General features: G+C 43.6%; 6 protein-coding genes and 1 long non-coding RNA gene across 9 annotated transcripts in view; all 7 read right to left on the bottom strand.

Moving 5' to 3' along the window:
* The window catches only part of LOC309560276 (antigen-presenting glycoprotein CD1d-like), a 165,776-nt gene extending 153,879 nt beyond the window's left edge, over window positions 1-11,897 (bottom strand). Inside the window, exon 1 of the mRNA XM_082263870.1 lies at window positions 11,804-11,897. Coding sequence (XP_082119996.1) covers window positions 11,804-11,867 — 64 coding nt within the window. The 5' untranslated portion in view covers window positions 11,868-11,897. The remainder of the gene's footprint in view (window positions 1-11,803) is intronic.
* A 40,372-nt stretch (window positions 11,898-52,269) lies between these two features.
* LOC309560283 (T-cell surface glycoprotein CD1a-like) lies at window positions 52,270-81,826 on the bottom strand (the record flags this gene model as incomplete). 2 transcript variants are annotated; one of them, XM_082263883.1, is made up of 4 exons in its annotated part: window positions 81,576-81,826; window positions 74,695-74,973; window positions 73,814-74,080; window positions 57,671-57,771 (listed from the first exon to the last, which is right to left on the bottom strand). In XM_082263883.1, exons 1-4 carry the CDS (start codon window positions 81,658-81,660, stop codon window positions 57,671-57,673), a joined length of 732 nt encoding a protein of 243 aa, XP_082120009.1. In that variant the 5' UTR covers window positions 81,661-81,826. The 2 variants fall into 2 exon arrangements, 1 of the variants encoding a protein (XP_082120009.1); XR_014225503.1 differs by lacking the exons at window positions 74,695-74,973; window positions 81,576-81,826 and adding an exon at window positions 52,270-52,378 and having other exon boundaries at window positions 57,675-57,771; window positions 73,814-73,844.
* A 144,508-nt stretch (window positions 81,827-226,334) lies between these two features.
* LOC309560278 (hereditary hemochromatosis protein homolog) lies at window positions 226,335-244,763 on the bottom strand (the record flags this gene model as incomplete). Its single annotated transcript, XM_082263873.1, has 5 exons — window positions 244,602-244,763; window positions 240,108-240,362; window positions 238,495-238,773; window positions 227,599-227,862; window positions 226,335-226,435 (listed from the first exon to the last, which is right to left on the bottom strand). Exons 1-5 carry the CDS (start codon window positions 244,666-244,668, stop codon window positions 226,335-226,337), a joined length of 966 nt encoding a protein of 321 aa, XP_082119999.1. The 5' UTR covers window positions 244,669-244,763.
* A 16,973-nt stretch (window positions 244,764-261,736) lies between these two features.
* On the bottom strand, window positions 261,737-554,923 carry LOC309560277 (antigen-presenting glycoprotein CD1d-like). 2 transcript variants are annotated; one of them, XM_082263872.1, is made up of 7 exons: window positions 554,906-554,923; window positions 307,335-307,376; window positions 286,554-286,811; window positions 282,982-283,260; window positions 272,168-272,434; window positions 269,243-269,345; window positions 261,737-261,848 (listed from the first exon to the last, which is right to left on the bottom strand). In XM_082263872.1, exons 1-7 carry the CDS (start codon window positions 554,913-554,915, stop codon window positions 261,788-261,790), a joined length of 1,020 nt encoding a protein of 339 aa, XP_082119998.1. In that variant the 5' UTR covers window positions 554,916-554,923; the 3' UTR covers window positions 261,737-261,787. The 2 variants fall into 2 exon arrangements, with proteins under 2 accessions (XP_082119998.1, XP_082119997.1); XM_082263871.1 differs by lacking the exon at window positions 554,906-554,923 and adding an exon at window positions 407,403-407,413.
* On the bottom strand, window positions 319,331-383,207 carry LOC309559765 (antigen-presenting glycoprotein CD1d-like; the record flags this gene model as incomplete). The annotated part of the gene is made up of 7 exons (XM_082263200.1): window positions 319,331-319,346; window positions 319,619-319,721; window positions 330,406-330,672; window positions 363,022-363,300; window positions 375,915-376,172; window positions 376,283-376,407; window positions 383,083-383,207. The coding sequence occupies 7 exons, from the start codon at window positions 383,205-383,207 to the stop codon at window positions 319,331-319,333; spliced, it is 1,173 nt and encodes a 390-aa protein (XP_082119326.1).
* On the bottom strand, window positions 431,580-454,625 carry LOC309560286. Its single transcript, XR_014225504.1, has 3 exons — window positions 454,182-454,625; window positions 443,104-443,209; window positions 431,580-431,730 (listed from the first exon to the last, which is right to left on the bottom strand). It is a non-coding gene; the product is annotated as an uncharacterized lncRNA (long non-coding RNA).
* On the bottom strand, window positions 507,268-535,835 carry LOC309560280 (antigen-presenting glycoprotein CD1d2-like). Its single transcript, XM_082263878.1, has 5 exons — window positions 535,581-535,835; window positions 532,966-533,238; window positions 523,146-523,412; window positions 520,889-520,994; window positions 507,268-507,420 (listed from the first exon to the last, which is right to left on the bottom strand). The coding sequence occupies exons 1-5, from the start codon at window positions 535,783-535,785 to the stop codon at window positions 507,360-507,362; spliced, it is 912 nt and encodes a 303-aa protein (XP_082120004.1). The 5' UTR covers window positions 535,786-535,835; the 3' UTR covers window positions 507,268-507,359.
* Window positions 554,924-576,716: the final 21,793 nt, after the last annotated feature.

Raw genomic sequence — 576,716 nt, 5'->3', positions numbered from 1 at the left:
TCCTAGGAGATTCATATACATATAGCCAAATTGTATTATCTACCCCCGGGGGACTCCTTATGTGGGTATCCCCGGGTCTTTATTCTACATGCTACTATTTAATTTTAACACTGTGAGTGTATCTTATATGGGGGATTGGGAATTTTAATAAAGTGGTGTTTACGGAATTACACTATGGGTCCTCCCCCTTTCTTTTCCCATACATGATCTGAGGTGTCTGGTGCTGTTTATGCTGAATTGAAGTCCTGATTATATATCAGAGTTTGGATAATCCGGAGAGCGTTTACCTGGAATTCGTTTACCACATTCTGGAATTATATCCCATTCAAGGTGTTTTTTTCCCATCCTGTGGTGAGTTTTTACTACCTAGGGGGGCACGTTTTTTCTGAGGTGTGGTGACGGTGGTCCACTTAAACAGGAAGCGCCACGGGGTTCACAGGCTTGCACTCCAGGATCCTATTCAATATATGGACTATATTATTCAGCATTTGCGGATATTACTCACTTTGAATGGACACTATTTTGTAGAGTATAATATTTGATGCATTGTTTCTTTACACAAGTCATTTTAATTAGCGCTGCTAGTGTATGTGAGCCTCCTTTAGATTCTCATTATACACCTATTGCCACATTGTAATTTTAAGGTCATTTTAATTCTCCTAGTTATTAATGTCGCTATTGCCATTACATTTAGTGTTATATGGGAGCTATGATTTAAAAGTTACATTAGTAAAAAAAAAATAAATAAAAAAACATTATTGAAAGGGGTTGGGGTGACACCGTGAGTTACCGCTCCGGGTGACACCAACCCTAGTGACGCCACTGGTCCATGGTTGTGAAGTTATCTCTCACACAGCAGCAGTAAATCAGTGTGGCAATGAGTGATTTTTATAACACTAGGGTGGGTAATGCCAAGAGGTTTCAAGGTTGTTTTAGCACTAAGATGTGAAATTCTTGTTCTAAAGCTTTAAAGTCCCATACTCATTACACAGTGGGGACTTTAATCACTTGCCAACCGCCCGCCGCATATATACTGCGACAGGCTGGCTCGGCTGAGCGAATTGACGTATGGGTACATCGGTTTGCGGGAATGGTGCTGGGGGGCGAGCGCGCACCGTCGGCTTCGCACTTACGCCCCCATTAGTGAGCGGGGATGGCGATCCATGGGGCCCGGCCGCCACGTTTGCTGCCAGGCACCCGTGATCGATCCCCGCTGAGAGAGGATGGTCTGCTGTTGTAAACACAGCTGACCGTTCTTCTCCCTGGAATGATCATAGAGCCCCTATGACCCTTCTATATAGGAACACAGGTCTCTATGATCATTTCACAAGTCCCTCCCCCATACAGTTAGAAAACACTCCCCTAGGCTCACACTTAACCCTTTGATCACCGCTATGTTAACCCCTTCCCTGCCAGTGTCATTATTACAGTAACAGTGCATATTTTTAGCACTGATTACTGTAGTAATGTCACTGGTCCCCCCCAAAAGTGTCAAAAATGTCAGTTAGGGGTCCGATCTGTCCACCGCAATGTCGCAGTCCAGCTAAAAATCGAAGAACGCCACCAATACTAGTAAAAAAAAAAAAGTAAATAAAAATTATATAAACCTTTGTAGGTGTGATAACTATTGCGCAAACCAATCAAAATACGCTTATTGCAATTTTTTTTTTTTACCAGAAATATGTAGCAGAATACAAATTGGCCTAAAAGGATGAAACATTTTGATTTTTACATTTTTTTGGGGGGGAATGTTACATTGCAGAATGTGAAAAACATTGTTTTTTTTTTTTTTTCATAATTGTGGGTTTTTTTTTTAGTTTATAGCGCAAAAGATAAAAATTGCACAGGTGATCAAATACCACCAAAAGAAAGCTCTGTTTGTGGGGGAAAAAAAGGGACATCAATTTTATTTGGGTACAGTGTCGCACGTCCGTGCAATTGTACGTTGAAGTAATGCAGTGCCGAATCGCAAAAAACAGCCTGGTCATTAAGGGGGCAAATCCTTCCGGGCCAGAACAGGTTAATAAATTCCTGCAATAGAGTATTAGAACATGTGCGTTGCTGGGGTGGCTAGTGGCTACTACCTACACCTATAGATGAACTGCAGCACTCACCAACACAAGTACTTAAGGGCTTGCAAAAAGAAATATAAAAGCAAAGGGTAATGCGCTATTCAGGTGTGTGATGAAGCTAAAACTGTGTGATAATCCAAGAAGAGTAATAAATTATAATTCTCAATCTAATAAACCTTATCCAAGATAATATAAATAAAATACTAAATGAGTAGAAGGCACAGATGTATAAATAATAATCCCAATTGTAGTGAATATCTATACATGCAAACAATGCCAAAAAAGTGCATAAAAAATGTAAGACAAAAATCTTATTTTGTAAAGTGCAGAAGGAGAAAGTTCAAAAATATTATTATGTTAAAGTTCATCCACTCATCGATTGGATAGTCTGGTTATCTCATCTCCATAATTAGAGTCAATACTAGGGTTGAGCGAACACCTAGATGTCCGTGTTCGACGGGTTCGGCCGAACTTTAAAAAAAAGTCCGGGTCCGTGTCCCGGACTTTTACCGAACTTTTCCCGGACACCGAACCCCATTGAAGTCAATGGGGACCCGAACTTTAAGGCACTAAAATGGCTCTAAAACACCAAAGGAAAGGGCTAGAGTGCTGCAAATGGCAGCAAAACGTAATTAAGAGCATGGCAAGTGCTCTGCAAACAAATGTGGATAGGGAAATAACTTAAAACAACAAAAAAAAAACAGAAAAATAAAACAATGTTCTTCTTCATCTCTGAAGGACGAGGCCCATATGGAGTAGGAGGGAGGTTGAGGTGGTGGTGGATGTGGCGGTGACATAGGCGTGCGCACAGGGTGTGCTGGGTGTGCCTGGGCACACCCTAATCACCTAGGGCACATAGCATTGCCAGTGAGGAGATGGGAAAGATTTCCCTGGGACCTGCTCTGCTCTATTTCTCCTTGCCTACAGGTACATGGCCCCGATACATTACTCTCCCTGCTGGCAAACACATGCATGTGTATTTCAACTTTGGGGTGCACACCTTAATGCAATAGGCTGCGCACACCTATGGGCGGTGTAGGTGGAAGCGGCGGTGGAGGAGGACCAGGGCCGGATTAACAGCATCATGGGCTTGGTGCTGAGGATTTTGAAGGGCCTTAAGGGCCGTGCCTTGCCATGCACCCAGAGGAGGAAGGGTGCAGCCATGCATGCCTAATTCAACATGGGATGCTGTCTCTGAAGCCCATAAACACATCCATGCATCGCCAACTGTCCCTCCTTGTCCGGCCTTCACGCTGTGTGGGGAGGTTCTGAGGGTGCTGCCTGGGGAAGCGAGCATAGAAGCCAGACTTCTGTGTTTACAAGTGACAGAAGAGCGGTAACAGTGAATATGGCCAACCCGGGGCCTATATAAAAGGTAGGGGCCTGGAGCTGCAGCTCCAATAGCCCCTACATTAATCTGGCCCTGAGGAGGAGGACGAGGTAGCCAACACTGCTTCTTTTCAAAAATTTTAAATGAGGGTACACCCCAAAAGAGTGAGAAAGAGCAAAAATGGAACAATGGGTGGGTAAGGTCGGTATCCATTGCTATTCTGCATAAGGTACGGAAAAGTCCCGTGGGATCCATGCCTGGTTCATTTTAATGAACGTGAGCTTGTCCACATTGTCTCTGGACAGGCGGCTGCGCTTGTCTGTTATAACGCCCCCAGCCGTGCTAAATACCCGTTCAGATAATACACTGGCTGCAGGGCACGCCAGCACCTCCAAGGCGTAAAGGGCAAGCTCAAGCCATGTGCCCAATTTGGAGACCCAGAAGTTGAAGGGGGCAGACCCGTCATTCACTACATGTAGGCGTGTGCACACATACTGCTCCACCATGTTGGTAAAATGCTGCCTCCTGCTAAGACGTTCCATCTGAGCTGCTGGTGCTGCTGTTTGTTGTGGCGTGCTGACAAAGCTTTTCCACATTTCGGCCATGCTAACCCTGCCTTCTGAGGTGCTGGCGGTGCCCTGGTTGCGTTGGCGACCTCCTCCTCCTCCTCCTCTGCCTTGTGCTTCCACTGTGGCCCCGCTGTCAGATGGGAATGCCAGCAGCATGGCGTCTACCAGCGTGCGCTTGTACTCGCGCATCTTGCGATCGCGCTCCAGTGAGTGAATTAAGGACGGTACGTTGTCCTTGTAACGGGGATCCAGCAGCGTGGCCACCCAGTAATCAGCACAAGTTAGAATGTGGGCAACTCGGCGGTCGTTGTGGAGACACTGCAGCATGTAATCGCTCATGTGTGCCAGGCTGCCCAGAGGCAACGAAAGGCTGTCCTCTGTGGGAGGTGTATCGTCCGTGTCCTCTGTATCCCCCCAGCCACGCACCAGTGATGGCCATGAGCTGGCCTGGGTGCCACCCTGCTGTGAACATGGTTCCATCTCCTCCTCCAGCTCCTCCTCCTCCTCATCCTCCTCATCCTCCAGAACTGTGCCCCTGCTGGACAATTGCGTCCCTGGCGTTTGCGTGTGCAGGAACCCACCCTCGGAGCCCCTTGCGAATGACTGCCCTGAAAGCCTTGGAAATGTTACCTCTTCATCCTCCTCCTCCTCCTCATCCTGTGCCACATCCTCTTCCATCATCGCCCGAATTGTTTTTTCAAGGAGGCATAGAAGTGGGATAGTTAAGCTGAGAACGGCGTCATTGCCACTGGCCATGTTGGTGGAGTACTCAAAACAGCGCAACAAGGCACACAGGTCTCGCATGGAGGCCCAGTTAAATTAAATAGCGGAATAGAAAATATGATCCAAAAAAAGTGTATGTATATCACACGTACACAACCACACTGGGCCCCAATTACTATTGTTTGTACCCCTAAAAGGCTAGATGAGGAGTAGGGGGAGTATGGAACAGGCAGCACCCTCAAACCTTCAGAAGTATGAGATGAACCCCAACAACTTGGAAAGGTGGATCTCTCTCACACGTACCGACACAGACTATCCCGCAATTCAATTGATCCTCAAAGGTTTTTATTGAATAGCGGAATAGGAAATATGATCAAAAAAAGTGTATGTATCTCGCACGTACACAACCACACTAGGCCCCAATTACTATTGTTTGTACCCCTAAAAGGCTAGATGAGGAGTAGGGGGGGTATGGAACAGGCAGCACCCTCAAACCTTCAGAAGTATGAGATGAACCCCAACAACTTGGAAAGGTGGATCTCTCTCACACGTACCAACACAGACTATCCCCCAATTTAACTGATCCCCAAAGGTTTTTGATTAAATAGCGGAATAGAAAATATGATCCAAAAAAAGTGTATGTATATCACACGTACACAACCACACTAGGCCCCAATTACTATTGTTTGTACCCCTAAAAGGCTAGATGAGGAGTAGGGGGGGTATGGAACAGGCAGCACCCTCAAACCTTCAGAAGTATGAGATGAACCCCAACAACTTGGAAAGGTGGATCTCTCTCACACGTACCAACACAGACTATCCCCCAATTTAACTGATCCCCAAAGGTTTTTGATTAAATAGCGGAATAGAAAATATGATCCAAAAAAAGTGTATGTATATCACACGTACACAACCACACTAGGCCCCAATTACTATTGTTTGTACCCCTAAAAGGCTAGATGAGGAGTAGGGGGAGTATGGAACAGGCAGCACCCTCAAACCTTCAGAAGTATGAGATGAACCCCAACAACTTGGAAAGGTGGATCTCTCTCACACGTACCGACACAGACTATCCCGCAATTCAATTGATCCTCAAAGGTTTTTATTGAATAGCGGAATAGGAAATATGATCAAAAAAAGTGTATGTATCTCGCACGTACACAACCACACTAGGCCCCAATTACTATTGTTTGTACCCCTAAAAGGCTAGATGAGGAGTAGGGGGGGTATGGAACAGGCAGCACCCTCAAACCTTCAGAAGTATGAGATGAACCCCAACAACTTGGAAAGGTGGATCTCTCTCACACGTACCGACACAGACTATCCCCCAATTTAACTGATCCCCAAAGGTTTTTGATTAAATAGCGGAATAGAAAATATGATCCCAAAAAAGTGTATGTATATCACACGTACACAACCACACTGGGCCCCAATTACTATTGTTTGTACCCCTAAAAGGCTAGATGAGGAGTAGGGGGAGTATGGAACAGGCAGCACCCTCAAACCTTCAGAAGTATGAGATGAACCCCAACAACTTGGAAAGGTGGATCTCTCTCACACGTACCAACACAGACTATCCCCCAATTTAACTGATCCCCAAAGGTTTTTGATTAAATAGCGGAATAGAAAATATGATCCAAAAAAAGTGTATGTATATCACACGTACACAACCACACTAGGCCCCAATTACTATTGTTTGTACCCCTAAAAGGCTAGATGAGGAGTAGGGGGAGTATGGAACAGGCAGCACCCTCAAACCTTCAGAAGTATGAGATGAACCCCAACAACTTGGAAAGGTGGATCTCTCTCACACGTACCGACACAGACTATCCCGCAATTCAATTGATCCTCAAAGGTTTTTATTGAATAGCGGAATAGGAAATATGATCAAAAAAAGTGTATGTATCTCGCACGTACACAACCACACTAGGCCCCAATTACTATTGTTTGTACCCCTAAAAGGCTAGATGAGGAGTAGGGGGGGTATGGAACAGGCAGCACCCTCAAACCTTCAGAAGTATGAGATGAACCCCAACAACTTGGAAAGGTGGATCTCTCTCACACGTACCGACACAGACTATCCCCCAATTTAACTGATCCCCAAAGGTTTTTGATTAAATAGCGGAATAGAAAATATGATCCCAAAAAAGTGTATGTATATCACACGTACACAACCACACTGGGCCCCAATTACTATTGTTTGTACCCCTAAAAGGCTAGATGAGGAGTAGGGGGAGTATGGAACAGGCAGCACCCTCAAACCTTCAGAAGTATGAGATGAACCCCAACAACTTGGAAAGGTGGATCTCTCTCACACGTACCAACACAGACTATCCCCCAATTTAACTGATCCCCAAAGGTTTTTGATTAAATAGCGGAATAGAAAATATGATCCAAAAAAAGTGTATGTATATCACACGTACACAACCACACTAGGCCCCAATTACTATTGTTTGTACCCCTAAAAGGCTAGGAGTAGGGGGAGTATGGAACAGGCAGCACCCTCAAACCTTCAGAAGTATGAGATGAACCCCAACAACTTGGAAAGGTGGATCTCTCTCACACGTACCAACACAGACTATCCCCCAATTTAACTGATCCCCAAAGGTTTTTGATTAAATAGCGGAATAGAAAATATGATCCCAAAAAAGTGTATGTATATCACACGTACACAACCACACTAGGCCCCAATTACTATTGTTTGTACCCCTAAAAGGCTAGGAGTAGGGGGAGTATGGAACAGGCAGCACCCTCAAACCTTCAGAAGTATGAGATGAACCCCAACAACTTGGAAAGGTGGATCTCTCTCACACGTACCAACACAGACTATCCCCCAATTTAACTGATCCCCAAAGGTTTTTGATTAAATAGCGGAATAGAAAATATGATCCAAAAAAAGTGTATGTATATCACACGTACACAACCACACTAGGCCCCAATTACTATTGTTTGTACCCCTAAAAGGCTAGGAGTAGGGGGAGTATGGAACAGGCAGCACCCTCAAACCTTCAGAAGTATGAGATGAACCCCAACAACTTGGAAAGGTGGATCTCTCTCACACGTACCAACACAGACTATCCCCCAATTTAACTGATCCCCAAAGGTTTTTGATTAAATAGCGGAATAGAAAATATGATCCCAAAAAAGTGTATGTATATCACACGTACACAACCACACTAGGCCCCAATTACTATTGTTTGTACCCCTAAAAGGCTAGGAGTAGGGGGAGTATGGAACAGGCAGCACCCTCAAACCTTCAGAAGTATGAGATGAACCCCAACAACTTGGAAAGGTGGATCTCTCTCACACGTACCAACACAGACTATCCCCCAATTTAACTGATCCCCAAAGGTTTTTGATTAAATAGCGGAATAGAAAATATGATCCCAAAAAAGTGTATGTATATCACACGTACACAACCACACTAGGCCCCAATTACTATTGTTTGTACCCCTAAAAGGCTAGGAGTAGGGGGAGTATGGAACAGGCAGCACCCTCAAACCTTCAGAAGTATGAGATGAACCCCAACAACTTGGAAAGGTGGATCTCTCTCACACGTACCAACACAGACTATCCCCCAATTTAACTGATCCCCAAAGGTTTTTGATTAAATAGCGGAATAGAAAATATGATCCCAAAAAAGTGTATGTATATCACACGTACACAACCACACTAGGCCCCAATTACTATTGTTTGTACCCCTAAAAGGCTAGGAGTAGGGGGAGTATGGAACAGGCAGCACCCTCAAACCTTCAGAAGTATGAGATGAACCCCAACAACTTGGAAAGGTGGATCTCTCTCACACGTACCAACACAGACTATCCCCCAATTTAACTGATCCCCAAAGGTTTTTGATTAAATAGCGGAATAGAAAATATGATCCCAAAAAAGTGTATGTATATCACACGTACACAACCACACTAGGCCCCAATTACTATTGTTTGTACCCCTAAAAGGCTAGGAGTAGGGGGAGTATGGAACAGGCAGCACCCTCAAACCTTCAGAAGTATGAGATGAACCCCAACAACTTGGAAAGGTGGATCTCTCTCACACGTACCAACACAGACTATCCCCCAATTTAACTGATCCCCAAAGGTTTTTGATTAAATAGCGGAATAGAAAATATGATCCCAAAAAAGTGTATGTATATCACACGTACACAACCACACTAGGCCCCAATTACTATTGTTTGTACCCCTAAAAGGCTAGGAGTAGGGGGAGTATGGAACAGGCAGCACCCTCAAACCTTCAGAAGTATGAGATGAACCCCAACAACTTGGAAAGGTGGATCTCTCTCACACGTACCAACACAGACTATCCCCCAATTTAACTGATCCCCAAAGGTTTTTGATTAAATAGCGGAATAGAAAATATGATCCCAAAAAAGTGTATGTATATCACACGTACACAACCACACTAGGCCCCAATTACTATTGTTTGTACCCCTAAAAGGCTAGGAGTAGGGGGAGTATGGAACAGGCAGCACCCTCAAACCTTCAGAAGTATGAGATGAACCCCAACAACTTGGAAAGGTGGATCTCTCTCACACGTACCAACACAGACTATCCCCCAATTTAACTGATCCCCAAAGGTTTTTGATTAAATAGCGGAATAGAAAATATGATCCCAAAAAAGTGTATGTATATCACACGTACACAACCACACTAGGCCCCAATTACTATTGTTTGTACCCCTAAAAGGCTAGATGAGGAGTAGGGGGAGTATGGAACAGGCAGCACCCTCAAACCTTCAGAAGTATGAGATTGTGTTCACTGTACCCCACAAAGATTGAGTTCACTGCACCCCACAATGATTGTGTTCACTGCACCCCACAAAGATTGTGTTCACTGCACCTCACAAAGATTGTGTTCACTGTACCCCCCAAAGATTGTGTTCACTGCACCCCACAAAGATTCTGTTCACTGTACCCCACAAAGATTGTGTTCACTGCACCCCAAAAAGATTGTGTTCACTGCACCCCAAAAAGGATGTTGTTCACTGCACCCCAAAAAGGATGTTGTTCACTCCACCCCAAAAAGATTGTGTTCACTGCACCCCACAAAGATTGTGTTCACTGCACCCCAAAAAGATTGTGTTCACTGCACCCCAAAAATGATTTTGTTCACTGCACCCCAAAAAGGATTTTGTTCACTGCACCCCAAAAAGGATGTTGTTCACTCCACCCCAAAAAGATTGTGTTCACTGCACCCCAAAAAGATTGTGTTCACTGCACCCCACAAAGGATTTTGTTCACTGCACCCCAAAAAGATTGTGTTCACTGCACCCCAAAAAGGATGTTGTTCACTGCACCCCAAAAAGGATTTTGTTCACTGCACCCCAAAAAGATTGTGTTCACTGCACCCCACAAAGGATTTTGTTCACTGCACCCCACAAAGATTGTGTTCACTGCACACCAAAAAGGATTGTGTTCACTGCACCCCAAAAAGATTTTGTTCACTGCACCCCAAAAAGATTGTGTTCACTGCAGCCCAAAAAGATTGTGTTCACTGCAGCCCAAAAAGATTGTGTTCACTGCAGCCCAAAAAGATTGTGTTCACTGCAGCCCAAAAAGATTGTGTTCACTGCAGCCCAAAAAGATTGTGTTCACTGCAGCTCACACACAGAAAAATGGATGTGGATCACTGACAATCCCACACCACACAGCAATATCGATTGTAGTTTGTAGAACACAGTTTCCCTAAAATTCAGCAGACTCTGTCCCTAACAGGATTGAGAAGAGATCGTAGATCAGGATTGAGTGCAGATTCACCCCACCCCCCACACAGCAATATCGATTGTAGTTTGTAGAAGACACTGACCCTATAATTCAGCAGACTCTATCCCTAAAATGCCTACAACTCGCCCTGCCTAAACACTCCGACCTGTCCCTCAATTCTATCCGGACACAAATGGTTTTTTCCTGCCTATCTTTCCCTAATCAGCAGCCAGCACGTTGATGTGTGCTCTGTCCCTGAATCTAAGCAGCATAATGACGCCGCTGCGGCTGCCTCGAACTTATAAAGACTTGGTCACATGCTTCAGACGGCCAATCACAGCTACTGAGACATTTGCAGGCATGGCTGGGATGGCTTAAGGCACACCAGTTAAACGATTGTTGATTGGCTGTTGAAAGCCCGCCATGAAAAGAGCGCCAAAGCATGCAAAACCCGGAAATAAAACGACCGAACACGGATTTTTACCCGAACATACAGTAAAGTGTCCGTGTCCGTGTTCGGGTACAAAAAATCCAATTATTCGGTACGAACACGAATAATACAGTCCGTGTTCGCTCAACACTAGTCAATACTTGTAATTAAATGTGACAAAATTCCACTCTGTGGAATGACTTCTCCTCTTGACGTATTCTCCCCAGATATGTAAATAAAAATAAACAACATATAGTGTAATATTGTCAGAAAAAAATATATTATTTTTAAGTGACAAAAAAGGTTCATCAATCAGTGCAGTGCATAGGAACCAACATTCTGTGAAAAGTGATATCAAGTGAAAACATCTATTCCACCTATGCAAAAACACTCATTTACATATCTGGGGACAATACGCCGAGAGGAGAAGTCACTCCACAGAGTGTAATTTTGTCACATTTTGTCACATTTAATTACTCTATTTAGTATTGACTTTAGTATTGACTCTAATTATAGAGGTGAGATCACCGGACTATCCAATCGATGAGTGGATGAACTTTAACATAATAATATTTTTGAACTTTCTCCTTCTGCACTTTACAAAATAAGATTTTTGTCTCTGGACTTACATTTTTTTGCACTTTTTTTGGCATTGTTTGCACGTATAGATATTCACTACAATTGGGATTATTATTTATACATCTGTGCCTTCTACTCATTTAGTATTTTATTTATATTCATGCATTTTATATTTATTATCTTGGATAAGGTTTATTAGATTGAGAATTATAATTTATTACATTGCTTGGATTATTTATCACACAGTTTTAGCTTCATCACACACCTGAATAACACACTTCCCTTTGCTTTTATAATACATTGATGCAGTTTGATTATATCAGTTGCAATGCCTCATAAAGATATTTTTCATTAATATAAAAGAGATACATATAATTTTCTTACCTTCAGCTGTAATGATCAGTAGTAAGGGAAGGAATATAATAAAGGATGGGATAAGAACCTTCATCTCTCTTCTACAAAACTGCTGTAAGGAAAGAAAGAATATTATAGTACTAGGAAATAAACATGTGTGTTCATGCAGAAAGGGACTTCTTCTTATGACTGTACTTCGTAGGAAGAACTACAGATTTGAATGCGAGCAGCTCTGGTAAATAAACTGAGCAACCAATAAGCTGCTGGGTAGATGTCAATTTCTATATACACATGCTAGTGTCATGATACAGTAAATGGCCTTCGCCCATCCAACCTAACCTAAGGTTTTTCTAATTCTAAGAAAAAAATATATATTTTGCAGTTTACCAGTCCTTAGATGTGGTGGCTGCATTTGTTTTCATTTTTCAGATTAAGAACATTTTTGGCAAGTACAGAGGCTATCAGTTACTACAGAGAAATGTAACACCCTCTAGTGTGTGCTAGAAGCAGTGTAGGATGTGTTAGAGCTTAGAGTAGGTAAATTCTAGTTTAGCTCAGGGCTAAGCCTGAGCTGTGGAATCTGGGTCAGGGTTCAGTGAGATAGGGCTGGATGACTCATCTGGCAGTTCTCTCTGGCACTTACCGCTGGTCTGGAAGGTTGTAGAATCTTCTAGAACTAGAGGGTGAGAGCTAGGAAGGGCTGCAATGAATATTTATGAGGAATCAGCCAATCCCCAGTGGGGGGACTGAGTCCACCTCATAAATAAATATGAGTCATTCAAGCAGGGGCAGTCGGATGGAGGCTTGGGTGCTGAAAGGATCCTGCCGTAACACACGGGGGGGAAGTCTTTCCTTGAGGTACAGGAGTAAGAAAGGACAGAGTGAGTGGCACTATGGGGACTAACAACTGGGAGAGACTGCCACCTGTAGCCAGTTTCTCTTAAAGACAGTGGTGTGCTTAAGTCTTCAGGACTTTCCCTAGGGATCTCCTGAGGGTCAGCTGGGTGGGCTGGTGAGGAAACAGTCAAATGGACTGGTGAAAAGGGGCAGATGCAGCCAGGTGGGTTGGCATTGCTTAAAGAACTCAGTGACCACAAAGGGAGAAAATAAGAAAGTGTAAGCGGTGTCACTCCTATGTGCTACTGTTAGGGGCTGTAAGTTCCTGTCTGTAATGGGCTGTTGCTGAGCTGATATCAGGCCCTGTCTGCTCCCCTCAAGGAGTGAGCCAGCAGAAACTGAATAGAGGAGAAGGAACCAAGTGTGTGCAGGTGAAGAAGTAAAGACTGTATATAGAGCCTGTGTATATGAAGTTTTCCCTGAAGTTGTTGAAGTCAAGTGGGTATCCCATAACCTTCCATCCCTATCCAAGTTGAAACACCCTAATAAAACATAAAAAACAAAGTCATGGACTGTTCTCTGTCTCTGGGAGCTTGTGAAGATTTGGTGTGCCTGGCTGTGCAGGAGTGGTAAATACCCTTTGACTGCAGCTCCTACGTAGGGTGTGCTACAGAAGTATTCCAGAATTCATCAGGAAGAAAAATATTTATGGAACCTTGTTAACGCTTGCCAAGCTTACTGGAAGAACTGGAACGAAGAGAGTAAAGATCCCTAATGCCACACATCCACTGAGTCCTATGGTTGTATGAGTCAGACAACCTCAGCCTGGGCTCCAGCCAGGCCTTGTCCCCAACGCGTTTCCCTCCGACCCCAGAGTTAGTCATGGAAATGAAGATCCCATGCATGTGGGGAGTATATAGGTATCATTGGAAGTCACTCAGGATGTATAAAGAGCTGGCAGGTATGTATGGTTGATCAACATACCAAAGAAAGTTGCGCTATGTAATATGACATAAATTGATAAATTAATTCATCATTTTTTAAATAAATGTCCATAAAGGGAAAATTAAAACACAATAGAAAAAAAGTCCATATCAACGTGTGAGAAAGAAAGACACCAGTGATAATGTCCAAACATAAAAGATTTACCACAATGCAGCTGTACATTTCTTCTGTGATAAAAGTACCCCAGGATGACGTCATCTGTGATGAAACGCGTTGGGTCGAGACGCGCTGACGTCACCGCGTTATATTCCGGAAGGAAGAGCAATGTTGGATTAGCTGGCTGGCTTTATATTTTCATACGTTTTTTTATCTGTATTTCTGTAAGTGCATTTCTTTATCCTTTAATAAAATTGATACAGTTTACACTATGAAGGATTATTATCTCTTTCATGGGGAGTGATATTAGTCATAGTAAGTGGAGGTGGACATGGAAGTGGACGTGTTTTCCATAATCCTTTTGGATCCATATACTTCATGATACTTCCTACCCCAGAGGCCCTGGCCAGGTTATGGTACAAATGTTGACGACCTTGATGGTCAAGTTTTTATGGTAAGAGGCTATCTATTTTTGGGTGAATGAATCACTTTGTGCGCTGAAGGCTCTTTTATCGCAGAAGAATTGTACAGCTGCATTGTGGCCAATTTTTTATGTTTGGACATTATCACTGGTGTCTTCTTCTTTCCCACACGTTGATATGGATTTTTTTTCTATTGTGTTTTAATGTTCACTTTATGGACATTTATTTTAAAAATGATGAATTTATTTATCAATTTATGTCACATTGCATAGCGCAACTTTCTTTTGTATTTTGGTTTGTATTGTGTTTGTCTTGCACTTAAGTTGCTTCTTTTTATCTTTGATGTGAGCGCAAATTTTTCTTTGATTTATGTATGGTTGATCGTTCAAACTGTGAGGAAGGAATGATGAGGTGAGGTGAGGAGAGGGTGAAAGGTGAACTAAAATCAGAAAAAGGGATGTAAAGGGAATAAAAGTGATGGATGTGAAAAAAATAAGTAAAGTGGTGTACTGTATATGTGTATAAAGTGATGATGATAAATGGTAAAAGATGAATAAAAAGCGTGAAATAAGAAAATTAGATAATTAATGGAAAAAAAGTCATATGCACACACACACACACACATATATATATATATATACACATTGCCTTGCAAAAGTATTCGGCCCCCTTGAACTTTGCGACCTTTTGCCACATTTCAGGCTTCAAACATAAAGATATAAAACTGTAATTTTTTGTGAAGAATCAACGACAAGTGGGACACAATCATGAAGTGGAACAAAATGTATTGGATATTTCAAACTTTGTTAACAATAAAAAAAACTGAAAAATTGGGCGTGCAAAATTATTCAGCCCCTTTACTTTCAGTGCAGCAAACTCTCTCCAGAAGTTCAGTGAGGATCTCTGAATGATCCAATGTTGACCTAAATGACTAATGATGATAAATAGAATCCACCTGTGTGTAATCAAGTCTCTGTATAAATTCACCTGCACTGTGATAGTCTCAGAGGTCCGTTTAAAGCGCAGAGAGCATCATGAAGATCAAGGAACACACCAGGCAGGTCCGAGATACTGTTGTGGAGAAGTTTAAAGCCGGATTTGGATACAAAAAGATTTCCCAAGCTTTAAACATCCCAAGGAGCACTGTGCAAGCGATAATATTGAAATGGAAGGAGTATCAGACCACTGCAAATCTATGAAGACTTGGCCGTCCCTCTAAACTTTCAGCTCATACAAGGAGAAGACTGATCAGAGATGCAGCCAAGAGGCCCATGATCACTCTGGATGAACTGCAGAGATCTACAGCTGAGGTGGGAGACTCTGTCAATAGGACAACAATCAGTCGTATACTGCACAAATCTGGCCTTTATGGAAAAGTGGCAAGAAGAAAGCCATTTCTTAAAGATATCCATAAAAAGTGTTGTTTAAAGTTTGCCACAAGCCACCTGGGAGACACCAAACATGTGGAAGAAGGTGCTCTGGTCAGATGAAACCAAAACCGAACTTTTTGGCAACAATGCAAAACGTTATGTTTAGCGTAAAAAGCAACACAGCTCATCACCCTGAACACACCATCCCCACTGTCAAACATGGTGGTGGCAGCATCATGGTTTAGGCCTGCTTTTCTTCAGCAGTAACAGGGAAGATGGTTAAAATTGATGGGAAGATGGATGGAGCCAAATACAGGACCATTCTGGAAGAAAACCTGATGGAGTCTGCAAAAGACCTGAGACTGGGACGGAGATTTGTCTTCCAACAAGACAATGATCCAAAACATAAAGCAAAATCTACAATGGAATGGTTCACAAATAAACATATCCAGGTGTTAGAATGGCCAAGTCAAAGTCCAAACCTGAATCCAATCGGGAATCTGTGGAAAGAACTGAAAACTGCTATTCACAAACGCTCTCCATCCAACCTCACTGAGCTCGAGCTGTTTTGCAAGGAGGAATTGATCAAAAATTTCAGTCTCTCAATGTGCAAAACTGATAAAGACATACCCCAAGTGACTTACAGCTGTAATAGCAGGAAAAGGTGTTAAGTATTAAAAAAGTATTAACGTAAGGGGGCTGAATAATTTTGCACGCCCAATTTTTCAGTTTTTTATTTGTTAAAAAAGTTTGAAATATCCAATAAATTTCGTTCCACTTTATGATTGTGTCCCACTTGTTGTTGATTCTTCACAAAAAATTACAGTTTTATATCTTTATGTTTTAAGCCTGAAATGTGGCAAAAGGTCGCAAAGTTCAAGGGGGCCAAATACTTTCGCAAGGCACTGTATATACACACACGCATATATACACACACACACACACACATATCTATATGTAATTTAAAAATAAAAAATTGGGTTGTATGCTTTCCCCCTCACCAAATGTTGATATTGCCTCCACACAGGGCTTTTTTTCTTAGAAAATAGGTACAGGAACTCAACCACGACCCCTTAAACTTTATCAACTCCGAACAGCATCAAATAGTGTGTGTGGTCAAATTTCACAGTGGGAGGGTCTTAAAGGGGCATAAAATACCAGGAGTGCAGAGGTCAAGAAGGGGGGGGTTTACACACAGAGCGCAGAGCTTAGGACTGCGCTACCTACATAGTGCAGAGTCCAGCGGTGCGCTGCATACAGAGTGCAGAATTCAGGGTTGTGCTTCATGCAGAGTTCAGCCTTTTTCCACAGCTGCTCACCTCTGTACCCTCCATCCACATCTCACTTTCAAACCCTTTCAGCTCTGACCTCTGCATGTAAAGCCATGATAGACGGCAATAGAGAGTAAGTTAACTTTTTTAAGCACATACTGTATTTTTCAATTAATTACACATAGGGGTGCATGGAGCATTGTTTCCTGCTAATATAATTTTACTATTCTGCAGCCATTTTTTGATATTGTTTTCTTTTCAGGACAACATCTGACATTGAGGATGATGTAAGAGAGGAGGCGGTAGAAGCGCCGTGTGAAGAGAGACCCCCCCAGTGCTGCCACAGAAAGCAGTGAATTCACACCCTCCTAACCGTCCAGTTTATCCAATGTGCGTGGCCGTGGCGGTGTGCTTGGCCGTGGCCACAATCAGCGTCAGAGGGGTGGCGGCATCGTCATTCGGGGTGTTAGCGTTGCCGCAGGAAGTGCGGCAGGAGAGGCGCAGTGTGGATGCCTTCCTGGATCCTGGCAACGCCCGTGCCTGCTTCTGCCGCACTTTATATCACATCCTGGAGGACATTGGGGGAGAACAGGAAAAGCTGTGCATGGATCGCATGTTCGCTATTGCAATGCAATACCGACATGCTAAAATAAGTGGTGGGCCGCACCCACCACCACTACCACCAAGGGATCCATACAACGCTTTTCTGGATCCCCCAATGGCCTCTGGGACGTCAGAAGCGCTAACACCCCCCTTTCAATACCAGCCCCCTCCGCAACGCCACCTAACACCTACCTTGTCCCCGTCCACCTATTTCCCATCCCACTCCTCCATTGACTTTTCTCAACAACATGCCCATTCCCATTACCCAGATCGAACATTTTCAGGACCCCCCTACCACCATGATTTTGGGCGTGAACGCCTGCCCCAAGCTACCCACTCGCAGCCTGATGCAACCTATCCCCGTGCCAAATCACGCCATGGTGACCAATCGTCCTATCCCTATGAGCAGCTGTGATTATTTTAGTTTTTGTTTCTTGAATAAAAAAAGTATGTTAAAATAATATTTTGTCTTTCTGTTTTTTTTGTTGGTGTATGTGGCAAAAATAGTACATCTGCACAGGCCAGTAAGGGGTGGCATACGCTTGCCTCATGCAGAAGGAAACCACTCTTTTTCCTTCTGCATGGGGCAAATGTATGCACAGGCCAGTAAGGGGTGGCATACGCTTGCCTCATGCAGAAGGAAACCACCCTTTTCCTTCTGCATGGGGCAAATGTATGCACAGGCCAGTAAGGGGTGGCATACACTTGCCTCATGCAGAAGGAAACCACCCTTTTTCTTTCTGCATGGGGCAAATGTATGCACAGGCCAGTAAGGGGTGGCATACGCTTGCCTCATGTAAAATTGCACTGGAACAATGGTCGAATGAGAGACATCAAAAGAACTGACAGAAGTGTTTAAAAGCTGTATTAGAAGATAACAAAATTTTTACAAGATGAATGTTTTTAGACACAATTATCCTGCCATGCCCTTCCCCATCAGGCTAGACAAAGAAATCAGCAAACTGATCTCTGATGGTCATGACCCATGCTGTTGTCCGCAAGTTCATAAACTGCACGCGGTGACTGGGGTTATGTGGCTCTGGTTCAACGGTGCTCCTGTCGCTGTGCCTTAGAAAATTGTGCAAAACGCAGCATGCCAGGACAACCTTGATGCCATTTTGCTGAGCACACACCGAACGCACACTCCACAACGCGACGTGCATGGCTCAGGCGATAATTGAATATTCTTTTGGAATGACTCAGACCATAGCCACTGTATGGCCTCATCAAATTTTCTGCCAGTCCAAAGGCCTCGTCTGCCACCATAACCAATGGCAAGCTTGGTTCTTCTGTACATGGTAGAGGCCTGCTTGCTGGTATATTGAGTCATCCTTCGTGTAGCCGACGTCCGAAGGCCGATTCGCGAAAGATGCGGGCATTACCCTGGCTGCCGTATGCTCCAACATCAACTGCAATAAATTGCAGATGGGCATCAGCCAATGCCAGGAGTACCACCGAAAAATATTTCTTGTAATTGTAATATGCCGATCCGGATTGGGGAGGCTTCTTCACACTGATGTGCTTTCCATCAAGGGCACCAATACAGTTGGGGAACTGAGTTTTCTCCCAAAACTCACCTACAACAGCTTCCCAGATCTCTTCAGTCGGCTCCGGCATTACCACCTGCTTTAACTCCTCCCATATTGCCACGCATGTTTCCTTAATAATTTTTGCCACTGTGGAGACACCAAGTAAAAAATAGTGGTGTAGGGAGGCAAAACTTTGTCCAGTAGCAAGAAACCTAAAATAATAATTGAAAAAAAAATTATTACATATTACATAAATATATATATATATATATATATATATATATATATATATATATATATATATATACATATATATAGCTTTCTAACCTTTCAAGCAACATCTAAAACTCTTTTAACTATACCTCAAACTAGGACCTCACCCCTAACCCTCTTAACACGTACCCAAGTACTAACCCTAGACAAAACCCCCAAAAATTATTTCACTTACCGAAATGTCACAAGCAGCCGTTCCTCCGGTGACACACTGCTTCTCATCATAGTGTCCATCCTGGATAGCCTTAGCCTGAGCTTCTCCAGCATAAAAAAACAGAAGAGGACAGGCGCCACTCAGTAACAAGCAAAGTTTATTGCACAAAGAGACATAGCACACTTACATAGAGATTAAGTTTCTCCTGATGGCTTCTCTACCCTTGCATGGCATGGCGCTTCTTCCTGTCAGCCGGACCCGCCGGACCAGCAGCCGGGAGATGACGCCACTGAATAGAATCCAATGGGGGAGCAGGACCAAGCCACAGACGGCGATGAACCGCTCGTCGGCTAGTGATGACGTAACGCGTTTCGGAGCATGCGTACTGCGCTCCTTCCTCAGACGTTTCTGAAGACCGGCAAGATGCGGTCATATATGGGGCTGGCTGCGCTAATCACAGTACAGAGGCGGGGCAAAAAAGGGAATTCTAATACCATACTATTATGCTAATACTAAGAGCATACATCATATTTAACATAAAGCAAATAAAGTAACAATAAGATTACAAGTAAAATTACTGTGAGCTAATTCCATAGCAATGTGATCTATAATATAAAAAATATATAAGAAATGGGGGAAAAAAAAAAAATAGTAAAACAAAAGGAAGAAAAGAAGAAGGAAGAAGGGAGGGGGAGAATAAAAAATTAAAAAGATTAAAAGGCACAAATATACATATCTCAAAAATGTATCAAGATAAAAATGCATATGGGGATAAAAACGCACGTTTACATAAAAGCGTACACTTCTCGTACAACCTCACCAATAAGAAAAATGTATAATAAAATAATACAATCAATTTAAAAAATTAAAACATTTTTAGAAGAAGATGTGGTTTAGCAAAGAAATAATGTGAGCCTAGCCTAGTTAAGTTAGAATCAGTAAGCATAAAAACAATTCATATGAGCAACTCATAAAGAATACATAACTGGCCTGACATATGGTTCACACCTTACAGGATGGTATTCACATCCAATTCCTCATTGAGTCCCCCAGGCGAGAGGACATCTAAGGCGTATATCCAATAAGTTTCCCTTTGGCAGAGCCGTTTGAACCTCTCCGCCGTAGGGAAACTCCTTGGAATAGATTCGATCACCCACACCTGCAAACCATCAGTGGATTTGTCGTGATGGTGTAGAAAGTGTCTAGGGACACTGTGTATGTCTTTGCCTTCCTGTATATACCGTCTGTGTTGGCCAAAACTGGCTCGTAGTGTACGTATAGTACGGCCTACATAGTGTAGGCCGCATGGACACTTTAGGCAATAGACCACAAAGTCAGAGGAGCAGGTATGGAACTTCTTAATTCCATACGTGGTCCCCTTGACCATGAAGTCTTTTTTGCCATATGTAACGAACTGACATGTCAAGCATAATGGTTTGCGGCATTGGTACATGCCAACCATATTGAAGAAGGTAAGAAGGGATGACTGTTGTTTTTTGGTAGTTTTTAATTTACTAGGGGCGATTTTTGCCTTAATATTCAGAGTTTTTAAGTGTGGGTCCTGGAGTAGTAGAGGCCAATGTTTTGATACCACTTTTTCCATTCGTTGGTGACAATTGTGATATTGTGTAGTGAATCTCATTTGCAGATTTTTTACATCCTCCCCTGGCTTTATTCTATTGGTTTCCGCTGGCGCTATATACTGAGAATATGATTGTTCAATAAGGTCTGGAGGATAACCTTTATCAGCAAATTTCCTCTTTAGGATCTGCCCTTGATCTTCATAGTCAGAGAGCTTATTATAATTTTTAGCCAACACAAGATGGTCTTCGCGATTTTATTAACCACCGAAGTGAAGGTCAGGCCCATATCATTTTGATTACAATGGGTTACAAACTCATCCACCACGGAAGAGTCCCCATCCCAAATAATAAGGATATCATCAATATAGCGACCGAAAAAAACTATATGTGAATTATATGGGTTATTATTCAGAACGTAATGTGTTTCCCAATGGCCCATTGCGAGGTTAGCATACGAAGGGGCAAAATTAGCACCCATAGCTGTACCATTCACTTGCAGATAGTAATCTTCATTAAACATAAAATAATTGTGGGTAAGACAAAAATGCGTGGCCTCCATAATAAAACCTGCCTGTCGGGGATTGATGGAAGAGTCATGGCCCAAGTAAAATTCTAATGCTCTTATACCTATCTCATGTGGTATGGATGTATATAAGGATTGTACATCCAAAGACACCCAAAGGTATGAGGGGTTCCAAGAGTAAGGGGCAAGTAGCTCTAACAGGTGGATGCCATCTCAAATATACGAGGGTAAATTTTGCACTATAGGCTGCAAGAATACATCCACGTATTGTGAGAAGCCACTTGTGACACTGTCCATGGCAGCCATAATGGGTCTGCCAGGGGGGGTTCGAGATGCACTTGTGAACTTTTGGAAGATGGTAGAAGTAAGGCGTTTGATAATATTCTCTAATAATGGAAAAAATTCCCTAAATAGAAGGTAATTAGTCTGCAGTCTATGTGCACTGTGCTTCTTGACTACAAATCACAATCCAATGAGTAGAGATGTATAGAACTGTTCGCCGGCGAACAGTTCCCGGCGAACTTAGCATGTTCGCGTTCGCCGCTGCCGGCGAACATATGCGATGTTCGGTCCGCCCCCCATAAGACATCATTGAGGCAAACTTTGACCCTGAACTTTACAGTCAGCAGACACATTTCCAGCCAATCAGCGTACCTCCCTCCCACACCCTCCCACCTCCTATAAATAAGCAAGGGCAGCATCCATCTTAGATCATTCTGAAGCAGTGTGTGTAGTGAGAGTAGGGAGAGCTGCTGCTGCTGCTGTTAAGCTAGGGACAGTTAGTCAGTGTTCCTGGTCTTGCAGTGTTCTTGGTCCACTACTGCTGTAATATCAGCACCCCAAAAAGCCCTTCTAAGGGCTGGTATTTGTGTTTTTTTTTTTTTTTTTATATATATATATATATATATACCTAGCGTCCCCAAAAGCCCTTTTAAGGGCTGGTAATTGAGTTGTTTCTTCATATATATATATATATATATATCTATATCTATCTAGTGTCCCCAAAAGCCCTTTTAAGGGCTGGTAATTGAGGATTTTTTTATTTATATATATATATATATATATAGTGTCCCCAAAAGCCCTTTCAAGGGCTGGTAAGGTAATAGATTTTTTTCTTTATATATATATATATATATATATATATATATATATATATATATATCTATTGTACACTGCAGTTGCCTGCCCGCTGTGTGTGAGAGGCCACAGACCTACCACAGACTGTACTGTGTGCACACCACACTCATTTCGGGTGGCACAGGCACAGTACCTGGCATTTTAAAAAATATTTTTTTTTCCTCTGTCATAATTGCAGTGAGTGCTGTGTCAGGTCCACAGAGTGCACTGTACCCACTGCAGTGCACTGCCCACCACTGATATATATACGTTGGCACAGCATCTTGTTGCAATAAATTGAAAAAAAAAATATTTTTTATTATTGCAGTTGCCTGGGCTGCCAGTGACTGTCAGGTCCACAGAGTGTACTGTGCCCACTGCAGTGCCACTGTGTGCCCACCCACCACTGATATATAAGGTGGCACAGCAGCTTGCAAAGTAAAAAAAAAATATATTTTTTTTTAAATTGCAGTTGCCTGGGTGCCAGTGACTGCTGTCAGGTCCACAGAGAGTGTACTGTGCCACTGCCCACCCACCACTGATATATAAGGTGGCACAGCAGCTTGCAAAGTAAAAAAAATATATATATATTTTTAAATTGCAGTTGCCTGGGTGCCAGTGACTGCTGTCAGGTCCACAGAGAGTGTACTGTGCCACTGCCCACCCACCACTGATATATAAGGTGGCACAGCAGCTTGCAAAGTAAAAAATATATATATATTTTTTTAAATTGCAGTTGCCTGGGTGCCAGTGACTGCTGTCAGGTCCACAGAGAGTGTACTGTGCCACTGCACACCCACCACTGATATATAAGGTGGCACAGCAGCTTGCAAAGTAAAAAAATATATATATATATTTTAAATTGCAGTTGTCTGGGTGCCAGTGACTGCTGTCAGGTCCACAGAGAGTGTACTGTGCCACTGCCCACCCACCACTGATATATAAGGTGGCACAGCAGCTTGCAAAGTAAAAAAAAATATATATATTTTTTAAATTGCAGTTGCCTGGGTGCCAGTGACTGCTGTCAGGTCCACAGAGAGTGTACTGTGCCACTGCCCACCCACCACTGATATATAAGGTGGCACAGCAGCTTGCACTCATAGTACAACAGTAACAACACATTAAAAAAAAAATGACAGGCAGAGGCAGGCCACCCCGCAAGGGCCGTCGTGGTCGTGGTGCTGTGATTTACTTAGGCCCTAGAATAATGCCCAGTGTTCAGAGGCCACCACAGACCCTGAACTCAAAAAATTCTGAGGCCATAGTTGACTGGCTTACACAGGACACCCAATCGTCTACAGCTTCCGCTCGGAACCTTAATGCACCATCCTCCTCCAGCTCAGCTTCGGGCACCTCTCAATTTACCACTCGCCAGCCCGCCGGCACCACCACCAACACTAGCACCACAGCCGCTTCACTTGATCCATCAGAGGAGTTATTTTCACATCAGTTTGAAGAAATAAGTGATGCGCAACTATTAGTGCCAGAGGATGTAGATAACGGGGATATGTCTCAGTCAGGCAGCATTATACACATGGACGTACATTGTGATGATGATGATGTTGTACCTGCTGCTGCTGCCTTTGCTGAGTTGTCAAGTGAAGCGGCTGATGATGACGATGTGTCTGTGGATGTCACCTGGGTGCCTGCTCGAAGAGCAGAAGAAGAGGGGGAAAGTTCAGATGGGGAGACAGAGAGGAGGAGGAGACGAGTTGGAAGCAGGGGGAGGAGGTCATCGCAAGGAGCTAGTGGCGCAGTCAGACAGCATGTAGATTCGGCACCCGGGGTCAGCCAGACAGCACGCCAATCAACGCAAGCTGTTGCCACCACCAGAATGCCGTCCTTGCAAAGCTCAGCAGTGTGGCATTTTTTTTGTGTGTCTGCCTCTGATATCAGCGATGCCATTTGTAACCTGTGCCAAAAGAAACTGAGTCGTGGGAAGTCCAACACCCACCTAGGTACAACTGCTTTGCGAAGGCACATGATCTCACATCACAAACGCCTATGGGATCAACACATGAGTAAAAGCAGCACACAAACTGAAAGCCACCATTCTCCTCCTGGTCCAGCATCTTCAGCCACGTCAACCACTGCTGTCCTCCATGCCCCCTATCAACAACCCGCCCCTCCGCCTCTCACCTTCAGCAGTTCCTGCTCGTCACCTGCCCACAGTCAGGTGTCTGTGAAGGAAATGTTTGAGCGCAAAAAGCCAATCTCGCAGAGTCACCCCCTTGCCCGGCGTCTGACAGCTGGCTTGTCGGAACTCTTAGCCCGCCAGCTTTTACCATACAAGCTGGTGGAGTCTGAGGCCTTCAAAAAATTTGTCGCTATTGGGACACCGCAGTGGAAGGTACCCGGCCGAAATTATTTTTCACAAAAGGCAATCCCCAACCTGTACTCTATTGTGGAAAAGGAAATCATGTCACGTCTGGCACACAGTGTTGGGGCAAGGGTCCATCTGACCACTGATAGCTGGTCTGCAAAGCACGGTCAGGGCAGGTATATAACGTACACTGCGCATTGGGTAAACCTGCTGGCGGCTGCCAAGCATGGAATGCGTGGCTCTGCTGCAGAGGAGTTGGTGACACCGCCACGACTTGCAGGCAGGCCTGCTGCCACCTCCTCTACTCCTCCTACTCCATCCTCTTTGCTAACCTCCTCGGCTGAGTCCTCTTCTGCTGTTGCGTCTTGCTCCACACCAACTGCACCCCCCCAGCTCCCCAGGGGCTATTCCACATGCCGGATACGACAGTGTCACGCTGTCTTGGGGTTGACTTGCCTGAAAGCAGAGAGTCACACCGGACCAGCACTACTGTCCGCCCTGAATGCACAGGTGGATCAGTGGCTGACCCCGCACCAACTGGAGATCGGCAAAGTGGTGTGTGACAACGGGAGCAATTTGTTGGCGGCATTGAATTTGGGCAAGTTGACACATGTGCCGTGCATGGCACATGTGTTGAATCTGATTGTGCAACGTTTTGTGCAGAAGTACCCAGGCTTACAGGACGTCCTCAAGCAGGCCAGGAAGGTGTGTGGCCATTTCAGGCGTTCCTACACGGCCATGGCGCACTTTGCAGATATTCAGCGGCGAAACAACATGCCAGTGAGGCGCTTGATTTGCGACAGCCCGACACGTTGGAATTCAACACTGCTAATGTTCGACCGCCTGCTCCAACAAGAAAAAGCGGTCAACGAGTATTTGTATGACCGGGGTGCTAGGACAGCCTCTGCGGAGCTGGGTATTTTTTTGCCACGCTACTGGACGCTCATGCGCAATGCCTGTAGGCTCATGCGTCCTTTTGAGGAGGTGACAAACCTAGTGAGTCGCACTGAAGGCACCATCAGCGACATCATCCCATATGTTTTTTTCCTGGAGCGTGCCCTGCGAAGAGTGCTGGATCAGGCCGTAGATGAGCGTGAAGAGGAAGAGGAAGAGTTGTGGTCACCATCACCACCACCAGAAACAGCCTTACCATCGATTGCTGGACCTGCGGCAACACTGGAAGAGGAGTGTGAGGAAGAGGAGTCAGAGGAGGAATGTGGCTTTGAGGAGGAGGAACACCAACCACAGCAGGCATCCCAGGGTGCTCGTTGTCACCTATCTGGTACCCGTGGTGTTGTACGTGGCTGGGGGGAAGAACACACCTTCAATGACATCAGTGAGGACGAGGAATTGGACATGAGTAGCTCGGCATCCAACCTTGTGCAAATGGGGTCTTTCATGCTGTCATGCCTGTTGAGAGACCCTCGTATAAAAAGGCTGAAGGAGAACGACCTGTACTGGGTGGCCACGCTACTAGACCCCCGGTATAAGCAGAAAGTCTGTGACATGTTACCCAATTACCGGCAGTCGCAAAGGATGCAGCAGCTACAAAATAAGTTAAAAACTATGCTCTACACAGCGTATAAGGGTGATGTCACAGCACAACGGGAATCCAACAGGGGAAGAGGTGAAAGTAATCCTCCTCCTACCACCACAACCACGCCGGCAAGGACAGGACGCTTTACAGACGTCTTGTTGATGGAGGACATGCGGAGCTTTTTTAGTCCTATGCATCGCCACAGCCCTTCGGGGTCCACCCTCAGAGAACGACTCGACCGACAGGTAGCAGACTACCTTGCCTTAACTGCAGATATCGACACTCTGAGGAGCGATGAACCCCTTGACTACTGGGTGTGCAGGCTTGACCTGTGGCCTGAGCTATCCCAGTTTGCCATTGAACTTCTGGCCTGCCCCGCTTCAAGTGTGCTGTCAGAAAGGACCTTCAGCGCAGCAGGAGGTATTGTCACTGAGAAGAGAAGTCGCCTAGGTCAAAAAAAGTCTTGATTACCTCACCTTTATTAAGATGAATGAGGCATGGATCCCGAAGGGACTGACAGTGGGGGATGCATTTGACTAAAAAAGGCCTGGTGATGACTGAGATGCCTTGGCCTAAAAATGGTCCACACGCTGCTGTATATAATCATTCTCTGCATGCCGGATGACTTACGTGACGTCTCCGCCACCAACTACGGTTCAAGCAGCAATGTTTTAGTGCACTTTCTGCCTTAAAACCTCAATTTTTCAGGCCGCTGCTACAGCAGCGGCTGCAACAATACCTACTTTTTCATGCATGTGTACATGCCTAATTTTTCTGGCCTCTGGTGCTACACTGTGGCTGCAAAAAAACAAAAAACAAAAAAAAAGGCACAGACATGTGTCAATTCCCCTTCGTGATTGTTACCTTGTCGTGGTGAAGGGGCTTGCGTATCACAATGAAGCGATCACCTCTAGGATTGTGTTGGCACACCCCAGATGATAAGGTCGTTGCTTCATTGTGTACAGACCAAAAGCGATCCGCAGGATAATTTTTCATAAAAAAAAACATTCATTTTCTTTCATTCTTTCTGCGGAGCTGGGTATTTTTTGGCCGCGTTACTGAATGCTCATGAACAATGGCTGTAGGCTCATGCGTCCTTTTGCGGAGATGACAACCCTGGTGGTCAGTCGAACCCAAGGCAACATCATCGACCTCATCCCATATGCGTTTTTTCTGGAGCGTGCCCTGCGAAGAGTACTGGATCAGGCTGTAGATGAGCATGAAGAGGAAGAGTTGTGGTCCTCATCACCACCAGAAGCAGCCTTGTCGTTGTCAATTGCTGGACCTGTGGCAACGCAGAGAGAGGAGTCTGAAGAAGAGAAGTCAGAGGAGGAAGGTGGCTTTGAGGAGGTGGAATACCAGCCACAGCAGGCGTCCCAGGGGGCTTGTTCTCACCTTTCGGGGACCCTTGGTGTTGTATGTGGCTGGGTGGAGGAAGAGACCTTCAATGATGTCAGTGAGGACAAGGAACGGGACATGGCTAGCTTGGTATCCAACCTTGTGCAAATTGGGAGTTTGCGGTTGTGCAAATGGACTGACTGACTGTTAAACGGGGAGTTTGGTCTGTCAGAGTTTGGTCTGTCACTGTGAAGCGGGCGACGGGCGTAACCCTTACACTACTTGACCGATAAAACATCATACCTGATCGTATTCACACACTGGATGTTTTAGTGCTGGTTTACACTGCCGCTACCACTAAAGTAGCGTCGCTTCCAGTGCGACTTTGGCGCGACTTAGCGCGACTTTGGCGCGACCTCATCGCGAGGTGACTTTTTATTTGGCCAATCACAATATCATGTTTTGTGACCGTCACCTAATTTCCTTTTCCTGTTTTTTGTTTTACATATTTCCCCATGTGTGCAGTGTTGTCTGTGTCATAGCTCAACTGATAGGCATGTTTGCCTTGGCATATCATATTTCAGCTTGCCAGAAAGAAAAAAAGACAGCTGGAAAGACACTGCATTAGTTTTCTACTAAAAATCATAAGAAAAATGCTGTTTTTTTTGGGTTGTGGACATACTACAGAGCTGAAACTTGACAGGTACACTTTTGTGACCCCCCAGACACTAAATACAAAAAATGACATGCCTGCCTAAAAAAATGCCCGATAAATGCCTGCAAGAGAAAAAGACAGCCGCAGAGAAGCCGTATTCCTGAAAATATAAGAAAAATGCTGTTTTTTAGGGGTTCTGGACATGCTACAGAGCTGAAACTTGACAGGTACACTTTTGTGACCCCCCAGACACTAAATACAAAAAATGACATGCCTGCCTAAAAAAATGCCCGATAAATGCCTGCAAGAGAAAAAGACAGCCGCAGAGAAGCCGTATTCCTGAAAATATAAGAAAAATGCTGTTTTTTGGGGGTTCTGGACATGCTACAGAGCTGAACCTTGACAGGTACACTTTTGTGACCCCCCAGACACTAAATACAAAAAATGACATGCCTGCCTAAAAAAATGCCCGATAAATGCCTGCAAGAGAAAAAGACAGCCGCAGAGAAGCCGTATTCCTGAAAATATAAGAAAAATGCTGTTTTTTAGGGGTTCTGGACATGCTACAGAGCTGAAACTTGACAGGTACACTTTTGTGACCCCCCAGACACTAAATACAAAAAATGACATGCCTGCCTAAAAAAATGCCCGATAAATGCCTGCAAGAGAAAAAGACAGCCGCAGAGAAGCCGTATTCCTGAAAATATAAGAAAAATGCTGTTTTTTAGGGGTTCTGGACATGCTACAGAGCTGAAACTTGACAGGTACACTTTTTAGACCCCCCAGACACTAAATACAAAAAATGACATGCCTGCCTAAAAAAATGCCCGCTAAATGCCTGCAAGAGAAAAAGCCAGCCGCAGAGAAGCCATATTCCTGAAAATATAAGAAAAATGCTGTTTTTTAGGGGTTCTGGACATGCTACAGAGCTGAAACTTGACAGGTACACTTTTGTGACCCCCCAGACACTAAATACAAAAAATGACATGCCTGCCTAAAAAAATGCCCGCTAAATGCCTGCAAGAGAAAAAGCCAGCCGCAGAGAAGCCATATTCCTGAAAATATAAGAAAAATGCTGTTTTTTAGGGGTTCTGGACATGCTACAGAGCTGAAAATTGACAGGTACACTTTTTAGACCCCCCAGACACTAAATACAAAAAATGACATGCCTGCCTAAAAAAATGCCCGCTAAATGCCTGCAAGAGAAAAAGCCAGCCGCAGAGAAGCCATATTCCTGAAAATATAAGAAAAATGCTGTTTTTTAGGGGTTCTGGACATGCTACAGAGCTGAAACTTCACAGGTACACTTTTTAGACCCCCCAGATGCTAAATCCAAAGAAATTTTTTATTTTTATTTTTTTTTAATTTTTCCAATAATTGGCTCTCTATCAAAAAATTATAATTTTTAAGAACTTTTTTTTGCGTGATCCCTCTCCGGCATGCCACAGTCCAGGTGTTAGTCCCCTTGAAACAACTTTTCCATCACTATTGTGGCCAGAAAGAGTCCCTGTGTGTTTTAAAATTCGCCTGCCTATTGAAGTCTATGGCGGTTCGCCCGGTTCGCCGGTTCGCGAACATTTGCCGATGTTCGCGTTCGCCGTTCGCGAACCGCGAATTTTAGGTTCGCGACATCACTACCAATGAGGTTACCGAGGAGGTCTTGTGTTCGAACTATTGCTCTCACTCTAGCGATTGCAGTGATACCTAAACACTGGACATCATCTCCCGAAGGGCATCCCTCTCCTATTCGTGACTGTTTTTTTGCGTTTGATGACATACAAGACATGTGAGTGTGTTACCTTATGTTTTATTTTTTATTTAATAAAACCCTTTTAAACGGTATCACTCTATTGGGATTATGTTCTCTCCTCCCCATATGCTGCTGAGCTTTTTTTGACTGTGCTGGTGTGATTCCTGTTGTGGATACTCTGGACCAGTGACCATCATTATAAGCCTGAATGCTCAAACACGAAAGTGGGTTGGGCCACAGCATCTGGTGAGTGGGCAATTCTCCTCCCCCCTTGGAGCACGGTGGTGGTGGTGATCCTTTTAAGAAACACGTCTTTGTACATTATCATCCCAAGAGATAGAGTGAAGGATTATGGACTGTTTGAGTCATTTCTGAACTTTTTCCTGCTGCCTATGTGACATTCATTGCATTTCGGACTTTTGTGCAGTGGGCACAGTATTTTTTTGGCACTTACTTCTTGACAAGTTTGCGCTACTATATATATATAGGGATATTGTTGAGTATCTATCTATTATATATCTTTTTCCATATGTTTTAGTTAAGTAGCTGCATAGCCAATTTATTTATTGGTGAGTGGTCCTCATTCGAAGCGCTTGGGATAGCTTATACCTTTATTTGGTTTTCGTTGGGCATTTAAGCTGTCATATTATATAATTCTCTAATAATGAATGACATCTCTGATTTAGTAATAATTTTGTTATTGTACGCCATTTTTGCAATGGCTGTGGCTTCTCTAATGAACTCTGGTAGTGGGTCCTTCCTAAGTTTCACATACGTTTTTTTATCGGCCAATAACCTCATGGCCTCCTTAATGTAATCTACTTTATCCTGGATTACGATACTTCCTCCCTTATCTGCAGGCTTGATTATAATATGGGAATTAGACATGAGATTCTTTAGGGCTTTATTTTCGGCCGAAGAGAGATTATGATTATATTTACTGTTTTTTTGTGCATGATTGCACATTTCCAGAAGTTCCGAATAAACAATTCGATAGAATGTTTCTATACACGGACCTTTAGAATTGGTAGGAAAAAAGACCGATTTAGGTTTCAAATATGTGTGTTTGATCGGGGGGGAACTCATAAGATGTTGGGTAAATGTAAGAGTAAGGAAGGCAAAGACATACACAGTGTCCCTAGACACTTTGTACACCATCACGACAAATCCACTGATGGTTTGCAGGTGTGGGTGATCAAATCTATTCCAAGGAGTTCCCCTATGGCGGAGAGGTTCCAACGGCTCTGCCAAAGGTAAACTTATTGGATATACGCCTTAGATGTCCTCTCACCTGGGGGACTCAATGAGGAATTGGATGTGAATACCATCCTGTAAGGTGTGAACCATATGTCAGGCCAGTTATGTATTCTTTATGAGTTGCTCATATGAATTGTTTTTATGCTTACTGATTCTAACTTAACTAGGCTAGGCTCACATTATTTTATTGCTAAACCACATCTTTTTCTAAAAATGTTTTAATTTTTTAAATTGATTGTATTATTTTATTATACATTTTTCTTATTGGTGAGGTTGTACGAGAAGTGTACGCTTTTATGTAAACGTGCGTTTTTATCCCCATATGCATTTTTATCTTGATACATTTTTGAGACATGTATATTTGTGCCTTTTAATCTTTTTAATTTTTTATTCTCCCCCTCCCTTCTTCCTTCTTCTTTTCTTCCTTTTGTTTTACTATTTTCTTTTCCCCCATTTCTTATATATTTTTTATATTATAGATCACATTGCTATGGAATTAGCTCACAGTAATCTTACTTGTAATCTTATTGTTACTTTATTTGCTTTATGTTAAATATGATGTATGCTCTTTGTATTAGCAAAATAGTATGGTATTAGAACTCCTTTTTTTGCCCCGCCTCTGTACTGTGATAAGCGCAGCCAGCCCCATATATGACCGCATCTTGCCGGTCTTCAGAAACGTCTGAGGAAGAAGCACAGTACGCATGCTCCGAAACGCGTTACGTCATCACTAGCCGACGAGCGGTTCATCGCCATCTGTGGCTTGGTCCTGCTCCCAAATTGGATACTATTCAGTGGCGTCATCTCCCGGCTGCTGGTCCGGCGGGTCGGGCTGACAGGAAGAAGCGCCATGCCATGCAAGGGTAGAGAAGCCATCAGGAGAAACCTAATCTCTATGTAAGTGTGCTATGTCTCTTTGTGCAATAAACTTTGCTTGTTACTGAGTGGCGCCTGTCCTCTTCTGTTTTTTTTATGTGTGCCAGCGGGATTTTGGCTTTTGCCTGCCTCCAGAATCAACATTGGATTTATGCACTTCTCTCCACCTCTTTCATATCCCAGTACGGGTCCCACTGGTCGGCACAAGCGCCCAACACACCTCCCTGTTTTTTGAGCTTCTCCAGCAGCTCATCAAAAAGAGGCACAGACATGCGTGTAAAGTTATGCCACTTGTCCGGATACATGCGCAGTTGGGTATACATAGTAGTAAAGTACCCCACGGACAGACGATGCTACATAACAGGATGCACCCAGAACCGTCGCCGCCTGCCCCTCTCCTCCTCCAACTGTTTTCTTCTCCGCATCCTTCTCAAGATGATGAGCAGGATTGCCTCATCAATCTTTTGAATAACAGGATCCATGAAACAAAAATCAACAGAACACTCAAAAACCACAAAAAACACTCCCAACTGCTCCAAAATGCTCTCTCCTTTCTCTCTCTCCAACCAAAATGGCATTGACACATGGCATTGTGGTTCTTTGGGGTGTGGAAAATGGAGGAGGGCATATTCTTTTAAAAAAACGTTGTTCAGCGCTGACGCTGCTTAACGCTCATTAACGCAAATGCAAAATGCTGCTTAAAGTGCGTTTTTTTTTCCCGGCGTCAGAACTAGCTTTGAAGCACGTTTTTTTCTAACGCCCAAATGCATGTGCATGAGGCCTAAACCTTTACATAACATGTGTCAAACACAAGGCCCGCAGGCTGAATCTGGCCTTCCAGGCCATTTCATCTGGCTCTCGCACCTCTCCTCCAGCTGCGGAACCCCCCTCATCTCTGTCCCCACCTTGTCTCAGCAGTTGACAGTAGAGAGGAGCACAGAACTCCCCTGCCAGATCCTGCACCTTTGTGTGCAGCCACAGCACTGCCTCATCTCTACCTCCCCGGTCTCAGCATTTAACAGACTCCAGCAGCTGACTCCTGCCCTCCTCTGGTCCTCCTCCAGACCCTGTACTTTCTGCTTCCCATCTCCACCCCAGCTTCTTCCTGGCAGCACAAAGTAAAGAGGGGTGCATTATAATATAAGGAGGGTGGGGGACTTCTGATGGTGACTCTGGACATCTAGTCTTACAGATACAAACAGCCCTTTGAGGGCAACCATAATGCTTATGTGACCCACAATAACATTGAGTTTGACGCCCCTGCTTTAAATATACCCAGTGAAGTGACTGGCCTCAGGTGATACGAATCTGGTCCTCCAGACCATTTCATGTGACCCTCGCACCTCTTCTGCAGCTGCGGCAACCCCCTTATCTCCATCCCCACCTTGTCTCAGCAGTCGGCAGTAGAGAGGAACACAGAACTCCTCTTCCAGATCCTGCGCCTCTCTGTGCAGCCACAGCACTCCCTGGTCTCTGTCTCCCCCTTCTCAGCATTTAGAAGGCTCCGGCAGCTGACTCCTGCCCTCCTCTGGTCCTCCTCCAGACCCTGCACTTTCTGCTTCCCAGCTCCATCCCAGCTTCTTCCCGGCAGCACAAAGTAAAGGGAGATGCACTATGATATAAGGAGGGTGGGGGACTCTTGACTTCTGATGGTGGCTCTTGACACCTAGCCTTACAGATACAACCGACCCTTTGAGGGCAACCATAATGCTGATGTGGCCCACGATAAAACTGAATTTGACACCCCTGCTTTACATATACCCAGTGAAGTGACTGACCTCAGGTTATACAAAGAGATTAAACAAATCCCTCTGTGACAGGAGTCACTTTGGGCATGGGGGTTGTGGACCCCAGATTCCTTTAAAGAGGTTGGGAGGCACCATGTCCAGCCTTGTGTGGCTTTCTTATGTTTAAGTCACCCTGCATCTTTTATGAATGCAGGGTGACCGGGAGGGTGGTGTACACTGAGAATATGGTTTGGACTATTTCAAATGGGACAGTATATGCATTACCCATATTTCTCAGGAAATATGGAGATCTACCTTATTCCTGTAAACTGTAAGGCACAGGAAGTGCAACGCCTAATTTGGGCGTCCAGGAAATAGGAGAGACACCGTGTCTGCTAATTCAATGTGTATTAGCTGCAGAGAAAGGGGGGGGGGGGGATTGTTTCCAGCAGCCCCTCCTAAAGAATGCCTACTGATTAACTAAGTGCTTTTGTCTAAAATAGGACAGTATGTTAATTGGGTCTGAGACTATTGATAAGCATGTTAATGAGCTCACCTGGCTGTCTACTAAGGGAGGTAATTACACAGTCATTGTTCATGTGGTATTCTCAAAGTGTATATAAATGCTGTGTTTCTTTCAATAAAGAAGAAGAGAGTTACTCTTGATTGAACCTCACCTTGTCTCGTACTTGGGGGGGAATTATTGATGGGCTTCATGTATGGTGGATGGAGTGGTCGATAGCTGTCCTGGTGTTCGGGAGCGGATTATCCTAGACGACTGTAACCCCTGTTATATTTGGGATGTTGTAACACCCTCTACTTAAGTTGTACCAGTTTATCTGCATTAGCCTCATGTCAGGGAACTTCCCACAAGAGAACTGAATCTTCCGCCCACACTAATGCAGCGACGCCCAGTGGCCTATTTAAACCAGCCTGCTCCAGCCATTAGTTGCTGGATGATCTTCAGCTTCCTGTTTCCTGTGTTCCTGTTCCTGTTTACTTGGATTACCTGTTACCGACCCGGCTTGTCTCACCTGTCTTGTCTCTCCTCCTGGCTCCGACCATCGGCTTGTTTTACCTACTCTGCTCCAGTCTGCTGTTCCCGTGTATGACCCCCGGCTTGCTCCTATGGACTCCTCTACTGCTTGATGAACTGTGTTTGACCCCTTGGCTTGACCTCGCTCTTGTCGCACGCCTGGCTACCTCCTCCAGTCACCTTCAAGGTATCCTGCATTTCAACACGCACTACGTGTCTACTACCACAGCAGTCACCTCTTCACCAGAGCTTGCCGCAGCTGGTGACCCCTGTTCCTTTGGGCACAGCATTACCTGTCTCCACCTCCAGGGGTGCCTTGCACTTAGCCACAAGGGAAGCCCTCTCAGCACCTCGGCCTCTGATCAGGTACGTGATAGTATCATCCAGCCACAATATGTCAGAGGCCGACAGAGGTGCTTCCCAGCTCGAGGCTCTGTGCCAGCAAGTCGCAGCCCTCACTCAAGCAGTGACCAACCTACAGGACGGGTACTTCCAGTTGGAGGGTCGTTTACAGAACTTGGCAGTATCTTCCGCAACTACAGCTCATCCTTCTGCAGGTCTTGCCTCAGCCTCACTGACCCCGGAGCGTCACTTACCCACTCCTATGATGATGGCTCCTCCTCCTGATCCCAGGGTGCCCACTCCAGAGCATTTTTCGGGCGATCGGAGGAAGTTCAGGGCCTTTAAGAATGCCTGTTCTCTCTACCTGGCTCTGCAACCTTTGGACCTTCTCCCTGGAAACAGTTAAAGTGGGATTTGTCATCTCTCTGCTCTCCGATGAACCGCAGTCCTGGGCTCATCACCTGTTGGAACAAAAAAGTCTTGTCATCAACACTTTGGACACCTTTTTTGAAGCCATGGGCCAACTATATGATGACCCACAACACAGGGCCACTGCAGAGGCCACTCTCCATACCTTACAGCAGGGGAGGCGCCCTGCTGAAGACTACACTGTGGACTTCCGCAAATGGTCAGCGGATACTGAATGGAACGATGCCGCCCTCAGGTACCAGTACCGACTTGGCCTATCTGAGGCCCTCAAAGATGAGCTGGCATGAGTAGAAAGCCCTACCAATTTGGTGGGCCTCATTCAGCTCGCCCTCCAACTGGACAGACGCCTGCGGGAGCGGCGATCTGAACGTGTTCAGTCCTTCCGGCCTTCCTGGATGCTGCCTAAGGTCCCAGTTGTCCCTGCACCTATTCCGGCCACACCAGCTTCCTCTGAAGGAGAACCTATGCAAATTGGCATGGTTCGTTCTGCCCTGACCTCTGATGAGAGACTCCGCCGCAGGCGGGCTAACCTCTGCCTCTACTGTGGGGAGGCTGGACACTTTCTCCGCAACTGCCCTGTGAGGCCCAGTAAGTCTTCCCCACACAACTCTATGTATCAGCAAGTCTCAGGATCTTCCCTTACTCATCTTGTTCTCCATGTCTCCCTACAGGTAGCGAAAGGGGAGGTCCGACTCCCAGCAATAATTGACTCTGGGGCATGTAGTTGCTTCTTGGATGTAACCCTTGCCAAGGACTTCCGGATTCCTATTCAGACTAAAGAACTTAAACTCAAGGCCCAGTTGGCCGACGGTACCACTCCTCGATCCGGGCCTGTTACTCACGAGACGGTACCTATTCTTACCATTACTGACTGTGACCATTAAGAGTTCCTGAAGTTTGCTATTTTATGTTCCCCCATGTTCCCCATAATTCTGGGGATACCATGGTTGCAGGCGCACAACCCGCAGATAGACTGGATCCGAAGGGAGATCTTCTTTGGGTCCCCCTACTGCCTTCAGCACTGTCTGATGCCCAAACCTGTGTCTCCTTCCAGTTGCCTGACTGTCCAGCCAGTCTCCGACTCCAGCCAGGATGTTCCTCCAGTTTACCATGATTTCCTGGACGTCTTTGACAAAAAGAAGGCCGATATACTACCACCCCATCGCCCCTACGACTGCCCTATCGAGCTATTACCTGGTGCAGAAGTTCCCTTTGGAAGGATTTTTCCACTTTCAGAGACTGAGCTTGAGGTGTTGCGCCAGTACATTGATGAAAACCTAAAGAAGGGATTCATCCGCCCCTCATCTTCTCCAGCTGGCGACGGAATTTTCTTCGTAGAAAAGAAAGATCATACCCTGAGACCCTGTGTGGATTACAGAGAGCTCAATAAAATCACCATTAAAAACCGGTACCCTCTTCCACTTGTTCCTGAGCTCTTTCAGAGGTTCCGTACCGCCTGGGTCTTTACTAAATTAGACTTGCGCGGTGCCTACAACCTAGTACACATTCGCGAGGGCGATGAATGGAAAACAGCCTTTCGAACACGTTTTGGGCATTTTGAGTACCTGGTTATGCCCTTTGGTCTATGTAATGCTCCAGCTACCTTTCAGCACTTCGTGAATAATATCTTTAGAGAATACCTGTATAACTTCATGATTGTGTACCTGGATGACATTCTTGTCTTCTCCCCTACCCTGGAACTACATAGAATCCATGTCAAGAAAGTGCTGTCCACACTAAGGGTACACGGACTCTATGCAAAAGCAGAGAAGTGTTCCTTTGAAAAGACTTCTATACAATTTTTGGGTCTGATCATTTCCATTGATGGGGTAGCCATGGACCCCCAGAAGGTATCTGCCATCCTGGAGTGGCCAGCTCCCACGGACAATTTCTATCGGAGGTTCATCAAGGACTTTTCTGGCATTATCGCCCTGATTACCCAGCAAACCCGCCAACAGTGCCGCTTCCAGTGGTCCCAAGAGGCTCAAGAGGCTTTTGATAAATTAAAGGCGTTATTCACTTCTGCCCCTGTCCTGCAGCATCCCGACCCCGCCCTGCCCTACGTACTGGAGGTTGATGCATCTGAAGTCGCCACAGGGGCCGTCCTATCTCAACATCTGCACTTATTACATCCAGTGGCTTTCTTCTCCCAAAAGCTCTCTCAGCCAGAAAGGAACTATGATGTTGGGGATCGGGAACTGCTGGCCATCAAAGTCGCTCTGGAGGAGTGGAGATATCTCCTGGAGGGTGCAGCGCACCCAATTATGATATTCACCGACCATAAGAACTTGGAGTATCTTAGATCTGCCAAACGCTTAAGACCACGACAGGCCAGGTGGGCCTTGTTTTTCTCAAGGTTTAATTTTCACCTCACCTATCGCCCAGGATCCAAGAATGGTAAAGCGGATGCTCTGTCACGAATGTTCCCTGAGACCCCAAATACTGCCACCCCCTGCACCATTCTGTCTCCCCAGAACTTTCTTCTTATCCAGCCTGATCTAAGGGCCACCCTGGAACAGGTTTCTGCCAGGTGCCCTGAGTCCGAAATCCCCACACTTAGAAGGCAGGAAGGTCTTTTGTGGCACGGGGATAAGATTTTTGTACCCGAGGGAGCCAGAGTCCAGGTTCTTAAAACGTTCCACGACCACCAGCTGGCAGGCCATTTTGGGGTCCGCAAGACATTAGAACTGATCCAACGTTCCTATTGGTGGCCCAACCTTAGACAGGACTGCAAAGACTATGTAAGTTCTTGTACGACCTGTACCCGAAGTAAAGGAAGTCTCACGCAGACTTGGGGCTTGCTAAGACCTCTGCCTGTTCCGGACCAGCCTTGGAGGATGTTTATTGTAGAACTGCCCCCTTCTGAAGGTTTTTCCACTATCCTGGTAGTAGTAGACCGCTTATCAAAGATGGCACACTTCCTGCCTATGGTGGGCACTCCCTCAGCCATGGACACAGCACATATCTTCATCAAGGAGATTGTAAGGCTACACGGCGTACCAAACAGTATTGTCTCGGACAGGGGGGTACAATTCACCTCTCGATTCTGGAGGGCCCTTTGCAAGGCTTTGGATATCAAGATTTGCTTATCTTCTGCCTATCAACCCCAGAGCAATGGCCAAACGGAGAGAACAAATCAAACGTTGGAACAATACCTTTGTTGTTTTTCTTCCTTCTCACAGGATAATTGGGTGGCCTTACTGCCCTGCGCAGAGTTTGCTTACAATAACTCTATTCATGCCACCACCAACCAGTCCCCATTCTGGGCCAATTACGGCTTTCACCCCTCTTTTTTACCCAACCCTGTGCCAGAAGCAACGATACCTGCGGTTCAGGATAGATTAACCTTTATCCAAGAGAACTACCTAACCCTCCAGGCAACCATGCGTAAAGCACAGGAAGATTACAAGAGGTCATATGACAAGAAGAGAAAGGAGAATCCAGCCTTGAAAGTGGGGGATGAAGTGTGGCTCTCCATGGCAAACCTCAAACTACCTTGCCCATCACGAAAGTTGGATCCAAGGTACATTGGCCCTTTCAAAATCAAGAAGGAAATCAACCCTGTAGCCTTCGAACTTTCCTTACCGGATTCCTACAGGATCCATCCTGTTTTCCATATCTCCTTGCTCAAGTCTGCCTCTTCTGGCCCTTTCTCAGGAAGGGGTGATCCACCAACCACCTCCCCTCTCGGTGGGTGAGGAATTTGAGTATGAGGTAGAGGCCATCCTAGACTGCCGAAAGAGGGGAAGACAGGTCCAATACCTGATTAAGTGGAAAGGGTATTCACCTGAGGAAAGTTCATGGGAGCCTGCAAATAACGTTCATGCCCCCAAACTTCTTAGAGATTTTTTCAACAGGCATCCTGAGAAGCAGGCCCAATTGGGCATCCGGAGGCTGCCCTTTGGGGGGGGGGGGGCACTGTCAGGGAACTTCCCACAAGAGAACTGAATCTTCCGCCCACACTAATGCAGCGACGCCCAGTGGCCTATTTAACCACTTTACCACCGGAGGATTTTGCTGTCTTCCGTCCAGGCCACTTTTTGCGATTCGGCGCTGTGCGACTTCAACTGACAATTGCGCGGTCGTGCTACGCCGTATCCAAACGAAATTTACGTCCTTTTTTTCCCACAAACAGAGCTTTCTTTTGGTGGTATTTGATCACCTGTGTGATTTTTACTTTTTGCGCTATAAACAAAAAAAGAGCGTTTATTTTGAAAAAATAACAATATTTTTAACATTTTTTTATATGAAATTCCCCCCAAAAAAGATGTAAAAACCAATTTTTTTAAAAATTTTTGGCCAATTTGTTTTATGCTACATATGTTTGGTAAAAAAAATCGCAATAAGCGTATTTTGATTGGTTTGCGCAAAAGTTATTGCGTTTACTAACAAAGGGAAAGATTTCTGTCATTTTTGGTGGGTTTTTTTAACGCGTAATGGCGGCGATCTGCGATTTTTTTTGCGGGACTGCGACATTGCGGCGGACAGACCGGACCCCTGACTGACATTTTTGACACTTTTGGGGGTACCAGTGACATTACTGCAGTAATCAGTGCTATAAATATGCACTGTTACTGTAAAAATGACACTGGCAGGGAAGGGGTTAATTTTATTGGAGAGGGAGGGGTTAATGTATGCCTGGTGCTTACTGACGTGTAGGGGGGGAGGTGACTGAGTGATTCATGGACAGATCGGATGTCCAGCTATGCTGAACAGTCCGATCTGTCACTCCCTGTCACTATGGAGATCCGCCCGCTGTGTTTACACACAGCGGGCGGACCTCCAGACTCGATCCCCGACGATCGGGTAAGAGCAGCGGCGATCGCCGCTGCTCCTCCCCTGGCCCGACTCCCGCTGTGAATGAAAACAGCGGGAGCGAGCCTCCGGCGGCGCGCAAGCGCCGCCCAGAAGGGGGAGTGTCCAGTCACGTTAATACTACGTGACTGGACGATAACGAACCACTCTGCCGCAGTAGTATTACTGTGAGCGGTTGCAGAGTGGTTAAACCAGCCTGCTCCAGCCATTAGTTGCTGGATGATCTTCAGCTTCCTGTTTCCTGTGTTCCTGTTCCTGTTTACTTGGATTACCTGTTACCGACCCGGCTTGTCTCACCTGTCTTGTCTCTCCTCCTGGCTCCGACCATCGGCTTGTTTTACCTACTCTGCTCCAGTCTGCTGTTACCGTGTATGACCCCCGGCTTGCTCCTACGGACTCCTCTACTGCTTGATGAACTGTGTTTGACCCCTTGGCTTGACCTTGACCTCGCTCTTGTTGCACGCCTGGCTACCTCCTCCAGTCACCTTCAAGGTATCCTGCATTTCAGCACGCACTACGTGTCTACTACCACAGCAGTCACCTCTTCACCGGAGCTTGCCGCAGCTGGCGACCCCTGTTCCTTTGGGCACAGCATTCCCTGTCTCCACCTCCAGGGTCACAAGGGAAGCCCTCTCAGCACCTCGGCCTCTGATCAGGTACGTGATACCTCATCTCTGATCTCAACCACGAACCCAACTGTGATTGAGATCAGAGCTTGTGTACGAGATTGTAGCCCGTATGTTTTGAATAAGGCTCTGTGAGGATTAGGGGTCTATTTAGAAAAAAATAGTTTGCTGAATGTTAGATTATACCAATTCCTGTATTATCAGCTGGCCAAAATGCAGCATATTTTCTCATTAAGATATTTTTTTTAAAAAAATACCACATTTTGGTCACTAGATGGAGCTCATGATTCATGAATTAATCTACTGGAAAAATATGGAAAGTTTTATTCAGTTTGAGCAAATGTTTCTGACTATTACGTACCAGGTCACAGGCCGGAGTGTGCTGAGAGGCCTCCTTTTGTGGCTAAGTGCAGGACACCCCTGGAGGTGGTACAGGGAATGCAGTGCCCAAGAAGCACAGGTTGCCAGTTGTAGTAGTCTGCAGATCTGATCACCAGATGGCAGCAGGAACAGGCAGGATGTGCTGTAGAGCAACAACAAGAGAAGGGCGCACCAACCTTGTGCATTACCACTAAAAGAATTTATTGAAATCCAAAACGGTAGCACACATTGCACTCACAAACGTAGGATGTATACACGCATGTAGAAATTAGAGACCAATCGCCTCCAGAAAACTCCTGAACTGCTGGATAATGTGATGGTATCCAAAATGGTGTGGCTGACGCGTTTCGAGGGAGGACCCTCTTCCTCAGAGCCAAAAGTGCTACTGACCAGAAGCTCCCTCCCTCAAAACGCATCAGCCAGACCATTTCAGATACCAACACTGTGATGTGAGTCACTTTGGTTGGGGGGCTTGTGAAACCCAGATTGCTTTAGGGAGGTTGGGAGACTCTTTGTCCAGCTTCCCCAGTCCCTCCTATGTGTAAGTCACCCTGTGTCTATTAGGGGCACAGGGTGACCAAGAACCCCAGTCGGGTCTGCACTAATCAGACTCGCTGTACAACCACACTGGACTCAGCCTTTCATGTTACCCCGGTTATCCTAGTTTCTATATGTGTGGTTTGTGTTGAAAGAGTGAGGGGCTCTTTCACTTAGTACAATGATATTTCTGAATAGTGTCCCTCAGGAAATATATGAAGATGAACGGTTTGACTTTTCAGATTGCTAGAATATTGCAGGAGTGTCTCATAGACCCTTGCTAGATAGTGAGGTGGGGTGGGCTTTGTTATTGTTAAGTACCTGTATACTCTCGTTCTATTGTTTCTGTCTGCCTTAAGATCAACCTATTATGGGATGTATATGTGTATGTGAATTGGCTGCTAGGCTGCTAAGGGGGAGGGGGATTGTCCCACAGTTTATATCTCTTTGTGCCTGTGTTTCAATAAACTGTTTATTTTCGGGTTGACTCCAAAACTTGTACTGTCGAGTTCTTGGGGTAACTATAGCCAGATTCACAGATCTCGTGTTCCAGAGCTTAGGAAGCAGCTTCTTAGTGGAGATACCCATTCGGGGTGTCCGGAGTCCCTCACAATCACATTATCCAGCAGTTCAGGAGTATACTGGAGGTGATTGGTCCCTAATTTCTACATGCGTGTATACATCTGTAGGACTGTCCCCTTGAGGACTGCTGAATTCTTCACCTTTCTGGGTCCCTCTGGGTTACCGTTACCAACTGCATGCAGAACTTAACACTTTACTTTCTGGCTCAGTCAATGAACAGTCCAGGGGTTTTGGTTGTTTTTGTTGTTTTATTATAACTAGGGATGGGAGAAGGGATAGAGTAGGATCCTCCGGAACTTGAACTATTCACAATCCTGTGGACTTCTATCTGAAGACACAGCCAGGCTGCGAAATTAACCTTGCCACTAGATGAAGTATAGATGCTGCGTCTCTGAACAAAAGACTTGGTTGCACACTATCTTCAGGGTACTTGCCTAGCACCCGCTTTCAACAGCTGACGACCATCCTCTGACTACTCTAGTCCAGGGTGGCCCTCTTCCTGGTCAGGCCCTTAGACATGATCCCCTGTACTCACGATACTGTTTTTCCAGGTTCTCCAGTGTCTCAATCCCTCTAGTCTGCTCTCCTGGACCTCTGGATTTAGGTTCCCCAGGCCGACTGCCTGTGACCATACACCAACTGCAGCAGAGGAGAGTCGCCACCCTCCTTCCGGGACTCTGCTCACCAGCCAAAGACCCCGAGCACATGTGTTTCTGGCTTTTATACCACATCCCGCAATGCTCAGAGACAGCAGTCTGTGCCAATCACTGGGGCTGTATCAAAGCCTGTGTGCCCCATGGCCAGGTTTCCTCCACTGTCCAACATGCCTCCCTACTGGACCAGTGTGGACATTCCCCAGACCAGATGAATCACACACTGAGCACATTGAGCAGACCTACCTTATAGATCCTGCTCCCTGTTAAGCAGAGAGAATATAGAATTTACCTGCTGCTCCTCTGATAGGCAGACAGAGCCAAAACTATACTCACTCTCTAGCACCTACCTAGGAGGGTGCTAAACATCCTACATCTTTGTGAGTACAATGTGTGCTACCTTTTTGTATTATAATAAACTCTTTTAGTGGTAATGCACTAGGTTGGTGCGCCCCTCTCTTGTTGTTTTTCAGTATATTTGGATACCCTTGGTCCAGAGAGGGCAACAAGACCACAAGTTTGTGTGCTAAAGGCCATTCGGAATATTCACCAGGAGTCAGAGCCAAGAACTGAGGTGAACCAGGTCAAAAGGCAAGCCTTATCAGTAACAGGGGGTCCAAGATGAGGATACACAAGGCACAAGAACATGGGGAGCTGATGGTCATCCAGCTACTAGTGTTTGCTGCTGCTGGCTTTAAATAGGCCACTGGGTGCCAGGATCTGTCATGCATTGCGTGCGCGCTGGCGCATATATCTTCTTGGCCGTTCTTGCCCGTGTGCGCATGGTGAATTTCCGTTTGCCGATCCGCAATTCTGCTGGCCATTAATAGATATGCCACTTCCTCTGTGGATTGTTCCATGACACTGACATTCCTGCAACACATGTTTTATAAATAGACCGCCTATATAGGTTAGATTAGGTGTTAGTTAAAGCCCAGCCCTGGACATCATCATTTTTAATACCTTTTGAATTACTTCTGCTGTTTGTGTTCTTCCTTCAAAATTGGTAAAAGCCCCCCCTTTAGTTTTTTATTTTAATGCTGGACCACTGTTGACACTAGTGAGCATGATATGACAGACATCAGTGCTGGTGTCCTATCCCCACCCCTTATTAATAAAGCATAGCCTGTGATGATGCTGCAGGTGTGAACAAGCACAGAATGAGCAGGATGCATGTTCCCTGGTCCCACTTCAGCTCACACACTGTTGGCTGTCTGTTCTGGAACCTACATCTCTGCAGTGTCTTTGTGAAGTCTCCCCTTCCCTATTTCATCCCTTCAATACCACCAAAATAACTTGCTCAAGAGGAGCTGTCAAGTGCAGTAGGAGACATCTCTGGACTGGTACCGCCAGAGGCTGCCCAGCGACAGATGCCGATGTGAATGGTGTGACGGTGGCGGGTATCAGATCCCTGCCCTTCTCACTAACTCGTGACCAAGGACCAGCCAATCTCACACCCTGCCGTCACTTGCGTAACAATTTTCCAGCTTGCAGGACCACAATCTAGATGCCAGCAGACTGAGAGCCATTGTCACTGGGCTAATTAAGCAATTAACCCTTTCAATGCCACCACCGCTACGTTAATATGAGCCCAGCGGACGCTCGTAATTTTAGAAATACCAATTATGAATTTAGAATAATCGTCTGTAACACGCACTGTCACCACAGACAGGAATGTTCAGAGGATTTATTCTATACAGTAGCACTCTTCAAGAGACAGGTTCGTTGTTGGTTTGCAGTAAGAGCTTAGGGACAAGATTAACTCTTTTCAAAATAAGGTTTAATAATAAAAAGGTTAAAATTGGTGCAGATAAAATATTTACAGAAAAAAGTGTTTCAAAGAAATAGAGACACAATTCAGCAGTTTAGAAAAATAAGATATAGGATTGAGAACATAGGCGTGCGCAGCCTATTGCATTAGGGTGTGCACCCCAAAGCTCAAACACACATGCGTGTATATATATATATATAGAGCAGTGATGGCGAACCTTGGCATGAGACGGCCAGAGACTGCAGACATGATACAGGAGATGGTCAGAGACTGCAGACATGATACAAGAGATGGTCAGAGACTGCAGACATGATACAGTAGATGGTCAGAGACTGCAGACGTGATACAATAGATGGTAAGAGACTGCAGACGTGATACAGGAGATGGTCAGAGACTGCAGACATGATACAGGAGATGGTCAGAGACTACGGACGTGGCACAGAAGATGCTCAGAGACTGAGGACATGATAGAAGATAGAAGAGCACTAGGGGGGCCGGAGAGCACAGGGGAAGCAGAGAGCACTGGAGGAGGTGAAGGGCACGGTGGGCGGGGGGGACAGGAGAGAATTAAGAGGGGGTTTGCATAGCATTGTAGGGGGGTTGGAAGGTGCAGAGGGTGGAGAGCACTGGGGGGGGGGCGAGCAGGGAAAACCAGGGGGGTGGAGAGCACTGGGGGGGACAGGGAGCACTTGGGGGGCGGGCAGGGAAAACCAGGGGGTGGAGAGCACTGGGGGGGGGACAGGGAGCATAGGGGGGAGGGAGATAAAAAGCACTGTGGGGAGCTGAAGAGCATGGGGGGGGCTAAAGAACTGGGGGTCTAGTGCACTGGGGGGGGGTTAAGAGCACTGAGGGGGGGATAAGAACACTGGAGGGGGGTTAAGAGAGCACTGGGGGGCCAGCAAAGGAAGTTGTATAGGAGGGGGATGGGGCAGCTGCATATAGAGGAATTGATCTTTCACCATTCTTCCTGCAGGAGGGAGAGGAGGACAATCAGTTATTCAGCAGCTGCAGGAAGGATAGGGAAGGATGAATTCCTCTATATGCAGCTTCCCCATCCTCCTCCTATCCAACACAGAGCACACACACTTGGGCAATGGGCACTCACCTTCTTCCCGCCGAGGCTCCGCCCCATTCTTCCAGTCGAGGCCCCGCCCCCTCCTTCCTGTTGAGGCTCCGCCCCTTTCTCCCCGCCGCGGCTCCGCCCCTTCATCCCGCCGCGTCTCCGCCCCCCGCTTGCAGCACGGATTGAAGGAGCTACCACTGCAGCTGCCTTCACACTGCCATACAGGATCTCTCAGAGGACGCTGGCTGATACCCCCCAGTGCGCCCCCCTATTGGTACCCCACTGTGTGTGTGACACAGTCACTGTCATGTAGCTGCTTGCAGGGAGAAAGACCAGCTGTCAAAACTTAGAGGTGATGTCGGGGGTGGGCGGGATCAAGCAGCTGTCAAACACCAGCCAATGATTGCGCTGCTTAAGAAAGGGGCGGAGCCACATAAATGAAGCAGCCGTCCAGACCCCATCCCATTGGCTGGTTTTTGATAGCTGTTCGGTCCCGCCCATCCCCGACATCACCGCTAAGTTTTGACAGCTTGTCTTTCTCCCTGCAAGCAGTAACATTACCTGACAGTGTCACACACATGGCAAGCCTCACTGTCTGCTGGAGCCAACAGCACAGCCGCCTCTCCACCGAGTATCTCACTACCCTCAGTGCCAAAGATGGAGATCTCGGGAGGCAGCCGGCCCTACACTAACAGACACAGGGTGATTAGGGTGTGCCCAGGCACACCCGGCACACCCCGTGCGCACACCTATGATTGAGAAGTAAGAATACTTGCAGTCAATGTCCTGAGTATTATCAGAGTTTCAGAAGCTGAGCCAGTGTGATCGGTCCTCCTTGATAGATGTTTCTTTCTTTGATGGTACATGAGAACTCACTAACACCATCTGCCTCTCTCTTTTTCTCTGAGACCGCAGGGGGTGTCACCAGAGGTCCCTGACCAATAAACACAGTAGCCATGGGCGGCCCTAAGGTGTAGACAATGCCAAGGAACCTCCCGTTTAGACAGATTTATAACATAATTCATATCTCGAAATATGTAATGATTACATTCTTTAAACTGCTAGTTTATCATTCAGCCAGTAATTTAGCTTCAAATGATACTTAACATGAATATAGTATTGCACAGGAAAATATCTTATTGCTATCATCAATTCTATATGTGACAGGGGGATCATGCATGGTCTCGTTCCGCTCAGTATTTTATTTTGCATTTAACTATACACTTTCTAGAGACATATCTTGTTTGTGTTTAATGTTATAAATTTGTGTGTGAATGAGTTCATTTTCCTAAGGAACAATTTGGCTGTGGAATTTACGACGCGTCTCTGGCCAGCTTTACAGGACAGCTTAAGGAATAAGTCCTGCGAGCAACCCTGAGGCTCTAAATCGATCAGTTATTTGCCGCAGACAATCCACTTCTCATAATAGTGTGCTTAATTGAAATAAATATATAGTGTTGCGCAAATAAAAAATTATTAAATTCATTAATTTGTTCTTAAATTATTAAAAAACCCAAATATTTATATGTGACATAATATTAAAGTGCCAATAGTGCTAATAAAGTGGTAAATATATAATATAATACTCATAGAAAAGAGAAAATATATAGATATAAAAAAGTCCAGTGTGCAAAGTGCAAAAAGCCAATAAACAAAGTCCAAAATGTAATCCTAAAGTGATCTGTGCTCCCAGAGAGAAGTGACCAGAGTGAGCCGTGCACCCCCTTGTGAATGGGTGCTCTCCTCAAATCCTTAAAAAGAGCGCATAGATTGTTATCCTAAAAACATCATCCATCCATATCCTTCAGGGCTCCTCTCATTCACAGGAGTTGCAGCGTCAATCAATGCAGTATATTTGCAAACAAAAAGACTTGCAATAGTGTATGAAATCCTTAAACAATCAGCTTTTATTAAATAAAGGTGGATAAATATCACTCACATTTGTAGGTGCAACACATGCACTTGGACAATAGCATCAAGTAAATGGTGGAAATCGTGGTGGTATAGTGGGAGAGACTGCACAGCGCCGCCGGTCTCCACAGCGTGCGCCGATAGCTGACAGCCTCACCTAGACAATAATGTATTGCTCCATCCGTCCTTTCCCCTCCCCTACGCGTGACGACACAGGGATCACGTGTCTTCCTCAGGGGGATATGATTTCCTATTTCATATCCCCCTGAGGAAGACACGTGTTCCCTGTGGCAGAGCTCTGAAACAAAATGGTTGCTTGACAAAATGGCATATCCAGTGCAGGATACCATTCAAATTGTATAGAGGGAATCGCTTCCAATGGGTTGTACTCAATTGTAGGTTGTAGGTAATAGACTCCATTGGGGTCTAGGACTGCTACCTTTCTGATGATGACAATGGGGCCATTACCACAAGGAAACCTTGTGTGATTGAAGAGGAGCAGGAAAACCCCCCAATTGATGATTTACTATAATTATTTATTGAAGATAAAAGACTACAAATAAAGCCAACGCATTTCGAGGGGAGCTGCCTCCCCCTTCTTCAGAGCTGTATTTATTGGCAAATGGTTGGACACTGAGAGGGTTAAATACATTTGATCAGCAGCTCTGTAGCACTCCAGCATGTTGTGGAGCAGAGCCTGCCTCTTCGTCTATTCTTTTTTCTTTAATAAACAATTATAATAAATCATTAAGTGTGACATTTTTCTGGACACCGATTGCTCCTCTTCAATCACTCAAGAGACGCTGGGAAGTTTTAAACTTGCAAATGTGATCAGATGAAGGAAAACTTCAAACAAGCTCAATAGTTCTAGAGGTGGCTTCAGCACAGAAAGGTTTCCCTTAATGGGTGCCCAACAGAAGCTCAAACAATAGAAATAAAGAAAGAAGAAGCTCCAGACCAAAACTGGACAAAAGAATCCAAGATCATTTTGATTATTGATAAATTGATCAATTCTGGCATTTCTCTCCTACATGTAGAAATCATCATTTTTTTTGCTGGAAACTCAGACAAACCCCAAACATTATATATATATTTTTAGCAGAGACTCTAAGGAATAAAATGGCAGGCATTGCAATTTTGTATGTCACACAGTATTTGTGCCACAATTTTTCAAATGCAAAAACACTTTCATGAACTAATAAAAAAAATAAAACAAGTAAAGACTAAGTAAACTTAGCCCAAACTTAGCCCAATTTTTTGTATAATATGAAAGATGATGTTATGCCGAGTAAATAGATACCTTACATGTCATGCTTTAAAATTGCGCAACGCTTGTGGAATGGTGCCAAACTTCGGTACTTAAAAATATCCATAGGCTATGCTCTAAAATTTAAATCATAAATTGCTGCCACAAATAGCAAAAAGTGCTGTAGTGCTTCAAATCGTGCTCTGTGGATTTGTGCCTCCCTGCTGCGTCCCTACTCACTGGAACGACTCAAGACAAGAGCCTGTATCTCATAGATGGTATCCCAATGTAGGTCTGAGCAGGAACCACAAACACTGTGCAGGGCTGCTGTGCTCTATGGTTAGCCGTATACTCCTCTGGAACAATTCAGGATAAGAGCCTGTATCTCATGGATGGTATCCCAGTGCAGGTCTGAGCAGGAACCATAAACACTGTGCGGGGCTGCTGTGCCCTATAGCTGGCCGTGTATTCCTCCTCAGTGACATATAAAGAAAGCACTCGCCATAGTGAAATACGTTTATATCACTTTATTGTAGAAAAATGTATCCACTTACATTAAAACTTTTTCAGATTCCGCTGTGTGCGTCTCGGTGGTTACTGCAAATTGCAGCGTGCGTTCCACTGGCCGGAAATGACGTTGTACGCTCGTGCCTTGTTAGATGTGTTTCGCCCTCCCACTAGGCGTCATCTGTAGCTAGTGGGAGGGTGAAACGTGTCTAGCAAGGTACGAGCGTACAACGTCATTTCTGGCCAGTGGAACGCACGATTTGAAGCACTACAGTACTTTTTGTTATTTGTGGCAGCAATTTATAAACTTATTCTTTAAAGGACAATATTATATGTACACTTTGCACTGATTTATGCACGGATTGCACTGAGCACTTTATTTGTATATTTATTATTTAATATTGATTATTGTCATTGTTTATGTAATTAGAGGGGTTAGTTTATTAAGCAGCGCTGACACTCACATATTTGCATTCTTTAAAGGCACACTCGCCTTTTTGAAAGCAGCAGCTTTCTACACATATTGGCTATTCTTTACGTTGTTTAATTTATGTGACTACACATTTATAACACCATAACCACTTTTTCATTTGATCCATAAGCGCAAGGTATATTCCTTGTATTTTACAGGTAACCTGTTTAGAATTACAGAGGAGATCTTGTGCTAGAATTATTGCTCTCGCTCTAACTTTCGCAGCTATACCTCACATGTGTGGTTTGAACATTGTTTACATATGCAAATGCGACCGTGTGTATGTGTTCGCTTCTGCGCACGAGCATGAGGGGATGGGGCGCTTTAATTTTTCTTTTTTTCATTGTTTATTTTCTTTACATTTTTTATTTTTACACTTTCCCTTTGAATTATTATTATTTTTTTAACACTTTTATTGCAAATACAAGGAATGTAAACGTCTCTTGTAATAGGAATAGGGCATGACAGGTCCTCTTTGCAGCGAGATCTGGGGTCCATAAGTCCCCAAATTTCGCCTCTAGGCTGGAAAGCTAAAAAAAAAATCAATCTCGGCTTCCCAGACAAAAAAACAGCAGTGTTTATATCTAGTGAGGCCGGACGTGACGTCATAACACCACGCCTGAAAGTTATAGAGATTGCCAGGGACCACCTGGTACGTGGTATTCTCTATGAGAAACCGGTTGATTCATTCTCCGGCTTGCCTATCGCACGAGGGGGGGCATCAGAAGTACTGGAGGGTGGGCGGAAGAGGGGGGGGGCGGGCATCCCACCCCCAGTAAAAACATTTAGGTGGCTGAACAGCTGCTATGATTGTTTTTACTGTGCAGAAAATCGCCAGCAGAAAAAAATATATCTGAATGATGCCTGCAGCTGCTCCAATCATTCAGATATCTCCATTGAAAGCCCAGGACGTCATATGACGTCCAGCAGTATGGAAGTGGTTGAAAACATCCAACGTGTTTCGGTGGTAATACCACTTACTTGTCCATCTCCCTAGTGCACATGTGTGAAACACAAGGCCCGGGGCTGAATCTGGTCCTCAAGGCCATTTCATTTGGCCCTCGCACCTCTCCTGCAGCTGGGGCACCCCCCTCATCTCTGCCCCCACCTTGTCTCAGTAGTCGGCAGTGAGAAAGCAGGGCAGAACTCCTCCTACAGATCCTGAGCCTCTCTGTGAAGCTGCATCTAGTCTTACAGATACAACAGACCCTTTGAGGGCAACCATAATGCTGATGCGGCCCGCAATGATATTGAGTTTGACACCCCTGCCCTGGTGGGTTACAGACACACTTGGAAAAGTTTCTAACCTTTCCTTACTCTATATACAGCTAAAAAACAGAACTTTTTTTTTTTTTGCAAGAGTTGGGTTTTAATGTTGTTGAGAATGATACAAATGTTCTCCTTCTTGTACTCCATACTGGTAAACCATCAGATGCAAGAAAACTATAAAACTTTGTGACAAAACAAATATAAGGAGGGTGAAAATCCATCACTCTGACCATTCAGGGCAAAGAGTGCCATTGTAAAGGCCACCAACCCCCCAGCCTATTGATACTCACTTCCCCGCTCCTTCGTCTGCCTTCTAAAATCCCCAGTGTTGTCTGGTGTAGGAAACTAGGGGGCAGCTGTGACATCTCTCTCTCCATCATCTGCTTGGGCCTATCAGTAATTGGTTGCTAAACTTGAGCATTGTCCAAAAGGAGGAGGCCGCATGCTTCCCCATACCCTGAAGAACTGGCTATTTTCAGTGGCTGAGACAGCTCAGCTGCGGGTGTTGATGGACAAGGGGGGGGGGCCTTTACACAGACATTGTGACTTTCTCCTGAATAAACAAAGTGCCAGAGTCTCCTTGAACATTATCATACATTGCAGTGAAATTGTGTATTTTGTTTTCTGTTGTCCATCAGTGTTTATGTATTTGATACTCCTCCATCTCTTCTCCACAAGGATAGTCTTTCCATAGTCATCCCAGCCATGGAAGTGTATCTTCTGTATTACAACAATAATAAAGAAAGGAAAATTATATAAATATCTTCTTTATAATTCTATTTTCTTCAGTGTAAAAGTTAAAAAAGATCACTGTGACTTGAGTATACCTGACAACAATGATAATTATGGGTTATTGTGTCTTATATTATACATTAGTGTTGAGATACAAATTTTTGTGGAACTCAAATTTTACCCAACTTTTCAGACTTTAAGCTTAAATTTTTTGAAATTGTAGTTGCATGATGATGGCTTTTGACTGTTTGTTGTTTCAATAAAGACTCCCACAACCCCCCAATGAGGTTTCATGATATACTGTAGATGTTAATATGGCAACTTTGTCCCCATTTTTTCCCTATTGACTACAAAAAAAAAATCAAATTATAATATATACAAAAACTTAGGGAAAAAAAAAACAAGAAAAAGAGCAAAAATATAAAAAATGTTTTGTGGAAATCGAAGGAATGTGGGCAGCTGCACTTAGAAGGATCATACGTCTTTATTGAAGATATAAAAGCTTTGTCGTACACCATAAAAGACACTGTGGGGATAGAGGGAAAATCAACACGTTTTCCCACTTCTGCTGGCACTTACTCATGATTTCACAATTTAAAAAAATCCCCCAGGAGGCCGGGTTCACATACACTATATCACCAAGCGTTTTGGGACACCTGTCTTTACACGCACGTGAACTTTAATGGCATCCCAGTCTTAGTCCGTAGGGTTCAATATTGAGTTGGCCCACCCTTTGCAGCTATAACAGCTTCAATTCTTCGGGGAAGGCTGTCCATAGGGTTTAGGAGTGTGTTTATGGGGATGTTTGACCACTCTTCCAGAAGCGCATTTGTGAGGTCAGGCACTGATGCTGGTCAAGAAAACCTGGCTCGCTTCACTTTGCAAACAATACCCAATCATATGCAAGGAAAAAAAAAAAAAACACATTTTTTCTTGCATACTGTATGATTGTTACATAGTTACATAGTTAGTGAGGTCGAAAAAAGACAACAGTCCATCCAGTTCAACCTATGATGTGTGTGTGTGTTTGTTTTTAACCGTACATTGTATACCCCTGTATGTTGTGGTCTCTAAGGTGTCCATCTAACAGTTTTTTTAAACTATCGATGCTCCCTGCTGATACGGCTGCTTGTGGAAGAGAATTCCACATCCTTACCGCTCTTATAGTGAATTGGATGATTGAAGTCAGCAGAGCTGCCCCTCAATTATTAAGCTGTGGAACAAATGCCATCGCAGACTGCACAGCCTATTTGCCTTTAGTAAATCAACCCCTTTGTGTACACCAAGGGATCTATTTATAAAACATTTGTTGCATGAATGTTAGAAACATTTGTGCAAGCTGAACTACATTTCACCCTGTTTTCAAACAGATTACCTGCTGTATCGTCAGCTCCATCTAGTGGTCAAAATGCAGTATCTTTTTTTGAAACAGCTCAATGAGAAAACACACCACATTTTAGCTACTAGATGGAGCTGATAACACAGGAATTAAAATCATCCTAAAGGAAAATAAAAAACAAAAAAACAAACAAACATGTTATACTTACCTGCTCTGTGCAATTGTTTTGCACAGAGCAGCCCCGCTCCTCCAATTCTTGGGTCCCTCGCTGGTGCTCTTGACTGAGTGCCCCTATAGCAAGCTGCTTGCTATGGGGGCACTCGTGCATGCTCGCTCCTGAGCCCCACTCTGTGTGTCCATTGACACACAGAACGGGGCTGAGCCTAACCCCCTGTTCCCACCTTACTGGCTGTGATTGACAGCCAATGGCTCTTGCTGCTGTGTCTGAGCCAATGAAGAGGGAGAGAGCAGGGTGAGCAGCTGCTCTGTTGCACAGCGCTGGATCCTGATTGGGTTCACGTAAGTATTAGGAGGGGGGGGGGGGCTAGTGGGAGTTGCACTCACTCACCTTTTTTCACCTTAATTCATAGAATTAACCCTGAAGAACCACTTTAATTTACTTGATAACATGCAGTGAAATTTAGTTCAGTTTGCATGAATGTTTTTGTGCAGCAAATGTTTTATAATAGACCCCTAAGCATTTTTGTGAACACAGTTTATATATTTGTTGTTGTTTTTATATATTTGTACAATTAGGCGGAGTTCCACTCATTTTTGTGTTTATTAAAAGTCAGCAGCTAAAAAAGCAAAAAGTGTATCTGCAGATCTTTAATAAACACACACTCACCTGTCCCATGGTCCAGCGATGCGGGCGCCCGAAGCCTCGCTTCTCTCCCTCTGCTCTCCCCGGCGCTGGCATTGCAAGTGTGGGCACCTAGCTGTGACAGCTTGGGGCTTCACAGCCGGGTGTGCACTGCACATGTGCTAGCTGCGCAGTGCCTCCATATTGGTCAGGCAATCTTCTGGGACCTGTGACATGTCCCAGAAGATTGTAAGGAGGGAGGGGGGAGAAGAGAACTTCCACTCAAGTCGTCTAGGCAGCTCGAGTGGAAGAGGAAGCGGGTACTTGTCAAAACTAGGTACCCATCCCCCCCCCAAAAAAATTGTCAAATGTGGCATAATGGGGAGGGGGGGGGGGCTTAAAGCGGAACTTCCCCTTTTAAGTGGAGCTCTGCTTTACGGTATAACTGACACATTTATAGCACTGCCTATAAGGGGAAACATTGCATTGAACAAAATATTCATACCCCTTGAAATTTTCCACATTTTGTCATGTTACAACCAAAAAATGTAAATGTGTTTTTTTGGGATTTTATGTGATAGACCGACACAAAATGGCATGTAATTGTAAAGTGGAAGGGAAATGATAAATGGTTTTCAAATCTTTTTACAAATAAATATGTGAAAAGCGTGGTGAGCATTTGTATTCAGCCCCCTTTACTGTGATACCCCTAACTAAAATCTAGTGGAACCAATCGCCTTTAGAGCCACCTAATTATTAAATAGAGTGAAATTTAATCTCAGTATAAATACAGCTGTTCTGTGCAGCCCTCAGAGGTTTGTTAGAGAACCTTAGTGAACAAACATCATCATGAAGGCCAAGGAACACAGCACACAGCTCAGGGATAAAGTTGTGGAGAAGTTTAAAGCAGGGTTAGGTTATAGAAAAATATCCCCAAGCTTTGAACATCTCACAGAGCACTGTTCAATCCATCATCAGAAAATGGAAAGAATATGGCATAACTGCAAACCTACCAAGACATGACCGTCCACCTAAACTGACAGGCCGGGCAAGTTGAGAATTAATGAGAGAAGCAGCCAAGAGACCCATGGTAACTCTGGAGGAGCTACAGAGATCCACAGCTCAGATGGGAGAATCTGTCCACAGGACAACTATTAGTCGTGCACTCCACAATTCTGACCTTTATGGAAGAGAGGCAAGAAGAAAGCCATTGTTGAAAGAAAACCATAAGAAGTCCTGTTTGCAGTTTGTGAGAAGCCATATGGGGGGACACAGCAAACATGTGGAAGAAGGGGCTCTGGTCAGATGAGACCAAAATGTAACTTTTTGGCCTAAAAGCAAAGTGATATGTGTGGCAGAAAACTAACACTGCACATCACCCTGAACACACCATGTGAAACATGGTGGTGGCAGCATCATACTGTGGGGATGCTTTTCTTCAGCAGGGACAGGGAAGCTGGTCAGAGTTCATTGGAAGATGGATGGAGCCAAATAAAGGGCAATCTTAGAAAAAAACCTGTAAATGACTTGAGATTGGGGCAGAGGTTCACCTTCCAGCAGGACAACGACCCTAAACATACAGCCAGAGCTACAATGGAATGGTTTAGATCAAAGCATATTCATGTGTTAGAATGGCCCAGTCAAAGTCTAGACCTAAATCAAATTGAGAATCTGTGGCAATACTTCAAAATTACTGTTGAGAAGAAACAGTAGAGCCTCTCCTCTCCAGCCAGCAGCCACTGAGTACAGCCTTGTTCACTTGGACTACTACCATTGTTGAGATTTGGAAACTATCCTGGATTCCTCCACTACCCACTTTATCCTCAACAGTTGTCCAATTATACATTGCATATATATTACAGTTCTGTCCAAACTAGCAGAGCGCCATAATATTGTTGTTGTTCTAAAAATTGCTGTTCACAGACGCTCTCCATTCAATCTGACAGAGCTTGAGCTATTTTGCAAAGAAGAACGGGCAACAATGTCACTCTCTAGATGTGCAAGCTGGTAGAGACATCCCCAAAAAGGCTTGCAGCTGCAATGGCAGCGAAAGGCGGTTCTACAAAGTTTTCACTCAGGGGGCCAAATACAAATGTATGCCACACTTTTCACATATTTATTTGTAAAAAAATTTGAAAACCATTTATTTTTTTCCTTCCACTTCACAATTATGTGTCACTTTGTGTTGGTCTATCTCATAAAATCCCAATAAAATACATTTACATTTTTGGTTGTAACATGAAAACATTTGGAAAATTTCAAGGGGTATGAATACTTTTTCAAGGCACTGTATATAAATGTTTTTATACTCTTATTAAACCTTGCACATTTTAAATATGACTTTATAAAATGTTTGCACTGTATAAACCTTATTTTTTTTTTTCAAAAATCATATTTTAGGTGTTATTGTAGGTGTTAATGGAGTTAAAGAGGAAGTAAACGCTCCTTTGCAACTTGTACCTATAGGTAAGCCTATGATAAGGCTTACCTATAAGTACTGTAAATATCTCCTAAACTTGCACAGTTTAGGAGATATTTACTTTGCATGCAGCCAGTGACATCACTGGCGCATGCGCTCTGAAGGAACGGCCGCTCGTGCCGTTCCTCCAGAGCCCCGTGCCGTGACCGTTGGCCCCCCTGTACACGTTCGGGAATGACGTCATCGCGGCTCCAGCCAATCAGATGGCCGGATGCCGCAAACCCGGAAGAAGGGCGACAGAACATGTCACCCATGAGACAGGTGAGCGGTCAGCACTGCGGGGCTTCATTCTAAGGTAAGTATTTCATAATGAGCTAGTATGCGATGATGTGTTTGTCTTTCAGGTGTTCGTTTTTTTTTTTTTTTTATAAATTCTGAGGTTTACAACCTCTTTAAATAAAGAGATCTAACCAGTATTCAGAGGTAGGAACAATCTATTGTGGGCATTTGCTAGAATACGGGAAAATGTCTATTGATATAAATAATCTGGGGTAGGATATATAAAGTCAAGCACAGACTTTATGAAGTCTATGGTGCTAGTTTTTGTTTTTTTAAAACTGATAATGGGAATGTACCAGCTTCACAATAAATGTATACCAAAATTCAACTATGCTCTATGGGCCAATCATACACTTTATTATTTTTCCTGGTGATGCCATCTTACCTGCAACTTCTATAATACTTCAATAAGCATGCCAGCCCGACCACAGAAGCAATTGCGATACATGCACCCAGCCCTCTGGATATCTGATGTCTTTTATCTGTAAAGATGATGAAGTAGCTCAGGATAAAACAGAAGTCTTTTATGTACACATTTCTAAGTTTTATAAACATTAGTTCTGCTTAATGGCACTTTACCCACTTCAGCTACAAAAGGTTTAACCCCCTTTATGGCAAGGCCATTTTTTGAGATACGGCACTGCATTATTTTAAATGGCAATTGCGCAGCAATGCGACACTGTACCCAAATAAAATGTAGGTCCTTTTTATCCCCACAAATAGAGCTTTCTTTTGGTTGTATTTGATCACCTCTGAGTTTTTTATTTTTTATGCTATAAACAAAAAAAGACCAACAATTTGTAAAACTTTCTGCTATAAATATATCCAATAAAAAAAGGTAAAACATCAATTTAGGCCAATATGTTTTCTGCTACATGTTTTTAAAAAACAAAAATCCTCAGTAAGCGTATATTTATTGGTTTGTGCAAAGGTTATAGTGTCTACAAAATATGGGACATATTTATGGAGTTGTTTTTTTTTTTTTTTACTAGTAATGGCATCAATCAGGGACTTATAGCAGGACTGCGATATTGCAGCGGACAAATCTGACATTACCTGACACTTTTTGGGGACCAGTGACACTAATACAATGATCAGTGATAAGAATATACACTGTCACTGTACTGATGACACTGGCTGGCAGTGGCGGCTGGTGCGTTGGGGGCACCGCTCCCCCATCCATGCATGGAGTTCAATGTTTTTTTTTTTTAATCACCTGATTAGAGCCAGAGGCTCTAATAGGCTTCAGAAAAGGGTGGACCTGGGGCGCAGAGCAGTGCGCCCCGAGCCCACCCATTGTGTGACAATAGCGAATGAAAATTCGCTATTTTCACATGGATCCTCCTCCTGGCCAATCAGGAAGTGGGTCCGAGATCCGCTTCCTGATTGGCCAAAAGGTGAAAGCATGCCTTTGACCGAGGACGCTGTAGTAACTCTGCATTGAATGGGGGCACACTGCAGTAACTCTGCATTGAAAGGGGGCACACTATACTTTGATTACTGAAGGCCCCTTTCACACTTTTGTGACCTCAAAGTCATGCAATCTTTTGCTGCATTTTTTGCAGCAAAGCAATGCCTATTCGATTTTTTCTGTTAGCGCCCCCCCAAAAATTTTGTGCATCAGCCGACACTGCTGGCTGGGAAGGGGTTAACATCAGGGGCGATCAAAGGGTTAACTGTGTGTCTAGCCAGTGTTTGTGTACTGTGGGAGGTGCTTTTACTAAGGGAAGATTTGGATCCTCGTCCCTGCTTTGCAGAAACAGGATCCATGCCTTCCCAACTGACAGAATGGCAATCTGCCTTGTTTACATGGGCAGACTGCCATTCTGCCTCTGTAACGAATGATCAGCCAATGCTGATCCGTGGTACCTGTTGATCGGCTCCCGCTGGGCATAATACCAGTGAGAGGGAGCCGGTGGCATGCATTCCGGGCCCGCTACCCCGAAGTGCGAGATCATACATATATATATATATATATATATATATATATATATATATATATATATATATCTAGCTCCCCAGTGCCGGCAGCACTCATGAAGCCCCAGACCATGACACTCCCACCACCATGCTTGAATGTAGACAATAGAGATGGATGAACATCGGCCGGGGTGGTTGGCGAACGTCAGCCGCAAATTTCCTCAAAAGTCTGCGAACCGCAAGTTCGCGACGGGCCCCATTGACTTTAGTGGGAGGCGAACTTTAAAAACCTATAGGTCATATTTGAAGCCACAAAAGATGTACTATCTGTGCACAAATAGTCCCAGAACATGGACAAAGTCATAACAGAAGTATTGCAATTGGAAAAGTTGCCCTAAATTTTTATTTTTTTTTTACAGCAAAACTATTATTTTTTTTTCATAAATCAGCCAGAACTGACAGCAGCCGGTAAATACATGTCTAATACATATAGGGTCCATTCACACATCTGTAAAATGGGTCCGCATCTATTGCACAATTTGGCGGAACCTTTACAGACCCATTGATTTTCAATTCCAGTCTGAAAAATTATGCATTCACAGGATAAAGAAGTGTCGGCCATTCCAGGCCCCAAAAATTAGCCCACATGCATTTACCTGACAGCTAAGAATGTTGCATTCTGTGGCTGAAGGTACATTAGGCATTCACAGGATACAGAAGTAAGTGTCGGCCAGTATAAGCCCCAAAAATTAGCCCACATGGGTTTACCTGACAGCTAAGAACGTAGTATTTGATGGCTGGAGGTTCATTAGGCATTCACAGGTAACAGAAGTAAGTGTCCACCATGAAAGGCCCCAAAAATTAGCCCACATGGGTTTACCTGACAGCTAAGAAAGTTGTATTCTGTGGCTTAAGGTTCATTAGGCATTCACAGGATACCGAAGTAAGTGTCGGCCAGTATAGGCCCCAAACATTAGCCCACATGGGTTTACCTGACAGCTAAGAACGTTGTATTCTGTTTCCGAAGGTACATTAGGCATTCACAGGATACAGAAGTAAGTGTCAGCCAGTATTGGCCCCAAAAATTAGCCCACATGGGTTTACCTGACAGCTAAGAATGTAGTATTTGATGGCTGGAGGTACATTAGGCATTCACCGGTAACAGAAGTAAGTTTCGGCCATGAAAGGCCCCAAAAAGTAGCCCACATGGGTTTACCTGACAGCTAAGAAAGTTGTATTCTATGGCTGAAGGTAAATTAGGTATTCACAGGATACGGAAGTAAGTGTCGGCCAGTATTGGCCCCAAAAATTAGCCCACATGGGTTTACCTGACAGCTAAGAACGTTGTATTATGTGGCTGAAGGTACATTAGGCATTCACAGGATACGGAAGTAAGTGTCGGTCAGTATAGGCCCCAAAAATTAGTCCACATGGGTTTAACTGACAGCTAAGAAAGTAGTATTCTGTGGCTTAAGGTTCATTAGGCATTCACAGGATACAGAAGTAAGTGTTGGCCAGTATAGGCCCCAAAAATTAGTCCACATGGGTTTACCTGACAGCTAAGAACGTAGTATTTGATGGCTGGAGGTACATTAGGCATTCACAGGTAACAGAAGTAAGTGTCCACCATGAAAGGCCCCAAAAATTAGCCCACATGGGTTTACCTGACAGCTAAGAACGTTGTATTCTGTGGCTGAAGGTACATTAGGCATTCACAGGATACAGAAGTAAGTGTCGGCCAGTATAGGCCCCAAAAATTAGCCCACATGGGTTTACCTGACAGCTAAGAATGTTGTATTCTGTGGCTGAAGGTACATTAGGCATTCACAGGATACAGAAGTAAGTGTCGGCCAGTATAGGCCCCAAAAATTAGTCCACATGGGTTTAACTGACAGCTAAGAAAGTAGTATTCTGTGGCTTAAGGTTCATTAGGCATTCACAGGATACCGAAGTAAGTGTCGGCCAGTATAGGCCCCAAACATTAGCCCACATGGGTTTACCTGACAGCTAAGAACGTTGTATTCTGTTTCCGAAGGTACATTAGGCATTCACAGGATACAGAAGTAAGTGTCAGCCAGTATTGGCCCCAAAAAATTAGCCCACATGGGTTTACCTGACAGCTAAGAATGTAGTATTTGATGGCTGGAGGTACATTAGGCATTCACAGGTAACAGAAGTAAGTTTCGGCCATGAAAGGCCCCAAAAAGTAGCCCACATGGGTTTACCTGACAGCTAAGAAAGTTGTATTCTGTGGCTGAAGGTAAATTAGGCATTCACAGGATACGGAAGTAAGTGTCGGCCAGTATTGGCCCCAAAAATTAGCCCACATGGGTTTACCTGACAGCTAAGAACGTTGTATTATGTGGCTGAAGGTACATTAGGCATTCACAGGATACAGAAGTAAGTGTCGGCCAGTATAGGCCCCAAAAATTAGTCCACATGGGTTTAACTGACAGCTAAGAAAGTAGTATTCTGTGGCTTAAGGTTCATTAGGCATTCACAGGATACAGAAGTAAGTGTTGGCCAGTATAGGCCCCAAAAATTAGTCCACATGGGTTTACCTGACAGCTAAGAAAGTAGTATTCTGTGGCTTAAGGTTCATTAGGCATTCACAGGATACAGAAGTAAGTGTCGGCCTGTATAGGCTCCAAAAATTAGCCCACGTGGGTTTACCTGGCAGCTAAGAACATTATATTCTGTGGCTGAAGGTACATTAGGCATTCACAGGATACAGAAGTAAGTGTCGGCCAGTATAGGCCCCAAAAATTAGCCCACATGGGTTTACCTGACAGCTAAGAACGTAGTATTTGATGGCTGTAGGTACATTAGGCATTCACAGGTAACAGAAGTAAGTGTCTGCCATGAAAGGCCCCAAAAATTAGCCCACATGGGTTTACCTGACAGCTAAGAAAGTTGTATTCTGTGGCTGAAGGTACATTAGGCATTCACAGGATACAGAAGTAAGTGTCGGCCAGTATAGGCCCCAAAAATTAGCCCACATGGGTTTACCTGACAGCTAAGAAAGTAGTATTCTGTGGCTTAAGGTTCATTAGGCATTCACAGGATAACGAAGTAAGTGTCGGCCAGTATAGGCCCCAAACATTAGCCCACATGGGTTTACCTGACAGCTAAGAACGTTGTATTCTGTTTCCGAAGGTACATTAGGCATTCACAGGATACAGAAGTAAGTGTCAGCCAGTATTGGCCCCAAAAATTAGCCCACATGGGTTTACCTGACAGCTAAGAATGTAGTATTTGATGGCTGGAGGTACATTAGGCATTCACCGGTAACAGAAGTAAGTTTCGGCCATGAAAGGCCCCAAAAAGTAGCCCACATGGGTTTACCTGACAGCTAAGAAAGTTGTATTCTATGGCTGAAGGTAAATTAGGTATTCACAGGATACGGAAGTAAGTGTCGGCCAGTATTGGCCCCAAAAATTAGCCCACATGGGTTTACCTGACAGCTAAGAACGTTGTATTATGTGGCTGAAGGTACATTAGGCATTCACAGGATACAGAAGTAAGTGTCGGCCAGTATAGGCCCCAAAAATTAGTCCACATGGGTTTAACTGACAGCTAAGAAAGTAGTATTCTGTGGCTTAAGGTTTATTAGGCATTCACAGGATACAGAAGTAAGTGTTGGCCAGTATAGGCCCCAAAAATTAGTCCACATGGGTTTACCTGACAGCTAAGAACGTAGTATTTGATGGCTGGAGGTACATTAGGCATTCACAGGTAACAGAAGTAAGTGTCCACCATGAAAGGCCCCAAAATTTAGCCCACATGGGTTTACCTGACAGCTAAGAAAGTAGTATTCTGTGGCTTAAGGTTCATTAGGCATTCACAGGATACAGAAGTAAGTGTCGGCCTGTATAGGCTCCAAAAATTAGCCCACGTGGGTTTACCTGGCAGCTAAGAACATTATATTCTGTGGCTGAAGGTACATTAGGCATTCACAGGATACAGAAGTAAGTGTCGGCCAGTATAGGCCCCAAAAATTAGCCCACATGGGTTTACCTGACAGCTAAGAACGTAGTATTTGATGGCTGTAGGTACATTAGGCATTCACAGGTAACAGAAGTAAGTGTCTGCCATGAAAGGCCCCAAAAATTAGCCCACATGGGTTTACCTGACAGCTAAGAAAGTTGTATTCTGTGGCTGAAGGTACATTAGGCATTCACAGGATACAGAAGTAAGTGTCGGCCAGTATAGGCCCCAAAAATTAGCCCACATGGGTTTACCTGACAGCTAAGAATGTTGTATTCTGTGGCTGAAGGTACATTAGGCATTCACAGGATACAGAAGTAAGTGTCGGCCAGTATAGGCCCCAAAAATTAGCCCACATGGGTTTAACTGACAGCTAAGAAAGTAGTATTCTGTGGCTTAAGGTTCATTAGGCATTCAAAGGATAACGAGGTAAGTGTCGGCCAGTATAGGCCCCAAACATTAGCCCACATGGGTTTACCTGACAGCTAAGAACGTTGTATTCTGTTTCCGAAGGTACATTAGGCATTCACAGGATACAGAAGTAAGTGTCAGCCAGTATTGGCCCCAAAAATTAGCCCACATGGGTTTACCTGACAGCTAAGAATGTAGTATTTGATGGCTGGAGGTACATTAGGCATTCACCGGTAACAGAAGTAAGTTTCGGCCATGAAAGGCCCCAAAAAGTAGCCCACATGGGTTTACCTGACAGCTAAGAAAGTTGTATTCTATGGCTGAAGGTAAATTAGGTATTCACAGGATACGGAAGTAAGTGTCGGCCAGTATTGGCCCCAAAAATTAGCCCACATGGGTTTACCTGACAGCTAAGAACGTTGTATTATGTGGCTGAAGGTACATTAGGCATTCACAGGATACGGAAGTAAGTGTCGGCCAGTATAGGCCCCAAAAATTAGTCCACGTGGGTTTAACTGACAGCTAAGAAAGTAGTATTCTGTGGCTTAAGGTTCATTAGGCATTCACAGGATACAGAAGTAAGTGTTGGCCAGTATAGGCCCCAAAAATTAGTCCACATGGGTTTACCTGACAGCTAAGAACGTAGTATTTGATGGCTGGAGGTACATTAGGCATTCACAGGTAACAGAAGTAAGTGTCCACCATGAAAGGCCCCAAAAATTAGCCCACATGGGTTTACCTGACAGCTAAGAACGTTGTATTCTGTGGCTGAAGGTACATTAGGCATTCACAGGATACAGAAGTAAGTGTCGGCCAGTATAGGCCCCAAAAATTAGCCCACATGGGTTTACCTGACAGCTAAGAATGTTGTATTCTGTGGCTGAAGGTACATTAGGCATTCACAGGATACAGAAGTAAGTGTCAGCCAGTATAGGCCCCAAAAATTAGTCCACATGGGTTTAACTGACAGCTAAGAAAGTAGTATTCTGTGGCTTAAGGTTCATTAGGCATTCACAGGATACCGAAGTAAGTGTCGGCCAGTATAGGCCCCAAACATTAGCCCACATGGGTTTACCTGACAGCTAAGAACGTTGTATTCTGTTTCCGAAGGTACATTAGGCATTCACAGGATACAGAAGTAAGTGTCAGCCAGTATTGGCCCCAAAAAATTAGCCCACATGGGTTTACCTGACAGCTAAGAATGTAGTATTTGATGGCTGGAGGTACATTAGGCATTCACAGGTAACAGAAGTAAGTTTCGGCCATGAAAGGCCCCAAAAAGTAGCCCACATGGGTTTACCTGACAGCTAAGAAAGTTGTATTCTGTGGCTGAAGGTAAATTAGGCATTCACAGGATACGGAAGTAAGTGTCGGCCAGTATTGGCCCCAAAAATTAGCCCACATGGGTTTACCTGACAGCTAAGAACGTTGTATTATGTGGCTGAAGGTACATTAGGCATTCACAGGATACAGAAGTAAGTGTCGGCCAGTATAGGCCCCAAAAATTAGTCCACATGGGTTTAACTGACAGCTAAGAAAGTAGTATTCTGTGGCTTAAGGTTCATTAGGCATTCACAGGATACAGAAGTAAGTGTTGGCCAGTATAGGCCCCAAAAATTAGTCCACATGGGTTTACCTGACAGCTAAGAAAGTAGTATTCTGTGGCTTACGGTTCATTAGGCATTCACAGGATACAGAAGTAAGTGTCGGCCTGTATAGGCTCCAAAAATTAGCCCACGTGGGTTTACCTGGCAGCTAAGAACATTGTATTCTGTGGCTGAAGGTACATTAGGCATTCACAGGATACAGAAGTAAGTGTCGGCCAGTATAGGCCCCAAAAATTAGCCCACATGGGTTTACCTGACAGCTAAGAACGTAGTATTTGATGGCTGTAGGTACATTAGGCATTCACAGGTAACAGAAGTAAGTGTCGGCCAGTATAGGCCCCAAAAATTAGCCCACATGGGTTTACCTGACAGCTAAGAATGTTGTATTCTGTGGCTGAAGGTACATTAGGCATTCACAGGATACAGAAGTGTCGGCCAGTATAGGCCCCAAAAATGAGCCCACATGGGTTTACCTGACAGCTAAGAACGTTGTATTCTGTGGCTGAAGGTACATTAGGCATTCACAGGATACAGAAGTAAGTGTCAGCCAGCATTGGCCCCAAAAATTAGCCCACATGGGTTTACCTGACAGCTAAGAATGTAGTATTTGATGGCTGGAGGTACATTAGGCATCTATAGAAAAAATAATTGTCGGCCCTGAAAGGCCCCAAAAATTTGCCATTGAATGGACATGAAATGCCTTTTATGCCGCTGTATGTAGCGAAGCTAAAGACCAGGAATTGCTCTGCGTGGATAGTGGTCTGGCGCATATTTGTGGCCTGGCATGAGGAATTTCAGTGAAACGTGGTCTACTGATCACATATGTTGAATTCCTCAGAGATCCATGCCTCATTCATTTTTATAAATGTGAGGTAGTCTACACTGTCATGAGCTAGTGTGCTTATCGGTCACGATCCCCCCTGCTGCACTGAACATCCTTTCGGACAGGACACTGGACGGGGGGCAAGCCAACATTTCCATTGCAAATTGTGCAAGCTCTGGCCAGAGGTCAAGCCTGCCCATCCAGTAGTTCAGGGGTTCATCACTCTTCAGAGCTTCCACATCGGCCGTTAACCCGATGTAGTCGGACACCTGTCGGTCTAGGCGTTCCCGATGCTGGATCCGGAGTACAGCTGTCGATGGTTCGGCTGAAAGAAGGATCTCATATCTGAAGTGATCGAGACATCTTCAAACTGCCCTCTTCTTGCAGGCACTGTTGGATTGCTACCCACAACTGTCTCTTTGTGACTGGAAATTCCTCTGCCAGCGCACTCAAAAGCAGAATGCCTATAATGTCGTCCTCGTTCTCCTTTCCCCAACCACGGATAACACCAGGGATCCCTGAAATGTTTAAAGCATTCTCTTCTTGCTCCTCCTCATCCCCCCCAGCACCATTCTCCTCTGACTCCTCTTCAGACTCCTGCTGTTGACTTGTCTCAGATGGAGTAGCACCCACTGGGAATTCATCCAACATTGCGACTTCCTCAACTTCCTGCTCCTCGACGGCTTGATCAATGACACGATGCAATGCACGCTCCAGAAAGAAGGCGTAAGGTACGATGTCACTGATGGCGCCCTGGCCGTGACTGACCAGTTTTGTGATCTCATCGAATGGATGCAGAAGTCTGCATGCATCCAGCATGAGCAGCCACTGGCGAAGTGAAAAAACCCAAGCTCCCCAGAACCTGTCCTGCCGCACAGTTTGTACAGGTAGTCTTTAACTGCACGTTTCTGCTGGAGCAGCCTATCAAGCATATGCAACATTGAGTTCCATCGCGTCGGGCAGTCACAAATAAGACGCCTGGCGGGCAGGTTGTGTCGCCGCTGAATGTCAGCAAGGCGAGCCATGGCTGTGTAAGATCTTCTGAAATGGCCAGAGATTTTCCTGGCCTGCCGCAAGACGTCCTTGACCCCAGGGTATTTGGCAACGAATCACTGCACCACCAAGTTCAGGACGTGTGCCATGCATGGCACGTGTGTTATTTTGCCCTGTTTCAGCACGCTCAGCAGATTGGCACCGTTGTCGCACACCACTTTACCAACTGTCAAATTCAGCTGTGTGGCTCTTGGCTTCCAGGCACAACAGACACAGCACAGCATGGCAACGTCTCACCTGGCATGTGGAATAGGTTCCGGGGATCTTGGGGGGTGCAGTGGAAGAGACGGTAGCAGCGGAAAAGGAGGAGTCAGCCGAGGAGGAGAGGGAGGATGGAGGAGGAGGAGAAGAAGAGGAAGGCCTGCATGCAATCCGTGGCGGTACAACCAAATTTACACGGGTGCCACGGGTTACATGCTTGACGGCCGTCAGAAGGTTCACCCAGTGGGCAGTAAAAGTGATATACCTTCCCTGCCCGTGTTTGCTAGACCATGTGTCTGTGGTCAGATGTATCTTGGCACCAACACTGTGTGCCAGAGATATATTCACTTGCTGCTGAACATGGCCATACAGCTCTGGAATGCCCTTCTGCGAGAAATATTTCCTGCCTGGGACCTTCCATTGTGGTGTTCCAATGGCCACAAATTTACGAAAGGCCTCTGAGTCCACCAGTTGTTATGGCAGTAGTTGGCGGGCTATCAGTTCCAACAAGCCAGCAGTCAAACATTGGGCAAGAGGGTTATCCGGCGTCATCATTTTTTTACACTCCAACATTTGGGCCACAGAAGCCTGCCTTTTTCCAGAACAATGTGACGACGGCATCATGGAAGGTGGAGTGGAGGACAAATGTGAGGACAGAGGAGAAGGAAAAGAGGCTGGACGATTAGACCCTGGAGGGTGGCTTTGTGGATTCTGACGGTGTTGCTCCCACTGGGCTCGGTGATGGGAGTTCAGGTGCCTTCTTAAGGCGGTCGTCCCTAGGTGAGTGTTGGGCTTACCGGGACTTATGCGTTGACTGCAAAGGCTGTAAATGGCAACACTGTTGTCAGCAATGGACACATTAAAAAAAGCCCACACTGCGGAGCCATGTGCCAGCGTCCTGGGAGCACCAATTGTGACTGTACATGGTTGATGGCTCGCTCCTGATACATTTGCAGTCTGCTTTGTACCTCTTGTGCAATGCAAGTTCTGCCTGCCTCTCCTCCCTATCTGGCGGTCCGTCTCTCCTTCTGAACTCCCCTCCTCTTCCTCTCTTGTGGGCACCCACGTGACGTCCATAGACACGTCGTCATCATCCACGTCACCTTCCCCACCACTAACAATCGAGATCTCGGAGTAGGCAGCAACAGCGGGGACCAACCTCCTTGGGCTGATCTGGGTACTGTCGTCAGACTACTGAGTGGCGGCTGTTGCTACCTCCTCTTCCTGATCTGATGCCAACAATGGCTGCGCATCGCAAATGTCTTGTGATGGATCAGAAAATAATTCCAGAGACTCAAGCGGAGGGTATGTGGTGTTGGTGGTGTTTGTGGTGGTGTCTTTGGGGGTGCACACAGCAGAGATTTAAGAGGGTGCAGATAGAGAGGATAAGGAGGGTGCAGGAGAGGAAGGCTGAGTGAGCCACTCAACCAAGTCTGGTGCGTCCTTTCACGTAATCGAACGCGCCTTCTGAAACTTCACACTTTGCCGCCAGCCTACTGCTCCTGCCCTTCCCCTACCACCCCTGCATAAGTGTCTGCCTCTTCCTCTGCCTGTCATGTTTTTAAATTACCCTGTGACAAAAGACTCTAGAGAATCGCAGTATATCTGGAAAAAGGTATATAACACCCCACTTTAATCTGTGGTATTGGGGGGCCACAGGTTTATCACACCAGTTCTACAAATAATTGGCCAGTAACTGTTGTCACTGTGTGTAGCACAGTTAACACAGCAAAAGAGGCCACATTTTTGCAGGACTAAAATACACTCTTAGAAAAGTATAATGTTAAATAATAGATTAGTGAAAAAATAGGCGTTGGTAATCAGTGGAGGTGTTCCAGGTGTGTTAGGGGGTATTAGATTTTCTACACCAATCAATTATGTCCATAAAGATGAACCTCGTTTACCAATAAATAAATAAATAAATGGTGGACTTTAAAATCATCTATAATACCATAATGTGAACCATTTGTAATAACAACCTAGTAAAAAGGTGAAATATATATATCTGTGTCTATATAAAATTGGTGACTTTAAAGCCTCGTACACACGCACCGATTGTTGGCCGTAAATTTTCGGCCAACGTCCGATCGGCCAATTGTCGGCTTGTTAGTATGATGCTTCCGACAACCGACTGCGACTTTTCAGGGGAACAAAATCTGGTGTGCATGCTATAAAATTTTCGTTTACCGTCACCAGAACGGCCGATTGTTCGTCAGTCAGTACAGATTTCGGCAGACAAAAGTCAGATGAGCAAGACTGGGCATGCTCAGAGAAGAAAAAAAACACGGAAAGTAAACCAGCAAATGACATCACTTCTGCAGTTGGTTGTTGTTGGCCGACACATGTAAATTAGCAATAAAATCAATAAAATCTGTAATTCATTTATATTTTTGTGCAATAGGTGAAAGAAAGTCTGTGGTGATTAAATAAAATCTTCAAAGTGCTTTTGTGCTCCAATTTGTGCTCTTGAGAAAATTCAGCAATATTTGCTTCTTACCAGATGGCTTTAGGCCACAAGGACCTAGATCGCTTTTGATCCCTTTAAGGATAGATCAATCCTCCACCGAGTTTATCCAATCCAGGGATAGGTGGTAGATGTTTGCCTGGATGTAGATGTTTCCAGGGTTTGCCTGGAGTTTATCATTCATCACTTCAGATTTTACATCTGCTATTTTCTTGAAGCAAAAACAGAGAATTCCAGCGCTGGAACTGTGGCAGTCTCACTAGATAATTATTAATTCCACCTATGGTGCGGCTGTTGAAGATGCTGAAAACAGCACAAAAGTACATAGAAACAAGGAGATCAGCGCTAACCTCAGTGGATATAAGGGAACCACAGCCAACATAAATCAATGTAGTTTATTGAGAAATAAAGTTGAAGTTAAAATCCAAACCGGTATATGTAGCCCCTGATGCATGAGGGGTGAACACCAAGCATCGCCGCCGAATGGGGTCTGCTCTATGATAGAAGAAACTTTAACTGGTAAAATGCACAGCGGGGGACACACTGAACAGGCCGCTGTGCACGAACACTTCCTCCTTCTTCCTCCTGCGATGCAGAGCTCATTGGAGCGGAATGGATGTCAGCAGCCGGAGGGACCGGAAGGACGTCACTACCGGAAGTGATGTGAGGAAATTCAGAGCCAGCTTGACTCGCAAACAATGCCCAGTTGCCGTGACTACATGTTTCGCGGAAGTACCGCTTTGTCATAGTCTTGGAACGGGCAGGCAAATGGGTCATTTAAAGCTTAGTGGAGGGGAGGAAGCCCAAGGGCTCTGCTACACTGTTAACCCCTCACCATCCGCTTACAAAAAGAACTTTACAGACTGAGGCAATGCTGAAAATTACACATGAAAAATGACTCATTACATTGTAAAAATATATGGATAAATTATGTTATATAATATATGCGGTGTAGAAAATGCATCAATATCTGGCTTACTAATAACATTATTAAATAGTAACCTAAAAACAAAAGGAAAAAACAACCACAAAATTAATAGAAAAAAACACACCAAAAAATGAATTGTAAAAAAGAATATGAAATAAATCTAAAATTAAATATGAAAAAAAATATATATATAAAGATTATAATAATTATAAAAGATGAAGGATCAAACAATGGTGTGGACTTCCAACTCTTCGTTCAAACCACCAGGGGTTAAAGACTCGAGTTTGAAAATCCAAAAGGTTTCTCTCTTGCGCAGGAGAGAGAACCTTTCATTGATAGTTAAAGTACCCTTGGGGACAGCTTCAATTGCCATGACCTCTAGCCCCCTAGGGTCCTTTTGGAGCACCTGTAAAAAATGACATGGGACACTATGTTTATCACAGCCCTTTTGGATCAGCCTCCTATGCTCTCCAACACGTGTCCGCATAGTTCTAATAGTTCGCCCTACATATAAAAGATTGCAAGGACATTTTAAAACATACACTACGTACTCAGTTGCGCATGTGATCAATTGTTTAATAAAAAATTCTCTGCCATCTACATCACTAATAGAGGACCGTCCATGTATGATATATCGTCAAAATAGGTCCTGATGTCCGACGGGGGTCCAGATGTTGTTGTCCTTAATTTACTGGGTGCCAGAAAATTCTTGACTGTTCTTGCCCTTCGGAAGGTGATTTGCGGTGCAGAGGGCAAGAGGAGAGCCAGTCTCTGATCTAATTTAAGAATGGTAAAATGCTTGCGGATATTACCAATTGGGATGAATTGATCATTAAAGGTCGTGACAAACCTAACTGCATTAGTCCTTTTGGTTGATGACATGGGTCTGTCCGAAAGGCTGGGAACCAATTGTCGATCAAAGGCTTTCTTCACTCCTGGGGATATCCTTTTTCCAAAAATTTCTGAGTCATGTGTATACCCTGGGAGATGTAATCACTATCCTTCAAACAATTCCTCCTCAGCCTATTGAATTGTCCGCTGGGAATATTAGTTTTCCAGGCTGGATGGTGGCAGCTTGAGTAATGAAGGTATTAATTCCCCCCTGTCGGCTTAACATGGATCCTAGTAATAATATTGTTGTCTTGATGTGAAAGAATTAAATCCAAAAAGACCAATTCCTCAGCATCTAGGACATGGGTGAACGATAGACCCATGGTGTTTTGATTACAGTGGGCCACAAAGGAGGAGAAGACATCCGGGCCCCCATCCCAAATCAGCAGAACATCATCAATATATCTGCCATAGAACATCAGATGTCTGCCGAACGGGTTGTTGGCCCAGATGTACTTCTCCTCCCAGTGGCCCATGGTCAAGTTGGCGTAACAGGGGGCAAAATTAGCCCCCATCGCCGTTCCCCTGACCTGGAGATAAAACTTGTCTAGGAAGGAGAAATAATTGTGCGTCAGACAGAACTCTGTGCTGATCCAAAAGGGCTGTGATAAACATAGTGTCCCACGTCATTTTTTGCAGGCGCACCAAAAGGACCCTTGAATGCTAGAGGTTATGGCAAATGAAGCTGTCCCCAAGTGTACTTTGGCTATCAATGAAAGGTTCTCTCTCCTGCGCAAGACAGAAACCTTTTGGATTTTCAAACTCGGGTCTTTAACCCCTTGTGGTTTGAATGAAGAGTTGGAAGTCCACACCATTGTTTGATCCCTCATCTTTTATAATTATTATAATCTTTATATATATATATATATATATATATATATATATATATATATATATAGATATTTTATTATTATTTTTTTATTTTAGATGTATTTCATATTAATTTTTACGATTCTTTTTTTGTTTTTTTTTCCTCTTAATTTTGTGGTTGGTTTTTCTTTTTTTTTTTTTTTTATTTTAGGCTACTATGTAATAATGTTATTAGTAAGCCAGATATTGATGCATTTTCTACACCGCATATATTATATAACATAATTTATCCGTATATTTTTACAATGTAATGAGTCATTTTTCATGTGTAATTCTTATGTCTTTTCAGCATTACCTCAGTCTGTAAAGTTCTTTTTGTAAGCGGATGCTGAGGGGTTAACAGTGTAGCAGAGCCCTAGGCTTCCTCCCCTCACCCTAGCTTTAAATGACCCAGTTGCCGGTGTTCCGTGAGAATTACCTACCCGTGAGAAAAACCTACCCTCGTCACTTCTGGTTGCACGGCACTGTGTGTAATTCGGCATTTACATTAAAACAACTGTGCTGCAATACGAGTGATCTCCGCTCCTGTCCCTGTCACTTCCCTCATCTTGGCTAGTAAATATAAAAGCAGCGGCGGGTGTATGAGAACATAAATCACGGAGCCGTGACCCGCTTTTATATTTACTAGCCAAGATCAGGGGAGTGACAGGGACAGGAGCGGAGATGACTTATATTAATGTAAGCGTGGCGTGGGTAGGTTTTTTTTCACGGACACCGTGATAATTTCCTACTAGTGCGCATGCGCACTAGTCAGGTCCTCAGCTCTTTCATTAGGTATCCGGGGCTGTGGGCATGCGCACTGCTGCGCTGCTCAGCTGTTCCTGGCCGGAAGTGACGAGGGTAGGTTTTTCTCACGGGGTAGGTAATTCTCACATTACACCGGCCCGTTCTGTGACTATGACAAAGCGGTACTTCCGTGAAACATGTCACGGCAACTGGACATTGTTTGCGAGTCAAGCTGGCTCTGAATTTCATCACATCACTTCCGGTAGTGACATCCTTCCGGTCCCTCCGGCTGCACACATCCATTCCGCTCCACTGAGCTCTGCATCACAGGAGGAAGAAGGAGGAAGTGTCAGTGCACACCAGCCGGTTCGGTGTGCCCCCTCCCCCCGCTGTGCATTTTGCCATCTGAAGTTTGTTCTATCATAGAGCGGTCCCCATTCGGCAGCGATGCTTGGTGTTCACCCCTCATCCATCAGGGGCTACATATACTGGTTTGGATTTTAACTTAAACTTTATTTCTCAATAAACTACATTGATTTATGTTGGCTGTGGTTCCCTGATATCCACTGAGGTTAGCGCTGATCTCCTTGTTTCTATTTCCTTGAAGCAAAACTCTAAGCACAGTCTTCTATGGATTACTCACCCAGATGTACTATTAGTGGCTCTTTCAAGCTGCTGTGCTCCACTTTGCAGTAGACACTTTCCTGTTCTATCGAATCTGTAGTTATCAATACTGTTATCTGGTAAGTCCCATCTCCATTGGGTAGAATCGCAGTGTATATTGCATCCTCCGTTTTGTCCTCCTTCCACAAACTTACATTGATTGGCTTTGGATAGAAGCCGGTCACCATACAGATGACCTCTATTTCAGATTTTTCATACTTCTTTGTTATGTTGACCTGTGGCTGGACTGCATTATATGGAGAAAAGTTTAGCAGAAGATTGATTAGGGCACATATATAATATTCCTGATTCATCAAGCTGCAAAAAAAAAAAAAAAAAAACTTACAGCTAAAACTGGCCTCTCAAGCAGTATTTTATCACAAGAGAAAATATAGGCCACCGATCACAGCCCACTCCTTAACCTTGTTCTGACCACGTAATGCATATGTGCAGATTTAGGATGGATGGCTTTAACACTGTGCACATAGGCCTCCATGGTGGCCAAGGTTTCTGTGCTGAGAGTGCGCTTATTGCATGCTACCAGCACAGCAACCAAGCTGTTGCAGACAGCCCCCAATTTCTGTTTATGATTGGGAGCAGGCAGCATGGGCTCCTGATAATGTGTCCACTGTGACAGCCAATCACATGGTTAGGTAGTCTGTTCCAAATCCTGGCATTACAACCCAGTTGAAGGGCCATCAGGAGGGGGCAGGAAGGATTTAAAATACAAAATACCCTGGGGATGAGTACCTGTATCTATTCTGTGACTACAGAGCCATGTAAACCAGTATAGTTTATTCAAAATTACACAATGTACAATTTTGTCTCTTTAACTTTTTAATTTTTCTTTGTGTTACTTACTCTTTTTTGAGAGGTCTTCCCTCCCTGCAGTTGAATATTCCCTGGCCAAGGCAGAGCACTGTTTCTTCAGCATTTGGTCAATGGAAACCAGGGAGGCTGTGTCCTTCTGCAGGATTTTCTGTACAGTTTCAGATTGAGGATAGTCCCCAGGGACCCACAACCATTCTGTGATATCTAAATGTACCAGATCTTTTCCTTCCATAGCTACCTTAAAAGCGAATCCTGCTGGGTCGTTCATGGATGAGGAACATGTTACAATGCTTTGAATCGTGAAGGGACCTGAGAAAGATTGATTTTTGCTTAGTTTACCCTGTAATAATTCCAGATTTCAGGATGTAGAAAACACAGAGGTCTTTACATATGGGTAGCTACAGTATATGGTTAAGGGTATCCCTATAGCAAAATCAAGAGTCTTCTTTGCTATCCAACCTTCATATTATAAGATAAACCCATAGCTAAAACCTGCTTTTTTTTAGCTGATACATAACACTACACATTTTATTTATTTATTTTTTTAATTGTTTTGCAATCTTGCAGAGATAACTGTAAGTGCCGGTTCACACTAGGACGCTCCGACTTAGGGGGCGACCTGTGAAGTCGCATGCAGCACGACTTTGGCGCGACTTGCACGGACTTCATAAAATGAATGTCTATGCAAGTCGCCTCCAGGTCGCCCCGAAGTAGTACAGGACCCTTTTTCTAAGTCGGAGCGACTTGTGTCGCTCCTATTAGAACGGCTCCTGTACCGCACAATGGGAGCGTGACGGACCGCGACTTGTCAGGCTGACAAGTCGCGGTCCAAGTCATACTAGTGTGAATGCGGTCTAAGAATTTTGTTATCGAAAGCTACAGTATATAGCCCAATTTTTTTTTTAAACTTGATTTTCACACCTATATGAGCTTGATGAACTTCCCATTCCCAAGCTAAAGACATTAATATGGAGCCCCCTCCTTGCAGAGCAGAGTGAGAAGAGTAATGAGATCACCATTCTGCATTACCTTCACTGTCCATTCACTAGTTGGAAGGCAAAATTTACCAGCTGCTGAACGAAACCAAACTACTTCTAATATCCAATTTTATCAAAAGTTTGAGTCACTGTCAGTCATTCTCTTACAGGAAGCCCTGATAAAGGGGGCAAAGTCTGGTCCTGCAATGCTTTGGCTATTATGTTTGGAATAAACAGATTTTTGAATTTCAACATTTTGGTTTCGTTCGCCAATTTTCTGCTCCAAATATTACATTTAACTTCCACGGTTTTCTTTGGGAGCTCCTTGATGTATCGTATCAGCCCACATACCATCCAGATGCCCCATTGGGATATTATCAGTATAATACCAATGTGAAAGTGAATTCTTGAGAGCAGCCCAAGTGTTACACCAAACAAATAAATTAAATAATGTAACAATATTATAGATAATATGTGTCATGTGAATCGCCCACATTTTGCACACTCTAGTATATTCGTGCTAAAATACATTAAACAACCTGATAAGTGTCACGATTCACTCTGTGTTTTCCTCTATTAATAATGTGAAACAAAATCCTGTTCACCACAGGCCTGAAGGGATCAATCACTTAACTCCTAAATTCTTAAAAATATTAAAGAACATAACACTGAATATATGTGAAAAAAACAATATGAAATATATGCTAAAATCCTGTTGATGCATGCAAAATGAATCCGTGCATATACGCATGTGCCATGGAACATCTACAGAGCCTTATCCAAATAGTTGTAATGAATGAATATGTCCGTGCTTTATTTAGAAAGGTATTTATTTTAGGCTCTCCTGTCGTAAGCTGCGATGCCTCTATCCATCCGGACATGAAAAGAAGAATCACTGGACATAGTGCTTTATCCTTCCTTATTAATAAGTTTTACTTCTATAAAATTCCAACAAACACACACTCACTTTTATGTGGCGCTTGCAGCGCACCACTCTATCAATCACATGTATAAGATATGCTGCAATGTGTCACCAGTCCTCACCAGTGGCGGCTGGTGCTCAAAATTTTTTTGGGGGGGGGCGCAAAAAGAAAAATGTAATAGGTATTGCTTTGCGCCAAAAAACGCAGTAAAAAAATTGCGTGAATTTGAAGTCATGGTACAGGCATGGCACAAGTGATGGTATAGGCATGGCACAGATATGGTATAGGCATGGCACAGATATGGTATAGGCATGTCACAGGTCATGGTACAGGAGATGGTATATGCCCCCTTTCAATGCAGAGACCAGCGTACATGCCCCCTTTCAATGCAAAGACCAGCGTACATGCCCCCTTTCAATGCAGAGACCAGCGTGCGTGCCCCCTTTAATGCAGAGATCAGCGTGCGTGCCCCCTTCAATGCAGAGATCAGCGTGCGTGCCCCCTTCAATGCAATGAACACTGTGCTATGCCCCCTTCAATGCAATAAACACTGTGCTGTGCCCCCTTCAATGCAATAAACACTGTGCTGTGCCCCCTTCAATGCAATGAACACTGTGCTGTGCCCCCACAATGCAGAGTTCAGCATGCATGCCCCCTTCAATGCAACTGTCCTGTGCCCCCTTCAATGCAATGAACAATGTGCTGTGCCCCCTTCAATGCAATAAACACTGTGCTGTGACCCCTTCAATGCAATAAACACTGTGCTGTGCCCCCTTCAATGCAATGAAAACTGTACTGTGCCCCCACAATGCAGAGTTCAGAGTGCGTGCCCCCTTCAATGCAACTGTGCTGTGCCCCCTTCAATGTAATGAACACTGTTCCGTGCCCCCATCAATGCAGAGTTCAGCGTGCGAGCCCCTTTCAATGCAGAGCGCCACAGCATTGTCCCCAATCACTGCAGAGCGCCACAGCATTGTCCCCAATCACTGCAGAGAGCCACAGCATTGTCCCCAATCACTGCAGAGCGCCACAGCATTGTCCCCAATGATTGCAGAGCGCCACAGCATTGTCCCCAATGATTGCAGAGTGCCACAGCATTGTACCCCAATGATTGCAGAGTGCCCACAGCATTGTCCCCCAATGATTGCAGAGTGCCACAGAATTGTACCCGAATGATTGCAGAGTGCCACAGCATTGTACCCCAATGATTGCAGAGTGCCCATAGCATTGTACCCCAATGATTGCAGAGTGCCCACAGCATTGTACCCCAAAGATTGCAGAGTGCCCACAGCATTGTACCCCAATGATTGCAGAGTGCCCACAGCATTGTACCCCAATGATTGCAGAGTGCCCACAGCATTGTCCCCCAATCAATGCAGAGACCAGGGTGCGTGCTCCCTTCAATTTAATGCACTTACCTGGCGGCGGCTCGGCTCCCGGCGGCGAGATCTCCCCTCCTCGATACTTCGTCCTCTTCTGCGGCGGGAAGGTGAGCGGCTTCTCCCTCGTCTCGGCCTCTCCTCTTCTCTGCGGCGGGAAGCGGCGGGAACCAGCGGGAAGGTGAGCGGCGGTGACGGTGAGTGACTGATGCACGCACCGGCACCGCCCCCATTGCGACGTCAGCGGGATGTCCTGGATGATGATTGGTCCAGGCTGGAGACTGGACCAATCACAGCCAGGATATCACGAAAGTGGGGGTGTCCTAGCACTGTGCCCTGCGCCCAGGTTACGCCCCCAGAAGGCAGCCAATCGGCGCCTTTCTGGGTCATAAACCCCACCCCCCCACAGCCTCCACATAGGCCAGAGAACGCAATTTTTTTTTAAAACTTTATTGCTCTTTTTGTAATTTTTTTTTCTTTGTTTAGGGGGGGGCGGCGCCCTGGCGCCCCCTATGCACAGGCCGCCACTGGTCCTCATGCCAATATATTTACCAATCGATGTATCTCGGTATGTCTCGGAGAGTGTTGTGACGTCATCAAAGCCCATACCGAAATATACCAAGTGGTAAATATACTGGCGTGAGGACTGGTGACACATTGTGGCATATCCTATACACTATATTACCAAAAGTATTGGGACACCTGCCTTTAAACACACATGAAATTTAATGGCATCCCAGTCTTAGTCTGTACGGTTCAATATCGAGTTGGCCCACCCTTTGCAGCTATAACAGCTTTAACTCTTCTGGGAAGGTTTTCCACAAGGTTTAGGAGTGTGTCTATGGGAATGTTTGACCATTCTTCCAGAAGCGCATTTGTGAGGTCAGGCACTGATGTGGACTAGAAGGCCTAGCTGGCAGTCTCCCCTCTAATTTATCCCAAAGGTGTTCTGTCGGGTTGAGGTCTGGATTATGTACAGGCCAGTCAAGTTCCTCCACCCAAACTTACTGATCCATGTCTTTATGGACCTTGCTTTGTGCACTGGTGCACAGTTATGTTGGAACAGGAAGGGGCCATCCTCTACAGGACCTCTGGGTTCAGCATCTCTCTGACTCTCAGGCCCTCAGGTCGACGACCTTGGGCCGCATGGCAGCTTCTACAGAGGAGTGGCAGCTGCCCCTCTCCTCCGGGACTCCGCTCTCCAGCTAGAAAACTCAGAGCACATGTGCCCTTGGCATTTATACAGTCACCCAGCATGCACCTAGGCACTTTCCTCTGCCAATCGCCAGGGCTGTAACAGATGCCTGTGTACTCACTTGTCAGGTTTCTTCCCACTGTCCATTATGCCTCCCTATTTGACCAATGTGAAACATTTCAGACAAGCTGCGTTGCACCTGAGCACCATGAGCAGACCTCAATAATGGATCCTGCTCTCTGGTAGGCAGAGAGCAATACAAATTTACCTGGCAATTTCTCTGATAAGAAGAAAGAACTAAAAACTATACTCTCTAACACCTATCTAGGAGGGTGCTACACAAGCTATTTCTGACCATATGTAAGTGTTTTCAGAGTCTAAGGTGATGGTACACCTGGTGGAGAGTGCACAGCAGCACGAACCAGAGTTATAAGCACAGCACTGTGGGACTTTATTAGAAATAAAGCATGGACATATTCATTTATACAGAACTTTCCCTATAACCACCCCCTTTAGAGAACAGGGAATCAGTAAAAGCAATAATAGACCCACTACAGCAAGAATAGATCCCTACAGCAGCAATAAACAGCCCCCATATATCCAGCAAAGGGACAGCCCCAATATATCCAGCAAAGAGACAGCTCTGTATATTCAGTAAAGAGACGTCCCCATACATTTAGAGACAGCCCAGTCCAGCATAGAAACATCCCAAATTTTTCAGCATGGCTTAATCTAACAAAGAGTTATCTCCATATAGTCAGAAAAGAGATTGCCCAATCCCGCAAAGAGACATCCCCATATATCCAACAAAGAGACATCCCCATATATCCAGCAAAGAGAATTTCCCATATATTCAAAGAGACATCCATATTTTTTCAGCAAAGAGACATCTCCAAACAAGCAAAGAGACATCCCTAATCAAGCAAAGAGACATCCCAAAATATTCAGCAAAGAGATATCCCCATATATCCAACAAATAGACATCCCAATATATTCAGCAAAGAAACATCCCTATACATTCAAATAGACATCCCAATATATTTAGCAAAGAGACACCCCTATATATTCAAAGAGACATCCTAATATATTCAGAAAAATAACATCCCCATATATTTAGCAAAGAGATATCCCCATATATTCAGTAAAGAGACATCACCATATATTTAGCAAAGAGAGATCCTCAATCCAGCAGAGAGACATCCCCCTCCAGCAAGGAGACATCCCTAATTCAGAAAAGAGACATCCCCACCCAGAAAAGAGACATCTCCAATCCAGTAAAAAGACAGTACACAGCACAGGCCCACATCCAAGTAGCCTTAACAGACAGCCCGTCCAACAACATTGTCAAACAATTTACCAAAAATGTTGTGTCTCTAGTCCACAGCATTGAGCAGTCACAGTCAGGCCAGGGTTCCCAGTTCCTGCGTACTCCGCAGCTTTTCCACACAGCTACAAAGTTACATAGTTACATAGTTTGTGAGGTTGAAAAAAGACATCAGTCCATCCAGTTCAACCTACGATGTGTGTGTGTGTTTGCTGTTAACCGTACATTGCATACCCCTGTATGTTGTGGTCTTTAAGCTGCCCATCTAATCGTTTTTTGAAACTATCAATGCTCCCTGCTGATACGACTGTTTGCGGAAAAGAATTCCACATCCTTACTGCTCTTACAGTGAAGAACCCCCTGCGTATTTTCGTATTTTAAGGTTAAACCGCCTTTCCTCTAGTTTTAGTGAGTGGCCACGTGTCTTATTGTATTCCCTTTCTCTGAATAGGTTTTTCCATATGCTAGGGTTGCCAGTACAGTATTTGTACATTGATATCATATCCCCCCTCAATCATCTCTTCTCCAGAGAGAATAGGTTCAGTGCTTGTAGTCTTTCCTCATAGCTGATGTCCTCCATTCCCCTAATTATTTTTGTTGCCCTTCTCTGAGATGTGAATGCTACTAAAATCAGCTTCTGAGCTGCAGGGAGAGGCAGAGTGCAGATGATTTCACTCCTCTCTCTCTCAGGCTGCAGCTTGATGTAAGTGAGCTGCATTGGCGTGGCTGAGCTGCTAAAGAATAGAGTGCTTCACTCACTCTTTGTCTCTGGGCTGGCGGAGGTGCTGGAGTGCAGGCCTGGCACGTCCAGCTAGAAAAAAAGCAACAACCTATTGTTCCAGCACCATAAATTCACTACATGAAGTGCTCACGGGTTGGAGGCAGAGAGGTGACCAAGCTGTATTATGTAACTAAAATACAGGAAAGCGAGGTCACCATTCTGCCTTTGCAATATAAATCTTAGTACTGGGTGGACAGACATACACATCCTTCAGCAGGTAAAACAGCTACCCTACATGCATTTCATCGGTGCTTTTAGCTTTATGTTCTCATATTATTTAATGTACTGCTCTCAATAGAAACTATATTTTACAATTTTCGCAAATCTCTTACCTTTAACTTCAAGTTCCGTGCTTATTTCATCTATATGTTCTTTGAAACTATTTATAAAATGGCGAAGAAACATATTAAAGAACATCCATTCAGTGTTACTCAGGTTCCCCTTTGACCAGCTCTGCTTGAATTCAATCTGCCGTGATTCATTGTAGGCTGCCAGTATCTCAATGTCTTCCACCTCCAGGGAGCCCCAGAGGGTCAGTACTCGATCACTGGAGTAGTAGTAATTCTGTAGCAGGTTAATCCTGATATCTGAGAAGAAAGTAGGAACATGTTTTGTTCATCATGAGCAGGATAGACAAGAGACTTTTAAGTTAACCATTCTATGCAGTGGTGCCACCAGGGGGGTGCTTGAGTGTGCTCTCCATCAACTGCTTTACTTTAACTGATAATTGCGTGGCCATGCGACACTATACCCAAATAAAACTGTTGTCCTTTTTTCACACAAATAGGGTTTTCTTATGGTGGTATTTGATCACCTCTATGGTTCCAATAAAAAAATGTAAAAAATTTAAATTTCTTTATCAATTTAGGCCAATATATATTCTGCTACATATTTTTGGTAAAAAAAAAAAAAAAAATCCCAAAAAGCGTCTATTGATGATTTGCACAAAAATGATAGCGTCTACAAACTATGGGATATTTTTATTTACTTTTTCTTCTTTTTTTATTTTTTACTAGTGATGGCGGCGATCAGCGACTTAAAGCAGGAGTGCGATATTACGGCAGACAAATCGGAAACCTACTGTAACTGACACTTTTGACACTTTTTGGGGATCAGTGACACTAATACAGTGATCAGTGATAAAAAAATATGCACTGTCACTGTACTAATGACATTGGCTGGGAAAGGGTTACCATCAGGGGCGATCAAAGGGTTAACTGTGTTCCTAAGTTGTGCTTACTCATTGTGTAGGAGATGCTTTGACTAGGGGAAGGCAAAGATCCGTGTTCCAGCTTAGCAGAAACACAGGTTCAATGCATTCCCTTCTGACAGAATGGCAATCTGCCTTGTTTACACAGGCAGAAGGCCATTCTGCCTGTGTCCTGTGTAATTGGCGGGTGTCAGCAGACATTGAGTCTGCAATAATCGCCACTGGGCTCTCGCTGTGTGGGATCACAGTGGGAGTGGATCACCAGCAGAACGCACACGCACCCCAGACCCAGAAGTGTCAGATCACCTCCTAGGTACATGATCTGGCACAGAGCGGCCACTCTGCTGCAGTATATCTACGGTGGGCGGTCCGCAAGTAGTTAAGGGCAGGTTTGCCTGGAGGGAGTCCACCCCTTTTTTAAGGCACAGGGAAGCACCTGACGCCCACCAAGAGCACAATGGCAGCGAAGGTATCCAGTGCTTCCCTGCACCCATGTCGTCCAACTGTATTAAATAGTGGCAACCACCCTAATCTATAACGACTTTGCAGCAAGGTGCACAGATAGGATTGGCAGCAAGGATGGGAAATGTCATTATAATGGGGGACTATCCAGATATAGACTGGGCAGAAGGAACCGCACACTCAGCCAAGGCTAGGCAGTTCCTAAATGTTTTGCAGGACAATTTCATGGGTCAGATGGTGAATGTACCGACAAGAAACAATGCGGTACTTGACCTACTGATTACCAATGATACAGACCTGATCACGGATATAGAAATACGGGACAACTTAGGGAACAGTGACCATAGGTCAATAAGTTTCAGTATTAATTACAGTAATAGGAAGCAGAGGGGTAATATAAGGACACTGAATTTCAAAAGAGCCAATTTCCCTAAACTGCACTTGCTGCTAGAAAATATAAATTGGGATAGAACCCTGGGAACAAAGAACACGGAGGAAAAATGGGAGTGCTTCAAGAGCATACTAAACAGGGGGATTGGCCAGTGCATTCTGTCACGGAACCATGAACCAGACGTACAACAACAGATAAGTGAAAATAAGAAGGCTTTATTGAAAATCAAGCTGTAAAGCAAAAGTCCAAACGGATGGCAAAACCGAAGCAGAGTCTTTGCGAAGCCAGAGGTCAGGAGCCAGGAGGGTGGTCAGACGAAGCCGGGATCAGGAACCAGCAGGGTAGTCAGACGAAGCCAGGATCAGGAACCAGCAGGGTAATCAGACGAAGCCAGGATCAGGAACCAGAAGCAGCAGCAGTCTTAGAAGCATGTGAACACAGGAGGACCAAGCAAGGAACTGAAGCCACAGACCTCCTATATATATGAGCTAGGCATCCAGCTCCTCCCAGTGGGAAGGAGGAGCCGCAGAGTGGGAGGCTACAAGAAACCCAGAAACCAAGATGGCCGCCAGCACATGTCAAACGAAGGAGAACAGCAAGAAGGTAAAACCATGACAGTACCTCCCCCTCAAGGGCCCCTCCTCCGCGGAGTAAAGAACGGTTTCTGAGGGAAGCGTGCGTGGAAGGCACGGAGCAAGGCAGGAGCATGGACATCTGCGGAGGGAACCCAGGAACGCTCCTCTGGACCATAACCACGCCAATGAACCAAAAACTGCACCCGACCGCGGACCAGGCGTGAGTCCAGGATATTGCTCACCTCATACTCCTCACGATTGCCCACTTGGACCGGACGAGGCAGAGGAACCGAGGAAGTGAAACGATTACACACCAGTGGCTTCAACAGGGAGACATGAAACACGTTGGAGATCCGCATGCCAGGAGGAAGCGCAAGGGCATAGGCTACCGGGTTTACCCTGCGAAGCACCCGGAAGGGACCAACAAAGCGAGGCGCCAGCTTGGGAGTGGGCACTCGAAGGTTGAGGTTGCGGGTGGACAACCATACACGGTCTCCGGCCTGGTAGGAAGGAGCAGGCGCTCGTCTGCGATTAGCCTGGAGTTTCTGGCGCTGCGCAGAGACCTCAAGGGACTTCTGGATCTGTACCCAAGAAGCACGTAGGACGGAAAGGTGATCCTCCACAGCCGGAATATCCTGGGGAGAGAATACCTCCGGTAACACGGCAGGTTGGAACCCATAATTGGCCATGAAGGGAGATGTCCCAGAGGAAGAGTTCACCGCCGTGTTCCTGGCAAACTCAGCCCAAGGCAGGAGGTCAACCCAATTGTCTTGGTGATCGGAGACATAGCAACGAAGGAATTGCTCCAAGGCCTGATTGGATCGTTCTGCGGCCCCATTGGACTGAGGGTGGCAGGCCGAGGAGAAGGAGAGATGAATCCCCAACTGGGAGCAAAAGGCGCGCCAGAACCTGGACACAAACTGACTCCCCCGATCCGACACAATCTCCTTGGGCAAACCGTGCAACCGGAAAACCTCCCTGGCAAAAATCGTGGCCAACTCCTGTGCAGAGGGTAACTTCTTGAGAGGAACACAGTGGCACATTTTGGAAAACCGATCCACAATCATGAGAATGACCGTATGGCCTCGGGATGCAGGGAGGTCCACAATGAAATCCATCCCCAGGTGTGACCATGGACGCTCCCCGGTGGCTATGGGTTGCAGAAGGCCCAACGGAAGGTGCCGAGGGGACTTACTCTGGGCACAAACGGAGCATGCCGCTACATATGCGGCGATGTCGGAACGTAGGGAAGGCCACCAGAACAGACGTGAAACAGCCCAGGACAGCTGATTCTTTCCAGGATGCCCCGCGGTCTTGGAGTTATGGTAGGTTCGCAACAACCGAGTGCGCAACTCCTCAGGCACAAAACATCTGCCGTTGGGTCTCCCAGAGGGAGCACCAGATTGAGCCACCAAAATCTGCTCACCCAGGGGAGAGGTCAGGCTGGTGCGATTGGCGGCCAGGATCTGATTCGGAGGTATGACCGAAGTCGGAATCGACTCCTCCCTGGACAGGTCGGAGTACTGCCGTGATAAGGCATCCGCCCTGAAGTTCTTGGAACCGGGTAGGTAGGAGACCACGTAATTAAAACGTGACAAGAACAGAGCCCATCTGGCCTGACGTGGTGTCAATCTCTTGGCCTCAGAAAGGTAGGTCAGATTCTTGTGGTCCGTCAGGATGAGGACCGGAACCACCGAACCCTCGAGCAAGTGCCTCCACTCTTTAAGGGCCTGCACGATGGCCAATAACTCCCTGTCACCAATCTGATAGTTGCACTCCGCGGAAGACAGTTTCCGGGAGTAAAACCCACAAGGAAGCAGAGGACCCTCTGGTGTTCTACGCTGAGACAGAAGGGCGCCTACTCCCGTCTCAGACGCGTCCACCTCGAGGACAAAGGGCAACCCAGGGTTGGGATGCGACAGAATCGGAGCCGACACAAAGGCGGACTTTAGAGCCTCAAAAGCTCGGATGGCCTCGAGCGGCCAGACCTGGGAATTACTGCCCTTCCTGGTCAGATCCGTGAGAGGCTTGGCTAGCATGGAAAAGTCCCTGATGAACTTCCGATAATAATTGGCGAAGCCCAAAAAGCGCTGCAGGGAGCGAAGACCACTGGGCTGGGGCCACTGTAAGACAGCCGAAACCTTCTCAGGATCCATGGAGAACCCCTCAGCGGAAATGATGTAACCTAAGAAGGTTACCTGGGATCGGTGAAATTCGCATTTCTCAAGCTTACCGAACAGCTTGTTCTCTCGTAACCGTTGCAACACTCGTCTGACATCCAGAATGTGGGTCTCCATGGATTCAGAATATACCAAGATGTCATCCAAATAGACCACCACACACTGCTGCAACAGGTCACGGAAAACATCGTTGATGAATTCCTGAAAGACTGCGGGCGCATTGCACAACCCAAAGGGCATAACCAAGGATTCATAATGACCGGTCCTGGTGTTAAACGCGGTCTTCCACTCATCGCCCGCCTTGATCCTTACGAGGTTATATGCCGCCCTCAGGTCGAGTTTGGTAAAGACCGTGGCCCCTTTAAGGCGATCGAACAGCTCGGAAATCAAGGGTATCGGGTAAGCGTTCTTGATCGTGATGCGATTGAGACCCCTGTAATCGATGCAAGGCCTCAACTCACCGCCCTTCTTTTTCACAAAGAAAAATCCAGCCCCTGCCGGGGACGAGGATTTGCGAATGTGTCCGCGTGAAAGCGCCTCCTTCACGTACTCCTCCATGGCCTCATTCTCCGCTACCGACAGTGGATAGACCTTGCCACGAGGAGGAACGGCACCAGGTTGTAACTCGATGGCACAATCGTATGGGCGGTGCGGAGGTAGGGCAACCGCGCGCACCTTATCGAATACATCCCGGTACTCCTCGTATTCAGGAGGCAACAGAGAGTCCGAGGAAGTACACAGCAACTTGACAGGCCCATGGATGCAACTAGCCCCACACTGTGGTGACCACGAGAGGATCTCGGCCGATCTCCAATCGAAAGTCGGATTATGCTTCTGGAGCCAGGGGTACCCCAAGACCACCGAGTAGTGTGGAGACGAAATAACCTGGAAGCAGACCGACTCTCTGTGAACGGCACCAATGGCTATCCCCACTGGAAGGGTCTCATGAGTCACGTGTGGCGGCAGAAGGGGTCTGCCGTCTATCGCCTCAAGAGCCAGTGGAGAACCTCGGGCCTGCAGAGGAATGGAATTGGCGGCAGCGAACACACTATCAATGAACAAACCACCAGCACCAGAGTCCACCAACGCCTGGGTCGTGAGGGAGGCACGGGTGGGACAGCAAAGGTAGGCGCCAATCTGTTAGGAGGCCTCCGCAGACTCTCCTTAAAGGAAGGTCTCTCCCTGAGTCTGGTGTCAATCAAAATCAGGAAAGAAATAAGAGACTCGAGCTCCACTGGTAGGTCCTTAGCTGCAACCTCATCCTTCAAGGCATCCGAGAGACCATGAGAGAAAGCAGCGACCAGAGCCTCATTATTCCAGCCCACCTCTGCTGCCAGGGTACGAAACTCAATGGCGTATTCAGCTACGGATCGTGAACCCTGTCTGATGGACATAAGGAGCTTCGCAGCAGAGGCAGCACAAGCCGGCACATCGAATACCCTCCGAAGAGAAGCAACAAAACCGGAAAACTCGGCAACCACCGGATTGTTGTTCTCCCATAAAGGGCTGGCCCAGGCCAAGGCCTTGTCCGAGAGCAGCGAAATTAAGAAGCCCACCTTTGATCTCTCAGTAGGAAAGGCATGTGGCAGCAACTCGAAATAAATGCCCACCTGGTTAAGGAAACCTCGGCACTGAGTTGGCTCTCCCCCAAAGCGCTGTGGAAGGGGGGCAGAACTGGACATACCCCGAAACACCGCAGGCTCAACAACAGGTGTCGGGGTAGACTCTGGCGCAACAACCGGAGCGGCAGTAGGAGCGGGCCCAGGAGCGACAACCGACCCATCGGCAACGGGAGCGAAATGAGCCGTGCGTTCAAGCAGGATTTGCAACGCCACGGCGAACTGACCCAACAGGTGATCCTGCTGATCAAGTCTGGCAACCAGCGTGGGGAGCGAGGATGGCCCTGTACCGTCAGAATTCATGGCTTGGTCCTAATGTCACGGAACCATGAACCAGACGTACAACAACAGATAAGTGAAAATAAGAAGGCTTTATTGAAAATCAAGCTGTAAAGCAAAAGTCCAAACGGATGGCAAAACCGAAGCAGAGTCTTTGCGAAGCCAGAGGTCAGGAGCCAGGAGGGTGGTCAGACGAAGCCGGGATCAGGAACCAGCAGGGTAGTCAGACGAAGCCAGGATCAGGAACCAGCAGGGTAATCAGACGAAGCCAGGATCAGGAACCAGAAGCAGCAGCAGTCTTAGAAGCATGTGAACACAGGAGGACCAAGCAAGGAACTGAAGCCACAGACCTCCTATATATATGAGCTAGGCATCCAGCTCCTCCCAGTGGGAAGGAGGAGCCGCAGAGTGGGAGGCTACAAGAAACCCAGAAACCAAGATGGCCGCCAGCACATGTCAAACGAAGGAGAACAGCAAGAAGGTAAGACCATGACACATTCCAAAGGGAAATAAATTTAAAAGAGCAAAAATAAACCCTGGGTGGCTAAACTCCAACATAAAAATGTATATTAGTGCTAAAGAAAAGGCCTTCAAAAAATACAAGACTGAGTGGTCATTGGCAGCATTTAAGCATTACAAAGAGTGTAATAAGAAATGTAAAGATGAAATCATGGCGCCTAAAATAGAACACAAGAGACATATAGCGGAGGAGAGTAAAAAGAACCCCAAGAAGTTCTTTAAGTATATAAACAGTAAGAAAGCGAGGCCAGAACACATTGGCCCCATAAAAGATGATAAAGGAAATATGGCCACCGAGGACAGAGAAAAGGCGGAAGTGTTAAATCATTTCTTCTCTTCAGTCTTCACAAAAGAATCGTGGGGCTACACGAACCCAGCTTGTAAGGCCGAACTAAATAATACACCTCAGGAAGTGTCGCCATGGTTAACAGAAGATAGACTTAGAGCTAAACTAGAGAAACTCAACATACATAAATCCCCGGGACCGGATGGCTTGCACCCGAGGGTTCTTAAAGAGCTCAGCCAGGTGATTGCCAGACCATTATTCTTGATCTTTAAGGATAGTTTACAGACGGGTATGGTGCCAGCTGATTGGAAAAAAGCCAACGTGGTACCAATATTTAAGAAGGGGCCGAGATATATCCCGGGTAACTATAGGTCGGTCAGCCTAACATCTGTAGTCTGCAAAATTTTGGAGGGGATGTTAAGGGACCACATACAAGACTTTAGTAATGAAAACGGTATTATAAGTAGTAATCAGCATGGATTCATGAAAAATCGTTCGTGCCAAACCAATCTATTAACTTTCTACGATGAAGTGAGCTGCCACCTAGATAAAGGTAAACCTGTGGATGTGGTGTATCTGGACTTTGCAAAGGCCTTTGACACTGTTCCCCACAAACGCTTACTGTACAAACTAAGGAGGGTAGGTATGGACCATAAGGTGAGTACCTGGATAGAGAACTGGCTCCAGGGGAGAGTACAGAGGGTGGTGATTAATGGGGGAGTACTCGGATTGGGCGGGTGTGGAAAGTGATTGGTCTGTCCTGGGACCAATCCTGTTTAATTTGTTCATAAATGATCTAGAGGAGGGGATATCGAGTACAATCTCAGTATTTGCAGATGATACTAAACTAGGCATGCCAATATCTTCTATGCAGGATGTGGAAACCTTGCAAGCAGACCTGAACAAAATAACGGGGTGGGCAACTACATGGCAGATGAGATTTAATGTTGATAAATGTAAAGTAATGCATTTGGGGGCCAGAAACCAGAAAGCAAGCTACTCACTAGGGGGGGAACCTCTGGGTGAGTCTAGGATGGAAAAGGACTTGGGGGTACTGGTAGACAACAAGCTTGGCAGTGGCATGCAATGCCAAGCCGCCGCAAGCAAAGCCAACAGAATACTGGGATGTATAAAAAAGGGGATTCACTCCAGAAATAAAGAGATTATTCTCCAACTCTACAAGACTCTGGTCCGGCCACATCTGGAGTATGCTGTCCAGTTCTGGGCACCGGTCCTCAGGAAGGATGTGCTGGAACTGGAGAAAGTCCAGAGAAGGGCAACAAAAATAATTAGGGGAATGGAGGACATCAGCTATGAGGAAAGACTACAAGCACTGAACCTTTTCTCTCTGGAGAAAAGACGATTGAAGGGGGGATATGATATCAATGTACAAATACTGTACTGGTGACCCGAGCATAAGGAACAAACTATTCAGAGAAAGGAGATACAATAAGACACGTGGCCACTCACTAAAACTAGAGGAAAGGCGGTTTACCCTTAAAGTGCGTAAGGGATTCTTCACTGTAAGAGCGGTAAGGATGTGGAATTCTCTTCCACAAGCAGTAGTATCAGCAGGGAGCATTGATAGTTTCAAAAAACTATTAGATGGACACCTTAAAGACCACAACATACAGGGGTATACAATGTACGGTTAAAAGCAAACACACACACACGCATCATAGGTTGAACTGGATGGACTGTTGTCTTTTTTCAACCTCACTAACTATGTAACTATGTAACTATGAAAGGGCAATGCACATCACAGACAAACAAAAGATTTTCCAGCACACTTACCAACCAGCCTGCAAAACAACGGATTTGTCCCTGTCTAACAGTTTTTTAAAAACAGAGGGTTTTGTTTTTACACATTCGCAAACATATGCGTAACCCACACTGCCCATGCCAAGGGACCTCTGTATATACTGTGGTCCTAACTCTAAATTTCCAGAGCCTCCATAGTAGGAGCACATATAACAATGGATAGATAAGGACAGATTTTTTTTTTTACAATTTAATCAGAAACAATCTTGTGTAATAGCACAACTAATAGTATGACGTAGACACAGAAATTAATTTTAGGCAATTAAATACCTCAAACTATATGCTAAAAAGTTATGCCCAGTAATAGCTGAATTGGATAATTTGCTTTCCAATATTAGGTATCATAAACGTTGGCCAATAAATGGACTAAACTAGCAGACAACCAGTCTGTGCTGTCAGACCGCCTCCCAGATTCCTCTGCAGCAGAATGTAGGGGTTGAATCTATACTACAGGCTGCGTTAATACAGATTAAATGTAATTATTTATTCCTGAGGGGTTATGATACTGTGGGTGGAATATCACATTAAACAAGGAAAAATCTATCACACACAAATATATCTAGGTACTGTAAGTTGAAGTCAGGAATAAGATGTAATTTCTAAAATAGTGAGCAAATTATGCTATACCCAAGAAGTTATTGGTGTTGAGTTAAGAGCCACACCATGGTAGGACCTTCAAGAAGATCGATCAAGCATCTCAGACTGGAAGAGCAAGCTGTAGGAGAGCATGTTAATGAGGATAATGGTGAGCATTATAATTCAAGATGGTTGTTTAAGAAGGAGATCAAGATATGTCAAGATGGATGATGATGGATGGATGGATATGGCTGAAGCTTATTCCCAAAAACTCCTTCATATTGGGATCATGCCAGAGAGTGAAGTTTGGGATATGTTCTCACCTCTAATTGGAGGGTAATATTACCAATAACTAACTATTTACATAGCCAATTGATTAACTTGTCCATCATATGGCACTCTACAGTTGTGCTCATAAGTTTACATACCCAGGCAGAATTTATGATTTCTTGGCCATTTTTCCAAGAATATGAACGATAACACAAAAACTTTTCTTTCACTCATGGCTAGTGTTTGGCTGAAGCCATTTATTATCAATCAACTGTGTTTACTCTTTTTAAATCAGATTGACAACAGAAACTACCCAAATTACCCTGATCAAAAAAGTTTACACACCCTGGTGATTTTGGCCTGATAACATGCACACAAGTTGACACAAAGGGGTTTGAATGGCTATTAAAGGTAACCATCCTCACCTGTGATCTGTTTGCTTGTAATTAGTGTGTGTGTATAAAAGATCAATGAGTTTCTGGACTCCTGACAGACCCTTGCATCTTTCATCCATTGCTGCACTGACGTTTCTGGATTCTGAGTCATGGGGAAAGCAAAAGAATTGTCAAAGGATCTGCGGAAAAAGGTAGTTGAACTGTATAAAACAGGAAAGGGATATAAAAAGTTATCCAAGGAGTTGAGAATGCCAATCAGCAGTGTTCAAACTCAAATCAAGAAGTGGAAAATGAGTGGTTCTGTTGAAACCGAACCACGGTCAGGTAGACCGACTAAAATTTCAGCCACAACTGCCAGGAAAATTGTTCGGGGTGAAAAGTAAAACCCACGAATAACTTCAGGTGAAATACAGGCTTCTCTGAAAACATGTGGTGTGGCTGTTTCAAGATGCACAATAAGGAGGCACTAGAAGAAAGATGGGTAGCATGGTCGAGTCGCCAGAAGAAAGTCATTACTATGCAAATGCCACAAAGTATCCCGCTTACAATACTACAAACAGCACAGAGACAAGCCTCAAACCTTCTGGCACAAAGTTATATGGAGTGATTGAAATTGAATTTTTTGGCCACAACCATAATTGCGACATTTGGAGAGGAGTCAACAAGGCCTATGATGAAAGGTGCACCATTCCTACTGTGAAACACGGAGGTTGATTGCTGATGTTTTGGGGATGTGGGAGCTACAAAGGCACAGGAAATTTGGTCAGAATTGATGGCAAGATTAATGCAGTATGTTATCAAAAATACTGGAGAAAAATTTGCATTCATCAGCCCAGAAGCTGCGCATGGGACGTACTTGGACATTCCAACATGACAATGATCCTAAACACAAGGCCAAGTCAACCTGTCATTGGCTACAGCAGAATAAAGTGAAGGTTCTGGAGTGGCCATCTCAGTCTCCTGAACTCAATATCATTGAGCCACTCAGGGGAGATCTCAAACTTGCAGTTCATGCAAGACAGCTCAAGAATATACAGGAACTGGAGGCTTTTACCAGGATGAATGGGCAGCTTTACCATCTGAGAAGATAAAGAGCCTCATCCACAAATAACACAAAAGACTTCAACCTGTCATTGATGTTGAAGGGGGCAATACACGGTATTAAGAACTGGGGTATGTAAAATTTTGATCAGGGTCTTTTGGGTAGTTTCTGTTGTCATTATGATGTAAAAAGAGTAAACACAGTTGATTGATAATAAATGGCTTTAGCTAAACACTAACCATGAGTGAAAGAAACGTTTTTGTGTTATCATTCATATTCTCTGAAAAATGGCCAAGAAATCATAAATTCTGCCAGGGTATGTAAACTTATGAGCACAGCTATATGAGTAGAAATCCATATATTAGGTTTTCTGGGAATAAAAGATGGATTTATTTGATTCTATATCATAGTGGATAAAATATTTTTAACCCTAGATTGCTTTACATGTCATTTTATTTAGAAGGTATATAGAGATATTCCTGGTGTGGCAATATTTGTGAACTTAATATTTGGTGTATTATCATCTTAAACATGAAACCCTGGCTAAAGAGGTGTAATTTTTATCCAACGATTACTATACAACAGGGGTGTCCAAACTTATGACCTTACAAGGCCACACTGGAAGAAGAGGAATGGTTTTGGGCCACAGATACAATACACAAACAATAAGGATAGCTGATGAGCAGAAAAAGTCAGGCAGATCACAAGTTAATTGATATATAGATAATAAAACTTCATTTTTTTAAAATATTTTTATTATAAATGTAAAATGTGTAGTAACCAGCCACAGGGAGAAAAAGGTTGATTCAATCCGGAGTTCCTTTGGTCGCTAGGAGTCGCCTCCCTCAGTCGACGTCTGATGAATGATGAAACGTGTAGGGCGAAGCCACGTACGCCACACGTCACTGCCGGTCAGAGTGGTTCGGAGCCGTGGAACGCGGAAGTAACAGCGTTCCGGCATCCGCGAAAACAGCTGATGTGATCGGTCCGAATAGTAAGTCATCTACACTTGCCTATGTTACTTCGATTGTATACTACGCCATTGGAGTTCCTTTGTTCTCTCTGCTTGAGCACCACAGATTGGAACACCAGAGGGAGGCGGCTCCTAGCGACCGAAGGAACTCCGGATTGAATCAACCTTTTTCTCCCTGTGGCTGGTTACTACACATCCCTAGCCTAGGAGAGAAATTAATCGGGTGAGAGAGTGTCACCTGCTGGTTTCACCTTTGTGGACACCCCACCCTATCACACCTTCTTCCTTTTTAATATCACCCAATTCACTAATATCCACATTTTTGAAGGTGTTTTATTTTTAATATTTTATCCATCATCAGTGAGAATTTGTAGTACCATTGATTCACTATTAGAGTTGAGCGGACACCTGGATGTCCGTGTTCGGTGAGTTCGGCCGAACTTTAAAAAAAAGTCCGGGTCCGTGTCCCGGACTTTTGCCGAACTTTTCCCGGACACCGAACCCCATTGAAGTCAATAGGGACCCGAACTTTCAGGCACTAAAATGGCTCTAAAACACCAATGGAAAGGGCTAGAGTGCTGCAAATGGCAGCAAAACGTAGTTAAGAGCATGGCAAGTGCTCTGCAAACAAATGTGGATAGGGAAATAACTTAAAACAACAAAAAAAAAAAAAGAAAAATAAAACAATGTTCTTCATCTCTGAAGGACGAGGCTCATATGGAGTAGGAGGGAGGTTGAGGTGGTGGTGGATGTGGCGGTGTCATAGGCGTGCGCACAGGGTGTGCCGGGTGTACCTGGGCACACCCTAATCACCTAGGGCACATAGCATTATTGCTCTGTTTGCCAGTGAGGAGATGGGAAAGATCTCCCTCGGACCTGCTCTGCTCTATTTCACTTTGCCAGCAGGGAGAGTAATGTATCGGGGCCATGTACATGTAGGCAAACACATGCATGTGTATTTAAACTTTGGGGTGCACACCCTAATGCAATAGGCTGCGCACACCTATGGGCGGTGTAGGTGGAAGCGGCGGTGGAGGAGGACCAGGGCCGGATTAAGAGCATCATGGGCTTGGTGCTGAGGATTTTGAAGGGCCTTAAGGGCCGTGCCTTGGCATGCACCCAGAGGAGGAAGGGTGCAGCCATGCATGCTAATTCAACATGGGATGCTGTCTCTGAAGCCCATAAACACATCCATGCATCGGCAACTGCCCCTCCTTGTCCGGCCTTCGTGCTGTGTGGGGAGGTTCTGAGGGAGCTGCCTGGGGAAGCGAGCATAGAAGCCAGACTTCTGTGTTTACAAGTGACAGAAGAGCGGTAACAGTGAATATGGCCAACCCAGGGCCTATATAAAGGTAGGGGCCTCGAGCTGCAGCTCCAATAGCCCCTACGTTAATCTGGCCCTGAGGAGGACGAGGTTTTCAGAAATTTTAAATGAGGGTACACCCCAAAAGAGTGAGAAAGAGCAAAAATAGAACAATGGCTGTGTAAGGTCGGTATTCATCGCTATTCTGCACAAGGTACGGAAAAGTCCCGTGGGATCCATGCCTGGTTAATTTTTTTTTTTTTTTTATTTAAAATTTTTCCATACAATACACAAAATATAACAACATCTGTAGCAAAAATATACTTATACTCTAAGCAAAATGGTAACCTTTGCAGATAACGTTTGCAGGCGAGGAGGGTGGGGGGTGGGTGGAGGGGGAGGGGGAGGAAATGCCTCAGTGGTTCACGAGGCTGGAAGGTGAACATGAGAACGGGGATGGTGTCTTAGGCGAGACTCTGAAGTTGAACCTGTAATGAGCCATAGCGAGGTCAGTCTGGGGGAAAGTATAGGTGAGGTAACTGTCCCATTTCTCGGAGAACGATTTCCTTGCAGAGGGGGCTGAGAAGTCCGTATTGGTATTGTCTATGGTGAGAAGTGTGGAGAGCTCTGATCTAACCCGAGTGAGAGATGGGGGAGATGTGGAAATCCAGTTGCTTAGGATAGTCCTCCTGGCGATTAGTAGACAAGAAAGGATCCACATTCGGGGTGGCTTCGTGGGTGTGCTAGACCATTTTTGGAGGCGTTTGTCCCAATAGCCGAACAGGAGTAGCATAGGGTCCTTGGGTAAGCTGATCTTGGTCACGTCCTTTATGAATGATAGGATTTGGTCCCAGAAGTTGTTTATACCGGGGCAGGACCAAAGCTTGTGGTGCAGTGAGGGCCTTTCTGCTGCACATAGAGGGCACTTGTGAGCATCAGGAATAGTTTTGTCCAATAAAAAAGGAATATGCGCCCGATGGAAGATCTTTAGTTGAGTCTCTTTCCATATTGAGTTAGGCGTTAGAGCAAGGGTAGTTTTGAGGCCTTTGATCATATTGGGCAGTGTGTCATTGCCTGGGAAGTCCTTAAGCCAGTTGGAGGCAGCGGAGGTGGACAATGCCGGCGGGCATTGTTTCAAGAGGGGCTTATAGATCGAGGAAATAGTAAAGGTGTCGGCATCCAGCAGAGAGTCAATTAATGATATTTTAAAGCGGGTCTCTGGTTTCCCAGTTGTTGAAGATAGATAGTGGATGCATTGCGTCCAGTAGAAAATGTCCTTGTCCTGAACACCGAATTTGTCCTTAATGATACGGAAGGGAAGGGGGGTACCCGAGCTGGTGTCGCATAGTTGTCCAAAGGTCAGCAAGCCCTTCTCCTCCCATTGGTGAAACACGGATTGGGTCAAGCCTGGAGTGAAGGTCGGATTACCCCGTATCGGAAGGAATTTGGAAAAGTGTATTGGCAATTTCAAAAGTTTGCATACCTCCCTCCATGCTATAGCAGTGTCTCTCAGGAGTAAATTTTGACGTAGTTCCTGGCAAAGTGTCGCCCATTTAGCGTGCAAGAGGGCAGTTAGGGAGAGTGGACTGGCCATCTGAGACTCAAGCTCATAGTTGGAATATTGTGAGGTCTGTGATACCCAGTCCAAAGCCGCCCTGAGCAAACAAGACAGGTTATACATTCTCAGATTAGGGAGGTTGATGCCCGCGTCGCTTCTGGAGAGTTGCAATTTTTTATACGAGATTCTTGGTCTCTTTCCCCGCCATAGAAATCGTGAGAAGGCTTTCTGCAGGGTTTGCGCATCTTTATGTCTGATTAATAAGGGAAGAGTTTGTAGGAGATAGAGGAGGAGGGCAAAGCTAACCATCTTGATAAGGTGGCATCTCCCCAAAAGCGACAGCGGCAGTTCCATCCAATTGTCCAGTTCCTTCATTATTTTGGAGAATAGGGGGGGTAGTTTAGTGTGTAAATTGATGCCGGGGTACGCCCTATCTTAATACCCAGATAGGTAATGTGTTTGGATGCAATCATGAACGGGGATTCCCTTTCCCATGGACGGGGGGGACCTGTTCCCAATGAGAGTATTTCGCTTTTAGAATAGTTTATCTTGAGACCCGAGCACTGTTTAAATCTGTCGAATGCGGAGACTATCACGGGGACATCGGCCGCGGGGTTTGAGGTAAATAGTAAAACATTGTCCGCGAAAAGGGAAAGGCGCAGCTCCTGGGAGCCTATTCGTATGCCATGGAGAGGGGCTTTGGTCAGTAGATAACGGGAGAGGGGTTCGAGAGCGAGATTGAACAACAGCGGCGATAGGGGGCAGCCTTGTCTGGTGCCTTTGAATAATCTAAAATCGTCAGTGAGGGCCCCCCTACACACAATCTGGCTGAGGGTGTGAGATACATCGAGGTAATAAGATTGACGAAGGGTCCACTAAAGCCCATGCTGTTCAAGACACGACTCAGCCACTGGAAGTTGACGTTGTCAAATGCCTTTTCGGCATCAAAAGTTACAATAGCCATGTCTCGGTCCGGATGTACACGAGCTTGGTCTAGAGCAACCAGGACCTTCCTTATGTTAACAGTAGCCGAGCGACCCTTGGTGAACCCAGATTGCGCGGGATGTATCAGATGGGGCATAATGTTGGCTAGACGGGTGGCAACAAATTTCGATAGGATCTTGACATCGAGGTTTAACAGGGATATAGGCCGGTATGAGCCCGGCTCCAGTGGATCCTTCCCCTTTTTTGAGAGAAGCTTGATGATGGCTTGGTTACCCGTCAGAAGATAGGGTCCGCCGTTCCAAATAGAAGAGTATACATCCACCAGAGTCGAGACCATACTGGGAGAGGCTGTCTTATAGAATTCCCCAGAAAGACCATCGGGGCCCGGTGACTTATTGGCTGCAAGATGTTTTATCGTCGACGCAATCTCGTCCGTCGTGATCGGAGCATTCAGTGAATCTAAATGGATTTTGGATATTTTGGGGATTTCAGTCTCAGATAGGAAAGAGTCAGCCACTGAACTGTCCATGTCCTCGGGGGCGTACAGCGAGGCGTAAAAATCACGCATGATCCCCTGCACCCCTTGTGGGGTAGAGTCCACCGCTCCCGATTTGTTCCGTAACACGCCAATGTGTGTGGTGGACATCGGGCCCTTGCACAACCTGGCTAGCAGTTTCCCGGCCTTGTTACCGAAGCGGTGCAATGTCGCCGCGAGGTGTGCTTTGTGGATCGATTCTACCCTGTCAGCCCAAGCATCAAAGTCCCGTTTAGCCTCAAGCCATGTAGTGCGCGCCGTGGGGGTATCAGCCTGTATCAACGTCCGCTGAGCAACCTTTCACTGGCCGTTTTGTATCCGCTATTTGTGTGCCGTTTAAAAGCCGCCGCATAAGAAAATATACGGCCTCTCAGAAAGGCCTTCCCCGCCTCCCAGAAGAGGAGAGGGGAGCTGCTGTGTTGCATATTCGTCGCCGAGTATCCTTCCCACTCACGGTGTAGGTACGAGGTAAAATCCGAGTTATTTTTAAGGTAGGAAGGGAATCTCCAGATTAGAGGGGTTGGGGGGGATTCCGCTAGTGTTAGGGAAACTGAAACTGGGGAGTGATCTGAGATCGCTATGTCATGTATGGTGGCGTCGCGCAGGAGGGGAAGGAGGGAATCAGTACAAAACAGGTAATCTATTCTGGTAAATAGTTTATGGGGGTGGGAGTAGAAGGATTATTCCCTGATCCGCGGGGTGCGAGTGACGCCAAACATCAGTCAGGGAGAGTGATTCTATTACCGATGCCAGCGGAGTGGGGTCAGCTCGCAAGGTGTCGTTCGGTCCCTGCCAGGGTGAGGACTTGTCTAGAACAGGGTCCATTACCGCGTTAAAGTCACCACCCGCAATACGGGCGACATCGTGAGAGAAGGGAGAGAAGCCGAGCCGCAGTTGCGGCGTGGAAGGAGCGATCCAGGACATTTGGGGCGTATATGTTGGAAATGACAAGCTCAGTGTTATAGAGCCGTATATGTGCAGATACATATCGCCCCTCGCTATCCGCTTCCGTGGAAAGGATTTCAACCGGGAGGCATTTGTGGAACAATATCAGCACTCCGGCTTTGCGGCCGGAGGAGGGTGACCCTACGACCTTGCCCACCCAGAGTTTCTCCATGCGCTTCATATCTTCCTCAGGCAAATGCGATTCCTGGATAAGAGCAATGTCCGCCCTAAGCCGTTTGAGGTGGCGTAAGATTTTCATCCTGTTAACCGGGGATTGAAGGCCCTTAACATTCCAAGTTACTATAGGAATGGGATGGGAAAAAGGGGATGTGTACTGGAAGCATTCAAATTTGGCCTAGCCCTACCCTGGGGCAGCGTAATGGGGAAGACCGGGATGATATGGCTGACCTGTGGAAGCTCTCGTAACTGTGAGCTCGCAGACTGGAGATAAAAGTACAGCTTCATAGGGGAAAGGGGTGTGGGTGGGAGAATGGGATGGAACGTGTATAGACACACAATGTAATACAGCAGATCAACAGTACAAACAGTAAGAACCTCACACTTTTTTCCGCATGTGTACAGCACGGAGCCCAGCCCACCAAGCATGCCCCCTGAGTCGAGCAAGGGTGGTGAGACCCACTGAACGGCCCGAGTGGTCATTATAGCCCGGGTTCCCAGCCATTCTTGGCAAACTGGGCATCCGAGGTGTACAGAGCAGAAATAGAGCGCGAGCACATAGTGTTAAAATAAATGGAGCATTAAACTATAAATCTAGGCAATGGTACAAACAAAAGTGACATGCCAATAAAAACAAAACAGCATAAAGAGCAAACCTGAGAGAATGGCGGGGGCGCCCGAGTCCTCTATGCCTGCGGCCTAGTGGGAACAGTCCCAGGCGTTGACCTAGTAGTGCAAATCATAGACAGCCGTGAGAGTAAAGTCAGCGAGGGACATTCGGGCAACCAGAGCTGACCACGTCGGCATATCTTTGTCGTTTGGGAGATTCCTTTCTGGGGCTCCTTTGATCTAACAGTCTGGAAAAGGGAAGGGCTTTAGCAGATGATGATGAAGAGGGGCCCTGATCCCCCAGGCGGAGTGAGCGAACAAAAGCTTCTGCTTCCTCCGGATCCTGAAACGCCATTTGGTCGCCGTTAGGTGCACGAAGGCGCAAAGTCGCCGGATAGGCCAAGGTGAATTTCAGGTGTTCCTGATGCAGTTTCGAACATACGGTCTGAAAGGCTTTGCGTCTTTTTGCGACATCAACAGAATAGTCCGCAAATATCAGAATTTTCATGCCCTCAATTTGGAAATTGGAAGTTTGCCGGAACTTTTGTAAGATAGCAGACTTGTCCGCATAATTCAAATATTTTGCTATTATCGGGCGTGGGGTCTTACGATCTTCGGAGTACAGCCCCATCCTGTGGGCCCGTTCGACCACACACGTGCCATGTAGCCCCAAAGCAGCGGGGATTTTTTTTGCGCAAAGTTCAGGAATAGCAGAGGGGGCAATGTTCTCTGGAATCCCAATAAATCGCAGATTACTCCGACGCGATCTGTTTTCTAGATCCTCCAGCTTATCCATTATGATGCGATTAAGCTTATCCTGGGTCTGTTCAGATCCCTGCATTTGATATAGCTCATCCTCAACATTAGACAAGCGGGATTCAGCCTCATTGAGCCTCTTAGAGTGTGACTCCAGCTCCTTCTTTATGCTGGCCATGACAGCAGCCACAGCTTTCTCCACTGAGGCCGAAATGGTGGGGTTTAATAGAGCCGCAACAGCTTGAGCAATTTGCTCGGTGGAGGTACCTTGCAATGCAGGGGAAAGAGCCAGTGTAGGGGGCTGCTGCGTTGTGCCCGGCTGATGCTGGGTAATGTCCATGGCTGTGAGCTCCGCGGCCGCGCCGGAGCAGGCCGAGACCGGGGCCTCGATTTGTGGAGGGGCCGGCGGAGGTCGGGGCGCGGCCTTCTAGAGGAACCGCTCCATCTGTCCGGATTTGAGGCTCTACCGCCGGGTCCCTGGATATCGATGGACCTCCGGTGGGGGGTAGGAGCTGATCCTGGGCCGTGGGCAGAGTTTTTAAGCAGATTTCGGGGGACACGCCGCGGGAGCTGGAGAGCGCTCACCTACTCCATGCGGCGCCGGAACCGAAAGGCCTGGTTCATTTTAATGAACGTGAGCTTGTCCACATTGTCTCTGGACAGGCGGCTGCGCTTGTCTGTGATAACGCCCCCAGCCGTGCTAAATACCCGTTCAGATAATACACTGGCTGCAGGGCACGCCAGCACCTCCAAGGCGTAAAGGGCAAGCTCAGGCCATGTGCCAAACTTGGAGACCCAGAAGTTGAAGGGGGCAGACCCCTCATTCAGTAGGTCTAGGCGTGTGCACACATACTGCTCCACCATGTTCGTGAAATGCTGCCTCCTGCTAAGATGTTCCATATGAGCTGCTGGTGCTGCTGTTTGTTGTGGCGTGCTGACAAAGCTTTTCCACATTTCGGCCATGCTAACCCTGCCTTCTGAGGTGCTGGCGGTGCCCTGGTTGCGTTGGCGACCTCTTCCTCCTCCTCCTCCTCCTCCTCTGCCTTGTGCTTCCACTGCTGTCCCCGCTGTCAGGTGGGAATGCCAGCAGCATCGCGTCTACCAGCGTGCGCTTGTACTCGCGCATCTTGCGATCGCGATCCAGTGAGTGAATTAAGGACGGTACATTGTCCTTGTAACGGGGATCCAGCAGCATGTCCACCCAGTAATCAGCACAAGTTAGAATGTGGGCAACTCGGCGGTCGTTGTGGAGACACTGCAGCATGTAATCGCTCATGTGTGCCAGGCTGCCCAGAGGCAACGAAAGGCTGTCCTCTGTGGGAGGTGTATCGTTTGTGTCCTCTGTATCCCCCCAGCCACGCACCAGTGATGGCCATGAGCTGGCCTGGGTGCCACCCTGCTGTGAACATGGTTCCATCTCCTCCTCCAGCTCCTCCTCCTCATCCTCCTCATCCTCCAGAACTGTGCCCCTGCTGGACAATTGTGTCCCTGGCGTTTGTGTGTGCAGGAACCCACCCTCGGAGCCCCTTGTGAATGACTGCCCTGAAATCCTTGGAAATGTTACCTCTTCATCCTCCTCCTCCTCCTCATCCTGTGCCACATCCTCTTCCATCATTGCCCGAAATGTTTTTTGAAGGAGGCATAGAAGTGGGATAGTTAAGCTGACAACGGCGTCATCGGCACTGGCCATGTTGGTGGAGTACTCAAAACAGCGCAACAAGGCACACAGGTCTCACATGGAGGCCCAGTTATTGGTGGTGAAGTGGTGCTGTTTCGCAGAGCGACTCACGCGTGCGTGCTGCAGCTGAAACTCCACTATGGCCTGCTGCTGCTCGCACAGTCTTTCCAGCATGTGCAAGGTGGAGTTCCACCTTGTGGGCACGTCACATATGAGGCGGTGAGCAGGAAGGCCAAAGTTACGCTGCAGAGCTGACAGGCGAGCAGCAGCAGGGTGAGAACGCCGAAAGTACGCACAGACGGCCCGCACTTTCTGCAGCAGCTCTGACATATTGGGGTAGTTTTTAAGGAACCTCTGCACCACCAAATTCAGCACATGCGCCAGGCAAGGGATGTGCGTCAAACCGGCTAGGCCCAGAGCTGCTATGAGATTTCGCCCGTTATCGCACACCACCAGACCGGGCTTGAGGCTCGCTGGCAGCAACCACTCATTTGTCTGCTGTTCCATGCTCCTCCACAACTCCTGTGCGGTGTGTGGTTTTTCCCCCAAACAGGCAAGTTTTAAAACTGCCTGCTGTCGTTTACCCCTGGCCGTGCTGAAGTTGGTGGTGAAGGTGTTACGCTGTCCGGATGAGGAGGCGGTAGAGGATGAGGAAGCGGAGTAGGAGGAGTTAGGAACAGGAGGCAAACTGAAGCGCCCTGCAATCCTCGGTGGTGGAAGGACATGCGCCAAATTGCTATCCGCCTCAGGCCCATCCGCCACTGCATTTACCCAGTGTGCCGTTAGGGAGATATAACGCCCCTGACCGTGCTCACTGGTCCACGTATCGGTAGTTAGGTGGACCTTGCCACAGATGGCGTTGCGCAGTGCACACCTGATTTTTTCCCCCACTTGGTTGTGCAGGGAAGGGATGGCTTGCCTGGAAAAGTAGTGGCGGCTGGGCACGACGTACTGTGGGACAGCCACCGACATAAGGTTTTTAAAACTGTGCGTCTCCACCAGACGGAATGAAAGCATTTCAAAGGCCAAGAATTTTGAAATGCTGGCATTCAGGGCCAGGGATCGCGGGTGGGTAGGGGGGTACTTCCTCTTCCTCTCAAGTGTTTGGGAGATGGAAAGCTGAACGCTTCCACGGGACATTGTGGAGATGGTTGGTGACCCAGGTGGTGGTGTTGCTGACAGATCCTCTGTTTGCGGGGTGGCAGGTGCGGGTATCACTACAGATGTGGCTGGAGCGGCCGAGACTGCAGCAGAAGAGGAAGCAGGATGAGCCAGAGACGTTTCTTGGTTTTGAAGGTGTCTACTCCACTGCAGCTCGTGCTTTGCACTTAGATGCCTGATCATGCAGGTTGTGCTCAGGTTGAGAAGGTTTATGCCAGGCTCTGATTGCACAGGGTGCAAACCACTCGTGTCCTGTCATCAGCACATTTTCTAAAGAACTTCCACGCTAGAGAACTCCTTTGAGCTGACTTTGGTGCGCTCGTTCCCTTGCTGTGTTGGGCAGTAGCAGGCGTAGTGTCTAGGGCACGGCCGCTCCGCTTCTGCACCCTGCTCCCTCTTCTGCTGTGCTGGTGGCTCTGTGCGACCACCGCCTCTTCCTCCAAACTACTCAGGTCACCTGCATGACGTTCATTCCATGTGGGGTCGAGGACCTCATCGTCCTCCACATCATGTTCTACCCAGTCTTCACCCCTGCCCTCCTTGTCGGTCACCACAATTCTGAACGCCGCAGCAGTTGGCACCTGCGTTTCGTCATCATCGGAGATGTGCTGCGATAGTCCTTGCATGTACTCATCTTGAGAAATAAGAGGTTGGGCATCGCTGCACTCAATCTCTTCCACTTCTGGGGCAGGGCTAGGTGGATGGCCCTGGGAAACCCTGCTGACAGAGTCCTCGAAAAGAAGAAGAGACTGCTGTATGGCTTGGGGCTCAGACTGCTTGCCTGATTTGCAAGGGGGTGAGGTGAAAGACGGTTGGACATCGGCTGCAGGTGCCAACTCTGACCTTTCTGCAGTAGACTGGGTGGGAGACAATGTGAAGGAACTGGAGGCACTGTCAGAAGCAAACCAATCTACTATCGCCTCTCTGTGTTCTGGCCTCATCACTTCTAGAGGCGTACGATGCCCTACCAAATACTGATTCAGGTTCTGTCGCCTACTAACACTTGAGGAAGGTGTTTCACTTGTGCATGTAGCTGGCACAGATCGACCACGTCCTCTCCTTGCAACAGGAGCTCTACCAGCAGCACCACGACCCAGGCCACGGCCCCTATTTGACGGTCTCCTCATATTTCTGTAATTTATGATCTTGCCCTAGAAAGGTGTTTATTGAATAGCGGAACAAAACAACAACAGTATCGCACGGGTGTATCTCACAGTCAAATATGCAAACTATGCCGCAATTTAATGTTTTTTACCCCAAAAGGGTGTATATTGAATAGCGGAATAGGATAAAAAACGGTGTATCTCACACGTACAAACACAGACTAGGCCCCGATTAAAATTTTTTGTACCCTAAAGGGAGGATGAGGAAGAGGAGTAGGAGGAGTAGGGAACAGGAGGCAAACTGAAGCGCCCTGCAATCCTTGGCGGGGGAAGGAGATGCGCCAAACAAATTTAAAAGGTGTATCTCACACGTACCGATACAGACTATGCCAAAATTTAATTTTTTACACTCCAAAAGGGTGTATATTGAATAGCGGAATAGGAAAAATTTTATAATACGGTGTATCTCACACGTACAAACACAGACTAGGCCCCGATTACAATTTTTTGTACCCTAAAGGCAGGATGAGGAAGAGGAGTAGGAGGAGTTGGGAACAGGAGGCAAACTGAAGCGCCCTGCAATCCTCGGCGGTAGAAGGAGATGCGCCAAACAAATTTAAAAAGGTGTATCTCACATGTACCGATACAGACTATCCCGCAATTTAATTTTTTACACTCAAACAGGGTGTATATTGAATAGCGGAATAGGACAAATTTTACAAAACGGTGTATCTCACACGTACAAACACAAATGAGGCCCCGATTACAATTTTATGTACCCTAAAGGCAGGATGAGGAGTAGGAGGAGTTCGTAACAGGCAGGAGGCAGACTGAAGCACCCTCAAATCCTCGGCAGTATGAGATGCGCCCCAAAAATTGGAAAGGTGTATCTCACACGTACCGACACAGACTATCACGCAATTTAATTGTTTTTACCCAAAGGTTTTGATTAAATAGCGGAATAGAAAATATGATATCAAAAGGTGTATGTATCTCACACGTACCAACACAGACTATCCCGCAATTTAATAGTTACCCAAAGGTTTTTATTGAATAGCAGAATAGAAAATATGATCAAAAAAAGTGTATGTATCTCACACGTACAGAACCACACTAGGCCCCAATTACTATTGTTTGTACCCCTAAAAGGCAGGATGAGGAGTAGGAGGAGTACGGAACAGGCAGCACTCTCAAATCTTCAGAAGTATGAGATGAACCCCAAAAATTGGAAAGGTGTATCTCACACGTACCAACACAGACTATCCCGCAATTTAATTGTTACCCAAAGGTTTTTATTGAATAGCGGAATAGAAAATATGATCAAAAAAAGGTGTATGTATCTCACACGTACAGAACCACACTAGGCCCCAATTACTATTTTTGTACCCCTAAAAGGCAGGATAAGGAGTAGGAAAAGAACGGAACAGGCAGCACCCTCAAATCTTCAGAAGTATGAGATGAACCCCAAAAATTGGAAAGGTGTATCTCACACGTACCAACACAGACTATCCCGCAATTTAATTGACACCCAAAGGTTTTTATTGAGTAGCGGAATAGAAAATATGATCAAAATAAGTGTATGTATCTCACACGTACAGAACCACACTAGGCCCCAATTACTATTGTTTGTACCCCTAAAGGCAGGATGAGGAGTAGGAGGAGTTTGGAACAGGCAGCACCCTCAAATCTTCAGAAGTATGAGATGAACCCCAAAAACTTGGAAAGGTGTATCTCACACGAACCAACACAGACTATCCCGCAATTTAATTGATACCCAAAGGTTTTTATTGAATAGCGGAATAGAAAATATGATCAAAAAAAGTGTATGTATCTCACACGTACAGAACCACACTAGGCCCCAATTACTATTGTTTGTACCCCTAAAAGGCAGGATGAGGGGTAGAAGGAGTTTGGAACAGGCAGCACCCTCAAATCTTCAGAAGTATGAGATGAACCCCAAAAACTTGGAAAGGTGTATCTCACACGTCCCAACACAGACTATCCCGCAATTTAATTGTTTATACCCAAAGGTTTTTATTGAATAGCGGAATAGAAAATATGATATCAAAAGGTGTATGTATCTCACAAGTACCAACACAGACTATCCCACAATTTAATTGTTTATACCCAAAGGTTTTTATTGAATAGCGGAATAGAAAATATGATCAAAAAAAGGTGTATGTATCTCACACGAACAGAACCACACTAGGCCCCAATTACTATTTTTTGTACCCCTAAAAGGCAGGATGAGGAGTAGGAGGAGTACGGAACAGGCAGCACCCTCAAATCTTCAGAAGTATGAGATGAACCCCAAAAATCGGAAAGGTGTATCTCACACGTACCAACACAGACTATCCCGCAATTTAATTGTTACCCAAAGGTTTTTATTGAATAGCGGAATAGAAAATATGATCAAAAAAAGTGTATGTATCTCACACGTACAGAACCACACTAGGCCCCAATTACTATTGTTTGTACCCCTAAATGGCTGGATGAGGAGTAGGAGGAGTTTGGAACAGGCAGCACCCTCAAATCTTCAGAAGTATGAGATGAACCCCAAAAACTTGGAAAGGTGTATCTCACACGTACCAACACAGACTATCCCGCAATTTAATTGATACCCAAAGGTTTTTATTGAATAGCGGACTAGAAAATATGATCAAAAAAAGTGTATGTATCTCACACGTACAGAACCACATTAGGCCCCAATTACTATTGTTTGTACCCCTAAAGGCAGGATGAGGAGTAGGAGGAGTTTGGAACAGGCAGCACCCTCAAATGTTCAGAAGTATGAGATGAACCCCAAAAACTTGGAAAGGTGTATCTCACACGTACCAACACAGACTATCCCGCAATTTAATTGATACCCAAAGGTTTTTATTGAATAGCGGAATAGAAAATATGATCAAAAAAAGTGTATGTATCTCACACGTACAGAACCACACTAGGCCCCAATTACTATTTTTTGTACCCCTAAATGGCTGGATGAGGAGTAGGAGGAGTTTGGAACAGGCAGCACCCTCAAATCTTCAGAAGTATGAGATGAACCCCAAAAACTTGGAAAGGTGTATCTCACACGTACCAACACAGACTATCCCGCAATTTAATTGATACCCAAAGGTTTTTATTGAATAGCGGACTAGAAAATATAATCAAAAAAAGTGTATGTATCTCACACGTACAGAACCACATTAGGCCCCAATTACTATTGTTTGTACCCCTAAAGGCAGGATGAGGAGTAGGAGGAGTTTGGAACAGGCAGCACCCTCACATCTTCAGAAGTATGAGATGAACCCCAAAAACTTGGAAAGGTGTATCTCACACGTACCAACACAGACTATCCCGCAATTTAATTGATACCCAAAGGTTTTTATTGAATAGCGGAATAGAAAATATGATCAAAAAAAGTGTATGTATCTCACACGTACAGAACCACACTAGGCCCCAATTACTATTGTTTGTACCCCTAAAAGGCAGGATGAGGAGTAGGAGGAGTTTGGAACAGGCAGCACCCTCACATCTTCAGAAGTATGAGATGAACCCCAAAAACTTGGAAAGGTGTATCTCACACGTACCAACACAGACTATCCCGCAATTTAATTGATACCCAAAGGTTTTTATTGAATAGCGGAATAGAAAATATGATCAGAAAAGTGTATGTATCTCACACGTACAGAACCACACTAGGCCCCAATTAATATTGTTTGTACCCCTAAAGGCAGGATGAGGAGTAGGAGGAGTTTGTAACAGGCAGCACCCTCAAATGTTTAGAAGTATGAGATGAACCCCAAAAACTTGGAAAGGTGTATCTCACACGTACCAACACAGACTATCCCGCAATTTAATTGTTTATACCCAAAGGTTTTTATTGAATAGCGGAATAGAAAATATGATATCAAAAGGTGTATGTATCTCACAAGTACCAACACAGACTATCCCACAATTTAATTGTTTATACCCAAAGGTTTTTATTGAATAGCGGAATAGAAAATATGATCAAAAAAAGGTGTATGTATCTCACACGTACAGAACCACACTAGGCCCCAATTACTATTTTTTGTACCCCTAAAAGGCAGGATGAGGAGTAGGAGGAGTACGGAACAGGCAGCACCCTCAAATCTTCAGAAGTATGAGATGAACCCCAAAAATTGGAAAGGTGTATCTCACACGTACCAACACAGACTATCCCGCAATTTAATTGTTACCCAAAGGTTTTTATTGAATAGCGGAATAGAAAATATGATCAAAAAAAGTGTATGTATCTCACACGTACAGAACCACACTAGGCCCCAATTACTATTGTTTGTACCCCTAAATGGCTGGATGAGGAGTAGGAGGAGTTTGGAACAGGCAGCACCCTCAAATCTTCAGAAGTATGAGATGAACCCCAAAAACTTGGAAAGGTGTATCTCACACGTACCAACACAGACTATCCCGCAATTTAATTGATACCCAAAGGTTTTTATTGAATAGTGGACTAGAAAATATGATCAAAATAAGTGTATGTATCTCACACGTACAGAACCACATTAGGCCCCAATTACTATTGTTTGTACCCCTAAAGGCAGGATGAGGAGTAGGAGGAGTTTGGAACAGGCAGCACCCTCAAATGTTCAGAAGTATGAGATGAACCCCAAAAACTTGGAAAGGTGTATCTCACACGTACCAACACAGACTATCCCGCAATTTAATTGATACCCAAAGGTTTTTATTGAATAGCGGAATAGAAAATATGATCAAAAAAAGTGTATGTATCTCACACGTACAGAACCACACTAGGCCCCAATTACTATTTTTTGTACCCCTAAATGGCTGGATGAGGAGTAGGAGGAGTTTGGAACAGGCAGCACCCTCAAATCTTCAGAAGTATGAGATGAACCCCAAAAACTTGGAAAGGTGTATCTCACACGTACCAACACAGACTATCCCGCAATTTAATTGATACCCAAAGGTTTTTATTGAATAGCGGACTAGAAAATATAATCAAAAAAAGTGTATGTATCTCACACGTACAGAACCACATTAGGCCCCAATTACTATTGTTTGTACCCCTAAAGGCAGGATGAGGAGTAGGAGGAGTTTGGAACAGGCAGCACCCTCACATCTTCAGAAGTATGAGATGAACCCCAAAAACTTGGAAAGGTGTATCTCACACGTACCAACACAGACTATCCCGCAATTTAATTGATACCCAAAGGTTTTTATTGAATAGCGGAATAGAAAATATGATCAAAAAAAGTGTATGTATCTCACACGTACAGAACCACACTAGGCCCCAATTACTATTGTTTGTACCCCTAAAAGGCAGGATGAGGAGTAGGAGGAGTTTGGAACAGGCAGCACCCTCACATCTTCAGAAGTATGAGATGAACCCCAAAAACTTGGAAAGGTGTATCTCACACGTACCAACACAGACTATCCCGCAATTTAATTGATACCCAAAGGTTTTTATTGAATAGCGGAATAGAAAATATGATCAGAAAAGTGTATGTATCTCACACGTACAGAACCACACTAGGCCCCAATTAATATTGTTTGTACCCCTAAAGGCAGGATGAGGAGTAGGAGGAGTTTGTAACAGGCAGCACCCTCAAATGTTTAGAAGTATGAGATGAACCCCAAAAACTTGGAAAGGTGTATCTCACACGTACCAACACAGACTATCCCGCAATTTAATTGTTTATACCCAAAGGTTTTTATTGAATAGCGGAATAGAAAATATGATATCAAAAGGTGTATGTATCTCACAAGTACCAACACAGACTATCCCACAATTTAATTGTTTATACCCAAAGGTTTTTATTGAATAGCGGAATAGAAAATATGATCAAAAAAAGGTGTATGTATCTCACACGTACAGAACCACACTAGGCCCCAATTACTATTTTTTGTACCCCTAAAAGGCAGGATGAGGAGTAGGAGGAGTACGGAACAGGCAGCACCCTCAAATCTTCAGAAGTATGAGATGAACCCCAAAAATTGGAAAGGTGTATCTCACACGTACCAACACAGACTATCCCGCAATTTAATTGTTACCCAAAGGTTTTTATTGAATAGCGGAATAGAAAATATGATCAAAAAAAGTGTATGTATCTCACACGTACAGAACCACACTAGGCCCCAATTACTATTGTTTGTACCCCTAAATGGCTGGATGAGGAGTAGGAGGAGTTTGGAACAGGCAGCACCCTCAAATCTTCAGAAGTATGAGATGAACCCCAAAAACTTGGAAAGGTGTATCTCACACGTACCAACACAGACTATCCCGCAATTTAATTGATACCCAAAGGTTTTTATTGAATAGTGGACTAGAAAATATGATCAAAATAAGTGTATGTATCTCACACGTACAGAACCACATTAGGCCCCAATTACTATTGTTTGTACCCCTAAAGGCAGGATGAGGAGTAGGAGGAGTTTGGAACAGGCAGCACCCTCAAATGTTCAGAAGTATGAGATGAACCCCAAAAACTTGGAAAGGTGTATCTCACACGTACCAACACAGACTATCCCGCAATTTAATTGATACCCAAAGGTTTTTATTGAATAGCGGAATAGAAAATATGATCAAAAAAAGTGTATGTATCTCACACGTACAGAACCACACTAGGCCCCAATTACTATTTTTTGTACCCCTAAATGGCTGGATGAGGAGTAGGAGGAGTTTGGAACAGGCAGCACCCTCAAATCTTCAGAAGTATGAGATGAACCCCAAAAACTTGGAAAGGTGTATCTCACACGTACCAACACAGACTATCCCGCAATTTAATTGATACCCAAAGGTTTTTATTGAATAGCGGACTAGAAAATATGATCAAAAAAAGTGTATGTATCTCACACGTACAGAACCACATTAGGCCCCAATTACTATTGTTTGTACCCCTAAAGGCAGGATGAGGAGTAGGAGGAGTTTGGAACAGGCAGCACCCTCAAATGTTCAGAAGTATGAGATGAACCCCAAAAACTTGGAAAGGTGTATCTCACACGTACCAACACAGACTATCCCGCAATTTAATTGATACCCAAAGGTTTTTATTGAATAGCGGAATAGAAAATATGATCAAAAAAAGTGTATGTATCTCACACGTACAGAACCACACTAGGCCCCAATTACTATTGTTTGTACCCCTAAAAGGCAGGATGAGGAGTAGGAGGAGTTTGGAACAGGCAGCACCCTCACATCTTCAGAAGTATGAGATGAACCCCAAAAACTTGGAAAGGTGTATCTCACACGTACCAACACAGACTATCCCGCAATTTAATTGATACCCAAAGGTTTTTATTGAATAGCGGAATAGAAAATATGATCAAAAAAAGTGTATGTATCTCACACGTACAGAACCACACTAGGCCCCAATTACTATTGTTTGTACCCCTAAAAGGCAGGATGAGGAGTAGGAGGAGTTTGGAACAGGCAGCACCCTCACATCTTCAGAAGTATGAGATGAACCCCAAAAACTTGGAAAGGTGTATCTCACACGTACCAACACAGACTATCCCGCAATTTAATTGATACCCAAAGGTTTTTATTGAATAGCGGAATAGAAAATATGATCAGAAAAGTGTATGTATCTCACACGTACAGAACCACACTAGGCCCCAATTAATATTGTTTGTACCCCTAAAGGCAGGATGAGGAGTAGGAGGAGTTTGTAACAGGCAGCACCCTCAAATGTTTAGAAGTATGAGATGAACCCCAAAAACTTGGAATGGTGTATCTCACACGTACCAACACAGACTATCCCGCAATTTAATTGTTTATACCCAAAGGTTTTTATTGAATAGCGGAATAGAAAATATGATATCAAAAGGTGTATGTATCTCACAAGTACCAACACAGACTATCCCACAATTTAATTGTTTATACCCAAAGGTTTTTATTGAATAGCGGAATAGAAAATATGATCAAAAAAAGGTGTATGTATCTCACACGTACAGAACCACACTAGGCCCCAATTACTATTTTTTGTACCCCTAAAAGGCAGGATGAGGAGTAGGAGGAGTACGGAACAGGCAGCACCCTCAAATCTTCAGAAGTATGAGATGAACCCCAAAAATTGGAAAGGTGTATCTCACACGTACCAACACAGACTATCCCGCAATTTAATTGTTACCCAAAGGTTTTTATTGAATAGCGGAATAGAAAATATGATCAAAAAAAGTGTATGTATCTCACACGTACAGAACCACACTAGGCCCCAATTACTATTGTTTGTACCCCTAAATGGCTGGATGAGGAGTAGGAGGAGTTTGGAACAGGCAGCACCCTCAAATCTTCAGAAGTATGAGATGAACCCCAAAAACTTGGAAAGGTGTATCTCACACGTACCAACACAGACTATCCCGCAATTTAATTGATACCCAAAGGTTTTTATTGAATAGTGGACTAGAAAATATGATCAAAATAAGTGTATGTATCTCACACGTACAGAACCACATTAGGCCCCAATTACTATTGTTTGTACCCCTAAAGGCAGGATGAGGAGTAGGAGGAGTTTGGAACAGGCAGCACCCTCAAATGTTCAGAAGTATGAGATGAACCCCAAAAACTTGGAAAGGTGTATCTCACACGTACCAACACAGACTATCCCGCAATTTAACTGATACCCAAAGGTTTTTATTGAATAGCGGAATAGAAAATATGATCAAAAAAAGTGTATGTATCTCACACGTACAGAACCACACTAGGCCCCAATTACTATTTTTTGTACCCCTAAATGGCTGGATGAGGAGTAGGAGGAGTTTGGAACAGGCAGCACCCTCAAATCTTCAGAAGTATGAGATGAACCCCAAAAACTTGGAAAGGTGTATCTCACACGTACCAACACAGACTATCCCGCAATTTAATTGATACCCAAAGGTTTTTATTGAATAGCGGACTAGAAAATATGATCAAAAAAAGTGTATGTATCTCACACGTACAGAACCACATTAGGCCCCAATTACTATTGTTTGTACCCCTAAAGGCAGGATGAGGAGTAGGAGGAGTTTGGAACAGGCAGCACCCTCAAATGTTCAGAAGTATGAGATGAACCCCAAAAACTTGGAAAGGTGTATCTCACACGTACCAACACAGACTATCCCGCAATTTAATTGATACCCAAAGGTTTTTATTGAATAGCGGAATAGAAAATATGATCAAAAAAAGTGTATGTATCTCACACGTACAGAACCACACTAGGCCCCAATTACTATTGTTTGTACCCCTAAAAGGCAGGATGAGGAGTAGGAGGAGTTTGGAACAGGCAGCACCCTCACATCTTCAGAAGTATGAGATGAACCCCAAAAACTTGGAAAGGTGTATCTCACACGTACCAACACAGACTATCCCGCAATTTAATTGATACCCAAAGGTTTTTATTGAATAGCGGAATAGAAAATATGATCAAAAAAAGTGTATGTATCTCACACGTACAGAACCACACTAGGCCCCAATTACTATTGTTTGTACCCCTAAAAGGCAGGATGAGGAGTAGGAGGAGTTTGGAACAGGCAGCACCCTCACATCTTCAGAAGTATGAGATGAACCCCAAAAACTTGGAAAGGTGTATCTCACACGTACCAACACAGACTATCCCGCAATTTAATTGATACCCAAAGGTTTTTATTGAATAGCGGAATAGAAAATATGATCAAAAAAGTGTATGTATCTCACACGTACAGAACCACACTAGGCCCCAATTAATATTGTTTGTACCCCTAAAGGCAGGATGAGGAGTAGGAGGAGTTTGTAACAGGCAGCACCCTCAAATGTTTAGAATTATGAGATGAACCCCAAAAACTTGGAAAGGTGTATCTCACACGTACCAACACAGACTATCCCGCAATTTAATTGATACCCAAAGGTTTTTATTGAATAGCGGACTAGAAAATATGATCAAAAAAAGTGTATGTATCTCACACGTACAGAACCACACTAGGCCCCAATTACTATTGTTTGTACCCCTAAAAGGCAGGATGAGGAGTAGGAGGAGTTTGGAACAGGCAAAACCCTCAAATCTTCAGAAGTATGAGATGAACCCCAAAAACTTGGAAAGGTGTATCTCACACGTACCAACACAGACTATCCCGCAATTTAATTGATACCCAAAGGTTTTTATTGAATAGCGGAATAGAAAATATGATCAAAAAAAGTGTATGTATCTCACACGTACAGAACCACACAAGGCCCCAATTACTATTTTTTGTACCCCTAAAAGGCAGGATGAGGAGTAGGAGGAGTTTGGAACAGGCAGCACCCTCAAATCTTCAGAAGTATGAGATGAACCCCAAAAACTTGGAAAGGTGTATCTCACACGAACCAACACAGACTATCCCGCAATTTAATTGATACCCAAAGGTTTTTATTGAATAGCGGAATAGAAAATATGATCAAAAAAAGTGTATGTATCTCACACGTACAGAACCACACTAGGCCCCAATTACTATTGTTTGTACCCCTAAAAGGCAGGATGAGGGGTAGAAGGAGTTTGGAACAGGCAGCACCCTCAAATCTTCAGAAGTATGAGATGAACCCCAAAAACTTGGAAAGGTGTATCTCACACGTCCCAACACAGACTATCCCGCAATTTAATTGTTTATACCCAAAGGTTTTTATTGAATAGCGGAATAGAAAATATGATATCAAAAGGTGTATGTATCTCACAAGTACCAACACAGACTATCCCACAATTTAATTGTTTATACCCAAAGGTTTTTATTGAATAGCGGAATAGAAAATATGATCAAAAAAAGGTGTATGTATCTCACACGAACAGAACCACACTAGGCCCCAATTACTATTTTTTGTACCCCTAAAAGGCAGGATGAGGAGTAGGAGGAGTTTGGAACAGGCAGCACCCTCAAATGTTCAGAAGTATGAGATGAACCCCAAAAATCGGAAAGGTGTATCTCACACGTACCAACACAGACTATCCCGCAATTTAATTGTTACCCAAAGGTTTTTATTGAATAGCGGAATAGAAAATATGATCAAAAAAAGTGTATGTATCTCACACGTACAGAACCACACTAGGCCCCAATTACTATTGTTTGTACCCCTAAATGGCTGGATGAGGAGTAGGAGGAGTTTGGAACAGGCAGCACCCTCAAATGTTCAGAAGTATGAGATGAACCCCAAAAACTTGGAAAGGTGTATCTCACACGTACCAACACAGACTATCCCGCAATTTAATTGATACCCAAAGGTTTTTATTGAATAGCGGACTAGAAAATATGATCAAAAAAAGTGTATGTATCTCACACGTACAGAACCACATTAGGCCCCAATTACTATTGTTTGTACCCCTAAAGGCAGGATGAGGAGTAGGAGGAGTTTGGAACAGGCAGCACCCTCAAATGTTCAGAAGTATGAGATGAACCCCAAAAACTTGGAAAGGTGTATCTCACACGTACCAACACAGACTATCCCGCAATTTAATTGATACCCAAAGGTTTTTATTGAATAGCGGAATAGAAAATATGATCAAAAAAAGTGTATGTATCTCACACGTACAGAACCACACTAGGCCCCAATTACTATTTTTTGTACCCCTAAATGGCTGGATGAGGAGTAGGAGGAGTTTGGAACAGGCAGCACCCTCAAATCTTCAGAAGTATGAGATGAACCCCAAAAACTTGGAAAGGTGTATCTCACACGTACCAACACAGACTATCCCGCAATTTAATTGATACCCAAAGGTTTTTATTGAATAGCGGACTAGAAAATATGATCAAAAAAAGTGTATGTATCTCACACGTACAGAACCACATTAGGCCCCAATTACTATTGTTTGTACCCCTAAAGGCAGGATGAGGAGTAGGAGGAGTTTGGAACAGGCAGCACCCTCAAATGTTCAGAAGTATGAGATGAACCCCAAAAACTTGGAAAGGTGTATCTCACACGAACCAACACAGACTATCCCGCAATTTAATTGATACCCAAAGGTTTTTATTGAATAGCGGAATAGAAAATATGATCAAAATAAGTGTATGTATCTCACACGTACAGAACCACACTAGGCCCCAATTACTATTGTTTGTACCCCTAAAGGCAGGATGAGGAGTAGGAGGAGTTTGGAACAGGCAGCACCCTCAAATCTTCAGAAGTATGAGATGAACCCCAAAAACTTGGAAAGGTGTATCTCACACGAACCAACACAGACTATCCCGCAATTTAATTGATACCCAAAGGTTTTTATTGAATAGCGGAATAGAAAATATGATCAAAAAAAGTGTATGTATCTCACACGTACAGAACCACACTAGGCCCCAATTACTATTGTTTGTACCCCTAAAAGGCAGGATGAGGGGTAGAAGGAGTTTGGAACAGGCAGCACCCTCAAATCTTCAGAAGTATGAGATGAACCCCAAAAACTTGGAAAGGTGTATCTCACACGTCCCAACACAGACTATCCCGCAATTTAATTGTTTATACCCAAAGGTTTTTATTGAATAGCGGAATAGAAAATATGATATCAAAAGGTGTATGTATCTCACAAGTACCAACACAGACTATCCCACAATTTAATTGTTTATACCCAAAGGTTTTTATTGAATAGCGGAATAGAAAATATGATCAAAAAAAGGTGTATGTATCTCACACGAACAGAACCACACTAGGCCCCAATTACTATTTTTTGTACCCCTAAAAGGCAGGATGAGGAGTAGGAGGAGTACGGAACAGGCAGCACCCTCAAATCTTCAGAAGTATGAGATGAACCCCAAAAATCGGAAAGGTGTATCTCACACGTACCAACACAGACTATCCCGCAATTTAATTGTTACCCAAAGGTTTTTATTGAATAGCGGAATAGAAAATATGATCAAAAAAAGTGTATGTATCTCACACGTACAGAACCACACTAGGCCCCAATTACTATTGTTTGTACCCCTAAATGGCTGGATGAGGAGTAGGAGGAGTTTGGAACAGGCAGCACCCTCAAATCTTCAGAAGTATGAGATGAACCCCAAAAACTTGGAAAGGTGTATCTCACACGTACCAACACAGACTATCCCGCAATTTAATTGATACCCAAAGGTTTTTATTGAATAGCGGACTAGAAAATATGATCAAAAAAAGTGTATGTATCTCACACGTACAGAACCACATTAGGCCCCAATTACTATTGTTTGTACCCCTAAAGGCAGGATGAGGAGTAGGAGGAGTTTGGAACAGGCAGCACCCTCAAATGTTCAGAAGTATGAGATGAACCCCAAAAACTTGGAAAGGTGTATCTCACACGTACCAACACAGACTATCCCGCAATTTAATTGATACCCAAAGGTTTTTATTGAATAGCGGAATAGAAAATATGATCAAAAAAAGTGTATGTATCTCACACGTACAGAACCACACTAGGCCCCAATTACTATTTTTTGTACCCCTAAATGGCTGGATGAGGAGTAGGAGGAGTTTGGAACAGGCAGCACCCTCAAATCTTCAGAAGTATGAGATGAACCCCAAAAACTTGGAAAGGTGTATCTCACACGTACCAACACAGACTATCCCGCAATTTAATTGATACCCAAAGGTTTTTATTGAATAGCGGACTAGAAAATATGATCAAAAAAAGTGTATGTATCTCACACGTACAGAACCACATTAGGCCCCAATTACTATTGTTTGTACTCCTAAAGGCAGGATGAGGAGTAGGAGGAGTTTGGAACAGGCAGCACCCTCAAATGTTCAGAAGTATGAGATGAACCCCAAAAACTTGGAAAGGTGTATCTCACACGTACCAACACAGACTATCCCGCAATTTAATTGATACCCAAAGGTTTTTATTGAATAGCGGAATAGAAAATATGATCAAAAAAAGTGTATGTATCTCACACGTACAGAACCACACTAGGCCCCAATTACTATTGTTTGTACCCCTAAAAGGCAGGATGAGGAGTAGGAGGAGTTTGGAACAGGCAGCACCCTCACATCTTCAGAAGTATGAGATGAACCCCAAAAACTTGGAAAGGTGTATCTCACACGTACCAACACAGACTATCCCGCAATTTAATTGATACCCAAAGGTTTTTATTGAATAGCGGAATAGAAAATATGATCAAAAAAAGTGTATGTATCTCACACGTACAGAACCACACTAGGCCCCAATTACTATTGTTTGTACCCCTAAAAGGCAGGATGAGGAGTAGGAGGAGTTTGGAACAGGCAGCACCCTCACATCTTCAGAAGTATGAGATGAACCCCAAAAACTTGGAAAGGTGTATCTCACACGTACCAACACAGACTATCCCGCAATTTAATTGATACCCAAAGGTTTTTATTGAATAGCGGAATAGAAAATATGATCAGAAAAGTGTATGTATCTCACACGTACAGAACCACACTAGGCCCCAATTAATATTGTTTGTACCCCTAAAGGCAGGATGAGGAGTAGGAGGAGTTTGTAACAGGCAGCACCCTCAAATGTTTAGAAGTATGAGATGAACCCCAAAAACTTGGAAAGGTGTATCTCACACGTACCAACACAGACTATCCCGCAATTTAATTGTTTATACCCAAAGGTTTTTATTGAATAGCGGAATAGAAAATATGATATCAAAAGGTGTATGTATCTCACAAGTACCAACACAGACTATCCCACAATTTAATTGTTTATACCCAAAGGTTTTTATTGAATAGCGGAATAGAAAATATGATCAAAAAAAGGTGTATGTATCTCACACGTACAGAACCACACTAGGCCCCAATTACTATTTTTTGTACCCCTAAAAGGCAGGATGAGGAGTAGGAGGAGTACGGAACAGGCAGCACCCTCAAATCTTCAGAAGTATGAGATGAACCCCAAAAATTGGAAAGGTGTATCTCACACGTACCAACACAGACTATCCCGCAATTTAATTGTTACCCAAAGGTTTTTATTGAATAGCGGAATAGAAAATATGATCAAAAAAAGTGTATGTATCTCACACGTACAGAACCACATTAGGCCCCAATTACTATTGTTTGTACCCCTAAAGGCAGGATGAGGAGTAGGAGGAGTTTGGAACAGGCAGCACCCTCAAATGTTCAGAAGTATGAGATGAACCCCAAAAACTTGGAAAGGTGTATCTCACACGTACCAACACAGACTATCCCGCAATTTAATTGATACCCAAAGGTTTTTATTGAATAGCGGAATAGAAAATATGATCAAAAAAAGTGTATGTATCTCACACGTACAGAACCACACTAGGCCCCAATTACTATTTTTTGTACCCCTAAATGGCTGGATGAGGAGTAGGAGGAGTTTGGAACAGGCAGCACCCTCAAATCTTCAGAAGTATGAGATGAACCCCAAAAACTTGGAAAGGTGTATCTCACACGTACCAACACAGACTATCCCGCAATTTAATTGATACCCAAAGGTTTTTATTGAATAGCGGACTAGAAAATATGATCAAAAAAAGTGTATGTATCTCACACGTACAGAACCACATTAGGCCCCAATTACTATTGTTTGTACCCCTAAAGGCAGGATGAGGAGTAGGAGGAGTTTGGAACAGGCAGCACCCTCAAATGTTCAGAAGTATGAGATGAACCCCAAAAACTTGGAAAGGTGTATCTCACACGTACCAACACAGACTATCCCGCAATTTAATTGATACCCAAAGGTTTTTATTGAATAGCGGAATAGAAAATATGATCAAAAAAAGTGTATGTATCTCACACGTACAGAACCACACTAGGCCCCAATTACTATTGTTTGTACCCCTAAAAGGCAGGATGAGGAGTAGGAGGAGTTTGGAACAGGCAGCACCCTCACATCTTCAGAAGTATGAGATGAACCCCAAAAACTTGGAAAGGTGTATCTCACACGTACCAACACAGACTATCCCGCAATTTAATTGATACCCAAAGGTTTTTATTGAATAGCGGAATAGAAAATATGATCAAAAAAAGTGTATGTATCTCACACGTACAGAACCACACTAGGCCCCAATTACTATTGTTTGTACCCCTAAAAGGCAGGATGAGGAGTAGGAGGAGTTTGGAACAGGCAGCACCCTCACATCTTCAGAAGTATGAGATGAACCCCAAAAACTTGGAAAGGTGTATCTCACACGTACCAACACAGACTATCCCGCAATTTAATTGATACCCAAAGGTTTTTATTGAATAGCGGAATAGAAAATATGATCAAAAAAGTGTATGTATCTCACACGTACAGAACCACACTAGGCCCCAATTAATATTGTTTGTACCCCTAAAGGCAGGATGAGGAGTAGGAGGAGTTTGTAACAGGCAGCACCCTCAAATGTTTAGAATTATGAGATGAACCCCAAAAACTTGGAAAGGTGTATCTCACACGTACCAACACAGACTATCCCGCAATTTAATTGATACCCAAAGGTTTTTATTGAATAGCGGACTAGAAAATATGATCAAAAAAAGTGTATGTATCTCACACGTACAGAACCACACTAGGCCCCAATTACTATTGTTTGTACCCCTAAAAGGCAGGATGAGGAGTAGGAGGAGTTTGGAACAGGCAAAACCCTCAAATCTTCAGAAGTATGAGATGAACCCCAAAAACTTGGAAAGGTGTATCTCACACGTACCAACACAGACTATCCCGCAATTTAATTGATACCCAAAGGTTTTTATTGAATAGCGGAATAGAAAATATGATCAAAAAAAGTGTATGTATCTCACACGTACAGAACCACACAAGGCCCCAATTACTATTTTTTGTACCCCTAAAAGGCAGGATGAGGAGTAGGAGGAGTTTGGAACAGGCAGCACCCTCAAATCTTCAGAAGTATGAGATGAACCCCAAAAACTTGGAAAGGTGTATCTCACACGAACCAACACAGACTATCCCGCAATTTAATTGATACCCAAAGGTTTTTATTGAATAGCGGAATAGAAAATATGATCAAAAAAAGTGTATGTATCTCACACGTACAGAACCACACTAGGCCCCAATTACTATTGTTTGTACCCCTAAAAGGCAGGATGAGGGGTAGAAGGAGTTTGGAACAGGCAGCACCCTCAAATCTTCAGAAGTATGAGATGAACCCCAAAAACTTGGAAAGGTGTATCTCACACGTCCCAACACAGACTATCCCGCAATTTAATTGTTTATACCCAAAGGTTTTTATTGAATAGCGGAATAGAAAATATGATATCAAAAGGTGTATGTATCTCACAAGTACCAACACAGACTATCCCACAATTTAATTGTTTATACCCAAAGGTTTTTATTGAATAGCGGAATAGAAAATATGATCAAAAAAAGGTGTATGTATCTCACACGAACAGAACCACACTAGGCCCCAATTACTATTTTTTGTACCCCTAAAAGGCAGGATGAGGAGTAGGAGGAGTTTGGAACAGGCAGCACCCTCAAATGTTCAGAAGTATGAGATGAACCCCAAAAATCGGAAAGGTGTATCTCACACGTACCAACACAGACTATCCCGCAATTTAATTGTTACCCAAAGGTTTTTATTGAATAGCGGAATAGAAAATATGATCAAAAAAAGTGTATGTATCTCACACGTACAGAACCACACTAGGCCCCAATTACTATTGTTTGTACCCCTAAATGGCTGGATGAGGAGTAGGAGGAGTTTGGAACAGGCAGCACCCTCAAATCTTCAGAAGTATGAGATGAACCCCAAAAACTTGGAAAGGTGTATCTCACACGTACCAACACAGACTATCCCGCAATTTAATTGATACCCAAAGGTTTTTATTGAATAGCGGACTAGAAAATATGATCAAAAAAAGTGTATGTATCTCACACGTACAGAACCACATTAGGCCCCAATTACTATTGTTTGTACCCCTAAAGGCAGGATGAGGAGTAGGAGGAGTTTGGAACAGGCAGCACCCTCAAATGTTCAGAAGTATGAGATGAACCCCAAAAACTTGGAAAGGTGTATCTCACACGTACCAACACAGACTATCCCGCAATTTAATTGATACCCAAAGGTTTTTATTGAATAGCGGAATAGAAAATATGATCAAAAAAAGTGTATGTATCTCACACGTACAGAACCACACTAGGCCCCAATTACTATTTTTTGTACCCCTAAATGGCTGGATGAGGAGTAGGAGGAGTTTGGAACAGGCAGCACCCTCAAATCTTCAGAAGTATGAGATGAACCCCAAAAACTTGGAAAGGTGTATCTCACACGTACCAACACAGACTATCCCGCAATTTAATTGATACCCAAAGGTTTTTATTGAATAGCGGACTAGAAAATATGATCAAAAAAAGTGTATGTATCTCACACGTACAGAACCACATTAGGCCCCAATTACTATTGTTTGTACCCCTAAAGGCAGGATGAGGAGTAGGAGGAGTTTGGAACAGGCAGCACCCTCAAATGTTCAGAAGTATGAGATGAACCCCAAAAACTTGGAAAGGTGTATCTCACACGTACCAACACAGACTATCCCGCAATTTAATTGATACCCAAAGGTTTTTATTGAATAGCGGAATAGAAAATATGATCAAAAAAAGTGTATGTATCTCACACGTACAGAACCACACTAGGCCCCAATTACTATTGTTTGTACCCCTAAAAGGCAGGATGAGGAGTAGGAGGAGTTTGGAACAGGCAGCACCCTCACATCTTCAGAAGTATGAGATGAACCCCAAAAACTTGGAAAGGTGTATCTCACACGTACCAACACAGACTATCCCGCAATTTAATTGATACCCAAAGGTTTTTATTGAATAGCGGAATAGAAAATATGATCAAAAAAAGTGTATGTATCTCACACGTACAGAACCACACTAGGCCCCAATTACTATTGTTTGTACCCCTAAAAGGCAGGATGAGGAGTAGGAGGAGTTTGGAACAGGCAGCACCCTCACATCTTCAGAAGTATGAGATGAACCCCAAAAACTTGGAAAGGTGTATCTCACACGTACCAACACAGACTATCCCGCAATTTAATTGATACCCAAAGGTTTTTATTGAATAGTGGAATAGAAAATATGATCAGAAAAGTGTATGTATCTCACACGTACAGAACCACACTAGGCCCCAATTAATATTGTTTGTACCCCTAAAGGCAGGATGAGGAGTAGGAGGAGTTTGTAACAGGCAGCACCCTCAAATGTTTAGAAGTATGAGATGAACCCCAAAAACTTGGAAAGGTGTATCTCACACGTACCAACACAGACTATCCCGCAATTTAATTGTTTATACCCAAAGGTTTTTATTGAATAGCGGAATAGAAAATATGATATCAAAAGGTGTATGTATCTCACAAGTACCAACACAGACTATCCCACAATTTAATTGTTTATACCCAAAGGTTTTTATTGAATAGCGGAATAGAAAATATGATCAAAAAAAGGTGTATGTATCTCACACGTACAGAACCACACTAGGCCCCAATTACTATTTTTTGTACCCCTAAAAGGCAGGATGAGGAGTAGGAGGAGTACGGAACAGGCAGCACCCTCAAATCTTCAGAAGTATGAGATGAACCCCAAAAATTGGAAAGGTGTATCTCACACGTACCAACACAGACTATCCCGCAATTTAATTGTTACCCAAAGGTTTTTATTGAATAGCGGAATAGAAAATATGATCAAAAAAAGTGTATGTATCTCACACGTACAGAACCACACTAGGCCCCAATTACTATTGTTTGTACCCCTAAATGGCTGGATGAGGAGTAGGAGGAGTTTGGAACAGGCAGCACCCTCAAATCTTCAGAAGTATGAGATGAACCCCAAAAACTTGGAAAGGTGTATCTCACACGTACCAACACAGACTATCCCGCAATTTAATTGATACCCAAAGGTTTTTATTGAATAGTGGACTAGAAAATATGATCAAAATAAGTGTATGTATCTCACACGTACAGAACCACATTAGGCCCCAATTACTATTGTTTGTACCCCTAAAGGCAGGATGAGGAGTAGGAGGAGTTTGGAACAGGCAGCACCCTCAAATGTTCAGAAGTATGAGATGAACCCCAAAAACTTGGAAAGGTGTATCTCACACGTACCAACACAGACTATCCCGCAATTTAATTGATACCCAAAGGTTTTTATTGAATAGCGGAATAGAAAATATGATCAAAAAAAGTGAATGTATCTCACACGTACAGAACCACACTAGGCCCCAATTACTATTTTTTGTACCCCTAAATGGCTGGATGAGGAGTAGGAGGAGTTTGGAACAGGCAGCACCCTCAAATCTTCAGAAGTATGAGATGAACCCCAAAAACTTGGAAAGGTGTATCTCACACGTACCAACACAGACTATCCCGCAATTTAATTGATACCCAAAGGTTTTTATTGAATAGCGGACTAGAAAATATGATCAAAAAAAGTGTATGTATCTCACACGTACAGAACCACATTAGGCCCCAATTACTATTGTTTGTACCCCTAAAGGCAGGATGAGGAGTAGGAGGAGTTTGGAACAGGCAGCACCCTCAAATGTTCAGAAGTATGAGATGAACCCCAAAAACTTGGAAAGGTGTATCTCACACGTACCAACACAGACTATCCCGCAATTTAATTGATACCCAAAGGTTTTTATTGAATAGCGGAATAGAAAATATGATCAAAAAAAGTGTATGTATCTCACACGTACAGAACCACACTAGGCCCCAATTACTATTGTTTGTACCCCTAAAAGGCAGGATGAGGAGTAGGAGGAGTTTGGAACAGGCAGCACCCTCACATCTTCAGAAGTATGAGATGAACCCCAAAAACTTGGAAAGGTGTATCTCACACGTACCAACACAGACTATCCCGCAATTTAATTGATACCCAAAGGTTTTTATTGAATAGTGGACTAGAAAATATGATCAAAATAAGTGTATGTATCTCACACGTACAGAACCACATTAGGCCCCAATTACTATTGTTTGTACCCCTAAAGGCAGGATGAGGAGTAGGAGGAGTTTGGAACAGGCAGCACCCTCAAATGTTCAGAAGTATGAGATGAACCCCAAAAACTTGGAAAGGTGTATCTCACACGTACCAACACAGACTATCCCGCAATTTAATTGATACCCAAAGGTTTTTATTGAATAGCGGAATAGAAAATATGATCAAAAAAAGTGTATGTATCTCACACGTACAGAACCACACTAGGCCCCAATTACTATTTTTTGTACCCCTAAATGGCTGGATGAGGAGTAGGAGGAGTTTGGAACAGGCAGCACCCTCAAATCTTCAGAAGTATGAGATGAACCCCAAAAACTTGGAAAGGTGTATCTCACACGTACCAACACAGACTATCCCGCAATTTAATTGATACCCAAAGGTTTTTATTGAATAGCGGACTAGAAAATATGATCAAAAAAAGTGTATGTATCTCACACGTACAGAACCACATTAGGCCCCAATTACTATTGTTTGTACCCCTAAAGGCAGGATGAGGAGTAGGAGGAGTTTGGAACAGGCAGCACCCTCAAATGTTCAGAAGTATGAGATGAACCCCAAAAACTTGGAAAGGTGTATCTCACACGTACCAACACAGACTATCCCGCAATTTAATTGATACCCAAAGGTTTTTATTGAATAGCGGACTAGAAAATATGATCAAAAAAAGTGTATGTATCTCACACGTACAGAACCACATTAGGCCCCAATTACTATTGTTTGTACCCCTAAAGGCAGGATGAGGAGTAGGAGGAGTTTGGAACAGGCAGCACCCTCAAATGTTCAGAAGTATGAGATGAACCCCAAAAACTTGGAAAGGTGTATCTCACACGTACCAACACAGACTATCCCGCAATTTAATTGATACCCAAAGGTTTTTATTGAATAGCGGAATAGAAAATATGATCAAAAAAAGTGTATGTATCTCACACGTACAGAACCACACTAGGCCCCAATTACTATTGTTTGTACCCCTAAAAGGCAGGATGAGGAGTAGGAGGAGTTTGGAACAGGCAGCACCCTCACATCTTCAGAAGTATGAGATGAACCCCAAAAACTTGGAAAGGTGTATCTCACACGTACCAACACAGACTATCCCGCAATTTAATTGATACCCAAAGGTTTTTATTGAATAGCGGAATAGAAAATATGATCAAAAAAGTGTATGTATCTCACACGTACAGAACCACACTAGGCCCCAATTAATATTGTTTGTACCCCTAAAGGCAGGATGAGGAGTAGGAGGAGTTTGTAACAGGCAGCACCCTCAAATGTTTAGAAGTATGAGATGAACCCCAAAAACTTGGAAAGGTGTATCTCACACGTACCAACACAGACTATCCCGCAATTTAATTGATACCCAAAGGTTTTTATTGAATAGCGGACTAGAAAATATGATCAAAAAAAGTGTATGTATCTCACACGTACAGAACCACACTAGGCCCCAATTACTATTGTTTGTACCCCTAAAAGGCAGGATGAGGAGTAGGAGGAGTTTGGAACAGGCAGCACCCTCAAATCTTCAGAAGTATGAGATGAACCCCAAAAACTTGGAAAGGTGTATCTCACACGTACCAACACAGACTATCCCGCAATTTAATTGATACCCAAAGGTTTTTATTGAATAGCGGAATAGAAAATATGATCAAAAAAAGTGTATGTATCTCACACGTACAGAACCACACAAGGCCCCAATTACTATTTTTTGTACCCCTAAAAGGCAGGATGAGGAGTAGGAGGAGTTTGGAACAGGCAGCACCCTCAAATCTTCAGAAGTATGAGATGAACCCCAAAAACTTGGAAAGGTGTATCTCACACGTACCAACACAGACTATCTCGCAATTTAATTGATACCCAAAGGTTTTTATTGAATAGCGGAATAGAAAATATGATCAAAAAAGTGTTTGTATCTCACACGTACAGAACCACACTAGGCCCCAATTAATATTGTTTGTACCCCTAAAGGCAGGATGAGGAGTAGAAGGAGTTTGTAACAGGCAGCACCCTCAAATGTTCAGAAGTATGAGATGAACCCCAAAAACTTGGAAAGGTGTACCTCACACGTACCAACACAGACTATCCCGCAATTTAATTGATACCCAAAGGTTTTTATTGAATAGCGGACTAGAAAATATGATCAAAAAAAGTGTATGTATCTCACACGTACAGAACCACACTAGGCCCCAATTACTATTGTTTTTACCCCTAAAAGGCAGGATGAGGAGTAGGAGGAGTTTGGAACAGGCAGCACCCTCAAATCTTCAGAAGTATGAGATGAACCCCAAAAACTTGGAAAGGTGTATCTCACACGTACCAACACAGACTATCTCGCAATTTAATTGATACCCAAAGGTTTTTATTGAATAGCGGAATAGAAAATATGATCAAAAAAAGTGTATGTATCTCACACGTACAGAACCACACTAGGCCCCAATTACTATTTTTTGTACCCCTAAAAGGCTGGATGAGGAGTAGGAGGAGTTTGGAACAGGCAGCACCCTCAAATCTTCAGAAGTATGAGATGAACCCCAAAAACTTGGAAAGGTGTATCTCACACGTACCAACACAGACTATCCCGCAATTTAATTGATACCCAAAGGTTTTTATTGAATAGCGGAATAGAAAATATGATCAAAAAAAGTGTATGTATATCACACGTACAGAACCACACTAGGCCCCAATTACTATTGTTTGTACCCCTAAAAGGCAGGATGAGGAGTAGGAGGAGTTTGGAACAGGCAGCACCCTCAAATCTTCAGAAGTATGAGATGAACCCCAAAAAATTGGAAAGGTGTATCTCACACGTACCAACACAGACTATCCCGCAATTTAATTGTTTATACCTAAAGGTTTTTATTGAATAGCGGAATAGAAAATATGATATAAAATTGGTGTGATTTATCAATAGCACATGTGAACAGCAGTGTCTTATATCATTCAGCTCTGCTGCAGGCCACAATTTAATTTTTTTTAACCCAAGGCTGTATATTGAATAGTGGAATAGAAAAAAGTGTATGATTTTTGAAACCACTCAATAATAGCACATGTGAACTGAACACTGAACACAGCAGTGTATGATCAGAGTCAGCACAGCACAGCTGAAGGAAAAACGCTTCACACAGTGACTGATAGAAAAAGACTTTTCTCCCTCCTCCTCAGTGGGCAAAAAAGATTGTGTTCACTGCACCCTACACACAGCAAAATCGATGTGGACCACTGACACCTGCCTATCTCCAGCCTCTCCCTAAAAGGATTGATAAGATCGTAGATCGGTCACTGCAAACCCCTCCCACACAGCAAAATCGATCGTAGATAACTGACCCTAAAAATCAGCAGCTTCGCCCTAAAAGGATTGATAAGATTGTAGATCGGTCACTGCAAACCCCTCCCACACAGCAAAATCGATCGTAGAAAACTGACCCTAAAAATCAGCAGCCTCGCCCTAAAATGCCTACAACTCGCCCTGCCTAACACACTCCGACCTGTCCCTCAATTCTATGCGGACACAAATGAGTTTTGCCTGCCTGTCTGTCCCTAATCAGCAGCCAGCACGTATAATGTGTGCTCTGTCCCTAACTACACAGCAGAATGACGCCGCAGCGGTGCTGGCTCGAACTTATAAAGACTTGGTCACATGCTTCAGATGGCCAATCACAGCTACTAATACATTTGTAGGCATGGCTGGGATGGCTTAAGGCACACCAGTTAAACGCTTGTTGATTGGCTGTTGAAAGCCCGCCATGAAAAGCGCGCCAATGCATACAAAACCTGGAAATAAAACGACCGAACACGGATTTTTACCCGAATATATAGTAAAGTTTTCGGGTCCGTGTTCGGGTAACAAAAAAACAATTATTCGGTACGAACACGAATAGTACAGTCCGTGTTCGCTCAACCCTAGTTATATCTAATAATTTATTTTTATGGTAATTTAACATGCCTGGGAGGCTAGAGGTACTGCTGTATATTGATTAATTAAATAATCAATTTTGCTGATTTGATTAATCATGTATCTTCCTGCAGCTCTGATCAAGGGGCAAAAATCCAACAGGGTGGCTGTACAGAAGTCAGTCGGTAGATCAACTTCTGTTAAACTACAGTGCCCATACACGGATAAAAATTTGACTGGTCCCTATTGAACCAGCCGAATTTCAATTCATGTATGGCTAGCTTTTTAGTGAAGGGGCTTGCTTATCCAAAAGTTCCCTTATTGGCCTTTCTATGACAGCTGACCTACGTTCAAAGGGTGGACAGTGCATTATGATTACAAAAAATTCAGTCTGGAGAATTCCTGCATTAATTTGCCAGGACCACGAACCTCAAACACACAAGGTTTGCTTTGAATCTTTGGTACCTTCGAACTTGAATCTCATCCCTACTCTGGGATGGGATAACCCTGTTCACCTTCCTTATTTGATGCGGCTTTCACAGTTAGGTTACCAGCGGTTTCCCCAAAACTTAAATAAAAATATACTGGGAGTGGAGGGAAGCAGGTGGAAGGGGGTTTCATCAATCATGGTGTTCTGGAGTCCTGTATGCTGCATCTTTGATTTGCTTTCAGAAAATGTGACAAAACTTATTATAGAACACCTTCCCTCACAGCAAATTGATGGCCGAGCGGTGGTTCAGTTATCCTGACTGGGTGTCATATGACGTCCTCTCAGGATGCGCTGATTGATCGCGTCCACGAAACACGGCTGATGACCGATCCTAGTATCGGCTCGCTGCCGTTACCATGTGATAGACGTGATGTATCACAGCAGGTCACATGACAGTTGTAAACAATATATAAATATAAGTTGCGCTAAATAGTGAAAACATATATGATAAAAAAAGTCCAGAAATAAAGTCCATATGAAGGCAAACAGCACGTCTGACGAAATTTTCTGTACAGGTACCGCTTACCAAAGGCTAATGATAAATAGGCCCAAAGATTCCAAGGGGTCCACAGGAACCAGATCTCAGACGGACTCCGTATGTTGAGTGGATCTCCTCAGTGTTGGGTGATCATGTGAAATGAAATGAAAAACGCCATAGCGTAAAACCACAAACAATTAAATAAAAACACCCCAAGTGATGGGAATATCAGAAAGGTGCTATAGTAGTGATAGTAAAGAACATAGACACCTCCAATCCTGTGAATATACTCCTTACCAGAGTAATAGAAAAATATTGCAGAAACAAATTGTGTAGAGGATCTCCCCCAATAGGACTGCAGCTTACCAAAAGGAAAGTAAATAGAGCACATAAATCCCAATCGTGTCACCGAAGAGGGCTGACATACATATGCCCTTACCAGCTCCAAAATGATGCAAGGCAGAAAGAGTCCTAATTCGCCTAAGCACTTCCGCTGCGAGCATATGTATGTCAGCCCTCTTCGGTGACACGATTGGGATTTATGTGCTCTATTTACTTTCCTTTTGGTAAGCTGCAGTCCTATTGGGGGAGGTCCTCTACACAATTTGTTTCTGCAATATTTTTCTATTACTCTGGTAAGGAGTATATTCACAGGATTGGAGGTGTCTATGTTCTTTACTATCACTACTATAGCACCTTTCTGATATTCCCATCACTTGGGGTGTTTTTATTTAATTGTTTGTGGTTTTACGCTATGGCGTTTTCATTTCATTTCACATGATCACCCAACACTGAGGAGATCCACTCAACATACGGAGTCCGTCTGAGATCTGGTTCCTGTGGACCCCTTGGAATCTTTGGGCCTATTTATCATTAGCCTTTGGTAAGCGGTACCTGTACAGAAAATTTCGTCAGACGTGCTGTTTGCCTTCATATGGACTTTATTTCTGGACTTTTTTTATCATATATGTTTTCACTATTTAGCGCAACTTATATTTATATATTGTTTTTGAGGTGATAGTCACACTTGAAGTTGCTGCTTATAATCTTTTTGGTTTAGCGCAGTTGTTTACATTTTTCTTTTTCAGTTGTAAACAATAGTTGGCTTCCTTTCATGCCATCCATTGAATACAACTCTGTTACTAGCTGTGATTGGTCAGTGTGATCACATGGCACAGACAGGGCCAATCACAACCCATGTGTACAATGTATTTAGCTCTGGCCAATCACACCTAATCAAAACAAAACAGACTGAATAATATCGCTGTACTGCACTGGTGACAATATGTTAAAAAAAAAAAAAAAAATGTTTTTTTTTTTTTTTTTTAATTTCTTCTTTTTTTTCATAAAATTCGGACAAATTTAAACTTCAAAAAACTTGCCGTGCCTCTTACTAAATACCTTGGACTGTCTACTTTCCAAAAAGGGTAATTTGGGGGATATTTGCACTATCCTGGCATTTTCGGTTCTTAGGAAATAAGATAGGCCATAATGATTGATGTATAATGATTGATTAATATTTAGATATATACCATAGTTTGTAGACTTTATAACTTTCCTACAGACTAAAAAATATACACTGATTTGGGTTATTTTCACTAAAGAAATGAAGCAGAATACACTTTGATCTAAATTTATCAAGAAAGATTATTTAAATTTTATAAACGAAACAAAGAAAAACACATTTTTTTTCCACAATTTTCAGTCTTTTATGGTTTATTTAGCCTATCAGAGTACAGTTGAGTCTCACAAAGAGGAAATAGTATACACTAATTTGGGTTATTTTTACCAAAGAAATGTAACAGTATACATTTTGGCCAAAATTTATAAACAAAAATTACTTATTTGTAAAATTTTATAATAGAAACTAAAAAGTAAAAAAAAAAACATTTTTGCTCTTTTTTTTCCTTATATCACAAAAAAAAAAAAAAAAAGACACCAAAAGAAAGCTCTATTTGTGTGAACAAAATCATAAAAATGTAGTTTAGGTACAGTGTTGCCTGACTGCGCAATTGTCATTCAAATTGCGACAGCTCTAAAAGCTGAAAATTGGCCTGGGCAGGGAGAGGGTAAAAGTGCCCAGTATTGAAGTGGTTAAAGTGGTAGTAAAGGCCTTTGGTTATGTTCTACCTGCAGGTAATCCTATAATAGGCAGGTAAGACGTCATCATGGCTCAGCCTTTTAACCACTTCTGGACCAAACCTATTTCTGACACTTGATGTTTACAAGTTAAATTCAGTATTTTTTGCTTGAAAATTACTTAGAACCCCCAAACATTATATATATATATTTTTTTATCAGAGACCCTAGAGAATAAAATGGAGATCATTGCAATACTGTATGTCACACCGTATTTGCGCAGCAGTCTTAGAAACGTAATTTAAAAAAAAAAAAAATACACCTTTTTGATTAAAAAAATAAGAAAACAGTAAATTTGGGCCAATTTTTTTTTTTTTTTTTCTATAATGTGAAAGATAATGTTACACCGAGTAAATAGATACCCAATATGTCAAGCTTCAAAATTGTGCACGTTTGTGGAATGTCAAAAGACATTGGTACTTAAAAATCTCCATAGACGTTGCTTTAAAAATGTATACAGGTTATCAGTCTAGAGTTACAGAGGAGGTCTAGAATTATTACTCTCGCTCTAACGATCGCATCGATACCTCACATGTGCCGTTTGAACACCGTTTACATATGTGAGCGTGACTTGCGTATGTGTTTGCTTCTGCGCGCGAGCTCGGAGGGACGGGGCGCTTTCAATTTTTTAAACATCACTTGTAATAGAAATAAGCAGGACAGGTCCTCTTTAATGTGAGATCTGGGGCCAAAAAGACCTCACATCTCTCATCTACCCTTCAAAGGGTAAGTTTCACATAATGTGCTAGTATGTGATGCATACTAGCACATTATAACATTGCTTTGCAGGGGAAAAGTTTTTTTTTTGCTTTTTTCGAATTTACCAATTTAATTTAGGAAGAGAAAAGAGAGAAAAAGAAAAACAACAAATGTTTCTGCCGTCTTTGAGCAGGACTAAAGCCCCGTACACACGTACCGATTGTCGGCCGTAAATATTCGGCCGACGACCGATCGGCCGATTGTAGGCTTGTTAGTATGATGCTTCCGACAGCCGACAGCGCATTTTCGGCCGAACAGAATCTGTCGTGCAGGCATTAAAATATTTGTTGGCCAACACCAGAACGGCCGATTGTTCGCCAGTCAGTACAGAATTCGGCCGACAGACAGCAGATTTGCAAGACTGGGCATGCTCAGAAAAGAAAAAAGACAAGGAAAGTAAACCATCACATGACATCACTTCTGCAGTCGGCTGTTGTTGGCCGACAAAATTCGTGTGCAGTCTTTTGCAGTTTTCAACAGACACGACAGCCCTGGACAAAAGACGGCCGATCGTTCGGCCGACGATCAGTACGTGTGTACGGGGCTTATAAATACCATCTATACAGACTAGGGCTGTATTTATAGGCTCATGTTAAATACACTATAATACCGAAAGTATTGGGACGCCTGCCTTTGCACGCACATGAACTTAACCACTTCAGCTCCGGATGGTTTTACCCCCTAAACCGCTTCCGGACCGTCCGCTGCAGTTTTACAGCGGCAGGCAACCCCTCCTGCGCAAACTAGGTCTACGTCGGATGCGCGCCTGCCGCTAGGGGCCTCCGATGCACGGGGCAGGTGGATCCGATTGCTGCCTGCCATCCGTGATCGCTCCCCGCTGAGAGAGAAGAACAGTCAGCTGTTGTAACCCCCTATGGAGCAGCAGATGTCAGCGGTGACATCTCCGCTGACACCCACTGCCATCCCATTCCGATCCTGTCTGTGAAATCTGGACAGATGGAAACCCTATTTTTCATCCGTCCAGCGGATCGGATGGGATCGGATGAGAACGGACAGGCGGTCCATTCTCATCCGATCTCCCCATAGAGGACAGCGGGGATCTGACAGCTCCGTCTCTGCACACAGAGGTCAAGTAGTTATTATACTTTTCTTAAGGGGATTCTGTCAACACAGGGCCACTTGTCACCTACAAAATACGAGTTTATAGACCAACCTTTCCAGCGGCCGGCGTTTTGAAAAGCAGCCAGTCCTCCGCTGCCCAGCCATGGAAGCATTCTACACTTCCAGGTCAAGTGACAGGGCCTCTTCAAAGGGATTGTAAAGGAAGAAGGTTTTTTTTTTTCTATCTTAATACATTCTATGCAGTAAGATAAAAAAACCTTCTGTGTGCATCAGCCCCACTAATACTTACTTGAGCCCGTCTTTATCCAGCGATGTTGCAGGAGTTTCTCAGCTGCCCAGGACTCTCCTCCTCATTGGCTGAGCAATTGGCTCCCACTGCTGTCAATAAAAGTCAGTCAGCCAATCAGGAAAGAGAGGGAGTAGGGCCGGGGCGTGGCTCAGTGGCTGAATGGACACAGGGAGCTGTAACTCGGCTCGGGTGTCCCCATAGCTAGCTGCTTGATGTGGGGGCACTCAACAGGGGGGAGGGTCCAGGAAAGCTGAAGAGGGACCCAAAAAGAGGAGGATTGGGGCTGCTCATTGCAAAACCAACTGCACAGAGAAGGTAAGTATAACATGGTTGTTATTAAAAAAAAAACAAGACTTTACAATCACTAACCACTTGCCGACCAGCTGCTGTAGTTACACGTGAAATGACGTACATGTACATAGCGTCGTGTAGCAGTTAATGTAGGCACACGCCGATTGGCTAGAGGGGAAACCAATTAGCAGGTCCGGCAGTGATGTCCGACGGGCACCCGTGATCGCTCCCCGTGGAGACAGAACAGCGGCCTGCCGATGTAAACGCAGCAGACCGCTGTTCTGTCAGTAATGAACACAGGAATCCTGTGTTCCTCCTATTTAGGAACACAGGTCTCTGTGTTCATCTAGCAAGCTCATCCCCCCCACAGATAGGAAGCACCCCCTAGGGACACATTTAACCCTGGTGTTAACCCCTTCCCGCGCCAGTGTCATTATTACAGTAACAGTGCATATTTTAGCACTGATTACTGTAGTAATGTCACTGATCCCCCCAAAAATGTCAAAAAATGTCAGTTAGGGGTTCGATCTGTCTGCCGCAATGTCGCAGTCCCGCTAAAAATCGCAGATCACCACCATTAGTAGTAAAAACAAAATAAATAAAATGACATAAATCTTTCCCCTAGTTTGTAGACGCGATAACTTTTGTGCAAACCAATTAATTTACACTTATTAGGATTTTTTTTTACCAGAATGTAAATATATATATATTTTTTTTAAGAATTTTCGCTCTTTTTTTGTTTATAGCGCAAAAAATAGCAGGGGCGATCAAATATCACCAAAAGAAAGTTCTATTTGTGGGAAAAAGGACATCAATTATATTTTGGTACAGCGTCGCACGACCACGCAATTAAAGTAACACAGTGCCAAATCGCAAAAAATAGCCTGGACAGGAAGGGGGTGAAACCTTCTGGTCCTTAAGTGGGTAAAGTGGTTGTAAACCCCCCCCCCTTTTTTTTTTTTTTTACATATAAGTAAGCCTATATTAAGGCTGATGGATAGGTACTGTAAATATCTCCTAAAATTGCAGAGTTTAGGAGATATTTACTGTAAACTGTGCCTATGATGTCATCAGCGCATGCGCTCTGAATGAACGGCCGTCCGTGCCATTTATTCAGAGCTCTGTGCCGTGACTGGCGACTCCCGTGCGCATGCGTGTGAGTGACGTCACACGGCTCTGGCCTGTAGCACAGCCGGAGTCTGCAGATCTGGAAGGAAGATGGGTGAAGATGGATGCGGCCTCCAGCGGGGATGACGAGGACTTTGGAGGTAGGTGTCACATAATGTGCTAGTATGCAATGCATACTAGCACATTATGCCTTTACTTTTCAGGTAACAAAAAAAGAAAAAAAAATGACTTCCTCTTTAACTTGGAGGTTAAGCACCCCACTCAGCCCACTTCCACCATGTTCACTTGTACAGTATATTTTTGGAACTGCAGTTTCTACCCTATGTTGCAACAAAAGGGGAACTGAAAGTTAATTTCATTTTCTATTGTTGTCTGTTTCAATACCAGTAGGATTTACCAGAGCAAAAAGGGAGCAAATAAGAGACTTAAATTGTTAGAGTTTACATACAATGTATTAAAAATTTTTTTACAACCATGTAAAGCAAAATCCAAGCCTAAAGTGATTGTAAACAATCACCTTGTTAAACAACCCATTCAGTTTAACCACTTTACCACTGAGCCTATTTCGGACACTTTTTGTTCACAAGTTAAAACCAGTATTTTTTCCTAGAAAACTACTTGGAACCCCCAAACATTATATATATTTTTTTATCAAAGACTCTGGAGAATAAATTGTCGGTCATTGCAAAATTTTTTGTCACGCGGTATTTGCGCAGCGGTCTTTAAAACGCCATTTTTTTGGAAAAAATTTGAAAAATCACATTTCACTGCATTTAAAAAATACTAAACAGTAAAGTTAGACCATTTTTTTGTATATTGTGAAAGATGATGTCACGCCGAGTAAATAGATACCCAACATGTTACGGTTTAAAATTGCGCCCCCCCGTGGGATGGCGACAAACTACGGTCAATAGAGATCTCAATCTGCGACGCTTTAAATTTATTTAAAGGTTACCAGTTTAGAGTTAGAGTGTCTTTTTTTTAAATTATTGCCCACGCTCTTGCGATCGCGGCGATACCTCACATGTGTGGTTTGAACAGCGATTTCATTCGCGGCTCGACTTGCGTATACGTTTTTTTTGTGCGCGAGCTAACAGTGACGGGGGCGGCTAAATTAATTTTTTTTTTCCCTATTTATTTTTTCTTTTTTTTTTAACTTTATTACAGGTTTTTAAAAAAAAAAAAAAAATCTGATCACTTTTATTGCTGTCACAAGCAATGTAAACATCCCTTGTAACACCAATATGTAGTGACAGGTACACTTTATGGAGGGATCGAGGGTCTAAAAGACCCTAGACCCCTCCACTACACTTCTCTGAATGCAAAACGCCGAAAACTGCATTTTTGCATACAGCCGTTTTTCAAATCTGCCGCTTTTTGCAGCACAGTAACCACAGTAGTCATGGACGCCGCCTCCGGGTTACGTCATCGGAGACCCGATCGATGCCGTTTCCGGCATTCATCGGGACTCCATCCAGCCGGCAGACGTGCTCGGGTGGGACGGGAGCCCTGAGCAAAGCCACGGAAGGCGGCAGGAGGGGGGACGTCCCCTCCCGCTCCCCCGGGTAACGATCGAGCGGCTCCCGAGCGCATCGGTTGTTACCGACGGAAAGCCGACCGTCGGCTTCAAACAACGGTACGGGGATGATGCCTCTAGCTAGAGGCATCATCCCGGTATAACCACTCAAAGTCAGCCGACGTAGGTCTACGTGGCTAGACGTTAAGTGGTTAAAATAGAAATGAAAGGCAAATCATTTGTGTATAGCTATAAAAAAACATTATAAATACAATTTTTTCCCTTTTTTATAAGTGATCACATCCCCTCTGTCCTCAACTGTATAAGAGCTGGGGGGAGGAGAAGCAACAGTACACTGATCTTCCCAGTGAATGGCTGTGCATCGGGGGCATGGCAGAACAAGTCTGATCATTGGAGGAGAGCACACATAGCTAGAGAACTGACCACTGTGTGCTCTCCTGCTTAGGGTCCTTTCCGTTTGCGGATGAAAAACGGACATAATGTACTGTATGTCTATGGGATTGCGGACGTTAGCGGATGACCATTCGTTGACATCCGTTTTGCGTCCATTCCGTTCAGTTCAGTTTTTTGAGACCGAAGAAAAAACCCTATTTAAAAAACCGAACGGATGCAAAATCGGATGTCAGCGGATGTCATCCGCTGACGTCCGCAATCCCATAGACATACATTATGTTCATTTTTCATCCGCAAATGAGTAATCAGTGCTAAAATATGCACTGTTAGGGTCCTTTCACACGGACGTTCCGTATGTCCGTTTTTCACCGCATCCGTTTGCGGATGAAAAACGGACATAATGCATGTCAATGGGCTAACGGACGTTAGCGGATGTACATCCGCTGACATCCGTTTTTTGTCCGTTCCGTTAATGTGCGTTTTTTGGGACGGAGGAGACCCTATTTTTTCATCAGTTTATTAAACGGAACTGATGAAAAACGGATGTCAGCGGATCACATCCGCTCACATCCGCTCCGCTCAGATCCGTTTTTTATGTATTTTTTTTTTCCCCACCAAAAATACAGTATATATGTACCCTTTGACCCAGGTAGTGGTCAATGTGTCCAGGAAGTGACATCCATACCACACCCCAGTCCTTTTAGCAAGTACATTCTTTATTTCCAAATTGTGTCATCCAGCACTGCAATGGCTCGTGACATCTCCCACGAACGCCTTATTCAGCTGGTTCATGCCAGACCAGGGCTATGGGATAAAAACTGTGTAGAGTACAGTGACCGAATCACAAAAAGTCGACTATGGGATGAAATATTCTTGGAAGTCACACCAAACTGGCCAAGCATGAATGCCAAGCAACGTCGCCTACGTGGTAAGTAATATAGCTGTTGGGGGGATGTGGGGGTGGGTTTGTCATGCTGAGACTTGTAGTCCACCTATCTGTCACAATTTGGTGGACTACAAGTCTCAGTATGCAAATAGAGACAGATAGTTGAAGTGTGAAGTTGGAGTACCTTTTCTTCCACTATTAGCATGCTGAGACTTGTAGTCCACCTATCTGTCACAATTTGGTGGACTACAAGTCTCAGTATGCAAATAGAGACAGATAGTTGAAGTGTGAAGTTGGAGTACCTTTTCTTCCACTATTAGCATGCTGAGACTTGTAGTCCACCTATCTGTCACAATTTGGTGGACTACAAGTCTCAGTATGCAAATAGAGACAGATAGTTGAAGTGTGAAGTAGGAGTACCTTTTCTTCCACTATTAGCATGCTGAGACTTTTAGTCCACCTATCTGTCACAATTTGGTGGACTACAAGTCTCAGTATGCAAATAGAGACAGATAGTTGAAGTGTGAAGTAGGAGTACCTTTTCTTCCACTATTAGCATGCTGAGACTTGTAGTCCACCTATCTGTCACAATTTGGTGGACTACAAGTCTCAGTATGCAAATAGAGACAGATAGTTGAAGTGTGAAGTTGGAGTACCTTTTCTTCCACTATTAGCATGCTGAGACTTGTAGTCCACCTATCTGTCACAATTTGGTGGACTACAAGTCTCAGTATGCAAATAGAGACAGATAGTTGAAGTGTGAAGTTGGAGTACCTTTTCTTCCACTATTAGCATGCTGAGACTTGTAGTCCACCTATCTGTCACAATTTGGTGGACTACAAGTCTCAGTATGCAAATAGAGACAGATAGTTGAAGTGTGAAGTAGGAGTACCTTTTCTTCCACTATTAGCATGCTGAGACTTTTAGTCCACCTATCTGTCACAATTTGGTGGACTACAAGTCTCAGTATGCAAATAGAGACAGATAGTTGAAGTGTGAAGTAGGAGTACCTTTTCTTCCACTATTAGCATGCTGAGACTTGTAGTCCACCTATCTGTCACAATTTGGTGGACTACAAGTCTCAGTATGCAAATAGAGACAGATAGTTGAAGTGTGAAGTTGGAGTACCTTTTCTTCCACTATTAGCATGCTGAGACTTTTAGTCCACCTATCTGTCACAATTTGGTGGACTACAAGTCTCAGTATGCAAATAGAGACAGATAGTTGAAGTGTGAAGTAGGAGTACCTTTTCTTCCACTATTAGCATGCTGAGACTTGTAGTCCACCTATCTGTCACAATTTGGTGGACTACAAGTCTCAGTATGCAAATAGAGACAGATAGTTGAAGTGTGAAGTTGGAGTACCTTTTCTTCCACTATTAGCATGCGTAGACTTGTAGTCCACTTTACAGTGACATCAGTCATTTTATTATGTTCATTGTATGTTTTTTTCCTAGGTAAAAAAATTATTACAAGATGGAGGTCACAGAGAGACCGGTATAGACGGGAGCTCAATGAGGAGGCTGAGGAGAGCAGGAGTGGGGCAGGGGCCAGTCATAGGAAACGGAGCCCCTTCTTTGAGATGTTAGGATTTCTCCGCAATGTAATGGACTTAAGACCGTGAGTACTAAGCTGCATTGATCTTCCCAAAATTAAAGAAATATATCAGAGACTCAAACATTATCCCACATTTATCAATATATTGTCTAAATAAATTTACAACATTTATTACAGCACCAGCTCCAACCTTACAGGCACAGAAGAGGAGGAGGAAGAAGGGACTGATGCCGAAATAGCTGATCAAGCAAGTGATCATGAGAGCCAACAAGCTCCATCGGTTCCATCGGCACCATCGTCCTCGCAAGCTCTGAGTACAGAGCCAAGACAGCATGTGCCCGTAAGTTTAACAAACCAAAAGCCCCATTGTGAAATGTTGTTAAAGACAAATGTTCTTTAAATATTTCTCTACTGTGCAGGTACGCCCTATTCGAGCACCAAACTCTCGAGGGGCACAAAGAAGAAGGCAGGCCCCGACAGAAATGGACACAGCCATGATTGGATTCATGCATGACATGAGATCTATGAGGAGGAATGACGCCATTGATCCCTTTACTGACCCTTCCAATTATGATGCCAGTTTCCTAAGAAGCCTTTATCATCACCTAGCACGGACCCCAATTGACCTCAAAATGGAGGTACAAATGTTAATTACTAATTTCACAATTGCGTGTGTAAGGTCTGCACTATCTGGGGAACCCCTGCCTGACTTTAATATGCCACCCAGGCCGTACCACCAAACATCTAACCCATCTGCCCATCATGGGTATGGATATCAGGCATACCCCCATGCTAACCAAATGCAGCCTTATTATCGACCCACAACCCCTAACCTCCCAACATTTGGACCCCCGAGTCACCTACCATCTTTTCCCCCGAGTCACCCCTCCAGCAGCCAGCAAAACCCCTCCAGCAGCCAGCCAAACACCTCCAGCAGCCAGCCAAACACCTCCAGCAGCCAGCCAAACCCCCCAAGCTCAATTGACTCTTTCAGTTCCCAGGCCCACTCATTTAGTTCATCCCAAGCTTCCACTCAATTCGGTTCCCCTAGTCCCTACTATCACGACCTGTAATGTGTCAACATAATATGTCTGTGTCTCTTAACATGTTCTTTTGCTATACACCTTGCACTGAAATTTCGTCTGTTCTAAGTACATGTTTGAACTTATGGAGTTGTTTTTGCACTTATGGTGTTGTTTTTGCACTTATGGTGTTGTTTTTGCACTTTTTTTCACTAATGGTGTTGTTTTTGCACTAATGGTGTTGTTTTTGCACTTATGGTGTTGTTTTTGCACTTATGGTGTTGTTTTTGCTGTTTTTGATGTTAAATAAAAATAATTTTACAGAGAGTAAAAAGTGTTTTTATGCTTTTATTTATTGAACAAAAGGCAAAGTAATTAACAATTTACAATCTTGACACTGATTAAATATGGGCATACTGCCATGGAACCTCTCCTTCAGGGCACATAAAATAATCAGCAAATTTTTCTCTTAGAGCAAGAGCAGAGTAGTTTGACCGCACTCCACTATATTGCACAGAGGGCAAATGTGTTTCTTCATCCTCTTCCAGGCTGATGCCTTCTTTATCACGAATAATATTATGGAGCACACAGTATGCTTTAATCACTTCTTCTGCATTCTCCACGTTGAGCTGGATGGCACTGTGGAAAATGCGCCACTTACTTGTTAAAATTCCAAATGTACATTCAACATACCTCCTTGCTCTGCTAAGTCTGTAGTTAAAAATCCTTTTTTGTGTTGTTAAATTATGTTTGCCATATGGCCTTAAAAGATGACTTGAGAGCGAAAATGCTTCATCAGCCACTAAGACGTGCGGCATATCCGGTCCAGATGTTCCTGGCAGTGGCTTGTCAACAGGTAGGTTAAGACGGCCGTCTAACAACCTTTTCCCCATTGTGGATGACCTAAACACCCGGGAGTCTGCAGTGCTACCATATGCCCCAACATCCACTATGACGAATCTGTAATTACTGTCACAGATAGCCATCAACACTAATGAGAAATATTTTTTATAATTAAAATATCTTGAGCCTGAACACGGTGGCATTTTAATACGTATATGTTTTCCGTCAAGAGCTCCAAGGCAGTTGGGGAATTGTGTCTTCATCAAAAAACCGTCGGCTATTTCCAACCACACATGTTCATCAGGGACAGGCATCGCAAGTGTACTTAGCTCCTCCCATATGGCCTTGCAGGTGTCATGAACAATAGTTGCTATTGTGGAGATCCCCAATAAAAAGTAATGGTTTAAAGACGTAAATGACTGTCCTGATGCAAGAAACCTGGTCAGATGAAAAATAGACAAGAATTAATGGAAAAGTAAAATTTCAAGTGCAATTACATGTTTATTTTTGGATTTAGTGTCTAGGGGGTCTAGCAAGTGTCCCTGTGAAATTTCATCTCCGTAGCATGTCCAGAACCCCTAAAAATTAACATTTTTCTTATAATTTTTAGTCTCACACCAATACGGCTTCTCTCCACCTTACTGTTTTTCTAGCAGGCATTTATCGGTCATTTTTTGAGGCAGGCATGACATTTTTTGGATTTAGTGTCTAGGGGGTCTAGCAAGTGTCCCTGTGAAATTTCATCTCTGTAGCATGTCCAGAACCCCTAAAAATTAACATTTTTCTTATAATTTTTAGTCTCACACCAATACGGCTTCTCTCCACCTTACTGTTTTTCTAGCAGGCATTTATCGGTCATTTTTTGAGGCAGGCATGACATTTTTTGGATTTAGTGTCTAGGGGGTCTAGCAAGTGTCCCTGTGCAATTTCATCTCTGTAGCATGTCCAGAACCCCTAAAAATTAACATTTTCTTATAATTTTTAGTCTCACACGAATACGGCTTCTCTCCACCTTACTGTTTTTCTAGCAGGCATTTATCGGTCATTTTTTGAGGCAGGCATGACATTTTTTGGATTTAGTGTCTAGGGGGTCTAGCAAGTGTCCCTGTGAAATTTCATCTCCGTAGCATGTCCAGAACCCCTAAAAATTAACATTTTTCTTATAATTTTTAGTCTCACACCAATACGGCTTCTCTCCACCTTACTGTTTTTCTAGCAGGCATTTATCGGTCATTTTTTGAGGCAGGCATGACATTTTTTGGATTTAGTGTCTAGGGGGTCTAGCAAGTGTCCCTGTGAAATTTCATCTCTGTAGCATGTCCAGAACCCCTAAAAATTAACATTTTTCTTATAATTTTTAGTCTCACACCAATACGGCTTCTCTCCACCTTACTGTTTTTCTAGCAGGCATTTATCGGTCATTTTTTGAGGCAGGCATGACATTTTTTGGATTTAGTGTCTAGGGGGTCTAGCAAGTGTCCCTGTGAAATTTCATCTCTGTAGCATGTCCAGAACCCCTAAAAATTAACATTTTTCTTATAATTTTTAGTCTCACACCAATACGGCTTCTCTCCACCTTACTGTTTTTCTAGCAGGCATTTATCGGTCATTTTTTGAGGCAGGCATGACATTTTTTGGATTTAGTGTGTGGGGGGTCAAAAATCCAAACAAAATCATGCCTACCACAATAAATGCCCGATAAATGCCTGCAAGAAAAACAGCAAGGTGGAGAGAAGAAATATATTCATGTTTTAATAAAAAAAATTATAAAATGCTCTTTCTTGTTCAATATTCAAATTATTAAATATTACTCGCAGAAAATAAAAAAAAAACATTTTTACTAAAATTTTTTTTTGTTTTGTTAAGACATTAAAAAAGCAGAGATGATTAAATACCACCAAAAGAAAGCTCTATTTGACCGTGCAATTGTCATTCAAAGTGTGAGAGCGCTGAAAGTTGAAAATTGGGCTGGCCAGGAAGGGGGGTAAAGTGCACGGTAGGGAAGTGGTTAAAATTATAGCAACAGGTGAGTTGGGGGACATTAGCATGACAACAGCAGCTGACTTACCTGAGCGTGACTAGAAGACGCTCCGCTGGAGGCACACAGCGTCTCATATTCGTGTCCATTCGCTGAAGACGTGTTAACAATTTATCAAGGAGGAAATCAAAGGTGGTTACAGACATCCTAGTGAAATTAAAAAATTTAACTGGATAACGTCTCAAATCGGCAAAGTGTAGAGAAAAATATCCCTCAGAGGGCCTCTTCAGCATCATGGGATGCGACCAATAGATGCGACGTTTTCTCAGGAATGTCTTCCTCCTCCGGCTCTCCACTCTCCTCACGTAACACATGAGCATGAGGCATGTCACCTCATCCCAAAATCTGGAAGGGGACATTGCTTGTTTTGCTAGGAAAGACGCAGGAAAGATGCAAGAACACACAGGAACACACAGGAAGCACACTGTGTCTTTCACTGTGACCACAAAGCAGCATGGGAAACCCAATGCATGCTGGGGAAGTGCAAAGGGACTTGGGAAATATAAAAGAGGATGAAAAAAAAAAAAAGGATGAAAAACGGATCTAAAACGGAATAAAAACGGATGGAAAATGTATAGCAATCTGAGAAAAAAAGGATATCAGCGGACCAAAAACGGACGTCGGCGGATGAAAAACGGACGTCGGCGGATGAAAAACGGACGTCGGCGGATGCAAAACGGACGTCGGCGGATGCAAAACGCATGTCGGCGGATGCAAAAACGGACGTCGGCGGATGCAAAAACGGACGTCGGCGGATGCAAAAACGGACATCCGTGTCCGTTTTTAAAGTGACTGAACTGAAGAAGAAAACTGAACGTCCGTGTGAAAGGAGCCTTACTGTAATAATGACACTGGCGCGGGAAGGGGTTAACACCAGGGTTAAATGTGTCCCTAGGGGGTGCTTCCTATCTGTGGGGGGGGACGGGCTTGCTAGATGAACACAGAGACCTGTGTTCCTAAATAGGAGGAACACAGGATTCCTGTGTTCATTACTGACAGAACAGCGGTCTGCTGTGTTTACATCGGCAGGCCGCTGTTCTGTCTCCACGGGGAGCGATCACGGGTGCTCTATTGGTGGAGTCCCCCAAGATGACCGCTTAAGCCCGGAGCTCCGCGCCACCCCGGCATTACATCTCGCCCAGAGCCGGTGAACAGGCGCCCCCCGAGTCCGGAGTCGCAGCAACAGTTTTGCGCTGTTCTAGTGGACCGTTTCATGTCCTTGAATCGGGTCAGGAGGGACCTCCAATTACAATACCAGGCTTCATTAGAGGTAGCCGAGCCTCCCAAGATGGCGGATCCGGCGCCTCAGAGAGAAGGGATGGAGGAGGGAGATCCTACAAAGGCAGCACTAACGGTCGGCGGACCTCAGCACTTCACTCCCAGGGGCACAGTGAGTACTCACCTACTGCTCACTCTGTCCCTGGCCTCCACAGAATCCCTGCTGGGAAGAGTTATGGATGATTTTTCTCTGTCCCCTGCCTGCGAATCCCCTGCACTACACCAGGACCGCCCCAGCTTGACAGGCTCCATTAGGCCTGAGCTCCCTGCAACTGATGATATCGTATCAAAGCTATCCATCCTTCTTGATAAAGGACTTGCCCAAATAGCATCCAAAATCACATCAGACCTCAGAGTGGATTTTCAAAACCTGGGGTCTAGAAGGCGATCGAGAACAAATTGGATATGACTGTTGCCAAAACCAACCAACATACTGGACTCATCCAAACACTTCAGGATCAACTGGATTCTGCGTTGCTCAAAGTTGAGGAACTGGAAAATAGGTCCCGCAGAGATAACTTTCGGTTGAGAGACCTCCCGGAATCTATTACTGACATACCTTCTGCTATCCATAGCCTGATCAAAGATCTTATCCCGGATATTCCGGACCATAAACTGGAACTTGACAAGGCCCACAGGGCCTTAGGCCCCTCTAGGAAGGACGGTAGTCCGAAAGATTTGGTAGTTAAACCGCACTTCTATGCGGTGAAGGAAGAAATAATTAAAGGAAACCAGACATGTTCAAAAGCTTACCTGCCTAGGCCATCAGGTACAAATCTCAGATTTAGCACCATCCACAATTCAAAGACGGAGAGCACTAAAACCTCTACTCACCATCTTATCACAGAAAGAGATAAAGTACTGGTGGGCCTTTCCCTTCGTGCTCAAGTTCTCATACAGGAATAAAACCTACTCTTTCTCTAGCCTGCATGAGGGTGAACGCCTGCTTCTCCATCTCAACCTTCCTCCTCAGTCTCCGGAGCAACAGAGCCCCTCCACAAGTTCTGGATCCACCAAGCGCCCAAACTCGACGAGTCCCTTGACGCCTCTGTAGAATAAAACCAAGTTCAAAAGATCCAAGGAATGCAACCCTCCATGAACTGCCCCACTGACTAACCACAATTTGTTCTCTCTGAGAACCCAGTCCTCCAAGAATACCCCCCTCTGTAGTTCATATTAATCTCGGTCACCTCTGTCTCTCATTTTGGCCCTCCAGGTCTTCTATTTGGTTTTCTTTTTGGATTTTTGATCTGGAACGTTTTTATTTGTCTATTTGAAGATTTTTATTTTTTTTGTCTTTTCTTTAATTTTTGCCTGTTCACCTGCACCTAAGTGCCATTAGAAATATCTTTTTAGTAGGGCGGGAGCCCTGCTGGAGTGGCTGGATGGCGCCTCCACCTGTCCCTGGGAAATTCTACGATCTTTCCTGTGTGACAGTTCTCAGCCCCCCACTTTGGGGGGCGGGGACCCAACTACACCCTTGCTCGGAGTGCTGCAGACCACACTCCGATCGCTGGAGTCCTATTTGGACATTGGTCTGCTTTCTTTTCTGTTCACCTTTTTCTTACTCACCTCTTCTTCCTTTCCCCTTACAGCCAGTCTCCAGGGTAGCTATACTACTTTCCCTCCTAATCTACAGACCACACCATCTTAAGGCCCTCGCGAATCTGACGAGGAGGACCGATTGTGGGTAAGTGACTTAGCTTTCCATGAGCTTTCTCTTTTCAGGCAACATGTCTTCTTCTAAAATTTCTGCACCATACCCCAGAATAGCCCCCCACAATGCTCAGGGTCTCAATTCCCCCCTGAAACGCAGGAAGGCATTTCAGGAATTACAACATAGGAAAGTCGAGGTGATATTGCTTAAGGAAACACACTTTCCGAGAAAATATAATCCCACCTTCCTCCACGCTAAATTCCCCACATTTTACTTAGCAAACGCAGAGAATAAAACGCATGGAGTTGCCATTATGTTCGCCAAAACCTGTAGATTCTCATTTCTATCTGAATTTAAAGACCCAGAGGGTAGATTCCTCTTGGTCAAAGGCACAATTGATGAACAATTGTACTCATTTGTATCTTACTATGCCCCTAACCATAATCAGCTCCAATTCTTCCAAACCATGTTCAAAAAACTCCTCCCGCACCTGGAGGGTCACATAATCTTTTGGGGGGGACTCTAATACGGCCTTCGACTTTAGTTTAGACTAATCCAAACCTATGGGTTCCCAATCAATTAAACCACCTAAACATATTATGAAAGTAGCCAAATTGCTTAACCAAGCGGGATTGATAGATTGCTGGAGGGAAATGAATCCCACGACCAAGGACTATACTCACTTCTCCCACCCAGACCAAACGTATGCTCATATAGATCATATACTGGTGTCACAGTCTTTGCTCCCTTATCTCCACTAGGCCTCCATTAAGGACACGGTCTGGTTGGACCACTCTATGGCGGCAGCGACAATCTCGTGCCCCCATCCTACCACTACAACCCTTTATTGGAGACTTAATGAGTCCATTCTTAGCGAACCACACAGAGTCACCAAAATAGGTAAAGCTATTTCTGAATATTTCACCCTCAATGATTCCGAGGAACCCCCCCCCCCCCCGATATACTTTGGGCAGCAAATAAATCAACCTTTAGAGGCAAACTGATCCAACTAACTTCTAAACTCAAACGGGATAGACGGGCTCACATTGACAAGTTAGAAAAAGACTACCTTCCCCTCCTTGATCAACACAAAGCTAATCCCACTTTGGTTCCCTTGCGAACACTGGATGAAACCAGGGCCACACTTAACCTAGCCCGAACCAGCTCGGCACAAAAGTATCTGAGATGGCAGGGAGCTAGGTTCTGTCAACACAAAGACAAAATTGGATCCATACTGGCCTCAAAACTGAGACCGCAGTTTCGGTCAATTCACATACCTAGATTCTCCATTCCGTGGGAACAGAAAACCCAAAACCCTAAACGAATATTAACTGCCTTTTCAAATTTCTTTAAAAAACTTTACTCATCCGAAACGACAGGAGTAGACCCTTGCCTGGAGGATTTCTTACAAGATCTCCCCATCCCAAACATTTCTGCTAATCATAGGGATATTCTCAAAGCTCCCTTTACGGAATTGGAGATCAAGTTGGTCATCAAGGCTCTTAAAGCAGGCTTGGCTCCTGGCCCGGTTGGCTTTTCCAACCTTTATTATAAGACTTTCTTGGACATACTATCCCCCTACCTGGCCAGGTTCTTTAACACTGTGAAGTCAGGTAAACCAATCGATAGGGATGGTAACTCGGCCTTCATCTCAGTCATCCCGAAGCCCAACAAAGATCCTGGAGAGGTGAGTAATTACAGACCTATATCATTGATTAACAATGATCTAAAAATCCTAACAAAAATCCTGGCTAACAGATTGTCTTCATTCATCACTCATTACATTCACAAGGATCAAGTCGGTTTCATACCGGGGAGGCAGGGCCCGGACCAAGTCAGATGGGCAATTGATATCATTTCGATACTCCAATCAGGGTGGGACGGAACCGGAAGCCAAGAAGGACTCTTATTTTCGGTCGACCTACAAAAAGCCTTTGACTCATTCGAATGGTTAAACCTTTTTTCGATTTTAGAAAGGTGGGGCTTCGGGGGAAATTTCATGGGCATCATAAAAGCCCCATACTCCTCCCTGACCGCCAAAATCAGGTACCAGGGCTTTTACTCGGACTCGTTCCCAATCTCTAAGGGCAGGAGACAGGGTTGCCCTCTCTCACCGCTAATATTCGCAATCGCAATAGAAACTTTTGCGCTGGCGATCCGCTTGGATCCCAACATCAAAGGAGTATCTTGTGGCCCCTCTGAGCACAAATGCTCTTTCTTTGCAGACGATGTGTTAATGTTTGTCACATTTCCCACCACTACCCTCCCGAATATTTGCTCTCTTTTGGACAAATTTGCCAAGGCTTCTGGCCTGAAGGTTAACCTCTCTAAATCCTCCATACTAAACGTCCCAGTTAACCCCCAGGAAGCACTGAGGCTACAATCGTCTTTCAAATTTACATGGAGTGAGTCTCATATTAAATACCTGGGAATAAACTTATCCTCCAAAATTGAAAATTTGCACAAATTGAACTACACGGCAATCCATCAATCCCTGGGGAAGGAATTATCGGACTGGTCTTCACATCAACTATCTTGGTTGGGTAGGGTTAACTCCATTAAGATGAATATTCTCCCTAGACTTTTATATCTCTTTAGAGCTTTGCCGATCCCGTTACATAGGGATCAACTGAGAAAATTCCAAAACTCAGTCATTAAATTCATCTGGGGCAAATCGGGTCACAGACTAAACCGTAAGGTGCTTTTCAAACCCAGAAAGCAGGGGGGTTTGGGAGTCCCAAACTTTTGGTCTTACTACCAAGCAGCGAGGCTAGCCCAACTCTCAGTGGTATACTCGTGTTTTGAGAAATCCGACTGGGTCCACATGGCAGGACAGGCGGTACCTGCATATACCCCTGATTTCCTCCTTTGGAGTTCTCCCAAACATAGACCGCCCATTTTGGCCCCCACACTTTCGGCATCTTTTGCACTATGGGATACCCTAAAATCTTTGCCGGCCTTAACAATCAGGAATTTCCACCAGGTCAAGACATCAAGGCCTTTCAGTGGTGGCTTGATAAGGGCCTCTATCACATAGGACAATTCTTTACCAAAAAGGGTCCCTTCTCCTTGAAACATTGCTATGAAAAACGTAAAATGCCTAAAGTGGAAACCTTCCGGTTTCTACAAATTTCCCATTTCCTAAAATCTATATCTGCTAATGAGACCCCCCCTCTTTCCTTCACATCTTACGACATATGGTGCGGCAATTCGAACGAACAAAGGGGGCATATCACTCATCACTAGTGTCTGATGGGTCCAAATTACATTATATGCAGGCCTGGGAAACAGACCTAGCGGAATCATGGGAGGCAGAGGGGTGGGGCAGTATGTTTTTCCGTTCCTTTAAAGGAATTAAAAACGTGTCCCTGATTGATGCCCACTTGAAGGTGGTCACCCGCTGGTACTTGGTGCCCACGCGCATTCATAAAATGTATCCCTCCTCCTCTCCTCTATGTTTCTGGGGATGCCACCTACCTGGTTCTATGCTCCACATTTGGTGGGAATGCCCAAAGTTGAGAAGCACATGGAATAGAGTCTTCCACATGATCTTTAAAGTCACAGACGTCAGAGTCCCCAGGCAGGCGGCAATAGCTCTTTTAAACTCCAAAGTGCCTAACATTCCCAAGCATACGCAACAGTTAATCTTCTTTATTTTACTGGGAACTAGGATGACTATAGCCTGGAAAAAGCAATCGGTCTCTATATGTAAAATCAGAAATAAAATTACATGGATCATGACTCAGGAGAAAATCGTAAGCACCCTGACCAACTTGGTGTCTAAATTTGAAAAGACATGGGAACCTTGGGCTAACTACTTGGGTATTTCCTTGATCCCTGGTCTGGTTTAAAGTACTGTGAGATGGGCGCCTCACCCTGGAGCCCGGCTGCTCTCCTGTAAACCCTTCTCTTACCTTCCTCCCCCCTGTCCCTCCTCTCTCTTCTTTTCTTCTCCTGGTACCCTGGTCTGTCGACCTAGGGAAGGTCAATTTTGGGGTATCTCGGAATTTCTCCCTCCTAGAGGGGTACATGTTATAGTTATCTATAATATAACATACAGACCCTCGGTTCCCTATGGGACTTTGCACACTCGTTACAGGGTCTCTTTTGGTTGGTTCATGCACAACTTCATATGTTTGTACATAATTACCTTGCTCCTCTACATTGAAAGTGGTTTGTAAACTTGTAGAGATACTGGCGGGAGCTGCTCACTCTGCTCTTCATAGTGGGAGTTCCTCGTGGGAGTACCAACCAGATGGGTATATGAGTGTATTTCATAAGATGACGCAAATCCAGCAATCTGATGTCATGTGTTCTGAGGCTAGCGTAATGTGTACCATATAAGCTGCTTGATACCCTTCTAACATGTTACATAGTTTTGCTATTGAAATGTTATGCTACAATTTCTTTGTTATTGTGTTTATTCAAAAATAAAAAGTTTTGAAAGAAGAAAGCTCTATTTGTGGGAAAAAAAGGACGTAAATTTTATTTGGGTACATCATCGCACAACCGCAAAATTGTCCGTTAAAATAACGGAATGCCGAATCGCAAAAAAGGGCCTGGTCAGGAAGGGGGTAAAATCTTCCGGGACTGAAGTGGTTAAACAGGTAAAAAATAAAAAGCATAACTAATGCTGGCCATACACTAGCCGAAAAATTGTTCGAAAATCTGTCATTTGGTCCGATCGTTCGTTTTTCGTTCAGTTAATGGGCACAAATAGAAAATCGTTTTTATCTTTTCAGAGCTGAAAAATTGAAGGAATAGTCTGGAAAATTCTGCCAAACGAACGATAAATTGAAAGGTTAATGTGTTTCTCGGCCGAACTGTTTGCACTAGGTATATGTGACAAAATTAACGAAAAATGTCCATTGAACGATTTATTCGAAATTCAGTCATTACATAAATGCACGATCGTCTGCTATCATGGCCTATTTTTCGTTTTTCGAAAATGTGTTGGAACGATCTTTCTGCCAGCTTATGCCTTTAATCCTTAAATTGGGTTTCCTCTTATCTAAAGTCTTCTCTCATTTTTTTTATTTCTTAATAACTAAAATAAAGAAGTTGAATTTGTTTTTTTTTTTGCAGAATACAGCTCATTATATATATATTTTGTAATAACATTTTTTATTAGAGTTTGTGGTTACAAAATGGAGAAGATCATCAGAAGCAAATTGACATCAAGTAGCATTTCATGTAAATGGCAAAGCTATACAAAAAAGAGCTAAACATCATAAGTGCCTAAGGTCTTGGTGCAACATATTAAAGCTCATTATTTTATACACAGTGCATCTGGAAAGTATTCACAAAGCTTCACTTTTTCCACATTTTGTTATGTTACAGCCTTATTCCAAAATGGATTACATTCATTATTTTCCTCAAAATTCCACAAACAATACCCCATAATAATAACAACATGAAAGAAGTTTGTTTGAAATCTTTGCAAAATTATTAAAAATAAAAAAACAAAAAAATCCCATTTACATAAGTATTCACAGCCTTTGCTATGACAGTCAAAATTGAGCTCAGGTGCATCCTGTATCCACTGATCATCCTTGAGATGTTTCCACAACTTGATTGGAATTCACCTGTGGTAAATTCAGTTGATTGGACATGATTTGGAAAGCCACACACCTGTCTATAAAAGGTCCCACAGTTAACAGTGCATGTCAGAGCAGAAACCAAGCCATGAAGTCCATGGAATTGTCTGTAGACCTCAGAGACAGGATCGTATCGAGTCACAGATCTGGGGAAGGCTACAGAAACATTTCTGCAGCAATAAAGGTCCCAATAAGCACAGTGGCCTTCATTACCCGTAATGGAAGGAGTCAGGAACCACCAGGACTCTTCCTAGAGTGGGCCATCCGGCCAAACTGAGCAATCGGGGGAGAAGAGCCTTAGTAAGGGAGGTGACCAAGAACCCGATGGTCACTCTGACAGAGTTCCAGCGTTTCTCTGTGGAGAGAGGAGATCCTTCCAGAAGAACAACCACCTCTGCAACATTCCACCAATCAGGCCTGTATGGTAGAGTGGCCAGATGGAAGCCACTCCTCAGAAAAAAAGGCACATGAGAGCCCACCTGGAGTTTGCCAAAAGGCACCTGAAGGACTCTCAAACCATGAGAAAAAAATTCTCTGGTCTGATGAAACAAAGCTTGAACTCTTTTGCCAAAATGGTAAGTGTCATTTCTGGAGAAAACCAGGCACCACTCATCACCTGGTCAATACCAACCCTGAAGTGAAGCATGGTGGTGGCAGCATCATGCTGTGGGGATGTTTTATTTAGCGGCAGGAACTGGGAGACTAGTCAGAATAGAGGGAAAGATGAGTGCAGCAATGTACAGAGACATCTTTGATGAAAACTTGCTCCAGAGCACTCTGGACCTCAGACTGGGGTGAAGGTTCATCTTCCAACAGGACAACAACCCTAAGCACACAGCCAAGATAACAAAGGAGTGACTACAGGACAACTCTGTGAATGTCCTTGAGTGGGCCAGCCAGAGCCCAGACTTGAACCTGACCAAACATCTCTGGAGAGATCTGAAAATGGCTGTGAACCAACACTTGAGCTTGAGAGGTCCTGCAAAGAAGTATGGGGGAAACTGCCCAAAATTAGGTGTGCCAAGCTTGTAGCATCATACTCAAAAAGTCTTGAGGCTGTGATTGGTGCCAAAGGTGCTTCAACAAAGTATTGAGCAAAGGCTGTGAATACTTATGTACATGGGATTTTTTTTTAATACATTTGCAAAGATTTTAAACAAACTTCTTTCACGTTGTCATTATGGGGTATTGTTTGTAGAATTTTGAGGAGAAATAAGGATTTAATCTATTTTAGAATAAGGCTGTAACATAACAAAATGTTAAAGTGAAGTGCCATAAATACTTTCCAGATGCACTGTAAGTGAAGCTGGATACACACTATACAATTGTCTTTAGATTTTTTCCTTTAGATTTAACAAAACCATACAGTGAGGTCAAACCTAAACACTTTCAATCAGTATGCAATCAGGCAGGCCCTTGCACTACATAGTTGAAGGTTAGGCCCCTTTCACACTTGTATATAAAAGAAAAGAAATCGGAGGCGCAAACACCTAGTGCATTAACCGTGGTCACTGTTTATAAAATTTTAATAAAATGCCAAATGCATACTCACAGACATGAAGATATTTAAAATGGTGTTACAAAAATCTATCACACATGAACTGGAACATGTCCTTGCAGATAGGACCGCTAACGCGTTTCGGGAGTCAAGCTCCCTTCCTCAGAGCTGGTCATAACAGTAGCAGATCAAAATATATATAGTAGCTTCAAATGATCGGTTCCTCCCCCCTCCCCCTCCCCCCAGAAGGAATGGGCAGGACAGTCCAGTGCTCCAAAAGGCCTGCTCCGCCTTTGATGAACATTAGTGGCCACTAACTAAAAACCCAAATGGAAGAATAAATAAATAAACAAAAGGACCCACAGGATCATGGAATGTAAACCAGGAAAGCTATGCCAAAATATATATATGTGTGTGAAAACATAATATTTTGTATCATGAGGTTGTAGTTATATGTGCACACTCTGGGTGGGGTGAGCTCTTACTGATTGGCAGATTGATAGGTTATGTGTGTTGTTTTGTTAACTTACCCATCCAAGATCTCTCTTGTTTCCCTCCCTGTCAACCAATGGTGACATGATGCCATAGCCTCAGCCCTCCCTGCGCCGCTGACCTCCGGTCCCCACACCTCCAGAGCCCCTCGCATGCCGGAATAAAACCGGCTCAGCGATCGCTCATGGCATCCAGAGTGCATTCCCCTCAGAAGATTGTTGCTTCCGGGTTCTGGAACGCACGCTGTCCACTCTGCGCTCTGGGACTCGTGTCGCGTCACTTCCGGTGGGACGGGACAGAGGCTCAGTGCAGAGTCCGCCTCTGTCCGTAGCCACGGGAGCATGTAAACAGCCTCCGCTTGATCCCTGGCTTGTCTGACTGCCACCAATCGGCTGGAGGGATGAGCTACACCCCAAATAAGACACCACATAAGACTTATCAATGTATAGAGTTGTCAATTGTATCGACTGTATCACCTTAGTTTTTATGTTTGAACCATAACACCAATACCTTGAGCTCAGGAGTGGCACCAGATATTAGGAAAGGGTCACTGTAATTAAAGCGGAGTTCCGGGCACAGAAACATTTTTTCAATGAACATACCCCTTGGACAGTCAGGGCTAGTACATTCCACAATGGCTAGCCTCTGATCTGTCCCGGTTCGCACTTACCTGCAAGAAGAAATACTCACTTATAAAATTTCTTCCACAGCGTTGCCATCTCTGTTGTGGGCAGCTGAAGCCAGCGCGATCCTCTTCTGCGTCCTCTTCCGCGTCTTCTTCTCCCAGAATGCACCTTCACCGGCCCCTCTCGTCACTTCCGGTGCAGCGCACCGGAAGTGACGAGCGGGGCCGGTGCCGTCGCATTGATTCCTGGGAGTGATGACGTTCAGCTCCCAGGAATCATTGCAAACCGGAAGTGACGGCGCGGGCCGCGGCCACAGAGGGAGGAAGTGAAAAAAGGTGAGTATTTCTTTCTACAATTACGAGGTAAGTAAAAAAAAAATAATAATCCTAACTATCCAATTCCTTTTCAGGTGAAGCAAAGCAAGCGGATGGGCACAAAATCGATTAGGTCGATTTTGTGCCCGGAACTCCACTTTAATTAGTTCGCTTGGGCTTCTTCCCTATATTATTTGGGACTATGTAGTATGCCCCCCCCCCCCCAAAAAACCATGGTGTTTCATAAATCAAACAATCAAGAGTGCTGGTGTGGGGGGGGGGGGCAGACAGGAAGACTAATAAATAAATAAATAAAAAAAAAAAAAAAATATATATATATATATATATATGTGTATAAAGTGTGTATAAAAATAGGAATGATGAATGTGAAAACCTCCTATTGAGTGTTATTGTGGACAGTCACGCCCTACCTCCCTTTTTTGGACACAAATCCGACTAGAGTCCACCAACTCTAGTGTATCATGTAATGTTGCAACTTGATAGCATGCAGTACTTATGTCATTGCATATGACATATACAAATGTATATATTGATTATAAATAATGATAATGATATAAAGAATTATTATGATACATGATAATTTTGTATATTTCAAGTGGCCTATGCATGTACAGCTAAAATATATAAGACATCTAAAACCATTAAAATAATGAATCTGCTGAAGGCTTATTTCACTGGGACTACCATCAAATGCGTATTCAATAATTATAAAATATATACTATTGTGGACAATGTCCATCCAAAGTCCTCATTTTAATTTATTAAAATTGTGGTGGTGGAAGAAGAATCACCTAATTTTGTTTTTGGCACACTGCACAGTGTTTTTTGCATAGGTGGAATAGATCTTTCCACTTGATATCACTTCACTGGCACAATTTCACTTTTCAAAGCATGTTGAATCCTATGCACTGCACTGATTGATGAACCTTTTTTGTCACTTAAAGATAATATATTTTTTCCTGACAATATTACACTATATGTTGTTTTTTTTATTTTTTTATTTATTTACATATCTGGGGAGAATACGCCGAGAGGAGAAGTCAATCCACAGAGTGGAATTTTGTCACATTTAGTTACAAGTATTGACTCTAATTATGGAGGTGAGATCACCAGACTATCCAATCGAGGAGTGGATGAACTTTAACATAATAATATTTTTGAACTTTCTCCTTCTGGACTTTACAAAATAAGATTTTTGTCTCTGGACTTACATTTTTATGCACTTTTTTGGCATTGTTTGCATGTATAGATATTCACTACAATTGGGATTATTTTTTATACATCTGTGCCTTCTACTCATCTAGTATTTTATTTATATTTGTGTCTTTTTTTTTTATTATCTTGGATAAGGTTTATTAGATTGAGAATTATAATTTATTACGCTTCTTTTTTATTTACATATCTGGGGAGACTACGTCGAGAGAAGAAGTCACTCCACAGTGTGGAATTTTGTCACATTTAGTTACAAGTATTGACTCTAATTATAGAGGTGAGATCAGCAGACTATCCAATCGATGAGTAGATGAACATTTTTATTTATATTCGTGCCTTTTTTTATGTATTATCTTGGATAAGGTTTATTAGATTGAGAATTATAATTTATTACTCTTCTTGGATTATCACACAGTTTTAGCTTCTTCACACACCTGAATAGAGCATTACCGTTTGCTTTTATAATACATTGATGCAGTTTGATTATATCAGTTGCAATGCCTCATAAAGATATTTTTCATTAATATAAAAGAGATCCATATAATTTTCTTACCTTCAGCTGTAATGATCAGTAGTAAGGGAAGGAATATAATAAAGGATGGGATAAGAACCTTCATCTCTCTTCTACAAAACTGCTGTAAGGAAAGAAAGAATATTATATTACTAGGAAACAAATGTGTGTTCATGCAGAAAGGGACTTCTTCTTATGACTGTACTTCGTAGGAAGAACTACAGATTTGAAAGCAAGCAGCTCTGGTAAATAAATTGAGCAACCAATAAGCTGCTGGGTAGATTTCTATCTCTATATACACATGCTAGTGTCATGATACAGTAAATGATCTTAGCACACCCAATCTAACCTAAGGTTTTTCTAAATCTAAGAAATAAAATATATTTTGCAGTTTACCGGTCCTTAGATGTGGTGGCTGCATTTGTTTTCATTTTTTCAGATTATTAAGAACATTTTTGGCAAGTACAGAAAATACATTTTTTTTTTAGCCTGCGGGATGAATAGAAAGAAAATATAACCGATTCTTCCATCCATGATAGACAAGTCCAGATGGATAAATCTTTTGCTGTGGCTATCAGTAAATACAGAGAAGTGTAGCACCCTCTAGCGTGTGCTAGAAGTAGTGTAATATGTGTTAGAGTTTAGAGTAGGTAAATTCCAGTTTAGCTCAGGGCTAAGCCTGAGCTATGGAATCTGGGTCAGGGTTCAGTGAGATAGGGCTGGATGACTCATCTGGCAGTTCTCTCTGGCACTTCCCCCTGGTCTGGAAGATTGTAGAAACTTCTAGAACTAGACGGTGGGAGTTAGGAAGGGCTGCAATTAATATTTATGAGGAATCAGCCAATCCCCAGTGGGGGACTGAGTCCAACTCATAAATGAATATGAGTCATTCAAGCAGGGGCAGTTGGATGGAAGATGACGATACAGTGCTGAGAGGGCTGTCAGTGACCTTGGGCCAGGGCTTGGGTGCTGAAAGGATCCTGCCGTAACACACGGGTAGTCTTTCCTTGAGGCACAGGAGCAAGAAAGCACAGAGTGAGTAGCACTGTGGGTACTAACAACCGGTAGAGACTGCCACCTGTAGCCAGTTTCTCTTAAAGACAGTGGTGTGCTTAAATCTTCAGGACTTTCCCTAGAGATCTCCTGAGGTCAGCTGGGTGGGCAGTCAAATGGACTTGTGAAAAGGGGCAGATGCCGCCAGGTGGGTTGGCATTGTTTAAAGAACTCAGTGACCACAAAGGGAGAAAATAAGAAAGTGTAAGCTGTGTCACTCCAATGTGCTACTGTTAGGGGCTGTAAGTTCCTGCCTGTAATGGGCTGTTCCTGAGCTGATATCAGGCCCTGTCTGCTCCCCTCAAGGAGTGAGCCAGCAGAAACTGAATAGAGGAGAAGGAGCCAAGTGTGTGCAGGTGAAGAAGTAAAGACTGTATATAGAGCCTGTGTATAAGAAGTTTTCCCTGAAGCTGTCCCTAAAGTTGTTGAAGTCAAGTGGGGATCCCATAACCTTCCATCCCTATCCAAGTTGAAACCCCCTAATAAAACATAAAAAACAAAGTCATGGACTGTTCTCTGTCTCTGGGTGCTTGTGAATATTTGGTGTGCCTGGCTGTGCAGAAGTGGGGGATACCCTTTGACTGCAGCTCCTACGTGGGGTGTGCTACAGAAGTATTCCAGAATTCATAGGGGAAGAAAAATAGTTATGGAACCTTGTTAACGCTTGCCAAGCTCACTGGAAGAACTGGAAAGAAGTGAGTAAAGATCCCTAATGCCACACATCCACAGAGTCCTATGGTGGTATGAGTAAGACAACCTGAGCCTGGGCTCCTGCCAGGCCTCGTCCCCCACGCGTTTCCCTCCGACCCCGGAGTTAGTCATGGAAATGAAGATCCCATGCATGTGGGGAGTATATAGGCATCATTGGAAGTCACTCAGGATGTATAAAGAGCTTCAGGTATGTATGGTTGATCAACATACCAAAGTAAGTATGACATAAATTGATAAATTAATTCATCATTTTTTAAATAAATGTCCATAAAGTGAAAATTAAAACACAATAGAAAAAAAGTCCATATCAACGTGTGGGAAAGAAAAAGACACCAGTGATAATGTCCAAACATAAAAAATTACAACAATGCAGCTGTACAATTCTTCTGTGATAAAGGTACCCCAGGGTGACGTCATCTGTGACGAAACACGTTTGGTCGCGACATGCTGATGTCACCGCGTGATATTCTGGAAGGAAGAGCAATGTTGGATTAGCCGGCTGGCTTTATATTTTCATACGTTTTTTATCTGTATTTCTGTAAGTGCATTTCTTTATCCTTTAATAAAATTGATACAGTTTACACTATGAAGGATTATTATCTCTTTCATGGGGAGTGATATTAGTCATAGTAAGTGGAGGTGGACATGGAAGTGGACGTGTTTTCCATAATTCTTTTGGATCCATATACTTCATGATACTTCCTACCCCAGAGGCCCTGGCTGGGTTATGCCACAAATGTTGACGACCTTGATGGTCAAGTTTTTCTAGTAAGAGGCTATCTATTTTTGGGTGAAGGAATCACTTTGTGCGCTGAAGGCTCTTTTATCACAGAAGAATTGTACAGCTGCATTGGGGCCAAATTTTTATGTTTGAACATTATCACTGGTGTCTTTTTTTCCCCACACGTTGATATGGACTTTTTTCTATTGTGAAAAAAGTGCAAGGTTGTTGGTGTCGGCGCTACCACATGTAAAAATATTGAAGATAAAAAATGTGTATGATGTGGGTATTAGTGAAAATAAAATATATATATAAAACCATATGTCTTAAGAAAGTGCATATAGTGCGTTTAGTAGAACCATATAGTGTCGCCACTTAAAATGCAAAGTGCTTAGTGCTGATATCCATAAAAACCATCAATAAAGTGCATAAAATGTGCTTAGTAAAACCATATCATGTTGCCACATAGATACAAAGTGCTTAGTGCTAATCTTTGCACCTGTGTAGTTTTGTTTGCACCAAGTGCTCAGTTGCGTGCCTCAAAATAGTACAACTTGCGCCTGTGGATCTCCATCAGGTGCAAACAATGCTTACCGCACGCTTGTGGCAGATGACTCAGGTCTCTTCAGTCGCTGAAAAAAAAAAATAGCCTCCATTGCGTAGTATATGGTACTCAAATTAAAGCAAGTTAGCATCCACTCACAGTTAGGGAGTTCACTTTCAGTATATGGTGTCCGCCGGGCTGCTTCCACGTTCCACCGGTCCGAACCACCATTGCCGGAATTGACGTAATGACGTAATAAGCCACGCCCTGTTATGCCACAAATGTTGATGACCTTAATGGTCAAGTTTTTCTAGTAAGAGGCTATCTATTTTTGGGTGAAGGAATCACTTTGTGCAGGGAAGGCTCTGATATCACAGAAGAATTGTACAGCTACATTGTGGCCAAATTTATATGTTTGGACATTATCACTGGGGTCTTTTTTTCCCCACACGTTGATATGGACTTTTTTTTCTATTGTGTTTTAATTTTCACTTTATGGACATTTATTTAAAAAATTATGAATTCATTTATCAATTTATGTCACATTACATAGCGCAACTTTCTTTGGTATTTTGGTTTGTATTGTGTTTGTCTTGCACTTAAGTTGTTGCTTTTTATCTTTGATGTGAGTGCAAATTTTTCTTTGATTTATGTATGGTTGATCGTCCAAACTGTGAAGAAGGAATGATGAGGTGAGGTGAGGAGAGTTTGAAAGGTGAACTAAAATCAGAAAAAGGGGATGTAAAGGGAATAAAAGTGATGGATGTGAAAAAATAAGTAAATTGGTGTATATGTGTATAACGGGATGATGATAAATGGTAAAAGATGAATGAGAAGTGTGAAATAGGAAAATTAGATAGTTAATGGAAAAAAAAAAGTAATATATATACATACACAATAACACACACATATATATATATACAGTGGGTACGGAAAGTATTCAGACCCCCTTACATTTTTCACTCTTTGTTATATTGCAGCCATTTGCTAAAATCATTTAAGTTCATTCTTCTTCCTCATGAATGTACACATAGCACCCCATACTGACAGGAAAAACACAGAATTGTTGACATTGTTGCAGATTTATTAAAAAAGAAAAACTGAAATATCACATGGTCCTAAGTATTCAGACCCTTTGCTCAGTATTTAGTAGAAGCCCCCTTTTGATCTAATACAGCCAGGAGTCTTTTTGGGAAAGTTGCAACAAGTCTTTCACACCTGGATTTGGGGATCCTCTGCCATTCCTCCTTGCAGATCCTCTCCAGTTCTGTCAGGTTGGATGGTAAACGTTGGTGGACAGCCATTTTTAGGTCTCTCCAGAGATGCTCAATTGGGTTTAAGTCAGGGCTCTGGCTGGGCCATTCAAGAGCAGTCACGGAGTTGTTGTGAAGCCACTCCTTCGTTATTTTAGCTGTGTGCTTAGGGTCATTGTCTTGTTGGAAGGTAAACCTTCGGCCCAGTCTGAGGACCAGAGCACTCTGGAGAAGGTTTTTGTCCAGGATATCCCTGTACTTGGCCGCATTCATCTTTCCCTCGATTGCAACCAGTCGTCCTGTCCCTGCAGCTGAAAAACACCCCCACAGCATGATGCTGCCACCACCATGCTTCACTGTTGGGACTGTATTGGACAGGTGATGAGCAGTGCCTGGTTTTCTCCACACATACCGCTTAGAATTAAGGCCAAAAAGTTCTATTTTGGTCTCATCAGACCAGAGAATCTTATTTCTCACCATCTTGGAGTCCTTCAGGTGTTTTTTAGCAAACTCCATGCGGGCTTTCATGTGTCTTACACTGAGGAGAGGCTTCCGTCGGGCCACTCTGCCATAAAGCCCCGACTGGTGGAGGGCTGCAGTGATGGTTGACTTTCTACAACTTTCTCCCATCTCCTGACTGCATCTCTGGAGCTCAGCCACAGTGATCTTTGGGTTCTTCTTTACCTCTCTCACCAAGGTTCTTCTCCCCCGATAGCTCAGTTTGGCCGGATGGCCAGCTCTAGGAAGGGTTCTGGTCGTCCCAAACGTCTTCCATTTGAGGATTATGGAGGCCACTGTGCTCTTAGGAACCTTAAGTGCAGCAGAAATCTTTTTGTAACCTTGGCCAGATCTGTGCCTTGCCACAATTCTGTCTCTGAGCTCTTCAGGCAGTTCCTTTGACCTCATGATTCTCATTTGCTCTGACATGCACTGTGATCTGGAAGGTCTTATATAGACAGGTGTGTGGCTTTCCTAATCAAGTCCAATCAGTATAATCAAACACAGCTGGACTCAAATGAAGGTGTAGAACCATCTCAAGGATGATCAGAAGAAATGGAAAGCACCTGAGTTAAATATATGAGTGTCACAGCAAAGGGTCTGAATACTTAGGACCATGTGATATTTCAGTTTTTCTTTTTTAATAAATCTGCAACAATGTCAACAATTCTGTGTTTTTCTGTCAGTATGGGGTGCTATGTGTACATTCATGAGGAAGAAGAATGAACTTAAATGATTTTAGCAAATGGCTGCAATATAACAAAGAGTGAAAAATTTAAGGGGGTCTGAATACTTTCCGTACCCACTGTATATATATATATATACTGTATTTATATATATTGTAAGGGATTAGCTCGGTGGCGGGCGTGGATGACCCCTTGGGGGGTGCGTTTTCACAAGAAGATAGCCTAGAAATGCTTGCAAACAACAGTTTGGTTGATTAATGCATTTTTCTTCACCAGACTGCAAGCGTCAAAACCAGCAAACTAAAATAAAAGACAAAATAAATCCTTGCCTCTGTGGGCGGCTACCTTCTCACACTGGAACCTACCTAAGAGTCTGTCCCCAACCTACTGTTGGGCAGACTTTGCTGATCCTACAGCAGACCATCAATAGTTCATTTATAATCTCTTCACACAGCAAACAGTTCATTTAACACGTCCCTTTTCCTCTTCATATGGAACATGTCCCTTTGTTTTCTCTCCACATAGAAAAACAGTCCATGTCCTCACCTTTGAGAAGTCTTCAGTCTTACTTGATTTCCCCTTCGCACAGGAAATGTCCATTGGTTTCTTTTCACCTAGAAACGATCCAAGACCTCACTTCGAGTAGTCTTCACACTTGTTTACCCTCCTTAGCGCACATCACTTCAGGGGGTCTTCTCCCATGCTCACCAGCTTGTCGGGAGGCACTCATCTGTCTGTCCTCCTCTCCCAGCCCACACGGCGACAGGAGGCAGCATTCCTTCTCCCAGGCTTCCTCAGCGTCGGGAGGCACACATCTGTCTGTCCTCCTCTGCCAGCCCACACGGCGACAGGAGGCAGCAATCCATAGACTTCCTCTGGACAAATTATAGAGGCCTTCATTTCCTCATTCTGAACAGCTGAAGTCTGTTCAACTTCCTGCTGGCTAGCTCTGTAGCCAACACCCTATAGTAATTGGTGAACTTTCTAAATCAGGTGGAAATGTATCTCCTGCCTGTGACTACATTCCCAGATTTACCTGACTTCCTGTCACAATATATATATATATATATATATATATATATATACACATACACACACGCATATATACACACACACACATATCTATATGTAATTTAAAAATAAAAAATTGGTTGGTATGCTTTCCCCCTCGCCAAATGTTGACATTGCCTCCACACAGTGCTTTTTTACTTAGAAAATAGGTACAGGAACTCAACCACGACCCCTCAAACTTTATCAACTCCGAACAGCATCAAATAGTGTGTGTGGTCAAATTTCACAGTGGGAGGGTCTAAAAGGGGCATAAAATACCAGGAGTGCAGAGGTCAAGAAGGGGGGGTTACACACAGAACGCAGAATTTGAGACTGCGCTATGTACATAAAGTTCAACGCTGCATACAGAGTGCAGAATTCAGGGTTGCGCTTCATACTGAGTGCAGAGTTCAGCCTTTTTCCACAGCTGCTCACCTCTGTACCCTCCATCCACATCTCACTTTCAAACCCTTTCAGCTCTGACCTCTGCATGTAATTTTCAATGATTGGCACCATAGCTTGCAGACTCTATAACTTTCACACAAACTAAATAATAACCACTAATTTGGGTTATTTTTACCAAAGATATGTAGATGTATAAATGTTGGCCCAAATTTATAAAAAAAAAATTCTTATTTGCAAAATTTTATAATAGAAACTAAAACAAAATGTTTTTTTTTTTCCAAATTTTTGCTCTTTTTTCACTTATATCGCAAAAAATAAAAAACCCCAGTGGTGATTAAATACTACCAAGAAGCTCTATTCGTGTGAAAAAATGATAAAAGATTTGATTGGGTACAGCGTTGTATGACTATTCATCATTCATCATTCAAAATGTGAGAGCGCTGAAAGCTGAAAATTGGTCTGGGCAGGAAGGGGGTGTAACTGCTCTGTCTGGAAGTGGTTAAGCTAAAGCTCCAGGTCAGATCTAGTACCCCCCCCCCACACACACACTCTAGTTAGCTCCGCCTCTCTCACTGGTGGGGAGATCCTCCAGTGAGGGTATCAGCATCTTCACTGCACCCCGGGCATCTGCATCTCCATTGTCCCCATCATGCAGTCAGTGGGCACCATTCAGGAGATCAGATCCGTGGGAGCCATTGGGAGACGAACTGTCACTTGTAAACACAAACTTCTGTGTTTACAAGTAATAGTGGCCAGCAGAGAGCAGAGGTCCGGAGACAGAGGTGGTGGAACTGAGTTGCACCAAGTTCCAGCTGAAAAAAAGCCCTGCCTCCACATGAAGAGATTGTTTTCCCGATTTAGGTTGGAACAAGAAGAAAATTATGGGAGAATTTTGTAGTTAGGAATGCACCAATAACGATACTTTTTTTTTTTTTTTAGTACTCACCGATGCCAACTGCCAGACATGGGAGTAAGTCACACATGTGCAAGTCACAAGTCTCAAGTCTTAACCTTCAAGTCTCAAGCAAGTCCCAAGTTACTGTGGCGAAAAGCAAGCAAGTCAAGTCGAGTCCCTGCTAGAAGTCAAGTCAAGTCAAGTCATTTATTTTGGTCAAGTCACAAATCATGTCAAAATACTGATCTACCCCAATTTTCACCTTTAAATCAGTTAACCACTTGCCGACCGCCGCAAGTACATATACTGCGGCGGTCAGCCCCGGCCAGGCAAACTGACGTACCGGTACGTCACTAGCCTGTCACTCGCTTGTGAGCCAATAGCGGGCGAGCGAGGCGACCCGCCCCGGCTCCTTCCCTAACAAGTCAGTGCGTGTGACCGGCGGACCCAATGTCTGCCAGTCACTCGCGATCGTTCGCCGGGAAGGGAGAAAGGCAGGTGGCTAATGTAAACAAGCAGCCTGTCATTCTCCCCTGTGTAAAAATGGAGATCAGACGGTTCTACTATGTAGGACCGTTGATCTCTGTTTTTACACTAGTAGCAATGTCCATTCACAGTTTGAAACATGCCCCTAGGACACACTTAACCCCTCCCTCTCCAATACAGTTAACCCCTTCCCTGCCAGTGCCATTTTTACAGTAACAGTGCATATGTATAGCACTGATTACTGCAGGAATGTCACTGGTAACCCCAAAAGTGTCAAAAATGTCAGTCAAGGGTCCGATCTGTCCGCCGCAATATCGCAGCCCTGCAAAAAAATCGCAGATCGCCGCCATTACTCGTTAAAAAAAAACACACCAAAAATGACAAAAATCTTTCCCTTTGTTAGTAAACGTGATAACTTTTGAGCAAACCAATCAAAATACGCTTTTTGCGATTTTTTTTACCAAACATATGTAGCATAAAACAAATTGGCCGAAAATGTTAAAACATTTTGATTTTTACATTTTTTTTTGGGAATTTCATATAAAAAAATGTGAAAAATATTGTTATTTTTGCAAAATTGATGCTCTTTTTTTGTTTATAGCGCATGATCAAAAAATTGCACAGGTGATCAAATACCACCAAAAGAAAGCTCTGTTTGTGGGAAAAAAAGGACGTCAAATTTGTTTAGGTACAGCGTCGCACGACCGCGCAATTGTCCGTTAAATTCACGCAGTGCCGAATCGCAAAATACCCCCTGGTCAGGAAGGGTGTAAAATCTTCCGGGGCTTAAGTGGTTAAAAGACAGTGGTCAGGAAAGGTTTTGTTTTATTTTCAACATTAACAAAACTGCTTAGTGTTTTTTTCTTGGCATATTAAAGAAACACTTTGAATGCCCAAACAGCTCAAAATCCTTTGTCCAGTCATGTTTCAACACCACAGTCACTAAAAACTTGTTAAGTATTTCCATTGTTAAACAGCCAGTGTCCTAAAAATCAGAACACATTGAGTTTTTTTTTTTTAGTGATTGTGGTGTCATAAACATAACAGGCACATTAATTTTGCTTTAACACATCTTGAGAAGATAGAAGTGAACAAAAAAAAACAGCAGGAAAAGAATAATTAAATGGAAGAGAATAAGGAGTTAACTAGGGCTGATAAGAGTAAATTAAGGGTTAATAAGAGGTTAAACAGAGAAACATTTAATAAAAAACAAAAAAAAATATTTTTTTACTTGACAGGTTGCTTTAAACTCTCTCTCATTCTCTCCCTCTCTCTCTCTCTAAGTTTATCCATTTGATCTGTAGATAAAGAAAAACATTAAAGAGGAAGTAAACTCTGAAGAAATATTCCCAGTAATCATATCACCACTATGTATAGCACGAGCCAAACCCATCCGTACCATGCAGTGGAAAGGCACCTTAACCACTTAAGCCCCGGAAGATTTTACCCCCTTCCTGACCAGGGTTTTTTTTGCGATTTTTTACTGCGTGACTTTAACGGACAATTGCGCGGTCATGCGACGCTGTACCTAAACGAATTTCACGTCCTTTTTTTCCCCACAAACAGAGCTTTTTTTTGGTGGTATTTGATCACCTGTGCGATTTTTTTGATCATGCGCTATAAACAAAAAAAGAGCGTAAATTTTGCAAAAATAACAATATTTTCACTTTTTTTTTATATGAAATTCCCCCCAAAAAAAAGTAAAAATCTAAATTTTTTAACATTTTCGGCCAATTTGTTTTATGCTACATATGTTTGGTAAAAAAATCACAAAAAGCGTATTTTGATTGGTTTGCGCAAAAGTTATCGCGTTTACTAACAAAGGGAAAGATTTTTGTCATTTTTGGTGTTTTTTTTAACGAGTAATGGCGGCGATCTGCGATTTTTTTGCGGTACTGCGACATTGCGGTGGACAGATCGGACCCTTGACTGACATTTTTGACACTTTTGGGGTTACCAGTGACATTACTGCAGTAATCAGTGCTATACATATGCACTGTTACTGTAAAAATGACACTGGCAGGGAAGGGGTTAACTGTATTGGAGAGGGAGGGGTTAAGTGTGTCCTAGGGGCGTGTTTCTAACTGTGATGGGACAGGTCTATTGTAAAAACAGAGATCAACGATTCTACGTAGTAGAACCGTCTGATTTCCATTTTTACACAGGGGAGAATGACAGACGGCTTGTTTACATAAGCCGCCCGCCTTTCTCCCGCTCTACCGACGATCATAGTGTGTCCGCCGGTCACACGCCCCGGACTCCTCTGTGAACGAGCCTCAGCGGGCGCGCGCTCGCCCGCTATTGGCTCAAAACCCGGTGACAGGCTAGCGACGTAGATCTACGTCACTCTGCCTGGCCGGGGCTGACTGCCGCAGTAAATATACTGTGCGCAGTCGGCAAGCGGTTAAACTCACCAGGATGAATTAGCCTTATAGGCTCTTTCTTACTATTTGTGCAGCTTGGTTTCTTTTTTATCTGTTCCCGGCTGAAGCCGGCGACATGTTTGCGGTTGCCTTCTGATTCCAGCCTTGATAGGAGAAGGGGGAAGCCTTTTTAGGCCCCCCTTTGCCTTAATGGGGCCATGACGCATATAAAAGGGAGGATTATTAGGGATTTTTCCATTAGCTTATGGGGATTGGCTGTTCAGGGTCAGGTGGCTAGGGAAAATTCTGGAAGGTCAGTAGGTCAGGTCAGGATTGGATGCTTAAGGTCAAGTGACCTGTAAGAACCTTCTGGAATCCCCCTTTAGTTTATTTAAAGCGGAGTTCCACCCTAAAAAAATTTTTTACCTAAAAATACCCTCGGGACAGTCAGGGCTAGTGCATTTAAGCAATGATAGCCTCTGAACTGTCCCAGGTTTCACTTACCTGTAAGAAGAAATATTTACCTTGAAAATGTCTTGTCCAGCGCTGCCATCTCAGGTGTAAGCAGCTGAAGCCAGAGCGTCCTCTTCGGTGATGTCGGAGTCCCAGAATGCCCTGCTCGTCACTTCCGGTGCAGGCCCGTCATCCCTGAACAGCTTCTGCGCATGCCCAGAAGCTGTTCAGCAGGGAATGATGCGCCTGCACCAGAAGTGACAAGCAGGGCCGGTGCAGGCGCATTGACACCTGGGATGGATGATGCTCATCTCCCAGGAGTCAATGCAAGGAGGAAGTGACATCGGGCGTCATGTTCGCAGAGGGAGGAAGGTATGAATATTTTCATTAAAAACAAGGTAAGTGAAACAAAAAAAAATTTAATTATCCAATTCTTTTTCAGGTTTTTTAAAGTAAGTGGACGGTGCAAAAAGAATTTTTAGGGTTGAACTTCACTTTAAGGAGCTGCCTGACAGGATTTTTCGCCAGTCGCCAGAGAAGAGACAGAGTAAGGAGCTCCCCTCCATACCCCCCCCCTTTTTTTCCCATTGCGGCTGGTTTATGTGGTGGCTCCCTCTGTTTAAAGCAAAGGGGAGATTTAAGAAAAATCAAATGGTTAAAGATGAATGCTGAATCAGCTCGAGTCTAAGTGGCTGGGCTGAGTATGGTTATTTCTGAGTATTTTGGTGTAATAAACTATTTGGTGAAATAAAGTTGTTGTTATGATGAAATAATTTGTTTCAACCAATAAACCAGGCCGTTGCCAATTTTACTCCATTAAACTCACTTGGTGGTTTTATTTATTTATTCTGTGCATGTTTGCGTTTTTTTTTTTTTTTTTGCCTCGGGCCTGCGATCCCATGTGTATGCTTCCATCTTTTCCAGTCCGTCAAAGCCAAAATTTTGTGCATGCTCAGTAAAGATTAACCAAACCTCATTTTAGTATACCTTACGTTACCTTGGCGACAAAACTTGGCAAACCAATGGGAGTACACATATACCTAACCAGGAATGTCATTGTTCACACCCCATATGACGTAGCGGATCACATGGGGTGTTTCAAGAAAACCGGGATCTCGCGGGATTATAATGCCGTGGAGCTATGCTATCAGAGACATGGCACATAGATGCACAGACTTGCTGAGTGTGCTGTAAGTGATGGACAAAACGCGCGTGCGCGAGTGACGTCACTGACACAAACATCGGTGATATCTCCTAAACAGCGCAGTTTGTAAAACTTTTAAAGCCACCTTTGTGTAAGTAATTGTAAAATGCTTTACATGTGGTAAAGTTGGGAGTTTACTTCCACTTTAGCATAAAAAAGAAACAATGTTTCTTTTTATCTTTCTGCTGAGTGGCTGAGTAATGTTGTTGATAAACATTGCCTGGTTGCTTTTTTTTTTTTTTGACAGCTCCAATTGCCAGGACTTCAGTTTACACTTCAGCTGTCAACAGGGGAACCCAACTGACAGCTGAATGAGTCATCGGTTGTTAAGGACGCGACGGCCCTGCTCATTAACAACCAATAATTGCTGGCTTTTTTTTTTTATTTTACATTTCAGCTGTCAGTGGGGGAATCCCACTGTCAGCTGAAAGAACCGAGTTGGAAAGTATCGGTTTCAGGTATTGGAGCATTTGCACGAGTACCGATACTCGTGCAAATGCTTAGTATTAGATTTACCATGTAACAGGTTCTTGGTAGGGGCTCTTTGTTATTGGGGAGCTAGCAAACACCAGTATCCTAATAACTTGTCGTGTTTGCCTGCCCAGACCACTCAGGTGTCAGCCGGGGATTCCCAAACAACAGCTCACAGTCCCCACAGCTAAATGTGAACAAAAAAGGCGGGGTCTCCCAGGTGATTTCATTGACCAAATATGGACAAGACCATATTTAGTCAATGCCACCACAATCCCTGTAACGCCAAATTTCAGAGGTTCAGCAAATAGCTAAACTAAATGGGTGTTCAGCTGAGCCCAAACCTTCAACTACAATGAAAGTGACTGTCTGTGACTGTTGTGCGTCTGCTGCAGTGCTGCCTGGTTGCTGGTGGTGGTGGCTGGCTGGTGGTGGTGGTGTGTGGCTGGCTGGTGGTGTTTGACCTGCCCAGGCACACTGGGGTCCGTCTGGCTCTGTTCTCCTCCTCCAGGCCTGTGCTGCTGCCTCTCTCACTCATCGACTGAGGCCAGTGCTGCGGACAGCGCCGTCTTCGGTCATAGAGGAGAGGAGGAGTTACACTACTGCCATCTAGTGGCGGTAGATGTAATTGCGGTAACGCGGCCGAAGTAATTTCAACCGCATTACCTTGAGAGGACAAGTAATCAGTTTGATTACTTATTACCCTCTAAAGTAACTGCGTTAAGTAATGCCGTTTACTTAAACGCAGTTACTTCCATCACTGGTGCCACCTATCAGTGCCCATTAGTGCAGCCTCATCAGTGCCTCTTCATCAGTGCCACCTTATCAGTGCTACCTAGCAGTGCAGCCTATCAGTGCCCATCAGTGCAGTCTATCAGTGCCTGCCATTGCAGCCTATCAGTGCCCATCAGTGCAGCCTCATAAAACCACATCAGTGAAGGAGAAAAGTGACCTGTTTTCAAAATTGGAAAATTGCAAAAAAAAAAAAAAAAAAAGACCTATAACATTTTTATTTATTTTAAATTGTAAATTTTTCCATTTGTTTAGCAAAAAAAAAAAAAAAAACTAGTGGTGATCAAATATCACCATAGGAAAGCTATATTTGTGTGAATAAAAATGTAATATGAGTACAATGTTGCATGACTGCGCAATTGCAAAGTGTGACAGCACTAAAAGCTGAAAATTGGCCTGGACAGGAAGGGGTAAAAGTGCCCGGTAGGCAAGTGGTTAAACCCAAATCATTATAAACTGTCAATACATGCTATATTACATTGCGTTCATACTTGCTTTGCCACTGGAACATTCGTTTTCTGTAGGCTGCAGACCCTGGTTGGTCCTGCTGTTCACTGTCTATCCCCAGGGCTGCTGTTAGAAATCATGGGGCCCCGTACAGCCTACCTGGCAGCTATCCTTCTGTAATTGCCCCTCCTCCCAACCGCACCAATTTCCTCTGCTGTTATGGCCCCCCCTGTGTGCCTGGGCCCCCTACAGAAGGACTGGTGGTCCCCCCCTATCAGCGGCCCTGTCCATCCCTCCTTGTCTATGTCCCTTCTGCAACTTGAGATTGTGTAGGCCAGTTGTTACCACATCTCCCTGACACTCTTTGTTAGTCCCAACACATTCCCACCATAGACACGGGCAGGGGAGGGGGCGTGACACAGCCTGTGATTGGCAGAACCTCCTCCAAATATCTTTACTGTGTGAACAAAGTGAAAGTTGTCTGTCAACTTGAACACCACCAGTGTTAGTCAAAAAAAAAAATATTTGCTTTGAAAAATACATTTGTATGAAGCTTTAAAACTCTACATTGCTGAGTTTTTTTTTTTTTTGATTCTCTATTCTGAAAGCCTTTTTTTATGTCATGTGATCAGCACAGTTCCAATCAGTGCTGTGCAGACACAGATTCATACATTAGCAGAGTATTAGAACTTTCCCTGAGGACAGGAAAGATCTGCGAAATATTTTGTGACCTCTGAAGAGCAATAATTAAATAAGGTACTGAGATGACTTTTTATATTAACCACTTGATCTCTGGAAAGTTTTACTCTTTCATAAGCAGGGCGTTTTTTGCTTTTCAGCACTGTGCTACTTTTGTTTTGAATCAGGTAATTTTATTGACAATATTTTGTCAATTTTACATTTATTTCAACACACTACAAAACAAAATAAAATGCCAGTGACACTGTGCTACTTTAAAGTGGAGTTCCACCCTAAATTTATACTTACCTCCATCTTCTCGCTCCGGGTCCCCTGAAAAACAAACGGATAATCGCAATTTTTTTTTTTACTTACCTTGCAGAGAAAATATACTTACCTTACTTCCTTCTTCCTCCCCTCGGCGGCCACGGCAATTCGTCACTTCCTGGCTTTGCAATGATTCCTGGGAGCTGAACGTCATCGCTCCCAGGAATCAATGCGCCTGCACCGGCCCCGACGTCAGTTCCGGTGCGGGCGCGTCATTCCCTTCTAAACAGCTTCTGGGCATGCCCAGAAGCTGTGCAGGGATGACGCTGAGGCACCGGAAGTGACGGCGGGGCCAGTGCAGTGCATCGTGGGACCGAGGAAGAAGGAAGAGGACGCAGAAGAGGATCGCGCTGGCTTCAAGCTGCCCACACCTGAGATGGCAGAGCTGGACAATACTTTTTCAAGGTAAGTATTTCTCCTAAAAGGTAAGTGCAACCCAGAACAGATCAGAGGCTAGCCATTGTGGAATGTACTAGCCCTGACTGTCCCGGGGGTATTTTTATTAAAAAAAGTATTCCCAAGGTGGAACTCCGCTTTAACTGGTAATTGATCTGTTACGCAACACTGTACGCAAATTATATAGTTACATAGTTATTCAGGTTGAAAAAAGACACAAGTCCATCTGGCTCAACCAATAAAAAAGAAAAAAAAAAAACAGTATTGAAAACCCAACCATACAATCCCATATACACAATAATATACCCGCAGTTGATCCAGAGGAAGGCGAAAAAACCCCAGCAAAAAATTATCCAATTTGCTACAGCAGGGGGAAAAAATTCCTTCCTGATCCCCTGAGAGGCAATCGGATAAATTGAATTAAATGTAAATAATTTTTTACGCACACAAAGACCTTTCTTTTGGTGGTATTTGATCACCACTGGAATTTTTATTTTTTAATAGGAAGAAGAAGGGGGAATCAGCGCTTGTTTCGCTAAATTGGGCCCTTGAAATAGGTTCCTAAAGCTAAATATGACACAAAATCCTGGTTGCACTGTGATACATGTTCCAATGTGTAGATGTGGTAAGACAAAATAATGAAGTGGATACAAATCAAATATGTGACTTCAGTGAAAAGTTTTTGTGACTTAAGTGAAAAAATAAAACATTCATAGGTGCATAGAACATAAAAGGTTGATTGATGCAATATAATGATAACATAAAATATCCACAATAAGAAAAATGATAATCAATAAATATATAGATGAAAACAATGAATAAATAATATACTAGTATTGTGGGGTGATATTATAAATAGTCCATGTGCAGGAAAGTGCAAAATGATGCTTGAAAGGAAAAGTGAATTTCTTGACTGTTCACAGAAATTAAAGTGACTTTCGTGGAACTCCTGAAAACTGTGTCACTAGAAGTGAGCTATATCCTTAGATAGGTGTAATGGGCACTCGCCTCCAAAAACACCTTTAAAGGCGTTTAGTGATAATAATCACTGGGCCAGGATATCTTATCCTCCTCCACTGGTGGGGACTTCTATTAGGGTCTCTGGGATGTCCTTTAAATAGATGTTGTCTGCCTCGTTTATTAGTGGGTATTAATCCTCCTTTAGTCCTCCTCCAGTACACTCAGAGAAATGAATGGGTACTCATAGTGAAGTATATCAAAGGTGTTTATTTAAAAGCAAACATATAACACTTACAGTTGAAGTAAAACAAGTTCAGTAGCCGCTGATGTGGTATACCTCCGATACTTCTGGTCTCGGCCGTAGACCGGAAGTGACGTCACCTGGCTTCTCCCACAATTGTATATGCTATATTGTTTTTTCTTTATTTGCTATTTTTTTTCCCCACGGAAGTGGATTTACCCTTATAAGTTTGTTTCCCCAGGGACAACATTAGGAGAAGCAGGCCTAGTCCATATGCTAGACCATTTAGTAGTATTAAATGAACGATTAAGGTTGAGTTCCCATTAGGAGACATATGAGGGGGGACCATTGTTAGTACTAGCTAAAATTAGCCTTATAGAGAAACAAAACAATTCCTCTAGCATGAGGGTCAGAAATACATATGTGTTCAAAATGCGACATCTGGGAGAGCTGAGAGTTGGGTTGGAAAAAAATTGATTTGAAAATATTGAAACAGTTCCGATTGAGAAAGTCGAAAGAGAAAGTCGAAATGTATCACACAAAGAAGGATGGGACTGTGTGGAGGGGGCAGATAGCAAATGATATAATCATGATAAATTAGCTGAATTCCATGCTTTTAAAAGAATTAGGAGAGATCCAGGCAGGGTAAAAAGCGGGATTTTTAACAAAAGAAAGGAGCAGTAAATCAGGAGATTGAAGGCCAAAAAGAAGGTTTGAATCTGTCCCAGATGGATAGAGAAAGTTTTGTGATAGGATGATTCATAATGTCATTTACTGCTCTGATCCATTGGCCCACAGTAAGGATAGATGGGGATTTCCATTGTGTTGACACACACATCCTAACCGCGTTTAACCACTTCCTTACCGAGTCATGTAAAAATGACGTCGGCAAAGTGGTTGTCTAGATCCGGGCCGCCGTCATATGACGTCGGCCCGTTCTAGCTGCTACTGCGCGCCCCCGGCGGCGCGCAGCGGCGCGATCAGGGATGAGGCTCGTCCCTCGGACATAGCCCATCACTGATCAAGGTAAACAGCCAATAGAAATTGGCTGTTTACCACGTGATCGGCTGTGTCAATCACAGCCGATCACATGAGCGGCTCCAGCACGAGCCGCTCGTTCTCTCTGCAATGCGCGCCCCCGGGGGCGCGCAGAGCAGCGATCGGGGACGAGGCTCGTCCCTCGGACAGAGTCGATCCCCGATCTAGGTACAGAGCCAATGAAATTGGCTCTTTACCACGTGACCGGCTGTGTCCAATCACAGCCGGTCACAAATGTCAACAGAGAACACGGTAACTAGCTGTCACCGTGTTCTCCTCCTCACACACTGATCCTGTGTGAGGAGGAGATTGTGGTAACAGCTAGTTACCAAGTACAGTGCACCCCAAACACACTGATTGCCCCCCCCCAATAAAGAGCACCTGTCACTAGCCCATCAAAGTACCCGAGTACCTGTCATCAGGTACTCAGATGACAGGTACTCGGGTACTCTGATGGGCTGGTGACAGGTATTCGGGTACTCTGATGACAGGTACTCGGGTACTCTGATGACGGATACTCTGATGACAGGTACTCGGGTACTCTGACGGGTACTCGGGTACTCTGATGACGGGTACTCGGGTACTCTGATGACAGGTACTCGGGTACTCTGATGACGGGTACTCGGGTACTCTGATGACAGGTACTCGGGTACTCTGATGACGGGTACTCAGGTACTCTGATGACAGGTACTCGGGTACTCTGATGACAGGTACTCGAGTACTCTGATGACGGGTACTCGGGTACTCTGACAGGTACTCGGGTACTCTGATGACGGGTACTCGGGTACTCTGACAGGTACTCGGGTACTCTGATGACAGGTACTCGGGTACTCTGATGACGGGTACTCGGGTACTCTGATGACAGGTACTCGGGTACTCTGATGACAGGTACTCGGGTACTTTGAGTACCTGTCAACGGAGTACCCGTCATCAGAGTACCTGAGTACCTGTCACCTACCCATCAGAGTACCCGAGTACCTTCCACCTGCTCATCAGAGTACCTGACGCCTGAAGTACCCAAGTACTTGCCGCCTGCTCATCAGTACCCATCACTACTCATCAGTACTCATCAGTACCTATCACGTATCAGTACTGATCATCAGTACCCATCAGTACAGTATCACCTATCACCTATCAGTCAGTGAGTACTACTCATCAGTACCTATCACCTGCCTGTCACCTGCCCATCAGAGTACCCGAGTACCTGTCACCTGCCTATCGGAGTACCCGAGTACCTGCCACCTGCTCATCAGTACCAGAGTACCTGTCACCTGCCCAACAAAGTACCCGAGTACCTGTCACCCTTCATACAGCCACCATGTCCAAGTCCAAAAAGGTTTATATACGTCGTCCGTTTAAACCTAAATACCGGTGTTATGGTAGCAGATAGCTGCCATAACCCTGGTATTTTTTTAAACGGTGGACGGTTGGCTTTCCGATAAGGGTGGTCCCATCGGCGGATTCGCCGTGGGATCACCCTTCCGGGATGGCGGAAGAGGCGCCCCCCCCCCCTCCCGACGCGTTCCGTTCCTTTTCCCCGCTTACCGGACCCGCCGGCAGCGGGGAAAACGATCCGGTCCCGAATCCTCACAGACAGGATGTCGAGTGAGGGCAAGCTTGCCCTCACTTGACTCTATGGTCTTGGAGGACCAGAGCTACGGAAAATGTTGTTGCCTAGCAACCGGTTTAAAGGTCCTTTTTTTTTTTTTTTTCATTTTATATTATAATTATTATTTTTTTTTTTTTTCTATCTTTTAGTGTACTTGTGAGATCTGAGGACTTTTTGACCCCAGATCTCACAAAAAAGAGGTCCTGTCGTGCCTATTTCTATTACGAGGAATATTTACATTTCTTTTAATAGAAATAAAAATGATCAATTTTTTTTTTTTTTTTTTAAACGGTGTAAAAATAAAAAATAATAAATAAAATAAATAGTAAAAAAAAAAAAAAAAAAAAAAAATTAAAGCGCCCTGTCCCCGTTAGCTCGCGCGCAGAAGCGAATGCATACAGAAACCCCGCCCACATATGTAAACGGTGTTCAAACCACACATGTGAGGTATCGCCGCGATCGTTAGAGCAAGGGGAATAATTTGAGCCCTAGACCTCCTCTGTAACTCAAAGATGGCAACCTGTAGAAATTTTTAAATTGTCGCCTATGGGGATTTTTAAGTACCAAAGTTTGTCACCATTCCGTGAGCGTGCGCAATTTTGAAACATGACATGTTGGGTATCTATTTACTCGGCGTAACATTATCTTTCACATTATGGAAAAAAATTGGGCTAACTTTACTGGTTTCTTATTTTTTAATTAAAAAAAGTGAATTTTTTCCAAAAAAATTGCGTTTGGAAGACCGCTAAGCAAATACGGTGTGATAAAAAATAGTGCAATAATCTCCATTTTATTCTCTAGGGTCTCTGCTAAAAAAAATATATAATGTTTGGGGGTTCTAAGCAGTTTTCTAGCAAAACAACTGATTTTAGCTTGTAAACACCAAATGTCAAAAATAGGCCTAGGCAAGTGGCTAGGATGCATGATGATGCTCCTTGGATGTTCGGCCCCTCTATATGGCTAGGCTGTGAAAAAGTCTCACACATGTGGTATTGCCATACTCAGGAGGAGTGGCAGAATGTATTTTGGGGTGTCATTTTTGCTGTGTACATGCTATGTGTTAGGAATATCCTATAAATTGACAACTTTGTGTAAAAAAAAAAAGTTTTCATTTTTTTCCCACATTTTCCAAAAACCTGTGGAAAAAAATGATATGTTCAAACGACCCATAATGCCTCATAGAATATACGTTGGAGTGTTTGCTTTCCAAAATGGGGTCATTTTGTGGACTTTTCCATTGTATTGGTGCTCTAGGGCCTTGAAAAGTGTGATAGGTAGTAAGAAAGTTTTATGTGTATTTATGCTCCTAGAACGCCTGAATGTGCTTCTTGGACGTGGAGTCTCTTTTTGTGGCCAGGCTGTGTAAAAGTCTCACACATGTGGTATCGCCATACTCGGAAGGAGTAGCAGAATGTATTTTTGGGTGTAATTTTTGCTGTGTACATGCTATGTGTTAGAAATAGCTTATAAATTGACAACTTTGTGGGAAAAAAAAGAAAAAAAAAATTTTTTCTTCATTTTCCCAAGAATTGTGGGAAAAAATTACAACTTCAAAAAACTCACCATGCCTCTTACTAAATACCTTGGACTGTCTACTTTACAAAAAGGGGTCATTTGGTCGGTATTTGTACTGTCCTGACATTTCAGGGCCTCAAGAAAGGAGATAGGCAGTCAGTACATCTGGTGTGATCAATTTTCAGTAATTGGTACCATAGCTTCTAGACTCAATAACTTTCACACAGACTAAATAATATACACTAATTTGGGTTAATTTTACCAGAGACATGTAGCAGTATACATTTTGGCCCAAATGTATGAAGAAAAATTTATTTTTTGCAAAATTTCATAATTGAAACGAAAAAAAAGTGTTTTTTTTTCAAAATTTTTGCTCTTTTTTTGCATATATCACGAAAAAAAAAAACCCCAGTTGTGATCAAATACCACCAAAAGAAAGCTCTATTTGTGTGAAAAAAATGATAAAAATTTTGTTTGGTTATAGTGTAGCATGACTGAGCAATTGTCATTCAAAGTGTGAGAGTGCTGAAAGCTGAAAATTGGTCTGGGCAGGAAGGGTGTCAAACTGCTCTGTATGGAAGCGGTTAAGAGATGTCTCACCACAGATTTTTGGTAACTACAATAGAGGGGGGCAAGTGGGACTTTAACGGTGCTTAAATGATGGAGAAAAATCTGAATTCTCAAAAATTGTATATTTTATTACACATAGAAAGTGAGGACAAGACAATACATCAATATAAAATGAATCAATCTGTGGTAGACAAAGACTACCATAAAAGATGGATGAGGGCTCGAGGTGTCCGAGCCTTCATCCAGAAAACGCATGGAAAACCATGAGTGAGCTTAGAGGGAAAAAAAGATATAGAGAAGAGGAAAAACAAAAAATGGGTTGGAAAAAAGGGGAAAAAAGAAATGGAAAGGAAGGGAAGGGGAGGGGGAGGGAGAGGGGACAGAAGGAGAGGAAGGAAGGAATAAAGAAAAAAGGGGAGAAAAAAAGAAGGGAGAGGAAAACAAGGAAGCAAGAAGAGAAAAAAAGAAAAAAAGAACAGAAAGAAGATCAAAGGAAAAATAGTGAGGGCTGGTGGGATTTTAATGGTACCGTAGAAAAAATCATAGAAAAAGTGATAAAATCAAGTATTTTATTTATACATCATTAAAAACCAGGTAGGGGGAAACATTTGTATATGTATACAAACATATCATTGAGTACATACAATACAGTATCAGAGGTACAGATAATAAGCGATGATAATTATACAGCTCATCCGATGTGCAGGACCTCGGAGAATTAACCCAACATGTTTCGCAGCCTATTAGGGGCTGCTTCTTCAGGGGTCTGTAACATGCTATATAAGAAGAGAGTCATAATAGACCTATGTAGAAAAAAACAGGTAATAAACAAACAAACAAGGTACAACTTAATGGTTAAGCATGCACATGCGGCTCCCGTGTATACAATGCACAGCCCATCACTACAAATAGTCACCCGGCAGTGCACCAAGGAGAAAGAGAGCCCAGGCAACCCCACAATACGTCTTACCCACGGATGTGGAGGAGAGATAAAGCAGGGATAGCCAGTTGGCGTGTGTGTTATGAACCGAACAAGGCGTCCAGAGAGGATACCAATAGGGTTCAAAAAGTGAAAAAAGAAGAACACCAAAGGTTCCCAAAGGGATATCCAAGGAAAGTGTTTGCTCAAGAGGGTAAGAATAAAAATAAATAAAAAGGCAATGGTTTACCTTCAATAGTACTGAATTATATACAGCTCGATAATGAGATAGGGTAAATTGGAACCCAAGAGCTCCTATCTCTAAAGGGAGAAATATAAGGTATGTTTAGAGACGTAGCTACTCCTAGCAGAAAAACCAGCTTAAAGGGACATGGGAGAGAGAGAGGGAAGGGGAAGGAAGCCAGGGAACAAGGAAAAAAGGAAAAAACAGAACGAAAGGAAAAAGGGAAGCAACACAGGGAAAGGAAAATAAAAAGAAAAAAGAAAAGGGGAGGAGCACCAAACACAAACACCCAAAAGGAAAAGAGGAAAAAATGGGAAAGGAGAGGGGAAGGGAAAAGGATAAGAGGGAAAGGCAAGGGAGAAGTAAGAAAAAGAAAAAAAGAGAAAGGGAAAAAAGGGGGTGGCTACCTCACAAAGAATGCTGATAAATTATGGAGAGGCCGATGGAGGAAAAAAGCAGGTAAGTATCTACAGATACAATGGGTGTCTAGTTGTCATGCTTATTCTGAGGTACGCCAAGAGAACTTTCTAATAGTATCCAGATAGAGTTGTCCCAATAGCACAAAGCACCTAATGGGGAGATATAGGAAGAAATTGAAAATGAGACATAGCCTGAAGGATCGCTTGATAGCAAACCTCCGGGTATGACCAGCAATCAAACAGCAGACCTCCGGGCAAAACCATCGACACGTACTTACCCACATATATTCCAATGGAGAGCATGGCCTTCTCACAAAGGTATGAAACGCCAAGCTTCCCGCTTATGTACTACCTCAACCCGACGCCGGGCGCACGTCATAGACATGCGCCGCGGCGTGGGTCAGATCCTCAACTGTGCGCGCACCGGAAGCGCGCATAGTGCTGCACTGAACTCGGCCACACCACGCAGCCGCATGCAGCCATGGAGAGCGGAAGTGGAGGTAAACATACCTCCACATCCCGCGCCTCCACCCGAGGATCACACATCCGTGGGAAGCGAGAGGAGGAGCCAGGACTCACCAATCTACCATAGGGGCAGAACAAACCAGGCGAACAAGGGGGTAGATGAGCGTGCATTGCAAACAGAAACACAGGGAGCCAATAGAGCATGTAAACAGATGAAACAAAAAACTGAAAAATCAGTTACCATATAAACAGCAAAGTATACAAAGAAAATACACCTAGTGCAACAATAGATGCAGTATAGATAATGCACTACTTTTAACAATAGCGTGACGATCCGTGGCTGGAGGAAGAAGAGGGTAAAGGGGGGGGGGAAAAACCAGGGAAGGGAAGGGGAACATAGCCAGCAAAGGACCGTCATGTTGTATACGTTATGAAGTATCATAATTTACAATTCCATGAATAAATCAACAGTTTATGGAAATTGCCGCATGAGTCCAAAAATGAGGATTGGTCAAGAACAAATCATAAAGAGAATAAATAGACATGTGGCTCCTAGGAAGCGGCTATCAGAAAAGCCCTACAAACGCACAATTCCGTTTGTAGGGTAAACAAATTTTTATTTCTCCCAGAGTCTTTGTGGCTCTATCTCATGACTGCCAGGTGAAACAAGGGACCAACGTGCATGGGATAGGGGTCCCGTCAGGTGTGAGTGGGGTAATATGTCTAAATGCGAAATTGCAAGACAGTTTCTATCCCAAGAATGGTTTATAGGTTAGAACCTCATTAATTCCTGGGGGTTGGATGGCATCCAGCGACTCAATCCAATAAGTTTCTTTTTGTAGGATGCGCTTGTCCCAATTACCCCCTCGGGGGTCTGGGGCAATAACATCCAAGACCGTGAATTTCACGGTTTTGTTATTGTATCCATGATGTAAACCAATGTGCCTGGTGACACTCGTTTGTATGGTTCTGCCGTCGGAGTGGTAAATGTGGTCCCCAATACGTTGGCTCAACTTACGAATCGTCTTGCCAACGTAGAAGGCCCCACATTGACAGGTCATCAAATAAACAACACCTTGCGTATTGCAATCAGCAAAGTGTTGGGGCCTAAAGTATCTGCCGTTGGGTAATCGGACCTTTGGTCCGCAGAGGATCCAGGGACATTTGTCACAGGATCCACAAGGGTAAGTGCCTTTTTTGAAAAATTGAGAGGTGTTATCTGGTCTGTAGTGACTTTTTGTCAAGCGGTCACGAAAGGAAGTCGCACGTCTGAATACTAAATTAGGTCTGGTACCTAAATATTTGGCCAGGGTGTAATCCTGAGTAAGGATAGGCCAATGTTTGCTGAGGATCCTCCGTAAGAGATTGTCATGTGCAGAAAAGGTGGTAATAAATCTGACATTTTGATTGACCTGTTGGTTCTTGACTTTGTAGAGAAGTTCAGTTCTCGACCAGGACATGGCTCGATTATATGCTTTTCTAAGCAATTTTCTGGAGTAGCCCCTCACAAGTAGGCGCTCTTGCAAATGTTTAGCTTGTATTTTAAATTTGTGTTCCGTGGAACAATTCCTGCGGAGTCTTAAATATTGGGCATAAGGAATGCTATTTATCAGGGGGGTGGGATGGGCACTTGCTGCGCATAGGATCGTATTGCCAGCACTAGGCTTGCGATAGAGATCGGTATCAATAGATCCATCTGGCAAAAGACTGATCTTCACGTCCAGAAAGGGAATTTCAAATTTATTGAAAGAATGGGTGAATTTTAGGTTCATGTTATTGTGATTTAGAGCTGCAAAAAAGAGCATCAGATCCTCTTGAGTTCCCGTCCAAATAATGAGCAGGTCATCAATGAATCTGTGCCAGATAAGTATATATGACAGCCATTATAATAATTATCTTTTCTACCTGATATTTAACCTTATACCAATTGGAGACATAGCAATTTTGGTTGAAATGTATTTCTATGCTCTGGTTTTATTATCTCTACCTATCATTTCTAGCCTGGCTGTCACCCTCTCTATGGGTCAACTCTAGGAGTCTGAAGGTCTCGGCTCCCCTCCCCCTCTGTGCTTGCTTTGGTGGCTTCACCTCTATTACCTCCACCTTCGGCATAAGAAAGGGCTCAGGTCATCTTAAGGTACTTCATTGGTATCATTGTCTTTACAATTATGCAAATCAATTGGGCACTCAACATTAGGACCGTTGAGATAAGCCCTATATACATACACATGCTATGTTTTTTATGTCTTTTCCCTTTGTTACCTAGAAATGTTCACTTTCGAGAAATGTCTATGAAAACTCCTGAAGAAGCTATTATGAAGATGGCGAAACATGTAGAGTTGATATTTTGAGTGCATTTTCTTGATTTTATCATTTTATATTGATGTATTGTCTTGTCCTCACTTTCTATGTGTAATAAAATATACAATTTTTGAGAATTCAGATTTTTCTCCATCATTTAAGCACCGTTAAAGTCCCACTTGCCCCCCTCTATTGTAGTTACTCAATTTATGGGATGTGGTGCCTCTTACTTCATCTCTAGCAATATCTCTTCAAAATTCACAGATTTTTGGTATTTACTTTTGGAGAGAGAGTTGAGATGCAGTAAACAAGCTGCTTTGTTGTGATCTATAACAAGACCAGCAATTTCCCTAATCAGAGTGCCTATATTTTGCCAATATGGGCGTATTGGAGGGCATGTCCAGAATATATGGAAAAGTGTTTCCCTATGTTCTCCACATCGCCAGCAAGTAGGGTCTGTGTTCGGGAATATACAATGTAATTTCTCAGGTGATCTACAACACCTGGTCAGTATCTTATATTCCGATTCCTGCATTCTAGAGGATATAGATGATTTATGTGCAAAATAGAAAGTAAAATCTCTCTGTTCCGCAGAGATTGTTACAGTATCTCACAAAAGTGAGTTCACCCCTCACATTTTTGTAAATAGTTTATTATTAGTGTTGAGCGAACACGGACTGTATTATTCGTGTTCGTACCGAATAATTGGATTTTTTGTACCCGAACACGGACACGGACACTTTACTGTATGTTCGGGTAAAAATCCGTGTTCGGTCGTTTTATTTCCGGGTTTTGCATGCTTTGGCGCTCTTTTCATGGCGGGCTTTCAACAGCCAATCAACAATCGTTTAACTGGTGTGCCTTAAGCCATCCCAGCCATGCCTGCAAATGTCTCAGTAGCTGTGATTGGCCGTCTGAAGCATGTGACCAAGTCTTTATAAGTTCGAGGCAGCCGCAGCGGCGTCATTATGCTGCTTAGATTCAGGGACAGAGCACACATCAACGTGCTGGCTGCTGATTAGGGAAAGATAGGCAGGAAAAAACCATTTGTGTCCGGATAGAATTGAGGGACAGGTCGGAGTGTTTAGGCAGGGCGAGTTGTAGGCATTTTAGGGATAGAGTCTGCTGAATTATAGGGTCAGTGTCTTCTACAAACTACAATCGATATTGCTGTGTGGGGGGTGGGGTCTGCACTCAATCCTGATCTACGATCTCTTCTCAATCCTGTTAGGGACAGAGTCTGCTGAATTTTAGGGAAACTGTGTTCTACAAACTACAATCGATATTGCTGTGTGGTGTGGGATTGGAGATAGGCAGGTGTCAGTGATCCACATCCATTTTTCTGTGTGTGAGCTGCAGTGAACACAATCTTTTTGGGCTGCAGTGAACACAATCTTTTTGGGCTGCAGTGAACACAATCTTTTTGGGCTGCAGTGAACACAATCTTTTTGGGCTGCAGTGAACACAATCTTTTTGGGCTGCAGTGAACACAATCTTTTTGGGGTGCAGTGAACAAAATCTTTTTGGGGTGCAGTGAACACAATCCTTTTTGGTGTGCAGTGAACACAATCTTTGTGGGGTGCAGTGAACAAAATCCTTTGTGGGGTGCAGTGAACACAATCTTTTTGGGGTGCAGTGAACAAAATCCTTTTTGGGGTGCAGTGAACAACATCCTTTTTGGGGTGCAGTGAACACAATCTTTTTGGGGTGCAGTGAACAAAATCCTTTGTGGGGTGCAGTGAACACAATCTTTTTGGGGTGCAGTGAACACAATCTTTTTGGGGTGGAGTGAACAACATCCTTTTTGGGGTGCAGTGAACAAAATCCTTTTTGGGGTGCAGTGAACAAAATCATTTTTGGGGTGCAGTGAACACAATCTTTTTGGGGTGCAGTGAACACAATCTTTGTGGGGTGCAGTGAACACAATCTTTTTGGGGTGGAGTGAACAACATCCTTTTTGGGGTGCAGTGAACAACATCCTTTTTGGGGTGCAGTGAACACAATCTTTTTGGGGTGCAGTGAACACAATCTTTGTGGGGTACAGTGAACAGAATCTTTGTGGGGTGCAGTGAACACAATCTTTGGGGGGTACAGTGAACACAATCTTTGTGAGGTGCAGTGAACACAATCTTTGTGGGGTGCAGTGAACACAATCATTGTGGGGTGCAGTGAACTCAATCTTTGTGGGGTACAGTGAACACAATCTCATACTTCTGAAGGTTTGAGGGTGCTGCCTGTTCCATACTCCCCCTACTCCTCATCTAGCCTTTTAGGGGTACAAACAATAGTAATTGGGGCCTAGTGTGGTTGTGTACGTGTGATATACATACACTTTTTTGGGATCATATTTTCTATTCCGCTATTTAATCAAAAACCTTTGGGGATCAGTTAAATTGGGGGATAGTCTGTGTTGGTACGTGTGAGAGAGATCCACCTTTCCAAGTTGTTGGGGTTCATCTCATACTTCTGAAGGTTTGAGGGTGCTGCCTGTTCCATACTCCCCCTACTCCTAGCCTTTTAGGGGTACAAACAATAGTAATTGGGGCCTAGTGTGGTTGTGTACGTGTGATATACATACACTTTTTTGGGATCATATTTTCTATTCCGCTATTTAATCAAAAACCTTTGGGGATCAGTTAAATTGGGGGATAGTCTGTGTTGGTACGTGTGAGAGAGATCCACCTTTCCAAGTTGTTGGGGTTCATCTCATACTTCTGAAGGTTTGAGGGTGCTGCCTGTTCCATACTCCCCCCTACTCCTAGCCTTTTAGGGGTACAAACAATAGTAATTGGGGCCTAGTGTGGTTGTGTACGTGTGATATACATACACTTTTTTGGGATCATATTTTCTATTCCGCTATTTAATCAAAAACCTTTGGGGATCAGTTAAATTGGGGGATAGTCTGTGTTGGTACGTGTGAGAGAGATCCACCTTTCCAAGTTGTTGGGGTTCATCTCATACTTCTGAAGGTTTGAGGGTGCTGCCTGTTCCATACTCCCCCTACTCCTAGCCTTTTAGGGGTACAAACAATAGTAATTGGGGCCTAGTGTGGTTGTGTACGTGTGATATACATACACTTTTTTGGGATCATATTTTCTATTCCGCTATTTAATCAAAAACCTTTGGGGATCAGTTAAATTGGGGGATAGTCTGTGTTGGTACGTGTGAGAGAGATCCACCTTTCCAAGTTGTTGGGGTTCATCTCATACTTCTGAAGGTTTGAGGGTGCTGCCTGTTCCATACTCCCCCTACTCCTAGCCTTTTAGGGGTACAAACAATAGTAATTGGGGCCTAGTGTGGTTGTGTACGTGTGATATACATACACTTTTTTGGGATCATATTTTCTATTCCGCTATTTAATCAAAAACCTTTGGGGATCAGTTAAATTGGGGGATAGTCTGTGTTGGTACGTGTGAGAGAGATCCACCTTTCCAAGTTGTTGGGGTTCATCTCATACTTCTGAAGGTTTGAGGGTGCTGCCTGTTCCATACTCCCCCTACTCCTAGCCTTTTAGGGGTACAAACAATAGTAATTGGGGCCTAGTGTGGTTGTGTACGTGTGATATACATACACTTTTTTGGGATCATATTTTCTATTCCGCTATTTAATCAAAAACCTTTGGGGATCAGTTAAATTGGGGGATAGTCTGTGTTGGTACGTGTGAGAGAGATCCACCTTTCCAAGTTGTTGGGGTTCATCTCATACTTCTGAAGGTTTGAGGGTGCTGCCTGTTCCATACTCCCCCTACTCCTAGCCTTTTAGGGGTACAAACAATAGTAATTGGGGCCTAGTGTGGTTGTGTACGTGTGATATACATACACTTTTTTGGGATCATATTTTCTATTCCGCTATTTAATCAAAAACCTTTGGGGATCAGTTAAATTGGGGGATAGTCTGTGTTGGTACGTGTGAGAGAGATCCACCTTTCCAAGTTGTTGGGGTTCATCTCATACTTCTGAAGGTTTGAGGGTGCTGCCTGTTCCATACTCCCCCTACTCCTAGCCTTTTAGGGGTACAAACAATAGTAATTGGGGCCTAGTGTGGTTGTGTACGTGTGATATACATACACTTTTTTGGGATCATATTTTCTATTCCGCTATTTAATCAAAAACCTTTGGGGATCAGTTAAATTGGGGGATAGTCTGTGTTGGTACGTGTGAGAGAGATCCACCTTTCCAAGTTGTTGGGGTTCATCTCATACTTCTGAAGGTTTGAGGGTGCTGCCTGTTCCATACTCCCCCTACTCCTAGCCTTTTAGGGGTACAAACAATAGTAATTGGGGCCTAGTGTGGTTGTGTACGTGTGATATACATACACTTTTTTTGGATCATATTTTCTATTCCGCTATTTAATCAAAAACCTTTGGGGATCAGTTAAATTGGGGGATAGTCTGTGTTGGTACGTGTGAGAGAGATCCACCTTTCCAAGTTGTTGGGGTTCATCTCATACTTCTGAAGGTTTGAGGGTGCTGCCTGTTCCATACTCCCCCTACTCCTAGCCTTTTAGGGGTACAAACAATAGTAATTGGGGCCTAGTGTGGTTGTGTACGTGTGATATACATACACTTTTTTTGGATCATATTTTCTATTCCGCTATTTAATCAAAAACCTTTGGGGATCAGTTAAATTGGGGGATAGTCTGTATTGGTACGTGTGAGAGAGATCCACCTTTCCAAGTTGTTGGGGTTCATCTCATACTTCTGAAGGTTTGAGGGTGCTGCCTGTTCCATACTCCCCCTACTCCTAGCCTTTTAGGGGTACAAACAATAGTAATTGGGGCCTAGTGTGGTTGTGTACGTGTGATATACATACACTTTTTTGGGATCATATTTTCTATTCCGCTATTTAATCAAAAACCTTTGGGGATCAGTTAAATTGGGGGATAGTCTGTGTTGGTACGTGTGAGAGAGATCCACCTTTCCAAGTTGTTGGGGTTCATCTCATACTTCTGAAGGTTTGAGGGTGCTGCCTGTTCCATACCCCCCCTACTCCTCATCTAGCCTTTTAGGGGTACAAACAATAGTAATTGGGGCCTAGTGTGGTTGTGTACGTGTGATATACATACACTTTTTTTGGATCATATTTTCTATTCCGCTATTTAATCAAAAACCTTTGGGGATCAGTTAAATTGGGGGATAGTCTGTGTCGGTACGTGTGAGAGAGATCCACCTTTCCAAGTTGTTGGGGTTCATCTCATACTTCTGAAGGTTTGAGGGTGCTGCCTGTTCCATACTCCCCCTACTCCTCATCTAGCCTTTTAGGGGTACAAACAATAGTAATTGAGGCCTAGTGTGGTTGTGTACGTGCGAGATACATACACTTTTTTTGATCATATTTCCTATTCCGCTATTCAATAAAAACCTTTGAGGATCAATTGAATTGCGGGATAGTCTGTGTCGGTACGTGTGAGAGAGATCCACCTTTCCAAGTTGTTGGGGTTCATCTCATACTTCTGAAGGTTTGAGGGTGCTGCCTGTTCCATACTCCCCCTACTCCTCATCTAGCCTTTTAGGGGTACAAACAATAGTAATTGGGGCCTAGTGTGGTTGTGTACGTGTGATATACATACACTTTTTTGGGATCATATTTTCTATTCCGCTATTTAATCAAAAACCTTTGGGGATCAGTTAAATTGGGGGATAGTCTGTGTCGGTACGTGTGCGAGAGATCCACCTTTCCAAGTTGTTGGGGTTCATCTCATACTTCTGAAGGTTTGAGGGTGCTGCCTGTTCCATACCCCCCCTACTCCTCATCTAGCCTTTTAGGGGTACAAACAATAGTAATTGGGGCCTAGTGTGGTTGTGTACGTGCGAGATACATACACTTTTTTTGATCATATTTCCTATTCCGCTATTCAATAAAAACCTTTGAGGATCAATTGAATTGCGGGATAGTCTGTGTCGGTACGTGTGAGAGAGATCCACCTTTCCAAGTTGTTGGGGTTCATCTCATACTTCTGAAGGTTTGAGGGTGCTGCCTGTTCCATACTCCCCCTACTCCTCATCTAGCCTTTTAGGGGTACAAACAATAGTAATTGGGGCCCAGTGTGGTTGTGTACGTGTGATATACATACACTTTTTTGGGATCATATTTTCTATTCCGCTATTTAATCAAAAACCTTTGGGGATCAGTTAAATTGGGGGATAGTCTGTGTCGGTACGTGTGAGAGAGATCCACCTTTCCAAGTTGTTGGGGTTCATCTCATACTTCTGAAGGTTTGAGGGTGCTGCCTGTTCCATACCCCCCCTACTCCTCATCTAGCCTTTTAGGGGTACAAACAATAGTAATTGGGGCCTAGTGTGGTTGTGTACGTGCGAGATACATACACTTTTTTTGATCATATTTCCTATTCCGCTATTCAATAAAAACCTTTGAGGATCAATTGAATTGCGGGATAGTCTGTGTCGGTACGTGTGAGAGAGATCCACCTTTCCAAGTTGTTGGGGTTCATCTCATACTTCTGAAGGTTTGAGGGTGCTGCCTGTTCCATACTCCCCCTACTCCTCATCTAGCCTTTTAGGGGTACAAACAATAGTAATTGGGGCCTAGTGTGGTTGTGTACGTGTGATATACATACACTTTTTTTGGATCATATTTTCTATTCCGCTATTTAATCAAAAACCTTTGGGGATCAGTTAAATTGGGGGATAGTCTGTGTTGGTACGTGTGAGAGAGATCCACCTTTCCAAGTTGTTGGGGTTCATCTCATACTTCTGAAGGTTTGAGGGTGCTGCCTGTTCCATACTCCCCCTACTCCTCATCTAGCCTTTTAGGGGTACAAACAATAGTAATTGGGGCCCAGTGTGGTTGTGTACGTGTGATATACATACACTTTTTTGGGATCATATTTTCTATTCCGCTATTTAATCAAAAACCTTTGGGGATCAGTTAAATTGGGGGATAGTCTGTGTCGGTACGTGTGAGAGAGATCCACCTTTCCAAGTTGTTGGGGTTCATCTCATACTTCTGAAGGTTTGAGGGTGCTGCCTGTTCCATACCCCCCCTACTCCTCATCTAGCCTTTTAGGGGTACAAACAATAGTAATTGGGGCCTAGTGTGGTTGTGTACGTGCGAGATACATACACTTTTTTTGATCATATTTCCTATTCCGCTATTCAATAAAAACCTTTGAGGATCAATTGAATTGCGGGATAGTCTGTGTCGGTACGTGTGAGAGAGATCCACCTTTCCAAGTTGTTGGGGTTCATCTCATACTTCTGAAGGTTTGAGGGTGCTGCCTGTTCCATACTCCCCCTACTCCTCATCTAGCCTTTTAGGGGTACAAACAATAGTAATTGGGGCCTAGTGTGGTTGTGTACGTGTGATATACATACACTTTTTTTGGATCATATTTTCTATTCCGCTATTTAATCAAAAACCTTTGGGGATCAGTTAAATTGGGGGATAGTCTGTGTTGGTACGTGTGAGAGAGATCCACCTTTCCAAGTTGTTGGGGTTCATCTCATACTTCTGAAGGTTTGAGGGTGCTGCCTGTTCCATACTCCCCCTACTCCTCATCTAGCCTTTTAGGGGTACAAACAATAGTAATTGGGGCCCAGTGTGGTTGTGTACGTGTGATATACATACACTTTTTTGGGATCATATTTTCTATTCCGCTATTTAATCAAAAACCTTTGGGGATCAGTTAAATTGGGGGATAGTCTGTGTCGGTACGTGTGAGAGAGATCCACCTTTCCAAGTTGTTGGGGTTCATCTCATACTTCTGAAGGTTTGAGGGTGCTGCCTGTTCCATACCCCCCCTACTCCTCATCTAGCCTTTTAGGGGTACAAACAATAGTAATTGGGGCCTAGTGTGGTTGTGTACGTGTGATATACATACACTTTTTTTGGATCATATTTTCTATTCCGCTATTTAATCAAAAACCTTTGGGGATCAGTTAAATTGGGGGATAGTCTGTGTCGGTACGTGTGAGAGAGATCCACCTTTCCAAGTTGTTGGGGTTCATCTCATACTTCTGAAGGTTTGAGGGTGCTGCCTGTTCCATACCCCCCCTACTCCTCATCTAGCCTTTTAGGGGTACAAACAATAGTAATTGGGGCCTAGTGTGGTTGTGTACGTGCGAGATACATACACTTTTTTTGATCATATTTCCTATTCCGCTATTCAATAAAAACCTTTGAGGATCAATTGAATTGCGGGATAGTCTGTGTCGGTACGTGTGAGAGAGATCCACCTTTCCAAGTTGTTGGGGTTCATCTCATACTTCTGAAGGTTTGAGGGTGCTGCCTGTTCCATACTCCCCCTACTCCTCATCTAGCCTTTTAGGGGTACAAACAATAGTAATTGGGGCCCAGTGTGGTTGTGTACGTGTGATATACATACACTTTTTTTGGATCATATTTTCTATTCCGCTATTTAATTTAACTGGGCCTCCATGCGAGACCTGTGTGCCTTGTTGCGCTGTTTTGAGTACTCCACCAACATGGCCAGTGGCAATGACGCCGTTCTCAGCTTAACTATCCCACTTCTATGCCTCCTTGAAAAAACAATTCGGGCGATGATGGAAGAGGATGTGGCACAGGATGAGGAGGAGGAGGAGGATGAAGAGGTAACATTTCCAAGGCTTTCAGGGCAGTCATTCGCAAGGGGCTCCGAGGGTGGGTTCCTGCACACGCAAACGCCAGGGACGCAATTGTCCAGCAGGGGCACAGTTCTGGAGGATGAGGAGGATGAGGAGGAGGAGGAGCTGGAGGAGGAGATGGAACCATGTTCACAGCAGGGTGGCACCCAGGCCAGCTCATGGCCATCACTGGTGCGTGGCTGGGGGGATACAGAGGACACGGACGATACACCTCCCACAGAGGACAGCCTTTCGTTGCCTCTGGGCAGCCTGGCACACATGAGCGATTACATGCTGCAGTGTCTCCACAACGACCGCCGAGTTGCCCACATTCTAACTTGTGCTGATTACTGGGTGGCCACGCTGCTGGATCCCCGTTACAAGGACAACGTACCGTCCTTAATTCACTCACTGGAGCGCGATCGCAAGATGCGCGAGTACAAGCGCACGCTGGTAGACGCCATGCTGCTGGCATTCCCATCTGACAGCGGGGCCACAGTGGAAGCACAAGGCAGAGGAGGAGGAGGAGGAGGTCGCCAACGCAACCAGGGCACCGCCAGCACCTCAGAAGGCAGGGTTAGCATGGCCGAAATGTGGAAAAGCTTTGTCAGCACGCCACAACAAACAGCAGCACCAGCAGCTCAGATGGAACGTCTTAGCAGGAGGCAGCATTTTACCAACATGGTGGAGCAGTATGTGTGCACACGCCTACATGTAGTGAATGACGGGTCTGCCCCCTTCAACTTCTGGGTCTCCAAATTGGGCACATGGCTTGAGCTTGCCCTTTACGCCTTGGAGGTGCTGGCGTGCCCTGCAGCCAGTGTATTATCTGAACGGGTATTTAGCACGGCTGGGGGCGTTATAACAGACAAGCGCAGCCGCCTGTCCAGAGACAATGTGGACAAGCTCACGTTCATTAAAATGAACCAGGCATGGATCCCACGGGACTTTTCCGTACCTTATGCAGAATAGCAATGGATACCGACCTTACCCACCCATTGTTCCATTTTTGCTCTTTCTCACTCTTTTGGGGTGTACCCTCATTTAAAATTTTTGAAAAGAAGCAGTGTTGGCTACCTCGTCCTCCTCCTCAGGGCCAGATTAATGTAGGGGCTATTGGAGCTGCAGCTCCAGGCCCCTACCTTTTATATAGGCCCCGGGTTGGCCATATTCACTGTTACCGCTCTTCTGTCACTTGTAAACACAGAAGTCTGGCTTCTATGCTCGCTTCCCCAGGCAGCACCCTCAGAACCTCCCCACACAGCGTGAAGGCCGGACAAGGAGGGACAGTTGGCGATGCATGGATGTGTTTATGGGCTTCAGAGACAGCATCCCATGTTGAATTAGGCATGCATGGCTGCACCCTTCCTCCTCTGGGTGCATGGCAAGGCACGGCCCTTAAGGCCCTTCAAAATCCTCAGCACCAAGCCCATGATGCTGTTAATCCGGCCCTGGTCCTCCTCCACCGCCGCTTCCACCTACACCGCCCATAGGTGTGCGCAGCCTATTGCATTAAGGTGTGCACTCCAAAGTTGAAATACACATGCATGTGTTTGCCAGCAGGGAGAGTAATGTATCGGGGCCATGTACCTGTAGGCAAGGAGAAATAGAGCAGAGCAGGTCCCAGGGAGATCTTTCCCATCTCCTCACTGGCAATGCTATGTGCCCTAGGTGATTAGGGTGTGCCCAGGCACACCCAGCACACCCTGTGCGCACGCCTATGTCACCGCCACATCCACCACCACCTCAACCTCCCTCCTACTCCATATGGGCCTCGTCCTTCAGAGATGAAGAAGAACATTGTTTTATTTTTCTGTTTTTTTTTTGTTGTTTTAAGTTATTTCCCTATCCACATTTGTTTGCAGAGCACTTGCCATGCTCTTAATTACGTTTTGCTGCCATTTGCAGCACTCTAGCCCTTTCCTTTGGTGTTTTAGAGCCATTTTAGTGCCTTAAAGTTCGGGTCCCCATTGACTTCAATGGGGTTCGGTGTCCGGGAAAAGTTCGGTAAAAGTCCGGGACACGGACCCGGACTTTTTTTTAAAGTTCGGCCGAACCCGTCGAACACGGACATCTAGGTGTTCGCTCAACCCTATTTATTATATCTTTTCATGTGACAACACTGAAGAAATTACACTTTGCTACAATGTAAAGTAGTGAGTGTACAGCTTGTATAACAGTGTAAATTTGCTGTCCCCTCAAAAAAACTCAACAGACATTCATTAAAACCGCTGGCAACAAAAGTGAGTACACCCCAAGTGGCAATGTCCAAATTGGGCCCAATTAGCCATTTTCTCTCCCTGGTGTCATGTGACTTGTTAGTGTTACAAGTTCTCAGGTGTGAATGGGGAGCAGGTGTGTTAAATTAAATACAATGATTGGCTGTAACCTACTGACAAATCCGTGCTGTGTCCAATTACAACACAGATAAGCAGGGGGCGCACACGCCTCTAAACCAGGAAGCTCACTACGATGTATGGGTACATCGCGGTGCCTGGGGCAGCCGCCCGTCAGCATTAAATGTACTGCTGGTTGTCAGCACGTGCTTAAATTAAATATGGTGGTAAGATCTTTTACATAAATAGGAGTGATAATGGCAATTAAACACTTTATGTTTAATATAACTTTAACTAAATGTAGCACTACTCCCTTGGGAGCTGCTGGTTACGGATAATCCTGGGTTATCCATAGCAACAACTTGACAAAATAGCATATTCTAAGTGCTCGGCTCAGCCAGAAAACAGTCCAGGGGTTTTGGTTTTTGTTAATTAATTTGAGAATTGGGATAGGAGAATGGATGAGTGGGATACTCCAACTGAACTAAGTATGCACAATTCCTCGAACTTCTATGTAACGCTGAGTGCGACAAGGCCGCTGCTTCACCTTGCCACTTTAGTGAAGAAGAATTAACTGAACTGTACTGCACTGTGGATCACTCTTCAGGGTCCTACTCGGCACCCCTTTTGTCCCTACTCTTCAGGGTTTTACACAGCACTCTCTTTTACTCTGACTCTCTGTGTGAGCTGACCCCTTGATCCTCTGACTTCACTGGAGTGGTCCCCCTTTGGTAGACCCTTTGGCAAGTCCCCTGGCACTCACGGACACTGTTTTTCCCGGAAGACTCTGCCAGCAGCTCCACTGTCAGCTCTACTGGATCCTCTGCAGCTCAGCTCCACACCTGGTTCACTAGGCCGACTGCCTAAGACCCCTTTCCTCATACAGCAGGAGGAGAGACAAGTCATCAGCCTCCTCCTGGGACTCTGCTTCCCGCCAAAGACCGCCCTGTCACATGTCCCCCCCGGCCTTTATGAGCAATCCCAGGATGCACTGCAAGAGTGCCCTCCCACTGGGATTCTCAGAAAAGCCAATGTGTCACTGGCCAGGTTTTCTCCACTGTCCAACAGACTCCCCTATTTGATGCATTGGGGTCACTCCCTTAGACCAAGTGAATCACACCTGGGAACATGCAACAGGCAACCTAATAGATCAGGCTCCCCTGATAGGCAGAAGGAGCATAAGATGCTGTTACCTAGCACCTACCTAGGAGGGTGCTACATAAATGTATTTGAAATATATTTGTATTTACATCTCTTACTAGCAATGGTGACCTAGTTAAGGTTCAAAAGGTACCACGTGGGTGGCTAATTGAAAAGAGGATGTAGCACCCTACAAGGTAGGTGCTAGGTAAAGCATAGTGGGCCTTGGCTGCCTAACAGCAGGGCCATGATTTTCAGCTGGGCTGTCATGTCTCCCAGGTGTGGCTGTTGAGACTGGTTAGTCTCCCCACTGTGCTCCATGAGAGGGTTCTTATTGGGCAGTGGAGGAAACCAGGCCAATGTCACACTCAGGCCTGTATCTACCCCAGAAAGGCAGATTCTGCCGCACAGGATTCTGGGAGTGGTTATAAGTTTGAGGGGAGCACATGACGCAGTGTCTTTGGCGGGAAGCAGAGTCCCAGAAGGGAGTGTACGGCTGTCTCTCCTCCTGTCAGCAGGATCGGGTGTCCCAGACGGCTTGCCTGAGGTGACAGAGGGCTGAGCTGCAGAGAGGATCCGGTGTGCCGAGGACCAGCGGAGCCGAGAGGGGTTCAGTTTCAGGAAAGCATTCCCAGTTTGTGAGTACTGCAAATTGCCCCTGGGGGTCTGCCTAGAGAGAGGGGACCACTCCGGTGATGGTCCAAGGGATCCAGGAGCTAGCTAGCCGGTGCAGGAGCCATTGTAAAGGGGGCTGGCCAATTTTTTGAACAACTGGTGTGATAGACCAGTGGCCCCCCAAAACCGCATATTGAAGTGGGGTGTTATTTAACAGTATAGTTTTCTAAGAGTGTATTTTAGTCCTGCAAAAATGTGGCCTCTTTTGCTGTGTTAACTCTGCTACACACAGTGACAACAGTTACTGGCCAATTATTTGTAGAACTGGTGTAATAAACTTGTGGCCCCCCAATACCACAGATTGAAGCGGGGTGTTATCTGAGTATGCTTTCATAAGTGTATTTTTGTCCTTCAACAATATTGCCTCTTTTGCTGTGTTAAGTCTGATACACACAGTGCCAAACTCACTGGCTAATTTTTTGAACAACTGGTGTGATAGACCAGTGGCCCCCCAATACCACATATTGAAGTGGGGTGTTATCTGAGTATACTTTTATAAGTGTATTTGTGTCCTGCAAAAATATTGCCTCTTTTGCTGTGTTAACTCTGCTACACACAGTGCCAAACTCACTGGCCATTTTTTTTAAAACTGGTGTGATAAACCAGTGGCCCCCCAATACCACATATTGAAGTGGGGTGTTATCTGAGTATGCTTTTATAAGTGTATTTGTGTACTGCAACAATATTGCCTCTTTTGCTGTGTTAACTCTGATACACACAGTGCCAAACAGTTACTGGCCAATTATTTGTAGAACTGGTGTGATAAAACTGTGGCCCGCCAATATCACATATTGAAGTGGGGTGTTATTTAACAGTATACCTTTCTAAGATTGTATTTTAGTCCTGCAAAAATTTGGCCTCTTTTGCTGTGTTAACTGTGCTACACACAGTGACAACAGTTACTGGCAAATTATTTGTAGAACTGGTGTGATAAAACTGTGGCCCCCCAATATCACATATTGAAGTGGGGTGTTATTTAACAGTATACTTTTCTAAGATTGTATTTTAGTCCTGCAAAAATGTGGCCTCTTTTGCTGTGTTGTGAGTGGAGAGGTAAAATTGGTGCTGCCAGATGTAATGTCACAATCAGTAAAATTAGTAAATCAGGTGCCGTATGTCATATAAAAATTGAATACAATAAACCAATGGCTTAAACCAGTACATGGTGCAATGTAAAAATACACAGTAATAAATATTGATAAATAAATAAATAAATGCACAGTAATAATATGGTGAATAAGTGCAAAATAGTGACAGTGATCGTATAAATTATGAATAAAATCTAATATATAATATACAATATAGTATAATTTTTCAATCTCCCTGAAGTTTTATTCACCTGTTTATGAACTTTCACAATTTTAATAGGATATTTTTTTACATTTACTATTTTTCATGAACATTTTTTATGGCATTACTCTTATTTAAATTATATATACTACATGTGTATATATAATATTTAGCCCACTATTTTTTCACTCATTCACTTATTACACAGATTTAGTATATCTGAGATTTAATTTTCTTCTCTCAGATGACGTTACAATTATTTATTTTCCTGCCAATTCAAATTGGCTACACCTAGCAAATTGGCTAGTGTTTTCACGTTTATTTCTGGTCATAATATTTCTTACTATATTTTTACCACTTGATCTTTATATAATACTCACCTACCGGAGCCAAAGTGTGAAGTTTCAGAAGGCGCGTTCGATTACGTTAAAGGACGCACCAGACGTGGTTGAGTGGCTCACTCAGCCTTCTTCTTCTGCACCCTCCTCATCCTCTGCTGTGTGCACCCCCAAAGACACCACCACAAACACCATCACCACCACCACATACCCTGCGCTTGAGTCACTGGAATTATTTTCCGATCCATCACAAGACATTTGCGCTGCGCAGCCATTGTTGGCATCGGATCAGGAAGAGGAGGTAGCAACAGCTGCCACTCAGCAGTGTGACGACAGTACCCAGATCAGCCCAAGGAGTTTGGTCCCCCCTGTTGCTGCCTACTCCGAGATCTCGATTGTTAGTGGTGGGGAAGGTGACGTGGATTATGACGTGTCTATGGACGTCACGTGGGTGGCCACAAGAGAAGAAGAGGAAGGGAGTTCAGAGGGAGAGACGGACTAGCAGATAGGAAGGAGAGGCAGGCAGAACTTGCATTGCACAAGAGGTACAAAGCAGACTGCAAATGTACCAGGAGCGAGCCATCAACCATGTACAGTCACATCTGGCGCTACCAGGACGCCGGCACATGGCTCCGCAGTGTGGGCTTTTTTTAATGTGTCCGTTGCTGACAACAGTGTTGCCATCTGCAGCCTTTGCAGTCAACGCATAAGTCGCGGTAAGCCCAACACTCACCTAGGGACAACCGCCTTAAGAAGGCACCTAAACTCCCATCACCGAGCTCAGTGGGAGCAACACCGTCAGAACCCAAAAAGCCACACTCCAGGCTCTCACCGTCCAGCCTCTTCTCCTTCTCCTCTCTCCTCACATTTGTCCTCCACTCCACCTTCCATGATGCCGTTGTCACGTTGTTCTGGAAAAAAGGCAGGCTTCTGTGGCCCAAATGTTGGAGCGTAAAAAAATGATGACGCCGGATAACCCTCTTGCCCAACGTTTGACTTCTGGCTTGTCGGAACTAATAGCCCCCCAACTACTGCCATATCAACTGGTGGACTCCGAGGCCTTTCGTAAATTTGTGGCCATTGGAACACCACAATGGAAGGTCCCAGGCAGGAAATATTTCTTGCAGAAGGGCATTCCAGAGCTCTATGGCCATGTTCAGAGGCAAGTGAATATATCTCTGGCACACAGTGTTGGTGCCAAGATACATCTGACCACAGACACATGGTCTAGCAAACACGGGCAGGGAAGGTATATCACTTTTACTGCCCACTGGGTGAACCTTATGACAGCCGTCAAGCATGTAACCTGTGGCACCCGTGTAAATTTGGTTGTACCGCCACAGATTGCATGCAGGCCTGCCTCTTCTTCTCCTCCTCCTCCATCCTCCCTCTCCTCTGCTGACTACTCCTGTTCCACTGCTACCGTCTCTTCCTCTGCGCCGCCCAAGATCCCCAGAACCTATTCCACATGCCAGGTGTGACGTTGCCATGCTGTGCTGCGTCTGTTGTGCCTGGAAGCCAAGAGCCACACTGGTCCTGCACTCCTTTCAGCTTTGCATTTACAGACAGATCAGTGGCTGACACCGCTGAATTTGACAGTTGGTAAAGTGGTGTGTGACAACGGTGCCAATCTGCTGAGCGCGCTAAACCGGGCAATATAACACACGTGCCATGCATGGCACGCGTCCTAAACTTGGTGGTGCAGCTATTCGTTGCCAAATACCCTGGGGTCCAGGACGTCTTGCGGCAGGCCATTAAAATCTTGGGCCATTTCAGAAGATCTTACACAGCCATGGCTCGTCTTGCTGAGATTCAGCGGTGACACAACCTGCCCGTCAGGCATCTTATTTGTGACTGCCCGACGCGATGGAACTCAATGTTGCATATGCTTGATAGGCTGCTCCAGCAGAAACGTGCAGTTAACGACTACCTGTACGAACTCTGCGGCAGGACAGGTGTTGGGGAGCTTGGGTTTTTTTCACCTCGCCAGTGGCTGCTCATGCGGGACGCATGCAGACTTCTGCGGTCATTCGATGAGATCACCAAACTGGACAGTCACGGCCAGGGCGCCATAAGTGACTTCGTACCTTACACCTTCTTTCTGGAGCATGCATTGCGTCGTGTCATGGCTCAAGCCATCGAGGTGCAGGAAGATGAGGAAGTCGCAATGATGGATGAATTCCCAGTGGGTGCTACTCCATCTGAGACAAGTCAACAGCAGGAGTCTGAAGAGGAGTCAGAGGAGGATGGTGCTGGGGGGGATGAGGATGAGCAAGAACAGCATGCTTTAAACCTTTCTGGGATCCCTGGTGTTATCCGTGGATGGGGGGAGGAGAACGAGGATGACATTATCCTGGATGATGAGCTGGAAGCAGGCCACTACACCACTTACAGTTTAGTGCGAATGGGGGCCTTCATGCTCCAGTGTTTTAAGGGGTACCCCGTATAAAAAGCATAAAGGCCAAGGACCAGTACTGGGTGGCAACGTACTTAGACCCCCGGTACAAACAAAAAATGGTGGAAATGTTACCACAATCACAGAGGGCTGTCAGAATGCAGCACTTCCAGGCCTTGCTGCGGGAAATGCTGCATTCTGATTTTGCGTGCATTGGCAGAGGATTTTACACTCACAGAGAGACAGTTGCGGGTAGCAATCCAACAGCGCCTGCAAGAAGAGGGCGGTTTGAAGATGTCTTGGTCACTTCAGATATGACATCCTTCTTTCAGCCGAACCATCGACAGCTGTACTCCGGATCCAGCATCAGGGAACGCCTAAACTGACAGGTGTCCGACTGCATCGGGTTAACGACCGATGTGGACGCTCTGAGGAGTGATGAACCCCTGGACTACTGGGTGGGCAGGCTTGACCTCTAGCCAGAGCTTGCACAATTTGCAATGGAAATGTTGGCCTGCCCCCGTCCAGTGTCCTGTCCGAAAGGACGTTCAGCGCAGCAGGGGGGATCGTGACTGATAAGCGAACTCGCCTAGCTCATGACAGTGTAGACTACCTCACATTTATAAAAATGAATGAGGCATGGATCTCTGAGGAATTCAACACATGTGACCAGTAGACCATGTTTCATTGAAATTCCTCATTCCAGGCCACAAATATCCGCCAGACCGCCATCCACCCACAACAATTTCTGGTCCTTGGCTTCGCTAACTACAGCGGCATAAAAGACATTTCATGTCCATTGAATGGCTAATTTTTGGGGCCTATACTGGCCGACACTTACTTCTGTATCCTGTGAATGCCTAATGTACATCCAGCCACCAATTACTACGCTCTTAGCTGTCAACTAAACCCACGTGGTCTAATTTTTGGGGCCTATACTGGCCGACACTTACTTCTGTATCCTGTGAATGCCTAATGTACCTTCAGCCACAGAATACTACGTTCTTAGCTGTTAGTTAAACCCATGTGGGCTAATTTTTGGAGCCAAAACTGGCCGACACTTACTTCTTTATCCTGTGAATGCCTAATGTACCTTCAGCCACAGAATACTATGTTCTTAGCTGTCAGGTAAACCCATGTGAGCTAATTTTTGGGGCCAATACTGGCCGACACTTACTTCTTTATCCTGTGAATGCCTAATGTACCTTCAGCCATAGAATACTACGTTCTTAGCTGTCAGGTGTACCCATGTGGGCTAATTTTTGGGGCCAATACTGGCCAACACTTACTTCTATATCCTGTGAATGCCTAATGTACCTTCAGCCACAGAATACAATGTTCTTAGCTTTCAGGTAAACCCATGTGGGCTAATTTTTGGGGCCTGGAATGGCCGACACTTACTTCTGTATCCTTTGAATGCCTAATGTACCTTCAGCCACAGAATACTACGTTCTTAGCTGTCAGGTAAACCCATGTGGGCTAATTTTTGGCTCCAATACTGGCCAACACTTATTTCTGTATCCTGTGAATGCCTAATGTACCCCCAGCCACCAAATACTACGTTCTTAGCTGTCAGGTAAACCCATGTGGGCTAATTTTTGGGGCCAATACTGGCCGACACTTAATTCTGTATCCTGTGAATGCCTAATGTACCTTCAGCCACAGAATGTTAGGTTCTTAGCTGTCAGGTAAACCCATGTGGGCTAATTTTTGGGGCCGATAGCAGCCGACACTTACTTCTTTATCCTGTGAATGTCTAATGTACCTTCAGCCACAGATTACTACGTTCTTAGCTGTCAGGTAAACCCATGTGGGCTAATTTTTGGGGCCAATACTGGCCGACACTTACTTCTGTATCCTGTGAATGCCTAATGTACCTTCAGCCACAGAATACAATGTTCTTAGCTGTCAGGTAAACCCATGTGGGCTAATTTTTGGGGCCTGGAATGGCTGACACTTACTTCTTTATCCTGTAAATGCCTCATTTTTCAGACTGGAATTGAAAATAAATGGGTCTGTAAAGGTTCCACCAAATTGTGGAATGGATACGGACCCATTTTACAGATGTGTGAATGGACCCTATATGTATTTGACATGTATTTACCGGCTGCTGTCAGTTCTGGCTGATTTATGAAAAAAAAATTATATTTTTTGCTGTAAAAAAAATAAAAATAAATTTTAGGGCAACTTTTCCAATTGCAATACTTCTGTTATGACATTGTCCATGTGCTGGGACTATTTGTGCACAGATAGTGCATCTTTTGTGGCTGCAAATATGACCTAAAGGTTTTTAAAGTTCGCCTCCCATTAAAGTCAATGGGGCCCAAGTTCGCAGACTTTTTAGAAAATTTGCGGCTGACGTTCGCCATCTGCCCCGGCCGATGTTCGTCCATCACTATTTACAAGTAATAGTGGCCAGCAGAGAGCAGAGAAACTGAGTTCCACCAAGTTCCAGCTGAAAAAAAGCCCTGCCTCCACATGAAGAGATTGTTTTCCCCATTTAGGTTGGAACAAGAAGAAAATGATGGGAGAATTTTGTAGTTAGGGATGCACCAATACCGATACCTTTTTTTTTTTTTTTTTTTTATACATACCTTTTTTTTTATACATGTAAATAAACTGTTTGTTAATATATGTTAAAGGTGTAAAAATATTAACGAACAAAGCAAACCAAAAAGAAAAAAAAAATATGTTTTAATTATTAATAGTTTATAAGATAGAAGTGAAAAAAAAAACCAGCAGGAAAAGAATAATTCAATGGAAGAGAATAAAGAGTATTTGACATGTATTTACTGGTTGCTGTCAGTTCTGGCTGATTTATGAAAAAAAAAAAATATTTTTGCTTAAAAAAAATAAAAATTAGGGCAACTTTTTCAATTGCAATACTTCTCTTAAGACATTGTCCATGTGCTGGGGCTATTTGTGCACAGTTAGTAAGTCTTTTGTGGCTGCAAATATGACCTAAAGGTTTTTAAAGTTCGCCTCCCAATAAAGTCAATGGGGCCTGCCGCGAACTTGCGGTTAGCGGACTTTTGAGAATATTTGCGGCTGACGGCCGCAGGTCAGTCATGCTCCTCCACACCAAACTCGCTCATCCATGTCTTTATGGACCTTATTTTGTGCATTGATCCAAATCATTTGGTGGAGTGGGGATTATGGCATCAGCATACCAAGACATTTTGGAAATTTTCATACTCCCAACTTTGTGGGAACAGTTTGGGGATGACCCCTTCCTGTTCCAAAATGACTGTGCACAAAGCAAGGTCCATAAGTATATGGATGAGTGAGTTTGGGGTGGAGTAACTTGACTGACTTACGCAGTCCTGACCTCAACCCGGTGGAACACATTTGGGATGAATTACAGCGGCGACTGTGAGCCAGGCCTTCTCGTCCACATCAGTGCCCGACCTATGATTCCCATAGACACACTCCTTAACCTTATGGACAGCCTTCCCAGAAGAGTTATAGCTTGTATAGCTGCAAAGGGTGGACCAACTCAATATTAAACCCTACAAACTAAGACTGGGATGCCATTAAAGTTCATGTGCGTGTAAAGGCAGGTGTCACAATACTTTTGGTAATATAGTGTATCTTTTTTCTCTTTTTCTTCAGTTCACTCATGTGGCATCACAGTTCCTTTTTCTCTTCTTCCTCCAGCATTGGGCGGCTCCTGAATGCTGCAGGGAAGAGTTTTAGATAATGCTGTGGTGAGTTATCTGCTGCTATGAGCTCATTGCAGATTGATAGCAAACTACTAGGGTGCTGGGCTCACAGGAAGTGGGTAGAATGAATGTACAAGAGGACCCAGCTTTTTTATAACTGAAGCTGATAAGCATTGCATAAATTATTATATACAAACAGCAGGGCGTTTTACGAAATCAGTTGGGCCCTAGAGCACGAGAAAAAGAAAATGCGTGCCATGGTGAACAGTGTGCGTGGTCTACATTGAGCTTAATATTGGCCATGGCTTGAAGGAGTGTGGTAAATGGAATCTGTAATATTTTATATAGTGTAGACGTCATGAGGTATGACACCATGCCCTGTCTAATTCCAGGACCAGCCAACACCAGACAGATTGGAATGCTGCAGTGGGGAGGTGGTGAGCAAGGTTGGCAACTACCCATGACTTTTTTTACTGACAAAACCTAGAAAATTTACTGACAAGTACGATCAATGTTTAAACAATGTATAAACATTAATACCCATAACAAATAATCTGCCTGGCTTTACAATTAGAAAATTTGTGTGATGAAAATGCCAGCATGACTAAGGTTATGAAAGACCTGGGGACATTTTGGATAGGAATAAAAAATGCTGCGGTGCATGTGTCATGCTGTGGCAAACAGTTGTTATGGTCAGAACCTGAGCCTATTTGCTATATACACTGCGGGTCTATGCCACAGTCCTTTTATCAACAAAATACTCCTAATTACTGCCCCACAATTGAAAACCTCACAGACACACACACATAAACTTCAGGACAAAGGATCATTCTGCACACAGAATGATATCACTTTGTCTGTCTGAGCCTACCTTAGGGCCCGTTCACACCTGAGCGATTTTCTGTTTTAAGCTTGTAGTTCTAAAATGCTCAATAAGCCAAATCCCATTAGTTTTAATGGCCCATGTTTGCATCTGAGCGTTCTGTCGCCTGAAGAAAATTGCCTGTTGCTCAAAAAAGTACATGAGCCTCTTTTAGGCAGATTACAAGCGTTTTCGGCCCCATAGACTTCAATAGAAATGCCTGACTTGCGCGTCCTGTTGCGTGTTTTCTGCTAAAACAGCAGCTCTCCACCTTTAATTTCCTCTCCCTCTCCTCCCCCTAATGCAGGGGTTTAAAACTCAATTTCATTGAGGGCCGCACAAGCTTTATAATTGGCCGGTTGTATCTGTAATATACATTTATGCAGGGCTTTGTTTCTCACAGAATAGGTGCAGGAAAATACCCACGCCCCCCACTGAACTGCATCAAACTATGGGTGTGGCCAAATAGCACTGTGGGGGGATCTTAAAGGTGCTAGGAGTGCGATATGTGTGAAGACCAGGGGTGCACTACCTACAGAGTTCAGAGTCCAGGGGTGCACTACGTACAGAGTCCAGGGGTGCACTACGTACAGAGTCCAGGGGTGCACTACGTACAGAGTGCAGATTACAGGAGTGCACTACATACAGAGTGAAGATTACAGGAGTGCACTACATACAGAGTGAAGAGTCCAGGGGTGCACCACATACAGAGTGAAGAGTCCAGGGGTGTACTACGTACAGAGTGAAGAGTCCAGGGGTGCACTACGTACAGCGTGCAGAGTCCAGGGGTGCACTACGTACAGAGTGCAGAGTCCAGGGGTGCACTACATACAGAGTGCAGAGTCCAGGGGTGCACTATGTACAGAGTGCAGAGTCCAGGGGTGCACTACATACAGAGTGCAGATTACAGGAGTGCACTACATACAGAGTGCAGTTTACAGGAGTAAACTACATACAGTGTGAAGAGTCCAGGGGTGCACTACATACAGAGTGAAGAGTCCAGGGGTGCACTACGTACAGAGTGAAGAGTCCAGGGGTGCACTGCATACAGAGTGCAGAGTCTAGGGGTGCACTACGTACAGAGTGCAGAGTCCAGGGGTGCACTATATACAGAGTGAAGAGTCCAGGGGTGCACTACGTACAGAGTGAAGAGTCCAGGGGTGCACTACGTACAGAGTGAAGAGTCCAGGGGTGTACTGCATACAGAGTGCAGAGTCTAGGGGTGCACTACGTACAGAGTGCAGAGTCCAGGGGTGCACTACATACAGAGTGAAGAGTCCAGGGGTGCACTACGTACAGAGTGCAGAGTAGGGATTTGCCGATATATCTGTATCGGCCCCGGAACTGGCCGATATTACTGATATTCCAAATATTGCTCATGTAAGGGTAAAATTATGTCACATAGCATAATTCCATTTACAAATGTTATTGATTATGCCACCCACTTGCCGTAAGTGATACCCGGGTGACACTGTTCCGTTTGGCATCCACTCAATACCGCTCCGTCCCTCACCCCCTCCATCTCCCACCCACACGATACCGCTCCGTTTCTCACCCACTTGGTGTAAGTGACACCCGGGGAATACCGCTCCGCTGACCATGTGACCTCCGAGATCATATGCCGGACAGAGCGGTATCACCCGGATGTCACTTACGGCAAGTGGGTAAGAGACAGAGTGGTATCGGGTGGGTGGGAGACGGAGCGGTCGAGAGACGGAGTGGGGGAGACACAGAGCGGTATCGACTGGGTGCCGGATGGCGCGGTATCACCCGGGTATCATGTACGGTGGGTGAGAGATACCGATCTGCCAGCAGATCTGCTAATGTGGAATTGCTCATATCTTTTGTACATACATGAGTGACATATTCAATAACATTTGTAAACGGAATTATGCTATGTGACATCATTTTATCCTTACATGAGCATCACCACCTAATGGTTGGAGGAGGAGAAGACTAGTCTCGGACCCTGACATAGGATGTACAAAATATTGGTGATGACATTACTTCCGGGTACTCGGCGCCAAATTCAAAAAATTTCAGCATTCAAAACAACCAAATTTGGCGTTTTGAATGCTTTTGAGTGCAGAGGAGGGGTTTGGGGTATTTTAGACCCCCAGATCCCTCCACAAGAGTACCTGTCAAAAAATAAAAATAAATAAAAAAACATTTTTTCTTAATGTACGAAAATATCGGCCAATATCGATGACCAAAATATTGGTATCGGCAATAAAAAAACGTTATTGGTGGATCACTACTTGTAACCTCAAGGTGGTCACCCCTCTAAAAACAACCGAGGGAGTCTCAGGTAGGTGAGGACCTAAAATTCTGTCACTCCACAACACCGCCCAATGCTTTCGTAATATCTTTTTAACTGTAAAATGCTGGGAGGAATACGTGGTAAAAAAAGCATATTTAAAAAATCATTGGAAGTGGCACTAGTACCAATAGCATACCTCCCAATTTTTGAGATGGGAATGAGGGACACCGATTAGCAATAGTATGTAGGTGTAGGACACACCTCCTGCCACGCCCCCTTAAAGGAGAACTATACTATACAAAAAAATGATTAGTTAATCCCACCAGTGCTTTTTTAACCACAACTATTTCTGTATACTTGCTTTTGAAATTTATAAAGTGCAGCAATTTACAAATTGGGTGAAAGATTTAGCACTGGGAAACACTTTTTGAAAGGTAAAAATTGCATTTTATACACAACTATATAGATCAGACCAAAATGAGGGACTAATGAGGCAGATAGAGGGACAGAGGGACTTTGTTCCAAATCAGGGAGAGTCCCTCAAAATCAGGGACAGTTTGAAGCTATGCAATAGATCATCTCTATTCTTCTGATCAGCACATATCAGTGCACTATCCAACTCAGCTCCCATTTTCAAGAAACTTGAGTTTAAGTGAAGAAGCTTTGTGCAAAAAAATCATTACAATTGGTACAATTCCTCTTCAGCCTCAGGAACTGACTGATAGGAACGGACCTCAACCAAGCAGGATAATGACAATTGTTAGTATTGCTCAATCCATTCCTATCAGTTTCCTTAAAGAAAGTGGATTTAACAATTATCTACTTCTGGACTGGAAAATTTTACCCCTTAATGACCAGGCCATTTTTTGCGATTCGGCACTGCGTTACTTTAACTAACAAAAGCGCGGTCGTGCAAGGCTGTATCCAAATAAAATTGATGTCCTTTTTTGCCCACAAATAGAGCTTTCTCTTGGTGGTATTTGATCACCTGTACGATTTTTATTTTTTTGCTCTATAAAAAAAAAGCGACAATTCTGAAAAGAAAAACAATATTTCAGCTTTAATTTGAGGGAATTTACATCCAAATCAGGTGAACGGTGTAGGAATTACAACAGTTTGTATATGCGCCTCCCACTTTTTAAGGGACCAATAGTAATGGGACAATTGGCTGTTCAGCTGTTTCATGGATAGATGTGTGTTATTCCCTCATTATCCCATTTACAAGGAGCAGATATAAGGTCTCCAGAGTTCATTTTATGTGTGCACTGCTATTTGCATTTGGAATCTGTTACTGTCAACTCTCAATATGAGATCCAAAGAGCTGTCACTATCAGTGAAGCAAGCCATCATTAGACTGAAAAAACAAAACAAACCCATCAGAGAGATAGTAAAAACATTAGGTGTGGCCAAATCAACTGTTTGGAACATCCTTAAAAAGAAAGAACGCACCGGTGAGCTCAGCAACACCAAAAGACCCGGAAGACCACAGAAAACAACTGTGGTGGATGACTGAAGAATTCTTTCCCTGGTGAAGAAAACACCCTTGACAACAGTTGGCCAGATCAAGAACACTCTCCAGGAGGTAGGTGTATGTGTGTCAAAGTCAACAATCAAGAGAAGACTTCACCAGAATGAATACAGAGGATTCACCGCAAGATGTAAACCATTGGTGAGTCTCAAAAACAGGAAGGCCAGATTAGAGTTTGCCAAACAACATCTAAAAAAGCCTTCACAATTTTGGAACAACATCCTATGGACAGATGAGACCAAGATCAACTTGTACCAGAGTGATGGGAAGAGAAGAGTATGGAGAAGGAAAGGAACTGCTCATGATCCAAAACATACCACCTCATCAGTGAAGCTTGGTGGTGGTAGTGTCATGGCATGGGCATGTATGGCTGCCAATGGAACTGGTTCTCTTGTATTTATTGATGATGTGACTGCTGACAAAAGCAGCAGGATGAATTCTGCAGTGTTTTTGGCAATATTATCTGCTCATATTCAGCCAAACGCTTCAGAACTCATTGGACGGCGTTTCACAGTGCAGATGGACAATGACCCGAAGCATACTGCGAAAGCAACCAAAGAGTTTTTTAAGGGAAAGAAGTGGAATGTTATGCAATGGCCAAGTCAATCACCTGACCTGAATCCGATTGAGCATGCATTTCACTTGCTGAATACAAAACTGAAGGGAAAATGCCCCAAGAACAAGCAGGAACTGAAGACAGTTGCAGTAGAGGCCTGGCAGAGCATCACCAGGGATGAAACCCAGCGTCTGGTGATGTCTATGCATTCCAGACTTCAGGCTGTAATTGACTGCAAAGAATTTGCAACCAAGTATTAAAAAGTGAAAGTTTGATTTTTGATTGTTAATCTGTCCCATTACTTTTGGTCCCTTAATAAGTGGAAGGCACATATACAAACTGTTGTAATTCCTACACCGTTCACCTGATTTGGATGTAAATACCCTCAAATTAAAGCTGAAAGCCCATCTTGTTTGTTTCATTTCAAATCCATTGTGGTGGTGTATAGAGCCAAAAAGATTAGAATTGTGTCGATGTCCCAATATTCATGGACCTGACTGTAAATTGACGATTGTGCGGTCGTGCGACGCTGTACCCAAATAAAATGTGTATGTCCTTTTTCCCCACAAAAAGAGCTTTCTTTTGGTGGTACTTGATCACCTCTGCGCTTTTTATTTTTTGCGCTAAAAACAAAAAAATACAATTTTGAAAAAAAAAAAAACAATAGTTTTTACTTTCTGCTATAAAACATATCCAATAAATAAATAAATAAATAAATAAGTAAATACATTTCTTCATCAATTTAGGCCAATATGTATTTTGCTACATATTTTTGGTAAGAAAAATCCCAATAAGCGTATATTGATTGGTTTGTGTAAAAATTATATTGTCTACAAACTAGGGGATTTTTTTAATAATTTTTTTTTATTTTAATTTTTTACTAGTAATGGCAGCAATCAGCGACTTACAGCAGAACGGCAACATTTCAGCGGACAAATCGGACACTAACTGACACTTTTTGGGGACCAGTGACACTAATACAGTGATCTGTGCTAAAAATATGCACTGTCACTGTACTAATGACACTGGCTGGGAAGGGGTTAACAGCAGGGGTGATCAAAGGGTTAAATGTGTTCCTAGCCAGTGCTTGTGTACTGTGGGGGAGGAGCTTTTACTAAACGAGGTCATGGATCCCTGCGTTGCAAAAACACAGGATCAATGCCTTCCCTCCTGACAGAACGGCGATCTGCTTGTGTAACAAACAATTGGTGGGTGCCGGCGGACAAGGAATCTGCAGTACCCATTGCTGGGCAAACACAGCTGGAGAGGGCCGCCAATGCTAAAAGTGGTGATTTAGGCGGATTTGTGTTAGGAGGGGGATGGGGGAAGAAGATTTGTGCTAGGAGGGATTTGGGGCAGCTTGTGCTGGGAAGGGGATTTGGAGTGGGGGGGGGGGGGAGATGTGTACTAGGATGGGACATTTTTTGGGGTAGAGGATTTGTGTTAGGAGGGGGTGCAGATTAGTGCTCAGTGTTTTAATAGGGAGATTCTTTCCAACACACAATGCTTATATATCTTGGGGGGGGGGGGGGCAGGATTGTAGCAAGGCACAGATCTGGGGAAGGTTACAGAAAAATGTCTGCAGCAGGTCCCAATGAGCACAGTCTCCATCATCCGTAATGGAAGAAGTTTGGAACCACCAGGACTCTTCCTAGAGCGGGCCGCCCGGCCAAACTGAGCGATCGGGGGAGAAGGGCCTCAGTCAGGGAGGTGACCAAGAACCCGATGGTCAATATGACAGAGCTCCAGTGTTTCTCTGTGACAGAAGCCACTCCTAAGTAAAAGGCACATGACAGCACACCCAGAGTTTGCCAAAAGGCACCTGAAGGACTTCCAGTCCATGAGAAACAAAATTCTCTGGTCTGATGAAACAAAGATTGTACTCTTTGGTCTGAATGGCAAGCGTCATGTCTGGGGAAACCAGGCACCACTCATCACCTAGCCAATACCATCCCTATAGTGAAGCATGGTGGTGGCAGCATCATGCTGTGGGGATGTTTTTCAGCGGCAGGAACTGGGAGACTAGTCAGGATCGAGGGAAAGATATATGCAGCAATGTAAAGAGACATCCTTGATGAAAACCAAGAGATGGAACTTTTCCAAAAGGTCATTATCATTCCCAGTGCCTAGGCCAACAATGAGATCTAAGTATAGCACTGCTAAGAAGAATCCTTTAAAAACTTCCCAACTTTATGACATCAAGACAAGTAGCTAAATTATACACCTCCGACCTGCCACATCCAAAAAAAAGAAAGAAAAGATACAGAAAAAGTCCCCTCAAAACAGGCCTTTAATACTGCATGGGTAAAAGATATGTGTATTAATTAAAGATGATAAGGGATGTATTAAAAAAATGAAGCTATTCATCCTTTAAAACTGCTTTTACATTTATTGTGTGAGAATGGGGGCAAAAACATATATTATTAGGCTGTTTTCTTTCTAGGTCAAATGTTTTTTTTTTTTGCATACAGAATAGAGTAAATCAGGAAATTACCGAATTATGGCCACTAGATGGAGCTGATGACCATAGTAATTAAAGCGGAGTTCCACCCTGGGACATTTTTTTTTTTATAAAAATACCCCCGGACAGTCAGGGCTAGTGCATTCCACAATGGCTAGCCTCTGATCTGTCCCGGATTGCTTACCTGCAAGAATAAATACTTACCTTGAAAATGTATTGTCCAGCGCTGCCATCTCAGGTGTGGGCAGCTTGAAGCCAGCGCGATCCTCTTCTGTGTCCTCTTCCGTCTTCTTCAGTCCCACGATGCACTGCACCGGCCCCGCCGTCACTTTCGGTGCGGCAGCATCATCCCTACACAGCTTCTGGGCATGCCCAGAAGCTGTTTAGCAAGGTATGACGGCGCCCGCACCGGAACTGACGTCGGGGCTGGTGCAGGCGCATTGATTCCTGGGAGCAATGATGTTCAGCTCCTAGGATTCATTGCAAAGCCAGGAAGTGACGACTTGCCGTGGCAGCCGAGGGGAGGAAGAGGAAGTAAGGTGAGTATATTTTCTTCTAAACCAGGTAAGTAAAAAAAAAAAAAAAAAATTGCGATTATCCATTTGTTTTTCAGGTGACCCGGAGCGAGAAGATGGAGGTAAGTTTAATTTTAGTGTGGAACTCTACTTTAAGTATTAAATTCCCGTGATCTTCAGCTCCATCTAGTGGGTCTTTTTGTGTAAAAAAAGGGGACAGTTCACCTCAGTCCTCCATCATGAACCCAACTGCAATTGACATCAGAACAGAGAGATTGACGCAGGTATCCTTTGATAAAGGCTCTGTGAGGATTAAAGGGGTTTGTTTATAAAATAATGAGTTGGCTGAATGTCAGAAGCATTCGATCCATCTGAGCAAGAATTTCCATTAATATTTATAATAAAATAATTCCTGTATAATCAGCTTCTTCTAAAGGCCAAAATGTGATACATTTTCTCATTGAGATATTTCAAAGCCACTACTGTATGCCTCATTTTGGTCACTAGATGGAGCTGCTGATTCAATTATGGAGAAGTTTCATTCAGTTTGCGCAAATGTTTCTGACATTCTTGCAACAAAAGTTTTATAACCAGTTCTGGACCGGAAGGTTTTCCCCCTTAATGACCAGTCCATTTTTTGCGATTCGGCACTGTGTTACTTTAACATAAAATTGCGCGGTCATGCGACACTGTACCTAAATAAAATTGATGTTCTTTTATCCCCACAAATAGGGCTTTCTTTTGATGGTATTTGATCACCTGTGCGATTTTTTTTTTTGCGCTATAAACAAAAAAAGAGCGACAATTCTGAAATATATATATATATATATATATATATATATATATATTTCACATTCTGCTATATAAAATTCCCCAAAAAGAAAAAAATTTAAAGCGGTAGTATACTCCGCTTTTTAACTCTTACCTACAGATACAGTGAGCCTATAATAAGGCCTACAGTATAATAAGGCTTACCTGTAGGTAAAATTAATATCTCCTAATAGCTCCTTGCTGGCTCCTTGCCGGAAAGTGAACTCCTGTGCGCATGCGCGGGTGTGACGTCATTGCGGCGCGATGAGCCAAACCCAGAAAAGAACATGACAGCTCCCTTAGCGGTGTCCAGGCGACCGTGTGGGGGCTTCATTCTCAGGTAAGTATTTCAAAATGTGCGAGTATGTGATGCATACTAGCACATTATGCCATTGTCTTGCAAGGTTTTTTTTTTTGTATTCAGGGGATACTACCACTTTAAAAATCAAAATTTTTCATCCTTTTAGGCAAATTTGTATTCTGCTATATATTTTTGGTAAAAAAAAAATCCCAGTAAGCGTATTTTGATTGGTTTGCGCAAAAGTTATCACAAAAGTTATCGCATCTACAAGGGTAAAGATTTATGTAATTTTTATTTTATTTTTATTTTTTTTTTTACTAGTAATGGCGGCAATCTGCAATTTTTAGCGGGACTGCGACATTGCAGCGGACAGATCGGAAACCCGAACTGACATTTTTGACACTTTTAAGGGGACCATCCACTGACATACGATTTGCGTCCTTTCCGATCAGTTCAGTTTTTTGGAACGGAAGAGAACCCTATATTTCTTCTGTTTAAAAAAACGGAGCGGACGCAAAAACGGATGTCAGCGGTATCATCCGCTGACATCCGCAATCCCATTGACATGCATTATCTCCGTTTATCATCCGCAAATGGATGGGATGATAAACGGACATACGGACTGGATGTCATCCGTGTCCGTTAAAAAAAAAAATAAGTGCCGGCGCGGATCAAAAAACGGTCCGCTCCGTGTGAAAGGACCCTAAAGGATTCGTCAACTTGGGTCCTTAAGCGCTAGAATAAAGACGCGGACTGCGTAACATGGCTTTAATATGGCCACAGCAGCATATTTATTAATCAAATCATTTTTTTTAATTCTGAGTTTTTTTTCTTTTTTTCTATATAAACTCAGTAGTAGAAAAAACAAAATCATTCCCCAACCCGTATTCCTCAGCAACCCTTAACATACAGGGAGGGTGGGAGAGAAGTTACCTCTTCTCCTGAATTCTTTGGACTGAACCCAACACCACCTATCTGCATTGCCCCAAACATCTGCTCCCAGCCCAATCAGCCTTTTCCTCCAATCAGGTAAGGACTACTTCCTTTGCCACCCCTCTGACCTAGCTCACCCTTCCCTGACCCTGTTCCTCCTTAAGTCCTTCCTCCATTTTCTCCTCCGGGCCTCACTTTATTGGATGTTTTTCTGACTTTTTATCTGATTTTGTCAACACGCGGGCATGCTGCAGAACTGCTGATTGAAGGTATTTAACTCTCTCAGGGCCTAACCATTCTCCAAGAAATAGAGCTCTGAAGAAGAAGGAGGCGGTTCCCCCGAAACGTGTTGGCTCTACTTGAAGTCTTTTATCTTCAAACGAAGGTTTTGCACAGCTGCAAGCGCTGTACAGTTTTTTTTTTTTGGATGATGATTTATTATAATCATTTTGACAATAAAAGACTACAAGTAGAGCCAACACGTTACGGAGGAACTGCCTCCCTCTTCTTCAGAGCTGTATTTCTTGGAGAATGGTTAGGCCCTGAGAGGGTTAAATACCTTCAATCAGCAGTTATGCAGCATGCCAGTGTGTTGTGGAGCAGAGGCTGCCTCTACTTCTATTCTTTTATCTCCAATAATCAAATAAAATAAATCACCAAGTTAGACATTTTTCTGGACACGAATGTTCCTCTTCAATCACTCAAGAGACGCTGGGAACTTTTAAGCCTCGTACACACGCATCGAAAATTGGCAGGGAATTTTCGTCCAACATCCGATCGGCTGATTTTCGGCTTGTTAGTATGATGCTTCCGACACCAACTCCGACTTTTCGGATGAAAAAAATCTGGTGTGCAGACTATAAAATTTTTGTTGGCCGTCAACATAACGGCCGATTTTCGTGCAGTCAGTACAGATTTCGACAGGGAAAAATCTGATGAGCAAGTCTGGGCATGCTCAGTGAAGAAAGAACACAAAGAAAGCAAACCAACATATGACATCACTTCTGAAGTAGAATTTTGTTGGGCGAGAAAATTCGTGTGCAGTCTAGGCACATTCCAACCAACAAAACACAACTCCTGACAAAAGACGGACGATCGGTCGGCCGATAATCGTTGCGTGTGTACGGGGCTTTAGACTTGCATGTGTGATCAGATAAAGGAAAACTTCAAAGAAGCTCAATAGTTCTTGGGAGGTGGCTCCAGCCGCACAGAAAGGTTTCCCTTAACCACTTCCGGACCGGAAGGATTTGCCCCCTTAATGATCAGGCCATTTTTTTTGCGATTCGGCACTGCGTTACTTTAACTGACAATTGCGCGGTCGTGCGATGCTTCTTTTGGGGGTATTTGATCACCTCTGGGATTTTTTTTTTGCGCTATAAACAAAAAAAGAGCGACAATTCTACAAAAACAACAACAATATTTTTCATTTTCTGCTATATAACATTCCCCCAAAAAATTAAATATCAAATTTTTTCATAATTTTAGGCCAATTTCTATTCTGCTACATATTTTTGGTAAAAAAATCCCAATAAGTGTATTATGATTGGTTTGCGCAAAAGTCACGTCTACATCTAGGGGAAAGATTTATGTCCCTTCTAGCCAACTGTGGGGGGATGGGCTTATGAAATCAACACAGAGACCTGTGTTTCTAAAAAGGAGGAACACAGGAGCTCTGTATTGATTCCTGAGAAAACAACGGTCTGCTGGGTTTACTACAGCAGACACCCGTTCTCTCTCCAAGGGAAGTGATTGCGGGTGCCCGGCGCCAATCGCGGCCACCAGCCCCATGAATCAGCTTCTCCGCTGGCGAATGGAACCTGTGGACCTTCCGCCGTATATATAGGCGGCTGGTCGGCAAGTGATTAATGGGCGCCCAACAGAAGCTCAAACCAATAAAGAAAGAAGAAGCACCAGACCAAAACCTGATAAAAGAATCCAAGATCATTTTAATTTCTGATAAAAAAAAAGTCATATAAAAACAGCCAGCGCGGTTCGTTGGTAACACCTCTTGCTTGTACATCTCCCTAGTGGATCACAGACACACTTGGAATGGTTTCTAACCTTTCATTATTCTATCTACAACTAAAAAAAAAAAAAATATATTTTTTTGTTGGGTGTTAATGTTGTTGAGAATGATACAAATGTTCTCCTTATTGTACTCCATACTGGTAACCCATCAGATGCAAGAACACTATAAAGCTTTGTGACAAACAAATATGAAAATGACTTTAGGGAGAACCCATCACTCTGATCACTCAGGGCAAAGAGTGTCTTTGTGAAGGAAAACCAACACCTCGATACATCACAACTCCTTCCTCTGTCTTTTAAGATTCCCAGTGTTGGCTGTGTAGGAAACTAGGTGGTAGCGGTGACCACACTTGTATAAAGTACTCGAAACCCATACTTGAGTAAAAGTACAAGTGCTCAATCAAAAAGTGACTTGAGTAGAAGTGGAAGTGCTCAATCAAAAAGTGACTTGAGTAGAAGTACCAAAGTATTCAACATTTTTTGTACTTAAGTATTGCAAGTATTTTTTTTTTAAATTTTGCTACTCGAGTACTGAAAGTAAAAGTACAAGTACTGTCTTATGTAGTTTTTAAAGAAAGAAGTCAAAAGTTTGAACATCATATTGTTTTTTATTATTTCAAATGATTAACCTAAAGGACAATCACAATTCCTTTGGCTGTAACTTTTTGTAAACAAAAACAGATAAAGTATGTGCCTCCCTTCCCCCTTTAAAGCATCCCTCCTTCTCTTCCCTGCATGTTTTTTTTTTCTCCACAGCTTATTGGTGCGCAAAATCATAAATAAACCAATGTGATATACAACAATATATTCCAATAATGAAATAAAGGAAGAGTGTATGAAATCAAAGTCAATAAAAAGTCCATATATATATAATGCCATAATACCATATATATGTGACAAAACAAGATGAATATATTTTCAAAGGTGCAGGAATCAAACAGGTGCTATTCCAAATAATAGGTGTAGACTCCCACCACCTTGTGGATTTCCCCCTTACCCGGCGGATGAAGGTAAGTGCAAAATAATATCCAAATAGACTCCAGTGAAACAAAACTGCAAAACCTGTGCTCTCAACTTCCAGTGAAAAAAGCAAAATCAGCCTCTTACCAGAAAAAAGGTCTTTGTACGCTTGTGACTCTCATTGGTTGGGGGAGGTTCTCTTTCCCCTTAACAACAGATATGTAGACCATTTTATTTATACAAACAGTAGCATTTATTTTCGCATGCGCTGATTTACACATGACATTATACACATTTTTTTGAACTTCATGAAACCTGCCATCTACTGTTCTGGCAGTGGTAATTTTTATAATTGTAACGAGTAACTATGCAGCACACAAAAAAATATTGGAGTAGAAGTATTGAAATCATCCAAAAAAATGTAGTGAAGTAAAAGTAGAAGTAGGGGAAAAAAATTCTGCTCCAGGAAAGTACAGATACCGCCTTTCGGTACTTAAGTACAGTAGTGAAGTAGTTCTACTTAGTTACTATACATCTCTGGCGGTGACATCCCTCCCTCTATCGTGTAACAGGGCTTGGGCCTAGTGATTGGCGGCTACACCTGAGCACTGGCCAATGAGAGGAGGTCACATGCTCCCCTAAACCCTGAAGAATTGGCTTTTTTCGTTGGCTAACACAGCCGAAGTAGCAACAAGGGAGTGCTTATGAGGGGGGTGTCAGGGAGTTTTGTCCGGTGGGCCTTTACACAGGCATTTTCACTTTGTCCTGAATAAACAAAGTGCCTATAGGTTTTATTTACTAAAACCGCAGAATGTAAAATCAGAGACAGCTCTGCATAGAAACCAATCAGCTTCTAGGTTTTGTTGTCAAATTTTGAAGTGATTGTAAAGTCTCTGAGCAAACAACGGTCTGCTGTGTTAACAACAGCAGACCGCCGTTCTCTCTCCACAGGAGAGTAAAAATAACAAACATGTTATATTCACCTGCTCTGTGTAATGTAAACTAAAGAAAAAAGGAGAGTTGGAACTTTATATGAGACTCCTGACCAACGGAGTCTCCATCCTGATGCATAGAACAAAAAAGCCAAAAAGGCAAAATTGTGATTTTGTGTGAGGTGTAACCAGTCATAAATAAACATATATAATGATAAATGAGACCAGAAGGGTAATAATACAAACGTCAGTTTATTGACTGTCTATAGACCAAAAAATGGGTACAACCAAACATGCTCAACATGTAACCCATGGTAATGGGATATACATCAATGAAACATAAGTGGATTTTGTGGTCTGAGATAAAAGTACATGGTAATGCGATATTCTCCTGGTACATACAAATAATACAGAAGGTCCTAAAAACATGGTAGCGTAGTGACTTGTAATAGATAAAATTTCCTGTGTATAGCTCAACGCGTTTCGTGAAAATTTCACTTCATCAGGAAGAGGCATGATACAAGCGTCTAAAGAAAATACACATAATGAATACAGTATAATATATACAATGCACAAGTAAACCTCACACATGTATACTGGAGGTATAGCTTACAAGGTATAGTGTAGTATCTGGGAATAGTTTCCCTTATAGATCCTTACCTCATTATCAATGGAGGCTGTATGTGATCCATTTGGAGCCTTTTCCTTTGCACATTACTCTATCATTGTACCTGCCTGTTGGATGCAGGCCTCGCTCCCTCAGTTCCTGGGTGGAACCTATTCCCCCATACTATGCTATACCTTGTAAGCTATACCTCCAGTGTACATGTGTGAGGTTTATTTGTGCATTGTATATATTATAATGTATTTCCACTGACCGGTCGTCTGTCTTTTGTCCAGATTCGTGTCTGTTGGTTGGAATGTGCTCTAGACTGCACACAAATATTCCCGCATGACAGAATTCTACTTCAGAAGTGATGTCATGTGTTGGATTGCTTTCTTTGTGTTCTTTCATCTCTGAGCATGCCTAGTCTTTCTTGCTCATCAGGTTTTTCCCCATCGAAATCTGTACTAATGAGACGAAAATCGGACGTGTTTTGATGGTCGACAAAAATTTTATAGCCTGCACACCAGGATTTTTTTGGCCGAAAAGTCAGAGTCGGTTGTTGGAAGCACCATACTAACAATCCGAAAATCAGCAGATCGGTCAACAGACGAAAATTCCCGGCCGAATTTCCACTCGTGTATACGGGGCTTTAGGGGGTTAAGGGGAAAATCTTCCAGTCCAGAAGTGGATAATTGAACAAGCTGATTACCATGCACAGCTGCACCAGATTTTGCACTCTGCAATTTTATTAAATCAACCCCAGTGTCTCTTTAACCCTTTTGCTGCCAGGTCTGTGCGTCGTACGGACCCGACAGCAGGGGGTATTACACACAGTTCCATGGCTGCAGTCACCAGGATTGTGCGTGAAACTGACAAGCAGGCTCCTGCCTGCAGCATTCTGGCAGCAGCCCAATTGCTCTCACATACCCCCGGTATCAGTGCGCCCCCCACTATGCTTGCCGGCTCCGCTTGCCCATTGGTGGGCTCGGGACAGCCATGGCAGGTGTCTGCTCCCCTCCCCTTCTTGCTGTGATCTGGAAAGCAACGTCCGTGACGTCACCTCCGGGTCAGCATCTAGGTGTCTCTGGCTAGCTCAGTCAGGAAGAAATGTTTTGCAATGCGATCTGCACAATTAGACCCTGAATATGTCAATAAAGAGAACCTGTCACCTAAAAATCAACTGATATGCGATAAAAAATAAAAAAAAGTAAAAAAAAAAAACTATTTTTTTGCAAAATAATTACCTTGAACGCAAGCACATAAAATCCACCCCCAAAAAAGATTGAGGCCCCCCACCTCCACATATGCACACACATACAGATGTAAACACATGCGTCAGGGGCGCGTATGCGTGAAAACGTCGATTGCGATTAGAGTTGTATAAAGTACTCGAAACCCATACTTGAGTAAAAGTACAAGTGTTCGATCAAAAAGTGACTTGAGTAGAAGTGGAAGTGCTCGATCAAAAAGTGACTTAAGTAGAAGTACTAAAGTATTCAACATTTTTTGTACTTAAGTATTGCAAGTTTTTTTTTTTTTATTTTGCTACTCAAGTACTGAAAGTAAAAGTACAAGTACTGTGTTATGTAGTTATTAAAGAAAGAAGTCAAAAGTTTGAACATCATATTGTCTTTTATTATTTCAAATGCAGCTTTTATTTATACATACAGTAGCATTTATTTTAGTATGCGCTGATAATACATGTTTTGAGCTTCATGAAACCTGCCATCTACTGTTCTAGCGGTGGTAATTTTTATTATAGTAACGAGTAACTATGCAGCACAAAAAAAAAAAATATCGGAGTAGAAGTATTGAAATCCTCGAAAAAATGTAGTGAAGTAAAAGTAGAAGTAGGAGAAAAAAATTCTACTCTAGGAAAGTACAGATATCGCCTTTCGGTACTTAAGTACAGTAGTGAAGTAGTTCTACTTAGTTACTATACATCTCTGATTGCGATACACATTACATATCGCTATGCACCCAGAGTGAGAGAAAAAATCGTAGCACCTCCACCGTAACACTAAACTGTGTTGTCACATGAAAAGATATAATAAAATATTTACAAAAATGTGAGGGGGTGTACTCACTTTTGTGAGATACTGTATATATATATATCCACTGTGTCATTTATTGTGTTTCTTTGCCCTAAAATTCACTTTAGTGTGTTTTTTTTGCCTTAAAATTTTACATTTCCTAGACCTTTGCAGTAAAATCGTGTGACATAAAAAATTGGAACTACCACTATTTTATTCTCTAGGTGATTTTTTAAACATGTGTGCAAAAAAACACAAAAACGGCTCTGGCAGCGATAAGGATGAACATTATTACTTATTGCAGGGAAATTGAGTATTGTTTTTTTTTTTCTGTTGTCCAGCACTGTTCAGGTATTTTATTCTGCTCCATCTCTTCTCCTCAAGGTTAGTCTTTCTTTAGTTGTCCCCGCCATGGGTGAGTATCTTCTAGGTAAGGTAAAAAGAAAACCCGAACATTTAGCATAAATTGCTAATAAACCTGACTATTTGAATAAAGAAATTAAAAACAAATTAAACAAATTATATTGCTTAAAAAATCTACAAAACAATAGGTAAAAAGAGTATAAGGATCCTAATGACATAATTATGGGGTATTGTGCCTCATACTGTACATTAGCATTGAGATATAATCTTAGGTATAAATCATGTTTGACCCCAATTTCAAGACTTTGCATTAGATTGAATTTTGAAAAAAAATACCGTTACATTGATGTCAATAAGGGACTATTTTCCAATGGTAACTTTTGGCTGTTTTGCATAATAATAGAAAATCTTTTGTCACTTAAATTGCTCCTACAGACCCCCAATGAGGTTTCCTAAGGCCCCTTTCACAGATAGGAGTCCGTCAGTGGACTCCGTTTTTCTCAGCGGGGGATCGATCCGCTGAGCAGGCGGATGGCAGCTCTGTCTCCGCGCTGTGTGTCTATTAATGCTGGCTGTGCGGAGATCTGTTGTTGCTAGGGGTGAAATTTTGTTGTGGGTGGTCTATTATTATTAGGGGGGTCTATTGTAGCTGGTGGGGGCTATATTGTTACTGGCTGCAGAGGATCTATTTGACTGCTTTTCTTGTTATTATTAAAAAATTCCATACAATTTACTTAGCACCACAAAATTATACTCGGTTCTGTATTCTCTAAATGAAGCGGTCCTGCGAGGTGGGTAGGGAGTGGAACCAAGGGACGGTGCTCAGAGGTGGGTAGAGGTAGAGAAAATGGGTGAGTCCCTGCACCTATTTTGTGAGAAAAAAAGCCCTGGATACCACCTTGTATTTCTTTAGTATTTCAGGGTCCATGGATCCACCAATGGCACCAATCCATGGATCGTTTTAGAGACAGATTGACTTTCCAAATAGAAATTTCAGTACTGACTTATGCTTGCTTCAGGGCCCTCTTTAATATTGATTGGACCCTGGGCAAATATTTTCTTGGGCCCTCTCACATCCACCTATCAACTATTTGCAGACAGTGCGGGCTCAAGGGGCAGCTGCTTTGGGCACCACAACAATGACTGGGCCCAGGGCAGCTGCCCCTTTTGCCTTGTGTTAAAGATGGCCCTGGCTTACTTCTAACCTGAGTGTAACTGAATAATGATTATGTTGCTAGTAGAGAGGGGGAGACATCTGTTTGTCTCTCCTTTGAGACTTTCAGCTCTATTTCACCTCTATAATTATAAACACTAAATATAGAATACCACCAACCAACTTATAATGCAATGCTACTCCAATAATCATCAAACATTTGAAATATAGTTTTTTAGTGTCCAAAAAAATCGAATTTTAACATTGCAAACCTGAGTAAGATCTATAAGATATTACAAAGCATGCTTAGAATTTCCACCTGCTGCCTGAAAAGGGTAAATATTAAATTTCTGTATGCAATATATTGTACTAGATAAATACAAGTCTTCACAAAAAATAAAACAAATCGCAGCTTTCATGCTAATACTGTGAGATTTACTAAAACTGGTGAGTGCAAAATCTGGTGCAGCTCTGCATAGAAACCAATCAGCTTCCAGGTTTTATTATCAAAGCTTAATTGAACAAGCTGAAGTTAGAATCTGATTGGCTACTAGTGTTGGGCAAGCAGTTCTGACCGAGCATAAGTTCGGCCCGAATATTGCCTGTTCACCCACTCAGTGAACTATCAAATTTGCAGGGCGCTCGGCGGGATGTTCACCTGCCGAGCACCCCATATTGCACTGCACGCTACACAGTGCATTCTGAGGCCCTAATTGGACGACTGATGGTCAGGTGCAAGGCTTTGTCTAATCAGGGCACAGAGCACTGGCAGAGCCCTGATTGGACACAGTCATGATGACTTGGCCCAATCATGGCTCAGTGCTCAAAGTCCCACCCCACACTATCCCACTCTAACAAGAAGCTTTTTCATTGTGTTGTCTGAGTGGACATAGGTAGAGCAGAGCTCAGTTAGCTACTAGCTAGTTAGTGTTTTATTGTGACTCTGAGTGTAGATAGTGTCAATGTAGTGTAAAAGTAGTGTGAGTATAGTATAGTATCAGTGTAGTGTGTCAGTGTAGTGTGGATATAGTGTAGCCTGAGTATAGTGTGTGAGTAGTGTGTAGTTTCAGTGTAGTGTGAGTATTGTGTAGTGTCAGTGTAGTGTGTCATTGTAGTGTGAATATAGTGTAGCCTGAGTATAGTGTGTGAGTATTGTGTAGGTTCAGTGTAGTGTGAGTATAGTGTAGTGTCAGTGTAGTTTGTCATTGTAGTGTGAATATAGTGTAGCCTGAGTATAGTGTGTGAGTATTGTGTAGTGTAAGTATAGTGTAGTGTGTCAGTGTAGTGTGTCATTGTAGTGTGAATATAGTGTAGCCTGAGTATAGTGTGTGAGGATTGTGTAGTGTCAGTGTAGTGTGAGTATAATGTAGTGTGTCAGTGTAGTGTGTTATTGTAGTGTGAATATAGTGTAGCTTGAGTATAGTGTGTGAGTATTGTGTAGTTTCAGTGTAGTGTGAGTATAGTGTAGTGTGTCAGTGTAGTGTGTCATTGTAGTGTGAATATAGTGTAGCCTGAGTATAGTGTGTGAGTATTGTGTAGTGTCAGTGTAGTGTGAGAATAGTGTAGTGTTTCAGTGTAGTGTGTCATTGTAGTGTGAGTATAGTGTAGTGTGTCAGTGTAGTGTGAGTATAGTGTAGTGTGTCAGTGTAGTGTGTCATTGTAGTGTGAATATAGTGTAGCCTGAGTATAGTGTAGTGTGTCAGTGTAGTGTGTCAGTGTAGTGTGAGTATAGTGTAGTGTATCAGTGTAGTGTGTCAGTGTAGTGTGAGTATAGTGTAGTGTGTCAGTGTAGTGTGTCATTGTAGTGTGAGTATAGTGTAGTGTATCAGTGTAGTGTGTCAGTGTAGTGTGTCAGTGTAGTGTGAGTATAGTGTAGTGTGTCAGTGTAGTGTGTCAGTGTAGTGTGTCAGTGTAGTGTGAGTATAGTGTAGTGTGTCAGTGTAGTGTGTCAGTGTAGTGTGAGTATAGTGTAGTGTATCAGTGTAGTGTGTCAGTGTAGTGTGAGTATAGTGTAGTGTATCAGTGTAGTGTGTCAGTGTAGTGTGAGTATAGTGTAGTGTGTCAGTGTAGTGTGTCATTGTAGTGTGAGTATAGTGTAGTGTATCAGTGTAGTGTGTCAGTGTAGTGTGTCAGTGTAGTGTGAGTATAGTGTAGTGTGTCAGTGTAGTGTGTCAGTGTAGTGTGTCAGTGTAGTGTGAGTATAGTGTAGTGTGTCAGTGTAGTGTATCAGTGTAGTGTGTCAGTGTAGTGTGAGTATAGTGTAGTGTGTCAGTGTAGTGTGTCATTGTAGTGTGAGTATAGTGTAGTGTATCAGTGTAGTGTGTCAGTGTAGTGTGTCAGTGTAGTGTGAGTATAGTGTAGTGTATCAGTGTAGTGTGTCAGTGTAGTGTGAGTATAGTGTAGTGTGTCAGTGTAGTGTGTCAGTGTAGTGTGAGTATAGTGTAGTGTATCAGTGTAGTGTGTCAGTGTAGTGTGAGTATAGTGTAGTGTGTCAGTGTAGTGTGAATATAGTGTAGCCTGAGTATAGTGTGCGAGTATTGTGTAGTTTCAGTGTAGTGTGAGTATTGTGTAGAGTCAGCAGCAGTTTATTTTACTGGTGTTCGCTGCTTTTTTATTTTTTATCATTTTTACATTTCTGTTAGCGGCAGTCCTCAATTTAAAGTGCATCAAACACCACTTTTCATTCAAAAAAATTGCATCCAATCACCCATTTCCCAGTATCTAATAAATGTGGGTAATAACCCTGCTCCCCCCCATTATGTCTGGGAGGTCAATAAGGAGAGGCAGGCGTTCGCATGCCACTATGCGGGAAACAGCAGAGTATAAGGGCAGGCAAAGGTAGACATGGGCAATCCTCAGGAAGGGCATGTTTGTCTCTGTTTAGTGATGTTGCCTGTGCTATCCAACCACATGCAGAGGAGGTGGTGGACTGGCTTTCCAAACCATCCTCATCCTCCTCATCTTCTATCACCCAAGCTAACACTAGTGCACAGTCCACCACAGCTGCCAGAGTGGCTTATTCTGCCTACTTGTTCACAGCTACTCCTGCCTAGCTTTGTGGGTGTTCATTATATCTTGAGGTAATTTTTAGGTATAGGCACAATTAACACCCAAGGACCAATTTTTCCGCACTAGTTTGACAGGTTCATATCATTTAAATTTTTTTACAGCAAGGCCAATTCTTGCTTTCATCAAGAGTGCCTCTGTAGGGTTTCGGCGTGAAGGCACCACCAACACAGAAAGCCCAATTTTTCCATACCTGCTTCTATCCAAAGTCCGCCAAAGAGAAACCAGAATTTATCCAAAAAATGTTTAATCTTGTTCCCAGTGCACTAAAATGTGGCCTCATCATACAGACTGACAGACTGGCTCCCCAAGCTGTTGTTTACAAAGTAAAGAAAGCTTGCAGGGAAAATCAATTTATATGTCCTTTTTTTTGTCTTTATATATACCAGTTTTGCAGCAGCAGCACGTTATATACATGGTACAGTTGTGCCACTTTACAGGCAGACTAAGGGACCCCCCAGGCACTATAGTTTTTCATTTTTATTGTTTCACTTTAAGCATCATCATTAAAATCACTGCGCCTTTAAAACCATCTTTTTTAAAAAAATGTTTGCGTTGGTTCCTGTCCCCCAAGGTAGTACCCGATCCCCTATATCCTTTTTATGGCAAATAACCTGCATATAAGCCTTTAAAAATGGGGACTTTTGATTTTTCAAGTTTGGATCTCATAGACTTTAATGGTGTTCTACGTTCAAGTCCAAACTTTTGCCATGTTCGAGAGTTTTAGCGCAAACTGAACCTGGGAGTGTTCGACCTAACTCTATTGGCTACCATGCACAGCTGCACTAGAATCTCAGTGCTCCAATTTGAGTAAATCTCCCCCAATGGGTCATAAAACATACAGTATGCATTTCCCAATAGACAGACACTCTGCATTTTTGAGGAGCACATTTATATATTTGCACATTGTTATATTTTTTCTTCTTAAGGTATAATTGACACATTTATAGCACTGTCTTTTGAGGGACACATGCATTTTTATACCTATCTGAATAAAATATGTATTATTTTTTTTTTTATACGACTTTATGAAAAAGTGCTGTACAAACCTTCATTTTTTAGAAAATCATATGGTGTAGGGGTAATGGAGTTAAATAGAAAGATCTAACCAGTATTAAGAAATAGGAAAGATGTATTATGGGCATTTGCTAGAATACTGGAAAATGTCCACCAATATAAAAAAATTGGGGTACAATAATAAAGTCAATCACAGACCTTATTAAAGCTAGTGCTAGTGTTTATTTTTTAGGATTTATCATTGGAATGTACCAACTTCACCATAAATGTGTACCAAAAGTAATCTATGCTCGATAAGCCAATCATACACCTTATTATGTTTCCTAATGATGCCATCTTACCTTCGACTTCTATAATACTTCAATATGCATGCCAGCCCGACCACAGAAGCAATTGCGATACATATACCCAGCCCTCTCAATATCTGATGTCTTTTATCTGTAGAGATGATGAAGGAGCTCAGGATAAAGCAGAAGTCTTGTAGTTACATGTTTCTATGTAGTTATATAAAATATAGTTCTGCTTAGAGGCACTTTTTGAATTACAATAATGATTTTTGTTCCTATAATGATTATGTGAGAGTAATATTGCAGCTCATAAAGCACAGGGATAATTGGACAGGTGACAGATTTTCTTCATGAAGACATCAGAAATCTATTAGACCACCAATGTCTCCCCTGCCCTATACTGCAGCTAATTAAGCATAGATCCTACCTGATTAGCTGCTGCTGTAGCTAGGGAATGATAGCTCTGAATCCGAAAGTGACATAACACAATGATACGTTCATTAGTTACCTCCTGAACTCAATATTAAAGTAGTTTCCTCCAGGGAGCCTGGGAACCATCAATCATAGAAGAAATGGCTGCACTCCAGGTGTGATCAAAATTCAGGTCTATTGGCTGAACATCCCACGCGTTTCACACACTAGTATGTGTGCTTAATCATTGCTCAATGATTAAGCACACATACTAGTGTGTGAAACGGTCTACCTTGCCACATTTGTCACATTGGGATGTTCAGCCAATAAACCTGAATTTTGATCACACCTAGAGTGCAGCCATTTCTTCTATGATTAATTATCCACGGAGGCGAGCCGAGGCGTGCACCAGTGTGTCATCCGGCTTCTGGAATCATCTAGAGCAGTGAGTTCTCTTCCCTTTTGTATGCAGCCTGGGAACCATAATGGGCACCGGCTGTAGGGGGCCCACCTTCAGACCCCTATAAAGTGATCTGGTTCTGGCACCCAGATCTCTTTTACCTGAAAGCCCAATGCCAGCTCTAAAAATCCATACCAAGCTTGCAATAACACCTTGAATACCAGGACATTTATAAACATACCTTAGTAGACAAGGGGTTAATCACAAATTCTATGTGTCACCTGTCCAACTGTGCCGTGGGGAAAGTGTCTGTAAATCGCAAGAATGACCATTCACGCATACAGATCCTTGGACAGGCAAAACAATTGGTGTAATATACAGTATACAGTATATTCTAACTATGTATTTTGCTGTTTGCGTGGAGTTCTCTTTTCATTAGTTCAGATTTTACATCTATTTTCTTGTAGCAAAACTCCAAGCACAGCTTTTTATGTATTACTCACCCAGATGTACTATAAGAGGCTCTTTCAAGCTGCTGTGTTCAACCCGGCAATAGACATGCTGTTCTATTGAATTTGTGATTGTCAATACTGTTATCTGGTAAGTCCCATCTCCATTGGGTAGAGTCACAGTTGATATTACATCCTCAATTTTGTTTTCCTTCCACAAGCTTACATTGATTGGCTTTGGATAAAAGCCAGTAACCATACAGATGACCTCTGTTTCAACGTTAGCAATTTTCTTGGTTATGTAGACCTGTGGCTGGACTGAGATATATGCAGGAAAGTTGAGAAGAAGAAGAAGGATTAAGGCACATATATGATGGTCCTGATTCATCAAGATGCAAAAGAACTTACAGCTAAAACTGGCCTCCCAAGCAGTATTTTATCACAAGTGAAAATATAGACCATTAACCAAGACCTCTTGTTGACCATGTAATGCATATGCATATTACGGAGGGTGTAACCCTAGGAAACCTTGGGTGCGGCTCCAGACAAACATCCTTTAATTCCGGTGACTCCTACTCAAGGGTGCAGGTGGCTAAGGAGCCCATACTTTGACTCTGTAGCACACTGGAAAGAAAGAAGCCCAATGGCACACCAACCCAGCCCGAAAGTTGAATCAACAAGATATCAGGGGCATGGCCTGGTTGGAGTCAGGCTGAAGCCGTATTGTTGATTCATCTTTTGGGCCGGGTGGTGTGCAGCAAATGTTTCTTCCTTATCAGGGAGGGTGTACCTTAATACCTACACTGCATACATATGCCTTCATGATGGCCAAGGTTTCTGTGCTGAGAGTGCATTCACTGCTAGCTCCCAGTACAGTGATCAAGCTGTTGCAGATGGCTCAAGTCTCTGTTTATGATTAGGAGCCATCAGAATTGGCTCCTGATCATATGTTCACTGTGACAGCCAATCACATTGATGATGTGGTTGGGTAGTCTGTCCCACCTCCTGGCATTAAAGTGATTGTAAAGTCTCGTTTTATTTTTTGTTAAAAATAACAAGTATTGTATACTTAGCTGCCCTGTGTAATGGTTTTTCACAGAGTAGCCCAGATCCTAAACTTCTTGGGTCCCTCTTTGGTGCTCCTGGCCCTTCCCTCCTCTTAAGTAGGGATGATCGAACGGTTCGGGTCGACCATCGGTTCGGCCCGAACATTGGGTGTTCGAGGTCCGGCGGAATTTAGAACTTTTTGCCCAAAAAGTTCGGAATTCGGCAACCAGAACCGCCCAAAATGCAATGCTTCAGGAAATGGGCTTTAAAAGCCCGTGATTGGACCAGAACCATTAGCAAAAGCCAATTGAGGGGGCAGGAGAATGCTAGGAATGTGATTGGAGTGACTAGGGGGTCCCTAGACCAATCATTAGTGAATACGCCCCCCAGTATATAAGATCGCCCCCGCCATATTCCTAGCATTGTTATACTGGACATGGAAGAGAGTGGAAGCAGTTCTGTTAATTTTACTTTAAAAGTGTCATTTAGCTATTTTTAGTGTGAGGAAAGGGATATCTAGTGTAGTTAGAGTGCTCCTTTACACTTAAGTTAGCTTCAAAAATTCAGTTTCTGTAGGGAAAGTGTTAAGTGTAAAGGGACCGTAGTGTAGTGTAGGGTTAACTGGCAGTGACTGCTATGGCAGGGTGACAAAACCCTTCCATAGCAGGGTGACTGCTATAGAGAAATGATCATTTCTCTGAATTGCTTCGGCACACCCATATGGCTTCTCACCAGCCAAGCATTTTTTATGCTGCAGGGGCTGCCACTGCCAGTGCTTTTTTGAGGACATGTTTGATGTCAGACATGACATCTGAACATGTGTATAGGGGGTATATATACACATATATGTCTGAATATATACCCCTAGACATATATAGGTGTGATAGTAGCAGAAATAAATGCTTGCGCTAATGAAATCATTTACAGTAATATATTTCTGCTACTATCACACCTATATATGTCTAGGGGTATATATTCAGACATATATGTGTATATATACCCCCTATACACATGTTCAGATGTTTTGCCTGCCTCAAAAGAACCCAAAAAAATGACAAAAAAACGCTAGCGTAAAAAAAAAAAATGCCCAGGTGTGTTTTTGCTGGCATTTTTTAGGGGGTTTTGGAGGCAGGCAAAACATCTGAACTTGTGTATAGTGGTGTATATACACACATCCATATATTTATATACACACCTAGACATATATAGGTGTGATAGTAGCAGAAATATATGCTTGCGCTATTGAAATCATTTACAGTAATATATTTCTGCTACTATCACACCTATATATGTCTAGGTGTGTATATAAATATATGTATGTGTGTATATATACCACTATACACAAGTTCAGATGTTTTTCCTGACTGCAAAGAACCCAAAAAAATGCCTGCTTTGAAACCGGCAAGGTGTGGAGAGAAGCTAACCCCCCTGAGCTGAAAGTTTTTTAATACATACAATCCTTTTTTTCTGGTTCTGGACATGCTACAGAGCTGAAACTTCACAGGTACACCTTTTAGACCCCCCAAACACAAAATCACACAAAAAAAGTTCTTAAAAATTGTCATTTTTGATAAAAAAGCCAATTATTGAAAAAAAAAAAGAGATTTTTTGATTTTTACTTTGGATTTAGTATCTGGGGGTCTAAAAAGTGTACATGTAAAGTTTCAGCTCTGTAGCATGTCCAGAACCAGAAAAAAAAAAGGATTGTATGTATTAGAAAACTTTCAGCTCAGGGGGTTAGTGTAACGCTCCAGCGTTTGTTTAGTAAACTGGATTTGCAGCTGCAGAATTTCCACTCAGTAGTCGTGTAGAGATGTGTTGAATTACCATATCCAACTCTCCAGACTCATCATTGTGGCCCAGCCTGCCTCACCATGCAAATATACAGACACTCAGATAAGATGTTCCTGGAGTGATAGGTTGTATACAATAGTATAGAGGTGATGTGCTGAAAGGACAGGCGTGAGTAGTGATAGCAATGATAGGCACTCAATAGTAATGTTCTGGAGTGTTAGCAGATGGTGATAGAGAGTATGCAGATAGGTTAGCAATCATGTACAATAACAGGTGGTAGGGGACAGCAGATGAAGTGTACAGGAATTGTTAACTCAGTGCAAGGATATAGATGGTAGTAGACTCAAGAGCTAGCAATCTATGTAACAGTGCAGATGATAGAAATAGTAATGCATAGATAGCAACAGTCTTTAGTATGCAAGAGTAGATAGTGTAAGTTGATAGGAAGGAATCCCCTGTGGGGTACTTATCACTAGTTGGTTTAGAGAGATGAGGGGTCCGGTAATGAGATAAGGATCAGGTAGCGAGATACAGGATCAGTAGCGAGATACAGGAAATAGCTGGAGGCTTCAGCAGCGTCAGATAAGGCTGTGTAACAAGCGGTTTGCACGAACACCTTGTGAGTGAAAGCCGGCGATTGAAATAGCCGCTCAGAGCGGCGCCTAGTGATGACGTCATGAGATTTAAAGGAAAAAGGAAAAGAAAAGGTGGGACGCAATGCAGAAGAAATGGGCTGGAAGGGTACCGAAGGTACCAGAATCTTACAGTACCCCCCCCTTAAGGCCGGCTCCGGAAGGCCTATAGCACTGGTCTCTCCGGGTATTTGGAGTGGAACCTTCGTATAAGCCTGGGAGCATGAACGTCAGAAGTATCCAACCAGGTGTCGTCTTGGGGTCCATAGTTTTTCCATCTTATGAGATATTGGAGTTTCCCTCTGTGGATACGAGAATCCAAAATCTCCTTAATCTCAAATTCTTCTCCGCCCTCAACTTGTACTGGAGGTGGAGGCGAGATGGTTGGTCTTATTCCTTGGTTGGGAACATGTGGTTTCAGTAGCGACACGTGAAAGATGGGGTGTATTTTAAGATCTGCCGGTAAGGTGAGTTGAACTGCAGCTCTCCCAATGAGCTTCTCAATTGGGAAAGGCCCTAGAAACAAAGGCCCAAGCTTTTTACTGGGGATCTTTAACCTTAAGTTTTTCGTAGATAGCCAAACGAGATCCCCGATAGCATATTGAGGAGAAGGTCTTCTACGGAGGTCGTAGTACCTTTTTTGTTGGCTATGAGCATGTGAGATGGTGGTGTTAAGTAAACCCAGAGAGTCTTTTATTTGGGTAAGATAGTCAGAGGCTACTGGGTTACTTGATGGCAGGATGCGTGGTGGAAGAAGTGTGGGATGAAACCCATAGTTTAGGTAGAATGGACTTTGCTTAGTAGTACTGTGGGTTGCGTTATTGTAAGCAAATTCTGCCAGAGGAAGGAGGTCCACCCAATCATCCTGTAGGTATGAGGTGTAGCAACGCAAATATTGTTCAATGCACTGGTTGACTCTTTCAGTTTGTCCATTGGTCTGAGGGTGGTAGGGAGAAGTAAGTTTTCGCTCAATTCGTAGTATATGACATAGAGCTTGCCAAAACTTGAGATGAACTGTGAACCTCGGTCAGATAAAAGAGTCTTTGGAATTCCATGTAGCTTGAACACATGTTTCACTAATAATTCCGCTGTTTGCTTAGATGAAGGTAGTCTGCGATTAGGAATGAAATGTGCCATCTTTGTCAGATGGTCCACTGACACTAGAATGGTAGTAAATCTTTTGGAAGGTGGTAATTCTACTATAAAGTCTAAGGACACAACTTCCCATGGAACTTTGGGTATTGGTAGACTGCAAAGTAGACCAGATGGTTTTGTAGTGTCAATTTCGGACCTTGCACAGATGTCACATGAGGAAACAAATTTTTGTACAGACGTCTTCATATCAGGCCACCAAAATTGCCTGGTGAGCAAATTGAATGTTTTAGTCATACCCATATGTCCTGCCATAGGTATGTCATGTGATAATTCCAAGATCTTGGTACGCATACCAGGAGGTATGTAGAGTTTGTCGTTAAAGTAGAGGAAGCCTTCTGCATCAGCACTTAGTTGTGGTGGTGGTGAATCCAGTCCTATACTGTGCAGAATCTCTTCCTTCAAGGAACGAACAACACCAATAATACGGTCATGGGGTATTATAGGAAGTGAAGGGATTTCGGCGCAGTTATCTTCGGTTAGCCGTGATAGCGCATCCGCTTTTTTGTTTTTGTCTGCAGGCGTGTAGGTCACTAGGAAGTTGAATCTTAGGAAGAATAATGACCAACGTACCTGCCGGTGGGAAAGAGTCTTGTTGGTCTGAAGGTATTGGAGATTCTTATGATCTGTATATATGAGTATTGGCAATCGAGTACCTTCAAGTAAATGTCGCCAATTTTCTAGTGCCAGTTTTATGGCAAGCAACTCTTTTTTACCCACTGGGTAATTCACCTCTGGGCTACTTAGTGATTTAGAGAAAAAAGCAACTGGGTGGAGTGGTGAAGTATTCGTTGGTCATTGGGAAAGAACTGCTCCTACAGCCATATTTGACGCATCTACCTCCAGGATGTATTGGAGGGATGGGTCTGGATGGCGTAGTATGGGAGCAGAAGTGAAGCTTGATTTTAACAAGCGGAAAGCTTTATTTGCTTCTTCAGACCATTTGAATGGTTTCTTTACACTTGTAAGTTGTGTGAGCGGTCTCACAATAGAAGAGAAGTTCTTGATGAACTTCCTATAGAAGTTTGAAAATCCAAGGAATCGTTGTAATGCCTTACGAGTTGTTGGTACAGGCCAATCCAGTATACACGATATCTTGCTCATATCCATCTTGATACCGTTCTTAGATATGATGTATCCTAGGAATAGTACTTCTTCCTTATGAAATAGGCATTTTTTCAATTTTACGTATAAATTGTGTGCGAGTAATCTGGATAGTACAAGTCTTACATGTCTTACATGTTCGGACAAGGACTGAGAATAAATGAGTATATCATCCAGATATACCACAACACAAACATCAAGTAAGTCTCTGAAGATGTCATTTATGAATCGTTGAAATGCTGCGGGAGCATTACACAACCCAAAAGGCATCACTAGATATTCGAATAATCCATATCTGGTTCTGAATGCCATCTTCCACTCATCCCCATTACGGATTCGGATGAGGTTGTATGCCCCTTTTAGGTCCAATTTTGAAAAGTAGGTAGCTCCGCGCACTTGTTCAATGAGTTCGGGAATGAGAGGTAAAGGATAGCGATCCTTTATCGTAATGGTATTTAATTGCCTATAGTCAATAATAGGCCTGAGACTTAAATCCTTATTGCGGACAAAGAAAAGTCCTGCAGCTGTGGAAGAAGTAGAGGGTCTAATAAACCCTTTCGCTAAATTCTCATCCAAGTATTCCTTGAGATGAGAAAGTTCATCCTGAGAAAGAGGATAAACATGACCGAAAGGTAGTTTACTATTAGGGAGTAGATCAATAGAACAATCGTAGTCCCTATGGGGAGGCAATGCTTGAGCATTTTTCTCAAGGAAGACTTCAGATAGATCCTGATAGCATGATGGTGGTGTAATTTCATCCGACACCATGGACAGGATTTTTTTATGAGATTGGAGGTTACACGTGGTCTCGCAGTAGTGAGAGGGGAAGGTTAGAGTCCAGGTTTTCCAATCAATGATTGGTTGATGTATGTGTAACCAAGGAAGTCCCAAAATAATGGGAAAATGTGGTGAAGGTAATACATCAAAAGTGGTGGTCTCAGCATGAGACTCGTTAGCAGTAGCAAGGAGTGCTTGTGTCTGATTGGTAATTGGACCAGAAGATAACGGAATACCGTTAATAAAACTAACAGAGACAGGTTTAGATTTTGAAATAATAGGTATTTTATTTAAAGTAACAAAACTAGTGTCAATGTAGTTCCCACAAGATCCTGTGTCGATCATAGCCTTGGTGGTGATCCTATTGTGGTCCCACTGTAAGGTCAAATGAATAAAAAGATAGGGATTAGAAAAAGAAGTCGTTAATCCCCCCAGCAAGACATGTGAACACTCACCCTCTTTTTTGCGGACAAGGGGACAGATGCTTATCAAATGATCCGGGGAGGCGCAGTACATGCAGAGATTTTCAGATCTTCTCCTGGCTCGTTCAGTGGACGATAATGGTGGGCGTATGGTTCCTACCTCCATAGGAGTAGGGTCAACGGGCGAAACCCGAGAAGGATTGGATAATGGTACTCCCATTTTCTCAGCCTTTCTTTCTCGCAGTCGCCTGTCAATATTGATGCTGAGTTGTATTAAGGCATCCAAAGTGCCAGGTAAATCCGCTCGGGCGAGCTCGTCTTTAACGGCTTCTGATAACCCGAGTCTGAACTGGGTTCGCAAAGATGCATCATTCCACCCTGAATCAAGGGTCCATCTTTTGAACTCTGCTACGAAGTCTTCAACAGGTCTCCTTTCTTGTTTTAAAGCCCTCAATTGGCTATCAGCAGTACTCTGCCTATTTGGGTCTTCATATAAGCTAGCGAGTTCTGCTAAGAATAAAGGATAGGAGTTAAGAAGAGGGTAATTTTTCTCAAAGATAGAGTCTGCCCAAGCCCGTGGATCACCCGACAAGTATGAGATAGTGGTGCAGACTTTAATTTGGTCTGTACTGTAAGTACGAGGTTTTAAATTAAAAAGCAATTGACATGCGTTTTTAAATTCACTAAATTTTTTCCGATCACCTGTAAACACTAGAGGAGGGTTTATTTTGGGCTCACGAGGTTGAGCAGCAGTGAGCTGTGAAACACGGGCTATCTGCTGTCTCAAAGTCTGATTTTCATTTTTCACTTAGCAAGGGAAAGGATTAATGCATCTACTTTTTGTGTTAGTTGTAACACATGAGTGGCTAATTCTGCTGAATCCATTTTTTTTTTCCGGGTTCGTGCAATCTGTAATGCTCCGGCGTTTGTTTAGTAAACTGGATTTGCAGCTGCAGAATTTCCACTCAGTAGTCGTGTAGAGATGTGTTGAATTACCATATCCAACTCTCCAGACTCATCATTGTGGCCCAGCCTGCCTCACCATGCAAATATACAGACACTCAGATAAGATGTTCCTGGAGTGATAGGTTGTATACAATAGTATAGAGGTGATGTGCTGAAAGGACAGGCGTGAGTAGTGATAGCAATGATAGGCACTCAATAGTAATGTTCTGGAGTGTTAGCAGATGGTGATAGAGAGTATGCAGATAGGTTAGCAATCATGTACAATAACAGGTGGTAGGAGACAGCAGATGAAGTGTACAGGAATTGTTAACTCAGTGCAAGGATATAGATGGTAGTAGACTCAAGAGCTAGCAATCTATGTAACAGTGCAGATGATAGAAATAGTAATGCATAGATAGCAACAGTCTTTAGTATGCAAGAGTAGATAGTGTAAGTTGATAGGAAGGAATCCCCTGTGGGGTACTTATCACTAGTTGGTTTCGAGAGTTGAGGTGTCCGGTAATGAGATAAGGATCAGGTAGCGAGATACAGGATCAGTAGCGAGATACAGTAAATAGCTGGAGGCTTCGGCAGCGTCAGACAAGGCTGTGTAACAAGCGGTTTGCACGAACACCTTGTGAGTGAAAGCCGGCGATTGAAATAGCCGCTCAGAGCGGCGCCTAGTGATGACGTCATGAGATTTAAAGGGACAGGTAGCTAAATGCGTTCCACCTAGCTGAAAAGGTGGGACGCAATGCAGAAGAAATGGGCTGGAAGGGTACCGAAGGTACCAGAATCTTACAGTTAGCTTCTCTCCACACCTTGCCGGTTTCAAAGCAGGCATTTTTTTGGGTTCTTTGCAGTCAGGAAAAACATCTGAACTTGTGTATAGTGGTACTGTGCACAAGTTCAGATGTTTTGCCTGCCTCCAAAACCCCCCAAAAAATGCCAGCAAAAATACACCTGGGCATTTTTTTTTTGACGCTAGCATTTTTTTGGCATTTTTTTGGGTTCTTTTGAGGCAGGCAAAACATCTGAACTTGTGTATAGTGGTATATATACACACATACATATATTTATTTACACACCTAGACATATATAGGTGTGATAGTAGCAGAAATATATTACTGTAAATGATTTCATTAGCGCAAGCATATATTTATGCTACTATCACACCTATATATGTCTAGGTGTGTATATAAATATATGGATGTGTGTATATACACCACTATACACAAGTTCAGATGTTTTGCCTGCCTCCAAAACCCCCCAAAAAATGCCAGCAAAAACACACCTGGGCATTTTTTTTTTTGACGCTAGCGTTTTTTTGGCATTTTTTTGGGTTATTTTGAGGCAGGCAAAACATCTGAACTTGTGTATAGTGGTATATATATATACACACATACATATATTTATATACACACCTAGACATATATAGGTGTGATAGTAGCAGAAATATATTACTGTAAATGATTTCATTAGCGCAAGCATATATTTCTGCTACTATCACACCTATATATGTCTAGGTGTGTATATAAATATATGGATGTGTGTATATACACCACTATACACAAGTTCAGATGTTTTGCCTGCCTCAAAAGAACCCCAAAAAATGCCAAAAAAAACGCTAGCGTCAAAAAAAAAAAAATGCCCAGGTGTGTTTTTGCTGGCATTTTTTGGGGGTTTTTGGAGGCAGGCAAAACATCAGAACTTGTGCACAGTACCACTATACACAAGTTCAGATGTTTTTCCTGACTGCAAAGAACCCAAAAAAATGCCTTTTATTAAACCGGCAAGGTGTTACAGCAGCGAAGCCAACCCCCTGAGCTGAAAGTTTTATAATACAAACAATCTTTTTTTTTAATGGTTCTGGACATGCTACAGAGCTGAAACTTCACATGTACACTTTTTAGACCCCCCAGATACTAAATCCAAAGTAAAAATCAAAAAATCTCTTTTTTTTTAAGTTTTCAATAATTGGCTTTTTTATCAAAAATGACAATTTTTAAGAACTTTTTTTTGTGTGATTTTGTGTCTGGGGGTTCTAAAAGGTGTACCTGTGAAGTTTCAGCTCTGTAGCATGTCCAGAACCAGAAAAAAAGATCATATAGGTGTTAAAGGAGGGTCCCACATCCCTGTTCTACTGAAAAATTATCTTTTTTTTTTTTCATGGTTCTGGTCATGCTACAGAGCTGAAACTTTACAGGTACACCTTTTAGACCCCCAGATACTAAATCCAAAGTCAAAATCAAAAAATCTCTCTTTTTTTTTTTTTTTTTTTTCAATAATTGGCTTTTTTTATCAAAAATGACAATTTTTAAGAACTTTTTTTTGTGTGAATAATAGTTAATGGGGCATGACCCAGAACCCTAGGCACTTTTTAGGGGCATTTATTGGGTTTTAGGGCTTAAAAATTGTGTTTTTTGATTACCGAAGTTCGGGTCCCATTGATTTCAATGGGGTTCTGAAATCCGAACCGAACTTTTGGAAAATTCGGGTGTTCTGGTCGAGCCGAACTTTTCAAAAGTTCGATCATCCCTACTCTTATGTGACCCCACAGCAATCAGCTTGCTATGGGGCCACCCGAGCCAAGTCACAGCTCCCTGTGTCCATTCAGACACGGAGCTGTGGCTCACGCCCGCCCCGCCCTCTTTCTCTCCCCATTGGCTCACTGACTTTGATTGACAGCAGCGGAGCCAATGGCACCACACTGCCATAAGCCAATGAGGAGGGGAGTCCCGGGCAGCCGAGACATTCCTGCTACATCGCTGGATCTAGAGGACCTCAAGTAAGTTTTAGTTGGGCTGAGAGGGACTGCTGCACATAGAATAATTTTTATCTTAATGTATAGAATGCATTGAGATAAAAAAAAACTTTATGTCTTTACAATCACTTTAAGACCAAGTTGGAGGGCCACCAGGAGGGGGTGGAAAGGGGTTAAAATACACAATACCTTTGAAATGAGTACCTGAATCTATTCTCTGACAAAAAAAAAGCCATGATAACCAGTATAGTTTATAAAAATTGCAAATGTGTCATTTTTGTCTAGGATTTACTCCTTTCATTGTGTTACTTACTCTTTTTTGAGAGGGCTTCACTCCCTGCAGTTGAATATGTGGTGGCCATGGCATGGCACTGGTTCTTCAGCATGTTTTTAATGGAGATCAGTGTGACTGTGTCTTTCTGCAGCTTTTTCTGTATAGCTTCGGAGTAAGGATAGCTTCCAGCAACCCACACCCCTTCTATAACATTTAAATGTACCAGATCTTCTCCTTCCACAGCTATCTTAAAAGCATAGCCTGCCGGGTCGTCCATGGATGAGGGACAGATCACCACGCATTGAGTTGTGAAGGCATCTGAGAAGAATTGATTTTCTCTTAGCTTAGTTTGCAATAATTTCAGACTTCTGTATGTAGGATTCACATAGGTTGAAACAGATGTGTAGCTATATGGCAAAGCCATTACAAGTCTTCTTGGCTCTCCAACCTTCATATTATAAGGCAAACCTATAGCTGAAACCTGAATTTTCTAACTTGATAAAATACACTAAAAACAGGGGCGTCGCAAGCATCGGGCACCTAGGGCACATGCCGTGCATCACCTTCAGGATATTTGGGGTGAGATGATTTGTGCTGGAAAGAGGATTTGAGGATTTGGAAGGGAGAGGATTTGTGCTAGGAGGGGGGATTTTTGGGGGCGGTTTTGTGCTGAGAGGTGGGATAGGGGGAAGGATTTGTGCTGGGAAGGGGGGTTTGGAGGGGAGATAATTAGTGCAGGGAGAGGGGAATAGGGGGGTGATGAGGGGATTTGTGTTGGGGGTGGGAGATAAATTGTACTACGAGATTAAATTTGGGGTAACAAGAAGGTTTGTGGTAGGTGGCTGAGGTTAGGAAGCGTATTTGTACTAACTGGGGATTTGTGCTGAGAGCTGGAATTTGGGGAGAATAAGAGGATTTGTGCTAGGAGGGTCAAATTGAGGGCAGATTTGTGCTAAGAGAGGATTTGGGGGGGGAGAGGATTTGTACTGGAAGGAAGATTTGGGGGAGTGAGGGAATTTGTGTTGAGGAGTTTGTACCGGGTGGTGTGAGAGGAGTGCTAGGAGATTGATTCTTGGAGAAATTTGTGCTAGGCAGGTAGAATTTTGTGTTGGTGGGGTCGAATGAGATTTGTACAAGGAGGAGGAATTTGGGGGGGGGGATTTGTGCTAAGGCTGGGGATTTCAAGGAGATTATTTGTGTTGGGAGGTGAAAATTGAAGGAGAAGGTGAGAATTTGTGCCAGGAGGTTGAAGTTGGGGAGGGGCAGATTTGTGCTAAGAGGGGAGATTTATGGGGAGATTATTTGTGCTAGGAAGGGGGAGAATTCTTGTTGGCAGGGGAGATCATGGGGGGGGGGGCGTGAAAGAGGGGGAATGGGGGGTTCCAGTGCCATCATTTCATTACTTCAAGCAGTCACAGGTTGGTGGCAGAAAGATGGTCAGGTTATATTGTGTAACTGGAATAGAGGAAAGTGAGGTCACCGTCCTGCCTTTGCAATATAAATATTAATACTGGGCATACATACAGTACATATCCTTTGGCTGGTAAAACAGCTACCCTACATTTTCTTGTGTATTTAGCTGTTTTCCTGAAGTTCAGCTTTAGGTTCTGATATTTTTAATGTAGTTGCATGTGTTTTAGCAAATCTCTTACCTTTATATTGGAGTTCCTTGCTCAATTCATCTATGTGTATCTGAAAATAATATAGAAAACTGCCCAGAAACATATTAAAGAACATCCAATCAGTCATACTCAGGTTCCCCTTTGACCAGCTCTGCTTGAATACAATCTGCCGTGATTCATTGTAGACTGCCAGTATCTCAATGTCTTCCACCTCCAGGGAGCCCCAGAGGGTCAGTACTCGATCACTGGAGTAGTAGTAATTCTGTAGCCAGTTAATCCTGATATCTAAGAAGGAAGGAGGAAAATGTTTTGTATATTATGTGCAGAATAGAAAAGAGACTTTTAACACAAACAATTCAATGCAGTGCTGGAGTTGTTACTGCTGATGTAGGTTATGATTGCTCTCGGGAGTTATTATTATGCTGAGGGTTATTATTCTGTTGGGGGTTAAAATTGTACTGGTGGTTAATATTATTTCTGCTGGGGGTCTTATTCTGCTGAGGGTTATTGCTTGTCCTGCCACTTGCTGGGGGTTATTATTGCTGGGCTGGCCCTGGCACTTGCATGAGGTCATTGCTGGGGCTTTTGTTGTTGTCCCTAACACTTTCTGGGGGTTATTGCTGGCCCAAACATATGCTGGGCATTATCATTGCTGGCACTGACACCAACAATGAGGCTCATTTTTTGGATTGTTTCTGGACTGAAACATGACAGATTGGAGGTAGTCTGATGTAAAATGGACTCAAGGCCATAGCCTAAATATGGGTCCAAAAGGTTCTGGATGTCAAATTAAGCTAAACATGGAATGGATACACCAATGTGACATTCATCCCATTCTGATCTGATTCAGCAGATGATCTGTACATGGATCCCCTGATGAGCAGACCAGACGGTACCTGAATGAAATGGACCTTACTCATCTAGAGAACCTCCACAATGGGGGCAATTTATCAAAACTGGAGTAGCCAAATCTGAAGCATTAGTGCACAACAATCAACTAGCTTCTATCTTCAGTTTGTTCAGTTAAGCTTTAAAAACGAAAGCTGATTGGTTGCCATGCACATCAGAATTGTAAGCAGCAATAAATAGTTCTCTCTTTCCGGTGTTCTCCATCGGCTGAGGAAGGAGGTGTAACTAGCCTCTGAAACGAGTCCCAATTGGTCGGTTCCTTTTGAGGTTTGACAGGTGTCATTTGGCTCCCTCCAGCTGGTGGTTTCAGTGTTCTCTCTCTTGTCTCCACAGAGCTGCTTCTGTGGCTAGGACCACTCTACGATCCCATGTGGGATCCTTTGCCCAGCCCACCTGGGCACATACTGACACTTATGGCCATCCCGTGAGTTGAATCTGTCACTGTGTTTTAATATATACTTATTAAACCTTGTTACACTATTGGTCGACTGGCGCCTCTCCCTCCCCTTAGCTGCTGCAAATTCTGGCTGCTCCAATCTTAGTAAGTTCCGCTCAGTGTATCTTTTTCTACTCCTATAGCAAAACGAGATCTAGGGCAAGTTTCTTGAACTAGTGAACACTGTAATTGGCTCCTAATCCTTACTCTGGGACCAGGAGCTGTTGGTACGAGCTCAGTCTTAGTGCAAGATCAAGTGTGCTGCCACCACAAACACAGATATGCAAATATGTGGCAGCAGAAGGCCTAGTTTGTACCAACTGATATACGTAAAGCTGGCATTAAAATAGTATTAAACCCTCAGCATTCTTGAGTTTAACACAGTGGTGCCCACACTGTGGCCTGGGGGCTGGAAGTAGCCCTTTGCTTGCCTTTCTCTGGCGCTTGGGGCACTATTCCACCAACTGACACCAATGATGGGACACCATTCCCTCTATTGACACCATCAATGGGGCACTATTCTTCTCATTAAAACCAATGATAGGGGACTGATAACAGGGCATTTTCTAGTCCCACTGGCCACGGTCTGGCTCCTCTGAGGCCTAATGCAGCCCTCAAATTTTCCACTCGCCTGCTCGCATTTTGCAAGTGGAAAATTATGTAGGGCGAGTGTGGGGCTGCTCCGGGAGCCACTCAGGGGAAGAGAGGAGAGGAAGAGGAAAGCCGGCCAGCCGACGGACTGGATAATGACAGAGCGCGGATCATCCCATTGTAACAGCTTTAATTGTAATTGCCGGGTGCTCGCCGACACACACAGTCCCGCCTCCTAGCCCGGCTTCTTTGATAGACAGAACACCTGGCCAACCAGGACATGTGACGTCTATCAAAGAAGCCGGGCTAGGAGGCGGGACTGTGTGTGTCGGTGAGCGCCCGGCAATTACAATTAAAGCTGTTACAGTGGGATGATCCGCGCTCTGTCATTATCCGCCCAGCTTTCCTCTTCCTCTCTCTCTCTTCCCCTGCACTGGTTAGTGCATTGTCGAGCACAGATAAAACTGCATTCATGGGAACAGGTGAAGCTGCATTGTCGGGCACAGATAAAGCTGCATTCACGGGCACAGGTGAAGCTGCATTGTCGGGCACAGATAAAGCTGCATTCATGGGCACAGGTGAAGCTGCATTAACAGGCTCAGGTAAAGCTGCATTGGCGGGCACAGATAAAGCTGCATTGATGGGCACGGGTGAAGCTGCATTAACAGGCTCAAGTAAAGCTGCATTGATGGGCTCAGGTAAAGCTGCATTGACGGGCTCAGGTGAAGCTGCATTGAAGGGCACAGGTGAAGCTGCATTGACGGGCACAGGTAAAGCTGCATTGACAGGCACAGGTAAAGCTGCATTGACGTGCACAGGTGAAGCAGCATTGATGGGCACAGGTGAAGCAGCATTGACGGGCATGGGTGAAACTGCACTGAGGGGTGAGGTTGCATTGACGTGCACGGGCGAGGCTGCATTGATGGGCATGGGTGTGACTGCATTGGTGGGCACTGGAGGCTGCATTAATGGGCACAGGGGAGGCTGCATTGATGGGCACTGATCATGCTGCACTGATGGGCACTGTTGAGGTTTCACTGATGGGCTCTGTTGAGGCCGCACTGATAAGCTTTATTGATGATGCTGCACTTATGGTCACTGATAGGTTGCATTGTTGGGCACTGATGAGGCTGCACTGATGGGCATTGAAAACGTTGTTATTAATATTTATTTTTGTAACTTCTGCATTAATGCAAAAACATTTAACAATGTCATTTTATGAGATAATTTATAAAGGCATGTTTAGGGGCGAAATTAGGGGCAGGGCAGGGTAGGAGTTGGGTGGGGCAACTGGTGGCGAGTAACCCTTAAGGCCTGGCTAGTAGCTCTGGACTTTACATTTTGAGCCCTGGCCTAATGTATACTACAGCTCCTAAACTCAACTCCATAAAAGCCTAAGCGTCAATGTACACATAGGCTTTTACCAGAGTTTAGGAGCTGCTGCGGTTAGGGGAACTTCAACCTCCTTCAACCTCCCTCTCTTGATTGTGATTTTGCTTTTTCCTGCAGCAGGCAGTCAAAGTAGGCTATGAGTTCATGAAGCCAGAAAACTGGCCCTTTACTTAGGCCTCATGTACATCGCTGCTCCTAAACTCACATTTAGGAGCTTTTGGCGTTTTTTTTTTTTTTTTTTGCCAAAGCCACTGAACTCAACTTAATAAAAACATATGTATCAAGGTACACATTTACCAGAGTTTAGGAGCAGCCAAGTTTAGAGGCAGGAAAAGCTCCTCTACTGAATGCAGAAGAATCACGTTCAGGAATGACAAATGCTCCTAAACGCTAGGTGTGTTTAGTACTTCAGAGTTTATTCTGAGTTTATTAATTTCAATGGCCAGAATAGATTTAAATATATAAATTTGAATTCTGACCAATGAAATAAATAAACTCCTAAACACTAAATGCTGCTAAACTCACATAAACTGGTTTTAAAAATGCAGCTTAGGTGAGTTTTTAATGCTAATTTTCTCCTGTCAGGAGAAACACGGTTTACAATAAACCATGCACGAGGCCTTAGAAAGTTTAGAGACCACTGGTTTAACACATTGGGCACAAGAAAATAAACATTCCCAAGTAAACTATTTGTTAAAAATTTTATCCCAGCACTTGCAGTTTAAAGAAATGTAAACACTGCTGGCTCCTGCTCTCAGTGATGCTTCCCTGAACTTCCGGTCTTCACAGGAAAGAGTTAACATTGGACAGTGCAGTCTTCAGCCAGTCTGCTAGCTTGGAGAAGGGAGTTGGGGGGGGGAGGAGGAGTGAGGGGCATGGAAATGCCTTGCCATCCTAGGCTATGGAGCTGTGTGTTTCTATTGATGTACACAGTGTAGGGATACACAACTCTAGTCCTTGCATGCAAGGGTGGCTCCATAGGAGGCTGTAAGAGAAAGGAGCCACCCTGAAATAAGAAACCTCAGGGCAGTGATCATGGCACATTTGTTACTGGTACATAGGGAAGGATTAAAGATTAAAGAAGCTGCATACTTGGTGAGTGATTAAATCAGCTGCCTAAAAACTGAGAGTTTAATATCACTTTAGAGGTAAAATTCCTTAAAATAAACTAATCAAAATTCATTAAGTTGACTTACCTGTAGCTGTGACAGTCAGGAATAGGTGAAGAGATAAGGTCAAGGACAGGATCAAGATTTTTATCATTCTTCAAAAATATTTCAAAAGCCCAACCAAGTGAATAGCGAACTATAAATATGGGAAGGAGAAGGGAAATTGAGGCATGGGAAACAGGCTGGTGTATTCTTGCAGAAACTGTTGAAAACTCTCACCCCCTGCTGATACAGTAAAGCCAGACCACACAGATGTGGAACAATACAGTTTCAGTGGTTAAACAGTAACCAGTCTGCTACTGACAAGGTGGTTAGGAATATGTTTAAAGAACAGGATGCAGAAGACTCCCATGAATAACTACCCAAATATGGTAACATACACTACATACTGTATTATTTTTCTCTGATCAATAACACTTTTTACATATACTATATTACCAAAAGTATTGGGATGTCTGCCTTTACACCCACATAAACCATGTCCAACATCAGAGCCTGACTTTAAAAATGCATTTCTGGAAGATTGGAAGAATGGTCAGACATTCCCATAGACACACTCCTAAACCTTGTGGACAGCCTTCCCAGAAGAGTTGAAGCTGTTATAGCTGCAAAGGGTGGGCCAACTCAATATTGAAGCCTATGGACTAAGACTGGGATGGCATTTAAGTTCATGTGAGTGTAAAGGCAGGTGTCCCAATACTTTTGGTAATATAGTGTACTTTACATTTTAAAGTGTATCAAAAATGTAATGTCCGCTTTATTGACAGAACTACCCAACCCCCCCCCCCCCCCCAAATGACAGACCCTTACAAAAGAGGTTTTCAAAAATGAGATAATGGCATTTAAAAAAAAAAAAAAGTACAACGTATGTAAGTTTTATAGAATCATCTGACATAAACTTATGGTACTGTTCATGTTGGGTGCATAGAAATCAGTGGCGGCTGGTGCTCCATGGGCCGGGGGGGGGGCGGCAGACGGACCAAACCACAAACCCCCACCACCCCGGACCACACCAGCCCGCACACCATACCCCCTCCACCGGGTCGCCGGCTCACTCACCATGTGGAGGGCAGGCAGCAGCGGCGGCAGATTCCCCTCAGTCTCCTGCATTTCCTCCCTCCTCCTCCTTCTTGGCCAATGGCATAGCTTCTCCTTTCGGCCAATTTGGGAAATGGGTCTCAGGACCCGCTTTTTGATTGGCCAGGAGGAGGATCCGTGTGACAATAGTAAATATTCATTTGCTATTGTCACACAACTGGGTGAGCTCAGGGCACAGTGCCCTGCGCCCCAAGCCCACCCTTTTTGAAGCCTATTAGAGCTTCCAAAAAAAAAAAAACCCATTGGAACCCATGCATCCGGCGCCCTGCATGTAGATAAGGGGGCCGAACACATGGGGGGGGGGGGGGGCACTGGTAGTAATCCCAATATTCTTATGTCAACACCTCTCCTATGAACAACTGCTCAACATAATTATTAAATACTAATTCACATTATATGTATATATGAAAAGTAAACATTCATACTTCTCCTAGAGCCAGTTCAGGACAGCGTCATCCAGTGTCCAGGGTGAAGATCTTAAAATGTGTACCCCCTTCCCATGATTTAGTCACCGCCAGATCGTTTTCTGCAGTTGAGATCTGTGATGCTAGCACTACAGTGCTTCTTCTGCCTGCCTGATTGTTGCAAGGTGAACAAAAAAAATGTCAGGAGGCCAGCTGGTACCCGGTGTAGACCCGCTGTAGTCTACACCACTGGTACAAACAATGGACACCACCGAAGACATCACTGCTCTTCTGCTTGGGCACCTCTTGTCAGGTAGGGCAGCCCTCAGGCCGCAAGGAGGGTCAGTAAAGAATGGAAGGGATAGGAGCTGGCCCTCAGCTTAGTTAAATGTACTCTACAGGCTGCTGCGTCGCAGAACCCCCCCCCCCCCCCACCCCAACACATAAAGGCACTGTGCCCAGGGCAGCTACTCCTCTTTGCCCCCACTAGTCCTGGATTTACATGGAGCATTTTGGTAAAAACAATTAAAACAACTTTGCACCCAATATACCTGTACATCACATTATATTCAGACTTCACATGAATCTCAAAAATATGAAAAGCACACAAAATGTTTCTTTCTCCTAGAATGAAACTTTTGTGGGAAAAAAATATAGCTAATTAAAAAAATAATATACAATTGCTGTACAAGCCATGTTGTAAATTAATGTTAAAAACGACCTTTCTCATAAACATACTGTATTATATGCTCTAATGGGAGGAAGAACTTAGAAGAGGATTGGACAGAAATATGGATTTCAATGGCTAAACATTCATTCAGTATTTGAGCTTTGGAGAATTTATAGAAATTCATTTCCTGCTGGTACTTTATGCCTCCCAGAATTACTAAATTTGTACCCCAGTACTCACCATTGTGCTTTCCCACCTGTGGACAGAAAGGAATAATGTTTGTTTGTTAAAAAAAAAAAAAAAAAAAAAAAAGTTTCATCATGGGCCCTTTAGGTCACTGGAAAAAGGCTGTCAGTTAAGTCGGTGCTGCAGCAACGTCCGGCTGGAGACTGGAAACACCGCAGAGCACAGAATATGTCACCAGCACATCAGGGTTTCCCAAAAAAAATTCTTTATTTAATGACCCCCATCACATAAAAAAAAAAAAAAAGTGATGTTTTGGGATCGCACAGGACCCCTTCATCAGGTACATACCTAATGAAGGGGTCCTACGTAGCCTCTAAACATTTCTGTTCCTTTAATGTGATGTAACCGTTAAATAAAGCATTGGACCATTTATTTTGAGGGATCTCTGGTGTGCTGGTGACATTTCCTTTGCTTTAGGTCACTGGGATGCATGTGCCATCATTGGCCAAATATGGTCCGCAGGGGTATAGACCAGGGTTTCTCAACCTTTTTTCAGTTAGAGCCCCTTTTAAAATTCTGCACAATCTCTAGGCACCCCGTTCTACAATGTATAAAAAAAATCTAAACTAATAATTTTACATAACGCAGCAACATCCGTACACATGGGCCATCCAACATTAGAAGTGATTTATTCCTCCGCTATTGCAAACTTGTATGGACTAGCATTGTAGCGTTTCTCTTCTCCCTCAGTTTCTCTTCTGATGTGACCCCAGTGCTGATGGAGAGGGGATGAGGAAGGGTAAACAAGGATGCTGTGAAAACATTCTCCTTATCAACCAGTGATGTCACTGGTTGTCAGGTGCCAGTGGCTTGACCCGCACAGTGCCCAGGGTTGTCAGGGTGCCAGTAGCTTGACCTGCACAGTGTCCAGGGTTGTCAGGGTGCCAGTGGCTTGAACGGCACAGTGCTCAGGTTTGTCAGGGTGCCAGTGGCTTGACCCGCACAGTGCCCAGGGTAGTCAGGGTGCCAGTAGCTTGACCTGTACAGTGTCCAGGGTTGTCAGGGTGCCAGTGGCTTGAACGGCACAGTGCCCAGGGTTGTCAGGGTGCCAGTGGCTTGACCCGCACAGTGCCCAGGGTTGTCAGGGTGCCAGTAGCTTGACCTGCACAGTGTCCAGGGTTGTCAGGGTGCCAGTGGCTTGACCTGTACAGTGTCCAGGGTTGTCAGGGTGCCAGTGGCTTGACCCGCACAGTGCCCAGGGTTGTCAGGGTGCCAGTAGCTTGACCTGCACAGTGTCCAGGGTTGTCAGGGTGCCAGTGGCTTGACCCGCACAGTGCCCAGGGTTGTCAGGGTGCCAGTAGCTTGATCTGCACAGTGTCCAGGGTTGTCAGGGTGCCAGTGGCTTGACCTGTACAGTGTCCAGGGTTGTCAGGGTGCCAGTGGCTTTATACGCACAGTGCCCAGGGTTGTCAGGGTGCCAGTGGCTTGACCCGCACAGTGCCCAGGGTTGTCAGGGTGCCAGTGGCTTGACCCGCACAGTGCCCAGGGTTGTCAGGGTGCCAGTAGCTTGACCTGCACAGTGTCCAGGGTTATCAGGGTGCCAGTGGCTTGACCTGTACAGTGTCCTGGGTTGTCAGGGTGCCAGTGGCTTGATACGCACAGTGCCCAGGGTTGTCAGGGTGCCAGTGGCTTGACCCGCACAGTGCCCAGGGTTGTCAGGGTGCCAGTGGCTTGACCTGTACAGTGTCCAGGGTTGTCAGGGTGCCAGTGGCTTGACACGCACAGTGCCCCGGGTTGTGATTCTACAAAGTAAAGCAATTTGTTGCCATTTTCAGCCATTTGCCAAGGCACCCCTGAAGAACCCAGGAGGCACCCTGGTTGAAAAAGGATGGTATAGCCAACTGCATTCTATAGCTTACCAAAGTTATGAATGGCTTTATGCTAGCTGTATGTGCATATACATTATGCTGTGTTTATGTGTGTTATTTCAAGCACGGGCACAAATTGCGGCTTTACATCCATGTAGGTGTGCAGGTTTAAACAAGCATGGCATTTAACCATTTACAGCTAATGTACTGCCATGTTTTACTATGGGCAACTGTATGCTGTAGCTTTTTGTCCTATGTGTGGAAATACCTCCACAGTTTACATCAGAAGCCTCAAACTGCTGTGTGCATAAGGCTTCAATGGCGCTTGAGAATACCGGTAAATCCTGAGAAATAATATTATACCCTTCGAGGAGATCTCCCACTCGGTTCCTTCTGTTGTCTTGAAAATGTGGGAATAAAACTGATAATATCACTTTCATTATCATTATTATTTTTGTATGTTTGTCAATCAGGAAAGTCCCTTTTTGACACATTTTGTTTTTTTGTATTCACCAAATTACTTGAATGAACCTGCCCTGGTTCAATGGTGCCACAGGCAGAACAACAAAAACTTCATACATTTAGTAAATAAAGACACTCCTGACACTAGACTTGCAAGTGGTGTAATTGGCCGCGGCCATTTATTAAATTCAAATAAAAACATTTAAATTAATATATTATATATACTATTTTATAGTTCAGCCAAAGAGCTCGAACTAACCATGCTGTTGCATCTAGTAAACAACAAACAACTTAACATTGTAGTTCAGTCAAAAAACTCGAACTACCCATAAATAATAAAAACAACCCCCATCAACACCAGTGGCGGCTGGTGCTCAAAATTTTTAGGGGGCGCAAAAAAAAAATGTAATAAGCATTGCTTCGCGGAAAAAAATACGGTAAAAAATTGCGTGACTTTATGGTCACACAAGTGTGAAAGGGGCCTTCAGTAATCAAGGTACAAAAATATGTAGCAGAAAACAAATTGGCCTAAAATGTTAAATTTTGATTTTTAATTTTTTTTTTTTTTTTTTGGTAATGTCATATAGCAGAAAGTGAAAAATATTATTTTTCTTCAAAATTTTCGCTCTTTTTTGGTTTATAGCGCAAAAATTTAAAATCACACAGGTGATCAAATACAACTAAAAGAAAGCTCTATTTGTGGGGAAAAAAGTACGTACATTTAATTTGGGTACAGTGTCACACGACCGCGCAATTGTCCGTTAAAATAACGCAGTGCCGAATCGTAAAATATGGCCTGGTCAGAAACGGGGCAAATCCTTCTGGGCCTAAAGTGGGTAAAGTGTATTTAAACACTAACAACACATTTCTCTTATTTGCTCCTCTAAAAATACAATTAAAAACATTTTATTTTGTTGGGCAAAAAAAAATTAATAAACTGTTCATGCAGCCAGGAATCTTGTGAGCTGATAACTTTATGACCTTTCTGGACTATTATCAGTTAGCATTGTTCCCTGTTATCCCCATGAACTACAAAACACCTCTCCTGTTATGAAGAAGAGAAGGAGGCCTTACCTCAACTCACAAATTGTAATCACAGCTCATCACCCTGAACACACCATCCCCACTGTCAAACATGGTGGTGGCAGCATCATGGTTTGGGCCTGCTTTTCTTCAGCAGGGACAGGGTAGATGGTTAAAATTGATGGGAAGATGGATGGAGCCAAATACAGGACCATTCTGGAAGAAAACCTGATGGAGTCAGCAAAAGACCTGAGACTGGGACGGAGATTTGGCTTCCAACAAGACAATGCTCCAAAACATAAAGCAAAATCTACAATCGAATGGTTCACAAATAGTGTTGAGCGAACACGGACTGTATTATTCGGGTCCGTACCGGATAATTTGATTTTTGTTACCCGGACACGTACCCGAAAACTTTACTGTATGTTCGGGTTTAAAATCCGTGTTCGGTAATTTTATTTCCTGTTTTGTATGTAATGGCGCGCTTTTAATGGCGGGCTTTCAACAGCCAATCAACAAGCTTTTAACTGGTGTGCGCCATCACAGCCATGCCTACTAATGTATTAGTAGCTGTGATTGGCCAGCTGAAGCATGTGACCCAGGTCTTTATAAGCTCGAGAGACACAGCGCGGTGGGTCAGTCTGCTGTAGTGCAGGGAGAGAGCACACAGAACGGTGCTGGCTGCTGCTGATTAGGGACAGACAGGGTAAAACAACATTGTGCTGAAAAGAATGCAGGGACAGGTCGGAGTGTAGGCAGGGAAAGATATTTGAGCATTTTAGGGACAGGCTGGAGAGATTAGGCAGGGAGAGATTAGGAGACACAGGGCAGAACAATCGTCCGTTAGCGATCTACATCGATTTTGCTGTGTGGGGGGTTGTGCAGTGAACAATCTTTTTGCCCTCACTTGAGCCCGCTGAGGAGGAGGTGGAGGAGGAGGAGGGAGAAAAAAATATATTTTTATCAGTCTGTTGTGTGCAGCGTTCAGCTATATTTTACTACAGAGTGCTGTTCTAATCTGCTATTTAAAAATGACAAATTTAAAGGGGATTTTTATTTTTTTAAGAGCACTTGCCATGCTCTTAACTACATTTTGTTGCCATTTGCAGCACTCTAGCCCTTTCCATTGTTTTTTTAGAGCCATTTTAGTGCCTGAAAGTTCGGGACCCCATTGACTTCAATGGGGTTCGGTGTCCGGGTAAATTTCGAATAAAGTCCGGGACACGGACCCGGACTTTTTTTTCAACCCGCCGAACACTGACATCCAGGTGTCCGCTCAACTCTATTCACAAATAAACATACCCAGGTGTTAGAATGGCCAAGTCAAAGTCCAGACCTGAATCCAATCGAGAATCTGTGGAAAGAACTGAAAACTGCTGTTCACAAATGCTCTCCATCCAACTTCAATGAGCTCGAGCTGTTTTGCAAGTAGGAATGGGCAAAAACTTCAGTCTCTTGATGTGCAAAACTGATAGAGACATACCCCAAGCAACTTACAGCTGTAATCGCAGCAAAAGGTGGCGCTACAAAGTATTAACTTAAGGGGGCTGAATAATTTTGCACGCCCAATTTTTCAGTTTTTTATTTGTTAAAAAAGTTTGAAATATCCAATAAATTTCGTTCCACTTCATGATTGTGTCCCACTTGTTGTTGATTCTTCACAAAAAATTACAGTTTTATACCTTTATGTTTGAAGCCTGAAATGTGGCAAAAGGTCGAAAAGTTAAAGGGGGCCGAATACTTTCGCAAGGCACTGTGTATATATATATATATATATATATATATACGTATATATATATATATATATATAAAAAGTACAGTAAAACTGCAGGAAAGGGCACTGGGGGGCAAACTAATGTGATTTTTTCATTTTATTTTGCATTGTATGAGTGTGTTTGGTGTGTTTTACATTTGAATTTGCCGCCGGTTCCACCCCCCTGCGAACGTCACGTCGCAGGAGACAGAAGCCGGGGCATGGAGAGGATCGGGAGGAAGATCCGCCGCTAGACACCGCCGGGATACATCGCTGGATTCTGGTGACAAGGTAAGTAACCCCGCCTTCAGGATCCAGCGATGCTTCTGGCGGTACCCCGAGTGTGGCTCGGGGTTACCGCTTTTGGCTCTGAAATTTAACCCGAGCCATGCTCGGGAATACCGCTAAGAAGGTTAAATGCCTCCAAAAAGTAAAAGAGGAAGTCTGATTTATAAGGTGTTTGTTTTGTTACCCAAAACCAAAAAAGTAGAACTCCTTCTAAATCAGACTTCCTCTTTTACTTTTTGGAGGCATTTAAAGCGGAGTTCCGGCCTCGGGGGTCAAATTTAGATAAAAATCCCCCCGGGACAGTCAGGGCTAGTACATTCCACAATGGATAGCCTTTGAACTGTCCCGGGTTGCACTTACCTGTAAGAAGAAATACTTACCTTGAAAAGTTCTTCTCCAGCACTGCTATCTCAGGTGTGGGCATCTGAAGCCAGCGCGTCCTCTTCTACGGCCTATTCGGTGATGACGGAGTCCCACAATGAGCTGTTTAGCAGGGAATGCCACGCTTGCACCGGAAGTGACGAGCGGGGCCGGTGCAGAGCATTGACTCCTGGGAGCGATGACGTTCAGCTCCCAGGAGTCATCGCAAACCGCAGAGGGAGGAAGTGGAAGGAAGGTGAGTATATTTACTTCTATATCAAGGTAAGTGACCAGAAAAAAAATTGGGAGCATCCGTTTCCTTTTCAGGTGGCCCTCAGCAAGCGGATGGCCCAAAATCGATTTTTTCGATTTTGAGGCCGGAACTCTTTAAAGCTTTAAAGAGAATGTAAAAGGTAAAATCACATACATTTTAAATGCATCCTATGAATAGGACCTAATTTACAAAAGAAAGTTGTTTCATTAAAATCTGAGTGGAGGTAAGGCCTGGGGGTGGAATAAAACTTTGGTGCTCAGTTAGATGGTGAAAAAAATTCTGATGCTCAGTTGGGGGTTGCTCCTTCTCTTCTTCATAACAGGGGGAGGTGTTTTGTAGTTCATGGGGATTACAATGCTAACTGATAACAGTCCAGAAATCTCATAGTCATGTAATGGCCCATACTGGAAGGATTGAGCAGGAGTGGTAACAAACTCCTGCTAAATCCTTCCAGTATGGGCCATTACATGATCCATTCCCTCCCTTCCCTGGCAAACTGGTGATATGGGGGTTGCCAAGTTCCACTCACCTTTTGTTTGTGTTCGCAGAAATGGATCAACTGAGCTGAGGGCTCCCTCCCGCTCTCATGTTGTCCTGGCTGGCTGCCCTGGCTGGTAGCGCTGTCCTGTCCAATCAGTCTGTCCGAACTGTCCTCACAGCGGCGTCCTGTGTAGCACCGCAGCAGTCTAGCTAGCAGCAGTCACAGTCAAAGATAATGAGAGAGAGACTGTCACTGAAACAAAGACGTCTGGGCTCTGGGCAGTGCTGGGACAAGGTCATCCAGTGTCCAGGGCGACAGTGCCCCCCCCCCCCCGTCCTGTAGATAGGGCTAATAATTGTGTAAAGTTTTTTATGCATATAATTTTGGGGACATCCACTGAAATAGTACTAACATATCCAACTTTTGAAGCCGAAATGAGGAAGATATCAGGGAGAAAGTAGCATGTGGAGTGCATAGTGCGCCGCAGCGATTAATGGGTGTGGTTTAATTATGATGGCTGTGAAGGTGCAAGCTTACGCCCCCTGGGTGCCTCAATGGCCATACCCTTTAGCTGCAGAGGGAGTGCCTGGGGATGTACACATGCTGGAGGTGTGATGGTTTGCTTCACTGCTGCAGCATAAATGTTACTCCTTGTTGAACTTGACCCATTGAAGTGAATGGTGCCCCACAACGGTGTTCAATGTACATGACTGCAGCATGCTTGTGCAGGGTTGGAAGGGTTAAATCAGGCAGTTAGGAGGCGACACTACGGCTCCATACCATCTGTCAAATGCTCTCTGAAGAGCAATCTGAATGCTGATTACTTTTCAGCAGGGCTTTTTTTCTCAGAGAATAGGTGCAGGTACTCCCCTCTTCTTAGTCACCCCTTGTCTTCACTCCCTACCCACCTCCGAGCGCTGTCCTTTGGTTCCACCCTCTGCCCACCTCCCAGTACCCCCCCCCCCCTTTTAGAGAATACAGAACCAAGTATCATGTTGTGGTTCTAGGAAATTTGTATGGAATTTGTTAATGATAACTAGAAAAGAAGTGAAATAGATCCCATGGAATCAGCAACAATAGACACCCCCCCAAACAATAGATCCCCCAGCAGCAATAAATCTTCCCCTGCAACAATAGAAAAAAGAGTAAAATAGATCCCCTGCAATCAGCAACAATAAACCCCCAACAACAATAGCCCCCCAGCAACAATAAATCCTCCCCTGCAACAATCGCCCCCCCCCCCCAATAAATCCTTCCCTGCAACAATAGACCCCCCCAACAACAATAGCCCCCCAGCAACAATAGTTCCCCAAAGCAACCAAGCTCACCCCACTGGCCCCAGCACCCCTTTGCCATTGCATACATTCAGACTGGAGGTTCCGGAACTGCGTTCCCCCACGTTCCCGCTGAAGAAAAGCCCTGCTTTTCAGAGACCAAAACATGTGTGAACAAGCCTTTAAATATTCTTTGAACAAGCTCTTAAATAAACATGTGTGAACAACCCCCTAAATATTCTTCTAAACAGACCCTAGATGTTTCATGTTTGATGCATTTTTGGTGCATGTGAAAATGCATGCGTTAGCAGATGTGTGGGGTGCCATTACCAATTGATGGCACTGTCACATGTCTGCTAATGGACAGTGTGTCTCTCTGTGTGTCAGGAAAGCCACAATTTTGTGGCTGACATGCAAAGATATAAATAGCTTTATAGAGGGCTCACACCGGTGTGCTGCGGTTTGGTCACAGTTGTATGTGCGGTTTACCTGGGTTCTAGGTGCACTTCTATTGAATTATATTACACAGTGCATTTTCTGAAAGCGCATCAAAGATGCAGCACACAGGACTTTGATGCGCTTTCATGAAAACGCACTTTGTACTAGAATTCAATAGAAGTGCACATACAATCACACTATGGCCAAAACGCAGCGCACCGGTTATTAGGGATAGAAGAGTGAATAGGCGGGGGAGGGGGGGGGGGTCTCGGTAGTAAGAATATGTGTTAAAAAGCAAAGCTAATGACTGTAAGGAAAGTGCTTAGGCTGCATTTTAGGGACAGGACAGTTAGTATGGTACTAAACTGGGATGAAAAGGGTGTCAGTCAAAGGCTGGGTGGAATGGCCAGAGCTGAGAGCAGAAGCTGCAGGACTGCAATGTAGATTTATGGAGGGGACAGCTGATAGAAGAAGGTGAAGAGTTAATGCGAACAGGAGAGAGGAGAACATTAATCATTGCTTATTTACCATTGTGCAGACTGCTAGAAGTGAGACGAGACAGACAAAGTGAAAGTGACCAACTAGGAAGACTGAAGTGACCTGGCCGGTGTAACGTTAAAAAACCCTACCCTGTGAAAATTCCCTACCCTCGTCACTTCCTGTGCACATACGTCATCGAACAGCTGAGCCGCTTCCCAATGCGCATGCTCACAGCTGCGGAGGGTAGGGAATTTTCACGGGGTAGTGTTTTTTAACGTTACACCGCGTCAGCTGTTGCCGCTCCAACATTAAATCATCTCCGCTCCAACATTAAATCATCTCCGCTCCAACCCCTCCGACTTCCCTGATCTCGGCTCCGTGATTTATATTTTCATACACCCGCCGCCGCTTTTACATTTTGGAGCCAAGATCAGGGAAGTCGGAAGGGTTGGAGCGGAGAATTTTTAATGTATGTGCGGTAACAGCTGATGCGGTGTAACGTTAAAAAACACTACCCCATGAAAATTCCCTACCCTCCTCAGCTGTGAGCATGCGCAGTGGGAAGCGGATCAGCTGTTTAATGATGTATGTGCACAGGAAGTGACGAGAGTAGGGAATTTTCACGGGTAGGGTTTTTTCACGGAACACCGGGAGGGAGAACGAGCCGACAGGGGGGAGGGGAGCTCGAAAGGAGAGGAGATAAAGGGTGCAGAAGAGATAAGGCAGAGTTAAAGTTGCTGGAACTCAGGAGCCCCTGGGGGAATTGATTCCTTGTGCAGTAACAGGAGGGAGCATGACAAAGTCACCTCTGTTAGCAGGAGAAGGGGCAGAAGCTCCCAGTGCACCCCCCCTCCTCATCACAGATTTGGACACTGCCCAGGCTCTGGGGTAAGGCTCAGTCAGGCAGCGGGAAGCAGAGAGAGTGACGCCGGCCCAAGCACCGCCCCTACAGTGTTGGACGTCCTGATAAGTCAAAGCTGGACCAAGTACAGGATGCAATCGTGAGTGGGAGTGTTCGGGGCGCATCTCTCTGTGCCCCGAGGACACTCTAGAAGGCCGAAATCACTGCAAAAGAAAAGAGGCACATGATGCCAAAACCCCTACCCTCCCATAGCCAGTAATGTGTCCCGCGCCCCGCTGGCATATCAAAGGTACACTTTTTTTATGCCGAATTTTACTGTGACTAGCCTTGGGGGGGCGGTGCCCCTGCACCCCCTATTGACCAGCCGCCACTGGCTGGATCCCACCCACAGCTCTGTTCTCTGCACAGGCTATGTACAGCACAATGATGATGTCCATGCTACTTGTACAATAATATATTTGGGTTTATAAAGGATTTTTTTGTACCTATTGAATAAATAATATATTTAAAAAAGAACTCAAGGGGAAAAAATTAATATTTTCCTATGCAGCAGGAATGTGCCGAATGCGCTGATCCGCCGAATGCAAGACCAGTCCTCGCCATTCCTGCCCCCACATGCTTGCGGTCTTGTGAATGAACTGTTCCTGAAATCATCACACCCATAGACCGGCTGTAGATGTAAGGACAGCAGTAACAGTCTACCACTGGACTTGGGGGAGTGCGGTTTTCCATAGATCGAAGGGCCAGGTAAGTACAGCTTTTCCTTGTGCCCCTAGACAAAACAAGCATGTTTTCTTATAGTTGTGCCACAATATCTGAGAAAGCCTCCAATATTCTGGTTACCCTAGCTGACTTCCTACAAAAGGAATGTGAAACAAGCTGACCAAGTCCTTAAAAGGTCATCATGTTGCTTGCAAGGGGAGTTAGCCATTTCTTTACACACAAGTCTTATATACTACTTATAACTTGGAATATTCAGTCTCATATCAGAGCTTGCTATCATGCATGCGTCTGTATGTATAGACCATTCAACCTTAGCAACACATTAGATAATACCATTGTTTAATTCCTGTTTGTTATAGCCTGATTGTAGGGAAATCTCAATATTCATTATCATTACACACATTTACAGTATTTGATCAAGCTGAATGTTTTATATAGAAACAAAAAGTATTATTGAGGAGATATACTTTAAGTATATTCAGGCATATGATATGAAGGTTTTTTAAAAATAAACTATAGAGGTCAATTTTATTTTGTTTATGCTTAAGTTTTTTTTTATTTTTTTAAAACAAACGGTTACTTTATTGTAAATTGAGAAAAATGTGAATACAGCGAAGCATACAGAAATCAGGTAAACAATGGAACAGTCAACACATACAAAGTAAACTTTTGCTAAGTTAATGAGCTTGAGCGGATTCTGCATGGGAAATACAAGATGCAGTAATGAAAACAGTACTGAAGTAGTAAATAAATAGCAATGTACACCATACTTGCCAACTGTCCCGTTTTTGCTGGGACAGTCCCGGCAAAAAGGAGCCTGTCCCGGGTAATTTACATTGTCCCGGCAAGTGCCCGTTAATTGGGCTGCCCGTAAATGCCCGTTACAGGCAGCCGGTGCCTGTAAAAAAAATGGTTGCGGGCCAACATCATACCGGCGCCTGCACCGTTCCGATGCCTGCCAGGCTCGGGAAAGCTCATACAAGCTCGGCTGGGCGGGCGCATGCACAGTTACATAATGGTGCCGCTTGGCGCCATTTTTAAATCAAAAGTGCCTCGCTGGTGCAGGCCGCCAGGGCAGAGCAGAGGAGGACCGCTGGAGAATGAAGACATTCATAGACATGAACGTAGGTAGGATGAAAGCAACAATCTTATGTGCAAAAATATCTGGTAACATGACATGTGAATAAAGTGTCAAATGTGCTCAGGTGTGACCATACAAAAAATGTAATATGTAATACCAGATAGTATAATTAGGTTTTATCATACTTATTTACACCTTGCACTTTATTTATATTTACATATTACATTTTTTATATGGTTACACCTGAGCACATTTGACACTTTAGAATTGCAGGGAATTGTGATGAGAATTTTAAACTTTAGGCAGAATTAGTGCAGCTGAATGGGATAATTATTCCAACTCTGCTACTTTGGCCTTAAGTTTGAAATTCCTTTTTCCATTTTTTCTGTAATTCTCTCTTTATTGAGTAGACCCTAAAATCTGATGATAAGTAGGCTGAGATTAATTATGTGGAGTGGGCGAAGCTTCAGGGAAGTGAGTGTGGTAAGTAATTGATAGCTGTGCTGCAAAGTGTCCCTGGAAATTTTTTTCAAATGTTGGCAACTATGTGTGTTCCATGAACCCTCGGGAAGGCGCTCGTAATCAGTGCAGTGTGGATAACATAACATCATTGAGTATAAACTTTTTTAGACACATGTCTCAGGGGCTTGGAGCCATCTATCCCAGATTTTGTGGAATTTGGAGGGACAACCTCTGTGGGTATAGATAAGTCTTTTATACGGTATTGTGTTATTGATCTCCTTCAGCCAGTCGCCAAACTCGGGGGGCCTCTCTCGCATCCACTGTCTTGCTATTGGTTTTCTGGCTGTGAGTAGCAGCTCTTGCAGGAAAAGTATGGTGAATTTGTCTAAACTCGCATCCGGGAATATCCCCAGAAGGTACGGTATGGGAAACAGTGTTAGGGGGAGCCCATGGTATAATTTGTTCCCAGTATCCTTGAACCTTTGGGCAACTCCAGATTGAGTGATAGAATGTTCCCTGGTCTAGCTTGCACATGGGGCATAGCGTACTGACATCCCTTCTATATCTAGTAAGCATGAGTGGGGAAAGGAAAGAATGGTGTAAGATATACAACTGAGTAAGGCGATCAGACAATTTGGGGGAGAAAGTTTTGCAAGGGTCCAGGGCATCACTCCACCCCTCATCCTCCATTGAGCCTACGTCGCCCTCCCACTTCACTTTGGGGGTGTACACTCCCGCTGTAGAGGCAGGAAGATGAAATATGGAGATAAGATGTTTAGAGTTGGTTCCCCTGACGGTCTCCAGTTTTGGTACCGGTTCAGGTCTGGGAACTGCCTGTGCAAATTGAGCTAGAAAGGCGTGGCGTACCTGTAAGTAGCGGAAAAACATGTGGTTCGGCAACCCATATTCGCTCTTTAATGCGTCAAAAGGCTTAAGTTCTCCATATGTTATTATGTGGGAAAGATAGCGGATCCCGAAAGTGACCCAAACTTGGGCGTCAGGTATGGAGCCAAACTCAGGGAGCATGGTATTATGCCATAGGGGGATAAAATCGTGAAATTGGGGAAAAGTAAATCTGTCGGACACCACATCCCAGACATGCCTTTAGTGGTTAAGAAGAGATTTGCTGTCGCCCCGCGCCTCAGCCCCCTGGAGTCCGCTCACAATAATTGAGATTGATTCCATAGAGGAATGTGCCCAGGGAGGGCACGAGAGGGCCTGGAACCGTGTCCTGTCAGTTTTATCAATATGGAAGAGTTGAGAGTGCTGGGATGCCAAGCAATACAGGTTAAAATGAGGAAGCGCAACCTGGCCCAAATCCGTGGGATTCTTGAGTTTTTGCCAGGATAACTTATGTCTGCTAGATCCCCAAACAAATGGTTTGAGGATGGATTCTATTTGCATGAAATAATTTAGAGGGAGGTGCACCAGTGAGTGCCAGAGTATGTAGAGTATCTAGGATAGGATGGTAGGAGGACCATTTTTATGTAGTTAACCCGGCCCAGCACCCCTAAGGGTAAACGGGCCCAGATTTGCGTTTTGGCCTTAATCATGGTAAATAGGGGTTGAAGATTATTGGAAATGTAGTCTGCCAGCGAGTTAGTGACCTGTATTCCCAAATATTTAATGCTTCCCACTCTTTGTAAGTGAAGATCCGTTTGGGCAGGCAGGGCTGAGGCATCAGCTATAGGAAGTATTAGGGATTTATCCCAATTGATTATGAGGCCCTAAAAGATACCAAATTGTTCAATGAGAGCTAGGGCCGTGGATAAGGAGGTGTCCGGGTCCGCTAAATACAGTAAAGTGTCGTCCGCGTACATACTGATTTTTTTCCGTCAGGGGTCCCACTCTTAGGCCAGTCTCCCCAGGGTGTGCACGTATTGCAATAGCGAGCGGTTCCGCAGCTAGGGCGTAAAGTAGGAGAGATAATAGGCAACCCTGGCCTGTGCCCCTGGTGAGGGGGAAGCTATCAAATGTCCCCCCCATTTGCCAGCACCCTAGCCACCGGTGCCTGATACAGGATCTGTATCCAGCGGACAAACTTGGTGCCAAATCCATAGCATTCTAGGCACTTCCACAGACACACCAATTCAACGGAGTCGAATGCTTTGGTCGTGTCTATTGCTACAATCACTCTAGTGCCTACATTGTCATGTCGGGCCTGCAAGTTCATAAACAAACGTCTCAAGTTGAAGGAGCTGTTTTTGCCCGGCATGAAGCCCGATTGGTCCGCATGGATCAGGGAAAGTATCACCCGATTAAGCCTGATGGATAGGATTTTGGCTAGAATTTTTATGTCAACTTGCAGCAGAAAGATAGGGCGGTAGGATTCAGGCTGATGAAGGTCCTTGCCAGGTTTAGGAATTAGCACTTTTAGAGCTTCTCTCATGGAAGAGGGTAGGGTGGAGGTGTCAAAAACATGATTAAATAAAGAGAGCAGCTGTGGCACAAGGATTTTGGAGTACAAAGAGTAAAATTCCATAGGTAAGCCGTCCAAACACGGGGACTTAGACCTGGGGAATTTGGCAATGGTGTCCGTGATTTTGTCCGATGTGAGAGGAGCCTCCAGCTGCTCTATCTGGTCAAAAGTTAATTGAGGGAAGTCAACAGTGTCAAGAAAAGACAACATTGTAGAGTGGTCGCTAGGGGCAGTAGAGGTGTATAAACGTTGGAAACATTCCTTAAATTTCCCCGCCACCAACTTGGGTTCGGAGATGTGCACACCACTGGGGAGTTGTAAAGTAATAACTACCGGGGGCCTGTCGTTTATGCTTAAGTTTTTATGTGATAGCATACTTTTCATTATCTTTATACCACCTTTGTTTCTCAAATTAATATTTAATATAGGTTTCAGTTGCTTTGAAATTCTGTATGATTCTTGTCTGTCTGTTGACTGTTAACAGTTTACCATTCTCTTCTCCAGGAGAGTCAGTCCATAGTCAATCCGATGATGGATGTATTTCTTCTGGGTTTCAGTTGCTTTGAAATTCTGTATGATTCTTGTCTGTCTGTTGTCTGTCAACAGTTTACCATTCTCTTCTCCAGGAGAGTCGGTCCATAGTCAATCCGATGATGGATGTATATCTTCTGTTTAATGTGAAAAACAACCTAGGTTAGTACTAGGGCCATCTTTAATATTGATTGGACCCTGGGCAAACAATTTCTTGCCCCCCCTCCAACTCTGAGACATACAATAAAAATCAGCAAAGCAGCTAGGCTCAAAATGAGTTTACTGCAGCAGAACAGGCAGCGATTGCAATTGATTGCCAGAGGTTGCAGCATATTATTGCTGCTCACTGACTGCTTACTAAAGGTTACTGCACATTATTTCAGTTTGCTGATTGGTTGCTAGAGGTTACTGCACATCATTACTGCTCACTGGTTGCTAGAGGCTACTGCACATCATTATAACTCACTGAAACTGTGGGTGTGGCTAAACTGCACTAACAGTGAGGCTTTGTTAGATACCAGGAATTCAGATGCACATTATATACAGACTGCAGTGTTCTGCAGTGCACTACACAGAGTACAGGGCTGAAGATTGCGCTATGTACAGAGTGCAGGGCTAAGGAGTGCACTACATACAAAATGCAGGGGTGAGCTGCAGTATCTCACAAAAGTAAATACGCCCCTCACATTTTTGTAGATATTGTATTATATCTTTTCATGTGACAACACTGAAGAAATTACACTTTGCTACAATGTAAAGTAGTGAGTATAACTTGTATAACAGTGTAAATTTGCTGTCCCCTCAAAATAACTCAACACACAGTCATTAATGTCTAAACCGCTGGCAACAAAAGTGAGTACATCTCTAAATGAAAATGTCCAAATTGGGCCCAATTAGCCATTTTCACTCCCCGGTGTCATGTGACTCATTATTGTTACAAGGTCTCAGGTGTGAATGGGGAGCAGGTGTGTTAAATTTAGTGTTATCGCTCTCACTCTCTCATACTGGTCACTGGAAGTTCAACATGGCACCTCATGGCAAAGAACTCTCTGAGGATCTGAAAAAAGAATTGCTGCTCTACATAAAGATGGCCTAGGCAATAGAAAGATTGCCAAGCCCCTGAAACTGAGCTGCAGATGGTGACAAAGACTATACAGCAGTTTAACAGGAAAGGTTCCACTCAGAACAGGCCTTACCATGGTCGACCAAAGACATTGAGTGTACATGTTCAGAGTCATTTGGAGAGGTTGTTTTTGGGAAATAGACGTATGAGTGCTGCCAGCATTGCTGCAGAGGTTGAAGGGGTAGGGAGTCAGCCTGTCAGTGCTTAGACCATACGCCGCACATTGCATCAAATTGGTCTGCATGGCTGTTGTCCCAGAAGAAAGTCTCTTCTAAAGATGATGCACAAGAAAGCCTGCAAATAGTTTGCTGAAGACAAGAAGACTAAAGACATGGATTACTGGAACCATGACCTGTGGTCTGATGAGTCCAAGATAAACTTATTTGGTTCAGATGGTGTCAAGCTTGCGTGGCGGCAAAACCAGGTGAGGAGTACAAAGACAAGTGTGTCTTGCCTACAGTGCTGCCGGCACTGGGGAGCTACAGTTCATTGAGGGAACCATGAATGCCAACATGTACTGTGACATACTGAAGCAGAGCATGATCCCCTCCCTTCGGAGACTGGGCTGCAGGGCACTCTTCCAACATGATAATGACCCCAAACACACCTCCATGACAACCGCTGCCTTGCTAAAGAAGATGAGGGTAAAGGTGATATATTATTTCTGTACTATATGCACTATTAATATTTGCTTGATTTATTTTTGCTTGGCGCAGCAATATTATGTACTTCTATTTTATGGTGTTTTGTGTATTGCACTGATTGTTTGCAGCCTTGTGCGTTTAATTACTTATCACATTTGGACACATACATGGTTTGCGCGGATTCAAATTATTTAATAAAGGTGATGGACTGGCCAAGCATGTCTCCAGATCTAAACTCTATTGAGCATCTGTGGGGCATCCTCAAACGGAAGTTGAAGGAGTAGTGCAAGGTCTCTAACATCTACCAGCTCTGTGATATCATCATGGAGGAGTGGAAGAGGACTCCAGTGGCAGCCTGTGAAGCTCTGGTGAACTCCATGCCCAAGAGGGTTAAGGCAGTGCTGGAAAATAATGATGACTACACAAAATACCGATGCTATGGGCCAAATTTGGACATTTTAAATTAGGGGTGTACTTACTTTTGTTGCCAGAGGTTTAGACATTAATGGCTGTGTGTTGAGTTATTTTGAGAGGACAGCAAATTTACAGACGTGGGCCTTCTACACCAGTTATCACCTACAAATACCATCTCTACCCCAAATCCAGGTAGCTTGTTCAGTTCTAATAAATGTTGGGAATATACCCCATTTATAGCCACACATGTAACTCAGTTAACTTAGTCCAACTACCACTGTATCATATAATGCAGCAAGGCAGATGCTAATTGTCCAAAAAACGTGATTGCCCACGTGAAAGTAACCTTCCAATTCTATTTTTACAATCCACTTGTGAATTATTTATCATGTTTATTATTTGCATGGCTGAAAGTGTGTCAAATTATTGGGGTAGAGATGGTATTTGTAGGTGATAACTGGTGTAGAAGGCCCACATCCCTGATTAGAGATGGTTGTTCCAGTATGGTGTAGGAGGCGTCTTTACTACTTTTTGCAAATCAGATGTCTTTTCTGTCAAAATTGTACACCGCACTGTCCTAAAAAGAGTGTTCCTTCCTCTTAACCTCTTCAGCCCTGAAAGGTTTACCCCCCTTTATGACCAGGACATTTTTTGCGATATTTTAACTGATAATTGCACGGTTGTGTGACACTGTACCAAAATAAAATTGATGTACTTTTCCCCCCACAAATAGAGCTTTCTTTTGGTGGTATTTGATCACATCTGCAGTTTTTATTTTTTGAGCTATAAACAAAAAAAGACTTACAATTTTGAAAAAAAAAAAAAAAACAATTTCTTAATTTCTACTATAAAAAAATACCCAATAACAAAATGCCAAAAATGTAAAAAATCTAATTTCTTCATCAATTTAGGCCAATATGAATTTTGCTACATATTTTTGGTAAAAAACAAAAAAATCCCAATGAGCGTATATTGACTGGTTTGCACAAAAGTTATAGTGTCTACAAACTATGTAATATTTTTTAAGTAATTTATATATTTTTTGTATTGTTTTTACTAGTATTGGCGGCGATCAGCAATTTTTAGCTGGACTGCGACATTGCGGCAGACAAGAAGGACTGGGTGTAGCCAGATGCTGATTAACAACTTGCAAACCAAAGACCAACCTCCTGTGCTCAAGGAAAATGTTGCGGAAATAGATGGATTGCAACCTTGGATCTTCAACCACTTAAGTTTTGGAAATACTTTACAGCCCCCTGGGGACTGGGAATACTGGGGAAGCCCAATACTGGTAAAAAAAAAAAAGAGAGAGCACACCATCCTTGCAATCCTGTATATATATATATATATATATATGTGTGTGTGTGATTGTGCTTTTCTTGGTAGGAGGCGCACCACGCTGCTGCCGTATATACACAACACAGATCTCTCTCCTGACAGCAGGGATTTTGTCTCCCTGTATAAAACTATAAAACTATAAAACTGGCACATCCCCTAGTAAAACAGCACACAGCAATAACACTCCCTAGGCACACAGTTAACCCTTTGATCACCCTGGATGTTAACCCCTTCCTTCTCAGTGTCCTTTATACAGTGACAGTGCATTTTATTAGCAATGATCATTGTTTTAGTTTCACTGGAGATGTCAGTGGCAGTTGGTCAGTTCCCACCCAGCATCAGTTGGTGTCAGATTGCCCACCGCACGATCACAGTCCCGCTATAAGTCGCTGATTGGTGCCATTACTAGTATAAACAAAGTTCCAGTATATATACCATATTTTGTAGATAATAATTTTCACACAATCCAATTAATTCACACTTGTTGGGATTTTTTTTAACCAAAGACATGTAGCAGAATATATTTTGGCCTACGTTTGTGAAGAAATTTAATTTTTACATTTTTTTATGGCATATGATTTATAGCAAAAAGTAAAAAATATTGCTTTTTTTCAAAATGTTTGGTCTTTTTTCATTTATAGTGCAACAAAAATAAAAATCGCGGTGGTGATAAAATATAATCAAAAGAAAGAAAGCTCTATTTGTGTGGAAAACATTATGTCAATTTCATTTGTGTTCAATGTTGCATGAGGAAGCGGTTTGGGGAAGAGGGGACACCCCTCAAAACACATCAGCCATTGTGAGTGTCTTCCCATGTCTGGGATTCATGTAGAGCGGCAGAGTTGTATAAAGTAGAAGTATTGAAATCATTGAAAAAATGTAGTGAAGTAAAAGTGGAAGTAGGAGAAAAAATTCTACTCCAGGAAAATACAGATACCGCCTTTCGGTACTTAAGTACAGTAGTGAAGTAGTTCTACTTAGTTGCTATACATCTCTGTAAAGAGCGGTAACACGATGCACTGTCACTTGTACAGAATCCGATGCACACCTGACCAATTACACAGCGAGCAGAGGGAAGATAGAAGCGGAGCATTTCTAATTTTAGCAGTGGGTAGCTCAGCCCTCAGGTGGATGGCGTGATGATGCATTCAGAGTAGGGATAGATCGATATGTTTTTTTCAGGGCCGATACCGATATATTGGTCACAACGTAACGGTATTGGCCGATATTGGCCGATATTTTGTACATCCTATGTCAGGGTGCGTGACTAGTCTTCTCCTCCTCCGACCATTAGGTGGTGATGCTCATGTAAGGGTAAAATGATGTCACATAGCATAATTCCATTTACAAATATTATTGAATATGCCACTCACATTTGTACAAAAGATATTAGCAATTCCACATTAGCAGATCTGCTGGCAGATCGGTATCTCTCACCCACTTGCCGTACGTGATACCTGGGTGATACCGCTCCGCCCGGCACCCACTCCATACCGCTCTGTCTCTCCACCTACCCAATACCCCGATTCCGCTCCTTCTCTCACCCACTTGCCATAAGTGACACCCGGGTGATACAGCTCTGTCCGGTATACGATCTCGGAGGTCACGTGGTCACACCCTGACCACGTGACCTCCGAGATCGTATGCTGGACAGCGGTATCGGGTGGAGTGTCACTTACAGCAAGTGGGTAAGAGATGGAGCGGTATCGGGTGGGTGGGAGATGGAGTGGGTGAGGGACGGAGCGGTATTGAGTGGATGACGAACGGAGTGGTATCACCCGGGTATCACTTACGGCAAGTGGGTGAGAGATACCGATCTGAGAAGATAGGCAGGAGGAGCGCAGCATCTGTCAGAGTTAGACACCTGCCTGAAACCCTCCGTCTCCTGTCCATCACACCCCTGGCCTATGAGCACCTCTTCAACCCCCCCCATGCTCGCTTCCCTAACTGCGACTGAAAAAGCCCCAACAACTGTCGCTGCCTAATGACCTGATGCTGGAGAGGTTCTCCTTTGTCCTGCCCCTCTGCCCCATCTGTCCCTCTGCACACCTCCTGTGTTACTGCCCCCCACCTGTCCCTCTGCCCTTCTGCTGTGAGGCTTCCCCTACCTGTCCCTCTGCCCACCTCCTGTGACGCTGCCCCCCCTGTCCCTCTGCCCACCTCCTGTGACACAGCCCCCACCCGTCCCTTTGCCCTCCTCCTGTGATGCTGCCCCTACCTGTCCCTCTGCCCACCTCCTGTGATGCTGCCCCACCTGTCCCTCTTCCCACCCCCTGGGACTCTGCCCCACCTGTCTCTCTGCCCACCTCCTGTAACGTTGCCTCCACCTGTCCCTTTGCCCTCCTCCTGTGACACTGCTCTCCACCTGTCCCTCTGCCTACCTCCTGTGATGCTGCCCCCCACCTGTCCCTCTGCCCAGCTCCTTTGATGCTGCCCCCGCCTGTCCCTCTGCACAGCTCCTGTGATGCTGCCCCCGCCTGTCCCTCTGCCCACCTCCTGTGACACTGCCCCCACCTGTATCTCTGCCCACCTCCTGTGATGCTACCCCTACTTGTCCCTCTGCCCTCCTTTTGTGACGCTGCCCCCCACCTGTCCCTCTGCCCACCTCCTGTGACACTGCCCCACCTGTCCCTCTGCCCACCTACTGTGACGCTGCCCCCACCTTTCCCTTTGCCCTCCTCCTGTGAAGCTGCCACCACCTGTCCCTCTTCCCACCTCCTGGGACGCTGTCCCCACCTGCCCCTCTGCCCACCTCCTGTGACACTGCCCCCCACCTGTCCCTTTGCCCACCTCCTGTGATGCTGCCCCCACCTGTTCCTCTGCCCAGCTCCTGTGATGCTGCACTTACTTGTCCCTTTGCCCACCTTGTGTGACACTGCCCCCACCTGTATCTCTGTCCACCTCCTGTGACGCTGCCCCCACTTGTCCCTCTGCCCTCATATTGTGACGCTGCCACCCACCTGTCCCTCTGCCCTCCTCCTGTGACACTGCCCCACCTGTATCTCTGCTCACTCCTGTGATGCTGCCCCTACCTGTCCCTCTGCCCACCTCCTGTGACACTGCCCCAGACCTGTCCCTCTGCCCACCTCCTGTGACGCTGCCCCCACCTGTTCCTCTGCCCACCTCCTGTGAAGCTGCCCCCACCTGTCCCTTTGCCCTCCTCCTGTGATGCTGCCCCCACCTGTCCCTCTCCCACCTTCTGTGACGCTGCCCCCACCTGTCCCTTTGCCCTCCTCCAGTGACGCTGCCCCACCTGTCCCTCTGCCCACCTCCTGTGACGCTGCTCCCACCATTCTCTTTGCCCTCCTCCTGTGACCCTGCCCCCACCTGTCCCTCTTCCTACCTCCTGGGACGCTGCCCCCACCTGTCCCTCTGCCCACCTTCTGTGACACTGCCTCCACCTGTCCCTCTGCCCTCCCTCTGTGATGCTGCCCCCCACCTCATATGTCTTGTATTTTCACCCTGGCAGTGCAGAGGCTGCTCTGGGTGCTGGTGGTGACTTTCGTATGAAGAGTCCAGGGATCCGGTGAGTCTGATAATGGGGAGGATCTGTCTATCTGTACACGTTACAATCTGCAAAGGAACACATGATTTGGGCAGCTGTGATTTATTTTTTATTTTTTTTGGGGGGGGCAGCATTTTATTCTTGGACCCAGGCAGCACAATGTCTTGGGCCAGCCCTGCCAATGCAAATTTGCCAATCACAGTAGCCTCTGTCTCCCAGTATTTAGATCCTCTTAAAGAGCTGGGAGGTGGTGAGAAGGGGTTAAAAAAAAAAAGAAAAATATTTATTATGTACCACAGAAAAGTACAAGATTACAAAATGTAATTTGCACATAAAAACGTTTTTAAAACAATATAGTTTGTTTGGAGAATTAAAATCGAGAGATGGTATTGTGAAGTCTACGCTTCTAGTGGTCATCTGGTAAGGATTGTGGATTTCATATAATGTTTTGCTGTAAGCTTGCACCACAATATACAGTATTTATATCTCTCAATGATGATTTCTTACCTGCGCTTATTATGCAACTTCACAAAGCATGCCAACCCGATACACAAAACGACAGCAAATGTTATCGACACAACCAGTCCGATCAGAGTGTGATGTATCTCGTCTGCAGAGGTGATTAATATAATGTAGATTAATATGGAAATGTAATGCCGGCTAAATAAGAAAAACTGCTACAGCAAAATAGGAAACAATACATTAAGGCCACTTAAATTGCTACTTTAAGTACAACGAAAGGCAAAACTTTTCCCTTGTCAGGTTTTATTGCTGTCTGCGCTCCATTTAGGGAGATTCACCCTCTCCATTTGTTCTGTTTACCATTATCATTGAAAGTGAAAATAAAATAAATTTCCACATTTTGGTCTGTTTCCAGAATAGTAATGGAGGTGAAATCTTTCCTAATTTTCAGGGATTTCCTCTCACATCCTGTTTTGGCTATGGGACAGGAAGTGAAGGGAAAGCTCCCCAATGGCAAAAAAAAAAAAAATGACAAATATTTTGACCTTCCCTTACTCTACCCAAAATGAAGGGGGCTTCTAGATTTCAATAAGCCCTCCGCCCGCAGACACCGACAAGCAAAGCCCAGGGTTGTCAGGAAGAGGCCCTTGTCCCCATCAACATGGGGACAAGGTGCTTTGGGGTGGGCGGAGCCGCTGACCTGCATGCTCGGATAAGGGTCTGGCATGGATTTTGAGGGGGTTCCCATGCCGTTTTTCTTTTAAATTTTGGCGTGGGGTCCCCGAAGGGCCTGGTATGGTTTGGGGGGCGGGGGGCCCATGCCATTTTTTTCTTTATTTTTTTACCGTCATTTTTTTTTTTAAAATTCAGTTGTCAGCGGGGAAACCCATTGACAGCTGATGACTCATCGGTTGTTAAGGTCTCCTTAACAACCCTGCTCCTTAACAACCAGCTTACACTGCTCCCTGATTGGGCAAAGCTTTGCCCAATCAAGGCACAGAATGCACTGTGCAGCGCTCATGCTCAGGCTGAACCATTCGCCCATCCCTAAACACTATCCTCTTAAGACAGCGTTGGTGTCCAAGGGTGTCTCCATTGCACCTTCATAGATAAAGGAGCAACCCTAAGACCAGGAACTGTGCTACAGGCCGGAGGGAAAAATATAGTAAAAAGTGTAAATACAAAAAATAATGGCATCACCACATCTAAGGATTGGTAAGTTGCAATAGATTACAACTTATATTATATTTTTAGGCAACAAATGAGAATGGGACTCGCAGTCAGTTACAGCTCCTGGTCAATATAGCTCTCTGCTCCCTATCAGACCTGTGATCAAAGCACCTGGCAGAGGGAAGTCTTCTAGAATCAATTTCCTTTGTGCCTCTAAGATCTCATGTGGTTGAATGCCAAAAGCTGCAAAGGAAACCAACACTGAAAGACGTGAAAAAGCTTGCCACAAAAAAACCATGTCCTTAAGGAGCACCTAACTCTTACCATGGCCTTCAATCACTTAGCACCATGACTTTGCATGATATACTTTTTGCAGAACTCAGAAATGTGTTCCTGTCAATGGTTTCTTGGTTGGCATTGCCCCTAAGACCAAAGGTTTCCAGACCTCCACTGACCCCTACTTCATCTCCAGCAGAATATTAGTTCCCTTCTCTAGCTCTTCTTAATTCATCACCGGGAGCAAATTATGGGCTATTTTTTGATTAATGTGATGCTGCTTTCACAAGTTAAAGCATGAAAATATTGCTAAAATGCTATGTAAGCAACTTGGCATGGGACTCGGAAGCTAACAGTGTCTACTACAGTGATTTCCAGCTTCTATGGGAATCCCACAGGTATGGCAAATATAAGCTGCACCAATGCAACTATGTAAAAATTGCAATACCAAAACATCAGCTTTAACCACTTGCCGACTGTCCCATAGCAGATTCACTGCTACAGGGCAGCCGCGCTGTGCAGAATAACGTGTATGTATACCTGATTCTGCACTTCTGGGTTTTGGGCTCAAGGGCGTGCCGCTGGCGGTTCGCTTCTGCTGTGAATTTACGCAGGAGCTGATCAGCAGGTCCAACAGAACTGATGTCCACCGACACCCGCTGATCGTTCAGTACACTGGCAGAATGCCAGTCTGCCTATGTAAACAAGGCAAATTGCCATCCTGCAAGTATAGAAGACATGGACCCTGTGTTCCTGTAAAGTAGAAACACCTATCCATGTCTTCCTCTAGTAAAAGCACCTCCCCCACTATACTGAATCACAGGCTAGGCACACAGCTAACCCTTTGATAGCCCCTGCCAGTGTCATTAGTACAGTGCATATTTTTAGCACTGATCACTGTGATATTGCTACTGGTCCCCAAAAAAGTGTCAGTTATGTGTCTGATTTGTCTGCCGCAATATTGCAGCCCTGCTGATAGCTGCCATTACTTAAAAATTAAACAAATACAATAAATACATAAATAAATAACTAAATAAAAATATACCATAGTTTGCAGTCCCTATAACGTTTGCGCAAACCAATCAATATACGCTTATTGGGGATTTTTTTTTACCAAAAATATGTAACCGAATACATATTGGCTTGAATTGTTGAAGACATTAGGTTTTCTACATTTTTTAATTGAATCTGTTTTAGAGCAGAAAGTAAAAAAAATATTGTTTTTTTCAAAATTGTCAGTCGTTCTTTGTTTCTAGCGCAGAAAATTAAAAAAACGCAGAGTCGATCAAATATCACCAAAAGATAGCTCAATTTGTGGGGGAAAAAAGACATAAACTTTTTGTGGGTACAGTGTTGCACGACCATGCATTTGTCAGTTAATATAATGCAGTGAGGTATCGCAAAAAAAGGAACTGTCATAAGGGGGGTAAACCGTCCGGAGGTGAAGTGGTTAATTACCTCTGATTTTCTATAATTTTTTTCTTAGCAAAAATTTCACATTACAGCACTTCAAGGATTACTCACCCAAATGTACTATTAGAGGTTCTTTCAAGCTGCTGTGCTCCACCTGGCAGTAAACACTTTGCTGCTCTATGGATTTTTCAGTTGTTGATACTGTTATCTGGTAAGTTCCATCTTCATTGGGTAGAGTAATGGTTGACAACACTTCTTGCATTTTATTTTCCTTCCACAAGCTTACATTGATTGGCTTTGGATAGAAGCCAGTGACCATACAGATGACCTCTATGTCAGAGTTATAAGGTTTCTTGGTTATGTAGACCTGTGGCTGGACTGCGATATATGGAGGAAAGTCGATTAGAAAAAGGAAACTGGTAAAGCCATTTCTATGTTAAGTCAAGCAGGAAGGAAATGTAGAGCTGAGAAAACAGGGCACCTGGCAAAATGGTAGTGGGGTGGAGGGTAATAGTACTGTCACTGACCAGCAATGCAAGGGGAAAGGGGTTAAAGTACTAATAAAGGCAAAATAATTTTTTTGTTGTGTTCAATAGAGTGGAGATTGATTAGAACACTTGTTTCTATTGCTGTCTGTGTCCCTGCTAGGGAGATTTACCCTCTCTTTATGTCCTGTTTACCATTATAATTTAAAGTGAAAGTATAATATACAGTAATCTCAAGACATGGATTGCCACAGAAAAGTAATATAGAAATCTTCCAATGGGACACTAGTTATGGTGACCTGGGGGTCCCCAAGGGATTCCCCTAATTTGCAGGTAATTCCACTCACTTCCTATATTGGCTATGGGACAGGAAGTGAAGGAAAATCTCCCCAAAGGAACACAAATAGCAAAAAATAAACTGAAAGGGGTTATAACCCTCCTTTTTTTTATCCATAATGGAAATAAAAAGTGTTGCCTATAGTTGTACTTTAATTGACACTGCCGCAGAAGATCGATGTGGGGTTTGGGGGTTTAAAGAGTGGGGTTGATTGCATTGCCACTGACCACCATTGAAGGAAGGTTTAAATAACACTGCCACTGACCACCAATGTGGGAGTTATTATTGTGGTTGCTAGAATCAATGCTGAGGTTTTTGCTCATCAGTGCACATCAGTGAAGAAGAAAAATTCATATTTGCAAAATAGCATAACAGAAACCAATTAAAACGTTTTTTTTAATTTAAACAATAAATTAATAACTCTGAAGGTGAATAAATACCACCAAAAGAAAGCTCTATCTGTCTCAAAATGATAAAAAATTCATATGGGTAAAGTGTTGCGTCACTGCACAAATGTCATTCAAAGTGTGAGAGCACTGAAAGCTAAATAAATAGCCTGGGCAGGAAGTTGGTGAAAGTGCCCAGTATTGGAGTGGCTAAGCAACCTTAATAACCTTACGTGCCTTCCTATTAGATCTGGTGACGATTGCCACAGTAACATAACATGAGAGAAAATTCCAAATTCTACAGCTGTCACTATGACAGACCCACCCGAGACAGAGGCTTTTGGAGGGGACGGCAGCCTAGCCTCTTCTCTACTAACTATGGGCCCTGGCTTTTAGGGGAACACTACTCTTTGTGAGGTGTATTCTGGGGGGACCCTTGGAGTAATGTTACTTTGGATTCCAGTCCATGTCTCCCTGTAACGCTCCTGCGTTTTACGTATGATGTGGATTTTCAGCTGCAGAAATATTCCACTTCAGTAGTCATGTAGAGAAACGCTGAGACACCAATCCCAACTCTCAATGACTCATCATGTGTGGATGATCTCAATTCAGCAAGTAAATACACACACTCAATAAGATGTTTCCTAGAGTGACTTATGTATATAGTAACACAGTGATGATAGGCTGAAGAGACAGGTTGGGTAGAGATGGTAGATGACAGACACTTGAAAGGAAATGTTCTTGAAAGTAAGATAGTAGCAGATGGGATGCAGATAGGTTTAGCAATCATGTATGGTAGCAGATGACAGAGTAGCAGGTGGACATACAAGAGAGATCAACCCAGTGCAAGAACAGGTGGTAGTAGGCTCAAGAGCTAGCAATCTCAGAGAATGCAGATGTAGTAATAGTCCTTAGTATGCAGAGCTAGATAGTGTAAGCTTTAGTATAAAGGTTATAGAGGGTTCCCCTGTGGGGTACTTATCACTAATAGCAATGTAGCAGAGGAGAGGTTCGGCAAGAGCGGATGATCCGGTAGCGGGATACAGGGATCAGCGCAGCGTGGTTCCGACAGCGAGGTATGCTTGCAAGCATGAGAGCTTCAAGACAGGTTAGCATCAAGGCACAAAGCAGTTTGAACGAACACATGTGAGTGAGAGCCGGCGATCTAAATAGCCATCCAGTCCGGCGCTCAGTGATGACAGCATCAGTCTTAAAGGTGTATGCGCACCTTACCAAAAGAGAATGGTGGGGCGCATACACTTATGAAAGAGTAATTAGGGTACCCAAAGGTACCAGAACATTACACTCCCCAAGACACATAGACTCTGGGACTCTAGGCCTGTTTAGGGCCTAGCTGCCCAATTACCAATAAGGACTGCTCCACACAGTCAGACTCATAGCAGATGTTAATATCATCAGCTCAACCATCTGTCTTCCACACATTGGTAATTGTGCAAATTAACACACTTATTGTCTGCTAGCAAACTTTTGGGGATGTGTTTACACTTGTAATAATGTGTATTTTACTTTGTGAGCTTGATGCCAGCAAGTCTGGCCTGGAATGAGATCCCTCATTGTCCAGGTAGCTAATTGTTTATATAACTTAATCTTTATAGTGTTAATTATATTTCTGTATACAGTTGCGTTTTCATTTGAAAATGTGATCAGCCACACCTGAGTGTGTAGTGTATAAAAAGCCTGTATTCTTGTTCAACAAAGGGTTCCAGTTTTGCAGCTAAACTAGTCCTGCTCAGTTCTTGGTTGCAATATGCGGCTAGGGATGGCCTTGCGTTTCGCGGCGAACTTTGCTTGTTCGCAGCCCGCCGATTTTGCGAACATATGGCGTTGTTCGCGGCGGCCATATTAGTTTACATTGGGGAGAACTTTGACCCATGACACAGCCATCAGGTGGAACGGGACAGCCAATCGAAACATTTCAGCACATGTACATACCCCCTACCTTATAAATAGACCTGGCGGCCATTTCACATGCTGATTTTTGTCAGTGTAGGGAGAGGTTGGCTGTGTGCAGCAGGGACAGAATGTCAGTGACACAAATCGCTCTGTTAAGATCCACAAAAGTCCTTTTAAGGACTGGTATTTGGTATAGGTGTACTGTCTCTTATGTCAGTGTAAGGAGAGGTTGACTGTGTGCACCAGGGACAGACTGTCAGTGACACAAATCGCTCTGTTAAAGTCCACAAAAGTCCTTTTAAGGGCTGATATTTGGTATAGGTGTACTATCTCTTTTGTCAGTGTAGGGAGAGGTTTGCGTGTGCACCAGGGACAGATTGTCAGTGACACAAATCGCTCTGTTAAGGTCCACAAAAGTCCTGGTATTTGGTATAGGTGTACTATTCTTTGGTGTGCAGTGCACTATATAGGGGTGTAATACACTTATAATATACTTTCTAATATAGAAAGCATATTATAGTGGATTTGTATTGTGCACTGTGCAGCATTATGACTGGTGTGTTGCGCGTTTCTGCAGCAATACTACAAACAGTGACAAAAGCACTTTTAAAAAAGTATTATAACTGGTGTGATAGACCAGTGGCCCCCCAATACCACAGATTGAAGTGGGGTGTTATCTGAGTATACTTTTATAAGTGTATTTGTGTCCTGCAAAAATATTGCCTCTTTTGCTGCGTTAACTCTGCTACACACAGTGCCAAACTTATTGGCCAATTTTTTTGTACAACTGGTGTGATAGACCAGTGGCCCCCAATAACACATATTGAAGTGGGGTGTTATTTAACAGTGTATTTTAGTCCTGCAAAAACGTGGCCTCTTTTGCTGTGTTAACTGTGCTACACACAGTGACAACAGTTACTGGACAATTTTTTGTAGAACTGGTGTGATAAACCAGTGGCCCCCCCCCCAATACCACAGATTGAAGTGCAGTGTTATATACCTTGTTCCACATATACTGCGCTTCTCTAGAGACTTTTGTCACAGGGTAATTTAAAAAATGACAGGCAGAGGAAGAGGCAGGCTCTTATGCAGCGGTGGTAGGGGTAGGGCAGGAGCAGTAGGCCGGAGCCAAAGTGTGAAGTCTCAGAAGGTGCTTCGATTATGTCAAAGGATGCACCAGACTTGGTTGAGTGGCTCACTCAGCTTTCCTCTTCTGCACCCTCCTCATCCTCTCTATCTGCACCCTCTTCACTCTCTGCTGTGTGCACCCCCAAAGACACCACCACCAACACCACTACCACTACCATATACCCTCCGCTTGAGTCACTGGAATTATTTTCCGATCCATCACAAGACATTTGCGATGTGCAGCCATTGTTGCCATCGGATCAAGAAGAGGAGGTAGCAACAGCCGCCACTCAGCAGTCTGACGACAGTACCCAGATCAGCCCAAGGAGGTTGGTCCCCACTGTTGCTGCCTACTCCGAGATCTCGAATGTTAGTGGTGGGGAAGGTGACGTGGATGATGACGTGTCTATGGATGTCACATGGGTGGCCACAAGAGAGGAAGAGGAGGGGAGTTCAGAGGGAGAGACAGACCAGCAGATAGGGAGGAGAAGCAGGCGGAACTTGCATTGCACAGGAGGGACAAAGCAGACTGCAAATGTATCAGGAGCGAGCCATCAACCATGTACAGTCACATCTGGCGCTCCCAGGATGCCAACACATGGCTCCGCAGTGTGGGCTTTTTTTTATGTATCCGCTGCTGACAACAGTGTTGCCATCTGCAGCCTTTGCAGTCAACGCATAAGTCTCGGTAAGTCCAACACTCACCTAGGGACGACCGCCTTAAGAAGGCACCTGAACTCCCATCACCGAGCCCAGTGGGAGCAACGCCGTCAGAACCCACAAAGCCACACTCCAGGCTCTCACCATCCAGCCTCTTTTCCTTCTCCTCTCTCCTCACAATTGTCCTCCACTCCACCTTCCATCATGCTGTCCTTACATTGTTCTGGAAAAAGGCAGGCTTCCGTGGCCCAATTGTTGAAGCGTAAAAAAATGATGACGCAATTTATAAAAAGAAAAACGATGACGCCGGATAAGCCTCTTGCCCAACGTTTGACTGCTGGCTTGTCGGAACTGATAGCCCGCCAACTACTGCCATATCAACAGGTGGACTCGGAGGCCTTTCGGAAATTTGTGGCCATTGGAACACCACAATGGAAGGTCCCAGGCAGGAAATATTTCTCGCAGAAGGGCATTCCAGAGCTGTATGGCCATGTTCAGCGGCAAGTGAATGTATTTCTGGCACACAGTGTCGGTGCCAAGATACATATGACCACAGACACATGGTCTAGCAAACACGGGCAGGGAAGGTATATAACTTTTACTGCCCACTGGGTGAACCTTCTGACGGCCGTCAAGCATGTAAACCATGGCACCCGTATAGATTTGGTTTTACCACCAGGGATTGCAAGCAGGCCTGCCTCTTCTTCTCCTACTCCATCCTCCCTCTCCTCCTCGGCTGACTCCTCCTTTTCCGCTGCTATCGTCTCTTCCGCTGTGCCGCCAAAGATCTTCAGAACCTATTTCACATGCCAGGTGAGACGTTGCCATGCTGTGCTGCATCTGTTGTGCCTGGAAGCCAAGAGCCACACTGGTCCTGCACTCCTTTCAGCTTTGCGTTCACAGGCAGATCACTGGCTGACACCGCTGAATTTGACAGTTGGTAACGTGGTGTGCGACAACGGTGCCAATCTGCTGAGCGCGCTGAAACAGGGCAAAATTACACACGTGCCATGCATGGCACACATCCTGAACTTGGTCGTGCAGCGTTTCAGGAAAATCTCGGGCCATTTCAGAAGATCTTACACAACCATGGCTCGCCTTGCTGACATTCAGCAGCGACACAACCTGTGTCTTATTTGGGACTGCCCGACGTGATGGAACTCAACGTTGCATATGCTTGATAGGCTGCTCCAGCAGAAACGTGCAGTTAACGACTACCTATACGAACTCTGTGGCAGGAAAGGTTCTGGGGAGTTTGGGTTTTTTCACCTTGCCAGTGGCTGCTCATGCGCAACGCATGCAGACTTCTGCGGCCATTTGATGAGATCACCAAACTGGTCGGTCACGGCCAGGGCACCATCAGTGACATGGTACCTTACACCTTCTTTCTGGAGCATGCATTGCATTGTGTCATTGATCAAGCCGTCGAGGAGCAGGAGCAGGAAGATGAGGAAGTCGCAATGCTGGATGAATTCCCAGGGGGGGGGGGGGGCTACTACATCTGAGACAAGTCAACAACTGGAGTCTGAAGAGGAGTCAGAGGAGGATGGTGCTGGGGCAGATGAGGAGGAGCAAGAAGAGCATGCTTTAAACCTTTCTGGGATCCCTGGTGTTGTCCGTGGATGGGGGGAGGAGAATGAGGATGACATTATCCTGGATGATGAGCTGGAGCCAGGCCACTACACCGCATCCAGTTTAGTGCGAATGGGGGCCTTCATGCTCCAGAGTTTTAAGGGGGACCCTCGTACAGTTGCGGGTAGCAATCCAACAGCGCCTGCAAGAAGAGGGCGGTTTGAAGATGTGTTGGTCACTTCAGATATGAGATCCTTCTTTCAGCTGACCCATCGACAGCTGTACTCCGGATCCAGCATCAGGGAATGCCTAGACCGACAGGTGTCCGACTACTTCGGGTTAACGGCCGATGTGGACACTCTGAGGAGTGATGAACCCCTGGACTACTGGGTGGGCAGGCTTGACCTCTGGCCAGAGCTTGCACAGTTTGCAATGGAACTGTTGGCTTGCCCCGGTCCAGTGTCCTGTTCAAAAGGACGTTCAGCATAGCACTGGGGGGATCATGACCGATAAGCGCACTCGCCTAGCTCATGACAGTGTAGACTACCTCACATTTATAACAATGAATGAGGCATGGATCTCTGAGGAATTCAACACATGTGATCAGTAGATTATATTTCATTGAAATTCCTCATGCCAGGCCACAAATATCCGCCAGACCGCCATCCGCCCACAACAATTCATGGTCCTTGTCTTCGGTAAATACAGCAGCATAAAAGGCATTTCATGTCCATTGAATGCCTCATTTTTGGGGCCTTTCATGGCAGACAATTGTTTTTTTCTGTCAATGACTAATGTACCTCCAGCCACAGAATACAACATTCTTAGCTGTCAGGTAAACCCATGTGGGCTAATTTTTGGGGCCTGCAATGGCCGACACTTACTTCTGTATCCTGTGAATGCCTAATGTACCTTCAGCCACAGAATACAACATTCTTAGCTGTCAGGTAAACACATGTGGGCTAATTTTTGGGGCCTGCAATGGCCGACACTTACATCTTTATCCTGTGAATGCCTAATTTTTCAGACTGGAATTGAAAATCAATGGGTCTGTAAACGTTCTGCAAAATTGTGGAATGGATGGGGACCCATTTTACAGATGTGTGAATGGACCCTATATGAATTTGACATGTATTTACCGGCTGCTGTCAGTTCTGGCTGATTTAGGAAAAAAAAAATTTTTTTGCTGTAAAAAAAAAAAAAAAATTTTTAGGGCAACTTTTCCAATTGCAATACTTCTGTTATGACATTGTCCATGTGGTGGGGCTATTTGTGCACAGCTAGTAAGTCTTTTGTGGCTGCAAATATGACCTAAAGTTCGCCTTCCATTAAAGTCAATGGGGCCCGCCGCAAACTTTTGCTGCTGACGTTCGCGAACCACCCCGGCCAATGTTCGTCCATCACAATATGCGGCTATAATATCCAATATCTATGTTTAGACTGGAGGAAGCGGTATATTGACAGAAGCAATCAAGCGGAGTGTGGGGCGGTTCTGTCACAGTCACCTCAACAGTTAGTGAGTGGAGTTGGACATCTGTTCTGGTGAAAATGTCTTAAAATGGGATTTCACTTGTGGAAGGGGTCTACTGCGTCTGTGCACATGGGGTATCACTTTGCACAGTGCGTGCTCACCAATGTGTGTAACTCCCCCTTAGCCCCACCTAATACATAAGCCCGATCGTTATCCAGCGCTGTGCATGGGAGCAGCAGCTCCCCCGGATTTCTCCTTTATCACTGGCTGAGACACAGCAGCGGAAGCAATTGGCTTCCGCTGCTGTCAACCACAGTCAGTGGAGAGGGAGCAGGGTGAAAGGCTGGGCTGTGCTCTGTGTGTCTTATAGATACACACAAAGGTGGCTCTGAAGCGAGCACACATGAGTGCCCTTAAAGTCTTTGCTTTGGTGGCAATCAGCAGGGGGGAGGAGAGGAGGATCATGGCTGCTCTGTGCAAAATAATTGCACAAAGCAGGTAAGTACTGTATAACATGTGTGTTATTTAAAGAAATCAGAGTTCCTCTGTGAGATGCCTTGTCCCCTTTCACTACATCTGAGATGTGTTGCATTAGGAGGGATGGGCAGAGCCAGCGCCCACTCAACCAGTCCAACACCCTCATTCCCAGTAACAGAATGGAGTCTCGCCAAGCACACAGTGGGCCCCATACATGTTCTTTTACATTTTTCTTTCTGCACCATGTGATCAGGCCTAAATCCCTGTAATGCTAGTCTGTGACCAAAGCAGACAGACTGCTGGGGAGAGAGTCAGTGCATTGACCCCCTCGCTACCAGAGGACCTGTCAACTTACTAGGTACTGCGCCAAATGACCGGTTGCTGTACAGCAACTGTTCTTCCATTTGGTTACCCATGGCTACTACCTCCTCTTCCTTGGCTTGCTGAGCTAACCTTTTGTATAGATGTTACTCATACTTAATAGTTTAATTACAGATCCAGGTTTTTAGGGATATGCCAAGATCCAACATTCACCCCTTTAAATGACTTTAGACCAGGCTTAAAGCAGTTAGAACAAATTTAGTAAAACTTTGGCATAATACATGCAAAATGGTAAAATGTCCTTTCCCTGTCTAACTCTAATCGCGGCTGCCCCAGCGAACCTGCATATGTAAAGTCCTTGTGGGTGAAGTCCAAAATTGGAGAATCCAGATTGGAGATGTGTATTGTTATGGGGTCCCGTTAAGTTGGAGCTCCTGAAGGTGGACCACAGGTCCCTACAACTTCCTTTAATTGTTCCTGTATGCACCCGCTCTTTCTGGACCTGCAGCTCTTCCCTTTTTTATTCACGGTAAGAAAGAGGCCGGACCACAAGAAAGCCTGCAAACCTGCCTTGAAAAGCAGCAAAAACATTATTCCCTTCCCCCTGGCTTAGTCAGCTAAGCTGGCTAACTTACTCCAATAGGCAACCTGCCTATACACTCACTTCCTGTAGTGTCTCCAAGAAAAAAATTGAAGGAAAATCTCTCTAATTGGACACAGGCAGCAAAGAAAAACCCCAGTATAAACAAATTTAAGTAGAAAAAAGACTTGGCATTTGATACATTTAATCGTACACCTGTCATGAGAGAAACACTACCATTGTTAGTCTTCTTTTGAAAATGCTACTTGTCTGGATTCCCTTCTTCTCAGCCACTGAATCGGAACAATTACTTGGAAAATTAAAGTCATAATTCCTAATTTGTATACTTGTTATGATTAGTATTAAAGCCTAATGAATCAGTATGACAGCTGGGCAATTGGCAAGAGGAGTCAACAAAAGAAGCCTGCACCATGTCAAGTTTCCTTAAAGTGGTAAACCAGTGAAAACGTATTTTACTGTTGCCTTGGCACTGCCACTAGATGTGGGGAGGTTAGGTTCTCTGAAAAGTGATACTTTGCCCAACAAACCTGGAGTGTTTGTAAACCTAAAAAAGAGATCCTGTTCCCTTATAGCAGATTAAACAGCACAGTGCTTGTGCTGTCCAATCTGACCCTCTCTAAACTGTAAAAAACCTGGCTGATCCTGCCCCTTCCTGTGACCCCCTCTCTGTAATGACCACGATAATCCGTTTATGTCCCTCCATCATCCGCAGCCCTGCTCTGTCCCCATCACCCCCTCCCTCCCCGCCTGTCAGCTCCTGTGTCTGTGTTACTGTTTCTGCCCCCCCCCCCCTCCACCACTGCCTGTATTAGTAAAAAAAATAAAATATTAGAAAATGTCACTGCCAGCCGCTCTACAAAGTATTATATATAGTCATAACACACAGGGTTAGTGTTTTATTAAAATGAAGCTCGTAAATACTTTTTTACAGATATCTTTAGGCCGGTCACATGACTCCCGGCCGGTCTCTTTCACTGATCCAAGGCTAAAGTGGGAGGGGCCGAGATCTCCCTCTGATGTCAGCCAGGGATGTCACATGGCAGCTCAGCCCCTCCTGCTGTAGCCCTGGATCGGAGTAGGAGACCGGACGTGAGTCAAGGGACTGGCCTGAGGATAGGTGTAAAAAGGTATTTAACAGCTTTGTTTTAATAAAACACTAACCCTGTGTGTTATGACTACATATAATAGAGGGGCTGGCAGTGATTTACATGTTTGTGGTAACAATCACTTTAATTCTCCCCCTCAGAGCTAAAGGTTAGAGTAGTCCATGACATGGGGTCAAAAGTGTGTGCCAACAAGTGCCCTCTTTTGGTTTCTTTGCTTACTCAGCCTTTTAAGTTTCTCTTGGGGTCCTACCCTAAAGTGTTTATAAATAGGTACATTTTCTATATTTTTTTCACCTACAGATTCACCTTCGCTAAATGTCCTGGAGATCATTTGAACTGGAGATAAAAGTGAGAAAACATTGTTACTAGCAAAATCACCAGGTAAAAATACTAAAAAAGAAAACTGATAAGCTACAATATAAAACATTTTTTTTTTTTTTAGTTAAGTATACGCTGTTGGTACTTACTCCTCCTTGAATATGCTTCCTTTCCCGCAGTTGAAAATGAAAGGGCCATTAAATGGCATTGGTGCATTAGTATGACAACAAGCCCCACCCCTGTGACATTGTCCTTCTGCATCATCCTCTGTGCATCCTGAGAGTAAGGAGAATTGCCAGCGACCCACACTCTTTCTACAGCATTTATGGACACCAGATCTTCTCCATCCAGAGCCACCTTGTAAATAAAATCTTTGATGTCATCCATGGATGAGGAACATTCCACCCAGCACTGGAATAAGACGGTACCTGAGGCGGATTGGTTCTCGGTTAAAGCAGGTAGTAATATTTTCAGACTTTTGAATGTTATATTTGTTAAGGGCAGGTTCCTAAGTAAGGTATAGTTCAACCCTTTTCAATTTTTTTCCTCCTTTTTTGCATCTCAATCTTGCTGTCCTCCTTCAACCTCTTTCAGCCACTTACTGTATAATGTTCCAATATTAGCTGCACATCATTTCTCTGGTTTCCCAGCTTCCTAATAGTGACAACAGTGGATCAAAATACACCCTAAATACATTTGTAAGATGTAGCGTGTTCAAAAAAGTGAACGTAGCCTTTAATTACCAAAATAAAGCCACATTTAAAGCGGTAGTTTAATCGACTATTTGACTTTTACCTACAGGTAAGCCTATAATAAGGCTGTACGGTTTAGGAAATATTCAACCTGCATGCAGCTGCTGATGTCTGCGGCACATGCGCTCTGAAGGTCCGGCAGACCTTCAGAGCTCCTTGCCGGATCTTGCCGGAAAGTGAAACTCCCGTGCACATGCGAGGGAGTGACGTCATCGCGGCTCCGGCCACTCACAGCGCTGGAGCCGCCGAACCAGGAAGAGACGCCGAGGGAGCATGTCAGCTCCCTTAGCGTTGTCAAGAGGACCGTGCCGGGGCTTCGTTCTAAGGTAAGTATTTCATAATGAGCTAGTATGCAATGCATACTAGTTCATTATGCCTTTGTCCTGCAGGGTTTTTTTTTTTTTTTTTTTTTTTAGAGTATACAACCGCTTTAAGCCAACACTATTTAAGCATTTACATTTTTTCTTTCATTTTGATAAAAAGGTTTTACATAAAGTGTTAAATGGTGTTTCCCAACCCTCTAGCTGCCACTTTTGCTTGACAGCTCAGTCTGTTGAAAAAATAACAGACTTAAGCCCTGTACACACGCGTCAAAAATTGGCAGAGAATTTTCGTCCGACGACCGATCTGCCGATTTTCGGCTTGTTAGTATGATGCTTCCGACAACCAACTCCGACTTTTCGGCTGAAAAAAATCTGGTGTGCAGACTATAAAATTTTTGTTGGCCGTCAACACAACGGCCGATTTTCCGTCAGTCAGTACAGATTTCGACAGGGAAAAATCTGATGAGCAAGTCTGGGCATGCTCAGTGAAGAAAAAACACAAAGAAAACAAACCAACACATGACATCACTTCTGAAGTAGAATTTTGTTGGGCGAGAAAATTCGTGTGCAGTCTAGGCACATTCCAACCAACAAAACACAACTCTGGACAAAAGACGGATGATCGGTCGGCCGATAATCGTTGCGTGTGTACGGGGCTTTACTGTCTGACTCACTAGGTGAAAATAATGGAAAAGAAAAAGCCTAAAAAAGAAAACGAACACGGTCACCACAACCAACAATTTGTAAGCTACAATAAATATATTTTGGGGGTTTATAACTGCTTTAAATAAGAAAAATAATTTTGGTTTTGAGACTATATTACATAATTAAAATGCACACAACTAGAAAAAAAAGCAAATATTCCTGACAAATAATATGCTCATTTCATGTTTTCCTGCTTTTTGACTAGCTCTAGGCTCATATGCACATGCTTCTCCTTATCTGACGGAAAACCCTTTTGTTTACAGAATTCAATAGCTCGAGCTGAAATGTACATACACAAATTAAAGGGTCAGAACAACAACTTCTTCCTTATCCAGGGTTTCAGTGAGAGACATTTGGCCTGAAAGGAGGTTGCTTCTCTAAAACAACGATAGCTTCCCTTTAAATGGACCCTTGGCTCTTCAACTTTATAATAAAAGTCAGGATGGGGAGAACTGGGCTGGGGAGCAAAGGGGCATTGCCTAAACCCCCAAGCCAGTACTAATAGGATTTGTTGGGCTTGTGCCATAAGTGATGGCCCTAATAAAATATTGATCAGAGCAAGACCTGAAATCAGTGACATTTGCTGGGCATGTTACAGCTACCTGCTTCCTGCTCAGACCTGAATCTCTACAATCTGAAGAAAGTTCCTCACAAACAAACTTCAGAAGAGGGTATGAGATGTCATGCGGCCAAATTTTGAGAATTGCAAAGTAAACTGAAGCTGGAAGATGTAACAAATGTGCGTCACATTGAACCCTGTCCTTCACAAACACTCATCTTTTACCACGGTACCCAATTAATGCAACTATCTGGCACACTTTGTATGGTACTCCTTTCTTTCTCTCATAGAAATACTTCCTTATAATGAAAGGGCTATTTGGTTCTAATTGGCCTTGCAGGCCAAAGGATCCAGTCCTTCCCTGAAGTGAGACCAGTGCCGTTTCAGAGCATCAGTGAAAAACACTGTCCTGAGTCCTAGGAAATTTAAGTAGACCCTGTCACCTGCCCAAATAATGATGATAGCTGTCCCCACCAGCAAGATATTATTGCCCATCTAGCACTCCATTGCTGGGTAACATCCAGTATGAGAGCCTTTTTTGGATGGATAACCTTTTTGCACCTCCAGAGGATAATGTTCAGACCAGATGATTGGCTGCTTAGGTTAGAGAACTGTTAAATTGGCAATGTCACATATTTTCCAATACTTGTAAAAAGGGAGGTCGATAAGGGGGTAGCACTGGTTCCCCTGTACATGGCTCTGGCCTCAATGGTTTAACAAGGGGGCCTGGACAACAGAAGAAAGGAACCTGGACAGGAGGGGTGGCAGGGACCTTTATGGGAACCCATCTCCTGTATTAACTTAGTATAGTTTTATCTTTCAGGAATTGTGTAAGTTATAACCTAAAAAGACAAAATTAGGTGCAACTCAGGTAGAGAGGTGAAGTCCAACTAGACCACAGTGAGTGTAGGCAGAGACAGGGAGCTTGTCCTAACTCCAAGCTGCAGCAATGTCAAAAGAAAAATCTCAGCCTGAACTCTGGCTGGAGTCTGGGCTAAAGCTGCCATTCATCTCACTTCATGCACATGGGTCTGCTTCATGATGTGCAGCTTTTGGATCTTTTCCTTTGACATTTTGTAAGTTATGTTGTGTTTGTGTCTGCTAATAATTATTTTAGTGTATTTTTAGTGAAAATATTGTTTTGATATTTCAGGGGGGGAGGCAGTTAAGCAGTACGGATCCCCATGATAACAGTGGCCCTGCTTGTAAACACTGCTCCAATGAAGGAATAGCTCTGACTGAATGGGCAGAGGGGTGAGGGAGTACTGGTTATCAAGGAGGTCCTGTCTCTTTGCCCAAAAGCTCCTTCTATTTTTGTAGGTAAATGCCGCCTGTAAAATATAATAACTTCACTCTATTTCTGTTGCAATTAACTATATTACCTTTAATCTCAGCTTTCTTAATTAGGTTTTGTGCATGCTTTTGGAAATTTTTGAAGTAACGTTTTAACAACATATTGCAAAACTCCCAGTCAGTGTCATTCAGGCTCTTCTTTGACCAGCTTTGCTTGAATTTAATCAGCCTTGAATCATTGTAGGCAGCCAGTGCCTGAATGTCTTCCACGTCCAGGGAGCCCCAGAAGGTCATTACTTGATCACTTGAGAAATAGGAATTCTGTGTGATTGTTATCGTGATAGAGCCTGGGGAAAAGAAATTAAAGTATGTCTGAATATGTCTTCCACATACATGACTTATGAATTAGTCAAATTCCATCCCTGCCATTGTACCTCCAAACAACAATGTGGTCTGCTAAACATGGATATAAATTGGCCACAACAGCCCCCTTAATTAGCAATTATTCACAGTTTAAAAAAATACAATTGAACATGGATCAAAATAAATAGGGAAGTGTTTTCAGGAGAGGTTCTTTGGGTATCCCCTAAGAAATGTCTTAGCTAAATACCATTAATAGCCCCAGCTGCACCTTAATGCCTCAAAGCCAGTTCCAAATTGAGCATATAAACTTCTTCCAATGGATCCTGGTAGAACTAACAAACCCCAAAAGGGAAGCAGTATGCTACCAGATGATGTAATACCAGATAATGTAACTATTCCATGTCTGCCACAGACCCCTAAAGACCTTATAATCCATACCCGTCAACTGTCCCGGAACCACAGGAACTGTCCCAAAAATAGAAGGCTGTCCCTCAATCCCACAGGCAGAATCCCACAGCCTGGCATTCTCTGCTGTGTGTGAAATCCTTCTCTGATTGGACCTCCTGGCTGCTTTTTTTCATGGGGATTGGCTGAAACATTCTGTGTGTTGTGGGTGTGGGGTCAAAACTTGATATATACTGAAGCTCAACACTGGAGTAAAGCTGGTGATTGAGCCTGATACAAAAGTTGTTTGAGTGTCCAGGCAGATTGTGGCAGAATGTTTTAACGTGAAGACACTAGTTAAATGGGTTAAACTAGATGGAATTGTGTCTTCTTTTTTCAACCAAATAAATTATGTAACTATGTGGTTATGTAGTATTTGTAACATAATCATGCAAATATAATCAGACAAATTATCCCATCTGATTTCTATATTATTGTGCCCAGTGAACAACATCCAAGTTGCATATAAAAGCAAAGGAACAGATTACTGGAATATGACATACACAATGATTGGTCAATCAAGTGAAGCTAAGTATGATGAGGATAACAGCCAGTGGTAAAGAGCTGCAATCACTGCATTGCACAGTCTTCAAAATGTTGACATTAGTTAAGCAAGTTCTTCTCCCCTGCAGCAGCTGTCTCTTTTTGAAATTGGAGTGGCGTTTAACCTTCACAGTCACATAATTTATTCTAAGAGATCTGGGGAAAAATGGAACTACAAGACCCATCTTCCACCACGGTTGGAGCTCTCAATGAAGCAAAAGTGCAGTGATCAGTGCACTTGTAGTCCACTGACACTTCCTTCAACTCTCTAACTGAAGCCCAAAGAGAGGTACACGCAGAAAGCTGGAGGAAGAATGTGCAGAATCCTGCCATTTCACCCCCAATCCACTAATCCCAGATGCAATGCTTTGCAGGCTAATGTAAAAAAAAAAAAATGCACATTCTTTTCCTGCACAAAAATATGTACAATTATTATTATTATTTTATTTTTTATGCACACTGGGTTTGCCCAGCTCTTCTAAACCTCAGGAGAAAAGCAGCATTAAAAGTACACCTAAAGCTGTGCTCGTGGGCGTTCAGTCATTTCATTGGCCAGAAAAGAATTTATTCTGGTTATTGAAATGAGCACTTAGGAGTTTAATGAACCTAGCCCTTAAGCCAGTGTTTCTCAACTCCGCTCCTCAGGGCACACTAACAGGCAAGGTTTGCAAGAAAACTGAAATACATCACAGGTGATATAATTTGCTGCTAAGTGATTGCAGTATTCTAGTATGCATCTCCCCAAGGTAATACCTAAAATCTGGCCTGTTAGTGTGCCTCGAGCACCAGAGTTGAGAAACACTGGCTTAACCACTTGCCGACCGCCGCAAGTACATATACTGCGGCGGTCAGCCCCGTGCAGGCAAAGTGACGTATGGGTACTTCACTCGCCTGCGAGCCAATAGGAGACTTCCGCCCCCGCTCGTTCACGGACACCCCCGCGCGTGTGCCTGGCGGACCCGATGTTCGCCGGCCACTCGCGATCGTCCGTTACAGAGGGAGAAAGGCAGGCCGCTAATTGTAAACAAAACCGCCTGTCATTCTCCCCTGTGTAAGAACAGAGATCATACGGTCCTGCTATGTAGGATCGTATATCTCTGTTATTACACAACAAGCCACATCCCATAACAGTTAGAAGCACGCCCCTAGGGACACACTTAACTCCTCCTTCTCCAATAAAGTTAACCCCTTCCCTGCCAGTGACATTTTTACAGTAACAGTGCATATGTATAGCACTGATTACTGTAGTAATGTCACTGGTACCCCCAAAAGTGTCAAAAATGTCAGTCAAAGGTCCGATCTGTCTGCCGCAATGTCGCAGTCCCGCAAAAAAAAAAAAAATGGCAGATCGCCGCCATTACTCGTTAAAAAAAAAAAAAACAATAAAAACGACAAAAATCGTTCCCTTAGTTAGTAAACGCAATAACTTTTTCGCAAACCAATCAAAACACGCTTATTGCGATTTTTTTTACCAAACATATGTAGCAGAAAACAAATTAGCCTAAAATGTTAAAAAAATTTAGATTTTTAAATTTTTTTGGGGGAATTTCATATAAAAAAATGTGAAAAATATTGTTATTTTTGCAAAATTGTCGCTCTTTTTTTGTTTATAGCGCATGATCAAAAAATCACACAGGTGATCAAATACCACCAATAGAAATCTCTGTTTGTGGGAGAAAAAGGACGTAAATTTAGTTTGGGTACAGCGTTGCACAACCACGCAATTGTCCGTTAAAATCACGCAGTGCCGAATCGCAAAATAGGGCCTGGTCAGGAAGGGGGTAAAATCTTCCGGGGCTTAAGTGGTTAAGCACATTTAGATGCATTTAGTCGTGTCGGCGATTTTTTGTGCTGTTCCTGAACATGCTTGCAGTGTTTTTTTTTTGCCTCTAAACACCTCTAGATAAGTATATAGGCTAACATTGAGGGGCCTTTAGAGGCAGAAAAAAAACACAAAACACCTCTAAAAGAGGCATTAAAAATGCCCTGTATGCATGAATCCTTAACAGTGTTTAGAGAGTCTCTGTGGTTCCTTCCATTGGCTCATATATCACTACAGGATGTACGAACCGGCAGGAGGAACCACAGTGGTTTGCAGGAGAGCAAGTATTCAACTCATCTAAAGGTCAAATACTTGTAGTGGCTGGAGGGCAAAAAAGCTTTTCAATACACAAGTTGAGGGAAAGGTACAGTACGTACAATATATAAACACTTTTTTGTACAGGTGTCCTATTTTATAAAAGTGGCCCAGCGTGTAAGGAAGGTCATATTCACACCAGTGAAAGGAAACCAGTGCGAGCCTAAACTCAGCCCGTACCTCTGTGCATATGGCAAATGCCAGATGTGCATTAACGAGTTAGCATATGCATGTGCAAATATTAGCATGCTCGCTGAAGAATGGTGTTGGCACCCAGTGGCCTATATATGGCAAACTGAATCACTGCAGAAGGAAGTTCCTGAATCGTGATGAGCTGAACACCCCCCCCTGTTCGGTTCGCACGAGAATATCTCGAACAAGGGAATGTTCTAGCGAACATACAAACACAAACAATCATAAGTCCTCATTTTAAAGGCTTAAATGTAAGTGACTATTAATCACCCGCTGGCCAGGGGAGATTCAAACCCATAGCCTCTAACTTGCAAGCATGTTATTCTACCAGCTACGCCACCAAGCCAGCTGATTAACCTAAGACTCTCTCTGCCTAACTAACTTCTATCTGAGTTTGACAGCTCTTTTATAGCGCTCTGACATCACCAGCGCCCTATAATCCACTGCTCAGGTGCACTGAATAAATTACTGATGTCAGAATTCCACCTATAGTAAGCTTGTGGGGAAAACAAATTACACACATTTTATTTGGGTACAGGGCTGCATTGTCAGTTAAAGTAATGCAGTGCCGTATTGCAAAAAAATGGCCTGGTCACGAAGGGGGGTAAATCTTCCAGAGGTCAAGTGGCTAACAAACTTTGTTGCAGATACCTACCTGTTTCTGCTCTGATAAGAAAAAAAATAGTTGTGTGCAGAGTAAATCTGAATAGGAGTGACTATCATTTTAAACCTGCTGATTCACTTGCAAGGTCTCTAATGTGGATAGTTGCAGGGTCTGCATCTTTGTAGAAGTGATTAACCCTTTGGGAGAATTCCCCCCAAAATTTAAATTTTTGTTGCAGAGGATGTATAAAATTTGATTTATCTTAGTGCAGACTTGTGGGAAAATCAGTGGGTCAATCACACAAGCAGGAAATTACATTTCTGGGAGCGCTCTGTATGCCAGTGGTGTATGGATTGCCTCCAGGTAGCCATATTGCATTGAATTTTACATAAAATTACAAAAATACAGTGGCTGCAGATTGAAAAGGAAAGGTCATTGTTTATAACATTTAAAGCATAACTCTACTTTTGTTGAGAAAAAAAAATTCCCTTCTGGGTAATCTATGTACATTGCAAGGATTTTAACAAACTTTGTTGCAGATTCCCACCTTTTGTTATTCTGAATACATGCCTGTTTGTTCCTCTGTGTCTCTGTGTTGAGTGGGTCTAATGGGAGTGGTTTCATAATTATTAATCAGCTGTGCAGCTGCAGAGCACTAATGATGAAAATTTGCTGGGCCTGCATCCTTTTAGCTGTGATATTCTTATTGGGAGTATTTCACCAAAAATGACAGTTGTGTTGCAGAGGATGCCTAAAATCTTACTTGTATTTCAGTGAAGACTTCTGGGAAAATCAGTGAGCCAATCACACAAGCAGGACATTATGTTTCTGGGGTGTGGTCAGTACACATTCTGTGTACAGAACACCTCCAGGTAGCCATATTGCATTGCATTTTCAGAAAATGACAACAGCTGCAGATTGAAGGGATAGGTCATTTTTAATAACATTCAATTACAATATGACTTGAGTCGCAATTGTATACGCTATATTATTTTTTCTTTATTTGCTATTTTTTTCCACACGGAAGTGGAGTTACCCTTTACTTACAAAATTACAACATGGCTTTTCTAGCAGTTATCTATTCCATATTTAATTTTTGTTTGCTATTTTTTTTTTTTTTTTACCATGAAAGTGGCGTTTTCATTTAACTTTAGAGGTTAATTGTGCATCTACAGCAATTCCAAAGCATCTCTCTCCCACTTCCACTATTTCCACTTGTACAGTAATATTTTGGAGCCGCAGTCTCTACCTCAGACTAGAACTACGGTGGAAGTGAAACTCCATTCTATTTCCTAGATTGTCCTTTGCGCCAACTGTAAGATTTAACAGAGCAAAGGGGAGCAAAGAAGAGACAGTAATTCTAAGGGTTTATATACACTATAATATTGTATAACCATGTAAAGCAGAATCAAAGCTTAAATTCATTTTAGGGTATACTTACACCAGATCGACGCATGCGCGGATGGCGGAGGCGGCGCCGAGCCCCTGCGTCCCAGGAAGCCCTACTTGGAGCCCAGCTGACTTGATTGTCAGCAATCATTAAGGAGATCAGCTGAGTATCATTACTATATCCCAGACAACATTTAAATACACATACTTTCTATCATTAGCTCACTGCCTCTTGTGAGCTGCAGTCATGCTGCTAAGGTGTCTATAACAGCTAAAAGGTAAAACTGCATTTTTTACTTACTCTATCGATCTCCTTACTTCTATTGCTCTATAATAGGTCTATTAACCTTGGATTGAAAATCTTCATTCATTTTTCTCTCTCATATATTTCTACACTGGACTATAAATCCTTTCACTTTCAGTATTTGATGTTATATTGGATTTCAGCCATCAACAATAGTCCCTCTCCCCGCCTTTTTTTTTTATATTAATTAATATATATATATATATATACATATTTGTTGTTTTTTGCTTGCCAGGATATATTTCCCGTGACATTCTTTGGCATACCACTTTACATTTTGATATTTATACAATACATATACTGTATATATATATATATATATATATATATATATATATATATATATATACATACACACACTTTTTTTTCTTTTTCTTCCTTTTTTATTTTTCTTCTTCATGATCTTTTCTTCTGGATCTACATACATTTTTGTTTCACTATTTTTATATTAGGGGCTCCCTTACCTGGACTTCAGCTGTCCAACAGGTTTCATCTGGAGTCTTTCACATTTTGTCTGAACTACTGGGCTATTTCACCCCCCTCCTTTTTCCTGAACGCGTGCTGTCATCCTGACCCACCATATAGGCCTCTACAGCTCGGTTTGTTTTTAACATTTGCAAGCAGTATAAACGCCATACAACGCAGTTGATGTAAGTGCATAAAAGCAAGAATATATGAATGTGCTTTCTCATGTATATATACTTTTTGTCTTATATGACAATTTGATGTACTAATTATCTATCTATTGTTATAGAGAGATACTGTAAATCAGAAATGACCCCTAAAGAAGAAGTTATTTACTTTGAAACGCGTTGGGTTCCTTTCTACCACAGTACTCATGTCACCTGCATTTTATGTATTGCTACCACTGTTTGCTTTTCTTTTAAATATATTATATATTTTGCTTCAATAAAATTACTTTTGTATTACTATTTTTGTAAAGTCTTTGGAATGCCTGTAAAGTCCCACCAATAGGGGAACCCCTTTTTCTTGTCAGATAGGTTTATTTGGTTGGTTGCAGGCTGGCCGGTAAGGTGAGCTAGGAATTGTTTTTGGTTTAGTTTGATGATATACAGTAAGTTGGAATTCATTATGAATATATTTTGGCATTATATAAAACAGATCTTACCTGCAGTTGTAATGCTCAGTAGTAGTAGAAGGGATGCAATAAAGGATGGGATAGGAACTTTCATCTCTGTACTTCAAAACTCCTGTGAGAAAAAAAGAAAGCAACTAGAAAACTATTGTAGAAGGAAACTGACTTGTGCGTTTGTGTTCAGTAGTAGAAAGGGAAATCCTCTTCTGGTTATACTGTGGATTAAGATGCACAGTTTTGGAAGCGTACAGCTCTTGTGGTTAAACTGTGAGCAACTAATCAGCTAGTAGATGTCTACTGCTATACATGTACATCAAGGCCATGTAAAAGACCCACAACCTTGTAGCTCATGCTACACCACAGTGGCAGATACCCGGCAAATATTATTTTGCCCAGAGGAATACCACCATCTGCCATTTTTTTTTCACTAAAGACCATCCCTGCCCTCGACCAGAGTGGAAAGCAATGAGGTAGTGGAAGGCAGAGGGGGAAGATTGTGGTGCTGGCAGTGAGGAGTATTAAGAGTCTGGCAGTAGGAGGAGGAACGGAGTACTGGCAGTCAGTGCTGTATCTTGGCCTAGGCCAACAAGGCCCAAGCCTAGGCCGGCACTTTGTAGGGGGGCAGCAAAAAAGCTGCACCCTGCACGAAAAAAAAAAAAACAGCCTCCTCCCAAGTCCCGCACGAAAAGGGTCCCCGCCGGCTTGGGCTACACTTTTAGTATAGTGCGAGTCTTATGTGGTGAATTGGGCCTGAGGGCAGAGTCCAGGAGGCAAATCAGTCTGGCACCCCCATAAAGAGGTCAGTGATGAGGCTGCACCGATAAGGCTACGCTGATGGGCACTGATAGACTTGTGGTCTGTGGTTCACAGATGACAGGGTGGGTCATAAACAGTAAGGGGTGTGGCCTTTACAGGTAGGGGTGGGTCATGTGTAAATTAGGGGGTGCACAAGTTTAGTCAGGCCTAGGGCAGCACAAAACCTAAATACACCACTGCTGGCAGTGAAGAGGGCTGTCAGGGTGCTTGTTAGGGATGAACAAACTGTGTCAATTTTGATTAGCGTGAGGTTCAACAATCCCAGCATGATGTCCATGAACCCCATGTCTTGAGGAAGATGAAATTAGTTCATTTTTCTGTTTATTTTCAAGGCTAAAGACAACCTGTTGTTGAAAAAAGGGCATAGGGAGCTTGGCACTGCCATGAGAGTCATAGGTACAAATGCTAAAAAAGTGTTTTTAAAAATAAAGTTTTTTGGGGAAAGGACTTTTTATGCAGCTTAAACTAGAATTAAAGGCAAATCTTTTTTGTGGACAAAGTAAGGGAGGGTTATAACCTCTGCCAATGTTTTGAATAAAAGAACTAGTGTCACCATTGGAAGATTACCCCTCTATTTCTGTTATGGTGACCACCCAAAATTTGGGATTTTCTTCCACTTTCACTTTCAATGGTAGTCACTGGGGCAAATAGAAAAGGCTGAATCTCCCTAATGGGGACAGAGACATCATAAAATGTTTTTCCTTTATTTATACTTTACATAACTACTTCAGGACTGGCATGTCACGTTCCTCCTCCTGTCTAGGCCATTTTTCAGTGTTCCATGGTTTGATTGTTTGACTGACAATTACTTTTTAATGTGACATTGTACCCAAATTAATTTTCTACTATTTTCTTAGACAGGTAGAGCTTTCTTTTAACGGTATTTAATAACCACAGATTTTTTTTTATCATATAAAGAAAAAAGACAAACATTTTTGAAAAACAAACTTTTTAGCCTTACTTAAAAAGGCCAGGGTGGGAAAGTAACCATGATGTATCAATTCACTTTGGTGGAGAAAATTAAGGTCACCAATAAGCCTATGCTTTCTGGTAGAGGTTTCAGGTTCTCAAATTACAATACAAGTCATTTGCCAAGTAAATCATTTGACAAATATGTGCATCACTGTTGTGTCTAGCTGCTTACTTAAAGTTTTGGGAGAAAAAGGGGCATACCAAGATGTTACTAAAGCCACAGAAGTTCTTTTTGGCTGTTCTTCACTAAATCGCTACAAACAGTGAGAACCATCATCTTCCTGCTTCTGTGTGAGCCGCTTCCCCTTTGCACACTGACCACAGGAGGTCACTTGCTTAGCACTTCTGCCATTCATAGAACTCTTGTAATGTTTTGAGAGGAGCAGTGACATCATGATCTCCACCTCATCCAATCAGAGAACCGCATCCGATAGAGTACAACTTACCCTAGAGAGGTGACTCTAGAAGGGAATGAAAGGACATCTAGGAGAGGAAGGTGTACCATATCGGATTTATATATGGAATTAAGAGACCTATTTTAGACAAGAGTGTTATGAGCCAGGGGATTAAATGTATTTGTACTGGACAATATTTTGATCTATAAAAATGAATAAATATTTAGCTCTAAATAACGTAGCAGGAGGAAAAAGTTTAATGATACAATAAATTATTTATAGAAAATATGGACTCATAAATAATAATTAATTTTGAATGTGCTTTACTAGTTTACAAAGACCCATTAAACTTTCCCTCTGGAATCATTCCCTCTAATGATGAGTTCTTAACAGTAGTATAGTAAGTAAAACATTTGAAACACTTTTAGTATCAATGAACGTAAAATTCATTACCTAGTAATCTCTAATAATTTAGGACCTGGAAGGAATACCACAGTACCTACACCAAACCATTAATTTCTCCCTTTCATAGGCGCATCCTAAGCGGATCCGCATAGTTGTGGATCCCCACAGATTTCATCAGACTGATTTTTTGACCAACAAACTATCAACAGAATAAAAGATAGGTTAAATAGAAATATAAAATAGATTAAAACACTTCCCTTGTGGGTCACAGAAGTGTACTTACTTTTGCTCTTACATCAGTGGTAGTAGCCAAAGGCTTTTAGTGCAACATATAGAAACAATGAAAACACTGCGTGTATAAAAAACATAAATGGTACATAAATGATATTAAAACATTCATTAAAAGCCAGAACACAAATTAAACAATTAAATTTTGAATATAGGGTTTAAATATGTATTTAGATCCAATACATTCCACATGTAGACTCAACGTACAGTCAGGTCCATAAATATTGGGACATGGACACAATTCTAATCTTTTTGGCTCTGTACACCACCACAATGGATTTGAAATGAAACAAACACGATGTGCTTTAACTGCAGACTTTCAGCTTTAATTTGAGGGGTTTTACATCCAAATCAGGTGAACGGTGTAGGAATTACAAAAGTTTGTATATGTGCCTCCCACTTTTTAAGGGACCAAAAGTAATAGGACAATTGGCTGCTAAGCCGTTCCATGGCCAGGTGTGTGTTATTCCCTCATTATCCCATTTACAAGGAGCAGATAAAAGGTCCAGAGTTAATTTCAAGTGTGCTATTTGCATTTGGAATCTGTTGCTGTCAACTCTCAATATGAGATCCAAAGAGCTGTCAGTATCAGTGAAGCAAGCCATCATTAGGCTGAAAAAACAAAACAAACCCATCAGAGAGATAGCAAAAACATTAGGTGCGGCCAAATCAACAGTTTGGAACATCCTTAAAAAGAAAAAACGCACCGGTGAGCTCAGCAACACCAAAAGACCCGGAAGACCACGGAAAACAACTGTGGTGGATGACCGAAAAATTCTTTCCCTGGTGAAGAAAACGCCCTTCACAACAGTTGGCCAGATCAAGAACACTTTCCAGGAGGTAGGTGTATGTGTGTCAAAGTCAACAATCAAGAGAAGACTTCACCAGAGTGAATACAGAGGGTTCACCACAAGATGTAAACCGTTGGTGAGCCTCAAAAACAGGAAGGCCAGATTAGAGTTTGCCAAACAACATCTAAAAAAGCCTTCAGAGTTCTGGAACAACATCCTATGGACAGATGAGACCAAGATCAACTTGTACCAGAGTGATGGGAAGAGAAGAGTATGGAGAAGGAAAGGAACTGCTCATGATCCAAAGCATACCACCTCATCAGTGAAGCATGGTGGTGGTAGTGTCATGGCGTGGGCATGTATGGCTGCCAATGGAACTGGTTCTCTTGTATTTATTGATCATGTGACTGCTGACAAAAGCAGCAGGAGGAATTCTGAAGTGTTTCGGGCATTATTATCTGCTCATATTCAGCCAAATGATTCAGAACTCATTGGACGGCGCTTCACAGTGCAGATGGACAATGACCCAAAGCATACTGCGAAAGCAACCAAAGAGTTTTTTAAGGGAAAGAAGTGGAATGTTATAGAATGGCCAAGTCAATCACCTGACCTGAATCCGATTGAGCATGCATTTCACTTGCTGAAGACAAAACTAAAGGGAAAATGCCCCAAAAACAAGCAGGAACTGAAGACAGTTGCAGTAGAGGCCTGGCAGAGCATCACCAGGGATGAAACCCAGCGTCTGGTGATATCTATGCATTCCAGACTTCAGGCTGTAATTGACTGCAAAGTATTTGCAACCAAGTATTAAAAAGTGAAAGTTTGATTTATAATTGTTAATCTGTCCCATTACTTTTGGTCCCTTAAAAAGTGGGAGGCACATATACAAACTGCTGTAATTCCTACACCGTTCACCTGATTTGGATGTAAATACCCTCAAATAAAAGCTGAAAGTCTGCAGTTAAAGCACATCTTGTTTGTTTCATTTCAAATCCATTGTGGTGGTGTATAGAGCCAAAAAGATTAGAATTGTGTCAATGTCCCAATATTTATGGACCTGACTGTATTTCGAAGGATCTTCTTCAGGAGTATATGTAAATGATCAGCAAGATGAAACCAAAAATTCTCATTGTATTAAAACAATAGATTCACTGGAATCCTATAGGTGTGTGTTGTCTCTCTCCCATGTGGGGGAAAGGGTAGGAGGCTCTCATAGTGTATACAAAAGGTGCTATCCATAATCCAATTAGATGAACATGTCAATTATCAAAAAAAAAGGCACACTGTCATCTATGTTTCAAGCAGAGCAAAGATGGGTAGGGGCTTATCCACATCCTATTGTCAAAAAAAATTCTATGTGTCCGGAGGATGAGCAACCAAAAAATAGCAGAAGTCAGATAGGTAGGAAATCATTTCCAAAATATCTTTTCCTCCACCCTCAGAGTTCCAGGAGTCAGTCAAAACAATGGTTTGACAATAGGATGTGGATAAGCCCCTAGGCCTCTTTGTTCTGTTTGAAACATAGATGATGGTGTTCCAAACCAACAAACAAATGCAAAACCTCCTGCATCCTTTAGGCATGTCTGTGGCAGAAGCAGTGCAGCCTTTTTATGGGGCATCAGAGCAGCCTAGGGGGCAATTGCCCCCTTGCCCCCTGGACCAGTCCTCCCCTGAATTAGTGGATAGTGAGTTTAGTCCCACCCAAAATCCATACCAGGCCCTTTGGGTCTGAGACAGATTTTAAGGGGAACTCCATTGCCAAAATGTAAAAATAAAACTGCATGGGGTCACCCTAAAATCCATACCAGACCCATATCCAAGCATGCAGCCTGGCAGGCCAGGAAATGGGAGGGTGCGAGCGAGTGCCCCCCATTCTGAACCATACCAGGCCGCTTGCCCTCAACATGGGGAGGGTGCTTTGGGGTGCCCCCCAAAGCACCTTGCCCCAAAGTTGATGGGGACAAGGGCCTCTTTCCAACAACCCTGAGCTGTGGTTGTGGGGGTCTGCAAGTGGGGGGTTGTCGGGATCTGGAAGCCCCCATTAACAAGGGGGCCCCCAGATCCCAGCCCCCCTATGTGAATGGGTATCGAGTACATCGTACCCCTACCCATTCACCAAAAAATATAAAAATCACAGAGCACTGTTTTTAAAGTCCTTTATTAACCACTTTACCACCGGAGGATTTTGCTGTCTTACGTCCAGGACACTTTTTGCGATTCGGCGCTGTGCGACTTTAACTGACAATTGCGCGGTCGTGCGACGCCGTACCCAAGCAAAATTTACGTCCTTTTTTTCCCACAAACAGAGCTTTCTTTTGGTGGTATTTGATAACCTGTGTGATTTTTACTTTTTGCGCTATAAACAAAAAAAGAGCGTTTATTTTGAAAAAATAACAATATTTTTAACATTTTTTTTATATGAAATTCCCCCCTAAAAAAGATGTAAAAAACTATTTTTTTTTACATTTTTTTTACATTTTTGGCCAATTTGTTTTCTGCTACCCATGTTTGGTAAAAAAAAAAATCACAATAAGCGTATTTTGATTGATTTGCGCAAAAGTTATTGCGTTTACTAACTAAGGGAAAGATTTCTGTAATTTTTGGTGTTTTTTTTTTAACGTGTAATGGCGGCGATCTGCGATTTTTTTTGCGGTACTGCGACAGATCGGACCCTTGACTGACATTTTTGACACTTTTGGGGGTACCAGTGACATTACTGCAGCAATCAGTGCTATAAATATGCACTGTTACTGTAAAAATGACACTGGCAGGGAAGGGGTTAATTTTATTGGAGAGGGAGGGGTTAATGTATGCCTGGTGCTTACTGACGTGTGGAGGGGGAGGTGACTGAGTGAGCCAGGGACAGATCGGATGTCCAGCTATGCTGAACACTCCGATCTGTCACTCCCTGTCACTTGGGATCTCCACACTAGATCCCCGACGATCGGGGATGAGCGGCGGCGATCGCCGCTGCTCTTCCCCTGGCCCGACTCCCGCTGTGACCGAAAACAGCGGGTGCGAACCTCCGGCGGCGCGCAAGCACCGCCCAGAAGGGGGAGTGTCTGACGACGTAGTACTACGTCGTCAGACGATAACGAGCCACTCTGCCGCAGTAATATTACTGTGGGCGGAGGTAAAGTGGTTAAAACAAGAAAAAAAATAGTGTCCCTTGATGTAAATCCATTGTCAATCATGCTGCCCACCAGACCCGAAAAATAGAAAAAAATTTAAAAAACGCTTCACCCCTTTAGAGGCTACCCACCGTATGCCACTCTTAAGCTTTGACAGCTCTTTTATAGGCAAGGGGCGGGCCATCCGGTTATGTCACCCGATGGCACCGCTCCCTTATGGCGTGACATGAAACCCTAGGCCTTTTTTTTCATGTTTTTGAATCTGTATTGCCGGGAGCCGACAATACATTACAGCCGCATGCAAGTTTAAATGACATTTTTTCCTTTAGAAATGTCAGTATTGCTTCAGCAGGCAACATACATTGTACAGATGTGTCACTTTACAGGTACATTAAGGGGACCCCCCCCCCCCCCCCCAGGCATGATATTTAAAGGAATTTTTCATTTTTATTGTTTCACTATAGGCATCATTAAAATCACTGCTCCTGTAAAAATGATTGTTTAAAAAATATTTTTTTTGCATTGATACATGTCCCCCAGGGCACTTTTTATGGCAATAACTTGCATAAAAGCCTTTAAAATGGTGACTTTGATTTTTCATGTTCGTGTCCCACAGACTTTAACCACTTTAAGACCGGAAGGATTTGCCCCCTTAATGACCAGGCCACTTTTTTCAACTTGGCACTGTGTGACTTTAACTGACAATTGCGTGGCCATACAATGCTGTACCCAAACAAAATGTACAACCTTTTTTCCCCCACAAATAGAGCTTTCTTTTGGTGGTATTTGATCACCTGTGGGATTTCTATTTTTTACACAAAAAAAGAGGGACAATTCTGAAAAAAAAAATATATTTTTTTTTTCACATTCTGCTATATAACATTCCCCAAAAAAATTTAAAATCCACATTTTTTAACATTTCAGGCCAATTTGTTTTCTGCTACATATTTTTGGTAAAAAAAATTGCAATAAGCGTATTTTGATTGGTTTGCGCAAAAGTTATTGCGTCTACTAACTACGGGAACGATTTATGTTATTTTTATAGGTTTTTTTTTCACTAGTAAGGGCGGCGATCTGCGATTTTTTGTGGGTCTGCGACATTGCGGCGGACAGATCGGTCCCATGACTGACATTTTTGACACTTTTGGGGGGACCAGTGACATTACTACAGTAATGAGTGCTAAAAATATCCACTGTTACTGTAATAATGACACTGGCAGGGAAGGGGTTAACATTGTGGGTGATCATCAAGAGGTTAAATGTGAGCCTAGGGGAGTGATTCTAACTGGGGGGCGTGGCTTGTGAAATGACAATAGAGACCCGTGTACCTATATAGAAGGATCACATGGACTCTATGATCATTCCAGGGAGAAGAACGCTGTGCTTAAAACTTCCCTCTCAGCGGGGAACAATAGCGGGTGTCAGCACGCCTGCCCCGTGCATCGGCTTCCCCGCTGATGAGCAGGGGCGGGAGCCTCCAGCTCGCGAGTGCCATACACTTACGGTGATTCGCCTGGGAGCGGCTGCCTGCCGCAGTACATCTGCGGCAGGCGGTCGTAAAGCGGTTACTAGAGTTTGCATGTTCCTTAGAATTTTTTTCCCTGTTTGAGATGTTCTGGTGCAAACCAAACAGGGGGGTGTTCGACCCATTACTACCTCCATGCCCACTAACCAGCTAAAAACAATGGGGGTGGGATATTACATGTATATTGATAGAGGCTTCACCTCCCTGTTATTCTAAGACAGAGGCTAGAGGGGTTTAACACAGACTGTGACTGGCAGAAATCTGCCCACACTATGTTATTGCCAAAAGATAATGAAGATTTGATTTCAAATATATATTTGCATGACAATTTAAAAGAGTTTATTGATATTAATTATTTATATTTACTCTCTATTCCAAAGGCTGTTTTTTTTTTTTAACCACTTGCTGACCGCCCACATTATATTTACTGCGGCAGTCAGCCCCTCACAGGCAAAGTGACGTAGAACTACGTTGCTAGCCTGTGAGCCTCTAGGGGGCGAGCGCGCACCGCCGGAGGCACGCTCCTGCCCCCACTTGTTCCTGCACATCCCCGCGCGTGTGACCGGCGGACCCGATGTCCGCCGGTCACTTGCGATCTTCCGCTGCAGAGGGAGAAAGGCAGGCGTTGTGTAACTGCAGAGATCATACGATCCTGCTATGTAGGATCGTATGTCTCTGTGGTTACATGAAAAGCCACACCCCTTTACAGTTAGAAGCACGCCCCTAGGGACACATTTAACCCCTGCATCTCCAATAAAGTTAACCCCTTCCCTGCCAGTGTCATTATTACAGTAACAGTGCATATGTATAGCACTGATTACTGTAGTAATGTCACTGGTACCCCCAAAAGTGTCAAAAATGTCATTCAAGGGTCCGATCTGTCCACCACAATGTCGCAGTCCCGCAAAAAAAAATCGCAGATTGCCACCATTACTCGTTAAAAAAAACCCACCAAAAATGACAGAAATCTTTCCCTTAGTTAGTAAACACAATAACTTTTGCGCAAACCAATCAAAATACGCTTATTGTGATTTTTTTTTTTTACCAAACAAATGTAGCCAAAAACAAATTGGCCTAAAATGTTAAAAATTTTTAAATTTTTACATTTTTTTGGGGGAATTTCATATAAAAAATGTATAAAATAGTTATTTTTTCAAAATGTATGCTCTTTTTTTGTTTATAGCGCAAAAAGTAAAAATCGCACAGGTGATCAAATACCACCAAAAGAAAGCTCTGTTTGTGGGAAAAAAAGGACGTAAATTTCGTTTAGGTACAGCGTCAACCGCGCAATTGTCCGTTTAAGTCACGCAGTGCAGAATCGCAAAATAAGGCCTGGTCAGGAAGGGGGTAAAATCTTCCGGGGCTTAAGTGGTTAACATGTGACCAGCAGCAGAGAGCTAAAAGCTCCTCATGCTTATGGCTGCGAAAGATCTGGGTCATGTGACAGCTGTATATCGATTAGGAAAAATTTATTTAGATGATTTTTTAGCTAAAATAATTAAAGTAACATCATCCACATACAGAAATAGAAGGGACAATGTAAATTAAACATTGTGTGTGTTTAGTATCACTTTAATAACTAACTAACATAAAACATTTGCATTTTTTGAGGATTACAAGCCATCATTCTATCTATTCCTATAAGTAAGACCTCTCTAGTGTTTGCTAGTTACCTGCATTTTGATGGGAAAACATTTTTTTCATCACTCCTTAGAGTTTAGAACCAAGAACACCTTACTGATTGTAAAGTTACTGTATCTCCCACACAGCAACAGTAAATCAGTGTGGCAATATATATATTTCTATAGCAATTCTAAGAAAAGGTTTCAAGGTTCTTTTCAGCTGTAGGAAATGGTCCAAGGTGTGAAATTCATGTTCTAGATCAGTGGTCTCCAAACTGCTGCCCTGGGGCCCGATGCATCCCTTTTCTTGCTTTTATCTAGCCCTTGAGGCACTGTTTCATCCACTAATGCAGTGGCGTCTCCAGCTTTCATATTTAGGGGGGGCACATGGGGGGACAGGGACAAAAGTAGGGGGGCCAACTATAAAACGCAATTTATATATATATATATATATATATATATATACACACACTAGCTATCTATCTAGAATAGAATGCACTCCAAAAAGGAAGAGGAAGTGATTGGCGCTGCCAGTATATAAGTGAAATACAATAAATAATCTATATTGACATGGTGTGTATACAACAAGGGAAAAGTAGATGTATGTATGTATGTATGTATGTATGTATGTATATGTAGAGGAAAATAAATTATTAATATATAAATTTATAAATCACCTCTGAATTATTAATAATTTATTTACCTCTACATATACATACATACATCTACTTTTCCCTTTTTGTATACACACCATGTCAATATAGATTATTTATTGTATTTCACATATATACTGGCAGCGCCAATCACTTCCTCTTCCTTTTTACTTTCACACAGTGGTGGTAGGAGGCTGGAGCGGTGGACTATGAGTCGGGAAAGGAGCACAGCCGCATATACACTGACTCACTCATGCACTGCAGCCCGCCCCACAAGTTCAGTGAGTCTCACTCTCCGCCCTAGTTTTCTCAATGGCACATTCTGGGAACCAATCACGCTGTGAGTAGCGGCACAGCGAACCAATCAGGTGTGCAGGCACGCGTGATTGGTTAGCTGTGCAGCTACTCACGGCGTGATTGGTTCTCTGAATGTGCCATTGAGAAAACTAGGGCGGAGAGTGAGACTCACTGAACGTGTGGGGCGGGCTGCAGTGGGATGGATGTGTGAGTCCTCCTCCGAGTCCCTTCCCCCTGCCTATGCAAAATATCGTGACCTCGGCGATATGAATATCGCCTATGGCCGCAGAACGATAGTCGATATCATATCGACTATCGTTCAGCCCAATACATACATATACACACACACACATACATATATATATATATATATATATATATATATATATATATATATATATATAGACCCCCCCATTATGGGCATCAAAAGCATAAACATGAAATATTACTGACAATGGATAATAAAAGCATAAACAATAAATGACAATGTGGACTGGCACACTGACAGAATTTTACAGCTGGACATAGCAAACTTATGGACATGTATTATACATGTTTGCCATGTTCAACTGTAAAGTTCTGTCAGCGGGTCAGTCGACATTGTCATTTCCAGGGGCGTGAGAGTGGTACGAGAAAGGAAATGTGCAGTGGACTCACTGCTCCACTTACCTGCCACCTCTGAAACCGATGTCCCAAGGCCTGCTCCTTGTGTGCTTGCTGTGTCTGGCTCCTCTGCTGCGTGCTGCTGCCTCGCCTTACCGGTGACTCCACTGATGTCGTCCACACACTCTGGGCCTTCAATAGCATAAAACATGAAACATTTGTGAAAAATTGGCCAAATAAAGACAAACATGAAATATTCCTGACAATGGGCATCAGTCATGAATATTTCATGTTTAGATATTTGAAGGCCCAGAGCATGCGGACAGCATTAGCGGAGTCACCTGTAAGGCGAGGCAGCAGTACGCAGCAATGGAACCAGACACAGCCAGCACACAAGGAGCAGGCCCGGGGACATCGGTTTTAGAGGTGGCACTCGCACTAGTGGAGCAGTTCAGCTGTAAAATAAATTCTGTCAGCATGTCAGCCCACATTGTATGAGGGTGGTATGAGATGCAAATGTGCAATGGACTCAATGTGAGTCCATTGCACATTTGCATCTCATACCACCCTCACACCCCTGAAAATGACAATGTGGGCTGACAGTGACATGCTGACAGAATTTTACAGCATTGTTCAGCTGTGAAATTCTGTCAGCTTGGCAAGTCAAGCACTGTCCACATTGACAATTGCTGGATGTACTTGAGGGTGGTACGATGCATTACAAATGGCTGGGCTGGGCATTGACTCACCTCACAAATGGCCTGGCTGGCTCCTCAGTCGGCTCCTCAGTCACTCCTCCTGCGTGCTCCACTGCTCCTTAATCTGAATCCTCCACTCCTCCTCTGCAGTGCCAGTGCTTGGCCCCCTTGGCTTCCTTGCTCTTGCTGACTCTGCTGGGCTGGCCTAGGCCTATGCTTGCTGGCTGCCAGTCCTGGTCCACTCCAGACTCCAGAGAGAGAGACGCCACGCCACTGTGAGTGTCTTCTTGCCTTCGGCCGCCTCGCGGCCTCACCGTCACCGTCTGGACTGGTCAGTGGTCCCGAGCGAGTCCCGACTCCCGACCGTCCCCGTCCTGGACTCCCGATCCCCGACAGGACACAGACACTGTGTGGACTACACTGGACAGCCCGCCGCCAGGCACGCCACTCCCGCGCGCGCTTTCGGCCAGGCTGGGGCGGGCTGGTGCGCACTGCTCCCCTGACGTCATGCCGCTGAGCCGCGCCGCTGTGCACCGCCCCCTCCGCTCGCTCGTCGGTCCGCTCAGCCCGCTCACCGTCCTGCTCCTGCTGTGTGTTGGAGGCGCTGAGCGGCGGCGGCGGGACGATTAACGATTTGTGTGTAACATAGCTGTTGTGCTCATAATTAATTGGGGGGGGCACATGGTGGGGCACAGAATAATTTTGGAGGGGCCATGGCCCCCTCTGGCCCCACCCTAGTGACGCCACTGCACTAATGCCAACACTGAGGCATAATTCCCCCCACTGACACCAATGAAGGGACACAACTCCTCCCAATGACACCAATGAGGGGGCACTAATCCTCCCAATGACACCAACGATGGGGCATAATTCCCCCCACTGACACCAACAATGGGGCACAATTTCCTCCCTGTGACATCAACGATGGGGCATAATTCCCCCCACTGACACCAACAATGGGGCACAATTTCCTCCCTGTGACATCAACGATGGGGCATAATTCCCCCCACTGACACCAACAATGGGGCACAATTCCCTCCCCGTGACACCAACGATGGGGCACAATTCCCTCCCCGTGACACCAACAATGGGGAACAATTCCCTCCCCGTGACACCAACGATGGGGCACAATTCCCCCCACTGACACCAACAATGGGGCACAATTCCCTCCCCGTGACACCAACAATGGGGCACAATTCCCTCCCCGTGACAGCAACGATGGGGCACAATTCCCCCCACTGACACCAACGATGGGGCACAATTCCCTCCCCGTGACACCAACGATGGGGCACAATTCCCTCCCCGTGACACCAACAATGGGGCACAACTGCAATTACTCTCACTGAAACCAATGATGAGGAATTATTTTTTTCCACTGACATTGGGACCTTTTCTACTCCCAATGGCCAGAGTCCAGCCCCCCTAAAGTCTGAAGGACAGTAAACTGGCCCTTTGTTTAGAAAGTTTGGAGACCCCTGCTGTAGAATCTTGCAGGCTCACATTCATTGCAGAGTGGTACCTTTGACAGGTTGATGTGTTTGAGGCTAAAAGTTGTAAATATATTTTGCATTAATATAAAACAGATCCATGGTATTTTCTTACCTTCTGCTGTAATGCTCAATAGTAAGAGAAGGGAGAAAATAAAGGATGGGATAAGAATCTCTCTTCGTCAAAACCCCTGTGTGAAAAAAAGAAATCTATTAAAGTAATATAGTAACAGGAAATAGGCTTCAGTGTATTCATGTAGATAGGGGAAATCTTCTTCTGATTGTACTTTCGAAGAAGAGGAAGTACCTATTTAGAAGTGTACAGCTCTTGTGATTTAAGTGCCGTTTCACACTGATGCGATGCGGGAAGGCTGCGAATTCGCAGCCTGTTCCCGCATCGCACACGCACCCCCGGCAGTTCACACTGCCATATGCGATACGCTGGGGGTGTCAATGTAATCTTAACGACACCCCCAGTTTGATCGCATATCACAGTGCGATCGTGCAGTTCGCACAGGATCGGATCGCACAAGTGTGAACCGCTGTGCGATCCGATCCTGATGCGGCTGCAAAAATGCCTCCTGTGCGTGTTTGCTGCGGGTGCGATGCGAATTTAGCCATACAAACTGTATGGCTAAACTCGCACCGCACAGCCGATCGCATGTAATGTCGGAGCAGTGCGCTCCGACATTACATGCGAACCCCGCACACGCACAAGTGTGAACCGGGGCTAACTGTAAGTAACCAGATGTCTTTTACTATACACATACATCTGGGTCACGTGAAAGTCCTCTCATGCTCTAGATCACATATGTCAAACACAAGGCCCGCAGGCTGAATGTGGCCTTCCTGGCTTTGTCATGTGGCCCTCACAACCAGTTTTACAGCTGGAACATGGCTGGAACCCCATTCTGCCACCTCCTGCTCTCATCCTCCACTCCACGAGGAAGCCTTATGGGGGGGGGGGGGGGGTTGAGGTTACAAACTGGACCTGAACTCTGTATGTAACATTCTCCTGAACCCTGCACTCTGTATGTAGTGTACTCATGAACCTTGTACTCTGTACATAGCATAGTCCTGAACTCTGCACAAAATGCACTCCTGAACCCTGTTCTCTGTACATAATGTCCTCCTGAACTGTGCACTCTGTACGTAGCACACTCCTGAACTCTGCACTCTGTACATAGCGTAGACTTGAACTCTGTACGTAATGCACTCCTGAACTCTGCACTCAGTACATAGTGTAGACTTGAACTCTGTGCGTAATGCACTCCTGAACCCGCCATTCGGTGTGTAGCACACTCCTGAACCCTGCACTCTGTACGTAATGCACTCCTGAACCTTATACTCTGTACACAGCATAGTCCTGAACTCTGCACATAACGCACTCCTGAACCCTGCACTCTGTACATAACGCCCCCCCTGAACTCTGCACTCTGTACATAGCGTAGACTTGAACTCTGTACGTAATGCACTCCTGAACCCTGCATTCTATACATAGTGCACTCCTGAACTCGCCATTTGGTGTGTAGCACACTCCTGAACCCTGCACTCTGTACATAATACACTCCTCAACCTTGTACTCTGTACATAGCATAGTCCTGAACTCTGCACATAATGCACTCCTGAACCCTGCACTCTGTACATAACGCCCCCCCCCCCAATTCTGCACGCTGTACATATCGTAGACTTGAACCCTGCACGTTATGCACTCCTGAACCTTGCACTCTGTACATAGCGCACCCCAGATACAACCAGCCCTATGAGGACAACCCTACTGCTGATGCGACCCATGGTTAAATTGTGTTTGACACCGCTGCTCTAGAGATTAATCTAAACCTAAGAACAAAAACTACATACTGTATATTACAGTTTACGGGTCTTGTTATGGCTGCATTCGTTTTCTGTTTTTAGACCTAGGAACATGTTCATAAAGCACAGAAAATACTTGTTGATCTTATCAGAAATGCCACGTCTGTCTCACTTTCTATGAGCTTAATGGAAAGCATAAAGTAATGTTATCTGCCTTACTAAAACACTAAAGCTGGCCAAACAGTATACAATTTTATTGTTCAACTTCCTTTAGATTTACTTCTCATCTATGTAGTGCAAAGGCCGGTCTGATTGCATACAAATTGAAAGTGTTTAGGTTTGGCCTCATTTAGTTTTAGTAAAACTAAGGCTGGCCATACACTGTGCGGATTTCTTTCCTGCAGCCACGGGTTCCCCCATCAACACAGAAAGCTCTGACAGGGGCATCCGCAATTGTCTTCTCCCGGCGGGGGAAGCCGTCCCTTGATACAAGGCAGCATGGATCCATGCTTTCATGGTGTTTGTACCAAATTCTGACCCTACCATCTGGATGTCGCAGCTGAGATCGAGACTTAGTGAGCCTGTGCGAATTGTAGCCTCAGTTTCCTGTTCCTATCAGACAGGATTTGCACCCGGTGTGGTCTTCTGCTGCTGTAGCCCATCTGCTTCAAGGATTGACGTGTTGTGCATTCAGAGATAGTATTCTGCATACCTTGGTTGTAACGGGTAGTTATTTGAGCTACTGTTGCCTTTCTTTCATCTTGAACCAATCTGCCCATTCTCCTCTGACCTCTGACATCAACACGGCAATTTCCTCCACACAACTGCCGCTCACTGGATATTTTCTCTTTTTTGAACCATACTCTGTAAACTCTAGAGATGGTTGTGCATGAAAATCCCAGTAGATCAGCAGTTTTTGAAACGCTCAGACCACCCCACCTGGCACCAACAACCATGCCACATTCAAAGTCACTTAAATACCTTTTCTTCCCCATTCTGATGCTCGGTTTGAACTTCGGAAAGTCATCTTCACCACGTCTAGATGCCTAAATGCATTGATTTGCTTCCATGTGATTAGCAATATGTGTTACCAAGCAATTGAACAGGTGTACCTAATAAAGTGACCGGTGAGTGTAAATAAAGTATGTGTGTATATATATATATATATATATACTGAACAAAATTATAAATGCAACACTTGTATTTGCCCCCATTTTCCATGAGCTGAATTCAAAGATCTAAGAAAACCGGGATTCATCCATGAAGAGAACACCTCTCCAAAGTGCCAGATGCCATCCAATGTGAGCATTTGCCCACTCGGTTACGATGACAAACTGCAGTCAGGGCAAGACCCCGATGAGGATGACGAGCATGCATATGAGTTTCCCTGAGATGGTTTCTGACAGTGCAGAAAATCTTGGGTTATGTAAACCAATTGTTGCAGCAGCTGTCCGGGTGGCTGGTCTCAGACGATCTTGGAGGTGAAGATGCTGGATGTGGAGGTCCTGGGCTGGTGTGGTTACACATGGTCTGCGTTTGTGAGGCCGGTTGGATGTACTGCCAAATTCTCTGAAACGCCTTTGTAGACGGCTTATGGTAGCGAAATGAACATTCAATTTATGGGCAAACAGCTCTGGTGGACATTCCTGCAGTCAGCATGCCAATTGCAGGCTCCCTCAAAACTTGCGACATCTGTGGCATTGTGCTGTGTGATAAAACTGCACATTTTAGAGTGGCCTTTTATTGTGGCCAGCCTAAAGCTTCGTACACACGCAACGATTATCGGCCGACCGATCGGCCGTCTTTTGTCCAGTGTTGGTTGAAATGTGCTCTAGACTGCACACGAATTTTATCGGCAAACAAAAACCAACTTCAGAAGTGATGTCATGTGCTGGTTTACTTTCCGTGTGTTTTTTCTTCTCGGAGCATGCCCCATCAGATTTTTGTCTGCCGAAATCTGTACTGACTGACGGAAAATCGGCCGTTCTGTTGACGGCCAACAAATATTTTATAGCCTGCACACCAGATTTTGTTCGGCCGAAAAGTCGGAGTCGGTTGTCGAAAGCATCATACTAACAAGCCGAAAATCGGCCGATCGGACGTTGGCCAAAAATTCACGGCCAACTATCGATGCGTGTGTACGAGGCATAAGGCCCGCCTGTGCAATAATCATGCTGTCTAATCAGCATCTTGATATGCCACACCTGTGAGGTGGATGGATTATCTCGGTAAGGCCCCTTTCACACTTGCCGCTCCGTCGGTAGACTCCGTTTTCTCAGCGGGGGATCGATCCGCCGATCCCCCACTGAGCAGGCGGATGGCAGCTCTGTCTCCGTGCTGTGTGCGGAGACAGTGTTGTCAGGTCCCCGCTGTTCTCTATGGGGGAATCGGATGAGAACGGACCGCCTGTCCGTTCTCATCCGATCCCATTCCATCCGATCTGCCAGACGGATAGAAAAACGGGTTTCCATTTGTCTGGATTTGACTGACAGGATCAGATGTCAGCGGACATGTCTCCGCTGACATCCGACGCCCCATAGAGATGCATGGGGCACCCGTTCAGATCCGCCTGAAAAACTGACAGGCGGATCTGAACAGACTGTATGTGTGAAAGGGGCCTAATGTGCTCACTAACACAGATTTAGCCAGATTTGTGAACAATATTTGAGAGACATAGGCCTTTTGTGTACATAGAAAAAGTCTTCGATCTTTGAGTTCAGCTCATGAAAAATGAGAGCAAAAACAAAAGTGTTGCGTTTATAATTAAAAATATATATTTTAGCATATCCAAGGTCAATATGAAATTCTTTTTAATGGTAAACTTTAGAATTTTTTGGTGAATTTTATTTTCTTTTATAACATATTTTTATTATTTTTATACAATCCTTGTTTCACAAATGAACATTTGATAGAGGTTCGCATTGCTGTGAAATTATATATGATTCTTGTTTCTTGTCTGGCATAGATCACCAATTTTTTCTCATCTCTTTTTCAGGAGAGTCGGTCCATAGCCGTTCCAGCAGATCTGTATCTTCTGTTTAATGTGAAAAACAACCTGGGTTAGTACCTGTCACTTAGCAAGTAAAAGAAGCTTTATAGAACAAAACAAAACATCACAGTGATGCTCAAACAACTCTCAAACAGCAAATATAGGATCCTCTTTTCTGTAAGCTGATTGTACAATAGTATGTGTAATAATGACTAAATATGTTCAGATCTGCTCTGCTATCAGTCTCTTGGAAAAGACTCAGATTCACTGTGCTTGGCTTATATTTGCAATATACCTGGCTTGCTTAGCAAACTAGTGTAGTCCTGATCTATGGTGCTCCCGTCCATCATTACACTGAGCCATTCTGGGAGGAAGGCTTTTAGTGCCTCTGCAACCACCAGCACAAGTATTTCTCCATCTCCTTGGTTTCCAGAGGAGAGAAATATCACACAGGATGCTGTTAAAGTGTCATTAAGCCCTCAACATAAAAATCTATCAATAAATAGTTTATTACATGCTGTTCATACTCACCCAGTCACTATGAGATTAATTTTCTGTACTCTGCAAAAAACCTGGTTGATCCTGCTGTTCTCTATCTCCCCCTTCTGTCCATGTCCCCAATGCAGTTGGGGATTTTGCAGAACAATGTTGGCAGCTAGTATACAAGTGAGCGAGTTTCTATGCTGAGCATTTCTTCCCTATCACATCTGAGCAGCCCATGTGACTATAGAGCCAATATGTGCTCCCCCGACTAGATATGATATCACCAATGGCAATCAACTGATGCGTTTCACCCGCCTGCATTTGAAAATGCCCAGTAGGCAGGCAAAACATGTCATGGATATTGCCATTGGTGACGTAATATCCAGTCGGTTGAGTGTACGTCGGTGTGGTACTTCCGCTTTTTGCTTTGAATTGTTATGGAAAAGTGAATGTAATGTATTTTTTTTTTAAATAAATCTGTATATTAAGACCCCATTCACACTAGCACGACTTGTCAGGCGACTTGGTCGCCTGACAAGTCGCGGTGGGTCGCCCGCCATTGAGTAGTACAGGACCCGTTCTAATAGGAGCGACACAAGTCGCTCTGACTTAGAAAAAGGGTCCTGTACTACCTTGGGGCGACCTGGAGGTGTGATATGAAGTCCGTGCAAGTCGCGCCAAGGTCACAGGTCGCCTCAGCAAGTCGTGTTGCGCCAGTGTGAATGTGCGCTTAGTGTTAGACAAACAAAAAGAGCACAACACAAACAATATCAAAGCACAGTGGTGTAAGCCCATGCAGGGGCAGCAGCAGAATAGAGGTATGCAGCCCAAACAAAACCACATGCAGGTTTACACCTAAGGAACAGAGAATGGTGAGGCATCAGCAAACATGGGTTTGTAGCTATACATCAATAGAGGGAAAAGTATACCATGAGAAAGGAGAGGGGCGTGTCCTCACTTCTAATACACACATATGTCATAAAAGCTAGGCGGTTCAATACATAAGACATTCATTTCAGAGGCCGTAGAGGGATCAGCCAACCATTTGGACCAGGCTCTATCATACTTCTTAGGGCAACCTCTGTTTTCATAGGTGCTTTTATAGAAAGGCAAGTTATTGTTCACCAGCTGTTTCCAAATAGTGAATGAGGAAGGGGAGGGTTTTTTTCCAGTGCAGCGCTATAGCCTTCCTGGCATAAAAGAGAAGGCTGGACAACGTTCGTTCAGCCACGGTGGGAATAATATGTTTCACCAGACTCAATATACAAATACCCATAGAGGATTGCATTGGGATTGGAACATATGAATTTATTTGAGAGCTAGCACCTCCACCCACCCAGAAGCAGCAGGACAAGACCTAAAAATATTGGAAAAATCTCATAAGGGATTCCCCAATGCCAACACTCTGACGTGTGAGAAGACTGCATTTTATGTAGCCTGTAGGAAGTGAAATAGGCTCTATGTGCAATTTTAAATTGTATTAGCCTGTCATGTAGAGAGACCAATACCCAAAAGGGAAAATTCCAAATGTCATCCCAGTTGCCAGCATCTAGGTCAAGTATGTCCCACTGCCAGAAGGCTCAAAGCCCATCCAGAGCCAGTAAGGACACACACAAAGATGGGAATATAAATGGGACATGGGCTTCTCAACACATTCATTTAAACAAATGTCCTCCAAGGTTGACTGGACAACTAGAGGAAAAGAGTGTGGGAACTGACTATGGAAGGCATGAGAGAGCTGTGAATAATGTTACATAAATAATTGCTCATATTGTATATGTCCCCACGGTGCCACATCCCAAAAAGTGACTACAAAACCAAAAAGGAATTCCCCTAGGGGTGGGACTTTTTAGGCACCAAAAATGATATGAGAAACAACCAATTATATATAAAAAGATCAATTCTTTATTAATTCATACAAAAAAGATAAAAGCATGGAGGCAAGCTGTAAAATACTCCACATCTGACAGTCGAACTTAAGACCACACGACCCCTGGGTTGTTACCCGATGCGTTTCGGAGTCTATTAGAACTCCTTCCTCAGGGGTACCCTTGGAGGGTGGTCTGAATTAATAAAGAATTTATCTTTTTATATATAATTGGTTGTTTCTCATATCATTTTTGGTGCCTAAAAAGTCCCACCCCTAGGGGAATTCCTTTTTGGTTTTGGAGCTGTGAATAATGGAACAGATAGTTGACAGGAATGTTGTAAGATTCAGAAAGTTGGGGTAAGGAAAGCAAGGAGTGACCGGCAATGACCTGAGAAATTGTTTTAATGCCAAATTTGGTCCACGCACTAGGTTCTGGGAGCATAAAAAAATGAGGTAGAGTAGGGTTAAGCCACAGAGGGGAGCTAGGAGAAACAGCCACCCCAGGGTACCGCTCGAGAGCCAAACCCGCCTTCCACGCCCATATGGTGGTGGTCATAGAGGGAGTAAGGGGGTAGAGTGTAATGTATTTTAATGATCTTTAATTTAATAAAACTGAATTATGCTATGTTGATTTTACATTGTCTTCTCCATGTATACAACATGAGAGAGATGAGCTAATACACTGCCATTGGACCATTACCGTGGACAACAAGACCCAGCAAGATACCAGGATACCTTGATAAAGCTTGTATGACCCTTATATAATAATAGGAGTCCATGAAAGTCAGTGAGTGAGTGGGATCACACCACAGGTGGGTAGCACAGCATTATTGCACTTATTTGGAGTGATAAGAGCACAGCACTGTTAAAGAATTTTACCATAACAAGATTGACTGAAGATACATGAGAAAATGGACTAATCCCTATTTATTTACTATTTACGACGAGCTAATACACTGCCATTGGTCCACTGCGGTGGACAAGATATCAGGATACCGTGATAAAGCTTGTATGACTCTTATGTAATAATAGGAGTCCATTAAAGTCAGTGAGTGAGAGGGATCACACCACAGGCAGGCAGCACAGCATTATTTGGAGTGATTAGAGCACAGCGCTGTTAAAGAATTTCACCATAACTATGATTATGAAGATACATGAGAAAATGGACTAATCACTGTTTATTTCACATTCATAAATTTATGTAATTTTGTTGATTTCACATATTACACGGGAAGATGAAAGGTTCAATGAAATAATCACTAATAATTTAATTTTGTTCATATTTGGTTTGATTTAGAAATTGCACCTTGTAGACTGTGCAGTGCCTAAGCAGAGAGATTAACCACTTGCCGACCGCCGCACGACTATTTACTGCGGCGGTTAGCCCCTCACAGGCTACAGTACTACGTCGCTAGCCTGTGAGGGTCTAGGGAGCGAGCGCGCTCCCGCTCGGTCACGGACCCCCCGCGCGTGTGACCGGCGGACCCGATGTCCGCCAGTCACTCGCGATCGTCGGGTGGAGAGGGAGAAAGGCAAGCGGCTAATGTAAACAAGCCACCTGTCATTCTCCCCTGTGTAGGAATAGTGATCACTATTCCTACACCTCAAGCCACAGCCAATCACAGTTAGAATCATGCCCCTAGGGACACACATAACCCCTCCCTCTCAAAAAAAGTTAACCCCTTCACTGTCTGTGTAATTTTACAGTAACAGTGCATATTTATAGCACTGATTACTGTAGTAATGTCACTGGTAACCCCAAAAGTGTCAAAAATGTCAGTCAAGGGTCTGATCTGTCCGCCGCAATGTCGCAGTACCGCAAAAAAAAATCGCAGATCGCCGCCATTACGCGTTAAAAAAAACAACAAAAATGACAAAAATCTTTCCCTTTGTTAGTAAACGCGATAACTTTTGCGCAAACCAATAAAAATACGCTTTTTGCGATTTTTTTTTTTACCAAACATATGTAGCATAAAAAAATTGGCCGAAAATGTTAAAAAATTTTGATTTTTACATTATTTTGGGGGGGAATTTCATATAAAAAAATGTGAAAAATATTGTTATTTTTGCAAAATTGACGCTCTTTTTTTTTTTATAGCGCATGATCAAAATATCGCACAGGTGATCAAATACCACCAAAAGAAAGCTCTGTCTGTGGGAAAAAAAGGACGTCAAATTTTTTTAGGTACAGCATCGCACGACCGCGCAATTGTCCGTTAAAGTCATGCAGTGCCGAATCGCAAAATAGGCCCTGGTCAGGAAGGGGGTAAAATCTTCCGGGGCTTAAGTGGTTAAGTGCACCATTATTGCCACACCATCATAAAAAGTTTCATTAGGTGGACTTGGACTTCACAGACAGGCTCAATGAAAAATTGTGGGACTTTCGAGGAGAAACTAAGAGAAGACTGTTAGTCTATTGCCAAGTGGGTCATTGGCCTGGACAAATCAACCAAAAGAACCACTTTACCAGCTCTCAGTGGTCATATTCAGCCAGACATTTCCTGCTATGAAGGCATTTTGCTACTCGTCCAACTACCTTCCTCAGTTCTAATGAGTGTCAGGAACACACACCAGCAATTCTAGCTACACAACCACACAGGTAACCCAGTACTTTATACCAATCACCTTATTGTTATGAAATGTGTTAAGGCAGATGTTGCTTGTCCAAAAACATAACAAGAATTGTTACATTTTCTGACCCCCCACCCCTTCCAATCACATAATTTAACTACCATGCATTAAGTCTGGGACGGGTGTTTATTCTTGAAGTAACTCCAGTCTAATGTTGGCTATGTTGTGGCTGGTGGATATATTCATGAAGTGTTTTCTGTAAAGTGTACTGTATATGGCAGGTCTGCCTTAATTCTATTGATGGTGATTAATAGAAGGTGTACAGGGAAAATACAAATCAAATTATCCCTATGCTTTTCTGCAGAATCTAACCACAAAATCCACATTCTGTCTATACCATAAAGTAATTGTAAAGGTTAAAGGTTTTTGCCCTAATGAATTCTCTGCATTAAGGTAAAAAAATTCTCATGTGCTGCTCCCTCCCCCCCCCCCTTTAAATACTTACCTGAGCCTGACTACGATCCAGTGCTGTGCCCAAGAACAGTAGTGCTGCTTTGTCTCTCTCTCATGAGCCTCATTGGCTCTCGCTGCTGTAAATCACAAACTGTGAAAAGGGAGCGGGGCGCAGGTCTGAGCCATGCTGTGCGTGTCTATCAACATAGGGCAGGCTCAAGAGCAAGCATGCATGAGTGCCCCCATAGAGAGTGGAGGAGTACTGGCAGGGGACCACAGAAAAGGAGGATCAGGACCGCTCTGTGCATTGCATGGAGCAGGTAAGTATAATGTGTTTGTTACAGTGCCTTGCAAAAGTATTCGCCCCCCTTGAACTTTTTAACCTTTTGCCACATTTCAGGCTTCAAACATAAAGATATAAAACTGTAATTTTTTGTGAAGAATCAACAACAAGTGGGACACAATCATGAAGTGGAACGAAATTTATTGGATATTTCAAACTTTTTTAACAAATAATAAACTGAAAAATTGGGCGTGCAAAATTATTCAGCCCCCTTAAGTTAATACTTTGTAGCGCCACCTTTTACTGCGATTACAGCTGTAAGTCGCTTGGGGTATGTCTCTATCAGTTTTGCACTTCGAGAGACTGAAATTTTTGCCCATTCCTCCTTGCAAAACGGCTCGAGCTCAGGGGGTTGGATGGAGAGCGTTTGTGAACAGCAGTTTTCAGTTCTTTCCACAGATTCTCGATTGGATTCAGGTCTGGACTTTGACGTGGCCATTCTAACACCTGGATATGTTTATTTGTGAACCATTCCATTGTAGATTTTGCTTTATATTTTGGATCATTGTCTTGTTGGAAGACAAATTTCTGTCCCAGTCTCAGGTCTTTTGCAGACTCCATCAGGTTTTCTTACAGAATGGTCCTGTATTTGGCTCCATCCATCTTCCCATCAATTTTAACCATCTTCCCTGTCCCTGCTGAAGAAAAGCAGGCCCAAACCATGATGCTGCCACCACCATGTTTGACAGTGGGGATGGTGTGTTCAGGGTGATGAGCTGTGTTGCTTTTACGCCAAACATAACGTTTTGCATTGTTGCCAAAAAGTTTGATTTTGGTTTCATCTGACCAGAGAACCTTCTTCCACATGTTTGATGTGTCTCTCAGGTGGCTTGTGGCAAACTTTAAATTACACTTTTTATGGATATCTTTAAAAAATGTCTTTCTTCTTGCCACTCTTCCATAAAGGCCAGATTTGTGCAGTGAACAGAGTCTCCCACCTCAGCTGTAGATCTCTGCAGTTCATCCAGAGTGATCATGGGCCTCTTGGCTGCATCTCAATGTGGCAAAAGGTCGCAAAGTTCAAGGGGGCCGAATACTTTCGCAAGGCACTGTATATAAAACAGTTTGGAACCTTTACAATCACTTTAAAGTAGAAGTAAAGAAATACAGACAACAATAAAAAACCTGACAGGTGTTCTATTCCTTCTCCACTCTACCCAAAAGGAAAATTCATTCCTTTATTTATGTTGCATCTGTTTAAAGCGGAGCTCCACACAAAAGAGGAAGTTTGCACCCTTTTGACAGATACTTCCTCAGAACGTGACACCCCCTCCTTCCCCCAAATTCTTCTGGGACACATCACATGTCCCAGAAGACTAGGGGACCATTCACTAAGGGGCAACACGGCTCGCTCTGTAGGAAACCAGCTGTGAAGCTGCAACGCTTCAATTACTGTTTACCTTACTTGCTATGCCAACCCATCCGAAGCACCCAAGTTGAGGAATACGGGTGAGAACATCACTGTATCCCTGGACAAGTAAGTGTCCTTTTAATAAAAGTTAGCAGCTGCAGTATTTACTCCTCTTCAAAGTTTCTCTGATCCCTGTTACAGTATCTGCTGATTTTTCCAAGTAATGCAACAATTGTGCATCATCTCCAGTAACCACTTAGAATATAAAGAAGGAAATATAGCAACATAGACAAAGGTAAACATTTTTATTAAATAGAAAGAAAAAAATATTATGCGCTACAGACTAAAAAATGAAATTTGCACATAAATTTATATTTAAAAAATAGTTTGGGTGGAAAATAATATCAAGGCTTTCTCTTGTGAAGTCTTGGTTAATGTTTGTTTGGTAATGATTGTGGATTTCATAGGATGTATTCATGTGAGCTTGCGACACATTATATTCATATTTTTTGATGAAGATGTCTCACCTGCGCTTTTTATACGACTTCACAAAGCATGCCAGCCCGACCGTACACACAACAGCACCTGTTATTCCTATGACCAGTCCGATCGACGTGTGATTTACCTTATCTGTACAAGTGATAAAGAGGTCAAAATATTAAAATGTAATGCCAGGCTAAATAAGCAAATATTTAAAGGAGGAAAAAAAACACTGCGCTAAAGGCCACAAAAAAGGACAAAAAGAAAAGCAGCTGGCACAAAACACAGGCAAAATGTCACAATACAAAGGGAGAAATAAAGTGCAGCGTTAATATCTCATATGCAAAACCAAACGTCAGATATAATATGTGCAAAATAGGCAAACAATTAATCAAAATAAACAAAGTGCTTATGCATAAATAATCTGTGAAATTCATCAAAAAAACAACGAAGTGCTAGTGCCAAAAAATTAATTAATTGGTCAAAATTGTGTATGTATTATGAGTCCCAAACAGAATAAGCATGAAAGATTACACAAAAAGTTCATGAAGGTGTGGAGGGGTCTCCAGCAGAAGAGAATGGAAGATATCCAGATCCCAAAGAAAAGGAAGCACGGCTCACACCACCCTAGTGTGATAAGCAGGGGGGCTTACCAGAAGGTTTTGACCACAGTCAATTGGTAAATGTGCACCTTGGAGAGTATAACCCTCCATATATCTATGCAGATCCTGTTGTCTCATCCCACCAAAAGAACTGTCAAAGCATATGCAGCCAATCAGGATAAGCAAAGCTTCCAAGGCAAGACAGAGTTTCTAAAGCATCCTATCACGCTCCTATAAAATCCTCAATGTATGTCATGCAGATGGACATACAATTCTCTATCATAAAGCAGTGAAATGAAAACATACCGTAAACCTCTAATTCATGGGCACCCTGTTCTATTTGTTCAGGCATATCCAATGCCTATACCCATTTGGTGGGATGAGACACCTGGACCTGCATTGATATATGGAGGATTATACTCTCAAGATGCACATTGACCACCTGACCATGGTCAAAACCTTCTGGTAAGCCCCCCTGCTTATCACACTAGGGTGACGTGAACCTTGCTTGCTTCCTTTTCTTTGGGATCTGGATATCTTCTGTTTTCTTCTGATGGAGACACTTTTATGAACTTTTTCTGAAATCTTTTATGCTTATCCTGTTTGAGACTCATAATACATGCACAATTTTGACCAATTAAGTATTTTTTGGCATTTGCACTTTTTCTTTTATTTTTTATGAATTTCCCAGATTTAGGCATAAGCATTTTTTTTTTTGATGAACTCTTCATTAAATCTTGCAACATTCAGGGTTTCTTGATGAATTCCATTGATTATTTATGCACAAGCACTTTGTTTATATCTGACGTTTAGTTTTGCATATGAGATATTAGCGCTGCACTTTATTCCCCCTTTAAATAAACAAATATTACATGAAGTCCACCTAAAGTGGAAGTAAACTCCAGTGGACAACTTAGCTCAATTTAAATCAGCATAATATAACCTACTAGTTGGTGTCTTTTCAAAGTTCACCAAGTTTTTCAAAGTCTGCCATTTAGGAGATATTGCCTGCTCTTTTGGCCTAATACATCGCTCGCACAAGCGCATTGGAGTTCCTACTGATGGCACAATGAGTGTGCCATCAATCTGAAGAGCAGTGTGCCGTGTTTACATCAATGCTACTCCTCGGCATTGTTACATCAATGCTACTCCTCGGCATTGCAGTGAAATCCTGTGAAAGTTCTGACAGCCATTAGATCCCGAAACTCCATGTGACTAGCTGCTTTACAGGGAATGTTTACACAGTGACGTACAACAGCAGCGTAGGATTGGTCAGGTGGGGTAAAACACCATGGAAACTGTCATGTGAAACTGAGGCTTGGCTTACTCTTATCGCGCATGCGTACGAATCCCATAGTGAAGTATGAAAAAGGGCGGAAGTACAGGTGGGAAAGGTAGATGGAGGTTTTCGCAAAGTTTGTTCAGGCTTCAGCAAGGACAGACAACATTACAAATAAGCTGCAGGAATACTATAAATACAACACTCTAGCTTATCCCGTTGTGTTTGAAAGAGCATTATATTGTGGTATTATGCTTTTCCTGAATTTGCTGTATTGAGTCTACTACAGCTTTTGGGTACGTGAACCCAATCGCTAAATGCTCATATAAACTGTATACAGTGCATCCGGAAAGTATTCACAGTGTTCACTTTTTATGTTAGAAAAAGAGGAGAGCACCCCCCAGTGGGACTTTAAAGGTCTTCCAAAAATAGTACACTGCTGTTAAGCAATGAAAAAGAGTTTTTATGTAAAAAATATATAAAAATAAAACTTTATAATAATTTTATTAAAAAATAAATAAAAAAGAAAGAAATAATTTAATAATTTTTTTCTTTTTTACTTTTTTTGAATAAAATTATATTTTTTACATAAAAACTATTTTTCATTGATTAACAGCAGTGTACTATTTTTGGAAGACCTTTAAAGTCCCACTGGGGGGTGCTCTCCTCTTTTTCGAATTTATCGGGATGTGGTCTCATCTTTAAGCTCCATTCCCCCCACCAGCCCCATAGTCACTTTTTATGTTACAGCCTTATTCCAAAATTGATTAAATTCATTATTTTCCTCAAAATTCTTCAAACAATATCCCATAATGACAGAAGTGAAAGAAGTTTGTTTGAAATCTTTGCAAATTTATAAAAAGAAAAAAAAAAAAAAGTAAACAAGTATTCACAGATTTTGATATGACACTCAAAATTGAGCTCAGGTGCATCCTGTTTCCACTGATCATCCTTGAGATGTTTTTAAAACTTGGAGTCCATCTGTGGTAAATTCAGTTGATTAGACATGATTTGAAAAGGCAAACACCTGTCTATATGTCTATAAGGTCCCACAGTTAACAATGCATATCAGAGCACAAACCAAGCCATGAAGTCCAAGGAATTGTCTTTAGACCTCCGAGATTGTATCGAAGCACAGATCTGGGGAATGAGCACAGTAGACTCCATCATCCGTAAATGGAAGAAGTTTGGAACCACCAGGACTCTTCCTAGAACGGGCCGCCTGGCCAAACTGAGTGATCGGGGGAGAAGGGCCTTATTCAGGGAGGTGACCAAGAACCCGATGGTCACTCTGACAGAGCTCCAGCATTTCTCTTAAGAGAGATGAGAAGCTTCCAGAAGAACAACCATCTCTGCAGCACTCTGCCAATCAGACCTGTATCGTAGAGAGGCCAGACAGAAGCTACTCCTTAGTCAAAGGTACATGACAGCCTGCCTGGAGTTTGCCAAAAGGCACCTGAAGGACTCTCAGACCATGAGAAACAAAATTCTCTGGTCTAATGAAACAAAGATTGAACTCTTTGGCCTGAGTTGCCAGCCTCATGTCTGGAGGAAACCAGGCACTGTTCATCACCTGCCCAATACCAACCCTACAGTGAAGCACGGTGGTGGCAGCATCATACTGTGGGGATGTTTTTCAGTGGCAGGAACTGGGAGACTAGTCAGGATCAAGGGAAACATGAATGCAGCAATGTACAGAGACATCCTTGATGAAAACCTGCATCCGAGCGCTCTGGACCACAGACTGGGGCGAAGGTTCATCTTCCAACAGGACAACAACCCTAAGCACACAGCCAAGATAACAAAGGAGTGGCTACGGGACAACTCTGTGAATGTCTTTGAGTGGCCCAGCCAGAGCCCAAACTTGAACCTGATTGAACATCTCTGGAGAGATCTGAAAATAGCTGTTCAACAATGCTCCCTATCCGACTTGATGGAGCTTGAGAGATCCTGCAAAGAAAAATGGGAAAAACTGCCCAAAAATAGGTGTAGCATCATATTCAAAAAGACTTGAGGCTGTAATTGGTGCCAAAGGTGCTTCAACAAAGTACTGAGCAAAGGCTGTGAATACTTATCTGCATGTGATTTTCTTTTTTTTTTATTATTAATACATTTGCAAAGATTTCAATCAAACTGATTTCATGTTGTCATTATGGGATATTGTTTGTATAATTTTTAGGAAAATAATACATTTAAACCATTTTGAAAAAAACAACTGGGAGGAGCGTGCTGCCGGAAAGCCGCAGATGCGGCCTTGCTTCTTCCCTGGGCTGGGTCTGCGGCGTGTGGATGGTGCAGATGGGCGGTCTCTTCTGCCTTTCCGCCATGCCCTAACTCCCTGGGTGTGTTCTGGATTCTTTCCATTGCGACGACACGGAATCATCCCGCGCATGTATGCTGGGATCGTCGGTCATGCGCAGTAAACCAGCCGGGGCGGGTGACGTCACCACTTGTGGATGGCTCCCCTCCCAGGATTCATATAAATGGGATTGGTACACAGCCCCACTTTATGGCGGTATTTCCCCATCCTTGGGGGATGATCGGACTAGTAAGCCTCTTTGTTTAGGTAAGCATTTCCCTGTATTATTGTCCTGCATACCTCTAGGTTGTATTACCCTTTTGTATCAAGCTGACACATAATCAATCTCCTCTTTTTCCTTTTAAATATTATCTTTATTTTAAGTAAAAACCTTTTTGCTTATGTATTGATACATTGTTTGTTTTTTTGTAAGTATATTGCAGGGCAAGTATTAGCTATCCACCCCTTACTGCTGTTGAGAGGATTACATTTAATGATTATCCTTCAACCAACAGTGTGAGCTTGCTGTCTCACACTTTTCAATTATCCCCGAGCGTACCCTTTGCCCCCCCCCCTTTTTATAGTGCAATTTTGGTTCTACAGCTTATGCAGATTTGTCATATTTGGATATAGCTAGCAATCTGGTATATTTTTTTTTATGGAGGCTAGGTTCAATATTGTTGTTTGTTCCTAGGACCTCAACTGCCTTTTCTGACCTCTTTTTATACGACTACCAAAGGCCTAATCTAATCCAAATGGTCATGGTATGGCCCTCTAGGTGAGCTTTCAAGGTATTTTTTTTTTGTTTTGCATTTTTTTATCATTATATACCACCATGTGCTATGTTTTTTATGCACATTCTAATTTCTTTATCTAACGCTTTGGGTTGGTGTCTCCTATATATTATTCACCTTATCAGATTTTTCAAATTTCCGAGTTAATAGGGCTTAGGTTTATTCACTGTGGGATTCTTCCTCGACTCAGTGGGTACAGTTTATATAGTCATGTGATATTCCTTCCTTTTTTATTTATTTTTTTTATATCTGAGGAGGCCATACACGGTCAAACATCTATCCCATCTAATTGCAGCTCCAGGTGGACAGGATTATACTTTTGTAGGTCGTAGATAATTTAATAATTATACTCTGATTCTACCTTGGCCTTTTCAATCACCCCCCCTCTATTTACCTTTTTGTAAGCACCTTTACAGGTATGTTTCAATATCATTACAACTTTTGATTTCATTGTCCTCTTACCCTTTCTAGGACAATCATTTTTACTGTATGAATCCCCACGTTTCCCCCCTGGTGGGAATTTCCCCCTTTGTGAGGTTGCCATCTTGTCTGGTTCCTTTAACTAGACAGAACCTTGTCGGTATGACATCTAGTGGCAATTATGTGATTATAGTATAGATTTTGGCGATTGCACTCTAATTCAAACTACTCAATAAGCTGCTTATTTTATTATCCATCCTTGTTGAAAGTGGCTAACAGCTAATGTTTTGTTACAGTGTTGAAACAGAGCTCCAGATGAAGCTGAACTGCGAAACAAGTCAGCCTAGCTCACACTCCATCAACTTTTGGCATTTGTGACAATAGCTTCTACAGATCCCCAGGAGGGGAAGTGGTATTTTTATGCCTCCCGCTGGGGAATACCTACAATTTAAGTAGTGTCGCAGAGTATATGTTTACCTGTATGCATTTTTAGAATGTGGTAACTTGAAATTACTGTTGTTTATTTCTTTTTTTTCTCTTGCTTTGTTTGATTATTTTCTATGTGTTGGCAATTGTCTGCCAATTTCCGTTTTGTATTTTAACTCACCAACAATAAATGTTATGTTTTATATCTGTGCCATGTGTTCTGTACTCCAATTCTATCATTTTGAAATAAGGCTGTGACATAACAAAATTAAAAAAGTGAAGAGCTGTGAATACTTTCCGGATGCACTGTATAGAAGTGTAAAATGTTTGGTAAATCCCCCAGGGACCAGTGCATTAAATACTTGTCCCTATTTAAATCTGTGCTGTGGTTCCTGAGCAGCATTGCCGTATAGCTGGCCCATCTGCACTTGAAATGCTGTCTGACAACACTGGACGATAGAGATGGCAATTCTGAGTGACAGTTTAGAGGAGAGGGAGCATTATGGATAGTGCACACAGAGCCTGCATAGTCCATGCTCCCCCTCTACTGCAAGCTTTCAGCTCTGCTTGAGGGAATTGAGGATGGAAAAGGATCTGGGGGTCCTAGTGCTCAGAGAATCAGCAATCACATGTAATGGCAAGTTGCAGCAAACAAAGGCCAGCAGACTATTAGCATGCATTAAAAGGGTATGTACTCAAGAGATAAAACTATCATCCTCCCACTTTATAAAACTCTGGTTTGGTTACATCTTCAGAATGCTGTCCAGTTCTGGCCACCAGTCCTCAGGAAGGAAGTCCTTCAACTGCACTGACTCCAGAGAAGGGCACCAAAGCTAATAAAGTGACTAAAGAACCTTGGTTATGAGGAACGACTACAAACATTAAACTTGTTCTCCTTGTTGAAGAGATGCTTAAGAGGGTATATACTCGCAATATACAAATATTTAATTTTGACTGTATCATTGGGAGTAAGCTATTTAATCTAAGGTCTCTACAGTAGACACACAGCCACACAAAGTTGGACAAAAAGTGGTGCAACCTTAAACTGCTTAAGGCATTCTTTACTTTTAGAGGTAAGGATGTGGAACTCCCTTCCACAGTTGGTGGTGCAAACAGAGGGTTTAGATAAATTCAAACAACTTTTAGATGTGTTTCTTAGTGAGTGCAATGTACAAGGATATGGGAAATGGTAGTGACGCACACACACAAACATACACTCAGGCTGAACTGGATTAGATGTGCAGAACGAAAAAAATTGTGACGTTTCGTTTGGATTAATTACTTGCATAAATGTGTTTAGTTAAATTAGTTAAATTAATTTAATTTGTTTTGTTTATTCAAATTCGGAAAATGCAAATTTAATTAAAAATTTGAATTTGAATCAAATTCCATTCAAATTTGAATTTTCGCTGTTCAAAATTTGGAAGATGGTTATTTTCTTTCTATTCCATTCAATGCTATTGTTTTTTTCTTTTTATTCTATTTTATTCTTTCTGTTCTATTTTTTTTTCTGTTCTATTTTTTTCGTTTCTATTATATTCTATTGTTTTCTATTCTATTTGAAATTCAAATTTTGGAAGATGGTTATACTCTTTCTTTTCTATTCTATTGTGTTTTTTTTCTTTTCTTTTCTATTCTATTCTATTCTATTCTATTCTTTTCTATTCTTTTCTAATTTATTATTTTATTCTGTTTTATATTCAATTAGTTCTACTCTATTGAAATTAAAATTTATTATATTTTAATTCCAATTTATTCTGTTCAAAATTTGAATTTCAGAAGATGGTTATATTCTTTTATTTTTTGTTCTATTCTATTGCTTTTTCTGTTCTATACTTTTCTATTCCATTTGAATTTGAATTTATTCTATTCAAAATTTTGTTTTTTAGAAGATGGTTATTTTCTTTCTATTTTATTCTATTCTATTGTGTTATTCTCTTATATTATACTCTATTCTATTCTATTTTTTTATATTATTTTCTATTCGATTCTGTTTTTTTTTTTTAATGCAAATTTATTATATTTGAATTCCAGTTTATTCTGTTCAAAAAAAGAATTCCAGAAGGCGGTTATATTCTTTCTATTCTATTGTTTTTTCTATTCTATTCTATTCGAATTTAAACTTATCCTTTTTACATTTTGGAAAATGGATATATTCTTTCTATTCTATTGTTTTCTCTATTCTATTCCGATTTGAATATATTATATTTAAAATTTCGCGAAAATTGTTAAATTCTTTCTATTCTATTCAGTTTTCTTTTCTATTCTACTCTTTTATTTTCTATTCTATTTACATTTATTTTTTAATCAAAATTTGAAAGATAATTATATTCTTTCTATGTCATTCTATTCTATTTAATTGTTTTTTTTTTCTATTCTATTTGATTCTATTCTATTCCTATTCAGATTTATTCTATTTGAATTTCAAATTTAAGAAGATGGTTATATTCTTTGTATTTTATTATTTTCTATTTTTTTTTCATCTATTTTATTGTGTTCTTTTCTTTCAATCATTTTTATTTAGAAATGCAAAAATAGAGACAGAAGGATATAACAATCGTTACAACCGCCAGAGCCCTTGCACAAGTACTCTATTCTATTTTATTATTTTATCTTTTCTTCTATTTTCTTATTAAGGGATTAAGGAGCCTCAGCAAAGGGCCTTTAAAAACATGCTGGAGGAGAGATTAGGGGACAGTAATGTTTTATCAATGTCAGAGGGTAGATAGTGATCCACCCATGCTTTCCACAAGTGTTCATATTTTTTTTTAACCTGTCCAGAAAAACTTCTTCTACTTTGGCATGAATCATGGCTCTGGTGATCCTATTTTTAGCTTCTGTAATGTTAATATGAGGAGTTCTCCAGGCCTTAGCGATGGTTTGCTTTGCCGTGGTTGTGACCTTCAGGAGACGTTTTAATTGTGGGCGTGTCACTTCCAGCGGTTTCTTGTTAAATAAGGTTGTGGCAGGGTTTGGGTCCAGAGGACTATTAAACTGTGTAGACAGTATATGGAAAATTGCGGCCCAAAATCTTTTGGCAAGTGGGCAGATCCATCAGATGTGATAATGAGTGCCTGTGTCTGGACAGCCGCAAAAGCAATTTGGGGGATAATTGGGAATCTATTTAGCATTCGGGGCAGAGACGAAGTACCAGTGCCTGAGAACCTTGTAGTTTGTCTCTAGCACCACTATCTTCTGGGAAGCTAACTCAAATGGGAACCCAGCATCCCAAATGTCTGACCAGTCTTTGGCATCCAACTGAAGACCCAGATCTCTCTCCCACTTAGCTACATACTGAAGGGAAGTGTGGGGTGGTAGGTCTAACAGCTGAGTGTAGAAAGCAGAGATATAACCCTGAGCATGAGGGTCGTTCTTGCATGCGTGCTGAGAACCTGTCATAGCGGGTAGGGATGCGTTCCTTCGGAGACAAAGGGTAAAAAAAAAATGCCTAATTTGGAGGTATCAGAAAAGTTCCGCATTTGGGAAACCATAAGATTCACGGGGGATCAGGAATGATTTAAATGCGTGAGAAGTAATAAACTTGTGTGCCCAGATCAGGTTGGAAGAGGATCACCTATGGAATGATGAGGGGGAAGTCCAAGCAGGATAAAAGGCTGGGTTACAAAGATATGAAAGAAGCGGGTTACATAGTTACATAGTAGGTGATGTTGAATAAAGACAATAATCCATCCAGTTCAATCTGTGTAGGTGTGTGTGGACGTATTCATTTCCCATACCCCAGAATGTTTTGATCTTGGATATGTATGTCCAAGAGTCTTTTAAAAGTAGCCATACTCCCCGCAGTTACTACCATTTGTGGAAGAGAGTTCCACAATTGTATTGCCCTTATTGTAAAAAAAACCCTTGCATAGCCTGTGGTTAAATTGCTTCTTCTTTAATCGCATTGTATGGCCTCGTGTTCTCTTATACTCCTTGCGACTGAATCGTTTTTTTCTATGCTGAGATCACAGTCAAGGTATTTGTAAATCACTATCATGTCCCCTCTCAGGTGTCTCTTCTATAGGGAGAATAAGTTGAGCGCTTGTAAACGCTTCTCATAAATTAGGTCCTCCAATCCCCTAATTAGCTTAGTTGCCCTTCTTTGGACTCTTTTCAGTTCCAGCACATCCTTTCTGAGGATTGGGGACCAGAAATGGACAGAATACTCCAGATGTGGTTGAACCAGAGTTTTATAAAGTGGTAGGATTATAGTTTTATCTCTGGAATATAGCCCCTTCCTTATGCATGCTAATATTCTGCCGGCTTTGGCAGCTGCAGCTTGACATTGCATGCTATTGCTTAGTCTATCTTCTACTAAGACTCCCAGATCTTTCTCCATTCTTGATTCCCCCAGAGGTTCCCCCCCTAACGTGTATTTTGCGTTTATGTTATGGGTTGTGGGGGATTGGAAGCCAAACCTACTTTTGAGCCTATCCCAGATAGCTAAGTAATGGCAGGTGACCAGGTTTGCAAAGAGATCTGCGGTCTCCTGGGCGGAGCCATTTTAGATTGGCTACTGTTAGGAGGTCACAGTCCACCAACTCTATTGCCACCCACAATGGTGTTTCTTGTGTCGCGTGATATTTGGGTAATTGAGCCAGTTGTATTTTCTCTTCTATTTCTTATTCAATTTTTCCTATTCTTTTATTTTATATTCTATTATATTTGGAAATTCAAATTTGAATCAAATTTTAAAATGATTCGAAAATGTTTTGAATTTGATTCAAATTTTGTCTGAAATTTTGTTTCATTATTTTGGATTTGTTTACATTTGTTACTTTTGTAATTCGGAAATTTGTATACATCCGAATCTCAGAATAACAAACAATTTGTCCGAATTTCAATTCAGAATAAAACAAACCGCACAAGTCTAAACTGGATGTACTAGTGACTTTATTCAACCTCATGAACTACGTAACTATAATTTTTCGTGACAATTTAATAACCTCTGATTTTCTATATATTTTTTTAGCAAATTTTTACTTTCCAGTACTTTCCAGTACAAATTACTCACCCAGATGTACTATCAGTGGTTCTTTCAAGCTGCTGTGCTCCACTCGGCAGTAAACAATTTGCTGTTCGGTGACACTTACAATTGTCATTACTGTTATCTGGTAGGTCCCATCTCCATTGGGTAGAGTTGCAGTTGACATCACATGCTCCATTTTGTTCTCCTTCCACAAACTTACATTGATTGCTTTTGGATAGAATCCGGTCACCATACAGATGACCTCTGTTTCAGATTCATAAGGTTTTTTGGTGATGTAGACCTGTGGCTGGTCTAAGAAAAAATAGTAGAAAGTCAATAAAATAACACTAATAAAGGCACATACAGTATGTTATCTGTTTGAGATTGAGAATAGCTGTTTCCATGTAAATAAAATTGAAAGGACATATAGAGCCAAGAAATAGGAACACGCGTTTCTTATCTATTTGTTTATGGCATATTTGTAGATTTGACTAATTTTGTTTCCGATAGATCATTAAATCTTTCACATGACCCTCTTCCCCTTCAAATACCGAAAGTTAATCTCCAGCCTAGATTTTTTTAAATAATAGTAAAAATGGAGCCTTCTATTAAGCTAACCAATTAACTTAGAGTGCAGCTGCCATCAATTTTGGTATGTGTCAAAAAAATGTGTATAAATTATATTTGAGGCGCTAACTTAAATATCAATGTGTGCCCACATGAAACCCTACAAATGCAAATAAAAACAAAAACAGTCCTGTTTCTTTAACAAAAACATTCCACTGTTCAAGTACATTAAAAAACTATCCATAATAGAATTTCTTCAAAACACCACGTGCATATAAGTGTTCTATATTGTTCTTAAAAAGTGCTCTGTGAGGGGGCGTGGCTTGCCTAAGAGAAACATGAATGCATAATCCCTTCTCTCCCGCCGACAGTAGCCACAATCCACAGACATGGGAGGATTTACACCACATTCCCTGCACGATAACATGGGGACATCCTCGCGCAACAACTCTGCGACCAGATCCCGCTCTCCCAGAGACATCAGAGGATCACAGAACCAAGAAATCCCAGAGATGTTCATACAGCCAACATTGCACAGCCATCAACAGGGATCATCCTGCAAACCCATAGCTCAGGAGTACCTCAGCAACCCACCAACTCACCACAGGCTCCCACAACAAATTCGGGGACTCAGTCCCATCTCAGCCTAGATCATTTCCACTCAATTGCAGTGGACATTAAGAATACGCTCTCGGCGGCCATCTCTGATCTAAGACATGACATCCACATCCTGGGCATGAGTCCATGAGGTAGAAAAATCCTTAGCATACCACCAAACGGTCATCCGCATCATAAGCAAACAGATGGACTCTCACACCCTACATATGAGAGATATGCAACATCAAATAGAGGACTTGGATAACCGTGGACGGAGACACAACCTCAGGCTCCGAGGCTTACCAGAATCAGTCGAAGCAGACCAGCTACAGCCCGCCATCAGCAGCCTCTTCAATAACCTGCTCTAGGACTTGTTGGAGATTCTGGTGATGGTGGAGATGTCTTGCACTTTAGGGTGCTGGCAGAGGCGTAAGGAGGATGGTTGAGAGTAACAGACAGGTAAGGTGGTGCGGGATAAGGATGCTGGGAGAGGTAAAGGGGTAAGTGGGAGTGGATGCAATAGTAGTTTTAAGAACGTGTGTGGGGTCCAAAGAGTAGTGGTACTGGGTGAGAACCTGCTCACAAATTCAGAAGTTGTTTAGCTAAAGGTGGGGAAGACCGGTATTATAAAGTGGTATCTAAGTAGATGTGCGTGGGTTCTAGTGGGGATAGATAGGTGGCACAGATACCACTGAGTCAGGGTTGGCTTGGTAAGAGAGTGAGGTAGTAGGTTAGTGTGGTCCGCCCAGATAGTAAGCCACTTAGGGAGCAAACATGTGGTTCATAGAGGTGATTGAGGTTCCGATAAGTGTGATTTAGAAGTTTGGCAGCTGCATGGGGGGTTAACATCGTGTGATGGGCGCCGATCAATGGGGATGAGGCGTGAGCGGGTGATTTCTCGTCATGGCAGATGTGGTTGCAACTGTGTAGTGGAACAAGTATGTGGGGGAGAGGAATCACTAATAACTGCGTGGAGAGGCTTGTGGGAGGCAATTGTAGTGGTCGAAATTCTGTTTGAGGGGAGGTGTAAACTATTTTTCTTAGGTGGTAAGACGCCATGTTTGCAAATGCCTTGGCAAGATTGTAGTCTGTGCCCAAGCATAATGAGGTTGCTTTTTAGTGTTAGACGGGAGGGATTAACTAAACTTGTTATTGGGGAGAGGGTTTTAATGATGAAATGTCATATAAGAGCCTTTGTGGGAGTGTGGTCATCTGGAGCGGTGAGTGTTCACCAATAGATAGCTGGATTGACTGGTTATTGGTGTACAGTAATAGAATCTTTGGTGGTACAAACAAAAATATCTATACATTTAACATCAGCTAGAGAGACATATATGCGTACAGCTTATGTGACGTGGGTGTGTGGCGACTCACAGGAGCGGGTCGTCTCTGGTCTGGGGAGAATGTACAAAGTACTTTAAATATACTTTTGGTGCCATAGGCTTTTCCAAGTTCCTGGATGTGCGGAGAGAACATAGATTGAGATTCATTATAAAATAGTTATTTTATGTGGCTCATCATTCACTTCGATCTTATAATCGAATGTATATATTAGTTTGAAGGCCCGCTTTGTAACAACATTCTTTTGTTTACATTAGCGGTTTCCGGTGGGTGGAATGCTTGTGATGAGCATCTGCTTCCGGGTATCGTCTGATTGCTCCGCCTCCCTCGTCTATTTATTGGTGCGGCGTCTCCGTCTAGCCACACCCCTGACGATGTCACTGTATGACGAAATGCGTCGAGATTGGCTGACGGCTGACACATGCGCAGACTAGGGACGCGGTGGCCATCTTGTTGGTGGGGAAACCAACGAATGCCTGTATTTGCTACAACTGAACCCTGACATTTGGACGCCTTGATGTAAGCTGCTTTTTATATTCCTTTAATAAACTTGCTTAGAATCGCTGCACTATGAGGGGCATTCTTGTTTATGTTTTCTGAGAGTGGCGAGGTCATCAAGGTGGATTCTAGACCACAGTACCAGGAAGCTGAGAGAGGAGGAGCGGATTTCATCTGCCTTCCACATATTTGTATTTTTGGTGCTGCATGACCCTTTCGGGTCTAAGTTGTTGGTAAGTGTCTAGTGACTCCATTTGGTGGTGGATCCTTTTCTCTCCCCGCACATCTGTTGGACTGGTGTGTATATCTTAATATATGGGACATCTGATGAAAAGTTCTCACCCCAGATGTAAAATAGCAATTCAAACACTTTGATGGAAAAATGGATTGATGGAACTGTGGAATATCAGTGTGCCATAGAGAAGGTATGCCTGCTAATGGAATTTGCAAATATGTAGGACCCATCCCCGTTAAAAAAGGGGGAAAAAAGCAAAAAGAAGAAAATGGGGGAAGGGGAAAATTAGTATGTTTAACCTTATCTAATTAGGATTTATATATTATGATCTTCCAAATATGTCCCAGTATTACACAGCAACATGTTACCCACCATATCCAGGAGGCTGATTGTTGTGGAAATGAATAGGGCTTGAAGCATAGAAACCCGCTCAGTGCGCTGAAGATTAATACGCACCAAACGCCATTAATAGCTTGTACTGAAAAGTACAAATGTACCGCTCTTTTGCATAAGGTTTACCAAACGCTCGGCGACAAAAAAGAAACAGACACGCTGGGTCATATCGATGCCATTTGCCCAGGTCTCTCTCTCTGGGTATGTATGTGTGTGGGTGCGTGAGTGTGGATAAGCGCCAGTGGTTGTGTATGAGAGTTTCTGTGTGCTGTGTCCTCTGCATGCATGAATGGATGTAAGAGCTTGGGTCCATGTGTGGTCTGTGCTGTGTGTGTCTTCCTGTCTGCGTTTCCTGTATGAGTCTCAGGACAGGGCTGGTTTATTTACAGCAAGTGGACAAAAGGGGGTTACAGGGAGTGGCTTCAAGACCACCAACCACAGAACATGTATACATTCAAAAAGTACAGTGGGAATGAAGAGTCAGTGCTTATGTAAAAACACAGACATGTGCAGAGATGAGCAGAAATGGCTGCCATCTTATGGACCGGTCTGTGCTCATTCACAAACATGGACTCATTACCTGTTAGTGGATCTCATTAAATATGATTTATATATATATATATATGTATATATATATATATATATATATATATATATATATATATATATATATATATATATATATGTATATATATATATATATATATATATATATATATATATATGTATATGTATATATATATATATATATATATATTTATATATATATATATATATATATAAACCATTTTTAATAGCGACCATTCTATTTGTTCCAGTTGATGAGGCTTTATCTGCATAAGACAATAGCAGCAGTGTTTCAGTCACACGGATCAAATATGACTAAAAGATGCCATCCATTAATCTTGGTAAAATAATAAGAATTCCATATCACAAACATATCTCAGCAGTACAGGGCCCCGAATGGCGGATATACATCTGTGCGATGGACTCTCTTTGCTACAAGTATTGTGCCATCTCATCTTAATGGAAGGTTTTCACTAACAAGTGTTTCCGCAATGACAGTTAAAGCAATATTTGCTGTGAATAGCGATTACCAGTAAAACTGACACTGGGAGACATTATGACTATTTAACTAAAGAAATGTCGGCAATTACATTTCCACAACACTGATCCCCATATTATAAAAACTATTGGGGTCCTATGGCCACCTTTTATCTGTTTCGGACCCCAAAATTCCAAAGCTAAAGCTTTAATTAATAGGAGCTACCTGTATGGAGATATAAATTACAAAAGTAACCATAGGACTTTAAATCCACCAATAGGGAAACATATCATAGGTCCCCTCAAAATCTTCTCATAATTCTCTTACCTCAGTTAGAATTGACCCTCAAACAACAGGGGAAGAGAGAGAAAGACTTTCCAATTCCACCTTTGGTTATGACCACTTTGATTCAAGTAGGTAAATCAGATCAGGCAAATAAGTAAACCAGACCAGGCACATCAGTGATGCCTTCAAGCTGGAGCAATCACCTAAAGCAAGCTAATACCATGTACAGCATGTACAGCATATAACGGGTGATGAGAGCTCTTTTTTTCTTCTTCCCCCTTTTTAACAGGGATGGGTCCTACATTTTGCAGGCTCTGTTAGGGGGCATACCTTCTCTATGGCACACTGATATTCCGCAGGTCCATCAATCAATGTTTTTCCATCAAAGTGTTTGAATTCCTATTTTACATCTGGGGTTAGAACTTTTCATCAGATGTCCCATATATTAAGATGCTATAAATGTTTGTATAACAATGAGAAAAATCTTTGGAAATGTTTTTTTCATGCGCTAATTTAGCTCTCCTTTGTAGGAATGTGGTTCCTTTTTTTTTGGGGGGGGGGGGGGTATTTACAATGTTTTTTGCTATAAGGTTCCTCAGACCTTGTGCCATCTTTATATAAAGATAGATTTTGTTGGAAGTATACTCCTCAGGATGTTATCCCTCAGAAATATAGGCCAATATTTCTTGATACTTTTTTCTACACTTTTATATTGCAGATTAAATCCTGTGATAAACGTTATTTCATTTTTGTCTATTTTTTTAGGTTTATCTTTTAATAGATCTTTTCGCTTCATTCTATTAACCACCTAGCGATTGCAGTTTTACTGCGGCAGGCAGCCGCTCCCAGGCAAAGCTGCTCTGGGGCGCACTCCCACGCGCCCCGGCCCCGCCGCTGGTCTGATTTGGTTCAGAACCGATCAGTAATCAGGTCCAGGCCAATGATTTTTGGCCTGGACCTGTTGATCGGTCCTGACCAATCAGAGACTGACTTGTGCCTGTGTAATGTAAACAGAGGCACAGAAATGACCCTCGCTCTCCTCCCAAAATCCTTTTTGGATTCATTGAGAGAAGAGAGAGGATCAAAACTGTGAGTACTGCACAAGCACACTTCCACACACCTAGTTAGGCACATTTAACCCCCTGATCACCCCCCCCCCCAGCTAACCCCTACACCCCCTGTCACATCGCACACTATATACAGTATATAGCTGTTTCCTATATTTCTGTATTAGTGTGAATTGGTTTAGCGCTTGCGACCGTTACTTTTAGGCTTAGTATACCCACCATCCCCCCAATAAAGATTTAACCCCCTGATCCCCCCCAGTTAACCCTTACATCCCCTGTCACATTGCACACTATAAACAGGTAACATAGTGGTTTTCTGTATTAGTGTGATTGTGACTTCTAGCAAGTTAGTTTCTGTCCCAAGTAGGTTTAGGGTCCCTGCCACCCTCCCAATAAAGATTTAACCCCCTGATCACCCCCAGTTAACCCTTACATCCACTGTCACATTGCACACTATAGACAGTATATAGCATTTGTCTATATTGCTGTAATAGTGTGACTTGTGACTTGGTTCAGCGCTTGCGACCGTTACTTTTAGGTTTAGGATACCCGCCACCCCCCCCAATAAAGATTTATCCCCTGATCGACCCCTGATCACCCCCAATAAAACCCTTCATTGCCTTGTCACAGTGTCACTTTTATAGTGTACAGTTTTTTTTTCTGATCACTATTAATAGTGTCACAGGTGACATTAGTTAGCATTAGCGTCAGTCTAGGACAGCGCAGATCCCCAGCTCATACTTAGAAATATTAGTTAACCCCTTGATTATCACATACACACACATACACACACATACACCTCCATTACTAGTATAGTATCTGAACGGATCAATATCTTTGATCTAATCAAAACTATACTAGCGTCGCCAATAGTTTAGGGTTCCCAAAACACAGCGTTAGCAGGATCGGTCACGACACCTGACAGCACCTGCGTTTAGCCCCTCCGGCCAGCCCACCTCACTCCACCCAGGCAAGTGCAGTAATCAATAGATTACTGTCACTTCCAAAAAACACAAAACAGCTGTTTTAGCAGAGTCAGGCGTGATCCCTGCTAGCATTAGCAGTTTTTTGGTAGCGGTTGAAATAGTCCTTGACAACCAGGTGCTTTTTTACCTGTGAGTCACACTCCTGTACTGGTAAATTTAGTTGCTAAAATGTCCAAACGGTGGTACAGTAGTGAAGAGGCCTACATTATACTGACCATGTCAGATGAGACCGCTGGGGAAGCCTCACTGGCAGAATCAGGGTCAGTATACGAGCCTGTAGAGAACAGTGGCTCCCTGACAGATAGCTCCGACGACAGATGGGTCCCTGCTAGGGACGTACCCGACCCCATTCAGGAGTTGCTGAGATGCAGGAATTGCAGGGTGCTCGTATGGAGCAGAGTGTCGGTACTAGTGCCGCTCACACTTCTAGTGAACTGGCAAGCACCAGCGGCCTAGTACACCCTGGACCTAGAGCAACCAGCACTGCAGTATCACTTGGTGACCTGGCGTGTCCCATAAGTGCAGTTCAAGCTGGTGCGGTTGCTAGCACAAGTAGTGGCCCGCAGCCACCGCAAATTCGAAGACAGGCCCGTAGAGCCAATAGTGCCCTCACTGATGCGCTGGCATATCCTAATTGGCAGCCCACGGATTCTACAGCGCCCGTACTTTTTACAATTTTTACTTTTTTGACAATTTTACTCCCCTAAATTTTCAGATCTATTGTGGACCAAAGCAATTTATATGCTGGTCAACTCATCACCGTCAACCCAAATTCATCCCTTGCCAGACAATTCGGCTGGAAACCTATAACGGTTTCCGAGTTTAAAACCTTTTTGGGCCTTTCGCTTAACATGGGCATAACCAAAAGGAGTGAGTTGCGGTTATATTGATCCACTAAAAGTAAAAGAGGTTGAAACCGGCGCTACCTTTAAAGTGCTGATGTGTCAAATAAATAAATAAATAGTGTTTGATATAAAGTGCTAGCGTGTCTAATATGATGAATATTATTTTTATAAAGTGCTCATATGCTGGGTGATAACGGGTTAGATATTGCAACACTTACCATTCATAAGTGTTAGTGCCAGAAAAAACTTGAAAAGAAAACCAAACCCAGTGCTTTTATTTAAATTAATATTGTGTGTTACAGTGATAAATTGTGGAAGTTTTACATAAATAACATATAAACAAAAAGTGCTGGTTTTATTGAAAGAATGACTGTAAAATAATAACTTGTTATTTTATAACGTGCTGTGATCAAAAAGTGATGTGAAACTTCACATATATACAGGTGAAAAAAATAAACTAAAGTAGTGAGTCCTCTCTGGTAGAGGAATAAAAAAACAGGTGTTGATGAAGAAGAAAGGAGAGCACGGGTTGCAAACACCAATGTAGCCACTAGGTGTCGCACCCGGCCATTATACAACCTGTATATCAATAGGGACCAATATGGAATCCTGGGGTTCCCTCACCGCGATCTCTCCTCTTCCCGAGTGCCTCAGAATACAAAAAGAGAGAGAGGGGGACCCCTTGGTGCGATGTATAGTGCCAATTTTTTAGGGCGAGGTAGTAACTTACAGTTAGGCTGTCCTCGATCAGTAAAGAGAAGCCGGGAAGCTTCCGCGTTCCACGGCCCAAGCTCCAAATACCGGAAGTGACGTAGTGACGTAAGACTCCACCCTACGCGTTTCGTAATACAACGTCTACTGGAGGCCGCTCAGTCGCGATGAGGGAACCCCAGGATTCCATATTGGTCCCTATTGATATACAGGTTGTATAATGGCCGGGTGCGACACCTAGTGGCTACATTGGTGTTTGCAACCCGTGCTCTCCTTTCTTCTTCATCAACACCTGTTTTTTCATTCCTCTACCAGAGAGGACTCACTACTTTAGTTTATTTTTTTCACCTGTATATATGTGAAGTTTCACATCACTTTTTGATCACAGCACGTTATAAAATAACAAGTTATTATTTTACAGTCATTCTTTCAATAAAACCAGCACTTTTTGTTTATATGTTATTTATGTAAAACTTCCACGATTTATCACTGTAACACACAATATTAATTTAAATAAAAGCACTGGGTTTGGTTTTCTTTTCAAGTTTTTTCTGGCACTAACACTTATGAATGGTAAGTGTTGCAATATCTAACCCGTTATCACCCAGCATATGAGCACTTTATAAAAATAATATTCATCATATTAGACACGCTAGCACTTTATATCAAACACTATTTATTTATTTATTTGACACATCAGCACTTTAAAGGTAGCGCCGGTTTCAACCTCTTTTACTTTTTTATCACTTTTAACCCTCTCAGGGTTGGTTGTTGGCAGCTTACACCTTAGGTCCTTTTATTGTATTTATTATAAACTCCATAGCGCTGGTCACCTCCTGCATAAGACATATTGATCCACTAACCCAATTCACCATATGCGCGTGTTCTCTGCTTCCATGTCCAGGGCAAGATACGTGCAAATTCTGCGGTTCACGCACTTCAACGACAATGAACTCTGTCGTCCTCGGAGAGACCCTGAATATGACCAGCTCCACAAAATCCGGCCCCTCGTAAACCCCTTCAATCAGCGGTTTGCAGCCTTGTTAACCCCCCGACAAGTTGTCTGCGTTGATGAGTCCCTGATTAAGTTTACTGGCCGCCTTGCTATCAAGCAGTATCTCCCCAGCAAGCGTGCCAGATATGGGGTCAAGCTGTATAAGCTGTGTGACAGGGCCACATCATGCTATACAGTTTCTGTGTTTACGACGGAAGAGATAGCACTGTGGAGCCCCCCAACTGCCCAGACTACATAGGATGCAGCGGCAAGATAGTTTGGGACTTGGTGTCACCCTTATTCGGATAGGGGTACCATTTGTACATGGACAATTTTTATTCAAGCGTGCCACTATTTAGTCACCTGCTCGAATTACAAATTGGCGCATGTGGCACTGTGCGACCTAATCACTGGGGCCTCCCCCAATGGCTTGTAAATTCCCGTCTTAGTCAGTGGGGGGGGGAGAGCCTGCTTGAAAATGGACAAATTGCCTGCAGTGAAGTGGAGGGATACACAGAATATTTTCGTTCTGTCCTCCCTTCACACAGACACGACGGTCCAAATTCCTACGGCAATTGGTGTTTTGGAGAAACCCCTCTGTGTCCACGAATATAACCTTAATATTGGAGGGAAGGACCTCAACAACCAGCCTTTGGCGCCGTACTTAGTTGCCCGTAAAGCCATGCTAAAGCTATGCTGAACGCCTTTGTGCTATACAAAGCATCAGGACGAACTGGATCCTTCCTAGAATTCCAGGAAGAGATCATCAGAGCCTACCTGTATCCAGCTCCTGCCCAACTTCCCTTATCAGATGCAGTGAGTCGGCTGCATGAGAGGCATTTTCCACATGTCCTCCCGCGTACCCTTACCCAAAGACACCCCCAAAGAAGATGTTGTGTCTGTAGCAGGAGCTGATTTAGGCGTGACACACGTTTTTATTGCCCCTTCTGTCTCTGCATCGGGGAATGTTTCCAATGCTACCACACACTAGTGGAGTGTTAGCCTAGGGTACAGCACGACACAGTGTAGGGCACACTAACAAAGGGTCTCGAAAGATGTTCGATGGCTATTGACATTTTTTCCTAACCTGGAATGTTGCAGTTGAAAAAAAAGTGTAAAAAACAAAACAAAAATTACAAAAAAATATAAAATAAAAAAGGCAAAAATAGTTGTCGTTTGAGTTATTTTTCTGTTCTTACTCTGCTCTTTTACTCCTACTCTTCCTACATTACTTTTACTGTACTTTGTTACTGTTTTTCATTGGTAACCATTTTTTACTTTTCAGGTACCAATGTAATCTTTTCTTTCTATTCTATTGTTAACCAGTTTGCATTGCAGGTACAATCATCAGCTGCCACACTGATTTTATAAATTCTGACACAAACAGCGTTTGCGCTCAGCATATATGGAAATCTCTGATGGCAGCGCTGTAGGAGGTGATTTCACCACCGCAGTTAAAAAACCATTAGGTATACATGAAATTTGTCATGTATACCCATCATTAGAAAGTGGGTTTGGATGTTTTGGGCGGCTAATGGTGGGTATACTAAACAATTTTCTTGTGGAGATTTCTGTTTGGTTCTCCTTTTTCCGTTCAGCCCACAGGCTGCATGAAAAAAAAAAAAAACCTACTCTATATGCCAAACAAGGACCAGCGATGTACTGGTACCTTGCTGGGCTTTGAGTGGTTGTACCAGGATGATGCCTGCAGATTTAGGCATCATCTTGGTATTGTTTTTTACAGCCAGTGGTCGGCTTACATGTAAAAGCAATCCTTGCAGATAATTAGCTGCTAGACTGCTTTTACAAGCACTGGGTTTGGTTTTCTTTTCAAGTTTTTTCTGGCACTAACACTTATGAATGGTAAGTGTTGCAATATCTAACCCGTTATCACCCAGCATATGAGCACTTTATAAAAATAATATTCATCATATTAGACACGCTAGCACTTTATATCAAACACTATTTATTTATTTATTTGACACATCAGCACTTTAAAGGTAGCGCCGGTTTCAACCTCTTTTACTTTTTTATCACTTTTAACCCTCTCAGGGTTGGTTGTTGGCAGCTTACACCTTAGGTCCTTTTATTGTATTTATTATAAACTCCATAGCGCTGGTCACCTCCTGCATAAGACATATTGATCCACTAACCCAATTCACCATATGCGCGTGTTCTCTGCTTCCATGTCCAGGGCAAGATACGTGCAAATTCTGCGGTTCACGCACTTCAACGACAATGAACTCTGTCGTCCTCGGAGAGACCCTGAATATGACCAGCTCCACAAAATCCGGCCCCTCGTAAACCCCTTCAATCAGCGGTTTGCAGCCTTGTTAACCCCCCGACAAGTTGTCTGCGTTGATGAGTCCCTGATTAAGTTTACTGGCCGCCTTGCTATCAAGCAGTATCTCCCCAGCAAGCGTGCCAGATATGGGGTCAAGCTGTATAAGCTGTGTGACAGGGCCACATCATGCTATACAGTTTCTGTGTTTACGACGGAAGAGATAGCACTGTGGAGCCCCCCAACTGCCCAGACTACATAGGGTGCAGCGGCAAGATAGTTTGGGACTTGGTGTCACCCTTATTCGGATAGGGGTACCATTTGTACATGGACAATTTTTATTCAAGCGTGCCACTATTTAGTCACCTGCTCGAATTACAAATTGGCGCATGTGGCACTGTGCGACCTAATCACTGGGGCCTCCCCCAATGGCTTGTAAATTCCCGTCTTAGTCAGTGGGGGGGGGGGAGCCTGCTTGAAAATGGACAAATTGCTTGCAGTGAAGTGGAGGGATACACAGAATATTTTCGTTCTGTCCTCCCTTCACACAGACACGACGGTCCAAATTCCTACGGCAATTGGTGTTTTGGAGAAACCCCTCTGTGTCCACGAATATAACCTTAATATTGGAGGGAAGGACCTCAACGACCAGCCTTTGGCGCCGTACTTAGTTGCCCGTAAAGCCATGCTAAAGCTATGCTGAACGCCTTTGTGCTATACAAAGCATCAGGACGAACTGGATCCTTCCTAGAATTCCAGGAAGAGATCATCAGAGCCTACCTGTATCCAGCTCCTGCCCAACTTCCCTTATCAGATGCAGTGAGTCGGCTGCATGAGAGGCATTTTCCACATGTCCTCCCGCGTACCCTTACCCAAGGACACCCCCAAAGAAGATGTTGTGTCTGTAGCAGGAGCTGATTTAGGCGTGACACACGTTTTTATTGTCCCTTCTGTCTCTGCATCGGGGAATGTTTCCAATGCTACCACACACTAGTGGAGTGTTAGCCTAGGGTACAGCACGACACAGTGTAGGGCACACTAACAAAGTGTCTCGGAAGATGTTCGATGGCTATTGACATTTTTTCCTAACCTGGAATGTTGCAGTTGAAAAAAAAGTGTAAAAAACAAAACAAAAATTACAAAAAAATATAAAATAAAAAAGGCAAAAATAGTTGTCGTTTGAGTTATTTTTCTGTTCTTACTCTGCTCTTTTACTCCTACTCTTCCTACATTACTTTTACTGTACTTTGTTACTGTTTTTCATTGGTAACCATTTTTTACTTTTCAGGTACCAATGTAATCTTTTCTTTCTATTCTATTGTTAACCAGTTTGCATTGCAGGTACAATCATCAGCTGCCACACTGATTTTATAAATTCTGACACAAACAGCGTTTGCGCTCAGCATATATGGAAATCTCTGATGGCAGCGCTGTAGGAGGTGATTTCACCACCGCAGTTAAAAAACCATTAGGTATACATGAAATTTGTCATGTATACCCATCATTAGAAAGTGGGTTTGGATGTTTTGGGCGGCTAATGGTGGGTATACTAAACAATTTTCTTGTGGAGATTTCTGTTTGGTTCTCCTTTTTCCGTTCAGCCCACAGGCTGCATGAAAAAAAAAAAAAAAACCTACTCTATATGCCAAACAAGGACCAGCGATGTACTGGTACCTTGCTGGGCTTTGAGTGGTTGTACCAGGATGATGCCTGCAGATTTAGGCATCATCTTGGTATTGTTTTTTACAGCCAGTGGTCGGCTTACATGTAAAAGCAATCCTTGCAGATAATTAGCTGCTAGACTGCTTTTACAAGCAGTGGGTTTTTCTCAGGCTCTCCTGTCCCACCGGTTAACTCAAGAGTGCAGCCGGTGGTTCAATTATCTAACCACAGAGCTGATTGGAGAGGAGAATGGCTCCAATCATCTCTATGGCCTAAGATACAGAAGCTACAAGCATTTCATGACTTCTTTTTCACCAGAAATAAACAGCGCCATTGGGAAATTGGGAAAGCATCTTATCTTATGGTTAGATGCGTTAAGGTCAGAGGAGAGATCTAGAGTCTAAAAGACCCCAATTTTTTAAAAAAAGAGTACCTGTCACTACAGATTGCTATCATAGGGGATATTTAAATTCACTGTGATAACAATAAAAATGATTTAAAAAAAATGAAAGGAAAAGTGTCAAAATAACATAAAAAAGAAAAATAAATAAAATATAAAAAAAACAAGCCCTCTGTCCCCCCATACTTGCTCGCAAAGGCGCAAGCAAGCATTGGTCTAGTGTCATATGTAAACCGCAATTGCAGCATGCATGTGAGGTATCACTGTGAATACCAGGTCGAGGGCAGTAATTCTTGCAGTAGACCTCCTCTATAAGTCCAAAGTGGTAACCTGTAAAGACTTTTAAAGGCTTTTAAAAATGTACGTAGTTTGTTGCCGCTGCACACCAAACAATTAAAAATTATATAGTGTATATGTGCATTAAATTAAAAAAAAAATGTATTTTTTCACAGAAATTGTGTTTGGAAAATCTATGTGCAAATACCGTGTAACAAAAACATTTGCAACATCCACCATTTTGTTCTGTAGGGCCCCTGCTTTAAAAAAATATATATAATGTTTGGGGGTTCAAAGTAATTTTCTAGTAAAAAAAAATATCACAGAAAAGGCTTGGTTTTCAAGTGGTTAGAAGAGTGTGTGATGTGTGGCTAAGATTGAGCATAAAATGCCAGGACAGTTCAAGCACACCCAAATTACCCCTTTTTGAAAAGTAGATACCCAAAGCTATTTGCTGAGAGGCATATTGAGTCCATGGAGTATTTTTTATTTTGCCCTAAGTTTCGGGAAGGTGACAATTTGTTTTTTTTTTTTTTTTTGTTTTTACACAAAGTTGCAACTAAATGATATATTGCTCATGCATGCCATGGGTATATGTGAAATGACACCCCAAAATACATTTTGCTGCTTCTCCTGAGTACAGGAATACCACATGTGTGAGACTTTTTGGGAGCCTAGCTGTGTACAGGAACCCAAAAGCCAATCACCACCTTCAGGTTTTCTAATGGCGTAAATTGCTTATTTTACCTCCGCACTACCTGTCACAGTTTCAGAGGCCCTGAAATTCCAAGATAGCACAAACCCCCCCCCCCCCCCCCCCCCCAATGATTACATTTTGCAAAGTAGACACTCCAAGCTATTTGCTGAGAGGCATGATGAGTCCATGGAATATTTTGTATTTTGCCACAAGTTTCGGGAAAATTATTATTTTTATAATTTTTGTTTTGTTTTTTTTTGTTTTTTTACACAAAGTTGTCACTAAATGATATATTGCTCTTACATGTATTTACACCATAGTTTGTAGACAATACATATCACAGTTTTGAAGGCCACAAAATGCCAACATAGCACAAAACCCCCCCAAATGACCACTTTTCGAAAAGTAGACACCCCAGGGTATTTGCTAAGATGCATGGTGAATATTTTGCAGCTCTCATTTATTTTGGAAAATGAAGAAAAAAAAGGAAAATGCATTTTTTTCCTCTTTTTTCAATTTCCAAAACTTTGTGACAAAAAGTGAGATCTGCAAAACACTCAACATGCCTCTCTGCAAATAGCTTGGGGTGTCTACTTTCCAAAATGGGGTCATTTGGGTGGATTTTGTGGTATCTTGACATTTCAGGACCTCCTAAACTGTGATAGGTAGTGAGAAAATGCAATGAGAAATTTACGCCCTTTTAAATTCTGAAGGTGTTGATTGGTTTTCGGGGTCCCGTACACAGCAAGGCTCCAAAAAAGTCTCATACATGTGGTATCCCTGTACTGGAGAAGCAGCAGAATATATTTTGGGGTGAAATTACACATATACCCATGGCATGCGTGAGCAATATATCATTTCAATGACAACTTTGTGTAAAAAAAAATAAAATAAATTTTTTTTTAGTCATTTTTCTAACACCTGTGACAAAAAATATAAATATTCAGTGAGCTCAACATGCCACTCAGGACATTTATTAGGATGTTTTTCCAAAAACTGGTAATTTTGGGGGGGGGGGGGTGTACTGCCCTGCCATTGTAGCACTTCATGAAATGAGATAGGCAGCAGAAAGTAAAAGCTGCATGAATTCCAGTATTTACACCATAGTTTGTAGACGCTATAACTTTTGCGCAAACCAATAAAAATATGTTTATTGAGATTTTTTTTGACAAAGACATGTAGCTAAATACATTTTTGCCAAAATATATGAACAAAATTGAGTATATTGGAATTTTTTAAAAGACATAGTTGAAAATGAAATTTTTTCTCAAAATGTTCGCTCTTTTTTTATTAATATCGCAAAAAATAAATAGCGCAGAGGTGAACAAATACCACCAAAAGAAAGCTCTGTTTATGGGAGAAAAAGGACATAAATTTAGTTTGGGTACAGCATTGCATGACCGCACAATTGTCAGTTAAAATCACGCAGTGCCAAGTTGAAAAAAGGGGCCTTTTCATTGAACAGCCAAATCCTCTGGTCTGAAAGTGGTTAAATAGATCCCTACTTTTTATCAATTCTTCCTTTTTTGTATCCTTTTTCCAAAAATCTATCTATTAATACATCTGTCTGTATAATATAATCCTTTTCCTTGTTACAATTGTTTTTTATAAGGGTAAACTGTCCCTTAGGTATAGCTTTTGTCCACATGGGATGATGGCAACTTCTAGTTGATTAATAGCCATTTCTATCCACACTTTTAAAAAATGTTCTTGTGCCCAGTATATTCTCACCTTTGTATACCTCTAGGTCCAAAAATTGAATTTTCTCTTTATGCCAATTCCCTGTCAGCCTAATGTCATGTGTGCTATTATTGAGATGTTGTAGTTTAAATGTTTTAGATGTTGTTGTTTAAATCTTCGCTCCAATCCATCCGAAACTAACAGGACATAGTAAATCTTCAATTGCGGGATAGGTTTTGGAAAATTTTTCTCCTCCTCCCATTTGTGGGGAAATACATTGGCGACACTGGGAACATAGCTGGCTCCCATCGCCACTCCTTTAATTTAATTGTAATACTCATTATTGTATGTGTTAGGAGAATACCTGTAATGAGTGGAGACCTGTCATGGACTTGCAATAGTGTTTGGCAAGCTTACCCGTCCCTTCATGTCTGTATTACAGATCAGACTGCACTTCTGGTTCCTTTTTATCACCTCTCCTTCCTGTTCCTGCCCCACCCCAGGTCATCACAGGAAGTCTATATTAACCAGTGCACTGCAGGTCTGCTTTGCTGTTCAACAGTGTTTGTTCCTGTTTCCTGCATGCCGTGTGCTTGATCTACTTTTCTGTGTACCGACTTTGGCTTGTCTCTGACTATACCTGTTTGCCTGTTACCCTGACCTTTGGCCTGTCCCTTGGTTACCCTTGTCTGCCTGTTACCCCGACCTCGGCTTACCCATCACCATTCCGTGTGTCCTGAGTGGCTGCTTCCCTTCTCTCCCTACGGAGCATGACCTGGGGGACCCCAGGGACCGCGACCTGGGCCCAGCTGCAGCCAAGTCCATCCTCACCACTAGAGGCTCTGGTGAACACCTGCTGGGTCTTAGACTCAGCGCCCTGGGGAATCTTGGGTACACGTTCTGGTCCATCCGCAGCAGACTGCTATCGGGTTCACTACCTTGCGCTGTGCCCCTGCCCCCAACAGGGTGCAGTTGTCACCTGGCCACAGGTGACCTGACAAGACCAATGGTGACAACATCAGGCAAGCTCAGTTCTCAGGTCTGTAAAAGCCAGGAAAGTCTGAAATTCTTGACCAATAATCTGTGTTGGGGTCACAAACCAAGTTCGCTTCAGGAGAGAGTTTCATAGTCGGGGTCACAAGCCAAGGTCGATGCAGGAGGAGAGTTTTGCAGTCAGAGTCACAAGCCAAAGTCGTTTTCCAAACAGCAATAGAAGTAGCTCAATTAGAATGCAAGATCAGACCACAATCTGGCAACAGGAAGTGCAAAGGCAAGGCTTATATAGGAAGTTCATGGGAGGAGCAATGAGTTCAAGGTTCAATAGCAATCAAGACATGAGGCAGGGTTGTCCAATCATCCAAGATAGCTCAGTGATAAGAATCAATGCCAGATACAGAAGAGGTCCCAGGTTTGAACCCAAGTCCTGACAGAATCAGAAAAAGTTATTTTCCATAGCCATCTCTAGACCCTCCAAAAAAACTCTATTTGGATCTGTTTTAAATCAGTTTGTCCTTCTAGTGTCCATCTTACTGCTTCCAATGCATCTTCTTGTTTGATATTAGTATATAGTGATTCCACATCTGCAGTGGCTAGCATTGTGGAATCACCTATCTTAATATGTTGCAAAGATTTAAAAACCTCCTTACTATCCTTTAAAAAGGACCATCCATTACTTGCTAGTGGCTGAAAATAAATGTCCAAATATTTCCCCACTCGTGCAAAAAGAGAGTTGATGCCACTAATAATGGGCCTTCCTGGAGGTTGATGTTTGTTTTTATGTAGTTTGGGCACTTGATATATTACCAGTATTTTTGGCGCTTTTAAATTCAAATAACGTGCTTCCTTTTTGTCTAGAACTCCCAGCTTTGTTTCTTTTTTTGATCCATTCTTCAGATTTTTTCTTAAATTTCCTAGTAGGGTTCCCCATTAATTTTTTATATGTCATTTTATCACTTAGGATTCTCTGCATTTCCTTTTCATAATCCTCTTTCTTAAATAGAGCAAGTCCTCCTCCCTTGTCCGCAGGTCTGATTACTATTTCCTTTTTATTTTCTAGTTCCCTTTATCACTTCTCACACTTTAGTGTGGGAAAAAAATCTAGACTAGATTTTTTTTTTTTTACCTTCATATAGAATGTAGAAGGCTTATTTACTATCTGTGAGTCACCATCTCTATTTATTTTGGTAACCATTGTCAATGGGACAGATAGTGATGGGACATACAAAATTTTACATTGGTCATCCAAACAGGTTGTGAGTGGAGGGGGTGTCTTTTTCTAAGCCAACTGTCTAAGAGGGAATTTCCATTAACTTTGTTGAAACTTCCACTGACTTCCTGCTGTGTCTCCAAGACAGGAAATTTAGGGAAATCCGGGGAACAGAGATCAAAGAAAAAACTTCTCTAAATTCAAAAAGGTTTGTCATCCAGTTCACTTAAAAGTACACCATGAAAAAAATAGAGAAACATCCACTGTTGGCCTTGTTCTGAATATGCTAGTTGTCTGTGCATGGCTTCCCTACTTCTCAGCACTGTTCCTGGAAAAATCAAGCAGCAAATGATAAAGAAATTAATTTATTATTTGTGTACTTGTTCTGGGTCAGTATTGAAGCCAAGGCATCAGCATCAGTGGGTGGTTAGCAATAGAAGCCTGCAAATGTCCCTCGTGTCAGTTTTCATGTAAAGCTGAAGTCCAGGGACGATGCATTTACCCTTGCGTTAGTCCCCCCTCCCGATTGTATAACTGAAGAATTCCTTTCTGAGCGAGCTTTAAGCAGGCTTAAAACATACAGTAGACTTCAGCTTAAGTAATGTTATTAAGAGCCATAAGAGCAGTAGGAGATTATCTGGACAAAGCTCTTCAAGAGACCAGCCGGTGTTCCCTTTAACAGACCCACAGCTGACTATAAGGCACCAGAGAGGTAGCTAATCACAAGGTCACAAGGTCTCCAAGATCTCTGTGTATGTACTCGCAAGACAACTTTATCCCCCAAGCACTCACTCCAATGGGAATAACAGGCAATCCAATGACAGGGACGAATACCTCCACATGTTGTGGACTCATTCAATGCGATATATGTTCTTCATGTCTGTGAGTATGTTTTTGGCTTTTTAATAAAATACATTTTAAAGGTATCCAAGGGTAATGCACCAGGTGTTTTGCGTCTCCTTTCTCTTTTTTCTTATGTACTCACAAGGCCCAAGGACAGATGGCAGCCTCCTTCCAATCTTCAAAATGACACCTTCCAGTGATACTGGACAAATCTTTCAGAGCTCCCCTCACTCAGCTTCTTCTTAGCACCTGGGCCTCAGCATTCCACCCACCTGAGGCCTATTCAACAGCAGCTTGTATGTTGCGTTTGATAAACGATATGATTTTTATTATATTAATCAGACATAACATTACATGTTCACAGACTCACAAAATCAGGTTGTGTTTGATACTTGTCAAACAAATGCTGTTGGATACAATGGGAACTTAGATACAATTGTTGTATTCAGTTGACAGTTTAAACAGTCCATTGTTTCTATAGATCAGTGTTTCTTAACCTGGGTTCGATCGAACCCCAGGGGTTCGGTGGGTCAGTCTCGAGGGTTCGGCACGCCCTCCGCTAGTACCACTTCACTGTCAGGGACTATTTCTCCAGTTTCGGGCATGTCCTTCCGCTCCCGCTCCGCGCCGTCATCATGGAAATACATAACATCCAGTGGCGTAGCGTGGGGGGTGCCGGCCGCACCAGGCGCAACATCTGGGGGGCGCATCCGCTCCGGAGTGTCATGTCACTCACTCTGTCATGATAGGCTGGCCGCCGCCGCCCGCCGAGTCTGCTCGCACTCGCAGCGCTCTCTGCCACTGGCTCACTCTCACTGCTGGCTGTGCAGCTCGGCTCCCGGCCGAATCAGATCCAGCTGGAGCTGGCGTCGCCCACTGTGGAGTGGTGGGGGGGTAGACAGGCCAGGCATGCGGTGCGGAGAGGGACTGTCTGGGGGAGGGACTAACCCGTGCAGTGGCAGCTCAGCGCAGCGCGGGAGAGATCCACCAGGCAGCAGCAGCAGCAGCAGCAGCAGAAGAAGAAGCCGGCAGGTGAGAGGCCAGAGAGCCAGTGGTGACAGTGGTGCTGCAGCCTGCAGGAGGAAAACCTAGCCTGTGATCGGGAGTCGGGACACAGGTGAAAAAAAGGTAGGACTGGAGTAGTACTGGCTGTACTAGTCTAGTGACTGACTGTCTGACTGACTGTGTGAGAACACTGAGAAGACTATGTAAAGGGGATCTATTTTATGGGGAACCTGGCCTGCTGTAAGGGGGGAGATCTAAATGGGGGACGGGACCTCACCTCACCCTGGCCTGCTGTAAGGGGGGATCTATATGGGGGACATGATCCCCCCTTACAGTAGGCCAGGGTGAGGTGAGGTCCACCATATAGATCCCCCCCTACAGCAGGCCAGGGTGAGGTTAGGTCACTCTGGGGTCCCCCATATAGATCCCCCCTTACAGCAGGCCAGGGTGAGGTTAGGTCACTCTGGGGTCCCCCATATAGATCCCCCCCTACAGCAGGCCAGGGTCCGGACCTCACCTCTCCCTGTCCTGCTGTAAGGGGGGAGATCTATATGGGGGACGGGGACCTCACCTCACCCTGGCCTGCTGTAAGGGGGGATCTATATGGGGGACCTCACCCTGGCCTGCTGTAAGGGGGATCCATATGGGGGACCAGGTCCCCCATATAGATCCACCCTTACAGCAGGCCAGGGTGAGGTGAGGTCCCGTCCCCCATATAGATCCCCCCTACAGCAGGCCAGGGTGAGGTGACATGAGACATGATAATGACATGAGAGTGGCACTTGCCAAGATAAAGCCGCGCATTTCTGAACTGGTCTCTGAAAGACAACAGCAGAAGTCATACTAATTTTCAGTAAATATTCATTATTATGTTTTTATTTTTGTGTGGAAATTATGTTTTAATGGTTTCGTTCTTTGTTCTTAATGGTTTTGTTCATTTTGTGCACCTATGTATAAATATATACCTGTATAAATATATACCTAAAATAATATATACCTAAGTTTTGAATTTGAAAAAAATCATATTTTATTTTTCCAATTAAGAAGGGTTCGGTGAATGCGCATATGAAACTGGTGGGGTTCAGTACCTCCAACAAGGTTAAGAACCACTGCTATAGATACAGTAAACAAGTAACCTGGTAAAAAAAAGTGCCACCTTGAGGTAGAATTTGAGAACACCTCTCTAATAGGAAATAGCTTGTCATTAAGGTAAGCTGGTTTTTCTGTTGTTTGGTAGTTAGGGCTCTTTCACACACTCCGTCCGCTGGACGGAGTCCGTTTTTCTCAGCGGGGGATCGAGCCGTCGATCCCCCGCTGAGCAGCAGGATGACAGCTGTGTCTCCGTGCTGTGTGCAGAGACACAGCTGACAGTTCCCCATGCATCTCTATGGGGGAAATCGGATGTCAACGGACCGTCAGTCCGTTCTCACCCGATCCCATCCGATCCGATCCGCTGGACGGATGGAAAATAGGGTTTCCATCCGTCCAGATTTGACGGATCGGATCGGGTCGGATGTCAGCGGACATGTCTCCGCTGACATCCGATGCCTCATAGGAATGCATGGGGGGACCGTTCAGATCCGCCAAAAAAACGGACAGGCGGATCTGAACGGTCCGCCTGTGTGAAAGGGGCCTTAAGGTAAACAAATCTTATATATAAAAGGTTGTCAGGCAAATGAGAGAGGGAGGACTCTGATGCATTGAACACCAGAGACCCCTGCAACCAAGATGCTTTCACCTTAAGCAACTGCTTAAGAACCTGAGTTCTTGTTGTCATCGGAGATCACAAACCCACTGTTCCTAATAAGTTAAGTAACTTTAAGCATATTTCTGCTGTTTACAGACCATAGGCTGTTCATTTGTTAGGCATTGTTATATCTGCCAGTCTTGTATTATGTTCCTAATATTATAATAGTTTTGTATGTACAGCATGTTTTGTATAGTAAAAGCACATTTATACACTGTAGAGGTCTGAGCTTCCTTGATTATACCGCAAAGTAACCTTGCTAAATAGACGTAAGCAAAACAATTGAGGGCTCTTCTGGGATTGTGATATAAATTCAACTGAAGCAGACCTGTTTTTCTGTGGTGTATTGTGAAGTTTGTGCTAAGCAACAATGCTGCATAAGCTGTTTAGGAAAAGCAAGGCTGCAGAGGTTTCTGGTGTCCACAAGGGAGTGTGCAGCTTACCTATCTGGGCCAGAGACAATGAGTGGGAGCCTCTTGCTAAAGTATTTGCAAAGTATGCTTCTCCCTTTAATAAGACTTGGGGTGATAAAGTCTCAGATCATTTTGTAGATTTTAGCCTTAAAGGGTTGGATTTAAGTAAAGCAGAGAAGAGGACAGTGTCCACAGTGGGTTGGTACTTTCTTCATGCTCTCTATACAGAATCACAGAGAAGGGAGAAGGCAGAGGCAGAAGTTAAGGTATTAAAAGACCAGCTAGTAGTTGCTTCAGAGTGTGTGCGTTCAACTGCTAGTGGGGCTGATGATTTGCAAGAGCGGTGTGCAGCCCTCATGACCAAATCAATTAATGCCTTAAGGAAAAGGAAGGGCCTTAAACCTGTTAGTAAAGCCAGGGTACGTACCATTGTCACATCCCAAAACTGGGATTGTGAGGATGTGCTCTCCTCCAATGATAGTGAGGATGAGGAGATAGAGTTTGATGTTTCTGATGATGATCACCCAATGGGAAAGAAAGTGTGCCAGACCTCTCATTACTAAGCATAGGAAAAGGCAACATGATAGAGAGGATATGGCAGATGGGGAGGTGCAATATCGCAATCCCAGAGATGTTGAATTTGAAGAAGTAAGGGAGTTTACACAAACTGAACTCCATGAGCTGGCAAAACAATACAAACAGTGGTCCGGGGAACCCCTATTGTGTTGGCTCTTACGTTTGTGGGATGAAGGGGAGGACAGTGTTGTTTTGTCAGGCAAGGAAGCATTGGCTTTGGGAGTGTTAACCCATGATCCACAATTGCGTCAGGCCATGCGAAAAGTCTGAGAGTTTAGTGTGAATTTTTCACTCTTAGACCTCGTGAGAGATGGTATAGTCCGAATATACGCTAATCCTAGTGACCTGGACAATATCTACTCGTGGAGAACAATAGGAGAGGGTTTATCCAGGTTATGTGAGATGGGTTGTATAACCGGATTAAATACATTTCCAGAATAGATTGGTCCAGATATGGAACCCTTCACGTCTGCTCTGCCCTCTAAGCTAAATAAATCTGCACCACTTAATCTCAGGGCTCCTTTTTTGTCCTTGCTGGGAGGCCTGGGTTTAAACAGCAAGATTCACAAAGCAACAACCCTTTTAAGCCAGTTGGGGGAGCTAGAGGAGACTAAAACAAAACCTGTCAGGGCAGTAGATAAGGTCAAGGTCAGACAAGCATAGAACAGGCTGAAAAGAACCTTTAAAGAGAAGAAAGGGAATGTGGGAGAGAAGACAGGAGGTGAAGAGAAAACCAGGCTAGTTATCTCTAGGAAACAAATATGGGTGGACCTATTAAAGGCAGGAGTACCTAAAGATGAGATAGATGGGATATCTACTGCAGAAATGTTGAAGATGTGGAAACATTTAGTGGGGAAAACAGTCAGGGTTAGAAACACTACTCCTAGTGAAGATAACATCAGCCTAGATTTACAGAAAACAGAACAGACCACTCCTGTTAGCCCCAAACCCATTCCCAAAACTGCACATGAACCCAAACCTAAACCCAAATCCCTTTATCCTGGGGAGGAGTTATAGAGAATCAGAAAAGGGGATTGGGAGGTTCCTTATTCTTTATAAAGAGAAGGTGGGTCTCCTGTAATAGCAGTAAGGACAGTGACAGCAGGAGACCGATGCCCATATGCACCTGTCACTGTATGGTGGGGGAAGTCGTCTCCTCCTACACATGTCATGGCTTTAGTGGATACTGGAGCTGAAGTTACACTTTTGCAAGGAAATCCTTCCCATCACAAAGGAGAAATGATTTAGGTAGAAGGTTTGGGAGGGCAAACCACGCCAGCAGTTAGGACACGGGTGAAATTGGCTATTGGCAAGGGACAAGGATTTTGGACAAATATTTTGGTATCAGAGTTACCTGAAAATATTCTTGGGATGGATGTAGTTCAAGGTCAGTCTATTCCGACTGAACAAGGTACATTCACATTTGGGTATCCTGATAAAACGTATCTGGTTAGGGCGGTGAAGGCTGTGGTCAGAGGTCATGCAAAATTCAAGCCAATCTGTCTCAAGCAGTACAGACTTCTTGGAGTCCACAAATAAATTGGGGAGACTATTCAAGAACTGTTAAGAGTAGGGATCCTTAGACCTGCTGTAAGTCCATTCTCGTCTCTGGTGTTCCCAGCAAAGAAACCTGATAGGACATATAGAATGATTGTGGATTACAGAGGTCTAAACAAAGTGGCACCTCCATTAAAATCGGCTGTACCTGATATGATCTCAATTATTGAGAAAATTGCTAAAGAGGCTGGAGAATATCATGCTGTGATAGACCTGGCTAGTGCTTTCTTCTCGATTTTGATAGACCCAGAGTGTCAGGACCAGTTTTCTTTTGTGTGGGATGGCCGCCAGTACATTTTCAATGTCCTACCTCAAGGCTACCTTCATTCTCCAATGATTTGTCATGGACTGATTGCCCGAGATTTAAGCACCCTGAATCTGAAAGTCACTGTGTTTCACTACATTGATGACATCATGATCTCTGGAACAAAGGAAGATGTAACTGAAGCACTGCACCTGCTTATACAGCACATGGAGAACAGAGGGTGGGCTATCAACAGAGGCAAAGTCCAAGGACCTGCCACAGATGTGAAATTCCTGGGAATGATGTGGACTGGGCCACAGAGGAAAATTCCAGAGACAGTTGTGCAAACTATCCAGGCATTGTTGCCACCTACTACAAAAAGAGGCACAGAAGTTCATTGGATTTGTGGGATTCTGGAGATTGCCCATCCCACATCTTGGACTGATTCTAAAGCCTATATACAATGTCACAAGGAAAAAGACTGAGTTCACATGGGGTTCAGAGCAGCGGACCGCATTCCTGGCTGCTAAAGAAGCCATTTTGCAGCATCAAGGATTGGGACCTGTGAGACAAGGAGTACTATTTCAGATGGATGTAGTTGAGCAGGATGGTACAATATCTTGGAGTCTGTGGCAGCCAAATGAAAATAAGGGACTGAGAGCAATACTCATTGGATTTTGGTCCAAACAACTGACAGGGGCACAGAAGAGATAAACGCCCCTAGAGAAGTACCTGTTTGGGGCCGACACAGCACTTCAACACGTAGAGACCATTAGAGGAAAGGACAGAGTCACCATCCATACTGCATTGCCAATAGCAGGATGGATGAGAGATAATGGACTGACCACTAGGGTAGCTGTAGCCCAGAACCAAACACTGATGAAATGGAAGCGGTACCTTCAAGAAAGAGGGGCTATTGCAGCTGGGGATGTCAGAGACATTTCAAAACAGTTGGCTGGGCTTGTCACTTTTACCAGCACCCATACAGAAGAAGAAATTCCTGTGCTGCAGTCATCCCCCATTCACGAGGCTCCACCCTTTGAGTCTCTGTCAGATAAGATGAAGGAGTTAGCATGGTTCACTGATGGCTCAGCCATAGTCACCTCGTCTGGGCGTAAATGGACAGTAGTAGCCTACAACCTGAGTACAGACACAGTCGTGCAGGAGACCGGAATTGGAGGGTCCAGTCAGTATGCAGAGTTGAAAGCTGTAGTGATGACTCTTCAGGAGGATCTTTCTTCCCATGTCACTATCTACACTGACAGCTGGGCAGTCTTTAAAGGACTGACAACTTGGATGTCCACGTGGAAGTCCAATGAATGGTTGATTCATAGAAAGGTGGTGTGGGGAGGCAAGGAAGTATGGGACTACATCTGGAAGGAAGCTCACTCCCGCACCATAAAAGTGGGGCATGTTGATGCACATGTGCCCCTGGTCCCAGAATTTGAGAACAGAGTGGCAGCCGAAATTGCCAAGGTGAATGCAGTTGTGCCAATTGATCCTGTCTTGATGAACTTGGCCAACTGGGCCCACAAGCAATCTGGACATTTGGGGCAGAAAGCAACATATGAATGGGCACAGCACAGAGGATTGCCCATATCAATGGACATGATAAGGACTGTAATAGGGAACTGTACAGTGTGTGGAGAAGTGCGACAATGGCCATTACAAAAGTACTCCACCGGGTCGATAAGGAGGGGCAAGAGGCCTGCAGAGATTTGGCAGATTGACTTCATCGGTCCTCTGCCCCGAGGAAACAATGGACTGAGGTATTGTTGCACTGCAATGGACACCTATTCAGGACTTTTGTTTGTTCATCCTTGCAAACGTGCAGATCAAGCCACAATGCTTCAACTGCTACAGAAAATTGTTGTTGCTTATGGCTGTCCCAAACAAGTCCAAAGTGATAACGGCTCACACTTCACCAGATCAACAGTACAGTAATGGGCCAAAGATTCTGGAGTGTACTGGTTATGCCACATCAAATACCATCCACAGGCAGCTAGTTTGGTTGAAAGATACAATGGGCTATTGAAGGACCAGATACGCAAACTTACACCCACAAGTACACTAAGGGGGTGGGATCGGGTCCTCACACAGGCAGTCATGTTGTTAAATTCTAGGCCACTAGTCAAAAGCACACCATATGAAAGGATGGTTGGGGTGCAGATTCCACAGCTAGAGTGCAGAATTCAGTATTTACACAAGGTTCCTGAAAGAACAGGGTTTTAACAGGTGCCAATTTACTGCTTCCCATGACATAGAAACCAAGAGTGACGTATCTGAAGCTGAAGCCTATCTAGGAATGAGAGGGAATCTGGTCAGTATATATCCTCTTTTCCCTGTTGATGTTCTTTGGGGGGGTCAGAAGTGGATACAGGCAGGTGGAAAAGTGTTGCTCAGAGATCCAGGTAAGAAGTCAGTTAGAGGAGAGATTGTAGCTGAATGGTCGGGGTCTACTGTATATGTATTATTAGAAGGAACAGATAATCCGCTTTGTTTTCCACTCCACAGGCTGTCTCCGATTTGATCCATAGGAAGACCAGAGACAGTGGTTACATGATGGACCGAATGATGGAAGACCGCAAGAGCTGTGGAGAGCAAGGCATTTGATGTATTACAAGCCTGGACTTGTTTCTAAAGAATGTTAGATTGGACTTTTCTAATGAACTTTTAGCCAAAGACTGAAACACCTTCTCAGTTACAGAAATATAGGAGGGGGTTGTATTCAAAGCAAATTATTGTTTAGTATGAGTTTTGTTAGTAATGAAGCGGTTTTCTGTGTTGAGTCTGAGAGAAAAAAAAAATTAAAAATCAAGGGCGGAATGTGTTGTGTTTGATAAACAATATGATTTTTTATTATATTATTCAGACATAACATTACATGTTCACAGACACACAAAATCAGGTTGTGTTTGATACTTGTCAAACAAATGCTGTTTGATACAATGGGAACTTAGATACCATTGTTGTTTTCAGTTGACAGTTTAAACAGTCTATTGTTTCTATAGATACAGTAAATAAGTAACCTGGTCAAAAAGACCAGAGTGCCACCTTGAGGTAGAATTTGAGAACCCCTCTCTAATAGGAAATAGCTTGTCATTAAGGTAAGCTGGTTTTTCTGTTCGGTATTTAAGGTAAACAAATCTTATATATAAAAGGTTGTCAGGCAAATGAGAGAGGGAGGACTCTATGATGCATTGAACACCAGAGACCCCTGCAACCAAGATGCTTTCACCTGATTCTCCAGCAACTGCTTAAGAACCTGAGTTCTCGTTGTCATCGGAGATCACGAACACACTGTTCCTAATAAGTTAAGTAACTTTAAGCGTATTTCTGCTGTTTACAGACCATAGGCTGTTCATTTGTTAGGCATTGTTATATCTGCCAGTCTTGTATTATGTTCCTAATTTTGTAATAGTTTTGTATGTACAGCGTACTTTGTATAGTAAAAGCACATTTATACACTGCAGAGGTCTGAGCTTCCTTGATTATACTACAAAGTAACCTTGCTAAATAGACGTAAATAAAACAGCTTGTGCCTAAAAGGGCAGCGTGCCCCTCTCGGGCTGGACTGATTCACTCTGGTAAAAGACTCAGTGTTATGTGTGCTCCCAGAATATATGCAGTTTCCCAGCATGCCATCAGAGTCTGCCTCTCTAGGATAGGCCAGGGCTGCATTAATATTCATGCTGCCATCTGCATAGCTACACATCTATCATCTAGAATCTTCTCAAGTTAAATGGATACAGAAGGAGCTATCCAGCAGACTGGCAGTAGCAGAGCCCACAGAGTGGACCTAACTAAACAATCACAGCTCACTGGGTACAGTGAGCCAAACTAAGCTTTTACCTTGCCCAAATTAAGAATGAAAGAGGGATGGAGGGAAAGAAAGAGGGATGGAGGGAGAGAGAAAGAGAAGGAGAGCGAGAGAGAGAGAGAGAGAGCGAGAGAGAGAGAGAGCAAGAGCGAGAAAGACTAGCATTGTTCAGGCATAACACACTTTGTTCTTCTTCAGCTCACTCACTAATGCAGCTTCTTTATACAGCAGCTCCATGCCACAAAACGGGAAGAAATGGACTGGGCACCCATTAGCTGGGACGAGGTGCAGCCCGCCTCCTGCTACCTCCTCAGCCAGTAGGTAGCTGAGGTTTTCTACTACATCCCTCCATCACCCAGTCTCAACTCCCAGCTTACTATGTGAGTGGCCCGAGATGACACTTTTGCCAACCATCCGACCATGCTCACGCTGCACTAGGTGACAGCGGAGCGGTGTGGCCTTTTGAAGGTTGATCAGCCCCCCAGCCCAGTCTGCCCCTGCCCGTGAGAAAGCCTAGTTTTCGGAATCCTGCCCGGGATGGACGCAGACCGGGGCACCGGTCTGATTTTGGTGAATGTCCTGGGCAAATGGGGTCTGTTGGCAATTATGCACCAGAGACTTCTTTAACAGCAGCTTGTGCTTGAAAGGGCAGTGTACCCCTCTCAGGCTGGACTGATCCACTCTGGGAAAAGACCCAGTACTCTATGTGCTCCCAGAATATATGCAGTCTCCCAGCATGCCATCAGAGCTTGCCTCTCTAGGATAGGTCAGGGCTACAACAATATTCATTCTAACATCTGCATAGCTCCACACCTATCATCTAGAATCTTCTCAAGTTAAATGAATACGGAAGGAGCTATCCATCAGACTGGCAGTAGCCGAGTACACAGAGCAGACCTAACTAAACAATTACAGCTCACTGGGTACAGTGAGCCAAACTATGCTTTTGACTTACCCAAATTTACAGCCTCACTGACTACAGTCAAAAACACACACTAACACTTAGCTAACTATCCTAGCACCTACCTGGGGGGATGCTACCTCTAAATACAGTTACAAATGAAGATAGGTATTTTTAATTTGACAGGTTTGGATGCCATTCATTTCTATGGGGTTCAGGTTTGGCATCTAAATTTCTTGAAATGAATTTTGCTGAACCCAGGCCAGTTTGGCTCATTACTAAATTATATCCACAAAAGATTGCCCTTACATTTATGGAAATATTAAAACATAAACCCAATACACAAAAAGGGCAATAAAGTGGCAAAACACCCCAAGGGTTATGAATAGAAATGTTGTTGTTTTTAACTACCTCAATACTGGGCACTTAAACCCCCTTCCTTCCCAGACCAATTTTCAGCTTTTAGCGCTGTTGCAATTTGAATGACAATTGCGCGGTCATGCAACACTGTACCTAAACCAAATTTGTGTCATTTTTTCCCCACAAATAGAGCTTTCTTTTGGTGGTATTTGATCACCATCAGGTTTTTTCTTGTTTAGGTTATAAAATTTTGTGAATAGATAAGTTTTTTCCTGCACTGATGAGCACTGATGATGCCGCACTGACAGGCACTGATGAGGAGACACTGATGGGGTGGCACTGATGGGGTGGCACTGATGGGGTGGCACTGATATGCAGCACTGATGGGCACTGATAGGTAGCACTGATATGCAGCACTGATGGGCACTGATATGTGGCACTGATAGATAGCACTGATATGCAGCATTGGTGGGCACTGATAGGCAGCGCTGATGGGCACTGATAGGCAGCACTGATGGGCACTGATTGGCGGCACTGATGGGCACTGATGGGCACTGATAGGTGGCACTGTTGGGCGGCAATGATCGGCACTGATGGGGGCCACTGATCGGCACTGATGGGCACTGATAGGCGGCACTGGTGGGCAGTAATGGGCACTGGTGGGCGGCACTGATAGATGGCAATAACAGCACTGGTGGGCAGCACTGATAGATGGCATTGGTGGGCAACACTGATAGGGAGGGCACTGGGGGGCTCTCTGAGCCCTGCTTGCCATCCCTGGTGGCCATGGTGGGCATCCCTGGTGGTCATGGGTGGGCATCCCTGGTGGCTTAGTAGCACCCCTCCCCCCCCAAGGCTGCACTGGTAATCAATCATCTGATTACCAGCACAGACCCCCCCCTGTGATCAGTGAGTAATTAGAAATACTCACTGATCACCCCCGCAGCAGCACCGATCCTCTTCTCTTCTCCTCACTGACAGGATCTGTCAGGAGGAGAAGAGATCGAAGCCGTTACAACGGCTCTATTTACATTACATGACGGCTGTGATTGGACACAGCCGTCATGTGATCAGGAGGGCCAATCACAGGGCCCTCCTGCCGAATGATGTTGCTCTGTGTCCGAGGGACACAGGCACATCGAGATCGCGCCGCTGCGCGTGCCCGCGGTGGCGCGATCTCTCTCCTTCTGAAGGACGTTCCGGAAAGTCCATTCAGAAGGACGAGACTCCCACCCGGCCGTATATTTACAATGGCCCGGGTGGGAGGTAGTTAACCACTTGACGACCAGCTGCCGCAGATATACATCAGTAGGGCGGCAGGTTCCCACAAATCACCATACCTGTACAGCGTTTTGCAGGAGTGATCATGGGGACGCGCATGTGCCCGTTCGCCAGTGGGGAAGCTGATCTGCAGGGCCAGCAACCCCGATGGTCGCCGGGCACCCACAATCGCTCGCTGTGGAGACAGAACGCTGGTCTACTGTTGTAAATACAGCAGACCGTTGTTGTGTCAGCAATCAACACAGGGCTCCTGTGTTCCTCCTATTTAGGAACATAGGTCCATGTGTTGATTCCATTAGCCCATCTCCCCCACAGTTATAAAACACCCCCTAGACATACATTTAACCCTTTGATCGCCCCTGGGTTAACCCCTTCCCTGCCAGTGTCATTAGTAAAGTAACAGTGTATATTTGTAGCACTGATTACTGTAGTAATGTCACTGGTCCCCCCAAAAGTGTAAAAAATGTCAGTTAGGTGTCCGATCTGTCCGCCGCAATGTCGCAGTGCCACTAAAAATCACAGATCACCACCATTACTAGTAAAAATAAATAAATAAAAATGGCAAAATCTTTCCCCTAGTTTTGATACGTGATAACTTTTGCGCAAACCAATCAAAAGACGCTTATTGGGATTTTTTTTACCAAAAATATGTAGCAGAATACAAATTGGCCTAAAATGATGAAAAAATTTGAGTTTTATTTATTTATTTTATTTATTTGGGAATGTTATAATAGCAGAAAGTGAAAAATATTGTTTTTTTTTTTAATCAAAATTGTCGCTCTTTTTTTGTTTATAGCACTAAAATAAAACTCACAGAGATGATAAAGTACCACCAAAAGAAAGTTCTATTTGTGGGAAAAAAAGGATATTAATTTTATTTGGGTACAGAGTCGCAAAATCTTCTGGTCCAGAAGTGGTTAACGTGTCACGTTTGTGCAAAGATTATGATAAATAAATGCTCTCCTTTTTATCATGTTAAAATGCTCTGATAGAAATGGCGTCATAAAAGTTTTTTTTTTTTTTAGGAATGTTGGGACACTCAAAAATAGGGAATCCAGTGGATATAAAAAACTTTTAGAGATGTGATTTCAATGTGTTTTAGCATTTTCCCACAACACCAGATTTAAATGTTCACTGTTGATACTTACTCTTTCTTGAATAAGCTTCCTTCCCTGCAGTTAAGTATATACTGGCCAACGAAGTGCAATACTTCATAGGTATACTTCTAATGCTCTCCGTTGAGACGATGTCCTTCTGCAGGATCCTCTGAACAGCCTGAGAGTAAGGGCTATTCCCAGCCACCCACACTCCTTCTGTGACATTTAAGGACACCAGATCTTCTCCATCAGCAGCCAGTCTGTAAGTAAAACTCCCAATGTCATCCATCGAAGAGGAACAGTTTGCCCAGCCCTGGATTAGAAAGCCACCTGAGGTAGAATTGTTCTTGGTTAATTTAATAGTATTCTTTCTAAATGTATGCATTCTATGCAACCTTTATAAATGACAATAAAATATTAAGCCTTATATGCAGTTTTAGTTGTTGGTTAAAGAGTGTTACACCAGCATTTCAGATGATATGTGTCTGTTATACTATGCACTTATGTTAAAAAGATTCCTGTTATCTTTGTATTGCTTCATCTGTGTGAAATACCTGGTAAATCTGCAGTCTGCCCGCTTTCCTATTTCAAACTGACCATGCTAGACATACATGCATATCCATCCCAGCATGGTTAGTTTTCTGCCTGTGCTGGGGGAACAGCCTGCCTGTCCTTCAATGGCCACGTCTTGTGCTGACAACCACCCAGTCATTCACTGGAAAGATCAATGTACTGCTCTTTCTCTGCCTCCCCCTGACACATCCCCCCTCCTGCAGTCTTCACCCCCAGATCATATGCAGCTGAGAACAGAGGTCATGGGCAGCACAGTGACTAAGTGGTTAGCACTTCTACCTGGCAGCACTAGGGTTGTCGGTTTGCATCCTAGCCATGGCACTACCTGCCTAGAGGTTGTAAATTCTTGTTACCCTTGCATGAGTTTACTCCCACACTTCAAAAGACATGCTGGTAGGTTAACTGGCCCTAGTATGTGTATGTATGAATGTTAGTAAGGGACCTTAGATTGTAAGCTCCATAGGGGCAGTTACTGATATGAATGTAAAAAAGTGAGGGATTGTTGCACTTAAAGTGATTGTAAGGTCTCATTTTTTTTAATAACAAACATGTTATACTCATCTGCTATGTGCAGTTGGTTTTGCACAGCGTGGCCTGGATCCTCCTTTTCTTGGGTCCCTCTTCTGTGCTCCTGGCCCCTCCCTCTTGTTGAGTGTCCCCCACAGCAAGCTTGCTATGGGGGCACCTGATCCGAGTCACAGCTCCCTGTGTCCATACAGACACAGAGCCGCGGCTCAGCCCCGCCCACTCTCTCTCCTGATTGGCTGATTGACTTTGATTGACAGCAGTGGGAGCCAATCGTGCCACGCTGCTGTCTCAGCTAGTGAGAAGGGGAGTCCTGGGCAGCTGAGACACTCCTGCAAGATCACTGGATAGAGAGGGGCTCAGGTAAGTATTGGGGGGCTGAGGGGGGCTGCTGCACACAGGTTTTTTTTATCTTAATGCATAGAATGCATTAAGATAAAAAAAAAAAAAACCTTCTGCATTTACAATCCCTTTACAATTTATTTAGAAAGCCAAAGAGTTGCAAACAATGCATAATGTGTTCCATTTTATGACAGGCTGTTAGCGCCGTTCCTCAGATGGGAACACATCCCACAATACAAATAACCATATAGATTTATTTCAATTTTGAAAGCCTGGAATCAATTTCTTAATTGTTTAATTAGTTTAACCATTTAATTGTTATTCTTTACTCAAAGCATCACAAGCATAACAATTAAATGGCTAAACTACTTATATATTTAAGAGATTGATCCTAGGCTTTGAATACAGTAGGTATATAAATGTACCGGTATATGGTTATTTGTATTGTGGCATGACTGTATTCTCATCTGAGGATGGGCACTAACAACCTGCCTTAAAATGGAACACATTATGTATTGTTTGTAACTTTTTAAATACATTTAAGTGCAGCAATCTTGTGTTTTTCTTTTCTATATATTGCCTGTGGGAATGCTTGTTTGCTTTGCACTGGGAACAATTAACGGTGCACACTTCACCTCATCCATTGGACTATATACTCTGTTCAAAAAAATTAAAGGAACACTTTTTAGTCAGAGTATAACATCAAGTCAAATAAACTCCTGGGATATTGATCTGGTCAGTTAAGTAGCAGAGGGGGTTGTTAATCAGTTTCAGCTGCTTTGGTGTTAATTAAATTAACAGGTGCACTAGATGGGCAACAACGAGGTGACCCCCCAAAACAGGAATGGTTTTACAGGTGGAGACCAAGTAGTTTTTTTTTCCCTACTCATCTTTTCTGACTGTTTATTTTTGCATTTGGTAGGGTTAGTGTCTCTACTGGTAGCATAAGACGATACCTGGTTCGTCTAGAGGTTGCACAGGCAGTCCAACTCCTCCAGGATGGCACATCAATACGTGCCATTGCCAGAAGGTGTGCTGTGTCTCCCAGCACAGTCTCAAGAGCATGGAGGAGATTCCAGAAGACAGTCAATTACACTAGGAAGGCTGAACAGGGCAGTAGAAGGTCCTTAACACATCAGCAGGACCGGTTTCTGCTCCTTTGCGCAAGGAGGAACAGGATAACCACTGCCAGAGCCCTGACAGAGCCTCCAGCAGGCCACTGGTGTGAATGTATCTTACCAAACAATGAGAAACAGATTTCATGAGGGTGGCCTGAGGGCCTGATGTTCTCTAGTCAGCCCTGTGCTCACTGCCCAGCACCATGGAGCTTGATTGGCTCAATTGGCATTTGCTCGATTGGCATTTGCCATTGAACGTCAGAGTTGGCAGGTCCACCACTGGCGCCCCGTGCTTTTCACAGATGAGAGTAGGTTTACCCTGAGTGCATGTGACAGACGTGAAAGGGTCTGTAGAAGCCATGGAGAACATTATGCTGCCTGTAACATCGTTTAGCATACCTGGTTTGGTGGTGGGTCAGTGATGGTCTGGGGAGGCATATCCATGGAGGGACACACAGGCTACTACAGGCTAGACAATGGCACCCTGACTTCCATTAGGTATCAGGATGAAATCCTTGGACCCATTGTCAGACCCTACACTGATGCAGTAGGTCCTGCATTTCTCCTGGTGCATGACAATGCCTGGCCTCACTTAGTGACAGTATGCAGCCAGTTTCTGGAGAATGAAGAAATGAATACCATTGAATGGCCCCCACGCTCGCCTGTCCTAAATCCAATAAAACACCTCTGGGACATTATGTTTTGGTCCATCTGATGCTGCCAGGGTGCACCTGTAATGTTCTGGTACCTTTGGGTACCCTAATTACTCTTTCATAATTGTATGCACCCCACCATTCTCTTTTGGTAAGGTGCGCATACACCTTTAAGACTGATGCTGTCATCACTGAGCGCCGGACTGATGGCTATTTAGATCGCCGGCTCTCACTCACATGTGTTCGTTCAACCGCCATGGTTGGAGCGTCCTGATCTCTGAGTTCAGCATGTCAAATCTACACGTTCCTGTATCTCGCTACCTGAACCTCTGTTTTCGGATCCTGTGTCTCGCCACCCGATCATCCCTGGCATGCTGTCTTCACCTTCGTCCTTCTCACATCTACACTGCTTTGTGCCTTGATGCTAACCTGTCTTGAAGCTCTCATGCTTGCAAGCTTACCTCGCTGTCGGAACCACGCTGCGCTGATCCCTGTATCCCGCTACCGGATCATCCGCTCTTGCCGAACCTCTCCTCTGCTACATTGCTATTAGTGATAAGTACCCCGTAGGGGAAACCTCTATAACTTTCATACTAAAGCTTACACTATCTAGCTCTGCATACTAAGGACTATTACTACATCTGCATTATCTAAGATTGCTAGCTCTTGAGCCTACTACCACCTGTTCTTGCACTGGGTTGATCTCTCTTGTATGTCCACCTGCTACTCTGTCATCTGCTACCATACATGATTGCTAAACCTATCTGCATCTCATCTGCTACTATCTTACTTTCAAGAACATTTCCTTTCAAGTGTCTGTCATCTACCATCTCTACCCAACCTGTCTCTTCAGCCTATCATCACTGTGTTACTATATACATAAGCCACTCTAGGAAACATCTTATTGAGTGTGTGTATTTACTTGCTGGATTGAGATCCTCCACACATGATGAGTCATTGAGAGTTGGGAATGGTGTCTCAGCGTTTCTCTACATGACTACTGAAGTGGAATATTTCTGCAGCTGAAAATCCACATCATACATAAAACGCAGGAGCGTTACAGATTGAACGAACCACAAATGGATTCAGCAGAAATAACCACTCAGATGACACAATTAAAACAGCAAGTAACTGCGTTAATACACGCATTTGCTGAATTAAAAGAAGACAATCAGGCTCTGTCGCAGCAGGTAATTAGACTGACACAACTTACCACTGCTCAGTCCCCTGAACCCAAAATAAATCCTCCTTTGGTATTTACAGGCGATCGCAAAAAATTTCGCGAATTTAAAAACGCATGTGAGTTACTTTTCTTGCTAAAACCCCGTACCTACCTTACTGATCACATTAAGGTTTGTACTATTATTTCTTACCTAACAGGCGATCCTCGGGCCTGGGCAGACTCTCTTTTTGAGAAAAGCGATCAGCTTCTCAACTCCTATGCCTTGTTCCTAGCAGAACTCACTAGCCTATATGATGATCCCAATAGGCAGAGTACTGCCGATCTTCAATTAAGATCCTTGAAACAGGGTGGGAGACCTGTAGAAGACTTTGTCGCAGAATTCAAGAGATGGACCCTTGATTCAGAATGGAATGATGCATCTCTGAAAACCCAATTTAGGCTTGGCCTATCAGAGGCCGTTAAAGACGACCTCGCCCGAGCGGATCTGCCAAAAACCCTGGATGCATTGATACAACTCAGTATCACCATAGATAGAAGACTACGAGAAAGAAAGGCTGAGAAAATGGGAATGCCATTATCCAGTTCTTCTCGGATTTCGGCCGTTGACCCCGTTCCTATGGAGATAGGAACCATACGCCCACCTCTATCAACTATGGAAAGAGCCAGAAGACGATCTGGTAATCTCTGCTTGTACTGTGCATCCCCGGATCACAAGATAAACGTCTGTCCCCTAGTCTACAAAAAGAAGGGTGAGTGTTCACATGTCCTCCTAGGGGGATTGACAACTTCAATCACTAACCCTTACCTTTCTGTTTGCTTGACATTACAGTGGGACCAGAACAGGATTACTACTAAGGCCATGATTGACACAGGATCTTGTGGAAATTATATTGACATACGTTTTGCTGCTTTAAATAAAGTTCCTATTATTTCTAAACTTAAACCTGTCTCAGTGAGTCTTATTAACGGTGTTCCTTTATCCTCTGGTCCGATCACTGATCAGACACAGGCACTCCTAGTCACTACTAACGGGTCTCATATGGAGACCACTACCTTCGATCTAATATCTTCACCCCACTTTCCCATTGTTTTGGGACTTCCCTGGTTGCACACACATCAACCAACCATAGATTGGAAGGAACGGACCCTGACCTTCCTCTCTTGCTATTGCGAGGGTAAGTGTAACCTCCCGTCTTTCGGGAAGATCCTGTCTGTGGTGACAGATGAGATTGCACCACTATGTTATCAGGATCTCTCTGAGGGTTTTCTTGAGAAAAATGCTCAAGCACTACCTCCCCATCGAGACTATGATTGTAGCATTGATCTACTCCCAAATAGCAAATTGCCGTTCGGTCATGTTTGTCCTCTTTCACAGGATGAGCTTTCCCATCTCAAAGACTATTTGGATGAGAGTTTGGAAAAAGGTTTTATTAGACCTTCCACTTCTTCCACAGCAGCTAAGAACAAAAAGGCGGATGCACTATCACGACTAACTGAAGAAAACTACTTCGAAATCCCTTCCGTTCCTATAATACCTCACAAACGCATTATTGGAGTTGTCCGTTCCTTGAAGGAAGAGGTTTTGCATGGTATAAGTTTGGATTCACCCCCACCACAACTAAATACTGATGCAGAAGGCTTCCTCTACTACAACGACAAACTTTACATACCACCTACCATACGCACCAAGATCTTGGAATTATTGCATGATGTGCCAATGGCAGGACATATGGGTATGACAAAGACTACTAATCTGATTGCCAGGCAATTCTGGTGGCCTGACATGAAAACATCTATACAAAAATTCGTCTCTTCATGCAATGTCTGTTCCAGGTCCAAAATTGACACTACAAGACCATCCGGTCTACTATGCAGTCTACCAATACCCCAAACTCCATGGGAAGTTGTGTCCTTGGACTTTATAGTGGAATTGCCTCCTTCCAAAGGATTTAATACCATCTTAGTGTCAGTGGACCATCTGACAAAAATGGCATATTTCATTGCTATTCGCAGACTACCTTCGTCCAAACAAACGGCAGAACTCCTGATGAAACATGTCTTTAAGTTGCATGGTATCCCAAAAACTCTTCTGTCTGACCGTGGATCACAATTTATTTCCAAGTTCTGGCAAGAACTATGTCACATACTACGGATCGAGCGGAAGCTCACTTCTCCTTACCATCCGCAGACCAACGGACAGACTGAAAGAGTCAACCAATGCATCGAGCAACATTTACGTTGTTACACTTCTTACCAACAGGATGATTGGGTGGATCTTCTCCCTCTGGCAGAATTTGCCTACAACAACGCAACCCACAGTACGACCAAGCAGAGTCCGTTCTACTTGAACTATGGGTTTCATCCCTCTATTCCTCCACCACGCATCCTTCCTTCAAATAACCCAGTAGCTTCAGACTATCTTACCCAAATAAAGGACTCTCTGGGTTTGCTTAATATTACCATTGCACACGCTCATAGTCAACAAAAGAAATACTATGATCTTCGCAGAAGACCTTCTCCTCAGTACGCTATCGGGGACCTCGTTTGGCTCTCAACAAAAAATTTAAGACTGAAAATCCCTAGCAAAAAGCTTGGACCTCTGTTCTTGGGACCTTTCCCAATCAAGAAACTTATTGGAAAAGCTGCAGTACAGCTTACATTGCCAATAGACCTCAAAATACATCCCATTTTCCATGTGTCGCTACTGAAGCCCCATGTTCCTGACCAAGGAATAAGGCCTACTATCCCACCTCCTCCTCCTGTACAAGTTGAAGGTGGAGAAGAATATGAGATAAAAGAGATTCTGGATTCTCGTATCCACAGAGGAAGACTTCAGTACTTGGTTCGATGGAAGAACTATGGGCCCCAAGACGACACCTGGCTAAACACCTCTGACATACATGCCTCTAGATTAATCCGCAATTTTCATGCGAAGTAACCAGACAAACCAGCTCCAGAGGCCTTCAGGAGCCGGCCTTAAAGGGGGGGTACTGTAATGTTCTGGTACCTTTGGGTACCCTAATTACTCTTTCATAAGTGTATGCGCCCCACCATTCTCTTTTGGTAAGGTGCGCATACACCTTTAAGACTGATGCTGTCATCACTGAGCGCCGGACTGATGGCTATTTAGATCGCCGGCTCTCACTCACATGTGTTCGTTCAACCGCCATGGTTGGAGCGTCCTGATCTCTGAGTTCAGCATGTCAAATCTACACGTTCCTGTATCTCGCTACCTGAACCTCTGTTTTCGGATCCTGTGTCTCGCCACCCGATCACCCCTGGCATGCTGTCTTCACCTTCGTCCTTCTCACGTCTACACTGCTTTGTGCCTTGATGCTAACCTGTCTTGAAGCTCTCATGCTTGCAAGCTTACCTCGCTGTCGGAACCACGCTGCGCTGATCCCTGTATCCCGCTACCGGATCATCCGCTCTTGCCGAACCTCTCCTCTGCTACATTGCTATTAGTGATAAGTACCCCGTAGGGGAAACCTCTATAACTTTCATACTAAAGCTTACACTATCTAGCTCTGCATACTAAGGACTATTACTACATCTGCATTATCTAAGATTGCTAGCTCTTGAGCCTACTACCACCTGTTCTTGCACTGGGTTGATCTCTCTTGTATGTCCACCTGCTACTCTGTCATCTGCTACCATACATGATTGCTAAACCTATCTGCATCTCATCTGCTACTATCTTACTTTCAAGAACATTTCCTTTCAAGTGTCTGTCATCTACCATCTCTACCCAACCTGTCTCTTCAGCCTATCATCACTGTGTTACTATATACATAAGCCACTCTAGGAAACATCTTATTGAGTGTGTGTATTTACTTGCTGGATTGAGATCCTCCACACATGATGAGTCATTGAGAGTTGGGAATGGTGTCTCAGCGTTTCTCTACATGACTACTGAAGTGGAATATTTCTGCAGCTGAAAATCCACATCATACATAAAACGCAGGAGCGTTACAGCACCTCAGCCTGTTCAGGAGCTCAGTGATGCCCTGGTCCAGATCTGGGAGGAAATACCCCAGGACACTCATTAGGAGCATGCCCCCACATTGTCTGGCATGCATACAAGGAAGTGGGGGGCCACACAAACTACTGAGTATCATTTTGAGTTGCTGCAATGAAATTTCAGCAAAATGGACTAGCTTGCTGCATCATTTTTTTACTTTGATTTTTGGGGTGTCTTGGAATTCAACCCTCTGTAGGTTGATCATTTTATTTCCATCAAACAATGTGGCATCCTTTTATTCCTAACACATTACCCAGTCAATATCAGTATAGATATCCAGCATGATATTTTACCCATTGAGCACTGATGTGTTTTTTAAAGCGGAGTTCCACCCTAAAATTAAACTTACCTGCATCTCCATGCCCGGGGTCACCTGAAAAACAAATGGCTAATCACAATTTTATTTTTTTTTTTTACTTACCTGGTTTAGAAGAAAATATGCTTACCTTACTTCCTCTTCCTCCCCTCGGCGACCGCGGCGAGTCGTCACTTCCTGGCTTGCAATGATTCCTGGGAGCTGAACGTCATCGCTCCCAGGAATCAATGCGCCTGCATCGGCCCCGACGTCAGTTCCGGTGCAGGCGTCATCATACCTTGCTAAACAGCTTCTGGGCATGCCCAGAAGCTGTGCAGGGATGACGCTGAGGCACCGGAAGTGACGGCGGGGCCAGCGCAGTGCATCGTGGGAACGAAGAAGACGGAAGAGGACACAGAAGAGGATCGCGCTGGCTTCAAGCTGCCCACACCTGAGATGGCAGTGCTGGACAATACATTTTCAAGGTAAGTATTTCTTCTAAAATGTAAGTGCAACCCGGGACAGATCAGAGGCTAGCCATTGTGGAATGTACTAGCCCTGACTTTCCCGGGGGTATTTTTATTAAAAAAAGTATTCCCAGGGTGGAACTCCGCTTTAAGTGTTCACTTAATTATTTTAAATAGTGTATATATATATATATTATATACAGTGCTGTGTAAATTGTTGGCGCTAAATAAATACCTTTAATGATGTAGCATGGTCACTTATAAAAGAAGTATTTATAATATTTTTATATATACACACACAGATGTTGCTTAGCATTTCTATTTTAAACTGAATAGCTGGACTTACAAGATGAGGGTTTACATATACTTTAAGGTCTATTTCTTTTCAATGATTTTTATTGAAAGTTTTTACAAAAATAGTGCAAAATATACACACATAATAAAAAATCAGTGCACAATAAACGTAAACAGTGGTATAACCATAGCAAACATTAGGTAATACTTCTATAAAAGGTCGAAACTATAACGTGGCAAGGGCTAGCACCTCAAAACACAATAAACAGGAGCCTCAAGGTATCTAGAGGGACCCTCACCGAGGGTGAACAGGGCCAACCACCCCGAGCATTTAATCACACTGTGTGTACTTCACAGGATAAGTGGCTAGATCGTGATCCCACAGAACCTTGCCCCAGCCTGGGCTGGGGACATGGGGTACTAAGCCCTTAGAATGCAATACCACTGTTAACCGCATACGGTAAACTGAGACAAATCGTAGAAAGAGAGAAAGAGAAAGGACAATAGAGCCACAAGAAAAGAAGAGAAAAGGGAAAAGAGAGAAGAGGAAAGATTTGTAAGATTGGACCCGACCCCGCCTCCGCACCCCACCCCCAGACCCTCCCGAGTCCATCAGGCACCCCCAGTGAGGTAGTTAATCCACGATCCCCATACCTTGTCAAACACACGCATTTTGTCCTCCAGTTGAGCTGTCAGGCGCTCATTAATCATAATCCAATTCAGTTTGTGCCTAAGCAGCTCAAATGGTATCGTAGGAGACTTCCAGGATCTCGCTATTGCTATTTTTGCTGCAGTAAATATGAACGTTATGAGCCGCCTCTGCACTCTATTAGCTGTATCCACCTTTTTGCCCAATAGTGCCTGCTGAGGGGACTTGAGTAGGTTTACTTGCGTGAGGGTGTAGATGAAATTGTACACTCTAATCCAAAAGCGTCGGGCCTTCGGGCATTGCCACCAAACATGAAACATCGTACCCTCCTGGCCACACCCCCGGAAACACCGCGAGGATGCTCCTGGCACAAAGGATGCTATCCTGGCCGGTACCATGTACCAGCGCAGGAGCACCTTGTAGTTGGCCTCAATGATTGAAGTGTTAATTAGAGACCTGGAAGCCCCTCGAGCCATGTCGTGCCAGTCCGCCAACCCCACAACCTCCCCGACATCCGCCTCCCATCGTTCCATGTATGGAAGCTTCCGGGGCGAGTCCATAAGCATGTTATAAATCATAGAAATATACCCCCGTAATTTATCGTATTTGCGGCACAAAAATTCCATGGAGGTCATGGTAGTCAGATCGGACAGGCGAGACAGGGACCGCAGGTAATGATCAATCTGTGCGTACCTATAATACTCAGTGGCAGGCAGGGCATGTTTTTCTATCAGCTGCTGACGTTTGAGGATACCCCTATGATCACAAAAATCTGCTATGCGAAGCAGCCCCTTGTTCGTCCACCACTGAAAAGATCTGGGGGAGAGACCCGGGGGGAACCCGCTGTTGTTAAGAATAGTGGCCAATGGGGTATGTGGGGACCTAAAGCCATGCATTCTGGTCAAACGATCCCAAATGGCCATAGAATGAGACAAGGCTGGGCACAGGATGGGGGGACGATCCCTAGGCGATAACCACATTGCATGGGAGACTGCCAGGCCCGGAACCGAGCTAGCCTCCAATTCCATCCAGGGCATCCGGGCCCCCTCAGAGTGGAATCTCACCAACTGTGATAACTGTGCAGCATAATAATAGTTCAGCAGATCCGGTACCCCCAGACCACCCCTGACTTTAGGGGTGTACAGCGTCCTCTTGTTCACCCTAGGCCTCTTGTTCCCCCAGATAAAGGAAAGGACGTGACCCTGAAATTTGAGCAGGTCAGACCGCCTCAGTGCGACTGGCAGAGTGCGGAACAGATATAACACCCTCGGAAGGATATTCATCTTGATGGAGTATAGTCTGCCAAACCACGAAGGGGGCTGAATCAACCATTTATCCATGTCACCCCTCAGGCGTGTAAACAGAGGAGGATAATTCTTCGTGTAGAGTGTAGACAAGGATGGGGTTAAATTAATGCCTAAGTAGGGCATAGAGTCCGTGCACCATGCAAATTTGAAAGATTTCCTGAGTGTCCACAGTGCGACCCTCCAGGGAGATGTTCAGTGCCTGGGATTTCGTTTGGCTTGCGTGCAATCCCGATACAAGCGCAAACGCATCCAATAGCGCAAATAAGTTGGGTAAAGTTGTGACGGGCGAGGAGACAATGGCTAAAATATCGTCCGCAAAAAGGGCGCACTTGTGTTCGACGCCCCCGCACACCACCCCCCGCACGTCCGGTGAAGCACGAATTTTAATGGCTAAGGGTTCCAGTGCTAGGACAAAAAGGAGAGGGGACAAGGGGCAGCCCTGTCGGGTACCTCTACAGATAGGAATAGAGTCAGAGGAGAAGCCCTTCAGCCTAAGAACCGCCCTGGGTGTACTATATAGGGTCCGCAGCAACGTGAGAAAGGGAGCGCCAAATCCAAATCTGGTCAACACGTCGAAAAGGTATTCCCACGACAGGGAGTCAAAAGCTTTATGAATATCTAGGGAGAGGAGCATGCCTCTACGATTACCCCCTCTGTCCCAATCTGATTGAATAGCCGTGATGATGTCTACAACCCGTCTAGTCTGATCCGAAGTCTGTCGACCAGGGACAAACCCAGCTTGATCGGGATGTATATATTGAGCCAATTTAAGGTCTATTTCAAACTATCAAAGGGAGCATACATATATTGGTTTTGGGTGTATTTTCATTATTTGTTCTAATCACAAAAAAAAAAAAAAAAAAATACAATGCTAAAAAAAAGCTTTATATTTTATATTTTAATTAGTAGATATTTAACATTGTATACAAATAATATGTAGTCTTCTATCCCGCTAGCAGATAAACCCTTAGGCTTCTTTCATTTTTTCCTATGTCTTGTCCAGATTTTCCTAATCCTCTGCTTAAAAAAAATCCTTGTCATTTTCAGCCACTAATAGTTGAAGCTGAAATTTGCACACACAAGCAAAGTATTTAGAACAATAACACCGAACCTTTTAAAAGGCTTATCAAAGAGATTTCTGTTCCCTATTTAGACCGGCAACCACAATGTCTATAGGAAGTTTTCCAGCACTAACATCTCTTGTGGCTCTGAGATGTTACGTGGCCAAATATAATGTGTCCTCTCCCCTGAAGTGAGACCAGTACCATTCTAAACCATTATTTAAAAACTACTGTACTAATTCCTAAGCATTTCAATAGGCTCTGTCACCTGCATGCTCTAACAAGGTATTCTCACCTATTGGTACTGGTCCAGAGAGGGAAAATAACAATGCAATGTTAATCATGTGACTTCTGGTGAAGAGGAAGATTAGGGTTCCCCATATTTTTTAGTTGGATACCTTCTCTCAATATAGTCTAATTACCAAAATCTATTACTATTTTAATCAAATTTCTTACCTTCAATCTTAAGTTCCTTAATGATTTTTCCAATAAGATTTTGCATATTATAAATGTAACGATTTAAAACCATATCAACAAACTGCCAGTAAAATGAAGTCATGTTTGCCTTTGACCAGCTTTGTTTGAATTCTATTTTTCGGGTATCATTGTAGAGTGCCAGTATCTCAATGTCGTCCATTTCTAGGGAGCCCCAGATAGTCTCTATTCCTTCACTTGAGTAATGGCCATTCTGTATGAGTGTGATCCTAACAGAGCCTGGGAAAAGAAAATAAGGCTATCATGATATATAAATCTGAGTATATCTCTCTCACACAAAAGGCCAGTAGTATGAAGTGTCTCACAAGCACTACTCAGAGCAATCTTACCTTGGATTTTGAATTTTGAATATTGAATGTGCTTGGTTAGAGAATCAGAGAAAGAGAGATATTTCACACATTTATTATTATTATTATTATTATTATTATGATACAGGAAATACAGTGTATAACAGCTAAATGAAAGAAGACAGGACAGTTACAACAAAATTCAATGCAAGAGGAATATGAGAGCTGTGCTCGAAAGAGCTTACAATCTAAATGGAAGGGTCAAGTTATACAAAAAGGTAATAACCAGAGGTGTAGCTTGAAGCTTGTGGGCCCTGATGAAAAAATGTTGACCTGGGCCCCCCCCCATACCACTGCACGCCTGGTGAAAGCAGTGGGATTGTATGTAAAAGAGAAAACTCAGAGGGTGCAGTCTGGGTCCAGCCCTCTGACTACCGGATTCACATACCACTGCTTTCACCTTGTGTATATGTGCGTGGTTGAGCAGGAATCAGCAGGATGGGGAGGGGGGAAGCGCTTCTTCCATCACCCTGTGTAGGTGAAACCAGAATTATCTGAATTACCTGCGCAAGGTGACTCGCCAAGCGCTTTCCCCAGCTACACAGTGTAAGGCTATTTCACACATAGTGATGTCATCATGGAGGAGTGGAAGAGGACTCCAGTGGCAACCTGTGAAGCTCTGGTGAACTCCATGCTCAAGAGGGTTAAGGCAGTGCTGGAAAATAATTGTGGCCACACAAAATATTGACACTTTTGGCCCAATTTGGACATTTTCACTTAGGGGTGTACTCACTTTTGTTGCCAGCAGTTAAGACAAATAATGACTGTGTGTTGAGTTATTTTGAGGGGACAGCAAATTTACACTGTTATACAAACTGTACACTCACTACTTTACATTGTATTAAAGTGTCATTTCTTCAGTGTTGTCATATGAAAAGATATAATAAAATATTTACAAAAATGTGAGGTGTGTGCTCACTTTTGTGAGATACTATATATATATATAAATGGAGGCCGTTAGCTCTAGTAGTAGACGTGTTTTTTTAAGGCGTTCACGTCAGTCAGCACTTTGGTTTTAAGGCATGGCAGCCATTTTTATTAAAAGGCATAAGGAGGTTTTTCTCCAGTCAGTATATGATAAACAGAAAATGCTATCCCACCTGGCTCTTAAGCTTTCACTCAGCTTTTCATTAGCAGTACCTCTGCTCTTTATGCTGGTCCCCAAACCATGAGTTCTCAGAAGCTGGCAGTAGAGATGGGCTTGCTGTTCGCCCGGCGGTCGGTTCGCGGCAAATTTGCTTGTTCGCTACCCGCCAAATGTTCGGACACATGGCGTCATTCGCGGTGGCCATATTTGTTTACATTGGGGAGAACTTTGACCCGTGACACAGCCGTCAGCCAATTGAAACATTCCAGCACATGTACAGTCGCCCTACCCTATAAATAGAGGAAACCCTTTTTATTCAGAGTATATCACAAAATCGATTAAACTCTTGGGATATTGATCTGGTCAGTTACGTAGCAGAGGGGTTGTTAATCAGTTTCAGCTGCTTTAGTGTTTATGAAATTAACAAAAGGTGCAGTAGATGGGCACCAATGAAATTACCTCCAAAACAGGAAAGGTTTTACAGGTGATGGCCATTTTTTTTCCCTACTCATCTTTTCTGACTGTTTTTCACTAGTTTTGCATTTGGCTGAGGTCAGTGTCACTACTGGTAGCATGAGGCAATACCTGGACCCTATAGAGGTTGCACAGGCAGTCCAACTCCTCCAGAATGACACATCAATACGTGCCATTGCCAGAAGGTTTGCTGTGTCTCCCAGCACAGTCTATAGAGCATGGAGGATATTCCAGAAGACAGGCAGTCACTCTAGGAGAGCTGAGCAGGGCCATAGAAGATCCTTAACCCATCAGCAGGACTGGTATTTGCCCCTTTGTGCAAGGAGGAACAGGATGGGCACTGCCAGAGCCCTACAAAATGACCTCCAGCAGGCCACTGGTGTGAATGTCTCTGACCAAACAATCAGAAACAAACTTCATGAGAGCGGCCTGTGGGCCAGACGTCCTCTAGTGGGCCCTGTGCTCACTGCCCAGCACTTGATTTGCATATGCCATTGAATACCAGAATTGTCAGGTCCGCCACTGGCACGCTGTGCTTTTCACAGATGAGAGCTGGTTCACACTGAGCACATGTGACAGATGTGACAGATGTAAATGGGTCTGGAGAAGTAGTGGAGGTTATGCTGCCTGTAACATCATTCAGCATGACCGGTTTGTGTACAATTGGTCGCTTCCCATGAGGGCAGGGCCAAATCGCAGTTAACTGCCTTTTTAGCCTACATGTGAAGCAACCAATTTTACACGATCGTGCAAATGTATTTGTGATTATAACCATTACATATATTTTTTAAACAATGTACTGTGTTTGTTAACAAATAAAGAATACTATTTTATGTAAGAGTCTACTAAAATGCCTATGGTACCATTAAAATCCCCTTGCCCCCCCCTCTTTTTCTTCTCCCCTTACCCTCCCTATTGTCCCTGCCCATACCTGGCAATTGCTACCTCAATATTTGCAATAGCAAGATCATGGGAAGAAAATATTTCAGGTTAGAAAGTTGATGGACTGTGAAGCACACACAGTCATCACCTGCTGGGTCCTCCTGGTGACAGGATGGGGCCTGGGCCCCATAAGAATGGCCTTCCTGTATCCCCATTTTAGTCGCTGTGGAGTTAAGCGCTGCTCAGCTGTTCACAAGAAGCTTTGGATTTTCTAAATGAATTCAAAGCTTCCTCTGTTTGGCTGAGGGAGAGAGCACAATGTAAATTGCCCGCCTCTCTACCTCAGCCCATAGCTCCCAACTGTCCCTGATTTGGAGAGACTGTTCCTGATTTTAAACAAAGTCCCTCTATTCCTCATTCCTCCTCATTTGTCCCTCATTTTGGTCTGATCTATATGGCTGTATATACTGTAAAATGCACTTTTTTATCTTTCAAAAAGTATTTACCAGTGCTAAACATTTCATCCAAAGTCTAATTTTCTGCATTTGTTAATTTCAAAAGCCTGAATGAAATATTAGTAATTGTAAAAAAAAAACAAAAAAAAAAAAACACTTGTGAGTTTAACTAATCATTTTTTTATTGTATAATTCTCCTTTAAGGGGATGTGGCAAGAGGTGTGTCCTATGCCTACATACTTTTGCTAATTGGTATCCCTCGTTCCCATCTCAAAAAGTTTGGAGGGATGTCTCAGCCAATTAGATAAAGCATTTGTATAAAAGGAATAAAATAAAGCAAGCTGTGCTAGCTGATCAAATAATGTGACTTATCTGAAAATCATAAAAATATATCAAATGGTGTAAACTGTGAAATATAAAAAAAGAAAAAACAAGAAATGTATAGATATATGAAGTCTCTGGTGCAAATCCACAAAGTCCATCAAAGTGAAACATACTGTGAAAAATAAAATTGATGTGCAGTCCACCACAGGTGTTAATCCTCCACCAACATTATTCCTGCTTACCAGAGATAAGATGGTAACAAGCCTGTAAATCACAGCAGGGAGCCAGTAATAACAACCAAGATATATCTGGGAAGGTGACCAAACTCAGGTGTAACGGCCGTAAGTGTCACCAAATGACCTCATCCGATGTCACGGTCCACAATATAGTTAGCCAGCCATCATGCAATAGAACAATGGAGACTCCATAGCGTAAAACCATCAACAATTTATTAAATGTAGATATAAAGACATGCACTTGCATAGATGCAGAGTATAAGCGCTAAAAAGTTTAAAAGCCGCCGGACGGCAATTCCGCCCGTCCTTCCTGGACACGTGGGTGACGTCAGCACACCGCGACCCGAAGCAGTTCGTCACAACTGACGTCTTTCTAGTGTACAAGCGGCGTGCTGACACCACCACATATACAGTGGGGATCGAAAGTTTGGGCACCCCAGGTAAAAATTTGTATTAATGTGCATAAAGAAGCCAAGGAAAGATGGAAAAATCTCCAAAAGGCATCAAATTACAGATTAGACATTCTTATAATATGTCAACAAAAGTTAGATTTTATTTCCATCATTTACACTTTCAAAATATCGGAAAACAAAAAAATGGTGTCTGCAAAAGTTTGGGCACCATGCAGAGTTAATACCTTGTACTGCCCCCTTTGGCAAGTATCACAGCTTGTAAACACTTTTTGTAGCAAAGCCAAGAGTCTTTCAATTCTTGTTTGAGGTATCTTTGCCCATTCTTCCTTACAAAAGTCTTCCAGTTCTTTGAGATTTCTGGGCTGTCTGTCACGCACTGCTCTTTTAAGGTCTATCCATAGATTTTCAATTATGTTGAGGTCAGGAGATTGTGAAGGCCATGGCAAAACCTTCAGTTTACACATCTTGATTTAATCCCCCGTGGATTTCGAGGTGTGTTTAAGATCATTATCCATTTGTAGAAGCCATCCTCTCTTTAACTTCAGCTTTTTCACAGATGGCATCAAGTTACTATCCAAAATTTGCTGAAATTTGATTGAATCCATTTTTCCTTCTACTCGTGAGATGTTCCCTGTGCCACTGGCTGCAATACAACCCCAAAGCATGATTTATCCACCCCCATGCTTAACAGCTGGACAGAGGTTATTTTCATTAAATTCTGTGCCCCTTCTTCTCCAAACATACCTTTGCTCATTCCGGCCAAAAAGTTCAATTTTAACCTAATCAGTTCAGAGAACTTGTTTCCAAAATGCATCAGGCTTGTCTATAAGTTCATTTGCAAAGTTCAAACGCTGATTTTTGTGGTGAGGACGTAGAAGAGGTTTTCTTCTGATGACTCTTCCATGAAGACCATATTTGTACAAGTATCTCTTTATAGTGGAATAGTGTACCACAACTCCAGTGTCTGCCAGATCTTTCTGGAGAGATCGTGCAGTCAAACGTGGGTTTTGAATTGTTTTTCTCACAATCCTGCGAGTTGTTCTGTCTGATATTTTTCTTGATCTTCCAGATCTTGCTTTAACTTCCACTGTTCCTGATGACTGCCATTTCTTAATTACATTCCAAATAGAGGATATTGACATCTGAAAACGCTTTGCTATCTTCTTATAGCCTTCTCCAGCTTTGTGAGCGTCAACTATTTTCAGTTTCAGTTTTCTAGACAACTGCTTAGAAGATCCCATGGTGCTGATTGTTGGGGCAAGGTCAGATGAATCTGGGCATTTAAAACCTTTGAGATTGACATCACCTGGTCTTCCCAGACGATGAATGAGAACAATCCATGACACTGGCAGGTCTCAGACTTGCAAAGGGGGCAGTGCATGCTATAAATTCTGCAGGGTGCCCAAACCTTTGCAGACACCATTTTTTTGTTTTCTGTAATTTTGAAAGTGTCAATGATGGAAATAAAATCTAACTTTTGTTGACACATTTATAAGAATATCTAATCTGTCATTTGATGCCTTTTGGAGATTTTTCCATCTTTCCTTGGCTTCTCTGTGCACATTAATACAAATTTTTACCTGGAGTGCCCAAACTTTTGATCCCCACTGTATAGACACATAACAGGAAATCCCACCTCAGTCTGACCCATGGGGACGCTACACAGATGCCATCTTGCAACAGGGAAAGATGCCAGTCTGTGTCAGCTTAACATATGGATAATTATAAAAATTAAAAAATGAGCAAAATAAAGATTGAATCTATACTTCCCACGCCTAATGCCAGATAAAAAATGAGCATGCAGCCAAAGTATAAGACTATTGGTCCACATACGATCAACAATTCACCTCAGTCTTACCCACGAGGATTATACACAGACGCCATCTTGCAACAGAGAAAGGTGCCAGTCTGTGTCAGCTTAATGTGTAGATATTGTAGAAAATTTATAAACAACATGGATTAATTCTATACTAAACATGCCTAATGCAAAATGGATATATATATACAGTATATTGTGGGAGATTAGCCCACAGGGATCACCTTTTCTGGAAAATAAGGTCAGCATGCAGGTCATTTCTTTAAAGTCTGGTGGGTTGCCAGCTTTATTTAGCAGAGGTTTTCAAATTTATGGAAAAAAAAAACAACAAAACAGTAAAATAAATCCTTGCCGTCCGGCGCTAAACTATACAGCAGATTTCCTCACTATACGGTGTGGGGCTGGTCCCCATCACCCACAAAACTTGTGGTAAAGCAAACCTTCTCTTAAAGTCCAAACAGAGCTCCTCTCTCAGATTCCCTTCTGAGTCTCAGGCCAGAGCATTCCTGTGCTCTCTTCCTGTTCATTTACAGTCTACCTGAGCATGGACTCAAGTGGACCACAACCTCCGGACTGGAACCTAGCCTGTCACAGAGGTTGGAAAAACCCGGGCCGGATTCCGGTTCAGTCTCTTACCACAGAACATATGCGAGGTGAAATATACCGATTATCCACTACCTCCCCTCGCATACCAGCACATATCCTCCCCCACTGCTCAAGCCCCTGTGATTAAGCAATTGACCCAAGCATACAGTGCGTGCGGGAGAGGGCATCCGCATTGTTTTGGAGCTTGCCCCGTCTATGCTCTACAGTAAATTTAAAGGGCTGTAGAGCCAGGAACCATCTTGCCACATGGCCATTTTTCTCCCTGTTGTCACACATCCACTTTAGGGGAGCATGGTCAGTGACCAACTTAAATGACCTCCCCAACAAGTAATACTTCAGGGAGTCCAAAGCCCATTTAATAGTGAGACACTTCTTCTCGACAATAGCATAGTTTTTTTCATGCTTGTTCAGTTTTCGGCTCAGGTATACAACTGGGTGCCTTACAATCTCACCACCTCTGTTCTGGGATAATACAGCACCCAGGCCCACCTCGAAGGTGTCTGTACCACAAACCCCTTTGTGAAGTCCGGGGCCACCAGCACCGGTAGTACACAAAGGGCCTGCTTTAACTTCTGAAAAGCCTCCTCTGCTTCAGAATTCCATTTGACCGTCATGTCGGTCAGAGGGCTGGCAATGGTGGCAAAGTTGTGTATAATCCATCGGTAATACCCCGTAATGCCCGAACTTGTTTCTTGTTTACCGGTTGGGCCCACTTTTGAAATGCCTCAATCTTATTGGTCTGAGGCTTAAACAGTCCCTGATCAATAACGTACCCAAGGTATTTGGCCTCCTTCAGGACTATGGCACACCTTTTTAGGTTGGCCATGAGACCTGCTTCCTTAAGGGAATCTACCAATGCTTGTACTCAGGGCAGGTGCGAGTCCCCAATCTGGGCTGTGGATGACAACATTGTCCAAAAAAGCGGCTGCGTACGGGCGATGTGGTTTCAAAGTTTTGTCCGTCATTCGCTGAAACGACGCAGGGGCCCCATGCACACCACAAGGCATCCGCTTGTATTGAGATGAGCCCTCAGGAGTAGGGATGGGCTTCGAGTCGAACACAGCCCGTTCACCGAATGGTGAACAAATGGGCCTCTTTGCGGGAACTTTGAGTTCCCGCATCCATAATGCACTGCGCACTGACAGTGCATTATGTGATTGGCCAAAGCATGGACTCTGACCTCTGATTCCACTTATAAATCACCCGCTGGTCAAGGAATTCGAACCCACAACCATCTCAATTGCAAACCTGGTATCCTACCACCTACAGCACCGTCAAGTCTGCTTAGGTTGAATACAACCTCCCTGCCTAACTAACTAACTTCTATCTCACCCACTGTGTGTAGGGTGAGATAGAAGTTAGTTAGTTTGGCAGGGAGAGTGTGTTCAGCCTAAGCAGGCTTGACGGTGGCGTAGGTGGTAGGATACCAGGCTTGCAGTTGAGATGGTTGTGGGTTCAATTCCCTTGGCTAGCGGGTGACTTATAATTGGTATTCCTTCAGGGAGAGTGTAGTGAGCTTAGCAGATAGTGCAGCATAGTATAGTTAATAATTCATTGCTGGCAGGGAGAGAGATTTTTGCTTTTTATAGTTTGTTAAGATCAGATAGTGCAGTGTATACCACAAAGTTATATACATATATATATATATCTATATCTAGGTATCTATCTATATATATCTATATCTAGGTATCTATCTATATATATCTATATCTAGGGATAGATAGATAGATAGATAGATAGATAGATAGATAGATAGATAGATAGATAGATAGATAGATAGATAGATAGATAGATAGATAGATAGATAGATAGATAGATAGATAGATAGATAGATAGATAGATAGATAGATAGATAGATAGATAGATAGATAGATAGATAGATAGATGATAGAGAGTCAGCCTGGGACTGGCTGAAGAGAGGGTTAAATATAGAGGGCAGGTACTTCTCTTTTAGACCTGTTTATTAAGCACCAGATCTGAAAGTATCAGTGGAGCTGTGTGAGGAGCTGATTGCTTGGAGTGAAGAGACACCAGCACACTGAGAGGGAAGCGCCATTGCTGTCTGTAACCTGTACTGGGTGAGCCAATACTTACGAGAGACTGTAGCTCTGTTTATAGTTGTTTAAAAAATGCCTTTAAAGCCTGCTTGCTGCAAAGACTGTGCTTTACTCTGCTGTGGATTTGTGTTACAAGACAAGACTGTCGTTTTCCTGTTTGATTTGCCTTTTTGCTGAATAAAAGCATATTTAATTTAACTGGACTGTCTCTGAGCCGGCTGTTCCCCCCTCTGATCCCGTACAATTGGCGGAGAAATGCATTGGGCAGTTTGAGGGGTGCAGGCCAATTCTATGTCCTGGATTAAAGCTGTACAGCCTGTGAAAACTTCTGAAAAGGCAATTGAGGAATTCCTAAAGCTGTTAATGGCGTCTAATGCTGCACAGCAGGAGACAAACCGCTTGCTGATGGAACAGATAGCAGGTTTACAGAGAGCAGTAACCCAGCAGGCTGAAATGGTGAAAGGTGAAATAAACAGAAGGGGTTGGTTCCTGTACAGGCCTCTTGATCCAGAAGGGGAGAGGAGCCTCTCAGTAGGGACGTGTCTTATCAGGTGCCTATTGATCAGTAATGAACATACAGAAAGAGAAGGTATCTGTGAATGTGATGAAAACAAAATTGCTTCCAAAAACTCTTCACAGAACCAAAAAGATGATCAGAGATAGACACCAAAAATACACTGTGATAACCCAGTTATAGTGAAAAAAATATTAAACAGTTTATTAAAGCACTTATGCCTGGTGAGCAGACAGTGAACATACATGGACACCATACATAATAAAATAATAAAAACATGTACATACAGTGGATGACATCACAATCAGACCACGATTTGAGAATTAATGATTCTATGGTGAGGGTTCAGACGGTAAAATCAAAGGAATTGGGCCACATCCATATAATTAATTATACATTGCCTGCAAAGTTCTTGGATAGAAACCCCGTGTAGTTGGAGATAGCAGGGTAGTAGTATAGCACAGTAGGTATGCAACCACGTGTTGGGAGTGGATGAAGCAATTGAAACAAAAAAAAGAAACCCCCTTAAATCGATATTGATCCAAGCAATGGAGATGGGAGGGTATTTCAATTGCTACTGTATAGGAGGTTGGTGCTAGCTGGACGATATCGACTCCAATTAATGATGCTGTCCATCAGGTTCTGAACCGACACAATAGTAGGTGTAGAATTCTTCTATGAAATATCCTAAACACTGATAGAACAATTGCCAGTCGGCCGTTCAATAGTAGTGTAGCATACCCCGAAGGTAGTGGGGAAGCAGACAGGGGGATCCTTCGTGCTGCCAGATAGAAGAAGGTATACACCATGCAATAGTTAAATAGGTGTGAAAGGTCCGTACCTCCGTGTGTAGATCAACGGTGACCCAGCGGCTCGTGTAGGCTTCCAACGGCGTAGTCCCATTCAGCGCTCGCTCAAGCCGAGTCTTCAGACAGTGACGGACGGGTCCGTAGCGGCCGGTCTCACGTCACATCCGGTAGCGGCGAGCAGCGTAGCCGGGGGAGCCGTAGCCAAACGAAGGCTATGGGGGTCACCTACACACGTCGAGGAGGTTGGTCGTGGTGATGGAATCCAACTGGTAAGGCTGACGCGTTTCACCGAGTCATCTCGGTTTCATCGGAGCTGGTTAAAGGGGAGTAATGGATTCCCTTTTATAATGGACAATAATTGATTGATCAAATTCAGGTGAATGAAAATCAGACCGTGACATCAAGGTGTATTGACATCATTTGGCCACCAGATGTCAGTATACAGCTTATATATTCAAAGGGAAGCCATAGTAATTCCATATAACATTACTTGTACAATATACATCTCTATGGCAGCTAACACTGGACCATGCTGAATCAGTATACTGCTCATTGAAAATATATTATAGACAAGAGGCATTTAATATGGTCGAGTATAGCTGCAACATGTTGATGTAAGTTATAAAAAAGTTAAAAAGTTAGAGGTCTCTTGAAGCTCAGTATACCCATAGCAGTACAAGGGTGCTGAAAGAATTTTTTACAAAAATAAAATGTGCATAGAAGATCAAACTAGGAGATTGGAGGACCATAGGGTAGAGAGTGCTGACAGAAATCCCACAATCGATGGTATACAGTAATAAACAAGAGATTTGGTAAGGAATATAATGTTACTTTGTATGTCCTCAAAATACCACTGGTTCCCCGTGTTGTGGGAACAAATAGGTGTCCTATTAACCAAGGCCCTATAATAACCAAAAGCTTGTTCACGCCATCGGTAGTGGCCGAAATAGCTAAAATTACCAGAGAGAGAAGACCGGGATTCGGGAGATTGAAAAGGTGGGGAATATCCCATTCCAAACATAAACATAGGGGGGCATATAGGTAATATAGATATACCAACCAAGAATCCAATACCAAGGACAGAACATGGAAGTGATTAATAGACCAGCAAACAAGTTGGAATAATCAGAGGGGATGGGGGTGGCAGACATATCACTTATGGGGTCAGGAATGGCCTCAGGCTAAACTCGACATTCAGCCCCACAGGGGCCAAAGACCCCATTTTGAATATCCAAAGCTTTTCTTTCTGGAGCAACACAGTGTCAAAGTCTCCACGTCTAGCGGGGAGCTTTAGCGCATAAATACCCCGGAATAGTAATCCATCCGGGTTGGCACTGTGGTACTCCAGAAAGTGCAGTGGTATCGTTTTGTTGTCGATCTTATTCCTAATGTCTGCCAAGTGCTCCAAAATCCTGATCCTCAGCTGACGCTTCGTCTTCCCGATATAGGATTTATTGCAGGGGCATATGATTTGATAAATCACTCTTTCAGTTTGACAGTTAATAAAACTGTTAATAGTTAACTCCTGACTCATATCGCAGCTGTAGAAGGTCTTTGAATTTATTGCTTGTTTGCAAATAGAGCACCTTCCACATGCAAACATCCCTTTGACTGGGGGCAAGGAAGTCAACCAGGTTCGCGGTGTTTTGGTTCGCACAAACTCAGAGTGAACTAAGGCATCTTTGAGGTTTTTAGCACGTTTAGCGGTGATCAGGGGTCGGGGTCCCACTATTTTCTCAATTATAGGTGATACAGTTAGGACCTGCCAATGTTTGGTGATCACCTCACGAACCTGGTCCCATTGTGAACCATATCGTGTGATAATCCTGGGATGAGTTTGTTGAGCTGACCCGGACAGAGGTAGAGAGTCATCCTTTTTGAGGAGTAACTCCGACCTCTGCCTTGGTCCCACTCTTTTGCGGGCCCGTCTGATGGTATTATGGGAATAACCTCGTTCTTTGAACCGTCTATGGAGATCCCTAGCTTCAGTTTGGTAATCGGCCTCATCTGTACAATTCCGCTTGAGGCGGAGAAACTGACCCACTGGAATACCATTAATTAGGGAACGTGGATGGTGACTATGTGCAAAAAGCAACGTGTTGGCTGACGTTGCCTTGGGGAACGTGGTTGTTTTTATGGTAGAGCCCACACGGGAAATCAGGAGATCCAAAAAAGGTAAGTGGTTGGCCGTCGCTGTATAAGTCAATTTGATGTTTCTATTGTTGCAGTTCAATGCCGCAACAAATGCCTCCAGTTCCGATAGGGTCCCTCCCCAGAGGAGCAGTACATCGTCGATGTACCTCAGCCATAAAAGAGAATGGCTGAGGTACATCGGGGATGGATATACTTCCTGCTCCTCCCAGAGGCCCAAATGGAGGCAAGCGTATGCCGGGGCCCACGGTGCTCCCATAGAGGTGCCCCTGGTCTGTTGGAAGAAGGAGGAAAGGAACTGAAAGCAGTTGTTCTCGAGCATGAACTGCAACAATTCGACTACGGACTCGTTGTGAGCTCCCAAATTAGGGAATTTACGCTGCAGGAAGTGGTGTACTGCCTGTAAACCCCATTGATGGGGTATTGACGTGTACAGGCTTTCAACATCAATACCTACAAAGATGGCCTCAGGGGGAACTATGATGTCGACTATTTTGCTAAGTACATCCCTGGTGTCCTGCACGTAAGAGGGGAGTTCAAACACCATCTCCTTAATCAAGGCATCCACAAATTTGCCAACCTTCTCCAAAGGTCCACCAATGGCCGAAACAATCGGTCTCCCTGGTGGATGAGTTACCGATTTGTGCAGTTTAGGGATGGTATAGAACGTTGGCACGTTATAGCACTTGACAAGGAGATGGTCGGCCTCTTTTTTGGATATCAGGTTGACTTCCTGCGCCAGAACAATTTTTTGATTAAGTGCAGAGACAAGGGAGGGGAAAGGGTTATTTTTAAGTTTGGTATAGGTATTTACGTCATTTAGTTGACGCAGTACTTCCCTTTCATAAAATTCTTCATCAAGTAAGACGACATGAAATGGTGAAAGGTGACCCACAGAAGGCAGTGCAGCAGACTCTGCAAAAGATGACAGTCACAGACAATGTGGAATCATACCTAGCAATGTTTGAGCGGATTGCAGCAATGGAAGGTCTGCCTGAGAAAGACTGGGCTAATGTGCTGGTTCCATTCCTGACTGCAGATCCCCAACAGGCATACTGTAACTTGGCCCTGGAATCAGCACGGGACTATAAGCTGCTGAAAACAGAAATCCTAGCAAGGCTGGGAGTGACTGTCGCTTTAAGGGCAAGCAGAGTTCATGACTGGCACTTTGACAGAGCAAAGCCTGCCCGGGCGAAGCTATACCACTTGATGCATTTGTTCCAGGACTGGCTGAAACCTGAAGAGAAGACACCCACTCAGATTGTCGAAAGAGTCGCACTGGATCGGTTCCTGCAAGGGCTGCCTAGGGAGCTTAACCGATGGGTGGCTCAGTCCGAGCCTCAGTCCCTGGATGAGATGGCTGCTGCTGTTGAGCACTACAACTGTGCTGAAAGTTCCCATGGGAGTTCCTCTATCACCGGAGAGCTGGGCCAAACCAACAAAGTGCGTTCTAGCACCAAGATGGCACCCGTTAACCACAGGGTGTCTGCTCAGGTGCATAACACAGCTGCCAGGATCACCCCAGTACCAAAGCTTCTGGAGAGCCGGCAGGGGGAACCCGTGAGGTTTGCTGTTGGTTCTGCCAGCAACTGGGTCATCTGGCGACCCAGTGCCCAGGACGGATAAACCAATGGAGTGTGACATGGGTTGTCGTCGCTCCATGTATGCCTATGCAGTGTGTGCTGCAGCCAGCCAGAATCTACATGAGTGTGTGGTGCAGGTTAAAAGACAAGAGGTGGTAGTGCTCCTTGACTCTGGGAGTGTTGTCACCCTGCTCCCTGCAGACAAGTTGCAGAAAACTCTGGTGTCAGGGGAACAGGTCAGGGTCATCTGTGTGCATGGTGATGTCAAGGACTATCCTTATTGGAGTGTGAGGGAACACATTTCACAACTGCAGAATAGAATAACAAAGTTATGCCCATAGTTAGGGAACATTTGCAGGCTACCTAAAAGACCCAGTGTCGGGTGTACAACCGATCCGCCAAGGTTAGGGAATTTAAACCTGGGGATTGGGTGCTAGTGTTAATGCCTACCGTAGAGAGTACATTTCTCGCCAAGTGGCAAGGACCTTTTGAGATAGTGGAGAGGGTGGGGAATGTTAACTACAAAGTCCATCAACCCACCAAACATAAACCCTACCAGATTTACCATGTTAACCGATCAAACCATGGAAAGATAGAGAGGGTATTACAGTCAGTGTGAAGGTCCAGGAATATCCTGATGCTCAGATTAGAAAGGTATGAATTGCAGAGGCTCTCTCACCTCCACAAAAACTGGAGTCTTGGGAGTTTTTGCAGAGAAATTCAGACATGTTTTCAAACTTGCCTGGTTTAATCTCTGCAATAGAACATGATATAATCACAGACCCTGGCGTACGTATAAACATCAAGCCGTACCGCATACCTGAAGCTCGCCGGAATATTGTCTCGGCTGAACTAAAGAGTATGTTGGATCTTGGGATCATTGAAGAGTCCTAAAGTAACTGGTCCAGTCCTATCGTCCTTGTGCCCAAGCCGAATGGAACCTGGCGGTTCTGCAATGACTTTCGTAAGTTAAATGAAGTCCCCAAGCCAGACGTGTATCCCATGCCCCAAGTGGATGAGTTAATGGAGAGGTTAGGACCGGCCCGATACATTACCACTCTGGACTTGACCAAGGGATATTGGCAGATCCCACTTTCCCCAGAGGCTAAGGAAAAAACTGTGTTTTCCACACCAGAGGGGTTATGGCAGTATGCCAGAATGCCATTTGGGTTACATGGGGCCCCAGCCACTTTCCAGAGGGCTATGGATTTAGTTTTGAGACCCCATAAAGAATTCTCAGGTGTCTACCTTGACATCATTGTAATTTTTAGCCAGGACTGGGGGTGTCACTTGCAGAAAGTACAGTCAGTATTGGAAGCGCTCCGGGTTCTGGGTTCACGGTGAACCCAGAAAAAAGTAAGGTTGGTCTTCAGAGGTCTTCAGACCTCTGAAGACGTCATACGCACTGAGGAAACGCGCGTAAGGTGGAACGCACGCTGCACACGTCACGGGTGCCTGGGTGGAACGCAAGCCGGTACTCACCGCTCTCCACTCACAGGCACCATTTTTTGGCTGACGATTCTCCCGTTTTTTTTATGTACTGTGAACTTGCTTACATTAAAGATTATTTTAAACGGTACTGCACTATCTGGAGCTTTTTTACCTTTTTACCCTGATCGGACCCTGAGGATCCAGGCCATCCAGGAGAGGGATTCCGGATCGCCACGGTACTACAAAGCCCAGCAGTGACTTCTCTGGCCCAGGTGGCCATAAGGCTTTTATAGGTCTTAATACCGTACGGTATCTAAGACCCACTACTTCTGGTGAGTGCATCCCCCTATTATTCCTCACGGGGACACCACAAGTACCAGCATTGGATCATTGGAGGATTCAGCACAGAGCACCTGCACTTTACTTTATTGGCACTCAAGATTTATTTGTACTTTCACCCAAGTCACATATGAACTTTTTACTTGGACTTTAATTTGTACAATTTTTCACTAAACGCACATATATATGTTAATATATTCATATTTATTGTGATTTTCTTATCTATTTATATGTATTTATCATTACCTTCCTCTCACCCATAGCATTGATTCTACGGTGTCACCCATTTATACTATTTATTTATTTATTGGATTCCACATTTTCTGATTTTTCACACAGTAGCACTCAGCACTTTATTCAAACGCCTAACATTTCCTAACCTTGGATACCGACAAGCCATTGTCCATCCCTGGTTCAATCCCAGCAAGCGCTTTAGTAGACCTTTAGTAGACCTTTGGGGTCTTACCTTTCTTACCTTTCTTGTATTTACAGGTAGCTACCTCAGCCAGGAGGGCTAAAGGAAGCAGTACAAAGGACTTTGTTCCACCGGGTAGTGTCAAAGCCAGTTTGGTGTTAACAGACATCATGTCAGCGTTAACAAGCGCCAAGCAGCGTTTACCGGCATTCAGCCAGAGTCGAGTCAGTGTCAATAGGTGTAACGAGACCCTTGCTTGCTCGCTTCCGCTCTACCGACACTCCTCTGCTTCTAGTGAGTCAGCTTGCAGATCGCAACGTCTGATGGTTCGGTCAACCAAGGCTCTGGGATCCAAACTACAGCTATGTGCCGTTTCGGAATCCATTAGAACAAACACCAGGCAGGCTGTATGTAAGTTCAAACTTACATAAGGAAAGAGAGGACATTTGAGGAAAAGGAAGACATTTATTGGAAGTACACAACACACTTATATACAGAATTTGGAACATCCTGCCCCCAACAACCGCTTTCCCATTGGTCAATTGCAAAGTACATGCTGTTCTCCTTCAGGTCCTCCTTAGCCATGCAAATGAGGACTTGAAAATGAGTCAGCAGGGATTGGTCCGATAGCTTGATTAGAAGGACTGTTATGTGTAATGAGACAGAAACCCCCAGGGGACAATCAATGTACACAATAGCCAGACACAGAACAATGGTTCCATAACGAGCCCCCAATACACATTACTCTGAGTGTCAATACATCCCTTAGCAGACAACAGGTGAGTTCATTAGAACACCCGACAATAGGTGAATGGAAAGCCACCTCAGACAAAAGCAACATTGTTAGACAGTCAGTCTCCTCATTGAACTTCCTGGAATGACCCTATTAGGAGTTGTACTTCCTGGTCAGAGACTCCATACTGTACAGGGAATAAAATCTTCATATTACAAGGGAGACATTATTCCTGAATATGACTGTCCCATTTGTAGTAGTCCAAACCATATTCTCAGTGTTCACCACCCTCCTGGTCACCCTGCATCCATAACAGATGCAGGGTGACTTAAACATAAGAGAGCCCCATAAGGCTGGGCATGGTGCCCCCCAACCTCTCTAAAGGAATTTGGGGTCCACAACCCCCATGCCCAAAGTGACTCCCGTCACAATAGGCATTTTTCACAGTTGTCCCATTTACATTGTGCATAGTTGAGCCAGGGGAGTATCCCACTCATTCCCTTCTCCCATCCAAGTACCTAAATAAATACAAAAACCAAAGATGCTGGACTGTTTCTTGTCTCAGTACTCACACTTTGAGAACATGCTTAGATGTACTGTTGTTGCTAGTGGTAACCCTGGTGGACCCACATCCAGCAAAATGGCTGGGAATCCTGCTATATATATATATATGTGTATGTGTGTGTGTTTATAGGCACTTCTGTTTATATCAGTTTATGTCAGTATTGTTGAAAAAAGTGGCGCCAAAATTAAAAAAAAACAAACGGTGCGGGGGTTCCCCCTAAAATCCATACCAGACCCTTATCCGAGGACACAGCCTGGCTGGCCAGGATGGGGGTGGGGCGAGCGAGGGCCCCCCTCGTGGACCATACCAAGCCACATGCCCTCAACATGGGGGGGTGGGTGCTTTGGGGCTGGGGGGAAGGGTAATAGAAAGAGGGCATAAGCCCCAACCACAACTGAGCTTGAAACATATTTTTTTTTCTTCTTGTTCAGTTCACAGACATAGGCTAGGCAGCCTTACTTGAATTTGAATATTCTCCTCAACAGTAGAAATCTGGATGGGGAATATGAACCAGCTTCCCATCCTTATCCTGTATGCGGATAGACCAAGCCTGGCCAGATCCATCTGGGCGGCGGACCTCCACTCGGTCAAGGTTGATGGACCGCCCATGATTCCATTGAGTCCTGACGGACAGAAAGGTCTTCCACAAATCCATCCTGAATTGATTCCAATGTGGTTTAGGGACAAAGAGGAAGTCCCATATTGCCTCATCCCACCAGGACTCTCTCTTGGCCTCGATCTCAAGCATGACCTCCCGTGGAGTGTAGGGATAGTCATACCCATACTCCAAGGCCACCTTCCTCTGTATCCACCGTTGCATCCTGGAAAATTTGGAGAGGGTCTTCCGGTTTCCTCTCCCAGCTGGAGAATATGGGGTCTCCTCTCTTTTGATGAGGGAGTCGTAGGCCTCATTCTGATCCTGAGCCCGGGCATAGTTCTTAGGTGGGGTTAGGTCTGGGACCCAATTGACATAGGCCTTACAGAACCCCAGATTCCTGGCACACTCTCCTCGCACCACAGAATCCCTAGTCTCCTCATCTGACACATCAAAACTGGCTGCGCTGCTCCTTTCTTCAGACCCTCAGTCCCATTCAGTTTCTTCCTCAGACTTCCAAACATCTGGTCTTTCCTCCAAGGACCTGAATCGATTCTGAAAGCTGGGAGACTCCACATTGATGACCCCGGCCTCTTCCTCGTTGCTCACACTCACACTAGCAGCCCTGGTCACTGCTGGCCATCTTTTCTCCTCTGACTGTGTAGGAGCATACTTTGTCTCTGCCGCTGCAGTCTTTAATGCACTAGGTGGCCACTCCCCGACCCGCACTACCTACATGCATCCTGACTCGGACATTCGGGCCTCTTTCCATCCGCATGCTGGACCATTGACAGACTGCATGGTCTCCAGCTGCATCATGAACCCCCCCAGTAGAGGCCCCCGATTCCGCAGCCGACAAGGCACGAGTGACCCCGGTCTCCCATTTCGCACTCAACTTCTTGGGCTGACCTTCATTCGTCTTTGCCCGCAGCAGCAGATTGCCACAGTGCCCGCACTGGCCCCAAGCTTGCACACGCATGTTCACATTCAGACACTGAGGACATACCAGGCCCAAATGCTCCATGCCTCCTCCAGTGCACAACGCCAGTCTTCTGTCGGCACCATCCACACCCCTGTATCCCACAGAGTGGACATCTTCGGCTCTCCGGTCTGCTCCGCAGGTTCTCCGCCAACATGTGGGTTAGCCTCTGTGCTCCGGCTTACTTTGGTACTCGCCATATTGCTCCTCCACACACATGTCTCCCCCTCAGCCACACCCGGAGGCAGAAGTAATTTATAGACTTTCCTTCCCCCTCTTGATTGGCTGTGCGTGAGCGGTGCCTCTGCCCACATCTCTGGATTGGTGGTGGCTCCTCCTGCTAGGCAGAACTTTCCAGCGCACGCTTTCCCGCCCCGTACAGTAACCCCACCAATGCCACTCTCTCTCCGCTCAGCCTGCATGGAAGTTACTGTAAAGCGGACCGTGCCTCTCCTTACTTGTACCAGGGCTCCAATAGCGCCTCTATCACTCTGAGCCAGCTGACCCTCTTCGCTAGTCCATAGAATTGTCCCGCTGTCATATGCACGGGCAACATTTGTCTTCTTAGCACTTGTGCAAGCGAGATTCACCACACTGTACTTTAAAAATGTCCCACTGTCACTGAATGCATTCAAATTGCCACTATATTGGAAGAATGTCCTACTGCCATTGGATGCATGGACAACACTTTTCTGTATAGCTCTGGCACACACATGGCCCCTGGCACACCGATCCACGTGCCCTGAGCTGCCATTTTCTCCATCCACACTTGCATCATTTACTGTTAAGCAGACACAGTCCATGTTTACAGAAAGATGCATTTCTCCAGCCTTCCAGCCCATCATGGGAATAAACAGCTTGCGATTCTGACAGGAATTTTTCATCACTTGAACAAACAGCTTGCGATTCTGACAGGAATTTTCCCAGTGCCATGAGCAACCATTATTGTGCAATTTTCTCTTCATCCCACTCTTCTCTTCATCCCACTCTCCCTATCTCCTGTAGAGCAGGCTTCACACTTGCCTCGGGCATTAGAACACAGTCTTTGAGATAACAATTACATTTCCACAGATTTTCTTCGGCCGTTGCCATTAGCCACCGGTCCGATAACCCAGGGCGACATCCCGGGTGAGCCCCCAAATGTAGCACTACTCCCATGGGAGCTGCTGAAAGCGGGTTCCCCTGGGTTACCCATAGCAACAACTTGTGAATTCTCAGTACTTTAGATTCTTGGCTCAGTCAGTAAGCAGTCCAGGGGATTTGGTTTTTGTTGTTTTTTTTTTTTGTTTTTTTGTATGATAGGATGGGAGAAGGAATGAGTGGAATACTCCAACTTTAGCAAACTATGCACAAACTTGAGGACTTCTATCTATGTTGAATGCGGCAATGCCGCTCCTTCACCCTGCCACTGAAGTGAAGAATTTGAAAGTCAAAGTACTTGGTAGATTACTCTTCAGGGTTCTACTTGGCACCCCCTTTCTCACTGACTGTGTGTGCTGACCTTCTGTCCTCTGACCTCACTGGAGTGGTCCCCTTCCTGGGCAGACCCCTTAGCAAGCCCCCTGGTACTCACGGACACTGTTTTTCCCAGGTAGCTCTGCCTTCAGCTCCACTGTCAGCTTCTCCAGGACCTCTATGGCTCAGCCCCACACCTGGCTCACTAGGCCAACTGCCTATGACCACTTTCCTCAGCATACAGAAGGAGAGAAAGCTGTCACTCTCCTCCTGGGACTCTGCTTCCCGCCAAAGACACCCTGCCTCACGCGTGTTCGACACAAAGGGCTGCATGTCTTCATCGGGGGATTATGATTGGTTCGGTGTCCTGGCTTGCTTTTAAGGAGAAGATAATCTAGCCCTTCCCCAGTCCCTTGTGTCGAACACGTGTAGGGGAAGGGCTAGATTCATGTCAGGGATTGCAGTGCGCAGCGGTGAGAGGAGCTCAGTATAGGAGTAGAAGACCGGGATCATCTATTCACACGCTCCAGTTCCCGATACAATGTGTCAATAGTTTGGTGCACTTCAATCACCCAGGCAATGTGAGTGCTTTTTATGTTTTAATAAATAGAGGATTTTAAAACAATACTTGCACTCTTTGGTATACCTTTTTTAATAAATGTGAAAAAGAATTACTATTGATGATTATAAAGAGAAGACAGTTTAAACTTAAAAAGATTGAAAGCACTATTATACAATTGAAAGAGCAGCTAGCTCCATATGCGGACACAACAGAATACAAAAATAAGGAGAATGCACACCAAGAGGCCATACAAAAGTATGAAAAAAGGATACAAGCCAAGAAACAAAAGAAGTATAAAAGGGATATATTGGACTATAGAAATAGGAATGTATACAAATGGCAAGCTGATGAATTATACAACGGACAGGGCACGAGTGTGGACCCTGTCAGCGTGGATTCCAGGGAGCCATCAGAAATGGGAGATGATGATGAGGACTCTTGGATGGAATTTGGAACACCGAGAACTCCTTGAACTCCCAGGACACCAATAAATGGAGGAAGAAATAATGGAGAAAGATTTTTTGAATAAAGATATTCTGACAACGATCACAGAGAAAATACCCATTCAGGAAACCTAGGAAGAGATAGAACACCAATTAACTCCTACAATCAGATCGATACATACAACAGATTCTCTCCCCTGAACCATTATCAAGAATCCCAATATGAAAATAGGGGTCAATGGTTGTGGTCAACAATGGTTGGCAACAACCATGGAGACGGGACTATCACCAAGGGGGTCCCAGAGGAGCATACAGACCACAAGGGGACTACCACATAAATTGGAGAGAAGATGGGAGAAGACCCCAACAGGAGAACCACAGAGGATCCCCCAGACAAAGAGGATTCGATTCGCACAGGAGAGAAGAACCCCCCAGATTTTACGAATATGCAAGAAACGGAAAACAAGGGGAAAACGAGGGGGGTCTAAGAAAAAGAAGAAGAGAATATTAAGCAAGGGATTTTTTAACTTGAGTAGCGCAGTCTTTGAGGAGGATGAATTAAAACTTCTGGATCTTGGCCTCAAATATGCGCCAGATAAGAATCTCGATAAATTTGAAGCTTACATAGACCTGCAAAACTACATACGGTAAATCAATATCAAAAAATTTTTTGAGATCAAAAAGGACAAGGGAGCACCTCTGATAAGCACTGAATTTAAGCACACAGCACCTAAAAATAAATCTGTTTTTAACCCAAAGAACCCCCAAAACGAGAACCTAGCAGTTTTTAAAAGGATGGTGGAAGAGGAAATTAGAGCTTTGAAAATTAAGAATAAGAAAGAAAAGGATATATGGGACACTATCAGAAAACTGGAGAAGAAGAAGGGTATTGCAATCAGACCAGCAGATAAAGGGGGTGGTCTGGTCATCCTGGATCAAAAGGATTACGAGGAAGAACTAGAACATCTTCTTAGCGCGGAAGATACATACAAAAAACTTCCAGGAGACCCCAAAGGGAAATTCGTTAAGTATTTGAAAACATATATTAAAAAAGGAAAGGACCTGGGCATTCTGAACAACAAAGAAGCAAAGTATTTACACATAGAAGCAGCCAGAACTCCAATAATTCATTATTTTCCTAAAATACATAAAAATGAGGAAAAACCGCCCGGTCGCCCTATAGTTAGTGGCATCAATTCCGTCCATTCTCGATTGGGAGAATATTTGGGAACTCTATGGATCCTGTCGATAGTGAGATCAGCGTTTGTGAGGGACGGGATTACTGCCAGAAAAAGATCTTTAGCAAAGTGAGGGAGTTGTTGTGGCAGGATATGTTCAGGGATCCCACGTATCTTCAGGTTGTTCCTGCGAGACCTATCCTCCAAATCAGCAATCTTTGCCTGCATAGAGAAGATGACCTCATGGTGTGAGGAGTGTGAGTCCACGAGAGTTAAATGAAGATGTGACTTCGCTCATCTGAATTTCAACTTGGTTGACTCTATCGCCAAGATGTGCGATATCAGCCTTGCATTCCCTAAGGCATGATTGTGTATCCATATGGATGGAGGTGCGGAGTGTCCGCAGCATGTCCTTCATTAAGGACACAGAGAGTGGTTGGTCCGAGGATGGAAAGTCCTGAAAGGGGTCTGCAGAGGGGGCCGCATGAGTGTCCATGGGTGATGAATAGGCCTCATGTGGAGGGGGCTCAAACCTGGGCCTAGATTTGGCTGGGCTTCTGGAGGTAGGGGATGAGGGCTCCGAGGGAGGGGAGGAGGAGGGAGGTGGAGGACTTGCCTGGAAGTTGTGCTGCTGCTGCTCCCGATCCGATCCCACCTCGGATGGATGAGGGAGAAGTGCCGGAGGACAGGTCCCGGAGCCGGCGCCATTTTGGCTGCTTCCTCGCAGCATGGGGGGAAAGAATGCGGAGAGCTTCTTCACTGGCGGCGGATCTAGGCGGCGGCGCCGCATATCCGGAGCAGCGGTGAGATGAGAAGGAGTGTAGCGGTCCGGTGGAGCGTGGCAGGCGGGTGCGGGAGGCTCGATGGCGGTAGATGTGTCCCTGAGCGGAGCGGAGCTCTAGCAGTGTGCGGCCATGATCGTCGGCGGTCGCCACGCCCCTCTGGGAGAATATTTGGACAAATTCTTGCAACCCCTAGTTCCCAAGGGAAAATTATATCTCAGAGACAGTAAGCAATTGTTGTCGGATATCCAAAATTTGGAAGTTACGGAAGAGGATATATTGGTAACTGTTGATGTAAACTCATTATATACCAATATAGTGCAAAAAGACGGGCTGGATAGTGTAGAATGGGCACTTTTTAAACACACAGATTTAAAACATGCACAAGTGCACTTTATTTTAGAAGGCCTTAAGATGGCCATGAATTCAAACTATTTTTGGCATAAGGGACGATACTATGCACAAACGAAGGGAGTAGCAATTGGGGCTAAATATGCCCCCAGTGTCGCAAACATATTTATGCAAAAATGGGAGGAGGAACAAATCTTTAGTGTAGAAAGACCAAATTTGCGATACTACCAGAGATACATAGATGATATCATCCTAATATGGAGAGGAAACATGGAATCATTACAGTGTTTCTTCAATGAAATCAGCAGCAATGCATATGGGATTACCTTTACAGGAAATTGGGACAACCAAAAAATAGCCTTTTTAGATCTAGAATTATTTAAACAAGAGGGCAGACTGGCAAGTAAAACATTCTTTAAGAAAACAGATAAAAATGGATATATCCCAATTAGGAGTTGCCATCACCCACAGTGGTTGGGTAATATCCCAAAGGGGCAATTACTATGGATAAGGAGAAATTGTAGTAACATCCGAGACTTTGATGTCCAAGCAGACATACTGATCCAAAGATTTGTTGAAAAGGGATACAAAAGGAGAAATTTGGAGCACCTGAAAGAGCTAGTAAGGAACACTGACAGAAAAAAACCTTATAAAGGAAAACGAAAAGAAGGAAAGACAGAACAAGCACGAGTTTGCCTTCATCACTGGATACAATAGGCAGCACAAGGAGCTGGAAAGAATAATTAAAAAACATTGGCCTATACTCACAGCCGATAGGACCCTAAAAAAGATGTTACCAAGTAAACCGTCCTTTGTATATAGAAGAGCACCTACATTAAAGGACAAGGTGGTACACAACGTGATAAATCCACCCAAAACCATTTCCCTGCCTACAAGTATTAACGTTTTTTTTAGGTGCCGAAAATGCCTACCTTGCAGAAACAACAAAAGCCAACAAAGAAGGATAAAAAACTTCAGATCTCATACCACCGGTATTGAATACAAAATAAAAGGACACTTTCACCTGCAATAGTACACATGTGACTTATGTTATTGAATGTCCATGTCATCTTCAATACATCTGCAGAACTACTCGGCCCTTATATGTAAGAATCAGGGAACACATAAAAAACATCAAGAAGGGATTTGACAAGCACAATCTTTCCAGACATTTCAAAGAGGTGCATTCCAAAGACCCCTCTGGACTAATCTTCTATGGAATAGACAGAATAAAGGGAGATTGGAGAGGAGGAAATAAAAAAAAGAATGGTCTCTTGGAATGAAACAAAATGGATTTTTTTAATGAAATCCCTTCGCCCTGATGGGATAAATGTAGATATAGATCTGAACTGTTTTATCACAGACTTGTAATACAACAAAGGTGCAAATTTTAAAAAAATTAAAAAAATGATCTTTTAAAAAATTATTTTACAATCTTTTAAGCTTTTATGGCCTTTGAAAGCTGGTGTCCCTTAAACAGGTGTTCCTTGCCCTTATCCTGGTTTTAAAGATATTCATATTTTAAAAAACACCTGCAATTTTAAAAGAAATACCGATGTTCTCTTAAAAAATGTCTTTATAAAAAAATGTTTTTATTCACTAAAGTTTTTTACATTACTCCCAAACCATTTTATCTACACTTCTTCTTTTTTATCCTCCTCCATACGATAATTTTAATAATTTAAGATTTGGCTCAGGATCCCATGACCTCGTTTTTCCATGACATTTCCTATTTCCTCTTTTTTATGCAAAATTAAGCTTTTTTAGACTGGCTGTATGTTTTAAGGAATTCCCTCACTCTTAGTTTTTTCCGAAGATTCCCCTTGTACATATTTATGCAATTGGGATATATCCATTTTTATCTGTTTTCTTAAAGAATGTTTTACTTGCCAGTCTGCCCTCTTGTTTAAATAATTCTAGATCTAAAAAGGCTATTTTTTGGTTGTCCCAATTTCCTGTAAAGGTAATCCCATATGCATTGCTGCTGATTTCATTGAAGAAACACTGTAATGATTCCATGTTTCCTCTCCATATTAGGATGATATCATCTATGTATCTCTGGTAGTAACGCAAATTTGGTCTTTCTACACTAAAGATTTGTTCCTCCTCCCATTTTTGCATAAATATGTTTGTGTAAAACACAATTTTATACACATAATTTTTTATCTAATACAATTTTTCGAATCATGCCTCCTTTTTATAGTGAAGATTCCCGTTTTGGATTGAATGATTTTATAAGTTCTTAGAAGGAATTTTAATATTTTTTAATATTTTTTAAGATAAAGTTTTTGTGTTTAATCTTTATTCGTGATCAGTAAAGGCTGTCCTGAAATGATGATGGAATAGCTGTCCCTCCGTCCTCCGCAACTGAGCGGGCATTGCATAGAGGCACAATATGTCCTCTGACCGGCTTCAAGTTGCGAGCACCAATATGGCGGCGGGGGAGGCCGTATGGTTGCTAGGAGATGGGCAAGCTATTTATCTGCCGGAAGCTCGCTACGTTGACGCCGCTCCAGCAGATGTCCTCTGACGAAACGCGTAGGGTGGAATCTATTACGTCATTACGTCACTTCCGGCATTCGGAGCCTGGGCCGTGGAACGCGGAAGCTTCCCGGCTACACCAACTGATCTTGGACAGCCTAACCCGTGAGTTACTACTATTCTCCATTTTCTATTACATTGTGTACGGCATCATGGGGTTCCCTCTTTCTTTTTGAGGAATCAAAAGCTTGCAAACGCTCATTCTACCGGAGAAAATCCGAAAAATCCCATCTTGTGGCAAACAGGTCGTATGTGAGGTGCGACACCTAGTGGTCACACTGGTGGATGCAACCCCATTTTTTTCATTTTTTTTCTTTTTTTCATTCATAAAAACTCTTTTTTTACTTGACCTTTTTACTAAGTGGAATCTTTCCTTATTTATTTGTTTACACAAGCACTTTTATTCCAAGGAGGAATTATTTTATTTATTTGGTTTTTTTCACCAAGCACAACTTATCACTAGTAAATTGCACTGTATAATATATTTATTCTTGGAAATAAAATTCACTGTTTCTCCATTACTTTGGCATATTTATTGCACAGCACTCAGCACTTTACTATTGCACCTTGCTTTGGGTCCAGGATAAAAAATTGGTTATTCTTGCCATACCACAAGTCACTAGTGCACCTTAGTTTGGACCCAAATATAAGTTCTCTAATAGTGTTTGAGCATCACTATTTATGTTGCCACATTATCCACGTAGTACTTAATTACTTTAAAGGTAGCGCCGTTGCAACCTCTTTGCACCTATTTCATTTTTAACCCCCAAGGGTTCGGTTGTTGGCAGCTTACACCTGTTAATCCTTATACATTATTAACACAACTCTATAGTGCTGGTCACCCCCGTTCATTTTAATACTTGCACTATGTTACACTTCTTTTCCTGCATGTGAGTCATCCCAGAGTGTTCTGAACCCGCTGAGAGCTTACAGGGTGAAGGAGAGGAGCCATCCTACACAACCGTGGACTATCTCGAGCTCTGTCTGATCAAGCTTAGCTGCTAAGTCACACACCCCAAGGTGAGATACCCACCTGAAGGAGGGTCACAAGAGTGGAGGTGATACACTGCATCCTAATCTGTGGATATTCAAGCACTGGTGATTGGGAATTGTCCCTGCACAACACCTAACCATGATTATATTTAATTTCACCATGGACACTTTTATTCCAACACTTTATTTATTTTGAAGGACTTCCTTTTTGTTTCATTTAGGGTCCATTCACACTAGCGCGACTTGTCAGGCGACTTGGTCGCCTGACAAGTCGCGGTCGGTCGCTCCCCATTGAATAGTACAGGACCCGTTCTAATAGGAGCGACACAAGTCGCTCCGACTTAGAAAAAGGGTCCTGTACTACTTTGGGGCGACCTGGAGGCGACTTGCATTGACTTCAATTATATGAAGTCCATGCAAGTCGCGCTTCACAGGTCGCCCCACAAAATCCTGTCGCGGCAGTGTGAATGGGCTGTTAGTAGCTAATGATTACTATTTTGTTACATCACACATTTAATCGTTTGGGGTATATTGCTGTGGGTTAAGAATATTTGGACAGCTATTTGCACAGCATTTGAACTTTTTGTTTGATTATGTTATAATTGCACAGGTGTTTTTTTGTATAGTTATTCACACAGGGTCATTAACCACTTGCCGACTGCCTAACGACGATTTACGTCGGCAGTCAGCCCCTCACAGGCAAAGTGACGTAGATCTACGTCGCTAGCCTGTGAGGGTCTAGGGAGCTCCCGCACGCGCGCACCCGCTCCCGCGTGGTCACGGACCCCCCCGCCCGTGTGACCGGCGGACCCGATGTCCGCCGGTCACTCTGCGATCGCCGCTGCAGAGGGAGAAAGTCAGGCGGCTAGTGTAAACAAGCCGCCTGTCATTCTCCCCTGTGTAGAAACAATGATCACACGGTTCTACTATGTAGGACCGTTGATCATTGTTCCTACAGCCCAAGCCACAGCCAATCACAGTTAGAATCACGCCCCTAGGGACACAAAGTTAACCCCTTCACTGCCAGTGTAATTTTACAGTAACAGTGCATATGTATAGCAGTGATTACTGTAGAAATGTCACTGGTAACCCCAAAAGTGTCAATGTCAGTCAAGGGTCCGATCTGTCCGCCCAAATGTCGCAGTCCCGCGAAAAAAATTGCAGATCGCCACCATTACGCGTTAAAAAAAAAAACAACAAAAATGACAAAAATCTTTCCCTTTGTTAGTAAACGCGATAACTTTTGCACAATCCAATCAAAATACGCTTTTTGCGATTTTTTTTTTTTTTTTTACCAAACATATGTAGCATAAAACGAATTGGCCGAAAATGTTAAAATTTTGATTTTTACATTTTTTTTTTTTGAGGAATTTCATTAAAAAAATTGTGAAAAATATTGTTATTTTTGCAAAATTGATGTCTTTTTTTGTTTATAGCGCATGATCAAAAAATCGCACAGGTGATCAAATACCACCAAAAGAAAGATCTGTTTGCGGGAAAAAAAAGGACATCAAATTCGTTTAGGTACAGCATCGCACGACCACGCAATTGTCCGTTAAAGTCATGCAGTGCAGAATCGCAAAATACCCCCTGGTCAGGAAGGGGGTAAAATCTTCCGGGGGGCTTAAGTGGTTAATTAGTGTGATCACATATAGTGGAATTAGTATTCACATCACACCTGATTATAATTATCTACTTAATTGGTATATTAGTATACCTGTTCTCCTACACCACATACGTATGAGTTTTAAAACCTTTTAGTTTGTATTTGCGCAGCACTTTTTCTTTATATTCTATATCAGTCACCTTAAGGGGAGTGATTGGTGCTAGCGGCATAAACATAAATTAACCCATAGTAGCTCACAGATTAATATATTATTTTTGCACACATTATCATGGTTAGGATGGTTGGCAGCCTTCAAGATGCAACTATTGCCTCAACTGCTCTACTGTGTATATATACCGATCAGTACCTATACCTGTACACAAAAATTTCTTTCATACTCTGCAATCCCTATTATCCAGTCTTCTCTGGGAGCATAAAAAAGCTAGAAGTACCTTCGCTAAACTCAGCAAAACAAGAGAAATGGGTAAGTGGGATTGCCAGTCCTCGCTGATTATCATTTACTAGCCATATTGGCACAGCTTAGAGGGTGTCTTTCTAAATCAACTACTCCTCTTTGGGGCAAAATTTAACAATCTCTTATCCCAGGTGGCGGCTTGTATGATTTTGTTTTAGCTTTCCCTCACCTAAAATCTACACTTACAGATCTCCCTCTCCCAGTCCTAGCAACCCTTAATTATTGGAAAACCTTATTGTCCCTCAAAACACATTTATCCCCTACTACCCATTTCTCCATGCCCCTTTCTACTTCATCACTTATAATTCCTGAATTGAGTATGGACCAGTGGACAAAGAGGGGAATCAAATGGACTTATACTGGGGTCCCAGTGTCAAATGGACTTATACTGGCGTCTCAGTGTAAAATCATTTGCTTCTTTGCAAGCAGGTTATGGATTACCTAACTCTAACTAATAGTACTTTAACTATGTCTGTGTAACATCATATCTCAAACGTAATACTTCCCTAAGCTATGAATTATTTTGCTGGATCAAAATATGTCTTACTTCAAATGAGGGCCATAGAGGAGGCATTTCTTTATTTTACAATTTTTTTCAACGACAACTCTATATTCGTGAAAATGCCTTCCACGCTGGCCTGGGAGAGGAACCTTAAATCATCCTTTTGGGATGCACAATGGAGTAAAGTTTTACAATGCGTATACTTCTCCACTAAATGTACCAAGCTTGGGGAACTTTCTCACAAAGTTAAAGATGGTATCTAACACCGAACAGGATTGCAAAGTTCCGCTCTTCCATGTCCCCTTTGTGCTGGAGGAATTGTACACAAGTAAGCACAATTGTCCATATATTGTGGTCCTGTAGCAAACTGGCACATTTATGGTCTAGACCAGGGGTCTTCAAACTACGGCCCTCCAGTTGTTCAGGAACTACAATTCCCATCATGCCCAGTCATGTCTGTGAATGTCAAGTGTTTTCCAATGCTTCATGGGATGTGTAGTTCTGCAACAGCTGGAGGGCCGTAGTTTGAGGATCCCTGGTCTAGACTATTCATAATCCTCCTCCAAGTAACAGGCCTACCCATACAGCTCTCTCCATCACTGGCCCTCCTAAGCATGGACATAGAGGATATACCACTATCCCTTAGACAATTCACTACCCATCTCTTTTTGGCAGCTAAACTAGCCATACTTAGACTATGGAGATCCCCATCTCCCCCAGAGGTGAATGACGCCATACATACACTCTCCACTCATTATACATATTAGAGTATGCTAGCATCAATAGCTGAAAATACTTAGACTTCAACAAACAGTGGCAACCTTGGATAGACTGGTATGAATCCCATATGACACTATAAGGTACTATTTTAAAACCTCTTAGAGTGTTGACTCCTTAGACCATTGAGCCTACGAATAGCTTTCTATTTGAGTCCTGAGTCACTGAGTCCTCCTGAGTTTTTTTTCTTCTTAAGTTTTTTTCTTTCCCTGTCTCTCTTTAATTAGTTTTTACGATTTCTGTGAATTGTTGTTCATACTCTTTTGCCTTGCTCCACCCAATGAAGAGCATAGATGGTATTGTGACATCCTACTTTAACTGTAGTTGATATTATGCCTCATTGCTACGTGTGCATAGCCAAATGTGAAAGGATCAATGTATGCACATAGAAAGACATTGTTTTTCTGTTACTTGTTCTGCACCATTTTCTGTGCTTTTTCTATCACTATGATGTTACCAATGTGATATCTGTATTTGTTACCTTTTTTATTCCAATAAAAATTATTGAATTTAAAGAAATTACAAAGCATTTCCTGAACAGCGCCCATGTCTCCCATATTTACAATATTCTCAATGCATCATGGCAGCTGCTTAGCATGGCACTCGGAAGCAAGTGGAGATCATTAGAGTAGCAGTGTCTATTGCAGTGATTTTCAGCTTCCAGGGGGATTAACCACATATGGTATATGCATAGTTACATTGGCCCAAGCTTGGCCAATGCAATGAGGTAAAGATATCCATACCTTTAATTTATTTTTTAATCTCTTTAGGACCGCCCGCCCGCATTGTACTGTGGACAGGTGACTTAAGATAGATAAGTAAATACTTTGTCATTGTCTCAAGTATAAAAAAAAAAAATACTCACACTTTTTAAATATATAAACAATTAATATAAAACCGTTCCATGTTATTTTCTTACCTGCTGCTGTAATGCTCAGTGGTAAGAGAAGCGATAAAATAAAGCATGGGAGAGGAACCTTCATCTCTCTTTAAAACTTCTGCGAGAAATAAAAAGCAGCTATAAAATCTTAGTACCAGGAAATGCACTTGTTCGTTTATGCAAAAAGGGAAAATCTGTTTCTGATTTTATTGTCTAGGAGGAACTGGATACTGAGTAGGTTTCTGTTGCTAAACACAAGTCACACAGGGTTGCTTGAAAGACCCCGCGTGTCCTAAAGTTTATCTAAAGCTATTAAAAATTTAATTTCTCTATCGTTCATTGACGGACGCAGTTCCTGATGCATAACAGTAGGGTTATACTGCCCCCTACAGGAGTAGGACACTAAAATGAAAAAAGTTCTGGCTACACCCTCTCTCTTCCTGCATAGGATGTCAGTTTTAATCTGTCCAGTCAGGAGTAAGGACCTAGTTCCCTGCTGGGATCTCTGGTCCTGGCAAAGTTTTCTTCTAGGCTTTTTTTTTTTTTAGTTAGCTTTTCTCCGTTTTTTTTTTTCTGTGAGATCTACAAGCAACTATGCCGGATCGGCATACTGTTTTGCCGCTTCCTTTGCTGGTTAACTTCTTGATGTCTTTTTATTTGTGATTCATACACTGTTCTGTTGCCTTGTACCCTGAGTTTTGTTTGTGTGTTTGCTCATTGTGAGCACTGCATTGTAACCTCTGTTTGAAAATCAATAAAAACATTTCTGTTAAAAAAAAAACTATGCCAGATCGGGGCGACGGGTTGCATGTATAGATCCAGTAGTCACCCCAGCCGGTCAACGAGCGTGCGCAGGCCTTAGCTCCTGGGTAGGCCGCGACATAGTCCCACTGAACGGGGACTGGCCCTGCGAGTCGCAGCAGTCCTATTTGGCCGACAGACCCCCACTTCGGTAGAGAGGGGTCCTGTCAGCAGATGGCGCCTGCCTGTGTTCCTGGTTTGGTGAGTAAATGTTCCCCTCATGCTGGGGGTTATTTGGGCCTACTCCCGGGGGCTGGGACCGCATTCCAGGCCAGATGCGGGGGTGGGGGGTACGCCACTGGCAACAGATGAACGATTGTGCAGGGGGGGTCTCTGTCTGTACTTCCAGGGCCCATCTGCTAATCAATCCCTTCATGGAGTCTGGGGGATCCCCACAAGGGTACTCATGCTCTGCAGGCCACGCAGGGCCACCATTTTCTTGTAGCCTCATATGCTGAGGAGATCGGTGGCCATCTTGGTACACCCGGTTCGGCCATTTTGCGGTGGTTTTTCAGATAGGACTCTAAATGGGAGTTTCTGGAGGCGTTTTTCTGTGGGTGGAGCCCCTCCCTATACCCTGGGCGGTTTCTCAGCTTATTTCCTTTTGGATCAAGCTTGCTGCTGACAAGTGCAGATGTTCTGGGGCCTTCTGCTGCATCTTGGTACAGTGAGTCTGGGGGTCTCTCTTCCTCTCTCTTCTTGCCTGAACTTCAGGGGGTGCTGCAGCGCAGTGGGACTTTTAAAAAAAAAAAAATTCTGTCACTTTTTTTAGCTTTTTGCTGACGGGTTCCCCTGGTGCAACATGGACCCAACAGATCATGTGTCCCCACCTGACCCCCTCTGGGAGGCCTCAGGGCCCTCCGGATCCCAGCTGTCTACTGATGCAAGTTTGGCGGTTCTGGAAGCGTTTGTGTCCCGGGTGGAGGTGATCTTTAAAGAGCGAGGTGCTAAGAAACACTCTCTACCTACCCTTGCCTCATTTGATTCCTCAGGTTCTGACTCTGACTCAGCCACCACAGATGCGAGTCTCCCTGCCGGGTCCGCTACCTCGTGCCCTGTCTCTTCTGACAGTGAGGATGACGTTTCTACCTCCACTGCCGCAAGGCACTGGTGGACGCACTAGTTGTTTCTGTGCGTGAGACCCTGAAAATGGAGGACGCAGCTACGGCTGCGACTCGGGCGCTGGTTACGTCTGGCACTCTGAAGCCATTCAGAGCGGAAAAGGTTTTTCCCTTTCCCGTGTATTTTGACAACATGTTCAAAAAAGAATGGGGCCGCCCAAAGCGTTCCCCTGGGGTATCAAAATTGTGGTAAAAAATACTGCGCTAACAAAAATAGTGAACAAATAGCCGCTGACACTCCAACAGACTGTGATGGCAACCAAATATAACATAAATTGTGTAGCGCTTAAATGATAAAGTGAGTACAATGGGATACACACTGAAATGCAAAAATAAAGTCCAATATGCAAAATTAGACAAAAAAGGAAGGTGACCAGTCCCACATAGAAGAGTGAATACTTGTGATAAATCCCACACCAAAAAGAGAATATAATTCGCTCACCAGATGGCATGGACCCAAAGTACCTTACAGTAATTGGGTCATGCAGGCTGAAAGTGATGATCTCCTTGGAACAGATGGCAGAGGCTTCCACGAAGCCTGATTAGGCTAATTCCTTTGAAAATGTTATGTGTAATGAAACACGTTAGGATTGTCAAGAGTGCCGAATTGTATTGAATGCTTCTTACCATCTGACCCATTGTAAGTGCATTACTTTCTTTGCTTTAATAAACCATTTAAACGGTATCACGCTATGCTGTCTTTTCGATTTATCCCACGTTTCCCTGGGGTGCCTAAGTAGGTTGCTAGATGACATCCTTTTGAGGAGTCCCTTATAAAGAAGTGGACTGTGCCACCTATGGTGGACCCTCCTGTCTCAAGACTGAATAAGGCTACCATTATCCCGTTGAGGATTTCCCGTTCTTTAAGGATCCAGAGGATAGGAAGGCAGAGGCTGTGGCCTGCAATATGTACTCCTTGGTGGGTCCTGCACTGAGACTGGTGTTCACGGTTGCCCTTGTCATACAAACATTGCCTGAATGGGCTAAATTACTACGCTGTGACCTGGAGGGAAAACTGGTTCCCTCTGACTTTGAGGAGCTGTTGGACCAGCTGGTGCAGGGGCTGCAATTTGTTTGCGATACTGCACTGGACACTGCTCCCATATTGGGCTGACTGTCGGTTTTGGCAGTGGTCCTTCGGCGAATACTTTGGCTAAAGTGCTGGTCTGCGGATCAGACTTCAAAGAAGGCCTTGACTGATCTACCTTTTCAAGGAGATCGCCCATTTGGAGCTACCCTGGATGGCATCATTAAGGGTCTCACAGGGAAGAAGAGTACCTTTTCTTCCTCAGGCTAACAAGGGTAAGGACCCTCATCGGAGACGGGGTCACTCTTTCTCCGCACACAGATTTCTTCATTCCTCAGGGTCAGTCGATAAGCCAAAGCCCTTCAAGACTCCCTCGGGCGGGTCCAAGCGACCCTGGTCTGGCAAACAAAAGTCTGATTTTTCCAGACCTGCGGACAAGACCTCCACAGCCTGAAGGTGCTCCCTCACCCATATCTGGGATGGGGGGACGTCTTTTCTGGTTCCCGGCCCTGTGGCTATCCTGGCTGCCAGACAAATGGTTTCAAGCGGTCATTACGGTCTGGTTACAAGATCGGGTTTCGATCAGTCCCTCCTGTAAGGTTTTTCCCTTCCAATGTGCGACTGTCCCCAGATCGCGCAATGGTGCTCTCTGAGGCAGTTCAGGACCTGGTGCAACAGGGGGTAATAATTCTGGTTCTGTGCGTGGAACGTTTTCAGGGCTTTTATTCAAACCTGTTCACAATTCCCAGGAAGGAAGGCAAGATGCGTCCAATCCTGGACCTGAAAGTACTAAATTGCTTTGTGCGAGTTCAAAAGTTCAAGATGGAATCGGTTCGCATGGTGGTGGCTTCCCTACTTCAGGGAGATTTCCTGGCCTCCATAGACATCAAAGATGCCTACCTTCACATCCCAATCTGTGCAGGACACCAACGGTTTCTCCGTTTTCCTGTGGGAGAGAATCACTATCAGTTTGTGGTGTTTCCCTTTGGTCTCCCCTCTGCTCCCCGGGTCTTCTCAAAGGTGTTGGCCCCGATCCTGGTGCTGTTGCGGCAGTGGGGGATATCAGTCCAGAGTTACCAGGACGATCTGCTTCTCTGTGCGGAGTCTCCTACCATGCTGGAAACAAATTTGGCAATCACCATGAGAACTCTGGAGGAGTTTGGGGTGGATTCTGAACCTTCAGAAGTCGTCTTTGGTCCCTTCCATGAGACTGGACTACCTGGGCCTGACTATGGACTCATCCTCAGCCAGGGTGCTTCTTCCTCAGGAAAAACTCCAAGAACTCCGGACTGCAATTCAGCTGTTTCTGCTGGAAATCTGTCCATATGGGGGGGGGGGGGGGGGGGTTCTCGGCAGGTTGTCTGCTCAAGGAGTCTGGTCCCTGGAAGAATCCAGGTTACCAATCAATGTTCTGGAGCTGAGAGTGAGCCCGGCTTTGCCTAGTACACTGGCCTGAGTATCTGCAGGGTTGTCCAGTGTGGATTCAATCGGACAATGCCACGGTGTGGCTTATGTCAATCACCAAGGGGGCACAAAAAGTGCCCGTGTGGCTTGGAAGTGGCCGGCATCCTTCGTTTGGAGGAATGCTTTGTTCCAGCTCTCTCCTGCTATTCACATTCCAGGAATGTAAAATTGGCAGGCAGATTACCTCAGTCAACAAGCCTTGGATGCAGGGGAATGGTCCCTCTATCCGGAGGTGTTCCAGCAGTTGTGCCTTTGTTGGGGCACTCCAGATGTAGATCTGTTGGCTTCTTGGGTCAACAGAAAAGTACAGAGGTTTGTGGCCCACTCCCGGGACCCTCTGGTAGACATCGCAAACACGCTGGTGGCCCCGTGGGGTCAGTATCAGCTGATGTAAGCCTTTCCTCCTCTGAAGTTGCTGCCAAGACTTCTTCGCAGGATGAAGGCGGAAGGGATTCCGGTCATTCTTGTGGCTCTGGACTGGCCTCGCCAAGCTTGGTACCCCAACCTGGTCAGACTAGTTGCAGACGCTCCTTGGAGACTTCCTCTCAGGTAGGATTTACTGTCTCAATGGCCAATCTTCCATCCTACTTTACGGTCGCTGGCTTTAACAGCTTTGATGTTGAAAACCAGGTTCTGAAGGACAGGGGATTGTCTGCTTTAGTGATTCCCACTCTGCTTAAAGTGAGGAAAGCGACTTCTAGGAAGATTTATCCTCGTACGTGGAAGTTGTTTATTGCGTGGTGTGAGTCTCTTGGGGTTTCCCCTTGCTCTTACTCGGTGGCTCGGATCTTGGCTTTCCTTCCATGGGAAGTTGATCAAAAGCTGGCCTTGAGTACTATCAAGGGTCAGGTCTCGGCCTTGGCAATTTTCTTCCAAAGGCCATTGCCCACCCATTCCCTGGTGCGTAACTTCATCCAGGAGTTGCAACACTTGGTACCTCCGGTGTGACCTGTGTTGCCACCTTGGGACCTTAATTTGGTGCTGTCGGTTCAAAAGTATTCAGGAGATTCCCTTGCATACCTTATCCCAGAAGGATGAAGAAGCTGTCAAATAAGGACTAGATCGTATCTTATACCCCACATACACTTTTTTTTTTCTTTGTAGCATTGATTTATGCACATTCTTATGTCTTAGTTATATCTCTGTGTAACGAACATGTCACCATGTATAATAAACTTGATACAGACAAATGGGTCTACTCAGTTATACTGCATGATATAATTGTCCTAAGAATTTTAATACATGGAGATATGTACAATTTCTTTGTATCCTTCCCTCTTGAATTAAATGTATTTATCTATTGTTTACTTATTTCTATTATTTTTTCTAATTATCTTCTTGTTGCAATGTAACAGCTATGCGTGAATATTTACGATGTATCATGATACAAATAGTTTTGCATCTTCCCTGAAAAAGCTGGATTTATTTCCTCCAGCTTTATGTTTTTCTTTTTTTTCACCCCAGATTTTTCTTTTAATTCATTACTTTATCTATAGTAGCATTTTGGTTCTAATACAAAACAAGCGGTCCTATTGGAGGTAGAAATGACCTCAGGATCTTCCTGGGTGTTCTTTTTTGAACCACATATAGATTTTTGATTTATTTAAAACCATTTTTTTTCCACAATCTGTTAGGTCCATCTACTGGGTAGTTTGATCCATATTATACTATATACTATTCTTGTTGTTTATGCCATTCTTTGTGGTTGCCACACTGTAAGCTGCGCTGTGCCCCCAATGTGTCTCCCCGGCACACACAGGCCCCCGGCACCTGTTGCAGTGGGGCCTGTGCTTTGCATGGATCAATAAAACCCTAGATACAGCTATTTTTTTGACCCAGCGGGACCCTATTGGCTATTATCATATACAGGTGTGTATTACCACCCACACTGGATATAAATTGGGGTGTCTGTAGCCCCTCCCTAGCCAGCTATCCCGCTCACTGCCCCTTTGGTTCCTTGCTGGAAAGGTAAGCATCGGATGATTATATCGCTTCCTACCCATACAAGCCTCCAATATCACTCTATACTTGTATATCCTCACTGGCATCTCATAGGTCTCCCCTTGCTCTTTATAGGGTGATCCCTGTGAGCCACCTGGGGGCTGGATGTGGCAAAATGTGGTAAAATTGGGACCAGCACTTATCCCCCTCTCCATCATTCTGTGATCAGTCCTTTGTGGGATCCTCCCGGGTTAATGCATTTTCTGCAAAAACCTACATCACATTCCCCAGTTTTCTGGCAGTTTTGTGGCTGTTTCAGTCCTCCAAGAGCCCAAGGCACAACTGTGTTTCAACTTGTGATGTGTGGTGACTCTACTTTGGTAAGCATTACTATTGTATGAAATCATGGTTAAGATACCCACGTATGGCTGATGTTTCCTTGACTGTAAACCCTTATCCTATATGGATTACTACAATTTATCTTCTTTTTATTGTTTGTATGTACGCATATACTATGATATACTGATATTTTGCATTATTTTCTAAAATAGACAACTCTGTGCTCTTCTTTCCCTGATGAAGAAATCCTCTCAGGATTTCAAAACACGTTGGGACAATCTGGTTACAATCACTATCCATACCAAATCAAAGGGAAACACACCAGTGATAATCAGTGATCTTCTCCACCCTGCGCCAAATCGCAAATAAAATACTGATGTTCAGGTGGCGCTTACCACTGATCAATTAATAAATAGTGGATGAAGGGTGATGAATGAAGGTTAAGGCAATACCCTCAAGAAAGATAGTAAGCCACACCTCCATACACCCCAAAAAAGGATCAAATGGGCATCACTGTATGAAATACATAATGCCTAGAAATAAATTATAATGACACAAATCATATAGCTATTCAGTCATACCAATGAATGCTAGACTGACACAGCACCCCTAATAGTCAATTAAATAAAATTCAAATAAATAAATAAATAAAACATAGGACCCTCAATAAATGATAATAGTCCACAGAAACATAAATTGATCAGTCCATAAAGCACTCTCAGGGTACACTGATTGAGAAAAGTCCAGGGCTGTAATGTAAAGGTCCGTCACCACACCACGTGCAGCCTCTCCCAGTGGTCATACACTCACCAGAAATACACTTGTTATCAGCATGTAATTTCCACAGTGTCCCCTTGCAAGCATACAGCAGGTATAAGTCAACGCGAAGCGACGACGAAACGCGTTAGAGCGTGACCACGAGGCTTTCATGTAGTGATGCAGACCAGCTTCCCCGACCGAGGATCTCCGCTGGCCAGATATTGGCGGTGGGTGGTTGACGCTGCGCGCTTTGCTCTTTTATGCTCTATATGCGGATTTTATGAAACTTTGTTTACAACAGTTTTTTTAATCATCTGTACACATCCTGAGAGGTCCTGTGAGTGAGTCTGGTGAGACATCCCTGCTGTATGCTTGCAAGGGGACACCGCGGAAATTACATGCTGATAACAAGTGTATTTCTGGTGAGTGTATGACCACTGGGAGAGGCTGCACATGGTGTGGTGACAGACCTTTAAGTTACAGCCCCGGACTTTTCTCACGCGGTGTACCCCGAGAGTGCTTTATGGACCGATCAATTTATGTTTCTGTGGACTACTATCATATATTGAGGGTCCTATGTTTTATTTATTTATTTTATTTTTTTGAATTTTATTTAACCACTTAAGCCCCGGAGGATTCGGCTGCTCAAAGACCAGGCCCTTTTTTTCAACTTGGCACTGCGTGATTTAACTGACAATTGCGCGGTCATGCAATGCTGTACCCAAAGGCTTTCTTTTGGTGGTATTTGATCACCTCTGCGCTTTTTTTTTTTTGAGATATTAATAAGAAGAGAGCGAAAATTTTGACAAAAAATGACATTTTTAACTTTGTCTTTTAAAAAATATCCAATGTACTCAATTTATGTCATATATTTTGGCCAAAATGTATTTAGCTACATGTCTTTGACACAAAAAATCTCAATGAGTGTATTTTTATTGGTTTGCGCAAAAGTTATAGCGTCTACAAACTATGGTGTAAATACTGGAATTTATGCAGCTTTTACTTTCTGACTGCCTATCTCATTTCATGAGGTGCTAAAATGGCAGGGCAGTAACCCCCCCCCCCCCCCCAATTACCACTTTTTGGAAAGTAGACATCCTAAGGAATGTCCTGAGAGGCTTTTTTTTTTTTTTTTTTTACACATAGTTGTCATTGAAAATACATTCTACTGCTTCTCCTGAGTATGGGGATACCCCATGTGTGAGACTTTTTGGGAGCCTAGCTGTGTACGGAACCCCGAAATGCAATCACCATCTTCAGGTTTTCTAATGGCGTAAATTTTTGATTTTACTCCTCACTACCCATCACAGTTTCGGAGGCCCTGAAATTTCAAGATGGCACAAAACCCCCCCAAATGACCCATTTTGGATAGTAGACACCCCATGTTATTTGCTGAGAGGCATGGTGAGTCCATGGAATATTTTATATTTTGCCACAATTTTCGGGAAGATTACATATATATTTTTTTTTTAACAGCCTGTGGGCTGAATGAAAAAAAGAGAACCTAACAGAAATCACCACAGAAAAATTGTGTAGTATACACACCATTAACCGCCCAAACATCCAACCCCACTTATTTAATGGCGGGTATACATGACAATATTCCACGTATACCTAAAGGTATTTTAACTGCAGTGGTGAAATCACCCTACCACAGCGCTGCCATCAGAGGTATCCATATATGCTGAGCGCAAACACTGTTTGAGTCAGAATATATAAAATCAGTGTGGCAGCCGACGAGTACCTGCAAGGGAAACCGGTTAAGAAAAGAATGAAAAACGAGCAAAGTACAGTAAAAGTACAGTAGGAAATGTAGAAGAACATAAAAATAACTGAGACGACAACTGTTTTTGGCTTTTTTATTTTATATTTTTTTTGTATTTTTTTTTTAACACTTTTTTTGTGAACTGCAATTTTTCAGCTTGGGGTCTCTCAAAATGTCTATAGCCATCGAACATCTTTCGAGACCCTGTGTTTGTGTGCCCTTCACTATGTCGTGCTGTACCCTACACTAAAACTCCAGTAGTGTGTTGTAGCGCTCAAAACATTCCCCGATGCAGAGACCAGGTTGGTCAGGACAGGTGGGACAATCCGCGCCTGCTACAGACACAACATCTTCTTTGGGGGCGTCTTTGGGTAGGGGTACTCGGGAGGACATGGGAAAAATGCCTCTCATGCAGCCGGCTCACTGCATCTGGAAGGGGAAGTTGGGCAGAAACACCTCCTGGGTACAGGTAGGCAAGGATGATCTCTTCCTGAAATTCTTGGAAAGATTTGGTTCGTCCTGACGCACTGTATAGGACAAAGGCGTTCAGCATAGCCAATTGGAATAAATAAACAGACACTTTTTTGTACCAGCGTCTGGCTTTACGGGCAACTACCGTAAGTATGGCGCCAAAAGCTGGTCGTTATGGTCCACCCCTCCCATATTAAGGTTATAGTTGTGGACACAGAGGGGTTTCTCCAGTTGCCGTAGTAATTTGGATCGTCGTGTCTGCGTGAAGGGAGGACCAAATGAAAACATCCTGTGTATCCCTCCACTTCACTGCAAGCAATTTGTCAGCTTTCCAGCAGGCTCTCTCCCCCCGACTAAGACGGGAATTTACAAGCTGTTGAGGGAAGACCCGGCGATTAGGTCGCACGGTGCCACATGCGCCAATTTGTAATTCAAGAAGGTGACTAAATAGTGGCACACTTGTGTAAAAATTGTCCACATACAAATGGTAGCCCTTTCCGGATAAGGGTGACACCAAGTCCCAAACTATCTTGCCGCTGCTCCCTATGTAGTCTGGGAAGTTGGGGGGCTCCACAGTACTATCTTTTCCCTCATAGACCCGGAAACGAACTGTATAGCCTGTGGCCCTGTCACACAGCTTGTACAGTTTGACCCTGTATCTGGTGCGATTGCTGGGGAGATACTGTTTCATAGCAAGGCGGCCAGTAAACTTAATCAGGGACTCGTAAACGCAGACAACTTGTTCGGGGGTAAACAAGGCTGCAAACCGCTGATTGAAGTGGTCTATGAGGGGCCAAATTTTGTGGAGCCGATCATATTCAGGGTCTCCCCGAGGATGACAGATTTCATTGTCGTTGAAATGCATAAATCGCAGAATTTGCTCGTATCTTGCCCTGGACATGGAGGCAGAGTACAAGCGCATATGGTGAATTGGGCTAGTGGACCAATATAGCCGCAATTCACTCTTTTTGGTTATGCCCATGTTGAGGGAAAGGCCCAGAAAGATTTTAAAATCGGGAACCGCTATAGGTTTTCCAGCCGAATGGTCTGGCAAGGGGCAAATTTGGGTTGGCAGGGATTAATTGACGTGCATATAAATTTGATTGATCCACAATAGATCTGAAAAGATCTTCCGTGAAGAACCGCTCATAAAAATTTGGGGGTGTAAAGTTGGCTGTTTCCACGTGGATTTCAGGTTGGGCAGTGAATGGGGGAAGTATGGACGCTGTAGTATCAGTGGGTTTCCAATTGGGATATGCCAGCACATCAGGGAGGGCACTATAGGCTCTATGGGCCTGTCTTCGAATATGCGGTGGCTGCGGGCCACTACTTGTGCTAGCCATCGCACCAGCTTCAACTGCACTTATGGGACTCGCCACGTCACCAAGTGCTACTGCAGTGCTGGTTGTACTAGGTCCAGGGTGTACTTGCCAGGCCACCAGAAGGATGAGCGGCACTAGTACTGACACTCTGCTCCATACGAGCACGCTGCAATCTCTGCACCGCAGCAACTCCAGAATGGGGTCGGGTATGCCTGGTTCTAACAGGGACCCATCCATCGTCAGAGCTGTCTGTCAGGGAGCCGCTGCTCTTTTCAGGTTCGTATACTGACCCTGATTCTGCCAGTGAGGCTTCCCCTTCGCTCTCATCTGACATTGTCAGTATACTGTAAGCCAGAGCCGGTACAAGGGGTGGGCGGAAGGGACGGGTGCCCTGGGCGGTAACATTTCTTTGAGAGGGGGAGGGGGCGCCAAAAGTGGCTGGACAACTTCTTTCACACACTGACTGTGTGTGTGTAATTGCCGGCCACCAGCCACTAAAAGCTCTGTGTGCCACTGTCTGCAATGTGCCGAGTGCGCTCCTGCACTTGGCACAGCCTGAACCCTTCTCTTCTGTTCTTCTGTCAGTGGAGGAGAAACCCCCCCCCCCCCGATAGGCATTCCTTAGTCCTGGCCGTGACATCATTCACTGAGAAGCCGGCCAGATGGGAGGAGCATAGAGTGCTCTCCTTCAGCCGCAACCTTGAGGAGCCGAAGAGAGGGGAAGGCACAGCACAGGCACTGTGTCTCTCTGTCTGCAGCAGCGTGAAGCCTGCCTGGTGATAAGAACAAACTGGTAACTATTCAGATGGGGGAGGGGGGGTCTGGCTGAGAGGAGGTCAACTATTTAGATTGGTGGGGGGAGGGGGGTTTCTGGCTGAGGAGAGGGGGGGTCTGTCTGGCTGAGAGGAGGTCAAATATTTAGATTAGTGGAGGGGGGGGTCTGTCTGGCTGAGAGGAGGTCAACCATTTATTTAGTTTAGAGGGGGGGTGGTCGGTTTGGCTGAGAGGAGGTCACTATTTAGATTTGGGGGGTGTGGAGGGGGGATTCTGGCTGATTTAGGGGGGGGGGTTCTGGCTGGGGGGGGTCTGTGTGGCTAAGAGGAGGTCAACTATTTGGATCTGGGGGGGAGGGGGGTTTCTGGCTGAGGGGGGTCTGTCTGGCTGAGAGGAGGAGGTCAACTATTTAGATTAGTAAGGGGGGAGGGAGGGGCGTTTCTGGCTGAGGGGGGGGGGTCTGTCTGGCTGGAAGGAGGTCAACTATTTAGATTCGATTTGGGGGGGAGGGAGGGGGGTTTCTGGCTGAGGGGAGGAATCTGTCTGGCTGAGAGGAGATCAACTAATTTGATTAGTGTGGGGGGGGGGTCTGTCTGGCTGAGAGGAGCAGGTCAACTATTTAGATTAGTAAGGGAGGGAGGGAGGGGGGTTTCTGGACGAGGAGGGGGAATCTGTCTGGCTGAGAGGAGGTCAACTATTTAGATTAGTGGGGGGGGGGGAGGGGGGGTTTCTGGCTGAGGGGGGGTATTAGTAAGGGGGGGAGGGAGGGGGGTTTCTGGCTGAGGGTGGGTCTGTCTGGCTGGGAGGAGGTCAACTATTTACATTAGTGGGGGAGGGGGGTTTCTGACTGAGGGGGGGAATCTGTCTGGCTGAGAGGAGGTCAACTATTTAGATTAGTGGGGGGAGGGAGGGGGTTTCTGGCTGAGGGAGGGGGGGTCTATGTGGCTGAGAGGAGGTCAACTATTTAGATTTGGGGGGAGGGGGGTTTCTGGCTGAGGGGGGTCTGTGTGGCTGAGAGGAGGTCAACTAATTAGATTTGGGGGGAGGTTCTGGCTGGGGGGGGGGGGTCTGTGTGGCTGAGAGGAGGTCAACTATTTATATTTGGGGGGGAGGGGGGTGTTCTGGCTGGGGGGGGGGTCTGTCTGGCTGAGAGGAGGAGGGACTATTTAGATTTGGGGGGGGGGGTCTGGCTGAGATTAGGGGGGGAGGGGGGTCTGGCTGAGATTAGGGGGGGAGGGGGTCTGGCTGAGAGGAGGTCAACTACTTAGAATGAGGGGGGGGGAATCTAGCTGAGAGGAGGAGGTTAACCAATTGCATTTAATTTCTGAAATATGCAGCATGGGTCTTTGTGTTTATTACTGCCACTGGTGTTAAATTTTAAAATGCAGCATGAGGGGGTTAATGTATTGCCGCTGGTCACTGCAGCACTTTTTGCTGCATTAGTAGCACCATTGTCAGTATTAACCACTTCCCGACCTTGATTCTTACACCCGGGCCAGGGACGGGATTTGAGAAAGGGGGGGGGGGGGGGCGCAGTTTGCCATCTTCCCCCTGGGCACCTAGTGACCTTGTCCCAGCCCTGCTGTAAGCCTCTGCAGTACTGTACCAACGTCTGACTCACAGGTAAAAAAGCACCTGGTTGTCAAGGACTATTTCAACCGCTACCAAAATAAACTGCTAATGCTAGCAGGGATCAGGCCTGACTCTGCTAACACAGCGGTTTTGTGTGTTTTGTGTTTCTTTGTAAGTGAAAGTAATCTATTGATTACTACACTTGCCTGGGTGGGGTGGGGGTGGGCTGGGTGTTAGGGTTAAATGCAGGTGCTGGCAGGAATCAGTTTGGGAACCCTAAACTATGGGGACGCTAGTATAGTTCTGATCAGATCAGATATTGATCTGTTCAAACACTATGATAGTAATGGAAGTGTATGTGTGTGTGTTTTTGTGTGTGTGTGTGTATGTGGTAATCCAGGGGTTATTTCTAACTATGCACCGGGGATCTGCGCTATCTTAGACTGAAGCTAACACTAATTAATGTTACCTGTGTCACTAATAATAGTGATCAGAAAAAAAACTGTACACTATAAAAGTGACACTGTGACCGGGCAATGAAGGGGTTAACTGGGGGTGATCAGGGGGGATCAGAGGGTTAAATCTTTATTGGTGGGGTGGCGGGAACCCTAAACCTATTTGGGACAGAAAATAATTCATTAGCGCTAACTCAAGTCACAATCACACTAATACAAAAATACAGTAAACCACTATATTACCCGTGTATAGTGTGCAATGAGACGGGAGAAAGGGTTAACTGGGGGTGAACAGGGGGGATCAGGGGGTTAAATCTTTATTGGGGAGGGGGTGGCGGGTATCCTAAGTGTAAAAGGAAGGGCCGCAAGCGCTAAACCTGGTCACAAGTCACACTTATACGGGTATATAGGAAACTGCTATATACAGTATACAGTGTGTGTTGTGACAGGGGGTGTAGGGGTTAACTGGGGGGGGCAATCTGGGGTAAATGTGCCTATCTAAGTGTGTGTGTGTGTGTGTGTGTGCTGGTGCAGTACTCACAGTTTTAGATCTGCTCTCTCCACTCGGTGAATCCAAAAAGGATTTGGGGAGGAGAGAGCAGGTCTTTTCTGTGCCTGTGTTTACATGACACAGGCACAGGTCAGTATCTGATTGGGCAGGACCGATCAACAGGTCCAGGCCAAAAATCATTGGCCTGGACCTGATGACTGATCCGGTCTGAACCCAATCAGATCATTAGAGGGGCCGGTAGCACGCGGGAGCGAGCGAGGTACCGATATGTCGCTTTGCCTGTAGGGGGCTGACTGCCGCAGTATATAGTCATGCGGCAGTTGGCAAGTGGTTAATTGATTATCAAGGGTGCTGTGTCAGTCTAGCATTCATTTGTATGACTGAATAACTATATGATTTGTGCCATTATAATTTATTTCTAGGCATTATATATTTCATACAGTGATGCCCATTTGATCCTTTTTTGGGGTGTATGGAGGTGTGGCTTACTATCTTTCTTGAGTAAGGGTATTGCCTTAACCTTCATTCATCTCCATTCATCCACTATTTTTTAATTGATTAGTGGTAAGCGCTGCTTGATGTTGGAGTTCTTTGAGCTTGAACATCCTATGGTGATATAAATCACTATCCATAGGCTCCTTTACTTCCCGGTGCCATTTAGTTGGTTTGTTAACCTCTCTGCACAGATATGCACCTTATTGTTGTCATTTAAGATAATGTATTTTATGTGGTTAGAGTAATTTGTATGTAGCACCCTACAGGTAGGTGCTAGGTAAACATATAGTGGGCGTTGTCTGCCTAACAGCAGGGCTGTGATTTATTTAGTCAGGGTGTCATGGTATGGTTTCCAGGTGTGCCTGCTAAAGGGGGAGTCTCCCCACTGGCTCCTGTGAGAGGCTTCTCATAGGGCAGTGGAGGAAACCCAATCAGGGGACACATCCAGGCTTGTAACTACCCCAGAAGGCAGATTATGCTACAAAGGATTCTGGGAGTGGGTATAAGTTTGGGGGTGGCGCATGACACAATGTCTTTGGCGGGAGCAGAGTCCCAGGATGGAGAGTGCGGCTGTCTCTCCTCCTGTCTGAGGAAGGCGGATGTCTCGGGGTGTCGCCTGAGAGTCCAGAGAGTGCTGAGTTGAGCTGAGGGGATCCGGTGTGCCGAGAACCTGCGGAGAGCGAGAGGGGTCCAGTCCCAGGAAAGCCTACACAGGTCGTGAGTACTGAGGATTGCCCCTGGGGGACTGCCAGAGTTAAAGGGGACCACTCCGGAAGAGGTTCTGGGATCCTGTGCCAGCTAGCTAAAGGGGGTACCTAGGTTGAGGACCCTGAAGTTACAGAGGGGGGTGCATAGACAGTGAACCCCGAAGAGTTCAAGGTTAAAGGGGGCACCTGCTAATGGGCCCTGAATTGTGCAGAGTGTGCCGGTTGGGATTCACAGCTTTACAGGATTCTATAGCATACTACCTCAATGCAGAGCAAGGCCGGAGGGAAGTATTCAGTGACTTATAGCAGTATAACAGTGTCGGTGGTTCTACAATTTCGCAGTCCTGGATCTTCTGGACTACAAGTCCAGGATTCAGCACTTCTATTAAGTTACAGAGTGTTCTCAGAGTATGTGAGCGTTGGCGAGCGCTGGCTGGCCTCAAGGAAGCGCCAACAGGCATTTTTCAGGAACAAAGTCCCAAGTGTATAAAGTTGAAGCCTAAAGGAGTATCCCACTCATTCCCTTCTCCCATCCTCTTTATCTACAATAAAACAACAAAACAAAGATGCCGGAGTTGTCCATGTCTCAGTCTTCACACCCAGGGTCGCAGCTCACATGGGCTGGAAAGGTAACTGGTAACAATGGCAGACCCACGTTAGGCCCCAGGCCTGGAAAACCTTCATGTCAGACCTACAGTACAAAATAGAAATACATTTTTTATATTACAGGTCAAGAATTGTGAACTTTGAGGCCTCAAATGACCTCGTCACTAATTCAGTCAAAATCCTTTAGGATTTGTTGAACTTGTTTAGCCATTATTTACACGTCTTCGAGATAAGAAGCTATGTCATCTGTCCCCATATAATACTCTGGAGAGAAAAACCAACTACATTGTTTATCCCAAGTGAGATATCCTGGAAGAGGAGAGCTACAGGACAACAGATCTCAAGGAGAAAGCAGTTAAATGGGTTACTCAATTACCAGTCTATTGTTTCAATTCAGGGAAAGTCAAATACTGAGAGCCCTCAATAGAAAGAAACGTTTTTGTTTCTCTTTGCTAGTCACCAATGCACATTGAACAGACATTATTTTAGAAATATTTGAGAATATGATCATAAGTACCTACAACTTCCATAGTCTATCATATACCAAGAGGGAATGTAGAGATTATGGTTATATGGACAATCTTTTATTTGAAAATAACAGTTTATCTATTAGATAGTTGGGTATAATGGTCAGAATATATCCTGAATCATTATTGTATTGTTTACTAACATTAGAATCCCCTAATAGATACTATTCTAATTGAAAATGACCCAGATATAGAAAGTTTACATCTACCGGTTGTCGTGTAGCAACATACGTATAGCTATTTTTATATCCACATGATTTTTACTGCTACTAAATGTAAAATATATAGTATCTGGGTAAATCAGTCATTCCTAATTAGAGTTGAGCGAACACCTGGATGTCCGGGTTCGGCGGGTTCGACCGAACTTGAAAAAAAAGTTTGTGTTCGTGAACCGGACTTAACCCGAACTTTGCCCCGATCCCGAACGCCATTGAAGTCCATGGAGACCCAAACTTTTGAGCACTAAAATGCCTCTAAAACAAACATGGAAAGGGCTAGAGGCAGCAAACTCGTCTTAAGAGCATGGCAAGTGCTCTGCAAACAAATGTGGATAGGGAAATAACTTAAAATAACATAAAAAACATAAAAAACCAAAAAATTATCATCTTGAATGATGTAGGAGGAGGATGAGGCCCATATGGAGTAGGAGGTTGAGGTGGCGGTGGATATGGCGGTGTAGGTGGAAGTGGCGGTGGCAGTGGAGGAGGAGGACGAGGTAGCCAACACTGGTTTTGGTTTTTAATAAAAAAAAATTTAAATTCGGGTACACCCCAAAAGAGTAAGAAAGATCAAATTCAGCAATGGCTGGGTAAGTCCGGTATACGTGTCTATTTTGCACAAGGTACGGACAAGTCCTGTGGGATCCATGCCTGGTTCATTTTAATGAGCGTGAGCTTGTCCACATTGGCTCTGGACAGGCAGCTGCGCTTGTCTGTGATAACACTCCCAGCCGTGCTAAATACACGTTCAGATAATACACTGGCTGCAGGGCAGGCCAGCACCTCCAAGGCGTAGAGGGAAAGCTCAGGCCATGTGCCCAACTTGGAGACCCAGAAGTTGAAGGGGGCAGACCCGTCATTCAGTACGTCTAGGCGTGTGCACACATACTGCTCCATCATGTTAGTGAACTGCTGCCTCCTGCTAAGACGTTCCATATCAGCTGCTGGTGCTGCTGCTTGTTGTGGCGAGCTGACAAAGCTTTTCCACATTTCGGCCATGCTAACCCTGCCTTCTGAGATGCTGGCGGTGCCCTGGCAGCATTGACAACTTCTTCCTCCTCCTCCCCTGCCTTGGCCTTGTGCTTCCACTGTGCCCCCGCTGTCAGGTGGGAATGCCACCAGCAGCGCGTCTACCAGCATGCGCTTGTACTTGAGCATATTCCGATCACGCTCCAGTGAGGGAATTAAGGACGGTACGTTGTCCTTGTAACAGGGATCCAGCAGGGTGGCCACCCAGTAATCAGCACAAGTTACTATGTGGGAAACTCGGCGGTCGTTGCGGAGACACTGCAGCATGTAATCGCTCATGTGTGCCAGGCTGTCCAGAGGCAACGAAAAGCCGTCCTCTGTGGGAGGTGTATCCTCTTCGTCCTCCGTATCCCCCCAGCCACGCACCAGTGATGGCCATGAGCTGGCCTGGGTGCCACCCTGCTGTGAACATGGTTCCATATCCTCCTCCATCTCCTCCTCCTCATCCTCCAGAAATGTGCCCCCACTGGACAATTGTGTCCCTGGCGTTTGTGGGTGCAGGAACCCACCCTCGGAGCCACTTGCAAATGACTGCCCTGAAAGCCTTGGAATGTTACTTCTTCATCCTCCTAATCCTCATGCTGTGCCACATCCTCTTCCATCATCGCTCAAAGGGTTTTTTCAAGAAGGCATAGAAGTGGGATAGTTAGGCTGAGAACGGCGTCATCGGCACTGGCCAAGTTGGAGTACTCGAAACAGCTCAACAAGGCACACAGGTCTCGCATGGTGGCCCAGTTATTGGTGGTGAAGTGGTGCTGTTCTGAAGATCGACTCACGCGTGTGTGCTGCAGCTGCAACTCCACTACGGCCTGCTGCTGCTCGCACAGTCTGGCCAGCATGTGCAAGGTGGAGTTCCACCTTGTGGGCACGTCACATATGAGGCAGTGAGATCTGGCCTCAACATTTGTAGAGGCTTATTAGGCCCTGCCAAATACTGCTGCAGGTTCTCTCGTCTACTCGCAGCTGAGAAAGGTGTTTCACCTGTGCATGTAGCTTGCACAGATCGACCATGTCCTCTCCTTGCAACAGCAGCTCCACCAGCAACACCACGACCCAGGCCACGTCCCTTATTTGACCTTCTCCTCATATTTATCGAATTTTGGATCTTCCCCTAAATGGGTTTTTATTGATAAGTGGAATACAACAGTATGCAATGGGTGTATCTCACTGTAACATTTGCATCCTAGGCCGCAATTAAATTTTTTTTCCCCAAAATGGGTTTTTATTGCAATGCGCAATACAACAGTATGCAATGGGTGTATCTTACTGTGCCATATGCAGACTAAGCGCAATTAACTTTTTTTCCCCCTAAATGGGTTTTTATTGCAATGCGCAATACAACAGTATGCAATGGGTGTATCTCACTGAAACATATTCAGACTAAGCCGCAATTAACTTTTTTTTCCCCTAAATGGGTTTTTATTGCAATGCACAATACAACAGTATGCAATGGGTGTATCTCACTGAAACATATGCAGACTAAGCCACAATTAACTTTTTTCCCCCTAAATGGGTTTTTATTGCAAAGCGGAATACAACAACAGTATGCAATGGGTGTATCGCACTGTAACGTATGAATACAAATCTGAAAAATAATTGTCCCCTTAATTGGTGCTTGTTGAATAGCAGATTTGAAAAGCAGTGTCTGTCTAAACACTGTATGTCAAAGTTAAATATGAAGGAAAAAAGTTTTTTTCTTTTTTAAATGCAGATTAAGCAGACACATATGCACTGAGCTTGCATTAAATGTGCAGCACCGCACGCCGCCCACCTAACAGACTTCTAAAAGTTTTTTATTTTCTCCTTTCTCCTCCTCACTGGGCTCAGGTCAGGGCATAAAGATTGTGCACTGCACCCCCACACAATACAATCATTGTAGATCGCTGTCTGATTAAAGCAGATTGTTCCTATCCTATGCTTTTCCCTAAAAGCAATCTCCAGCCTGGCCCTCCAATAATCTCCTATCTCTCCCTCCGGGCAAAAAGATCATGCACTGCACCCCCACACAATCAAATCAATGTAGATCGCTGTCTGATTAAAGAAGATTCTTTTTATTATTTCCCTCAAAGCAATCTCCAGCCTGACCCTACAGTAATCTCTCCCTCAGCAAAAGCAGCAGGAACCTCTCCCTAGTATAATTTGAGCAGAGTGACGCACGGTGCTATGTGACTCCAGCTTATATAGACTCTGGGTCACATACTGCACTGGCCAATCACAGCCATGCCATTAGTAGGCATGGCTGTGATGGCTTCTAAGGGCACACTAGTTAAACGCTTGCTGATTGGCTGCCTTGCACCTGTTGAAACCGCGCCAAAACATCAAATAACATTACCGAACAATGGACAGTACCTGAACATACAGTGAAATGTTCGGGTCTGTGTCCGGGTACCGAATACCCAAAAGTCCGGTACGAACCCGAACAATATAGTCCGGGTTCGCTCAAACCTACCCATGACACATCCATCAGGTGGTACAGGACAGCCAATTGAGACATTTCAGCACATGGACATACCCCCTACCTTATAAATAGATCTGATCTGGCTGCCATGTTACATTCTGCCTTTTGTCAGTGTAGGGAGAGGTTTGCTGTGGGGAGCATGGACAGACTGTCAGTGCCAGTTCACACTGATGCGATGCGGTAACACTGCGAATATATCTGCGTGTTCCTTCATCGCATGGAGATACAAATATCCTTGTAACCTCATTCAAAGTCACGACCCTTCCTTTTCTCTCAACAGAATTAGGAATGGAGGCGTGCGATCATCTATGACCATACCCTGTTCACATGTTCGATGTCTTTGGACATCCAGGGGGCTGGCCCTAAAATTATTTTGGGTCGGCATTACTCTTTATATTTATGTTATCATTCATGTTGTCATGGTTTGCCAGAGTTGTTGTTGTGAGCTTATGCACTGTTATCCAATGTTGCCCCCATTACGGCCTGTATAGTTGGTCGGTTCGCTCCTCCCCCCTTTCCTGGGAGCTGCGATGCGCTCCTGCCGCCTTCCCCTTCCTCCTTCATCCAATAGATGCGGAGGTGTGGGCGGCTCTGGCCGCGGCGCACCAGCGCCACGCCCCTTCCGTCCTTGATATGACGCCACTTTGTTGACTGACCTACGAGCACGATGATTGGCCATCTGCGTTCCTCCACGAGGTAGTTTGGGCGCCAACTCCTGTCTGGCCATGCCGGCAGCAGCTGCACGCACTCCTCCTCGGGAATAGCTGCGCGACGCTGGGAGCGCTCTTGAGGTGACACTCGTTCACCTCCTGACTGGGGTATTGATACTTTTCATTTTCCTTGGGCATTACTGGTCCCCAGATCTGACATCCGAATTACTTACTCACACTTGGTAATTAGTTTATGGTTCTTTGTCACTTCATTCACCGTATTTATCTTCTATAATTCTTTTCTATCACACTTATCTCATGTCAGTGGCCTGCTCAACTACGCAGCCCTCTGGCAACATACCTATCCCATGTACGGGTAATGGAGGAGATTGCTATCCCTCCAATTATTATGATTTTCTTACTACATTCCTACCATCTACCCCAACATGTGCCTGGCATTGCTCCCTCAGCTCCCGGGTCGGACAGTTTAGGAGGGCCCTCCACCTCAGGTCTCCTGAGGCAACAGCTTGAACCAATTTGTAAGCTATTTTCATATATTGTGGTAGACATTGCTCAATATAGGCGTCTTTATATTTTTACATGCATTGTTGTTTTTATGTGTATCCTTTTATAGATTATCGATTGCACCAGCTCCTGAAGAAGTGTATCAACACGAAACGCGTAGAGCTTATATAATGTGATCTCTATGTATTATGTGTTCATTCTGCCCTACAATGTTTTTGTCTCTGCAACTATTTTAATACTCTTGCGATACTTATTTGTACAGCTCCCAACATGCTCTGGTTATTGAAATTACATGCATGATATTTATTGTCTTTGTTATGTTACCATTGTTGCATTCAATTAAATCAATTTACAATTTGATGATATCTCATGTCTATTGTTTTAAGGTTATGCACAGATTATAGTTCATGGTCTAGAGTGACCGCACACTTCATTTAAAGTCCCAAACCCTTTCCTTTGTTCCCATTATATTAGGGATGGAGATACAAATATCCTTGTAACCTCATTCAAAGTCCCGACCCTTCCTTTTCTCTTGTTGTTGTATCAAGACAAGCTTTTATACACCTGTTGGTGTGAGTATAATACTTACCATCATTTTAATAATAAAATACATATTTTGATGATAATGCACTGGGCTGGTGCGCCCTCTGTTTTGTTTTATGGTTATAGACGACTTTGTGCCTTTTTTGCTAATTGACGTGTCCATCTAATTGCATTATGGATAACCATCGAGGGCTTTCTAGCACCTTTTGTATATACCTCACCCTAATTATAGGAATTATGGGTTTCATCTTGCTGATCGTTCGCATGTACTTCTGAAGACTATCTATCGAAATGCTTGGAGTCTACATGTTTTGGATCTAAACAACATGTGGATCTGCGTACAGCACACGCAGTACACAAAAACACTGGTTAGGCACACAATTAACCCTTTTATCACCCTAGATGTTTAACTCCTTCCCAGCCAGTGTCATTACTCATTAGTACAGTGCCAGTGCATATTTTTAGAACTGATCACTGTATTAGTGTCACTAGTTTGCACAAAGTGTCAAAAGTGCCAGTTAGTATCTAACTGTGTGCGTCTGATTGTGTGCTGCAATATCGCAGTCCCCCTATAAGGTCCCCCCTGATCGCCGCTATTACTAGTATAAAAAAAATAAATAAAAATTCCATAAATATATCCTATAGTTTGTAGATTGATGTAAACCGATCAATATACACCTGTAGCAACCTACAGGTAGGTGCTAGGTAAAGTATAGTGGGCCTTGTCTGCCTAACAGCAGGACCATGATTTATTTTTTTCAGTCAGGGTGTCATGGCTTCCAGGTGTGTCTGCTGAGAGGGGAGTCTCCCCACTGGCCCTTCAAAAGGCTTCTCATTGGGCAGTGGAGGAAACCCAATCAGGGACACATTCAGGCTTGTAACTATCTCTGGAGGCAGATTCTTCCGCAGAGGATTCTGGGAGTGGCTATAAGTCTGAAGGGGGCGCATGACGCAGTGTCTTTGATGGGAAGCAGAGTCCCAGGAGGGAGAGTACGGCTGTCTCCCCTCCTGTCAGAGGAAGCGGGTGTCCTGGGTGGCGTCCTTGGAATGCAGAGAGTGTGAAGCTGAGCTGCAGAGGGATCCGGTGTGCCGAGAACCAGCGGAGGGAGAGAGGGATCCAGTTCCAGGAAAGCCTACAAAGGTCGTTAATACTGTGGACTGCCCCTGGGGGTCTGCCTAATGACAGAGGGGACCACTCCGGAGAAGGTTCTGGGATCCAGGAGTCAGCTAGCGGTAAAGGGGGTACCTAGTGAGAGGACCCTGAAGTGTTAGAGGGGTACCTAGTGAGAGGACCCCGAAGTGTTAGAGGGGGTACCTAGCGAGAGGACCCTGAAGTGTTAAAGGGTCACCTGCCGTTGGGCCCTGAAGTATACAGTGTAAAGTGTACAAGTTAAGGGTTGCAGCCGCACAAGTATCTATACAGAGATACCTCAGCCAGCGCAGGGCTGGAGGGAGCTGTTCAGTGACTTTTGAGCTAAAGCAGTGTCAGGAGTCAAGTATTTCACAGTCCTGGATCTTCTGAGTTGACAGATACGTCAAAGTAGAGGTTCCAGCACAGTTTCAGTTCTACAGTATCTTTAAGCGTCAGGAAGCGCTGGTCGGCATTGAGCTGGTGTCAAGACAGCGCCAACAGGCATTTTTCTTCAAGTGTCCCAAAGTGTACCTAGTTGAGCCAGAGGAGTATCCCACTCATTCCCTTCTCCCATCCCCTAAATACAATAAAACAAACAAGCCAAAGATGCCGGAATGGTCCTTGTCTCAGTTCTCACACCTGGGTTCACAGCTCAAATGTGCTGAGAGTGTTACCGGTAACAATGGTAGACCTACCTTATGCTCAAGGCCTAGAAAACCTGCTACACACTTTTTTTTTACCAAAAACATGTAGTAGAATATATATTGGCTTACATTTATGAATAAATTTGAATTTTTAAAAATTTTTATAGGCTATGTTTCAGAGCAAGTAAAAAATATTGTTTTTTTTTTTCAAAAATTGTCCCTTTTTGTTCATAGCACAAAAAATAAAACATGCAGTTGCAATCAAATAAGCTCTGTTAGTGGGGAAAAATGACACAAATGTTATATATGTACAGCATTGCATGACTCCGCAATTGCCAGTCAAAGTAACGCAGTGCCATATCGCAAAAAAAAGGCCTGGTCATGATGAGTGGTAAATCTTCCGGCGGTCAAGTGGTTATACAAACTTTATTTCACAAATTAATATTTAATACAGGTTTCAGTTGCTGTGAAATTATATATGGTTATTGTCTGTTTATCAACAGTTCAGCAACTTCTTCTCCAGGAGAGTCGGTCCATGGTCAATCCGATGATGGATGTATATCTTCTGTTTAGTGTGAAAAACAACCTGGATTAGTACCTTTTGTTTAGCAGTTAAAATAAACTTTATAGAATAAAACAAAATATATTGCAGTGATGCACGAGCAACCCTAAAAAAGCAGAAATGATAACTTTTCAGTAATACCATGGGACGGGATTATACAATAGTTTGTGTAATGATGACTAGATATCTTCAGATCTGCTCTTCTGTCCGTCTGATGGAACAGAAGCTGAGATTTGTTGTGCTGGGCTTTAATCTACCTGGTTTGCTCGTTTAATTAGTTAAAGGGTTGTCTGTGAAGGTTTTTATTTATTCAAGTCTTGGTAAAGTTAGTAGTAGTTGGTTACATTCGACTGGATCTGTAATGTTGATGTTTCACCAGTAATCCAGGTGGCTTTTTCAGTTCTAATAAGTTTTGGGAACATGCCCCAGCATTAATACCCAGCATGGGTAACTCAGATACCTTAGCCCAACTACCACTATGTCATGTAATACATCAAGGCAGATGCTGGTTGTCCAAGAACATGATTGCATGTGTGAAAGTTTGTGTAACCTCCCTATTCTCTTTTTATAATCCAATTGCTGTAGAGCCATGACAGGTGTTTATTATTTTAGTTGCACTGGTGTAAGCTGTTGTCAAACTGCTGGGGTAGAGATGGCATAAGTGGGTGGCAAATGGTGTAGATGGCCCTCACCCTTGATTAGGGATAGTTGTTCCAGTATGGTGTAAGAGGCCTCTTTACCACTTTTTTGCACACCAGTTGTCTTCTCTGTCAAAATTGTGCACCTAACTGGTCTGAAAAGTATTTTCCTTCCACTTCAATTACAAGGGCCTATATGACAGTTTAACCCCCCGTCCCACCTAACCTACTGTAACATGACGGCCGAGCGGGAGCCCTTTTTTCCTGTGAGGATGTCATTTGACGTCCTTCTACGATCGTGCCTCATGCGCACCCCATGGTTCTCGCTCTGGTGTGATCTGTCACCTGCTGTGTCCACTGGACACAGCAGATGACAGATCACTGTACTGGCACACTGCTGGTACCATGTGATCGCTGTAGCCAATCACAGCAGATCACATGACAATTGTACACAATGAAAGGCTTTGATTCATGTCTTTCATTGTGTACTATTATGATGAACTCTGTGATTGATCACAGTGATCACATGGTACAGACAGGGCCAATCACAGCTTATCTGCCCCATGTGATTAGTTTTGGCCAATCACAGCTAATCACAATAGTTAACACTGAATACATTTTTATTCAGGAAAAATGGTTGCTTATAACTATAAAATTCACAGTTAAAAACAATGATAGTGTGTAAAAAAAAAAAAATGTTGATTACATCCCCAGAGTAGTACAGTATTACTATGGTAAAAAAAATGTACAAAAAGAAAAAAAAAATGTAATAAAAAAAAAGTTACTTTTTTTTTTTTTATTTTACATACTGTCACCAGTCAGTGTCCCTGATCACAGCCACACTAGTTATATGTTGATGCTGTCCTGCACTGGTGACAGTATGTAAGAATTTTAAAAAACATTCATAAAAAAACATTTTTTTTTATTTCTTAACCACTTACCGCATACTAACGTAGATCTACGTCAGTAAACTTTGCGGTGTTATACCGGGATGATGCCTCTAGCTAGAGGCACCGTGGTTTGAAGCCGACGGTCGGCTTTCCGTCGGTACCGACCGATGCGGCTCGGGAGCCGCTCGATCGGTACCCGGGGGGGGGGCGGGAGGGGACGTCCCCCCCCCTCCCACCGCCTCCCCACCGGGAGCCCCGAGCACCCAGCCGGCACGTCCGCCGGCTGGATGGAGTCCCGATGAATGCTGGAAACGGCTTCGATCGGGTCTCCGATGACGTAACCCGGAGGCGGCGTCCCTGACGTCACGTCCGGGTTACTGTGCTGCAAAAGGCGGCAAATTTGAAAAACGGCTGTATGCAAAAATGCAGTTTTCGGCGTTTTGCATACAGGGAAGTGTAGTGGAGGGGTCTAGGGTCTTTTAGACCCTCGATCCCTCCATAAAGTGTACCTGTCACTACATATTGGTGTCACAAGGGATGTTTACATTGCTTGTGACAGCAATATAAGTGATCAGATTTTTTTTTTTTTTAAAAACTTTAATAAAGTTAAAAAAATAAATAAAATAAATAGGAAAAAAAAAAAATTTAGCCGCCCCCGTCACCGTTAGCTCGCGCACAAAAAAAAAACGTATACAGAAGTTGAGCCGCAAATGAAATCGCTGTTCAAACCACACATGTGAGATATCGCCGCGAACGCCAGAGCGTGAGCAATAATTTAAAAAAAAGAGCTACACTCTAACTCAAAACTGGTAACCGTTAAATAAATTTAAAGCGTCGCAGATTGAGATCTCTATTGACCGTAGTTTGTCGCGATCCCACGAGGGGGCGCAATTTTAAACCGTAACATGTTGGGTATCTATTTACTCGGTGTGACATGTTCTTTCACAATATACAAAAAAAATGGGCTATCTTTACTGTTTAGTAATTTTTAAAATTAGTGAAATATGATTTTTCAAAATTTTTCCAAAAAAATGGCGCTTTAAAGACCGCTGCGCAAATACCGCGTGATAAAAAATATTGCAATGACCGACATTTTATTCTCCAGAGTCTTTGCTAAAAAAATATATATAATGTTTGGGGATTCTAAGTAGTTTTCTAGGAAAAAATACTGGTTTTAACGCGTGAACAAAAAGTGTCCGAAATCGGGCTGGGGCTTAAGTGGTTAAGTGGGGTACACCCTATAAGAAAATCGGGCGAACGATCGTCCAATTTTCCTCGTTGTTTCACAGCAAACTGGAACCGATGCTTTTTTTTTGTTCTTTATTGTTTCTGACCATGCGCAGTCTTTTCTGATTTTTCTTGTACAAAAATCGTATGAAAACGGTACACATTAAACGAAAATCGTTTGTTTTTTCCCGTACAAGAAACATTTTGGAGTTTGTCCCTTCGAGAATTTTCGTACAAAAATTCTGAATGGGATGAAGAAAGTTGTGTACACACTATACAAAAATCGTACGAAAATTCTTTGAACGAAAATGTTCACCTGATTTTCTTATAATGTGTACGAGCCTTTCTTTTTCCAAAAAATTGTGACAAAAAAATTACAACTTTAAAAAGCTTGCCATGCCTCTTACAAAATACCTTGAACTGTCTACTTTCCAAAAAGGGGGTAATTTGTGTACTGTCATTTGTATGAGATAGGCCGTCAGTACATTAGGATTAATTGTTTTTCAGATAAACATACCATAGTTTGTGGACTCTTTCCTACAGACTAATTAATATACATTGATTTGGGTTATTTTCACCAAAGAAATGTAAGAGACTACATTTTGGCCTACATTTAGGAAGAAAGATTATTTATTTGGAAAATTTTATAACAGAAACTAAGAAAAATATGTTTATTTTCCTAAAATCTTTGGTATTTTTTTGTTTATTTAGCAACAGTGGCATCACTAGGGGGGGGGGCAGAGGGGACCATGGCCCCACCAAAATTAGTTTGTGCCCCCCCCAATTTATGTGCACAGCAACAGTCATGGATTCTCATTCTGTCTCGCGTTGCGCACTATGCACAGCACCAGTGATTGGTGGGAAATCAGGCAGCTGCAAGGAGAGAGAGTAGAGCTGTCAAAATGTAGCTCTGATGTCGGGGATGGGCGGAACTGATATGCGGGACCCGCCCCCTTTGTCAGACAGCCCATGCAAAGGGCAAACAGCGGACGTTACATTGCTGGGGAGGAAGGAGACAGGGGTGGGACTGATTGTAACCAGGGGCGGAGTCTTTCTGCATGGTGTAGCTCTGATCCCCCCAGCAGCAGTTAAGTTTAATGTACCTGCTGGACGGCCGCCCGGGAGACCTATTCCTCTCCTCCGCCCGCCGCTTTGGTGTGCAGTAGACTGGTTGCTATGATTGCCAGCCGCATGGCATCTAGCAACCAGTGACGTCCCAAGGATGAAAGCAAGGTGAAGAGAGGACCCAGAATGCAGAGCAGTGGAGGATCTGCCTTGTCCTCCTCCGTGCCTATTGATTGTCTGGCTCCACCCACTTCCTCCCGACAGCAGAAGACCTCAGAGCAGAGAGAAAATGCAGCTTTAGGTGAGATATCTCTCTCTCATCCGTTCTGGACTGGTATATTATGGTGGAGGAATCTTGATGACATAGATTGCTGTTTTCTCCAAGCATCCAGGGTGACCTGCATGGTGACTGCAATTTTGTATGGAAACTCAGCACCTTTGCATGTAGCCAACATCGTGGACAGGACAGGACATGAAGTGATAGGGAATCTGTAAATTGAGGCAGGGTTATTTATTCTTACACTTTTTTATTTCTGTCTAAGTCCACATGTACACTGGACCTTTGAAAAGCTCTTCAGGATGCTGTAACTTAACAACTATTGAACAAACCTCCCTGACCCCCCCTCCCTCCCTCTCCCCCACCCTCTCTCTTTCTCTCCCCCCTTTCCCCCCTGTGTATAGTTTATATATATATATATATATATATATATATATAGTTGGGGGGGGGGGGGGAGGGCAAGTAACACACATGGTGTAGTGATTGGGGGGTGCTTTGGGAGGAGATAGAACTTCTGCTAGTGGGGGGTAGGGGGATTGTGGTGTACCATGACCCCACTTACTATTGTTAACACGAACACACTACAGAGCACGCAGTTTTATATACACACATAAGGGAAAACCAACAGTGCAGCTGAACCAATAGACACTATGACATTTAAAAGGGCCGCGCATTGAACACAACTGCGGCCATTGGTGGTCGGTGAGAAGAATGTCTCCTTACATTGGTGGTCAGTGAGAAGAATGTCTCCTTACATTGGTGGTCAGTGAGAAGAATGTCTCCTTACATTGGTGGTCAGTGAGAAGAATGTCCCTTACATTGGTGGTCAGTGAGAAGAATGTCCCTTACATTGGTGGTCAGTGAGAAGAATGTCTCCTTACATTGGTGGTCAGTGAGAAGAATGTCTCCTTACATTGGTGGTCAGTGAGAAGAATGTCCCTTACATTGGTGGTCAGTGAGAAGAATGTCCCTTACATTGGTGGTCAGTGAGAAGAATGTCCCTTACATTGGTGGTCAGTGAGAAGAATGTCCCTTACATTGGTGGTCAGTGATAAGAATGTCTCCTTACATTGATGGTCAGTGAGAAGAATGTCTCCTTACATTGGTGGTCAGTGAGAAGAATGTCCCTTACATTGGTGGTCAGTGAGAAGAATGTCCCTTACATTGGTGGTCAGTGAGAAGAATGTCTCCTTACATTGGTGGTCAGTGAGAAGAATGCTCCTTACATTGGTGGTCAGTGAGAAGAATGTCTCCTTACATTGGAGGTCAGTGAGAAGAATTTCTGTTCTCCTCTTCTCTCCTCCTGACTCCCTGTTCTCCTCTTCTCTCCTCCTGACCCCCTGTTCTCCTCTTCTCTCCTCCTGACCCCCTGTTCTCCTCTTCTCTCCTCTGCTCTCCTGACCCCCTGTAGCATGCTCCATAGCACCCCATGTCTGACCCTTGACTGAGGGGGGGCATTGGGTGGAGTATGGGCGGTACTTTTTAAATGTGGGAGGAGCTTGGGCGGGACTTTAAAATGTGGGAGGGGTTATCAAATTTACCTTCGGGCTGAAGCCCCTGGTCTTTTTCCCCACCTAGCAACGTCTCGACCCGTCCGGTGGGCGGAGGGGGCGTTCACAGCAGAGCGGCGCCGGTATGACGTCAGCATAGGGAGAGTGCGTGCCGCGCATCTGCGCAGTGTGCACCAAGCACCAGCCCGCCCCAGCCTGGCCGAAAGCGCGCGCGGGAGTGGCGTGACTGGCGTCACGTGTTGTCAGCAGTCAGTCTCAGTCTGTCGGGGACCGGGGACACTGGCGTCTGGCAGCAGAAAGCATATGCCAGCCCAGCCAGTGAGCCAGCAACTTCAGCAAGCAAGCGCCAGTATACAGAAGAGTGGTCCGAGTGGAGGACTCTGAGGAGCCAAGCCAGCCACCAGCCCAGGACACGAGGAGCAGCAGCCGCAGGCCTGGCGGCATCATAGAGGTGGCAGCCTCAGCCAGTGGTAGGTGAGTCACTGGAGCAGTGAGTCCACTCACTGCCCATGCATTATACCACCCTCACACCCTGACCCAACAATTGTCAATGTGGACAGTGCTTGACATGCTGAGCTGAAAGCATTTTACAGCTGAACAATGCTGTAAAATTCTGTCAGTATTTCAGCCCACATTGTCATTTTCAGGGGTATGAGGGTGGTTTAAGTCAATTTCACATTGAGTCCACTGCACATTTGCATCTCATACCACCCTCACACCCCTGAAAATGACAATGTGGGCTGACATGCTGACCGAATTTATTTTACAGCTGAGCTGAACTGCTCCACTAGTGCGCTCCTTGTGTGCTGGCTCGCTGTGTCTGGTTCCATTGCTGCGTACTGCTGCCTCACCTTAAAGGTGACTCCACTAATGCTGTCCGCATGCTCTGGGCCTTCAAATATATAAACATGAAATATTCATGACTGATTCCCATTGTCAGGAATATTTCATGTTTATGTCTTTATTTGGCCAATTTTTCACAAATGTTTCATGTTTTATGCTATTGAAGGCCCAGAGTGTGTGGACAACATCAGTGGAGTCACCGGTAAGGCGAGGCAGCAGCACGCAGCAGAGGAGCTAAACACAGCCAGCACGCAAGGAGCAGGCCTGGGGACATCGGTTTTAGAGGTGCCAGGTAAGTGGAGCAGTGAGTCCACTGCACATTTCCTTTCTCGTACCGCCTTCACGCCCCTGAAAATGACAATGTGGACTGACCCGCTGACAGAACTTTACAGTTGAACATGGCAAACATGTATAATACATGTCTGTAAGTTTGCTATGTCCAGCTGTAAAATTCTGTCAGTGTGTCAGTCCACATTGTCATTTAAGGTTTATGCTTTTAATATCCATTTTCAGGAATATTTCATGTTTATGCATTTGACGGCCGTTGCCACCAATATTTCATGTTAATGTTGATGCCCGTTGTGAGGTGTACTTTGTTTGTGAGTTTGATGCTCATTGTCAGGAATATTTCAAGTTTGTGTTTGATTTCCATTTTGGGAATCAAACGCATAAACCTGACATATTCCTGACATTGGCCATCAAACACATAAACCTGAAATATTCTTGACCATGGGCATCAATCGCATAAACATGAAGTATTCCTGACCATTTAACTTGAATATTTCATGATTATGCATTGGATGTCCATTGTCAGTAATATTTCATGTTTATGTGTTTTGATGTCCACTGTCAGGAATATTTCAGGTTTATTTTTATAGGTCATGTTAAAGGCACTCTTCAGCTTCCTTCTCGGAAGTACGCCTAAGGACTTTTTAGCATCTAGATGAAAGTCCCTAGTCAGATTGAAACGTTGACGCTCATGTGTATTGTATTTTCAACAAATAAAACAAAGTGAATTTGTAACAAGGCCTCTGGAGTGCATTCTAAGATAGATAGATAGATAGTGTATGTATATATATATATATATATATATATATATATATATATATATATATATATATATACAAATTGCGTTTTATAGTTGGCCCCCCTACTTTTGATCCCGTCCCCCCATGTGCCCCCCCTAAATATAAAAGCTGGAGACGCCACTGTTTAGCAAACAATAAAAAAAAAACAATGGTGAATAAATAGCACAGAAAGAAAGCTAGAATTGTGTGGAAAAAATTATAACAATTTCATGGGTACAGTGTTGCATGACCGCGCAATTGTCACTCAAAGTGTGAAAGCGCTGAAAGCTGAAAATTGGCCTGGGCAGGAAAGGGGTGAAAGTGTCCGGTGTTGCAGTGATTAAACAAGTACCAATTTCTATTACTAATTGCACCAGCCTCATACAGTAAAAACAAAAAAAATCTTCCTTTGCCTTTCCTGACTGAGCCAAATTCTGCTTCTCCACACACTTCCTCCTAACACACATTGCAGCTCACTTGCTAGTAGGGAGGTTTCAGCAACAGAGGCAGTACTGTCCATCTAGAAAGTAGTGAGAAGGACTAGGTGTGGCCAGATGCTGATTGACAACCTACAGGCTTTTGAATCAGCAGTGACAATGCAAAACCATGCCCTTTGCAGCATTTTTCTTCCCAAAGAGGCACAACCTACATAAGAGTGGCTACTCTGCTCTGAATTCAAGTGAAGTGTAGCATCATTGCTACACCATGAGAGGAAGCTTTATTCAGTGAACTTACTTACTCACTGACAGGATCAACAGCTATATTTTAATGAAAAGTTAAACTACTTGTGGATCTTCTATAAGGCAAAGGTACTCACTCGCATACTGGAATAGTTCCATAATTCTTCATCTAAGCTCTGGGTTCAACTGGAAAGCCATATAAACCCAATTGACCTCTGCGCCCTCCCATGGACCTTATTCACACATCGTAGGGGCTTATCTCCCCTGAAAGACTTCACTTGTCAGACGATCCAAATTTGGGATTGCTTGACATCCTTTGGGGGGCTTTCTAAACCTTTCAGGCCTATGACCCCCTTATTTTCGACCCCCCTTTATTTTGGACCCAAAGCCTTCCCACCGCCTTTGCATGTTGCATGGTTTAGACCCTGGCAAAAGGAGGGAGGGATTGCCCTCCCATAAAGAAGTTTTGGCAACAAATCTTCAAATTATACCGCAAGCTGATGGCGACCTCTATTCAACCCACACCAGATGTAGCCCTCTTGTCTATGCTTCCTGGATCTTTCAAGTCTATAAAGAGAGATGTATTGCGACACTTCCTGGCCGTGGCTAGGGTAGTAATTCCCTGTTTCTGGAGATTGACAATCATACTTTTCCTGGGGGATTGGACTATTGAGTTGGACCGTATCAGAGACATGGAATGTCTGTTGGCTCAGGAAGCGGAAAAGGAAGATCAGTTTTCTCTCACCTGGACTTCATAGTTCCTGTTCTGCTACTACTCAGAGTTTGTCTCTTGGGCTGAAGGTTACTCTCAGAATATCCTTTTTCTGGTCCTTCCATCTCTCCTCTTTTTTCCTTCCCCCTTTCTTTTCTTGTCTTTATTCCTGCTAGAAGCTTTATGAGCATTCTTTTGGTTAATTGCCCATCTTAGACAGCGTAGTTCCCTCCCCTCCAGCATACCTTTCTGTTAAGTGCAATGTTTTTTCTATTGTGCTTCACGAAGTCTCAACATTTCCTCTTTAATTCAGATTTTTTTATGCTAATGTCAATGTCTCATATCTCTGTACTTGCCCCATGTTTGTTTATTCCACAATTCGGCGGACTCTCTGCAATGACTATATACGCTTGTTAAAATATCTGAGAGGTCCTGTTGCTCCTAATTCCTATTATTTATGATACTTTTGTCTCTGGATTACAAATATGTTTACTGTACCTATTAATTCTTTAATAAAATAATATTGAACAAAACTACTTGCGGATCATGCCAAGTCTGCAGGTGACCATACTGTCCAGATAGACTGGATCTATGTAGGTATGTCAATGTATAAAAGAACATTTGGAGCGGAACAATTTTCATTGACCATTATAAATATAACCGCTTAGAAAAAGGCAAATATTCCTTATAAAAAAGAAAATATGTTTTTTTTGTACCATAGAAAAGTGCAAGATTTAAAAAATTAATTTGCACAGAAAAAAGTATTTTAACAAATTGTAGTTTGTGTGGAAAATTTGAAAATGGTCTTGTGAACTTTAAGCTTCCAGGGTTTGTCTAGTAATGATTGTGGATTTCAAGTAATGTTTTGCTGTAAGCTAGTACCACAATATACTGTATTTATACACTGCTCAAAAAAAAAAAAAATTAAAGGCACACTTGGAAAACACATCAGATCTCAATGGGGAAAAATATCATGCTGGATATCTATACTGATATGGACTGGGTAATGTTAAGAACGAAAGGGTGCCACATCATTAGATGGAAATTAAAATGAATAACCTAAAGAGGGCTGAATTCAAAGACACCCAAAAATCAAAGTGAACAAATGATGCAGCAGGCTAGTCCATTTTGCTAAAATTTCATTGCAGCAACTCAAAATGGTACTCAATAGTTTGAATGACCACCACATGCTTGTATGCATGCCTGACAATGTCAGGGCATGCTCCTAAAGAGAGGGTGGATGGTATCCTGGGGTATTTACTCCCAGATCTGAACCAGGGCATCACTAAGCTCCTGAACATACTGGGGTGCAACCTGGTGGTGTGAGATGGACCGAAACATAATGTCCCAGAGGTGTTCTATTGGATTTTGGTTAGGAGAGTGTGGGGGCCATTCGATGGTATCAATTTCTTCATCCTCCAGGAACTAATTGCATACTCTCGCCACATGAGGCCAGCCATTGTCATGATCCCAGGACCCACTGCAACAGTGTAGAGTCTGAAAATGGGTCCAAGGATTTAATCCCAATACCTAATGGTAGTCAGGGTGCTATTGTTTAGCCTGTAGAGGTCTGTGCATCCCTCTATGCCTCCCCAGACCATCACTGACCCACCCCCAAACCAGTCATGCTGAATGATGTTACAGGCAGCATAATGTTCTCCACGGCTTCTCCAGACCCTTTCACATCTGTCACATGTGCTCAGGGTAAACCTGCTCTCATCTGTGAAAAGCACAGGGCGCCAGTGGTGGACCTGCCAACTCTGGTGTTCAATGGCAAATGCTCATCGAACTCTAAGGTGTCGGGCAGTGAGCACAGGGCCCACTAGAGGACATTGGGCCCTCAGGTCACCCTTGTGAAGTCTGTTTCTGATTGTTTGGTCAGAAACATTCACACCAGTGGCCTGCTGGAGGTCATTTTGTAGGGCTCTGGCAGTGTTCATCCTGTTCCTCCTTGCACAAAGGAGCAGATACTGGTCCTTCTGATGGGTTAAGGATCTTATACGGCCCTGTCCAGCAATCCTAGAGTAACTGTCTCCTGGAATCTCCTACATGCTCTTGAGACTATTCTGGGAGACACAGCAAACCTTCTGGCAATGGCATGTATTGATGTGCCATCCTGGAGGAGTTGGACTGCCTGTGCAACCTCTATAGGGTCCAGGTATCGCCTTATGCTACCAGTAGTGACACTAGCCCTAGCCAAATGCAAAGCTAGTGAAAAATAATGCCAGCGGCCTTCACCTGTAAAACCATTCCTGTTTTGTAGGATGTCTCATTGTTGCCCATCTGCTGCACCTGTTGTTAATTTCATTAACACCAAAGCAGCTGAAACTTATTACTAACCACCTCTGCTACTTAACTGATCAGACCAATATCCCAGGAGTTTAATTGACTTGATGCTATACTCTAATTAAAAAGTATTCCTTCATTTTTTTTAAGCAGTGTATCTCGATGACGATGATGTCTTACCTGCGCTTTTTAGTCAACTTCACAAAGCATGCCAGCCCGAACACACACACAATGACAGCAACTGTTATCCCTATGACGAGTCCAATCGGGGTGTGATGTATCTCATCTGCGGAGGTGATGAAATTAGGTCAGTATTAAAATGTAATGTGGGGCCAAATAAGAAAAAAATGCTACAGCTAAATAGGAAATATTATATAAAGGCCACTTAAATTGGTATTTAAAGGGGAAGTACAGCCAAAGCTAATTTGTCTTTACTTCTTCTGTGGATTACAAAAGTGCAGTTTGTTCTGCACTCCTGTGACCCATTTTCAGCAGACAGAGCCGGTCCAGCCTAGAGCAAGATCACGACAATAGGGTCGGGATCCGCCCACAACCCTGGACCGGCACCTGGCTTAGGCTCTCAGCAAACCACTGACAGCCTGAGCTGCCAGCTCCCGCCCCCTCCACAGCCCAGCATTCCAGTGAATGCAGGGGGGAGAGCAGACAATGGAGCTGGTAACTGACAGTCACAACTCTCTGTTATCAGAGCTCTGAGAATTAAGCGTTCAGCAGTCTTTGAACGCTCTGTTCTCAGTCTAAAAAAAAAATGCTCCGCTTCTCTATTAAGGTAAAATCAAAAAGCAACCAGCATTATCAACAGCAGTCTTTGTATTTAGTCCATTCAAGACTACCCCCTCAAGACAGTGCTGGTTCCTTGGGTCTCCATGACTTCTACATAGATAGAGAATCAACCCCAAGACAGGAAGTGTGCTACAGGCCGAATCACCAGGTATAAATAAAGTAAAAAATGTAAATACAAAAAATAATGCCACCACCAAATCTAAGGATTGTTAAGTTGCAATATATTACATTTTTATTTTTGGGTTTAGACACGCTGTAATGCATGTGTGACCCTAATCACTAGCATCTCATATAAACTTTACCATAGGTGTGCACAGCCTATTGCATTAGGGTGTGCACTCCAAAGCTCAAACACGTGTGTGTGTGTATAGGTATATACTGTATATATACACAGTATATATATATATATATATGGCAATGGACAGTGTCACTAGGGCAGTGGACGATGTCAGTAGGGCAGAGGTTGGTGTCATTAGAGTATTCGACAATGTCAGTAGGGCACTGGACAGTGGCAGTAGAGCAGAGGTTAGTGTCACTAGAACAGCAGACGATGTCAGTAGGGCAGTGGATGCTGTTAGTAGGGTATAGATTGGTGTCACTAGAACAGTGGACAATGTCAGTAGGGCAGTGGACAGTGTCAGTAGGGCAGAGAATATTGTCTGTAGTTGAATTGTATTAATATTTTTTTTATTAATACTTACCATTATATTGTTTTTATTATTTTTTACAATTTTTTTACAATATTTATTTTTATTTTTTTACGATTTATTAGGAGCCCTATTGTGGAGCTTTGGTAAAATATCCGGGCTCCAAACAGACAAACAGAGTGATAAGGGTGTGCCCAGCAACACCTGGCACGCCCTGTGTGCATGCCTATGAACTTTACTATGTTATTGGTTATTTTCAAATATAGCTTTCAATATAATTTTTTTTTTTTTTCAAAACATTTTATTGAGGTAAAGAGCATACATAGTACAAAAAAGCAGTAAGGGCATGTAACAGAGCCCTCAAAAATGATCAAATACAAAAGTGATGCACATGTAATCAGCATAATGCATGTAAAGAGCAGTAAGGGATCACAGGCAAACCCAAATATGTTACGTAGCATCATGGTGCAGAAAACAGAGGGCTAGTGGGAATACCAAGTGAATGTGGGCCTACCTGAGGGGTCCGCAGGGTAGAGCACCCTTCCACTTGGTGAGAACCGGAACAAGAAGGTTATACATGAAATAGCCTAGAGGTTCCCCCAAACCCGACACCCCTTAGAGGGAACTTTCTGTGTCAGGGAGTGGGGGATCCACAGCATAAAGGCGGGGGGTCCGGTACGTACATCTCTGAACGTGGGCGCCATAGCTGTTGTCAGTGGAGGCAGAGCCACCACAGAGTGCGAAATAGAGAACCCTGAGTAATATATTGGGAGTCATAATAGGGAGGGAGTGAGTAGGGAAGGGATGAGGGAGGAGGTTAAAAGAAGAAAGTTAGAAGGAACTGAACATCCAGGAAAGCACCCCATAGCATGAGGATCATCCTCAGTACAGGATCTAAAGAGCTACAAAGTGGCGAACGAGCTTCAAGTGCTCAAACTTTGAAATTCTGGCAAGGATTGAAAATGGGTCCAGGGCGCCCAAGTTGTACAGTACTTGTGGTGTGAGTCCTTGGCTTGCGCCACGATGTCCTCCATCTCCGCCACCCGCCGAGCCCTGTGTAGCCATTCAGCAACCGATGGAGGTGTGGTGGACAGCCAATGGCATGGTACAAACATCCGGGTTGCATTGATCAGATGTAGGGTTAGGGATCTTTTGTAGCTGGCGTATGATAGTGAGGTGTGGTGCAAAAGATATTACACCGGCGTGTAGTCTGGTGTGTATGTGGTGATACGGCAGATTAAGGTATGGACCTCCTTCCAGAACGGCTGCAGAACGGGACAGTCCCACCATATATGCTGCAGGGTTCCCTTATGTTGCAGACACCTCCAGCACTGCGGGGAATTTGAGGCGGAAAATTTGTGTAAAAGGTCTGGGGTCCTATACCACCTGGAGTAAAGCTTATACCCAGTTTCTTGGGTCAGCACGTTCAAAGAGCCCTTATGCAGGTGAAAAAGTACCCGAGACCAGTCCTCCTCCGAGAGATCCACTCCCAACTCCCGAGCCCAACGCGCTCTAAGAGCTACTGTGGGAGCGTGAGAAGGGGGGAACAGCATGGAATATAAAATCGAAACCATGTGCCGGTGCGGACCAGGGGCATCACAGAGACGTTCCAGGGAGGTCAGGGAACGGCCCCATTCCGGCAATGGCTGTGTGTGGGTCAAGAAGTGGCGAATTTGGAGATAGCAATAGAAGGGAATAGAGGCTTTAGGGAAACGCTGACAAAGATCCTGATAGGAGAGTAGTCTAGAGCCATCAAGAAAGTGGCGAGCTTGGAAGGGTATATCTGAGGAAGGGCCCTCGGCAGGCACAAATGGGAGGCCAGGGGGGAAGTCGGGGGAAGAATGCAAAGGAGTCAAAGGGCTGCGATTCGGGGAGAGGTCTAACCACTCACGAATGGCGTGGAATACCCGTATAGTCGCCCCAGTCAGGGGATTAGCTAAGGTGGAACGCGGAATCTTAGAGAGAGCCGACCAAGGCAAGAGATGAGCGGGGAAAGAGGCTAAGGCCCCCTCAAGTGATACCCAAGCCTTGGACGCTGCGTGGGCATGCCAATCCACCACTCTGGATAGATGGCACGCCTGATAGTATTTGAGTAAATGTGGGAATCCTAATCCGCCCTCCTGTTTAGGACACGTGAGCAAATCCCAACTAAGCCTGGGTTTCTTTTTGGACCATAGGAATCTAGAGCACATGAGCCGAAAAGATTTGAAAAAGGCAGGAGGGATACGTATGGGTAGGGCCTGAAGGATGTAGAGCAGGCGTGGGAGAATGTTCATTTTGACAATAGCAACCCTGCCAAACCAAGAGAAACGACCCTGTATCCAGGAATGCAAATCTCTTTCAACTGTGTGCAAGATCGCCAAGTGATTCTTGGAATAGAGGTCGGAGAGAGAACTAGGTAATTGAACGCCGAGATACGTGATGGAGTGGGGGTCCCATTCAAATGGAAAATTGGATTGGCAGAGTTGCAAGAGAGAGGGAGGGAGGGAAATGTTGAGGGCCCGAGATTTGGAGTAATTTATTTTTAAATTGGAGAGACCTTGGAAACGTGCAAGAATGGATAAAAGATTGGGGACTGAGAGCAAAGGGTTGGTGAGGAAGAGCAAGATATCGTCAGCATATGCCGCCAATTTGTACGTTTTGCCTTTCAATGATACCCCCTTGATATCCGAGTTAGCTTGGATCTGACGCAAGAGGGGTTCCAAGGTGAGAATATAGATCAAGGGGGACAGCGGGCAACCCTGCCTAGTACCGTTCGACACGGAGAAGGCGTCTGACAGGGACCCATTCACTTTGACCCTGGCTGAGGAGTTGGAGTAAAGGATGGAAACAAAGCGTAGGAACCGGTCCGTCAGACCAAGGGCTTTAAGTGTAGCAGACATGTAATCCCATGCCACCCTGTCGAACGCCTTCTCCGCGTCGAGGGACAGAAAGAAGCCAGGTGTACGCGACGTGGACAGCCAATGGTGCAGGTGAATCGCCTTGGTGGTGTTGTCCCGGGCCTCCCGACTGGGGACAAAACCAACCTGATCGAGGGACACCACCTCGGGAATGGAGGGAAAAAGGCGTTTTGCTAGCACTTTTGCAAACAATTTGATGTCCACATTGAGTAAAGAAATGGGGCGGTAATTTGGTACCAACCTCGCATCCTTTCCTGGCTTGGGGAGGACAGCAACATGGGCTTCCAAGAAGTCCGGTCCCAAGGCAGGCGTATCAGAAAAGGCGTTGAAGGCCTTCACCATGTGTGGAATCAATTGGTCTGCGAAAAGTCTTGTAGTAACCCACCGTCAGTCCGTCCGGGCCAGGGGACTTCCCGGGCTTGGACTGCTTGAGGGCGGATATAGGGGCGTTGAGGGATGCCAGCACCTCCTCCGAGAGTGGCAGGGGAGAGTTTTGGGACAAAAACTGGTAAATCTCATGCGCCCTGGATTGGGAGAGTTCCGGCGAGTCCGCTCGTGGCAAATTGTACAGTTCCGAGTAATATCGGACTAATTGGGCCGCTATATCGGGGGTAGATACATATGTCTTGCCCGAGGAATCGGAAATGGTATGGATGGTTCCGGCCGCCCTCTTCTTTTGGAGAGCTCTGGCAAGGAGCCTACCCGATTTGTTGGAGTGTTCGTAGAAGAAGCTATGAGAGAGAGAGCAAAATTCCTGTGGACAGATCTACCCAGATCCTCTAGTAACTCCTGGCGGGTCTTAGTGAGTTCCTCCAGGGTGTCAGACGCTAGGGATAATTTATGAGAACGTTCCAGAGAACTTATTCAGGACAAGAGCGTCTCTGTATGGGCCGCACGTTCCTTTTTCAGTTTAGAGGCTAGGGCTATGAGTTCACCGCGGATTACACATTTGTGTGCTGCCCACAGGGAGACCGGACTGACATCTGGGGACGCGTTCTCCGAGAAATATAGCGTCAAGCGGTCGGAGAGAGCCTTAACAAAAGTGGGGTCGGTTAAGAGGGAACCATCCAGGCGCCATGCTCTGGAGCAGTGTGGTAGGGCCGCGAAAGAGAGGGTAGCACTAATGGGGTGATGATCAGATAAGAGCATTGGCTCAATAGTCGCCGAAGAAAGAGCCGGCAACAAGGTCTGGGAAACGAAAATACAATCGATACGCGAGTACCGGTTGTGCGGGGACAAATAAAAGGTGAAATCTTTGACACCTGGGTGGAGGGTACGCCATGAGTAGTGGAGGAGTAGTGTAGTGAGCATCGTCTTAATAGACCGTAAGGCCGCATATTGAAGGGAGGAGGAACCTAGAGAGGTGTCCAAGAGAGGTGACAAGGCAACATTAAAGTCCCCGCCCAGGACGATCTGGCCGGAGCAAAAGTCCGTCAACCGCTGAAGAGTAGAGCGGAAAAAGGGGACAATGTTTTTATTGGGTGCGTATATATTAGCCAGCGTCAAGGTTCTGCCATGCAGGGAGCCGGTAAGGAAAAGGAAGCGCCCATTCTCATCCGCCAAGGACTCAGACACCGCGAAGGGGCAGCTCCTGGACAGGAGTATGGAGACCCCCTTGGATTTGGAATCCTTAGAGGTCGCATGATAAACCGTAGGGTACTGTTTAGCGTAAAGTTTTTGGATACTATCTGAGCGAAAATGAGTCTCTTGTAGAAGGATCACATCAGCCTTCGTCCGACGAAGGGAAAGGAGAAGCTTGGAACGCTTTTCAGGGATGTTCAGTCCTCTCACGTTAAGAGAGAAGACTTTCAGGGTAGCATCCATGACAAAGATGTAGAAGGTTACTAAGAGGAGGGGTGAGGAACAGTACAGTAGAGGACGGGTAGAGGGGGTAAACAGACACGACCAGAAGGAACACGGGGAAGGAGAGTACACGCTGGGGGGAGGAGGGGGAGGGTGAAACGGTGGAGGTTCGGGAAGGGACCACCACCAGACTCGACTAACCGAGGCCGGGGGAGGTGGTCAGGTGAGTAATCAGAAGAAAAAGAAATTTAGCGGTAGGGGATAGTAGCACTACTGGCAAACAAATGGATATAGAGCAACAACCGCTAAGCGGGGTTGGAGTAGGGCAAACTGGAAGACGGGGTGAAAACCAAGTACTCACCGAGAAGAGCCCATCCATGAGTCCAAAAGATCAGGAGCCCATGTTCAGAGAGTATCCGAGATGAGGAGACCGGTAAGGGAAAGGGAAGTCATAGCAACAATAATAAAAGCAGCAACGATAACAGTAACAGTAATAACAATATTGATAACCTCATAGTCAGCGCCAACTTCCTGAGAGGGGCCCAGTCCAGCAGGATGGGACAGTAGTGGGGGGGATGTACCCGACCGGAGGGACACAATTACCGTATGGGTTACCGTGAACTAAGGCAAAGGAGGTAGGCCCGAGCAATGAATAAGTGAAGATAATTGGGCAACAGCCGCCTCCCTTAAAATTCCCCCCTCCCGCCCCCCAATCCCGGGTAAACTGACACCTATCGCCTACTAGCTAAGCGAGGGAGGAGCGGACAGGAATAGATCCAGGACACCCCTCTAGGGATTCTGAAGGGGAGTTTAGTAGGGGGGAGACGAGGGGGGGGAGCCCGAGGGAGTCCTAAAAATTTGAAACATAATGAGAACCTCGAATATGGCCCACCGGATAGCTAAACAATAGAACAACCTAGGTATCCAGAGCTAGCCCATATGAACCAGGAATTATAACTTAAACCTATAATGCGTGGGAGACAACTATAGCCCCTGGGGCATCCACCCGTGTACCCCGCTCCAAGCGCGCCACAAGCCCGCAGAATCATGCGGAGGCAAGCAGGAGCCGCTAGAGGAACTGCCTGGGGCGTGGGCACCGGGTATCGACGGGTGCCATCAGAGGGTGCAGAGACACAGGGGCAATGCGTGGGGCAACCCCCATGGGAGCACATACCTATATCACACCCAAGCAAACTAGTCTGTAAAGAAGTTACGAATGGTCGACCTGCACGCCACCACGGCCACACCGCCAAGCACTGGGAGCGGTAGCGCGCAGCTCAAACAGACGCATGGCATAGATCAGTTCTCACACACAATCAAACGTCAGAGTACCCATGAAACAAGAATTCTCATCTAAGCATACAAAGATGTAACCACAGTGGAAATGCCAGAGCATCTCTATTCAACCAACCCATCCCGTGAAGGCCCCATCGCAGTCCTCCGATCGTTCCAGATTACCATAATGGAGTCCCTTCAGGCTGTTAAGGGGCTGGAGGGGGCCGGAGGTTAGCATATACCTACTCTTTGTGACTGCACCTAAGGTCTGGTGCAAAGGTCCCGGAACAATGGCTGCAGGCCCAAGGTGACGATGAGGGTGATTGCGGGAGGCTACCTAGTCAAAGTCCGCATAAAGCCATAGGGGGGTGCAAAGTACTTCAGGTGTAGCAGGAAGAAGTAGAAGGGGTACGTTACCAGTTCCTACAGCGACCCTGGAAAACATTGGCGGATCAGGTCCAATCGTGTAGTCAACCGCAGAGAAGGTAAGGTGTTGTCCTAAGGCTCCAGTAGGCGTCACTAGAACTCCTGGGTGAGATGGGAGAGAGACCAGCATAAAGTACAACTAATCCAACACTCCAGAACAAGAAAGTGAGAGAGAAAGAGTAGTGTAACAAGAAACAGTGTAGATCCAAGTGTTCCACCGGAGGATAGCACCCCGTAGACGTTATGGTAGGTCAGTTACTCTTCTGAGCTCTGCTCCGCTGGGGAGGCTTGGTAGGGCTGAGAGCGTTAGCGGGACCAGCTCCATCTTTCGCCGGCCTGTTCCTTGAGGGTGAGCGAAGTCTGCGAAAGCGCACTTCCTGGGCATCCATCGGGTCACCCGCCTGAGGTGGATCAAGGTCAGCTGCATTCCTGAATTCGGCGTACCAATTTGGCAATGCCATGAAAGGGATCCCCAGTGTAGAGCAAAAATGAGGCAAATCTTCTGGCACCCTAAGGAGAGAAGTACGACCCTGCATAGAGGCAGACAAGCAGAACGGGAACTTCCACTTATATGTTATATTCCGCGCTCTCAGGACGTCCAGCAGGGGCCTGAGTTCGCGTCTGCGTTGTAAGGTGATTCCGGACAGGTCCTGGTAAAGTTGCACGGGTGAACCCTCACATTCCAAGTGTGGCCTGCCTCTAGCCTTCCGCAGTATGTCCTCCTTGAGGCGATAATCCACTAAGCAGCACACCACGTCACGTGGAGGGTCACCCTCCCGTCCCCGGGGTCGCAAGGCCCTGTGGATACGTTCCAGATCAATGGGGGACAGCGGGGGCCTGTCCAGTAAGGAGTTGAATAGTGCAGTCACAGTGGGTGTGAGGTGTTCCCCCTCTACCGTTTCTGGCAGGCCCCTGATCCGCAGGTTATGGCGCCAACCCCGGTTATCTAAGTCCTCCATGTGGCGCTGCATATCCCTCATCTGTAAGAGGTGGGAGTCCGATTTCAGATATAAGTCTCTAATGGCCACGTCCTGCTGTGCAGTAGTTTGTTCTCCCTCCTGCACCCGGCCTGTGAGGGAGCGGATGTCTCCCCTCAGCTCCAATATGGCCGCCCCTAAAGTGTTTTTTATGTCCGCAGCGATGAAGTGGAGATCCTCCATGCATAGTTGTTTCGGTGCAGACGGAGGAGTTGGAGCCATCTCTGCACCCCCTGATGTGACCGCTGCGTAGGACCGGGCGGGAGATGAGGGGAGAGAGATAGATGTGGAGGAGAGTCCGGGCTGGGACAGGGTTGCGGCCTGGGTGTGGAAGAGCTCCGGGATGCTAGGGCTCAATTTGCTCGCCGGATCCCGCGGGGAGCGGGAACGGGTGGCCGAGGAGGATCGGGCAGTCGTTGCCATCCTTACCGGCGCTCTAGCTGCAGTGCGGACTCTGAGCGAGGCTTGTGAGGACTCGTGGCGGCGGGAGCTCCGTTCTCAAGCGGCCATCTTCCAGCGCGTCCAGACCACGCCCCCAGCTTTCAATATCTTTAAATCTGTGGCTTTTTCTATAATACCTGGTGATCCTTCCATGAAGGTTAGTGTTCAGGCTCTTCCTTATAGAGGGTAATAATGCTCCTTCCTAAATTTGAGGCTAAGCTCAGAATTAGTAGATATTGACTTCCATTACAGGTGCATATCTAATTAGAACTAGGCTTCACATGTCTAATAAAACTTACATGGGTCGAATTCCAAACAAATTTTGTTTCGAAAATCAGAAATTTTGTGATCCGATTGTGCCACCATTAATTTTGAAGTTCGATCATCCAAGCCCTCAATTTCACCTCATGTTGCTACAGAAAATAATTTTTGTGACAGGGAATCTTCTTGTCTTTCCAGGTCACAGCCCATTCACATTTCTTTTTCAATTATATTTCTTGCATGATTTTTCCATCATTGATTAGAAATTAGTTAATTTTTAAAAGAATTTCCAACATGCTCAATCATTTAAATTCGATGGCTGCATGAAAATCGGCCGTTGCTATGGCCCACTAATTGTGTGAAATTTGAACTAAAATTCTTACAATTTCTTAAAGAAAATTCTTTCAGAATTTGACCCATGTATGGTGGACTTTAGGCTCGGTTCACACTGCTGTGATGGCGAAGTTGGATGCAACTGCAACTTTGCCCTGCCAAGCTGGATCAAGTCCTTCAGACTTGATCCAGCTTGGATGCTATTTATAAGCCTGTGCAAGGACTAAAATTGCGCCCAAGTTAGACCAAAGTGGTGAAGGAACCTTCTCTAATGTCAAAGAGACTTGTGTAGTATCAGTTAAGACAGCTCTTATAAGGAAACATTGAATTTGACATGTCATGCGAATTGGGGTCTCGCAAGTCGGATCCTATGTCTCAGCAATGTGAACCGATCCTCAAGAGGAATGATTTTCCTTTCAAGCCTCATGAGATATCAGTCTAGCTAATAATTTTCTTTCATAAACAGAAGTTAGTGACTGAACAAATAAACAGTATATGACCAAGAGACATCAAGACTGTCCTCCTACATGCTGGGATGGCCAAGGAGGCAATCAGTGTTGCAACAAAACAGTTTATTGTCTTTGGCATCAATGAACTAAGAGAAAAACACAGAGGGAAATGTGTGAAAGTTCAAAAACTTTATCCTAATCCAGAACAGTCATGGCTGGCCCTGAAGGGAAATACTTCACTATTTTTAGGCACCAGTTAGAATGGGACTTGCAGTAAGTTACAGCTCCTGGTCAATATAGCTACCTGCTCCCTGTTCAGACCTGTGATCACAGCACCTGGCAAGGAGAAGCCTTCCAGAACCAAGTTCCTTTGTGGCTGTTAGATGTCATGTGATTAAATGCCAAGAGCTGTAAAAGAAACCGACCCTGAAAAATGTGAAAAGGTGTGCCACAATAAGCCATGTCCTTTAGGAACACCTAACTCTTCAGCACACAGAAATCTGTTCCTACCAAGGGTCACTTGGTTGGAATTACCCCTCAGTCCAAAGATTCCCAGTCCTTGCTGATCCCCATAACATCTCCAGCAGAATATTGTTTTCCTACACCCCCCCCCCCCCCTTTATTTAGCAACGGGAGCAGAAAGAAGCAAATGATCAGCTAGTTTTGATTTATGCGATGCTGCTTTCACAAATAAAAGAGTGAACACATTGCTAAAGTGCTACGTAAGAAAAAGGGCAGGTGCTTGGCATGGGACCCAGAAGCTAGCAGTGTCTACTACAGTGATTTCCAGCTTCTATGGGGATCCCACAGGTATGGCACATGCAAGCCGCACCAATGTAACTATGTAAAAATTGCCATACCAAAATGTCCTCTTTAGTTCTGATTTTCTAAAATGTATTTTAATTTAGCATAATCTCACATTACAATACGTCAAGAAATACTCACCCAAATGTACTATTAGAGGTTCTTTCAAGCTGCTGTGTTCTACCTGGCAGTAGACACTTTGCTTCTAAATGGAATTTACAGTTATTGACACTGTTATCTGGTAAGTTCCATCTTCATTGGGTAGAGTAATGGTTGACAACACTTCTTCCATTTTATTTTCCTTCCACAAGCTTACATTGATTGGCTTTGGATAGAAGCCAGTGGCCATACAGATGACCTCTGTACCAAATGTATCAAGTTTCGTGAACATGTAGACCTGTGGCTGGACTGACATATATGGAGAAAAGTTGATTAGAAAAAGGACAGCCATTTCCATGTTATATTAAGAATGAAGGAAATGTAGAGCTGAGCAAACAGGGCACCTGGCAAAATGGTGGTGGGGTCCTGGGTTACACTGACCAGCAATACAAGGGGAAAGGAGTAAGCTAACACTGCCACAGAAGATGGGTGGGGGGGGGGGGCGGTTTGAAGAGTGGGGGTTTTATTGGATTGCCAATGACTAACATTGAAAGATGGTTTAAATAGCACTGTCACTGACCAACAATGCAGGAGTTATTATTTTGGTCACTAGAATCAATGCTGAGGATATTAATGCACTCAATGGCTTGAATTACTAGTATTACTAAAGTTACTTGCCCAAATGCTGGGGGTTTCTATTGTGGTCACTTACACCAATGCTGGGGGTTATCATTGTGGTCATTGGCATCAATGCTGGGGGTTATTATTGTGGTCATTGGCAGCAATGCTGGGGGTTATCATTGTGGTCATTGGCATCAATGCTGGGGGGTTATTATTATGGTCATTGGCAGCAATATCAGGGGTTATTATTGTGGTCATTGGCAGCAATGCCAAGGGTTATTATTGCGGTCATTGGCACTAATGCATCAATGCAGATACTGACACATGCACAATAACAGGGCAGGGGCACAGTTTGACATCATTGCCTTGGGCATTTAATGACCTTGTCACAATGGCAGGAACAATAGGTTTTATTACCCGTTAAGCTTGCCATTAGAGACATTATTATTCTATTAACTGTTACAAGACAAACTGTCAAGCAAAATAAGCTATTACATTTACAGGAAGTCTCTGTCTCAGGTGCTAAATGGTCAGAGAAGTTGTTAGTCAACCAGAGGGGGTATTGACTGCAGTGTACTTGATAAAGGCACAGGGAGACCACCATCCTACAGAATTTGGACCCGATGGTAATCATTTTAAAGAGAGAGAGAAGCAAAATCTGGCAGAATCAACAAGTGTGTATAAAACATGTACTTGCACCAATACAAACAAGCCTGGACAATACATTTAAAAAGCATAAAGGGAGCTATTTAAGCATCCTTATTATTTGGGTTTACATACCAGCCCCTTCCCTTTAAAGTGGGCATAAACTCCCTTGTATGATTTTTAACTATAAGTAAGCCTATAATAAGGCTTACCAATAGGTACAGTAAATATCTCCTAAACATGCAGCGTGACGTCACCGGCGCATGTGCTCTGAAGCAATGGCATACCCGTGCCATTCCTTCAGAGCCGTGCCCTAAACAGTGACTCCTGGGTGCATGTGCGGGAATGACATCATCACGTCATACCGCTGAAACCCTCAAACCTGGAAGGAAGATCAGGGGAAGATGGAAGTGCCTTAAGCGATGACAGGGTGCCACTGGAGTCTTCGTTTTCAGGTAAGTCTGTCGTAATGTGCTAGTATGTGATGCATACTGTCACATTATAACTTAAACTGCCTTGGGTCAATTTTTTTTTATTTTTGCTGTGGTTTAATATAGTTGAGAGAATGAATAGAATGGGGAAGAGTGAAGACCCATTTACATCAGCCTGGTCTGCTGTGGTGCATACTAATTTGAGTGGGCTGCCTTCTGCGTGCAGGATTGTCAGCAGTGCACAGAAATGTACTCTAATGCATTACTGTGCTGCAACAGAGTAGCACTGGAAAGCCATTCAGAATGACAATGTATTACTGTAATGTGGGTTACCATACACATTACCACGTTGCACTGGTGTGAATAGGCCCTAATCTCTGTCAGATTTATATTGCTGTCTGTGTCACCATTGGAGAGGCTCAAGCTCTCTATTCAGTCTGATGACGATTGTCACTGGAGCAGAACATGAGGGAACATTCAAAATCCTAAATTCTCCTGCTGTCACCTCAACAGTTGGTGAGTGGAGTTGGATATCTGCTCTGGTGCAACTGTCTGAAAATGGAATTTCACTCACTTTCGGTTGTGTCTCCAAGAAATAAAGTGAAGGAAAATCTGCCTAATGGGACACAGACAGCAAAGAAAAAACCTGCTCTGTCCCAACTTTAATAAAAAGGTTTGACATATGATATACTTAAGAGTACATCTGTCATGAGAGAAACACTACTATTTTTAGTCTTCTTTTGAAAATGCTAGTTGTTTGGATTTATTTCTTCTCAGCCATGGACTCAGAACAATTACTTGGCAGATTAAAGTCATAATACCTTATCCATGACTTTGTTCAGGTTAGTTTTAAAGCCAAAGTATCAGCATGACAGTTGGGTAAATGGTAAGAGAGGCCAGCAAAAGAAGCCTGCATATGTCCACCATGTCAGGTTTTCTTTCAAATTATACACCTGTAAAAACACATTTTTATCTTTGACTTGCTGGGGAGATAAGGTTCTCTGAAAAAAGATACTATGCCCAACAAACATGGAACCTCAATTGATCCTCTCGGTGCTGATGGTTAGAGGAGCACATGGCATGGGGTCAGAAATGTGTGCCAAATGCCCTCTTTTGAGATCTTTGTAGACTCAGCATTGGATAAGGGTTAGAAATTGCTCATAGGTTTTTGTGTTTCTTAGGGTCCTATTACAAAGTGTTTATATACAGGTTAAATATTTTTTGTAATTATTCATCTACAGATTCACCGTCTCTAGATGTCCTGGTGACCAATTTAACTGGAGCTAAAAAAATGAGAAGAAAATCCAAAATTTTGATTTATTTTCATAGTCCTGATACAGTATGGTGAGTAAACGTTGTTAGGGATGATCGAACGGTTCGGGTCGACCATCGGTTCGACCCGAAAATTGGCTGTTCGAAAGTCGGCCCGAATTCCAAACTTTTTGCGGTAAAAGTTCGGAATTCGGCCACCAGAACCGCCCAAAATGCAATGGGACAGGAACTGGGCTTTAAAAGCCCGTGATTGGCCCAGAAACATCAGTAAAAGCAGATTGGAGTGACTAGGGGGTCAAGAGGCCAATCAGGAGTGAATACGCCCCCCATACGTCCCCCAGTATATAACATATCCCCGCCAAATCTCTAGCACTGTAATAGAGAGGCTGTGCAATAGAGTGGAAGTATTTCTGTTACTCCTGCTGCTCCAGTGTCATTTTGCAATTATTAGTGTGAGTAAAGGGATATGCAGTGTAGTTAGGGTACTATATACCACTATAGTTTGATTCAATAATCTAGTTTCTGTAGGGAAAGTTTTAGTGTCAGGGTGACCGTAGTGTAGTTTAGGGTGAACTGACTCTGCTATGCCAGGGTGACCGAACTCTTCCATGTCAGGGTGACCATAATGTAGATATATATATATAGAATCAAAAAACACCATTTTGAAGCCCTAAAACACAATAAATGCCCCTAAAAAGTGCCTAGGGTTCTGGGTCATGCCCCAGGGACTATTTTACACACAAAAAAAAGTTCTTAAAAATTTTCGTTTTTGATAGAGATATATATATAAATATATGTGTGTCTATATACATATATGGAATCAAAAAACACCATTTTGAAGCCCTAAAAACCCAATAAATGCCCCTAAAAAGTGCTTAGGGTTCTGGGTCATGCACCAGGGACTATTAATCACACAAAAAAAGTTCTTAAAAATTGTCATTTTTGATAGAGAGCCAATTATTGAAAAAATTATTGAAAAAAAAGAGATTTCTTTGGATTTAGTGTCTGGGGGGTCTAAAAGGTGTACCTGTGAAGTTTCAGCTCTGTAGCATGTCCAGAACCAGAAACAAAGATCATTTTTCCTTCAATTTCATTAGCGCAGGGATGGTGTTACCCTCCTTTCACACCTGGGTGTTTTTGTTTTTTAGGCGTTTATTGGGTGTTTTTTGGGCGTCTTTGAAGGCAGGCATGACATCTCAACTTCTGTATAGGGGTATATACACACACACACACACACACACACACACACACACACACACACACACATATATATATATATATATATATATATATACACACATACACACATATAGGTGTGAAATGGTTCACAAATAAACATATCCAGGTGTTAGAATGGCCAAATCAAATCCAATCGAGAATCTTTGGAAAGAACTGAAAACTGCTGTTCACAAACGCTCTCCATCCAACTTCACTGAGCTCGAGCTGTTTTGCAAGGAGGAATGGGCAAAAATTTCAGTCTCTCGATGTGCAAAACTGATATAGACATACCCCAAGCGACTTACGGCTGTAATCGCAGCAAAAGGTGGCGCTACAAATTATTAACTTAAGGGGACTGAATCATTTTGCACGCCCAATATTTACGTTTTTTATTTGTTAAAAAATTTGAAATATCCAATAAATTTCGTTCCACTTCATGATTGTGTCCCACTTGTTGTTGATTCTTCACAAAAAATTACAGTTTTATATCTTTATGTTTGAGCCTGAAAAGTGGCAAAAGGTCACAAAGTGTAAGGGGGCGAATACTTTCGCAAGGCACTGTATATACACACATATATTTATATATATATCTCTACCAAAAACGCCAATTTTTAAGAACTTTTTTTGTGTGAAAAATAGTCCCTGGGGCATGACCCAGAACCCTAGGCACTTTTTAGGGGCATTTATTGGGTTTTAGGGCTTCAAAATGGTGTTTTTTGATTATATATATATATATATATATATATATATATATATATATATATGTGTATATATATACATACACACACACACATATATATATATATATATATATATATATATATATATATATACACCCCTATACAGAAGTTCTGATGTCATGCCTGCCTCCAAAGACTCCCAGAAAATGCCCAATACACGCCTGAAACAAAAACGCCCAAATTCTAAGAAAAAATATCTTTTTTTTTTCTGATTCTGGACATGCTACAGAGCTGAAACTTCACAGGTACACTTTTTAGACCCCCCAGACACTAAATCCAAAGAAATCTCATTTTTTTTCCAATAATTTTTTCAATAATTTTTTCAATAATTGGCTCTCTATCAAAAAAAGCAATTTTTAAGAACTTTTTTTGTGTGATTAATAGTCCCTTGGGCATGACCCAGAACCCTAGGCACTTTTTAGGGGCATTTATTGGGTTTTAGGGCTTCAAAATTGTGTTTTTTGATTCCAGAATTTCGGGTCCCATTGATTTCAATGGGGTTCTGGAATCCAAACCGAACTTTCGGGAAATTCGGGTGTTCTGGTCAAACCAAACTTTTCAAAAGTTCGATCATCTTTAAACATTGTTACTCTTATACAGGAAGTACCTGTATCCCATGAGAGTGTCTATTTGAGGGTGACCATATAGAGTGGATTGTGGACCTGTATGGCGGATATACTACACATATAACAAAGGCGAAGTAGCTGGCTTATAATCTGACCAGAAACTCCATCTGGTAAGTCAGTTTGGGGTGAGTGGTGGAAGCAGCACACAGGGTGGTTTTTGGCACACGCTTTTCATAGAAGATTTATCACACATAAATTTATCTTATTTGTTGGACTTTAATTGGGGCTTTCAGGAATATTAATGAACGGATATCACTTATGAATTTTGTCGACTGTTTTAAACACTTATTTATTCCATTGGATTTTTGCACGTATATGAATTGTTGTTGCTTTTATATGTTTTTTATTTATGATATTTTGAAAAGGATTTTTATTACTTCAATTTTTGCACAGATTTTTATATAATTTTTGATAGGGTTATATTTGTCAATATAATCATTACACTTGCAGTTTTGGGTGAGTGTTTTTAGGATACTATAACATTGTAAGGTATTTTTGTGCTTATTTTACATTTTTTTCAATCACTAATACGGGAAGTGTTTTTTAAACAATATCACCAGGTGAAAGTACAGAAAAAGAAACCTGAGAAGGTAAAATATATTACATTTTTGTTTTTCAGGTAAGAATACGTTGTTGGTACTTACTCTTCCTTGAATATGCTTCCTTCCCCCCAGTTAAAAATTTAAGGGCCAGGTAGTGGCATTGGCCATTCAGTAAGTTAATAATGGTCAGTCTTGTGAGTTCCTCATTCTGCATGATCCTCTGTGCATCCTGAGAGTAACGGGATTTTCCAGCGACCCACACTCCTTCTTCAGCATTTATGGACACCAGATCTTCTCCATCCAGAGCAACTTTGTAAGTAAAATCCTTACGGTCATTAAAGAATGAGGAACATTCCACCCAGCACTGGAATAAGACGTCACCTGAGGTGGATTGATTCCCAGTTAAAATAAGTAGAACATTTTTACACTTTTGAATGTCACACATTGATGTAGCTATATGTGTTGAGGACAGGTTCCTAACCAAGATATAGTTAACCCCTTTACCAAACTGCTGAGTATTTCTTTTTTATAAAATACGGTTTTTACTTTTTTTTCCTTTGTTACATCTCATTGTTGCTGTTCTCCGACCTCTTTCATCCACTTCCTGTCTAATGCTTCATTAGCTACACATTGTTGCTCTAGACCAGCTTCCTGATAGTGACAACAGTGGACCAATGCACAATGTGTGTCCGCACAGGGGCGTGTGTAACAGGTTGACAACAGAGGAGCACAACTGGGAGACAGTTGTCATACTGTAACAGGAAGTGCCTGAACAAGGACCTCCAAGGCGGGATCACCAATAATTATTTTAATACAGCTGCAGATTTAAAAACACTCAAAAAAACTTTTGAAATTACATTAACATTTTAAGTCTTATGAAATTTTAGTAATTTGGGTTTAGATTTACTTTTTCCTTATGTAGAGTTTTGGTGAGAGCCATTTGACCTGAAAGGTTGCTGCTGCAAAACAATAATAGCTTACCTTTAAATGTACCCTTGGCTTGTGCATTTTACAGCTACCTGCTTCCTGCTCAGAACTGCATCTCTACATCCTGAAAAAAAGTCCTTCAGCATCAATTTCCTTTGAGGCTTTGAGATGTCATGTGGTCAAATGTTGAGCACTGCAAAGTTAATTAAAGCAGTAGTATACTCATTTTTGTGACTTTTACCTACAGGTAAGCCCATATTAAGGCCTATAATAAGGCTTACCTGTAGGTACAATTAATATCTCTTAAACCTGCAAGGTTTAGGGAGAAGGAGAGGGCCCCTGGGTAGCTGAGGGAGGAGAAGGAGAGGGCCCCTGGGTGGCTGGGGGAGAAGGAGAGGGCCCCTGGGTGGCTGGGGTAGAATGAGAGGGCCCCTGGGTGGCTGGGAGAGAAGGAGAATTTGCCTGGGTGGCTGGGAGAGAAGGAGATGACCCCTGGGTGGCTGGGGGAGAAGGAGATGGCCCATGGGTGGCTGGGGGAGAAGGAGATGGCCCATGGGTGGCTGGGGGAAAAAGGGATGGCCCCTGGGTGGCTGGGGGAGAAGGAGAGGGCCCCTGGGTGGCTGGGGGAGAAGGAGAGGGCCCCTGGGTGGCTGGGGGAGAAGGAGAGGGCCCCTGGGTGGCTGGGGTAGAAGGAGAGGGCCCCTGGGTGGCTGGGATAGTAGGAGAGGGCCCCTGGGTGGCTGGAGGAGGAGAAGGAGAGGAACCCTGGGTGGCTGGAGGAGGAGCATGAGAGGGACCCTGGGTGGCTGGAGGAGAAGGAGAGGGACCCTGGGTGGCTGGAGGAGGAGGAGAGGGCCCCTGGGTGGCTGAAGGAGAAGGAGGAGAGGGCCCCTGGGTGGCTGGAAGAGAAGGAGAGGGCCCCTGGGTGGCTGGAGGAAAAGGAGAGGGCCCCTGGGTGGCTGGAGGAAAAGGAGAGGGGGCCCCTGGGTGGCTGGAGGAGAAGGAGAGGGACCCTAGGTGGCTGGAGGAGAAGGAGAGGGACCCTGGGTGGCTGTAGGAGGAGAGGGCCCCTGGGGGGCTGGAGGAAAAGGAGAGGGGGCCCCTGTGTGGCTGGGGAAGAAGGAGAGGGCCCCTGGGTGGCTGGGGGAGAAGGAGAGGGCCCCTGGGTGGCTGGGGTAGAAGGAGAGGGCTCCTGGGTGGCTGGGGTAGAAGGAGAGGGCCCCTGGGTGGCTGGGGGAGAAGGAGAGAGCCCCTGGGTGGCTTGGGGAGAAGGAGAGGGCCCCTGGGTGGCTGGGGGAGAAGGAGAAGGGCCCCTGGGTGGCTGGGGGAGAAGGAGAAGGGCCCCTGGGTGGCTGGGGGAGAAGGAGAAGGGCCCCTGGGTGGCTGGGGGAGAAGGAGAAGGGCCCCTGGGTGGCTGGGGGAGAAGGAGAGGGCCCCTGGGTGGCTAGGGGAGGAGGAGAGGCCCCCTGTGACGCCAGAGTTAGTTGCCAGGGAAGAGAGCAGAGCTGAGTCAGTCCTGCATATCTAACATCAAAGCTAAAGATGGTGGAGCTGGAGCTCTTTGCCCTACACAATGACAGCACCCGAGGTCGAAGGTGAGGGGTAGCGGGGCTGGGACATTATATAGCATATGGACTCTGTACATTATTGGTAGTTTTGGTTGGAGTTGTCCTTTAGATGTTTAACTCTGTTGTTTTTCCCCCCAGCTGTGAGGGACTGAGGAATGACAGCCCACTATGCTGGGACTTATAGTGCCCTAGAATGTGGAGGACTGAGGAATCCTCAGTCCCTCACAGAGGGCACTACAAGTTCCAGAATAGAAGGCTGCCATGCCTTAGTCCCCACAGAGCGCACTACAAGTCTTAGCATAGCAGGCAGTAGTTCCTCAGTCCCCTACAGAGAGCAGTACAAGTCCAAGCATAGCAGGCTTTCATTCCTCAGGGAGGAATGGCAGTGCACTATACTGGAATTTACAGTGCCCTCTGTGGGGACTCAGGTATGGCAGCCTTCTGCAGTGGGACTCGTCGTGCCCTAGACTGTGGCGGACTAAGGAAGGGAAGTGTAAGGGGGTCTCTGGAAACTCTGATGCAAGGGGGAGCTTTGGTGACCACAGAGTTCCCTTTTACACCAGAGTCTCCAGCATTTCCCCTTAAATCGGGGTTCAGAGAACTCCCCTTACTTCAGAGTCCCCAACATTCCCCCTAAATCAGGGTTCCCAGAACTCCTCTTACATCAGAGTCTTCAGAGTTCCCTTTTACAGTGTAAGGGGAAACTCTGGAGACTCTGATGTAAAGGGGGCTCTGTGAAATTTGATTTAAGAGGGGGACTCTAATGTAAAGAGGAATTCTGTGGAATCTGATGTAAGGAGGAGATGCTGGGGGGAATCTGATTTAAAGGAGAACTCTTATGTAAGGGGGGACACTGGACTCTGATGTAAGGAGGGACTCAGGGAATCATGACCTATAGGGAAATGCTGGGAACTGTGATGTAAGAGCAGATATATATATATATATATATATATATATATATATATATACATATACTGTATATACATACATACCTGATGTTTAATGATCTTTGATTAAAGAAGAATTGGTTAGAGAAAATCCTAGAAACTGAATTCATAGTACAAAGGTTAAGGCTCTTAATATATGCAATTTATACAGTTAATGTTTATCACTTGAATTATTTTTCCCATTATGGGCTTGAGTGGGGCCTCATGTCCAGGTTTTGCCTTAGGCCTCACAAAGCCTAGAGCCGCCTCTGATTCACAGTACACAGAACAGTAAGTGTCGGCCTGTATAGGTTGAAAAAATTAGCTCAAATGGGTTGAACTGACAGCAAAGAATGTAGTATATGATGGCTAGAGGTACAGTAGGCATTCACAGTACACAGAACGGTAAGTGTCGGCCTGTATAGGCTGTAAAAATTAGCTCACATGGGTTGAACTGACAGCAAAGAACGTAGTATTTAATGGCTAGAGGTACAGTAGGCATTCAAAGTATACAGAAGAAAGTGTCGACCTGTATAGGCTCCAAAAATTAGTTCACATGGTTTGAACTGACAGCAAAGAACTTCGTTTTTGATGGCTAGAGGTACGGTAGGCGTTCACAGTACACAGAACGGTAAGTGTCGGCCTGTATAGGCTCCAAAAATTAGCTCACATGGTTTGAACTGACAGCAAAGAACTTTGTTTTTGATGGCTAGAGGTACAGTAGGCGTTCACAGTATACAGAAGTAAGTGTCGGCCTTTATAGGCTCCAAAAAATTAGCTCACATGGTTTGAACTAACAGCAAAGAACTTAGTATTTGATGGCTAGAGGTACAGTAGGCATTCACAGTATATAGAAGTAAGTGTCGGCCTATATAGGCTCCAAAGATTAGCTCACATGGTTTGAACTGACAGCAAAGAACTTAGTTTTTGATGGCTAGAGGTATAGTAGGCGTTCACAGGATACAGAAGTAAGTGTCAGCCTGAATAGGCTCCAAAAATTAGCTCACATGATTTGAACTGACAGGAAAGAACTTCGTTTTTGATGGCTAGAGGTACAGTAGGCCTTCACACAGTATACAGAAGTAAGTGTCTGCCTGTATAGGCTGCAAAAATTAGCTCACATGGGTTGAACTGACAGCAAAGAACGTAGTATTTGATGGCTAGAGGTACAGTAGGCATTTACAGTACACAGAACAGTAAGTGTCGGCCTGTATAGGCCCCAAAAATTAGCCATTCAATGGACATGAAATGCCTTTTATGTCCCTGTATTTAGCGAAGACAGGGACCAGGAATTGTTGTGGGTGGATGGTGGTCTGGCAGATATTTGTGGCCTGTGATGAGGAATTTCAATGAAACATAGTCTACTGGTGGTCACATGTGTTGAATTCCTCAGAGATCCATGCCTCATTCATTTTTATAAATGTGAGGTAGTCTACACTGTCATGAGCTAGGCGAGTGCGCTTATCGGTCACGATCCCCCCCCCTGCTGCGCTGAACGTCCTTTTGGACAGGACACTGGACGGGGGCAAGCCAACAGTTCCATTGCAAATTGTTCAAGCTCTGGCCAGAGGTGAAGCCTACCCACCCAGTAGTCCAGGGGTTCATCACTCCTCAGAGCATCCACATCGGCCGTTAACCCCATGTAGTCGGACACCTGTGGGACACCTTTTTTTACGCTCCAACATTTGAGCCACAGAAGCCTGCCTTTTTCCAGAACAACGTGACAATGGCATCATGGAAGGTGGAGTTTTGGACAACTGTGAGGAGACAGGAGAAGGAGAAGGAGAAGAGGCTGGACGGTGAGAGCATGGAGTGTGGCTTTGTGGGTTCTGACGGTGTTGCTCCCACTGGGCTTGGTGATGGGATTTCAGGTGCCATCTAAAGGCGGTTGTCCCTAGGTGAGTGTTGGGCTTACCACGACTTATGCGTTGACAGCAAAGACTGCAGATGGCAACACTGGTGTCAGCAATGGACACATTAAAAAAGCCCACACTGCGGAGCCATGTGCCGGCGTCCTGGGAGCGCAAGATGTGACTGTACATGGTTGATGGCTCGCTCCTGATACATTTGCAGTCTGCTTTGTACCTCTTGTGCAATGCAAATTCTGCCTGTCTCTCCTCCCTATCTGCCGGTCCGTCAGTCCGCCATTTCTACAAATAATTGGCTAGTAACTGTTGTCACGGTGTGTAGCACAGTTAACACAGCAAAAGAGGCCTAATTTTTGCAGGACTAAAATACAATCTTAGAAAAGTATACTGTTAAATAACACCTCACTTCAATCTGTGGTATTGGGGGGCCACAGGTTTATCACACCAGTTCTACAAATAATTGGCCAGTAACTGTTGTTACTGTGTGTAGCACTGTTTACACAGCAAGAGGCCAAATTTTTGCAGGACTAAAACACAATCTTAGAAATTATACTGTTAAATAACACCCTACTTCAGGATGTGGTATTGGGAGGGCATTGGTGTATCACACCAGTTCAAAAAATTTGCCAGTGAGTTTGGCGCTGTGTGTACCAGACTTCACTCAGCAAACAAGGCAATATTTTTGCATGACACAAATACACTTGTAAAAAGTTTACTCAGATAACACCCCACTTCAATATGTGGTATTGGGGGGCCATTGGTGTATCACACCAGTTCAAAAAATTGGCCAGTGAGTTTGGCGCTGTGTGTACCAGACTTCACTCAGCAAACAAGGCAATATTGTAGCATGACAAAAATACACTTGTAAAAGTTTACTCAGATAACACCCCACTTCAATATGTGGTATTGGGGGGCCATTGGTGTATCACACCAGTTCAAAAAATTGGCCAGTGAGTTTGGCACTGTGTGTACCAGACTTCACTCAGCAAACAAGGCAATATTGCTGCATGACACAAATGCACTTGCAAAAGTTTGCTCAGATAACACCCCACTTCAATAAGTGGTATTGGGGGGCCACACGTTTATTACACCAGTTCTACAAATAATTTGCCAGTAACTGTTGTCACTGTGTGTAGCACTGTTTACACAGCAAGAGGCCAAATGTTTGCAGGGCTAAAATACACTCTTAGAAAAATATACTGTTAAATAACACCCCACTTCAATATATGGTATTGGGGTGGGGCATTCGTGTATCACACCAGTTCAAAAAATTGGCCAGTGAGTTTGGCACTGTGTGTACCAGACTTCACTCAGCAAACGAGGCAATATTGTTGCATGACACAAATACACTTGTAAAAAGTTTACTCAGATAACACCCCACTTCAATATGTGGTATTGGTGGGGCATTGGTGTATCACACCAGTTCAAAAAATTGGCCAGTGAGTTTGGTGCTGTGTGTACCAGACTTCACTCAGCAAACGAGGCAATATTGTCGCATGACACAAATAAACATGTAAAAGTATACTCAGATAACACCCCACTTCAATATGTGGTATGGGGGGGGGGGGGGGGTAATTGGTCTATCATACCAGTTATAATATATTGTAAGTGCTTTTGTCACTGTGTGTAGCGTTGCTGCAGAAACGCTCAGTCTCACCACCACACCTGTCACAATGCTGCACAGTGCACAATAATACAACTAATCCACTATAATATGCTTTCTACAAAGTATATTATACTGTGGATTACCCCATCCCCCTTTTTAATGCACTGCACAGCAATACCAAAACATTTGCAGCCCTTTACATGACTTTTGTGGACATTAACAGAGAGATTTGTGTCACTGCTGACGATCTCTAACTGCCCCTACAGCAATGACTGGATACCTGCCCCTATACTAAAGAGACTGTAATAGACCCTATACCAACATTGCAGCACTTTAAATGACTTTTGTGGACATTAACAGAGCGATTTGTGTCACTGCAGATGACGATCTCTAACTGCCCCTACAGCACAGACTGGATAACCTGCCCCTATACTGAAGAGAGACTGGACCTATACCGAAACACCAGCCCTGAAAAGGACTTTTGTGGACATTAACAGAGCGATTTGTGTCACTGCAGCCGATCTCTAACTGCCCCTAAAGCATCCACTGGATACCTCTCCCTAAACTCAAAAGATACTAGTAGACCTATACCGAAATACCAGCCCTGAAAAGGACTTTTGTGGATCATCACAGCGCTATATGTGTCTAGCAAACTTTCCCTCATGAGCACAGCAGAACTCTCCCTACACTGGCAGAAAGCGGAATGTGAAATGGCCAACAGCTCAGGTCTATTTATAGGGTAGGGGGACTGTCCATGTGCTGGAATGTTTCAATTGGCTGTCCCGTTCCACCTGACGGCTGTGTCATGGGTCAAAGTTCTCCCCAATGTAAACAAATATGGCCGCCGCGAACAACGCCATGTGTTTCGCAAATTTGGCGGGTAGCAAACAAGCAAAATTTGCCGCGAACCGACCACCGGGCGAACCGCAAGGCCATCTCTACTCCTGAAACCATTGAGCCTACGAATAGCTTTCTTTTTGAGTCATGAGTCATTCCTGAGTTTTTTTCTTGTTATGTTTTTTTCTTTCCCTTTCTCTGTTTAATTTGTTTTATATGATTTCTGTAAACTGTTGTTCATACTCTTTTGCCTTGCTCCACCCAATGAAGATTATAGATGGTATTGTGACATCCTACTTTAACTGTAATTAAATGCGTGAACAAGAGACAAAGGACAAACAAAAACAAAAATGAACACAGTGACAAGACAATTGGGACTTTATATCTGAGGCAATGCCCATCCAAGGCTAATTGTCTCCATCCCTAATTAGGTATATATATGGGGGAAGGGGGAATAAAATGGGTAGTTTGGATAGGTACAATGGGATCGGCGTATTGGGTATAATGTGTAATAATATATAAATATCCATAACTTAATATTGGTATTACTTTTAAGGAAGCCGATAACCCAATAATTTTAGTAGGATAAAACGGGAAGGGGGGCAAAAGGCGGGACTTTGTGTGAGGTGTGTGGAGTCGGTGGGCATGATAGAACTATCAAAATTATTGGGTTATCGGCTTCCTTAAAAGTAATACCAATATTACGTTATGGATATTTATATATTATTACACATTATACCCAATAGGCCGATCCCATTGTACCTTTCCAAACGACCCATTTTATTCCCCCTTCCCCCATATATATACCAACTTTAACTGTAGTTGATATTATGCCTTCCAACCCATTGCTACTTGTGCATAGCCAAATGTCAAAGGATCAATGTACGCTCATAGAAAGGCATTGTTTTTTTGTTACTTGTGCTGCACCATTTTCTGTGCTTTTTCTATCACTATGATCTTACCGATGTGATATTTGTATTTGTTACCTTTTAATCCAATAAAAGTTATTGAATGTAAAGAAATTACAAGGCATTGCCTGAACAGCACCCAGGTCTCCCATATTTACAATATTCTCAATGCATCATGGCATCTGCTTAGCATGGCACTCGGAAGCAAGTGGAGATCATTAGAGTAGCAGTGTCTATTGCAGTGATTTTCAGCTTCCAGGGGGATCAACCACATATGGTATATGCATAGTTACATTAGTCCAAGCTTGGCCAATGCAATTAGGTAAAGATATCCATACCTTCATTTATTTGTTAACCTCTTTAGGACGCCCGCTCACATTGTACTGTGGACAGGTGACTTAAGATATATAGGTAAACACTTTATTGTCATTGCCACAAGTCACAATGAAATTGCTTTAAGAAAAAAAACTACTCACACTTTTTAAATATATAATCAATTAATATAAAACAGTTCCATGTTATTTTCTTACCTGCTGCTGTAATGCTCAGTGGCAAGAGAAGCGATAAAATAAAGCATGGGAGAGGAACCTTCATCTCGCTTCTTCAAACTTCTGCGAGGAATAAAAAAACAGCTATAAAATGATAGTACCAGGAAATGCATTCATGCTTTTATGAAAAAAGGGAATATCTGTTTCTGATTTTACTGTCTAGGAGGAACTGGCTACTGAGTAGGCTTCTATTGCTAAACACAAGTCACGCAGGGTTGCTTGAAAGACCCCGCCTGCCCTAAAGTTTTATTTTATAGGTCATGTGTCCACAGACAGCAGCCATCTGGGCCATGAGGTATCCAATTAGGGTGTGCCCCTATCCTCAATTAACTGATATGATTGGAAGGATTGGGAAACAAGGATTTCGGGCACAAGAGTTTTTTTAAAAAAATTATTATTTTATTCAACAAAAGTGGTTTAAAATCATAGAAAAATACAGGCAAATAATTGTGTATTGAGGACACAGTGAGACCAATAAATGGTCTGTACTGTAAAGTATCTCAGTACATAAAATTTGAGGCAGTAACTTACATACAATTCAAAGTACGAAACCATTAGTAGTCATATAATTCTCGAAACCGTTTACTCAATGTCAGAAGAAGACCGCCGGCGGACACCCGAACAATAAGGTGCCGGTCAGCGGGGTCAACTGAGAGTATAAATTAACTTTCACCATATAATATATGACCTTTGCTCAACATGTTTCGCTTTCTTAGGAGAAAAGCTTTGTCTGGAGCATATCATTTCTTTTGTCTGTTTGAGAAATAACAATGTTTAGATAAATCACATATATATGTTACATCGTTTCCAATGTGTTGCAGTTACAGTTACATATCAATTTTTCCTTTTGTTACATACAATCACACTACACATCTGAATGAGTCCTTATACTTTTACTATATATCAACACAATATAACATTGAGTCTTAGATTGCATTCAGAAACTGAGGGGGTTTAGGAAAAGCACTGGAGGCTGCCAATAGCGAGTATATGTGGGGACCCATGCCGTAATTATATTATCAGCATGCTATATCATGATTGTACATCTGATAAACAGAAGAAAGATATACATACCTGTACATATAGTAATCCTTCCAATCACACTGCCCTAAAGTTTATCTAAAGCTATGAAAAATGTAATGTATTGCAGTTTACGTGTCTTGTGGTGGCTGCATAGATTTATGAGTCCCTTTCCATTTATGAGAACATAGATTTATGAGTCCCTTTCTTTGCAGCCTCAGCAGTATGGATTAATGAATAAGAAATGCTCTAAGGCTTAATGCTCATTCACAAGTACAGTTTACTATGCTTCAGTGATGAATGGGCACATGAGTGATTGGTACTGATCACTCGCTGCATGCATTCAGGAAAGGAAGGGGCCAGTAAATGACATTTTTACCGGCCCCTTCCCCCAATCTCTATCCCGAAACGTATTCCTTTGTGCACACAGTAGCTGCCGATGGGAGAGAAGGAAGTGCTGCTGGGGAAGGGGGCATACGGGGGGCCCGGACAGCAGATGGAAGGGGCACATGTGGCTGCAATAAGACAGTACTGCTGGCCCTCCTGCTCAGCAGTTGGCTGGCCCCCCTTTTCAACTGATGGTGTCCGAGCCCAGTATAAGAGGGCTGGCTATACTGCCTTATCAGCAGCCCTGCATAGAGAGGAAGAGGACAAGACATGTTTGAAGCTGTTGAAGATGTTGGTGCCAAACTGTACAAGTCCCCACTTTGCTTCTTCTTGGATAGGACAACCACCCACTTGTTGTTGAGAAACTCTCCGACATCTTGTGTCATACTCCTGGCCTGAGGCCGCTCATTACATTCCCAGCCAGAGAAATGTATATTGGAGGATAAAGGAATGTCCACACACAGATGCATTTCAGCACTTTACAGTAACTTAGCGTGACATATCACATAAACATCCTGGCAAACTCTTTGGCACAGAATGCCACATGTAAGGGTAGACATTTTGTCGCAGTCATTTTTGATTTGAGCAGAAGTATAAAGTACATCTTTTTAGCCATCTCCTCTTCCCATCTGCATTCCTCTCCAAGGGGGCACCACAGAAGTAGGACCACATTCTTATGTATACAGGATTAAGCCTCCATCACAAAGTCACAGGACTTACACCTGAGGGTCAGGGGGATCAAGGTGCTTTCTTTAGTAAACCAATCTGTTCCCCATGTCCCTTTTATAGTGTTGCCCTGCCGGGCCTGCTCCCAGATGTCACACCCATTCCCAGGCTTCCACTGTTACATCAGAGGACATAGCTCCCAACTGTCCCTGATTTTGAGGGACTGTCCCTGATTTGCACCAAAGTCCCTCTGTCCTCCTCATTTGTCTCTCATTTTGGTTTGATCTATATAGTTGTATATAAAATGCACTTTTTGCTGCATTTGTAAATATTAGAAGCCAGTATAAAGCAAATATGGTGGTAAAAAAAAGTACTTGTGGGTTTAACTAATCATTTTTTTCATAATCCTCCTTTAGGGGGGTATGACAGGGGTGTGTCCTATGCCTACATACCTTTGCTGATTGATGTCCCTCTTTCCCATCTAAAAAAGTTATGAGGCATGGACTCTGTTCAAGCGTCCAAGACTTTACGCACCCCACTACAGGACATACAGAAGAAGGTCAAGGGAGACAGAGTGACTACAGCTATTCCCCCCATGTTCTGTACCACCTCTTCTGAGAATTCAGCCCTGAAAAGGGCCCTTTAGATCAGCTCTGCAGGAAACTACATCTTAGCAGCTCTGGATTATCTCACTCCCATGCCATGTAACCTGGGCTCCACTCACACTGGCATTTATTTGGGCATTAATTACACTCAACATGACTAAGGACCAGATGCAGCTTGTCACTTGCCACGTCACCTGCCACCAGATGCAGCTTGTCACCTGCAACATCTCCTGCCACCAGATGCAGCTTGTCACTTGCCACGTGACCTTCCACCAGATGCGGATTGTCACTTGTTACTTCACCTGCCATCAGATGTGGTTTGTCACTATCCTGCCACCAGCTGAACCTTTCCACTGTTGCCTGCCACCAAAAAAATACCAGATGCAGCTTGTCACTTTTTAAATGTAAAGGCAATTTGGTGGCAGGCAACAGTGACAGCAGAAAAAGAGACTTCTGGCAGTCTCTCCCCAGCATCCCAGCATCTGAGGCTGAGCAAGAAACTGGCACATGTGCATTGGTTGGGTCCCAGAGTGAGGGTGGGCAGTGAGATATGATTTTGTTTATTTTTCATTGATTCATTATCCCATTGTCTTAATTTTCACTTTTTATTCCTCTTTCACCATCTATCATTATCACTTTATAAAACATATAAACCACTTTACTTGGTTTTTCACATCCATCTCCATTTTCTCACACTTATCAATTTTATTCCCTTTACATCCCCTTTTTCAGATTTTAATTCACCTTTCACCCTCTCCTCACCTCAACTCACCTTCTCATTCCTCTCTCACAATTTAAACGATCAACTATACACACCTGCCAGCCCTTTATACATCCTGAGAGACTTCCATTTATGCTTATATACTCCCCACATACATGGGAACTTCATCCCAATGACTAAGCTTTGGGGGTGGAACAAAAAGCTTTGGAGTGTGACCTGGTGGGAGCCCAGGCTGATATTGTCTCTCTCATAACACCATAGGACTCTGTGGATGTGCAGCACCAGGGATCTTTGCTCTCTTCCTTCCAGTGAGAGATGATGTCATCTCCCTGCTCCCCGCGGCTGCACATAACAGAGCAGCCTTCGGCTGTGAGGGTGGAATTGTGGTGATGCAGTGCAGACAGTGAGAGATGATGTCATCTCTCTGCCAGCCTGCCCACCCGCTCGCTCGCCCCCTCCATTTGACGGTTTTCCCTCAGATTAGGTAACGGAAGTGAAGTTTCGTCAGTTACGCATGCGTTCTACTGCTACCGGGTTTGCTCATCTGACAGAGCATCTGCAGTTGGAAAAAGGCAGCGGACATCTTATTACACCCAGCTACGTCCTAAATTTCACAGTAAGTTTAGCAATATAATTAGCGTATATAAATAAATATAGTATATTGACATCTGTGAGGCTGTTTGGATGTTTAATTTTGAAAGGCTAAAGGTTTTGAGTAATCCGGGGTGTACCAACATGGCCTCCGCCACCTTCCTATTTTATTTAATTATTATTTTACCTTTATTTTTACACTGGTCCCTTTATTTTTTTTATTATCACTTTTATTCCTATTACAAGGAATGTAAACATCCACAGCATCAGCTCAGCATCATATCCAGAGGTTGTCTTTGGGAAATAGACATATGAGTGCTGCCAGAATTTCTGAAGAGGTTGAAGGGGTGGGGGGGGGGGGGGGTCAGTCTGTCGGTGCTCAGACCATACACTGCACACTATATCAAATTGGTCTGCATGGCTGTCGTCCCAGAAGGAAGCCTCTTCTAAAGATGATGCACAAAAAAGCCTGCAAACAGCTTGCTGAAGACAAGCAGACTAAGGACATGGATTACTGGAACCATGTCCTGTGGTCTGATGAGACCAAGATACACTTATTTGGTACAGATGGTGTCAAGGTGTGATGGCAACCAGGTGAGGAGTACAAAAAAATATCTCACAAGGATACCCCTGTGACTGAGTATAGGTGAAATTTAAAGGGGCAACATGAGAAATACACACAAAAAATTTCAATAAAAGTTCAATTTATTTCACAGTTTTTAAAATGTATAAGTATAAAAAAGAAGGCTTGAATGGCCAAGCCAATTGTTTGTATGTATCCCGCACCTCAAACATAAACAAGAGTAAATCATAGTATCAAAAATTATCCACTACATAGATGAAGATACTATTGTCCGATAAGTGGCCAATGCGTTTCGCTTAGTAGCTTCTTCAGGACCATTCAATTGTGAAGGTACAAGCAGAATTATCTTAAAACAAACAAAGATTTGTTAGACACTGTACACATCATATCATATATTTAAATCTGTATTATCATTTGTAACATATGTAAATACAGTCCAGTATCCATCAGACATACCCCCACCGTTATTGGGGGACTACCATACATTTCATCATATGTGTGCATAATTTTGGCATCTGGATGGCCATTCACGGCTTTTTTCTCTTTCTATTTGGTAGAGTTGGTGAGCATTGCTATGTTTAATTTGCAGATATATATGTTAATATAAAAGATCTAGTTGGATGTATATTTAAAAAATTGTGTTTCTTTCTCTTTCTCAAGTTATGTGAAAATCAAAAGTAGGCTGACACTTCCGGTTCCGGCGCCTGATGTAGCAGCAGTGCGGAACAGTGGCTCCCGGTCTCATCGGCTTACAACATCGCTCCCACGGTCCATCTGAGCCATCCGTCCCAGCGGACTACTCCTGGGCACCCCAGGGACTCGGTAAATATGGACAGATTTGTCCACCACGGACCTCCGCAGACCACCCCACCCCCCCAAGGGAGCTCCGACAGTGCAGGCCTCTCAAAAAGTTGACATGGTGGATGCGGCTCCCCCGCCCGCCCCCACCTCACAGGGACAGCTCTCCTCTTCATTCCCTGATACACAGGTCGCTTCTCTCTCGCCCAGGCAGTGGCTGCCCTGTTGTCACCTACAATTACAGAAGCGGTGGACAAGGCCATTGCACAGAGCATAGTGCAGCTGGGAAAGGAGCTAGGGGAACACTCACACAGACTGGCAGACCTGGAGCACAGAATGTCAGATCTGGTACAGAGGTATCTGTTAGACAAACTGGACGACCTGAAAAACCATTCCAGAAGAAATAATCTGGATCATAGGGTTACCGGAAACCTATGGGGCTGACACTCTGACTGACTTTACAATGACCCGCCTCCCCACAGCACTGGGGATTGCATCATCCTGCATCGTGGAACGGGCACATCGCCTGGGGGCACCGTCCAACGACAGACGCTCTCCACGCCCAGCAATCGCCCGTTACTTGAATTATATGGACCGACAAAACATCCTTAAGTCCTATCGCAACTCCAAGTCCCTGCAGATAGATGGCCACAAACTGCTTGTTTTTGCTGATTACTCACAGGAAGTATCGAGACATAGGAAGGAGTTTGAGCCCATTTGCCAGGCCCTATACCACAAGGCATAAAGTTTACTCTCGCCTATCCGGCTGTAACGCTCCTGCGTTTCTTATATGGTGTGGATTTTCAGCTGCAGAAATAGTTCCACGTCAGCAGTCATGTAAGAGATATGCTGAGATACCATTCCCAACCTCAATGACTCATCATGTGTGGAAGGTCTTATTTCAGCCAGTAAATACACACAATTAGCAAGCTGGTTCCTAGAATGACTTTATGTATGTGGTAACACAATGATGAAGGTTGAGGGATAGGTTGAGTGGAGGTGATAGGTGATAGACACTTGAAGGTGAGACAGTAGCAGATGGATGCAGGAAGGTTTAGCAATGTTGTATGATAGCAGATGATAGAATAGCAGGTGGACATACAAAAGAGATCAACCCAGTGCAGAAAAGTAGCAGTAGTCTCAAGAGCTAGCAATCTAGTTTATGCAGATGTAATAAACAGTCTTTACTATGCAGAGCTAGATAGTGTAAGCTTAGTATAAGTTTATAGAGAATTCCCCTGCGGGGTACTTAGCACTATTAGCGATACAGCCGAAGGGTGGTTCAGGAGAGGCGGATGATCCAGTAGCGGGATAAAGGGATCAGTGCAGCGAGGTTCCGTCAGCGAAGTAAGCTTGCAAGCATGGAAGCTTCAAGCAAGGTTAGCATCCAAGTAAGGGTGTTTGAACGAACACATGTGAGTGAGAACCGACGCCTTAAATAGCCATCTAGTCCGGCGCTGAGTGATGACAGCTCCAGTCTTAAAGGTGTATGCGCACCTTTCCAAAAGTAAATGGTGGGGCGCATACACTTGTGGAAAGTGTAATTTAGGGTACCAAAGGTACCGGAACATTACAATACCCCCCCTTAAGGCCTGCTCCTGAAGGCCTCTGGAGCTGGTTTGTCTGGGTATCTCGCATGAAAATTGCGGATTAATCTAGGGGCATGTATGTCAGAGGTGTTTAGCCAGGTGTCGTCTTGGGGCCCATAGTTCTTCCATCTAACCAAGTACTGAAGTCTTCTTCTGTAGATACGAGAATCCAGAATCTCTTTTATCTCGTATTCTTCTCCACCTTCAACTTGTACAGGAGGGGGAGGTGGAATATTAGGCCTTATTCCTTGGTCCGGAACATGGGGTTTTAGTAGCGACACATGGAAAATGGGATGGATTTTTAGGTCCATTGGCAATGTAAGCTGCACTGCAGCTTTTCCAATAAGTTTCTTGATTGGGAAAGGTCCCAAGAACAGAGGTCCAAGCTTTTTGCTAGGGATCTTCAGTCTCAAGTTTTTTGTTGAGAGCCAAACGAGGTCCCCGATAGTATACTGTGGAGAAGGTCTTCTACGAAGATCATAGTACTTCTTTTGTTGACTGTGAGCGTGTGCAATGGTAGTATTTAGTAAACCCAGAGAATCCTTTATTTGGGTAAGATAGTCTGAGGCTACTGGGTTATTTGAAGGAAGGATGCGTGGAGGGAGAATAGAGGGATGGAACCCATAGTTCAAGTAGAACGGACTCTGCTTGGTTGTACTGTGAGTTGCGTTGTTGTAGGCAAATTCTGCCAGGGGGAGAAGATCCAACCAATCATCCTGTTGGTAAGAAGTGTAACAACGTAAATACTGCTCGATGCATTGGTTGACTCTTTCAGTCTGTCCGTTGGTCTGCGGATGGTAAGGAGAAGTGAGCTTCCGCTCGATCCGTAGTATGTGACATAGTTCTTGCCAGAATTTAGAAATAAATTGGGATCCACGGTCAGACAGAAGAGTTTTTGGGATACCATGTAATCTGAAGACATGTTTCATCAGGAGTTCTGCCGTTTGTTTGGACGAAGGTAGTCTGCGAATAGCAATGAAATGTGCCATCTTTGTCAGATGGTCCACTGACACCAAGATGGTATTAAATCCTTTGGAAGGAGGCAATTCTACGATGAAGTCCAATGACAAAACCTCCCATGGAGTTTGGGGTATTGGTAGACTGCATAGTAGACCGGATGGTCTCGTAGTGTCAATTTTGGACCTGGCACAGACATTGCATGAAGAGACGAATTTTTGTATAGATGTTTTCATGTCAGGCCACCAGAATTGTCGAGAAATCAAATTGAAAGTCTTTGTCATACCCATATGTCCTGCCATAGGCACATCATGCGATAATTCCAAGATCTTGGTGCGTAGTGTAGGTGGTATGTAAAGTTTGTCGTTGTAGTAGAGGAAGCCTTCTGCATCAGTATTTAGTTGTGGTGGGGGTGAATCCAAACTTATACCATGCAGAACCTCTTCCTTTAAGGAACGGACAACTCCAATAATGCGTTTGTGAGGTATTATAGGAACGGAAGGGATTTCAAAGTAGTTTTCTTCAGTTAGTCGTGATAGTGCATCCGCCTTTTTGTTCTTATCTGCAGGTGTGTAGGTCACTAGGAAGTTAAACCTTAGAAAGAATAGTGACCATCGTACCTGTCGGTGCGAGAGAGTTTTGCTAGTCTGAAGATATTGGAGGTTTTTATGGTCCGTGTATATAATTATTGGTAGTTTGGTGCCTTCGAGTAAATGTCGCCAATTCTCCAGAGCCAATTTTATAGCAAGCAGTTCCTTTTCACCCACGGGGTAATTTATCTCGGGACTGCTCAAGGATTTAGAAAAAAAAGCGACTGGATGAAGTGGTGAAGTGTGGGTAGGTCGTTGGGAGAGTATTGCTCCTACTGCCATGTTTGACGCATCTACCTCCAGAATGTATTGGAGGGATGGGTCTGGATGGCGTAATATGGGAGCGGAAGTAAACCTTGTCTTTAACAAGTGGAAAGCCTTATTTGCTTCTTCTGACCATTTAAATGGTATTTTTATGCTAGTGAGCTGTGTGAGGGGTCTCACAATAGCAGAAAAGTTTTTTATGAACTTCCTGTAGAAATTTGCAAATCCCAGGAATCGCTGTAGCGCCTTGCGTGTAGTTAGTGTAGGCCAATCCTGAATGCAGGATATTTTACTCATGTCCATCTCGATTCCTGTTTTGGATATGATGTAGCCTAGAAAGAGTACCTCATCTTTATGGAACAAGCATTTCTTCAGCTTCACATAAAGATTATGTGCAAGCAATCTCGATAATACAAGTCTTACATGTCTTATGTGTTCAGACAGGGTCCGTAAATATATAAGTATATCGTCCAGATATACCACAACACAGACATCTAGTAAGTCTTTAAAAATATTGTTTATAAATCGTTGGAAAACTGCAGGGGCATTGCATAGGCCGAATGGCATCACAAGATATTCAAACAATCCGTATCTAGTTCTGAATGCAGTCTTCCACTCGTGTCCATCACGGATTCGAATGAGATTGTATGCTCCTTTCAGGTCTAATTTTGAAAAATAGGTAGCTCCACGCATCTGCTCAATGAGCTCAGGGATAAGCGGTAGAGGATAGCGATCTTTTATTGTGATAGCATTCAATTTCCTGTAGTCGATGATAGGTCTGAGACTTGAATCTTTATTGCGAACAAAAAAGAGTCCTGCTGCTGTGGAAGAAGTGGAAGGTCTAATAAAACCTTTTTCCAAGTTCTCATCCAAATAGGTTTTGAGATGGGCAAGTTCATCCTGTGAAAGAGGATAAACATGACCGAACGGCAATTTGCTATTTGGGAGTAGATCAATGCTACAATCATAGTCTCGATGAGGAGGTAATGCTTGAGCATTTTTCTCAAGAAAAACCTCAGAAAGATCCTGATAACATAGTGGTGCAATCTCATCTGTCACCACAGACAGAATCTTCCCGGAAAACGGGAGGTTACACGTTTCCTCGCAATAACAAGAAGGGAAGGTCAAGGACCGTTTCTTCCAATCTATGGTTGGTTGGTGTGTGTGCAACCAGGGAAGTCCCAACACAATGGGAAAGTGGGGTGATGGTATTAAATCGAAGGTAGAAGTCTCCCTATGAGACTTGTTAATAGTGACTAGAAGTGCTTGTGTCTGATCGGTGATCGGACCAGAGGATAACGGAACACCGGTAATAAGACTTACTGAGACAGGTTTGAGTTTAGAAATAATAGGAATTTTATTTAAAGCAGCAAAACATATATCCATATAATTTCCACAAGATCCTGTGTCAATCATGGCCTTAGTAGTAATCCTGTTCTGGTCCCACTGTAATGTCAAAAAAACAGAAATGTAGGGGTTAGTGAATGAAGTTGTCAATCCTCCTAGGGAGACATGTGAACACTCACCCTTCTTTTTGTTGACTAGGGGACAGGCGGTTATCTTGTGATCCGGGGATGCACAGTACAAGCAGAGATTTTCATTTCGTCTTTTGGCTTTTTCCATAGTTGATAGCGGTGGGCGTATGGTTCCTATCTCCATAGGAACGGGGTCAACGGCCAGACTCCGAGAGGAAACGGATAATGGCATTCCCATCTTTTCAGCCTTTCTTTCTCGTAGTCTTCTATCTATGGTAATACAGAGTTGTATTAGTGCATCCAGGGTTTTTGGCAGATCCGCTCGGGCGAGCTCATCCTTAACGGCTTCTGATAGGCCAAGCCTAAATTGGGTTTTCAGAGATGCATCATTCCATTCTGAATCAAGGGTCCATCTCTTGAACTCTGCGACAAAGTCTTCTACAGGCCTCCTTCCTTGTTTCAAGGATCTTAACTGAAGATCAGCAGTACTCTGCCTATTGGGGTCATCATATAGGCTAGTGAGCTCTGCCAGGAACAAGGCATAGGAGTTGAGAAGCTGGTCGTTTTTCTCAAAAAGAGAATCTGCCCAGGCTCGAGGATCGTTTGATAGGTAAGAAATAATAGTACAAACCTTAATGTGATCAGTAAGGTAGGTACGAGGTTTTAGCAAAAAAAGTAACTCACATGCGTTTTTAAATTCGCAAAATTTTTTGCGATCGCCTGTAAATACCAAAGGGGGATTTATCTTGGGTTCAGGGGACTGAGCAGAGGTAAGTTGTGTCAGTCTAATTACCTGCTGCGACAGAGCCTGATTGTCTTCTTTTAATTCAGCAAGTGCGTGTATTAACGCAGATACTTGCTGTTTTAATTGTGTCACCTGAGTGGTTATTTCTGCTGAATCCATTTTTTGGTTCGTTCAATCTGTAACGCTCCTGCGTTTCTTATATGGTGTGGATTTTCAGCTGCAGAAATAGTTCCACGTCAGCAGTCATGTAAGAGATATGCTGAGATACCATTCCCAACCTCAATGACTCATCATGTGTGGAAGGTCTTATTTCAGCCAGTAAATACACACAATTAGCAAGCTGGTTCCTAGAATGACTTTATGTATGTGGTAACACAATGGTGAAGGTTGAGGGATAGGTTGAGTGGAGGTGATAGGTGATAGACACTTGAAGGTGAGACAGTAGCAGATGGATGCAGGAAGGTTTAGCAATGTTGTATGATAGCAGATGATAGAATAGCAGGTGGACATACAAAAGAGATCAACCCAGTGCAGAAAAGTAGCAGTAGTCTCAAGAGCTAGCAATCTAGTTTATGCAGATGTAATAAACAGTCTTTACTATGCAGAGCTAGATAGTGTAAGCTTAGTATAAGTTTATAGAGAATTCCCCTGCGGGGTACTTAGCACTATTAGCGATACAGCCGAAGGGTGGTTCAGGAGAGGCGGATGATCCAGTAGCGGGATAAAGGGATCAGCGCAGCGAGGTTCCGTCAGCGAAGTAAGCTTGCAAGCATGGAAGCTTCAAGCAAGGTTAGCATCCAAGTAAGGGTGTTTGAACGAACACATGTGAGTGAGAACCGACGCCTTAAATAGCCATCTAGTCCGGCGCTGAGTGATGACAGCTCCAGTCTTAAAGGTGTATGCGCACCTTTCCAAAAGTAAATGGTGGGGCGCATACACTTGTGGAAAGTGTAATTTAGGGTACCAAAGGTACCGGAACATTACTCCGGCCACCCTTCGCCTCACAGACACCTCTTGAGACCAAAAGTCTGTAACGTTCATGCGTTTTTGTTAGTGGATGGATTTACAGCTGCAGAATTATTACACTCAGTAGCCTTGTAGAGATTCTGTTGAACAACATATCCAACTCTCAGGACTTCATCACAGTGCACAGCCTGTTATGCAATATACATATACTCAATCAGATGTTTAATTGAGGGATAGAATATATGAGAATGTATAGATGAGAGACAGGCAATTGTATGGTGAACACTAAGAGTAGTATTAGGAGAGTTGCAGGTGATGGTAAGCAGATAGGTTCTGATGTCAAGTATAGTGCAGATGGTGAGAGGACACAGATGGAGTATACTTAGACAGAGTAACCTAGTGCAAAGATAGTTGAAGGTAGTCCCAAGAGCTAACTGTCTATGCAGATGATAGTAGATAGATAGATACAGATAGTCCTGGTAATTGCAGTAGATGACAGTAAATAGATAGATAGAGATAGTCCTGGTAATTGCAGTAGATGACAGTAGGAGATTGGTTAGTAGGAATCCCCTGTGGGGTACTTATCACTTAGATAGGTTAGTAGTAACAGTGTCCTTAGAGAGAGGTGATCCCGTAGCGAGATACGGATCAGCAGCGAGGTTCCGGCTTCAGTTCAGCAAAGGGAAATGTCAGCAGCTCCGACTTCACAGGAGAAGGTGCGGTGAACATGTGGTTTGAACGAGCAATGAGTGAGAGAAAGCCGGCGATTGAAATAGCCGCTCATAGCGGCGCTCGGCAATGATGTCATCCGGTCTTAAAGGTGTATGCGTCTCTTGGATAACAAGATGGGATGCAATTTAGTAAGAGAGAAATAGGGAACAAGGGTACCAGAGGTACCAGAACATTACAGTACCCCCCCCTTAAGGCCGGCTCCGGAAGGCCTCTAGAACTGTTTTTTCTGGATATTTTGAGTGGAAATTGCGAATCAGTCTAGGGGCATGTATATCGGAGGTATCCAGCCAGGTGTCATCTTGGGGCCCATAGTTTTTCCATCGTACAAGATACTGGAGTCTTCTTCTATGGAAACGGGAATCCAAAATCTCTTTTATCTCAAATTCTTCTCCACCTTCCACTTGTACAGGAGGTGGAGGTGAGATAGTAGGCCTTATTCCTTGGTTAGGAACATGGGGCTTCAGTAGCGACACATGGAAGATGGGATGTATCTTGAGGTCCGTTGGTAATGTGAGTTGTACTGCAGCTTTTCCAATAAGCTTCTCTATTGGGAAAGGTCCCAGAAATAGAGGTCCAAGTTTTTTACTAGGGATTTTCAATCTCAGATTTTTTGTAGAAAGCCAAACAAGATCCCCAATGGCATATTGGGGAGAGGGTTTCCTACGGAGGTCGTAGTACTTCTTTTGTTGGCTATGAGCATGGGATATGGTATTGTTGAGTAATCCCAGAGAATCCTTTATCTGGGCAAGATAATCAGATGCCACTGGATTACTTGATGGCAAGATACGTGGAGGAAGGAGTGTGGGATGAAACCCATAATTTAGGTAAAATGGACTTTGTTTAGTAGTGCTATGAGTCGCGTTGTTATAGGCGAATTCCGCTAGCGGGAGGAGATCTGCCCAATCGTCCTGTAGATACGAAGTATAGCAACGCAGATACTGTTCAATGCACTGGTTAACTCTCTCTGTCTGTCCGTTGGTCTGAGGGTGGTAGGGAGAGGTAAGTTTACGCTCTATTCGTAGTATCTGACATAGAGCTAGCCAAAACTTTGAGATGAATTGTGAACCACGGTCAGACAGCAGTGTTTTTGGAATACCATGTAACTTAAAGACATGTTTCACAAGCAATTCCGCTGTTTGTTTGGATGAAGGTAGTTTTCGGATAGGAGTGAAATGTGCCATCTTGGTCAGATGGTCCACTGACACCAAGATGGTGTTGAATCCTTTGGAAGGTGGTAGTTCCACTATGAAGTCTAAGGATACCACTTCCCACGGAACCTGGGGTATCGGTAAACTACAAAGTAACCCCGATGGTTTAGTGTTGTCAATTTTAGACCTTGCACAGATATCACAAGATGAAACTAACTTTTTTACGGTTGTCTTCATGTCTGGCCACCAAAATTGCCTAGTAAGTAGATTGAAAGTTTTAGTCATACCCATATGTCCTGCCATAGGTACATCATGCGACAATTCCAAGATCTTGGTTCGCATAGTAGGGGGTATGTATAATTTATCGTTGTAGTAGAGGAAGCCTTCTGCGTCAGTAGTTAGTTGTGGTGGAGGTGAGTCCAGTCCTATGCTGTGCAAAATCTCTTCCTTCAGGGAGCGAATGACACCGATAATACGTTCAAGTGGTATTATAGGAACTGAGGGAACCTCGGTACAATCCTTCTCGGTTAGTCGTGAAAGTGCATCCGCTTTTTTATTTTTGTCTGCGGGCGTGTAAGTCACTAAAAAATTAAATCTCAGAAAGAATAACGACCACCGTACCTGTCGGTGGGAAAGAGTTCTATTAGTCTGAAGGTATTGAAGGTTTTTGTGATCAGTATATATCAGGATTGGCAATTGAGTGCCCTCGAGTAGATGTCGCCAATTCTCTAACGCCAGTTTTATGGCTAGTAACTCCTTCTTCTCACCTACTGGGTAGTTCACCTCGGGGCTGCTTAATGATTTTGAGAAGAAAGCAACTGGGTGAAGAGGTGAGGTGTTTGTTGGTCGTTGTGAGAGAACTGCTCCTACTGCCATATTTGACACATCTACCTCCAAGATGTATTGAAGGGATGGGTCTGGATGGCATAGTATGGGGGCAGTAGTAAAGCTTGATTTCAGCAGACAGAATACTCCATTTGCTTCTGTTGACCAATTAAAAGGTTTCTTCGTGCTTGTGAGTTGTGTGAGAGGTTTCACAATCGCAGAGAAGTTCTTAATGAATTTCCTATAGTAGTTAGAGAATCCTAGGAACCTTTGTAATGCTTTGCGAGTGGTTGGCACAGGCCAATCCAGAATGCAGGATATTTTGCTCATGTCCATTTTGATTCCATTTTTAGATATAATATATCCTAGGAATAGTACTTTCTCTTTATGAAACAAACATTTTTTTGATTTAACGTATAAGTTATGTGCAAGTAGCCTTGACAACACAAGTCTCACATGTTTTATGTGCTCAGGTAAGGAATGAGAATAGATAAGTATATCGTCCAAATATACTACGACACAAACATCAAGCAAGTCTCTGAATATCTCATTTATAAACCGTTGGAAGGCTGCGGGAGCATTACATAGCCCAAATGGCATTACAAGGTACTCAAACAGTCCGTATCTGGTTCTGAATGCCGTCTTCCATTCATCCCCTTTACGGATTCAAATTAAATTGTATGCCCCTTTTAGGTCCAATTTTGAAAAGAAAGAAGCTCCACGCACCTGTTCGATAAGTTCAGGAATAAGAGGTAAAGGATAACGATTCTTTATTTTAATGGCATTTAATTGTCTGAAATCAATGATAGGCCTAAGGCTAGAATCCTTATTGCGGACAAAGAAGAGTCCAGCAGCAGTGGAGGAAGTAGAAGGTCGGATGAATCCTTTTGCCAAGTTCTCATCCAGATACTCCTTAAGATGAGAGAGTTCATCCTGCGAGAGAGGATAAACATGTCCGAAAGGCAACTTGCTATTAGGGAGTAGATCGATACAACAATCATAGTCCCTATGGGGAGGTAGCATTTGAGCGTTTTTCTCAAGGAAAACCTCCGATAAATCCTGATAACACTTGGGTGTAATGTCATCCGGCACTACAGACAGTATCCTATCATATGTGGGGAGATTACACGTCGTTTCACAATAGTGAGAAGAGAAGGCTAGCGTTCTTGTTTTCCAATCGATGATTGGTTGATGTATGTGTAACCAGGGAAGTCCCAAAATGATTGGAAAATGTGGTGAAGTTAATACATCAAAGGTGGTGGTCTCCACATGAGACTCGTCAGCAGTTATAAGGAGTGCCTGTGTCTGACTGGTGATAGGACCAGAGGATAAAGGGGTACCGTTAATAAAACTAACGGAGACAGGTTTGGGTTTAGAAACAATAGGTATTTTATTAAGGGAGACAAAACAAATGTCAATGTAGTTTCCACAAGATCCTGTGTCGATCATAGCCTTGGTGGTGATCCTAGTTTGGTCCCACTGCAATGTTAAATGAACAAAAAGATAAGGATTAGAAAAGGAAGTTGTGAGTCCCCCTAGCAAGACATTTGAACACTCACCCTCTTTCCTGCGGACAAGGGGACAGCCGCTTATAAAATGATTCGGGGATGCGCAATACATGCAAAGATGTTCGGTTTTCCTCCTGGCACGTTCAGAAAGGGTCAGAGGTGGGCGTATCATTCCTACTTCCATAGGAGTAGGGTCAGCAGGCAACATCCGAGAAGGACTGGAAAATGGTGAGCCCATCTTCTCAGCCTTTCTTTCTCGTAGTCGTCTGTCAATATTGATACTGGTCTGTATCAGTCTCTCTAGAGTGCCAGGTAAATCCGCTCGGGCGAGCTCGTCTTTAACGGCCTCAGATAGGCCGAGTCTAAACTGCGTTCTCAAAGATGTGTCGTTCCACCCTGAATCAGGGGACCATCTTTTAAAATTTGCCACGAAATCTTCAACAGGTCTCCTTCCTTGTTTTAAGGCCCGTAATTGGGTATCAGCGGTACTCTGCTTATTGGGGTCTTCATATAAACTAGCGAGTTGTGCTAGAAATAAAGGGTAAGAATTAAGGAGTGGATCATCCTTTTCAAAGAGAGCGTCTGCCCAGGCCCGGGGTTCACCCGTTAAATAGGAGCTGACGGTACCAACCTTAATTTGGTCAGTGGTGTAGGTTAGAGGTTTTAACAAAAAAAACAAACGACATGCGTTTTTAAATTCACGAAATTTGCTCCGATCACCAGAAAACACTAGAGGAGGGTTTATCTTAGGCTCACGGGGCTGAGCAGCAGAAAGCTGTGTGAGACGGCCAACCTGCTGTCTCAAGGTCTGATTTTCGTTTTGTACCTCTGTGAGCGCAAGGATCAATGCATCTACTTGCTGTTTTAATTGTAGTACATGAGTGGGTAATTCTGCTGAATCCATATTTTTTTTAAAGGCTCGTTCAATCTGTAACGTTCATGCGTTTTTGTTAGTGGATGGATTTACAGCTGCAGAATTATTACACTCAGTAGCCTTGTAGAGATTCTGTTGAACAACATATCCAACTCTCAGGACTTCATCACAGTGCACAGCCTGTTATGCAATATACATATACTCAATCAGATGTTTAATTGAGGGATAGAATATATGAGAATGTATAGATGAGAGACAGGCAATTGTATGGTGAACACTAAGAGTAGTATTAGGAGAGTTGCAGGTGATGGTAAGCAGATAGGTTCTGATGTCAAGTATAGTGCAGATGGTGAGAGGACACAGATGGAGTATACTTAGACAGAGTAACCTAGTGCAAAGATAGTTGAAGGTAGTCCCAAGAGCTAACTGTCTATGCAGATGATAGTAGATAGAGAGATACAGATAGTCCTGGTAATTGCAGTAGATGACAGTAAATAGATAGATAAAGATAGTCCTGGTAATTGCAGTAGATGACAGTAGGAGATTGGTTAGTAGGAATCCCCTGTGGGGTACTTATCACTTAGATAGGTTAGTAGTAACAGTGTCCTTAGAGAGAGGTGGACCCGTAGCGAGATACGGATCAGCAGCGAGGTTCCGGCTTCAGTTCAGCAAAGGGAAATGTCAGCAGCTCCGACTTCACAGGAGAAGGTGCGGTGAACATGTGGTTTGAACAAGCAATGAGTGAGAGAAAGCCGGCGATTGAAATAGCCGCTCATAGCGGCGCTCGGCAATGATGTCATCCGGTCTTAAAGGTGTATGCGTCTCTTGGATAACAAGATGGGAAGCAATTTAGTAAGAGAGAAATAGGGAACAAGGGTACCAGAGGTACCAGAACATTACAAAGTCCTTCTCTCACCAGGACGACGCCTCCCAATTTCTCCAAACCCACTACAACATCTCCTTGGATGCATCGTCTAACCCGCCATCTTTTCGCCCCAGGGCGCAAGGGAGCAAAGAAGCCCCAGAAAAGACCCGGTCAAAAAACAGCGTGTCACTGGCCCTGCTTTCCGCTCCAGGCACCGCTGAGATCCCTTAGCCATCCTCTCCTGAGTTTTATCATTTTCTTGGCTGCCGCCTCATAGTGAGATGTCCAGCTCTTTCCCACCGTTCTATTCGCTACCTACCCGTTTAGTGTTTTGGGCCTTTCATGTTCTTTTAGGCAGCGGTGTTTCCCTTTCTGATCTTAAAGCTTAATTACTAAGCGTGCTCTGTTTAGTAATGGAGAGCGCCCGCCGGCGCATTTTGTGCTGCACCGTATTTTTAATGCATTTCTGTTTGTTATTTTCCTTGAGATTTACTGTTTTTCCCTAATCCTAGGCCTTACCCTGCTTGGATTCATGCTAATCTCCTCTTCTTCCTAGCAGATTCACTCTGCTCTGCTGTGGTGGATCTGTTGACCCCACTAACTGAGTCGAGGATGCCAGACTCCAACTAACGGTAACGCTGTTCCCTACGTTTGTATGTGTTACATGAGGAAAAAAGTGAAGTCTAGGCTTTAGATGTTCCTTTTTACTGTTTCCCCCCCCTGGACCCCGGTTGGGCCGTGTTACCCCAATCGCCCCCTTCTTCTCTCCCTGGGTGCCCTTATTTTGTTACTATGCTCTGTGCTCAATGCTCACTTATTGCTGTGTTTTCCTTTTTTATTTATAGGTTGCTATCATGGTTGGTATGTCCGCAATTGAATCTCCTCCAGCTCCTTTTACCCACATGAAAATTGTCACGTGGAATGTTAGAGGGTTAAGATCCCCCAACAAACGCATGGCTGTCCTCAGGCACTTGAAACGGCTAAGGGCAGACATTGCCGTCCTCCAAGAGACCCATTTGCTTGAAAAATACTTTTTTCACATGCGGAAACTATGGGTGGGACAAGTTTTCGGCTCTTCCGCTGTCAAGGGTAAAGCGGGTGTCATGGTTTTAATTCACAAAAGGTTACCTAGTGACTTGCTATCCTCGAGTCTCGATGAGGACGGACGCATATCCGTTCTTCATCTCAAAACCCTGAATCGGGACTGGACGCTAGCAGGTGTCTATGAACCTAACTCACCATCAAAATCATTCTTCCAACAACTCACTACTCGCCTAGCAGACTATCCCCACCTCCCCTTATTGGTAGCGGGCGATTTTAATCAGATTATGCACCCAGGGGAAGATAGATCATTGGGAAAGGCCCATCCTGGTGATCACCTGAGCAACCACTCTCCAGTTCTCCGCACCTTTACGGACAGTGCTCGCCTCACTGATGTGTGGCGTCAGTCGCACCCAGATGCAAGGGAATTCTCCTTTTTCTCGCACCCCCACAATACCCTAACAAGAATAGACTACCTATTCGCCAATGATAAGATGCTCCCCTATACAGCCCAACGCTCTATTCATGACATCGCAAACTCAGATCATGACCCCGTGTCACTAGATATAGCCTTCCTGTCCAGTGCCCCTTCGCAAGGGACCTGGCGCTTTCCCTCCTATTTGGCAAGGGACCCTGGTGTCCGAACACTCGTCAAGGAAGCCTGGGCTGATTTTCTCACTCTCAACACCTCCCCGGACTGCTCCCCGACTCTACTCTGGGAGATGGGGAAAGCGGTCCTCAGGGGTCGGCTCATCTCTTATGCTTCGGCCTATAAGAAAGAGGTGACCAGCGTCTTCACAGCATCCAGTGCTTCCCTATGGGCGGTGCAGGCAGCCTTGAACCGCTCTAATACTCCCGCTAACAGGGAATAGTGGAGACTGGCCAAGGCAAACTTTGACGAGTGGGCAGAGAACAGAGAAAACTTGTTTAAATCCCATCAAGCTTGGCAGTTTCATAACTATGGTAACAAACCTGGGAAACTGCTGGCTACCCTCAGCAAAGCTTCTCACCCTCCTACCCATATTACGGCTCTTAAAGACCCTCAAGGGAACCTAGTTGAAGACCCAACACGTATCGTCGACCTCTTTGAACGATTTTACCAGTCCCTGTACAGTCCTGACCCTATAGACCCGTCGGCGGTTGCGACCCTTCTATCCTCAGTCCCGCTCCCTACGATTTCAGCGGCCCATATATCCCTCCTTAATAAAACAACTATGTACCTGCGCTGCTTGTGCTAAAAACACCTAATAAATATGTGTCAATAATAAAGTGCTAGTGCAAAGCTGTGCTGAGTGCAACCATAAAACCTGTGCTTACAAATCAAATAAATATCAACCATGAATATCAATTATGAATAATAAAACATTCCATGTGAAAAAGAATACAAAAATTATCATATGCATCAGAAAAAATTATGTATATAAATAGGTATATATAAAAATATATATAAAAAAATCCATAAATTTCTGTAATCTTCAACCAATATTCTTAAAGTGAAAAGTCTCTGTGCTCATACAAGTGCCTTGTGCTCGATAAATAAGAAAGTGCCAGTGCTCAGTCCAGGTGAGATAGTGCTCCCCTCTCGGTTCCCCACTCACCAGAAGCTGGATATAAAAACGCCTTAACAATGGTCTTATGAAGTAGACCCCTCAATAGATCATCAGCAGGAGCAGGGTGCCGAACCAATGCCTCTCACTCTATATCCAGGCAATACTCTCCCAGTTCATGAAAAGAAAAGGGCCATCAGGTGGTCCCAAGATACTCAACACCACTTCTTTACTCTCTGCAAGGCTTCTTATCCTTCCCTTCTCCACAAGCTGTGGCTATGCCCGTCTATCTTTACCTTTTGGGATCATCTTCTCCACATCTCCCGTTCACTGGGTCTCCTGCTCCCTAAAAATATTTTTGGACTACTCTTTGGACATTTGGACTCCCTAACATCCTCGCTCCCTCGACAACAGCATCTACTCTTCTCCCAAAACCAAAGGTGGCTGATCACATGTTTTATGGTTGCTCGTAGAGTGATTCTCAGATGTTGGATGGACACGTCCCCCCCCCCCCCACTATAGCAGAACTACTATCTGATCTTCTATCCCTGCGCAACACAGAACTTCTGGGCCTGGCACTGTCCCCTCATCCTAACCCCAAATCCTTCCATCTCAAATGGAAACACCCAGCTGCCCTAACAGGCCTTACCCTCTTGCTATCAATGTGAGGACTCAAGCTGCTTCCCTCTCCTCGCCCTCCTTAGTCATCCCTCTCACCACATATTCCCCCCGGCGAACCTTCTGGCTCGCCCTTCATTGAGTATCCTTCTAACATGTAGTTGTTTGTTGCATTATGACTCAGCAAGTGTAAATGTTTACTGATTTTACTGTACTCTCTAGGATAAAGATCTTGCACCTTGTCCTTTCTCTCCCTACCTCCCCCACTTCCCCCTCGTTAAGCACCTCATTAACTTGTTATGTTCCGTGACTCATCTTGTACGATGTTTAACATATGTTTGATTTACTTTGCTTTCACGACCAAATCATTTTTGTTATGTTTGGTGAACTCCAATAAAAATCTTGATTAAAAAAAAAAAGAAAGAAAAAAAAAAGTAGGCTGAGGATCCCTGAAGAAGCAGACTGAAAGTTATTCTATATTCTGCGAAACACGGCAGACCTCCATTATATGGATCAGTTTGTCACTATTTTGTACAATTGGTTGAGCTACTTTTTTTTTTTTTTTTTATTAATTTGTATTGTATACTGTAGTGTATTCACACATTTTTAACTGACTTTTCAATATTAAAATATTCAATGTTTTTTTTAAACATGTGATTGCTTGCTCACTTTAAATGACAATCCCACACCCTTAAAAGTCTGTAATTTATGAGAATGGCCAATTAGCCTTCTACATTTCTGTTATTTACGAATATTTAGAGCCCATTCACATTAGCGCGACTTGTCAGGCGACTTGTCAGCCTGACAAGTCGCGGTATGTCACGGTCCATTGATTAGTACAGGACCCGTTCTAATAGGAGCGACAAAAGCCGCTCCGACTTAGAAAAAGGGTCCTGTACTACTTTGGGGAAACCTCGGAGCGACTTGCATATGTGAAGTCTCTGCAAGTCACGCCGAAGTCTCAGTGCACAGCGGTGCACGCGACTTCACAGGTCGCCCCCCAAAGTCGTGTCGCCTCAATGTGAATGGGCTCTTAATGTGGATGTGATGGATTGCTGTAGGAACTGGCGGAATTGGTTTGGCATATGCATATTAATTAAGTACATTTCTGTATAATATACCACCGACACTCGTGCCCAAGGACGACATCACTTATGACAAAATGCGTTGGGTTCACGACGTGCTGACACACCTGAGTGTTACGAGAATCCCGGAAGGGTGGGTGTAGCGTTCAGCCGGCTGTTTTATCTACTTGCTGTAAATGCACTACTTATTTTTCTATTTTTTATTGTTCACAACATATAGTGTACATTTTTGTCAATCATTTTTATTGTTAACCCATTTCAACCATTTCCACAACACAGCTTTTTGGTCTTTGTTGTTATTAAATGTAGACGTCTGGCTCTTTGGTTTGAGGATACATATATTAAACTTTAAATGCTTTTCTATTTAGAAGATCCACTGTCCATCTCTAGGCATTAAATCTTAGGGTTTTGATGGACTAAGAGACCCCTGTGTCCTCCCCCCCAGACTTGTATACCAGGGACTAGGTAAGTACCGCCAAATCATAGAAAACAGTAAGGTTTCTCTCTCCTACACAGCTTTATAGTTAGGATGGAATGGAGTGGGGGGGGGGGGGAAGAATGCACCCCTTGAACCACTTCCCTATACCACCTTTTGCCCCACTAGGGGCTATTGGCGTCCATTGACCATAACAGTACTCAACAAACAAAACAAAGGAAAAAAGGCAAATTCTCCTCGGATAAAAGGTCAACTACGGACACTAAATTGTCAAAAAAGATACTTTATTGAAAAATATATGGTATTCATAGACTCCCAGACACATACACAGATAAAGGGTAAAAAACATATACATAAAAACAAACATAAAACATATACATAAAAACTAACATAGGGGTTGCTGCAGAGACCAACCAAGCAATTACCCAAACCTGTGAAAAAAATATAATGTAAAGAAATAGGGATCCACGTTGGTAACAAAACACTGTCCCTAAATAATCAATAATCAATAATTAACCCCAGGCTGAGTAGTTGAACCATGATGGATCCACAGAGTTCCAGGTTACAGTTCAAAATGAGAGGCTCTAATCCAGATGGATTACTTGGGGGAATTATCCCTATGGTTGGAAAAGGCAATGAGAACTGCAAGCCTGGATAACATAGTCCAGTTGTGTAGAGGTTGTTTGGCTGAGCCGGTGAAATAGAGGTTGTATTGTGTAAAGATTAAATGGTGTAACAGAGTCCTCTGTATAGTCTAAGTAAACAGCACGGTACCTCCTTTAGTGTAGCTGGTCAGTCATATCCTCATGGACTTGTACTCACGGGATCTGGGTGTTCAGCGTTGGTCTGCGGTGCTGCGGCATCCTTGCCTCGCTTTGAAGTTTCCAGCCATCTCCTGTGCTTCTACTGAGCATGTGCAGGGGGCCGAGCAGGAAGCTGTCACTACAGCGTGACTTCCTTGTAAATTCTTTTGCCAAAGCAGATAGGCTTACTGATGCCGGTATCCATGATTGGTGCGGTGAAGATGACGCGTTTCACCAGCCAATGTACGCTGGTTTCATCAGATCTAAGGGAGTTTTCCTGGGGGCCTCTTTATATATGCATTTTAATTAAACACACCTGTAGGTTCTAGTAAATTAGACATGCATTACCTCAAATTGGCCACAAATCGAAAACACTCCCCAGCATTCACAACAAAGTGCAGACACCAGACAAACTATGTGTCATTATGAAAAATTGTGTAAAAAAACGTTTTAAATGCAGGAAATATGTATAACTGTGGTCACATCAAAAAACCAAACACCACAGTTAGGGGCCCAGTGGTTGACCCATTGTCAACCAGAGAGCAAGACATAAAAATTAAAAATGAAATATTAAACTGACCTCAGGGGAGCAGCCACAATTCAAAAGGTATATCTCCCATTCCCAGTACCGCCAAATGTAGGTCATATGCCTTCGTTACATATGATCACACAACTTTAAATATATGATACATTGTGTACAGTGTCTCACAAATGTTTGTTTGTTTTATAATTCTGCTTGTACCCTCACAATCAAATGTCCCTGAAGAAGCTACTAAGTGAAACGCGTTGACCACTAATCGGACAAGAGTATCTTCAGCTAATTTTTTGTTACTATGATTCACTCTTTGTGTTTGAGGTGCAGGGTACATAATAACAATTGGCTTGGCCAATCAAGCCTGTTTTTTTTATACTAGATATATAGATTTTAAAAGTTGTGAAATAAATGTAACTTTTATTGGAAATGTTTTGTTTATATGTTTTATATTGTATAAAAGCTGATTCCAAAGATAGGAAAAAGTCTGGGAAGGATTTATGCTCAGAATCAGAAGGATGAGAAGGGGGGGGGGGGTCAGTGGATATTGAAATATTTATGCAAATATTAAAAATAAGCCTGGAGACAAAAATGAAGCCTTCATTGGCTTATGAAATATTTTGAACGCTACAAGGATGAGAACCTAAACCTCAGCTTATGGGTTAAAATTTTCCCAAACATTAGAAATATAACAGCAGAACTAAAAGAGGTGTGCGAAGAAAAAAAATGATAGAAACTTTATTAGAATAGTACAAGAAGGAAATGTGCTAGGTTGATGATCAAATCAAACAAATCTATATAAAACATCAACTCCTATGCTTCCACACTGATTTCAATTTTAAAGAAATAAAAAGAAATAAAAATGAAGTACTACAAGAACATCTAGAGAAATTCAACATCGAGTTAATCCAACAAAAATAGCAAAAATAGCAAAAATGTAAGATAACATGACTTTTACAATAATTCTGCATATAGATGGCCCCAAAGTGGCTTTAAACATCCTCAATTTCAGAAAAAATCTAAAGAAAATAGTACCTCATATGCACAAGACAATGCTGTAATGGAATCGGACTTTTCTAAAGCTTCTAATTTTTCTCACACTTCACAGGGTGCCAACACTACTCAATAGAGACATCATACATTTCGTAAAAGACTGAAAGATGGAAAGGGTGCACAGGGTGCACAATCACTGGGTGGTAGTGGTAAGAAAAGATTAGTGGAGCACGATACACAACAATCTACTTTACCCCAATCACAGGTACAAATCCCTCATGACACACCCCCCCCAAAAAAAAAAAATACAAAAACTCAGGCACAAGGTGGTGGCAACACTGTAGCGCACAACCCTAATCTGGGTTCATTCAATACTCAGACATTAATAAAAGCATTAAATACTCACACTATTGATAATGATCAATCAAAAAAAAAATTTTGGGACCAATCACACAGGACACCACGAACATGCCCAGATGACTCACAGGCACAATGGACCAATTTGTCCTCAAGTTGACTCACCCTCTACAGAAGTAAACTTTATCAACTTATCATCACACCTTCTCACAAAGGAAGAGAAAGAAATATTGAATCAAACAACAGCAAAAACCAGACTGAGCTGGGGTGCCACAGGGAGATAATGGCCTCACCGTCTCACCCCTTCAAAAAAAGTGGAGGGGTGTGGGGTTCCCAATAAATAGTTACCTGTAACAAAAGGAATGGTAGCAAGAAAGCTAGAAAAAGATTGGGAAGGAGACCCAAGCGGTATAGGCTAAAAAATATATCTGTATTAAAAAAATATATATATATATATATACAAAATGTAACACATCTATCAGCAATAAGTCACAACTAGGGTTGATTGAACGGTTCAGGTCGACCATCGGTTCGACCCGAACATTGGCTGTTCGAAATTCGGCCGAATTCCGAACTTTTTGCGGTAAAAGTTCGGAATTCGGCCACCAGAACCGCCCAAAATGCAATGGGACAGGAACTGGGCTTTAAAAGCCTGTGATTGGCCCAGAAACATCAGTAAAAGCAGATTGGAGTGACTAGGAGATCCAGAGGCCAATCAGGAGTGAATACGCCCCCCAGTATATAACATAGCCCCGCCAAATCTCTAGCACTGTTATAGAGAGGCTGTACAATAGAGTGGAAGCATTTCTGTTACTCTTGCTGCTCTAGTGTCATTTTGCAATTATTAGTGTGAGGAAAGGGATATGCAGTGTAGTTAGGGTATGTGACAGGAAGTCAGGTAAATCTGTGAATGTAGTCACAGACAGGAGCTACACTTCCACCTGGGTTAGACAAATCACCAATTACTATAGGGTGTCGGCTGCAGTGGTAGCCAGAACTGTCTAAGGAAGTTGAAAGGCCTTCAGCTGTTCGGAATGAGGAAGGGAAGGCCTCTATAATTTGTCCAAAGGAAGTCTAATGGATTGCTGCCTCCTGTCGCTGTGTGGGCTGGGAGAGGAGGACAGACAGACGTGTGCCTCCCGACGCCGTGTGGGCATGGGAGAAGGATTGCTGCCTCCTGTCGCCATGTGGGCTGGGAGAGGAGGTCAGTCAGATGTGTGCCTCCCGACAAGCTGGTGAGCATGGGAGAAGACCTCTGGAAGCGATGTGAAGCTGAGGAGGGTAACAAAGGTGAAGATTACTCAAGCTGAGGTCTTGGATCGTTTCTGTGTGGAAAGAAACCAATGGACATTTCCTGTGTGAAGGGGAAATTAACCAGTTGTGAAGACTTCTCAAAGGTGAGAAAACAAACTATTTCTATGTGAAAGAAATAAAGGGACATGTTCCATATGAAGAGGAAAAGGGGACATTCTCATTGTGAAGAGTAAAGGGACCTGTTAAATGAACTGTGTTCAATGTGAAGAGTGTGAAGAGTAAAGGGACCTGTTAAATGAACATGTGCTGTGTGAAGAGATAAAACATGGACTATTGAGAGTCTGCTGTGTGATCAGCTAAGTCTGCCCAACAGTAGGTTGGGGACAGACTTCATTAGATAGGTTCCAGTGTGTGAGAAGGTAGCCGCTCACAGTGGCAAGGATTTATTTTCTTTTACTTTATTTTGGCTGTTTTGAGGCTTGCAATTGTGTGAAGTAAATTGCATGAATAAATCAGTGTTGTTTGCAACCACTGCTCGGCTATCTCTCTCTGAAAACGCGCCCCCAAAGGGGTCATCCACGCCTACCACGAGCCAATCCCTCATAGGTACTATATACAACTATAGATTAAATAATCTAGTTTCTGTAGGGAAAGTATTGGTGTCAGGGTGACCGTAATGTAGTTTAGGGTGAACTGACTCTGCTATGTCAGGGTGACCGTAATGTAGATATATAATCAAAAAACAAAATTTTGAAGACCTAAAACCCAATAAATGGCCCTAAAAAGTGCCTAGGGTTCTGGGTCATGCCCCAGGGACATTTTTTCACACACAAAAAAAGTTCTTAAAAATTGTTGTTTTTGATAGAGAGCCAATTATTGAAAAAAAAAAAAAAATTGATTTCTTTGGATTTAGTGTCTGGGGGGGTCTAAAAAGTGTACCTGTGAAGTTTCAGCTCTGTAGCATGTCCAGAACCAGAAAAAAAGGTCACACCTGGGCGTTTTTGTTTCAGGCGTTTACTGGCCGTTTTTTGGGCTTCTTTGGAGGCAGACATGACATCTGAACTTTTGTATAGGGGTATATATATATATATATATATATATATATATACACACACACACACACATATAGGTGTGAAAGAAGCGTAGCCCCATCCCTGCGCTACTGAAATTCTAAGAAAAATGTTCTATCAAAAACGACAATTTTTAAGAACTTTTTTTTGTGTGATTAATAGTCCCTTGGGCATGACCCAGAACCCTAGGCACTTTTTAGGGGCATTTATTGGGTTTTAGGGCTTCAAAATGTTTTTTGTTCACTATATATATATATATATATATATATATATATATATATATATATATATATATATATATATATATATATATATATATATATATATATACACACACACATATATTGGACACTGGAGCGGCAGGAGTAACAGAACTGCTTCCACTCTCTTCCACAGCCTCTCCATCACAGTGCTAGAGATTTGGCGGGGCTATGTTATATACTGGGGGGCGTATTCACTACTGATTGGCCTTTGGACCCCCTAGTCACTCCAATCACATTCCTAGCAGACTCCTGCCCCCTCAATTGGCTTTTACTGACGTTTCTGGTCCAATCACGGGCCTTTAAAGCCCAGTTCTTGTCCCATTGCATCTTGCATTTGGCCCATCCTTGCGCTACTAAAAATTCTAAGAAAAATTATCTTTTTTTTCTGGTTCTGGACATGCTACAGAGCTGAAACGTCACAGGTAAACTTTTTAGACCCCCCAGACACTAAATCCAAAAAAATAAAAAACTTATTTTTTTTTTCAAGAATTTTTTCAATAATTGGCTCTCTATCAAAAACGACAATTTTTAAGAACTTTTATTTGCCTGATTCATAGTCCCTGGGGCATGACCCAGAACCATAGACACTTTTTAGGAACATTTATTGGGTTTTAGGGCTTCAAAATGGTGTTTTTTGATTACCGAAGTGCGGGTCCCATAGATTTCAATGGGGTTCTGGAATCCGGACCCGAACTTCGGGAAGTTCGGGTGTTCTGGCCGAACCAAACTTTTCAAAAGTTCAATCATCCCTACTAGACAAATGTAGCGCTGTGAAGATCCACAAAAGTCCTTTTCAGGGGCTGGTATTTCGGTATAGGTCTAGTATCTTTTGAGCTTAGGGAGAGGTATCCTGTGGTTGCTTTAGGGGCAGTTGGAGATCGGCTGCAGTCACACACAAATCGCTTTGTCAATGTCCACAAAAGTCATTTAAAATGCTCCAATGTCGTTTTAGGGTCTATTACAGTCTCTTTACTATAGGGGCAGGTATCCTGTGGTTGTCACAGATGTGTGAATGGACCCTATATGTATTAGACAATGTATTTACTGGCTACTGTCAGTTCTGGCTGATGGAAAAAAAAAAAATATATAACATTTAGGGCAACTTTTTCAATTGCAATACTTCTGTTATGGCATTGACCATGTGCTGGGACTATTTGTGCACAGCTAGTATGGGTTTTGTGGCTGTAAATATGACCTAAAGGTTTTCAAAGTTCGCCTCCCATTAAAGTCAATGGGGCCCGCCGCAAACTCGCGGTTCATGGACTTTTGAGAAAATTTGCGGCTGGCGTTCGTCCATCCCTAGAAATCACTGATGAAAGGAATCATAATAACTGGCCGGTTCGTGTATAAGGAAATTGAAAAACCATATAGATCATGCAAGCCAATGATCCATCCAGTGAAAAAACAGATGATATAGACTGGTGGGTGCAGTCCACTATGTCACATATGTAAAACCTGAAAAGGTATCTTTCTTCCTCCAATCGATATAGAGTGTAGGCACCATACACAGCAAGAGATGCATCCAATCAAGCTGATACAATCGAGATGTACAAATGACAGACAATAGGCTGTCCTAGTAAAAAAATCCATCTGGGATGCACGGGTCAATTATTGCATGGGATTATGGTTGTAGTCCCTCCACAAGTTAGCTTCAAACTAAGCATATGTGGCTTTAGTGAAAATGAAGTGCAAAATCCATATCAGCAAATGATCATATCCATGGTAAGTGGAGATAAGGGAGGCAGGCGAAAATGCAGGAACCCTGTGGGGTTCACCAATATAAAGGAAATGTAATTTGGGAGTATTCACTCACTGCTCAGACACCTTGATTTCCCAATCGTCATCCATTGATCCTGCTTGAAGGTAGATGTTACCCGGCTTCCTTTGTAATAAGCCAAGAGCTGTAGATTTGGAAGCAGGTTCAGTTAGCAAAAATCCTGGATGAAAGAGCCTGAGACAATTGTAGTCAGCTGGTCCGGAACTTTGGAGGTAATGCCGGTAATTGCTCCCCGCTGAACAAACAGGCTCACATTGATGACAGGATAGCCTGCCACACCACTTGGGAACTTCTGACGCCAACCGGATGGCACGTTTCGTTCACCCAATCGGCAAACTTCTTCAGATCAGTGTAGGGGTTCAAAAGTCTGTCTTTTATACAAAAAAAAAGATAATCAGAAGTAATTAATTGATTAATTGTAGCACCATGGCACACAGGACAGGACAGAAACAAGACATGTATATACAAACATACGATACTGTATATGGCTTCATTGAAATGAGAACCAGAAAGCAGGGATAAAGATAGAGATGATGTTTGAGGGAAACATTAGTATAAGTTGAATATAGTAAGTTGGCCAATCATCAATTCACTAAACTGATAATAGAATTGCCCAATATTATTCGAAGGCTGCAGCTGGAAGACACATCTATGTTTAATTAATCAATAGAGAGTGAGAAAAGGGAAGGGGGAATAGAACAGTAGCAACAGTGGTTCAAACAGCGAAAGAGAAAGGATTGGATGACCGACACTGGTTCACCTATTGCCAATACACACCGCCACATCCCTAGTATACTTAGTCAGGGAATAAAATGGTGTTCAATGGCCGAACTAACCAGCCAGAGAACCACCAATATGGTGTGGGACTTTAAAGGCAGTGTATTTGTTGCAGAGACAGACAGGCAAGAAAAATCAGTTAAAATATATAATTTTATTCATGGAGCAGCATAAAACATACAAGGACATGCAAAGAGAATATATCAAAATACAGAAAATTGGACATAAAATTGATACATATACTGTGATGCTTGAGATCAAGAAATACATGGGGTCACGAAGGTCCTACATGTTTCGCCATTTCGATGGCTTCATCAGGGACCGAGCGTGCTAATGACCTCTCAAGTAGTTCAACAGTTAGGTATCAAAGAACATAATGCATTGGACAATGACCTGGGTGATATCATGCACGTGCAGTAATGGTGGACCACCCCCAGGTCCGATTGGACAAGGGGTTCACACGTCCTCAAGGGCTGGCCGATACTGGACCGGGCCGAGACAAACGGCTGGCTAGTTCACCAAGATTGGCACCAGTAAGAAGAGGGATATCAGCCTCGAGAGTGTCAATATCATCTGGGTCCAGAACGCTGCAGCGTCAGGTAGGTAGTGGTTCAAACAGTTAGACATCAAAACTATTTGAAACTCCGGGTATTTTGCTGAACTTGCATCAATCAGAGTCACAGCGTGCCTATTACAAGTGCAGCAAAATATTTAAAGTCATCAGATTTTACAAGGAAAGAGAGCCTATTTAATCATCCTAGCCTGGATAGTTTAACCATTTAGACATTGATGATCATCATCATGGAAACAATGATGGTGATGGTCTCAAGTCATCAGTCATTGAAGAAAAGATTGAGATTGAACTCAGTGTTTAACCCCCTAGGTACCAAAGTATCCAAGGAATATATCCAAAACTTTTCTTTGCGAAGCAAAACCCTATCGAAGTCACCTCTTCTATGGGGTAACTTTAGGGAATAGATCCCCTTGACTTTGAGGCCATCGGTTTTACCACCATGGCAATCACGAAAGTGTTGTGCAACAGGGTTCTCCCTGATTTTCTGAGTTTTTTCTTTCTCAGAGTCAAGGGGCTTCCTGATGTCCCTGAGATGCTCCTCAAACCGTACCTTCAGTTGGCGTTTTGTTTTTCCAATATAGAATTTTGAACATGGACATTCCAGCATGTGTATTACTTTGGAAGAAGAACAATTGATGAATTTTTTAATATTAAAGATTTTATAATGTTTTGAGTTTGAGAAAATCTGGGTTTTTTCCACAAAGGGACACATTTGGCAGTGGCCACAAGCGAACATACCAGGTATTTCCGGTAGATCAGTAAGCCAATTGCCATGGAAGTCTCTTTTGAATTCAGAATGAACCAACATATCTTTTAAATTTGAGGCCCTTTTGGCAACCATTAGGGGGCAAGGTACAACAATTTTTGCAATGGAAGAATTACTAGTGAGGATGTGCCAATGCTTCTGGAGTACCATTACTCTCCCCCATTGTCTATCGTATTTTTTTATGAATCTTGAATAGCCTTGAAGTTGTTTGTTAACTGTCTTTTTAGTTGTTGTGATGGTCAGTAGAGATGGCCTTGCGGTTCGCCCGGTGGTCGGTTCGTGGCGAACTTTGCTTGTTCGCTACCTGCCAAATTTGCGAACACATGGCGTCGTTCGTGGTGGCCATATTAGTTTACATTGGGGAGAACTTTGACCCATGACACAGCCGTCAGGTGGAACGGGACAGCCAATTGAAACATTCCAGCACATGGACAGTCCCCCTACCCTATAAATAGACCTGACCTGGCGGCCATTTCACATTCCGTTTTCTGCCAGTGTAGGGAGAGGTCTGCTGTGCTCATTAGGGAGAGTTTGCTAGACACATATAGCGCTGTGAAGATCCACAAAAGTCCTTTCCAGGGCTGTTATTTCGGTATAGGCCTTCTACAGTCTCTTTTCAGGTTAGGGACAGGTATCCAGTGGTTGCTTTAGGGGCAGTTAGAGATCGGCTGCAGTCACAAATCGCTCCGTCAATGTCCACAAAAGTCCTTCTCAGGGCTGGTATTTCGGTATAGGTCTAGTATCTTTTGAGCTTAGGGAGAGGTATCCTGTGGTTGCTGTAGGGGCAGTTAGAGATCGGCTGCAGTCGCACAGAAATCGCTTGGTCAATGTCCACAAAAGTCATTTAAAATGCTCCAATGTCATTTTAGGGTCTATTACAGTCTCTTTAACATGAGGGCCAGGTATCCTGTGGTTGCTTTAGGGGCAGTTAGATATCGGCTGCAGTCGCAGAGAAATCGCTTTGTCAATGTCCACAAAAGTCATTTAAAATGCTCCAATGTCGTTTTAGGGTCTATTACAGTATCATTAACATTAGGGCTAGGTATCCTGTGGTTGCTTTAGGGACAGTTAGATATCAGCTGCAGTCGCACAGAAATCGCTTTGTCAATGTCCATAAAAGTCATTCAAAATGCTCCAATGTTGTTTTAGGGTCTATTACAGTCTCTTTAACATTAGGGCCAGGTATCCTGTGGTTGCTTTAGGGACAGTTAGATATCGGCTGCAGTCGCACAGAAATCGCTTTGTCAATGTCCACAAAAGTCATTTAAAATGCTCCAATGTCGTTTTAGGGGCTATTACAGTCTCTTTAACATGAGGGCCAGGTATCCTGTGGTTGCTTTAGGGACAGTTAGATATCGGCTGCAGTCGCACAGAAATCGCTTGGTCAATGTCCACAAAAGTCATTTAAAATGCTCCAATGTCGTTTTAGGGTCAATTACAGTCTCTTTAACATTAGGGCCAGGTATCCTGTGGTTGCTTTAGGGACAGTTAGATATCGGCTGCAGTCGCACAGAAATCGCTTTGTCAATGTCCACAAAAGTCATTTAAAATGCTCCAATGTCGTTTTAGGGTCTATTACAGTCTCTTTAACATGAGGGCCAGGTATCCTGTGGTTGCTTTAGGGACAGTTAGATATCGGCTGCAGTCGCACAGAAATCGCTTGGTCAATGTCCACAAAAGTCATTTAAATGCTCCAATGTCGTTTTAGGGTCAATTACAGTCTCTTTAACATTAGGGCCAGGTATCCTGTGGTTGCTTTAGGGGCAGTTAGATATCGGCTGCAGTCACACAGAAATCGCTTTGTCAATGTCCACAAAAGTCATGTAAAGGGCTGCAAATGTTTTGGTATTGCTGTGCAGTGCACTAAAAAGGGGGTGAGGGGGTGGGGGAGGGGGGTAATCCACAGTATAATATACTTTGTAGAAAGCATATTATAGTGGATTAGTACTACTATTGTGCACTGTGCAGCATTGTGACAGGTGTGGTGGTGAGACTGAGTGTTTCTGCAGCAACACTACACACAGTGACAAAAGCACTTATAATGTATTATAACTGGTGTGATAAACCAATTGCCCCCCCCCCCCCCCCAATGCCACATATTGAAGTGGGGTGTTCTCTGAGTAAGCTCTTTCAAGTGTATTTGTGTCATGCAACAATATTGCCTAGTTTGCTGAGTGAAGTCTGGTACACACAGCGCCAAAATCACTGGCCAATTTTTTGAACTGGTGTGCTACACCAATGCTCCCCCCCCCCCAATGCCACATATTGAAGTGTGGTGTTATTTAACAGTATAAATTTATAAGAGTGTATTTTAGTCCTGCAAACATTTGGCCTCTTTTGCTGTGTAAACAGTGCTACACACAGTGACAACAGTTACTGGCCAATTATTTGTAGAACTGGTGTAATAAACCTGCCCCCCCCTCCCCCCAATGCCACATATTGAATTGAGGTATTATTTAACAGTATACTTTTCTAAGATTGTATTTTAGTCCTGCAAACATTTGGCCTCTTTTGCTGTGTTAACTCTGCTACACACAGTGACAACAGTTACTGGCCAATTATTTGTAGAACTGGCGGACTGACAGACCGGCAGATAGGGAGGAGAGGCAGGCAGAACTTGCATTGCATTGTAGAAAGCAGACTGCAAATATATCAGGAGCGAGCCATCAACCATGGACAGTCACATCTGGTGCTCCCAGGACGCCCGCACATGGCTCCGCAGTGTGGGCTTTTATTAATGTGTCCGTTGCTGACACCAGTGTTGCCATCTGCAGCCTTTGCAGTCAACGCATAAGTCACGGTAAGCCCAACACTCACCCAGGGACAACCGCCTTAAGAAGGCACTTGAAATCCCATCACCAAGCCCAGTGGGAGCAAAACTGTCAGAACCCACAAAGCCTCGCTCCATGCTCTCACCGTCCAGCCTCTTCTCCTTCTCCTCCCCCTTCTCCTGTCTCCTCACAGTTGTCCAACACTCCACCTTCCATGATGCCGTCATCACATTTTTCTGGAAAAAGGCAGGCGTCTGTGGCTCAAATTTTGAAGCGTAAAAAAAGGTGTCAGTTCAACCCATGTGAGCTCATGTTTGCGGCCTAAACAGCCCGCCACCAACTTGTGTATACTGTGAACACCTACTGTACCTCTAGCAATCATATACTACGTTCTTTACTGTCAGTTTAACCCATGTGAGCTCATGTTTGCAGCCTAAACAGCCTGCCACCAACTTGTGTACATAGGTGTGCGCACAGGGTGTGCCAGGTGTGCCCGGGCACACCCTAATCACCCCATGTGCATTAGCATTATTGCTCTGTGTGCCAATAGGAAGATGAGAAAGATCTCCCACTTACCAACTTTGCCATAAGAGAAGTGTTTACATACTTCTCTTTCACTGTGCCGGCATGGAGATCTATGTGCCGAGGTCATATATATATGTAGACACACACTCACGTGTGTTTGAGCTTTAGGGTGCACACCCTAATGCAATAGGCTGCGCACACCTATGCTTGTGTATACTGTGAACGCCTACTGTACCTCTAGCCATCATATACTACGTTCTTTGCTGTCAGTTCAACCTATGTGAGCTCATGTTTGTGGCCTAAACAGGCCGCCACCAACTTGTGTATACTGTGAACGCCTACTGTACCTTAAGTTTGATATAGACCCCTTGGGCCATCGAGCCAGGGTCTTTTTTTTTTGAATAAATGTTGCTGTGTCAGACCTCTTAGGGCCATTGGGCCCGGGTCTTCTGGAAAATTGTTTGTTGTGCCAGATCCATTGGGCCATCGTTCCAGGATCCCTGTGGATAACAAATAGCTGTGTGGGACGTCATCCACAGCTCTGACAGATGAAGATGTTGTTGCCGCAAAGTTCAAGTATGTCCAGGAACTTTGGTGGGGGGTGCCCTACAGGACCCCCATGTTACTTCCCTGACACAGCAGGACTGCAGGTCATACAAAACTGTGACTTGCCCTGTTTCCCTAAAAAAAGTGTTTGGAAAGACAGCTAGAGGGCGCTGTGTTTCGCTTCATCAAAAGGACTCTGCATAGATAGCCAGTGATAGGGGACAGACTCTTACAGCCAAGAAGTGGACCCCCGCGAGACAAGATACTGGTTAGCAGAGGTAGTCAGGGAGGAAGTGGAAAGATCGCCCTTAGAGCTAAAAGGAGGGTCTTTCCACTCAACTGTCAAGACAGTTAGGCTTGCATTTTCCTATGTGTATGCAGTTGACTAACTTTTGCTTCCTTTTCTTCTCTACAGGTGGGACCATCTTAGAGATAGTCAGTTAGGATATTTGCATTGTATTTTTCTTCATTGTTCCACCAAGCGAGTTTGTTTGGTGGGAGGTGCATCAGTTCTCATGCACCTTAAGCAGTTCGTAAATTTGTACAGCAGAGTGTAAAGATCTATTTTTCCACCGTAACTTATTTGTATATTTGTTTTTCCCTTCTCCCCCTTTCCAGGTTTGTGGGATACTCCTGATTTTTGGCAATGTTTTGATAGGAGGCAGTTGCGGTGTGGGGTGGATGTAGCACCCTACAGGTAGGTGCTAGGTAAAGTATAGTGGGCCTTGTCTGCCTAACAGCAGGGCCATGATTTATTTTTGTCAGTCAGGGTGTCATGGCTTCCAGGTGTGTCTGCTGAGAGGGGAGTCTCCCCACTGGCCCTGTGAAGGGCTTCTCATTGGGCAGTGGAGGAAACCCAATCAGGGACACATTCAGGCTTGTAACTACCCCAGGAGGCAGATTCTGCCACAGAGGATTCTGGGAGTGGGTATAAGTCTGAAGGGGGTGCATGACGTAGTGTCTATGGTGGGAAGCAGAGTCCCAGGAGCGAGAGTACGGCTGTCTCCCCTCCTGTCAGAGGAAGCGGGTGTCCCGGGTGGCGGCCTTGGAATGTGAAGCTGAGCTGCAGAGGGATCCGGTGTGCCGAGAACCAGCGGAGGGAGAGAGGGATCCAGTTCCAGGAAAGCCTACAAAGGTCGTGAGTACTGTGGACTGCCCCTGGGGGTCTGCCTAGTGACAGAGGGGACCACTTCGGGGGAAGGTTCTGGGATCCAGGAGTCAGCTAGCGGTAAAGGGGGTACCTAGTGAGAGGACCCTGAGGGGTTAAAGGAAGTACCTAGTGAGGGGACCCTGAAGTGTTAGCGGGGGTACCTAGCGAGAGGACCCTGAAGTGTTAAAGGGGGCGCCTGCCGTTGGGCCCTGTAGAGTCAGTATACAGTGTAAAGTGTAAAAGTTAAGGGTTGCAGCAGCACAAGTATCTACACAGAGCTACCTCAGCCAGCGCAGGGCTGGAGGGAGCTGTTCAGTGACTTTTGAGCTAAAGCAGTGTCAGGAGTCAAGTATTTCACAGTCCTGGATCTTCTGAGTTGACAGATACGTCAAAGTCGAGGTTCCAGCACAGTTTCAGTTCTACAGTATCTTTAAGCGTCAGGAAGCGCTGGTTGGCATTCAGCTGGTGTCAAGACAGCGCCAACAGGCATTTTTCTTCGTGTCTCAAACTGTACCTAGTTGAGCCAGAGGAGTATCCCACTCATTCCCTTCTCCCATCTCCTAAATACAATAAAACAAACAAGCCAAAGATGCCGGAATGGTCCTTGTCTCAGTTCTCACACCTGGGTTCACAGCTCAAATGTTCTGAAAGTGTTACCGGTAACAATGGTAGACCTACCTTATGCTCAAGGCCTAGAAAACCTGCTACACACTTTTTTTTACCAAAAACATGTAGTAGAATACATATTGGCTTACATTTATGAATAAATTTGAATTTTTAAAAATTTTTATAGGCTATGTTTTAGAGCAAGTAAAAAATATTGTTTTTTTTTTGTTTTTTTTTTTTTCAAAAATTGTCCCTTTTTGTTCATAGCACAAAAAATAAAACATGCAGTTGCAATCAAATAAGCTCTGTTAGTGGGGAAAAATGACACAAATGTTATATATGTACAGCATTGCATGACTGCGCAATTGCAAGTCAAAGTAACACAGTACCATATCGCAAAAAAAAGGTCTGGTCATGATGAGTGGTAAATCTTCCGGAGGTCAAGTGGTTATACAAACTTTATTTCACAAATTAATATTTAATACAGGTTTCAGTTGCTGTGAAATTATATATGGTTATTGTCTGTTTATCAACAGTTCAGCAACTTCTTCTCCAGGAGAGTCGGTCCATGGTCAATCCGATGATGGATGTATATCTTCTGTTTAATGTGAAAAACAACCTGGATTAGTACCTTTTGTTTAGCAGTTAAAATAAACTTTATAGAATAAAACAAAATATATTGCAGTGATGCACGAGCAACCCTAAAAAAGCAGAAATTATAACTTTTCAGTAATACCATGGAACGGGATTATACAATAGTTTGTGTAATGATGACTAGATATCTTCAGATCTGCTCTTCTGTCAGTCTGCTGGAACAGAAGCTGAGATTTATTGTGCTGGGCTTTAATCTACCTGGTTTGCTCGTTGAATTAGTTAAAGGGTTGTCTGTGAAGGTTTTTATTTATTCAAGTTTTGGTAAAGTTAGTGGTCGTTGGTTACATTCAACTGGATCTGTAATGTTGATGTTTCACCAGTAATCCAGGTGGCTTTTTCACTTCTAATAAGTTTTGGGAGCATGCCCCAGCATTAATACCCAGCACGGGTAATTCAGATACCTTAGCCCAACTACCACTATGTCATGTAATACATCAAGGCAGATGCTGGTTGTCCAAGAACATGACTGCATGTGTGAAAGTTTGTGTAACCTCCCTATTCTCTTTTTATAATCCAATTGCTGTGGAGCCATAACAGGTGTTTATTATTTTAGTTACACTGGTGTAAGCTGTTGTTAAACTGCTGGGGTAGAGTTGGCATAAGTGGGTGGCAAATGGTGTAGATAGCCCTCACCCCTGATTAGGGATGGTTGTTCCAGTATGGTGTAGGAGGCCTCTTTACCACTTTTTTGCAAACCAGTTGTCTTCTCTGTCAAAATTGTGCACTTAACTGGTCTGAACTTCAATTACAAGGGCCTATATGACAGTTTAACCCCCTGTTTACGCTACTCTAAGCGAAACGCGTCAACGTCACCAGCCCGGCGGTGCACTCTCCATACCTCCTCTCGGATGGCAGATCCCTCGGAGAACGAAAACAACCCACAGTGTTATTACAGATGACAGGACGTAAACGACACTAGGATTTTACACACAGCCAGAGGATATCGAGGTAACACTACAACAAGGTACTGTTCACTCTTGGGGCGAAGAAACAGCCACACGGCTGTCAGAGTCATGGACACATGCAACCGGCTCAACACCTGCAATCACCCCACACGCGGTATGCTATTTATTTAGCACGGGCCACACCGGTTTCTATAGTAGTCTCCCAAGGCTCTGCATAAGTCCCCTTCAACAGTGAGATACCTCACAACAGACTTCCACCTATCTATTGGGCTGTAGTTGGAGGGACATATAGCCAGCATCAGCCTATTTAGGCTACAGAAGGGGTGAAGAAACGGCACTACTGCCGTCAGAGAGACAGGCATCTCTGTTACATCTCTGCCAAATCCCCATACTTTATTGATGCACATTAGACGATCGGTCTCACGACCATCCCGCAGCAGCATACTGCAATACTCTCCCCCAGTCACGATCTTCCATACCGCTGCAGCCATCACCAACACGTGGCTTTTCTCTCCCCCCCTCCTTTACATGACTGAGTACATAACTCACTTATTTTTGGATCTATTCAACGGCACATTTTAGTGCACTAACTCAGTCAACCTAAACCGATCCGAACCTCCCCAGGAGTCTATCAAGAAAACCCCACCCCATCACGGTTTTTGGAATACATCTTGTCATTATATTCTTGATAATATTACCATTGTGCACCGGCCGGTTTTGTTATTTTCCGTCTACATGTTTTGTAAGTCTTGTTTCTTGTTGTCTCTACTGGTTTTACATAATTTGTAACTTGCACGGTTGTATATTGATACACTTACATTTTTTCAATAAATATCTATGTTTACACTTATTCATGTTCCCCGACTCATTTACAGCTGACAATTATAACCTACTGTCATTCTGCAGGCTATGCAGAATACCTTGTTCACACCCCTGTCCCACCTAACCTACTGTAACATGACGGCCGATCGGGAGCCCTTTTTTCCTGTGAGGATGTCATTTGATGTCCTTCTATGATCGTGCCTCATGCGCACCCCATGGTTCTCGCTCTGCTGTGATCTGTCACCTGCTGTGTTCACTGGACACAGCAGATGACAGATCACTGTACTGGCCCATTGCTGGTACCATGTGATCGCTGTAGCCAATCACAACAGATCACATGACAATTGTACACAATGAAAGGCTTTGATTCATGCCTTTCATTGTGAACTATTATGATGAACTTTGTGATTGATCACCGTGATCACATGGTACAGACAGGGCCAATCACAGCTTATCTGCCCCATGTGATTAGCTTTGGCCAATCACAGCTAATCACAATAGTTAACACTGAATTAATCATTTTTATTCAGGAAAAATGATTGCTTATAACTATAAAATTCACAGTTATAAACAATGATAGTGTGTAAAAAAAAAAATATGTTGATCACGTCCCCAGAGTAGTACAGTATTACTACGGTAAAAAAAATTGTACAAAAAGAAAAAAATATAATAAAAAAAGAAAATAAAAATGTTACTTTTTTTTTTATTTACATACTGTCACCAGTAAGTGTCCCTGATCACAGCCACACTAGTTACATGATGATGCTGTCCTGCACTGGTGACAGTATGTACGAATTTAAAAAAACATTCTGAGAAAAACATTTTTTTTTATTTCTTAAGTGGGGTACACACTATAAGAAAATCGGGCGAACGATCGTCCAATTTTCCTCGTTGTTTCACAGCAAATCAGAACCGATGAACGAAAATTCGTACAAAAAATCTCATGCGACAAAGGCTTTTTTTTGTTGTTGTTTGTCTCTGCTCATGTGCAGTCTTTCTTTTCTGATTTTTCTTGTACAAAAATCATATGAAAACGATACATGTTAAACGAAAATCGTTCCTTTTTCTTACGTCCTCTGACAGTCGCCGCCCACTCATACAGTCTTCTCTTATGGGTATTGACCACTTATCCACAGGAGCAAGCTAGGCATAAGATTTGTTATAACACAAAACACTTTGCATAGACACACCTATAGGGGGCTGTCCCTCTGGTCCAATACCCCCCTGCTAGCAGCATTCCCAATTCAGTTTGTCTTTTGCCTAGTCAGGAGTAGGCAGGCTTCCCTTAGCTGGGGCTACAGTCTCAGTCTTTTCTTCTGTTTTCTTAATTTTTATTTCTGCTAAGTGGTTTTTTCTTTACACTGATAGCTTTTTATTTGATCCTGCGCTTAGTTAGTCAGACTTCGGAAGACTACAGCGTTTGCGGAGCTGGGAATCGAACTGGTTGTAATAGAGCCTTACGGAATCCCAGCCCGCCATCGAGCGTTAGCAGGCTATGCGTACGCCCTGGCCTCGCAAACGACCTGTCCCTGTCCTCAGGGACAAAATCCCACGAAGTGGCTACTTGGTTCTTTGATGAAACCTGTTTTTGCCTCTGTAATGTTCTCTGGGGCTGTGGTGGAGTGGACCAAGGTGCTCAGACGCACCCTTGTGGCTGATTCCGCCCCTCCTGCTACTTTGGAGATGGTGGACCAAATTATTCAGGCTGTTTTATACCTGTGTGACGCGGCCTTGGATGAGGCCCCTTTAGTCTCACGACTATCTGCTGTCGCAGTGATAATCCGTCGCATGGTGTGGCTAATGAGCTGGTCGGCTGACCAGACTTCCAGGAAGACGTTGTCTGACATCCCTTATGCAGGGAATCACCTTTTTGGGGACTCCCTGGACGAGTTGGTTAAGGAGGTCACTGGGGGCAAAAGCACTCTGCTGCCCCAAGCACCCAAGGGTAAGTTTTTCTGCGGTAAGCGGGGCCCTTCCTTTAAACCAAATCAGGGGTCCTTTCGTGCCTTCAAGGCACAAGACAAGGGCAAATCCTTCAAGGCCGCTGGTGGCCAGAAGAAGCCTTGGGCGGGCAAGTCAAAAGCTGCCTACACTGGCACAGTGGCCCAGTCCTCCTCAACCTGAAGGGGCGCCCTCACCCGTTTCAGGGGTGGGGGGACGTCTGCGCGGTTTTCCCAAACCTTGGATGTCCCGGATTCAGGACAGGTGGGTTCAGGAACTCATTCGGTCAGGGTACAAGATTGAATTCCGATCGCGTCCAGCAGACAGGTTCTTTCCCTGAAACCTTCATTTGACCCCAGATCGTTTGCAAGATCTTCAACGGGCGGCTCAGGATCTCATCGCCCAGGGGGTGATCGTCCTGGTGCCACATCGGGACAGATTTCGGGGGTTTTACTCAAATCAATTCACAGTGCCCAGAAAGGAGGGCAAGGTGCGTCCGATTCTGGACTTGAAATTTCTGAAACGCTTTGTGCGGGTTCAAAAATTCCATATGGAATCCCTTCGTTCGGTGGTAGCCTCCCTGAGCCCAGGAGATTTCCTGGCTTCAATCGAACTCAAGGATGCATATCTACACATCCCCATATTCGAGGGTCATCAGAGGTACCTCCGGTTCGCAATCGCGGAGGAGCACTATCAGTTTGTGGCATTACCTTTCGGTCTCGCTTCGGCTCCAAGGGTGTTTACCAAAGTGTTGGCTCCTGTTCTAGCCCTGTTGCTGGCACAGGGGATTGCGATCCTGGGATATATGGACGATCTCCTGTTAAGATCGAGTTCCAGTCCAACTCTGTTGCGCGATCTGTCAACCACGGTTCAGACGCTCCAGGAGTTCGGGTGGACCATTAACTTTCAGAAGTCGACATTGTCCCCTTCTGTTCGTCTCCCTTACTTTGGGATGGTCCTGGACTCCGCCCATGCAAAAGTTTTCCTGCCGGAGGACAAACTCCGGACTCTGCAGAACGAGGTCAGGTCCCTCAGGGAAAACGAATCCTCATCACTCAGGACCTGCATGCGGTCCCTGGGTTTGATGGTGTCAGCCTTTGAGGCGATACCATTTGCACAGTTCCACACACAATCTCTTCAATCCTGGCCAAGTGGGACAGGCATCCTCATTCCTTGGAAAGGAGGATATCTTTGAGTCACCAAGTCAGAGAGGATCTTCTGTGGTGGCTCCAGTCTCCGGCTCTGATGGAGGGGAAATCCTTCCGGCCGTTATTATGGACAGTGATCACCATGGACGCCAGCCTGCCTGGCAGGGGTGGCGTTCTGGGCACTCTGTCTGCCCAGGGCACTTGGTCAGAGGAGGAATCCTCCCTACCGATAAATATCTTGGAACTGCGAGCGATCAGACTATGTTTGCTCCGTTGGTCGGATCATCTTCGGGGCTACCCTGTGTGTGTGTGCAGACAGACAACGCAACTGCGGTGGCTTACATCAATCACCAAGGGGGCACCAGGAGTGCCTGGGCGGCCCAAGAAGTGTCCAAAATTCTGTCTTGGGCCGAGACGCAGGTCCTGGCGATTTCGGCAGTTCACATTCCAAGTGTGGAGAACTGGCAGGCCGATTATCTGAGCCAGTGGTGGGATTCAGCAGGTTCGCACCGGTTCGTTGGAACCTGTTACTAACATTTCACAAGTTCCCCAAACCGGTGCAAGCCAGAGATCGGGCTGCTCTATTATTGCCAACCAGCCGGTAATTTACCAGCACAGCTGGTATTTGGGGATCCCCAGCAATTGCCGGTATTTTTGTTGAAGCATCTGTGCACTACACTGGTTGCTAGGGTGGCCAGCCGCCTAGCATCTAGCAACCAGTGACGTGCCGAGGAGGAGAGGAACCAGCATGCAGAGACCAGCATGCAGAGCGAGACAAGGAAGATCCACCTCCGTGACTATTATTGAATGTCTGGCTCCACCCACCTCCTCCCTGTATCTTCACAGTGCGGCCGCTGCAGAAGAGAAACTGCCTGACACAAATTGATGCTTCGGTGAGTCTCCCCCTCCTCTCCCTCCCTCCTCCTTCTCTCTCTCCCTCCTCCTTCTCTCTCTCTCCCCCTCCTCCCCCTCCTCCTTCTCTCACTCTCTCTCTCTCTCTCTCTCCCTCTCTCTCCCTCTCTCTCCCCCTCCCCTCCCCCTCCCCCTCCCTTCATCCCTCTCTCTCTCCCTCCCTTCATCCCTCTTTCTTCCCCCCCCCCTCTCTCCCTCCCTTCATCCCTCTTTCTTTCCCTCTCTCTCTCCCTCCCTTCATCCCTCTTTCTTTCCCCCTCTCTCTCCCTCCCTTCATCCCTCTTTCTTTCCCCTCTCTCTCTCTCCCTCCCTTCATCCCTCTTTCTTCCCCCCTCTCTCTCTCCTCTCCCTCCCTTCATCCCTCTTTCTTTCCCTCCCTCCCCCTCTCTCCCCTCTCTCTCTCCCTTCCTTCATCCCTCTCTTCCCCTCTCTCTCCCTCCCTTCATCCCTCTTTCTTTCCCCCGCTCTTTCTCTCCCTCCCTTCATCCCTCTTTCTTTCCCCCTCTCTCTCTCTCCCTCCCTTCATCCCTCTTTCTTTCCCCCTCTCTCTCTCTCCCTCCCTTCATCCCTCTTTCTCTCCCTCCCTCTCTCTCTCCCTCCCTTCATCCCTCTTTCTCTCCCTCCCTCTCTCTCTCCCTCCCTTCATCCCTCTTTCTCTCCCTCCCTCTCTCTCTCCCTCCCTTCATCCCTCTTTCTCTCCCTCCCTCTCTCTCTCTCTCTCCCCTCCCTCTTTCTCTCTCTCTCCCTCCCTTCATCCCTCTTTCTTTCCCTCTCTCTCTCCCTCCCTTCATCCCTCTTTCTTTCCCCCCTCTCTCTCCCCCTCCCTTCATCCCTCTTTCTTTCCCCCTCTCTCTCTCTCTCCCTCCCTTCATCCCTCTTTCCCTCCCTCTCTCTCTCTCTCCCTCCCTCTTTCTCTCTCTCTCCCTCCCTTCATCCCTCTTTCTTTCCCTCTCTCTCTCCCTCCCTTCATCCCTCTTTCTTTCCCCCCCTCTCTCTCCCCCTCCCTTCATCCCTCTTTCTTTCCCCCTCTCTCTCTCTCTCCCTCCCTTCATCCCTCTTTCCCTCCCTCTCTCTCTCTCCCTCCCTCTTTCTCTCTCTCTCCCTCCCTTCATCCCTCTTTCTTTCCCTCTCTCTCTCCCTCCCTTCATCCCTCTTTCTTTCCCCCCTCTCTCTCCCCCTCCCTTCATCCCTCTTTCTTTCCCCCTCTCTCTCTCTCTCTCTCTCTCTCTCTCTCCCTCCCTTCATCCCTCTTTCCCTCCCTCTCTCTCCCCCTCTCTCTCTCTCTCTCTCTCTTCATTACTCTTTATTCCTCTTTCTCTCTCTCCCCCTTACTTTTGTTCTTTCTTTCTCCATCCCTCTTTCTCTTATACTCTCTTCCTCCCTCCCTCTCTTTTTTTTCCTTTCTCTCTCTCTCTTCATACAGGGGAACGGGGGAGGTTGCTGTGTCCACTACCATTCACTGATGTACTAACTCCCTGCCTTTAATTTAACCAGTTCTGGACCAGAAGGATTTCCCCCCCTCCATGACCAGGCCATTTTTTGCAATTTGGCACTGCGTTACTTTAACTGACAACTGCTGTACCCGAATAAAATTGATGTCCTTTTTTTCCCACAAATAGAGCTTTCTTTTGGTGGTATTTGATCACCTGTACAATTTTTATTTTTTTATTGCGCTATAAACAAAAAAAGAGCGACAAAAAAAGAATCCCAATAAGCGTATTTTGATTGGTTTGCACAAAAATTATTGCGTCTACAAACTAGGGGAAAGATTTATGTCATTTTTATTTATTTATTTATTTTACTAATTATGGCGGCGATCAGCGATTTTTAGCCGGACTGCGACATTGCGGCGGACAGATCGGACCCCTAACTGACATTAGATAAAAAAGAAATTACACCATGCTTAAGGTCGGAACTGGTTACTAAAATTTTTGAATCCCACCACTGATCTGAGCCGCCAGACCTGGGACCAGGGGGAATGGTCCTTACACCTGGAGGTGTTTCAGATGCTGTGTGCACGTTGGGGATCCCCGGACGTGGATCTGTTCGCGTATCGTCTAAACAACAAGGTGGGAAGGTATGTGGCAAGAACACGCGATCCTCTGGCAGACGCCTCGGATGCGCTGGTGGTGCCTTGGAATCGGTATCGCCTGATTTATGCCTTCCCCCGATTCAGTTGTTGTCCAGGTTCCTTCGAAGGTTGGTCTCGGAACCGAAGTTGGTGATTCTGGTGGCCCCGGACTGGCCGCGCCGGTCTTGGTAGGCGGACACCATGCAACTGGTCGTCGAGCCTCCCTGGCGGCTCCCGTTACGAGAAGATCTGCTGTCTCAGGGGCCGATCTTCCATCCTGCTTTACAGTCGCTGGCTTTAACGGCGTGGCTGATGAAAGTCAGGTCCTGAGAGATCGGGGTCTCTCGTTGGCGGTCATTCCTACCCTACTCAAGGCTAGGAAGGCCTTGTCCGGTAAGATCTATTACCGTACTTGGAAGGCTTATTTTGCCTGGTGTGAATCGCAGGGTTTCCATCCTCGCTCCTTTTCGGTGGCGAGGTAGTTAGCCTTCCTGCAATCTGGTGTGGACCAGCTTCTTGCGCTGACCACTATTAAGGGTCAGTTGTCTGTGCTGGCAATCCTTTTCCAGCGCCCTTTGGTGTCAAACTCTTTGATCAGCACCTTTATTCAAGGGGTGCTCCCCCTAGGAGAGCGCCTTTACCTCCTTGGGACCTGAATTTGGTCCTGTCCATTTTGCAACGTCCTCCATTTGAGAACATCAGGGAGATTCCTCTGCCTGTGCTGTCACGGAAAGTTGCCTTTCTGGTGGCGATCACATCTGCTTGCAGAGTGTCGGAGTTGGCGGCCCTGTCTTGCCGCTCCCCTTACCTGGTTTTTCATAGGGATAAGGTGGTCTTGCAACCTCACCAATCTTTCCTTCCTAAGGTGGTATCCGATTTTCATCTTAACGAGGATATTGTCTTGCCTTCACTGTGTGCGAATCCAAAGCATCCTAAGGAGTTTGCCTTGCATTCCTTGGATGTAGTCCGGGCGATCGGGGTGTACCTGTTGTCTACTGAATCCTTCAGAATGTCGGATTCTCTTTTTGTCCTTCCTGAGGGCCCTCGGAAGGGTATGGCTGCGTCTGCGGCAACCATTTCTAAATGGATCAGACAGACGATAGTTCAGGCCTATTCAATGAGGGAACGGGGTGGCTCCCTCTACCAGAGCGGTGAGTGCGTCCTGGACTTTCCGACATCAAGCATCGGTGGCCAAGGTGTGCAAAGCAGCGACTTGGTCATCCGTGCACACTTTTTTCCAAATTTTACAACCTTGATGTTTTGGCATCGGCAGATGCCTCCTTTGGCCGCAAAGTTCTGTGTGCGGCAGTGCCATGAGAGGGACATAGCGTTTAGCCTGTCCCCACCTGTTGGGGTTGTTCCCCCTTTGTTGATTTGCTTTCCTGGGTTTGTTCGCTCCTGTTGAGCTTTTCTGTTACCCAGCGTTTAACCTTTCTGGTTCAGATAAGGTTCTTTTCTCTGACCTGGGTGCTGCGTTGCCTTTGCGACGGTTGCGCTTCCAACCCCTCATGTCTACACTGCTTTGGGACATCCCATAAGTGAAGACTGTATGAGTGGGCGGCAACTGTCAGAGGACATAAGAGAAAATGGAATTTTTGTAAGATCTTACCGTAAAATTCCTTTCTCTGAGTCCTCTGACAGTCGCCGCCCCCACCCCTCTTTTTTGGGGTTTTTGGACTAGCTACTGCTTGCTACCAAACTGAATTGGGAATGCTGCTAGCAGGGGGGTATTGGACCAGAGGGACAGCCCCCTATAGGTGTGTCTATGCAAATTGTTTTGTGTTATAACAAATGCCTAGCTTGCTCCTGTGGATAGGAGGTCAATACCCATAAGTGAAGACTGTATGAGTGGGCGGCGACTGTCAGAGGACTCAGGGAAAGGAATTTTACGGTAAGATCTTACAAAAATTCAATTTTTCCCATACGAGAAGAATTTTGGAGTTTGTTCCATCGAAAATTTTTGTACAAAAATTCTGAATGGGATGAAGAAAGTTGTGTACACACTATACGAAAATCAAACGAAAATTCTTTGGACGAAAATGTTTGCCCAATTTTCTTATAATGTATACGAACGAGGCTTTAATTTTCCAAAAGTGTGACAAAAAAATGACAACTTTAAAAAACTTGCAATGCCTCTTACAAAATACTTTGAGCTGTCTACTTTCCCAAAAGTGGTAATTTGTATACTGTCATTTGTATGAGATAGGCCATCAGCACATTAGGATTAATTGATTTTCAGATATATATACCATCGTTTGTGTTATAACTTTCCTACAGACTAAATAATATACACTGATTTGGGTTATTTTCACAAAAGAAATGTAGGAGACTACATTTTGGCCTACATTTAGAAAGAAAGATTATTTATTTGGAAAATGTTATAACAGAAACTAAGAAAAATATGATTTAAAATATGAAATATGATTTCCAAAATCTTTGGATTTTTTTATTTGCTTATTTAACAAACAATAAAAACAAAAAAAAAACAAAAAAAACAATGGTGAATAAATAGCACAAAAAGAAAGCTAAATTTGTGTGAAAAAAATAACAATTTCATGGGTACAGTGTTGCATGACCGCGCAATTGTGATTCAAAGTTTGAGAGCGCTGAAAGCTACAAATTGGCCTGGGCAGGAAGGGGATGAAAGTGTCTGGTGTTGCAGTGATTAAACAAGTACCAATTTCCGTTACTAATTGCACCAGCCTCATACGGTAAACAAAAAAAAACTTCCTTTGCCTTCCCTGACTGAGCTAAATTCTTAAATTCTGCTTCTCCACACACTTCCCCTCGCACACATTGCAGCTCACAGTAGGGAGGTTTCAGCAACAGAGGCAGTGCTGTCCACCTAGAAAGTAGTGAGAAGGACTAGGTGTGGCCAGATGCTGATTGACAACCTACAGTCTTTTGAATCAGCAGTGACAATGCAAAACCACACCCTTTGCAGCATTTTTCTTCCCAAAGAGTCACAACCTACATAAGAGTGGCTACTCTGCTCTGAATTCAAGTGAAGTGTAGCATCCTTGCTACACCACCCGAGGAAGCTTTATTCAGTAAACTTACTTATTTACTCACTGACAGGATCAACAGTTAAATTTTAATGAAAAGTTAAACTACTTGTGGATCTTCTAAAATGCAAAGGTACTCATTTGCATACTGGACTAGTTCCATAATTCTTCATCCAAGCTCTGGGTTCAACTGGAAAGCCATATGAACCCAATTGACCTCTGTGCCCTCCCATGGACATTATTCACACATCGTAGGGGCTTGTCTCCCCTGAACGATCTTACTTGTCAGACGATCCAAATTTGGCATTGCTTGACATCCTTCGGGGACCTTTCTAAACCTTTCAGGCCTATGACCCCCCCTATTTTGGACCCTGGCCTTCCCACCGGCTTTGCATGTTGCATGGTTTAGCTAAAGGAGGATCATAGGAGGCTTACTCAAGTCCTCTGAGTAGATCTGTCATGAACAACAGCTACCCCTTCCGGGCCACTCTCTCGACACCCAAAACAGTGGCTCAGAAGCAACAAATACTATCCTATATTTGTACTATCCCTTCTTTACCAGCCATTCTAGCAGAACCAACAGGACTCAAGGATTTGTTTTTTTCAGGCGGATCCCCCAACACATGTGGTTTCCCAACTTTACTCCTTTTCGTTAAATGCTTTTCCCCTGAACTCCCATCATACATGCAGGCCTGGGAATCAGAGCTATCTCATTCTATTTCTCTCACAGACTGGCAAAAATAGTTTATCTTGACACACAAACTCTCCCTAGCCACCAAGACTCAGGAAAGAGGGTTTAAATTGATAACTAGATGGTACAGATGCTATTCGACTATCCAACATTTTAATCCATCACTGCATGGTATCTGCTGGCAATACCTTGTCTCTGAAGGTACCAGGCTCCACATCTGGTGGGATTGCCCTCCCATGAAGAAGATTTGGCAACAAATCTTCGAATTATACCACAAGCTGATGGCGACCTCTATTCAACCCACACCAGAGGTAGCCCTCTTGTCTATGATTCCTGGATCTTTCAAATTTATAGAGATGTATTGCGACACTTCCTGGCCGTGGCTAGGGTAGTAATTCCCTGCTTCTGGAGATTGACAGCCATACTTCCCTGGGGGATTGGGCTATTGAGGGGGACCGTATCAGAGACCTGCAATGTCTGCTGGCTCAGGAAGCAGAAAAGGAAGATCAGTTTTCTCTCACTTGGACTTCATAGTCCATGTTCCGCTACTACTCAGTTTGTCTCTTGGGCTGAAGGTGACTCTCAGTGTGTCCTTTTTCTGGCCCTTCCATCTCTCCTCTTTTTTCCTTCCCCCTTTCTTTCTTGTCTTTGTTCCTCCTAGAAGCTTTATGAGCATCCTTTTGGTTAATTGCCCATCGTAGACAGTGTAGTTCCTTCCCCTCCAGTATACCTTGCTGTTAAGTGCAATGTTTTTTCTATTGTGCTTCACGAAGTCTCAACATTTCCTGTTTAATTAATTTATGATTGATGCTAATGTCAATGCCTCGTATTTCTACTTGTCCCATGTTTGTTTATTTCACAATTCGGCTGACTCTCTGCAATGACTATATAAGCTTGTTAAAATATCTGAAAGGTCCTGTTGCTCCTTTTATTTATGATACTTTTGTCTCTGGATTACAAATATGTTTGCTGTACCTATTAATTTTTTAATAAAATAATATTGAACTAAACTACTTGTGGATCATACCAAGTCTGCAGGTGACCATACTGTCCAGACAGACTGGGTCTATTTAGGTATGTCAATGTATAAAATGACATTTGGAGCAGAACAATCTTCATTGACCATTATAAATATAACAGATTAGAAAAAGTCAAATATTCTTTATAAAAAGAAAGAAAATATGTTCAGTCCAGTGGTGGACCTGCCAACTCTGGTGTTCAATGGCAAATGCCAATTGAGCTCCACTGTCCCGGGCAGTGAGCACAGGGCCCACTAGAGGACATTGGGCCCTCAGGTCACCCTTGTGAAGTCTGTTTCTGATTGTTTGGTCAGAAACATTCACACCAGTGGTCTGCTGGAGGTCATTGTGTAGGGCTCTGGCAGTGCTCATCCTGTTCCTCCTTGCACAAAGGAGCAGATACTGGTCCTTCTGATGGGTTAAGGACCTTCTACGGCCCTGTCCAGCAATCCTAGAGTAACTGTCTGTCTCCTGGAATCTCCTACATGCTCTTGAGACTGTGCTGGGAGACACAGCAAACCTTCTGGCAATGGCACATATTGATGTGCCATCCTGGAGGAGATGGACTGCCTGTGCAACCTCTATAGGGTCCAGGTATCGCCTTATGCTACCAGTAGTGACACTGACCCTAGCCAAATGCAAAGCTAGTGACAAATAATGTCAGTGGCCTTCACCTGTAAAACCATTCCTGTTTTGTAGGTCTCATTGTTGCCCATCTGCTGCACCTGTTGTTAATTTCATTAACACCAAAGCAGCTGAAACTTATTACTAACTACCTCTGCTACTTAACTGATCAGATCAATATCCCAGGAGTTTAATTGACTTGATGCTATACTCTAATTAAACAGTATTCCTTCATTTTTTTAAGCAGTGTATCTCGATGACGATGATGTCTTACCTGCGCTTTTTAGTCAACTTCACAAAGCATGCCAGCCCGACCACACACACAATGACAGCAACTGTTATCCCTATGACGAGTCCAATCGGGGTGTGATGTATCTCATCTGCGGAGGTGATAAAATTAGGTCAGTATTACAATGTAATGTGGGGCCAAATAAGAAAAAATGCTACAGCTAAATAGGAAATATTATATAAAGGCCACTAAAATTGGTACTTAAAGGAAAAGTACAGCCAAAGCTCATTTGTCTGTACTTCTTCTGTGGATTACAAAAGTGCAGTTCGTTCTGCACTCCTGTGACCCATTTTCAGCAGACAGCGGGCAGAAGCTAACGTTACAGAGCCGTTCCAGCCTGGAGCAAGATCACGACAATATGTTCGGGATCCGCCCACAACCCTGGACCGGCACCTGGCTCAGGCTCTCAGCAAACCGCTGACAGCCTGAGCTGGCAGCTCCCTCCCCCTCCACAGCCCAGCATTCCAGTGAACACAGGGTAGAGAGCAGACAATGGAGCTGGTAACTGACAATCACCAGCTCTCTGTTATCAGAGCTCTGAGAATTAAGCGTTCAGCAGTCTCAGTCTTATAGCCGGCGGGGGACAGATGCATCGGGCCAATGCTGCATCCACCTAAGTAAGTATGATTCTTTAAAAAAAAAAATGCTCGGCTTCTCTTTTAAGGTAAAATCAATAAGCAACCAGCATTATCAACAGCAGTCTTTGTATTTAGTCCATTCAAGACTACCCCCTCAAGACAGTGCTGGTTCCATGGGTCTCCATTACTCCTACATAGATAGAGAAGCAACCCCAAGACAGGACGTGTGCTAAAGGCCGAATCACCAGGTGAAAATAAAGTAAAACATTTAAATACAAAAAATAATGCCGCCATCAAATCTAAGGATTGGTAAGTTGCAATATATTACATTTTCATTTTTGGGTTTAGACACGCTTTAATGCATGTGTGACCCTAATCACTAACATCTCATATAAACTTTATCATAGGTGTGCACAGCCTATTGCATAAGGGTGTGCACTCCAAAGCTCAAACACACGTGTGTGTGTGTATAGGTATATACTGTATATATACACAGTATATATATATATATATATATATATATATATATATATATATATATATATATATATATATATAGGGCAGTAGGGAAATGGACAGTGTCACTAGGGCAGTGGACAATGTCAGTAGGGCAGAGGTTGGTTTCATTAGAGCAGTGAACGATGTCAGTAGGGCAGAGGTTGGTGTCAGAGTAGTGGACGATGTCAGTAGGGCACTGGACAGTGGCAGTAGGGCAGAGATTAGTGTCACTAGAAAAGCAGACGATGTCAGTAGGGCAGTGGATGCTGTTAGTAGGGTATAGATTGGTGTCACTAGAACAGTGGACGATGTCAGTAGGGCAGTGGACAGTATCAGTAGGGCAGAGAATATTGTCTGTAGTTTAGTTGTATTATTATTTTTTTATTAATACTTACCATTATATTGTTTTTATTATTTTTTACAATTTTTTTACAATCATTTTTTATAATTTTTTATTTTTTTAAAATTTATTAGGAACCCTATTGGGGAGCTTTGGTAAAATATCCGGGCTCTAAACAGACAAACAGAGTGATTAGGGTGTGCCCAGCTACACCTGGCATGCACTGTGTGCATGCTTATGAACTTTACTATGTTATTGGTTATTTTCAAATATAGCTTTCAATATCTTTAAATCTGTGGCTTTTTCTATAATACCTGGTGATCCTTCCATGAGGGTTAGTGTTCAGGCTCTTCCTTATAGAGGGTAACAATGCTCCTTCCTAAATTTGAGGCTAAGCTCAGAATAAGTAGATATTGACTTCCATTACAGGTGCATATCTAATTAGAACTAGCCATCCCATCTCCAACAGAATATTATTTTCCTACACCCCCCCCCCCCATTTATTTAGCAATGGGAGCAGAAAGAAGCAAATAATCAGCTATGTTTTATTTATGCGATGCTGCTTTCACAAATAAAAGAGTGAACACATTGCTAAAGTGCTACGTAAGAAAAAGGGCAGGTGCTTGACATGAGACCTGGAAAATAGCAGTGTCTACTACAGTGATTTCCAGCTTCTATGGGGATCCCACAGGTATGGCACATGCAAGTCGCACCAATGTAACTATATAAAAATTGCCATAACAAAATGTCCTCTTTAGTTCTGATTTTCTAAAATTTATTTTAATTTAGCATAATCTCACATTCCAATACGTCAAGAAATACTCACCCAAATGTACTATTAGAGGTTCTTTCAAGCTGCTGTGTTCTACCTGGCAGTAGACACTTTGCTTCTCTATGGAATTTACAGTTGTTGACACTGTTATCTGGTAAGTTCCATCTTCATTGGGTAGAGTAATGGTTGACAACACTTCTTCCATTTTATTTTCCTTCCACAAGCTTACATTGATTGGCTTTGGATAGAAGCCAGTGGCCATACAGATGACCTCTGTACCAAATGTATCAAGTTTCGTGAACATGTAGACCTGTGGCTGGACTGACATATATGGAGAAACGTTAATTAGAAAAAGGACAGCCATTTCCATGTTATATTAAGAAGGAAGAAAATGTAGAGCTGAGCAAACAGGGCACCTGGCAAAATGGTGGTGGCGTCCTGGGTTACACTGACCAGCAAAACAAGGGGAAAGGAGCTAGCTAACACTGCCACAGAAGATGGGTGTGGGGGCGGTTTGAAGAGTGGGGGTTTTATTGCATTGCCAATGACAAACATTGAAAGATGGTTTAAATAGCCCTGAACTGGCAGTTATTATTTTGGTCACTAGAATCAATGCTGATGTTATTAATGCAGTCAATGTCTTGAATTATTATTGTGGTCACTGGCATGGATGCTGAAAAGTATTACTGCAGTTACTTGCCCCAATGCTGGGGTTTGTTATTGTGGTCAATTACACCAATGCTGGGGGTTATTATTATTGTGGTCATTGGCAGCAATGCTGGGGGTTATCATTGTGGTCATTGGCATCAATGCTGGGGGTTATTATTGTGGTCATTGTCAGCAATATCAGGGGTTATTATTGTGGTCATTGGCAGCAATGCTGGGGATTATTATTGTGGTCATTGGCAGCAATGCTGGGGGTTATTATTGCGGTCATTGGCAGCAATATCAGGGGTTATTATTGTGGTCATTGGCAGCAATGCCAAGGGTTATTATTGCGGTCATTGGCACTAATGCATCAATGCAGATACTGACACATGCACAATAACAGGGCAGGGGCACAGTTTGGCATCATTGCCTTGTGCACTTAATGACCTTGTCACAATGGCAGGAATAATAGGTTTTATTACCCGATAAGCTTGCCATTGGAGCAATTATTATTCTATTAACTGTTACAGGACAAACTGTCCAGCAAAATAAGCTATTACATTTACAGGAAGTCCCTGTCTCAGGTGCTAAATGGTCAGAGAAGTTGTTAGTCAACCAGAGGGGGTATTGACTGCAGTGTACTTGATAAAGGCACAGGGAGACCACCATCCTACAGAATTTGGACCCGATGGTCAACATTTTAAAGAGAGAGAGAAGCAAAATCTGGCAGAATCAACAAGTGTGTATAAAACATGTACTTGCACCAATACAAACAAGCCTGGACAATACATTTAAAAAGCATAAAGGGAGCTATTTAAGCATCCTTATTATTTGGGTTTGCATACCAGCCCCTTCCCTTTAAAGTGGGCATAAACTCCCTTGCATGATTTTTAACTATAAGTAAGCCTATAATAAGGCTTACCAATAGGTACAGTAAATATCTCCTAAACATGCAGCGTGACGTCACCGGCGCATGTGCTCTGAAGCAATGGCATACCCGTGTCATTCCTTCAGAGCCGTGCCCTAAACAGTGACTCCTGGGTGCATGTGCGGGAATGACATCATCACGTCATACCGCTGAAACCCTCAAACCTGGAAGGAAGATCAGGGGAAGATGGAAGTGCCTTAAGCGGTGACAGGGTGCCACTGGAGTCTTCGTTTTCAGGTAAGTCTGTCGTAATGTGCTAGTATGTGATGCATACTGTCACATTATGACTTAAACTGCCTTGGGTCAATTTTTTTTATTTTTGCTGTGGTTTAATATAGTTGAGAGAATGAATAGAATGGGGAAGAGTGAAGACCCATTTACATCAGCCTGGTCTGCTGTGGTGCATACTAATTTGAGTGGGCTGCCTTCTGCATGCAGGATTGTCAGCAGTGCACAGAAATGTACTCTAATGCATTACTGTGCTGCAACAGAGTAGCACTGGAAAGCCATTCAGAATGACAATGTATTACTGTAATGTGGGTTACCATACCCATTACCACGTTGCACTGGTGTGAATAGGCCCTAATCTACCCTCCCATGCTATCAACGCTTACATCGCTTATGAACAAATGGTCCTCCCTACCTCTTTCCTGGATGGGGAGAATTACAGTCCTCAAAATGTCGATCTTACCCAAGATCTTGTACCTGTTTCGGGTTCTCCCGATTGGGGTACCAGCTTACTTCTTACGCATTCTACAGAAACGGGCTTTGGAATACATTTGGGGTAACGCCAAACCCCTCTTACCCCGACCGACGCTGTATCGACCACGTATCCGAGGCGGGCTTGGGGTGCCACAGTTCTCCAAATACTACTATGCTGCACAGTTGGCTCAGCTCCCTAAGTATCATGCAACAAAGGAAGTCCCATTGTGGGTCTCCATAGAAGCAATGGACTGTGATCCTCTCTCTGTGGCTAACCTCCTCTGGCTCCCACCCTCACAACGGAGATGTGTTACCAATCCTATCACTAAGCACAGCCTAACCCTTTGGGATAGACTTAAACGTCGTTTTCACCTTCAGTCCCCCCATAATCCCCTACTTTCTTTTCTCCGCAACCCCTCGTTCTACCCAGCCTGGTACTCCCGGACTTCTTTCTCCGAGTGGACTAGGGTTGGCTTGATACGTGCTTACCAGTTCTTCACTCCCCGGGCTTTTCAAACCTTCCCAGCCCTGCGTGAGGCCCACAACCTCCCTCCTGGCGAATTGTTTCGCTACTTGCAACTGAAACACTTCTTTAGCCAGAACGCACCGGCGCGCGATAGCTCCCATACGTTCTCCACCTTTGAACAGGCTTGCAAAACAGACCCGCATAGGAGGGGGCTCATTTCTGATCTCTATGCCCAACTCCTGTCGGTTCAAGAGACTACCCCCCCGGCATATGCTTCCAAATGGGAAAGGGACCTACACCTCTCCTTGGAAGACTCTGACTGGATCCAAATTTGGCAAGCCACTAAATCGGCTTCCCCAAATATTGTAGCCTTGGAGACAAATTACAAAGTCCTTACCAGATGGTACTTGGTCCCAGCCAGAGTCTCCAAGTATGTGCCACAATACTCACCTCGTTGCTTTCGTGGTTGCGAGTCTCTAGGTACCCATGCACACATTTGGTGGGAATGCCCCACGGTCCGTACCTTTTGGTCCGAAGTGTATCGGGTTTTATCTACAATCTTCCACACACCCCTTACCCCCGATCCTGCTTCTGCGCTCCTGAACCGCAAGCCACCTGACCTCACACATCGCCAATTTAAACTTTTCCTGTATGTCACCACAGCTGCCAAACAGACCATAGCGAAGGCCTGGAAAACTTCCTCCCTTTGTTTCCTGACCATGAAAAATAGAGTCACTCAAGCTATGATCCATGCTAAAACTGAAGCTATCCTGCTGGATAAACGTATACCTTACGAAAAGCTCTGGAAACCATGGATTGACAACTGTCTTCCGATAGGCTTTGATGAATCTCTTGTACTAGCTTGACCTGTGGTTACCGACTCCCTGATGGCTTTGTCGATCTGAACCACATCAGTGGCCCGGGACTCCCTCCGGGCACCCTTCCTCTCCAGCATAACCCCCCCCCCCACTGTTTTGCCCTTCCTCTCCCCCCCCGTCCTTCTTGCCCCCCTTACTCCCTTCTTTTTCTCCCCCCCCCCTTGTTGCCTCGAGTTGGCCGCTACCTAATTTGTTTCCCTATTGTGGCTGGACCACAAACTTTTGCTGCACTACGGCCTCCCTTTTTGCCCTACCCCCAGCCGCCCCTGTGCACTGTGTTTATCCCTTGTACCTGTATTCCGGGCGCCCAGCTTGCCCCTTTCCTATTCCTTAACCTGATTGTTATGCTACTACTTGCTGTTCATGATGTCATTTTGACGTGTATTCATCTGTTATGCACCACTGTTACCTATTGGTATTGTTTTGTACTACATTCCTTCTGCCTTAATAAAAACCGTTTGAACAGAATAGGCCCTAATCTCTGTCAGATTTATATTGCTGTCTGTGTATCCATTGGAGAGGCTCAAGCTCTCTATTCAATCTGATGACGATTGTCACTGGAGCAGAACATGAGGGAACATTCAAAATCCTATATTCCCCTGCTGTCACCTCAACAGTTGGTGAGTGGAGTTGGATATCTGTTCTGGTGCAACTGTCTGAAAATGGAATTTCACTCACTTTCGGTTGTGTCTCCAAGAAATAAAGTGAAGGAAAATCTGCCTAATGGGACACAGACATCAAAGAAAAAACCTGCTCTGTCCCAACTTAAATGAAAAGGTTTTACATATGACATACTTAAGAGTACATCTGTCATGAGAGAAACACTACCATTTTTAGTCTTCTTTTGAAAATGCTAGTTGTTTGGATTTATTTCTTCTCAGCCATGGACTCAGAACAATTACTTGGCAGATTAAAGTCATAATACCTTATCCATGAATTTTTTCAGGTTAGTGTTAAAGCCAAAGTATCAGCATGACAGTTGGTCAAATGGTAAGAGAGGCCAGCAAAAGAAGCCTGCATATATCCACCATGTCAGGTTTTCTTTCAAATTATACACCTGTAAAAACATATTTTTATCTTTGACTTGCTGGGGAGATAAGGTTCTCTGAAAAAAGATACTATGCCCAACAAACATGGAACCTCAATTGATCCTCTCGGTGCTGATGGTTAGAGGAGCACATGGCATGGGGTCAGAAATGTGTGCCAAATGCCTTCTTTTGAGATCTTTGTAGACTCAGCATTGGATAAGGGTTAGAAATTGCTCATAGGTTTTTATGTGTTTCTTAGGGTCCTATTACAAAGTGTTTATATACAGGTTAAATATTTTTTGTAATTATTCATCTACAGATTCACCGTCTCTAGATGTCCTGGTGACCAATTTAACTGGAGCTAAAAAAGTGAGAAGAAAATCCAAAATTTTGATTTATTTTCATAGTCCTGATACAGTATGGTGAGTAAACGTTGTTAGGGATGATCGAACGGTTCGGGTCGACAATCAGTTCAACCCGAAAATTGGCTGTTCGAAAATCGGCCGAATTCCAAACTTTTTGCAGTAAAAGTTCGGAATTCGGCCACCAGAACCGCCCAAAATGCAATGGGACAGGAACTGGGCTTTAAAAGCCCGTGATTGGCCCAGAAACATCAGTAAAAGCAGATTGGAGTGACTAGGGGTTCAAGAGGCCAATCAGGAGTGAATACGCCCCCCATACGCCCCCCAGTATATAACATATCCCCGCCAAATCTCTAGCACTGTAATAGAGAGGTTGTGCAATAGAGTGGAAGTATTTCTGTTACTCCTGCTGCTCCAGTGTCATTTTGCAATTATTAGTGTGAGTAACGGGATATGCAGTGTAGTTAGGGTACTATATACCACTATAGTTAGATTCAATAATCTAGTTTCTGTAGGGAAAGTTTTAGTGTCAGGGTGACCGTAGTGTAGTTTAGGGTGAACTGACTCTGCTATGCCAGGGTGACCGAACTCTTCCATGTCAGGGTGACCATAATGTAGATATATATATATATAATCAAAAAACACCATTTTGAAGCCCTAAAACACAATAAATGCCCCTAAAAAGTGCCTAGGGTTCTGGATCATGCCCCAGGGACTATTTTACACACAAAAAAAAGTTCTTAAAAATTGTCGTTTTTGATAGAGATATATATATATATAAATATATGTGTGTCTATATACATATATGGAATCAAAAAACACAATTTTGAAGCCCTAAAAACCCAATAAATGCCCCTAAAAAGTGCTTAGGGTTCTGGGTCATGCACCAGGGACTATTAATCACACAAAAAAAGTTCTTAAAAATTGTCATTTTTGATAGAGAGCCAATTATTGAAAAAATTATTGAAAAAAAAAAAAGAGATTTCTTTGGATTTAGTGTCTGGGGGGTCTAAAAGGTGTACCTGTGAAGTTTCAGCTCTGTAGCATGTCCAGAACCAGAAAAAAAGATAATTTTTCCTTCAATTTCAGTAGCGCAGGGATGGTGTTACCCTCCTTTCACACCTGGGTGTTTTTGTTTTTAAGGCGTTTATTGGGTGTTTTTTGGGCGTCTTTGGAGGCAGGCATGACATCTCAACTTCTGTATAGGGGTATATACACACACACACACACACACACATATATATATATATATATATATATACACATACACACATATAGGTGTGAAATGGTTCACAAATAAACATATCCAGGTGTTAGAATGGCCAAATCTAATCCAATCGAGAATCTTTGGAAAGAACTGAAAACTGCTGTTCACAAACGCTCTCCATCCAACTTCACTGAACTCGAGCTGTTTTGCAAGGAGGAATGGGCAAAAATTTCAGTCTCTCGATGTGCAAAACTGATAGAGACATACCCCAAGCGACTTACGGCTGTAATCGCAGCAAAAGGTGGCGCTACAAATTATTCACTTAAGGGGACTGAATCATTTTGTACGCCCAATTTTTGAGTTTTTTATTTGTTAAAAAATTTGAAATATCCAATAAATTTCGTTCCACTTCATGATTGTGTCCCACTTGTTGTTGATTCTTCACAAAAAATTACAGTTTTATATCTTTATGTTTGAGCCTGAAAAGTGGCAAAAGGTCACAAAGTTCAAGGGGGGGCGAATACTTTTGCAAGGCACTGTATATACACACATATATTTATATATATATATCTCTACCAAAAACACCAATTTTTAAGAACTTTTTTTTGTGTGAAAAATAGTCCCTGGGGCATGACCCAGAACCCTAGGCACTTTTTAGGGGCATTTATTGGGTTTTAGGGCTTCAAAATGGTGTTTTTTGATTCTATATATATATATATATATATATATATATATATATATACATACACACACACACACACACACACACACACACATATACATATATATATATATATATATATATATATATATATATATATATATATATATATATATATATATATACACCCCTATACAGAAGTTCTGATGTCATGCCTGCCTCCAAAGACTCCCAGAAAATGCCCAATACACGCCTGAAACAAAAACGCCCAAATTCTAAGAAAAAATATATTTTTTTTTCTGGTTCTGGACATGCTACAGAGCTGAAACTTCACAGGTACACTTTTTAGACCCCCCAGACACTAAATCCAAAGATATCTCATTTTTTTTCAATAATTTTTTCAATAATTGGCTCTCTATCAAAAAAAGCAATTTTTAAGAACTTTTTTTGTGTGATTAATAGTCCCTTGGGCATGACCCAGAACCCTAGGCACTTTTTAGGGGCATTTATTGGGTTTTAGGGCTTCAAAATTGTGTTTTTTGATTCCAGAAGTTCGGGTCCCATTGATTTCAATGGAGTTCTGGAATCCAAACCGAACTTTCGGGAAATTCGGGTGTTCTGGTCAAACCGAACTTTTCAAAAGTTCGATCATCCCTAAACGTTGTTACTCTAATACAGGAAGTACCTGTATCCCATGAGAGTGTCTATTTGAGGGTGACCATATAGAGTGGATTGTGGACCTGTATGGCGGATATACTACACATATAACAAACCCGCAGTAGCTGGCTTATAATCTGACCAGAAACTCCATCTGGTAAGTCAGTTTGGGGTGAGTGGTGGAAGCAGCACACAGGGTGGTTTTTGGCACACACCTTTCATAGAAGATTTATCACACATAAATGTATCTGCATTTTGTTGGACTTTAATTGGGGCTTTCAGGAATATTAATGAACGGATATCACTTATGAATTTTGTCGACTGTTTTAAACACTTATTTATTCCATTGGATTTTTGCACGTATATGAATTGTTGTTGCTTTTACAGTGGGTACAGTGGAAAGTATTCAGACCCCCTTAAATTTTTCACTCTTTGTTATATTGCAGCCATTTGCTAAAATCATTTAAGTTCATTCTTCTTCCTCATGAATGTACACATAACACCCCATACTGACAGAAAAACATAGAATTGTTGACATTGTTGCAGATTTATTAAAAAAGAAAAACTGAAATATCACATGGTCCTAAGTATTCAGACCCTTTGCTCAGTATTTAGTAGAAGCCCCCTTTTGATCTAATACAGCCAGGAGTCTTTTTGGGAAAGATGCAACAAGTCTTTCACACCTGGATTTGGGGATCCTCTGCCATTCCTCCTTGCAGATCCTCTCCAGTTCTGTCAGGTTGGATGGTAAACGTTGGTGGACAGCCATTTTTAGGTCTCTCCAGAGATGCTCAATTGGGTTTAAGTCAGGGCTCTGGCTGGGCCATTCAAGAACAGTCACAGTGTTGTTGTGAAGCCACTCCTTCGTTATTTTAGCTGTGTGCTTAGGGTCATTGTCTTGTTGGAAGGTAAACCTTCGGCCCAGTCTGAGGTCCAGAGCACTCTGGAGAAGGTTTTTGTCCAGGATATCCCTGTACTTGGCCGCATTCATCTTTCCCTCGATTGCAACCAGTCGTCCTGTCCCTGCAGCTGAAAAACACCCCCACAGCATGATGCTGCCACCACCATGCTTCACTGTTGGGACTATATTGGACAGGTGATGAGCAGTGCCTGGTTTTCTCCACACATACCGCTTAGAATTAAGGCCAAAAAGTTCTATTTTGGTCTCATCAGACCAGATAATCTTATTTCTCACCATCTTGGAGTCCTTCAGGTGTTTTTTAGCAAACTCCATGGGGACTTTCATGTGTCTTACACTGAGGAGAGGCTTCCGTCGGGCCACTCTGCCATAAAGCCCCGACTGGTGGAGGGCTGCAGTGATGGTTGACTTTCTACAACTTTCTCCCATCTCCTGACTGCATCTCTGGAGCTCAGCCACAGTGATCTTTGGGTTCTTCTTTACCTCTCTCACCAAGGCTCTTTTCCCCCGATAGCTCAGTTTGGCCGGACGGCCAGCTCTAGGAAGGGTTCTGGTCATCCCAAACGTCTTCCATTTGAGGATTATGGAGGCCACTGTGCTCTTAGGAACCTTAAGTGCAGCAGAAATCTTTTTGTAACCTTGGCCAGATCTGTGCCTTGCCACAATTCTTTCTCTGAGCTCTTCAGGCAGTTCCTTTTGACCTCATGATTCTCATTTGCTCTGACATGCATTGTGATCTGGAAGGTCTTATATAGACAGGTGTGTGGCTTTCCTAATCAAGTCCAATCAGTATAATCAAACACAGCTGGACTCAAATGAAGGTGTAGAACCATCTCAAGGATGATCAGAAGAAATGGAAAGCACCTGAGTTAAATATATGAGTGTCACAGCAAAGGGTCTGAATACTTAGGACCATGTGATATTTCAGTTTTTCTTTTTTAATAAATCTGCAACAATGTCAACAATTCTGTGTTTTTCTGTCAGTATGGGGTGCTATGTGTACATTCATGAGGAAGAAGAATGAACCTAAATGATTTTAGCAAATGGCTGCAATATAAAAAAGAGTGAAACATTTAAGGGGGTCTGAAGACTTTCCGTACCCACTGTATATGTTTTTTATTTATGATATTTTGAAAAGGATTTTTATTACTTCAATTTTTGCACAGATTTTTATATAATTTTTGATAGGGTTATATTTGTCAATATAATCATTACACTTGCAGTTTTGGGTGAGAGTTTTTAGGATACTATAACATTGTAAGGTATTTTTGCGCTTATTTCACATTTTTTTCATTCACTAATACAGGAAGTGTTTTTTTAAACAATATCACCAGGGGAAAGTACAGAAAAAGAAACCTGAGAAGGTAAAATATATTACATTTTTGTTTTTCAGGTAAGAATACGTTGTTGGTACTTACTCTTCCTTGAATATGCTTCCTTCCCCGCAGTTAAAAATGTAAGGGCCAGGGTGTGGCATTGGAGATTCAGTAAGGTAATAATGGTCAGTCTTGTGACTTCCTCATTCTGCATGATCCTCTGTACATCCTGAGAGTAACGGGATTTGCCAGCGACCCACACTCCCTCTTCAGCATTTATGGACACCAGATCTTCTCCATCCAGAGCCACTTTAAAATCCTTACGGTCATTAAAGAATGAGGAACATTCCACCCAGCACTGGAATAAGACGTCACCTGAGGTGGATTGATTCCCAGTTAAAATAAGTAGAACATTTTTACACTTTTGAATGTCACACATTGATGTAGCTCTATGTGTTGAGGACAGGTTCCTACCCAAGATATAGTTAAACCCTTTACCAAACTGCTGAGTATTTCTTTTTCATAAAATACTGTTATTACTTGTTTTTCCTTTGTTACATCTCATTGTTGCTGTTCTCCGACCTCTTTCATCCACTTCCTGTCTAATGCTTCATTAGCTACACATCGTTGCTCTAGACCAGCTTCCTGATAGTGACAACAGTGGACCAATGCACAATGTGTGTCCGCACAGGGGTGTGTGTAACAGGTTGACAACAGAGGAGCACAACTGGGCGACAGTTGTCATACTGTAACAGGAAGTGCCTGAACAAGGACCTCCAAGGCGGGATCACCAGGAATTATTTTAATACAAGCTGCAGATTTAAAAACACTCAAAAAAACTTTTGAAATGACATTAACATTTTAAGTCTTATGAAATTTTAGTAATTTGGGTTTAGATTTACTTTTTCCTTATGTAGAGTTTTGGTGAGAGCCATTTGACCTGAAAGAAGGTTGCTGCTGCAAAACAATAATAGCTTCCCTTTAAATGTACCCTCGGCTTGTGCATTTTACAGCTACCTGCTTCCTGCTCAGAACTGCATCTCTACATCCTGAAAAAAAGTCCTCCAGCATCAATTTCCTTTGAGGCTTTGAGATGTCATGTGGTCAAATGTTGAGTACTGCAAAGTAAATTAAAGCGGTAGTATACTCATTTTTGTGACTTTTACCTACAGGTAAGCCCATATTAAGGCCTATAATAAGGCTTACCTGTAGCTACAATTAATATCTCTTAAACCTGCACGGTTTAGGAGATATTTGCCCTGCATGCAGCCACTGACGCTAGCAGGGCATGCGCTCTGAAGGTCCGGCGGAGTTCCATGCCGGGCACTTGCCGGAAAATGACTTCTGCGCACATGCGTAGGAGTGACATCATCGCGGCTCCGGCCACTCACAGCGCCGTGGCTGCTGAACCCGGAAGAGACGCAGAGGGAGCATGTCAGCTCCCACAGCAGTGTCCGGGGGTCCGTGTCGGGGCTTCGTTTTAAGGTAAGTATTTCATAATGAGCTAGTATATGATGCATACTAGCTCATTATGCCTTTGTCTTGCAGGGTTTTTTTTTTTCAGTATACAACTGCTTTAAAGCTGGAAGACATTAAAAAAGGTGCGTCACGGTGAACCAAGTACTTCATGAACACCCATCTTTTATTATGGTCACCAATTAATGCAGCAATGTTGCACACTTTGCATGGTACTCATTTCTTTAGCCCACAGATATTCTTCCCTAGCTTTTGGTTATGTTTAGCTTTGCAGGCCAAAGGTTCCCAGTCCTCTGCAGAAGAAGGACCAGTGTCATTTGAAACCATCAATGAAATCCCACTTTACTGAGTTCTGGGCATTTAAATAGACACTGTCACCTGCCTATTTAGTGAATAGTGATACAGTGGGAAGAAGGTTTACCTTCCAACATGACAATGACCAAAATCACACAGCAGAAATGACCACACAGTAGTTGAAGGAGAAAAAGGTGAATGTCTTTGCATGGCTTAGTCAGAGCCCAGACATAAACCCCATTGAAAATCTGTGGAATGACTTGAAGACTGCAGTCCACAAGTAGTCACCATCAAATTTAACTGAACTTGAACAGTTCTGCAAAGAAGAGTGGGCAAATATTGCAAAGTCTAGATGTGCAAAGTTAGTAGAGACATATTCCAACAGACCTAAGGCTGTAAATAAAGCAAAAGGTGTTTCAACAAAATACTGACACAAGGGGGTGATCTTTTTTCAACTCAGTGATTCTGTTTTTGTTTTTTTTTCTGATATGTTGGTGTTCTATCTCTCACTTGGATGTTATAAGTTGCACTGAGTAAATACAGCTGGATAGAAAAAACTGTGTCTGTCTTCATCTCAGGCTGCAAAGCAACACAATTTAATTATTTTAAAGGGGGTGATTCTTTCATATACCCACTATAACTCTTCCCTCCAGAAAGGTATAGTTGCCTATCCAGCACTATTTGCTGGGTAAGATCTATTATTGGAGCCGATCTGGATGAATGGGGTCTTTGCACCTCCCAGAAGATAGCGTTCAGACCTGATAATTTGGCTGCTTAGGCTAGAGAACTGTCAAACTGGCAATGGCCTTGATTGAATGGTCAGAGAGGTGAGGGAGCCCTGATTATTTAGAGTTACTGTCTCTATATCCAGAAGCTCCTCGTATTTTTTGTTGAATGCCTAAAATATATTAATTACAATCTATTTCTATTACAATATACTGTATTACCTTTAATCCCAACTTTCTTAATTACGTTTTCTATATGGTTTTTGAAATTTGCTATGTAACGTTTTAACAACATATTGCAAGTCTTCCATTCAGTGTCCGTCAGGCTCTTCTTTGACCAGCTTTGCTTGAATTCGATTAGCCTCGAATCATTGTAGGCTGCCAGTGTCTCAATGTCTTCCACCTCCAGGGAGCCCCAGAAGGTCATTACTTGATCACTTGAGTAAAATGAATTCTGTTTGGCTCTTATCCTAATAGATCCTGGGGAAAGAAAATTAAGTTACGTCTGAGTATGTCTCTCACATAGATGACTGATGAATTAGTCAAATTCAATCCCTGCCATTGTAACGCCAAATAACAACTTGGATTGCTTGGCATGGATTTAAATTGGTCACAGCAAACCTTTATTTAACAACCATTAAAATTTTAAAAAAATACCAGTAAACAGGTAACATGTACCAACATATAGGCAAGTTTTTCCAGGATAGATTCATTGGGTGTACACTAACAAATGTCCTTTTTTTATTTTTTAATTTTTTATAATATGTTTATTATTTTCATTAAAACACTTACAAAACTTTCAAAAAGAATACATAAATCATATACCTCTGCCCACCCCTTTCCTCCCCCGTCTCAACCCCTCTTCCTCACCTTTTTATTCCTTTTATTATTTTCTCTCTGGTGCAATGACTTATACCTTTAGTTTCATGCTCTCAGGGTCCCATTATTTCTGCATATTTCCTTGTTTTTTTTTAAACTCAATCCAGCATTTCCAACTACTGAGTTTTTCAGTTTTCCTACCTGTCACTACAGCACGGTTCCATTTTATATCTATATTCCACTCTACTCCAGCTAATTTTGGGACTCTAGCTAGTGTCGTGGGATTACACTTTTAGCTGCATTCAACAGATGTGGAGTCATAGTATTTTGTTTTATTGAATTCTCTATTTCATGGAATACGCAGATCCATGGATCTTCAGGGATATCTAGGTTTATGATCTCATTCTTGTATTAACTGTCTTTATTGTTGTGCAGCCCCAACATATGTGGACCATGTTTCCTACAGAGTAGCAACCTCTCCAATAGTTTGGGGCTTTTCCTGGTTTATACTTATAGATTTTATCTGGAGTTATTTACCATCTAGCAAGGCATTTATAATTTAAATCTATGTTGTTAGTATCAACCGCAGAGCTGTGTACCAATTTCAAAATGTTTCTTATTTGTTGCTCTTTAAATGTGCTCCCAATTCCTTTTCCTAGCTTTTGATGAATGGCAATCTTTCCATTCCAGCTAGCGTCAACAGAATTTTATAAATTCGGGATATACCATTTCTATTGCTTTTAGATGTACACGGTTGTTCTATTGGTAATTAGAGATGGCCTTGCGGTTCGCGGCAAATTTTGCTTGTTCGCCACTTGCCAATTTTGCGAACACATGGCGTTGTTCGCGGCAGCCATATTAGTTTACATTGGGGAGAACTTTGACCCATGACACAGCCGTCAGGTGGAACGGGACAGCCAATTGAAACATTTCAGCACATGGACATGCCCCCTACCCTATAAATAGACCTGAGCTGTCGGCCATTTAACATTCTGCTTTTTGTCAGTGTAGGGAAAGGTCTGCTGTGTTCATGAGGTAGAGATTGCCAGACACAAATAGCTCTGTTAATATCCACAAAAGTCCTTTTCAGGGCTGGTATTTCGGTATAGGTCTACTACAGTCTCTTTTGAGTTTAGGGACAGGTATCCAGTCTGTGCTTTAGGGGCAAATAGAGATCGGCAGCAGTGACACAAATCGCTCTGTTAATGTCCACAAAAGTCATTTAAATGGCTGCAATTTTTTTGGTATTGGTGTGCAGTGCACTATATAGAGGGGGGGGAGGGGGGAAGGGGGGTAATCCACGGTATAACATACTTTGTAGAAAGCATATTATAGTGGATTAGTATTGTGCACTGTGCAGCATTGTGACAGGTGTGGTGACTGAGCCTTGCTGCAGCAATACTACAAACAGTGACAAAAGCACTTTTAATGTATTATAACTGGTGTGATAGATCAGTGGCACCCCCAATACCACATATTGAAGTGGGGTGTTCTCTGAGTATACTTTTACAAGTGTATTTGTGTCCTGCAACAATATTGCCTCTTTTGCTGTGTTAACTCTGCTACACACAGTGCCAAACTCACTGGCCAATTTTTTGAACAACTGGTGTGATAGACCAGTGGTCCCCTAATACCACATATTGAAGTGGGGTGTTATTTAATAGTATACTTTTCTAAGATTGTATTTTAGTCCTGCAAAAATTTTTGCCTCTCTTGCTGTGTTAACTGTGCTAAACACAGTGACAACTATTGATGGACGAACATAGGCCGGGGCGGTTCGCGAACGCCAGCCGCAAATTTTCTTAAAAGTCTGCGAACCACGAGTTCGGGGCGGGCCCCATTGACTTTAATGGGAGGCGAACTTTAAAAACCTTTAGGTCATATTTGCAGCCACAATAGAAGTACTAGCTGTGCACAAATAGTCCCAGCACATGGACAATGTCATAACAGAAGTATTGCAATTGAAAAAGTTGCCCTCAATTTTTTTTTTTTTTTTTTACAGCAAAAAATATATATTTCTTTTTTTCATAAATCAGCCAGAACTGACAGCAGCCGGTGAATACATTGTCTTATACATATAGGGTCCATTCACACATCTGTAAAATGGGTCCGCATTCATTCCACAATTTGGCGGAACCTTTACAGACCCATTGTTTTTCATTTCCAGTCTGAAAAATTAGGCATTCACAGAATAAAGAAGTAAGTGTCGGCCATTCCAGGCCCCAAAAATTAGCCCACATGCATTTACCTGACAGCTAAGAACGTAGTATTCTGTGGCTGAAGGTACATTAGGCATTCACATGTAAACAGAAGTAAGTGTCGGCCATAAAAGGCCCCAAAAATTAGCCCACATGGGTTTAACTGACAGCAAAGAACTTTGTTTTTGATGGCTAGAGGTACAGTAGGAGTTCACAGTATACAGAAGTAAGTGGCGGCCTGTATAGGCTCCAAAAATTAGCTCACATGGTTTGAACTGACAGCAAAGAATGTAGTATATGATGGCTAGAGGTACAGTAGGCATTCAGAGTACACAGAACGGTAAGTGTCGGCATGTATAGGCTGCAAAAATTAGCTCACATGGGTTAAACTGACAGCAAAGAACGTAGTATATAATGGCTAGAGGTACAGTAGGCGTTCACAGTATACACAAGTAACTGGCGACCTGTATAGGCTCCAAAAATTAGCTCACATGGGTTGAACTGACAGCAAAGAACTTCGCTTTTGATGGCTAGAGGTACAGTAGGCATTCACAGTATACAGAAGTAAGTGGCGGCCTGTATAGGCCGCAAAAATTAGCTCACATTGGTTTAACTGACAGCAAAGAACTTAGTATTTGATGGCTAGAGGTACAGTAGGCGTTCACAGTCTACAGAAGAAAGTGTCGACCTCTATAGGATCCAAAAATTAGCTCACATGGTTTGAACTGACAGCAAAGAATGTAGTATATGATGGCTAGAGGTACAGTTGGCATTCACAGTACACAGAACGGTAAGTGTCGGCCTGTATAGGCTGCAAAAATTAGCTCACATGGGTTGAACTGACAGCAAAGAACGTAGTATATAATGGCTAGAGGTACAGTAGGCGTTCACAGTATACACAAGTAACTGGCGACCTGTATAGGCTCCAAAAATTAGCTCACATGGGTTGAACTGACAGCAAAGAACTTCGCTTTTGATGGCTAGAGGTACAGTAGGCATTCACAGTATACAGAAGTAAGTGGCGGCCTGTATAGGCCACAAAAATTAGCTCACATGGGTTTAACTGACAGCAAAGAACTTGGTATTTGATGGCTAGAGGTACAGTAGGCGTTCACAGTCTACAGAAGAAAGTGTCGACCTCTATAGGCTCCAAAAATTAGCTCACATGGTTGGAACTGACAGCAAAGAATGTAGTATAGGATGGCTAGAGGTACGGTAGGCATTCACAGTACACAGAATGGTAAGTGTCGGCCTGTATAGGCTGCAAAAATTAGCTCACATGGGTTGAACTGACAGCAAAGAACGTAGTATATAATGGCTAGAGGTACAGTAGGCATTCACAGTATACACAAGTAAGTAGCGACCTGTATAGGCTCCAAAAATTAGCTCACATGGGTTGAACTGACAGCAAAGAACTTCGTTTTTGATGGCTAGAGGTACAGTAGGCATTCACAGTATACAGAAGTAAGTGGCGGCCTGTATAGGCCGCAAAAAATAGCTCACATGGGTTTAACTGACAGCAAAGAACTTAGTATTTGATGGCTAGAGGTACAGTAGGCGTTCACAGTCTACAGAAGAAAGTGTCGACCTCTATAGGCTCCAAAAATTAGCTCGCATGGTTTGAACTGACAGCAAAGAACTTCGTTTTTGATGGCTAGAGGTACGGTAGGCGTTCACAGTACACATAACGGTAAGTGTCGGCCTGTATAGGCTCCAAAAATTAGCTCACATGGGTTGAACTGACAGCAAAGAACTTTGTTTTTGATGGCTAAAGGTACAGTAGGTGTTCACAGTATACAGAAGTGTCGGCCTGTATAGGCTCCAAAAATTATCTCACATGGTTTTAACTTACAGCAAAGAACTTAGGTTTTGATGGCTAGAGGTACAGTAGGCATTCACAGTACACAGAACAGTAAGTGACAGCCTGTATAGGCTTCCAAAATTAGCTCACATTGGGTTGAACTGACAGCAAAGAATGTAGTACATGATGGCTAGAGGTACAGTAGGCATTCATAGTACACAGAACAGTAAGTGTCTGCCTGCATAGGCTCCAAAAATGAGCTCACATGGGTTTAACTGACAGCAAAGAACTTAGTATTTGATGGCTAGAGGTACAGTAGGCGTTCACAGTATACAGAAGAAAGTGTCGACCTGTATAGGCTCCAAAAATTAGCTCACATGGGTTTAACTGACAGCAAAGAACTTCGTTTTTGATGGCTAGAGGTACAGTAGGCGTTCACAGTATAGAGAAGTAAGTGCTGGCCTTTATAGGCTCCAAAAATTAGCTCACATGGTTTGAACTGACAGCAAAGAACTTCGTTTTTGATGGCTAGAGGTACAGTAGGCGTTCACAGTACACAGAATGGTAAGTGTCGGCCTGTATAGGCTGCAAAAATTAGCTCACATGGGTTGAACTGACAGCAAAGAACATAGTATATAATGGCTAGAGGTACAGTAGGCATTCACAGTATACACAAGTAAGTGGTGACCTGTATAGGCTCCAAAAATTAGCTCACATGGGTTGAACTGACAGCAAAGAACGTAGTATATAATGGCTAGAGGTACAGTAGGCATTCACATTATACAGAAGTAAGTGGCGGCCTGTATAGGCCGCAAAAAATAGCTCACATGGGTTTAACTGACAGCAAAGAACTTAGTATTTGATGGCTAGAGGTACAGTAGGCGTTCACAGTCTACAGAAGAAAGTGTCGACCATTTATAGGCTCCAAAAATTAGCTCACATGGTTTGAACTGACAGCAAAAAACTTCGTTTTTGATGGATAGAGGTACGGTAGGCGTTCACAGTACACATAACGGTAAGTGTCGGCCTGTATAGGCTCCAAAAATTAGCTCACATGGGTTGAACTGACAGCAAAGAACTTTGTTTTTGATGGCTAGAGGTACAGTAGGTGTTCACAGTATACAGAAGTGTCGGCCTGTATAGGCCCCAAAAATTATCTCACATGGTTTTAACTTACAGCAAAGAACTTAGGTTTTGATGGCTAGAAGTACAGTAGGCATTCACAGTACACAGAACAGTAAGTGTCAGCCTGTATAGGCTTCCAAAATTAGCTCACATTGGGTTGAACTGACAGCAAAGAATGTAGTACATGATTGCTAGAGGTACAGTAGGCATTCACAGTACACAGAACAGTAAATGTCTGCCTGCATAGGCTCCAAAAATGAGCTCACATGGTTTTAACTTACAGCAAAGAACTTAGGTTTTGATGGCTAGAGGTACAGTAGGCATTCACAGTACACAGAACAGTAAGTGTCGGCCTGCATAGGCTCCAAAAATGAGCTCACATGGGTTTAACTGACAGCAAAGAACTTCGTTTTTGATGGCTAGAGGTACGGTAGGCGTTCACAGTACACATAACTGTAAGTGTCGGCCTGTATAGGCTCCAAAAATTAGCTCACATGGGTTTAACTGAAAGCAAAGAACTTCGTTTTTGATGGCTAGAGGTACGGTAGGCGTTCACAGTACACATAACTGTAAGTGTCGGCCTGTATAGGCTCCAAAAATTAGCTCACATGGGTTTAACTGACAGCAAAGAACTTCGTTTTTGATGGCTAGAGGTACAGTAGGCGTTCACAGTATAGAGAAGTAAGTGCTGGCCTTTATAGGCTCCAAAAATTAGCTCACATGGTTTGAACTGACAGCAAAGAATTACGTTTTTGATGGCTAGAGGTACAGTAGGCGTTCACAGTACACAGATCGGTAAGTGTCGGCCTATATAGGCTCCAAAAATTAGCTCACATGGTTTGAACTGACAGCAAAGAACTTCGTTTTTGATGGCTAGAGGTACAGTAGGTGTTCACAGTACACAGAATGGTAAGTGTCGGCCTGTATAGGCTGCAAAAATTAGCTCACATGGGTTGAACTGACAGCAAAGAACGTAGTATATAATGGCTAGAGGTACAGTAGGCATTCACAGTATACACAAGTAAGTGGCGACCTGTATAGGCTCCAAAAATTAGCTCACATGGGTTGAACTGACAGCAAAGAACTTTGTTTTTGATGGCTAGAGGTACAGTAGGCATTCACAGTATACAGAAGTAAGTGGCGGCCTGTATAGGCCGCAAAAAATAGCTCACATGGGTTTAACTGACAGCAAAGAACTTAGTATTTGATGGCTAGCGGTACAGTAGGCGTTCACAGTCTACAGAAGAAAGTGTCGACCTCTATAGGCTCCAAAAATTAGCTCACATGGTTTGAACTGACAGCAAAGAACTTCGTTTTTGATGGCTAGAGGTACGGTAGGCGTTCACAGTACACATAACGGTAAGTGTCGGCCTGTATAGGCTCCAAAAATTAGCTCACATGGGTTGAACTGACAGCAAAGAACTTTGTTTTTGATGGCTAGAGGTACAGTAGGTGTTCACAGTATACAGAAGTGTCGGCCTGTATAGGCTCCAAAAATTATCTCACATGGTTTTAACTTACAGCAAAGAACTTAGGTTTTGATGGCTAGAGGTACAGTAGGCATTCACAGTACACAGAACAGTAAGTGTCAGCCTGTATAGGCTTCCAAAATTAGTTCACATTGGGTTGAACTGACAGCAAAGAATGTAGTACATGATGGCTAGAGGTACAGTAGGCATTCACAGTACACAGAACAGTAAGTGTCTGCCTGCATAGGCTCCAAAAATGAGCTCACATGGGTTTAACTGACAGCAAAGAACTTTGTTTTTGATGGCTAGAGGTACAGTAGGCGTTCACAGTATAGAGAAGTAAGTGCTGGCCTGTATAGGCTCCAAAAATTAGCTCACATGGTTTGAACTGACAGCAAAGAACTTCGTTTTTGATGGCTAGAGGTACAGTAGGCGTTCACAGTACACAGAATGGTAAGTGTCGGCCTGTATAGACTGCAAAAATTAGCTCACATGGGTTGAACTGACAGCAAAGAACATAGTATATAATGGCTAGAGGTACAGTAGGCATTCACAGTATACACAAGTAAGTGGCGACCTGTATAGGCTCCAAAAATTAGCTCACATGGGTTGAACTGACAGCAAAGAACTTCGTTTTTGATGGCTAGAGGTACAGTAGGCATTCACAGTATACAGAAGTAAGTGGCGGCCTGTATAGGCCGCAAAAAATAGCTCACATGGGTTTAACTGACAGCAAAGAACTTAGTATTTGATGGCTAGAGGTACAGTAGGCGTTCACAGTCTACAGAAGAAAGTGTCGACCTCTATAGGCTCCAAAAATTAGCTCACATGGTTTGAACTGACAGCAAAGAACTTCGTTTTTGATGGCTAGAGGTACGGTAGGCGTTCACAGTACACATAACGGTAAGTGTCGGCCTGTATAGGCTCCAAAAATGAGCTCACATGGGTTGAACTGACAGCAAAGAACTTTGTTTTTGATGGCTAGAGGTACAGTAGGTGTTCACAGTATACAGAAGTGTCGGCCTGTATAGGCCCCAAAAATTATCTCACATGGTTTTAACTTACAGCAAAGAACTTAGGTTTTGATGGCTAGAGGTACAGTAGGCATTCACAGTACACAGAACAGTAAGTGTCAGCCTGTATAGGCTTCCAAAATTAGCTCACATTGGGTTGAACTGACAGCAAAGAATGTAGTACATGATGGCTAGAGGTACAGTAGACATTCACAGTACACAGAACAGTAAATGTCTCCCTGCATAGGCTCCAAAATTGAGCTCACATGGTTTTAACTTACAGCAAAGAACTTAGGTTTTGATGGCTAGAGGTACAGTAGGCTTTCACAGTACACAGAACAGTAAGTGTCGGCCTGTATAGGCTTCCAAAATTAGCTCACATTGGGTTGAACTGACAGCAAAGAATGTAGTACACGATGGCTAGAGGTACAGTAGGCATTCACAGTACACAGAACAGTAAGTGTCTGCCTGCATAGGCTCCAAAAATGAAAGCACATGGGTTTAACTGACAGCAAAGAACTTCGTTTTTGATGGCTAGAGGTACGGTAGGCGTTCACAGTACACATAACGGTAAGTGTCGGCCTGTATAGGCTCCAAAAATTAGCTCACATGGGTTGAACTGACAGCAAAGAACTTCGTTTTTGATGGCTAGAGGTACAGTAGGCGTTCACAGTATAGAGAAGTAAGTGCTGGCCTTTATAGGCTCCAAAAATTAGCTCACATGGTTTGAACTGACAGCAAAGAACTTCGTTTTTGATGGCTAGAGGTACAATAGGCGTTCACAGTACACAGATCGGTAAGTGTCGGCCTGTATAGGCTCCAAAAATTAGCTCACATGGTTTGAACTGACAGCATAGAACTTCGTTTTTGATGGCTAGAGGTACAGTAGTTGTTCACAGTACACAGAATGGTAAGTGTCGGCCTGTATAGGCTGCAAAAATTAGCTCACATGGGTTGAACTGACAGCAAAGAACGTAGTATATAATGGCTAGAGGTACAGTAGGCATTCACAGTATACACAAGTAAGTGGCGACCTGTATAGGCTCCAAAAATTAGCTCACATGGGTTGAACTGACAGCAAAGAACTTCGTTTTTGATGGCTAGAGGTACAGTAGGCATTCACAGTATACAGAAGTAAGTGGCGGCCTGTATAGGCCGCAAAAAATAGCTCACATGGGTTTAACTGACAGCAAAGAACTTAGTATTTGATGGCTAGAGGTACAGTAGGCGTTCACAGTCTACAGAAGAAAGTGTCGACCTCTATAGGCTCCAAAAATTAGCTCACATGGTTTGAACTGACAGCAAAGAACTTTGTTTTTGATGGCTAGAGGTACGGTAGGCGTTCACAGTACACATAACGGTAAGTGTCGGCCTGTATAGGCTCCAAAAATTAGCTCACATGGGTTGAACTGACAGCAAAGAACTTTGTTTTTGATGGCTAGAGGTACAGTAGGTGTTCACAGTATACAGAAGTGTCGGCCTGTATAGGCTCCAAAAATTATCTCACATGGTTTTAACTTACAGCAAAAAACTTAGGTTTTGATGGCTAGAGGTACAGTAGGCATTCACAGTACACAGAACAGTAAGTGTCAGCCTGTATAGGCTTCCAAAATTAGCTCACATTGGGTTGAACTGACAGCAAAGAATGTAGTATTTGATGGCTAGAGGTACAGTAGGCGTTCACAGTATACAGAAGAAAGTGTCGACCTGTATAGGCTCCAAAAATTAGCTCACATGGGTTTACCTGACAGCAAAGAACTTCGTTTTTGATGGCTAGAGGTACAGTAGGCGTTCACAGTATAGAGAAGTGAGTGCTGGCCTTTATAGGCTCCAAAAATTAGCTCACATGGTTTGAACTGACAGCAAAGAACTTCGTTTTTGATGGCTAGAGGTACAGTAGTCGTTCACAGTACACAGATCGGTAAGTGTCGGCCTGTATAGGCTCCAAAAATTAGCTCACATGGTTTGAACTGACAGCAAAGAACTTCGTTTTTGATGGCTAGAGGTACGGTAGGCGGTCACAGTACACAGAACGGTAAGTTTCGGCCTATATAGGCTCCAAGAATTAGCTCACTTGGTTTGAACTGACAGCAAAGAACTTCATTTTTGATGGCTAGAGGTACGGTAGGCGTTCACAGGATACAGAAGTAAGTGTCAGCCTGTATAGGCTCCAAAAATTAGCTCACATGGGTTTAACTGACAGCAAAGAACTTAGTTTTTGATGGATAGAGGTACAGTAGGTGTTCACAGGATACAGAAGTAAGTGTCGGCCTGTACAGGCCCCAAAAATTAGCTCACATTGGTTTAACTGACAGCAAAGAACTTTGTTTTTGATGGCTAGAGGTACAGTAGGCATTCACACTGTATACAGAAGTAAGTGTCGGCCTGTATAGGCTGCAAAAATTAGCTCACATGGGTTGAACTGACAGCAAAGAACGTAGTATTTGATGGCTAGAGGTACAGTAGGCATTCACAGTACACAGAACAGTAAGTGTCGGCCTGTATAGGCCCCAAAAATATTAATAATATTAGGTAGGTGAATTAATTAGATTAAATAAATATATATGGGCAATATATTCTAAATCTTCATTGCATATTGGTGAAATATATCAAATATAAAAAGACATCCAATCAAAAGTCCATATATAAATAGATAAAAGAGTCCAAAGAGGGTGGAAAAAAGTGGGTCGCGGGGTGATCCGAAGAAATGGGGGTGCTGGGTGAGGAAATCAGTGCTCCCCTCCTATTATTTCCCACACTCACCAGTGGGCGGTACCCCTACAGGGGTGACCAGCGTTACAAGTATATCCACTGGGTCCCTCAAACGGCTGACAAGATCGTGTACTCCACTTTTATCCAATTATGCAGATTTACCACTCTCCAATATAAGTAAGTTGCAGGCAATAAATCCTCATAAATATAGGTTTAAGGCAGGTTCCAGGCAATGCAAGGAAGAAGAAATCTCCGATAGTGAAGTACTGAAACCACTTTTCAATTTATTGAATAAAAAACACAGGGTACTAACATTTAAAGCAATATAGCGTGCGTGTAGGTATTAGGGACCGCAAATCCCTCGTATAGCAGTAACTTCCGGGATGCGATGCGTTCCACCGACCGGATATGCGTCTCACACACCAAAAGCGGAACTGGCGTGACTATGCTCTACGCATTTCGTCATCAACTGACGTCATCAGGAGCAGCGTAAGGTCACGTCGGGTCCGCGTCCTAGTATACTAGTGGGTTACTTGGCAACCGGAATAAGAAAAATGTGACTACCAATGAAAATCATTATGGTCAAAAATCATTTGTTGCCGGGCAGATTTTTGCTATGCAAATTTTCAGAAAACCGGATTTTTGATTCTGATAGGAGGAAATTTTGCGTAATTTGTTGCTAGGTAGAACTTATAGGCAAAGAAACAGGAAGTTGATTTGTATGGGTGAAATATCGGCTGTATTTTGTGCATGTTAATGCAAACAAGTATACTTTGTGCAAATATTTTTTGTGCAAATATTTTCTCATACATAAACATTTTAAATAGAGGGGAATCTTTTTATATTTGATATATTTCACCAATATGCAATGAAGATTTAGAATATATTGCCCATATATATATATATATATAATATATTTTTTTAATCTAATTTATTCACCTTCCTTATTGTTATTAATACAAATACAAAAATATGTGCAGCGCTAGAAGAAAAAAATTCCCAACAAAATAAATTGTCCAATCGCAGGAAGCATTCCACAAGTAACGTAAACAAATGATGGTGAGAAAAAGTCCAATATATAATGGTGCAAATCATATATAAGTGCAGCAAATCCCGTCACCAGTGAAGGTAGAAATATATTGCTCTCACCAGATGGATGGGACCCCAAAACACCTTATAGTGTAGGAGTCAAACAGGCTTAAGAATGATGGAGTGTCCCCACAGATTTTTCACCGATTCCAACGGCAACCATGCAAATCTCCGGTAGATGGAATAATTCAGAGATTCCCCTTCCACATGGTGGGTGGTAAAACCGAAAAAAATGGAGGGACATATAGCGTAATATTGCTAAAATCAATTTAATATCAATAAAGCTGATACACTTACAGACATCCGTGAAAGACAGGCATATAAGATGTAAAACAGCTGGGCTGACCAAGTCCTCTTTACATGTTTCGGCATAAATGCCTTTTTCAAAAGATTCATCTTTTGAAAAAGGCATTTATGCCGAAACATGTAAAGAGGACTTGGTCAGCCCAGCTGTTTTACATCTTATATGCCTGTCTTTCACGGATGTCTGTAAGTGTATCAGCTTTATTGATATTAAATTGATTTTAGCAATATTACGCTATATGTCCCTCCATTTTTTTCGGTTTTACCACCCACCATGTGGAAGGGGAATCTCTGAATTATTCCATCTACCGGAGATTTGCATGGTTGCCGTTGGAATCGGTGAAAAATCTGTGGGGACACTCCATCATTCTTAAGCCTGTTTGACTCCTACACTATAAGGTGTTTTGGGGTCCCATCCATCTGGTGAGCGCAATATATTTCTACCTTCACTGGTGACGGGATTTGCTGCACTTATATATGATTTGCACCATTATATATTGGACTTTTTCTCACCATCATTTGTTTACGTTACTTGTGGAATGCTTCCTGCGATTGGACAATTTATTTTGTTGGGAATTTTTTTCTTCTAGCGCTGCACATATTTTTGTATTTGTATTGATTTATCACTCTCCTTAGTTCAGTGATTGATGTCAGCTGCTTACATTTTTTAAGTTAGCGCAATAATCTCTATTTTATCCTAATGTTATTAATATTCTTTGAGCACTTTCATTGATTATCTCTAGCACTTTGCTAGTCTTCATGCGTTTTTTTCACCAATTAACTTAATTTATTTATCAATTGGTTATTTATTAAGTCACTTTTTATATGGTCTATCTATTCAATAAGACCTAATTGTATGCACATGGTCACTTTCAGTTATTTGCACTTATTTAATATCTATTTAAAATTGTACTAATATTTATTATTGGATACGTGTGCACCATATTTTTGGAACACTGGTTTAATCTAAAAGTCACCAATTTATTTATTTATTTAATTACCAAGTCACTAAATTTGCATATATTTCACCTATTTTATCAATGTATTCATTTTATTGGGCTTTGTATCTTGTACTACATATCACAATTCTTGCCATTGCTGGATTGTAAGTACACTGGCTGGAGAACATATAGGCTAGAGATATTATATCCCTTCCCTATCATTATTTATTAGTCCTTTATCATTTTTATGCTATCTGTAAAAAGGATTCTCTTTTTTCCACAGTAATATATGATGCATCTGCTCCTGAGGAAGTGGATTACATTCCATGAAACGCGTAGAGCTTGTTTATGATGCATTCCTTATTTCTATTTTTTGGATCCTTTAATATCGCCTGAAAATTAGTGTTCTACTCCAGTCTACAACCAATCAGCTCTTATGTATATGATTTGGTTTAATTATTACCATTTACCTGCCGTATCAATTATATTTATACCATGATGTTCTTATGTCTGTCGATGACATCGCCAATAAAATGTTTTTTATCATCATATGAGACCTACCTGTGTATTTTACCTATGTATGTACCAATCGTTACCACACACCTCATTCAAAGTCCCGAATTTTCCCCTTTACCCCCCTCCCATATATTTTTTTCATCCAACAACTGGCTTTATAGTATTGGTTAATATTTATGGCTATATATTATTTACCCTTGTTATTTATTAATATGCCAGTTGTTATGAAATTATATCTCCCACCCCCTTTTTTACTTCCCCTTCCCCCCTTTTTTTTGCTAAGCAACAGGGATGGAGGTAATCTGCCCGGAATTAGCAGTACCTCATAAAGTCCCAAATTTTTTCAAATTAATTGGTTTAATTATCGGTTAATTTATTTTTTCATAATGAATAGGGATGGAGGTGTGTGTTCACAGTTGAATTTTTATATCATGTATGTTATCCATATTTACATGCAGGCAGTGTCTCTCTGTGTCAGCATTGTTTAGCTTTGCAATTTTTTCCATAGCTAGTTACTTTGTTATGACTATGTTCATTTCCTTTACCATTGTGGTCATCCAGATCCTCTGGGTTGCTGTCTAGTTCGGGGACTGCGATGCACTTCGGGGGTCCTCCCCTCTCCCCTACGGGGGCCTGGGGCGGGTCCATCCGCTCTGCATCGGCGTCACGCAATCCCGGTTGCATCTGTGATGTCATCATTTTGGCGCCATCACGTCGACACGTGGAGATTCATCCGCGCTCATATACAGTGAGGTTTGGATGCCGCAGTCTCGGATGACCACCGGTCACCCATGGTGCGGCTCTTCTCCCTCTTTGTTGAGCGTTGGCGTGGCGTTGGGAGCTGACCAAGGCCAATAACGGGTACATTTCACCATCCCTTTAGGCTATCTTCACTTCCACCTTCCACCCTCACTTTTCCAAGGCCATTTTTGCTCCGTGATATCCTTTTCTTTTTGGCAATGCTTTGATTGCATCACTTTCTGGCACTTTTTATCTGGTCCATCTTTCACACTATCCATTCTGATTAGCACACCCTTGGTTTATTCTATCTATTTCACATAACATGGCTCCCTGATTTTGGATTCTGCTGGGTGGCTTATACCACTCAGTTTATTTAAGTTTATTAATTCATTTATACGTACTACACTAGTTTCTATATTTACAAGAATTTACTTTCAGAACCCTCAGGTGACCATTATTTATGTGGATCTGTTCATCACACTCCCTCTCTGGTTCACAGGCACTTCCTATCTGTTTCACAGGCACTTCCTATTTGGTTTATCCTTTACACCATCTATTCTGATTAGCACACTCTTGGTTTATTTAATCAATTTCACACAACATGGCTCTCTGATTATGGGTTCTGCTGGGTAGTTTATACTACCCAGTCTATTTTAGTCTATTCATTTATATGTACTACACAAGTTTTTTCATATTTACAACTATTTACTTTTAGAACCCTCTGGTGACCATTATCTATATGGATCTGTTCATCACAATATTGAATACACATTTCTTTGTGGAATATTCTTATTGTGCCCAGGTGACCTTGGATCTAGCCCTCTCAGTTCCCGGTAGAGACGTTCCCCCAGTGGTCTGCCCCCCACAATACTTAGGTGTTGATGCCATTGCTGGATTGTAAGTACACTGGCTGGAGAACATATAGGCTAGAGATATTATATCCCTTCCCTATCATTATTTATTAGTCCTTTATCATTTTTATGCTATCTGTAAAAAGGATTCTCTTTTTTCCACAGTAATATATGATGCATCTGCTCCTGAGGAAGTGGATTACATTCCATGAAACGCGTAGAGCTTGTTTATGATGCATTCCTTATTTCTATTTTTTGGATCCTTTAATATCGCCTGACAATTAGTGTTCTACTCTAGTCTACAATCAATCAGCTCTTATGTATATGATTTGGTTTAATTATTACCATTTACCTGCCGTATCAATTATATTTATACTATGATGTTCTTATGTCTGTCGATGACATCGCCAATAAAATGTTTTTTATCATCATATGAGACCTACCTGTGTATTTTACCTATGTATGTACCAATCGTTACCACACACCTCATTCAAAGTCCCGAATTTTCCCCTTTACCCCCCTCCCATATATTTTTTTCATCCAACAACTGGCTTTATAGTATTGGTTAATATTTATGGCTATATATTTTTTACCCTTGTTATTTATTAATATGCCAGTTGTTATGAAATTATATCTCCCACCCCCTTTTTTACTTCCCCTTCCCCCCTTTTTTTTTGCATATCACAATTCTTAAATATTGGCCTATTACATTTATACACATCCTATACCCCTCCCCTTATTTATTGTGCAAATCTATTTGGCAGCGCCAATTACCTCTACACTCATTTATCTAATTATTGATATAGTTTTACTATATTTTGAGGTAGGCTGCAGCCATTCTACAATTTTTTTTTCCATTAGCGCAGGAAATTTTTGATTTACTTAACAATCTTAGAAAAGTATACTGTTAAATAACACCTCACTTCAATCTGTGGTATTGGGGGGCCACAGGTTTATCACACCAGTTCTACAAATAATTGGCCAGTAACTGTTGTCACTGTGTGTAGCAATGTTTACACAGCAAGAGGCCAAATTTTTGCAGGACTAAAACACAATCTTAGAAATTATACTGTTAAATAACATTCCACTTCAGGATGTGGTATTGGGGGGCCATTGGTGTATCACACCAGTTCAAAAAATTTGCCAGTGAGTTTGGCGCTGTGTGCACCAGACTTCACTCAGCAAACGAGGCAATATTGTTGCATGACACAAATACACTTGTAAAAAGTTTACTCAGATAACACCCCACTTCAATATGTGGTATTGGGGGGCCATTGGTGTATCACACCAGTTCAAAAAATTGGCCAGTGAGTTTGGCGCTGTGTGTACAAGACTTCACTTAGCAAACGAGGCAATATTGTTGCATGACACAAATACACTTGTAAAAGTTTACTCAGATAACACCCCACTTTAATATGTTGTATTTGGGGGCCACAGGTTTATTACACCAGTTCTACAAATAATTGGCCAGTAACTGTTGTCACTGTGTGTAGCACTGTTTACACAGCAAGAGGCCAAATTTTTGTAGGACTAAAATACACTCTTAGAAAATTATACTGTTAAATAACACCCCACTTCAATCTGTGGTACTGGGGGGCCACAGGTTTTTCACACCAGTTCTACAAATAATTGGCCAGTAACTGTTGTCACTGTGTGGAGCACTTTTTACACAGCAAGAGGCCAAATTTTTGCAGGACTAAAATACACTCTTAGAAAAATATACTGTTAAATAACACCCCACTTCAATATATGGTATATGGGTGGGGCATTGGTGTATCACTGTGTGTACCAGACTTCACTCAACAAATGAGGAAATATTGTTGCATGACACAAAAACACTTGATAAAGTTTACTCATATAACACCCCACTTCAATATGTGGTATTGGGGGGGGGGGGGCATTGGTGTATCACACCAGTTCAAAAAATTGGCCAGTGAGTTTGGCGCTGTGTGTACCAGACTTCACTCAGCAAATGAGGCAGTATTGTTGCATGACACAAATACACTTGTAAAAGTTTACTCAGATAACACCCCACTTCAATATGTGGTATTGGGGGGCCACTGGTCTATCACACCATTTCAAATAATTGGCCAGTGAGTTTGGCGGGGGTAATTGGTCTATCATACCAGTTATAATATATTGTAAGTGCTTTTGTCACTGTGTGTAGCGTTGCTGCAGAAACGCTCGGTCTCACCACCACACCTGTCACAATGCTGCACAGTGCACAATAATACTACTAATCCACTATAATATGCTTTCTACAAAGTATATTATACTGTGGAATACCCCCCTCCCCCACCCCCCACCCCCCTTTTTAGTGCACTGCACAGCAATACCAAAATTTTGCAGCCCCTTAAATTACTTTTGTGGACATTAACAGAGCGATTTGTGTCACTGCTGACGATCTCTAACTGCCCCTACAGCAACGACTGGATACCTGCCCCTATACTAAAGAGACTGTAGTAGACCCTATACCGACATTAAAGCACTTTAAATGACTTTTGTGGACATTAACATAGCGATTTGTGTCACTGCAGATGACGATCTCTAACTGCCCCTATAGCACAGACTGGATAACCTGTCCCTATACTGATGAGAGACTGGACCTAAACCGAAACACCAGCCCTGAAAAGGACTTTTGTGGACATTAACAGAGCGATTTGTGTCACTGCAGCCGATCTCTAACTGCCCCTAAAGCAACCACTGGATACCTCTCCCTAAACTCAAAAGATACCAGTAGACCTATACCGAAATACCAGCCCTGAAAAGGACTTTTGTGGATCTTCACAGTGCTATATGTGTCTAGCAAACTCTCCCTCATGAGCACAACAGACCTCTTCCTACACTGGCAGAAAGCGGAATGTGAAATGGCCGACAGCTCAGGTCTATTTATAGGGTAGGGGGACTGTCCATGTGCTGGAATGTTTCAATTGGCTGTCCCGTTCCACCTGACGGCTGTGTCATGGGTCAAAGTTCTCCCCAATGTAAACTGATATGGCCGCCGCGAACAACGCCATGTGTTCGCAAATTTGGCGGGTAGCGAACAAGCAAAATTTTCCGCGAACCGACCGCCAGGGGGAAACGCAAAGCCATCTCTACTCCTGAAACCATTGAGCCTACAAATAGCTTTCTTTTTGAGTCATGAGTCATTCCTGAGTTTTTTTCTTGTTATGTTTTTTTCTTTCCCTTTCTCTCTTTAATTAGTTTTATATGATTTCTGTAAACTGTTGTTCATAGTCTTTTGCCTTTCTCCACCCAATGAAGATTATTGATAGTATTGTGACATCCTACTTTAACTGTAGTTGATATTATGCCTTCTAACCCATTGCTACGTGTGCATAGCAAAATGTCAAAGGATCAATGTACGCACATAGAAAGGCATTGTTTTTTTTGTTACTTGTGCTGCACCATTTTCTGTGCTTTTTCTATCACTATGATCTTACCAATGTGATATTTGTATTTGTTACTTATTAATCCAATAAAAGTTATTGAATTTAAAGAAATTGCAAAGCACTGCCTGAACAGCACCCAGGTCTCCCATATTTACAATATTCTCAATGCATCATGGCAGCTGCTCAGCATGGCACTCGGAAGCAAGTGTTGATCATTAGAGTAGCAGTGTCTATTGCAGTGATTTTCAGCTTCCAGGGGGATCAACCACATATGGTATATGCATAGTTACATTGGTCCAAGCTTGGCCAATGCAATTATGTAAAGATATCCATACCTTCATTTATTTGTTAACCTCTTTAGGACACCCGCTCACATTGTACTGTGGACAGGTGACTTAAGATATATAGGTAAACACTTTATTGTCGTTGCCACAAGTCACAATGAAATTGTTTTAAGAAAAAAAGTACTCACACTTTTTAAATATATAATCAATTAATAAACAGTTCCATGTTATTTTCTTACCTGCTGCTGTAATGCTCAGTGGCAAGAGAAGCGATAAAATAAAGCATGGGAGAGGAACCTTCATCTCTCTTCTTCAAACTTCTGCGAGGAATAAAAAACAGCTATAAAATGATAGTACCAGGAAATGCATTCATGCTTTTATGCAAAAAGGGAATATCTGTTTCTGATTTTACTGTCTAAGAGGAACTGGCTACTGGGTAGGCTTCTATTGCTAAACACAAGTCACGCAGGGTTGCTTGAAAGACCCCGCCTGCCCTAAAGCTTATCTAAAGCTATGAAAAATGTAATGTATTGCAGTTTACGTGTCTTGTGGCGGCTGCATAGATTTATGAGTCCCTTTCCATTTATGAGAACATAGATTTATGAGTCCCTTTCTTTGCAGCCTCAGCAGTATGGATTAATGAATAAGAAACGCTCTAAGGCTTAATGCTCATTCACAAGTACAGTTTACTATGCTTTAGTGATAAATGGGCACATGAGTGATTGGTACTGATCACTCGCTGTATGCATTCAGGAAAGGAAGGGGCCAGTAAATGACATTTTTACCGGCCCCTTCCCCCACTCTCTATCCCGAAACGTCTTCCTTTGTGCCCACAGTAGCTGCCGACAGGAGAGAAGGAAGTGCTGCTGGGGAAGGGGGCAAACGGGGGGCCCAGACAGCAGATGGAAGAAGTGCATGTGGCTGCAATAAGACAGTACTGGATTCATCTCTTTTTCATGGATAGTGTAGGACCCACTGATAATGGGGTACTTTGACGCAGTAGTGGGCTTGAGCACGATATAGCCATATGGTGGGACCAAACCCCCATTTTTATTTATGGACTCTCTTCAGATTTGGTAGTAATTTCTTTTGCATTTGCGCGCTATTCTTTTTTAATATACATGTCTTTTGGTTCATAGCTGCAGCAGCTTTGGAAATACATGGGTATGCTCCCCCAAATTTTTTGCCTGTTTATTATGTATTCGGTCTGACCAGACTATCGAGGTTGAGCAGCCCTCCCCACCCCCCACACACACCTGTACTCAATCAGTGTCCACCTTCAAGTGGATATAGGAGGAGTCCCCTGTAGTGCATTTGCACATCTCTCCCAGCAAGGAGTAATATCTCCAAGGGTTAGAAAGGCTGGATTCATCTCTTTTTCATGGATAGTGTAGGACCCACTGATAATGGGGTACTTTGACGCAGTAGTGGGCTTGAGCACGATATGGCCATATGGTGGGACCAAACCCCCATTTTTATTTATGGACTCTCTTCAGATTTGGTAGTAATTTCTTTTGCATTTGCGCGCTATTCTTTTTTAATATACATGTCTTTTGGTTCATAGCTGCAGCAGCTTTGGAAATACATGGGTATGCTCCCCCAAATTTTTTGCCTGTTTATTATGTATTCGGTCTGACCAGACTATCGAGGTTGAGCAGCCCTCCCCACCCCCCACACACACCTGTACTCAATCAGTGTCCACCATCAAGTGGATATAGGAGGAGTCCCCTGTAGTGCATTTGCACATCTCTCCCAGCAAGGAGTAATATCTCCAAGGGTTAGAAAGGCTGGATTCATCTCTTTTTCATGGATAGTGTAGGACCCACTGATAATGGGGTACTTTGACGCAGTAGTGGGCTTGAGCACGATATGGCCATATGGTGGGACCAAACCCCCATTTTTATTTATGGACTCTCTTCAGATTTGGTAGTAATTTCTTTTGCATTTGCGCGCTATTCTTTTTTAATATACATGTCTTTTGGTTCATAGCTGCAGCAGCTTTGGAAATACATGGGTATGCTCCCCCAAATTTTTTGCCTGTTTATTATGTATTCGGTCTGACCAGACTATCGAGGTTGAGCAGCCCTCCCCACCCCCCACACACACCTGTACTCAATCAGTGTCCACCATCAAGTGGATATAGGAGGAGTCCCCTGTAGTGCATTTGCACATCTCTCCCAGCAAGGAGTAATATCTCCAAGGGTTAGAAAGGCTGGATTCATCTCTTTTTCATGGATAGTGTAGGACCCACTGATAATGGGGTACTTTGACGCAGTAGTGGGCTTGAGCACGATATGGCCATATGGTGGGACCAAACCCCCATTTTTATTTATGGACTCTCTTCAGATTTGGTAGTAATTTCTTTTGCATTTGCGCGCTATTCTTTTTTAATATACATGTCTTTTGGTTCATAGCTGCAGCAGCTTTGGAAATACATGGGTATGCTCCCCCAAATTTTTTGCCTGTTTATTATGTATTCGGTCTGACCAGACTATCGAGGTTGAGCAGCCCTCCCCACCCCCCACACACACCTGTACTCAATCAGTGTCCACCATCAAGTGGATATAGGAGGAGTCCCCTGTAGTGCATTTGCACATCTCTCCCAGCAAGGAGTAATATCTCCAAGGGTTAGAAAGGCTGGATTCATCTCTTTTTCATGGATAGTGTAGGACCCACTGATAATGGGGTACTTTGACGCAGTAGTGGGCTTGAGCACGATATGGCCATATGGTGGGACCAAACCCCCATTTTTATTTATGGACTCTCTTCAGATTTGGTAGTAATTTCTTTTGCATTTGCGCGCTATTCTTTTTTAATATACATGTCTTTTGGTTCATAGCTGCAGCAGCTTTGGAAATACATGGGTATGCTCCCCCAAATTTTTTGCCTGTTTATTATGTATTCGGTCTGACCAGACTATCGAGGTTGAGCAGCCCTCCCCACCCCCCACACACACCTGTACTCAATCAGTGTCCACCATCAAGTGGATATAGGAGGAGTCCCCTGTAGTGCATTTGCACATCTCTCCCAGCAAGGAGTAATATCTCCAAGGGTTAGAAAGGCTGGATTCATCTCTTTTTCATGGATAGTGTAGGACCCACTGATAATGGGGTACTTTGACGCAGTAGTGGGCTTGAGCACGATATGGCCATATGGTGGGACCAAACCCCCATTTTTATTTATGGACTCTCTTCAGATTTGGTAGTAATTTCTTTTGCATTTGCGCGCTATTCTTTTTTAATAATAAGACAGTACTGCTGGCCCTCCTGCTCAGCAGTTGGCTGGCCCCCCTTTTCAACTGATGGTGTCCGAGCCCAGTATAAGAGGGCTGGCTATACTGCCTTATCAGCAGCCCTGCATAGAGAGGAAGAGGACAAGACATGTTTGAAGATGTTGTTGCCAAACTGTACAAGTCCCCACCCCGCTTCTTCTTGGATAGGACAACCACCCACTTGTTGTTGAGAAACTCTCCGCCATCTTGTGTCCTACTCCTGGCCTGAGGCCCGCTCATTACATTCCCAGCCAGAGAAATTTATATTTGAGGATAAAGGAATGTCCACACACAGGTGCATTTCAGCACTTTACAGTAACTTAGCGTGACATATCACATAAACATCCTGGCAAACTCTTTGGCACAGAATGCCACATGTAAGGGTAGACATTTTGTCGCAGTCAGTTTATAGTTGAGCAGAAGTATACAGTACATCTTTTTAGCCATCTTCTCTTCGCATCTGCATTTCTCTCCAAGGGGGCACCACAGAAGTAGGACCACTTTCTTATGTATACAGGATTAAGCCTCCATCACAAAGTCACAGGACTTACACCCGAGGGTCAGGGGGATCAAGGTGCTTTCTTTAGTAAACCAATCTGTTCCCAATGTCCCTTTTATAGTGTTATACAGAAGTATATGCTCCCAGATGGCACACCCATTCCCAGGCTTCCACTGTTACATCAGAGGACATAGCTCCCAACTGTCCCTGATTTTGAGGGACTGTCCTTGATTTGGAACAAAGTCCCTCTGTCCTCCTCATTTGTCTCTCATTTTGGTTTGATCTATATAGTTGTATATAAAATGCAATTTTTGCTGCATTCGTAAATATTAGAAGCCAGTATAAACCAAATATGGTGGTAAAAAAAAGTACTTGTGGGTTTAACTAATCATTTTTTTCATAATCCTCCTTTATGGGGGTATGACAGGGGTGTGTCCTATGCCTACATACCTTTGCTGATTGATGTCCCTCTTTCCCATCTAAAAAAGTTATGAGGCACGGACTCTGTTCAAGCCTCCAAGACTTTACGCACCCCACTACAGGACCTACAGAAGAAGGTCAAGGGAGACAGAGTGACTACAGCTATTCCCCCCATGTTCTGTACCACCTCTTCTGAGAATTCAGCCCTGAAAAGGGCCCTTTAGATCAGCTCTGCAGGAAACTACATCTTAGCAGCTCTGGATTATCTCACTCCCATGCCATGTAACCTGGGCTCCACTTACACTGGCATTTATTTGGGCATTAATTACACTCAACATGACTAAGGACCAGATGCAGCTTGTCACTTGCCACGTCACCTGCCACCAGATGCAGCTTGTCACCTGCAACATCTCCTGCCACCAGATGCAGCTTGTCACTTGCCACGTGACCTTCCACCAGATGCGGATTGTCACTTGTTACTTCACCTGCCATCAGATGTGGTTTGTCACTATCCTGCCACCAGCTGAACCTTTCCACTGTGGCCTGCCACCAAAAAAATACCAGATGCAGCTTGTCACTTTTTAAATTTAAAGGCAATTTGGTGGCAGGCAACAGTGACAGCTGAAAAAGAGGCTTCTGGCAGTCTCTCCCCAGCATTCCAGCATCTGAGGCTGAGCAAGAAACTGGCACATGTGCATTGGTTGGGTCCCAGAGTGAGGGTGGGCAGTGAGATATGATTTTGTTTTTTATTTTTCATTGATTCGTTATCTCATTGTCTTAATTTTCACTTTTTATTCCTCTTTCACCATCTATCATTATCACTTTATAAAACATATAAACCACTTTACTTGGTTTTTCACATCCATCTCAATTTTTTCACACTTATCACTTTTATTCCCTTTACATCCCCTTTTTCTGATTTTAGTTCACCTTTCACCCTCTCCTCACCTCACCTCACCTTCTCATTCCTCTCTCACAATTTAAATGATCAAATATACATACCTGCCAGCCCTTTATACATCCTGAGAGACTTCCATTTATGCTTATATACTCCCTACATGCATGGGAACTTCATCCCCATGACTAAGCTCTGGGGATGGAACAAAATGCGTTGGAGTGTGTCCTGGTGGGAGCCCAGGCTGATATTGTCTCTCTCATACCACCATAGGACTCTGTGGATGTGCGGCACCAGGGATCTTTGCTCTCTTCCTTCCAGTGAGAGATGATGTCATCTCCCTGCTCCCCGCGGCTGCACATAACAGAGCAGCCTTCAGCTGTGAGGGTGGAACTGTGGTGATGCAGTGCAGGCAGTGAGAGATGATGTCATCTCTCTGCCCGCCTGCCCACCTGCTCGCTCGCCCCCTCCGTTTGACGGTGTTCCCTCAGATTAGGTAATGGAAGTGAAGTTTCGTCAGTTGCGCATGCGTTCCACTGCTACCAGGTTTGCTCATCTGACAGAACATCTTCAGTTGGAAAAAGGCAGTGGACATCTTACTACACCCAGCTACGTCTTAAATTTCACAGTAAGTTTAGCAATAAAGTTAGCATAAATAAATAAATATAGTATATTGAAATCTGTGATGCTGTTTTGAAAGTCTAAAGGTTTAGCGCTGACTAATCCGGGGTGTACCAACATGGCCTCCACCACCTTCCTATTTTTTTTATTATTATTTTACCTTTACACTGTTGCCTTTATTTTTTATTATCACTTTTATTCCTATTACAAGCAATGTAAACATCCACAGCATCAGCTCAGCATCATATGCAGAGGTTGTCTTTGGGAAATAGATGTATGAGTGCTGCCAGCATTTCTGCAGAGGTTGAAGGAGTGGGGGCCAGCCTGTCAGTGCTCAGACCATACGCCGCACACTGCATCAAATTGGTCTGCATGGCTGTCATCCCAGAAGGAAGTCTCTTCTAAAGATGATGCACAAAAAAGCCTGCAAACAGTTTGTTGAAGACAAGCAGACTAAGGACATGGATTACTGGAACCATGTCCTGTGGTCTGATGAGACCAAGATAAACTTATTTGGTACAGATGGTGTCAAGCCTGTGTGATGGCAACCAGGTGAGGAGTACAAAAAAATATCTCACAAGGATACCCCTATGAGTATAGGTGAACTTTAACGGGGCAACACGAGAAATATACACAAAAGATGTCAATAAAAGTTCAATTTATTTCACAGTTTTTAAAATTTAAAAGTACAAAAAAGAAGGCTTGAATGGCAAAGCCAATTGTTTGTATGTACCCTGCACCTCAAACATAGACAAGAGTAAATCATAGTAACAAAAAATATCCACTACATAGATGAAGATACTCTTGTCCGATAAGTGGCCAATACGTTTCGCTTAGTAGCTTCTTCAGGACCATTCAATTGTGAGGGTACAAGCAGAATTATCTTAAAACAAACAAAGATTTGTTAGACACTGTACACATCGTATCATATATTTAAATCTGTATTATCATTTGTAACATATGTAAATACAGTCCAGTATCCACCAGACATACCCTCACCCTTTTCGTTATTGGGGGGACTACCGTACATTTCATCGTATGTGCTCATAATTTTGGCATCTGGATGGCCATTCACAGCTTTTCCTCTTTCTATTTGGTAGAATTGGTGAGCATTGCTATGTTTAATTTGCAGATATCTATGTTAATATAAAAGATCTTTTTGGATGTATATTTGAAATATTGTGTTTCTTTCTCTTAAGTTATGTGACAATCAAAAGTAGGCTGAGGGTCCCTGAAGAAGGAGATTGAAAATTATTCTATATTCTGTGAAACACGTCAGACCTGCATTATATGGATCGGTTTGTCACTATTTTGTACAATTGGTTGAGCTACTTTTTTTTTATTAATTTGTATTGTATACTGTAGTGTATCTACACATTTTTAACTGACTTTTCAATATTAAAATATTCAATGTTTTTTAAACATGTGATTGCTTGCTCACTTTATATGACAATCCCACATCCTTAAAAGTCTGTAATTTATGAGAATGGCCAATTAGCCTTCTACATTTCTGTTTGTTATTTACAAATATTCGATGTGAATGTGATGGATTGCTGTAAGAACTGGCGGAATTGGTTTGGCATATGCATATTAATTAAGTACATTTTTGTATTATAAACTTTTTAAAAATTATTTGTTGATGAATAAACATTTATATTTTTATATATAATATTTGAGTATTTTTCACTTAAGCACCTCAAAAGTCCCATACTCCATGTCCTTTTTTGTTTTGTTCTGTATGATGATGGTGCATATAATCTGTGTATAAATTGGTTCCATCTACAATAATTCAAAGCATGTTCCCCTCCTTTCGGAGACTGGGCCACAGGGCAGTATTCCAATATGATAACGACCCCAAACACACCTCCAAGACGACCACTGCCTTGCTAAAGAAGCTGAGGGTAAAGGTGATGGACTGGCCAAACATGTTTCCAGACCTAAATCCTGTTGAGCATCTGTGGGGCATCCTCAAATGGAAGGTGGAGGAGCGAAAGGTCTCTAACATTCACCAGCTCCGTAATGTCTTCATGGAGGAGTGGAAAAGGACTCCAGTGGCAACCTGTGATGCTCTGGTGAACTCCATGCCCAAGAGGGTTAAGGCAGTGCCATAAAATAATGGAGGCCACACAAAATATTGACAGTCTGGGCCCAATTTGGACATTTTGACTTAGGGGTGTACTCACAATAAAATAATGGCTATGTGTTGAGTTTTTTTGAGGGGACAGCAAATTCACACTGCTATACAATCTGTACACTCACTACTCTACATTGTAACATAGTGTCATTTCTTCAGTGTTGTCACATGAAAAGATATAATAAAATATTTACAAAAATGTGAGGGGTGTACTCATTATTGGGAGATACTGTATGTATATCTATATCTATATATATATATGTGTGTGTGTGTGTGTGTGTGTGTGTGTGTGTGTCAGTAGATGGATATTACACACTTTTATAGATTTACCACAACTGACTGCAATCTCTATTGTGGACACCTTAATATCTAATTGGAAGGAGAACTAGGCGTATCTATATGGATTATTCCTTGTTGATCCTAGTTTGTTATTAAATGTAGTTATATAACACCCTTAAAGCGGAGTTCCGGGCACAGATGTCATTTTTCAATAAGCATACCCCCGGGACAGTCAGGGCTAGCACATTCCACAATGGCTAGCCTCTGATCTGTCCCGGTTCGCACTTACCTTTTAGAAGAAATACTTACTTATAAAATTTCTTCCACAGCGTTTCCATCTCTCTTGTGGGCAGCTGAAGCTGGCGCGGTCCTCTTCTGCGTCTTCTTCTCCCAGAATGCGCCGCACCGCCCCCTCTCATCACTTCCGGTGCGGCGCCGCATTCCTAAACAGCTTCTAAAGCAGCGTCGCCCGGAAATGACGTGCGGGGCCGGTGCCGTCGCATTGATTCCTGGGAGCTATGACGTTCAGGCAGAAAGTGACGGGGTGAGCCGCGGCTCCGAGGGAGGAAGTACCCTGAGGTGAGTATTTACGATCTACAATTACAAGGTGAGTTTTAAAAAAAAAAAAAACCTAACTATCCAATTCCTTTTCAGGTTATCCAGAACTAGCGGACAGGCACAAAAAAAAAACATTGATTTTGTGCCCGGAACTCCGCTTTAACCGCCCTAAACAACACAAGAGACTCAAAATAGCTGCAACTTACAGTGAGATACCACCAAATATAAATACAAAGACTAAAAAGCTGCACTGTGGGAATAATTGAAATAGGATGACAGTAAAAATGATTGACAAAAATGTTTTAGATATACACCATATGATGTGAACAATAAATTAAATGTGCAATCATAGATTTGCAATGAATACGTCCAAAAGTGGAGGGTTAAATATAATTACAAGTGATTTAAACCGCAAAAAAAAGTGAAATGATCTTTCACCACCGACACTCGTGCCCCAGGATGACATCAATTATGACAAAATGCGTTGGGTTTGCGACGTGCTGACATCCCCGAGTGTTACGAGGATCCCGGAAGGATGGGTGTAGCGTTCAGCCGACTTTTTTTTTATACATGCTTGATGTTTTATCTACTTGCTGTAAGTGCATTACTTATTTTTCTATGTTTTATTGTTCACAACCTATGGTGTACATTTTTGTCAATCATTTTTATTATCAACCCATTTCAACCATTCCCACAACACAGCTTTTTGGTCTTTGTTGTGTAGACCAATATAGTCGTGCTCTTTGGTTTGAGGATACATATATAAAACTTTAATACTGGGGGGAGGAGCCTGTCAATGGCGCCTGTGCCGAGTGCACGCTAGAGCGCCGGGGAACGCCGTCCGGAGAAATGTTTGTGGAGACTCCCGACCCTCCAGCCCCCATGAGCGAATAGCTTGAGACCGGACCATCCCGCTCACTTGCCCCAGCTAGAACTCTGGAGAGCCTCCGGCGACACGCTGGACCCGCTGCACCAGCAGAGTACCGCTGAACATTGGGGACACGCAGCTGACTCAGGGATCGCCGCTACAAGGACGGAGAGGGCAGAGGCTCCGCTAGCTAACAGAGAGCAGTACTAGAAGGACCTCCGGCTGAGAAATGCAATAGCATCCAGGCAACTGACCCACGGTGCGGGAGGTGATCCTGGAACGAGTCAGAAAGGACTGGTGAGAGGGTGAAAGCCCCCTAACTCTTTTTTCAAGTCTTTGTATCCGCTTATCCTCTGACCCATATAAACTGTGCTTAGAGCTTAGATCGGGCCTCATCGATCCCCTTGCAGAGAGATGTTGATTGATTGATTGAATTGCACTAGGACGGGAGTCCATCTGTCTGGTTCAGCATCTATCTCCTAGGAGGGTTAGGCTACAGCTCACCAAAAGAGAAGGCTTAACAAGCAAGCCCCCCATTCATTGTTTTCTACTGGCTTGGTATTGGGGAGTTATCTGCCCAGGTGGCCCTAAGTGAGGAAGCCCTGGAAGATCGGACTATATCATGATGGAATCACTTTTTTCCTAATATCGGCCAACTGCTGAGGGGCAAATTACTGCTCCCTGGAGGGAAAGTGATCTCTAAAAACACTGTTTCCTAGGACTTATAACTAGGTTTGAAGACCCCTTAGGGACTGAGACATTGACCACCTTGGAAAGTTTGTATAAGAAATATAGGAGGGACCCACATAAAAGAACTTACGAGACCCCCCCTAAAGGAGACTCACCGGAGGCCCCCTTCACATATACTTTGTATACTCCCCTATGCATCTTAGGACTTGTATCTACTACAGACTGTATCAAAAAGACTGCATGAGAATATTTGGCCACAGTATATGAAGGGAAGCCAATAACATCATTATACATTACTGTTTAAAAAAAAAAGGAGGGTAACTAGCATAATTCTCTCTGGATAATAGCTCCAAAAGCTGCCGGACTTACTTTTTCCTTTTTGTTCTTGACTTTGTTATTACCCACCTTAAAAGAGGAGGCGAATACACCCTCTTTTAGGAAAAAAGAAATAAAATACTTCGCCCTACTTCCGCCCCGGAAAATCCTAGTGAGCGGCTGGGGTCAATAAGCTTAACCCCATTGGAGGAAAATCAAGGGAATTAATCCATCAGATCCTGAGTCAAGTTAGTGCTGAGAGAAAAAGTAAGAGTACAGGATATAAATACAAGCCAAATATAAAAGGAATCACTATGTCTAAAATTAAGAATAAACAGACAAAGGAGGTGACGGGAAAACCTGCAAAAATTACAGCTAGTCCTGGGATTATTAAAAAGTACATGACTCAGGAAAGGAAAGGGCAAAACGGAATATCTGAAACTCAACCAGCTGTAAGACTCAAACAAAATAGTGAAGGAAATAAAAAAGACTAAAGAACCAAAAGCATCAGGAGCAATGGGAGAGGAGAGCCTAGATCTATCTAGAGAGAGTACACAAACAAGGGGAGATAGTGAATCAGGAAAGGAGGAAGATCTAAGGATTAAGGACCAACCCCCTACAAAATCAGAAATGATGGAAATGTTCTCTAATTTAGAGCGATCAATTAAAACTGAAATGTCTACTCTATATGGAGACTTAGGACACATTCTGATAAGAGTAGAAGAAACAGAAACGAAGATAGATACTCATGGAAAATAGTTAACAAAATTAAAAGAACAAATGAAGCAAATGCAGCTAGATCAGAGGAGTATGGCATACAAGATGGAAGATCAAGAGAATAGAAATAGAAGGAAGAGCCTGCGGATCAGGGGACTACCAGAAAAAGATAAAGAAGAAAAACTAGAAGAAATGCTGGAAAGTATATTCAACCCGCTCTTAGGGAAGGAAATCACAGATAAAATAGAATTCAAAAGAGTCCACAGAATACAGAAACCTCCGAATGCCCCAAAACCAAGAGATGTGATAGCAAGATTCCATAAATATGAAGTAAGAGCTCAAATCTGGGGAAAAATGAGAGACAGACCAATAATGAGATATGAAGGAGTAGACATACAAGTCTTCCCGAATCTCTCACAGGAAACAATCAATAGAAAACGCATCTTAAAACCAGTTGTGGAAGTCTTAAAGAAACAAAATATACAGTACTTCTGGAGCCATCCGCCAGGACTGGGAGTACGAAGAGAAGGAAAGAGGGCCTTGTTGAGGTTTCCTGAAGATACCTTGACCTTCCGTGAAGCTTTAAAAATACCAGCAATGGAAATTCCAGGATGGACAGATCAAGTTATCCCCGAGGAGGAATCAGAGGAAGAAAATGAGTGGCAAGAAAAAACAAAGAAGAAAAAAAAAAAACAAAGGAAAAAAATTAAGGACTGGGGATTGGACTGGGGAAGGCCCAAGTGAGGGGGGTGGGACGGGTGGTGAAAGGGAGAGGGGAGGAGGTAAGAGGGAAACTTAGGAAGAGTTACAAGAGGATGGCCCCATGGAGGCAATAGCTTGCACTAACCATCATCCCAAGTATAGGGAGGAAGGGAGGGACGGGCGAGCAAAGGCAGAGCTTAACCCCGGGAGAATGTTGATTGAAATGGGGGGGGTAAATCGACTAGCCCTGCTAAGGGGCAAGAGAGAGCTAGGTGCCCACATAAATGAGGAATGGGATGGGGTGGGAGGGGGGAGAGTGGGAGGATGGGGGGAGGGAGAGAGAGGAGGGGGGAGGAGGGAAAGGGGGAGGGAGGGAAGGAAGAAGTAGTAGGAAAAATGATAACGTAAAAGTATCCAGCATAATAAATCAAAAACCTTTGTCCCCTAGTGAGGGATCATACTCCCGGAGAAATATGCCTAGGAAAATTAAAATAAAGAGATGAGTATAGTGAAATTTATGTCATATAATGTATGAGGAATTAATTCACCTGTAAAGAGACAAAAAATCCGGGGGGGAAATTAAATATCTAAATGCGGATGTAATATTCCTACAGGAGACCCATATCACGCATGCTTCAAATATCAGGTTACATTCCCGTAACCACCCCATCTGGTTCTATGCAGTCTCATTTAAAAAATGTGGTGTGGCTATTGGTTTGGCCAGAGGGGTCAGATTTGTGTTAGAAGATAGGTTGGTGGATCCGAAAGGTAGATTCCTCTTTTTGAAAGGGAAGCTAAACGAAGAAGAGATCACATTAGCAAATATTTATAGTCCTAATGAAGGACAAGTAGCTTTCTTAGGGAAGATCTTGGGGAAATTTACAAACTTTAAAAAAGGAGGGGTGATACTGGCCGGAGACCTCAACCTGAGCTTGGATCCAAAAATGGATAATACATTGCGTTCCCAAAGGTTCTCGAACCACCAGATTAAGGAGCTCAGAAAAAAGTTATATCAAAGTCAATTAGCAGATATATGTAGAATACTCCATCCAAAAGAAAGAGATTATACTTATTATTCAAATATATATAGGACATACTCAAGAATCGATCACTTCTTGATAGAACTTCGATGGATCAAAAAAGTATCAGAAGCGAGGGTTGGGATTAGGACCTGGTCAAATCACTCCCCCATTACAGTAAAAATGAAAATGGGTAAAGACCTATCTAAAATGACCACTTGGAAAATTAATGAGGAACTGATTAGAGACAAAAAATGGGGAAGGGAAGTAGAGAAAGAGCTGGAATTTTATTTTCAAAATAATGATATTGAAGAAACTCCCAAAAAAATCATATGGGAAGCACAAAAAGCATACATACGTGGTATTCTAATCTCAAAAGGAGCACAATGGAAAAAAGAAAAAACGGAAAATAAAGACAGGTTGATGAGAGAGGTTTATGAATTAGAACAAAAACAAAAAAAGAAAATAATAATTAAAGGAGAATTAATCCCCCTATTAGAATGGAAAAAAAGGAATTAAAAGATCTATTAGAACAAGAAATTAGACAGGAATTTAATAGAGTAGCAAGAGAGAAATATGTGTACGGCAATAAGATCAGGAAAAACCTGGCAAGGATCCTCCAAAAAAAAAAAAGCAATACATTTTATAGACAAGATTAGAAATAAGAATGGGGAATTAGTCCATTCGACTACCGAGATAGCAAGGGAGTTTCAAAAATACTATGGTAATCTATATGCGGTAAGAGGCGTGGGTAAACAAGAAAATAATTTTGATAGAGACAAGAAGATTAAAGCCTATTTGGAAAAAGCAAAAATGAAAAAAATAGATAAGGAAAAATTAACAATCCTAGAGCCACCAATTACAGAACAGGAGATAGAAAAAGCTATAAAAGATACCACCGTAGGAAAAAGCCCAGAGCTGGATGGATTTACCATTAATTACTATAAACAATATAAAGATCTTTTAGTCCCAAGGCTGAAAGGGTAAATGAATGGACTGGGATCTCAATTTAATATGAGTAGAGAGGCACTTTTGGCTTCGATCACAGTCATCTTAAAAGAAGAGAAAGACCCAACGCTGTGCTCGAGTTATAGACCTATTTCTCTCTTGAATGCTGACACTAAGTTGTTCACAAAAATATTAGCAACAAGAATGAAAGGTCTGATGGAGGAGTGGATCCATGACGATCAGGCAGGCTTTATACCCGGCAGGCAGGGGAAGGATAATGGGATTAGAATGATCCTATTGACAGAACAAATGCGGAAAAGTAGAGCTCCGAGTGTGATACTGTCAGTAGATGCTGAAAAAGCATTTGACAGGTTCAACTGGGAGTTCATGTTAAGAACCCTGTTGTTTGTCATCTCTTTAGAACCCTTGCTTGCAACAATAAGAGAATGTCCAGACATCAGTGGGGTGGTCGTTGGGGAGGTAGAGCATAAGGTCGGGCGTTTGCCGATGACTTGCTGCTCTACATATCTAACCCAAGGATCTCCCTGCCGAATATAATTAAAATTTTCAAGCAGTATGGAGAACTATTTAAAAATCTATCAAACGAAATCTGAAATATTAAGTATTAAAATGAGTACTCAGGAGAGAAATAGGCTAAAAGATTCATTCCCCTTTGTATGGAGAAGAGAGGAGTTAAAATACCTAGGAATTAAATTAACATCAACCCCAGAAGAGTTATATAAAGCAAACTTTATCCCACTACTGAATGAAATAAAAACAGAAATAAATAGATTAATTTCAAGAGCTATATCATGGATGGGAAGAATTAACATAATAAGACGGGAAATTAGGGTTGTTAAGAGAATAAAGTTACTTTCTTCTCTTTTAATTGAAGGGATTGTATTAATATTTTGTATGTTGAAAACCTTTAATAAAGAAATATAAAAAAATAAATAAATAAACTTTAAATACTTTTCAATTTAGAAAATCCACTGTCCACCTCTAGGCATTAAATCTTAGGGTTTTGATGGACTAAGAAACCCCTGCGTCCTCTCCCCAGACTTATATATCAGGGACTAGGAAAGTACCGCCAAATGTAAGTCATATACATTCGTTACGTATGATCACACAGCTTTAAATATATGATACAATGTGTACAGTGTCTAACAAATGTTTGTTTTATAATTTTGCTTGCACCCTCACAATCAAATGGTCCTGAAGAAGCTACTAAGTGAAACACGTTGACCACTAATCGGACAAGAGTATCTTCATCTACTGTATGTAGTCGATATTTTTTTGTTACTACGATTCACTCTTTGTGTTTGAGGTGCAGGGTACATACAAACAATTGGCTTGGCCATTCAAGCCTGATTTTTTTTTTATATACTCGATATATCGATTTTAAAAGTTGTGAAATAAATGTAACTTTTATTGGAAATTTCTGGTTTATATGTTTTATATTGTGTAAAAACTGATTCTAGAGATAGGAAATACGGTGGAATATTTGGGCACAGCCTGGGAAGGATTTATGCTCAGAATCAGAAGGATGAGAAGGGGGGGGGGGGGTCAGTAGATATGGAAATCTTTATGCTAATATTAAAAATAAGCCTGGAGACAAAAATGAAGCCTACATTGGCATACATTGGCATATTAAATATTTTGAACGCTACAAGGATGAGAACCTAAACCTCAAAGGCTTACAGGTCCAAACATTAGAAATATAACACCAGAACTAAAAGAGGTGTGCGAAGAAAAAAATGATAGAAACATTATTATAACAGTACCAGAAGGAAATGTTCTAGGTTGATGATAAAATCAAACAAATCTATATACAACATCAACTCTTATGCTTCCACACTGATTTCAATTTTAAAGAAATAAAAATGAAGAACTACAAGAACATCTAGAGAAATTCAACATCGAGTTAATCCAACAAAAAGAGCAAAAATGTATAACATGAGAGATAACATGACTTTTTACAATAATTCTGCATATAGATGACGCCAAGGTGGCTTTAGACTTCCTCGATTTCAGAGGAAATCTAAAGAAAATAGTACCTCCTAGACAATGCTGTAATGGAATCGGACTCTTCTAAAGCTTCTAATTTTTCTCACACTTCACAGGGTGGCAACACTACTCAATAGAGACATCATCAGTAAAAGACTGAAAGATGGTGATGGTGCACAATCACTGGGTGGTAGTGGTAAGAAAAGATTAGTGGAGCACAATACACAACAATCTACTTTACCCCAATCACAGGTACAAATCCCTCATGACAACCCCCCCCAAAAAATACAAAAACTCAGGCACAAGGTGGTGGCAACACTGTAGCGCACAACCCTAATCTGGGTTCATTCAATACTCAGACATTAATAAAAGCACAAAATACTCACACTATTGATAATGATCAATCAAAAAAAAATTTTGGACCAATCACACAGGACACCACGAACATGCCCAGACGACTTACAGGCACAATGGACCCATTTGTGATCGTATTGACTCACCCTCTACAGAAGTAAACATTATCAACTTATCATCACACCTTCTCACAAAGGCAGAGGAAGAAATATTGAGCCTAGGTCGCACATTTTGCAACACACAAGAATTAGATCATTTGAAATAATTAAAGTTCTCCATCTTTTTGGAAGAAAACTTTTTTATTCGATGTCGAAAGGATGATTAAAAAAGATGATCAAATATTAAAAGAACAGTGGAAAGACTTCAAAGTGAGGGACTTTCGAGCTCTTCGAGGACTGATGGATCTCTTAGAGGAAAACGAAACACACAAAGAGGACACTAAACAGTCTCTTCCACTCATTGAACCTACACAGAACAATTTTCAAAACAAGACATCTCACATCAAAAAGAAATCTGATACATTTCCATCATTACAGACCAACCCTAATATTTCAGCTTTTGTGACCCAGGTGTCCAAACAAATTGAACAAATACAGATCCAGAGACATAAATCAGTTAATCTATCGAAACAACAAACAGAAGCGTTACCAGCATTGAGTAATAATGACAGTATAATCATTAAACCCTCAAACAAGGAGGGGAATGTGGTCCTTATGGACACACATCAGTATAGAGAAATGTGTCAAAAAATACTAAGCAACAAAGAATGATACAAAAAATCTCTCAGGATGTCATAAAAAAATTTCAGGGTGAATTTACATGATTTTTTGTAGAGATATACCAGCAAGGAGTTATAGACAAAGATACATACAAGTTGGTTCTAGTGAAATCCACATACATACCAACATTATATGCACTACTGAAAACTCATAAAAATATGACACAGCCTCCTGATGGAGCACCAAGAATATAGAAGCAGGAGGAAAAATCTGAGAATCTGTGGCTTACCAGAACAGGCGGCTGAGGATCTATTTGATAAAATGAGAAAAATCTTTAATCCTTTGCTGGAGAAAGATGAAACTAATCTGATTAATATAGAGAAAGTACATTGTCTTAGGAGACCTGGAAACATCTTGGTTGACAGGGATGTTATCATAAGATTTCAAAACTATGCAGATAAGGCTCAGATCTGGCCAAATTTAAAAAAGAAAATATCTATCAGCTATGGAAATACGAATCTACAGATTTTCACAGACCTATTGCAGCCCATGTTAAGAAGAAGGAGGACATTGAGGCCACTTGTCGAATGAATGCAGAAGCTGGGCATTCAATATAACTGGGGATTTCCTGCCTGCTTAATAGGTAGAAGAAATGGACGATCAGCAAGACTAAGATTCCCTGAATAAAAACACGTGACTTTTGTGGAAAATTAGATATCCCTAGCCTGAAAATAGGGAAAAAATAATCAATATAAATCGATTACCTATAGCGCTTGCTGTGATAAATATGAATAAATATACATTAAAATTATATAAAACAATAGTCCGTGAAAAAATATATAAACGTATGAAAAATAAATAGGCGATCAAGTCCATATATGAGAATAAATATGTGTAAATAAATAGCAAAATAGTCCAATATAAAATGTGAATCCCAAAACAGTTAATAAATAGATAAAGTGCCGATATTCCTTCTTTTCTTCTTCCCAATATTTTGTGACCCTTCACCGTGAAGAATAAGTGAAATTCAGACTCACCAGAAGACGTGGGTCCTGTATGCCTTACGGCATCAGGACCTACCTTGCTTTGGAGACAATCTCCAGATACAGGGACGTCCCTCCTGGCGGACCCGGATATCCCTTCCCTGGTACCAATAACGTTGCTGGCTCACTTCAGGGGGTTCCAGCACAGCTCAGCAGATCGGTGGTCCTCCTGTGTAGGGGTAGCTCCAGCCACGGGGTATAAGGGACAACGTGTATGACGGCGCATCTGCATATGCATGGATTGTTTCTTTCGTTGGTTTATCACACCAGTTAGGATTTTATCACCATTTGATCGTTTGTAGTGGCTTTTATTCAACTTTGCATCTATTTGTTTTTGGGACTGCATGTATTTTGGAGTGAACCGGGAGTGTGCAATAAACAATCTGTTTCACATACAATATTGTACTATCCGAGTTTCTTTTGTCCCTTATACCCCGTGGCTGGAGCTACCCCTACACAGGAGGACCACCGATCTGCTGAGCTGTGCTGGAACCCCCTGAAGTGAGCCAGCAACGTTATTGGTACCAGGGAAGGGATATCCGGGTCCGCCAGGAGGGACGTCCCTGTATCTGGAGATTGTCTCCAAAGCAAGGTAGGTCCTGATGCCGTAAGGCATACAGGACCCACGTCTTCTGGTGAGTCTGAATTTCACTTATTCTTCACGGTGAAGGGTCACAAAATATTGGGAAGAAGAAAAGAAGGAATATCGGCACTTTATCTATTTATTAACTGTTTTGGGATTCACATTTTATATTGGACTATTTTGCTATTTATTTACACATATTTATTCTCATATATGGACTTGATTGCCTATTTATTTTTCATACGTTTATAGATTTTTTCACGGACTATTGTTTTATATAATTTTAACGTATATTTATTCATATTTATCACAGCAAGCGCTATAGGTAATCGATTTATATTGATTATTTTTTCCACATTCTGCACTAGCACTTTCTATAGCAGCTGCTACCACAAGATATTTAGAACATTCATTTGTTTACAATTATTTATATATATTTATTCCATTCATTGATCAATACTGAGGTGTTATACTTTCACATAATTGAAGTCACAATCTATCACTCACCATAGGACTAGGTTCTTTCAAATCACTTATTAGTTCCCTCCTTGGCGCAGGTTATATACCTTCTCTTAGGTATATATTTTTTTCCTAGCCTGAAAATACCCTTTTTACAAAACAAGAGCACCAAAAATTTCCCAACGGGGATTTACATGAGGCATACACTAATGAAAAAGTAAGAAAGTGGCAGAGATACAAAGATAAAAGCTATATCATTTATTTCAACATCCCGGGAGTTTTATTGACTTGATGTTATACTCTTATTAACCACTTAAGCCCCGGTGGATTTTCCTGCTCAAAGATCAGGGCCTATTTTGCGATTTGGCACTGCATGAATTTAACGGACAATTGTGCGTTCGTGCGATGCTGTACCCAAATGAAATTGACATCCTTTTTTTCCCACAAACAGCGCTTTCTTTTGGTGGTATTTGATCTCCTGTGCGATTTTTACTTTTTGCGCTATAAACAAAAAAGGAGCGACAATTTTGAAAAAATAATATTTTTCACATTTTTTTATATGAAATTCCCCCCCAAAAAATGTAAAAATCAAAATTTGTTAACATTTTAGGCAAATTTGTTTTCTGCTATATATGTTTGGTAAAAAAAATCACAATAAGCTTATTTTGATTGGTTTGCTCAAAAGTTATTGCGTCTACTAACTACGGGAAAGATTTATGTCATTTTTATTGTGGTTTTTTTTTTTTTACTAGTAATGGCGGCGGTCTGCGATTTTTTTTTGCGGGACTGCGACATTGCGACGGACAGATCGGACCCTTGACTGACATTTTTGACACTATTGGGGGTTCCAGTGACATTACTACAGTAATCAGTGCTATACATATGCACTGTTACTGTAAAAATGACACTGGCAGGGAAGGGGTTAACTTTATTAGAGATCAAGGGGTTAAGTGTGTCCCTAGGGGCGTGCTTCTAACTGTAAAGGGGCGTGGCTTTTTATGTAACCACAGAGACATACGATCCTACATAGCAGGATCGTATGATCTCTGCAGTTACACCAGGGAGAATGACAAGCGGCTTTGTTTACATTAGCCGCCTGCCTTTCTCCCTCTCCAGCGGGAGATCGCGAGTGACCAGCGGTCATCGGAGTCGCCGGTCACTCGTGCGGGGAAGGCAGGGAAGGAGCGGGGGCGGGAGCGCGCCTCCGCCGTTGCGCGCTCGCCCCCTAGAGGCTCGTGGGCGAACGACGTAGCCCTACGTCGTTTTGCCTGTACGGGGCTGACTGCCGCCCTAAATAGTCATGCTGCGATCGGCAAGCGGTTAAAGGGCAGATTTCAGCTTTATCTATTTTTTTCCAGGAACCGATCGCTTCCCATTCGTTGGTTCAAACCTTTGTCAGGGGAATATTGCGTTTGCTTCCTCCAGTGAAGCCACCATTGTGTCCTTGGGACTTGGAATTGGTGTTGGCACTTTTGCAAAAACAGTCTTTTGAACCTCTGGGGCAGGTTCCCCTGATTCTTTTGACCAAGAAACTGGTCTTTTTAATTGCGATAACTTTGGCTAGAAGAGTATCGGAACTAACATCTCTTTCTTGTAAATATCCATTCTTGATATTTCATCAAAATAGGGTGATTTTACGTCCTCACCCAGATTTTTTGCCCAAAGTAGTGTCCGCCTTTCATTTGAATCAGGACATTATACTACCTTCTTTTTTTTCAAATCCTCACTCAGAGGAGGAAAGGTTATTGCATTCTCTTGATGTAATGCGTGCACTTAAATGTTATCTACAGGAAACAGCTCATATTCGTAAGACCGAGAGCTTGTTTGTGCTGCCTGAAGGCCCCAGGAAAGGGTTGACAGCATCTAAAGCTATGATTACCTGTTGGATTTGCCAGGTTATTACCCAGGCTTATGGATTAGTAGGAAGGGTTTCCACCTTTTCCTGTAAAGGCACATTCTACCAGAGGAGTAGGTGCCTCTTGGGCACATTGCCATCGAGCCTCTATGACTCAGATTTGCAAGGGCACGTCGGTGCATATGTAGCAGGATTCCCAGCCGTTTTGCTGGATATGGGTCCATCAGGGTTACCGCTAGCAACATCAGCACAGTTAGGCATATTCTCCAAGTGTGAGCACTAAGACAAGAATCAGTCAAGTATCTTTGGGTTTTTAGGTTTATTGAGAACTTGGATGGGAGAAGGGATGAGTGGGATACTCTTCTGGCTCAACTATGCACAATATTAGGGTGACAACTGAAAAAATGCCTGCTGATGCTGACTTGACGCTGGCTGAATTCCGGTCAACGCCGGTTGGCGCTAATGAACGCTGACTTGTGGTCTGTTAGCACTGAACTGACTCCTGTCACTTTCTTGTGGAACTAAGTCCTTGTAGAAGCTCCCTTAACACTTTCCTGTGTGGTAGCTACTTGTACTACTGCTGCAATGCTTAATACTTCAGGGCCCACACCGGCGCCCTCTTTACACACACACTTCTCTTCACGGCTTATATTCAGGCACCCCCTTTCTAAGCTTCCTCCTGGTTAGCTGGCTCCTGGATCCCTCTGACCTTCTGGAGTGGTCCCCTATCCTAGGCAGACCCCTGGGCAATTTACAACACTGCTTTCCTGGAAACTTCTGCCCCAGCAGCTCTACTCAGTCCACAGCACACTGGAATCCTCTCTGCAGCTCAGCTCAACCTTCTGTCCTCTAGGCCGACCGCCAAGGACACCTTTCCTGACGCTGACAGGAGGAGAGACAGCTGTCACCCTCCTCCTGGGACTCTGCTTCCCACAAAAGATGTGCTGTCGTGCTCCCCTCAGACTTATATCCCTCCCAGGAGTTTCTGCCCTCTGGGGTAGATACAAGCCCTCGTGTGCTATTGGTTAGGTTCCCTCCACTGTCCAATGAGAGCCCACAGTGGGGAGACTCCCCAAGCTCAACAGGCACACCTGGAAACACATGACATCCTGCTGAACAATCAGGCCCCCCCTGATAAGCAGACAGGG

Source organism: Pelophylax lessonae, assembly GCF_965119305.1.
Source record: "Pelophylax lessonae genome assembly, chromosome: 7".
Taxonomy (NCBI): Eukaryota; Metazoa; Chordata; class Amphibia; order Anura; family Ranidae; genus Pelophylax; species Pelophylax lessonae.
The sequence above is the reverse complement of the archived record's forward strand: the minus strand, read 5'-3'. Positions and strand labels throughout refer to the sequence as shown.

What these genes read in the sequence shown, in the direction of transcription:
- LOC309560280 (XM_082263878.1), bottom strand. Translation starts at nt 535,785, where the DNA reads ATGACCTTCTGGGGCTCCCTGGAGGTGGAAGACATTGAGACACTGGCA. An exon ending in ACCTCTAATAGTACATTTGG is followed by an intron (nt 520,995 to 523,145) that starts GTGAGTATTTCT and finishes TCACCTCCGCAG; the next exon opens with ATGAGATACATCACACCCCG. An exon ending in AAGTTGACTAAAAAGCGCAG is followed by an intron (nt 507,421 to 520,888) that starts GTAAGACATCAT and finishes CACATTAAACAG; the next exon opens with AAGATATACATCCATCATCG.
- LOC309560277 (XM_082263872.1), bottom strand. An exon ending in GGAAGCATATTCAAGGAGGA is followed by an intron (nt 272,435 to 282,981) that starts GTAAGTACCAAC and finishes CATATATCGCAG; the next exon opens with TCCAGCCACAGGTCTACATA. An exon ending in AAGTTGCATAATAAGCGCAG is followed by an intron (nt 261,849 to 269,242) that starts GTAAGAAATCAT and finishes CACATTAAACAG; the next exon opens with AAGATATACATCCATCATCG.